The 576,716-nt window shown below is 46.4% G+C and overlaps 4 protein-coding genes and 3 non-coding genes across 8 annotated transcripts; 6 read left to right on the plus strand and 1 right to left on the minus strand.

Annotated features, from left to right (window-relative positions):
- Positions 1-13,968: 13,968 nt before the first annotated feature.
- LOC132569144 (autocrine proliferation repressor protein A-like) lies at positions 13,969-59,992 on the plus strand. The gene is made up of 13 exons (XM_060235328.1): positions 13,969-14,167; positions 32,429-32,594; positions 33,274-33,322; positions 37,320-37,439; positions 40,687-40,779; positions 42,476-42,565; positions 47,720-47,849; positions 48,058-48,178; positions 52,664-52,790; positions 53,721-53,806; positions 56,055-56,120; positions 59,001-59,011; positions 59,823-59,992. Exons 1-13 carry the CDS (start codon positions 13,969-13,971, stop codon positions 59,990-59,992), a joined length of 1,428 nt encoding a protein of 475 aa, XP_060091311.1.
- Positions 59,993-87,356: 27,364 nt separating this feature from the next.
- TMEM135 (transmembrane protein 135) lies at positions 87,357-376,873 on the minus strand. 2 transcript variants are annotated; one of them, XM_060234967.1, is made up of 15 exons: positions 376,624-376,873; positions 345,968-346,095; positions 341,307-341,399; positions 312,136-312,169; positions 266,587-266,652; positions 193,966-194,012; positions 137,870-137,911; positions 135,135-135,281; positions 129,281-129,350; positions 104,231-104,398; positions 96,616-96,679; positions 95,886-95,962; positions 94,423-94,521; positions 91,070-91,137; positions 87,357-89,132 (listed from the first exon to the last, which is right to left on the minus strand). In XM_060234967.1, exons 1-15 carry the CDS (start codon positions 376,762-376,764, stop codon positions 88,994-88,996), a joined length of 1,383 nt encoding a protein of 460 aa, XP_060090950.1. In that variant the 5' UTR covers positions 376,765-376,873; the 3' UTR covers positions 87,357-88,993. The 2 variants fall into 2 exon arrangements, with proteins under 2 accessions (XP_060090950.1, XP_060090951.1); XM_060234968.1 differs by lacking the exon at positions 266,587-266,652 and having other exon boundaries at positions 376,624-376,802.
- A 46,382-nt stretch (positions 376,874-423,255) lies between these two features.
- Positions 423,256-434,742, plus strand: FZD4 (frizzled class receptor 4). Its single transcript, XM_060234969.1, is given in 3 exon segments — positions 423,256-423,594; positions 433,362-433,515; positions 433,518-434,742. Coding segments are annotated over 3 exon segments (1,629 nt in total). The 5' UTR covers positions 423,256-423,294; the 3' UTR covers positions 434,693-434,742.
- Positions 430,169-430,243, plus strand: TRNAI-GAU (transfer RNA isoleucine (anticodon GAU)). Its single transcript has one exon. It is a non-coding gene; the product is annotated as a tRNA-Ile (tRNA).
- Positions 434,743-456,884: 22,142 nt separating the features above from the next.
- Positions 456,885-457,472, plus strand: LOC132569145 (protein Tob2-like). Its single transcript, XM_060235330.1, has one exon. The coding sequence runs from the start codon at positions 456,885-456,887 to the stop codon at positions 457,470-457,472; it is 588 nt and encodes a 195-aa protein (XP_060091313.1).
- A 75,959-nt stretch (positions 457,473-533,431) lies between these two features.
- TRNAA-UGC (transfer RNA alanine (anticodon UGC)) lies at positions 533,432-533,503 on the plus strand. Its single transcript has one exon. It is a non-coding gene; the product is annotated as a tRNA-Ala (tRNA).
- A 27,197-nt stretch (positions 533,504-560,700) lies between these two features.
- TRNAN-GUU (transfer RNA asparagine (anticodon GUU)) lies at positions 560,701-560,775 on the plus strand. The gene has a single exon. It is a non-coding gene; the product is annotated as a tRNA-Asn (tRNA).
- The last annotated feature ends 15,941 nt before the right edge of the window (positions 560,776-576,716 follow it).

A 576,716-nucleotide genomic window follows, 5' to 3' on the forward strand; every position in this document is an offset into this window, starting at 1 on the left:
CCACCAATGATGGTGAAAGCCTAATTAGCCACTTCCTCCACTATAATTGCTGTGGGGAAAGTGGCTCTGGCCAGAGAGGGGTTTGGGGGAGAGGCCCCAAAACTGCAGGGCAGCTTCAGGGGACTCCCCAGCATGAAACCTCCCTGGCCCAAAAAGACTGCACCCATCTGTGGGCACCCCAAAAGGAACACTGCTCCCAATTGTGAGAAAAAACCAATTAGAGCCACTTCCTCACTGTAATTGTCATGGGGAAAGTGGCTCTGGGGAGCAAGAGGTTTTGAGGAGAGCCCCCCAAACTGCTGTGCTACTTCAGGGAACTGTCCCACACAAAACCCACAAGGCCAAAAAAAAATTGGACCAGGGGGTCCAATTCCTGGGGCACCCAACGCCAAACCTAACTTCACACCAGAGAATCTCTATAGGACCTAAATGCACTGCATCCCTCTATCTACTCTATGAACCCTGCAGGCCTGGAACCAATACAAACCCAGTTGCCAATGTCACTGCCACACAAAATACAATTTGCTCAAGGTCTGCTCTGCAGACCTGGCTGCAGCTAACCCAGATGCCAGCTCTCCAGCCCTGCCCCAAACAACACGGGGAGAGCTGGCCAAGCACAACAAGCCTGCTGGTTCTGGGTCTCTCACCCTGGTGCCAGCTTCCCTGCCACAGAACACACAATCTACAGATGCCAGCTCTCCAGCCCTGCCCCAAACAACATGAGAGTTGCGGTGGGCCACACCTAGCTCCACATCATTCTGTATCTGACACAAAGCAAGAAGCATTTAGACTTACCTTGAGTGATGGATGGTTGGCTGGTCCAGGCTCTTTTGTGTTACCCAGGGTGCACCAGGAGGAGGTGAGCCAGAATTGCACCCCAAATGAGAAAGCTCACTGGGAGGGCCTCATATTGTGTGAGAGGAAGGCAACCATTCCTTCTCTTTCAGCTCAGAGGAAGGCAATCATTCCTTCTCTTTCAGCTCAGCAGTAACACACCAGCATCACTGTCCCATTAGAGGGACCTCAGCATTGGCATGGCTGCTGGCTGCCTGTCATCATCACTGGCACCTCCCTCTTTCTTCCTCCTGCCCCTGAAAAAAAACCTGGGTTATCCGTGCTGGGCCTGATGGTGCTGTCGATTACAGTTGGGGGCTGCAATGGCTTTTTCACCCCCTCCTCCTCAGTTACTGGCACTGGGCCCTCCCTGACTCTTCAACGTTCTACCTTCTGGGAGAGCTCATCTCACCAGCGATCGAGCTCGTTGGCCCGCTCGGCAACTGTGCCCTTAAGGCGCAGGTCTAAGATGTTCACCATCATGTAGACCTTATCCTGGGTGAAAGTCTGAAAGCGGGCCTCAAGCCCTTCCTGCAGCCTAACAACCAGGGCATGCACCACTGGAAGAACATCTGCACGGCCTTGAGCTGGCACTAGAAATGAGGCCAGGTCCTCACAGACCATGTGGACCATGGGGACGACCAGTGCGATGCTCGCCGTGTCAGACGAGAGCATTTCTGTGTGGGTCTTGAAGGGTCCAAGAGCCTCCAAAGTCTGAGAAATGACCACCAAACGACCACCAAATTGAGACAGTTCTCATCCCGAAAGACCCTCGTCTCAGAGACAAAGGAATCCAGGGCTGCTCTCTGCTGCACCATGCGCTCCAGCATGGCACAGGTGGAGTTCCAGCGTGTGCTGACATCACCAATCAAGCAGTGCCCTGGCACGCCTGTCAGTGTCTGTTTCTCATGCAGCAGATACGAATCCATATTGCTGTGTGAGAAGTGACCCGTGATGTGCCGACACTTCTGGAGCAGAAGTCAGTACTCATGGGTCGCAGCTAGATATGGATGATCCTGGCTTTTCATCTGGCCCAATGCATCCTTAACCACGAGGTGGAGAAGGTGGGCCACGCAAGGAACGCGTTTTAGGCCCTGATGCTGGACAGCCGCCTTGATGTTGGAGCCACCGACAGTCACCATGAAGCCCGTGGCGACGTCCCCGCTGCCTACCCAGCCCTCTAACTGCCGTGAGAGGATGGCTCGCTCCTTCCTTCCTTCCTTCCTTCCTTCCTTCCTTCCTTCCTTCCTTCCTTCCTTCCTTCCTTCCTTCCTTCCTTCCTTCCTTCCTTCCTTCCTTCCTTCCTTTCTTCCCTCCCTTCCTTCCCTCCCTCCTTCCTTCCTTCCTTCTTTCCTTTCTTCCTTCCTTCCCTCCCTCCCTCCTCCCTCCCTCCCTCTGGCCACCCCTGGAGTAGACAATACTGACTTTGGTGGACCCAAGCACTGATTCAGTGTAAGGGAGCTTTGTGTTTGTGACTGGACTAGACAATACTGACTTTGGTGGACCCAAGCACTGATTCAGTGTAAGGGAGCTTTGTGTTTGTGACTGGACTAGACAATACTGACTTTCGTGGACCCAAGCACTGATTCAGTGTAAGGGAGCTTTGTGTTTGTGACTGGACTAAACAATACTGACTTTCGTGGACCCAAGCACTGATTCAGTGTAAGGGAGCTTTGTGTTTGTGTCTTCTGGTGCAATTTTGTTCTCAGATCCTGTATTTACTTCATCAGTATATGGGATAAGGCACTTTCTCAACTGTGCTGCATAATGCAGCCTATTTATTTTGTCCTGTTTGCTCTGTTGGCTCTATCTGCGCCACCTTCATCACTTTCGGGGTGTGGATCTCCCAGTGGGGTGGTCTCCCGACTCCCTCTGCCAGCTGTTTCTGATAGCCCTGCGCCCCCTCTTTCATTTGATATGTGTCCCGTGCGGGTGCCACCCTCCCACCGGGTGATGCCGCAAAATGAGCCCCCTTGAGGCTTATGGCGGCAGGGCTCGGGGGAAGCGAGCTAGACTGCTGTTCTTTTGAGGGGTTATAGAATGTTTCGAGCCCGTCCCTGTGGCATTGGTCCCATCGTTGTGGGGCCCAGGGGGCCGGCGCAGCGGCACGCTGAAGCAGCCTGTCGGTCACTTCCGGGTTCCTGTCCTGCATCTCGACCTGTGTTATTAGTGACACGCGCAGGGACGCTCCCTCCTTCACTCGCCGCCTTCCCCGCCCGCGCGCGGGGCCCGGCGGCTCTCTGGCTGGCTAAACCGGGACCTCTAATGGTCCCGGTATAGCCAGCCCGGGAGCTGGGAATTGGGGGCCAGAACCGGGACTTTCCCGGGAGACCGGGACGGTCTGGCCACCCTACCGGTCGGTCTACTCATACCAGCTCATCAAGGACTTTGTCAGCCAGTCCCTCCATATATTGGTCCATGAGGGCAGCCTCATTCCACGCCAGGTCTTGGGCCAGAAGCTTGAACTCAGTGGAGTACAGGGAAACCGAGTCTCTACCCTGCTTCAGGGTCCAGATCTTCTGATTAGCAGTGACTGCTTGCTGAGGGTTAGCAAAAGCTACCGCCATATGATTCAGAAAGCCCTGGTAGTCAGTCAGCAGGAGTGATGGGGCTAGAAGCAAGGGGGGTAGCTGCTTGCCCCTTTAAGAGGCTGACAATGAAGCATACCTTGGTCTTGTCATTGGGTAAGTCTCTGGCACGCAGTTCAATATACAGTTTGCACTGTGCCAGGAATGCAGGAAACTCCTCCACCTTCCCAGCGAACTTCTCTGGGGGAAACACCGGGCACTTCATTGTCGATGCACTTAGAGTCCAAGAGGGTGATTCTTAGCGACGCAAGAATGAAGGCTGTACACAGTAGCTATATACATTTATTTACAACTCCACTCACTCTTCTCACTGACAATATGCTCCGCTGCACTCCAACTCCATTAACCCACACACACCATAGTTACTCTGTACATTTATACATTGGACAGCCAATCAGCAACTTGCTGTGTCATGCTGACTCTGCTGGCTGATGCAATACCTCTGGCACCCAGCCACCTGCTGTCATGTAGATCATCTAAGCCTCCAGACCTACTTTCAGTTCTGCAGCCCATGCTATAAGCTGTCACTTCACATATAACAGCAACATTCATTGCTGTCAGATGGCCATCTAGCCTCTGTTTAAAAACCTCCAAGGAAGGAGAGCCCGCCACCTCCCGAGGAAGCCTGTTCCACTGAGGAATCGCAATAATGGTCAGAAAGTTCTTCCTAACAAGCCGGAAACTCTTTTGATGTAATTTCAACCCACTGGTTCTGGTCCATGAGAGCCAAGTGTCCATTACTGGCCTGACATAAGTGGCAATCTTGCAATCTGAACAGAGTCCATAGGAGTCCCATTCAGGTATTCGAGGTTTTTCTGGAAATTGTGGCTGCTTGGCAACACCATTCCATACAGTTCCAAATTCTACAAGGGCGAAGGAAGAGCTTTTTCCCACACCATTTCCCCCAGGGGAAACTGCCATGGGGGAGGCCTGTTTGCCTCTCCCTCAGACTCTACATGCCGAAGATGGATCTGCGGCACTCGAGGAAGGGCAAACAAGACCCATCCTCAGACTTTTCAAGCTCCATTTCTCCTCAAAAAATCTAGTCCCAACACACACGAACAGAAGAACCTTTTGTTACCTGCATTGGATCATTTTATGGTGAAACACATTATAGGGAAGTCTGTTGTTTGACTGGAGATTCTATTACAACCTGATGTATTTCCCAAGGCAAAATGACATCTTTTCTGTTTACGATCTCCTTTCCGAGCAGAGGTGGGCAGGTGAGGAAAGACAGCAGCTGCCAGTTTGGATTCAAACACAGACACAGGCAGAGGGAAGGAATAAGAGGAATCCTAGAGGACTTCATAAAGTGCTATTTTTCCTTGGGTGGGGGGTATCATGTAGGATCAGAGGTCATGCTGCTGATGCTCTGTTTCCATATTTCTATGGTGGAGAGTGACACAGTCAAGTCCTAAACATGTAACACAGCATGTACGGAGGCATGCATGCTAAAAGGCGGCAGGACCAATCGTCCTGGCTCTGCCCAGAATCAAGGGAACGTGCCCCACCCTTTCACATGTATGATTACAGAGACACAAGCATGGGACTTTTGCATGCATGCACAGGCTCCATTCAAAAATGTGTGCTCCACATTGCAAGGATATTTCCTACATACATGGAGATCATATGCTGAATTCATGGGTGTCTGTTTGAGGCAAGTGGGGATAAGTGAGGATAAGACTGACCCATATGCTTTAGAAGACTGCAGATTTATACCCTGCCCTTCACTCTGAATCAGAGACTCAGAGTGGCTTACAATCTCCTATATCTTCCTTCCCCACAACAAATACCCTGTGAGGTGGGTGGGGCTGAGAGGGCTCTCACAGCAGCTGCCCGTTCAAGGACAATCTCTGCCAGAGCTATGGCTGACCCAAGGCCATTCCAGCAACTGCAAGTGGAGGAACATAAGAACATAAGAGAAGCCATGTTGGATCAGGCCAATGGCCCATCCAGTCCAACACTCTGTATCACACAGTGGCCAAAAATTTATATATATATATATATATATATATATATATATATATATATATATATATATATATATATACACACACATACACACATATACACATACACACATACACACACTGTGGCTAATAGCCACTGATGGACCTCTGCTCCATATTTTTATCTAACCCCAATCAAACCCAGTTCTCCCAGATAAGAGTCCGCACACTTAGCCACTACACCAAACTGGCAGTGGGCTTCATAGGATGTTCCCCAGGACACAATTTCCCCTAGATATTTTTTACATGGGGGAGCATCAAGCACTGACCCCTTGCCCCACAACTTGAATTGGTACAGCCCGACCAGCATTATGATACATCTGAGTGCCAACATAATAGCAGTAATAATGCCAGCAACATGTGAGCGCCAATATCGCAACAGTAGTGAAGCTAAACGAATATTGGATGACTAGCCTACAGTTCTGTATACTGTTGTTTTATTATATGGTTTTTAAGCTGAATTGTTATTATTATTATTTATTACATTTAATGAATCACCCTATCCCGGCTAGCACCAGGCTCAGGAAGCTGTACAACAATAAAAAATACATATATATATATATAAATTACATTAAAAAATTACAAACCCTGATGGTGTCTTTAAAGTGCTCTTATTCAGTTATTGAATCACATCAGGGGTGGGACGATCCCCCCAAGAGGGGGTGGGGAGGAAAAAGTGCCAGCACGGCAACCGTCGCTGTCCTTATGCAAAGGCTTGGTGGAACATCTCTGCCTTACAGGCCCCGCGATTGTTGATTTTAAAATGTTGTTATCTGCCCTGAAACCATAAGGGGAGGGTGGGATACAAATATAAATAAATAAATGTTATGTATTGGACTATATGCACAGTGGGAAACTTTTGTGGGCAACTGTGGGAACTCTAGGAACACGATATTTCCATCTGAGATCTGGACTCTTTTAAAGTAACCAATGAGAGGTCAGGGTGCGAAATCTGACTGACGTGATTTGGTACGGGAAGTTGGCGGGGGGTCCTTCTTGCATGCAAATAAGCGGGGGTGCAGCTCTGCCATGTTGCCTTAGCATGCAGTTACCAATAAAGCCAGTCCTGTGTGAACTCCAAATGCATCGAACCCAGTATTCAACAATAAGCAAATAAATAAATAAACGTCAAGTTATAACGACCTAATTCTGGAGCTTGTGGCCATATTTTGAAGAAAATATATATTTCATGTGTGCTGCTTACAAAAGATCCAATTCCCTTGTGTACAGACATGCAGGGGTAGACAAAGCAGAATCAATGGTCCCACTCCAGGGAGGGGTGAGCACACCCCAGCCACACCCCTGCCCCAATGGATCTATTTTTTCTCCATTCACTCTTTGTGAAGTCCTTGTAGGCTGATGAAGTTGCTATGAACCACATTATTATCACTAATACTCAACAGTACTCTTCGTGCTGCAATTTCTCTATATACAGTTCAGTTCTTATTTGGGTCGCTGTCCATTTCTGCTCCTGCGCGTGCAATGGGGAGAGGAGAACCACGTACGCTGCTCTGAATTTTTTGAAGGAAGGACAGGATATCAACAAAAGACAGAAAGACAGATCCTCTTTGACTGGCAAAAAGGGTTTGAGAGATTTAGGCATCCTTTCAGCGTGGGTCCTGCACACACTTCAGTGACTGAAAAAAACAGCTGCAGCCAAAGGCATTTCTCCCTAGCATATGCCTAAGAGGCAAAAGATCCTGTAAACTATTAAGCAAGCAGGCATGAAAATCATAATTAGCAAGCAGTGCTTACCAGTTTCACCAGTTCCTGAAAGACCGACTTCCCTGAAGTGTTCTTATTCTGTTCCAAAACATATCCTGGAAATAGGATAAGACTCTGAGAATCCCTGGGGCCCTTGTGTCTCCTCACTGTGGCCTGTGTTATAACCATTATTTCTTAACATGGAGAAAATATATATTCCTTTTTTTGGTGGGGGGGGGGAGTTGTACAGGCCATCAGAAGTTGACAAAATAGTATGTGAAGATTGTATTAATTGAATTTGATTTAACAAACAACAACTTCTATTTCTCCTCACAAAGTACAGCACTCTGTCTCCCATCATCCTTCAGGGTGGTCAGCCATGTTGTTCTACCTGAAGCTATAAAGGAGAGGGGAAATGGAAGGACGAGAGCAGATCTCTCCAGGGAAGTCACAGGCTTAGGAAACAAAGTACAATGTTGAAATTGACTCCTAGCTCTGGTGTGACTTTTCCACTGATTGCTGTTCCAGCCTTGGGCAGAGATGGATCAGATCATTCTCAACATTAAAACATAACAGTGCTGGTCCATGCAGAGGTGTGGGGCCCACGCCAATCCCTCCCTTTGCCTTTCTGCTTGAACTAGAGCATGCTGGGAATGAAGGGGGCTGTTCTGCCTCCTCTTTCCTCCCCATTCTCAACTAGCTGCTCTTCTTTTCCAAGGTTCAACAGGAATTTTAGGAGTGAGATAATAGGTGATTACAGACTGACACTTTGGGCTGACTCAGAGGCGCCTCTGAAATTGACCCAAAAAACCCCCTTCCACACATAAATCTCTGCTTCCCATCCCTGCCCCACACTCATTTTGGAGATTTACATTCATTTATATTTTGAAGACTCTTCCCAACCATGAAAGTTTTAACTCATCTTTTCAAATTTTACAATTGTATTTGAACAGAGTAGCATTTGTTCAGACAGGTTTATTCCCAGATGTTCAACTGTAGGTTTATTCCCAGATGTTCAACTGTTTTTGATGCTATTTCACACCCTATAGGGTTTTTTTAAAAAACAAACAAACAAACCATTTTCCTGTTCTGTTAGAAATTTTGTAAGCATTTTTGATTTTTTCTTCCATATTCAACCTTCAAAACCCACCTTCAAGAGGGGGTTAGATAAAAATATGGAGCAGAGGTCCATCAGTGGCTATTAGCCACAGTGTGTGTGTGTGTGTGTGTGTGTATGTATTTTTGGCCGCTGTGTGACGCAGAATGTTGGACTGGATGGGCCATTGGCCTGATCCAACATGGCTTCTCTTATGTTCTTATGTGACACAGAGTGTTGGACTGGATGGGCCACTGGCCTGATCCAACATGGCTTCTCTTATGTTCATATGTGACACAGAGTGTTGGACTGGATGGGCCACTGGCCTGATCCAACATGGCTTCTCTTATGTTCTTATGTGACACAGAGTGTTGGACTGGATGGGCCATTGGCCTGATCCAACATGGCTTCTCTTACGTTCTTATGTGAGACAGAGTGTTGGACTGGATGGGCCATTGGCCTGATCCAACATGGCTTCTCTTACGTTCTTATGTGACACAGAATATTGGACTGGATGGGCCATTGGCCTGATCTAACATGGCTTCTCTTATGTTCTTATGTGACACAGAGTGTTGGACTGGATGGGCCACTGGCCTGATCCAACATGGCTTCTCTTATGTTCTTATGTGACACAGAGTGTTGGACTGGATGGGCCATTGGCCTGATCCAACATGGCTTCTCTTACGTTCTTATGTGAGACAGAGTGTTGGACTGGATGGGCCATTGGCCTGATCCAACATGGCTTCTCTTATGTTCTTATGTGACACAGAATGTTGGACTGGATGGGCCATTGGCCTGATCTAACATGGCTTCTCTTATGTTCATATTGTTTCTATAACTTGGGACTCGAGCTGAAAACCGTAGATTTTGAAGGGGAGTTTAGGGCACTTATGCAGGCCCAGTGCGTCTGTAAGGCAGCATTCGATGGCTGCCTAGGGCGCAGGCCTGGGAAAGGGCAGTGCTTTCGGCCCTCCCACCTGCCTGTGTGCCTGAGTTGTGTGAAATACACCGCAAAGCAGCATGTCCCTCTCCTGCACCCCAGCTGGTAAACGTAGCTCTGCCTCCCACTTCTGTGTTTCCAGCACAGATGGGACATGGAGCCTTGCTGTCTGGACTGCTACATTCACTCTCAGGCTCATGCATGGGGGAGCTTTGCCTGGGGCACCAGCTTTGTGCGGGCACCTCAGCACCACTGCTGCATTTATGTCTGATTCTATTATCTTTAATTTGTTCATTTTTTTTCCAGAATGCTGCAGCTTGATCTAGTAATCTGTAATTTCTGTTCCTTAGATTTTTCCTAAATCTATGCCCCCCATTAATAATTCTTCTGCCAACTGCTTATTCTGTTCAACCGCTGAAATTAGTCAACTACCCATGGGAAGTGAAACTCCTAAGGCACATGAAATTCTCCGGCAATATATTAACCCTTTCTTTTGTAAAAGTCGCATTTTAAAAAATTCAAAATATTTTTGTCAAAACAACTGCAGGTAGATCTTGAAAAATCTGAACTTCTTTATCTGCAATTTTAAGAGGTATATTTCTCTGTTCAGTATGGTGTCTCTTCCCAAGATTGTCTTCCCAAGATTGCCCTGTATGGCGAACTTTCCACTGGCCATCGAAATAGCGGGGCACCAAAGAAGAGATACAAGGACTCCTTGAAGAAATACCTTGGTACCTGTTGCATCAACCATCACCAGTGGTCTGACCTAGCCTCAGATCGCAAAGCATGGAGGCACACCATCCACCAGTCTGTCTCTTCCTTTGAGAACGCACGCATAGCTGGTCTTGAGGACAAAAGGAGATTGAGGAAGAATCGCACTGCTACAGCATCAACCCCAAATCAGACTTTTCCCTGCAGCCACTGTGGCCGGACCTGCCTGTCCCGCATTGGTCTTGTCAGCCACCAGCGAGCCTGCAGCAGACGTGGATTACTGCACCTTTCTTAAATCTTCATTCGCGAAGTCAAGCCGAAGGAAGAAGAATGGTGTCTCTTGTATTTTTAAGTGCAAATTGAATCAAGATATGTTGAGATAATTTGTTCTTTGATGCAAATCTTGAGTTGACTATATTTGATGGATGTCTGGGAAATTTTGAATCTTTAGGTAATCTTATAGAAGAAGAGTTCGATTTATATCCCATTCTTCACTCAGAGCAGCTTACAATCTCCCACCTTCCTCTCCCCACAACAACCCTGTGAGAGTTGGGAGACCTCTGAGAGAATTGTAACTGACTCAAGGTCACCCAACTGGCTGCATGTGGAGGAATGGGGGATCAAACCCAGTTCTCCAGATCAGAGTCCACCATCTTAACCACTACACAAGGCAGTTTGCAAAAAATATCTTCTAAATTTGATTTGCTGAAATCTTCACCTACTCCTCTAAATTTTAAGTTGCTGGCTCTGTTTTGGACTTCTAAAATCTCAGTCCTCAGATCTGCCCTAGTCAAGCGTATATGCAATTCCTGATGCTTCCTGATGCAATTCGAAATCTTTGGACTTTTCACTGATGTTTCCAATTTCTCTAGAATTTTCTTGCAATTAATTTAGACTATTCTAATTAAGCCTAATTTCAATTCCTCTTTGACATCTGACATTTCTTTTTTAAATCTTTGCTGGGTGTTCCCCCCCCCCCCCCGACGGTTTAACTTGAAGGCTTAATTCTTGTCGTTGTTGAGTCATCAACTCTAAGAGTTTTGCTTGCAATCTACAACATATTTCTCTTCATCCCCACCTTCTCTTCTTATCCTTATACTTCAGACACATTGACATTCTCAGCTGTCTAAGAGCCATTGTCCTTCTAATTTATTCATATAATTTTTTCATCTTCCATCAGGGCTTTTTTTGTAGCAGGAACTCCTTTGCATATTAGGCCACACACCCCTGATGTACTCAATCCTCTAAGAGCTTACAGTAGGCCCTGTATTTATTTATTTATTTATTTATTTATTTATATTTAGACTTATATCCCGCCCTTCCCACCGAAGTGGCTCAGGGCGGCTCACAACATTATAATTCACATAAATTCAGTTTAAAAACATTTACATAACAAAGTTAAAACCATTATTAATAAGACATAAAGGTAAGAATAAAAGCCAGCGGTCTGTAAGTGCATTTTAGTTCTATTCAAGATATTCTCATTGTCAGTTAGTTGTTATAGGCCTGCCGGAAGAGGGCTGTCTTACAGGCCCTGCGGAACTGCCCTAGGTCCCGCAGGGCCCGCACCTCTTCCGGCAGCTGGTTCCACCAGTAAGGCGCCGTTACCGAGAAGGCCCGATCCCTGGTGGATTTCAGACGGGCCTCCTTTGGCCCGGGGATTACTAACAGGTTTTGTGAACCCGATCGTAGTACTCTCTGGGGAACATGTGGGGAGAGACGGTCCCTAAGGTAGGCAGGTCCTAGGCCATATAGGGCTTTAAAGGTAATAACCAACACCTTGTACTGGACTCGGAATGTTATTGGCAGCCAGTGCAGATCCTGAAGCCCCGACCGAATGTGCTCCCATCTTGGGAGCCCTAATAACAGCCGGGCAGCGGCATTCTGCACTAACTGCAATTTCCAGGTCCGGCACAAGGGTAGCCCCATGTAGAGGGCATTACAGTAGTCCAACCTCGAGGTGACTACTGTATGAAGAGACCTGTAAGTTCTTGGAGGATTGGCTACATCATGGAAGGTGTAGCCTAACATGCGAAGGCGCTCCTGCTACAAAAAAAGCCCTGTTTACCACAGCAATACCATTGAATCTTAAACAGTTGCCTTAACATTTTTTTGAGTCCAGTGGTGCCTTAATACTTAGTGTTCAGTACAATCAAATGAAAATTGTCCACTTAATAATTTGTCATATCACCAACACAACGTTAGCTATACTTAAACAAATCTTGCAAATGAATTGTTAAGCTTCAATATCGTTACAAGGTAAGTTAGAATATTTCAGATATCTATCTATCTATCTATCTATCTATCTATCTATCTATCTATCTATCTATCTATCTATCTATCTATCTATCTATCTATCTATCTATCTTTGTCTTTCTTTCTTTCTTTCTTTCTTTCTTTCTTTCTTTCTTTCTTTCTTTCTTTCTTTTCTTTCTATCTATCTATCTTTGAACAACCAAAATGTTTAACACAACAATAAAGCATTTTAAATACTTAAAGCATTTTAGTTACTTTATTAAGATACATGAAAAGGAGGAGGGAATCTAAGTTATATTAAGCAAAATGACTATTTTAAAAGAAATTATATCACAGAAAAGTTAAGGGTTAAAAAGAGAAAAAATATTCTTAATATTAGTCAGGTATTTAATATATTTAACGTCTAAGACAATGAAAAAGAAATTAATCATTAATATTTTTTAAAAAAAATGTTAGAAGGCATAATCTTAGCTATTTGCTTTTTCATAATCTAAATTTCCTGCTTCTATTTTTTATTATTTGTTGTTTATTTTTAATCTCATTTTCTTAATCTTGGGCTCAGCAGTGAGATGAAGGACAACCAAGCCCATGTGTGAAGGACAAGGTTAATAGGAAGTCAAGGATAAGTACGGAAGATGTGAAAAAGTAGGCAGCATTTAAAAATGCCAAGGGGCTCTGCAGTTGGCAGAACTAGCCCGCACTACATCATCAGCATGGATCAGCATCCATGATCCTATCATCACAATCACCCTTGCTACTCCCTCCTCTCTTTCCACATTTGAGATTAATAGTTCAGAAGACTGTGCATCATGGGAACCCCTAGAATGATAGTGCCTTTGGTTCATGAACATACGTATCGAAACAAATTGGATCTCTTTGTAAATTCAGCCAGTCTGCAAAATTGCTATATAAACAATAAGAATGTATTCTTAGACCAGGTTCTCACATGCATTTGAGATACCATTCTATGTTTACTCAACTCTTTGTGACTCCATGAATGGACTCTACATTCTTCCTGTTGTTTTCATCTGTGATGGCCTATTCACACATGCAAATAATCACTTAGTGCAGAGAGCTGTATGCATAAATCAGCTATCATTTGAAGGGCTCTCTCTCCCTGAATGTAACCAGGGCAGAATTTTCATCTAATGTGCCCCCTTTTCATTAGCTTCCTTTTTCCTCTGGAACAGCTTCATGGAAGAGATTAATAATATCTTATCCCCATACTAATCTTCTGGCAGAGTTACAAATCTGAATGATTTAAAATGGCATTTTGAGCAGGCTGAATATTATTCTGGGGTAAAAAAAAATTAAAAAATAATTCTCACATAAATAAAAATAGTGGTGTGACAACACCAATAAAGCAGAAAAGGAACTTTAGGGTAGGATAGGCTGAGAGTGTGTGAGTGGCCCCAGGTCACCCAGCAAACCTTTATGGCAGAGGGTCGATTTGAACTCGGGTCTCCCAGTTCCTAACCTGACAGTGGAACCACTAGACCATAATGGCTTTAAGTTTTGCTGAATGTCAAAACCCTGCCATGAAGCAAGGAGCTTTTTCTTGGCTCCTTTTCTAGTGTGTGGGACGATTTTGGTAAATGAGGGGTTGTTTTGTCACCACCTGTACATGTAATTCAGCCCTGGGAGAATTGGGCAGGTGCTCAAAAGCACAGTGACTCTGTCATCCCTTCAGAAAGCTACTCCAGCAGAGCTTTGGAGGGGATGGTGGGTGATTCCTGTCTGTCAGTATCAAGAGGCAGGAAAATCTCTCACCTCTGGCCAGAGACACTGCCAAGCAACAACCAGGCAAAGAGTCCAACAAGATATTAGAATATGCATTCTTCGGTCCTTTTCCTCTTTGCTACTTGTTTGCCGCCTGTTTGGCTGATGGACCTGAAGGCTCTGGATGAATTTGTGAACCTTCCTGACCCTCACTATGAATATACCTTCCTGAAGAGAAAGACTAATCAATTCTTTGTTAGGATTGTAAACACTGATCTCATCAACATGACCTCCCAGAAGTGGCTAAACGGTAAGGCAATCTGAGAGCTCTTGGGGTGGAGGGGAGGGCACTGTCTGACTTCACAAAAGGCATTGAAATAGTGATTCCCTTTGAACTGGCAGTGAACCACTGAGAAATCTTCTGAGGCCACTGGCTTTGGTGAAAGGGAAAGCATTTGTATAAGCAGTCCTTCTGTGTTCCTTTCACCCAAGAGCCTTTCAAAAAGATGGTGCTGGGACTGTGTGACATCATTTTCTGCAGAGGAAGCAAGTAAGATCTCTTGCATTAGTCAAGCCTTTTGCTCAGGTGGAAGACAGGTGCAGTGCTGGGTTAAACCCTGTGGAAGCTCCTAGGCAGTCAAAATCTTGGGGGGGGGGGGGGGCTCACAAATTATCTCTTGAGTCAGAACACCTGCCCCGCTACCTGCGGTCCTGTCATGACACAGATGGGGGATGCCACCTGACACTGCTGTTATGGGCAGTTTTCATCCTATAAAAAAACCTCCGGAACAAATTATTTTTAGCAGCAACAAGCAAGGTTTATTGGTATACACGCTTGCAAACATGGAGAGAGCATCACCTGATAGGTGTGGTCTCTGAAGTCTGTGTACAATACAGCTCGATTTAAGGCTCCCGAAGCACAGCTTCTAACTGTCCCTTTGATGAATGACAGGTCTTAGATGAAGGGCTTCCAATCTGGCTTAACTGACGCTCTGATCTCATCCTACCCTTATATGGACATTACGTTCCCCTGGTATCATTAATACTTGCTAAGCAAGAAAAAAAACCAGTAATTTGCAGTGATAGCATTATAAGATTTGGGACTCTTTAGCATGAGTAATGGTGAAAGGAATAAATAGCTAATTGCAGCGATAGCAATTTTAACAAAGTTTGGGACTTTCCGTGACTAATTGCTCGCAAGGCGTTTCTACCATCTGGTCTTATCATGGCCAATTTCCGACATGGTCTGCTGTATTTCACATGTCCAGGCCACTTACTGACAGAGCCTTTATTTTAGTCTAGTAACCAGTTTAGGGTGTGGTGCCCCCCAAGAGACCTGTTTTTATTCTTATCAATTCTCCCATTTTCTTTAATTTAGTTCTCTTGGGCACCATTGGGCAGCATATTCACTATCTTCAATAAGGTCAGTTTCCCTTTCCTCTTAGAGGGAAAAACTCAAGATGGCAGGGAGGGGGCGCCTCCTGCGAATTCATTTCATGGCTTGTAAGTGCAAAAGCCTAATGGGTTCCTGTTTTCCTATGGCCGCTTCCACAGCTTTGGTCACCATGGACCGAATCACTGGGCTCAAACAAGGCAGCATCATTAAACCTCCTAAGATTAGTACTCCCATCAAGAGGGCCTGTTTCCAATTAGTGAAGAGGCCCCACAGCCATCCCCCTCTCTCTAACGCTCCAGTCCAGGCTTGGACTGGCACATGAGCAATTTTGCGAATCTCTGAAGCGATATCTTGTACAACTTTCCCATTATCATCTATATTAAGACAGCAATTTGTAAGATTAAATTTTCCACAGACGCCACCTTCTTCAGCTAGTAAGTAATCTAAAGCCAAGTGATTTTGATATATAGCAGCACGCATTTGAGTCTGTCGTTTAGCTAACAGATCTAAAGCCATGGCAGTCTGACTGGTTATGATTTCTACCACAGCCTGCAGTCTAATAATACGGTTAAGCATATATATAGGTGTTCTATATCCCCAAGATCCATCCTGTGCAAAAGTAGCCGGTTCATAATATGCGCTGTGGGGGCCATTTATTTCCTCACTGCGTTCCTCCAATATCTAGGGAACGTTTGGATCTAATGTAGTCATCAAATACTGGAGTCCCTAAGGTGGCCCCAACATTTGATGGTAAAAGAAAGAAACTGGGGCGTATTGTTCCAATAAGGCAAGTTCCTTGCCATCTCCTGGGCAAAAGTGTATAAGCTCTTTTTCCATAAATCCAATACAATCCCTCAGGAGCCTTCTGTCAGGCTCTGTTCATTAATACTATTGCCAAAGGCTGATTACTAACTATATTGATTAATGCCTAGATGTGCTCACTAACCCAGGAACCAGAGTAGTAAATAGAGAAAGGGGGGGGGGAGTAGAGAGCAGTTTCCCAGGAATATCAAAGGTTGCCAAGTCCTCTTTGAAGTAGACAGTATGTGCCAAGTTCTCACCTCCTCCCTAGAAGCAACAAGGACATTGCCTCCAGGAAAATGTAACCACCATCTGAAGAGATAAGGGGGGGGGGAACATTGGGAAAACTCTCACATGCAAAAGCAGCCTTTTGTTTTGGGAATGGGGGGGGGGGGGGTAGAAACAATTTGCTTTGATGTAGAGTATTAAAAGCCAATGACTTGAATTGATCTCCATCAGTTCTAATGCCTATCTAGCTGGAGTAACTCTGAAGTATCCAATAAATGCAACTTTGTTTCAAATACCAAGTCTGATTATTTGGAAGCTTCAACGAACCCCCGCTTGACACCTTCCACTGTTCAGCGGGATTTGAAGCATTTTTCAAATACTGATTTATACTGCTAATATTTTCCCATGGCTGAAAATCCTCTATTATATTGCCCTCTACCCTCACCCATGCTGGTTCTGCTTTGTTGCTGTTAACCAGCCACACCTGGTGGCACAAAGAGTGCCCAATATCTTTCCCGTTCACCCACAGCCCTTTCCGGGAGATACCTAATGCCTCTTTCACCACTGTTTGCAGTTCCCAGATTCTTTTCACTCCTGGCCTTAACTTTGGTCCAGGGGTATTCCACTGAAATAAATCAGTGGGCAAGACCTCGGTGCCCACCCAAGGCCACCTTTCACTCACTCATGAGTGGGCCTCCACATACCCAGCAGTTTGAAATATTCAGGGAGGCAGCTATTTGCCCAGCTAGGGCTATAAAGAGATTGCTACCAGGTTCTGGAATAACAAGTTTCTCATCTTGACCCTCATTAGAATCAATACCATACAGATCTGGTTTATTTTCTTGGATCTGTGTGGGTTTGGGTTGGACATTTTCTCCTGGTTTGGTTTTAAATTTGTTGGCCAGCATGTCCACGATGTAATCGGGCAACTGGCTCTCCCTCTACCAAGTATTATTCCAATTGATCCTGGGAATTGTATTTCTGCCTGATAATAATACCTTCCTCTCTCCATACAAACTGTTTGAGTGCAAGGTTTTATGCAGTTCTCAGGCATTTTCTTAATGTGCGCACGCAGCTGTTTTTCTAATCCCTGCATTTCCCAGCACTTAGTACATCTGGCTGTTTGACTACAATATACTGGCATACTGGTAACAATATAAGAAAGCACAATAATGAGAACTTCTGAAGCCTGCATGATTAAATCTTACTTTTAACAATACAACAGGATTTTTGAGGGGTTTTTATTTTACCGGAGGTCATCTTCTGAGGAATCTTCGGTATCCCCCCTTCTGAAGAATGGTAACAGGTATGGTGGTGAGTTTGGGCACTTAATACACCACAGGAAGTGCCAAAACTGGGGGTCCTCAGGATCTCTTAATAGATAGGGTACTGAGTGAATCAACCCTGTCCGGCAACGTTCCCACACCCTTCCCTCAAACTGGTCTCCGGCTTGTTTCTGAAACCAAAACCTGACCTTCCACTTCTGGTGTTTTTCAGGGCTTTTGTGACGAAATTCCACCCGACCCCAAAAGACCTGCCCTTCCCACTCTTCGTATTTCCAAATTCTTTCCCTATAAAACTGGCACACTTCTCCCTCCCATATTAAACTGGGCCCATAGGGGTACTGAAGTGGGTCCTCAAACTGCCACACAAACCTTTGGAGCCTTTGGAGAGGGGTCCAGTCCCAACTGTTGTCTTGTTGGCAGTTCTCCACAGGAAATCGAAGCATCATCTGCCAGCTGGATCAGTTCTTTTCAGTGTCAATTTCAAAGGCTTCTCAGGGTCTGCGGTTGCAGTCCAGTCTGGAGTACAGGCTTTGTCAGGGGCTGGGATGACCTTTACCCGGGAGCGATGCACCCAACCGCCCTCAGCGGTTCGAATGGCAGTCTCTGTCACCAGGAGGACAAGGAACGGTCCCTCCCAGTTGGGTTGTAGCGGTTCATCCCTCCACTTCCTCAGAAGCACCCAATCTCCAGGCAGCACACAATGGGCCGACACCTCCAATGGAGGGGTCTGATAAATGAGATCCTGTTTCCTGCGGATGGACAAAATAGAAAACAGCAACAGCACATACTTCCACAGAAAGGCGTCTTTAATTTCATGGATGGCCTCTCCGGGTTGGCAGGGAGACACATCCCAAATAGAAAACCCATATAGCAGTTCAAACGGCGAGAGTTTAACCCCTGCTCGCGCCTTAGTCCTAATATTGAAAAGGGCCAAGGGAAGGACTTTTGTCCAAGGCGACCGGCTATCTATAATGAGCTTTTTTAGCATGTTTTTAATAGTTTGATTTATCCTTTCAGTTCGGGCCAGAGTTCTGAGGGTGCCATGGGGTGTGAAGCTTCCGCTTAATTCCCAATTGTTCCACTAGACCCTGGAGAATTTTTTCCATAAAGTGCATTCCCCTATTGAAATTTAACCTGAATCTGGGAAGTATATGTTCCAGGAGTATTTTTGTTACCACCTGGGCAGTAGCTCGGGCTGCGGGGAAAGCCTCAACCTATCCTGTAAGGGAGTCAGTTATTACCAGGCAATGTTTGAGTCTACCCACCGGGGCAGATCTATAAAATCTATTTTGCAGATTTTTAAGAGATCTTACTACAATAGGATGGCTTCCTATATGTTTTATTTATCTTCCTTTTTTGTTTATTTTCTAGCATATTAAGCAATGCTGGGTTAATTGCTTGGCTACTGTCCACACCCTGCATTTTACAAGCTTTTGAAGGTAAACATTCACCAAAGCCTCAATTCTCTACTGTCCACCTTCATGCAAGTCTCCAGGACTCCCTGGGCCACTCCCTTTGGGAACCAGGAGTGCCCATCAGGGAATCCTCTTTCTTTTTCTCTCTTCCAGTTTTACCACCTGCCTTCTACCTCTTCCAGTTTTACATTTCTCTCTACAATCTTCAACATACCTTATTTCCTTCATAACTGTGTGGAAGCTTTTTCTCTCCTGAGGTCTATAACATTATTTTCAATGCTAAACAGCATGAAAAATTCCAACACCTAGCCATCCACATCATTGGCCTTCACCTCTGTACAGCTTCAACTTCCTTTACCCTCTCGATCCCTGGGCTTGAGCCGTTTTTCTTCTTACCACAACCTTCTGAACCTCATTTACCAATCCCAAAACTGTCTTATTCACCAACCCAGCTATTTTTTTAGCTTTTTCTGTATATTTGCATAAGAGCCAGGAATGAACTGCAGCGTTAAAATTGCTTCATTCTCCGGCAATTTAGGATCCAGTTCTTGCGGGACAAAGGTGGCCAAAAAGGGCCGCTGGGGCTAGGGATCTTAGGGCAGCCACTTTGACCAGCTCTTCTGCCCACCGGTTTCCCTATACCTTAGGACTGGACCCCTTTTGATATCCTGTGACGGAACCGGCCCGATTCTGCCTTCAGACCCGGTCCCGTCAACCCCCTATTGAGTCACCAACTCCTGGAGGGAGCTATTTCTCTTCCGGCCACTTGGGCTCACTGCCACCACCTGCTCAGTCTAGGGGTTTGGATTGAGAGGAAAAGGACTCCCAATCCCCCTCTCCAGCTCTGAGGCCAGGCCTCAAGGTCCTCTGCCACCCTGTACTTGGGTATCACAGAGACCACAGCACTTCTTCGGGGAACCTCTGGAGGATTGGCACCTTATCCAACCACAGGCCTTCCCCCTTTTCCCGGGGCCCCCTTCATAAAGTGTGGTCTAAAACTTCATAAAGTCGGGGATCTATGTGGTACAAAGTTTGACTGCCAGCATTCAAAACAGTAAAAATATTTATTAGAAGAGAAAAAGAAAAGAAAAACAAAACAAAACCCGTTGCATGTAAAAGTTTAGCACAGCACAGCACCCGCACAGCAACCAGAATGACAAATAAAAGGTGGATTTAAACGCATCCTCCTGTCCCTGGTCTAAACTTGCCCTGCCTTGTGGATGACTTACTCGGTCTGACTGCCTGGGGTCCTCTTCCTCTTGAGTAGGCCTCTCCCACAGTCAGGAGCCCACAGACTGACAACCTCTCTGAGGGCCAGCTGAGAACTGAACTTTTCCCGCCTCACTCCAATAAAACAAAAGAACTTCCTGCCCCTCTAGGAGGCTCTCCCCCTAGAGTTGATGGTTTAACTCTGGAAGGGAGGGGGGAGTGAAAGGAAGGCTAGGCCCCAAAGCCTGCCTAGCAATTTCATGTTCCCTCCCAACTAAGATGGCGTTTCTCCACATATCCTTTCACATAAATCACAGCCACCTGGGCTGGTCCCATTAATACTTCCAAAAACTTTTTGATAATGCCCACATGGGCCACAAACTTCTCTCAGGAACTTAACGGTCTCCTTTCCTCCCAAATTTTTCCAAACACATGCACTACCACACACACATATTTAAAATTTTAAGAAATATTTATAATACTTTCACTTTTTCTCTTTACACATTCTAAAGTCCTTTGGGCTGACATCAGCTTAATTATTTAAGCCAATATGGCTGGGGGAAGGGATCCTGATTTGATTTCTTGTCTTCCCCCCTCTACTATAGCATATCTGCTGTATTGTTTTCCATTAATCACTCTGGAGGATCCATCCACACATCTGTTGCCCTTCTAAATGGAGGGTTTCCTCCAGGTCTTCCCTGATTTAGGTTGTAGTCTTATTGTATCAATACAACAAAATTCCTGGCCCCATTTCTTTGTTTCTGGGGATAGTCTTAACACCGGACAAAGTCTCTCTGAGGTGGCTAGGGTTAACTCAGAGCACTCTGACAAAATTGTTTTTAATTGGGGAAGTCGAGCATTTGTCATGCACTGCCTTGCAGTGTGAGTTAAAAATGCTTCGTGTCTGGTGAGAAGGGAGAAATGTACTGTCAGAACTTGTATCTTTGCTGCTGGTCCCCTATAATGTGACCAATGCTACAATGTATTTTTACTGTGATTTAGAACTGCTTTGTTACTGAACCAAACTGACTCCATGTTGTAACCCTTGCTTGACCCAGAATGCTTGAATAGCAATTAACCTTGCCCCACTGGTATCCAAAATATTTGGGGTTGTAGAATGAGTTATGTTATGTCTCTGTACATTCTCATCCTGGGACCCTTTGAAGCCGAGCAACATGGCCTTCGAAGTAGGGAGGCATCCTCTCTACTGATAGCGATGGTGGGAAGACAGATGTGCCTGTAACGGTGTGAATTGGGGCTTTGTGAGATGTTTGTTTTACGTGTATAAAATTGTGCTGGTGCTGGCTCTCGCCATCACTGTTATCTTGCCTCTTCCAGTGCTTAGTTCTCTCTAATAAAATCCTAGCTTTGTAACCAAGTAAGGGATCCGTTTGAAGTTCTTAAGTTCTGACATTATAACAGTGAACCCATTGTTAGCGGCTTATCTGCACTGGAGGCTTGGCCCGATGGCGGCAAAAGTGCCAGACGACGGAGAGCCCACCACCCCAACAGAGGACCCGCCGCTCGACCCTAATGTGACGGGAGTCCGGCGCAAGATTAAGGTCCCCGCGCCTTTCTCGGTCGACGCAGCGTTCCCAGCCCCGCGAACCTGGAGCCCGCGGAAGTCCACGGCAGCAATCGACGCCGCGGAGCAGCGGTACCGAAGCATGCTGGGCGAAGGGGGAGCCGGAGACGGCGACGGCGACCAAGAGGAGGCTCCGGCACCCCGAGGGGGAGACGACCAGATCCGGACCCTTCGCAACGACTTGTTCGACTGGGTCCGGGAGATACACGACGACGTGCATCGATCCCGCGTGACGATGGCCGAGGAGCTGCAGCAGAACCTGGGCGCGATCTACGACCAGCTCCGCACCTTGCAAACTGCGGTCCTGGGAGTCCCGATAGGAGGGCTACCGCTGGGACAACCGCCCGTAGCCCCGCCGGCTCCGCCGGCCCCAGCGCCGCAGGCTCCGGCCGCCCCGGCCCCACCAGCTCCGGCCGCCCCAGTGCCGCCGGCTCCGGCCGCTCCGGCGCTGCCGGCTCCGCCTGCCCCGGCACCTCCAGCCCCGCTGGCCCCGGCTGCCCCGGCGCTGCCGGCCCTGCCCGCCCCAGGGGTCCCGGCGCCACTCGCCCCGATCCTGCCGGCTCTACCGGGCCCCGCGCCGCCGCCGGGGGCGCCGCGAGCCCCGGGAGGGGCCGAGGGTCGAGGAAGAGAATTGAAGATTACTTTCGATGGGAATCCGGAGGACGTGGAGTACTTCACCATTCAGTGCGACACGTTCTTCACCCACTGGGGTGCGGATTACCCGACCGAAGCCAGCCGAGTATACCACATCGCGTCCCGACTGAGAGGCGCGGCCCGCAAGTGGTACGTCGGGCTTTTCATGGGAAGAAAACCCGAACTAGCTACAGTGGCGGGGTTCCTGCACGCGATGCTCCGCCAGTATGGCGACCCTCTACGGGAGGAGAAGGCTGTCGCCGCCCTACAACGCATCGAGCAAGGCAACCACTCAACCCGCGAATATGCCACCGAGTTCCTGGGGTACTGCGCGGCGGCAAGGGGATGGAACGAGGTCATGAAATATACCGCGTTCATCAATGGTCTGAACCCGACAATCCTCGACCGCTGTTACAGTCAGGGGAGACCCGACACGTTGGTCGGATGGATCCAGCTGGCCGGAGAGGTGGAAACCAACCTCCAACATGTGGGGATGCGACGGCAGCAGCTGGCAAAGAAGGCGGCGAAACTCACACCGACTAAATCCGAAGGGAGGAAGGCACCGGCGACCTCCACCCCGTCTCCTGCTCGCAAGTGCTTCAAATGCGGAGACCCAAATCATCTCGCTGCCAACTGCCCAGTGAAAGTGGGTGCCGCCCCACCCACGGCGAAGACAACTACCCCGGGGCCGAAGAAGAAGAGCGGCCGCTCGAAGGAGCCCAGCCGGGGCTCTGTCGCCACTTCCCTGGCGACTGACGAGGATTTTACCACCGAATTGGCTACCGTGGAAGAATCGACCGAGGAATCGGACGACACCGAGTCGGCGGGAAACGACAGCGACCTGCTTTAATGGGTGCCGCAAAGCAGGTCCAGCAACAGCCGGCACTCCTCACGGTGAGAGCAACAGGGGGTTTACTTTTTATGGCCGTTACCCTCCTCAACCCTAACCTAAAGAGATTCATGCACGCCCGAGCGCTGATCGACTCCGGGTGTAACAGGGAACTGATCACCCCCCGCCTAGTTGAGGCGTTGGGATTAGCCACTTCCCCCCTACCGCAGCCGATGCAGTTCCAGCAGATGGACGGGGGGCCCATGAGAGGGGAACCATGTGCGTTAGAGACTCAGGCAGTCCCGGTAGGAACCGAGGAGCATTGGGGGATTGAAACTTTTGTAATTGCCCCCTCTTGCTCTTTTGACGTGGTGATGGGCTCGTCTTGGCTCGCCCGCCACCAACCAGACATAAGGTGGGAGGAACAGATCGTCCGGTTCCCGGATTGGAGGTGCGAGCATCACCACTGGCGCCCCGAATGGGGGCCGCACGCTCCTCCCCAGAACATGCGGGCGTGCCTCACTCTCGAGGAGGTCGCCTCGATCCCCAAGGAATACCAAGACCTGAGATTAGCGTTTAGCGAGAAGGAAGCGGACGAGTTACCCCCCCACCGCCCTACGGACTGTGCCATCGAGCTGATCCCAGGGCAACAGCTTCCCAAGGCGAAACTGTACTCCATGGGTTGGGCGGAAAAGGCTGAACTCCGGAAGTTTTTGGACAAAAACCTTAAGCGCGGCTTCATACGGCCGGCCACTGCCCCCCATGCCGCCCCCGTCCTCTTCCGAAAGAAGAAGGACGGGTCTCTTAGGCTTTGCACAGATTTTCGTGCGATAAACGGGATTTCCATGTCCAACGCCTACCCGATCCCGTTGATAAAGGATCTGTTGAACACTGTGGCTAAGGGCAAAGTATTTACTAAGCTTGATCTCAGAGACGCGTACTTCCGCGTCCGCATCAAAGAGGGGGATGAGTGGAAGACGGCATTCAACACCCCCCTGGGACAGTTCGAGTACCTAGTCATGCCCTTTGGACTGCAGGGAGCTCCTGGTGTTTTCATGAACTTTATCAATGAAGTACTACGGGAATTCCTGTTTAAGGGGGTGGTGGTGTACCTTGATGACATCATTATCTATTCACAAGATCTCAAGTCCCATGTGCCCCTGGTCCGAAAAGTGTTACGCACCCTTTGCAAACACAAACTGTACGCTAAATTGTCAAAATGCGAGTTCCACAAGACCGAATTGGACTATTTGGGGTTCCGGGTGTCGGGGGAGGGATTGGCCATGGACCCCGCAAAGGTCCAAGCGGTACTAGACTGGGAGCCCCCTCGAACCCGCAAGCAGTTACAAAGTTTTATCGGGTTCGCTAACTTTTACCGCGATTTCATTAAGGGGTTTGCCACCGTCATGCTCCCCCTCACAGAACTTCTCAAAACCAAAGGGAAGGGTGAAGAGGCGAAAAAACCGGGCGCGCGCCTAACATGGACGCCCGAGTGCCAAAAAGCTTTCAATGAATTAAAACGCCTCTTCACCTCCGAACCCGTGCTGGCTCATCCTGACGAGCGGAAACCCTTCGTGGTCCAATGCGACGCCTCCGACGCCGCAGTAGGAGCCATACTAATGCAGAGGGGGGAAAATGGGGTGCTCCGTCCATGTGCCTATATCTCAAGAAAATTTTCCAACGAACAAAGAAATTGGTCAGTCTGGGACAAGGAGGCGTTTGCAGTCATGTTTGCCCTGAAAACTTGGCGCTCCTGGCTCGAAGGAGCGAGAGTGCCCTTTGAAATCTGGACCGATCATAAAAACCTTGAAGCCCTCACCGGGCGCCGCAAAATGACTGCAAAACAAATCCGGTGGGCAGGTTTCTTTGCTAAATTTGACTTTGTGCTGAAACACATCCCAGGCTCAAAGAACTTTTTAGCAGACGCCCTCTCTCGCATGCCCCAACACGACAGTCTCCGGGAGGAGGTAGTGGACTCATTAATTTCCCCCTCAGCCATCTCGGGGGGGGTCACCACCCGCTCAGGCAAGCAGACCAACCCCCCGGATTCAGATCTGCTGCCTCGATTCCTCTCAGAATACAACCAGGAAACCGACCGGCCACCTAACTTGGTTAAAGCCGACAACGGGCTGTGGCTGCACAATGAAAAAATATATGTGCCCGACCCCCTCAGAAAAGAGGTCTTGGAGCGCTGTCACTCAAGTCGCCTGGCCGGCCACTTTGGCTATGTCAAAACCCTCAACTTACTCACCCGCCAGTTCTGGTGGCCGAAAATTAAGAAAGATGTCTCTGAATTTGTCCTTTCGTGCCCCACCTGCCTCATGGCAAAAAGAAGGGGGGGTAAACCCCCAGGCCACCTGGTTCCACTTCCTACCGCCTCCAGACCGTGGTCGGTAGTCTCCATGGATTTCATTGTCGAACTCCCACCCTCACAGGGCAAAACAGTCATCCTGGTCGTGGTCGACACATTTTCTAAGCAAGCCCATTTCATCCCATGCAAAAAGCTACCCACGGCCAAAAAACTCGCCCAGCTCTTTTTCACCCACATTGTACGCCTACACTCATTCCCGGACAAGGTCATTAGTGACCGCGGGACACAGTTCGTTGCCAACTTCTGGCGGGAGTTTTGCAAACTAGCTGGTATCGAGCAGGGGCTAAGCTCTGCCTACCACCCCCAGTCGGACGGACAGACGGAGAGGGTTAATGGCCTTCTGGAACAGTACCTCCGCTGCTTCATTAACTTCCAACAGTCCAACTGGGTGGACCTCCTCCCTTTTGCAGAATACGGCTACAACAACAGCCTCCATAGCTCAACCAAAACCTCCCCTTTTCAAATTATCAATGGTTACGAGGGCAAACCATTTCCCACTCTCGCCCTCCCCGCCAGCCCGGCCGAACCCACCTCCTGTCAGCAATGGTGGGAGGGCCTCCGTGAAGGCTGGAAGGGTATTCAGGAAAACCTGGAGGAAGCGAAAAAAGCCTACAAAAAGCAGTTTGACAAAAAGCACTCCCAAGAGTGGGACTTGAAGGTGGGGGATACAGTTTTCCTGTCCACAAAAAACCTTCCCCTTCCCCAGGCCTGTCGCAAACTCGCACTGAAGTTCCTGGGCCCATTTAAAATAAAAAGGGTAATTAACAAAGTGACCGTGGAACTCGAACTGCCCAAATCTCTAAGTAAGATCCATCCTGTTTTTCATTGCAGCTTGCTTCGGAAAGACCCTGGTGCTACGTCCTTCCATCCCAGGGCCCCACCACCCCCTCCGACGACAGTGAGGGGTCAGAGTCACCATGAGGTCCAGGAGATCCTGGACTCCAGAGTCAAAAGGGGGAAACTGTATTATTTGATCAGGTGGAAACACTTCCCCCCGAGCTGTGACGAGTGGGTCGAATCTCAGAATGTAGCCGCTCCGCAACTGCTGAAAAAGTTTCACCTACTGTACCCGCACAAGCCCAAGGCAGGCCCCGCGGGAGGGGGCGCTTAGGGGGGGCAGTATGTCAGAACTTGTATCTTTGCTGCTGGTCCCCTATAATGTGACCAATGCTACAATGTATTTTTACTGTGATTTAGAACTGCTTTGTTACTGAACCAAACTGACTCCATGTTGTAACCCTTGCTTGACCCAGAATGCTTGAATAGCAATTAACCTTGCCCCACTGGTATCCAAAATATTTGGGGTTGTAGAATGAGTTATGTTATGTCTCTGTACATTCTCATCCTGGGACCCTTTGAAGCCGAGCAACATGGCCTTCGAAGTAGGGAGGCATCCTCTCTACTGATAGCGATGGTGGGAAGACAGATGTGCCTGTAACGGTGTGAATTGGGGCTTTGTGAGATGTTTGTTTTACGTGTATAAAATTGTGCTGGTGCTGGCTCTCGCCATCACTGTTATCTTGCCTCTTCCAGTGCTTAGTTCTCTCTAATAAAATCCTAGCTTTGTAACCAAGTATGGGATCCGTTTGAAGTTCTTAAGTTCTGACATGTACCACCAGAACTTCCTGTCACACACATTTCCTAATCATTTTACTGTTTGTGCCGCAGCTGCAGAAACTTACAAACAATGAGGGCCACCTCTGTACAACAAGATTTTAACATGCAGGGAAAATAAGCCACCAGTTATTCCCCCCCTCCTTTCTCTTGAATCCTAACTGCAATCACAATGCCGGGGCAGAGAGGAGGCTAGATTTCAATTTCTGGAATGCCTTCTCTTCAGCCCTGGTCTATTCCAATTTATCAGGACATTCATCTCTTAATAAGGGGAGAGGTTATGGCTGTAAACCCCTCTACTCAATTTTTACAAAAAAACTTTTTACCGAGTCAAAAAAAACCCTTGTGGCTATCTTTTGGTAAGGGGGAAATGCAGGTTCTGGCTTCCCTAGACTTTTTCGGGGTCCAGGAGTTTCTTTCCCTCTTTTAACAAATGTCTTCCATACTTCTCCTGGGGTTGGCAAAATTGCACCTTCGTCTTTGCCACCCCCCTTTTCTTTTTGGCTAGGAAATTTAGAAAAGGCTCACCGGAGCCCTTTTAGACAGCCTCCTCTCTTTTTCCCACTTATCAAAAGACTGCCCACGTACTGGGTTAGGGAGACCCACTGAGGGGGCTGCCACTCCCTCAAAACCTGGTTTAATAGTTTCCTAACCATTGTGGGGGGTTCTGTATACCCCTGGGGAACTCCACACCATTAAAAAAAACCAATTACAGTTTCCACGAGGGGGTGTGGTTATTAAAGGCAAACAAGGGTCTGGCTGTGTCCACTAGGGGCACACAAAAAGGCTGATTTCAACTTTACCACTGTATATATTTTTCGGTTTTCCCCAGGATCCCATTAAAAACAATATAAGGGTTAGGGACAATGGGGCTCTAGGAGCAGTTATCTGGTTGACTTCCCTCAGGTCCTAGACCCATGATGGCGAACCTATGACACGCGTGTCACTGGTGACACGCGAGGCAATTTGGCTGACACACCGGAAACCAAGGAGCGTGGCGAGCCGCGAGTCCTTCGGAGGCTGCTGAGCCCGTCTCGGAGGAGCAGCAGCTGCTAAGGTGAAGGCAAGAAGAGGCGGCAACAGCTCAGCGGGCGCCGCCGCCGCCTCTTTCCCCGGCTCCAGGCCGGGGGTGGGGGGGGGAGGGAAGGTTGGGGGTGGGAGGGAAGGTTGGCCGACGCTGCCAGCGCCTCGCCTTGACCTGGGGGTGGGAGGAGACAGCCTCCTGGTGCAACCCGTCCCCCACCCAAAGCAGAGGCAGCCAAACGCGCCTCCTCCTCCTCGCAACAGGGCCGAGCTTTGCAACCCCCTTTTCCCGCCCTCCCCGGGGCCTGAGGAAATAGGTGGGTACAGCAAGAAAGAAAAAAAGAGCATTGCAAAAAAAGAGGCAGGGGGGGGAAAGAAGTGCCCTCCTCGGCAGGTCGCGCCTTTGCAATGCCGGGGCTTTGCAAATGCAGGAGCAAGGCAGGCGTGTTTTTTTCCGTTTGTTTGCATGGAGCGGCTGGGGGGGGGAGGCAGAGATGGCATTGCAGCAGTGTGTGGGGGGTGCAATGCCCGAGGGGGCGTCGCTCTTGGGCCTGTTGTGGGGCTGCCCCCCCTCCTCCTCGACCCGGTCATGGGGGGGGGGGGTTTGCAACCAACATGATCTTTCTCACTTTGCTCTCTCGCTCTTTCTCATGGCCGCCTGCCAGAGGCGGGGTTTCAGATTTAAAGGACAAGCTGCCCTTTTCAGCTTGGAAGAGGAGGAAGGGGGTGGGCGATGGGGGCTGTGTGTGGGTTGCAAAAGAGCAAGGGGACGGGAGCATTGGGTCGCCCCCCCTTGGCTTCCCTTGGCAAGCACTGGAGGAGAAAAGGCGGGAAGAAAAAAAGATACACCCTTTCCCGCAGGGTTACCAATCCCCAGGTGGGGGCAGGGGATCCCCCTCTCCCCAAAATACCCCCCCAAGTTTCAAAACGATTGGACCAGGGGGTCCAATTCTATGAGCCCCAAAAGATGGTGCCCCTATCCTTCATTATTTCCTATGGAAGAAAGGCATTTTAAAAGGTGTGCTGTCCCTTTAAATGTGATGGCCAGAACTCCCTTGGAGTTCAATTATGCTTGTCACACCCTTGTTCCTGGCTCCACCCCAATGTCTCCTGGCTCCACCCCAAAGTCTCCTGGCTCCGCCCCCAAAGCCCCCAGATATTTCTTGAATTGGACTTGGCAACCCTAGTCTGACCTAGGCTGCAGACCACGCACTGGATCCTTTGTGTCTGGTTCTCCTGCGGCCCCCTCATTTGGTGAGTGTGGTTGAAGTGACACGGTGAAGTGACATGCGACCCGAGGAAGACTACACTTTTTCCCGATTTTCGACACACCAAGCTGAAAAGGTTAGCCATCACTGTCCTAGACCATTCTATAAGTACCATTCACTTTTCTGTCTGTCAGGATGGGAGTGTTACAGGAGGAGGCAGATTCTTCAATCAAGCCATCTTACAATAATTCTGTATTTACTGGCTTTAACCCTTCTTCAGCCTCCCAGGATATTGGGCACTGCCGAACTTGCACTATCTTTGGATCTTTTAATGTGACCATGACTGGCGCAATATGTAAAGACCTAGGGTTTTCTGGAACAGCCCAGACACAGGGGTCAATACTCTGCACGTCCTCCTTCTGTAACAGCTCCTGGAACACTTTACACTCATTCCCCACCATCCTGATCCATAGGCCCAATTTCCCCCACAAATCTCTCCCTAATAGACTAACCCCACTCCCAGGCATCCACAAAAAATCACGAGATAATTCACCCTCAGAGCCTACTTGGACACTGATTCCTCTCAGAGCCTACTTGGGACACCGATTGGCTGAAACCAGCACCAAGCATTCTGCGGATTGTAGGTTGTCTCTCCCTATTGAGACACAGGCCTCACAGGCTCCCTAGGCCTCTTTCTCACAGCACATGACAGACTCCCTAGGCCTCTCTCTCATGGCAGGTCCCCACTACAGCCTGGAGGCAACGTCTTAAAAGCCCCTTTGAAAAAGCTGCAGAGGAAAGGCAGAGAGAGTCTACTCCAAACTGTATCCTCTTGCCATATAACAACATGCTACACAAGGATCATGAGCTTTCTGTAACTGTTGATTGAGACAGTCTGTATTCTAATCTAAGAATTATAACTTTTGCTTTGCTTCGCATTACTTTCACTTTTGCTAATAGGCGCATTCCTAACAGTTATCTCTGCAGTTTGTTAACATGGCAACCAAGGTCGCGCTGGAGGAGACCAGAGGAAATAATAGATACGGCATCTGGACTGTAGTAGGGGGGGGGGATGTAGAATGCCTGCTAAATATGCCCGCCACTTTTTGCCGCGCTTTGTTTGAAATTATAACGGTCCACCAACAGTATATAGCAGGGGTGGCCAACGGTAGCTCTCCAGATGTTTTTCCTACAACTCCCATCAGCCCCAGCCATCAGCCATGCTGCCTGAGGCTGACGGAAGTTGTAGGCAAAAAACATCTGGAGAGCTACCATTGGCCACCCCTGGTATATAGGGTGGTATCTCTAGATTGGTGCTTCAGTTTTAGCAACGTCTTGTATTGCCTTAAGATGCTTGGAAATAAAAGTCTGAGTTAAATCTTTGCATGTTCCTTGACTCTGGGGTCTGACAGTTTGGTGACAATGCCAGCAGCAGCTGCACCAGGCAAGTCAGGCAAAGAGCAACTCAGTTGCTGGCTGCACGTGCATGCTGGGAGGGCTGCAAGCAGGAGGGAAATGAGGGAAAGCCATCCTGGCGCCCCTAAAGGCATGAGGGCCCACAGGCCAGTACTCACTTGGTCTAATTGTTAATCTGGCCTTGGATAGGTGGAAATAATATTTCAGTTGTAGTTTATAGACTTTCAAGAACAGAGTATAATTAGGAGCAAAATTAAGTCTAAATGTCATTCCTCCTGTAAATACAAGTATACACTCTACTGCTTGCTGCTGGTATGAGGAATTCTCTTGTGTTGAACCATTCTTCTGACAAGGGCAAATGATATTCTGCCATTGGCTCTGTTCATTCCAAATGGATAAAAGAACTTGGAAAGATTCATTGATTGATACATTTCTTTATACTATAGGAAGTATTTTAAAAGCCACGTGACAGTTATTATTTATTTATTTACAATATTAATGGCAGTCCTTAATACCTCTGCAAAGTCCACCAAGGTGGCTAAGTATTTGAAACATTCATGGCAAAATCCTATATAACAATTAACTGCTCTTGCATCACATTGGCTGACTTTGCTCTCTCCACTGACTGCTGGTCCCAGGACAGACAAGGATTGGTTCTCTGAGGAAACTGCTGGGCAGTGGCTGCTGCTAGGCAACTAACCTTGCTTCTCTCAGTAAGAAGCAACCAACCTTGGTTCTTTCAGTAAAAGATAGGGAAGGCCCTTTGAAGTCCTATTTTGGCCTTTGAAGGAGCTCTCATTGGTTGACTCTTCTCCTCTCTCCTGCCCAAATGGCTGTTGCTAACCAGACAAGTCAGTCAACGGCAACCAACCTTGGTTCTGGCAGTTTATGGTTCTCCCTATTCTCCCATTGGCTAAGCTGCCTGTTACTCTGCTTTGCAGAGGAGAGAAAGGTCTTCCCTTGACTGGCTGAAGGATAGAGGAGGAGGGAAACAGCCATAGAGAAAGCCTTCTCACTGTTGGCTGATGGAGGGAGGAATGCTTTCTCAGGATTGCCTGAGGACCCCCTTGATTGGCTGAGGACTCCTCCCTATCCTCCTCAGAACTAATATTTCTCCTCTCAAAAATGAGGAAATAGCCAAAACATATAAAGCAGACAGATGGAAATATTTATTCTGCCACTGTGACCACATGGGAGAAAGTAATTTTAAAAATATGATGGAAGTAAGCTTTTATTATGACAATTATAATTCAAGAAGCATTTCAAGGTAGATGCTGAGCTGATATAATTCAGTACACCTTCTGATGATGCCAGGAGTGTGTGACATATGCAAATGAGTTGTGCTCTTATACCTCTTTTTCTATTAAATGATCCCTGGTTCAGTGTTAGTAGTTTTATACTTTTTTTCAGATATGATTTTGTTTCTTTTTTTCCTTTAGACTGTTTGTTGATGGCCTACATTAGGCAGAAAGGTGGCATAAAAATTCTGATGATAATGGTGGTGGCGGTGATGATGATGAATATTCTGATTGGAGAATTTTGCATTTCTCTTTCAAGAATCTGAAGTGGACAAGCCGATCTGGTGCCATAACCTGACAATCTGTGTGCCCAAAGTGCCTAGAATTGTCGACTCTTGTCTCCTTATAATCCGAGATGGTGGAAATAACTCCCCTGATCCCATCCAAATGGCTAAATCCACTATAAAAGCAATTGAAACAAAATCGTACGTAACTAAAAAGTTATACAAGTCATCCCATTTTATGCTAGGACATTGCTTTTTGTAGTGGATAGAGATGAGTGCTACCACTGTGAGAATTAAGAACTATGATAGATGTGCATGCTCTTCAGAGATAGGTTTTTGAGCGTATTTAGTACATTTCTATCCTGCCTCTGCTCCAAGGAGGTTAGGCAGGCATATGAGATTCTCACTGCTTTCTCCATTTTTTCTTCATTACAACCATGTGAGGTAGGTTATCATGAGCAACAGAAAAACTAAGACTGCGATCACACACACTAAATAAGGCACTTTCAGACCACTTTCCAACTGGATTTTACTGTGTGAATGAGCAAAATCCAGTTGGAAAGTACCGTGAAAGTGGATTGAAAATGTATTATTTAGTGTGTGTGATCGTAGCCTAATCTTGTGACTAAAACTACTATGGATAAGAAATGTACCTCGATCCAAAATTTTGTAATCCAATGTAATTATAATTTTAATAATTAAAAATAAGCTTCTGGAGCCAATATAATAATGTGAGGTTAGGGACCAATTGAGACTAATTCGTGTTATTTCTGATTGTTGGGTCCTCAACCCTCTTTTCGGGCTAAAGCTTCCATCCTTCATTTTCAAGTCCAGAATTCATTTTCTAGTTGATATGAAAGTGACTGTTGTTTCTCTGCAGGGTTGTAGCTCTGCTTAAGCAACTTCCTGCGCAACCGCTCACCTTCTATGTAAGTACTGATGAGCTCTTTTTGCGGAAACTTCCCTTTCACTCCCAAGACACACAGCCATTTCCTGATATGCACCTCACAGTTCCTTCTAACACCATCTTCCAATTAGGGCTGTCAATCAGATTGAGGTGACAAAAGAGGAGGTCCTACAACTAATAGACAAATTAAAAACTAATAAGTCACCGGGTCCGGATGGCATACATCCGAGAGTTCTGAAAGAACTCAAAGTTGAACTTGTGGATCTTCTAACAAAAATCTGTAATCTTTCATTGAAATCTGCCTCCGTTCCTGAGGACTGGGAGGTAGCAAATGTCACCCCCATCTTTAAAAAGGGTTCCAGAGGAGATCCGGGAAATTAGAGGCCAGTCAGTCTGACTTCAATACTGGGAAAGTTGGTAGAAACCATTATCAAGGACAGAATGAGTAGGCACATTGATGAACACGGGTTATTGAGGAAGACTCAGCATGGGTTCTGCAAGGGAAGATCTTGCCTCACTAACCTGTTACATTTCTTTGAGGGGGTGAACAAACATGTGGACAAAGGAGACCCAATAGATGTTGTTTACCTTGACTTCCAGAAAGCTTTTGATAAAGTTCCTCATCAAAGGCTCCTTAGAAAGCTTGAGAGTCATGGAGTAAAAGGACAGGTCCTCTTGTGGATCAAAAACTGGCTGAGTAATAGGAAGCAGAGAGTGAGTATAAATGGGCAGTCTTCGCAGTGGAGGACGGTAAGCAGTGGGGTGCCGCAGGGCTCGGTACTGGGTCCCATCCTCTTTAACTTGTTCATAAATGATTTAGAGTTGGGAGTGAGCAGTGAAGTGGCCAAATTTGCGGATGACACTAAATTGTTCAGGGTGGTGAGAACCAGAGAGGATTGTGAGGAACTCCAAAGGGATCTGTTGAGGCTAGGTGAGTGGGCGTCAACGTGGCAGATGCGGTTCAATGTGGCCAAGTGCAAAGTAATGCACATTGGGGCCAAGAATCCCAGCTACAAATACAAGTTGATGGGGTGTGAACTGGCAGAGACTGCCGAAGAGAGAGATCTTGGGGTCATGGTAGATAATTCACTGAAAATGTCAAGACAGTGTGCGTTTGCAATAAAAAAGGTCAACGCCATGCTGGGAATTATTAGGAAGGGAATTGAAAACAAATCAGCCAGTATCATAATGCCTCTGTATAAATCGATGGTGCGGTCTCATTTGGAGTACTGTGTGCAGTTCTGGTCGCCGCACCTCAAAAAGGATATTATAGCATTGGAGAAAGTTCAGAAAAGGGCAACTAAAATGATTAAAGGGCTGGAACACCTTCCCTATGAAGAAAGGTTGAAACGCTTAGGGCTCTTTAGCTTGGAGAAACGTCGACTGAGGGGTGACATGATAGAAGTTTACAAGATAATGCATGGGATGGAGAAAGTAGAGAAAGAAGTACTTTTCTCCCTTTCTCACAATACAAGAACTCGTGGGCATTTGATGAAATTGCTGAGCAGACAGGTTAAAACAGATAAAAGGAAGTACTTCTTCACCCAAAGGGTGATTAACATGTGGAATTCACTGCCACAGGAGGTGGTGGCGGCCACAAGCATAGCCACCTTCAAGAAGGGGTTAGATAAAAATATGGAGCAGAGGTCCATCAGTGGCTATTAGCCACAGTGTGTGTGTGTGTGTGTGTATATATATATATATATATATATATATATATATTTTTGGCCGCTGTGTGACACAGAATGTTGGACTGGATGGGCCATTGGCCTGATCTAACATGGCTTCTCTTATGTTCTTATGTTCTTAATCAAAAAAATTTTGGGAATATCTGGATCCAGAAATATTCAGTAATACATTTTTTTTGGTATTCTGGATATTTTCGAATAGTAGCATCCAGATATATCCGAATATACTGAGATATCCGGATATATTCATCTCTGTTATACCCTATGGGCCATTGAAGTCAATGGCAACATAGGATATATTGGAAACCGCCTGAAGCACGGCATAAATTTAACAGGCAACTCCAAAAAACAACAACAAAAAATTAACAGGCAATTCCAAAACATTTTTAAGATTCCCAGAAAAGATTATAAAAATAACACAGATTAAATTAAACACTTTAAATCAGGTCATGCCAGAGCCACCCCCCCAAGCAACCCAGCCCCCAACAGAAAACCAGCCAACACACAAAAAAGGAGTCATTTTACCAGATGAAGATCCTCCAGTCTAGCCAGGAACATCAGAAGCTAAGACCAGGCCACAGACAGCAGAGCACAGCGAAGAGCACAGAAGCTCACTCACAGTCTCTCTATGGTAAATTGGCAATACAGCAGCAGCTTCATTGTTGGAGCACACAACAGCCCTGAGCCATTTGCAAAATGCATGGTTGTGATTGGATCAGGGGCCTCCCCCCCGCCCAGACAGAGGCAGGAAAATCCCTGAGCATTGCATTTTGCAAAAATGCATGGCTGTGATTGGATCAGGGGCCTCCTCCCCCCTCTCCCCAGCCAGAGGTGGAAAAAGCCAAGGGAACAGCAGGAAAGGTAATCACAGATTGCCTTTTGCTTTGCCCCATTGCATTCTATGGACAACAGGGCTTTACCCAAAATTGCCGAATACCACTGATATTATTGAATGTTGTTAGCCGCCCTAAGCCTGCCCAGGCGGGGAGGGCGGGATACAAATAAAAATTAATAATAATAATAATAATAATAATAATAATAATAATATCCGGAATTCAACTATTCAGAATTCCAGAAATAGGCTCAGATGCCTATCCGGAATTCTTTAGTTCCGAATTTAACCGAATATTTGGTAAACCGAATATTTGGTAAACCCTTTACCGAATTGACAGCCCTAGTTCCAATGAAATAGACATTTTGTTTCAAAGCAAAATAAAATCAGAACGTGGGGTTTCCTTCCTACTGCATTATGAATGAAATTATACTACTGGAACCAATATCTTTTAACTATCCACTCAAGTCTGAATTCTCCCATGAATGACTAAATCATGCTTTGGTCACATTCCGACAAGACAAGAGTCGCTGGAAAAGACAAGGCTGCTAGGGAAAGTTAAAGGCAGCAGGAAAAGAGGAAGAACCAGTATGAGATGGATTGACTCAGTCAAGGAAGTCACAGCCCTCAATTTGCAAGACGTGAGCAAGGCTGTGAATGATGGGACATGCTGAAGGTCATTACTTCAGAGGCACTTAACACACACACACACTTCCAATCAGCTCTGGGATTATCCTTAAACAAGGAAGACTTCCAGCAGGTCCAGAAAGTTGCCGAGATAGATAGATAGATAGATAGATAGATAGATAGATAGATAGATAGATAGATAGATAGATAGATAGATAGATAGATAGATAGGTAGGTAGGTAGGTAGGTAGGTAGGTAGGTAGGTAGGTAGGTAGGTAGGTAGGTAGGTAGATAGATAGATAGATAGATAGATAGATAGATAGATAGATAGATAGATAGATAGATAGATAGATAGATAGATAGATAGATAGATAGATAGATAGATAGAGAGATAGAGAGATAGAGAGATGATAGAGAGAGAGATGATAGATAGATAGATAGATAGATAGATAGATAGATAGATAGATAGATAGATAGATAGATAGATAGATAGATAGATAGATAGATAGATAGATAGATAGAGCATACACTTCTTGTGTCAGAACTGGATCACCTGAGGGGTTTCCAGTCTAGAATCCATGCTACAAAGTTTTCTCAAAACTTAATTTAAAAATGCTTAAACTCAATGGGGAAAAGCCTGCACAATTGTTGCAAACTACTTTCAAACCATTTTTTAAATATATATATTTTAGCAGACAGTGGGCAGAAAGGCATTCTCTGCAGACAGAGCAAGTGACCTTGAAGTTCTACTCTGCAGGGCAGAGGATACTTATGTCTGTTGCAAACTGAAAGGTGCAAGGCAGCCAAAGCAAGCACTTCCTTTGCCATAGTTGATCCGACATTTATTTTTCTTTTTATCATTTTGACTCCAGGATCATCCTTTAGGACACAAGAACATTACTGGATTTAATATATTTGCATATTCATGGTGGAAGTTTATTAATGACCCAACTGCACCTCCGGACCAGCTTGCACAATTCCCAATGGTCAAGGTAACCCTCGCCTCTTGTCTCCTCTGGGGCTGACAACTGAACCCAGAGAGTCGATTCCATCTCTTTCAACACTGTCATACTTGCATGATCCTGGGAAAACAAAAGTTGCATATATAATAATAATAATAATAATAATAATAATAATAATAATGATGATGATGATGTTATCAAAAATGTATTTGGAACAATAAAGTGTTTTGACGACAAAAGATTAAGCGTAATTTCTTTCTAACTAGTCTATAACATAGATTCGTTCCCTCCAATTATGTTTGTGTTAGATCACATAAATATTAGAAAGTCCATTCCAACAGATCAAGGGTTCTATAAGGTCTGCCTAATGGCAATCTATATTGGCCACTTCGAACTCTCTTTATCAAGATTTGACGATTCTCTTAACAATATGACCCTATCTGCAAAAGTTTTGTCGGACGACTCAAAATGTTCACCGTGTTGAAAAAAATAAGTAATGCTAGCCCAATTAATATACTTAACAACTTGTTTCAACAAGAACATTAATGATGGAATGAAGACACCTTCAAAATCTGTATATAGCAGATATTAATCATTTCAGCTCAGGTTTCGCATTCTTGCTGTTCCTGCCACGGGAGTTCTTAAAATAGCCCACCTCCAAGCACAAGAGTATTTGTTAATTTCTTCTAAAACGGGAACAGTCCCACTAATGCCAAAACTTACATATAAATAATGTTGGAAGAAAATAGCTTATATAAAATATAAGAGTAATAAATCCATGCTACAAAGCTTTCTCAAAACTTTAAAAGGAAGACCCCAACTTGTTGTTCTGATTTAGACCGTTTGGTTCCAGTGTGTTGAATTTAAAAATAAAACGTGTGTCCTGTCCGTGTAAATATCTTAGCAGAGAGTTCAAAATGACCAACATCAAAGGCTCATTGGACAGACCTTATAGAACCTTTGCTCTGTTGGAATGGACTTTCCAATATTTATGCAATGTAATATGAATGTTATAACTGGAGGAAGTGAATCTATGTTATAGACAATTTAGAAACAAATCACGCTTAGTCTTTTGTACAAAGTACAAAACTATTTTGTAGTTAAAATACTTTATTTTTCCAACAACATTTTCTATGGTTTTGTTTTCCCATCAGCTTGTGTATAACTCTGTTTCCTGATATTCGATACCTAATATTTGCATGGTCTTCTCGGTCTGAAGATCTGTGTGTTCATGGGTAAAAGAATGAAGCGAATATGGCTTGCAGCTCATGTGACATGTCACATGACCAGCCCATATGATTTGTAACTATTTGTGTGGGTTTTTTTTAAAAAAATATTATTGTTGCTTTATTTACATTGATGCTGCCAGGAAAAAGCTTTCTGGGAAGAAGGAGTGCAGGTTCAGTAGGGTCAGGAGCAATGCTCCCACTAAGCTGTGAGCTACTGCATAAATTAGTGTGCTCTGGGGTCATCCTTCCTGCTCTAAGACAAAAATCTTTGAGCTGGAGGCTAAAAATCTGTGAGCTAGCTCACGCTAACTCAGCTTCCAGGGAACACTGGTCACGAGTTTATAGAACAGCCTCCTGGCTTGCTTGAGTCACCAAACTCACAACAGTTTTCCACCTGCCTCTCCTCCACCTGCCCTCCAAGGGCAATAGAAGCTCAGCCACAAGAGTCTCTGCCGTAGATACTATAGGGGGAGGCATTTTTACAGGCCTAAGCCATGACAGAAAAGCAGGAATCCAACAGGACATGGACTCCTCAAAAGAACACTGTGACAGCTACGTTGGCAAACAGGAGATCAGCAGATTCAGCTATAGGACATTGTGAGCAGTCAACCTTCTCTTCCAGCCTCATCAGCACAGGAGTTGCAACTGATGCTTCTGCCCCATGGTCTCTGCCTGCCATTCAGACGTGAGATGATGAGGCTGAGGGATGCCAGCTGGGTGGCGCTCCTTAACTTTTCTCAGGGCCTGAGCATCAGGAAGACTGCCCCTGAGGGGCAGCAGTGAGGTATTCTTGCCTTTGCATCCTCTCATGTCACTGCTAGGTAGGGCCATCAAGTCCTACAATCTTTAGCAAGCTTGGACCGCCCCTCTAGTGGATGCTTGTCTGTGCTCCATCTGAGCGGTGGCCCACCCAGGAGGTTCATGGCAAGCCCATCCAACTGAACCAGCTACACATCCTTCTGTATGATGATCATCCTCAGAAACAGGGCATTCTTTTTTAGGAGGAACACACAGGAACGCAGTTTCAGCTGGCTTAGTGTTAAGGGATGTGGCCTAACATGCAAATGAGGCCCTGCTGGGCTTTTTCTACAAAAAAAAAAGCCTGGTGTGAAATGATGGTGATGTCAGGGGTGTGGCCTAATATGCAAATGTTTATGTTTAATTCGATTTATACCTCACCCTCCCCGCCAAGACGGGCTCAAATAAGTTCCTGCTGGGCTTTTTCTACAAAAAGAAAAAGCCCTGCTCAGAAATATATCATGATATCACCAGCAAGCAGGGACAAAGGTAAGATAACAAGAGTATCTGACCAGATCACTCCGGGAGGGACTTGTACTGGGATCGTGATACCAGCAGGCCCTTGAGAAGACTCTTGTGGGAAGTGGGATGGCTGCATTCTGAGGCATCCACATTTCCTGGATCTCCATCATCTAGACATGCAAAAAACAAACACAGGTGCTGTTTTCCTAAAGCAAAGCAACATTCGTGTCACTGCTAGGTAGGGCCATCAAGTCCTACCATCTTTAGCAAGCTTGGTCCTTCCCTCTAGTGGATGCTTGTCTGTGCTCCATCTGAGCGGTGGCCCTGCCTCAGCGGGGAGGGCGGGATATAAATAAAAGTTGTTTATTATTATTATTATTATTATTCCAGCAGAAACTGGTGAGCATCATTGCAGTTAATCATTCCTTTTTTGGTAGAAAAAGCCCAGCAGGAACTCGTTTGCATATTAAGCCACACACCTCTGATGCCGAGCCAGCCGGAACTCCGTCCCTGTGCGTTCCTGCTTTAAAAAAAACAAACCTATAGTTAACAAAATGCAATAGTTTGACTTCTGAATGTATTTATTTGAATGACCCCACACGCAAAATAAATGATTCCGGATTGCATCCTGGAAATCCTGTAGAGTTTTAGAACAACACGGGTCCCTAAGAAGAGACCTTTTGGGCAATGCTTTGCTTGTGTCCATAAAGATGTCTTATGCAAGCCACTTCTGTGTGAGCAACTCCTGCTCTCCACGAGGAGACTGAACTCCTGTTCTCTCTTTGCAGGCCGTTGTGAGGGCCATGGACACTATTGTCCACTATATGAAGAAAGAATATCATCGAGACATAAGAAGATTTACGTTGATGGGTGTTTACTCGGTATGAGCGACACACCTGAGCAGCTGCAGGTTTTAGGCTTTTGGTCTCTATTGCTGTGCACGTGGGCATTACCCCAACTAGGGTTGCCAATCCTAGGGTTGCCAATTACCCCAACTAGGTTGCCAAACCGGAAACCACAGTGTAAAGGTTGATAAGAAATACGAAAAAGCACTGTGAAAACTTACACACTGGAATAATTTCTACAAACTTTCTTTTTCTATTTCATTAGAACTCAATTCATTAGAACTCAAAGTATATTGCTAAACAAAATTCATATGACTCTAACTGAGCTTCAAACTTATAAATACTTTTACTGGTTCCAATATAGTCCATGTACCGTCCTGTAATCACTTAGGTATGTTTCCTACTGTCCTTGAATCCCATTTTCTGATGGACGCAGGTGTACCATAATGCTTGAGTATTGTAGAGGTAGCAGTCCTCTGTCCAACAGTTGCGGCTACACGAATCCCAGGTTTGATTCGTGTTTCATTTGCCACTTCCACTGGCCACCTGCATTTTTATCCAGAACCCGTGCTAAGGCAACAGCTCACTCACCAAGATACTATTTCTCTCGTCTGCAGGATTGTGTACTTGAAATAGAAAAAGAAAGTGTGTAGAAATTATTCAAATGTGTAAGTTTTCACAGTGTTTTTTCGCATTTCTTATCAATCCCCAGATGGGGGCAGGGGATCCGCAGGTTTGGAGGCCTCTCCCGCTTCAGGGTCATTAGAAAGTGTGTGTCTGCTGGGCATTATTTCCTGTGCAGACCAATTCCCATAGGGTATAACGGAGAATTGATTGACAAGTATCTGGGGCTCTTTGGGGCTATTTTTTTAAGGGAGAGGCACCAAGTTTGCAGCATAGCATCTGATGCTTCTCCTCAAAACACCCACTAGTTTCAAAAAGAGCAGGGGGTCCAATTCTAAAAGCCCCAAAAGAAGGCGCCCCTATCCTTCTTTATTTTTAATAGAGGGAAGGCATTTAAAAGGTGTGCGGTCCCTTTAAATGTGACAGCCAGCACTCCCTTCAGAGTTCAACTGTGCTTGTCACACCGTTGCTCTTGGCCCCACCCTAATGTCTCCTGGCTCCACCCCAAAATCCTTCTGGCTCCACCTCCAAGTTCCCAGATATTTCTTGAATTGGACCTGGCAACCCTAGGTCTGACTCAGGAAATATCTGGGGACTTTGAGGATGGAGCCAGGAGCAAGGGTATTGACAAGCACAATTGAACTCTGCAGGGAGTTCTGGCCTCCTTGTTTAAAGGTACTGCGCTCCTTTTAAATGCCTTCCCTTCATTAGAAATCATGGAGGATGGGGACGCCTTCTTTTGGTGCTTATAGAATGGGACCCCTTGGTCCAATCTTTTTGAAACTTATGGGGGGTGGTTTGAAGTGAGACACCAAATGCTATTCTGTAAATTTGGTGCCTCTACCTAAAAAAAAAAAAATCCCCCAGATCAATTCTCCATTATACCCTATGGGGACCAATCTCCATAGGGTATAAAGGAGTGCTCATTGCAGGCATTCTACTCCCTCCCCCCCCCCCCGCAGCTTTCTGACAACCCTGAAGCAGGGGGAGGGCCTGGAAAACCAGGGGATCCCCTACCCCCCACAGGGGAATGGTATCCCTAACCCTGACCCATGTGCCGGTCTTTAGATCTCAAATATTTTCTGTAGCCCCTTTATTTTTCCTGCAGAGTGGCTGGATTGCCTGGTTGACGGCAGCAGTTGACAAGAGAGTTGAAGCAATCACAACCATTGGCATGGATTTCCTGAATTTCAATGAGGTGAGACTGAAGGTGCAAACAAATATCCCCAGGCCTCAAGAAAGTTTACTTTCACTGCCGATTGCAAGCAGCACCTTCAGACATTTAAGAAAAGCGGAGAAGCTGAAATTACACTGGATTGTAAAGCAAATGCTTTGTGGATTCATGGGCTTGTAATGTTTCTTCCAGGTGTCCCAGTCTCCATCTCCCCATAAGCTCTATGCATCCTATTGAGAAAATAATGCATTTTAAAAAGTTTTACTAGACCGTTTAAGTTTATTCACAGCCTAAGTCAGCATTAAAAATGGTAAAATCATACAACAGGTTGTGTTACAGTGCAATCCAGGAAAAAGTTTTCTCATTTTAAATCCTTCGGAGTACCATGGCCTTTGAAGTTGTAAATCTGTTTAGGATTGCAGCTTCAGTTGTCTTGAGTCTAAGAGGGTGCGGTTTAAAATGGCTTCTGCCTTCAGTACATTGACATTCTGCATCACTGACTGCCAAAGCCATCATGTCTCTCTTGAGTGTCTTAAACTGAGTTTGAGTCCCGTGGCACTTCTAAGACCAAAGGAGTGTAATTCTGGGCATAAGTTTTGCATGCACGCACACTTCTTGAGAAATCATACACCCAGAATTAAACTTTGTGTTTTAACAATTTATTAATAACATATGGTTACAATATTTAATTGTCTCTTTTTCTATACTAACCCATATGATATTTCGATCCCCCCTCCCTCCAATATTTGACTTCCCTGAAGTTATAAATTTAAATTCAATTATAAGGTACCACTAGCCAATCTTTTTACATTCCACTCTTTCTCCATATATCCTTTAAACTTCTTCCACTCCTTTTTGAATATATCTAAATCATAGTCTCTTAAAGTTTTAGTTAATTTGTCCATCTCACTCCACGATAAAACTTTCACAATCCAATCCCATTTCTCTGGTATTTTTCCCTGTTTCCACAGCTGCGCATACAATGTCCTAGCAGCTAAGAGCAAATACCAAATTAAAGTCCTGTCTTCCTTTGGAAATTTTTCTAATTGTAATCCAAGCAAAAAAGTCTCTGCAGTTTTCTTAAAATCATAACCCAAAATTTTGGAGATTTCTTGTTGAATCATCTTCCAAAACTCTTTCGCTTTTTCACAAGTCCACCACATATGAAAGAAAGAACCTTCGTGTTTTCTATATTTCCAACATCTATCCGACATCTTTTTACTCATCCTAGCCAGCTTTTTCGGAGTCATATACCACCTATACATCATCTTAAAACAGTTCTCCTTAATACTCTGACAGGTTGAAATCTTCATCGAATTCTTCCAAAGGTGCTCCCACGTATCCATTTGTATTTCTCTATTCACATTAATTGCCCATTTGACCATTTGAGACTTTACTACTTCTTCTTCTGTAGACCATTTCAATAATACTTTATATACTTTTGATATTAATTTTTCGTTATCTCCAAGCAGGACCCTTTCCAGTTCTGTTTGCTCACGTCTAATTCCATCCAATTTAATATCATTTTCCATCAAACTTTTAATTTGTTGCATTTGAAACCAGTCATACTTATTATTTAACTCTTCTGCAGATTTTAATTCAATTTTGTCTCCTTGAATCTTGAGCAGTTGATTATATGACATCGCGCTTTCTTCATCAGATTCAGCTGTTATTTTTATTACTTCTGCTGGCACTATCCAAAGCGGTTTTCTCTCGTCACCATTTTTCTTATATTTTATCCAAGTGTTTAATAAACTATTTCTGATATAGTGGTGAGAGAAAAAAAGTCCATCTTATTCTTCCCATAACACAAATACGCGTGCCAGCCAAATTTATTCCCATGTGCTTCTAACTGTAGAGGTTTTTTATCTAACAGCATTATCCAATCTTTCTCCGGGAAATCTTTCACGCATAGCTGGTCTTGAGGACAAAAGGAGATTGAGGAAGAATCGCACTGCTACAGCACCAACCCTAAATCAGACTTTTCCCTGCAGCCACTGTGGCCGGACCTGCCTGTCCCGCATTGGTCTTGTCAGCCACCAGCGAGCCTGCAGCAGACCAACCAAGTTCAGTTCTGGGCATAAGTGAGAACTGAGAGGCTTCGCATGTGTAAACAGCACATTTCTTCAGATAGACTGAAACAGATTTTCTAAAGTGTTACATTTAGGTGGGGGTAGTTGCCAGGAAGGGCTAATTAGAATCAAGAGGCACAACTACAGGCAAAACTGGAATAATGCAGTTGGTAAGATCTGTGAATAGCAGCAGATTAGCATATGGATCATAACAAGAGTTAACAACAGACGTGAGTTTGAGCCCAGCGGCATCTTTAAGACCAACAAAATTTAATTCTGGGTACAAGTGAGAACTGCATGACTTAGCATGTGTAGTGAGATAAGAGTGCAATATCTGTGTTAAGCCCTGTGGGCTCCATTGTCCTGAGCATTGGGATAACTTGTAATTCAGCCATCTCCCGTCCCACTCCCGATTCTGAAAATTCCTTTGCAATTAAACAGCTACTTTGAGGTCCCCCACTGAGCACCCTGGGAGGCTGAAATATTGTTATTCTTGATGTCAGATTTGTGCCCCTATATCCTTTGGTGTAGGGTTTGATCTGTCTGTCGTGTAAAGCGAGCTGAAGGGCTTTGTTGGCCTTTAATGGCATGTACAGTGTTAGAGGATGAGCAACTCAGTAAGCCTGAGGTGGTGCAGCTGATGTTTTTAAGTCCAGTAATTGTGTCGTCTGGGTGTATCTGGCAGCAAAGGTGGCATCTCGGTTTATTGCAAGCTCTGGTACTAGTGTCAATCAGATGTTATATTATTGTGGGTGAGGAGTTGTTTGATTATGAAATCAGATGTTATAATATTGTGGGTAAGGAGTTGTTTGAGATTGGGGGTCTGTCTGTGCGCAAGCAAAGATCCCCCCCCCCCCAGTACTTGTGAAAGAGCACTGTCATTATCTAGTAGAGGTTTAAGTTGCTGATAATACGTTGAACTATGTTGAGTTGAGAGCTGTATGTGACAACTAGTGGTGTTCTGTTAATGTCTCTTTTGAGCCTATGTTGCAACAGGTTTTTTCTTGGTACCATTTTGGCTTTGTTAATCTGTTTCTTGACTTCATCAGATAGATACTTAAGTTCCAAAAAACTTTGTTGTAGTTCCCTTCAGTGAAAATCTCTGTCTGTAGGATTGGGGCGCATGAGGCTGTAGCATAGAGACTGGCTGTAAACAATGAATCATTTGGCATATTTTGAATGGTAGCTGGAAGCATGTAGATATGTTAATTGATCAGTAGGTTTCCAATATAAGATGGTGACTATTCGCCTATTGTGTATTTCGACAGTAGTGTCCAGAAAATGTATCTTCCACTATAAGATGGTGACTATTCGCCTATTGTGTATTTCGACAGTAGTGTCCAGAAAATGTATCTTCCACTATAAGATGGTGACTATTCGCCTATTGTGTATTTCGACAGTAGTGTCCAGAAAATGTATCTTTTGCATAGATTGGTTCATTGTCAGGTTGACAGTGCGATGAAAATCATTGAATGCCTGGTGGGATATATCCAGAACTTCTTTACAATGTGTTCAGACAATAAAAATGTCATCAATGTATCGCAGGTATAAGAACAGCGTGAATGGATAGGAATTTAGCATTGCTCAAAAGTTGGCCAAAAGGATGTTAGTATCCTGTAGGGTCATGCAAGAGCCCATGGCTTTACCAATTGATCTGAAGCAACAAGTTGTCACCAAATTGGAAGGAGTTATCGGTGAGATTAAAATGGCACAGCTGGGTTCCAAAGTGGTGTTATCAGAAATCATACTCCTTATTGTTGTAGCCCATCTTTGTGAGGGATGTTGGTACACAGGGATTCCACATCCATGGTGGCTAAGATAGTATTCTCTGGGAGGCTGTTCAAAGATTGTGTTTTCCTCAGAAAGTCTGTGGTGACACGCATGAAACTAGGAGTGTTGATGGCATGAGGTCTTAGAATAGAGTCCATATCGCCAGACACCCTGCAGTGATAGTACCTATGCCTGAGACAATGGGGTGTTGTAGTTTGCCGGGTTTGTGTGTTTTGGGTAGAAGATAAAAGCTACCTGGCCAAGTTTCCTACTCTGTGTCTGAAAGGATTTGTTCCTGAATGTGAAGCAGTAATCTTTTTACAATCTTGTTTAGTTCTTTTTCTTTCTTTCTTTTTATTCCTGTGTGGGATCTGAGTCCAGTTGTTTGTCAAAAGCAGTATTTGAGAGTTGCCTTTGAGCCTCCTGGATGTAGTCTGATCTGTTCATGAGGACAACAATTATAACATCTCGATTGTTCCTGAGAATGTCTGTGGTCTTTCCTTCAACCTGGTTGAGATTCTGTTGTATGTACTGGCAGGGGTCATTGAGTAGAAAAACAGGTGGTGGAGCTCATCCAGGGATTGTCGTGCAGCTGCACCTACTATTCAACAGAGAAGGTAGGTAAGTGGGGAGGAAGAGGAGGAAGCCTCAGAAAGATTCAGGAGCTGCACTCCTGGGAGCTCCTGCTGAATTCAAGGCCTGTGTACTGGTGAACAATACCATTACCCACTCTCTCTAAAGCTATATGTTACGCATGAAGAAATCTGTTTAAATACATCTGCATGCACATTAAAGCTTATACCCAGGGAATAAGGGTAGCCCAGGAAATACTCCTGCATTCAAATGATATATGACTTGCCAAGGAAAATCACAATGCATCCACATTTTGAGCATATGTTGACTGTAATCATCTAGCCGGCTGCAACACTGAATGACCATAGTACACAAGACAAATTCCATATTTGAGCACATTATTTCTGAATACTGAATGATTCCTAATGTCCCTCTTTGATACATTGCGTTTCTTTCCACTCGATATCTAGACAAGGTTGGTGCATGAGCTGGCGATGGAACAAAATTGGTGCCAGATTTTTGTCCAACATGGTGCACTTCCCAGAAATTCTCACTTTCTTCTGAAGGGGCACTTTTCTTGGCACATGTCACCAACCAACCATGACCAACATGTGTGATCTGTGTCTGTCTATAGAGTAGCCATTTCTATTTGAGCTGAGCCTGTAGATAGGATCTCAACAACTTCCATAGTGGTCTGTGCTTGCTTCATTGGCTGACGAGTGCATCACATGCACCCAAGGATCATGATTCTGGTTTTCTGCAGAGTTTCCACCACCAATACCGAGCATATTGCGGCTGGTCATATTTGCTGAGATCCTTCTATGAGATGAATATAACCCAAGAGTTGGACAATCCCCGTTTCAGTGAACTGGCTTCTCACGTGGATCCTATGGGTGAGCAAGTATGATCCTTGCAGATGCACATTCAAATTTTGGGGGGAAGAAGGAGCTGCAGAGAGAGGATAAACCCCAGAACTGGTGTTTGAGTCCATCTGTGATGGAAAGAGCAGCATTTCTTCCACTCCTCTCCACTGGAGCCAGGATCTGAATCGGATCTGCATGTACCTCAAATAACAGTAACCTTTGGATTTTCACTTTCCAGCATACAGTGACCGATACAAAGAGAAAGCCAAGTACATAGTCGTTTTTTCAGGGGATGAATTCTCCCTGCCTGACAACTCACATTATTACATGTCTCAACTGGAAGGTGTGAAATATCTGCAGTAAGTTTATACCCCCAAAGCATCTTGAGGCGAACAATTATTTTTTCATGGTTGTAAATGATAGTTTTGGTAGAAATTACCCCCTCCCCCCCCCCCTTTTCTGTTCTTCACAAGAAACAACTGAGTGTTTTGGAGCTCCCTGACACTCTGCTGTTTGGTTTAAATGGCTCAGAGCCATTTAAACTACAACAGCTTTCTGCTGGGAGCAGGAAATGGGTTTAAATGGCCCTGCTTTCTGCTTCCCATGAATAGCCACAGGGAGCAGAAAAAGAGGATTTAAATGGAGGAGTAAAGTGCTTTCCCAAGGCACCACCCCCACATTTCTGCTTGCTGTCGTTCACCACAGCCAGCAGAAAGGTGGAAGGGAAGTCTCTTCCTGGGTGGTGAAAACCCTGCGGAGGGCCCCTAACATGGACCGGGAGGAGGTGGTCGCTACGGGTATGAGCTCGAGCCACAGTAGGAGTCCACTATGAGGGAAAATATTTGCCCCTGGAAGAGCCCTGTGAAGTCAAGGTGCAGGCAGGACCAGGGGTTGTGTGTGGACTCCCACTGTTGGGCTGGGGCTTGAGGCGGGGCCGGACAGGTCTCCTGGCATGGTTGACATCGGGCAACCCAGGACTCAATAGAATCATTCATTCCCGGCCACTATACATAGCTGCGGGGCAGTGCCTTCATGCGCATAGTCCCTGGGTGTCTTTCGCACAGCACTGTGAGAACTCAGCACCGGGGGCACCACCACCCTGTTCTCCCACAACAGACAACCTTTATGTACAGACAGTTCATCACTGTGGCACACAAAAGTAGCAAATTCTGACCCCACCCAGCCCATGGGCCATCCCCTCCACACCCAGTCCAAAATGCGGGAGAGGATTTTGTCCTTCCTGGAACAGCGGGCAATATCCTTGGCATGCACTGGGCGGTCCAGCAGAGACCTCTGTCGTTCACCACAACCAGCAGAAAGGTGGAAGGGAAGTCTCTTCCTACGGTATCTTCCCCTCCCCACCCCCCACCCCACTCCAGGTTTCAGCTGGCCACTCTCTTTCAGGCTGTCTTGTGAAGTACTTGTAAAGTTTAAAGGGGCTGTAGAAGGCAGCCTGAAACAGCTATGTGGCAGACAGCTCCTCCCCACTGTGCAGCACTTTTTGTGTGCTGTTTAAACTTTAAAGGGACCCTTTAAACTTTAAAGGGACTCCACAAGACAGCCTGAAAGAGCTGAGCAGCAGGGAGCAAGCTGGTCTCTGCCTCTCCGCTGTTTGGGGGCTTGTAAAGGGACTGCCGTCTTTTCCAGTAGGGATTATTGGCCACAACCCACACAAAACAGTTTATTACCTAAATGAGCCTCCTGGTTTAGTTTGTGGTTCAGTCATGAAGCACAATCTGAACCACATTTCCCTGGTTTGTGCCCATCCCTACCTGGGACCTTCTGTATGCCAAGCAGGTGCTCTGCCACTGAGCCCAAACTTTCTACAAATCTGAGAAAAGCCCCACATTTGCAGGGAAAGAAATGTAATGTGAAAAAGAAGTAAGCTGGGTGTAACCCCCACCCCAAATAATAGAATCAAATGCCCTCAATGTTTGTTGCTAGGCAACCATAATTGTATTGTTGCTTAGAAACCAACCCTTCGATTGGTAAGGGGCATGGGGAGAGATCCGGGCCATTTCTGGAGCTTTCCTGGCATCGGCAGGGCTTTTTGTAGCAAGAACTCCTTTGCATATTAGGCCACACCCCACTAATGTAGCCAATCCTCCAAGAGCTTACAGGGCTCTTAGCATAGGGCCTACTGTAAGCTCCAGGAACATTGGCCACATCGGGGCGGAGGGTGAGGTGGCCTAATATGCAAAGGAGTTCCTGCTACCCAAAAAGCCCTGGTCATCAGAGCCGGGCCCAACTGCAACCACAGCTGCCTTGTTTCCATGCAACTTCCCTTGTTTCTTTTAAGTCAACCTTTGTGTCCATTGCAAACAGCTGTAAGCTTCAGGTTTGCATTTTCTTCTGTGATACTTAGCTCCAAAGTCCACACACACAAATCCAGCATATATCCAGTATATGCCCTGGAGGTCGCTTCATTCAGGACAGGCTGACTGTTCCCGGCCCAAGAGATGCCCATCTTACCTCTACCAGGGCCAGGTCCTTCTCGGTCCTGGCCCCAACCTGGTGGAATCCACTCCCTATAGAGATCCGGGCCCTACCTGGCTTTCTAGCCTTTCATAGGGCCTGTAAAAGCCCTGAGTCCGCTTGCGGAGAGGGCGGGATATAAATGGAAAGCAATAAATAAATAAATAAATAAATAACAAATAAATAAATAAATAAATAAATAAATAAATAAATAAATAAATAAATAAATAAATAAATAAAAAAACCAGAGCTGTTCCGCCAGGTCTTCGGGTGAGGCAGCGGGCATCTGCCCATTAGATCGGTTGGCCTTCCCTACTGTATATCTCGCTGTGCTGATTCGCTGCACTGTCCAGCTGCACCATCTCATCATAATTGTTCTGCCGAGCTATTTTGTTTATTGAATAACTGTAATTTACTTTTATTAACATATGATTTTATTGTGATTTTATTATTTATGTTGTGCTCCGCCCTAAGCCCCTACGGGGGAATGGGCGGAATATAAATACACTAATAATAATAAATAATAATAATAATCAGGCAAAATGGTTTTATTATCGTCAAAAATACCAAATAGCCTGGTTTAGCAATAAATAGCCAGGTTAATGAGCTTCAACGTTAGGGGAAGCATGAATTACAATCAGCGCCGGCCCGTGGGCACTTGGCACCCCAGGCAGGCTCCCTGCCTACTCCCCCCCCCCCCGCTGCTGCCCTCCTTCCCTTCCCTTCATGGGGCTCCTTCACCCCCCTCCTGCCGAAGCTGGTCCTTCCCGGCCGCTGGTGTCCTCCTTCCCTTCACGGCACTGCAAGGAAGTGCCACGCTCCTTCACCCCCTCCCCTGGCTGAGGCTGGTCCTTACCCGCCGACACCCTCGCCCACTGTCCTGGTTTCGATGTGGCTGGTGTGGTATCTTATCTTTTGAGGAGCCCACAGGAGGAGAGTTCACTCCCCCTCCTTCCCAGAATCGGAAGTGAGGGGGAGTGAAGTGCGCTCTTCAAAGGATTGGAAACCATGGCAGCCACATCGAGGCCAGTAAGGACCAGCCATGACGGCGGGACAGGACGGGACGGGGGTGGCGGAGGCAGAGTGTGGTGCTAGTTTCCAGTGCTGTGAAGGGAGCAAGCAAGGGAGGGTGGCGGTGGTGGCGAGGAGGGAGGCAGGCAGGCAAACTAGGCATTTGCCATGGGTACCGGGAGGGGGGGACCCAATTTGACGCCCCCATCTCCCGGCACCCTAGGCAACCACCTAGTTTGTCTAGTGGGCGAGCTGGCCTTGATTACAATAAAACCAGACAAAACTTACCCAGATTCAAAAGGCGGGGGAGTGCCCTGTCTCAGACAATGTGCACAATAATGGAAGTTTTTTCGCCTGCCCCTCCCTCTCATCCAGTCCAGCTGTTAATCAAGATAACTCAACTATGCGATGCTGGTCTTGGCAAAATAAAGCTCAGTTCATTCCTGCAACAAGAGCCAGTTTGGTGTAGTGGTTAAGTGTGTGGACTCTTATCTGGGAGAATTGGGTTTGATTCCCCATTCCTCCACTTGCAGCTGCTGGAATGGCCTTGGGTCAGCCATAGCTCTCGCAGGAGTTGTCCTTGAAAGGGCAGCTTCTGGGAGAGCTCTCTCAGCCCCACCCACCTCACAGGGTGTCTGTTGTGGGGGAGGAAGATAAAGGAGATTATGAGCCACTCTGAGACTCTGATTCAGAGTGGAGGGGGAGTTATAAATTCAATACCATCATTATAAGACAACTTAAAAGGTCTCTTTCTTACAATAGCACTATAGCGTTATGGAGCCAGGATGGTCTGATTTGCATCACTTTACACTGGAATTCCCAGCACCATCCCGAAGCTGGTGGCCAGTTTGAGCCTTGTAGCTTTATTTGAGGATGATATACGCCTACCCCAGCCAACTGTAGCTGCCAGTGCAAACACAGGGCAGAGTCAGGCATTAATCTGGGCCAGGATGCTTTCAGTTCCCTTTGTTTTGGGAACAGCAATGCCCATCCTCATCCTCATGCTGGAGGCCAGTTTGAGGCTTTTTTTTTAGGAGTTATACCTGCCGTAGACAACGGTAGTTCCCAAGGCAAACATGAAGTGGAGATCCAGGGGATTGCACAGGCCAGATGTTCTATTCCTTTCGTGTTTGACACTACAACTCCCACAATCATCTTAAAGCCAATGGCCAGTTTGGGGGGCTTTTGTGGATGGTCTGTGCCTACCACACATAGACAGATGAAGACTTCTATTATTCCATATATAATTGTGGGGGGCAGGGGGAAGAGAAGAGAGAAATAAAATGTAGGGAAGTTCTTTTTCTTTGAGCCGAAGCAATGAAGTGCTTCATAATTTTTTTTTACATTTTTTTTTTCAGAATTATCCCAAACGTTGATTATCAGGTTCAACGTGAATTGAAGTATCTAAATCGCATCCTCGTCTTCTATGCCGAACTAATAAACAAGAAGCTTGGATCTTACAGGGTTTCCTGGGAGATAACAATGGTGATCCAAATTCATATACAATGATTATCTGCTAAAAGATGTAGGCTGGAATCTGATAGTTGTTTGTAATTTCTATTTGCTGCCCTCCTGCTGTGGAACTGTTATATGAAGTCTTGTTATATTAAAGATAAAGCAACACTGAAGGAAGGTGGGAAAGAGAAAATTGGCCTTTCCCCACCTCTTCAATCTAGTTGCCCAACTTGCTGGTTTTATTGCATACGGAAATTCCTCCATCTCTGGAATGAACTTTCCCAGGATTGGAAAGGGCTCTTTGGGGATGAAATGATGGCGAGTATCCCACAATCATTTCAACCCAGAGATCGCAGAAGCTGGCATTGGGCCAGGAGGCCTGCAGTTTCTTAGTCTTTGTCTGTGGCACTTCGAGGGTGTGGGTGCTACTGGAGGGCTGGACACGACAACTGAGTTTCACCTGCTGGATCAGGGCTGGAGGTTGTTGGTGGCTCTGCACCCGCTGTTGGCTGAGAATCCTGACAAGCCCGCAGCTCATCTTCCCACTTGCTGGCTTCTGTTAACTCAGAGCTGACAACATGAGGCTCCCCTTCTCCTGAGGAGTCTTCTTCTCTTGAGGAGTCCTTACTATCACTGAGCTCTGGCTGACTCATGACAGTTCAAGTCCATGGTTATCCCCTGCTCCATCTCCCCTTCCCTCCCCCCCCAAAAAAAATCAGTTGGGTTAGGCTAAGGGAAATGAGTGGCTCAAGGTTACACCATAAGATTCATAGCTGAACAAGAATTTCAACCTAGGCCTCCGAAGCCTATGTCTAATGTTTCAGTTGCTAAGCCACCCTGACACACAACAGCTTCTAGAAAAGCTCAGCTTCTAGGGATGTTGTAGAAAGCTTCTGCTCCTAAAATACGGATGGATCTTTGGTTTAATTTCTCCTCAGCTTCATCTTCCTCTTTTTTCAGACAAATACTAGTGCGATTATCACTGTGGTTGCCTACAATGTTTACAGAGTCTATTCTCACCATGCTGATACTGTTGATAGTACCAGGTAGGCCTGTTCCAGCCACATCAAACTGCAGTGGGTATTTGTTCTCTAGCAAAGATTTTTCTCCCCTATTAATACGCATCCCATTCTACCTTCACCATTCCTAGGCGAGATTTCAGAATAAAGAAAGCAGTTGGCAACTCCATTAAAAAAAAACCTGTAAAATGGATCCGAACGGAAACTAAGCAAGTGGTGAGTATCTTTTCCTTGGCCTGGCTTCATGCTTTGGGAACATGTGACCGCAGTGAGTGAGTACTGAGATCGGGTTCTCAAAACCTGCTTGTAATCCCTGGGCCAAAGGAGGCCCGTCTGAAATCCACCAGGGACAGGGCCTTTTCGGTAATGGCACCTTGCTGGTGGAACCAGCTGCCGGAAGAGGTGAGGGCCCTTTGGGACCTTGGGCAGTTCCGCAGGGACTGCAAGACAGTCCTCTTCCGGCTGGCCTATAACTAACTGACATTGGAAACTTTATGGAAGGTTGTAGTGTAACATTTTGGCAGATTGCTTGTTCTATATGTTTTATTATTCTACTGTTTTAAATTGTCAAAATTGATGTATTTTTAAAGCCATTGTTGTAAATTGATGTATTTTAAAGCCAAATTTTATGTTAGATTTTATATGTTGTGAGCCGCCCTGAGTCCCTTCGGCGGGAAGGGCGCCAGGAACGCCACTGTTACTGTTAAATTATGTCGAATGTAAATTAGAATGGTTTTTAAGATAATGCTGATTTTAAAATTATTGTATAACTTTTGTATGAATATGTTGTTAGCCACCTTAAGCCTGCCTAGGCGGGGAGGGCGGGATATAAATAAAATGTATTATTATTATTATATAAATTGAAATAAACTGAAACTGAAACAGTGTAAGATTGCAGGTGGGGAGACAATAACTTATATCCTGCAAAAAGTTAGTGGAGGACTAAGACTGAAGATGTGAGGAAATTGCTTATATCCTATGAGAAGCTAGTGGAGGACTCTGACAGTCTCCCTTGTTCTGCTCTTGCTTGGAGCCCTTTCCAGCCCCAGGGAATCTTATCTCTAGGTAGACAGATTTAAGTGGGCTAATAGTGGTGCATTTTGGGTTGCTGCATTGGGAGGTGGGAAGGGAGGAAACTCACGTGGATAGAGCAGCATAGAAAGAAGGGAGGAAAGATCAAATCTGCCTCCCCTCACACCTATCCGCTCTACCTGCCTAACTTGTTGGTTTATAGCATATGGAATTCCTCCATCTCTGGAACGAAATTTCCCACGGTTGGAAAAGGCACTTTTGAGGAGCGGACGATAGGATGTATCCTGCAGTTATTGCACTCACAGATCACAGGTTCCAACCCATTACTTAAAGGACTGTCTAAACACAGAAGACCCGATGTGGCAACTTACAACTCTCCAGCCATTTCTTCTGGGTTGTTCTTTCCCCAGAAATGATTTTCTCATTCGCTCTGCCCCTGCTGTTCTGTCCTTGTCAGTCAGAGAACAGTAGCCTCACTTTTGTGCTTCATCAATATATATCCACCTATCAATCTGCCATGATCATATTTAAGGGCTGAAACTGATGGTGGCTAAAAAGGCAAATGCAATTTTGGGCTGTATCAACAGAAGTATAATGTCCAGATCACGTGATGTGATGGTATCATTTTACTCTGCTGTGGTAAGACCTCACCTGGGGTATTGTGTTCAGTTTTGGGCACCACATTTTAAGAAGGATCTAGACAAGCTGGAACGGGTCCAGAGGAGGGCGACGAAGATGGTGAGGGGTCTGGAGACCAAGTCCTATGAAGAAATGTTGAAGGAGCTGGGGATGTTTAGCCTGGAGAGGAGGTGGCTGAGAGGTGATATGATCACCATCTTCAAGTACTTGACACGCTGTCATATAGAGGATGGGGTGGAATTGTTTTTTGTGGCCCAGAAGGCAAGACCAGAACTAATGGGTGGAAATTAAAACAAAAGAGTTTTCGGCTCAACATTAGGAAGAACTTCCTGACCGTTAGAGCGATTTCTCAGTGGGACAGGTTTCCTTGGGAGGTGGTGGGCTCTCCTTGCTTGGAGGTATTTAAACAGATACTGGCCATCTGACAGCGATGAAGATCCTGTGAATTTAGGGGGAGATGTCTGTGAGTTTCCTGCATTGTGCAGGGGGTTGGACTAGATGACCCTGGAGGTCCCTTCCAACTCTATGATTCTATGATAGAAATTTTTTAGCTTCCTAGACAGGATTTAGAAGTTGTCTGTCCTTCTCTTTGGTTTTCATACAGAAAAGAAATGTTTATAGGGAAGAAATGCAAATACCAAAAAAAGGATGGAGTGGCGTCTTCATTCAGGTAAGGACCTCATACTTTTTGCCTTTTTCTCTCCACTTTTCTTATCTTCTGTCCAGATACAAGACTTACTTTTGTGAGATGTACCTTTAAGTGTTAATGTCCTTGAATGATATATACCCCAGAGAGCACTGCATTAAGGAAGTCAACATCTATTATCCATCCCTGGACCAAGGGAGGCCAGATTATGCTCTACTTGGGCGAGGGCCTTCTCTGTGGCAGCTCCTAATTTATAGAATGCACTTCCAGAGGCCACGAGAGCCCTGCAGAATAAGAACATAAGAGAAGCCATGTTGGATGAGGCCAATGGCCCAGCCAGTCCAACACTCTGTGTCACACAGTGGCCAAAAAATTATATATATATATATATATATATATATATATATATATATATATATATATATACACACACACACACACACACACACACTGTGGCTAATAGCCACTGATGGACCTCTGCTCCATATTTTTATCTAACCTCCTCTTGAAGCTGGCTATGCTTGTAGCCGCCACCACCTCCCGTGGCAGTAAATTCCACATGTTAATCACCCTTTGGGTGAAGGAGTACCTCCTTTTATCCGTTCTAACCCGACTGCTCAGCAATTTCATTGAATGCCCACGAGTTCTTGTATTGTGAGAAAGGGAGAAAAGTACTTCTTTCTCTACCTTCTCCATCCCATGCATAATCTTGTAAACCTCTATCATGTCACCCCTCAGTCAACATTTCTCCAAGCTAAAGAGTCCCAAGAGTTTTAACCTTTCTTCATAGGGAAAGTGTTCCAAACCTTTAATCATTCTAGTTGCCCTTTTCTGCACTTTTTCCAATGATGAGGAACTTTTATCAAAAGCTTTCTGGAAGTCAAGGTAAACAATATCTATCGGGTCCCCTTTGTCCACATGCTTGTTCACCCCCTCAAAGAAATGTAACAGGTTAGTGAGGCAAGATCTTCCCTTACAGAACCCATGTTGAGTCTTCCTCAATAACTCGTGTTCATCAATGTGCCTACTCATTCTGTCCTTGATAATGCTTTCTACCAACTTTCCCGGTATTGAAGTCAGACTGACTGGCCTGTAATTTCCCGGATCTCCTCTGGAACCCTTTTTAAAGATGGGGGTGACATTTGCTACCTTCTAGTCCTCAGGAATGGAGGCAGATTTCAATGAAAGATTACATATTTTTGTCAGAAGATCCACAAGTTCAACTTTGAGTTCTTTCAGAACTCTTGGATGTATGCCACCTGGACCTGGTGACTTATTAGTTTTTAATTCATCTATCAGTTGTAGGACCTCCTCTCTTGTCACCTCAATCTGACTCAGGTCTTCCAACACCCCTTCCAATAGAAGTGGTTCCGGAGCAGGCAAACACTTCTCATCTTCCACAGTGAAGACGGAGGCAAAAAAATGCATTCAGCTTCTCAGCCATTTCCCTATCCTTCTTCAGTAATCTCCTTCAGATCTTTCCCAATTCCACAGGGTCTGCAAAACCGACCTTTTTTGGCAGGCCTACAGTAACTAATGCGGGAGGAGCTGCCACTGTTATGTTGCTGAATACTACCATTTATTTATTTCATTCGATTTATATACCATCTATCTATAAGATCCCTAATAGAGAATTAAGAACTAAAATAATAATAATAATACATTTTATTTCTATCCCGCCCTCCCCACCTCAGCAGGCTCAGGGCGGCTAACAACATTTTATAAAAACATACAATAATAATAATAAAACCTTTAAGTTTAACAATATAAAACATCAACAATAAACTTAATAACATTAAAAACCAGTTCAATAAATACAGTTATTCTGCGGTATAGTTCTTCAACCGCGTTGGCGGCTCCTTAATTTCTGATCTTCCTAACAGTCCGGGTGTGCAAATTTGAAAAGGACGGTCTTGCAGGCCCTGCGGAACTGCTCAAGGTTCCGCAGGGCCCGCACCTCCTCGGGGAGTCGGTTCCACAGAGTAGGAGCCGCAATCGAGAATGCCCGTGCTCTGGTGCTCTGATATTTTATCTCCTTCGGCCCGGGGATGGTCATTAGATTTTTCCCGACTGACCTCAGTGCTCTCTGGGGTTCGTATGGGGAAAGACGGTCCCTCAGGTAGGCAGGTCCTCGGCCATATAAGGCTTTAAAGGTAACGACCAACACTTTGTACTGGACTCGGTATACAATCGGCAGCCAGTGCAGTTCACGCAGCCCTGGCTGTATATGCTCCCGTTTTGGGAGTCCCAGCAACAGCCTGGCTGCCGCGTTCTGCACTAGCTGCAGTCTCTGAGTCCGGCACAGAGGTAGCCCCAAGTAGAGGGCATTACAGTAGTCTAATCTTGAGGTGACCGTTGCGTGGATCACTGTTGCGAGGTCCCGGCGCTCGAGGAAAGGGGCCAACTGCCTTGCCCGCTTCAGATGGAAGAATGCTGACTTGGCAGTGGCTGCTATCTGGGCCTCCATTGATAGTGAAGGCTCCAGTAAAACACCCAGGCTCTGTGAAGCTGGACTGCCTATGTAGGAAATTTTATAGCACCATTTTAAAGTTTATATTATAAATTGTTTATATGTGGTTTGATTTTATAATTATAAGGTATTGTTATTGTTGTATTATGACTGTGAGCCGCCCAGAGTCCGAACATGGAATGGGCGGCATATAAATTTAAAGTAAATAAATAAAATAAATAAACCAAACCTAGTGAGCTCAAGTAGTCAAAAATAGTTTATCAACCTGGGGACTGGCAATCCTAGAGAGCTCTCTCAGCCCCACCTACCTCACAGGGTGTCTGTTGTGGGGAGGGGAAGGGAAAGGAGATCATAAGCCACTCTTAGACCCCTTCAGCTAGTGAAGAGTTGGGGCATAAATCCAATCTTTTCTTCTTCTCCTATTTGCCTTCCAGGACAGCAGAAGGTAAAACTTCATATCGCAATAGAGTGAAAACTCTCCTGTAATCAGGATTCTCTGAGTTATTTATGTAAGACATAAATGAAACCTTATTCATGATATGTATCTCCATGAAATAGTTTTTAACTCTATTCAAACTATGTCGCCTTTCCACATCTAAGACTCTGGCTGATAACAGACCAGCATTTTGGGCTGGATGGGAGGCATCCCAAATCTCAAAAAGAGCCGTCCTGAAGCCTCCACACACTCCCCCACAAGCCATTTCCATCCCGTCCATGGGGCGACATGGGCATGTTCAGACGGCCGTTGCGCCCATTCTCACCCCCATACATTTTCAGTAATCACGCACATGCAAAGCACACAGAACAGTTTTAATTTTTAAAAACCCGGATGCGACTTGGGACGGCTTGGCGGTTTCACACAAGGAGGCAACTGGCGTGTGGCTCAAAAATTGGCTACCACCGTAAAAGTAGTAGCTTTTTCACTCGCTCTGCGGAGGACGGGGTTAGTATGGGATGAGGACGGGCGGCAGATGTTTGTGTGTGGAAGGATTTTTTGGGGTCAATATCAGAGGCGTCTCTGAGTCGGCCCAAACTACCGGTCTGTAATCACCCTTTGTTTAACCAAGACTTTGGCCTGTGCCGTATTAATGGAGAATAAATACTGTTAAGAAAAACCGTAATAACCAATTTTACTCCTTAGCAGTCTCAAGAAGAAAGACACAGTATTTGTTCATCATGCAGCTCCGATAATTGCAAGGCATTTAGTTAGAATTAGGATTATGAGTCTCTACTCTGTCCCTTCATATCCCTACTAGTATATCTGCAAGAAAAGATGCTGAACGGAATTGCAATTTCATCACAGGTTCTATATCCAGACTACGGAGGCAGTTTACGCTTCACAGCAACATCAGAAATGGCCATCCTACCAGACACTTATCCGTGCCCTGATTGCAATGAAGAGGAATGCCACGGAACGCTGGTCTGAGAGCCTCCAAGAAATGTTGACGAAGCAATTCCTGTTTCATGAGCTGGTGTCGGTTGGGGTGGGGCTGGGGGGGTAGATCAGCTTGATAGCTTAAGTGATATAGAAAACTGGCCTTTTCTGGCTAATGATATTGTAGTTCTAGTGGTGCAAGGAAGCCAAGTTCATCATGACGCAATGTAAGCAGATGTGTTGCAGAGGTTGTACTGCTGACTTCCCTACTTGATTCTGAAGCTCACTGGCTGAACTTGGGCAGGCCAGTCTCTCGGCTTCATGTGCCTCAGAGGGTTATTGGGAGGATCAAAACTGTGAGCATGGCAATGCATATTGGCAGAGATCATTGGAAAATGGGTGGGATAAAAATCAAACCAATCTGCATTGCCTCATTTATGTACAGGAAGGACTTATCCTCCTAGCAAGCCTGAGAGATGAGTTATGCTGGGAGAGTCCAAGAGAGGGCAAAACTTCCCTCAAGTTATATATGAGCATATGGAGCTGCCTTATACTGAATCAGACCCTCGGTCCATCAAAGTCAGTATTGTCTACTCAGACTGGCAGCGGCTCTCCAGGGTCTCAAGCTGAGGTTTTTCACACCTATTTGCCTGGGCCCTTTTTTTAGTTGGAGATGCCAGGGATTGAACCTGGGACCTTCTGCTTACCAAGCAGATGCTCTACCACTGAGCCACCATCCCTCCCTGTTCACTGGGTGTCATGGCTGAGCAGGAATTTCAACACATATTTCTCACCTCTAAACATTGCTTTCTAGTCAGCTCTCTGCTCTTCATGCTTTCTTGGGTAAGGGCAAAACTTGGAGGGATGCTGGAAGATGAGGGATTGGATCTCTCCACCATGTTCTTAGTAAAGTGATATGGACTGAGGGGTGCCCTTGCACCCACCCCACTTTAACAACCCCAATTCCAACTCACCTCCTGCTAAGAGCTGCAATTCAGCCTACTGAGCTAAGCACAGAAGACGCTTGAAGGGCAATCCCGCTCCTAGGGAGCAATGGAAACTTTTGATGTAGTGTGATAATTGTCCTGATTTACAGAAGGGAAGGAGCTCAGTGGATCCCACAAATTATCAACCAGTAAGCTTGCTGTCCACCATGGGCTGTCAATAGTATACAGGATTCATTACAAGGAAAAAGGGCCATTTATTCTTATAAAGGGCCCAGGGGAAAACCCCATCTCCAGCCTAAGTCAGCCCTACCCCAGGGATGCCCCCTGCCCTAAAGTCAGGGGGTCAGGGTTTTTTTGTAGCAGGAACTCCTTTGCATATTAGGCTACCTCCCCCCGAGGTAGCCAATCCTCCAAGAGCTTACAGGGCTCTTCGTGCAGGGCCTACTGTAAGCTCCAGGAGGATTGGCTACATCAGGGGGTGTGGCTAATATGCAAATGAGTTCCTGCAACTAAAAAGCCCTGCCTAAAGGACAAAGAGCCTGCACTGCCAGCCCTGCATTACATGTGGCAGCAACCTCAATGGCCAGTCTACAAACACTTCCCCACACACACAGTTATTATTTACTGTTTCTCTCTTTATTGTGGTGCTACCCTGACATTCGCCCCTCTCTTCTGGTTTACTCTAAATCTCCTTGGCAGAAAGAAGTGGAGTTTTTTCCCCCTTCACTATTATTCACTATTGGTCTGGCCCGTATTCACTGATGGAACAGGAGTAATCATAGAATCACAGAGTTGGAAGGGACCTCCAGGGTCATCTAGTCCAACCCCCTGCACAATGCAGGAAACTCACAAAGACCTCCCCCTAAAATCACAGGATCTGCATTGCTGTCAGAGGGCCACCTGGCCTCTGTTTTAAAACTTCCAAGTGAGGCTACACAAGGAAGGAGAGCCCACCACCTCCCGAGGAAGCCTGTTCCACAGAGGAACCGCTCTAACGGTCAGGAAATTATTCCTAATGTTGAGCCGGAAACTCTTCCGATTTAATTTCAACCCATTGGTTCTGGTCCTACCTGCCGGGGCCACGGAAAACAATTCCACACCATCCTCTATAGGACAGCCCTTCAAGTAATAATTCTGTACGTGCTGCAATTGCTCTCTCTTTATACAGTTCCCCCCACCACTCCAGAGTATGCAATGAGGAGAGGGGAACCACACATACTGTTCTGAATTCATTGGAGGAAGGGCAGAATATCAATGCAAGGCAGAAAGAAAGAGCCTCTTAGATTACCCAAAGGCATCCATGCAGATTGGGTCCCACACACTCTGGTGACTGGAAGAACCAGTTAAAAACCCAAGATAGTTCAGAAGAAGGACCCATTGACACTCTTCTCCTTCCCCAAAATAAATTGCCAAAGGTGTTTCTCCTTGGCATATGCCTAGGAGGCAAAAGATCCTGTCAGTCATTAAGTAAGTAGCTGTGAACAATAAAAATTACCCGTATTTACAGGTTTTATCAGCTCCTGGAAAACAGTTCCCTGAAGTCTAGTGACTCTGTTTAAAAACATATCCTGGAAATGGACCCATTTTAAGAGACTGGCCTGTGTTAAGATCCTCATTTCTTAGCTAGAAAAAATCGTTATGCATATAGAGGTCCGGCTGCATTTGCCAGATTTGCCACACATGCCAAAATCCCTGTGGGCAAAACTACATGTCTGGGTTTTTAACAAGTTAGATCTGGCTTGGAACAATGTCCCTTGCTTAACTTGATTCTGATGGGATTCTCTGAGGACGCTGGGTGTGTTGGTCTTGTAACAGTGCCCCTCGCTTAAGTCCTGCTGGGATTCACTGAGTTGACATGAATTGTACTAGGCTAGCGACACTGTTCCTTGGTTTGGTTGTTTCTTCTGGGATTTTCTGGTGTGATGGTCTTGTTGACTTCTGTATGCATTTGGAGTCTTCTATCCAGTGGTTGCTCTTGTGCTTTGGCTACTGGCTTCTTTGTCCTGGAGAAAGCATGGGATTCCCCCCTCTTAGGAAACAAGAGACACAAATAATACTGCTGGTCAGGGCTGGCCCTAGAGCAGGGGTGTCAAACACGCAGCCCGGGGGGCAAATCAGGCCCCCGGAGGGCTCCTATCAGGTCCCCAAGCAACTGGCTCTTGTTTGCTTCCTTCTCCCCCTCTCTTGCTTGCTTCTGCATCTCAACTAGCTTTGCAAGGCTTGCTCAATCACACAGGAGCTAAAGAGCAAAACCTCGATTTTCTCCATTGGTTGAGGCTCCTCCCCCTCGTGGTCCCCTGGGGAAGGAGGGAAACAACCAGAACTTTCTTTGCCCAGTTCCCTGGATCCAGGCCTCAGATTCAGTGGGACCTCACAGGAACACAGCTCCTGAACCTATCTGAGAGTTCCTCCTCCTCCTTTTGAGAGTTCCACCTCCGTGTCCATTGAATAGTATGTGCAGCTGCATAACAATCCCTGGATGAGCTCCACCACCTATTTTTCTACAAAATGTCCCCTGCCTGGATCCCATGGGAGAAATACAAAGAAAGAACCTTTAAGACCAACAAGTGCTAATGTTTTAAGCATGTTTTATTTTGTTTTTTAAAAACACCAATATTTAGTTGTGTTCATGTCCTTTAAAAGGTTTATATCTCTGCTACCTAATCTTAACTAGGTATACACACATCCCGGCCCAACAAGGTCTCATTTATGTTAGTTCTGGCCCTCATAACAAATGAGTTCTACACCCATGCTCTAGACTGTTTGGCAACCTAGGCAAGGCAAAGGAAGTTCTGGTTATCTCCCTTCCTCCCCAGGGGACCAGGAGGGGGAGGAGCCTCAACCAATGGAGAAAATCGAGGTTTTGCTCTTTAGCTCCTGTGTAATTGAGCAAGCCTTGCAAAGCAAGTTGAGATGCAGAAGCAAGCAAGAGAGGGGGAGAAGGAAGCAAACAAGAACCAGTTGCTCGGATCCTGATAGGAGCCCTCCAGGGGCCCGATTTGACCCCTGGGCTGCATGTTTAACACCCCTGCTCTAGGGCCAGCCCTGACCAGCAGTATTATTTGTCCGGCACCCCCTTCTGCACTGATAACACCATCAAGTCACATGAGGGGTGCCCAATTCGGTGCCCCTAGAAGAAAGACTGGTGCTCTAAGCGATCACCTAGTTTGCCTAGTGGTAGGGCCAGCTGTGCTGCTGGTAGCATCTTCTTCAGGTGCTGGACCTCATGTTCCAATCTCCTTGAAAACTGGCATGTCTTGAGTGGACCGGCAGGAATAGGCTCTTGGCAAGTTTTGGTGTCATTTTCTTGAAAAACAGCAACTCTAGCCTACAGAAAAAAAATTCCCCTTAGGGAGTAAATGGACCTGAAAATTTCAGAATTCTGAAAAATAGAAAATCCAAATACCTGACCTCTTAAGGGGAGATGTGAAGGATTGTACCTGTGAGCTTTCACATACAGACTGCCGTATGCTCTGTCAGTGAATAGGACTCTTTAGAACAGAGGAAATCTCTACGCCTAGTTGAGCACAATGCTGCATGAAGCATACCTGCTTTCAACTTCTCCAAAGGAAGAAATGAAGCATAGAGGTGCATTGCCACCTTGTGGCAGCTTGTGTCCAATGCACAAACTGGGTCTGCAAAGAACTGGGATTTTAATAGGGCAACAGAGATCTACTGTGTAGGGAAGGGCAGGGGTCATTTTGTAGAAAAAAGAGGTGCCGGAACTCATTAGCACAACTCATTTGCACAATTCATTTGCATATGCCACACACCTCTGACATCAACGGAAGGTGTACTAAATTATATCACCTCAGTATCTACCTAAAAATGCTTATTGAATTAGAATTGTCATAATAAAACCTGACTCCCGTCATACTTTTTAAATTACTTTCTTTGTGCGACCACAGTGGCATGATGAAGATTTCTGCTTTATGTGTTTTGGTTATTTTTCCAATTTTTTTTGTGGGGGAAAAAATATTAGAAAGTTAGTCAAATCTTTTAATTCAGCAAAATTCTCACAGGGGGTTTGAACAATGGAGCCCAGGAGCAAGCATGAAGGGGGGGTGGGGGGACAATAAAACTTAGAGGTTCTGGAGCTCCACTTTTATGAGCTCTGGCCCAAAATGAGGCCTGGACAGGGGACATGTTGAAAATTTCCATTTGAGACCTGAGCTGTGCAAGTAGTGTGGAAATCAGCTATGTAACTGATGAAGAATTATTTTGAAATGTCTTGTATACCTGGGAAGGAAGTATTGATTGTAGAAATTTCTCTGGGACATCCTCTACCTTCTCTTTGGACTTTTGGAGGTCTTTTGGAAACTATTATACGAAGAGCCTCTTGTTGGATTTATGATTACTATTTATTATGCATCTTTCACAACTGTATCATTGGGAGTGGACAGTGGTGGGAAGGCAGCACAATACAAGATTTTGTTGGGTCCTGTCGATTTACTTCTCAGTGAACATGTCTAAGCTTGTTTAATTGACAGCCCAAGTTTAGGCATGTTTACTTAGAAGTTCAGTGGGGCTTACTCTCAGGAAAATGGGCACAGGATTGTAGCTTTAGGGGGTCACAGTTCACTCAAGAGTGTGAGAATGTGGCCGGTAAATTCTCCCCCCACACACACAACAATTCAAAGAATTTCTTTCCTTCAGAAAATCCATGTCAGCTCAAGAGCAACTGGTCAGTTTGGGAATTTTTGTCCCATTAATACAAATTGGGGAGGGGGCGGTTACAGTCAGCCATGCCTTACAAGCCTCCCTCCCCCCCCCCTCCCTGTTTCTGGCTTTCCAGGCAGTCTGCTGTCTCTGACGGAAGGTCTGCTAAAGCCAGGCCAAAATTCCTCAAGTGAAATTTCCTCACGTATCTCCACAGGCCCTGAGAGGAAAATGCCATGACTCATTATCCTGCTTGTTGAAAAAGAAGGGGGGAGCCGGGAGGGAACAAGGCCTGGATTGAAAACTTCCTGTCGAAACAAAGGAACTAAGTGTTGCTCTGAGGAGCCCTGCCAAGAGTTAAACCCTCTAAATCACAGTGAAATTGCTCGAAGTCAACTGGCACAGAGGCTGGTCTTGCCCCAGCTGTCATGGCAGCCATAAATAAGAGCAGGGTGTCCAAGCCACGTCAGCGAGAATTTCGAGAAAGTGGGATAAACAACAGTGGAAACATTTCATTCCACTGACCTTCCTTAACTCGCCTGCCCCCCCCCCACTCAAAACCTGGCTCATTTTCTAGGTTTCGGCAGACAGTTTTTTTAGACGGAGGCCAAGTTAATCGCTAAAACATTCCTGTGGCAGAGTGTATGTGGAGATATAGCCTTCCGCATGTCAAACCCAAACAGGTATACTCGTTTTTGTTTTTTTTTAAATAATAGGAGCAAGCAAACAGTCCCTCGTGGGAATGAAGTCAGCGAGTGCTCTGAGGAAGCCAAATCTCTGCCTTTGAGCTGGATGTTAGATGTCAGAGTTAAACCAGGAGAGAGTGGGGAATTTTAATATGTTTCAGGGTTTGCACCAATAACATTCCCCCCTCAACATGGAAGCAGCAGAACGGCTTTTTTTGGTAGCGGGTACTCCTTTGCACATTAGGCCACACGCCCCTGACCTAGCCAATCCTCTCGGAGCTTACAGTAGCCCCTGTAAGAAGAGCCCTGTAAGCTCTTGGAGGATTGGCTATATCACGGAATGTGGCCTAATATGCAAAGGAGTTCCTTCTAGCAAAAAAAGCCCTGGAACTACTTAATTAAGAGAGACAGTCATTGTACTTACCGAATACAGGAAAGCTTACTGAACACAAGAGGTTGCCTTATATTTAATCAGACCTTTGGGACATCACTATCAGTATTGTCTACTCAGACTAGAAGCAGCTCTCCAGTCTCTCAGGTGGAGGTCTCTCACATCCAGAGCCGGCTCTATGAGGCATAGCGCCCCGGGCAGCCTTGCTGCCCCCCATCGGCGTCACGCCGCTGCACTGCCTCCTCCTCCCTCCCTTCCTCTCTATTGTAATACTCGGAACCAAGGTAAAGCGCCAGATTCTGGGGCTCTTGAAAGGCCTCTCCCCCCCACCGATCAGCTGATCATCGGGTAAAACTGTGCTGCTGGCTCGTCCTTCCCATCGCTACTGCCCCTGCACTGATCGTGAGCACACCGGGGGGGGGGGGGGGCAGCATAGGAGTCGCCAGCCTCCGGCCCAGTTTTACCCACCAATCAGCTGATCAGGGGGAGAGGCCTTTCAGAGCCCTGCAACATGGCGCTTTACCGCGGTTCTGGGCTTTACAAAAGAGAAAGGAGGGAGGAGGAGGCTGGAGAGGCAAATAGGCATTTGCCTAGGGGGCAAGGTGGTGGGGGGGAGAATTTGGCACCCCCACCCTGCCTGCGCAGTTGCCTAGTTTGCCTAGTGGGCTGGCTGGCCCTGCTCACATCACCTCCTACCTGATCCTTTCTAACCGGAGATGTGATAAACTGAACATGGGGCCTTCAGTATGTCAAGGAGAGCCACGGCCCCTCTCAATAATTATGGGCACATTTATCCTGGCTTCACAAGTAATTCCAAGAAGCTCACAAGACAAGGCGTTGTGGTCAAAGCCTTCCTATGTCGCTGCCTCATGATAACTGGTATTCTGTGGTATACTTCCACTGACATGAGGTTCCATTTAGACGTCATAGCTGGCAGCCACTGAAAGGTTCTATCCTCTGAGAATTTGACACTGAGAGAGTGTCCACCCCATCTTGTGGCAGTGAGTTCCACAATGGATTACATGTTCTGGGTGGAGGTTGGGGGAGAGATTATGTGTCTGACTCCGTTGCTCATCTGTTTGGTTGCCCCCCACCCCCCAATTTATAATGTTACTAAACAGAAACAAATGTGATACAGATGGATCCCCCACTCCAAAAATAGTAAAATTAGAAAGCATATGAACATATGAAGTTGCCTTATACTGAATCAGACCTTTGGTCCATCAAAGTCAGTATTGTCTTCTCAGACTGGCAGCGGCTCTCCAGGGTCTCAAGGTGAGGTTTTTCACATCTATTTGCCTGGACCCTTTTTAGTTGGAGATGCCGGGGATTGAACCTGGGACCTTCTGCTTACCAAGCAGATGCTCTACCACTGACCCACCGTCCCTCCCCTAAATAGATGAGTCTTCGTCATGATTGGATTGCATGACTGAAGATGTTAGTTATGCATAGGCATAAAGTACGCGGGGGCTCCGGGGCTCCCGCCCCCCCTGAATTTTTTCCCTGGGGGCTAAGCCCCCGCTGGGAATACTCCTTTGAAATTATCTCCTTCAAAGGCATGTGAAGCGGTAAAACAGCTATTCCCTCTGTGTTCATTTTTCCTCTGGTTGCCAAGAAGAAAGTCCATCCTCAGAGACTCTTTCACACCTTCCTCACAAATGCTAATTGAGCTACAGTAAACATCTCCCCAGGAAACACATATGTGTGACTCGTCTCTGGGAAAAGCTGTTTTGACCTGAGCAGTCAAGTGGGTGGGGAAAGAACTTTGATAAGGCAACAGAGGTGGAGTCCACTTATCAGTAGGGACAGATCTACGAAGAAAAGGTGCTTTTTTATCCTTTCATCTGGCCTGTCTAGAGGGCTGAAGGAGGACAATTGACATTGCAAAGGTAAGTTTTCTGCAAAAAAATTTGTTGTATCTTTGGACTTTCTAAATTAATTACTAAGGTTTTGATATGCAGAACACATCAATACTTAAATATGTTTGGTGTCTGTTGGCAAAGAAAGTATGGAGGTATGAAAGTATGAATTTATACCCCATCAAACCCGCTAGCAAAAAAACCCCCATGCCTCATGTCAGAGAAATATTTGTGTCTGTGTGTAACCCCAGAAACTCTAGTGTCTGAAACAATATCAAAAGGTAAGAAGGCACTGTGAATCATAGAGTTGGGACCTCTAAGGTCATCTACTCCAACCCCCTACACAATGCAGGAAACAAACAAACACCTCCCCCCTGAAGGGGCTATATACACCACTCTGTTGGTGCTAAAGGTGCTACTGGGCTCCAACTCAGTTCTCACATTTGTTGACTGTCTGCTTTATTATCTGTACTAGGAGTAAGAACCTGGGTCTGGCAGATCCCACTCTGAAGCCCTAACTTGTATGTCCCCCACCCCACCCAACCTCAAGGGGGGCTGATTTGTGCCATCTCTTTGGATAACAGTTGCAATGCTAAGAGCTCTCCAGGCCTCACCTGGAGATTGGCAACAGGTGGGAGCACTTGCCTAGAGGCCTTTAGTGGTATCTTTCCAGGTTGCTGGGAAATTCCCAAGGAATCACCATAGGCCTCTAAGGGAAAGGCCTTTCCTCCTGGGGAAACACTGTTGCCAATCTCAAGGTGAGGGCAGGAGATCACTCAGAATTACAACTGGTCTCCAGATACATGGCAGAGATCAGCTCCCCTTGAAGTGGGAGGGGAGGGAATGCCTTCACTTGAGTGGGTGGGAAGACAGCAAGGGAAAGGCAGCCGACTGGGTGATTTTGGACCAGGCATAGACTTCCAGTCTAACCTGCCTCTCAGGGTTGTTGTTCAGATCACAAAGGGGGAGAGGAGAATGATGCAAAATGCTTTGCCCCCCATCTCATTCGTGCAAGCTGCAAAGTAACATTGTATTGTAATGTGTGAGCAATTGCCTTTCGCACGGGTTCCAAAGCTAAAAGAAAGCGGCCAGTAGAAGGTGAACGAAACACAGAACTGAACCTAGGACCTGTGTAGCCGCCGCACCTGTCACTTCGGTCTGCTACCCATAGGAGGAATCCTATACAAGCGTGGGACTGTCTACGTCTTTCAAGCAAAGGAGAACTGAGACAGTGGACTGTAAAGTGCTACCTTACAAGAGTGGAGTGAAATAACATTCTGATTTTGAAAGTACTACCTTACAAGAGTGGTGTGAAATAACTTGTTGATTTTTTTCTATAGACATTTAATGAATTTTGGTTTGTGATGATAATAATATAATTGCATCATTATGAAAGAAATTGCTTAAGCATTTATTTGCAACATAAAAACGCAGTGGTTTATTTCTAGTGTTTGCTAATCAGTACACTGCGGTTTCCAATTTGCCCAATCCCCAGCTGGGGGCAGGGGATCCCCCAGTTTGAAGGCCCTCCCCCTGCCTCAGGGTCATCAGAAAACAGCAGGGGGGGAGGGAAATGTCTGCTGGACACTGCATTATTCCCTATGGAGATCGATTCCCATAGGGTATAATGGTGAATTGATGTGTGGGTGTCTGGAGCTCTGGAGGGGCTGTTTTTTGAGGTAGAGGCACCAAATTTTCAAGATAGCATCCAGTGCCTTGCCTCAAAACAACCCCCAAGGTTTCAAAAAGTTTGAACTGTGGAGTCCAGTTCTATGAGCCCAAAATTAAGGTGCCCCTATCCTTCATCATTTCCAGTGGAGGGAAGGCACTGAAAAGGTGTGCAGTCCCTTGAAATGAGATGGCCAGAACTCCCTTTGGAGCTCAATTGTGCTTGTCACATCCTTGCTCTTGGCTCCACCCCAGTGTCTCCTGACTTCACCCCCAAAGTCCCCAGATTTTTCCTGAACTGGACTTGGCAACCTTACCTAGGTAGCTACAACTAAAATGAACTGGTTCCTTAGCATATAACAATATTATTGCGGCTTACTTTACATGGTGGGTTTTTTTGAACAAAAAGCTATAAAACACTTTGATAAATTTGAAATGCTATTATAGCAATTTAGAAGCTGCGGGGATTACGTGATTAACCTGGCTATCCCTTGTCCTGTTTTCTTATGTGATTTTTCCCTCCTTCAGAATCCCTGACCTTTTCCTTTGTATTGTTTTCAGTCTGCCATTTCACTGAATTCGCCATGGATAGGTTTGTAATTAGAAAGGGGAAAGTCCTTTGTGATGTTGAAGATTCCTCTTGCATACCTACAACATCCTGCAGTATAAACCTGAATGAGAGGCCTGGAGCAATCCCCACTACATCTTCCTTGACAACAAGCCTAGCCAAGGGGGACAGAGACTCTGCAGAGAAGAGAGCTCCTAATGAGAAGCGGAAGCCAGGATGATAATTCCAAGCTAGTCGGGAAAGAACCCATGCATGGCTTTCTTATGATGTGGCAAAGGAAAGCTTTTCTGTATTGCCTTTTACTGTCAAAATTTGTAACCATTAGTTTGTCCTATGCACATGATATGTATATCTGCAGATCTTAAAGTGACAATTCTAAAAGTGAATTTCAAAAACAGGACACAGCAAGAGACCTCTGAGATACCACTTTAACCACTGGCAAACTCCCACCTTTTCCTGAATTGGCCCAGTCCATGGGCATTGTTGGCAGGGTGCTCCCTAAATTTACGGGGAGGGAGCTACTCTATAAATTCATAGGTAGTGATAATGGAGGCCCCTCCCTGTGATGTCACTGGCTCCTCCCTATGATGTCACTGGATCAAATGCCTCTGGCTGGGCCCCAGCCCCACCCCCGGGGAAATTGAAAAGTCTACGCCCCTGTATTTATGTACTTTATTTATCCCATCTTTCTCCCTAATGGAGGCCCAAATTCACATCCTCTTCCTCTCCTTTTTCATCCTCACAACCACCCTGTGAAGTAGATTAAGCAGAGAGTATGTGACTGGCACAAAGTCACCAAGCCGGATCCTGGTCTGACACTTTAACCACTATACCACACTGTCTCTCATGTTACATCGCTCTGCAAATTGGAATTCACTGCCACAGGTGGTGGCGGCTACAAGCATAGCCAGCTTCAAGAGGGGGTTAGATAAAAATATGGAGCAGAGGTCCATCAGTGGCTATTAGCCACAGTGTGTGTGTGGGGAGGGGGGTGTATAATTTTTGGCCACTGTGTGACACAGTGTTGGACTGGATGGGCCACTGGTCTGATCCAACATGTCTTCTCTTATGTTCTTATGTGACACAGAGTGTTGGACTGGATGGGCCATTAGCTTGATCCAACATGGCTCCTCTTATGTTCTTATGTGACACAAAGTGTTGGACTGGATGGGCCATTGGCCTGATCCAACATGGCTTCTCTTATGTTCTTATGTGACACAGAGTGTTGGACTGGATGGGCCACTGGTCTGATCCAACATGTCTTCTCTTGTGTTCTTATGTGACACAGAGTGTTGGACTGGATGGGCCATTAGCTTGATCCAACATGGCTCCTCTTATGTTCTTATGTGACACAGAGTGTTGGACTGGATGGGCCATTGGCCTGATCCAACATGGCTTCTCTTATGTTCTTATGTGACACAGAGTGTTGGACTGGACGGGCCACTGGCCTGATCCAACATGGCTTCTCTTATGTTCTTATATCCAACTAAACTGATCCAGTATAGCTAAAAGGATAAGATATGCAATGCTTCCACTTGCGACCCTGGAGAGGCTCTGACAACATTGACCATGACAAATGACAATGATCTGACCCATCATGGAGGCATAGCCTTGGAAGGCAACCACAGCAGTCAGGTAGGTTCATAAAGGAATAGGCTGTTGGTCTCACAACATATAGTTAAAATTTGTTTCTATTTATCCTGGACCTGGATGCAGTACGACCTACCTTGACTGGGAAGCGGCAGTGGTTTTCCATGTAGAAGGCTTGGGGTGCAATCCCCACCATCTGTTTAATAGGAGGCTTTGTGAAAGACCGGAGACCCACCTGAGACCCTTGACAGTGGCAAGTCGGAGGCAGTTTTGTCTGCCTATGAGCTCTCCCCTTTACACCTAGGCTCCACCTCCTAGTTCACCAAAATCCATCTATGGCTGCAGCCACTGATGAGGTAGTTTTAAAACTCATACACTGGCAAAACTAGATCGGCCCTCAGTTGATGCTGAGCTCTTATCTACCCACTGGTTGATATTTTAGGAAGCCTCCCGCCCCCCTTGACCCAGGCCTATCAGGTTTACAGCTAAAATCCCAAGAGTAAGGAAATGGCAGTGCAAGATTTTTTCTACAGCTTCCCAAAATGGACAAGAGCTCTAAATCAATGTCTGAAACTAAAATAAATAAATACATCAGAAATGTGCAAGGATTGACATACAAGTTTTTGGGGAGGTGGGGTGGGGAAACTTTGAGGACATTTTGATCCCTACAGTGGTTTTGTTGGCAGAGTAATGAACATAGCAATGGGCAGGCCTTTTTTGTAGCAGGAACTCCTTTGCATATTAGGCCACACCCCCATGATGTATCTAGGGTTGCCAAGTCCAATTAAAAGAAAAATCTGGGGACTTTGGGGGTGGAGCCAGGAGACATTGGGGGTGGAGCCAGGAGACATTGGGGGTGGAGCCAAGAACAAGGATGTGACAAGCATAATTGAACTCCAAGGGAGTTCTGGCCATCACATTTAAAGGGACAGCACGCCTTTTTAAATGTCTTCCTTCCATAGGAAATAATGAAGTATAGGGGCACCATCTTTTGGGGCTCATAGAATTGGACCCTCTGGTCCAATCGTTTTGAAACTTGGGGGGTATTTTGGGGAGAGGCACTAGATGTTATACTAAAAATTTGGTGCCTCTACCTCAAAAAATAGCCTCCCCAGAGCCCCCAATACCAACAGATGAATTCCCTATTATTCCCTATGGGAATCGTTCTCCATAGGGAATAATAGAATGCCCAGTAGACATTTCCCTCCCCCCCCACGCTTTCTAAAAGGGGGGAGGGCCTCCAAACCAGGGAATCCCCTGCCCCCTCCCTCACACACACACACACACACACACACTTACCAGATCTTCTTCCGGAGAACTCTTGCTGTGAAAGTGAAAGAAAGGGCGGAGCTGTTCTCCCAAGCCCTTTCTGCTCCCTGCCCAGCCTTAAAGCGGCAGACATTTTACAAACGGCTCAGGAGCTCTATAATGAAGCCTACAGGTATGTTCTCCCCCCCCTCCACCCCCCACCCCCCGCTTCCCACTTCTTGAAGACCGGGAGATGAGGCTGCAAACCCAGGGGACTCCCGCCAGAGCGGGAGGGTTGGGAAGCCTAGATGTATCCAATCCTCCAAGAGCATACAGAGCTCTCCGTACAGGGCCTCTGTAAGCTCTTGGAGGGTTGGCTACATGAGGGGTGTGTGGCCCTGATACAAAGGAGTTCCTGCTACAAAAAAAAAAAACCCTGGCAACAAAATTAAACTGTAAATAAAAGTTTATTTAGAAACTAACTCACTTGATAGTGAAAAAGAGAGATAGAGTCTTAACTACATCTCTAGTCGAGACAGAGGATCAGACTAAGTGCGGAACTTCCGAGAAGAAGCAGAATATTGCCCAAAGAATAGCAATCTGGAGACAGACAAGGAATGACATTTAATAGGAGATAAGTGCTAACCTCGCTATCCTCTTGAATTATCTTTTTGCTGCCTCCTGCGGGGTCTTACTCTCTTCTTGTTCCCCATAGCATTGCCTATTCCAACAGTTCTGAAAGGGTGTGCATGCACACACACGCTGAGATTGTGTATGCAGGTATATACAGGGCCTTTTTTTTTAAAAGCAGGAATGCACAGGAACGCAGTTCCGGCTGGCTCGGCATCAGCCTAATATGCAAATGAGTTCCTGCTGGGTTTCTTCCACACAAAAAGCCCTGCGTGGAACAGTGGTGATTCAAGGGGTATGGCCTAATATGCAAATGAGTTCCTGCTGGGCTTTTTCTACCAGAAAAGCCCTGGGTATATATGAAATAAATTGCACACATTTGGCATTCTTTAGGAAATTTAAAATTTTAAAAAGCAGAGGTAGAGCAAGAGGGCAGAGGTTGGTGATATTTGCTGGGGCCAGGGGTGCAGTCTACCTCTGAAGTGGTCTGTTCACGCAAGATGGAGTATTTAAGTACTTAAAAACACACACACAAAAAACCCTAAACCAAACCTGTCCCTTGCTTTTATAACTGCCCCCTCTCAAACGCAACTAGATTAATTAAGGTTTGTAGAATCTTTCAGGATCAAGTGCCGTGTTCTACTGGAGAAAGTTTTCCTTCCAGACGTTTCGTTCTCAGCTGCGGAGAACATCCTCAGTGGCGTTGCAGCCGGAGCAGGCGCTCAGACCTTCTTGGCTGCTGTGCATTGAGTTTAAGATTAGATTAAATTAGATTAAATTTTCCTGGTTCTTGGTAATCCTAGTTTGAAAGCTCAATAAATCATGTACGACATTAAACCAGTATGATATTAAAATTCTGTCCAGTGCTGTGAAGACAACCCTCGTGGCTCTAAAGAAATTGGGTGGAGGAGGGGTGTATATCGGGCAGAGCATTCCTGTGGTTGTTCTAATATCTGGGAGGAATTTAATAGAGGCATCTGATACAATCCCGGTAGGGATCTCGAGTCCAAGAAGCTGCCAAGATACACTACACTGTTCTATTATAGTCCTGAGCAGTGACTTAAGCAAGACCATATAATGCTATGTCTGGGAATCTACTGGCACTTTCCTTGGGAGAGACAATAAAAGTCCACCTGCCAATTTTTTTTTAATGAAAATACCAACTTGAGTTTAGTTCGGCTTTGGCATGCTTGCCTTCTATTTGGTTCTGTACAACCCCTTGCAAACGTAAGGCCCAGCTGCTCCACACCATGCAACGTGTAAAATAGTGACGATTTATCCTACTAAAGGAACAGTTCTCAAACCGTGGCATGTGCCCATGAGGTACCTGGAAGGAGAGAGGTCCCAGGAAGGGAAAGGATCTTGTAGCAGGCAGATCCCAAAATATTTTCCCTCAGTGTTTCAGGGAGGATTATGGTGGAAGAGGGGAGTGAATTCTGCCAACTGTTCTCTCCAGGGGTGGAATTCTAGCAGGAGCTCCTTTGCATATTAGGCCGCTCACCTGATGGAGCCATTCCTCCAAGAGCTTACAAAAATGAGCCTTGTAAGCTCTTGGAGGATTGGCTACATCAGAGGTGTGTATAGGGTTCCCAAGTCCCATTTTTAAAATATCTGGGGACTTTGGAGGTGGAGTCAGGAGACTTTGGGGGTGGAGCCAGGAGACACGGGTGGAGCTAGGGGGAGGGGGGAAACAGCGCCGGGGAGCATCGCTGCGCTGCCGTGGCTGCTCCTCCGAGATGGGCTCAGGCTGGGCCCATCTCGGAGGAGCAGCTGCCGGGAGGGGGGGGCATCGCGGCAGCGTCGCGCGCTCCGCCTCTGGGTTGGAATGGGGGGGTGGAGGCGGGCCAGGAGCGTGGCGAGCCGCGAGTCCGGGTCCTAGAAGGGCCCAGATTCGCGGCTCACCATGCTCCTGGCCTGCCTCCACCCTCCCCTTCTCTGGTTTGGCTGCTCCTCTGAGATGGGCTCAGGCTGGGCCCATCTCGGAGGAGCAGCTGCCGGGGGGGGGGCGGGAGCAGCGCGGCAGCGTCGCCCGCTCTGGGATGGGGTGCCTGCCGTTTCCCCCCTCCCCCCGCTTCTGTTTTTTGGGGGAGCGGGGGAAGAGGGTGGAAATCCTGGCATCCCCCGCCAGAGCGGGAGGGTTGGGAAGCCTAGGTGTGTAGCCTAATATGCAAAGGAGCTCCTGATAGAATTCCACCCCTAGTTCTATCAGCATTGAAAGGCATGCTACAGCTTTGAGGGGGGTTATTTGCAAAAGAACAACAGTATTTGCCAATTTTAGAAGCACTGTCCTAAATTTGTTTGCCCCATCTTCCGGATTGGTCAGGATCATAATTTGATCAGCCTAGGAAATCAACATCACCTTAAAAATGCTGTTTCTCTCAGTGAGGTGAGCATTTATCCAAACCTGAGAGGCTATCCGCATCAACACATTCACTCTGTGTTCCCTGAATGGCTAATATCATTTCCTATAAAGCAGAAAATGTGCTTAGTTACCTTCACACTTGGCTATGAAGAAAGAGAGGAATAGTTGGTGTTGAGTGTGTGTGAGAGCCCTAAGTATGGATTGATACTCAAAGATTAATGGGAAGCACCGATTTAAATCAAGTTAAATTAAATTGCTGAGGGAAAAAAAGGCTGCTCTAAGTCAACTTCACTGACAATTTCCTGCAAATTTAACATATTAAAGGTTGTTTTAATGATTTCAATTGTTTTTCTAGGTGCTTCCTAAATGGAAGTCTGTTATTACATAAAAATGAAAAGTCTGTAAAAACTAAACGCAGCCCTTTTTAGAACCTCAGCAGGTATGCCCTAAGTGTAAACATTTTAGAAAATTATACACATTACTTACTTTTAGATAACGATGCCCGTGATCTCTCTCTTTTGGGGAGGGACGGTGGCTCAGTGGTAGAGCATCTGCTTGGGAAGCAGAAGGTCCCAGGTTCAATCCCTGGCATCTCCAAAAAAGGGTCCAGGCAAATAGGTGTGAAAAACCTCAGCTTGAGACCCTGGAGAGCCGCTGCCAGTCTGAGAAGACAATACTGACTTTGATGGACCAAGGGTCTGATTCAGTATAAGGCAGCTTCATATGTTCATATGTACAACCGTAGCCAGCACAGGTGTTTTAGAGACAGGTGCTGGGTGAAATCAACACCAGCAGGTGATACTTTCACCTGTGTTCCTTTCTGTTTCTATTCTGCCCCTGCTCTTTTTATAGTCAGGAGTACTGAGTCTGTTGGAGAGATCAGGCAGTTCCTAGGCATAACACAGGAAGAAAAAGGGTCACATGTTGGATGCCTACATGGCGTGACTTGACGATCTGTGGCCGCAGGTGCCAAACCATGATATATGCATGAACTATTGTACAATATAACCAGGGCTTTCTTTGAGCAGGAACGCACAGGAACACAGTTCCGGCTGGCTTGGCACGAGGGGGTGTGGTCTGATATACAAATGAGTTCATGCTGAGCTATTTCTACAAAAAAAAAACCCTGTGGAAAGCAATGGTGACATCAGGGGGTGTGGCCTAATGTACAAATGAGTTCCTGCTGGACTTTTTCTACAAAAAGGCCTGAATATAACCAATGAGGTAGATCCCAAATATTCCCATGTCCCACTGATGGATATCTGCCTATGGAGTATAAACTTCACAGCTAACCCATGTTGATCTTGAATGGCATTTGGGGGAGAGCAGTTTGGGCAGAGTGGGGAGGTAGGAAGAAGAACACAGATTTATACCCCGCCCTGCTCTCTGAATCAGTCTCAGAGAAGCTTACAATCTCCTTTATCTCCTTACCCCACACCCTGTGAGGTAGGTGGGGCTGAGAGAGCTCTCCCAGAAGCTGCCCTTTCAAGGACAACCTCTGCCAGAGCTATGGCTGACCCAAGATCATTCCAGCATCTGCAAGCGGTGTATACGCTAGGTAATGTTAACTTGCAGGTTTGTACGGAAACGAAACCCTCGGGATGCATAAAACATGGATTCCGATGTCTCTACGCTAATGCACAGAGTATGGGAAATAAACAGGAGGAACTGGAAGTCCTAACAAAGGAAGGAGACTATGACATAATAGGCCTTACTGAAACTTGGTGGGATGACACTCACAACTGGAATATTAGGATTCAGGGGTACAACTTATTTAAAAGGGACAGGCAAATAAGAAAGGGCGAAGGCATAGCAGTATATGTGAAAGAGGTATATACTTGTGAGGAAATATGTGAATTTGAGCATGGCAGCTCAGCTGAGAGTCTCTGGGTAAAAATAAAAGGAGTAAGAAATAACAGTAATATTATTGTGGGGGGTCTGCTATAGACCACCAAGTCAGTCAGAGGACTTGGATGAGATACTTCTACAGCAGATTGCAAAGTTTTCCAAGAGAAAGGATACAGTGATCATGGGAGATTTCAATTACCCAGACGTGTTGGAAGTCCAACTCTGCTAAAAATGAAAAGTCAAATAGGTTCCTGACTTGTCTTGCTGACAACTTCCTTTTCCAAAAAGTGAAGAACAAGGGGATCTGCTATCTTGGATTTGATTCTCACCAACAAGGAAGAATTGATTGAAGACGTGGAAATAGTGGGCACCCTGGGCAGTAGTGACCATGTGGTTTTGGAATTTACAGTCTTAGGGAAGGGAAAAGCTATACGTAGTCAGAATTATAGGTTGGACTTCAGAAAGGCAAACTTTGATAAACTTAGAACTATGCTGGGTAAAATCCCATGGTCAGAGATACTTAGGAGGAAGGGGGTTCAGGAACGGTGGGAGTTTCTTAAAAGCGAAATACTGAAAGTGCAATCACAGACGATTCCTATGAGAAGAAAAAATGGAAAAAGCTTAAAGAAGCCGAAGTGGCTCCATAAACAGCTCTCTAAAGACTTGAGAAATAAAAAAGACTCTTTTAGGAATTGGAAGGAGGGCCTTATAACCAAGGATGAATATAAACAAATCACCAGTGCTTGTAGAGAAAAAGGAAAGCTAAAGCTCAGTATGAGCTTAGGCTGGCCAAAGATGCTAAAAACAACAAAAAAGGGTTCTTTTCTTATGTTCAGAGTAAGAAAAAGAGCGAGGATATGGTAGGCCCATTGCGAGGGCAAGAAAGTGAAATTGTAACAGGTAATGAAGAGAGGGCAGAACTGCTCAATTCCTACTTTTCCTCAGTCTTCTCTTCTGAGGGAAATGGTGCCCAACATGGCAAAAACAGAACATATAAGGAGGGTATGAAGTTCCAACCTAGGATCAGCATAGGGCTAAGACTGTAAACACCTAGTTTCTTTAAATGAAACTAAGTCCTCAGGGCCAGATGAATTGCATCCAAGGGTTCTAAAAGAGCTTACGGATGTAATTTCTGTGCCTCTGGCTATTATTTTTGAGAATTCTTGGAGAACAGGAGAGGTGTTGGAAGATTGGAGGCGGGCGAATGTTGTCCCCATCTTCAAGAAGGGGAAAAAAGAGGATCCAGTTAACTACCGACCCATCAGCTTGACGTCTGTACCTGGAAAAGTTTTAGAACAAATCATCAAACAGTCGGTCCTGGAACATTTAGAAAGAATGGATGTGATTACTAAGAGCCAGCATGATTTTCTCAAGAACAAGTCATCTCAGACTAACATGATCTCTTTTTTTTTGAGGAAGTGACTACCTTGCTGGATCAGGGGAATGCTGTAGACATTGTTTATCTTGATTTCAGTAAGGCTTTTGATAAAGTTCCACATACTATCCTTGTTGACATGTTAGTAAAATGTGGTTTGGATCCTGTTACTGTTAGGTGGATCTAACTGGTGGACAGATCGCACCCAAAGAGTGCTTGTGAATGGTTCCTCATCCTCTTGGGAGAGGAGTGACAAGTGGAGTGCCTCAAGGATCTGTCCTGGGACCTGTATTGTTCAACATCTTTATCAATGATTTGGATGAAGGAATAGAGGGAATGTTTATTAAATTTGCAGGTGATACTAAATTGGGAGGGGTTGCAAACACAGAAGAAGACAGAAATAGGATACAGGATGACCTTGACAGGCTGGAAAACTGGGCTAAAATCAATAAAATGAATTTTAACAGGGATAAATGTAAAGTTTTGCATTTAGGTAGGAAAAATCCAATGCATAGTTATAGGATTGGGGAGACTTGTCTTAGCAGTAGTATGTGCAAAAAGGATCTAGAAGTCTTAGTGGATCATACGCTGAACATGAGTCAACAGTGTGATGCAGTGGCTAAAAAGGCAAATGCAATTTTGGGCTGTATCAACTGGAGTATAGTGTCCAGATCATGTGATGTGATGGTATCGCTTTACTCTGCTCTGGTAAGACCTCACCGGGAGTATTGTGTTCAGTTTTGGGCACCACGTTTTAAGAAAGATATAGACAAGGTGGAACAGGTCCAGAGGAGGGCGACGAAGATGGTGAGGGGTCTGGAGACCAAGTCCTATGAGGAAAGGTTGAAGGAGCTGGGGATGTTTAGCCTGGAGAAGAGGTGGCTGAGAGGTGATATGATCACCATCTTCAAGTACTTGAAGGGCTGTCATATAGAGGATGGTGTGAAATTGTTTTCTGTGGCCCCAGAAGGTAGGACCAGAACCATTGGGTTGAAATTAATCAAAAGAGTTTCCGGCTCAACATTACGAAGAACTTCCTGTTAGAGCAATTCCTCAGTGGAACAGGCTTCCTCGGGAGGTGGTGGGCTCTCCTTCCTTGGAGGTTTTTAAACAGAGGCTAGATGGCCATCTGACAGCAATGCAGATCCTGAGAATTTAGGGGGAAGTGTACGTGAGTTTCCTGCATTGTGCAGGGGGTTAGACTAGATGACCCTAGAGATCCCTTCCAACTCTATGATTCTGAGTGGGGAATCAAACCCGGTTCTCCCAGATAAGAGTCCACACACTTAACCACTACAGCAAATCGGCTCTCTAAAAGTCATGGCCTGCAAATGGAAGATGTTCTATCTCCACAAAGTGCTCCATGGGGGTCCGCCCCAACACAGTCCTTTTACGTTCTTCCTCCTTTACACAGCTTTTCACAAATTCAGAGAAAGGATCATAATCAGGGTTTTGAGCAGGAATGCAGTCCTGGCTGGCTTGGCATCAGGGGGTGTGGCCTAATATGCAAATGAACATAAGAACATAAGAGAAGCCATGTTGGATCAGGCCAATGGCCCATCCAGTCCAACACTCTGTGTCACATAAGAACATAAGAGAAGCCATGTTGGATCAGGCCAATGACCCATCCAGTCCAACACTCTGTGTCACATAAGAACATAAGAGAAGCCATGTTGGATCAGGCCAATGGCCCATCCAGTCCAACACTCTGTGTCACATAAGAACATAAGAGAAGCCATGTTGGATCAGGCCAATGACCCATCCAGTCCAACACTCTGTGTCACATAAGAACATAAGAGAAGCCATGTTGGATCAGGCCAATGGCCCATCCAGTCTAACACTCTGTGTCACATAAGAACATAAGAGAAGCCATGTTGGATCAGGCCAATGACCCATCCAGTCCAACACTCTGTGTCACATAAGAACATAAGAGAAGCCATGTTGGATCAGGCCAATGGCCCATCCAGTCCAACACTCTGTGTCACACAGTGGCCAAAAAATGTATATATTATACAGTGGCCAAAAAAATGAGTTCCTGCTGGGCTTTTTCTACAAAAGAAAAAGCCCTGATCATGATCCAGTTTGTGGATTTACACATTTGCATTAAATACATTATTTTCAGGAAATTTATTTTTCAATCTACAGTCTTCCCTAGGGGCTGGTATCAATGCTCCTTTCAGCCCTCACACAATTAAAATCCGGCCCTTGTTTTGTTAAAAAAAAAAAAGATTGCAAACCAAACCTCTATCTGTAATTCACAATTAAGACTCATTTTCCTTCCCTCTACTTTCAGTATCTGCTAAACAGTATAAAAAAATCCTTGTGACTGGTGGACTGAGAAAAAGGAGGGAGGTTGGCTTAAACTGATTCATGCAAGACATTCCAACTAAATTAAACCAGTCTCTTCATATTTAGGGAGGAAAGACTCAAGTTCATGTAATGTTTCTTAGGTTCTTTAAGAGGAAATGTTATTACTATTTTTCAAAAATGAATCCAAAAGCAACAATTTATTTCCAGTAAGCAAATATTTTAATATAAGGGATGAGACAACCAGGGGCTCACTGTTTATTTCCAGCTTTCCAGTAAAAACAACTTAAAAATTTTGATTCTTCTGCTATGTTACACAGAAACCATTCTCATCAAAGAGAAAGAAACAGAGAGAACAGAAAGAGAGATGGAGGGGCCGTCTGCCTGCTGGGATACAGTACTCGAGATGAGACGTTCTATTTCCGTCAGAGCAAGTCACCCTAAATGAAGGAAAAACTGGTACCTCAAAGGTATACCTAGGCACAATTATTTGGAAATGTCCCATCGGTTGCAATGGGACTCAAATGAAAGGGTGGAAAAGAAAGTGAAGTGATGGGGTGGCCAAACTTGCTTAATGTAAGAGTCAAATAGAATAAATGACAGATGTTTGAGTGCCGCAATACATGAATATCAGATATTTGAGAGCCATAAGACAGGAATGAAAGAAGGAAGGTAGGTAGCTGGAAAGAAAGCAAATAGATGGGGGGAGGAAAGGCGAGGTGGGAAGAAAACAATTTTAAACTTTAAATGCATTCACCAAGACTCTAGCTTACTTGGAGTAGTGATTTAAAGAGACAAATGCCTTCTCTAAGTGAGCCAATGGGGGAGTGGGTGCTTCAAGAGTCACACAAAATGTGTGAAAGAGCCACAGTTTGGCCACCCCTGTACTAGTTTTTCCAAGTCTTAATGCTGCAAGAAAGCGAACATCTCCCTCTTTTCCAGGACAAAAAATCCCCCAGGATTGCAAAATGAAATTTGCTGTCACAGTCTGTCTCACCTTGCCTTTTATAAACCAGCCCTTTCTCAAAAGAGGTGGAAGTTGAAACATTTTGCAACCACAGACTATTTTCTTTCCCTAAGGATGTGATGCTTGTATAGCAAAAATTTCAACACCCCCCCCCCTACAATAACTTTCTGCTGTGAAAAACAAATTTCGCAAACATTCGGCCACAGCCTTGATGAATTGCTCCTGAGCAGTGGATGTGATTATTTAGTTCTAGTGCAATTTAATTCTGGGTATATAGGCTCTTCTGATGGACACATGGGTGGAATCCTAGCAGGAGCTCCTTTGCATATTAGGCCACACACCCCTGGTGTAGCCAATCCTCCAAGAGCTTACAAAAAAGAGCCTTGTAAACTCTTGGGAGGATTGGCACCATGAGGGTGTGTCCTAATATGCAAAGGAGCTCCTGCTAAAATTCCACCCCTGGATGGACACTTCATCAGGTATCTACCTTAAAGAATCTCGAAATGGCTTACAATCTTCTTCCCTTGCTCTCTACCTTCGTGAGGAGTGGGGCTGAGAGAGCTCTGAGAGAACTGTGACTGGCCAGAGTGATGAAGTCTGCACGCACACAAAAGCCCATTTCCAGAATTAAACTTTGTTGGTCTTCAAGGACTCAAACTTTGTTCTTTTCCCCCAGGCCAAACCAGCTAGTTCTAGCGAAGAAGCCTTTTAAAGGTTGCCCAGGGATGGTCAATTTAAAAATCTGCGATGGCCGCTCCACCTGATCAAAGGTGAAATGCATTTCGCTATGAGGCAATTCTGTGTGTTAAGAGAGAAAATCAGAACAGTTCAGTGATTCAACCCCAAATTGTACCACTTCAGCTGGAGTGGACAATAAAATTATAGTAGATTTGGTTTTGAACGAAAAGCTGAAACGCGACTATAGCGTATCCTAAACCAGTAAGCCTCTTGGAACTAGACAGTGATCCTGTCTCGCAAAGATGCTCTTACAAAAGGTTCTCCCCTTGGGACTTCAGTTCTTGGCACTGATAGACCTATCCAATTGTTACGGCACATCCTTCCAGTTTCTGTTTCTTACTAATGTAGCTTTGCCCAGTGCTCAGAGAATATATTGGTATGGAAGGAGTGTTGGCGTTGGTTGGTACCTCTGCTCCATCTGAAATCCCTGCCTGGAGCCTTTCTAACTGAAAGTCTTCCATCCCATCTTCTCCTACCTTAGGTCCTCCTCCTTTACCAATCCTCCTACATTAAACCACGTTAGAGCAAGGCGTGAACATTTATACCCTGGGAAGACTGGCCAGTGTCTTGCCCTCTACAACTAGGACATATTTTTCCAGCACACACAGCTTTCCCCTTCCCAACTCCGCCTGCTGAAGACAGCCAGGGTGGTGGAGTGGTTAAGAGCTGGGGACTGTATCTGGAAAACTGGGTTTGATTCCCGACTCCTCCACATGCAGACAGCTGGGTGACCTTCAGCCAGTCACAACTCTCTCAAGAGGAGTTCTCTGAGCCCCACTTACCTCACAAGGTGTTTGTTGTGGGGAGAGGAAGGGAAGGCGATTGTAAGCTGCTTCAAAACTCTTTAAAAGGTAAAGGTAAAAAAAAAAGGTAGTCCCCTGTGCAAGCACCAGACGTTTCCGACTTTCACAACGTTTTCACGGCAGACTTTTTTTTTATGGGGTGGCTTGCCATTGCCTTCCCCAGTCATCTACACTTTTCCCGCAGCAAGCTGGGTACTCATTTTACCGACCTCGGAAGGATGGAAGGCTGAGTCAACCTTGAGCCGACTACCTGAACCAGCTTCCACCGGGATCGAACTCAGGTCGTGAGCAGAGGGCTCCGACGGCAGTACTGCAGCTTTACCACTCTGCGCCACGGGGCTCTTTAGGGTAGAGAAAAGTGGGGTATCAAAACCAATTGCATGCATAATTTACTCATATCCAGGGCTGGCCCTAGACCAGGGGTGGCCAAACTTGCTTAATGAAAGAGCCACATAGAATATACATCAGATGTTTGAGAGCCACAAGACATGAACGTCAGATGTTTGAGAACCTCAAGGAAAGAAGGCAGGCAATAGATGGGGGGAGGTGGAAAGAAAGCCCCTTTAACTTCAAATGCATTCTCCAAGCCACTGGCTTGCTTGACTCGAAGAAGTGATTCAAAGTTGGTCAATGGGGCAGTGGGGGCTTCGAGAGCCACACAATGTGTGTGAAAGAGCCACACGTGGCCCCCGAGCCGCGGTTTGGCCCCCCCTGCCTTACACCGCCTGTCAAGGCTAACTTCTGGCTTCCCCCTCGCACTGATGTCACCAAGTCATATGAGGGTGTGCCCCGTTCAGCGCCCCCAGGAGAACGGCGCCCTAGGCAATCACCTAGCGGCAGGGCCAGCCCTGCTCATATCAGGAGTTCCACACAAGAGCCTGAGATCCTGGATGCTCAGTGGGAAGAGCCCGATGGCAAGAGAAAGCTGGTTCTGGCCAACAAGACTGAATGTGGCGACTGTCTTTAGGTGGGCTTAGGGATGGGAACTGCCCCATGTGATTTCTTGGCCCTACATTAACTCTTCCCATCTCCCGCTCCCCCTTTTTGTTTTGGGGCCAAGTCACAGCTGACTTACGGTGACCCTGCGGAGTTTCCACAGCAAGAGATGTTTAGAGGTAGTTTGCCGTCGTTCGCCTCTGTGGAGCAACCTCAGGCTTCCAAATACTGACAGGGGCCGAGCTGCTTCGCTTCTGAGATCTGATGAGATCAAGCTAGCCTGGGCCATCCACAATAGGGCTAACACCTTACACGAGGGCCAGGGCTTTTTTTTTTTTTTTGTAACAGGAGCTCCTGATGTAGCCAATCCTCTTGGAGCTTACAGTAGGCCCTGTACAAAGAGCCCTGTAAGCTCTTGGAGGATTGGCTACATCAGGGGTGCGTGGCCCAGGGGTGGAATTCTAGCACAAGCTCCTTTGCATATTAGGCCACACCCCCTGTGGTAGCCAATCCTCCTGGAGCTTACAGTAGGCCCTGTACTAAGAGACCTGTAAGCTCTTGGAGGATTGGCTACATCAGGGGTGTGTGGCCTAATATGCAAAGGAGCTCCTGCTACAAAAAAAAAGCCCAGATGAGGACTATTTATATTTGCGAATGTGGCTGTCATAAAGATCTCCTACACCTATCCAAACATTGTTTATAGTTGGAGGGGGGTTGGATACAGAGGTTACACATGTTTATCTCCAAACTTCATCAGCACGTGCAACACCCCTTCCACCCACCCAGAAAAGAGGTGGGACAGGTCCCTGAGTTAAGTATGGCCTTGGTTAGGCATACTTTCAGCCAGTGAATCCCAGCAACTTCCTACCTGTGCTTTATCTACACTGACTCACAAAGATTATATCTCTTGCTTAATTCTGTGTTAAAAAGCTAAATATTTAAAAAATTAAAAGTAGCCCCCTGTGCAAGTACCAGTTGTTTCTGATTCTGGGGTGATGTCACATCACGACGTTTTCACTGCAGACTTTGTACGGGGTGGTTTGCCATTGCCTTCCCCAGTCATCTACACTTTCCCCCCAGCAAGCTGGGTACTCATTTTACCGACCTCGGAAGGATGGAAGGCTGAGTCTACCTTGAGCCGGCTACCTGAAAAAACAGCTTCCACCGGGATCGAAATCAGGTCATGAGCAGAGCTTAGGACTGCAGTACTGCAGCTTTACCACTCTGTACCACGGGGCTCTTCCTAACTAAATATTAGGTTAGTACCATTTGTATTGTATTTGACAGCATACCTCTACAACATGGTTTTCCATTGAATCTGTTTACTTCTCTTTTTTTGCCAAGCAGCTTCAATAACATATTGTGTACCATTATCATCTGTGCTTTGTTAAGACAGCCTATTGTGTGTATGCGGATATTCTATTTTGCATTATTTTGTAACTCGGATATTTCTCAATAAACTGTTTATTATCTTGGAATATATATATTAAAGAGAAGAAAAAAAAATCCCAGCAACTTGACATTCTGACCAGACCATTCGCCAGCCGTTTATGATCAACTTTTTAATCGCTCCAATGCAAGCAATCGTCGGAAGGTGAATCATTGGCGCTGTGCTGTTACACATCGAATAAAGCCAACCCTCTCCTCCACTCCTCGGAAGGGCAGGTATGGTTTCGCAAAACCTGGCGTGAGAAATAAACCCCAAACGTCGTATTTAACGAGGACAGGTACAACTTTCTTAAAACTTAACATACAACTTCATTTTGCAAAGCAGGCAAAAATAAGACACAGCAGCTGTGTTGGTCCATCTGAAATTCAGGGAAAAAACATTCAAACAGCATCGTGATACTTTTATTGGGACTTGTAAAAAAAAAAAGCCCTCACAAATCAGCTGCTTACAACTCGGTGAATTTTTCATTGGTCCTAACGAAAGCATTATGCTATGGCTGCTGCTTCATTATAAACTTCACTGTTACAGTGTCTGGGGGGGAAAAGATTCTGTCATATGGATATATATTATTTTTATATATATAATCTATCTATATACATACATCATTGGAAAAAAAAATAACTTACAGCAATTAAATCAGAATCTGCACAACTACCCCATCTTTTTAAATCACTGACATTTCAGGAAGTGAGATTATTTTTTTTTTTGGCTTAATGAATGGATCCAGTCTTCAGATAATGTGTCTTTTCCCCACAAACAAGCAAAGAAAACAAAAACCCTTGCAAAAGTCTGTTGTTGCGGTTGATGCAACAGCTATAACTGAGCCCGTTGCCCAAATGGGGCTAGAACTTCCAGCTGTCATTGGGACCCAGCAGAGACAGAGAAAAACGGATTCTGTGATGGTCTGCATGCCCTTTCTTCCCATATATACGGCTGCTGGACAGTTCCAAAAACAATTCAACAAGGAACAACATTGACAGAAATAAACAGCATCTCTGTTGTAACAAATCAATCTGTTTTGCTTCGTCTGTTGAAATGCAGGGCTTTGATTCCTTTTGAAGGCCACTGAGCTACGGACATTGGGTACAGGCTTGCAAAATGAAGTCGATTACATACTGAAGGACACATCTGTTTTCTCCAGTCTTTTGTATGGACTTTGTTGTTAAAACGATCCAGTATTTTGCGAGACTTCCTTCAGCATGCGAAATGCTACATTCCCTTCCCAAGGGGATCTTGTCTTCTGCAGGTATCTATACCAAGGTCTCAAAAACCACCAAGGCCTCAGGTTTCAGTGTTTCTTCCCATTCTCTTGGTGTAAAGTCCAGCTGTGAAACTGGATTTAGGAGAAAGCCAGTTGTTCTTGGAAGGCAGTTTGCCATAACCAAATCTGGATATGAGCAGTGCAGTCATCAACAGAATACTAGATATTGGCTCTTTTAAAACATTTCCAGTGACTAAATAAAACCGCCAAACAATATTATCCTCCCTCCCTCAAAACCAACCAACCAATACTATCTGGAACTTGGAAAAAAATCCCTACTAAAATCTGATTCTTAAAATAAAATTTATAGCAACGACCAATTATATATATTCAATGTCCCTTTCATTTTTTCTAAATGCAAAAATATTTTTAGTTCTTTTTTTAAAACTACCTACTGGAATGAATTAAAATGAGGGGGGGGGGAAACGTTATTTTGATTTAAGTACACCCAGATACTCTTCTTTTCATTGTTGATATATTAATTCAATGATATATAATTCTGTCAAAAATCTACTATCTTGTCAACCAATCACAGTGATCCAGCGTCGTTTTTTGTTTTTTTTTAACTTCTAAAGGATGGGCCAGAACTACAGCCCACGCCTTTCTACAGCACTTCTTCGGTATGTTTTGATTGGTAAGAAACAACTCACGGAAACAATACTGAAGCAGAACATAGGCCCTCTTCCGTATACTCGACTGTTACAATTAATTTAACTCTCCCAGACAGACATCGGTCAGATTTATTCATGCGCTAACATATCACTTCCAAGACCGTTCAACAGGTAGCTCTGGAGGCTCAACGGTGTATCTTGGGTCAAGTTTAGGTATGAAATCCTTGAAATGCATAGAGGCTTCAGTACCAAATACATCTAAAACTCTTCTATTCATCAGGGCGAACCTGGGAGGGGGGAAATGAAGAGATTTGAGATGAAATTAGTTGTATTATTTCTCTTGGGATACAAAGAAAGCCCACAGCTGAATGGGATGCCTGGGTTACGAAAGAAACAGCTAACAAGCACTTGCTACCCAGTGAACAAAACCAACCTGGCAAGGAACTCTTTCATTTACTATTTATTTAAAATATTTTGATGCCACCTTTCCACCCATTCGGGGCCCACAAGGCAGCTGAAATAAAACCATTAAAGCATTGAAGCAACTAAAATACAGTTAAAATATACAATTCGATTAAAAAGCGCATAAACAAACAACACTGGGTGAGCCAATCACCATTACTGGGTTACGCCGGATGAAACAAGGAACTTTTCACCTGCTGGCGGAAGACGCTGATAGAGGGAGACAGATGACTCTCCCTGAGGTGGGACTCCCCAGAGTTTTGGGGCCATGGCTCAGTAGGGTTACCAGTGCTGAGATGGGAAATACCTGGAGATTTGGGAGGTGGAGTCTGGGGAGCGTGGGGTTTGGGGAGGGGAGGGATCTCAACAAAGTACAATACTATAGAGCAGGGGTGTCAAACATGAAGTTTGGGGGCTGAATCAGGCCACTGGAGGGCTCCTATCAGGCCCCTGAGCAACTGGCTGTCGTCAGGCTCCTCCCTTGGGGAGGAAGGGGGGAGGGAGAGCTTTGCAAGGCTCTCTCAATTGCACAGCAGAGCTACTGAGCCAAGCCTCTCTTCCTTCTATTGGCTGAGGCTCCCCCCCACAGTCCCGGAAGGAAGGAAGGAAGGAAGGAAGGAAGGAAGGAAGGAAGGAAGGAAGGAAGGAAGGAAGGAGCCAGAGCTTCCTTTGCCCAGTTCCCTGGATTCCATGGGAGAAATACAAAGACAGCATCTTTAAGACCAATGAATGCTAACGTTTTAAGCATGTTTTAAAAAATGTATATAGTTGTGTTTGTCCGTGTTCTTTATAAAATTTATATCTCTGCTACCTAATCTTAAACAGGTACACGCATGGCCTGGCCAGACATGGCTCAGCCCAACCCAACATGGCCCAGCCCAGCAAGGTCTCATTTATGCCCTCATAACACATGAGTCTGACACCCCTGCTATGGAGCCCACCCTCCAAATCAGTCATTTTCTCCAAGGGAACTGATCTCTATGGTCTGGAGATCAGTTGTAAAAGTGGGAGGTCTCCAGGCCTGACCTGGAGCTTGGCAACCCTACGACTGAGAAGGCCCTTTCTCAGGCTGCCAACCATCTCTCTACAGATAGCGGCAACAACCAAAGTGGGGCCTCCGAGGATGATTGGAGTGTATCGGTGAGTTCATTTGGAGGAGGCGGTCCTTTAGGAGGCGGTCTTTGCGGTATTTTGGTCCCAGGTCATGCAGGGCTTTAGAAGGCAACTTTTAACGATTATTCAATTCCTAAACAATGATCAGAGTCAGGATTTCTGTAGGAAAACACAATCCAAGCCTGCTGCGAGAACAGGCCTATGTGAAAAGTTCCGTCTGTTACGGTACCCTTCATTATGGACTGTTCAAAACTACTGAATGTTTCGTCAAAATTCAGTCCCGAACCACTGTGATTCAGATTGTGACCAAGCTAGTTATAAGTCAATAAGCCGCAAGCTTCTGATTGCCACAAAATGCTTCTAGAAGAAATGCTTTGAGAGATTCAAACAAGTTATCTTTGCTGTCCACCTAACGAATGAGGGGAAAAGTTAGCACCACATCCATTTGGAAAGCTAACTCAGCAACACCCTCTGCAAGGTGGGAGGAATTTCCATGGAACTCCCATAATGTTGACAGTACAGTCGATACAAAAATGCATTAGTCCAATTCATTCAACATGGCCTTTCTTCATAAACCAAATGGAAGAGAGGACCAGTATTCTTCTGCCAAAGTACCCCAAAGCCGCTGAAATCACCCTCAGTTACTTACCGGCCCCTGGTTAACCGTAATAGAAATTTCCAGTACGAAGGTCTCAGGTTCTGTATTTCCATCACGGCCTATCAACAAGAATTCTGAATTCAGTTTAAACAGCTAGAAACACTGCGGTCAAACAGCTAATCTGCCTGCAATTCTTATTCTCGCTTATCAGAATAATCCTTTGTTTCTAAGACATTGTCGCAAACGTACAGTCAGCCAATGCGCCACCAACAAACGGTCAGTAAGCACTGCTTGTCTCCATAATCTCCGTATTTCTAGACGCTTCATTCCATGCGACATTTATCTGCACTTCCCTTTGCAACACAAGACTAGACTTCAAGTTACGAGAACCACATCATCGCCACAGGGGCTCGCAGCCATGTTACAAGGAGGTCCATTCAGAAGAACTGCAGGGGGGCTGATTCAGACTATTCCGGCTAGCCTTTAATTAATTAACTTACTTTGACAACACTAATCGATTAATTAACTTAATGACACTATTCCGGCTAGCCTTTAATTGATTCTGGAGTACCGACAGAGTAGTAAGGAATGATACCTAATAAATACTGAACGCCATTGGAAACGAAATGACATCAAGTGGTATTAGCACCTGACCGTTTTAATTTTTAATTTAAATTGATGTAATTAATGTGTTGAATTAATGTGCTGAAATGTTATTGTGATTTTATTGGTTGTGAGCCGCCCTGAGCCTGCCTCGGCGGGGAGGGCGGGATATAAGTCTAATAAACCATAAGTCTAATAAATCATTGACACCAGAGCACGGGGAGCGGGGAGGGGGGGAGAGGAGGAGAAGAGACTGGATTTATTCCCTGCCTGTCACTCGGAGACTAAGAACAGGTTACAGTCTCCTTCCCTACCACTCCCTGCAACAGACGCCCTGTGAGGTAGGTAAGGCTGAAAGAGCTCTTGAGGGGACTGCTCTTAAGAGAACTGTGACTGACCCAAGGTCACCCAACTGGCTTTTATGTGGAGGAGTGGGGAATCAAACCTGGTTTTCCAGATTAGAGTCCTCTGTTCTTAACCACTGCACCAGACTTGCTGTCCTGCATTTCTCTCCCCACGCACAGTTTTCCTGACCGAAATGGTTTCAGACGGGCGCTGTTTGTCCTATTTGGAGGCTGCGTGTGCAAACATTCAGTGCCTGTGCAGCCCCCCAATGAGGTTGTCACACAGAGGGGCCTGGAAGGGCCTTCTACTGACTGCCACCACTCTGGTAAGGATCTGCATGGATGGCTCAGGGCACCCAACCACCCCTGTCCTCCTTATTAATAAATACCTCCTAATTGTGACCAAGGAGACGTGAGAACCAAGGCAGTATAACAACAAAAAGAAGCTTATTATTAGTGCTCTAAAACAATAAGTGGGTGACAAAGATTTAATGCTGAAGTGAATATGAAACAGTAAAGGTTGGCGCAAATAAACAAGAGCCCTGACGCGTTTAGCTATACAGTCCCTACGCTAATACCTAACTCACCACACTTCCCTTGGGTGAGGGATCTTTTCCTGCTGTCTGTTCCAGAAAACCCTCCTTCTTTGCCTGCAGCCTCTCCAGGAAAGAACACACCCTGTCTGGGCTTGGCCCTTTTATGCTCTCCTCCTGGACCCCACCCCTCTCAACCTCCAAAACCTTGCCACTCAATCGGAGGGGATCCTGGGAAATGTAGGCTTTCCCCAGTAACTTCTAAGCAGGCTTCTATGGAGCCTGCAGGCCTCACTAGGCCCAGGATCATAACAGAGGTCCTTTAGGATTGGGGAAATCTGGGGAGTGGACGCTCCCTGAATGCAATCATTCTAATGTGAATCAGCGTCCTGCAGTGCTTCTAAATTGTGTTGTTGCAGAAGAACTCACAACTGCCAAGTAGTTGCAAGGTTCCATGGCGATCACGTGATATACGTAATGTGCAGTTTGGACCACAGACGCACAGAGTTGCTTCTGGTGATGCAAAAGGGACACCCCTTCTGCAAATTACTTCTCGCAGAGAGCAGTGCCGTGGAACATGCGGGCAAGCAACCTGGGAGCTGAAAATGACATCAGTTCAGGAAAGGGAAGAGACAAGCCGGCATCAGTGGGATGATCACGTGAGCAAATATCTGTTGAACTGGCCGTGGACGCCACTCCTTATCGTTTTTAACTTTCACTGTCGCTCTTTGTCACAGAAAGATTCCGCTATCTCTGCTTCTGGGGTAATGTAAAACACACTCTTGGGAAATGCACAACCGGGCACCAGATATATGAATTACTACGAACAGGGGTTGCTTTGTAGAAAAACAGGTGGCGGAGCTCATTGGCATAGCTCATTAGCATATGGCCCTCCCCCCCCCCAACCAAAAGCAACCCAATGCAAGAAAGGAGAGCCCTGGGCAAGCGAGGCTTGCTTGGGCTGGCCTAGGGTTGCCAAATCCAAATCAAGAAATATCTGGGGACTTTGGGGGTGGAGACAGGAGACTTTGGGGGTGGAGCCAGGAGACATTGGGGGCGGAGCCAAGAACAAGGGTGTGACAAGCATAATTGAATTCCAAGGGAGTTCTGGGCATCACATTTAATGGGACAGGATATAATGGAGGATAGGGGCACCTTCTTTTGGGGCTCATAGAATTGGACCCCCTGGTCCAATCCTTTTGAAACTTGGAAGGTATTTTGGGGAGAGGCACTAGATGCTATACTGAAAATTTGGCACCTCTACCTCAAAAAACAGCTCCCCCAGAGCCCCCGATACCCATGGATCAATTCCCCATCGTTCCCTATAGGAATCATTCATGGAGGTGCATGATGGCTGTGGGGGTGGGGCCTGTAAAACCGGGGGATCCCCCTCTGGGACCTGGGGATTGGGAAGCCTAGGCTGGCCAGAGATCCATGTGTGGGTCAAAAGGCCAGCAAGCCACCCACTGCCCAAGATCACATAAGAAGTGAAGAAAGGGTGGCATGGGCTTCTCCAGGGGTTAATGAGGGCTGCTGGGGGTGTGGCAAAGCCCCTGGTGGCTGGCTGGCTGTCTGCTCTCCTAATTCAGGGATTGTTATGCAGCTGCACCTACTATTCAACGGACAAGGTAGGTGGGGAGGAAGAGGAGGAACCCTCAGAAAGGTTCAGGAGCTGTGCTCCTATGAGCTCCTGCTGAATCTGAGGCCTGACTATGAATGCTTTCACACATGCTGAGCAACACTTTCAATCCACTTTAGCGAGCATTTGCAAGTGGATTTTGCCATTTCACACAGTGAAAAAATAGCTGCAAAGTGGGACTGAAAGTTCATTATTCAGTGTGCCACCTTCGTCTCAAGTTTCCTTTTGCTCTACTGTAACCGATTGATTTTAGACATGGTTTCCAACAGAAGGCCAAATGCTTACAGCTTGGAAGCAGATTGCTGTGGATACGGCGTAGATGACGCTGTCTGCGTGAGGGAAATAGGGGACCTTTCCAGCTTCAATGCCTTTGAAATACATGGCCTGTAAAAAAAAAAAAGAAGAAGAAAAGAAAGAAACCAACTGAACAAAAGTTTCCAGAAAAAAGCCCTGACCTGGATAGAGCAGGCAAGCCTGATATCATCAGAACCCAAGCAGGGTTGACTCGGGCAAGTCCTTGGATGGGAGAATTCCTTGGAATACCAGAGCCAGGAGGCAGAGACAGGCTTTATTCCTCCACCTCTCTGAATATCTTCCAAACCTCAGCAGAGGCCAGTCACCAGAGGTTGCCATGACTTCCAGCTTCACACACACACGTCAAAATACAAACAATGAAGTTTCTAGAAAGGCAGGAGATGCAACAGGGAAGAGTACGGCAGGTGCACTGCTCTGCTTGTGGTTAAGCAGAGCATGTGGTCGGGAAAGACCCCAAGTAATCAATCACTTCAAAGACTGTAAAAAACAGAATTGTTCAGGAGGGCATCTTATTTTATTTATTTTTTTTAGTCGCTGCACACCCAAATGGTCTTGTGGCGACTTACATCATTAACATCAATAAGATTAAAAAACAACATAGAAGAAATAACAAATATAAAATGTTGGCATTCAAATTTTAAAATACGTGGTGGCCATCACCATACCACTGTTAAAACAGGCCCAAGCATGTGGTTACCCTCCTAAGCCCAACCTAAACAATTCAGCTTTGCATGCCCTGCAAGAACTAAACAAGTCCAACAGGGCATGGGTGTCATCCGAGAGTGTGTTCCACAGGGTAGGGGCCACAACAGAAAAGGCCCTTCTGGTGACAGCTAAGTAGACTTAGAATTTGCAACTCTGGAACTGGTGCGGGGCGGGGAGGAGTTAATTCCCCCTCCGGCAACACAGCTGTGACCGAGATCATGCTGCAGGCACACCTCCTTTGGGAACTTGTTCCATAATCATGGGGCTGCCGAGGCTGCATTGAAGGGTCATGTGACACTTCCCAAGTTCCAATCATGGATCCCCAGTATGCGCTCTCTTTGGCCTGTAGGTATTAAGAACCCTGTGGCGCAGTACTGCAGTCTGAGCTCTCTGCTCATGACCTGAGTTCGATCCCGGCGGAAGCCGGCTCAAGGTTGACTCAGTCTTCCAGCCTTCCGAGGTCGGTAAAATGAGTACCCAGCTTGCTGGGGGAAAGGGTAGATGACTGAGGAAGGCAATGGCAAACCACCCTGTAAAAAGTCTACCGTGAAAACATTGTGATGTGACGTCACTCTGGGGTCAGAAACGACTGGTGCTTGCACAGGGGACTACCTTTACTTTTTTTATTCTGATTCTGGGGCCATTATCTCAGAAGACCATTCTGTTGGGAACAAAGGCAGGAGAAAACATGATTTCAATACAGGAATTAGCAAAGGGGTGCAACTTACCTCCACTAGTTTGGAAGCAAGGTACATGGAGATAGTAGTACTTTTGTAAAACATCATTGAAACGCCTGCCAAGGACCCTGCATCAACAAGAAAGAACCAGCCATGTTTGTGCTACTGCAGGGAGCAAAAGTCTACAGCCACGATACCCAAATAGAGTGCAAAAACTGCCCAGCACCTTCTCTGGCATACCACCTGTCTCACACACCTAATACTTGTGACACTGCCCACTCTCTCTTTAAATTTCATATTTCCACTCTCCGCTACTTCCTTGGATCCTGGCCAACTCCTTGGACTTCCAGCCAACCCTATCTAGTTTCTCCTGTCCCTGGGGCCTGTGAGAACATTTTCCCCAGCCAGTCCTTCAACAAGCATTGCTCACAGAAACGAACGTTGTATTCCCGAGAGCTTCGTTCCTTCCGCTGATGGAATGTTTGTGGCCATTCTATGGCATCACGGGAATTAAGCCATCCAATGAGTGACCCCTTCTACTGCAGCGTGGCCACAAAATATCCCCAAGTGGTTCCAAATAGGATGGTTTGGGTCTCTGGTTTTAAGCCACGATTCTTCTAGCAAGCAGACAAGAGGCATTAAAAAACACTAGTCCTAGGCATTAGGAACACCACAAGGGGGAATTATTCGGCTTCCTTGGCTGGATGAAGGCATGTGGTACAAATCATTTTAAATTGTAGATGTAACGGTCATATATTTTACTTGCGGTATGCAGATTTACCAGCAATAAGTGCGTGCAGTTCGTCGTCCAAGTTCCGTACCCAGCGCAAGAAGCAGCTCGTACCCTGTATTTTTCAGAATAAGCACAGTAACTTTTGTTAGATGAGACAGCATTACAGTCCAGGAACAAAATTCTCTGTAATATGTAAGCAATCAAAGTAGAAACAGAGCAACTGTGACTACAGCTCCAGTTCTGAGGATCTATTTCGTAGCTGCTCAGCAACAATGGAATTTATAAAGTAATTAAAAAAAAAATCAGTATTTCGGGACAGACCTTAGATTAAAAGGACAAGACGGCAAAGCCTCGGCAAAATTGAACAGAGCTCTAGTAACACCTTTTCAAACAAAATACAATATTTTGCCACCTCCTTAGCTTCTTGGATACGGCCTATTGCACAAGTATTCATACAGTTCATAATATTTTACCCAGGGGTCGTTTTGTAGAAAAATAGGTGGCGGGGCCCATTAGCATATGCCACCACCCCCCAGGCAAAAGCAACCTGACGCAAGAAAGGAAAGCCCCGGGTGAGTGAGGCCTGCTTGGGCTGGCTGGAGATCCAGCCAGCGCAAGCAGGCCTCACTCACCTGGGCCTCTCCTGCCCCCCCCAGTCAATTTGCCCAAAATTACATAAGAAGTGGAGAAAGGGTGGTGTGGGCTTCTCCAGGGGTCAATGAGGGCTGCAGGGGGTGTGGCAAAGCCCCTGGTGGCTAGATGTCTCCTAATCAAGGGATTGTTATGCAGCTGAACCTACTATTCAGTGGACAAGGTAGGTGGGGAGGAAGAAGGGAAACCTTCAGAACTTCCTGTGAGCTCCTGCTGAATCTGAGGCCTGATTTTACCCAAGTCTCTCTTTGCTCAAGTCCACCTGCTGCTTTTTAAGCAAGCGGGCAAGTCCACCTGCTGCTTTTTAAGCAAGCGGGCAATTTTAAAATTCTGGCACAACTGAGGTGGGCGCCTCCATGAAATGGCTGCCGCAGGAGGTGGAGACAACCACACAGTGTCAGGGAATGAGGTTAAGTGGTGTTTAAAAGGATGCTTTTAAAAATCGGTATACTGTTTAGAAATAGTTTCTTGCATACCCACAGACTGCGGGTTTGCAGGCGTTCCAATCGAAAGCTACCTTGCGTGAGAAGTTTCCTGCACCAATAAGCAGTCTCACCAACAATAATTTCTTTCTCCCTCGTGCTATTTTTATAAACAGGAGGCATCTTTATGGTGGGAAGCCTCTAAACCCACAGTTGCCTTCCAAAGCAACGTATCAAAACGGCTTGTGCATTTCTGCAAGAAAACTGATACAGTCCTCAGGTCGGGTGTGGGAACGTCAGTCGGACACACATCTGTGAGCAGCAGTGGGAACTTAATTCTCACAGAGGTCTGGGAGGAGCAGAGCAGAGCAGCTCTGATAGCTGAGACAGCTGGAGAAATTGCTGAGAATTTCTGAGTTTTGAAGGACTACATTCTAAGGTTTGTGGGGCTGCCTAAAATTCTAAGGTGTGATAGCTGGGGAACTGCTCTTTGTTTGGTTGACTGCTCTTTGTTTGGTTGACTGCCTTAAGGGTGAAAGAGATTGAGAGTGATTGCTGCTGATTGAGAGTGATTGCTGAGGAGTGCCCTGCTCCACCTCTTTGCATTTTAAGCTGCGCCTTGCCAAAGGCTGAGCACATCTCACAGAGGTCTTGGAGGAGCAGAGCAGAGCAGCTCTGATAGCTGAGACAGCTGGAGAAATTGCTGAGAATTTCTGAGTTTTGAAGGACTACATTCTAAGGTTTGTGGGGCTGCCTAAAATTCTAAGGTGTGATAGCTGGGGAACTGCTCTTTGTTTGGTTGACTGCTCTTTGTTTGGTTGACTGCCTTAAGGGTGAAAGAGATTGAGAGTGATTGCTGCTGATTGAGAGTGATTGCTGAGGAGTGCCCTGCTCCACCTCTTTGCATTTTAAGCTGCGCCTTGCCAAAGGCGCGAGCCTTTGGCGCGAGCCGAAGGGCGAGAGCTAAAGGGCTCTTGGCCTGTGGCTCTTCGCCTAGGGGCTCTCTAAGGAGCAGGAACCCAGATCCCTGGCTTCCTTGTTCTCCAAATAAGGTAAGTTCCCAATAAGGTAAGTTTAGGTAAGTTGACCCGCCAGAAGGGGAGCCACTTAAACAGCATTTAAAGAGGACTGTATATTTTAATATATATATATATATATACAATGAAGATAGAATGCCAGCAGGGGGTTGGGGGCTTTCCAGTGTTTTGCACTGAGTGTCACATGTATGACTATCTGCCCAAAGGACAGAAGTCTTGGGTGTGTGCTCGATGCAAGGAGCTCCTGGTCCTCAGGGAACGAGTTCGTACCCTTGAGGCCGAGGTGACTGCCCTGGAGAAGCAGAGACAGTCAGTTAGGCACTTGGGGAAGACTCTCGGGGGCGTATTAGATGAGCCCCGCTCTGAACGTAGCAGCCCCGTTGCTGCCAGAGAGCGTGAGGGTCGAGAGGGAACAGGGCACCGTGCTGAGGATAAGGGGAATGCGCCCTCAGAAGGGACCTCTTCTTCGGTCGGTGAGCGGGAATCCTTTCGCGCCAAGGAACCATCCCTGAGCAGGGGGAGAGGGGGGGTATTGGTAGTTGGTGATTCGATCATTAGGCAAGTAGACAGCCGGGTGGCGAAACCGCGTACTGACCGTATGGTGACTTGCCTGCCTGGTGCGAAGGTAGCGGACATTACGCGTGTAGTAGATAGACTGATAGACAGTGCTGGGGAGGAGCCTGTGGTCGTGGTGCATGTTGGCACCAACGATGTGGGGAAATGCAGTCGTGAGGTCCTGGAGGAAAAATTTAGGCTGCTAGGCGGGAGACTTAAGGCCAGGACCTCCAAGGTAGCCTTCTCGGAAGTGCTACCTGTTCCACGTGCAGGGCAGGAGAGACAGGCACAAATTAGAAGTCTCAATGTGTGGATGAGACGATGGTGTAAGGAGGAAGGGTTTAAGTTTGTTAGGCACTGGGATGCTTTCTGGAACAAGCGGGAGCTGTACAAAAGAGACGGTCTCCACTTGTCCCCGGATGGAACCAGGCTGCTGGCGCTTAAAATCAAAAAGGTGGCAGAGCAGTTTTTAAACTAAATCTTGGGGGAAAGCCGACAGGAGATGAAATGTCTCTGGTTCGGGAGGACTCGTCTCAAAGAGATGAAGGGTTAGCTGCTATTTTTCTACCGGGTAACGGACCGGAGTTGTCCACTGTGAAGGTGACAAACAATATGGACTGTCTGCCAGTGTCTCGAGGCGGCAGGAGGAAGGTGGCGGGCCTAGCTCGCCTGGGAAATTATAGATGTTTGTATGCAAATGCTAGAAGTGTTCAAAGTAAAATTGGTGAATTGGAATGTTTAGTGCTGGGAGAAAACATAGACATTGTGGGAATTTCAGAAACTTGGTGGAATGAGGAGAATCAGTGGGACACGGTGATTCCTGGATATAAGCTATATCGGAAGGATAGGGAGGGAAGGGTTGGAGGTGGGGTGGCTCTGTATGTCAGAGAGGATATACGGTCCAGTAAGGCTGAGATCAGAGAATTAGATTCACTTTTAGAAATGCTTTGGGTTGAAATAGAGGGCCCAAAAGGAAATTTAACTATGGGAGTTTGTTATCGCCCACCAAATCAAAAGAGAGAGGACGATTATAATATGATGGAAGGCTTAAAGATAGCGGCTAAACGTAAAAACTGTGTTGTAATAGGTGATTTTAACTACCCGCAGATTGATTGGGTCAATATGTGTTCTGGTCGAGAGAAAGAGATTGAGTTTCTTGATGCTCTCAATGACTGTGCTATGGAGCAGATGGTCTCAGAACCTACAAGGGGTGGGGCGATCCTGGATTTGGTCCTAAGTAATGCCCAAGACTTGGTGAGAGATGTAAAAGTGATTGCGCCACTTGGGAGCAGTGACCATAATGTTATTGATTTCACCGTTTGTATAAATAGGGAGTTGTCCAAAAAGACCACCACAACCACGTTTAACTTTAAAAGGGGTAAATACACTGAGATGAGGAGGCATGTGAGGAAGAAACTGAAAGGAAAGGTACATACGGTCAAAACCCTTGAGAAAGCTTGGACGCTATTTAAAACTATAATCCTAGAAGCTCAGATAAAATACATACCACAAGTTAGGAAAGGCACAAACAGGCATAAGAAAAGGCCTGCGTGGTTAACAAATAAAGTAATGGAAGCTGTAAAAGGTAAGAAGGACTCCTTTAAGCGGTGGAAAACCAGTCCAAGTGAGATTAGTAAAAGGGAACACAGGCTGTGGCAAATCAAATGCAAGACTGTGATCAGGCAGGCAAAAAGGGACTATGAGGAGCATATTGCAAAAAACATAAAGACCAACAATAAAACTTTCTTCAAATATATTAGAAGTAGGAAACCAGCCAGGGAGGCAGTGGGGCCCTTGGATGACCATGGGGTAAAAGGATTACTGAAGGAGGATAGGGAAATGGCTGAAAAGCTAAATGAATTTTTTGCCTCCGTCTTCACTGTAGAAGACGAGAACTTTTTGCCCGCCCCAGAACCACTAATTTTGGAAGGGGTGTTGAAAGACCTGAGTCAGATTGAGGTGACAAATGAGGAGGTCCTACAACTGATAGACAAATTAAAAACTAATAAGTCACCGGGTCCGGATGGCATACATCCGAGAGTTCTGAAGGAACTCAAAGTTGAACTTGTGGATCTTCTAACAAAAATCTGTAATCTTTCATTGAAATCTGCCTCCGTTCCTGAGGACTGGAAGGTAGCAAATGTCACCCCCATCTTTAAAAAAGGTTCCAGAGGAGATCCGGGAAACTACAGGCCAGTCAGTCTGACTTCAATACCGGGAAAGTTGGTAGAAACCATTATCAAGGACAGAATGAGTAGGCACATTGATGAACACGGGTTATTGAGGAAGACTCAGCATGGGTTCTGCAAGGGAAGATCTTGCCTCACTAACCTGTTGCATTTCTTTGAGGGGGTGAACAAACATGTGGACAAAGGAGACCCGATAGATGTTGTTTACCTTGACTTCCAGAAAGCTTTTGATAAAGTTCCTCATCAAAGGCTCCTTAGAAAGCTTGAGAATCATGGAGTAAAAGGACAGGTCCTCTTGTGGATCAAAAACTGGCTGAGTAATAGGAAGCAGAGAGTGAGTATAAATGGGCAGTCTTCGCAGTGGAGGACGGTAAGCAGTGGGGTGCCGCAGGGCTCGGTACTCGGTCCCATGCTTTTTAACTTGTTCATAAATGATTTAGAGTTCGGAGTGAGCAGTGAAGTGGCCAAGTTTGCGGATGACACTAAATTGTTCAGGGTGGTGAGAACCAGAGAGGATTGTGAGGAACTCCAAAGGGATCTGTTGAGGCTGGGTGAGTGGGCGTCAACGTGGCAGATGCGGTTCAATGTGGCCAAGTGCAAAGTAATGCACATTGGGGCTAAGAATCCCAGCTACAAATACAAGTTGATGGGGTGTGAACTGGCAGAGACTGATCAAGAGAGAGATCTTGGGGTCATGATAGATAACTCACTGAAAGTGTCAAGACAGTGTGTGTTTGCAATAAAAAAGGCCAATGCCATGCTGGGAATTATTAGGAAGGGAATTGAAAACAAATCAGCCAGTATCATAATGCCCCTGTATAAATCGATGGTGCGGTCTCATTTGGAGTACTGTGTGCAGTTCTGGTCGCCGCACCTCAAAAAGGATATTATAGCTTTAGAGAAGGTGCAGAGAAGGGCAACTAGAATGATTAAAGGGCTGGAGCACTTTCCCTATGAAGAAAGGTTGAAACGCTTGGGACTCTTTAGCTTGGAGAAACGTCGACTGCGGGGTGACATGATAGAGGTTTACAAGATAATGCATGGAATGGAGAAAGTAGAGAAAGAAGTACTTTTCTCCCTTTCTCACAATACAAGAACTCGTGGGCATTCGATGAAATTGCTGAGCAGACAGGTTAAGACGGATAAAAGGAAGTACTTCTTCACCCAAAGGGTGATTAACATGTGGAATTCACTGCCACAGGAGGTGGTGGCGGCCACAAGTATAGCCACCTTCAAGAGGGGTTTAGATAAAAATATGGAGCACAGGTCCATCAGTGGCTATTAGCCACAGTGTATGGAGCACAGGTCCACCAGTGGCTATTAGCCACAGTGTATGTGTGTATATAACATTTTTTGCCACTGTGTGACACAGAGTGTTGGACTTGATGGGCCGTTGGCCTGATCCAACATGGCTTCTCTTATGTTCTCTTATGTTCTTATGTTCTGGTAGCGCACAGGGAGACTTTTGGGTCTCCACCCCTCCCTGGCAATATTCCCTCCAAGATGTGGAGTCTTGTGAGCAAAAATTCTACTTCATGCACGACTAACATTAAAGTTGCGAGCTACTGCATAAATTAGTCATCTGGGGCCATTTCTCCTGAGTTAAGACAAAAGTGTGTAAGCCAGAGGCGAAATAACTGAGCTAGCTCACACTAACCCAGCTTAGAGGGAACACTGCTCCCTGGCACCTTTTTTTGACCTGAAATGGACCCAGGGAATGGCTGTCTGTTCCACTGGTACCTCACCAGTGCACATGGAGGCCACAATGGAGCATGCAGCACCCCACTGAGACTGTTTCAGGTCAAGGAAATGGGGCAGTGGAAGGCAGATATCCTTTCTTCCCCACTCCCCTACCCTGATCTAAATTGGGCCCCACATGTGTGGAATGGAGCTCACAGCTGAAAACTCAAAAGGCGTATCTGGATCATGGGGACCCAGGAAAACCTGCAATGTGTATTTAGGGCCCTAAAACCATGTTGGATTCCCTCTCCCCACCCCTCAGAAGAGGCAGTGCTTTTTTTGAGAAGGAACGCACAGGAACACAGTTGTGGCTGGCTTGGTGTCAGGAGGTGTGGCCTAATATACTAATGAGTCCCTGCTGGCCTTTTTCTACAGAAGAGCCCTGTGTGAAACAATGGTGATGTCAGGGGTGTGGCCTAATAGGCTAATGAGTTCCTGCTGGGCTTTTTCTACAAAAGAGCCCTGTGTGAAACAATGGAGATGTCAGGGGGTGTGGCCTAATAGGCTAATGAGTCCCTGCTGGGCTTTTTCTTCAAAAGAGCCCTGTGTGAAACAATGGTGATGTCAGGGGGTGTGGCCTAATAGGCTAATGAGTTCCTGCTGGGCTTTTTCTACAAAAGAGCCCTGTGTGAAACAATGGTGATGTCAGGGGGTGTGGCCTAATAGGCTAATGAGTTCCTGCTGAGCTTTTTCTACAAAAAAAGCCCTGAGAAGGGGTGTGTAAATTGTGACTGATCTTTGAACATATGAAGCTGCCTTATACTGAATCAGACCCTTGGTCCATCAAAGTCAGTATTGTCTTTAACTAATGTCCTCTGAAAGGGGAAACTTCCCTCCTCCTCCCTTGTCTAGTTTAACAAAAAAAAAAAAGAGCTTGGGAGTCTCACACTAATGATTATATTTTACAAGAAAGATGATTAACATATGTGCCAGCGAAAAGCGACTGGTCTCCAGCCCTGCGGCAAGGGGGATGAGGGTTCAACGGCGCAGCTGCTGGGAACGAGTAACTTTAGAATCGTTTCGAACTCATTCTTTTCCCCCCAAAGTTTTCAGCACTTCAGAAACTTACTTTGTATATACTGACAAATGACCCCAGAAAAGCCCCGAGCTGGAAATTTTCTTTGTTGTAGAAGAGCGAGAGCAGCCGGGAAGGTTTTGTAAACAGATGCCGGAACGCTGACGGGATTCGAAGGCAGCACTGGATCAAGTAACCGACGCTAAACATCCTAATGAAGCCCTAGAGAAGATATTAAGAACATGAGGGAAGCGAAAGGGGGTGGGGGTAGGTGGGTGGGTGGGAGAAGCCAGCTGTCTTGAGGAGTCCCACCAATAAACCTCTCCATAAAAACCAAAAACCTTTGGAAAACTCTGCTTTGCGAAACATTCACAGACACGTCTTGGAAACCAAGTTTCCTTCTAATTCTCCTTTGAAGCCATTAAAGAGAATGATGGCAGGTTCTCCGTACAGACACAAAACAATTGCTGACAGAGGAATCAAAGAATTGGAAGGGACCTCCAGGGTCATCTAGTCCAACTCCCTGCACAATGCAGGAAATTCACAAACACCTCCCCTTGAAATTCACAGCATCAGCATTGCTGTCAGATGGCTGTCTAGCCTCTTCCAAGGAAGGAGAGCCCACTACCTCCTGAGAAAGTCTGTTCCACTGAGGAACCGCTCTAACGGTCAGGAAGTTCTTCCTTATGTTGAGCTATTGGGTAAAGTTGGCATGTGTCAAAATCTGAAGGGATTTCAACTGATCTCCGGACTACAGAGATCAGTTCCACTGGAGGATGGACTCATACCTTAGTGAGGTCTTTCCCCTTTCCAGCCCCCCCCCCTCCAAAGCATCCCCCCCGGAAGCAATTTTTTGGCAACTGTGTGACACAGGAGTGCTGGACTGGATGGGCCATTGGCCTGATCCAACATGGCTTCTCTTATGTGACGCAGAGTGTGGGACTGGATGGGCCATTGGCCTGATCCAACATGGCTTCTCTTATGTTCTTATGTGACACAGAGTGCTGGAATGGATGGGCCATTGGCCTGATCCAACATGGCTTCTCTTATGTTCTTATGTGACACAGAGTGTTGGACTGGATGGGCCATTGGCCTGATCCAACATGGCTTCTCTTATGTTCTTATCCCCAAACTTTCAGGAATTTTCCAACCTGGAGTTGGCAACTCTGTGAGCTTCCTTCTACCCTAACCCAGATTTTGCGTCTCCTATGACTGGGCCATGTAGATCAAGCACGGATGGGATCCCTTCCTTCCCACTGATGTTATGAGGACAGTGGCAAGCATCCTTTCTTGTGCTGGCAAGTGGAACCCAAGCAACTAATGAAACCATCCCCCATATCTGCAGGCCTTTTTCTGTGGCCCTCACTCCCTCCCATGAAAGCATTACAGCACAACCCATGGTCCTTTCTCTCTTTTGTTATCATGTCCAAACAAGAGGGGTGTACCGGTCAAATAGTCTTTGTATTTTCTTAGTCACAGCTGAGAAGACAGATACCGCTGGAGTCTTTTTTGGGGGGCAGCCTCTCATGCTATCAAAAGAGCCCCGTGACGCAGAGTGTTAAAGCTGCAGTACTGCAGTCCGAGCTCTCTGCTCATGACCTGAGTTCGATCCTGGCGGAAGCTGGGTTCAGGTAGCCGGCTCAAGGCTGACTCAGCCTTCCATCCTCCCGAGGTCAGTAAAACGAGTACCCAGCTTGCTAGGGGAAAAGTATAGATGACTGGGGAAGACAATGGTAAGGAAAGGAAAGGTCCCATGCAAGCACCAGTCGTTTCCGACTCTGGGGTGATGTTGCTTTCACAACATTTTCACGGCAGACTTTTTACAGGGTGGTTTGCCATTGCCTTCCCCAGTCATCTACACTTTCCCCCCAGCAAGCTGGGTACTCATTTTACCAATCTCGGAAGGATGGAAGGCTGAGTCAACCTCGAGCCGGCTACCTGAAAACCCCACTTCCACCAGGGATCGAACTCAGGTCGTGAGCAGAGAGCTCGGACTGCAGTACTGCAGCTTTAACACTCTGCGCCACGGGGCTCTTTTAAGGCAATGGCAAAGCACCCCGTAAAAAGTCTGCCGTGAAAACGTTGTGAAAGCAATGTCACCCCAGAATCGGAAATGACTGGTCCTTGCACGGGGACCTTTCCTTTCCTTTCCTCATGCTATCACAGAGGATGAGAATGTGAGTTCAACTGAAACAGTGGTGGAAAGTGACGTCAAGCTACCCCATGGTGTTTTCTTTTCTTTTCTAGATTTTATTTTATTGAATCTAACCCAATACGAAGGAAGCGTAGGGAAAATAAATAATAAAAATATAAATCTAACATACAAGAATCCAATTTAAATCATTGGATGCATAGAACAAACACTTTACAAAAACAATACGTAGTATGCTAGGTATTAAGAATTAAGAAATAGCCTACGATTCATTCTAATAGGCAAAAAGGAAATATTCCCAAAGAATTCCAAAACTGATGTCCAAAGCAAATCATAATCTATAGACAAATCAGTATCATTTTTGAAGAAAGGGTTATCCATTGTCTTTCCCATTACATGCTGGCCCCATACTTTATCATACCAGAGAGCCAGTTTGGTGTAGTGGTTAAGCGCGTGGACTCTTATCTGGGAGAACCAGGTCTGATTCCCCACTCCTCCGCTTGCACCTGCTGGAATGGCCTTGAGTCAGCCATAGCTCTCTTATCTGGGAGAACCAGGTCTGATTCCCCACTCCTCCGCTTGCACCTGCTGGAATGGCCTTGGGTCAGCCATAGCTCTCTTATCTGGGAGAACCAGGTCTGATTCCCCACTCCTCCGCTTGCACCTGCTGGAATGGCCTTGGGTTAGCCATAGCTCTTGCAGAGGTTGTCCTTGAAAGGCCAGCTGCTATGAGAGCCCTCTCAGCCCCACCCACCTCACAGCATGTCTGTTGTGGGAGGAGAAGATGTGGGAGATTGTAAGCCGCTCTGAGTTTCTGATTTAGAGAGAAGGAGGGGGTATAAATCTGAAATTCTTCTTTTTCTGCTACCACATTTCAATCATAGGGGTGTGTGGGGGTTTCCAATTTTTAGCAATCGTCATACGAGCTATCACCAACTTATCAGGCCAGATATCAAATAAAAGAAGTTTAAAATCTACTGGAATGGTTAAATGGAATATAAGTTTTATTTGCTCTACCACTTTATTCCAAAAATTTGACACCCCATGGTGTTTTCAAGGCATGAGATGTTCAGGGTACAGGATACAGGGTAGATTTAGGGTGCACTGTTTGAAAGCATCCCCAAAATGAAATATCTCCTCTTGTAGGAAGCCTACTGTGCCAATGGGCCACTCTCTTGCATTTTCAAAGTTTTAAAAAGCAACTGTGCATGCACACAAAAGCTTATACCCAAAATTAAACTTTGCTGCTCTTAAAGGTACCACTAGGCTTGTTTCACTGCTTCAGACCAATTCGCCTATCCACCTGAATCTAGCCTCAAAAATAGTTTGGGTGAACTCTTAAAAACTACTGCAAATTACCATGACACTTTCTTAATACATATTTATATGGGTCCAATTCTGCTGGGTGATAAATTGCACTGGGAACTGTGGCTTAGTAGAAGAAAAGGTTAGGGGAGGAATGCCTATAATGCTTTCATTGATTCATTGCTTAGAAAGAATTATAAGTATTCTTCTTCTATGTATGGAGTATCTTTAAAAAAAAAAAACCCAAGGTATTTGAACCATACACTTATTGCTCTGTGCGCCTTCTCTGCTAAAGATTAATCTGCACTGCATAAAGTTTTTTATTGTCTTAAAAGCTTCAACAGACTTGAGGGGAGGGAGAGGAAAGAAAAGTTACACAGTTGCAAGTATCACCACGCAGATGAGCCCCTTTCAAAAGCTGATATACGTTTTTCAAAAAGCCAGCGACCAACGTTCTGTTCCAACACTGCAACTCAATACCAGGCAAATATTCAAAACAGAGTTCAGTAACAAAGCCGCCAATTTGGACATCTGCAGAACGACATTCATATAAACAATAAAACAAAGGGGGAGTTTTATTTCGGCCCCCGTCTTTATTGGCCAGCTCACCTGCGCTTCTGCTACCCTACCCATCTCCTCGTTCCCAAAACAGAACAGAGGCATGACACTAAACTTTGTTCCAAAAGGGCACCCTCAAAACCTGCCATTTTCTTCCTGAACCATCTGTTTTCCTCTGCAGTTGTTTGCTCTCCTTCCCTTTTCCCCAGCTCACTCCCTCTATCCCATCTTTATCCCTCACACCACACCTGTGTCACATGACTTCTCATTCATTTGATTCATAGAATCACAGAGTTGGAAGGAACCTCCAGGGTCATCTAGTCCGACTCTCTGCAGAATGCAGGAAACTCACAAACACCTCCCCCTAAAATCACAGGATCTGCATTGCTGTCAGATGGCCATCTGGCCTCTGTTTATAAAACTTCCAAGGAAGGAGAGCCCACCACCTCCCGAGGAAGCCTGTTCCACTGAGGAACTGATCTAACGGTCAGGAATTTCTTCCTAATGTTGAACCAGAAACTCTTTTGATTTAATTTCAACCCATTGGTTCTGGTCCTACCTTCCGGGGCCACAGAAAACAATTCCACACCATCCTCTATAGGACAGCCCTTCAAGTACTTGAAGATGGTGACCGTATCACCTCTCAGCCGCCTCCTCTCCAGGCTAAACATGCCCAGCTCCTTCAACCTTTCTTTACAGGACTTTTTTTTTGTAGCATGAACTTCTTTGCATATTAGGCCACACACCCCTCATGTACCCAATCCTCCTGGAGCTTACACTAAAAGCCCTGTAAGCTCCAGGAGGATTGGCTACATCAGGGGTGCGTGGCCTAATATGCAAAGGAGCTCCTGCTACAAAAAAGCCCTGATTTCTCCACTGAACATTTACTTAAGAACATAAGAACATAAGAGAAGCCATGTTGGATCAGGCCAACGGCCCATCAAGTCCAACACTCTGTGTCACACAGTGGCAAAAAATTTTATATACACACATACACTGTGGCTAATAGCCACTGATGGACCTGTGCTCCATATTTTTATCTAAACCCTTCTTGAAGGTGGCTATACTTGTGGCCGCCACCACCTCCTGTGGCAGTGAATTCCACATGTTAATCACCCTTTGGGTGAAGAAGTACTTCCTTTTATCCGTTTTAACCTGTCTGCTCAGCAATTTCATCGAATGCCCACGAGTTCTTGTATTGTGAGAAAGGGGGGAAAGTACTTCTTTCTCTACTTTCTCCATCCCATGCATTATCTTGTAAACCTCTATCATGTCACCCCGCAGTCGACGTTTCTCCAAGCTAAAGAGTCCCAAGCGTTTCAACCTTTCTTCATAGGGAAAGTGCTCCAGCCCTTTAATCATTCTAGTTGCCCTTCTCTGGACTTTCTCCAATGCTATAATATCCTTTTTGAGGTGCAGCGACCAGAACTGCACACAGTACTCCAAATGAGACCGCACCATACGATTTATACTTCCCTGAACATGTCAATCTTCATGGAGTATTTCATGGCGGGGGGAGAAAGAGAAGCTCCACTTCCCTCTGCCTTGAGAGCCAGTTTGGTGTAGTGGTTAAGTGTGCGGACTCTAATCTGGGAGAACCGGGTTTGATTCCCCACTCCTCCACTTGCATCCGCTGGCACAGCCTTGGGTCAGCCACAGCTATCGCAGAGGTTGTCCTTGAAAGGGCAGCTGCTGCGAGAGCCATCTCCAGCCCCACCCACCTCACAGGGTGTCTGTTGTGGGGGAGGAAGGTAAAGGAGATTGTGAGCCACTCTGAGACTCTTTGGAGTGGAGGGCGGGATATAAATCCAATACCTTCATCTACCTCACAGGGTGTCTGTTGTGGGGGAGGAAGGTAAAGGAGATTGTGAGCCCCTCTGAGACTCTTCGGAGTGGAAGGCGGGATATAAATCCAATATCTTCATCTACCTCACAGGGTGTCTGTTGTGGGGGAGGAAGGTCAAGGAGATTGTGAGCCACTCTGAGACTCTTCGGAGTGGAGGGCGGGATATAAATCCAATATCTTCATCTACCTCACAGGGTGTCTGTTTTGGGGGAGGAAGATAAAGGAGATTGTGAGCCCCTCTGAGACTCTTCGGAGCGGAGGGCAGGATATAAATCCAATATCTTCATCTACCTCACAGGGCGTCTGTTGTGGGGGAGGAAGGGAAAGGAGATTGTGAGCTGCTCTGAGACTCTTCGGAGTGGAGGACGGGATATAAATCCAATATCATCTTCTCCTTCTCCTCCTTCTCCCATTTCTTAATCTCCTGTCACTCAGAAAGCTCCATCCAGCCCTGGGGATGCAGCTGGGAATCGGGCAGGAGGACACCCGCTGTAAAGATGTCAAATCCAACGCTTGTCTTGGCCCTCAGAGCCCACAAAACGTCAATTACATTTTGGCAGGGAGCAGGGGGAAAGAGAGCACAGCCTATCCAAAACCGGATGGCTCCAGATGACTCTAACCGCTGAGCAGAGCCAAACCACACGCTGAAAGGAGAAGGCAGGAACTCCAGGGTTACTGACCCAAAAGAAAATGTCATCCAAACCCCAAATGCAGCGTGGGGGAAAACAAGCCCTTTCGATAAATTGATAGCTTTGGAGCTTGTTCGGCTCCCCACGTGTACTGCATGTCTTTGGGGTTCATGCAGGGAATTATGTGACACATTCCGCCTTGCAACAAAAGAAGACAGATCCAGGTGGGCTAGGCATGTTGGTCTGAAGCAGAGGAACAAATTTTGAGTCCAGCGGCACCTTTAAGACCAACAAGGTTTTATTCAAAGGAGACTGTAAGCTGCTCTGAGACTGATTCAGAGAGAAGGGTGGGGTATAAATCTACGGTCTTCTTCAAGGTATGAGCTTTTGTGTACAAATACACTTCTTCAGAGACATTTGCACAGGGGTAGAATTCTATCAGGAGCTCCTTTACATATTAGGCCACACACCTCCGATGTAGCCAATCCCCCAAGAGCTTACAAGGCTCTTTTTTGTAAACTCTTGGAGGATTGGCTACATCGGAGGTGTGTGGCCTAATATGCAAAGGAGCTCCTGATAGAAATCCAGCCCTGCATTTGCACTGAAGTGCACAGGGCCCATCAATTTTCAGCTGTCCCCAACTTTCCTTGGATTTGTCCAATGTGTCCTGAAAGCGGGGCTTTTTTTTGTAACAGGAACTCCTTGGGCTCCTTTGTAGCCAATCCTTCGAGAGCTTGCAGGGCTCTTAGTACAGGGCCTACTGTAAACTCTCGGAAGATTGGCTACATCTAGGGTGGCCAGATCGTCCCACCCACCCGGGAAAGTCCCACCCCTGCCCCCAAATTCCCACCTCACGGGTTGGCTAACCCGGGACCAATCAAATCCCGGGTTCGCCAAAATCCCACTGAGGGGCGGTGGCTGCAGCGTCCTTCTCCTCGCAATGCTCATCAGCTGCGGCGGGCGAGAGGGAGGCTCGCTGGTGGGCTGCATCAAGCCGTTCTCCTGCAGGTGCGGCTGGCAGGGTCTGCGCGGGCACTCGCGCTCCCCTCGGGGAATCGTTGCCAAGGAGAAAGCTCCTGCTGCCAAAACGCGCCCGCCGGCAGGCCCTGCTTTGGGGTTTGTTTTGAAAGAGAGCCCTGCAAACCTTTGCAGGCTTCCGGAAGGGGAGGCCAGGGAGGGAGAGCTCAGGCCGGGCTCATTCAGGCCCACGGCGGCCGCTCCTCTCCCGAAGGGGAGGCAAAGTCCAGGCTCCAGATCCCCAGGGCCTGGGGCGTGGGGAAGAGCTCGCCCGCGGCTGCCCAAAGCCTGCGCCGGACTCGGAAGGGGAAGGCGAGCCGGGTGGCATGACATCACCGGAAGTGACGTCACCGGAAATGACGTCACTTCCTGTTTGCGGCAGCACGCGCTTCGCGCGCGCACATGTTCCTGGCTGGCCTGCAGATATTATGGCCACCCTAGAGCCTACATCAGGGATGTGTGGCCTAACTTCCTGCTACAAAAAAGCCCTGCCTGCAGGTATTTCTTTGAACACCAGGATTTACATTTCACTTCCATAGCTTAGCACCCACAGTAGCTGTGATAGGGGAACTGAACAGCCTTCTGAGGAACTAAAGTGCTTTTCACTTCTCTGAATTTAGGAGAATTCACCTGCTAAGCACAACGGTTTACCATCTCCTATATCTTCTCCCCCCAAAACTGACACCCTGTGAGGTGGAAGGGCTGAGAGAGCTCTCCCAAAAGCTGCCCATTCAAGGACCGGAAGCTTTGTTTCATTTACCGTGACGCTTCTTTCTCGGTGGTCCTGGAGTGGGTCAGTCCTTACTACTGGGAATGTAGCTCCTCCTCTTCCAGGATAGGGCCAGCTCAAACTCGATCCTGGAGGGAGTTTGGTGTAGTGGTTAAGTGTGCGGACTCTTATCTGGGAGAACCGGATTTGATTCCCCACTCCTCCACCTGCACCTGCTGGAATGGCCTTGGGTCAGCCATAGCTCTGGCAGAGGTTGTCCTTGAAAGGGCAGCTGCTGTGAGAGCCCTCTCAGCCTCACGCACCTCACAGGGTGTCTGTTGTGGGGGAGGAAGGTAAAGGAGGTTGTGAGCCGCTCTGAGACTCTTTGGAGTGGAGGGCGGGATATAAATCCAATATCTTCATCTACCTCACAGGGTGTCTGTTGTGGGGGAGGAAGGGAAAGGAGATTGTGAGCCGCTCTGAGACTCTTCGGAGTGGAGGGCGGGATATAAATCCAATATCTTCATCTACCTCACGGGGTGTCTGTTGTGGGGGAGGAAGGTAAAGGAGATTGTGAGCCGCTCTGAGACTCTTCGGAGTGGAGCGCGGGATATAAATCCAATATCTTCTTCTTCTTCCCAGTCATATCCAAGCCTTGCCTCGCCTCCCAACTCCACTATTTAAAACAGGGAAGGAAAAAGCATACTTTCCACCCCCCCACACCGCAAGGTTTTCCAATATCAGACTACCCCTCTGTGATCAAAGACCTACATTAGGGGAGCTCTAAAAGGAACCCAGAAGAAACAGAACCCTGCTCTCAGGAAGAAGAAACTTGCAGGGGGGAAAACAGAGCACAACTGTCTGAACCCAGATAGATCTTGAGCAAATCATCCATACTTGGAAGCCGCCCCATGTCAAAGGGTGACCCGCTCCAGGACCACCGAGAAAGAAGTTTCACGTTAAGTGAAACAAAGCTTCCGTTCTCCGGTGGTCCTGGTAGTGGGTCAGTCCTTACTACTGGGACATAACAAAACAGTGCATCCCAGGATGGATTTAGCAGCTTCCTCAGGCAGACAGGATGCTACTGAAAGCAACCTCTATTGAGGCCGTCTTATCTACCCAGTAATGCCTGGAAAAGGAATGAATTAAACTTCCATGTGGCTGCCTTACAAATAACTTCCAGTGAAGGAACTACACTCCCTTCAAAGGGTGAACTGTAAAACTTTGGGAAGGATCTAAATTTTCAGCTTCATAGGCCTCCCTGATACAGCCCCTCAACCACCAATTAAGGCTGAAGCTGTGAACTGCTTCCCTAAAGATGTTCTCCTAAAGGTGAGGAGCAAGGCCTCAGTGGAACAGAGTAGATTAGTCCTGTCTGAGCAGGACATAGGACCCAAGAACATTCAAACAGCGCCACTCTTTCGTTCTATCAAGTAATGGGTTATAACAGAATGAAGGTAAAATTGCGTGCTCTGATCTGCAGAAAGGGAATTAACTTTAGGAATAACCACCGGTGCTGGATGTCACACAACCAATACTCTCTAAGCTGCAGAGTCCTGTGAGCCAAAACTCCACCCTGCGAGCCTAGGAGATGGGCCAGAAGCATCAGCTCTATGGAATTCATCCCCATTACCTGTGGCAACCTGTGAATTTTTGGTATCTATTGTGAGAAGAGCACTCAATCCCAAACAATGCCAATCAGAACCCCTAGGTGAACAATCACCTGGGTTGGAAACAGAGTGGACCTCTACATGTTGATGGCAAAGCTATGGTCTCTCAGGACCTCCATAAGTCATCTGTAAGGACTTGAGAATCTGATCCCCGGAGACCACCTCAACTAGGATGTCGACTGGAAAGGGGAAATAGTTCAATTCCCTGCAGCCACAGAAAGCTATGAGGGGAAAACTAGAAACTTAGTGAAGAAAACCCCAAGGGGAGGACTTCAGACTCAAAGGTAAAGTCCAATATTGAAAATGAAGTCCATTATATGCAGATCGAAAAAAATTGCAATGGCCTGGAGCTATAGGAATGCTGAAATATGCCTCAGATAGATCCATGAAGGCCATGAAGGCCCCTTGCTGGAAAGCAGCCTTCAGGGTCTCCATTCTGAATTTCCTGGTGCCTGCACGACAATCCATGTTAAATCCAGGATGACCCTACCATTCCTGTCCTTTTGTGGACTATGAAGAACACTGTGTTACTGAAAAGACACAGGTTCTACAGCTCCTATCTCCAGCTGATATAGAAAGGCCAGCTGGAGTGGATTGTATTTGTTTGGGAAATCAGTTCTTGGGAACTTCCAGGAAAATGATGGCAAGTACACTTTATCCCCAGCAAGCTGGGTACTCATTGTACCAACCTCGAAAAGACAGAAGGCTGAATAAACCCTGAGCCAGCCACCTGAACCCAGCTTCTGCCGGGATAGAGCTCAGGTCATGAGCAGAGCCTAGACTGCAGGGCTGCAGCTTATCAATCCATGCCATCAGGTTCTTAAGCTGGTGACAGACCTGAGCCACCGGAATGCAAACTTCTGTAAATGACTCGCCAGTTCTGATGCCATGCAGGTTCATGGCCTAGTCACACTGATTTTGATTCTTAGTTCCCTTAGAAGCTTGACCTGTTTGCCGGAGAAAAAAAATAATGACCTATTCTCTCTGGATTTGTGCTGCCACTTCCCTTTAAAGGGTTTGTTGTAACCTGGCCTGTCAAAAAAAAAATCGCAAAAAAATTGTTAGCACCATTGAAAGAGACTGTTTCCACTCCCGTTGCTGGGACGGCATCCCAGTATCTGGTGCTGTTCACATTGGTCAGGTCTGCTCTAGAGAAGGGAAAACGTGACTGAGTCACTACAGGATTCCCCCAAAGTCTCTCAGGGACCCTCTGAAGGACCTGTTCTGTCCTTTGGCATGCCATCTGTGCCCATGGAGAACACTGTCCTTTGGAACATCATCTGTGCCTGGGCGACGCAATTCCACAGACTGCTGCTGATTCTGCCGCTCACTTCTGAGTCTCCACAAGTGTGGGATCATGAAGGAACCAGCCAGGAGGGATGCTGGTAGCAAAAGTGAAGCTCCAAGACCACTGAAGGACCATCCCGTGGTTTCAGTGTCAAAGGAGCCATGCAGCCGGCTGCTGCAGCGAAGAATGGGATACCAGAGAGGCGTGGGTGCCTGTTTCCCTGGTCGCCTCAGTTTCTTTCTTCTTATCAGGATCTTCGAACTCAACAGAGCTCATCCTGCTTCAAAGGCAGGGCCGGTAGCACTGGGAAACCAGGGGATAAGCCCCTGCCCTCCAGGATCAAGTTTGAGCCGGCCCTATCCTGGAAGAGGAGGAGCTATATTCGGTAGTAAGGACTGACCCACTACCAGGACCACCGGAGAAAACTCTGCGAGAGCTATGGCTGACCCAAGGCCATTTCAGCAGCTGCAAGTGGAGGAGTGGGGAAAACAAACCCAGTTTTCCCAGATAAGAGTCCGCACACTTAACCACCACACCAAACTGGCTCTCTGTGAAGCCCACCATCTTTTCTGTCACCCACCAAGTGTTTTTAGAAAGTGGGTGGAACCAGGTAGGGCTTTTGGCAGCAAGGCTTCCAATTAGAGATTTGATTGGCTGTGCAGATTTTTTTAAAATGTTACTTTGGCAGCGGCTGATGCTATGGCACAAGGATCCGCACCGTGTTACTGACGTTAAGCTGGGGCAATCCCTTTGTCCCGCTCTGCTTCCTGCAGCAGCTGTTTTCGGGCAGCCATTTTATTGCTGAGCCCACTGTGTCCATGTCAGAATTCCAAAGGTGCCTCTAGGCTCAAAAAGGTTGGGGACCCCTCGTTTAGACCTGGGGTGTCAAACATGCAGCCTGGGGGCCAAATCAGGCCCCTGAAGGGTTACCATCAGGCCCCAGAGTCACAAGCTGTCATCTGCTTCCTTCTTCCTCCCTCTTGCTTCCTTCTGCATCACAGCTTGCTTTGCAAGGCTTGCTCAATCGCACAGGAGCTACAGAGCAAAACCTCTTATTTTTTCCATTGGCTGAGGTTCCTCCCTTGGGGAGGAACGGTAGAAGGCAGACCTTGTTTTTCCAGGCTCTCTCAATCGCACAGCAGAGCTACTGAGCCAAGCCTCTCTTCCTTCCCCCTCCTGGTCCCCTGGGGAAGGAAGGAAGGAAAGAGCCAGAGCTTCCTTTGCCCAGTTCCCAGGATCCCATGAAAGAGAAACAAACAAAGCACCTTTAATACCAACAAGTGCTGTTTTAAGCATGTTTTGTTTTTTAAAAAATATTTAATTGTCTTTATCTATGTCCTTTATAAAGTTTATATCTCTGCTACGTAAACTTAAACAGGCATACACATGGCCTGGCCCGACACGGCCCTGCCCAACCAGACATGGCCCGGCCCAACAAGGTCTTATTTATGTCAGATTCAGCCCTCATAACAACTGAGTCTGACACCCCTGGTTTAGACTGACAGATGGTGAGTAGGGAAGGCCTGGGTTCAAGTCCCCTTTGAGCCATGGTTCATCAGGTGAGCTTAGGGTGGCCATTCTCTCAGCCTTCCCTATTTTGCAGGATTATTGTGCAGGTGAAATGCAGACGGGAGAACAACGGGAGGTCCTTGGAGAAAGGGTGAATGAAAAAGAGTTACAAGCTAGAAAGTGAGCTGGTTCAGCCACTGACGGCAGTACAGAGATGATGATGATGATGATGATGATGATGATGATGATGATGATGATGATGATGATGATGATGATGATGAAGATATTGGATTTATATCCCATCCTCCACGTAGAGTCTCAGAGCGGCTCACAATCCCCTTTATCTTCCTCCCCCAAACAGACACCCTGTGAGGTGGGTGGGGCTGAGAGGACTCTCACAGCAGCTGCCCTTTCAAGGACAACCTCTGCCAGAGTAGGGTTGCCAATCCCCAGGTGGGGGCAGGGGATCCCCCGGTTTGAAGGCCCTCCCCCCGCTTCAGGGTCATCAGAAAGCGGGGGGGGGGAGGGAAATGTCTACTGGGAACTCTTGTTATTCCCTATTGAGATTTATTCCCATAGAAAATCATGGAGAATTGATCCACGGGTATCTGGGGCTTTGGGGGCGCTGTCTTTTGGGGTAAATGCACCAAATTTTCATTATAGCATCTAGGGTCTCTCCTCAAAATACACACCAAGTTTCGAAAAGATTGGACCAGGGGGTCCAATTCTATGAGCCCCAAAAGAAGGTGCCCCTATCATTATTTCCTGTGGAAGGAAGGAATTGAAATGGTGTGCTGTCCCTTTAAATGTGATGGCCAGAACTCCCTTTGGAGTTCAATCATGCTTGTCACAGCCTTGATCTTGGCTTCCCCCCTAATGTATCCTGGCTTCACCCCCAAAAGTCCCCAGATATTTCTTGAATTGGACTTGGCAACCCTATGCCAGAGCTATGGCTGACCCAAGGCCATTCCAGCAGGTGCAAGTGGAGAAGCGGGGAATCAAACCCAGTTCTCCCAGATGAGAGTATGCACACTTAACCACTACACCAAACTGGCTCTACACCAGACAGACTAGCAAAAAGCAGCTGAATGCAATGCTGAAGGAGCTGGTATCGTGATGGGAAGTCAAGATGTATGGCGGGAAGGGAGCAAACGACAAACAGGGGAAAGCCACTGGCAGCCCCCCTATGCGGAGTGAAAATACAAGCCCTTTCATATAGAAAATGGCAAAACCATGCAGCAGGCCCTTCCCGTCATAGACAGCTCCTGCTGATTCTGTCCAGACACATCCCTAGGAAAAGCTCGACAAAAGCAGTCACACTCTTGAAAAACTCAAACCGCGCATGTTGTGAACCAGGAAGACGTTATCCAAACAACAGGAAGCATTTTGGGGTCCGCTTAATTAATATAAAGACAGGATCAAGGAACTGTAACTGTTTCAAACCAGAGCTGGAGACGGCTCAGGACGGATTCTTTCCGCTCATCGTTTGAGATCCCAGGGGTAACCTGGGGTGAGGCAGGAACCCTGATTGCCTCTAACTGCGGCTAACTTCAGGGCTGATATGAAGGTTAAAGAGAAGCAGGTCAGATGGGTAGGTGGTGAGATTCGAGTGGGACAGACTCAAGAGGTGAGGAAAACAAGCAATCTTGGGGCCCATTCCTGTTTAGCCACAGCTCAGCTACTGGCACCAGTACCGATGCACCGGTTCCAAAAAGCGATAATGAACTCAGAAGAGCAAAATCGGATGTGGTTTCTTGTCTTGCAGACAGGGCCTCTTCCAGCGGCCAGAAATTATTGGTAGCGGTGCTGAACTGGAGAAGAAAAAAAATCCAAAAACAGCGTATGCAGTTTTGGGAAAACCCGATGCAAACAGTTTTTGGTGGTATTTGCAGCTGCTCAGAATGAACTGAAGAAACCAAGCGATCAGCTGACATCTGTTTGCTACCTCTGAACACCATCAAATGCGTTTGCAGCGAAAGTCACAGAATCTTGCTACTGTTTTTATCACCCTCTCTCCCCATTTTCTTTTTTCGAATCAGTTATACCCACTGTAGTGCCCTCCGGGGACAGAAGAGCATCATACTCGGGTGGAATTCTAGCCGGAGCTCCCTTACATATTAGGCCACACACCCCTGATGTAGCCAATCCTCCAAGAGCTTGGAATTCTAGCAGGGGCTCCTTTGCATATTAGGCCACACACCCCTGATGTAGCCAATCCTCCAAGAGCTTGGAATTCTAGCAGGGGCTCCTTTGCATATTAGGCCACACACCCCTGATGTAGCCAATCCTCCAAGAGCTTACAGAAAAAAGCCTTGTAAGCTCTTGGAGGACTGGCTACATCAGGGGTGTGTGGCCTAATATGCAAAGGAGCTCCGGCTAGAATTCTACCCTTGATCATACTGCAGATATCCAGAGAAGTGAGCAGTGACTCCTGAAAGCTCCTCCCCTGCCACAAATTTTGCTAGTCTTTCAGGTGCTCCTGGACTCTTGCTCTTTTCTGCTGCTCCAGACAGGCTGTATCTTGCTCCAACAGAACCTGCATAAGATCTGAGCCAGAGGCCTTCACTCCTCTCCAATGTTCCCTCTAAGCTGCAGAATCTTGTGAGCAAAAAATTCTACTTTGTGAGCTTCTGGCATTAAAGTGGTGAGCCGCTGCAGAAATGACTGTGCTTTTGAGTCATCGTTCCTGAGCTAAGACAAAAATGTGTGAGCTGGAGGCTGAAAATCTGTGAGCCGGCTCACACTAACTCGGCTTATAAGGAGAAGACGACTGCAGATTTATACCCCGCCTTTCTCTCCGAATCAGAGACTCAGAATGGCTCACAATCTCCTTTATCTTCCTCCCCCACAACAGACACCCTGTGAGGTGGGTGGGGCTGAGAGGGCTCTCACAGCAGCTGCCCTTTCAAGGACAACTCCCGCGAGAGCTCTGGCTGACCCAAGGCCATTCCAGCAGCTGCACGTGGTGAAGTGGGGAATCAAACCTGGTTCTCCCAGATAAGAGTCTGTGCACTTAACCACTACACCAAGCTGGCCCTCTCTTAGAGAGAACACTGCTCCTCTCATCCGTCCGGTCCAATGAAAAAATTCTGGAGAACCTGGAGGTTTGCACACTATTTTGTGATACTCTGGTTGGTCCTAACAAGATACTGACTTTTGTTTCTGTGTCTGAACATATATATATGAACATATGAAGCTGCCTTATACTGAATCAGACCTTTGGTCCATCAAAGTCAGTCTTGTCTTCTCAGACTGGCAGCGGCTCTCCAGGGTCTCAAGCTGAGGTTTTTCACGCCTATTTGCCTGGACCCTTTTTAGTTGGAGATGCCGGGGATTGAACCTGGGACCTTCTGCTTCCCAAGCAGATACTCTACCACTGAGCCACAGAAAACTCTCAGCTCGTACCACAAACCACCGTTCCCGCGCACAGGTAGTTCACCCATGCATGACTGAGAGCGTCTTTGCCACATTTACTGGCTGAATGTCTTGGCGCTCGCTTCTGAGAAACAGGGCACGGCATGAATGGTCTGTTAGCACTCGTGAAGGGAGGAGGTTCCTTGCTATTTTAAATATACAGTTTAAAAAAAAACCCACCAACCCTCCAAGATGTATTTATAGGGCTGTTTGCCGTGCGTATATCATTTTACTGGCTCAGCGTATAAGAATTTTGGGTGTGATTAAAAGGGACCTTTGCGCACTGAAAGAAGCGCTGGCTGGCGGTGCTCGAAATGTGCATGTGCAGTGAAATTCAAACCAAGGAAGATTGTTTTGAGCGAAAAGGATTTCGGTCTTGTGCAGGGCTCAAGCGTACTCCGGCGTGGGAAGTCAGTGCCGTCGCTGAATCAAGCCATGCATTACAACTAGCTCTAACGGTCAAGAGCCTTTCTGTACATTCTCTCTCCCCTCCAAGTAGCTCTTAGTATCCAAACGAAAAATAGAGAAGCCATCGTTCTCATTGCACTTTCATTTACTCTTGGAAGACTTAAAGAGCGAGTGATCCGAGGACATGCTTAAGAAGTCGATTCTATTTGCACGGAGTCCTCTCAGCCATTCTTTTCTATCTGCTCTGTATCTATGTACCAAAGCCTCATTATTTCAGGATTCGCAACTCAAATCTGCCTGTAATGTTAAGATGTTGCCTGAAAGACTAACAATAGCGGGGGACGCTGAAAAGGCAACAATAAGAATCCCATAAAACTAGTCAGTTTCTTTCTCTCCCCTGTTGATCCTGCTAATTCTTGACCACCAGTAGCATTTGAATTTGGGACTGGCATGAAGTTGGGTGGCAAGCAGGGTTTCCAACACTGCCTTGGAAAATGCTAAGGGGACTTGGGAGGTGGTCCCTGTGAAGGGAAGAGTTTGGAGAGGATGAGATGTCACTTCTCTGTGGCACTCTAGGCCAGGGGTCCCCAATCCCCGATCCATAGACCGGGACCGCTCCGCGGCCTGTTAGCAACCGGGCCGTGAGTTGTATAATTATTTCATCATAGATTACAATGCAGTAATAATAATAAGACAACGACACTGGATTTATATCCTGCCCTCCACTCAAAATCTCAGAGCGGCTCACAATCTCCTTTATCTTCCTTCCCCACAACAGACACCCGTGAGGTGGGTGGGGCTGAGAGAGCTCTGACAGAAGCTGCCCTTTCAAAGACAACTCCTGCCAGAGCTATGGCTAACCCAAGGCCATTCCAGTAGCTGCACATGGAGGAGTAGAAAATCAAACCCGGTTCTCCCAGATAAGAGTCCGCACACTTCACCACCACACCAAAATAAAGTGCACAATTGTATCATCCCAAAACCATCCCCCCACCCCCCGGTCCGTGGAAAAATTGTCTTCCACAAAACCGGTTCCTGGTGCCAAAAAGGTTGGGGACCGCTGCTCTAGGCTGCCTCTCCTGGTCTCTATAATCTTTGTCATAGAGACAAGGGGAAATTCCTCGAGCGTCACCATTTTCTCTCCTGCTCTTCAGTGGCCTGGGGGTGGGAAATTAGGGATGGCATATAAAGGAGAGGCCTAGTTGTAAGTAACTGGTGCCTTGAAACTCACACGCTCTGTAAAATGGTGATGTAACAACACATCATGTACAGACTAGCAGGTGCACTAGTCTGTACTCTACATTGCAGACAATGCATAATTGTTAAGCTTCAGAATAGGGCCACAAAATGCTATCAATCCTAACAATCTACCTACATGCATCGTCTCGATCAACTTCAGTATCAGTACCTAACATAAAGTAAAAACAACTGGTTGATAAAGAAGTGAATTTATACCTTAAGCCGGGGTGGCCAACGGTAGCTCTCCAGATGTTTTTTGCCTACAACTCCCATCAGCCCCAGCCAGCATGGCCAATGGCTGGGGCTGATGGGATTTGTAGGCAAAAAACATCTGGAGAGCTACCGTTGGCCACCCCTGCCTTAAGCATTAACAGTCTCAAACATTCTTGAAAACAGATCAAGATGAGTAGTCATGTTAGTCTGTCTGCAGCAGCAGAAGCAGCCCCATGGCGCAGAGTGGTAAAGCTGCAGTACTGCAGTCCGAGCTCTGCTCATTACCTGAGTTTGATCCTGGCGGAAGCCGGGTTCAGGAAGCCGGCTCAAAGTCGACTCAGCCTTCCATTGTTCTGAGGTCGGTCGAATGAGTACTCAGCTTACTAGGGGAAAAGTGTAGATGACCGGGGGAAGGCAATGGCAAACCACCCCGTAAAAAGTCTGCCGTGAAAACGTCGTGATGTGACGTTACCCCAGAGTCGGAAACGACTGGTGCTTGCACAGGGGACTCCCTTGACCTTTAGCGGCAGAAAAGAGCAAGAATCCAGCAGCAGTTTAAAGACTAACAAAGTCTGTGGTGGGGGATGAACTTTCGTCAGATACAGCTAGAATGTGAGTCCATCTCTCTTCATATCACAAGGTGGATGAATTTCCATTTTTGTATATATTGAATTTATATCCCGCCCTTTACTCTGAATCTCAGAGCGGTCACAATCTCCTTTACCTCTCCCCACCCCCCACAACAGACACCCTGTGAGGTGGGTGGGGCTGGAGAGGGCTCTCACAGCAGCTCCCTTTCAAGGACAACCTCTGCCAGAGCTATGGCTGACCCAAGGCCATGCTAGCAGGTGCAAGTGGAGGAGTGGGGAATCAAGCCCGGTTCTCCCAGATAAGAGAGCTATGGCTGACCCAAGGCCATTCCAGCAGGTGCAAGTGGAGGAGTGGGGAATCAAACCCGGTTCTCCCAGATAAGAGAGCTATGGCTGACCCAAGGCCATTCCAGCAGGTGCAAGTGGAGGAGTGGGGAATCAAACCTGGTTCTCCCAGATAAGAGTCCATGCACTTCACCACTATTATCTGTATGCAATGGCAGAAAAGAGCATCGGTCCAGTAGCAGCTTAAAGTTCAGCAGAATTTGGGGCAGGGTATGATCTTTCGTGAGTCACTGCACACTTCTCGAGATAGCGGATCAACCTGAAGAAAGGTGTTGTGTATGTGAAGAAGTGAGCAGTGACTCACAAAAACTCGTCCCCCGCCTTAAATTTTGCTAGTCTGAGATGCTACTGGACTTTTAACCTTTCTTGGCAAAGGGAGAAATTGCAGTGTGTGAGTTATTTGCATTGCATACGCACACAAAATAATGCTGCCCTGTCCTGAACGTCGAGAAAAGGAGATCAGTTTTAGTCTCCTTCCGTGCCAAAGTTGTATCAGCTGCAAGTTCCAGTACATGCTTGAAAGAGATTGCATGCCCTAGCTATGTACATATTTACTCACTGTACAGAAATGTATTTATCCATACTCCTATTTTACCCTCTCGATAACCTGGGCCAGGTAGCTTAGGCTGAGATACTGTGACTGGCCCAAGATCACCTAACAAGCTTCCATGGCAGAGTGGAGATTTGAACCTGCATCTCCCTGATCCTATTTTGACAGAAGAGTTGGTTTCTATACCCTGCTTTTTTTCTATCCGAAGGAGTCTCAAAGCAGCTTATAGTCTCCTTCCCTTCCTCTCTCCACAACAGACACCCTGGGAAGTAGATGGGGCTCACAGAGGTCTTGAGAGAGCTGTGACTGGCCCAAAGTCACCCAGCTGGCTGCATGCAGAGAAGTGGGGAACCAAATCTTGTTCTCCGGATTAGAGTCCACTGCTCTTAACCATTAAACCACACAGGCTTTCAATGTCTACACAACCAGGGCTTTTTTTTGTAGCAGGAACTCCTTTGCATATTAGGCCACACCCCCTTATGTAGCCAATCCTCCAAGAGCTTACAGGGCTGCCTACTGTAAACTCCAGAAGGATTGGCTACATTGGTGTGCATGTCCCAATATGCAAAGGAGTTCCTGCTACAAAAAAAAGCTCTGTACACAACGCTGCCGTGTAGGACATTTCAACCTCTATGCAACTTCAGCCTCTGTACAACACTAATGGAAATCATGATTTTCACCCAAATTTGCCCGCCAGTTTGCCCACCTAGCAAAATTCCACGGCAGAGTGGAGATTTGAACCTGCGCCAGTTTGGTATAGTGGTTAAGTGTGCAGACTCTTATCTGGGAGAACCGGATTTGATTCCCCACTCCTCCACTTGCACCTGTTGGAATGGCCTTGGGTTGGCCATATAGCTCTCCCAGGGCTGTCCCTGAGAGGGCAATTTCTGTCAGAGCTTGCAGCCCCACCTACCTCACAGGGTGTCTGTTGTGGGGGAAGAAGGTAAAGGAGATTGTGAGCTGCTCTGAGACTCTGAAACCAATTTCGCACTAGGGCTCGTTCCGGGTGGGAGCCCTTTTGCTCCCGGCGCTTCTCTCCATTTCCGCACAAGTTGCCCCGGAGCTGCGAGTTGGCACACCATTCTCCCGCGGCAAGCAGAAACCGCTCGGAAGAGGATCCTGCTTGCTGTGGAAGAGCGCCGCACCAACTTGCAGCTCCGGGGCAACTTGTGCGAAAAACAGAAAGAAGCGCCGGGAGCAAAAGGGCTCTCCACCCGGAACAAGCCTCATGCAAAATCGGTCTGAGATTCGGAGTGGAGGGCAGGATATAAGTCCAATACCGTCTTCTTTTTTGGAGGACTGTTCAATACGGTAGTGAAATCGGTGCTTATCTTTCAATGAGGGACTGAGTATGTGCTTCACTCCGCTCTTCCAGAATGGGGTCATATTGCTCACCAGCTGGCCGCCACGTCCTCTGGAGAGCTAACACATGGCACTCGTCAGAAAGAGGAGAGAACGGCCCAGCGTAAAATAGATCCTGTATCCAAACTATGCAGACGATGAAGCTGCGCCTTCTCGTTCACAGGCTGTTCTTCACGCTCGCCGTGGAAACCGATTTAAGTGTGAAAATCCAAACGGGGAGAAACATCATGGCAAATGCAACAGCAGACACCTCCACCACTACCGCCCCCCCCCCGGCTACCAAAAAAGCTGGCCTGCACCATTTACACTTTGTCCAAAACTGAAAAGTTGCTGGAGACCCACCATAAAAAGGCTGCGCAAGCAGGTGCGCCCACCTGTGCCAGCCTAACTCCATCCAAGCCAGATCTCCCCACACGGTCAGCTCCCTCCTTAGGGAAAGAAAACCCGCACCGATCATATTCTTAGGGGGGCGGAGGAGAGAGTAATTTATATCAATGGATGCATGGACTGCCCTCCCTTCGTGCAACAACTGTGAAGTTTCTCCCGTTACCCTTAAAATACATTTGGAGGCTGAGAGCATCTAAGGAAGGGGGAGGGGGGGGGGGAAATCTCTCCCCGTGTGCCAGAGAGGCACAGCTGTATGGGTGCCACTGCCCGCTTCAAGCTGCTGAGCGCTGCACATTCCCAGCGCTCGCGTTCGGGCGGGGGAGGGCGGGACGGCTGTGAACGGGGATCTGTTACACTGTTGCGTGTGTAATCAAATTAGTCAAGATTCTCAGGGCCCTGCTTTTCACTCACTTTAAGCGCTTAAAAACGAACACTCTTCCCCGTCCGGCGAGACCTAAGCGGTCCGCTGTAATGGGAAGCAAGATGCTCTTCCTAAAGATCCTTTTTCACGGGACGGGTATTAAGACGCAAAGCAAAGACGCCCCCTGTGTGCTCGAAGCCGCGCTGCTCCTCTCGGTAACTGTATCTGCTGCTCCTGGGCTTCTCCCCTTGGTGGTTTTAAGCACAAAAAATACACAACTGATCCTTGCCGGATCAGACTGAGATCCATTTAGCTTAGAGTTCTGTCCGGGACAGCGGCCAGCCGGATGCCTCTTGAGGGCTCACAAACCTGGAGTGAAGCGGATGCCATTTGTCTCACGTATTCGGAAATGTTTGGCTTCTGCACGTGAAGGTCCCTTTTGGATTTCATGGTCGGGTTTTTTTTTTTTTTGTAGCAGGAACTCCTTTGCATATTAGGCCACACACCCCTGATGTAGCCAATCCTCCTGGAGCTTCCAGTAGGCCCTGTAAGAAGAGCCCTGTAAGTTCTCGGAGGATTGGCTGCATCAGGGGTGTGTGGCCCAGGGGTGGAATTCTAGCAGAAGCTCCTTTGCATATTAGGCCACACACCCCTGATGTAGCCAATCCTCCTGGAGCTTCCAGTAGGCCCTGTAAGAAGAGCCCTGTAAGTTCTCGGAGGATTGGCTGCATCAGGGGTGTGTGGCCCAGGGGTGGAATTCTAGCAGAAGCTCCTTTGCATATTAGGCCACACACACCTGATGTAGCCAATCCTCCTGGAGCTTCCAGTAGGCCCTGTAAGAAGAGCCCTGTAAGTTCTCGGAGGATTGGCTGCATCAGGGGTGTGTGGCCCAGGGGTGGAATTCTAGCAGAAGCTCCTTTGCATATTAGGCCACACACCCCTGATGTAGCCAATCCTCCTGGAGCTTCCAGTAGGCCCTGTAAGAAGAGCCCTGTAAGCTCTTGGAGGATTGGCTACGTCAGGGGGTGTGCCCCTAATATGCAAAGGAGTTCCTGCTACAAAAAAAGCCCTGATACCACAGCAGGCATGTCTGGAGTCACACCGAGTTTGTTGAATACCATTGACCGTCTCTTGACCCAAATCTAGATGGTGTAATCTAAAAGTTTTGCAGTCCTCCAATGCACGGGAGTTACTCCAGTCTAAACTCATTTATTTCAATACTCACGTGCAGCATCGCCTCTTTCAGTTCTCTTGATGGGGTGACAGAGGCGCACTGTCGATCCCTTCTACAAACAATGCTCATCCATTCATGGGGAATTTAAACCCCCTCCAAATGTTTAACTTTTTAGAATTTTCTACAAACCGGGGGTGGTGGGGGAAACTTGCTGAAAAACCTCCCTTCTGTCTACGTGGCCCCAATCTGTGGGCTTCAGTATCTGCAGATGGGGCCATTTTGACTGTTAATACTAATGAAACTTAACAGCGCTTTAACATATCCTATTAAAGTAATTTTGAATATTTATTAGGCGACGACATCACAAGGTGACGACTTATCAGAACAGTTATTAACATGAAAAACTGTACTTTGCGGTGAAGACAGTATGAGACACGCTCAGCTGCTAAATACTTTTGCAAGCCCTTAAGTACACATTGCAAGGTTTCCAGGTTTGCTGCAGGTGCAGTAGAAACAGAAGTATGCCGGGTTGTGAGCTCCACATGTACTCCTGGAAAGCAAAGGGACGTTTTGCTTTTCAAGAGTACACGTGCAGACAATCTGGATCGGACATCACTGTGCTCGGGGAGAGAGGGCTTAAGCCCCCCCCCCTTCCTATAGCCAAGCTGTTTTTCCCAACCTGAAACAGCCCTTGGAAGCAACTATTTGCTCTTTCAGGAAACGTCCACATGTATGCAGTAAATGTCATCCCGTCCCTTCTGACTTAGGGCAACCCTACGAATTCATGACCTCCAACACATCCTATCATTAACAGTCTTGCTCAGGCCTTGTGAACTGAGGGCTGGGGTTTCCACAAAAGAAGAAGGTGATGATATTGGATTTATATCCCACCCTCCGCTCAGAGTCTCAGAGCGGCTCACAATCTCCTTTCCCTTCCTCCCCCCCCCCCACAACAGACACCCTGTGAGGTAGATGAAGATATTGGATTTATATCCCGCCCTCCACTCCGAAGAGTCTCAGAGGGGCTCACAATCTCCTTTACCTTCCCCCCCCCCCACAACAGACACCCTGTGAGGTAGATGAAGATATTGGATTTATATCCCGCCCACCACTATGAAGAGTCTCAGAGCGGCTCACAATCTCCTTTTCCTTCCTCCCCCACAACAGACACCCTATGAGGTAGATGAAGAAATTGGATTTATATCCCGCCCTCCACTCCGAAGAGTCTCAGAGCGGCTCACAATCTCCTTTCCCTTCCTCCCCCACAACAGACACCTTGTGAGGTAAATGAAGATACTGGATTTATCCGCCCTCCACTCCGAAGAGTCTCAGAGCGGCTCACAATCTCCTTTCCCTTCCCCTCCACAACAGACACCTTGTGAGGTAGATGAAGATATTGGATTTATATCCCGCCCTCCACTCCAAAGAGTCTCAGAGCAGCTCACAATCTCCTTTCCCTTCCTCCCCCACAACAGACACCCTGTGAGGTAGATGAAGATATTGGATTTATATCCCGCCCTCCACTCCAGAGTCTCAGAGCGGCTCACAATCTCCTTTCCCTTCCTCCCCCACAACAGACACTCTGTGAGGTAGATGAAGATATTGGATTTATATCCCACCCTCCACTCAGAGAGGCTCACAATCTCCTTTAGCTCCCTCCCCCACAACAGACACCCTGTGAGGTAGATGAAGATATTGGATTTATATCCCACCCTCCACTCAGAGTCTCAGAGAGGCTCACAATCTCCTTTAGCTCCCTCCCCCACAACAGACACCCTGTGAGGTGGGTGGTGCTCAGAGGACTCTCACAGCAACTGCCCTTTCAAGGACAACCTCTGCCAGAGCTATGGCTGACCCAAGGCCATTCCAGCAGGTGCAAGTGGAGGAGTGGGGAATCAAACCCGGTTCTCCCAGATGAAAGTCTGCACACTGAACCGCTACACCAAACTGGCTCTCGACCTGGTGCCTCTGCTGAAAACAACCCCCGCGTTTCAAAAAGATTGGGCCAGGGGATCCAGTTCTACGAGCCCCAAAAGAAAGTGACTCTATCCTTCACTATTTCCAAATGGAGGGAAGGCATTTGAAAGGTGTCCGTTTAAAAGAGGGGTGTCCCCCGGCCCTGAGAAGGAGAGGTTGGGAAAATGGCATTTGCGAAGCAGGGAAGGGACGTTCTCTAAAATCACTAGGGGTTCCATGACTGGATTATCATGTGGCTGGCGTGGAGCCAGAAACAATGTGGCGTGCAGCCAAGTCCAGACTCGCCCCAGAAATGCAGAGCAGGACAATGTCTCCGACACCCGCTTGTCGATTGCGTAAACTTTTTTTTTGACCTAGTTACAGCTTGAAAGTTTTATCTCAGCAACCCAGGGGGCACTCACTTTAATGCAATAGGAGATGCAATTGTCTTCATAATGCTTGCAACATCGGTGCCTCGGCCCATGCTTACATCTGAAAAAAAAGAAGAAGAACCAAACTGACATCAGTGTGAGTCCCAGTTAGCCGATGAGTGTTTTCTTTTTCTTTTCTCTATCTCAGCTTCGAAAGCGAACGTTTTAACCTTCCCCAGTTCTCTTGCTAGAATGCAGAGTGGCAAGCTGCAGTACTGCAGTCCAAGCTCTGCTCACAACCTGAGTTCAATCCCGATGGAAGAAGATGATATTGGGTTTATACCCCGCCCTATACTCTGAATCTCAGAGCGGTCACAATCTCCTTTACCTTCCTCCCTCCTCAACAGACACCCTGTGCGGTAGGTGGGGCCGAGAGGACTCTCCCAGAAGCTGCCCTTTCAAGGACAACTCCTGCGAGAGCTATGGCTGACCCAAGGCCATTCCAGCAGGTGTAAGCGGAGGCGTGGGGAATCAAATCCGGTTCTCCCAGATCAGAGTCTGCACACTTAACCACTACACCAAACTGGAAGCTGGGTTCAGGAAGCTGGCTCAAGGTTGACTCAGCCTTCCATCCTTCTGAGGTCGGTCAAATGAGTACCCAGCTTGCTGGGGGGAAAGTGTAGATGACTGGGAAAGGAAATGGCAAACCATTAAAAAAGTCTGCTGTGAAAACGTTGTGATGCGACGTCACCCCAGAGTCGGAAACGACCGGTGCTTGCACTGGGGACTACCTTTACCTTGTTCTCCTGCTACTTCCTTATTCTTTGGCAAACCACCCCCCCCACACACACACATTACTTTACAGTAACTGCAACAGATATGAAAATCCCTTTGTAGAACATGTGAATGAAGGTAAGGCCTTAGTTCTAGGGAGAGCTCATGTGAGGCAGTGACTGCGCTTCCAACAAGGGAATCCTCAGCTCAAATCTTCCCTCTTCCATATATTCAGAAAACCTTTGGGCTGGTCCCAGGCAAGCTGTACGTCTCAGGATCAGCCCCCGACCAGTAACAGTTAATGGGCTGGATCCAACGTTCATGGGAGAAGGCGGGCAGGACAGATCTTTCTATGTTTTCCCATTCCCCAAGCAGCCAGCCATTTGTCTTCAAACTCCTCTCTCAAGATTTGAGGGAACAAAGCAAGAGTCGAGTAGGGCCTTTAAGACCAACGAAGTTTTATTCAGGATGTAAGCTTTCGTGACGTATATTGCCTTGTTTTTGTTGTTTTAGCCCAGTCAAACCAAACTAGCAATTGCCAGACCCCAACTTGTGATTCTTTTAAAAAAGGTAAAGGTAGTCCCCTGTGCGAGCACCAGTAGTTTCTGACTCTGGAGTGACGTTGCACCATGTTTCCACGGCAGACTTTTTACGGGGTGGTTTGCCATTGCCTTCCCCACTCATCTACACTTTCCCCCCAGCAAGCTGGGGACTCATTTTACTGACCTCAGAAGGATGGAAGGCTGAGTCAACCTGGAACCGGCTACCTGAGCCCAGCTTCTGCTGGGATCGAACTCAGGTCGTGAGCAGAGAGTTTGGACTGCAGTACTACTAAAAAACATTTCCATGAGTTTGCATACTAATTCACTGCCCATTATCTCTATATTAAAGACCGCTTGCCATTCCATCCTATTGTCTGATGAAGTGTGCTTACAGCACACGAAAGCTTACATTCGGAATAAAACTCTGTTGGTCTTAAAGGTGCTCCTTGTCTCCCTGCTTTGAACCAACGTGGTTGCCCACCAGGATTTGAGGGAGTCTCAGAACAGAAATTAGCCACAGCGTGAGACACTGGAGCAACAAAAGGGGATCTGGTAGAAATGCCTCCTTTGCCTCATCACCCTGACACAGTGGAAGAGGGAAGAGACAGACGGGGAAGATTCTTCTTTATTGCTGCAGCCAGGCCCCTAAGCTGAACCGATCCTCCGCCCCCCATCACTGACACACCCTGAGTGAAGGGCAAGGAATAAATCCACATGTCACTGACATCACTGCCACAACACACCCAGACTTTGCCAAGTCCTCCTGAGTCTCGGCAGAGTCTGGAAGGCAGCGGCCGTGCTCAGAGCTGGCTCTGAGCATGCTCACTGCACGCCCCCCCCCCTCCGGACTTTGCAGAGGCCTCCCAAGCCTCGGCGGAGTCTGACAGGCAGTGGGCGCGCTCAGAGCCAGCTCTCCGCATGCTTACTGCCATGCCTCCGCCTTGCGACAGCAGTGAGGACGGGGAGGCGGACAGCAGCAGGCGCGGGGAGATGGACGGCAGCAGACCCGGGGAGAGGGCCGCCTACTTGGCCTACTCCCGCGCGCCGGCCTGGCTGCAGCTCCCAATCTATGGCAAATCCCACCTGGAACGTTCTCCTGATTCTCAGCTGGGAGTTTCAAAACTGCCACCCACCTGGGGAAGGATTCATCTGACCAACACCTTTGAGAGACTCTTCCGCTAGATCCAACCCCACTGACTCTTGCGGTAAAGACGATTAAAAGAACGAGTGCAAAGACTGTAGAAGAGCCAGTCTGGTGCAGGGGTTGTGTGTGTACTCTAATCCGGGAGAACCGGGTTTGATTCCCCACTCCCCCACTTACAGCTGCTGGAGTGACATTACGTCAGTCGTAACTCTGTCAGAGTTGTTCTCTCAAGAGCAGTTTCTGTCAGAGTTCCCTCAGCCCCACCTACCCCACAGGGTTGTGTCTGCTGTGGGGAGGAGAAGGCAAAGGAAACTGTAAGCCTCTCTGAGAGAAGGGTGGGGTATAAATCCAATCTCTTCTTCTTCTAGAACATCCACTGTTGTTTCATAAATGCTCAGCAACATTACCATGATTCTATCAAAACCTGGCTCACCCATTTCAGTTCCATCTATTCTTCCTACTTATCATGACTCTCTACGGTCACAGGTTCATGAATACTGGCTGGCTTTGGTACTTAGCTATTATTTTTGGTCCCTTCTGCTCCTTCTCTGATAAATTGGGGAGGAACAAAGTTTGTTGTACTGGTTAAGTGCATGGACTCTTATCTGGGAGAACCAGGTTTGATTCCCCACTCCTCCACTTGCACCTGCTGGAATGGCCTTGGGTCAGCCATAGCTCTCGCAGGAGTTGTCCTAGAAAGGGCAGCTGCTGTGAGAGCTCTCTCAGCCCCACCCACCTCATAGGGTGTCTGTCGTGGGGGAGGAAGATAAAGGAGATTGTGAGCCGCTCTGAGATTCAGAGTGGAGGGCGGGATATAAATCCAATATCATCATCATCAGTTTTATCTCTGACTTCACACAAAAGGGGGGGCGGGGTTACACACAGCTTGTAGCTGATTTTAAGGCCCAGAGAAACATGTCCTCTTCACACAGCTCCCCCAACAAGGAGCTGCTTGCCTGCTTTCCTTTCCTTGAGCAACAGAATTGTGCAATTTCTACTGCCATGTAGATTTCCAACAGAATGACTTTTGGGCAGGGAATTCGAAAGTGACAAATGCTTCGGGGGGAGCACCATCCAGTTGCTAGACACATCAAGCGGCATTACAAGGAAATCAATTTGATCCCGGCTCTGGAAATTACACTTTCTTGTAGTCAAGTATTTGTGGTCTGAGCGCAAAATAACATTACTCAGTCTCTGCTTTGCTGTGCCAAAATATTTCTGGAAGCTTTGAATTATGCGCCATAAAGCATATCAGTCATAAATCGCCCGTGAGGTCAGTTTGTATAGCAAAAAAAAAAAAAATCATAATGAGGAAGCGATTGAGTTACAGACATTTAGAGTTAGTTGCATCTGAGAGGAAACATATGGGGAGAGAAACCTGATAGAGGATTAGGATTAAGAACACAATGGTTTTTCAGGCATACGCAAGTGGGAAGTTAGAAATACCAATGAGAGTTCATTCCTCTCGTTCGGTGAGCGTTCAAGCCTTTCCTTGTCAGCGAGCACTTTCTCCGATGGGCCTACTGACCATGCTTCACTGGCATTTTATTTGCGCTCTGTGTGTCCGTCCAGAGAATTAGAAGTCCTGTTTATTTGATCTTGGGACCAGTCCTAATCATATAGGGAAACACGGCTTTTCATGCCAATTACCATACAGATGGAGTTGACATTCAAAACTTTGCTTCTCCAACTCCTTGTTCTGGAGTTTGCTTGTAGTATCGTGCAAAGGTCAAGTTTTAAAAGCTCTCTGCCAGAACACGGTGGGGTCAGCCTGTGGATGGCTGGAAGACAGCATTGCCGCAACCAGCTCAGAAAATGGCATCTGGGGACAACAGGGTTTGTATTGGGTCCTTCAGCGTGGCCTGCAGTGGTCTGGCCCCCAGCCTTAAGTACCGGTACTCTGTTGCTCAGGAGGAAGAGGAGGGGAAGGAAATTGGACTTATACCATGCCCTTCACTACCCAAGGGAGTCTCAGAGTGGCTTACAATCTCATTTCCCTTCCCCTCCCCACAACAGACACCCTGTGAGGTAGGTAGAGCTGAGAGAGCGCTGACAGAAATTGCTCTTGAGAGGAACAACTCTGCGAGAACTTGTGACTGACTCACGGTCACATCAGCAGGTGCGTGTGGAGGAGTGGGGAATCAAACCCCCACAAAGTCTGTGCACTTAACCACTACACGAAACTACCTCTTGATACGGTTCTGCCCTGCTTTCAGAATGCCTGAGCTCACTTGTTTGCCAACTCAAGGACCAGCTTGGCTGCCCGCACGAATGCCTGATTCCCACCTTCGCTGTTTGCCTCACCAGTAACTGCTTGCTTCCAGATAAGAAGTAAGGCTGCTTTCAAGGCTCTGCTAGTACGGCCCCGGGAAAGCAACAATTGGTGTCGTTTGAATTTGCAGCATCTTCCTGCTCTGAGGAAAACAATGCCTGTTAAAGTCCATACGGCTTGGGACCAGCAAACCTTAAGTGCTGAACCAACCTGACCGCTACAGTAATCTTCTGAGGCCTCAGCTTCAGGCACCTCCGCCTTCTGAGGTAAGAGGGAAGGCAACCTGAGAGAGGGCCTTCTCAGTTGCTGCACCAAAATTATGCAACTCCTCCTCCCTCAGGGACATTCATCTGTCCTCTTCTATCCAGGACTTGTTTTGTAGCAGGGATTCCTTCGCCACACACCCCTTGATGTAGCCAATCCCCCAAGAGCTTACAGGGTTCTTAGTACAGGGCCTACTGTGAGTTCCAGGAGGACTGGGTACATCACGGGGGTGTGGCCTAATATGCAAAGGAGTTCCTGCTACAGAAAAGCCCTGCTTCTATCGCTGTCTTCCACCAGCAAGAAGTGAAGACTTCTTGTTCTGTCTGGCATTCCCAGAGACACCTCCCTGTCCTATGTTTTAAATGCTGTTACTGTGTTTCTAAGTATGTGTTTTATTTTGGGGGTTTATGATCTGTTTTTATGAAATTTTGTTTGCGGGGGAGGGTTTGCCATCTTCTGGGCGTGGAGCAGGGTTAATTAGGTATGTGGGGAGCAGTGTTCCCTCTAAGCTGAGTTAGCGTGAGCTAGCTCACAGATTTTTAGCCTCCAGCTCACAGATTTTTATCTTAGCTCAAGAAGGATGGCCCCAGAGCACAATAATTTATACAGCGGCTCCCAACTTTAAGGCCCGTAGCTCACAAAGTCGAATTTTTGCTCACAAGACTCTGCAGCTTAGAGAGAACATTGGTGGAGTGCCTGTGAATTCCCTGCATCGTGCCGGGGGTTAGACTAGATGACCCTGGATATACTTCCAACTCTACGATTCTAGGGATATGCATTTTGTAAATAAATAAAAAATAAAAGATGTGTTGTCGTTCAAGTTCAAAAGAAAAATGCATGTACAATAAACAAGAGCACTATTTTAAGAAAAGTATCTTAACATTTGACTCCTAAAAACGTTGCACCCACACGTTGTCCACAAGCTTCTTCGTTACAGCAATTATGTTCATTCTCTGTGTTATTTCTTCATGGAGCTTTCCTTTTCTCTCCCTTCTCAGAAACGTTGCTTCTGGTGCAAATGAATGTGTAGGAATTTCTTCTTTTCCTACAATGAATCTGGAGGGGAGGGGGGGAGAGAAATGAAGAAGAAGAAGACATTGGATTTATATTCCGCCCTCCACTCAAGAGTCTCAGAGCGGCTCACAATCTCCTTTATCTCCCTCCCCCACAACAGACGCCCTGTGAGGTGGGTGGGGCTGGAGAGGGCTCTCACAGCAGCTGCCCTTTCGAGGACAATCTCTGCCAGAGCTATGGCTGACCCAAGGCCATGCCAGCAGGTGCAAGTGGAGGAGCGGGGAATCAAACCCGGTTCTCCCAGATAAGAGTCTGCACACTTCACCACTACACCAAACTGGCTCACTGATCAGTGAACCATTATCTGATCAGTGTTAACACCCTTAAACAGAAAAGAGGCATGCAAAGTAGGATAGCTAAAGTCAGGGGGAAAAGCAAGAGTCACGTAGCACCTAAGACTAGCAAAAATTGCGGCAGGGTACGAGCTTTCATGTGTCACGGCTCACTTCTTCAGATACAGCTAGAATGTGAGTCCATCTGTCCAGCACTTGACCCAGCGACATCAGCCACACCATCACAGGCTCATACTCCTGCTCCTCCTCTAATGAGATTTATGCCACCTTGCAACAGCAATGCCCTTCCAACCCCCTACACTGAACAAGCAGGCCAACCCCTTCGACAAAGAATTAATGGGCCTTAAATTCTAACATTAGAAACCACAACATTCAAAGACCGGTAGGGGGCCATTTTATCCTTCCAAGACATTCCAGTCGCTGACCTAAGAGTAGCAGTTGTCTCACAAAGGAATTCCAAAGGGAAATTAGAGAGACTGCTGAATTGCAGCTGATAAGGACGCTCAAGACGAAAGCATCCTCCTGGACTGAATCGAGACCTAGGTCTCCTGTCTCTTTGTCATTGCTGATTTCTCCATGCATACTACCCCCTGTGTGTATCACACCGAATCCAATCACTCCTGCTGATGTCATTCAGCATCTAAAATCACTGCATTCTCTGAGATATAAGGGCAGATGGACTCACATTCTCACTCAGGGCTGTAGCCAGTATTTTAAAAGTTGGGGAGCTTTTTAAAAAGTCAGAGGGGGGGGCATCCTTGCCCATCCACTGTGGGGCTTGCCGCTTCTCAGAAGCTTTCTGGGGCAGGGGCAAAAGCTGGAGACTCTGAAAGTGGCTAAGTCAAGGCAGCCGGCCCTAAAACTTTGGAGTCAAGAAGGGACTGTGCTTAAGTGCAAACAGGAGGGTTTCCTTCCATCTCCCTCTCGCCCACCCCGACACTTTGCAGACAGCGGCTCCATCCATCCCCCCTCCTTGGCCCATTCCATGCAGCTTCCTCTGCCTCCTGCTCCTCCACCTCCTTCCTCTCTGCCTGCTACTTCTGCTGCAGTGCCCTGCTCAGCTCTCCGGGCTCCAGCTGCTGCTGGCTCAGCCATGTCATCAACCAGACCTCTATCTAGCCCCACTCCGCCAGCAGCCCCACTCCACCAAACATGCAGCTCTGTGTTAAGCGAGTAAGGCAGACACATGCTGCCACCCCGCTTAAGAGCCAAAGTTGCTACTGCCACGGTCCCCCCCCCCCTCGCCTTGCCCTCTAGGGAACCACCTCTGCAGCCAAGCCAACTCTCTACTCTCCCCTTCCACCAAAACCTTTGCAAGCAAAACCTGCATTTCATTCAGGGCGCACGCATGAACACACACAAAGCCACCTTATACTGAATCAGACCCTCGGTCCATCGTCTACTCAAACTGGCAGCGGCTCTCCAGAATCTCAGGTAGAGGTCTTTTTCATCACCTGAGCCTTTTAACTGGAGATGCCTGCTGGAAACTGGGGTCTTTCAGCATGACGAGCAGATGCTCTGCTGTTGAGCCACAGCCTCCCTTGAGCTGGGACCATAAAAGTTGCCCTCCTCATGTCCCAGAGCACTGTTGATTATATGCAGGGCTCTTTTTCTAGCAGGAGCTCCTCTGCATATTAGGCCACGCCCCCCTGGTGTAGCCAATCCTCCAAGAGCTTAGAGGGCTCTTAGCACAAGGCCTACTGTAAACTCCAGGAGGATTGGCTACATCGGGAGGGTGTGGCCTAATAGGCAGAGGAGCTCCTAGAAAGAGCCCTGATTTATATGCATTTATGTCCCTTCCCTTCTAGAGGTCAAGGAAAGAGGTCCAGACATGTTATACATGGAAATACTGTAAAAAAAAAAAAAAGTAACCACCAGGAAACTGGATGGAAAATCATGACATTGCAAAGACGCTGAAAACATTTTATGCATAACATTTCATATATATTATAAAGGTTTTTTAAACATGCAAGCTTCCATAAATAAATATTTCACTTAAAATGGGATGATCCAGGAAGGAAGGAAGGAAGGAAGGAAGGAAGGAAGGAAGGAAGGAAGGAAGGAAGGAAGGAAGGAAGGAAGGAAGGAAGGAAGGAAGGAAGGAAGGAAGGAAGGAAGGAAGGAAGGAAGGAAGGAAGGAAGGAAGGAAGGAAGGAAGGAAGGAAGGAAGGAAGGAAGGAAGAAAGAAAGAAAGAAAGAAAGAAAGAAAGAAAGAAAGAAAGAAAGAAAGAAAGAAAGAAAGAAAGAAAGAAAGAAAGACTTATTCTGTTTGCTTACTTAAGTGCCGAGAATGTAAATCCTTTCAAGCCATCTTTGCACCTGAAACACAAAAACAAGCATCTTGGGTACGTTCTCCTTGGTAGTTGCCGAGCATCCAGAACATTCCTCTGGCAGAGACTGTCAGTTCCTGCAGCCTTTTTCTCCGTTCACGTCAAGCCTCAGAGTGGGACTGACTGAGTGACTGATTGATTGATCGATTCATTGACTGACTGATTGTAGTCCACCTTTCTTACGGGGACTCCAGGCGGACTATCCATAGCGATTCAGTACAATCAATAAACCTTTTTGGTCCGGGCCCCTACTTGGTGGAATGAGCTCCCACTGGAGATCCGGGCCCTGCAGGGCCTGTAAGACGGAACTCTTCCGTCAGGCTTTTAATTAATCCAGTGGGCATCCTTTGAAAGTCATCACATCCCCCAGCATTTCACCATGATGGTGTTATGTTATGCTGCTGCAGCCATCAGCCGCATGCTGTTCACCGCCTATATCTGCTTTGTAATGTCTGTTTTTATGATATTATTTTAACTCTGTTGTTTTCTTGTTGTAAGCTGCCCTCAGCCCGCTTGCGGGACATAAATCTAAAAATTAAATTAAATTAAATTAAAACGAGTCATTCAACAACCAAGGCGTTGGGATTTTAGAAGTAGGCCTGAAGCACAGCATCGATATTCACATGATACATTTAGCAGTACAAAAATCACATAAATAGGATCCTACTCATAATAAGCTATACACAGCGGCAAAGACAACAGTCCCTAATCATTCATCCAAGGAAGAAGACGATGATATTGGATTTACATCCCACCCTATACTCTGAATCTCAGAGTCTTAGAGCGGCTCACAATCTCCTCTACCTTCCTCCCCAACAACAGACACCCTGTGAGGTGGGTGGGGCTGAGAGAGCTCTGACAGAAGCTGCCCTTTCAAGGACAACCTCTGCCAGAGCTATGGCTGACAAGGCCATTCCAGCAGGTGCAAGTGGAGGAGAGGGGAATCAAACCCAGTTCTCCCAGATAAGAGTCCGCACACTTAACCACTACACCAAACTGGCTAAAGTCTGTAGAACTATTTTGTATAGTGCCCTCCTAAATAGCTCAGTTTTACATTTCAATGTAGAAGAAAAAGACATTGGATTTATATCCCGCCCTCAACTCCGAAGAGTCTCAGAGTGGCTCACAATATCCTGTATCTTCTCCCCCCACAACAGACACCCTGTGAGGTGGGTGGGGCTGGAGAGGGCTCTCACAGCAGCTGCCCTTTCAAGGACAACCTCTGCCAGAGCTATGGCTGAGCCAAGGCCATGCCAGCAGGTGCAAGTGGAGGAGTGGGGAATCAAACCCAGTTCTCCCAGATAAGAGTCCGCACACTTAACCACTACACCAAACTGGCTCTCCTAAAGATCTAAAGATGTGCAGGTGAACACAAAAGTTTTTACTTTTAATAAAACTCTGTTGGTCTTAAAGGTGTCACTGGGCTCGAACTTTGTTCGGTTTTCAATAGTTTTCAGAAATTGGTTTATCATCTATCATTACAATCTTTATAAGAACACTTGTATGGTAACAGCTTACATGCACAGATTTCAGAAAAAACTGGTTTAAAACACTCTACGAAAAGGGACAAAAAAAAAAGGCTCAAGTTCAACAAAGATAGAGCAGAAAGTTTGAGTTCTGCTATTTCACCAGTAGATGTCCCTCAGCCGCAGCAATTCGAGAGCAGCTATTTGTATGGCCAGAGAACTCAAAAATCTAGGAAACCAAACAAGAAACTTTGCTGCGATATCCCCCCCACCCCAGCAGTGGTCATGGGATTTAACTTCCAGAGACACAGGTAATAGTTCAAGAGAACCACCTGCCATAGTATTGTTCAAAGTGTGATTTGTGCCAAGACAGGAACTGAAACATAGAAACATCTGAACTACGAACATAAGAACATAAGAGAAGCCATGTTGGATCAGGCCAATGGCCCATCCAGTCCAACACTCTGTGTCACATAAGAACATAAGAGAAGCCATGTTGGGTCAGGCCAATGGCCCATCCAGCCCAACACTCTGTGTCACACAGTGGCCAAAAAAACCCCAAGTGCCATCCGGAAGTCCACCATTGGGACTACGACACTAGAATCCCTCCCACTGTGCCCCCCCCCCAAGAATACAGAGCATCACTGCCCCAGACAAAGAGTTTCAACAACATGCTGTGGCTAAGAGCCACTTATGGACCTCTGCTCCATATGCTTATCCAATCCCCTCTTGAAGCTGTCTATGCTTGTAGCCGCCACCACCTCCTGTGGAAGTGAATTCCACGTGTTAATTACTCTTTGGGTGAAGAAGTACTTTCTTTTATCTGTTCTAACCCGACCCAGCTGCTCAGCAATTTCATTGAATGTCCATGAGTTCTTATATTGTGAGAAAGGGAGAAAAGTGCTTCTTTCTCTACCTTCTCTATCCCCTGAATAATCTTGTAAACCTCGATCATGTCACCCCTTAGTTGACATTTCTCCAAGCTAAAGAGCCCCAAGCGTTTTAACCTTCCTTCATAGGGAAAGTGTTCCAACCCTTTAATCATTCTAGTTAACTTAAAAGTCCCCAGCCTCTCTATAAGACATTGGCCGCCAAAAAGCAGTTTACGTGGCTCTTCCTGGTGCTGCGCAGCAGTTTGTGCGAAATCCACGCAGACGCAGCGCGGTGAAGAGGGACGTCGCTCCGGGGTAAGGTAAGTGGGAAAACGGCCATTGTTTTCCAGTGAGGAACTTTCCTTGTATGAAGAACAAAGTTTGAGTCCAGTAGTGCATTTAAGACCATTGGAAGTTTTATTCAGCGTATGAGCTTTCAGGTGCATGCACACTTCCTCAGATATGCTGAAATGGAAGGTAACAGTCAATATATAAGCAGAGACCGACCAGCAAATTAGCATGCAACACGATGAAGATGTTTTAAGATATGTGAAGACAAAGCAGAAATAACAGGCAAAGTTTATATGGTCAACGTTTGTTTGGATCTAATTAAGGGAGGAAAACATTGAAGCAATAAATACGCCAGAATAGGAGATAAATGTTTAAAAGTATTCTTCCTAATTGTGGGAAGTTAGGAATTTAACTGGGACTCTCCGTTGTTACTCTCCATTAATCTCCTCTCAAGCATAAAGCATTTAAGTATGAACTTAGCTTGTTATTCCTGTTTCGTCTTCACATATCTTAAAACATCTTCATCATGTTGCATGCTAATTTGCTGGTCAGGCTATGCTTATACGTTACCTTCTGTATCTGAGGAAGTGTGCATTCACACAAAAGCTCATACCTTGAATAAAACACGGTTGGTCTTAAAGGTGCAGCTGCACTCAAACTTTTATCTACTGCTTCAGACAACACGGCTGCCCACCTGGATTTATCTTGTATGAAGGAATCTGAGATCCTTAAAATGTCTTAAATTCCCAAAGAGTGGAAGAAGAACATGTCGTCAAGTCACATCTGACTCATTGGTAGACCTATCCAACAGGGCATTCCGGGCACGAGACCAAGAAAGGTAATCTGACATTGCCTTCCTCCACATAGCATAGATGTGGGTCCAGAAGCACCCTACACATTGCCTTTGCACTGCTTTCAAAACAATATAAGCTGTAGCTGCAAAATCGCACTTCCAATGGTAGGAAGGACAATCCCACCCCCCCAAAAGAATAAAAATTGGTACAGTTCTCCTGTATGGGAGCAAGCTCTGCATGACGGGAAATTACTGATGAAGCAAGTCTAATTGCTCACGGGCTGACCACACAGGCGTGCCTAATTCCCGCCCCTGCCCCCCATTGTGTGGGAAGGCAAAGAGGTCTCCATACTGCATTGTAGGGCTAAATGTCAGCAATTAGGGTTCCCAATTTTTTTGATTAGAGGTTTTTTGTTTTTGTTTTTGCTGAATGCCTTTCAAAAGCTCTCTGCTCTGGAGACTGACCGACCGTCTGCCCACGAGAAGACCCGATGACAAGGATTAATTATTGGAGAATGCAATAACTTGGACCACGTGTAAAGACAATGGCAGAATCGAAAGTGATTATGTGGTGCAGAAGTGAATTAGGAGGGGAAAAAAACCCTCCTGATGTTCTTTAAAGTCATGAAGGTTTTCATTCGAGAGCTGCGTGTTCAAGGGAGAATACACTGCGGTAGAAAATGCTGTCAAGTCATAACTGACTTGGGGCGACCCTGCAGAGCATGCTTCCCTCTACGCTGAGTTAGTGCGAGCTAGCTCACAGTTTTTTGCCCTCTGGCCTCACACATTTTTGTCCTTGCTCAGAAAAACTGGCCCCAGAGCCAAGGCTTTTTTTGGTAAAGGACTCATTTGCATATTAGGTCACACCTCCTGACATCACCATTGTTTCACATAGGGCTTTTTTTGTAGAAAAAGCCCAGCAGGAACTCATTTGCCTATTAGGCCACACCGCCTAATGTCAAGTCAGCCGGAACTGCCCAGAGCAAACCAATTTATGCAGTAGGTCCCAACTTGAATGCCAGTAGCTCACAAAGAAAAAATTTTGCTCATGTGACTCCACAGCTCACAGGGAGTATTGATGTAGAATTTTCAAAGCGACAGATGTTCAGACAGGGCTTGCCATTGGCTGCCTCTGCAGAGCAACCCTTGACTTCTCCCATCACAGTACTAGCCAGGGCCGACACTGTTTAGCTTCTGAGAGCTGATAAATATGGCTAGCCTGGGCCATCCAGAGGTCAGGGCGCAACAATATTGTACAATTTATTAATTCAAAGATTTACATTTCTCCTTTCCACCTTTTAGGCTTAAGAGGCCATTTTTTTAAAGTTGCGGCAAGGAAAAGCACCCACATATAGATCTTACATCCTAGACCAAATCCCCCAGCTGTTTGCTTAATAGCTCAGTTTGGTGTAGTGGTTAAGAGCAGCAAACTCTAATCTGGAGAACGTAAGAGAAGCCATGTTGGATCAGGCCAATAGCCCATCCAGTCCAACGCTCTGTGTCACACAGAGGCCAAAAACCCCAAGTGCCATCAGGAGGTCCACTAGTGGGGCCAGGACGCTAGAAGCCTCCCACTGTTGCCCCCTCCCCCAGCATCAAGAATACAGAGCATCACTGCCCCAGACGCAGAGTTCCATCAATACACTGTGGCTAAGAGCCACTGATGGATCTCTGCTCCATATGTTTATCCAATCCCCTCTTGAAGCTGGCTATAAGAACATAAGAGAAGCCATGTTGGATCAGGCCAATGGCCCATCCAGTCGGAGTTCATTCCCCACTCCACATGCAGCCAGCTGGGTGACCTTGGGTCAGCCACATTTCTCTCAGAGCTGTTCTCTCATGAGCAGTTCTCTCAGGGCTCTCTCAGCCCCATTCACCCCACAAGGTATCTGCTGTGGGGAGAAGAAGAGAAGAAGATTGTAAGCCACTCTGAAATTCCCTTGCCTTAGGAGGGGTATGCAATATACTTTGGTGCCAAGAAATAGAGGTTCCTCTCCACTGATATTTCCCAGAGAGCTCTTCTCCTGGAAAGAGACATGTCCTGTTCCTGGAATACCCTCCTCTTCAATGAGACATCCAATTCTATTTAGGTGCCATTAAGCTTTGTTTAAAAAAAAAAATCCAGGACCTTTACGATTTATGCTGCTTCTGTTTCTATTGGGGTGTGACTGTAATCCCGATATATTTCAAGGGCTTGGGGTTTTCTGCTTATTCTCACCGTTGCCGTTTTGCTTATTCTCACAGTGTTCTGTGGACAATATGGAAAATGCAGCCTTCTTTACAAACAAAATACACCAACAAACCAGCAAAAAAAGATGCACTCAATGAAGAGATTAAGGCCGAGTCGCCGAGATAAAAAAATTATGCCAGATGCTGCCGATGACTTTAAAAAGTATTAAATAAAACCCATTAGCCTGAGATATGCAAATAGAAAAGCAGAATTCATTCATTCATTCATTTTTTTTTTTTGCATTAAGAAAACCACGGGGTGGATCCCATGGATCTCTTCTGCTAACACCAGCGTTTCCTTCGATGTAAGGAGACAAGAGCCTCCTTGGTTGTAAATGTATAAAATGCTGTTAGCCGCCCTGAGCCGCCTAGGCGGGGAGGGCGGGATACAAATAAAATCTATTATTATTATAAATCTATTGGTTGTCAACAGAAGGTTCCTTATATTAGACAAAAGGGGAACAGGTTCATGAGATCCAATCCATGTTTTATTTTTAATTTTTTTTAAAAAAGCAAAAGTTAAACATTGACATTTTAAGCTGAACTAAAACTATGCTTTGCGAGTGTTTCTGGAAAGCTATATATGTCAGACTTGGCCATCAAAAAGGATCTATGGACAGGATATTAGACTCCAGTAGGATCTTTCTCAGGGGACTGTCCCAGAAAGGGGAAGGGGAAAAAAACCAACAGCGGCCAATTTACTTTTCACTTGCATGCTTCCACTGGAATTACAACTGATCTGAGCTGGGCAAAACAGCCAGGGCAATTTCACAAAACAAAAGGGAATTTCTGTAAAAAAAATAAATAAATGAATAAGATAGCAATCTTCTCCGTCTACCCCCCTCCAGAGTTAACTTTAGGTTTCGTTTCTTCCTCTAATTGCCCACAGAGCTTATTGTTACTGGTACGATCAACAAAAAGATCTTGTTCCCATCCCTATTTTATTACAAACTCGTATCACATTGGTTGACGTCAACCCGAGTGGGATAAAAAGAGGAATTCAGTATTTTGGGGGGGGGGGAGGGGGAGAGAAGAGAGACATTAGGGGTTCAGTTTCAAGGAAGGGAATAAAATAAATGGTTTCAATAGCAAATTAAAAAGATGAAGCCTTTTTTTTTTTAAATTGTGCTCATGTCAAGGGACCTGCTCTAAAAATTGATGGTTTTATATATTATAAAATTATAGTATTATAAAATTTTATAGTATTATAAAATTATAGGAAATTATAGTAGAGCCTACTGTAAGCTCCAAGAGGATTGGCTACATCAGGGGTGTGTGGCCTAATAGGCAAAGGAATTCACTGCCACAGGAAGTGGTGGCGGCCACAAGCATAGCCACCTTCAAGAGGGGTTTAGATAAAAATATGGGGCAGAGGTCCATCAGTGGCTATTAGCCACACTGTGTGTGTATATATAAAAAATTTTGCCACTGTGTGACACAGAGTGTTGGACTGGATGGGCCGTTGGCCTGATCCAACATGGCTTCTCTTATGTTCTTATATGAAAAAGAACAGTATCTGAATTGAAAGTAGGATGTAACTTTTCTACACATACAAGGGCTTGGGTTGCCAGGTCCTCCCTGCCACCAGTGGGTGATGGGGGGTGGGCAGGTAGGGTTGTCAGATCCAAGCTGAGAAACTCCTAGAAATTTGGGGATGGAGCCTGGGGAAGACAGGGACCTCAGTGAGGTACAGTGCCATAGAGTCCACCCTCCAAAGCATCCCTTTTCTCTAGGGGAACTGATCTCTGTAGTCTGGAGAGGAGCTGTAATTCCAGGGGACCCCCAGGTCCCACCTGGGGCCCCGATATCCCTAATTCAAGGATAGAAGCCTCCAACATGGCTACCTCATAAAATGAGCTGACAGAAGCAGTGGAAAAGTGAAGAAGAAGAAGAATGCAGATTTATACCCCACCTTTCTCTCTGAATCAGAGTCTCAAAGCGACTTACAATCTCCTATATTTTCTCCCCCCACAACAGACCCCCTGTGAGGTGGGTGGGGCTGAGAGGGCTCTCACAGCAGCTGGCCTTTCAAGGACAACCTCTGCCGGAGCTATGGCTGACCCAAGGCCATGCTAGCAGGTGCAAGTGGAGGAGTGGGGAAGCAAACTCGGTTCTCCCAGATAAGAGTCTGCATACTTAACCACTACACCAGACTGGCTCTGAAGAGGGATGATCATGAGCTACCATGTGAAAACATTCACAGCTTGAGGGAAACTCCGATTGGATAGCTGGTGATTGTCTCCACTGAGGTCAACCTAGGGGGACCTCCTCTTCTTCCACGGATGCTATCAAGTCACCTGGAGGGTTCATCAGTGATTTTATACACACACACACACACAAATGCTTTTTCAGCATTGTACAAAGAAGAATATGTTGAAGATTGGCGGGGGGGGGGGGGGGACAGCTAGATTTGAGTCCGGTAGCCCAAGGGCTTTTTTTGCAGCAGAAACTCCTTTGCGTATTAGACCACACCCCTCTTATGTAGCCAATCCTTCAAGAGCTTACAGGGCTCTTAGTACAGGGCCTACTGTAAGCTCCAAGAGGATTGGCTACATCAGGGGTGTGTGGCCTAATACGCAAAGGAGTTAAGAACATAAGAGAAGCCATGTTGGATCAGGCCAACGGCCCATCCAGTCCAACACTCTGTGTCACACAGTGGCAAAAAATTTTATATATACACACACACTGTGGCTAATAGCCACTGATGGACCTCTGCTCCATATTTTTATCTAAACCCATCTTGAAGGTGGCTATACTTGTGGCCGCCACCACCTCCTGTGGCAGTGAATTCCACATGTTAATCACCCCTTATGTGAAGAAGTACTTCCTTTTATCCGTTTTAACCTGGCTGCTCAGCAATTACATCGAATGCCCACGAGTTCTCGTATTGTGAGTTCTTGCAAAAAAAAAAAAAGCCCTGTCAGAAGCACTTAAGAAACAAACAAAGTTAGCAAGGGATGAGCTCTGGAGAGTCAAAGCTCCCTGTGTCGGAAACAAATAAGAAAGGAACCTTAACTCTTATTGAAGCTTGTACCCCCAAAAAATCTTATTGCTCTCTAAGGTGCTACTGGACTTGAATCTAGCTGGTCTGCTGAAGACCAACACGGCTTTCCTAGACACCTTGCACAGACAGGGAAGAAGCGTAAAACAATTCCCAATGTAATTGAATAAAGGAAAGCAGTTATTAATTTTAAAAAGTAGTCCCCTATGCAAGCACCAGTTGTTTCTGACTCTGGGGTGACGTTGCATCATGATGTTTTCACGGCAGACTTTTTACGGGGTTGTTTGCCATTGCCTTCCCCAGTCATCTACACTTTCCCCCCCAGCATGCTGGGCACTCATTTTATCAACCTCGGAAGGATGGAAGGCTGAGTCAATCTTGCGCCAGCTACCTAAACCCAGCTTCCACCGGGATCGAACTCAGGTCGTGAGCAGAGAGCTTGGACTGCAGTACTGCCGCTTTACCACTCTGCGCCATGGGGCTGCTAGTTATTAATTGGTACATCAATCAATCAATCAACCTTTAATGGCATGTAAAAACAGGTTAAAAGAACAATGGGTTGAAAAACAGAAAATAGGTTAAAATACTGGACATCAGGATTAGAGTATATTTACATAAGATCACAGTTAAATGGGACAACAAGACTGTTCCTTGTCTTGACGAATCTTTTTGGCCCAGTACAGAAATAAGGCAGTATTTACAGTTATGTCAGGAGTAACATCTTTCAAAAGAAACTGGACCTTATCTGGATCAGCCAGACCCATCTTATTTAAAAGAATAGGATCCAAAAATCGACCACGAATACTTAGATAAAAAGGACAATACAGGAGAATATGTGAAATGGTTTCAATAGATCCAGACTTAGTACATAATAATTACTACAAAACCAAGTAACTAATGCCATTACTTGGGCTTCCCTTGTGACTTCAGCTTGCCACAAGGCCACCACAGCGTAAAATATATCCTATTTATTTCCAACAATCTAAAAGTACCAAGGTAAAGTCTTTTTCCACAGGGCAAACCATTGTCAGTAACAAACAGGAAACCATTTATCAAGAATACGAATGTTAACTGAACATGGGAGACCTATAAACCCGGAAGGAAATTGAGAGGTGAAGGCCAAAGAAAACCTGGGAAATACTTGGAGATGTGTGGTTATCTCACTGCAATCTGAAAGGAAAAACTGGAAATCTGGGGGGTGGAGAGGGAGAGGAGAAACTGACACCCAGGAGAGCATTTTTGTTGTGCCAAAGGTAAATCCTTGGTCAGGAGATAAAAGAATGTGCTCAGGTCAGGGCTTGTGGTTAGTGGTGTTTTCACCAGAATAGGAAAAACATACTCTATTTGCCTAACCCCCTGACCCTGATAGACCAGGAGAGTCCAATCTCATCAGATCTCAGGAGCTAAGCCAGGAGAGCCGGTTTGGTGTAGTGGTTAAGTGTGCGGACTCTTATCTTGGAGAACCGGGTTTGATTCCCCACTCCTCCACTTGCAGCTGCTGGAATGGCCTTGGGTCAGCCATAGCTCTGGCAGAGGTTGCCCTTGAAAGGGCAGCTTCTGTGAAAGCCCTCTCCAGCCCCACCCACCTCACAGGGTGTCTGTTGTAGGGGGAGAAGATATAGGAGATTGTGAGCCGCTCTGAGACTCTGATTCAGAGAGAAGGGCGGGGTACAAATCTGCAGTCTTCTTCTAAGCAGGGGGAGCCCTGGTTTGTATTTGGATGGGAGACTTCCAAGGAATACCAGGGTTGCAATGCAGAGATCGGCCATGGCAAATTACCTCTGAACGTCTCTTGCCTTGAAAGCTCTATGCGGTTGCCCATGTAAATTCTGCAAAATCTGTCCTTCTTCAAGGCACGCAGTGGGCAATCCTTAACTAAACAGACAGAAAACGGGGGTGCAAGAATCCCTCCCTTCCCTCTGGTTGATGAAATTTTATAAGATGTTCAGAGGCAGGATTCGGAATGTCAAGTCCACGTAAAGTGCTTCTCTGACCTCCACGTCAAGTGCTTCTCTGACTCTTAACAGGGGGCTCATGAAATATCTGGTATTTTGGCTGAGGTATCCCAAAATGGCCAGAAAGCCGAAGAAGAGGGTGGGCAACCAGCAAAACATAGCATTTGAATACGACTTCCATAGCTCCATCTCCTTTGCCCTACTGATGGCTATTAAAACCCTGCACAAAGCAAGAAGAGTGATAAGGCCGCAGTACTGTAGTCCGATCGACAACAGGCTGGCAAAGGCAAACCGTGCCTTTGGCCGACTGCACAAAAGAGTGTGGAGCAACAAGCATCTGAAAAAAGGCACAAAGATCAATGTTTACAAAGCGGTTGTGATGACAACCCTCATCTACGGCTCCGAATCGTGGGTTTTATACCGTCATCACCTGCGACTCCTCGAGCGCTTTCATCAGCGCTGCCTTCGCACCATCCTCAACATCCACTGGAGTGACTTTGTGACCAACACTGAAGTTCTCAAGCGGGCGGAGGTTACCAGCATCGAGGCACTGCTGTTGAAGACGCAGCTGCGCTGGGCAGGGCATATTTCTAGAATGGAAAACCACCGCCTTCCCAAGATTGCTCTGTATGGCGAACTCTCCACCGGCCATCGAAATAGAGGGGCACCAAAGAAGAGGTACAAGGACCCCTTGAAGAAATCCCTTGGCACCTGTCGCATCAACCATCACCAGCCACTGTGGCCGGACCTGCCTGTCCCGCATTGGTCTTGTCAGCACCAGCGAGCCTGCAGCAGACGTGGACTATTGCACCCTTCTTAAATCTTCGTTCGCGAAGCCAAGCCAAGAGAGAGAGACTGTAGTCTGAGCTCTCTGCTCACGACCTGAGTTCGATCCCAGCGGAAGCTGGATTCGGGAAGCCGGAGCAAGGTTGACTCAGCTTTCCATCCTTCAGAGCTCGGTAAAATGAGTACCCAGCTTGCTGGGGGAAAGTGTAGATGACTGGGGAAGGCAAACCACCCTGTAAAAAAGTCTGCCGTGAAAACGTTGTGATGTGACGTCACTCCAAAGTCAGAAATGACTGGTGCTTGCACAGGGGACCACTTTTACCTTTTTTTAAGCAAGAAAACATCAGCAGGCCATCTCTTCCTGAGACAAAGGTCGAACTGCACACCTGCAAATGTTTTCTCCAACTGGTGGTTTTTTTGAACCCAATGGCAGGAGGAGCAGAAGATAATGTTAATAGGGGGTTACTCTCCTTATCAAAACATCACCCCAAGCTGTGTTTGCACCTTAGAGGGAAAGGAGACAGTATCTACAGGGCACAAAAGGGAGCTGTGGAGCAGGAGGGAGATTCTAATAGGAAAACCAACCCACCCAGTCATCATTCATTCCAGACTAAAGCTTCCTATTGAAACTTAGAGGGTTTTTTTTTTTTAAGTAGGAGAAAAACATTTGTGTTTACTGCTTTATATGGCTCAACTGAGTAGCTTCAGAAGTAAAGAAGGGTACAGGCTCTATGAACATATGGACATATGAAGCTGCCTTCTACTGAATCAGACCCTCTTTGGTCCATCAAAGTCAGTATTGTCTTCTCAGACTGGCAGCGGCTCTCCAGGGTTTCAAGCTGAGGTTTTTCACACCTATTTGCCTGGACCATTTTTGGAGATGCCGGGGATTGAACGTGGGACCTTCTGCTCCCCAAGCAGATGCTCTACCACTGAGCCACCGTCCCTCCCCTCTAGTAGTAGTAGAGTCTAGTAGCAGGCCATGAATTGCCACTGGCAGTACAAGATCCCCCACAAAAGGTAGATCCACTGGAGAACTGCATTATGGGATTTCTGAGATTTGAGGTGGATGTGAACTAGCCTACATATAGAAGTTATGTAGAAGCAGTCGGGTTAGAACTGATAAAGGGAAGTACGTCTTCACCCAAAGGGTGATTAACGTGGAATTCACTGCCACAGGAAGTGGTGGTGGCTACAAGCATGAACAGTTTCAAGAGGGGAATGGATAAGCATATGGAGCAGAGGTCCATCAGTGGCTATTAGCCACAGCGTATTACTGGAACTCTCTGTCTGGGGCAGTGATGCTCTGTATTCTTGTGCTTAGGGGAGGGGCATAGTGGAAGGGCTTCTAGCCCCACTGGTGGACCTCTTGATGGCACTTGGGTTTTTTGGCCACTGTGTGACACAGAGTGTTGGACTGGATGGGCCATTGGCCTGATCCAACATGGCTTCTCTTATGTTCTTAAGATGTTGAAGGACAAAGAGCAAACCAATATTATTTACCTTAATGGCATGTTCACATGCTTTGCGCAGCATTAGAGAGAGGATGACAGATGTATAATGGCAAGTGTGACCATTTTAAACAAATGGGATTTTTTTTTTTGTCTGTCAAAGCTGAGCCCTCACATCATGAAGCACCGCTGTTTTCTACAGTAGAAACCATGATCTTTTTCTCCTCCCCGCCCCCCCCCCCAAGTTATGGGTCTCAGATATTCCGAGTAACGAAGGGATTCATCGCAAGGATTAGGATGCCACAAATCATGGCTGACATGTGAAAGGGAGTCTGTTTCTGAGCATCAATGGCATTCTAATTGCTGAATGAGCATCTATATTTAGAGCGCATATTTCTCAAGAGAACACTGCCGGCACTAAATCTTTACTTCGGGGATAACAAAACGTAGCAGTCTTATTATAACCGCATCTATCTGTAGAGACGGTTCTTCCAACAGACTCCTTATTTTGTCTTGCTCTCGCAACGAACCGAGGGTAGAAGTGAAATAACAGTTCTGAAAACGCTTGTGCAGGAGTTCGCACAGTGATATAACGACTTCATTTATTTATTAGCAAGAGTTAACATCCCACCCTCCGACAAAAGGGCTCAAGGTTTCTCATGACGTAGAAGATTGGTTTAAACAAAACAAAACGTATCCTGAGCAATACTCCCTCTAAGCTGTGGGGTCCTGTGAGCAAAAATTCTACTTTGTGAGCTACTGGCATTAAAGTTGTGAGCGACTGCATACATTCATTTGCTCTGGGGCCATTTTTCCTGAGCGAAGATGAAAATGTGTGAGATGGAGGCTAAAAAACTGTGAGCTAGCTCACATTAACTTAGCTTAGAGGGAACACTGATCCCGAGTCCTGCCTCTGAACATTTTATATCTCATCAATCAGAGGGAGGGAGGGATTCTTGCACCCCTTTTTTCTGTCTGTTTAGTTAAGGGTTACCCACTTCATGCCTTGAAGAAGGACAAATTTGCAGATCTCATCACTCAAAACTTGAGAGCCAGTTTGGTGTAGTGGTTAAGTGTGCGGACTCTTATCTGGGAGAACCGGGTTTGAGTCCCCATTCCTCCACTTGCACCTGCTGGAATGGCTTTGGGTCAGCCATAGCCCTGGCAGAGGTTGTCCTTTAAAAGGCAGCTGCTGTGAGAGCCCTCTCCAGCCCCACTCACCTCACAGGGTGTCTGTTGGGGGGGGGGGAGGGAAAAAAGATTGTGAGCCGCTCTGAGACTCTTCGGAGTGGAGGGCGGGATATAAATCCAATATCTTCATGTACCTCACAGGGTGTCTGTTGTGGAGGAGGAAGGTAAAGGAGATTGTGAGCCGCTCTGAGACTCTTTGGAGTGGAGGGTGGGATATAAATCCAATATCTTCATCTACCTCACAGGGTGTCTGTTGTGGGGGAGGAAGGTAAAGGAGATTGTGAGCCGCTCTGAGACTCTTTGGAGTGGAGGGCAGGATATAAATCCAATATCTTCTTCTTCAAAACAACCACATTGTTTTCCAGCCCCACATGAAGCCTGTGTCTGCGAGGTCTACGGCTTCTCTGTTCCTCTGGCAGCGGCTAGAAACCGCCTGCCGACCACAAGACCCATGAGGCACAGGCCTTACCCACTCTACTGAAACACAGGTCAGGAGCCACACTGGGGGACAATGCTAAGAAGAGGCACAAGTCGCATGTCAAAGAGTCACACGATGCTCCTGAGACACTAATTGAGTGTTGCTGGTTCAGATGATATTTGATATGTATCCTTATGAATCCAAAGGAGTTAGCTGTGTCAGTCTGTTGCTGCAAAAATAGTAAGAAGTCTAGCAGCACCTTAAAGACTAACGAAATTTATTGTAGCATAAGCTTTTGAGAAACACAGCTCTCTTTGTCAGAGCCTTATGAAGAAGATGACGAGTTGGTTTTATACCCTGCTTTTAGGGTTGCCAAGTCTGACTCAAGAAATATCTGGGTGGAGATAGAACCAGGAGACTTTGGGGGCAAGGGTATGGCCAATACAACTGAACTCCAAAGGGAATTCTGGCCATCACATTTAAAGGGACCGTGCTCCTTTTAAACTCCTACCCTCCATTTGGAATAATGAAGGATAGGGGCACCTTCTTTTGGGGCTCATAGAATTGGACCCCCCAAGTCCAATCTTTTTGAAACTTGGGGGTGTTTTGAGGAGAGTCACCAGATGCTATGCTGAAGATTTGGTGCATCTACCTCAAAAAAACAGCCTCCCCCGAGCCCCAGATACCCACACAATTCTCCGCTATACCCTATGGGATTCGGACTCCCTAGGTAATAATGCAGTGCCCAGCAGACATCTCCTCCCCCTTGCTTTCTGATTACTCTGAAGCAGGGGGAGGGTCTCCAAACCAAGGGATTCCCCTGCTCCCACCTGGGGATTGGCAGGCCTACCTGCTTTTCTCTACATGAAGGTGAGACTCCTTCAATGGCTTACAATCACCTTCCCTTCCTCTCCCCACAACGGGGATCTTGTGAGCTAGGTGGGCTGAGAGAGTTCTGAGAGAACCATGACTGATCCCAGGTTACCCAGCAGGTCTCAAGAGGAGGAGGAGATGGCAGAGGAGGAGTGGGGAATCAAACCTGGTTCTCTGGATTAGAGTCGCACAGCTCTTAACTACAACAAAATACTGGCAACCAAAAAAAAGAAAAAGCCAAACAGCTGGACTCCAGTTTAAAGAGACGCGATAAATCATATTTTTTTAAAAAAAAATGAATGCTATTTTGCAAAAATCCTGAACCGCAATTCCCATGCCAGAACCTACAACAGGTAATTGTATGGAGCCCGTATCAAAAGAAGGCTTCAAGGAATAGTGCTTAAGAGCTGCTGGAGACTCCACAGACAAGTGACAAAAACAAACACTAGCCACAAAGAACATTAACCATCCAGGGGAACCAATGTTTACTACTCCTGTAGCTTCAACAGGAAGGCACAAATTGAATGCAACTGTCAGATAAGACCTCAGCACCCTTACACAGCACACAATACCCTCCGACCCTTGAGGTCACCACCTTTGCCCTCAGATCAATCACATAATAGAGACAGGAGTTCTACTCCTTCACTTAAAACCTTTGTAATTATTTGCTAGACACTTCAGTAATTGAGAAAGCACACAGGCAGCGACTCAATGCTGGCTGTTTTCAAATGAGGGGGGGGGGACTGCATAACTCTACATTTCCAGTTTTAAAACACATTATGCGGATAAAGCATCACCGTGTATGCGCTTTCAGAACATTTTACCCCCTGAAAATATGTCCTGCTCAGGGGTGAAATTCTACCAGGAGCTCCTTTGCATATTAGGCCACGTGCCCCTGATGTAGCCAATTCTCCAAGAGCTTACAAAAAAGACCCTTGTAAGCTCTTGGAGGATTGGCTACATCAGGGGGTGTGGCCTAATATGCAAAGGAGCTCCTTCTAAAATTCCACCCATGCCCGTTACTCTAGAAGGCAATACTGGACTCTTGCTCTTTATGACTACCCATCTTGATCTACCTCAAGTATATTTTAGCATCAAAAGGGTATCCGGGATTGTTTAAAACCAATGTTCTAACCTGCCCTGAGCCTATTTATGGGAAGAATGGGATAGAAATTGAACCAAATAAATGTATTTTTTTTGGGGGGGGGGGGAGGTCCCCCAAAAAATCCCAGATATATTTGGGAATTACCAAGTAGATTTGAAAAAAAAACAGTGGAGAGGTTGTTTGCATAGAGAGCCAGTTTGGTGTAGTGGTTAAGTGTGCGGACTCTTATCTGGGAGAACCGGGTTTGATTCCCCACTCCTCCACTTGCAGCTGCTGGAATGGCCTTGGGTCAGCCTTAGCTCTGGCAGAGGTTGTCCTTGAAAGGGCAGCTGCTGTGAGAGTCGTCTCAGCCCCACCCACCTCACAGGGTGTCTGTTCTGGGGAGGAAGATAAAGGAGATTGTGAGCCGCTCTGATACTCTGAGATTCGTAGTGGAGGGCGGGATATAAGTCCAACATCTTCTTGTCAGGCTTCTACTGCAGTCCCTTTTAAGGCCAAGGATTAGATGTGTCAGTGGGAAGTGAACTGCTCCTTGCGGGCTCAGATTTAGGTGTTCAGTCTCTCCATTTTGATTTATTTTAATTTTTTTGTCTTCCCAGATCTATTGGATCTGGGGGAAAAGATCAAGATTTCCAAAAAATCCCAGATCTAAATACTGTACTGTTATTGGGAACTGGGATTTTTCAGGAATCCTGAAATTGTTTCAGTCCAAGAGATCCAAACTTGAAAATACAAAGGGGGGGGGGGGAGAGAAACCTGTATATCCCTAGATAAAAACCTACACTGGCCTAGGCAGTTACAGGTAGTAATGCATAATAAGAAAAAAACACAAGAGCCCATTCTGACAGAGGTACTAAAAAGGTAACGACGGTTCTTCACTGGCTTTATATCAGCAGTTATAGCCTGCCAAATTTATGCTGGCTAGCAAAGAGTAATAATAATGAAAACATTACAAAATGTATTTAAACCAATCCAAACACACATCACGTAACTTCATAATTTGTTTTGAATACTTCGGAATTCCCAAAAGTTAGGATTAAAAGGGGGGGGGGGGGGAAGCAGGCAATAAACATTTACCAGAAATTAATTTCGCTATAAGCCAGCAAGGGGGGAACTTCACTGGAATTAAGTATACCAGGCCACATTTTATTTATTATGGTACCTACTCCATGAAAAGACGAGACTCGCTGGAAAAGACAATAATGCTAGGGAAAGCTGAAGGCAAGTTGAGACTTGGCAGCAGTTAAAAGAGGAAGACGCCACATGAGATAGATTGACCCAATCAAGGAAGCCACTAATGACAGGATGTTTCAGAGGTCATTAATTCACAGAGCTGCCATGACCTGGAAGCAACTTGAAGGCTAATATACACACACAGACACACACACACCCTCCAAAACAGGACCAAATCTGGACTTGTAAACTTGTATACGAAGAGGCTGCTTTCTAACAAAAGGAGTCACTGATCAATCGTCTCCGATTTCCCACTGTGGCCTTGAACATCCCCTACCCCCAGTACTGCTCCTGGGTTTGGGGGAAGCCTACAAGCAACATGAGAAGAGGACTTCCAAGGGAGAGGAGAATTTGACAAAAATAACCCCTCTAGTGTGCGTTTTCCGCAGAATCCAATGCTTCATCAATCTTGACACAGCATAGAATGGAATCACGGGCTGACAGCCAGTCCACAGCTCTTGAAAGAGCTGCTCTCTCAAGAGCAGTTCTCAAAAGAGCTCTCTCAGCCCCCGTTTCAGCCAGGATCAAACTCAGGTCATGAGCAGAGCTTAGGACTGCAGTACTGCAGCTTTACCACTCTGCACCACAGGGCCATTTGCTTAAGGACCTAAATTAATGTAAATCTCACTGTGCCCCTTCCTCTGTAATTAATGCTACAATATCCTCTTGATAGGCTTCCAAGTCCAGATATAAATTCTTAGCATAATGGACCAAATTGTCCTATGGCAGGAGTGTTCAAACTTATTTGTTATGAGGGCTGGATGGATCTGACATATATGAGACCTTGTCAGGCCAGGTCATATGTGTCATAAAATGTAATGCCAGGTAGCAGAGATATAAACTTTATAAAGGACACAAACACAATTAAAGATTTTTTAATAGCTTAAAACATGCTTTAAAAATTAGCAGTTGTGCAATATTTTGTTTAACAGTCTCTGATAACTGACACCTCTTTCTCTGAATTATTGCATCAAAATCTAAAGACAATGTCTGTGCTGTAGCAATCTTGAGTATGCTGTTCAGGTGTTGTTCAGGTGCGTGACTGTAAGTTGCAAGCCTACTTTTGATTTATTCACATTCATTACAGAAATCTCATAGTCAATGCTTTGAGCCTAAGATGCAGGGGAAAACATGAAATTGGCTGGGCATTGCGAGCTTTTGTATATAAGTTGCTCCATGTGCTGGTCAGCCAATGAAGAAAGCAGAGGCTGGCTCTGTAGTTCCCCTGTGATTCAGCAAGTCTGAAAAAGCAGACAATGATGCAGAAGGAAGCAAAAGAGAGAAGGAAGCAGATGATGATGATGATGATGACGACGACGACGTTGGATTTATACCCCGCCCTATACCCTAAATCTCAGAGTCTTAGAACAGCTTTACAATCTTCTTTATCTCCCCCCCTCCCCACCACAGACACCCTGTGAAGTAGGTGGAGCTAAGACAGCTCTTACAGCAGCTGCCCTTTCAAGGAAACTCCTACAAGAGCTATGGCTAACCCAAAGCCATTCCAGCAGCTGCAAGTGGAGGAGTGGGGAATCAAACCCGGTTCTCCCAGATAAGAGTCCACACACTTAACCACTACACCAAACCGGCTCTGTCAGTGAGTTGCTTGTAGGCCTGATAGGAGCCCTCCGAGGGCCTGATCTGGTCCTCAGGCCACATGTTTGACACCCCCCGGTCTATGGTATTAACAGAGCACTAAGTGAAATTATTAATAAAGCATTCAGAACTTCATAATCCAAACCGTGCTTCAAGCAGGTAAGCTTACTCTACAGGACTGAACGAGAATTACTTGCATGCAAGATGGTGCAAGAATGCAGCCCTTTTGGTCAACTGTGGATACTTTCACCTTTCCCAAACGCCTTCAGAACTCAATGCACCAGAAAGCCACCTCTAAAGAACAGGTCGAAAAGGGAATGAGAACTATGCCTAGCATTTCCAGATTAAAAAAAAAAAAAGTTAGATGGACAGAACAAAGAGCTCGAGCTCTTGCTGGATCTATTTAGATCTACAAGGAATAAACCGAGGGCCTTTTGGGCCTGGGTGGTCTGCGTAACATCCAGAAATATACGAGCTGGCATCCTCGCAAAGTAAATATTTCCCTTTTTTCCTAACAAAAGAAATTGCCTTCTTATCCCCGCAACAGAAAAAAAAACAGGTTACAATAAGCGCCTGATGTCTCGGCTCCTGTGTAAACCATCCAGTGTTTGATAGAGTCCCAGGGCTGGCATATCTTGCAGGGAGATCTCATTTCCACCTTCCAGCAGACAACCGACAGGGGACTCAAGCGGGGCTTTGAACGCCGAAGTCAGACACTGCAGTGCGCACACACAAAGCTTAATAAAGCAGGTATGGAAATGAAATTTTAAGAGTAATACCAGAGCCAGGCTTTCAATGCTTGTTCGGCCACATCCCTTGAATTCAGCATTGTGGTCTCTATTTCTCCAAAGCTGCTGTCAAAAAGAGCCAAAAATTGGTAGTTCTTGACAGCCAAAAGCAAGAATTAACTAAATCTTGGGAATGCTGTCAAACCCTTATCTATTGTAGTATCTGTACTTATTCACCAAAAAAAAGGGGGGGGGATCACAAATGTAGATACCGCAGCAAGAAATATGGTAAGCCTACTGCTACTGGGATAGCCTAGGCTAGGCCAATCTCATCAGATCTTGGAAACTAAGCTGGGTTGACCCTCGTCAGTATTTGGGTGGGAGACCTCCAAGGAACATAAGAACATGAGAATCCATGTTGGATCAGACCCATGGCCCATCCAGTCCAACACTATGAATCACACAGCGGCCAAAACCCAGGTCAGGAGGTCCATTAGCAGGACCAGAACTCCAGAAGATTTAAAAGAAGAAGAAATTGGATTTATATTCCGCCCTCCACTCTGAATCTCAGAGCGGCTCATAATCTCCATTACCTTCCTCCCCTACAACAGACACCCTGTGAGGTGAGTGGGGCTGAGGGCTCTCACAGCAGCTGCCCTTTCAAGGACAACCTCTGCCAGAGCTATGGCTGACCCAAGGCCATTCCAGCAGGTACAAGTGGAGGAGTGGGGAATCAAACTCAGTTTTCCCAGATAAGAGTCTGCACACTTAACCACTCCACCAAACTGCTCTTAATAACGAATTTATTGACATTTGTTACAGAAATCTCATGGTCAACGCTTTCTATCTAAGATCTAGAGGACAATATGAAGTGGCTGGGCATTGCAAGTTTTTGTACATAAGCTGCTTCATGTGCTGGTCAGCCAACTGTTTCATGCTGCAGTCTGTTTAAAGGTAGAAGCTTTGGAATATTAAAGTGCCTGCGTGCACTCTGGTGTTTCATACTGCAGTATGTTTAAAGGCAGAAGCTTTGGAATATTAAAGTGCCTGCGTGCACTCTGGTGTTTCATACTGCAGTATGTTTAAAGGTAGAAGCTTTGGAATATTAAAGTGCCAGTGTGCACATTTTATATTGTTCATCATAGATTATTTAGAAGTAGAATCTATTCAGAACCACTGTATCACTCTCTCTGCATAACTTGAAGGAGCAGAGCTGTTAGTTATCTGCCTCCTTAAGTGAGCCTACTAACTCACCGTAATGCTTCATAGCAGCCCTCTAAATTCAGAGAGCTCTCTTGGAAGCAACTACCCAACAGAGAAGACCACTGCAGCTACAAAGAGGCGAGAAGGGCATGGAGAAAGATCTAACCGGGGAAGGGGGAAGACAGAAGAACGGGAAGGTTTTAAAAAAAAATATTTTATGGGTGCTTCGTGCATATGCCTGTTGTTGAAATGATCATGCAGATGCTTTTCATTCGATCAGCAGAGCAAGGTATTCACTGGCACGGTGGGAACGATTGTGTTTACGTCTGTCAGGAAGCCGATCCAACTATTGTCTGCGAGGCTTGCAAATGTGTGCGGAAATATGGCAGCGGATGAGCAGGACCATTCCAGGAATACATGCTCTCTCCACTTGGAGACTTGGCAGGTTTTGCATGCGACTCCACGATAACACACAGGACAGGCTTTCCCAGTTCTCCACTCCGAATGTCCCTTCTCTAGGGGGCTGTTCTGCTTTCTAAGTTCCATGCTGAGATGTTTTTGAAAACAGAGTGAATCGAAAAAAAGGGAGGGGGGTCAGAATAGTCGATACTCAGAAAAATCAACTCACAAAGGCAGTGCGGAACAAAATAATTGCTAACACGCACAGCCTTTGCGGTCCAACTTGATGCACTGACATAGCTAAGTAAGTCCCTTATGCTCTCATATGCTCAGCATCTCTCAGTTTCCAGAGCACCAGAAAATGCCAGAACTTACCAGCCATCATTTTCCCCAAATGGATTTATGTATTTATTTGAAATGAGTGGGGCCACATGGACCTCTTTACTTTCTCTGAAAGTCCACATACAGGTGTTCCATGGGAGAGGGGGACAAGTGTTCATTTGTTTATTATTATTATTTTGTTTGTTGATTTTCCCTGCTTGTGCCGGGGCCAAGGCAGAGAAGGCCCTGGCCCTGGTCAAGGCCAGCTGGATATCTTTTGGCTGGATATCACCAGAAGGTTCTTAGCCACTGATATTAATGCCCATCAGGGGACATACCGGAAATTTTAGGTTTCATATTTTTCTGCAAACCTGGGGTTTTTCTTAAGATGTGTAGAAATATCTGTCTTGGCTGTTCTTGGCTCCGGTCTCTGAATTTCAGTATCCACAGATCTGGCCATGATGAGATACTGATATCCCATCTTATCTCCTCAGACTAACGTGGCAAAGCTGCTCAGTCCATGATCAAAATACTCAATTGGAAGCCCATCCTACTCTTGTCTCCTTCTCCATGTGCGTGTGGCCACTATGCGAGATTGTGCAGGAGTGACCCAAATATTCTAATAATACTTCTTCCAGAGCTTTAAACCTAAGTTCTCCAGATCTGAACCTTACTGAGCATGTTGTCACAGCAGGGAACTGGATACAGACACATCTACTGAACCTGAATTATGGTAAGACAGGTATCATTATGGCCAGCAGTCAGTTATTACCTAGGAGAGGTCATGACTCCTATCACAGGTGAGGTTAGCTCCTAACCCTAGATGTTTAGGTTTGTACTCTGGCACCCAAGGCAAAGCCAACTTCTGGCACACACACACACCCCTCACTGATAACGTCACTGAGTCACATGAGGTACCCCCAGAAGGCTGGCGCCCTAGGTAATTGCCCAGTTTGCCAGTTTGGTGTAGTGGTTAAGTGTGCGGTCTCTTATCTGGGAGAACCAGGTTGGATTCCCCATTCCTCCACTTGCAGCCGCTGGAATGGCCTTGGGTTAGCCATAGCTCTCGCAGGAGTTTTCCTTGATTAAGCAGCTGCTATGAGAGCCCTCTCAGCCCCACCTACCTCACAGGGTGTCTGTTGTGGGGGGGAAAGATATAGGAGATTGTAAGCCACTTTGAATCTCTGATTCAGAGAGAAGGGAGGGGTATAAATGTGCAGTCTTCTTCTAATGGCAGGGCCGGCCCTGATTACAACTGCACAGTTTGCTGAAAAAGCAAATGTGCCTTCTACCGATTCCATCTGCTGAGAAGGCTGTGACCCTTTCACTTAATAAGGGCCTACCTCTAAAAACTTCAGTCTGCGATGTATTCTAAATAGGGCTGCACTTGAAAACTGTTCAAAGGCTTCCATTGAGAAAGTGATTTCTGGTCCACCTTGCTCTCTGGGGCAAAAACCCTGGAAACGAGTTCCATATCAATGGAACATCTGCACTGGCTCCTTGGGCATAATGCAAGATGCTGGGTTTAATTTACAAAGACCAAGCAGCTTGGGACCAAGTTGTCTTTGAGAGCGACCACTTTCCATGTGTTCCATTAGGATTTCCCACCATCTCTCGGATCCAGAGACAGCACAAGAGCACTGCGATAACGTGGTCTCAATTACAGAACTCCTTTCCAAGGCAGTTATTTTCGCTTAATGTGTTTCTAATCTGGATTCTGCCAAGGACCAAAACTCTGAGGAACCGATGGGAGACCAACATTAAACAGGACTGAATTTGCGACTAAACAAAGGGTGTGCGTTTAATGATATTCTCATGCTGCAGAATTTGGGCTTGCTTTGTGGAGGGTGTTGCGCTTTGATTTCCCTCCCCCCCCCCCTTTGAGGATGGTGCAGACTATACATATGCAAAAAGAACAAAAAAAACTGCTCCAGCTGAAGTCTACGATGGCACAGCCAGCTGTGACCAAGACTGCCTCTGTAATTCTCCTTCTCACCACCACCCCCCCCCCCCCCGCCCAGCAGGAGACCAGAGAGGGGGAAAAATTATGCAAGTGTTTAAAAACGATCAGCTGCTCAACAAACTGTGGGAGAGATGCTCAGTTTGCGGTCATTATCTATTTGCATATTGAACATATGAACATATGAAGCTGCCTTATACTGAATCAGACCTTTGGTCCATCAAAGTCAGTATTGTCTTCTCAGACTAGCAGCGGCTCTCCAGGGTCTCGAGTTGAGGTTTTTCACGCCTATTTGCCTGGACCCTTTTTTTGGAGATGCCAGGGATTGAACCTGGACCTTCTGCTTCCCAAGCAGATGCTCTACCACTGAGCCACCGTCCCTCCCCATTGCTCACCCTCCAACCATCCTCGCACTTATCTTTTGGCAAAACGCTCCTGGAAAGAAAGAAAGAAAGGAAAAGCCACCAACATCTAACCACAACACGGTTTTCCTTTTCCGACTCCGGCCTGCCAATCCGCTCGCCGAAACGGAACTCAAAAGTATTTTCCAACGGCCACAGAAACAGATATGCATTTTCAATGTGCTAATTGCTAGTCACCTCTCAGCGCTTGCAAAGGGTCTCTGAAAATACCTGCAGAAACAACGCTCTGTCTAAACTACGTGTTACCGAGCCAACTGGTTAACGAAATCGTTTTTCTATTTAAAGGCTGCGTCGTGCTTATGTTTATGCAGGGAGAGCCAAGCGTGCATCGGCTTCGTGGTTCTCAGAGACAAGACATCATTGTATTTACAATAATTTTTTTTTTAATCAGTCAGTGAAATCACTGGGCTTAGACTGCAGGGCCTTTGACAGGATTGCACTAAAGAAAACAGAGTCAGTCAGTGGTGATTACGCTCTGCGTTTCCCAATGTAAGGATAAGCATACCTTGCACAGGGGTCGTTTTGCAGAAAAATAGGCGGCGGACAAAAGGAGATCGAGGAAGAATCGTACTATGAACATATGAAGCTGCCTTATACTGAATCAGACCCTTGGTCCCTCAAAGCCAGTATTGTCTTCTCAGACTGGCAGCGGCTCCCCAGGGTCTCAAGCTGAGGTTTTTCACACCTATTTGCCTGGACCCTTTTTTGGAGATGCCAGGGATTGAACCTGGGACCTTCTGCTTCCCAAGCAGATGCTCTACCACTGAGCCACTGTCCCCTCCCCTACTACAGCACCAACCCCAAATCAGACTTTTCCCTGCAGCCGCTGTGGCCGGACCTGCCAGTCCCGCATTGGTCTTGTCAGCCACCAGCGAGCCTGCAGCAGACGTGGACTACTGCACCCCTTCTTAAATCTTCGTTCGCGAAGTCAAGCCGAGAGAGAGAGAGGCGGCGGAGCTCATCCAGGGATTGTTATGCAGCTGCACCTACTATTCAATGGTCAAGGTGGGGAGGAGGAAGGGGAATCCTCAGGAAGGTTCAGGAGCTGTGCTCCTGTGAGCTCCTGCTGAATCCGAGGCCTGATCTTGCAGGCTGTGATTTTGACACATCAGTGGGCCCAGGACACTAGAAGCCCTCCCACTGTTGCCTCTCCCCCAAGCACTAAGAATACAGAACATCAATGCCCCAGGAGGGTCTGTGGCTGGGAAGAGCGTCTCCTTGGCATGCAGAAGGTCCCAGGTTCAATCTCTGGAATCTCCAGCCAAAAAAAGATCAGGAAGAAGGGATGTGAGATGGCCTCAACCTGAAACTCTGGAGAGGTGCTGCCACTCTGAGTAGGCAATACTGACTTTGATAGACCAAGAGCCTGATTCGGTACAAGGTAGCTTCATGTGTTCATGTGACCCTGATGGACCAATGGGCTGTTTCAGCATAAGGCACCTTCATGTGCGCTCTCATGAGTTCAATGATCCCAGCAGAAAGGCTCACCTGAATGGGTAAACAGACCTGATGATGTAATTTAAAAGATAAGTTGAACTTTCTAGAGAAGGGGTGTCAAACATGCAGCCCGGGGGCCAGATCAGGCTCTGGAGGGTTCCTATCAGGCCTGCGAGCAAGTCTGCTTTCTTTTCCCTCTCTTTTGCTTCCTTCTATGTCACAGCTTGCTTTGCCAGGCTTGCTCAATCGCACAGGAGCTACAGATCAAAGCCCTTCTATTGGCTGTGGCTCTCCCCCCCTCCCTCATCCCTGGGGAGGGAGGGAAAGAGCCAGAGCTTCCTTTGGCAAGTTCCTTCAATCACACAGGAGAGATACCAAATTTTTAATTGTGTTTGTTGGTGTTCCTTATAAAGTTTATATCTCAGCTACTTTTATGACACACACGGCCTGTCCTGACAAGGTCTGGCCCTCGCAACAAAATTAGTTCAACACACCTGTTTTTTAGAGCAGAGGTCCCCAATCCCCAGTCCGTGGACCAGTACTGTGGCCTGTTAGCAACTGGGCCGTGAGTTCTATAATTATTTCATTATAAATTACAACGTAAGAAGGAGAAGATGACAACATTGGATTCATATCCCACCCTACACTCCGAGCCTCAGAGCGGAATACAATCTCCTTCCCCCACAACAGATACCCTGTGAGATAGGTGGGGATGAGAGAGCCCTCACAGAAGCTGCCCTTTCAACGACAATTCTGCGAAAGCTTTGGCTGACCCCCAGCCATTCCAGCAGCTGCAAGTTGGGGAGTGGGGAATCAAACTCGGTTTTCCCAGATAAGAGTCTGCACACCTAACGACTACACCAAACTAATAGAAATAAAATGCACAATTGTGTCATCCCGAAACCATCGCAACCCCGGTCCGTGGAAAAATTGTCTTCCACAAAACTGGTCCTTGCCAAAAAGATTGGGGACTGCTGTTCTAGAGAATCAAGAAAAGAGCTGCCCCCCCCCCCCGCCTGCTCCCCCGTTTCACGATTAAAAACTGCTGATACTTAATCTCAAAGCTGGCTGCTGGAATTTTAGAGTTCCTACTTTCAAGCTGTGGCGGTCCAAAGGGAGAAATCAAATCCATAAGGCTCGATTGCTTTCCCATCATCGGCCATGTTCTCAGCACTGCCTTGGGAACTGAAAGACCGCATGGGTAATGTACATCATTGTTAGGATCTGATCACTACGGGGGTCAAAAAAAAAGGCAGTCTGGGCGGGCAGCTGGGACACAGAGGTCTGCTTTCGCCCCGAGCAACTTATTCTCTGAGCCCTGAGAACCAAAGGAGCTATCCCCCTCCCCTCTTTTATTTTGCATTTGAGGATGACAGGAACATGATGAACAGCCAAAGGCCAGTCACATCAATGCATTAAGAGGACAAAAGGGCTTAGTGACTGAAGGGATCTAAAGCCCTGAGGATGGCTCTGGACAGAGACATCTGAAACATTAGCCCTTAAAAGCCTCTCCATTACCTCCCGGCTCACCTTGCAGGTAAACACCTTCCTGGTTCAGTCACATATCTGAAACGGGATCTCCCCTGAAAACCGATCAGGGTCGGGGAAGCAGAAAAGAAAAGAAAATTCCACGCCCGGTTTTGCCGCTGTAATTTTTGCATCGCTCGTCTGCGGCCGGCACGCTTCCTCTCTTCCGGCAAGGTGAAAATCAATACAGTTGAGGAAGGGACAGGATGTCCTGCGCGGAGAGGACCGGGTACCGATGAATTCCAGGTGTCCGACTCCGAGACAACCTTGAAGGGACTCGACATGGGGGAAACTTGCTTGTTTCAGGCTGAAGGGGGGTGGATGTGTTACGTTTGGGTAACAGGCAACAGCTGCATTTGCGAATTGGCTGTGCACAGGGATTTAAAAGGCCTTCAGAAGTTAAACATTTTGACAGTCTGTATGCTCTAATTTCTCCAGGTGGGATTTAAAAAAAAAAAACTGGTGCATTTTAACGGTTAATCTTACGCAAACGACTCATTTCATCTCACACCACCCTTGGTTACTGCTTGACTGAATCACAGAAGGGAAAAGACGCAAATGCAGTACCAAAAAAGTACCATCAACTTCAGATATGGTTGAAGTAGGTTTTACATCCCTAAGCGACATCAGACCTTCAGCCGCAAAGGAACCGGGGCTTTCTTTGTAGCAGGAACTCCTTTGCATATTAGGTCACACACCCCTGATGTAGCTAATCCTCTTGGAGTTTACAGGGCTCTTCTTACAGGGCCTACTGTAAGCTCCAGGAGAACTGGCTACATCAGGGAGATGTGGCCTAATATGCAAAATGGTTCCTGCTCCAAAAAAAGCCCTAAAAGGAACTAAAAGACACAAAGACCCACACACACCGGCTGGCACCTTCTCTCATCTTCCCTTTTTCCTCCTTGTGCATGTGGCATAGATTTCATATTTTTATTGAGTGCCTTTAAAACTTACGTGTGTGTTAAGTGCCATCAAATCGATTGACTTATGGTGACCCTATGAATTAATGTCCTCCAAAAACATTCTATCATTGCTCAGGCGTGGCAAACTGAGGTTCACACGGCTTCCTCTATTGAGTCAATCCGTCTCGCGCCGGGTTGTCTTCTTTTCCTGTTGCCTTCAACGTTTCCTAGCATCGCTGTCTCTTCTACTGAAACCCAGAGACTAACAGAAAGCAGTTTGTTTTGGCTGTCAAAACTGATTAAATGACATTTTGGTAAAGCCTATCTGGCACTTTTTTTGGGGGCGGTAGGGGAGAGAGGGCAAGAACGCAACAGACTAAGAGGATCACACTGAGAATTTGAAGTCGGCCCGCAGATCAATTTAAATTCAGAGATGAAGACAAAGAAGGAGGAGAAGGTTTGGCTGAGAGAGCTCTTTGAGAACTGCTCTTGAGAGAATAGCTCAGAGAGACCTTTGGCTGGCCCATGGTCATCCAGCTGGCTCCATGCAGAGGAGTGGGGAATCAAACCTGGTTCTCCCCGATTAGAGTCCACCACTCTTAACCACTACCTGAGGGACCGTCCTTTCCCCATATGAACCCCAGAGAGCACTGAGGTCAGCCGGGAAAAACCTAATGACCCATCCCTGGGCCGAAGGAGATTAAATACCAGAATACCAGAGCACGGGCATTTTCAATCGCGGCCCCTACCCTATGGAACCGACTCCCGAGGAGGTGCGGGCCCTGCGGAACCTTGATCAGTTCCACAGGGCCTGCAAGACCACCCTTTTTAAACTTGCACACTTGGACTGCTAAGAAGATCGGTAATTAAAGATCCGCCAGTGCGGTTTGAAGACCTATACCGCTGAATAACTGTACTTATTGGATTGGTTTTAATGTTATTAAGTTTAATGTTTTATATTGTTAAATCTAAAGGTTTTTATTTACTATTGTATGTTTTTATGAAATGTTGTTAGCCGCCCTGAGCCTGCCGAGGTGGGGAGGGCGGGATATAAATAAAATTTATTATTATTATTATTATTATTATTATTATTATTACACCAGACAGTCATGGGGCACAAGCAGCTATCAGGAATGGGAGGAAGTACGCAGCCAATTCCAGATTCAGGCTGCCCTTTTCCTTTAGATTAGAAAGTCCATATTTAAAATCCAGAGAATTCAAACAGAGGAGATAGTAAGTGGCAATGAGAGCGTTGAAGGGCTTACTGAACTGGAAGGGCTCACAACGCCGGACTGGGAGCAGATGTTCTCCAGGCTCTTTCACAATATTACTCTGATTTCACATGTATGTTATATTTTGTCCCTGACAGTTTCATCAAGAAAAACCCATAGAGCTATGAAACACAAGAAAGATTCGAAAGAACTCCAAAAGCAGGAAACAACAACAACCTATAATAACTGTTATTTACTGGTTTAATATAAAATGTAGAGACCAAGTCTAAAGAATGCCATCCCCTGAATTTTTCTTTCTTTTTTTTTCAAAGCTTGAAGAAGTCAGCAGAATCCAAAAGCGCACTATCTTAAAACGTACACAATATGGTTCCCATTCACCAGCCCCACTCCCTCTCCCCCCCCTTTTAAAAGAAAGAACATACAGTAGCAGTTACTTGAAGTAAGAAGAAACGTCTAAACATCGACTGTTACAATACAAGGACTTCAGTATATAAAGGAGATGCTTATTAAATTAGAACTTGTATAATAAAACACTCTCGGAAAATGGATACTGGCTCAAAAATATCAGATGTGCCTCTCCTTGGCACGGCTAATGGAATTACAACAAGGATTAAATTTCACCCATTGAGACTTCCAAGTAATTACCGCAGGACGTATTTTAAATTCATGTGATGTGTTGTCATACATTTTCACTTCTCTCGGGAGACTACAGATAATTCCGTCTCTCAGGAGAAAGATCCAAGTTGGGTAGCCATGTTAGTCTGTTTGAAGCGGTAGAAAAGAGTTACAGTCCAGTGGGACCTTAGACTAACAAAATATGTGGTAGGGCATGAGCTTTCATAAAGAGCCCCATGGCGCAGAGTGGTAAAGCTGCAGTACTGCAGTCTGAGCTCTCTGCTCACAACCTGAGTTCGATCCCCGGCAGAAGCTGGGTTTTCAGATAGCCGGCTCAGAGTTGACTCAGCCTTCCATCCTTCCGAGGTCGGTAAAATGAGTACCCCGCTTGCTGGGGGGAAAGCGTAGATGACTGGGGAAGGCAATGGCAAACCACCCCGTAAAAAGTCTGTCGTGAAAACGTTCTGCAGTAACCAGCAAGATTTTTGGAGTCAAAGCTTCCCAGCCTCTCTAAACATTGTTCTCCAACAAGGAACTGGCTTTATCCAGCCACCTCTCCGAATATCCTCCGGGTCCCCACAGGGGCCAGTCATCAGAGGTTGCCGTGACTTCGAAGTGTGCATGCACGTGTGTGCGTGCACACACACAAATACAAAAATACCCCCAAAGAAGTAGTGTTTCTAGTACACCCTTGTAGCCTTTATTTGGCAAGCTTAAGAAGGAGTGCCTGGGCATTTTGGAGGTCAAGTTGAGAACGCCAGCATGAAGGGCTATATTTACTTTCTCGAACTGAACTGATTCCATTGGCAGTTACAGGAGACCATTACGAAGCTGCAGTCAAGGGCAAGAATTTGGTAACGGAAAGCACCGTCAAGTCAGAGCCGAATTACAGCGACCCTGTAGGGTGAGAGACCAACAGGGGTGGGTTTGCCATTGCTTGCCTCTGCATAGCGTCCACAGCCTTGCTTAGTGGTCTCTCATTCAAGTACTATCCAGGGCAAAACCCTGTTTAGCTTCTGAAATCGGATTAGCCTGGGCCAACCAAGTCAGGGCTGGCCAAAATGTAAAGGTAAAGGTAGTCCCCTGTCCAAGTACCGGGTCATTGCCAACCCGTGGGGTGACATCATATCAGGACGTTTTCATGGCAGACTTTTTAACCGGGTGGTTTTCCACTGCCTTCCTCAGTCATCTACACCAGTGCTCCCCAACCTTTTTGGCACCAGGAACCAGCGGTCCGTCCACTGTGGCCCCAGGGCCAGCAGGGTGGGGAAACTGAATTTGGCCTCCCCCCTCCCCCCCACACTGCCTCGCTGTCCCCCACGGCACACCCTCCTCCCTCCATTTTTATGATGTTAAGCCGGGGAAAGCACCTTCCGGGTTCTTTAAAAGCTCACACACACACACACGCTGCCAATCAGCTGATCCGCGGGGGAAACCGCGACAGCGGTAGCAAGTGACCCGCTGAACAAGCGGTGCAAGGGCACTGCTGCTTGTTCAGTGGTTGCTTGCCACTGCTGCAGGGGGTGTGTGAGCTTTTAAAGAGCCGAGAAGGCGCTTTCTTCGGCTTAACATTGTAAAAACTGAGGGAGGAGGAAGCACCGCAGGGAGGGCGGGGAGGATAGCAGCCCAGTTGCTGATGGGCCACGGACCGATACCAGTCCAGGGCCCGGGGGTTGGGGACCCCTGATCTACACTTTACCCCCACCAAGCTGGGTAGTCATTTTACCGACCTCGGAAGGATGGAAGGCTGAATCAACCTTGAGCCAGGTCGCTGTACCCAGCTTCCGCAGGGATCAAACTCAGGTTGTGAGCAGAGCTCAGATTGCGGTACTGCAGCTTACCACTCTGCAAAAATTTAAGTAGAGGCTAAAACATGTTGGATCAGGCCAATGGTCCATCCAGTCCAACACTCTGTCACACAGTGGCCAAAAAAAACCCAGGTCCGTCAGTGAGGCCAGGGCACTAGAAGCCCTCCCATCTCCATTATTTCACTCTGGCATCATGAGAAGGTACCCGCACAAGTCAAAGAAATAACAGCCCCTGAAACTAAATTAATGCCTACATTTTAAAAGGCCCCTCTTGGTTCGTAACATCCAGCATGTATTTAACCCAGTAATTTGCAAACATTTGAGATCACTTTTTGATAACGAACCACAATGTCAAATACGTCTGTTAAAAAGATGCATCTGAAAAACACATTTGATTCCTTAATGCTAGAATGCAATTTGAGGCTGGCTTTTCCATACTCACGGCTTATCTTAACTCCCATAGCTTATTTCATTATTGCACTATCAATGTCAGTCCTCATTAACCAGCAGAATGAGCATCGCTGACTTCCACAAGGAACAACAAGACTCAAGTCAAACCATACAAATCTATTAACATTCCTTCATTTCAATGTGTCAAGCCGATGGGCGAGTGTGTGTCATTTTTTTTTAAACACCTAAAGTCTCAGGCATAAGAATTCTACTCCAACTCCAAAACTTTAGACACAAACTTGGAAAACAGAAGCTGCAGCCAGTGTGGGGTGTATGGTCGAAGTGTGGATTAGTATCTGGGAGATTCCAGGTTTGAATGCCCCATAATCATGGAAGCTTTCTGGGCGATCCTGGGCCAGTAAAAAACCACGAACAAGCCTAAACTATTGGGCATACTGTGTACAATTCTGATAACTGCACCTCACCTCAAAAAAGATATTATAGCATTGGGAAAAGTCCAGAAAGGGCAACTAGGATGATTAAAGGGCTGGAACACTTTCCCTATGAAGAAAGGTTGAAACGCTTTGGGCTCTTTAGCTTGGAGAAACGTCGACTGCGGGGTGACATGACAGAGGTTTACAAGATAATGCATGGGATGGAGAAAGTAGAGAAAGAAGTACTTTTCTCCCTTTCTCACAATACAAGAACTCGTGGGCATTCGATGAAATTGCTTGAGCAGACAGGTTAAAACGGATAAAAGGAAGTACTTCTTCACCCAAAGGGTGGAATTCACTGCCACAGGAGGTGGTGGCGGCCACAAGCATAGCCACCTTCAAGAGGGTTTAGATAAAAATATGGAGCAGAGGTCCATCAATGGCTATTAGCCACAGTGCATATATATATATATATATAAATTTGCCACTGTGTGACACAGAGTGTTGGACTGGATGGGCCATTGGCCTGATCTAACATGGTTCTCTTATGTTCTTATAAAAAGGCACTTTCCAGTCTGAAAAATGCTGAAGGAGTTACTGAATAGATGAGACCAAAATCACAAGAACACCAACCACTGTTTGATGTTTCATCAACCCAATCTCGAAAATAAACAACTTCTAACCTTGGCTTCGGCTGAGAAGGTCACAGTGTTTGATGGCACAAGGCTCAGATCCTAACATGTAGATTAGATTAGACAGCGTGCCTTTACCGACCTTACACAGAACTGAGTTTCTTCCAGGACAAAAATAATCATTGGCTCATTTACTGGCAAACAGCCCAGTGCCTGGTACACTAATTTACTGAAACTAAAGATTGATGGAAGAGCTCAGTACGTGCTGGGTTTATATCCTACAATGTCATACAGTTAATGGAGAGGAAGGGGAAACAGAGAAGAAGAAGAAGAAGAAGAAGAAGAAGAAGAAGAAGAAGAAGAAGAAGAAGAAGAAGAAGAAGAAGAAGAAGAAGAAGAAGAAGAAGAAGAAGAAGAAGAAGAAGAAGAAGAAGAAGAAGAAGAAGAAGAAGAAGAAGAAGAAGAAGAAGAAGAAGAAGAAGAAGAAGAAGAAGAAGAAGAAGAAGAAGAAGAAGAAGAAGAAGAAGATGATGATGATGATGATGATGATTGATGATGGACTCTGAATCTCAGAGTCTCAGAGTGGCTCACAATCTCCTTTATCTTCCTTCCCCACAGCAGACATCCTGTGAGGTGGGTGGGGATGAGAGGACTCTCACAGCAGCTGCACTTTCAAGGACAACCTCTGCCAGAGCTATTCCCGCAGCTGCAAGTGGAGGAGTGGGGAATCAAACCCGGTTCTCCCAGATAAGAGTCCACACACTTAACCATTACACAGACGAAGAAGAAGAAATCATCAGTGGTAAAGATGCCCTGCAAACAACTTTATACACTCCCTTCAATGTCCAAGGCTAGGCAATATTTTTTTTCATAGAAGCCAAACTACACATTATCTGTTTTTCTCTCTCTGTTTAAAATCTTTCCTGCTCTCAGCATTTGTAATTCTTGAAGTCAGGAGCTCAGATGTGTCATTTGCAATTAACTTGGACAACAGCAGTAAGAGAGAAAAAAACCTGGTGCCAGCAAAGCAATGTGCTGTGTCTGTTATGGGAGAATCAAAATTTATGACTTGCTGAGCCCTAAACAACAGAAGGAACGAGCTTTCCCTGACACTACTGCGGGTTTTTGCAAATTTATTTCATGCCCTGCAGGGAACCACTTGGTGGTACATCTTGTTCGCCATTGGTGTTCACTAATCTGGATAATCACTGAATAGGTCTGTTGTTTGCAGGGCCTCACTTGTTAAGAATGTTTTGGATGTGGAACATCCATCTAAAACTCATCAAAGTACTCATATTATAAGAAAGTCACAGGCAGAGACACCAGAGTGGGAGTCCCTGTAATTGGCTTGCGTCATCGTGCAACTATTCGTCAGCAACAACATCGTTTTAACAATTACAAACCATGGTTGTACTTCCTAAGTTCACTGCTTTTTAATGTACCCCAACAAAACATCTTGTTAAACATATCCCACGAGCTCTAGATGCATGATATCACCAAGCTTCTGACCTATGGGAGGTAACTCTAAGCTTTGCAGGTCCAGGAGGGAAAGAGAATGTGCACTCCAACTCACACTGTTGGCAACAGTTCTAGTAAAACACAGGATCAAATTAAATATTAGATGGAATTTTATTCTGGAGGGGTCCAAGAAGGGGAGGGGAGGAGAAGTAAGATGCATCAGAGTCAAGAGAAGACTTGCAGAGAGAGAGGAGAGAAGGGGAGAGAGGGGGGGAGAGAGAGGGAGGATGAGAGAGAGAGAAAGAGGGAGGGAGAGAGAGCGGGAGGGAGGGAGAGAGAAAGAGAGAGGGGGAGGAAGAGAGAGGGGAGAGAGAGAGGAGAGAAGGGGAGAGAGAGGGAGAGAGAGAGAGAGGGAGGGAGAGAGGGAGAGAGAGCGGGAGGAACAGAGAGGGGGAGAGAGAGAGAGAGGGAGAGATGAATTGTACAGTTTTCTGTTTTGCTCTTTTCCAGCTCAAAATTGCTCCCCACAGCCTGTTTGTTCACCGGGGAAGGAGGAAAAACTGGTCTGAGACCAACAGCAGATGCCTTACATCACCTGACCTTGAGCTGGGGAAAAAAAATCACTCCAAAGCACTGGGTTTAAGAGAACTGAATTGTGTATTGCTATGAGCCACCCCTACACCTGATGCTGAGAGTTCTGTGAGTCCTCAAACTTCATCCTTTTACTTTTTTTGTGTGGGGGGGGGGATTCATCTCAGAACTGCAGCATGGTGGAAGGGAATAGCTAAAACCCTCCCTCCTTGTGCCATTTTTCTGACTTGAAACTGCCCCTTTGGAGCTGCTACTGGCCTGTTTGAGCAAACCGACATGTTCTTTTTGTGTCCTGAATAAAGGACCTATCCTTATTTTGCCCTGACCTGGATGGCCCAGGCAAGCCCGATGAAGAAGATACTGGATTTATACCACACCCTTCACGCTGAATTTCAGAGCTGCTTACAACCTCCTTTACCTTCCTCCCCACCAAAACAGACACCCTGTGAGGTAGGTGGGACTGAGAGAGCTGTCCTGTCCTCTGCGAGAGCTATGGCTAACCCAAGGCCATTCCAGCAGCTGCAAGTGGAGGAGTGGGGAATCAAACCCGTTTCCCCAGATAAGAGTCCACGCAGGTTAATCACTGCACCAAACTGGATCTCAGAAGTTAAGCAGGGCCAGTTCTGTGTTAGTATTTGGATGGGAGAACACCAAGAAAGACCATGGTGCTATGTGGAGGCAGGCAATGACAAACCGCCTCTCCCGCTTTGAGAACCCCTACAGGGGCCGATGTAAATCAGCCACCACTGTGCTTATCCTCAACACGGTTCTATGAAGCCATTTCAAATGATGGAGGGCAGAGTGTAATCTGCCCACTCCCTGCACCGTTATCCCAATTCAAATATGTGTTTTTGGAAGGCGAGATGCCTGCTTTTTCAAAGGGGAGAAATGGCTTGGGAGCTCATTCACAGAACTCCGAGTGATTCAGCTCTCCGAGCTCAGTCTTTTTAGCTCACTACATGTTGTCCAAAGTTCACTACAAACTCTTCCAGTACAGAGTCAGAGGTGTACTTATTTAAAGCTATATAAGCCTCTATCAGCCACCATAAAAATCACTCAAGTGGGAACCTGTGAAAACCTTTGCTGTGTATTTTGATCCCACCTCAACTTGTCACACTCATTCACTACTCCCTTTTGTTTCATGTTTAAGCAGCTCAAGCTTTTAATTTAAAATATTACTTTTCAGATTTTTATTTCTATTATTTACTCTCTTGAGCACATTCAATACAGGATTTCCACAGCTGGACTCCAGTCCAGATCTTTCATCTCTCCTTATTTCAACCCCTACATTTTTTTTTACAGTTATTACTTGCTACTTTCCGCTTGTGGATCTTTTACCCTCTTGCCATCTGCCAATGCTGTGCTTTCTTTCCTTCCCGTAGACTTGACATGATTCCCATTTTTCCTCCCTTGCATAATTTTGATTTTCTATTTTGACATGACTTTTATGGTCTAATTCTCTGATTTACGGTGCTGCCCTCTATTCCCCGTTGTCTCTGAAATTTATATCTGCTTCAGTCTTCAACCGCCTTCTCTCCTTCAATCCGTGCTGCTTATGAAAAGTTAGCTGCAGTTTTTCAAATTTATACACCTGTCAAACCAACTCACTCTTCCTACAGTCTCATTTATCCCCCAAATTTCCTTGCACCATCATTTTTCTTTCTTTGCGTGTCTTCATATTTCCTGTCTCTTCATTTATCCCTCTGAGCCTGTTCAGAAATGCAGAGAATAGGTATTTTTTTTCCCCAGAAACCATGCATTTTGCCTTAAAATTTCCACAAAACCTCCAGGCACTCTGATTCACATGACTTGTGATCTCCTTGCATTCTCTCTGCACTAATGCAATGATCTTCCGTCTTTTGAGATCTAGAGCCCTACTTTTACCTCTGTGAAGCAGCATGGAACCCACTGACCTGCAAGCATGTGACATCAAAGTCATGTGACGAGAGGGGGAGCCAGAGTTGTGATAGGACAGTGGGTGGGGGTGGAAAGTACTTCAAGTCACAGCTGATTTGTGGCGACTCTGTAGGGTTTTCAAGACAAAAGATGGTCAGAGATGGTTTGCTATTGCCTGCCTCTGTCTGGCAACCTTGGACTTCATTGATGGTCTCCCATCCAAGTACTAACCATGCCTGGGCCTGCTTAGCTTCTGAAATCTGATGAGATGGGGAGGGACGGTGGCTCAGTGGTAGAGCATCTGCTTGGTAAGCAAAAGGTCCCAGGTTCAATCCCTGATGGACCAAGGGTCTGATTCAGTATAAGGCAGCTTCATATGTCCATATAGCCTGGGCCAGGACAGTGGATAACAAGCCGCTAGCCTGGGAGGGACGGGGGCTCAGTGGTAGAGCATCTGTTTGGTAAGCAGAAGGTCCCAGGTTCAATCCCCGGCATCTCCAACTAAAAAGGGTCCAGGCAAGTAGATGTGAAAGACCTCAGCTTGAGACCCTGGAGAGCTGCTGCCAGTCTGAGTAGACAATACTGACTTTGATGGACCAAGGATCTGATTCAGTATAAGGCAGCTTCATATGTCCATATGTTGTTCATCATAGCTTGCAGGCATTGTGGTACATGCATGTTAACAGCTCATCCTTCCTCTCCCCCCCCCAAAAAAAAGTTCTGTATGGGCTTGTGACTCAGCAGGTAGGGCTCCTCGACCCATGGGAGCCTTCCAACCCCAGAGTTGAATACCGTGTTACTAGTGTGCGACTTCCAACTGCCGTTCTTTGCCCTCAGAACTCTTCAACTGCGTTATGAACAGCTGAGCATTTTTCCCTGTGTTTTTGTTTTAAGAACATAAGAGAAGCCATGTTGGATCAGGCCAATGGCTCATACAGTCCAACACTGTGTCACACAGTGGCCAAAAAATCCAGGTGCTATCAGGAGGTTCATCAGTTTAACATTATTCATCAAATTCTGCAAAGAAAACAAAATCCTTTTGTGCTTTTCCTGCAGACTTCCAAGGTCTACCCAACCTCCCCATGAGGAGGTACCCACTCGTGTAACCCTCTCCAAATTCACTCAGTGCCCGGTGCATCTACATATGGGATAGCAGCTTTAATAGTTGGGGGAGTGAATGACACAAACACTATACTTAGCTCAACTGGAAGGCAATTTGGTTACCAAATCACCTGACTCAACTAGGTTGTGAATTCCTTCCTAGGTTGATACTGTTGGACATTTTGTGAGGGAAATTGTTTAAACTTTCCCAGATAGTTCAATGGACCGCTGGGTCACAAAAGAGTTGAGAGATCTTTCATACTGAAAAATATATTTAATTTCTAAAGGGGTAGGGACATTGGGCTGAAAGTAATAACACGATAGAATACATTCTCTAAGCTATCACTGACAAGCTGTTACTCAGTCAGCTCACTCCATATCCTAGCACAGAACTGTCCACTGCTCTTCTTTAACTGTCGTATTTCGAGCCTCTGCTTTAACATTCCATCAGCTCTAGCCTTATTGACAGGTAAACATATTTAACACTATAATGACTGAACTTTAGACATTGCCTAGACATACAATATAAATATTCAAAATTCTAACAGATACCACATACAGCCCAATCACAAAAAAATATGATGGGCTTTCTGGTGGTTGTTTCAGCACTTGAAAAGGCAGGGAGGGGGAAACAAGAGCACCGAGCTGCAGGCCCAAAAAGGATCGGGTCCTCGTGGCATTTCAAAACGTCTTTAAAAGAGCAGCGGCAGTCATGAGGAGGACTCTGTCACACTTAATTGTTCCCGACTCATACAATGTTACCATTAAGTGTACACCACAGCAAAAGGTTACTTGTTATGACTAAGAGATTGGGAGTGTTTATTGCTATGCTTTTCTCAAGAGCGGGAGAAGGAGGAAAATGCCATTGAGGTCATACCGCTGAACCCAAAGTGTTTTCGTTATTTTTGTTTTTAAGTACTAAGAATTGTTCAGAGCAAAAGGAGAGGATAGGCTTCCCAACCCTCCCGCCCTGGCGGGGGACCCCAGGATTTCCACCCTCTTCCCCCGCTCCCCAAAAAAACGGAAGCGGGGGGAGGGGGAAACGGCGCCGGGGAGCATGGCGAGCCGCCCCATCCCCGAGCGGGCGAGGCCGCCACGCCGCGCCACCGCCGCCTCCTCCCCGCCCACCGCAGCTGCTCCTCCGAGATGGGCCCAGGCTGAGCCCATCTCGGAGGAGCAGCCAAGAGGCGGCAGCAGCGCAGGCAAAACCAGGGGAGGGCAGAGGCAGGCCAGGAGCATGGCGAGCCGCAAATCCGGGCCCTTCTAGGACCCGGATTTGCAGCTCGCCACGCCCCCGGCCCGCCTCCACCCCCCCTTCGATTCCACCCCAGAGGCGAAGCGGGCGAGGCCGCCACGCCGCTGCCACCTCTTCTCCGCTCACCGTGGCTGCTCCTCCGAGATGGGCTCAGGCTGAGCCCATCTCGGAGGAGCAGCCACGGCAAGCGGAGAAGAGGCGGCAGCGGCGCAGCGGTGTCGCCCGCTCCAAGACGGGGCGGCTGGCCACGCTCCCCGGTGCCATTTTCCCCCCTCCCCCCTAGCTCCACCCCGGTGTCTCCTGGCTCCACCCCCAAAGTCTCCTGGCTCCACCCCCAAAGTCCCCAGATATTTCTGGGGTTGGACTTGGAAACCCTAGGAGAGGAAGAGGTTCTGCTGAGTGTCCCAGTCCAAAGTGAGCGATGGCTTTCCCAGAACAAAGAAGGAGCGATGCCGGCAGTTACCTGGATCACATGCCAAAACGGCTTGCAGCTCTTATTTCATTAAGCTCCTTAGAACCATTAGGGCTGCAAATAAAAATTATGCACCAACGATAACGCCTCCTGAATTGGGCCTTCCATCTCAAGTTCCATTAGTATTTTGCTGAGAAGAACAGAACAAGTAAGACAAAAACTGGTAGTTAAACCAGCCCACGTTAATTTATGAGGTTTCCCACGTTCTTCTCTACAGAAGTGGCTTTGGACTTTGATCTTTAGAACAATCGCCGAAGTTAAGAGGGCAGCTCTAGAACTAGCTAGAGAGACTTTTGGTTTCAGACTACAATCCAATGGATAGATACATGAAAGAAATTAAACTGGAGTCTATGAGACTTATTGGCAAAGAAATGTATTTAAGGGCTGGGGTTTTGTTCAAGTAAGCAGACAGAAACTTCTTACTTCCTTAATAACTAGTTTCTGCTTGCAACCTTAGCTTTACACTTTCCTTTCCAGCATTTAGAACAGATGAATTAAGACATGTCCATTGTGAATCACTACTAAGGATTAACTACCATAGCAACCCAATCTAAGGCTATTGTCCATGCAATTCCAAGAAAACGGCTGGATTTTCTCAAAGGTATGTTGCAGTGAGTTTGTATTTAGACATTTGTCACAAAAACGAAGAGGCTTTTACAAATGTAGCTTTTACACACCTTGCCATCAGTAAATTTAGTTTTGTCTTCATGTTAAAACATTTAGCAGGGCCAGCCACAACCAAAGCAACAAGCTAGATCACCTAATGCAAATAAAGATTCTTCATAAAAATGGCAATCACCCATTTTTTTTTATTTTCAAGACGATATAGATCAACAGCAAGCGAATGGGCACAAAATTATTTCTGGATGAACACTGTTCGGCCAAAGGAAACAATGAAATTTGGATTCTGCTAAACAGAATCCTAAACTGAGTCAGTGTGAGCTAGCACACCGTTTTTTAGCCCTCTGACTCACACATTTTTGTCTACGCTCAGGAAGGATGGCCCCAGAGCAAACTAATTTGCGCAGTAGCCAAACTGCTCACTTCCAACTTTAATGCCAGTCGCTCACGAAGTAGAGTTTTTGTTCACAAGGCTCCATAGCTTAGAAAAAGCATTGGTGCTAAGAAAATCCTACTGACAGCCAAATGCATTTATAAGCTACATATGGATAACAGAGCTTCTGTAAGTTTTGTTACGGTGACTGCTCTGCATAAGTCTTCTCAGCTTGTAACTCCCTCTGTTTTCCCCCATTAAAGTTGTTATAGAATCATAGAATCGAAGAGTTGGAAGGGACCTCCAGGGTCATCTAGTCCAACCCCCTGCACAATGCAGGAAACTCACAAACACCTCCCTCAAAATTCACAGGATCTTCATTGCTGTCAGATGTTGAAAAACCTTCAAGGAAGGAGAGCCCACCACCTCCCCACAGGCCCGGCGCGGAGGTTTCCAGCACCTCAGGCCGAAATTTGCCCCCCTGCCCCCTTTTTTAAATGTGCGCGCACATAACGCGTAGCCCGACAACGTCATGACGATGTCATCAGGCTAGGCATGACACGTGCGGGCCCCCCTATTCTCGGCCCGCCGCCGACTGTACCGGAGGGAAGGAGGCACTCCTGGGAGCCGGCGCACTAGGCCGCCACCTAGTTCACCAACTCCCACGTGCCGACCCTGCCTCCCGAGGAAGCCTGTTCCACTGAGGAATCGCTCTAATGGTCAGGAAGTTCTTCTTCATGTTGAGCCGGAAGCTCTTCTGATTTAATTTCAACCCATTGTTTCTGGTCCGACCTTCTGGGGCCACAGAAAACAATTCCACACCATCCTCTATATGACCCCCCCTTAAAATTTCAAGGTCTCTTTTGATTCAGCATGGAAGCATCACTCTGAAACTGGTTCCCATTTGGAACCACAGAAAGGGGAGGGTTGAGGCTCAATGGTAGACCCTCTGCTTAGTTTGCAGAAGGTCCCAGTTTCAATCCCTGGCATCTCTAGCTGAAAAAGGATGTGAAAGAACTCTTGTGCCAGAGACAGAGTTGCCAATCCCCAGGTGGGTAAATAAAAAAACCTCTAAGAGACACCATAAATTTTAAACAAGACCGTGTAATGTAGAGGTCAGTGGTGTTCTGACAAAGCTTGCGCACAGAACTTCAAATAGACAAGAGCATGTAGCAAAATTTAGTTCATAGGACTAAAGGAAGCCCTTCCAAAGATGTCTGTTCTAGATATCAAGACGTTTCATCTGTCTTTCTTTATAATTTATCACTAGAACCCAGTCTTTACAATACATTCACAGGAGACTAACAAGGTTCAAAACATGTCTGTAAGACTTCCAGGTTTCTTATTTACACAACTGGACGCTAAGATCCTATAGTTCTGCTAATCCCCAGGTGGGAGCAGGGGATCCCCCAATCTGGAGGCTCTCCATCCGCTTCAGGATCATCAGAAAGTGGGGGGGGGGGTGTCAGCTGGGCATTATTTCCTACGAAGACTGATTCCCCTAGGGTATAATGGAGAATTGATCTGTGGGTATCTGGGGCTCTGAGGGGGCTTTTTTTAGATAGCGGCGCCAAATTTTCAGCATTGCGTTCGGTGCCTCTCCTCAAAACTCCCTTCAAGTTTCATCATAAAGATTGGACCAGGGGGTCCAATTCTATGAGCCCCAAAAGAAGGTGCACCTATCCTTCATGATTTCCAATGGATGGGAAGGCATTTAAAAGGTGTGCAGTCCCTTTAAATGTGATGGCCAGAACTCCCTTTGGAGTTCAATTATGCTTGTCAGAACCTTGCTCCTGGCTCCACCCCTAATGTCTCCAAGCTCCTCCCCCAAAGTCCCCAGATATTTCTTGAATTGGACCTGGCAACCCTACATTCAAAGGATCAGCTACAATTCACAACTGCTGGGCATCATGTTATGATTTTGCCCCTAGAGTTCCTCCAAAACACGTTTGGGGAAAGAGAGACCGGGGGGGGGGGGGGGTGTCACGAATGAACTGCCAGCAAAGAATGCTTCATGTAGCCACAAAAACCAGGATGATCGAAGAAAGGCTCATCTAGGGAGGGCCTTCTCCCAGACTTGCCCATTTGCTCTGCTGCGATGATTTTATACAGCAGAACATTCAAACAGGCAATTCCTCTGTCTGCCATATGCATTTATACAGCCCCAGCAACTGGTCCATCACAAAGTAGGATTTATTTGTTTCTGCTCTTACCTACATTCAGGACAGCAACTACACTGGTCACCAGCACTATGTTGGAATTCACTGCCACAGGAGGTGGTGGCAGCTACAAGCATAGACAGCTTCAAGAGGGGGATTGGATAAACATATGGAGCTCAGGTCCAACAGCAGCTATTAGCCACAAGGTACAGATGGAACTCTCTGTCTGGGGCAGTAATGTTCTGTATTCTTGGTGCTTGGGGGGGGGGGGGCAACAGTGGGAGGGCTTCTAGTGTTCTGGCTCCACTGATGGACCTCCTGCTGGCACCTGGTTTTTTTGGCCACTGTGTGACAGAGTGTTGGGCTGGATGGGCCACTGGCCTGATCCAACATGGCTTCTCTCATATTCACCTCTGAGCCAGGATACATGCCATTTCTGTGTTCCAGTCAACAGCAGATGAATTAATGGCCCTAAATAAAATGGGTTTACACCAACCACTATATGTGGTTTCGGGACATTCATGCCCTTACAAATGCAGCATAAAGAGTTAACAATTATGCAACTAGGAGATAATGAAGGCCCTCCAGTGCCAATCACATTAAGTACAAAGTACATCCTGCTGCTTTTAACAACTGGTATTGTATATTCAGGAAGCTGCCTTATACTGGTATTATACGCACATGAATGGTCTACTGGGGTTAGTAGTATGTATTCAGACTGGCAGCAACTCTCCAGGGTCTCAGGTTGAAGTCTTTCCTATCACCTACTGCCTAATAGGTTAACTGGAGATGCTGGGGATGGAGTCTGGAATGTTTTGCATGTCAGGCAGACACTCTACCATGTGACCCACAATAACTCCATGTAAAGACATGCACACAAGGCTAACAAACAGCACGACTAACGTTTCCTGAAATTACCTTCTGCTATATTTCTGAGACTGACTGGGGCACAGAGTAGTAAAAGAAGATGCTTGACAAAATGCCAGATCCCAGTATTTTGCATTTATCACCCCAGTCAGCTCAATGCAATGAAAAGAGCCGTCCAACATGCAAATGACATCGTCATGAAAGAAGGCAAGGAAACAAGAGACAGAATTATGACGGGTTTCCTCTTAATAAACCCCATGGGGAGAGTAATAAGAGATTTACAATTTGTTTAACTTACACTACTCCAACAGCTTTACCAGCTGGCAGATTTGAATGCCAAGATTTGAGGGTGTTATTCTGCCTACCATCCTTTCCTCTTTCAAAAAACAGAAACTCTGGAAATACCCAAATATCATTATTCCTTCATGAAATATTATTTGGAGGGCAATACAGAGGAGGAGGAGATTGGATTTATACCCCACCTTTCACTCGGAGTCTCAGTGTGGCTTACAATTTCCCTTCCCTTCCTCTCCCCACAAAAGACACCCTGTGAGGTAGGTGGGACTGAGAAAACTCTTGAGAAAGCAGCTGTTTCAAGAACTGTGACTAACCCAAGGTCACTCATCAGGTACATCTGGAAGAGTGGGGAATCACACCCACTTCTCCCAGATTAGAATCCGCACACTTAACCACTACACCAAACTGGCTCTCAAGGAAGTATCCTCTCTCTTTAATCCTCAAGGAAGTTTCCACCCCCTTTCCAAAAAGAAAAAGTACTACTGCAAAACAGACAGAAAAGAAAGCTGGAAAGTTAACAGTTTAAAAAGAGAAAGAGAAGGCATAACAGACATGGGAACAATCCATATAGAAGTTGAGCTAGCGCTCAAAGAATTACTACAACTCCTGCTATATAGAGAGGTGATGGTCTCAGAGATACCTTCAATATACATCATTTTCTCTTTAACCTACAGATATAGCTAGCCTGTTGGTTCATGGAGGGAAATATCTTCCACTTAAAGTCAACCAAGATTGCAGGGTGGGGGTTGAGCCAAAAGCACCCTCAAGTCCTGGCTAGGGTTTATGCCTGGCTTGAAAATCCTGCAGCCCCTCCCTTCCTCTATGAAGGAGGGCGGCCAGAGGAAGCATATAATTCAAGCTACTAAATGCTTTACACTGAGCGTTTTCGCACTCACCTTCAGCCGGCGCGACGCCCCTCTTCACCGCGCAGGATCTGCGTGGATTTTGCACTAAACGCCGCGGAGCAGCCGGAAGAGACGGAAAGTCCCGGCGCTTTTGCGGTGCAAACGGAAACTGGGACTTTCCGGCTCTTCCGGCTGCTCCACAGCGTTTAGTGCGAAATCCGCGCAGATCCTGCGCGGTGAAGAGGGGGGTCGCGCCGGCTGAAGGTGAGTGCGAAAACGCCCACTCAGATGCAGTCCAATGGTTGCCCCATAGGCAAAAGAGAAGCTGAACCTTCTGCCTGCTTCAGAGCCAAGGCTTCTCTCTCTCTCTCTCTCTCTGACACACACACACACAACTACTTCAAATTGCTGTTTGTTTATTTATTTAGTTCCATTTATATCCTGCCCTCCCCTCTCAGGGCTGCTTATATATTCATGCATACGCATGGGTATAACATATAATAAACAGGATAAAAATAGGGTTGCCAAGTCCAATTTAAGAAAAATCTGGGGATTTTGGGGGTGGAGCCAGGAGACTTTGGGGGTGGAGCCAGGAGACATTTGGGTGGAGCCAAGATCAAGGCTGTGACAAGCATAATTGAACTCCAAAGGGAGTTTTGGCCATCACATTTAAAGGGACAGCACACCTTTTCAATGCCTTCCTTCCATAGGAAGTAATGAAGGAGAGGGGCACCTTCTTTTGGGGCTCATAGAATTGGACCCCCTGGTCCGATCGTTTTGAAACATGGGAGATATTTTGGGGAGAGGCACTAGATGCTGTACTGAAAATTTGGTGCCTCTACCTCAAAAAACAGCCCCCTGAGAGTCCCAGATACCCGCGGATCAATTCTCCATTTTTTTCTATGGGAATAAATCTCCATAGGGAATAATAAGAGTTCCAAGCAGACATTTCCCTCCCCTCCCCTCCCCTCCCCCGCTTTCTAATGACCCTGAAGCGGGGGGGGGGCCTCCAAACCGGGGGATCACCTGCCCCCACCTGGGGATTGGCAACCCTAGATAAAAACCATAAAACCATTTAACAGCCATCAGGCATAAACATTTACATTTCTACATTTCGGTGCTATGATCTTACAATCAGATTTATGCTTCCCGTAAACGAGTCTTAGGTGGTGCTTTCCGCGGCTGCTATAGAGCAGCTTGCAAGAGGCGGGCCGGATGTTTCCTGAGAACTGTAGCGGCCCGCAATCTAGTTTGCAAATGTCTGATGGAACTGTGGAACTGTATGAGCTCTCGCAGGGCCCGAACTTCTTCCAGCCCTAACTTCTTTGGGCCCAGATGCCTCCCAGAGTTCCCTGCCCCTGCAGCCTGGTCTGGGTCGGTTCCAGAGGAGCATCAGCAGCCTGGCTCCCAATGGAAAGGTTCATAGCTGAGTTCATAGATGAGTCAGGCCCCACATCTGGCACCAACGAATTCGAAAACAAAACTCCCCAGAGGGGTGAGGCAGGTTGGTCCCTTACAGGAAAAATATACAGGACTCGTGCACTATTCTAGGAGAAGAACTTGTTAGGCTCCGCCGAGCCACAAGGCTGTTTATTGTTATTTTTTAAATCAAGATATGATTCCAAACATAAGCAGCCCAGTTTCCAAGAAGAGACAGCCAACTAGTGTTGAATGCAAACATGCTTCACCGAGAGCTGCCTTATTACAATTCACAACTCAGCGGTGGACAGAAGGCATTTGGAATTTGAAAGCGTAACGTATTTTAATACTTTAGTGCAGTTTAATATGCTGTTAATATCTCTTAACCTTTTGGGAATTTCCTGTAGTGATCTTTTATAGCTGGGGGGGAGAGGTCCTTGAGAAAACCAACTTTGCATAACTAAGGAAGCCTGAAAACAAACATTTACCAAGATTTAGTTTCCTGAAGGAAAACCGGCAAGGGGGGGAGGGGGATTTTGTAGCAGGAACTCCTTTGCATATTAATTTTATTATTTATTTATTCCGGGATTTATATCCCGCCCTTCCCACGAGGAAGGGTTGCCAAGTCCAATTCAAGAAATATCTGGGGACTTTGGGGGTGGAGCCAGGTAGGGTTGCCAAGTCCAATTTAAGAAATATCTGGGGGCTTTGGGGGAGGAGCCAGGAGACATTGGGGGCGGAGCTGAGAGCAAGGGTGTGACAAGCATAATTGAACTTCAAGGGAGTTCTGGCCATCACATTTAAAGGGACTGCACAAATTTTTAAATGCCTTCCTTCCATAGGAAATAATGAAGGATAGGGGCACCTTCTTTTGGGGCTCATAGGATTGGACCCCCTGGTCCAATCTTTTTTGAAACTTGGGAGGTATTTTGGGGAGAGGCACTAGATGCTAGACTGAAAATATGGTGCCTTTACCTCAAAAAACAGCCCCCCCAGAGCCCCCGATACCCATGAACCAATTCCCCATCATTCCCTATGGGAATCGTTCATAGAGGTGCATGATGGCTCTGGGGGCGGGGCTTCCCCCGCCGGCCAGCTGGCTGGGGGAGGGGGGAAGCCTGTAAAACTGGGGGATCCCCCTCTGGGACCTGGGGATTGGGAAGCCTAGAGCCAGGAGACTTTGGCAGTGGAGCCAGGAGACATTGGGGCGGAGCCAGGAACAAGGCTGTGACAAGCATAATTGAACTCCAAGAGAGTTCTGGCCATCACATTTAAAGGGACAGCATACCTTTTTAAATGTCTTCCTTCCATAGAAAATAATAAAGGATAGGGGCACCTTCTTTTGGGGCTCATAGAATTGGACCCCCTGGTCCAAACGTTTTGAAACTTGGGGGGTACTTTGGGGAGAGGCACTAGATACTATACTGAAAATTTGGTGCCTCTACCTCAAAACACAGCTCCCCCAGAGCCCCCGAAATCTCCAGATCAATTCCCCATTATACCCTATGAGAATCAATCTCCACATAGGGAATAAGGAAGTGCTTAGCAGACATTTCCCTCCCCACCCCCGCCCCCCATTTCTGGCAACTCTGAAGCAGGGGACTGGCCTCTCTACTCACGAGTTGCTGCCAGCTTCTTCAAAGCAACACAGACTCACCATCCCAAGAGGAAGCCTTTCAATCGGAGACTGAAGCCTCCGGAGGTGCAAAGGCACATGGTCCTTTGGGAGCGGGCCTTTCCCCCGCTGGCCAGCTGACTGGGGGTGGGAAGGAGCCTGGGAAAGCGAAAGAATCCCCGCTGGGACCTGGGGATTGGCAAGCCTAGGCCACACCCCTGTTATGTAGCCAATCCTCCAGGAGCTTACAGGGCTCTTCTTGCAGGGCCTACTGTAAGCTCCTGAAGGATTGGCTACATAACAGGGGTTTGGCCAAATATGCAAATGAGTTCCTGCTACAAAAAAAGCCCTGACTACCAACCTAAATAAGATTATCCCCTCCCCTCAGGAAACAGAATTACAGGCCTCCAGGTAGCGCCTTGAGATCTTCTGGAATTTCAGCTGATCTCCAGGCAGCGGAGATCAGTTTCCCTTGGAGAAACTAGCTGCTTTGGAGAATGGGCTCTGTGGCATTATACCTCCGCAAGCCCCTCCCCTACCCAAAGTCCATCCTCCCCAGGCTCTTCCTCAAAAATGGCCACAAATTTCCATCCTGCAGTGGGCAACCCAGCCAGGAAAAAAAAAATATGGTAGCTACAGGATAAGTCCCACCTTGTTTTGGAACGGTGCATATTAATCATGTTTATTAATGACATTACTTTGCCCCGAGACTCTGGACAAAGGATTAATTACAGGGGAAATAGAGTATATTCAGATTTATGATATTTTTTTTGTATGTCGGATTCCTCCCACACGCCAACTTTAAAGCTACTCCTCGACGCTGCAGCAAAAGATGAGAAACACCTGATTTGCTTCTGAATCTCATTCGGAAACATCCACAACATTATCTTCCATATATTTTCTCTTTTTTTTTCCTATTCGGTTAACCTAGGCAGGCACCAAGCACCAAGTACTTCAAGGTCCATGGGCATACACGGTGCCTAAGGATCGCAGGCTCCTGATTAGCAGAAACACAAGAAAACAGAGAGAAAGTTTCTAACTACAAGGGGAAAGAGTGCTTTTCAAAACCATTTCCCTTCCCTCCTCCCCAGGCGCACTCGGAGCATATTCTTGGCTAGCTTTTGCAAATGGTTTTATGACGGGAATTATTAAAAACAAACACACAAGGCTCCTGGGTTCGGTGCTGTTTTTTTTGCAGTCCCCCGGGGAATTCACAGCCAAGGCATTCAGGCAGCTACTGGCTCTTGGTGCACCAAAGTTTTTAACTCCAGGAGTCAGCAAGTCATGCTTACTTTAGTGCAAAATAATAATAATAATAATGAAGACATAATGAAACGGTTTAGGAAAAGAAGTAAGCCCAACTGTTTTGGGACATCTTAACAGTGCAATCCTATGCAGGACTCCAGTCTACAGCTACTGAAATAAATGTGTTTAAGTTGGAGCAACTCCCCACACTGGAGGACTACAAAACATCTAGATTACACCATCTAGATTTGGGTCGAGAGAAAAGCAATGGTATTCAACAATGGTGACTCCAGACACTCCTACAGTCAGGGCTTTTTCTGTAGCAGGAACTCTGTTGCATATTAGGCCACACACCCCTGATTAGGCCACATACCCCAAGAGCTTACAGGGATGTTAGTACTGGGCTTACTGTAAGTTCCATGAGGAATGGCTACATCAGGGAGGTGTGGCCTAATATGCAAAGGAGCTTCTGCTAGAATTCCACCCCTGGGCTACACACCCCTGATGTAGCCAATCCTCCAAGAGCTTACAGGGATCTTGGTCAGGGCCTACTGCAAGCTCTTTGAGGATTAGCTACATCAGGGGTGGGGGGTGTCCTAATATGCAAAAGAGTTCCTGCTACAAAAAAAGCCCCGGGTACAGTCTTCTATGATGGTGGCAGAACGTGCCGAAAAGTTGCAGCAGACTCATCATGATTCCATAGGGTTTTCAAGGCGAGAGATGTTCAGAAGGTGGTTTGCCATTGCCTGCCTCTGCACCACAAGCCTGGACTTCCTTGGTGGTCACCCATCCAACTTCTAACCAGGGCCGACCCTGTTTAGCTTCCAAGATCCAGCTAGCTTGGGCTATCTGGTTCAGGGTTCTTCTAAGATGCATGAAGTGACTGAAGGAGGCCCTCCATAGTAACTAACTGGCCACTGTGTGAGACAGGATTATGGACTAGATGGACCACACATAGTGCTGGAAAGGACCTCCAGAGTCATCTAGTCCAACCCCTGCATTACGCAGGGAATTCACAAATACCTCCCCCCGACACATAGATCCCTGGTGACCCCTGCTCCACGCCCAGAAGATGGCAAAAACCTCCAGGGTCCCTTGCCAAATTGGTCTGGAGAAAAACTGCTGACTGAGTATAAATGGGCAGTCTTCGCAGTGGAGGACGGTAAGCAGTGGGGTGCCACAGGGCTCGGTACTGGGTCCCATGCTCTTTAACTTGTTCATAAATGATTTAGAGTTGGGAGTGAGCAGTGAAGTGGCCAAGTTTGCGGATGACTCTAAATTGTTCAGGGTGGTGAGAACCAGAGAGGATTGTGAGGAACTCCAAAGGGATCTGTTGAGGCTGGGTGAGTGGGCGTCAACGTGGCAGATGCGGTTCAATGTGGCCAAGTGCAAAGTAATGCACATTGGGGCCAAGAATCCCAGCTACAAATACAAGTTGATGGGGTGTGACCTGGCAGAGACTGACCAAGAGAGAGATCTTGGGGTCGTGGTAGATAACTCACTGAAAATGTCAAGACAGTGTGCGTTTGCAATAAAAAAAGGCCAACGCCATGCTGGGAATTATTAGGAAGGGAACTGAAAACAAATCAGCCAGTATCATAATGCCCCTGTATAAATCGATGGTGCGGTCTCATTTTGAGTACTGTGTGCAGTTCTGGTCGCCGCACCTCAAAAAGGATATTATAGCATTGGAAAAAGTCCAGAAAAGGGCAACTAGAATGATTAAAGGGCTGGAACACTTTCCCTATGAAGTAAGGTTGAAACGCTTGGGACTCTTTAGCTTGGAGAAACGTCGACTGCGGGGTGACATGATAGAGGTTTACAAGATAATGCATGGGATGGAGAAAGTAGAGAAAGAAGTACTTTTCTCCCTTTCTTACAATACAAGAACTCGTGGGCATTCGATGAAATTGCTGAGCAGACAGGTTAAAACGGATAAAAGGAAGTACTTCTTCACCCAAAGGGTGATTAACATGTGGACTTCACTGCCACAGGAGGTGGTGGCGGCCACAAGCATAGCCACCTTCAAGAGGGGGTTAGATAAAAATATGGAGCAGAGGTCCATCAGTGGCTATTAGCCACAGTGTTTATATGTGTGAGTGTATGTATGTATGTGTGTGTGTATGTGTGTGTATATATATATATATATATATATATATATATATATATATATATATATAAATAAATAAATTTTTTTGGCCACTGTGTGACACAGAGTGTTGGACTGGATGGGCCATTGGCCTGATCTAACATGGCTTCTCTTATGTTCTTATGACCCGAAAGTGGCAATCAGCATTTCTCTGGGCACATAAAAAAGGGCTTGAACTGGCAAGGCTGTTCCTATGGTCTTATATATAATTTTTCAAGGACTGAGATTCGTAAAGAGTTAACCCAGGTACGTAATGATTTCCAAGCAGGTAAACTACAGTTGATCTAAAAGGAACTTCTAATAAAAGTAGAAATGTCTTTGTGCATAACCTCTTCCAAATGAGGTCGTCTACAAGTGCCCCAGTGTCAAACAATGGTAAACTCATAGCAGGTTGGGTAGGAAGAAGAAGATTTATACCCCGCCTTTCTTTCTGAATCAGAGACTCAGAGTGGCTTACAATCTCCCATATCTTCTCCCCCCTCAACAGACACCCTGTGAGGTGGGTGGGGCTGAGAGCACTCTTACAGCAGCTGCCCTTTCAAGGACAACTCCTATGAAAGCTATGGCTGACCCAAGGCTATTCCAGCAGCTGTAAGTGGAGTAGTGGAGAATCAAAACCAGTTCTCCTAAATAAGAGTCCGCACACTTAACCACTACATCAAACTAGCACTGGTGAGTACATATCTTTTGTGGACTGGTTTTCATTTTTAATATTTACTTGACATTACTTTAATATCTGTTTTGTCAGCTGCCATGAACATTTGGAAAGGTGAGACAGAAATATATTAAGTAAGGAAGCCAAAATGCAGCTAACATGAAGTTAGCTAACATATCAGATTATAACATAAGGCTATATTAAAACATATTTTAGGTGTTAACAATGGCAAATGCTTACGGGGAAAAAAATTCACTATTCGTCCAGTCAATACGAGCTGTAATAATGTATGCAGTGTGTTCTAAGATAGGAACTCCTTTGATTTGAGGCTAGAGTTAGCCAACGGTGAACATTGGTATACAAAGTTTAAACCTTGGGGCTTTGGAGGGGCAACAGGGTGAGGGCTTCTGGTGTCCTGGCCCCACTGATGGACCTCTTGATGGCACCTGGGTTTTGGGTCACTTGTGTGACACAGAGTGTTGGACTGGATGGGCCATCGGCCTGATCCAAAATGGCTTCTCTTATGTTCTTATGTGACACAGAGTGTTGGACTGGATGGGCCATCGGCCTGACCCAACATGGCTTCTCTTATGTTCTTATGTGACACAGAGTGTTGGACTGGATGGGTCATTGGCCTGATCCAACAAGGCTTCTCTTATGTTCTTAAGCTCTTAAACCTATATACTTATTCATGGATGGATCTTCCACGGAGTTTTTCTAAAGGGTAAACATTTTGGATTAGGTTCACACCCCATGGTAAAACAAATAGGAGTCAAGTCGCACCTTTGAGTTGGTCTTAAAAGTGCCACTTGACTCCTATTTTGTTCTACTACTTCAGACCAACACGGCTGACTACTTGGATCTACTCCCGATTAATGAACTCATTTCCCCCTGAACCAGCTGCACGATCTCATTATGTTTCCCCCGCCCCCAAGCTGCCCTTTGTCCTATCAGAAACAAATGCACTTATGGCACCAGTATGCGTCCTACAACTGAGTAAGTAGCAACTCAAGGACTAAACTGAAGCTTCTCTGTGTCAAGAAAATGCAAGGACAAAATCCCTCCCAACCCGGATGCTATGCACCCTTCCAAAACCTGATGAAAGCCCTGACCTGGATAGCCCGGGCAAGTCCAGTCTCATGAGATCCTGGAAGCTAAGCAGGGTCGAATCCGGCAAGTACTTGGATGAGAGACCTCCTTGGAATACCAGCAGTTGGGAGGCAGGGGCGGGCTTTATTCAGCCAACTCTCTGAATATCCTCCATACCTCCAGCAGAGATCAGTCACCAGAGGTAGTCATGACTTCCAGGGGCACACACACACACTCATACACCCCCTGTTTGATTCCCCACTCCTCCCCAAGAAGTCTGCTAGGTCTGCTGGGTGGGCTTGGGTCAGTAACGGCTCTCTCAGAGCTCTCTCAGCTCCACCTATTTCACAGGGTGTCTGTTGTTGGGAGAAGAAGGGAAGGCAATTGTAAGCTGCTCCAAGACTCCAAACCTTCTTCTTATGTTTTCTCAAATGGGTTTGGGGAAAACATGATAATGTACTGTTCTGGGCTGTATTATTGTGGAGAACAGCTAAGCAAGACAGCATAGGCATCCTGCATAAGTCAATATTTGACAAAAGCAACATGAGAATACAGTGTTTAGGAAGAGGAGAAAGACAGTTACAAAAAGATTTCAGATACCCACAGCTCCAAGACATGCGCTACATAACCTCAGAACTTCATGACAAGCGCAGACAGGAAAACAGAATACTTGCTAGTTCCCTAGGCAACATGTTTCACAGCATTTCTGAAATAAACACCATTTTCACTGACTTTTGGGGGTGCATACAGGGGCAGGGTTAAACCTACAGGAATGATCCAATTCATTACTTTATTAGCTCTAACACGCCTTCATTAGCCTGTAAGGCTTAGGATTTTCTCCTTCTCCCCTGAATTTTTTTTCAAAATAATGAAGGCAAAAAGCAGAAAAGCGACATCCAAGCTACAGCTGCCTTACGTGAAACATCCATTGAATATATGAACATATGAAGCTGCCTTATACTGAATCAGACCCTCGGTCCATCAAAGTCAGTATTGTCTACTCAGACTGGCAGCCGCTCTCCAGGGTCTCAAGCTAAGGTTTTTCACACCTATTTGCCTGGACCCTTTTAGTTGGAGATGCCGGGGATTGAACCTGGGACCTTCTGCTTACCAAGCAGATGCTCTACCACTGAGCCACCGTCCCTCCTCGTTGTCCATTGTCTCAAAGAGACTCGCACAAAAAACTCTTTATACTAAATGCACATTCTCATAACTTTTCCTAACACCAAATGTGCTTGGAAGCTCTTGCTTTGCCTTATAGAAGTAATATTAGTTTTCATACCTCAATTATTGTATTTATTTATTTATTTTTAGACAATTTCTATCCCGCCCTTTCCCAAAATGGGCTCAGGGTGGATCACAACATTCTAAAAACAATATTAAAAAAAAAAAAACCAGTTAAAACCAATCAGTGTAACAAGACAATCTGATAGATCACATACGTTATAAATAGCAGCTCGGTTGGGCACATGTTATATAAACTGAGAGTCTAAAACAGTAGATGGAGTAAAATAAATATTACAGCAGAGATGGTACTATAGCATAGGGCCAGCCGACGGTGTAGGACGCCCGCTGCCTCAACCAAGGGCCTGGCAGAATAGCTCCGTCTTGCAGGCCCTCCAGAAAGGGAACAATTCAGTGCGGGCCCAGATCTCCAAAGGGAGCTGATTTCACCAGACCGGGGCCAAGGCTGAAAAAGCCCTGGCCCTGGTTAAGGCAACTTGGACATCCTTTGCGCCAGGGATGGTCAGCAGATGTTGGGTACATACTAAATAGCATGTAGTAGTCCACAAACAATACTAGGTTTTATCTTTAGCCCCGGTTCACAAGTTACAGTGAAGGCACATACAATCCATGTACACTGCAGAAGAAGAATTGCAGATTTATACCCCGCCCTTCTCCCTGAATCAGAGACTCAGAGCAGCTTACAATCTCCCATATCTTCTCCCCCCACAACAGACACCCTGTGAGGTGCGTGGGGCTGAGAGGGCTCTCACAGTAGCTGCCATTTCAAGGACAACCTCTGCGAGAGAGATGGCTGACCCAAGGCCATTCCAGCAGGTGCAAGCGGAGGAGTGGGGAATCAAACCTGGTTCTCCCAGATAAGAGTCCGCACACTTAACCACTACACCAAACTGGCTCTCAGTTTTTTGTTCTCTGTAGATGTGTTAAGTAATTCTCACGTCATAGTCACGAACAGCTGAATGTGCAATACAAAGTCTGCATTTATCCAGGTGCTAATTCCATAAAGTGAACTTCCTTACATACATATAAAGCTTCAACCCTATCCATAATTTCTACAATATGTATGTGTTTGTTTTTAACTTGTTATCGTAAGTGTAATTCACTGTATGCACACATCAATATTGATATCCACTGGTTTGCTTCAAAAGTAATACAATGTATTAACGGGGGGGGGGACTTCCTTACACACAGATGTACTCACATACAGTCAGGATGTACATGAGTCCACTGTAACACATTAACGGGGTTTTTGTTTCAACTAAATGCAATTAATCAGCGGGCTATTTCAGAAGAGCTCGTGAATATTTTTCAATTTTGTATTCAGCCACATGTCCTACTAAGAATTTTTAAGACACTTTCTATACTACGTAATCTTTTAATAAAAAGCAAGGGGTTGGGGTGGGGGAATGTAGGCAACGTACCTGAAAAAGAACATAAACAGCGCAGCTGTGATGCAGAACAAAAGGACCTATAAAAGAAGAGGGGGAAAAGAACGACATGTAAAAAGAGGATACCAACAACGGCGTCCAAATCAATCTCGGGCTCTGGGAGGCTTAAATAAGGCAGAAAGAGATTTGAAGGATTCACAATTATCTCTAATTTTGAAACCCAATTGTTATGACCGCCGTCTGAATACGACTTCTAGTTGCTGTAAAAGAGAAACAAAATGCAAACAGTAAATGTTGTTAAGTATCAGGGAATTTTAAATCCTTTTTATTTCAGAATTGAAAGGAAACCAAAAATTCAAGGCAATATCATACTGTAGAACAGGAAACTCTGGTTCCATAACATCCAATGGAGCATCTTATATTCTAATAGCCACCCATGGCTCCCTTGCACAGATAGCCAAATGTATGGATTGGGGCTATACAGAGGCTAAAGAGATTTTTCTGCACACTTGGGGGATTCACCAGGTGTGCAGAAAAATCTGACTTTAAAAAGTAGGGAGTTTTAATTTTCCCCCAAAATGGTGGAGGGGGGGAGATTAAAATAGGGAGGACAACAAGAGTAGTGTAGGAGTGGAATGCCAAGGGTGGGGGGATAGGTGGGGAGAGCAGCAAGTGTGAGGGGCGGGTGAAATGCCAGAGGTAGGGTGCGGTAGATGTGGACAGCTGCAAAGGTAGGGGTACCAGGGATGAGTGATAGGGAGAGCAGAAATGGTTGGGTAGACTGATGGAGAAAAGGTGAGGGAGGCAAAAGGGATGGGGGATGGATTGGCAGATAAGGGAAATGGGAGAAAGGAGTGAAATGGGTGTAAGTTGACAGATAAAAGGGAATGGAGGGAGGTTATCGCAGAAGGGGAGTAAATAGAGAAGGGTTGGGGCAAAAGAGATAGGGGTGAGATGACAGATAAGAGGAGGGGGACAAAGACGGGAAGACTGTCAGAGGAAGGAAGGAAGGAAGGAAGGAAGGAAGGAAGGAAGGAAGGAAGGAAGGAAGGAAGGAAGGAAGGAAGGAAGGAAGGAAGGAAGGAAGGAAGGAAGGAAGGAAGGAAGGAAGGAAGGAAGGAAGGAAGGAAGGAAGGAAGGAAGGAAGGAAGGAAGGAAGGAGAAGCAGATGATGATGATGATATTGGATCTGTAGTATCCCGCCCCCCACTCCAAATCTCTGAGTCTCAGGGCTGCTCACAATCTCCTTTCCCTTCCTCCCCCACAACAGACACCCTGTGAGGTGGGTGGGGCTGAGAGGGCTCTCACAGCAGCTGCCCTTTCAAGGACAACCTCTGCCAGAGCTATGGCTGACCCAAGGCCATTCCAGCAGCTGCAAGTGGAGGAGTGGGGAATCAAAGCCGGTTCTCCCAGATAAGAGTCCGCACACAACCACTACTCCAAACTGGAAGTGAAGAGGGGGAAGGGATGCACCCTCTCTGCAAGTTTCTTGTGGGACCCCACTTGTCTGCTAATTCCTACACAGTCATGAAGTTTGTTTGGTGACCTTGGGCTGATTTCTCTCTCTCTCTCTCTCTCTCTCTCTGCATCTAACCTACCTCACAGAACTGTTGTGAGGATAAAACTGGGGAGGGCAGAGCCAGAGGGTCACTATAAGAAAGGCGAGATAGAATTGTATGAACAGATATCGATGAAGTCCTGTTCTTCCAAACAGGATAACCTTTTTGCACAGACCATCCCCATTCTGCACAAATGCATCAAGTAAGAGCTACCAAAGCGAGTAATAATTAGAGCTGGGGTTCAGGAGACTCTCTATTCAAATCTTGCCTCTGACATGAATTCACTAATGTGAGCTCCAATACATGGAACAGGCGCTAGCAGGTTACATTAGCCTGAGTGCAAATAAACCCCCAACTCAGCCATAAAACTCACTCGCTGGGTGATCTTGAAAAAAGCGTCTTCTATTCTAACCTACCTAAGAAGCTTGCTGTATGGATGAAATGGAGCGTGACAAAATAAGTGTCCACTGCCCTGAACTCCTTGAAGAAACAGTGAGATAATTTTATTTATTTATTTACTTTGGTAAGTTTATATTCTGCCCTTTCCCAGAAGGGCTCAGGGCGAATTACATCCGGACAAAAACCAGTCACATACAATAAAATCAATCAAACCAATAAAATACCATTAAAACATTAATACGATACAGTACCGTATAACAAAGGCGGGCGGGTCCATAGTGCAGGTTGGAGTATAGGTTGGTCTGAATAAATAGTTCAGATGACAGATCACTGTGGGGTAGGATAGCCAGTGGTATAGGCAATAAGGAAAGGACGCCCGCTTGCCTACAACCAAATGCCTGGCAGAACAGCTCCGTTTTACAGGCCCTATGGAAAGGTAAAAAATCCAGTAGGGCCCGTATCTCCACAGGGAGCTGATTCCACCAGTATGGCGCCAAGGCCAAAAAGGCCTTGGCCCTGGTCGAGGCAAGACGGATGTCCTTTGGACAGGGATGACCAGAAGTTGTTGGTTGGCAGACTGTAGCAACCTACGGGGAAAGGCGGTCCCGCAGGTATGTCGGTCCCAGGCCACGTAAGACTTTGAATGTCAATACTAAAACCCTGAAGCGGATCTGGTACTCAACCGGTAACCAGTGAAATGCACCTAACATCAGTCGACTGCTTGCCCGTACAGTTAGGACAACTCCTGCGAGAGCTATGGCTAACCCAAGGTCCTTTCAGCAGCTGTAAGTGGAGGAGTGGAGTACTGTGTGCAGTTCTGGTCGCCGCACCTCAAAAAGGATATTATAGCATTGGAGAAAGTCCAGAAAAGGGCAACTAGAATGATTAAAGGGCTGGAACACTTTCCCTATGAAGAACGGTTGAAACGCTTGCGGCTTTTTAGCTTGGAGAAACGTCGACTGCGGGGTGAGGTTTACAAGATTATGCATGGGATGGAGAAAGTAGAGAAAGAGGTACTTTTCTCCCTTTCTCACAATACAAGAACTCGTGGGCATTCGATGAAATTGCTGAGCAGACAGGTTAAAACGGATAAAAGGAAGTACTTCTTCACCCAAAGGGTGATTAACATGTGGAATTCACTGCCACAGGAGGTGGTGGCGGCCACAAGCATAGCCACCTTCAAGAGGGGGTTAGATAAAAATATGGAGCAGAGGTCCATCATATATATACATAACTTTTTTTTTTTGGCCACTGTGTGACACAGAGTGTTGGACTGGATAGGCCATTGGCCTGATCTAACATGGCTTCTCTTATGTTCTTATGAGTGGGGAATTAAACCCGGTTCTCCCAGATAAGAGTCCGCACACAACCACTACACCAAACTGGCTCTCAGGGATGCGCTGAGATGATAACACACATCATCAGCCCTGATTTGATCTATCTATCCATCAGGTTTTGGATCTAATGCAATTTGGAGCTAACGCTTGTCTCAGCAGTTAATGAAACTGCAATTGCACACACATACACTGCTGGTGACTACCTGCTGTCTTCTCTGTGTGTTTCCACTGCTACCTACTGGCACAGATCCAGGCATAATTTCCAAAATATGTTGCCTCGGTTGCATCGCAGCATGTCGGTTCAAGTTAATGATTTTATTTTTCCAGCAGTGGGTGTCATTGGCAGCGGATCAACTCGCTACAAGGTCTTTTTGATGGTGAACAGCCAACTTGGGAGCATTTGATCAGATAAAGGCCGCACTTAGAACAGGCTTGCTCCCCTGAGATATATATATAATATGCAACAGCCTGTTGAGTTTTAAGTAAACACCACACCCCCAAGAAAATCTGTGGCAGAAGCACTGGCATTGTTTGCAGAGTCCACCAGAATCGAGAAACAATTTTAAATACCTGCACGGCGTTCGAGGTCACCTACAAGCACAAGTGTGTTCACAAAGCTAACCTTTGATGTTTACCAGCTCCACAAAACAAACTCTTCTCAGCAGGGTACTTGACTTGGACACTGAGTACAATGCACTGCAAAGGCATCACAACCCCCAAGGTAATCTAATTGTAGGACAATTAAGAGGTCCGTAAAAACAAAGAGCTGTGATTATCTAGGAGTGTGCTATATTCATGTAGTTTCTAGTTAAGACGAATACCGATACTAAATTTCTGATGTGGCTAGTTAAAGTCAGTTTAAGTGACTAGGGCCACTAGGTTTTCTCAGGGACGGAAAGAGAGAGCAGTCAACCCCTTTCAGGTGTCTAAAGTTTCCCACATCACTATGCAGGTGGCCAAGGATATACTCAAATCAAAGAACAACTGGTGGTGGAAAGTGCCCAAGTCACAGCCGGCTCATGGTACTTAGAGACACAGAACCCCATTCTGCTGAATTTGCTTATGTTTGCTTAAAAAGGTAAAGGTAGTCCCCTGTGCAAGCACTGGGTTATTACCAAACCATGAGCTAATATTACATCTGGACATTTACTTGGCAGACTTTTACGGGGTGGTCCGCCATTGCCTTCCCCAGTCATCTACACTTTAGAAGATGATGATGTTGGATTTATATCCCGCCCTATACTATGAATCTCAGAGTCTCAGACCAGTCACAATCCCCTTTACTTTCCCTCGCCCCACAACAGACACCCTGTGAGGTAAGTGGGGCTGAGAGAGCTCTTACAGCAGCTGTCCTTTAAAGGACAACTCCTATGAGAGCTATGGCTGACCCAAGGCCATTCCAACATCTGCAAGTGGAGAAGTGGGGAATCAAACCCAGTTCTCCAAGATAAGAGTCTGCACACTTAATCACTACACCAAACTGGCTCTCTTTACTCCCCAGCAAGCTGGGTACTCATTTTACCGATCTCGGAAGGACGGAAGGCTGAGTCAATCATGTGCCAGCTACTGAACCCAGCTTCCGCCAGGATCAAACTCAGGTCGTGAGCAGAACTTGGGACTGCAATACTGCAGCTTAAGAGCCCCGCAGTGCAGAGTGGTAATACTACAGTACTACAGTCCAAGCTCTGCTTACGACCTGAGTTCGACCCCGGAGGAAGCTGGGTTCAGGTAGCTGACACATGGTTGACTCAGCCTTCCATCCTTCCGAGGTCGGTAAAATGAGTACCCAGCTTGCTGGGGGGGGTAAAGTTTAAACGACCGGGGAAGGCAACTGCAAACCACCCCGTTCAAAAAAGTCTGCCATAAAAACGTTGTGAGAGCAACGTCACCCCAGAGTCGGAAACGACGTGCTTGCACAGGGAATTACCTTTACCTTTACTGCAGTTTACCACTCCGCGCCACAGGGCTCCCTTATGTTTGCCTATGTTATGTTATAATCCCAAACCATAGAGTGTGTCTGATATTTCCCTTGGTATCAGCTATTAAAGCATCCTTTTCTGGTGGCCAAGAATGTACTGCAAACAAAGAACAATTCATGGTAGATAGTGCCGTCAAGTCACAGCTGATTTATGGCAATTAGATACAAGCAGGGGTGGAATTCTAGCAGGAGCTCCTTTGCTTATTAGGCCACACACCCCTGATGCAGCTAATTCTCCAAGAGCTTACAAAGAAGAGCCTTGTCAGCTCTTGGAGGATTGGCTACAGCACGGGTGTGTGGCCTAATATGGAAAGCAGCTCCTGCTAGAATTCCACCCCTGGATAGAAGAGAAACCCACTGTGTTAAATTTGCCTATGTTATAACCCTGAACTCTCAAGAATAATTAAAAAAAATCCCCATAACACCATGGCAGCCAGATGTAGTTGATAACTGAAAGTGAGCCTGGAAAAGAAAAAAAAAGTGCTTCACATCACAAAAATTCTTTTTTTAAAACACTTCAAGTTCCCCCCTTCCCCAAAAAAGGCAAATATAGTTTGTAGCAGCTACAAGTGTAGCTGTGTATTCAGAAGAAACTAAAGCTTTAAATTAACCAAGGCTCTGTTGGAATTCTACTCGTTTTTTCCTTGCCTTGACCCATTCAGAGTTGATTGATGTCAGAAGGTCAACAAATGGAGCTCTGCAGCATATAGGCCTTGAAATCTTCCAGCTGTACAAACAGCCTCATCCATTACTAACTCGAAGACTGCAACCCTACCTGAACTTACTTGGGAGTAAACTGCATTGAACACAGTAGGGTTCTTATTTCTAAACAAACACACAATGGAGTGGGCCACAACTGTATCTTCAACTAGCGATGTATACTTTGGGAATGCTTTTTACCGCTATTTGCTTTTCCACACAGTTTCATTTAGAGACACGTTAACCGACAAAAAGAGTGTTAAAGCTATACTTTACAAGTTGGGTTTTGTAGGTTTGGTTTTTTTAGCCCTAAGCACCAATGATTGTTCACTGTTTCATAACGGGTTTACGGCGGGGGGGAAAGCAAAACGATAAAGCAGTGGGTTAATTTTTCACCAAAATAGCTCCGCCCTGATGCACAACACTTTGTGAAAAAAATTTTCCTAGGAGACTCAAAAGCTTTATGCGTACGTCGAGTGGCTTCTCACAAATGAAGACGTCAAACGTGGTATCTGCTAAAAATTACAAATCTGATTTACTAACATTTAATGGATTGTAATGAGTGGCAGCCTCTGATCTGGACAACTGGGTTCGGATTCCCTGCTCCTCCTCCACATGAAGCCTGCTAGGTGACCTTGGGCTAGTCACAGTCCTCTCCGAACTCTCTCAGCCCCGCCTACCTCACAAGGTGCCTATGTGGGGAGAGGAAAGGAAGGCGACTCTGAGCCACTTTGAGACATATGAGGCCTGCTGGGTGACCTTGGGCCAGTCACCGTTCTCTCAGACTCTCTCAGCCCCACCTGCCTCACAAGCTGCCTGTTGAGGGGAGAGGAAGGAAAGGCAATTGTTAACCACTCTGAGGCACATGAGGCCTCCTGAGTGACCCTGAACCCGTCCCAGTGCCCTCAGAATTCTCTAAGCCCCACCTACCTCACAGGGTGCTTATTGTGGGGAGAGGAAGGGAAGGAGACTGTAAGCCGCTTTGAGACTTCCTAGGGTAGAGTAAAGCAAGGCATCAAAATCAACTACCAATTATTTTTCCTGGTATTTCCTGAATGTAACTTTTGAAACACTCCCTTTCACCTCCCTTCTCTCCCTGTCCATATATTTCTAGTTGCACTATGCATTTCCTTAAACGCAGGCCTTGCATTCAGCAGGAGCTCACAGGAGCACAGCTCCTGAACCTTTCTGAGGGTTCCCCCTCCTCCTTCCCACCTTGTTCACTAGGTGCAGCTGTATAACAATCCCTGGATGAGCTCCACCACCATTTCCCTAAAAAACTACCCCTGCTTAAACATGTACAGTCATAATACACAGATACGTGCTAGGCTGGATCCTACTAACCTGCACATTGGTGCCAGGTGGGGTGTGGAGATCTCCTGGAATTACAACTAATCTACAGTCTACAGGAGACCTCTTTTTTTTTTAAGGGAGAACTCTACAGCATCACATTCCTGCGGAGTTCCTTCCTCTCCCCAAATTCCATTCTCCTCAGGCTCCACCCCCAAATCTCCAGGAATATCTTAGCATGGAATTGGCCTCCCCATGCTGGAAGGAAGGGAGGACAATGTTGTCTGATCCCCCTTCCTCGACACAAGCTTATGTCATGTGCAGTGTTCCTCCTAAGCTGAGTCAGTGTGAGCTAGCTCACAGTTTTTTAGAATCCAGCTCACGCATTTGTGTCTTAGCTCAGGAATATGGCCCCAGAGCACACTAATTGATGCAGTAGCTCGCCTAGGGCATCAAAAATCCTAGCACCAGCCTTAAGTTCAAGCAAGGACACCAGCTCTAATGATCAGAATCCTTCCTGATCCTGAAAAATCAAAGGATTCCAGAGAGCCCATTTCAAGCTCCAAGATCTGCCGCTCTCGCCCAGTCTGGGCAATCCATCACTGGCCACCATCAGGTTCTCCCCTCTGTATTTCTCAAAAGGCTGCTTGCCTACTGATCACCCCCTCTTTGCTCCAGCTCCCAGGGTCCTCTCAAAACTGTGGGAAAGTAGACATTGCCGGCACTTACGCTCAAACACCTGATGGGGGCTTCGATGTCGGCAAGATGCTCAACTTCTAAAATAAGCTTGCTGCGAAAAGCTCGGCCTAGACCTTTCCCACAATGAACCAATTACTTCCTAGCAGCTCGAGGTATGCCGTTTTTAATACGCAACGCAAAGGAATTTTAATGTCTGCAAATTGCTGCCCTAGCAGAAAATGCGGCGAATGCAAGCTCAAGTTTTAGGAATACGAGGTGGCTAAATTTCTCCTTAATTTTTTTTTTTTCACATACTCCCATGCAGCTGCTTCGGGTTTATCGTGGAACAGCTGTTTCGGATATCACTAACAGGGCTGGAGCACCTCAGCAGTGATTGCTTAAAAAGGAAGGGGGGGGGAGGGAGAAGACATCCACATATTCTTCAGGCACAGAAACGGGAGGGGGAAGAAACAGCAAGAAATACAGAATATGAATGCTGTTTGTTTCTAGAACAAACTAGATAAAATTGACTTCAGGAATGAAAACACAGCCGTTTTTCAGAAAATGAGCTCATGCTCACGAGCCCTTCCGATAAGTTGAATAACTCCCCCTCCCCAAAGCTTGGGATATTGAGAACTGCCAGTATGTGTCTGGTTTGCATGTCCATTGTCAGAAGAAGAAGAAGAAGAAGAAGAAGAAGAAGAAGAAGAAGAAGAAGAAGAAGAAGAAGAAGAAGAAGAAGAAGAAGAAGAAGAAGAAGAAGAAGAAGAAGAAGAAGAAGAAGAAGAAGAAGAAGAAGAAGAAGAAGAAGAAGAAGAAGAAGAAGAAGAAGAAGAAGAAGAAGAAGAAGAAGAAGGGAGGAGGAGGAGGAGGCCGTAGACTTATACCCCGCCCTTCTCTCTGAATCAGAGTCTCAGAACGGCTTACAATCTCATTTATCTTCTTCCCCCACAACAGACACCCTTTTAGGTTGGTGGGGTCGAGAGAGCTCTCCCAGAAGCTGCCTTTCAAGGTCAACTCTTGCGAGAGCTATGGCTGGTCTAAGGCCATTCCAGCAGCTGCAAGTGGAGGAGGTTCTCCCAGTTAAGAGTCCTCACACTTAACCACTACACCAAACTGGCTCTTCACAAGACACTGAAGAATGCAAGAGTCAAAAATTAAATGGAAGAGAAGCTCTCAAGTGATACAGGCTTTTGGACATTAGCTTGAAAAATCTATGACAGCAGGAAGGGAAGCGCAAAAGGTGACCCAGAGCCAAAGGCAGCCCAATCCCGATGAGTCTCCCGGCAAAGGAAGACAAAGCTGTTAACATGCAGCCTTTCTGCACTGTGTTGTTTGTGCTGCAGTAGCAAGCAGCAGCCACTGCCAGGAATGGGGTTTGTTTCTACGGCTCCCCATGAGTTAATTCACTAAGTGGCTGCTGGTCTTCTCTAGAAAAAGTGTATTGCCCTCTATGACCCACGACCCTTGAGGTTTAGGGATACACGCCTCCAGGAAGAACCTGTTTATCACTTGGAATTCCAGCTCATCTCCAGACCACAGAGATCACTTCCCCTGGAGAAGATGGATGCTTTGGAGAATGGGCACTATGTCATTGTACCCCACAAAAAATGGTGCTTGTTCTCCCCAGGCTCCACCCCCCAAACCTCCAGAAGTTTCCCAACCTAGATCTGGCAGCCCTATCCCCCTATTCCCCAACCCCGGTGGCTGGGGGACCACCCACCCTACCAGGTTATTTTCCATGTTGCTGCCCTCTGTGGAGAAAATTCAACCCATCCATCAAGTGTGGTGCAAAGAGCCCAATGGGCTGCATCCCACTCTGGCAACAATGTGGGGAGAAAGATTTCAGCTGATTCCGCATGAGGAGGGGGCTGTGACTCAATGATAGAGCATCTGCTTGGCATGCAGAACATTGCAGGTTCATATCTCCAGTGTCTACAGGTCACATGTGATGTGAGAGGCCTCCCTCTGAAACCGTAGAAGCCACTGCCAGTCAGAGAATTGATGGCCTAATGATCTTGTTCATAAGAACATAAGAGAAGCCCTGTTGGATCAGGCCAATGGCCCATCCAGTCCAACACTCTGTCACACAGCAGCCAAAAAAAGCAGTGCCATCAGGAGGTCCACCAGTGGGGCCAGGCCACTAGAAGCCCTCCCACCGTTGCCCCCCCCCCAAGCACCAAGAATATAGAGCATCACTGCCCCAAACAGAGAGTTTCACCTATACCTTGTGGCTAATAGCCACTGATGGACCTCTGCTCCATATGTTGATCCAATCCGCCTCTTGAAGCGGTCTCTGCTTGTAGCTGCCACCATCTGCTGTAGCAGTGAATTCTATGTGTTAATCACCCTTTGGGTGAAGAAGTACTTCCTTTTATCCGTTCTAACCTAACTGCTCAGCAATTTCACTGGATGTCCATGAGTTCTCGTACTGTGAGAAAGGGAGAAAAGGACTTCTTTCTTTACCTTCTCTATCCCATGGTTCAGTATAAGGAAGTGGCACCCCTTGCACCGCATCCCATCCAGCTCTTGCCAATCCCCCGAGCCTTAGGACCAGAGGACCAGCTCCTTTCCTTTCCGTCCAGCTTGATGCCAGTGTTTACACATCATGTCTGAATCCGGTGCGTGATACAAGAAGAGGACCGTAGATTTATACGCCGCCCTTCTCTCCAAATCAGAGTTTCAGAACGGCTTACAATCTCCTTTATCTTCTTCCCCCACAACAAACACCCTGCGAGGTAGGTGGGGCTGAGAGCTCTCCCACAAGCTCCCTTTTCAAGGACAACTCCTGCCAGAGCTATGGCTGACCCAAGGCCATTCCAGCAGCTACAAGCGGAGGAGTGGGGGAATCAAACCCGGTTCTCCCAGATAAGAATCCGCACACTTAACCACTGCACCAAACTGGCTTCTAGCACAAGAATTCCCCATGACAGCAATCAGAATAGGTAACAGGCCCTAACTGATTGACAACCCTGGATTAGGGCTGAATTTGTTGCTTGATTCGTGAACGTGGTTGCTTCTGTCCTCTCGTCTAGAGAGTATATATTTAAAAAAAAAAACAGGAAAAGCACGCAACGTGCAAGAGCAGCGTTCAAAATTCATCAGGTCTAAATTTCAAAGAGCCAGGGGGGAAGAGATATGCCCCTGAAATGTGTTTGTACACAAGTCAAAATTCTTAAGCGCCTTCCACTTTTATCCATCTTCTCAGCTATCGCGAAACCCTTTAACGGCTACAGAATCGGAGCGAGTGTTTTTGTGGCTGTTGCCTATGGCTAACCAGGGTTTCGCCCTGCAAGAACCGTCAAGCTTCTTTGGACTGCTTAAGATCAACAGTCAGGCTGGTGTCCAGTATTTCACATACTGTTCTGCAGTATGCCGAGAGAAAGGAGATACTCAAGAGACAATTCACCAGAGCTTCTTGACCTTTGCATGAAAGGCTCGATCCGACCTTCATCGTGTTCACTTCTATAATTGTTTAATTGACTTTTTTTTTCCAGTCCCTGTCATATTTGACTGTGAGGCTTATAACGATCATCGAGAAGTACTTCCATTTTCCACGGCCATACTTTTTACCAGTAGTCAAAAACTGCAACTCCTTAAGAATCTTCCTGACGATAAGAACCCTGGGGTTACATACAAATCAGCAAAATTTGGCTGGCTTGCCACAAGAATAAGGAAAACTCTAATTCAGTCAGGAAATGGCTAACGCCTTTGCCAATCCGTAACTGCCATATTCCGTTATATTTGTAGTTTTACAACAGTATTTTATGCCTTTTGGTGTGTGATTTTATGGTCATTCAGTCTTAATTTTGTATGATTTTACTGTTTTAAACGCTGGCTGAGGCTGTGAATAAACAAAACTAGGACTCCCACCCACCCACCCCGCAAAAAAAAAGATAAGATATGGGGTTGGGGAGAGAAAAATATTTAGAACAGCATTTAATTGGAAACCTACACATTGAATCCTGCACATGTCTACAGGGGTATTCATGTTCGTTTAAAATTGGAATTCGGTCACAGATTACAGGAAAGGTTTATACTGAAAACAACATTAAAATACATACTAGAAGTGGGTCTGGGAAAAAACTTAGGATGTTTGTGTCTATATATAGGCTGGCCTTGACGCAGAAGCTGCTCTTCCTTATACAAACTCGTCGATCTCCAAAGCGCTTTTGCCTTGTGACACGCAGGCGCAACTCCCCGAGTGTTCGCTTTCCATATGCCCTGTGGGTATTTCGTTTTGCAGAGCAGAAGTAAATAAAATACCATATGCAACGTGGGAAACCTGTTCAGGAAAATGCAAAATCGACAATAAACTTGGGCCGCTTCTACATTTACGTTTGGGGAATTTCTCTAAGTCAGGAAATAAATGCAAACAGGACAAAGCTGCCTTAGCCAATTCCTTCCTCTTCGGTTTCCCCACTCAGGAAACTGGAAGAGAAATTAAATGACATTCAAGTGGCCTGTAATTTCTAGCGCTCTATTCTTGTCACAGTCGTTAGGAACTTCCATGCAAATTCAGCAACTTTCTGAAGGCCGTTTCCTAGCGTGCCTTGACCTGGAAGGCTCAGGCTAGCCTGATCTCCTGAGATCTCAAAAGATAAGCGAGGTCAGCCCTGGTTAGTACTCGGATGGGAGCTCACCAAGGAAGCTCAGGGTCCCTACACGGACAGCAATCCACCCCTGTTCATCTCTTGCCTTGAAAACCCTATGGAAACACCATGAATCAGTTCCGACATGATGGCATTTCCCACCACCATTTCCATTTTAAATAGTTTTATTAGGTTTCCGGATAAAATAGGAATGTGGGGGGGTGGGGTAAAAGAAAAGGGGGGGAAGTGGGGTAAATTAATTAAAATTTTGTAACATCTGCATATTAGGCCACACACCCCTGCATATTAGGCCACACACCCCTGATGTAGCCAATCCTCCAAGAGCTTACAAGGCTCTTTTTTGTAAGCTCCTGGAGAATTGGCTATATCAGGGGGGGTGGCCTAATATGCAAAGGAGCTCCTGCTAGAATTCCACCCTTGAATCGCATTATTATCTTAGTTTGGAAGTTCATCTAATATACCGTAACCAGCTATATAATGATTTCCATATTTTCTTTGTTTCGTGCAGATTAGCATCTTTTAACCTGGCTGGCAATATATCTATTTCTGCAAGGTATAGAAGTTTAGCTAATAGCTCCTCTTTTGTCGGTATTTCATATGAGTTCCAATATTTAGCAAAAATTATTCTAGCTGCAGTCACTGCTTGTATTAAAAAACACTTTGATCTGTCTGCCATAGTCTTCTGGTAATATGTTTAATAGCAATAGCTCCGGTTGGAATCTAATTTGTACTTTCAGAATCTTTTGTAGCAGATCATGTACCTAGCATTACCAGCTTCACCTGTGATTATGAAACTGCTGCTTACTGAGCACTGAACATGGTTATCCAACACCTTGAGCAAAGGTTTATTTAAGAACAGAAATGAAATAACGAAGATATTTCCCATGAATCAGGGAAGCAAGGTAATTCTGTGTCCAGCTGTGACCTACGACCATGTTACTCTAACTCAACGATAATCAATGGCATGAGGACCACATCTGGCTTTTTTGACATGCCATCTGTGGCTCAACTGAGCACTGTTCCCCAGTGTGGCATCTGCCCCGCATTTCAAGAAAGTGAGCAAGTTCTTTTCAATGTGGAGCTTGTGGCTGGCAAGTAGTTCCCACCTTGAAACAAATGCCAACAGACCAACGGATAAGCAGCAGGCCTCATACAGGGATGGAAGTAAATCTGGCTTTCTTGTTGATAATCATTGCAGAAGTGGCTCTCTGCAAGTCATAGACTGAGTATCACCTCTACAACTACAGTCGTCACCCATTATTGGCCTCTCCCCTTTCATTCCATCCTAGTAGGACCTGCTGGACTTGGGACAATAGGCCATGCTTGTGAGGCTGAATCTTTAGTAGCTTTCAGTGTTTAGCTCTGTAATTTTGGGGTTTTATTTATTTATTTATTACGTTCGACTTATATCCCGCCCTTTCCGCAAGCGGACTTTTATATCATTTCATAATCTGGTTTTAACTGCTGATTGTCTGTTTCTATGATGTAACCCGCCCTGAGCCTGTTCTATGGGGAAGGAAGGCCACAAATAGGATAGGGTAGGGTAGGGTAGGGTGATGAGAGAGAGAGAGAGAGGAAGTCCAGAGTTGCTATGTACAGGCAGGCAATGGCAAACCACCTCTTAATGCCTTTTGCCTTGAAACCTCTATGGAAGGGGTGCAAAAGGAGTGTCAAATGAATCAGACCCCAAGGGGGCTTTTTTGAAACCTGCAAGCACCTCACTGTTATCTGCTTCCTGCTTTCTCTCTCTCTCTCTTGCTTCCTTCTGCATCACAGCTAGCTTTGCCAGGCTTGCTCAATCACACAGGAGCTACAGAGCAAAATCTCTATTTTCTTCATTGGCTGACCAGCACACGAAGCAACTTATGTACAAAAGCTCACAATGCCCAGCCATTTCATGTTTTCTCCTGGGTCGTAGGATCGAAGCGTTGATCGTGATATTTGTGCAACGAATGTCAATAAATTAAAGGTAGGTTTGCAACTTACAGACCCCTAAACAACGTGGACATTGTCTCTAGATTATGATCCAATAATTCAGAGCAAGAGATGTCAGTTATCAGAGACTATTAAATAAAGAAAATATCGCAGGATTGCTAATCTTTTAAGCATCTTTTAAGTTTTTGTAAAAAAAAAATCCATTGTCCTTCATAAAGTTTATACCTCACAACCTGGAATTACATTTTATGACACCCATGGCCCGGCATTTCATTTTATGACACACTTGGCCGGCCCTGGGTCTCATTTATGTCAGATCCGGCCCTCAAAACAAATGAGTTTGACATCCCTGCCCTATGGGGTTGCCATAAGTCCGTTGCGACTTGACAGCTCTTTCCTCCACCACCATCACCACCACTAGTTGCACACAGCCTTTGTGTAGCTGTTCAGTAGACTTTTTTTTGGGGGGGGGGTTAATTTCCTCAGGGCTGGTACATAGTATTATGTACTGCAATGCAGTTGTTAATGGGGCTCCCTCGATGGGAGCAGATTCAGCCAGTGCTGAAAGAGCTGCACTGTCTACCTATTGTGTTCTGAGTCCGTTTCAAGGTGTAGGTATTGACCCTATATAGTCGAGGGCCTGCCTTTCTCCATATGTTCCCCAGAGAGCACTGCAGTCAAGGACACAAAAACTACTATCTATCCCCGGACCAAGGGAGGCCAGACTGTGTTCTACACGGGCTAGGGCCTTCTCATTGGCAGCACCAGAAATATGGAACGCCCTCCCGGAGGCCATAAGGGCCCTGCGGGATCTTTCCCATTCCGCAAGGCCTGCAAAACTGAACTATATCAACAGGTCTTCAACACCTAAACCGGGAGAGGACTGCCACCTTACACTGCTGAGGAACTACGATCTTTATAGGATCACTGTCAGTGAGATCCTGCCTTACTGAAGTTGAACAGCACCCAAAAAATTGTATTTTAAATTGTTATTTTTATCGTTTTAAACGACAACTGTGAATGTTTTTGAACTGATCGTCAGCCGCCCTGAGTTTGCTTGGGGAGAGGGCAGGATAGAAGACTAAAGTAATAAAATAAATAATAAATAAAATAATATTAGCGAGAACCCCCACAAAGATGCCCACTGACCTGGCACCTGCACAGACACAGAGAAAACAAACCCACATCTCTGGCAATGTGTGGCATTCCAACATGAGCTCCTCTGTTTTTTTCGAAAATATTTGCATTCTGATAAGACCTCTTTGCCACTTTTCAGGTCTAAAGTAAACGTCTCGTAACAGGAGTCTATCACTGCTTTGCCTTCTAAATTGACATGTTTTACGAGAAATGAATAAAACAATTTGTTAGGCACGGGTTGGGCTCCTGGCCAAAACAGCTACACCTACACCACCGCAGCTGTTAAGACGCTCTTGAACATTTCTGCCAACAAGCCCCAAGCAAACGGCACTGCGATAAGATCAAAAGGATGACTAATACATGATATTAAACAAGAGATTATGTAGATTCTTGTTAAAGCAGCGTTGTCTGATCACAGTGAAATTATTAGAACTGGCAACTACAGGAGAGGACCGCGCCAAAATGGAGAGCACCTGTCATTAAATAGAGGCGGGGGAGAGAGGAGGGAGGGAACTTAATTGAATCCTTAGGATTTTCTGGTTCAATAACGCTATACAAACAAGTATAGTTAAGCATTACATTCTTTTTTTTCTTTTTAATCCAAACCCAGCTACCTGTCATAGTGGCCTATATATTTCACTGCCCCTTTGTATTTCAAGCAAAGCAGATAAATGACAGCGGAACCATTTTAAAAGCTCCGATTTTGCCCCTTTTTGCTGCACCTTTAGCCTTATGCACACCCATTCGAAGTGCCAAGAATAGAAAGCATCGCTGCCTCAGACACAGTGTTCCATCTCTATGTTGTAGTTAATAGTCACTGATGGGCCTCTGCTCCACGTGTTTATCCAATCCCCTCTCGAAGCTGCCTATGCTTATAGCCGCCACCACTTCCTGAGGCAGTGAATCCCACAGGTTAATTACTCTTTGGGTGAAGAAGTACTTCCTTTTATCTTTTCTAAACCGAAACTGTCTTTTCTACCTTGAATTAGGAATTGTGAAAGAACAATCCAGCAGCTCAGTGGTTTCTACAGTTTTACAGAATTCAATGATGGGTGGATATATATATATATATATCCTAGGCTTGCAGGCAAACCACTGTGGGGAAGATGCTCTGCAGCAAAACACCACCACTAAAAAGGCCCCAAGTTGTACATCTTACTTCAGGCAACAGAGGCTAACAGGGCAGAGCCTTCGATACAAATATTAGGTTCATACAGGTCCTTCAAGTATCCTGGTCCCAAATCATTTAGAACCAGTTTGGTACAGGGGTTAGGAGCACAGACTTTTATCTGTGAGAACTGGGTCTGATTCCCCACTCCTCCACATTCAGCTACCAGGTGACCTTGGGCAAGCCACAGTAGCCACTCTCTCAAGAGCAGTTCTCTGAGAGCTCTCTCAGGCCCACCTCCCTCACAGAGTGTCTGTTGTGGGGAGAGAAAGGGAAGGCACTCCGAGTGAAGGGTGGGCTATAAATCCAATCTCTTCTTCTTTTAAGTGCTTTAAGAACTAGCACTATTAATTAACAAATATTCAACATAGCCATCTATAATAAAAGGAATCTATCACATGAGAGAATTAACAGGAAAACACTGGGGAAGTGCTGAGAACTCTACATAAATTTAATAGCCGAGGACCTACCTACCTGAGGGACCGTCTCTCCCCATATGAGCCCCAGAGAGCGCTGAGGTCAGCTGGAAAAAACCAGCTGAATGTCCCTGGGCCAAGGGAGGCCAGATTGAAGGCCACCCGGGATCAGGCCTTCTCTGTCGCAGCTCCACTGCTGGGGAATCAACTCCCTGAGGAGGTGCGGGCCCTACGATGCTTAGATCAATTCCGTAGGGCCTGTAAGACCCACCTTTTCAAGATGGCCTTCAACTAGTGACAAAGCTAGGAAATGCTGCTGAAAATGCTTTTAGTCACTGAATTCCACTGAAGATCTAATGTTTATAACGCCACATTGTTAAATGTTAATTTTAATAATCTATAATTTGTTTTAACCATGTTTTTATAAGTATAACTGATGTACAGTGCATTTTATGTTGTGAGCCGCCCTGAGCCTGCTTCGGCGGGGAGGGCGGGATAGAAATAAAAAACTATTATTATTATTATTGTTATTATTATTATTGGATAGAGAGCGAGAAGGTAAGAGTTTGTTTAATTTTAATGGTACATATTTACTAACCATGTTAAACGATGGCAGCAGTGGATTTTGCCTCAGAATTCATTAACAAAAAGTGGTTCTCATTTTTCGGGATCCCTTACTTGTGCTGACTAAATTGTTCCCTCATTCTGGTATTACCGGAGGAAAATCAACCGTATAAGAAACACTGGTTTTATTTTAAATGGAATTATGTATTATTTACATTATTTACAGTTCTCCTTTTGCACTGGGACTCAAAACAGATTACGCAGAGCGGGTCAATACAATCAGTAGGATGTTCAGTAAACAATGCAACAGGATTACGGTTGTGGGCATCTAAGAACCAGAACTGGGCCAAAGAATAACATGACACATTAAACCTGGGGTGTCAGACATGTGGCCCAGGGGCCGAATCAGGTCCCTGGAGGGCTCCTATCAGGCCCCCGAGTGTCATCTGCTTCCTTCTCCCTCTCCCTTGCTTCCTTCTGCATCACAGCTTGCTTTGCCAGACTTGCTCAATCGCACAGGAGCTACAGAGCAAAACTTCTATTTTCTCCATTGGCTGAGGTTTCTCCCTGGGGGGGGTGGGGGATGGGTGGGGACAGAGCTTGTTTTTCCAGGCTCTCTCAATCACACAGCAGAGCTACTGAGCCAAGCCTCTCTTCCTTCTATTGGCTGAGGCTCCTCCCCCACCATTCCCCTGGGGAAGGAAGGGAAGAGCCAGAGCTTCCTTTGCCCAGTTCCCAAGATCCCATGGGAGAAATACAAAGAAAGCACCTTTAAAACCAATGAGTGCTAATGTTTTAAATGTTTTATGTTTGTTTTTTTTAAAAAAATTAATTGTGCTTATCTGTGTCCTTTATAAAGTTTATATCTCTGCTGCCTAAACTGGTGGAACCAACTACCGGATGAAGTGAAGGCCCTGCGGAGTCTTGATCAATTCCATAGGGCCTGCAAGACTACCCGTTTCCAACTGGCCTTCGCTTAATGTGCATTTTAGTCTACTATATACAGCCATCATAAACTACCGAGGAGAACACCTAGAGCACAGCACTGTAAATGCTAGTCTTAGTTTTAATTTTAATCTTGATGGCTTTAATTATAATGGTTTTAATTAGCAAATTATATATATTGTACTGACATAATGTTTTATATTGAAATTTGTATTTGTTATAGGTTGTGAGCTGCCCTGAGCCTGCTTCGGCGGGGAGGGCGAGATATAAATAAAATATATTATTATTATTATCGTAAATAGATACACACATGGCCTGGCCCAACAAGGTCTCATTTATGTCAGATCTGGCCCTCAAAACAAATGAGTTCGACACCCCTGCATTAAACAACGCAAAATCACAGTAGCATCCTAGTTGTAGCAAACTATACACAGTACCAGGAAGTAATTTTTCATTACACTGCAGGGGAGAGAGACTCTTGACTCTCTAGCCAATAGTCTGAGAGTCAATTCTCACTCCAAAAAAAAAAAAGAAAAAAAGGAGGGGGGGAAATAACTATTCCATATTTAGCACTTCTCTCCTTTCTGTGTGGGACTCCTCAAGGTGACTCTTTCTTCCGGATCCTGCACTGGCATCTCTGGAGTGGAACTGCATGTTCCCTGCTTACTCCCTGCCCCGCACAAACTCATGAGCCAAGAGCAAGACCAAGACAAAGCTTAGTGCGGAATCAGTCTATAAAAAAATAAAAGAACATTACCCCACCACAGCACCAGGCAAGCCCTAGCTATTTGTCAAAATCCCCTCCCGTTCTCTAGACGCAACCCCTTTGCAAGACGAACTTCTGCAAAGCACGGGCTATCGGCAATCATCTCTGGGGTATTTCCAAAACACTCAAATCAATGTAAAGGTCAGCGTGGCCATGTCTAAATACCACAATGTCATCTCCGCCCAAGAAGTGGGAACGAGGCGAACAAGCAGTGTCTCAGCATGGCAGAACAACTCAATAACTTCACACTGAGATGATGATTAGTCGTGAAGTGGAGTCATATGGCCCCCGTGTAATCCCTTCGAACACTCCCCGGCGCTCTCACTGAAACTCCGCAAGCTCTTTTTCAGCTCCAAGGAGCCAGGCACTCACAATAAAAAACAGGTCTAATTGGTGTGAAGGGTGATGCAAAGAACTACCCTTAGCAAACCATGTTTTGCAAGATTCTTACAAATAGATTAGAAGGGGTTTCTCGCCCTCCCGCCTTTAAATAAAAGGGCAAACAAGGGAGGAGGGAAGGGACCGGAGGGGAAAGAAAACAAGATGAAAACATAGGAAGGGGAGGGGAGGGGTAAAACACAAAATTAATTTAGCTAATGCTTTAATAGGAAATGCCCTTGAGGAGAGCAGGTGGTGACTCCTGGTACATACTGTTGAGCAGCTATATGAGACTGGGGAACTGTTTTACACAGACATTCCTTCCCTCTAATGAAATTAGGCCAATACTGGAAGAAACTGAGCTGATGCAAAAAAAAAAAAAAAAGTTATGGAATCAAGGCCTAAAACAGGTGTCAAAACCATTTGTTCAAGCTGCACCCTAAAATGGGGCCACAATTTTCAAACGGTGGCACAGAGATTCTCTTACGGTTTCGGATAAGGCCCTCTCTGCAAAAAGTCTTGTGGCGAAAAAAGCAGTTTTATCCATTCTTAGTAGCGACGCAGATATATTTATACATTTTGGCAACAGGCAAATAGACAAATAAGCAAAATTACCCATACAACCTTAGCAGCACTGGAACCTGATATTTTTTTACTTCATAATTGGCAAGACCAAAGGTTAAGCTCCAGTACATCAGAATTAATTTATATTTTAATACCCATGACATGGCTAGTCATAGCCTCACACTGAGTAGATAAACATGCACCCACATTAGAAGCCTGGTATCAAAGGCTGTGGGAAATGTTCATATTATGCAAAATCGCTTATAATTCATATGACATATCATATGACCAATATGGAAGACATATAGTGTCTGTTTGGAACCCCTTCCTTTTCTTTATGAAAATGACATCATTCTACAGAATCAATATTATAGAAAGTTAATTTATTTTTGATAGTCCTGTTGCTTATGTATATTATGCAACCAATTGTTAAACATTGGTTCGTTTTATGTAACACACAATGAAGGTCAGACTTTGAAGGATTGTATTAAATTAGATATAAAAATGTACATGTAGTCCCCTGTGCAAGCACCAGTTGTTTCTGACTCTGGGGTGATGTTGCTTTCACAACGTTTTCACGGCAGACTTTTTACGGGGTGGTTTGCCATTGCCTTCCTCAGTCATCTACACTTTCCCCCCAGCAAGCTGGGTACTCATTTTACAGACCTTGGAAGGATGGAAGGCTGAGTCAAACTCGAGTTAGCTACCTGAACCCGGCTTCTGCCGGGATCGAACTCGGATCATGAGAAGAGCTTAGGACTGCAGTACTGCAGCTTTACCACTGTGCGCCACAAGGCTCTTCAGATTAGATATAGCTGGGGCCTTTTTTTTTAGCAGGAACGCAGTTCCGGCTGGCTTGGTGTCGGGGGTGTGGTCTAATATGCAAATGAGCCTGTGCTGAGCTTTTTCTGCACGAAAGCCCTGTGTGACACAATGATGATGTCAGGGGTGTGGCCTAATATGCAAATGAGCTCCTGCTGGGCTTTTTCTACAATAAAAGCCCTGGATATAGCAATGCATCCATGTTTCCATTGGTTTTCTGTTTGATTTTCAAATGTAAAAAAAAAAAAAGGTTTAAGATAAAGTCCTGTAAACTCGTGGAATGCATCAGGTAGGTAAAATGGCACTTTATTTAATTTTATTTAAGGAATTCCTACATTGCCTTCCCCAGAGATAGAGGCAGTTTACTTGTTCACTACAGGTAAAGCAATTATTGCCCTGACACAGACAGCGCAGGCTAGCCTGATCTTGTCAGATCTTGGAAGCTAAGCAGGGTCCGTCTTGGCCAGCATTTGGATGGGAGACCCCCAAGGAATACCAGGATCCCAACTCAAGAGGCAGGAAACGGCAAACCGCCTCCAAATGTCCCCTGCCTTGAAAACCCCACGGGGTTGTCGTAAGTCAGCTGTTAGTTGACAGCCAAAAAAAAAAGCAATCACTAAAACAAACAAAGCCATAGTGGCGCATAATAAAGCAAATCAGCCTAGCTAAAAAGGCCTGCTGGAAATAAACAGAAGTCGTCTATGGAAATATAATACAGACAGTCATCTTTTCTTGCCTCCTCCAAGAGCTGGTATCGAAGAACAGATGCCACTACAGGCTCTGGACCTGGCTGCCTTGGGTCTTACCTGATGAACTGATGCCACACGCTTGCGGCTCTTTAGCCTGGAGAAACGTTGACTGAGGGGTGACCTGATAAGAGGTTTACAAGATTGCGCGTGGGATAGAGAAGGTAGAGAAAGAAGTACTGTTCTCCCTTTCTCACAATACCAGAACTCATGGACATTCAGTGAAATTGCTGAGCGGTCGGGTTAGAACAGATAAGAGGAAGTACTTCTTCACCCAAAGGGTGATCAACACATGCAATTCACTGCCACAGGAGATGGTGGCGGCTACAAGCAAGGCCAGCCCTGCCACTAGGCAAACTAGGCAATTGCCTAGGGCGCTGGCCCTCTGAGGGCACTGAATTGGGCACCCCCATGTGACTCGGTGATATTAGCAGTGCAGGGCGGGAGGGAGACACCAGAAGTTAGCCTTGCCTGGGGTGCCAGACAGTCTAAGCCACTGTGTGACTCAAGAGTGTTGGACTGGATGGGCCATTGGCCAGATCCAACATGGCTTCTCTTGTGTTCTTATGTGACTCAGAGTGTTGGACTAGATGGACCACTGGCCTGATCCAACATGGCTTCTCTTATGTTCTTATTGTTGGACTGGATGGACCATTGGCCAGATCCAACATGGCTTCTCTTATGTTCTTATGTGACTCAGAGTGTTGGACTGGATGGACCATTGGCCTGATCTAACATGGCTTCTCTTATATTCTTATGTGACACAGAGTGTTGGACTGGATGGGCCACTGGCCATATCCAACATGGCTTCTCTTATGTTCTTAAACAGCATCTGACAGCAATGGTGATTCTGTGAACTCAGGCAGATCATGAGAAGGAGAGCAGGAACGGTTGTGTCAGTGCTTAGTTCTTGGGGCCCTTTCCTACACACCCAGGGAAATGATGTTCACCACTTGGGGTCAGGCTGCAGTTTTTTCCAGGCCAGTTTTGCCAGGGATCCTGGAGGGTTTTTTGTTTGTGTGTTTGTTTTGCCATCTTCTGGGCATGGAACAGGCATCACTGGGATATGGGGGGAAGGTATTTGTGAGTCTCCTGCATTGTGCAGGAGGCTGGACTAGATGACCAGTTGGAGGGAACCAAACATGTGCTCCTTATGATGCACTTGTGTCCTTTTGATATATATTTTTTCTTTAAAAAAAAATCCCAATCAACAGGCCATTCAAATAAAAAGATATCAGTGTCATCTACATGACTCACATATACTGCGACCGGGCAGATGTAATTCAATATAAGTAGGTCTATGTCACCACAAAAAACTTGAGATTTATATGCTGGCATCTTTCACGGTCATATAAAATGAGATTATCAAATTGTACTTAAAACATGCAGATTTGCCTCTGACCTACCCACCCAAAAAGATCCTTAAAAGGGGGGGAGAAAAACCTGAGGTAAATAGATGCTATATCTCAGTCTGTGATTTTGGCTATTACCTGCATTGTTGCGATATCATATGACCTTGAAGTAGAGAAAGAAGGCTGAAAGACTGGGGCTAGAAGAATGTGCTGGGTCTTGATTTCCAGGATATGGAGATTAAACGGCAGGAGGGGAAGAGAAAATATAAGACAAAAGAATGCGTGAGAGAGCCAGGGAGAAAAGAATTAAAATAAACAAAGAGACTGGGAACTGAAGAGAGAGTCAAAAGCCTGTGAACACAACCGATGGTCGGATAACCAGGTCTTCACCTGGCACTGGATGAGTTTCTCTGATGTCACCAGGGCTCTTTTTGGTTTAAAAAATGCATATTAGGCCACACACACCCTGCTGCCAAGCCAGCCGGAACTTCATTTCTGTACATTCCTGCTTTTAAAACAAAATCTAGAAAGGGGGCATGGAGGAGCAAATAGGTCCACATTTCCGGTATGCCCTATTCTTTGGTCACATTATCAGAAGACAAGAGCCACTGAAAAGACAACGATGCTAGGCAACATTGACAGCAGAAGGGAAACAGGAAGAATCGACATGAGATAGATTGACTCAATAAAGGATGCCACGGCCCACAATTTGTAAGATTCCAGAATGGCTGTCAAGGGTATTCTGGAGGCCATTAATTCATAGGGTCACCATATCTCAGAAGCCACTTGACAGCGCTTAACACACACATATTCTCCCCCATGATTCCCATAACACCCTGGGTAGCTGCCATAATTAAAGCAAACAAGAACACTTGGTGGTGGATAGGAAGGGGTACGGAAGTGGGGGCAGAGGAAATTCCAGCTACACCAATTAGAATAAATCTTTCCAGACACCGTCACAGGCTTCAAGAACCTTGAATCCAACCACTGCGGAATGGACAGACAGCACTGTTCGACAAATAACGATGTCTGTTTGTAAGGTGATTTAAGGGCAAATTAGTATAAGGAAAAAAGAAACAGCTAAGGGAAAGTTCTTCTCTGAAGTTAAAACCCGATTGTTCTTTTTTTTTCTCACTGTGACAACAAACGGTGTAAGAAATACTTTAAAATTACACAAGGAGGACAACAAATAATGCTTAGGTTTTCATCAAAAGGGTGGAAATGTCATCACAAACCACAAGAACAGGATTGGAACTGTTTAGAAGGTAATTGGACCCAAGAGTTAAGAGACTGAAACAACAAATGCCATGACTAATGCCTTCCCTTTGCCTTAACCTAATTGTTTTACCTTACAAACATAATGGTTCTCGGGCAATATTAAACAGTGAATTCATTTCTCTTATCTCCATTTTAGCTGCATTAGCAATCTACCAACATTCTTTTTTTCCCCATATTTGGGCAAAATGAATATTAGTTTGCTTCCTCGGAACCAGAAGTACGTTCAGTTTCTTACCAAAGTGGGACATATACATGTGCCTCACTAGAAACAATTGTGGAGGATGTTGACCTAAGAAGTCGTTACATGCCACCTACTCGTTCCACTCTGTGAAACACAGTTCAAATTGCCCTCTGGGAGAACAAAATGGCTTTGCTCAGACAAATCACAGGTTTGATTTTGTTGTTCCTTTCCATTGGAGGTGGCACTTCCCTCCAGCGTGAAGCACCATCTGCTGATGCAAGAAGCGGATCTTTTGCATCACAGGAAAGCTCCATGTGCCTGAAAGAAGTGGAAAGGATCACAGGATCCAATCCAACAGTCTGGTGCTATTTAAATGAGGATGCTCTCTCATGGAAAAAGCTCTCAGGCTAACCCAGGGGTACTCAACATGGAGCCCATGGGTGCCATGGTGCCCAATACATTTTATAAAGTGGGCAGGGTGAGGTGGGACATGTGCCCAGCAGGGCTTCTGACTGGCTGTGCAGATTAAAAGCCATCCTGTTAAACAGAGTTTCTACCTTAAATGTTGAAGAATAACTAAGAGAGGCAAGGCTTTTTTTTTTTTAGCAGGAACTCCTTTGCATATTAGGCTACACCCTGCCCCCCCCATGAAGCCAATCCTCCAAGAGCTTACAGTAGGCCAGGGGTCCTCAAACTACGGCCCGCGGGCCAGATGCGGCCCGCTGAGGACGTTTATGCGGCCCGCCGGGTTATGGCAAAATCAGACCGGAAGTGACGTTCGACCTAAACTCGCATTAGCAACGCACACTTCCGGCACTGGGCTGAGGCAGCGGAGACAGAGTGTGAGGTGATACCGAGGTGAGGTGAGTTCCCAGGCCGGGGTGTGTGGTGTGGGGAAGGGAGAGAGATGCAGAAGATGGAGAACTGACGGCCTGCAGCCTTGTACAGTAACGGCAGTCAGGCCCTCCAACAGTCTGAGGGACAGTGAACTGGCCCCCTATTTTAAAAGTTTGAGGACCCCTGCAGTAGGCCCTGTAAGAAGAGCCCTGTAAGCTCTTGGAAGACTGGCTACATCGAGGGCTGAGCCTAATATGCAAAGGAGTTCCTGATACAACAAAAGCCCTGGAGAGCGATAACCTTGCTCCCTGACACTCTGTGGTTGGCTCCACCTCCTGTGGCAGCCATTTTGTTATGCCCACCACCCTGTGTCAGAATTCTACAGGCTCCAAAAGGACGGGGACTACTGGTCAAACCTCTCTCAAGGGTTTATTATGATATTAGGTGGGAACAGAACAATGTATGCAATACTGAATATTTTTGAGGAAGGATTGGATCCTTATTTTTTGAAAAATAAAATATTTCTCAAGGATTTTGTTTACCATAGAGTCCTACGGCGCTTGAATTAGAAACAGCACATAATACAGTGTGTTAAAAAAAAGAAAGGAAGGAAAAAAAGTCTTGTTATTGCTGGCAAATATACTTCCATTTCACGCAGTAATTGTACACATGATGTGGATTTTATAACTGGGAATACAAAATAACTCAGCGACGGTTACACGTAAGCCTACTTTGTAACATAAGCCAGGTTTTATTTTAATCAAGCCATGAAGTCCATGCAATTTCTGTTAAGTAGTGGCTTCCTGAGAACATGCTGGGGGAAAGAAACCCAAAATGCACCGTAAGCACAAATCTAAAATGCCTCTCACGTTTCCCAGGACAGGAAACTCCATAATGTACAGCTGACATTAGCTGTCAACATATGATAAAATTAACTCCTGGGGGTAACAAGGCTTCTGAACAATTAACATTTTATACTCACTGATTATACGCAAGAAAGCTACAGAGTCAAAAGAATTGTTTAAAGAATGAAAGCAGAGATAATGACTTGCGTTGAATGAAAAATTGAGAAACGCAGTTTTCTCGAAGCTGCCCTCGAAGAAACGGAACTTTCAAACAGTAATCTGGATACTTTGGGAAATTATGGAATAAAATTGGACATATGGACATATGAAGCTGCCTTATACTGAATCAGACCCTCGGTCCATCAAAGTCAGTATTGTCTTCTCAGACTCACAGCGGCTCTCCAGGGTCTCAAGCTGAGGTTTTTCACGCCTACTTGCCTGGATCCTTTTTAGTTGGGAGATGCCAGGGATTGAACCTGGGACCTTCTGCTTACCAAGCAGATGCTCTACCACTGAGCCACCGTCCCTCCCCAACTTAAGTTAATGCTGCTGTGAGAAAGAATAAATGAAAATAAAGGCCAGTTTTATACCTATATAAACTATGGGAAAGCCAAAGAACATCAAATTCAGAGCAGAGCTTGAGACACCATGCTTTGAAACACATCTCAGAGGTTAGAAGAAGATGAAGATGATGATATTGGATTTATATCCCGCCCTCCACTCCGAAGAGTCCCAGAGTGGCTCACAATCTCCTTTACCTTTCTCCCCCACAACAGACACCCTGTGAGGTGGGTGGGGCTGGAGAGGGCTCTCACAGCAGCTGCCCTTTCAAGGACAACCTCTGCCAGAGCTATGGCTGACCCAAGGCCATTCTAGCAGCTGCAAGTGGAGGAGTGGGGAATCAAACCAAGTTCTCCCAGATAAGAGTCCGCACACTTAACCACTACACCAAACTGGCTCTCCAGTTAGAGTTCAACACCTTTCATTCTGCAAAATTTCAGCATGTTTTATGATTATATGCGCTCCCATTGTTTGCTGAGTATGAGTATTGAAACACACACATTCATACCTACAGTTGTTGCGTCCTATGGGAGAAGGCAGACTGTAGATGGGGAATTGGAAGAGACTCACCTTCAGGCCTTGCATTCAGCAGGAACTCACAGGAGCTCCTAGTCCAGCCCCCCTCCTCCTCCCGACCTACCTTGTCCATTGAATAGTAGGTGCAGCTGCATAACGATCCCTGGATTAGGAGAGTGGCCAGCCAGCCAGCCACCAGGGGCTTTGACACGTCCCCAGCAGCCTTCCTTAACCCCTGGAGAAGCCCACGCCACCCTTTCTCCACTTCTTATGTGATTCTGGGCATTGGGTGGCTTGCTGGCCTTTTGACTTTGGGGGGTGGCCAAGGAGAGCCCCAGGTAAGGCAAGCAGGCCTCCCTCTCCCGGGGCTCTCCTTTCTTGCATCGGGTTGCTTTTGACTGGTAGGAGGCATGTGCTAATGAGTTATATTAATATGCAAACGAGTTCCTGCTGGGCTTTTTCTACCAAAAAAGCCCTGCTTATCAATGGTGCTTTAGGCTGATCCAGCATTGAGAAGGGGGCTGGACTCGGTAGCCTGCATGGCCCCTTCCAACTCTTGTGACTCTATGATTCTGCACTACTTGCTGAAACTAGGATCCTACTATGCAATTTTTGCATAATTTAATATAATTTATGCACTGCTTCAATATTTGTTTTTAGACTTCTGGTTGGTTCTGGAACTCTACTTCCTGCTGCATTGTTTATTGAATGTCCCATCCTGTCAATTGTATGGACTCGCTCTGCGGAATCTGCCCTGAGTCCAGTATCGAGGGAGCACATCAGCCCAATTCTTTTTTTTTTTTCAATCGTTGCTCTTCTTGGGTTTGCAAAAACCAACTGCCCAATTCAGACTAAAGAACAAAGGAGCGTGTTGGATGTTAATGTCACGGCAGGACTGGCCGGGCAATGATATATGGAAGTTCATTAATGGCTGTCTGAGGCATTCCTTTCAAATGCGTGGCTGCGGCTTTTTGCATTGTCACCCCATTAATCACACCGCTATCTTTGATTAGCTCTGGCCCGGGTAGCCCTATCTTGCAGAGGTCAGTACAAAGTGGTTTCAAAATTCCTTCTTTTAACTTATCTAAGTCTGAAACCTGAAGCTGCTTTTCTCTTTACTAATGTGGAGGTTTCCCCACAGTTCCATGGCAGGTTGGCTGCCCTCTTTCAGCTCTCCTCAACTTACATTCTGCTCCCAAGCCTCGCTAAGCTAAGACATTTATTAGAAAGGCTAACGAGGAATAGGAAGACAAAAGCACGCAACATAAAACATATACTTGATTTCTACACAAGTTATCACTTACAGCAACCTCGTGGAGAGCCAATTTGGTGCAGTGGTTAAGTGTACGAACTCTTATCTGGTAGAACTGGGTTTGATTCTCCACTCCTCCACTTGCAGCTGCTGGAATGGCCTTGGGTCAGCCATAGCTCTGGCAGAGCTTTCCTTGAAAGGGCAGCTTCTGGGAGAGCTATCTCAGCCCCACCCACCTCACAGGGTGTCTGTTGTGGGGGAGGAAGATAAAAGAGATTGTAAGCCGCTCGGAAACTCTGAGATTCAGAGTAAATCCAATATCATCATCTTCTTCATCATCATCTTTTTCTTCTACCTTTTACCTTCTTCTGAAACATTTAGAGGTGGTTTGTCACTGCCTACCTCCCATCCAAATACTAGCCACGGCCGTCCCTACTTAACTTCCAAGCTCTGACAAGATCGAGGGAAGCCTAGGCTTCCCAATCCCCAGGTCCCAGCAGGGGATCCCCCAGTTTTAAGGGCTCCCCCCCCCGCCCCAAGCCAGCTGGCTGGCAGGGGAAGCCCCGCCCCCGCAGCCACCATGCAGCTCTAGATCTCCAGCAGGTTTAGAAACCTGCAAAAAGGTCCATTTCAAAATGTGTGTGTGTCTGTGTGCCTTTAAAGTTGAGCAGGAAGTACTTCATGGGAAGGGTCAGCAATACAGTCACTCGGTTTGTTTTGCTTTCGTTTCAGAGGAACTAAGTGTGTGTGTGAGAGAGAGAGAGCAGCATAGCCCCTGTTCTTTTCAGTTGTCGTTGTGGAGGAACCAACCAGTAAGTGTGTGTGTGAGAGAGAGAGAGGGTTGCCAATCCCCAGGTTTGGAGTTCCTCCCCCCCCCCCCCCCCGCCTTAGGGTCATCAGAAAGCGGGATGGGTGGGAAATGTCTACTGGGCAATTATTCCCTATGGAGAACGATTCCCATAGGGAATAATGGGGAATTGATCCATGGGTATTGGGGGCTCTGAGGGGGGCTGTTTTTTGAGATAGAAGGACCAAATTTTCAGTATAGCATCTAATCCCTCTCCCCAAAATACCCACCCAAGTTTCAAAACAGTTGGAACAGGGGGTCCAATTCTATGAGCCCCAAAAGAAGGTGCCCCTATCCTTCATTGTTTCCTATGGAAGGAAGGCATTTAAAAAGGTGTGCTGTCCCTTTAAATGTGATGGCCAGAACACCCTTGGAGTTCAATTATGCTTGTCACACCCTTGCTCCTGGCTCCACCCCCAAAGTCCCCAGATATTTCTTGAATTGGACTTCGCAACCCTAAGGCCAGGGGTGGGGAACCTCCATTCCGAGGGCTGTATACGACCCTCAAGGTCACTTGGTGTGGCCCTCGGGGATTGCTGGGCCAAACCAAGCCATGTGGCAGCCTCCCTGGGGCCTGGCTGGCCAGCAAGGATCGTGGGGCCCAGCCGTGCTGTGCAGCAGCCTCCCCAGGGCCAGGCAGGGATCACAGGGCCCAGATGTACTGTGCGGCAGCCTCCCTGGGGCCTGGCTGGCCGACCAGAATTGCTGCAGGGCCTGGAAAAGTTACTGTCACAGTTCGGTTTGCACTTGATTGTCCCAGATGGTGTGGCCTAATATGCTAATGAGGGTGTGATCTAATATGCTAATATTAGGGGATGTGGTCTAATATGCTACTGAGTTCCTGCTGGGCTTTTTCTACAAAAAAGCCCTGGACCTAGGCACTTGCCTAGGGCGGCGGGCCATGTGTGTGCGTGTGTGTCTGTGTGTGTATGTGTGCCAGATTAGGCTCTCCCCACATGACTTCAAACAGAAAAACAATTATTTGCATTAATTTTGCTGGCCTGAATCATTCTCCCTTGGTGGAGCACTGTTTTTTAAGTCGATAATTTTTATGGCCCACGAATGATGTTATAAATATCCATATGGCCCTTGGCAGAAAAAAGGTTCCCCACTCCTGGCCTAGGCTATCCAGGTCAGGTACGGAGGGCCAATATACTCTTCTGGATACATAGAAAATCCTTAGAGAAAAGGATATCAATGAAACTGTTAATCTATTATTGCTCACATTTGGTTTTTCTGTACACAGAGTTGCCAACTCTAGGTATGGAAATCTCTGGAGATTTTGGAGGGTGGAGCTTGAGCAGGAAGCCCACTTGGAGAGAGGAAGGAACTCAGTGGAATATAGTAGCATAGAGTTTGCCATCAAAGAATTTTTTAAAATAAGGAATAGTTGATCTTTAAACTACAAACAACATTTTCAAAAAAAATGTAACAGACTTTTTGGGATGTGATCGCTTAATCCTAGGTCATCTTCGATACCGCAGTAGCCCATTCTTTAACCATAGTTTCGTTTTCTCCTATTTCATCTTTTTAAAAAAATTCTGTTATGCGAGAAACTCTCTTGTACAACAACAGTCAAGTATTCTTCCATGGGAGGTATATGGGAAAAAAACGAGTAACTGTCTCTATCGTGATAAAAACAACTAGGTAAAATTAAAAAAAAAAATCAAACTAACCTGTAGAGACTCAGAACTTCTCACTAGATAAATCTTTACATGTTTACACCACAGTTATCCCTAACAAGATTGTTCAAACGGAAAGCAGAATGCAGCTCTAAAGGAATCAAGAGAAGGGATTGAACTGTTTGATGTCTCCGTTTGAAGATTTTACCATTAAATCCCCTTGTTTTTCAACAAAGGCAGCCTCTATTTATTCTCTCACTGCACTGAAGGAAATCATCAAGCTGCTTTCGTAGAATTGTTCCCATTACAAAAAAAAAAAAAAAAAAGCAAAATAAGATTTAAATAAATCTGCTGTTAAGATTATTGCAAGACTTTTGTTGATTGAATCAGCAACTCATAGGTTCCTAGTCGTTCTGTAATGGAAAGGCTCAATTTAAATTTTAAAAGAATGCAGCGAGTGAACCCCTAGTCATGCTTCCAGTCAGTCTCGAAAAAGAATGAGAGTAGAGCGTTGGGCATCAGAGAAACATTTTGGGATAAATGAATAAGCTTATGCTGGTGATAAAGCAAAAAAGCGAAACAGGAAAAATAAAATCGATGGATCTTGTCGCACTGCGCTACAGCTTTAAGCGGCCACGGAAGCATCTTTTGTAAGCAGCCTGAGAAAGAAAATGTATTTGGTGTGAAAATATAAAAACTTTGCAATATATAGAAACTCACTCAATGCACAGCAGCCAAGAAGGTCAGAGTGCCTGCTCTGGCTGCAATGCCACTGAGGATGTTCTCCGCAGCTGAGAACGAAACGTCTGGAAGAAAAACTTTCTCCAGTAGAACACGGCACTTGAGCCCGAAAGATTCTACAAACCCTAATAAAAACTTGCAATATTCCACACTTTTTTCATGGCTTATGGTTTTGTGCCTACATAATAAAGGAGAAGTGCAATATAAGAGTGGTAAAATTGACTTTATTGAAGAACATTCCAGTTATATTAAGTGGTTGTAAGCCGAACATACACGGAGCCGGTTTGGCATTTTTTTCTCCATCCAGATGGGAAGTAAGCAGGGAAAGTAAAAATAAAGAGGAGTGCCAGACTAGACAGAAGACCATTGCTGTCCTCAACCAGTGTCATCCGCCAAAATTGCTGACACTAACGTCAATTCTCCGGGTTATGTCAGCACGACGTCCCTGCCCACTCCTGGAATGCCTTCCCCCCCAAAAAAATCCCTCCGCTGGCACAAGAAATGGACTTGGCAACCCTACTCTTCAGGATTTCAAGCAAAGGTCTGACAAGTCACCTACCTGATCCTTTTTAAAACTTGAGACCCCGGGGATTGAACCCGGGGTCTTCTTCATGCTAAGCAACATGCTAAGCAACGTATTATTATTATTATTTAGCAGCTGCTCTGCCATCGTGCATTTATTTTCCCTCTATTTCATCTTCTTCCATTCTTCTAAAAATCGACACAAGGACAATAAGCAACAACAAAATATATTCAGTAGTGCAAAATAAACCTCACTCGAAACAGATGGCCAAAGGTGTAACAATGCCTTACCACTTCCCCCCATCTTTTTGTGTCTTCTACATGGCTTAGATACAAGCAACCTGCTCCTTAGTACAGCTTCACATCAAGTAGGAGAACTTGGGTCAGCCTGCAGCCAACACAGCTAAAATGTGAGTCAGTCTAAACCAGGGGTGTCAACACGCGGCCTGGGGGCCAAATCAGGCCTCCGGAGGGCTCCTATTAGGTCCCTGAGCAACTGGCTGTCATTGGCTTCCTTCTCCCTCTCTTCTTGCTTCCTTCCTTGCTTTCCCAGGCTTGCTGAATTGCACAGGAGCTACAGAGCAAAGCCTCTATTTTTTTCCATTGGCTGAGGCTTCTCCCTTGGAGAGGAAGGGGAGGAGGGAGAGCTTGTTTTGCCAGGGTCTCTCAATCGCACAGCAGAGCTACTGAGCCAAGTCTCTCTTCCTTCTATTGGCTGAGGTTTTCTCCTTCTAGTCCCCTGGGGAAGGAAGGAAAGAGCCAGAGCTTCCTTTGCCCAGTTCCCTGGATTGCACGGGAGAGGTACAAAGAAAGCACCTTTAAGACCAATGAGTGCTATTGTTTTACACTTTTTTAAAAAAAATCTTTGTATTTGTCTGTGTCCTTTATGAAGTTTATATCTCTGCTACCTGGCATTACATTTTCTGACACACATGGCCAGGCCCAACAAGGTCACATTTATGTCAATTCATAACAAATGGAATTCACTGCCAAAGGAGGTGGTGGCAGCTACAAGCATAGAAAGCTTTAAGAGGCGAATTGGATCAACATACGGAGCAGAGGTCTATCAGTGGCTATTAGCCACAGCGTATTAATGGAACTTTCCGTCTGGGCAGTGATGCTCTGTATTCTTGGTGTTTGGGTGGGGGGGGGGGCAATGGGAGGGCTTCTAGTGTCCTGTGTGATACAGGCCACTGTATGATACAGAGCGTTGGACTGGATGGGCCATTTTACGTGATCCAACATGGCGTCATATCTTATGTTCTTATGAGTTCGATGCCAATACAGTCACATTTCTTTCCTGGTTTTATTTTGCCCGTCATTCCAGGCTAAGGGAAAGAATGTGCCTTGCCTGTAAAATAATTAGTCTGTACCAAGTTCTGCATTTATCATCAAGGGATGAGACTCCGTGAGATTCACTGTGAAAGGAAGCAGAGCATCTGCCACTATTACCCTTTCATTGGTAGTCGCCCTGCCCACACTGAACAGTGACCAGCAAAGCTAGCATTGCAACTGGGCTGTGATATATAGTCAGTCCCCTAACAGTGGACAAATATTTGCTGACTTAGGGGCCTTCCCAAGAGGAGGAAAGGTGTGAAGAACAGATGTCTCGCTTTAAAATATCACCTATGGAAACATACCTCCCTAAGCAGACTGCTAGATATCGGGCCTACAGCTATGATATCTATGACACCGAGGATATCTGTATTGTAACCTATAATACGCATTGAACCATTCATGCTGCATAATTTGATTGTTCATTGATGGTTTTATGTTTTTGTTGTTGGATTTTACTGTTCTGTTGTTTTATCGTGCTTGTGATCCGCCTGAGCCCATTATGGGGAAGGACGGAGTATAAATTTAATAAATAAAATAAAATATCAAAGATTTCAGGTTTTCATGGCTGGTAACATCATTAGGGTTTGTAGAATCTTTCGGGCTCAAGTGCCGTGTTCTACTGGAGAAAGTTTTCCTTCCAGACGTTTCGTGCACTCAATGCACAGCAGCCAAGAAGGTCAGAGCGCCTGCTCCGGCTGCAACGCCACTGAGGATGTTCTCCGCAGCTGAGAACGAAACGTCTGGAAGGAAAACTTTCTCCAGTAGAACACGGCACTTGAGCCCGAAAGATTCTACCAACCCTAATAAAATAAAATACTTAAGCTGGATTTTTATAAGATTTAAAAAAAAAAAAAAAAAAGCAAATGTAGGCAACTTTGCATGTACAACATCCTATTGCATAAGCCAGACCTGAGTCAGAACTACTGACCTATAGCTCACCTCTGTAGAGCTTATCACCTCGGCCTTAAAAGCAACCCCTATCCTGTTTCCAAGGCACTAGAATCAAAGGGTTTTCCTGATCAGCCACCCTTAACATTGCTCTACTGACAGCCTTGACAATCGCACTAGGATTCCAGGCAGGAGAACTACAGCATAAGAGAACAGCAATAGGAATGTAGTCTGTTGAAATGTATACTGTACTTATCTTGCCTTTCGTGCATTGTAGGGTTGTCAAGTCCAATTCAAGAAATATCTGGGGACTTTGGGGGTGGAGCCAGGAAACTTTGGGGTGGAGCCAGGAGACATTGGGGGCGGAGCCAGGAACAAGGGTGTGACAAGCATAATTAAACTCCAAGGGAGTTCTGGCCATCACATTTAAAGGGACAGTGCACCTTTTTAAATGTCTTTCTTCCATAGGAAATAATGAAAGATAGGGGCATCTTCTTTTGGGGCTCATAGAATTGGACCCCCCCGGTCCAATCATTTTGAAACTTGGGGGGGTACTTTGGGGAGAGGCACTAGATACTATACTGGAAATCTGGTGCCTCTACCTCAAAAAAAAGATCCCCCAGAGCCCCCGAAACCTCCAGATCAATTCCCCATTATACCCTATGGGAATCGATCTCCACATAAGGAATAATGAAGTGCTCAGCAGACATTTCTCTCCCCCCCCCCTCACCCCGTTTCTGGCGACTCTGAAGCGAGGGATTGGTCTCTCTACTAACGAGTTGCTGCCAACTTCTTCATAGTAACACAGACACACCATCCCAAGAGGAAGCCTTTCAAACGGAGACTAAAGTCTCTAGAGGTGGAAAGGCACATGGTCCTCTGGGGGCGGGGCTTCCCCCCGCTGGCCAGCTGACTGGGGGCGGGAAGGAGCCTGGGAAACCAGAAGAAACCCCACTGGGATCTGAGGATTGGCAAGCCTAGTGCATTGTCAACCATGGGCTCGGTAGACCATCTGCTCAGCACTCAGAAGGTCCCAAATTCAAACCCCACTCCAACCCAACCCAGAATCTCCACTTTAAAAAAATACACGTAGCAGGTGATGTGAAAGATTTTCTACCTTAGACCCTGGATTGTCTACTCAGTACCGTCTACTCAGGTCTGCCTTAGACCCTGGTGCCTGGCACTGGCCGGGATGGAGCGATTCATTAGGATAGATAATGTAGTTGTAGTAGTAGTTCTTAGGGGTTTTTATGTAGCAGGAACTCCTTTGCATATTAGACCACACACCCCTGATGTAGCCAATCCTCCAAGAGCTTACAGGGCTCTTAGTACAGGGTCTACTGTAAGTTCCAGGAGGATTGGCTACATCAGGTGTGTGTGGCCCAATATGCAAAGGAGTTCCTGCTACAAAAAAAGCCATGGTGGTGGTAGTATAAACACAAGACAACTCAGAAAATTTCAATATAGACCATCAACTATAGCACCCTCAACAAAAAACCTCTCTGAAAAAGAACAGGTTATACTTTAAAAAAAAAAAAGCCTGAAGTTCAATGTGGGTACAATTTAGAACAAAGCTTGAATCCACTGCCACCTTTAAGACCAACAAAGTTTAATTCTGGGTATAAGCTTTTGTGTGCATGCACACTTCTTCAAATACCTGGAGGGGTGCACATGCACACGATAGGTTATACTCAGAATTAAACTTTGTTGGTCTTAGGGTTACCAAGTCCCCCACAGCCTCCAGTACCATAGAGTTTCCCTCAGAAATTGCTACAGCGTCTGGGGAAACCATAGAGTTTCCCTTGAATTTCCTAGAGCGACCGGAGCATGGCATCACCGGCGCAATGATGTCACTTGCAAGTGACATCATTGCACCAGCAATGTCAGGAGAGGATTCCCCCCGCTGGCCCAATGTGGGCTGGTGTGTTGGGAACCTCCTGAGCAGGGAAACTCCTGCTCGGCCCAGGAGCTTGGCAGCCCTTGTTGGACTTAAATGTGCCAAGAGGTGCGAGTGAACAAACTTTGTTCTGTTGCTTCAGACCAGGGGAGGTCAAATTTGCTTAATGTTAAGAGCTTAATGTAAGACTAATCATCAGATGTTTGAGAGCCGCAAGTCAGGAGGGAGGGAGGGAGGGAGGGAGGGAGGGAGGGAGGGAGGAAGGAAGGAAGGAAGGAAGGAAGGAAGGAAGGAAGGAAGGAAGGAAGGAAGGAAGGAAGGAAGGAAGGAAGGAAGGAAGGAAGGAAGGAAGGAAGGAAGGAAGGAAGGAAGGAAGGAAGGAAGGAAGGAAGGAAGGAAGGAAGGAAGGGAGGGAGGGAGGGAGGGAGGGAGGGAGGGAAATGGACAAATTTACAAGAATCTTAAAAGAACAAGATCTAGAGAAGTTTAAAAACGAGTGGGGGAAGTTTCAAAAGTATATTGAAAAACAATGGACCGTTAAGGGACATTTGGCAATTTTTGACAATGGTTAATCTCTAAAAAAACTTTATAAGGATTACAGTTTTTTAAAAATGAGATTATTGGATTATAACTTTTTTGTTTCTTTGTGAATGACTAAGAAGGACTACTATGAAGATGAACTACAATTATAACCTATGGGGTTTTTTTCTGTTGTTTTTTTTATGAAGAAAGATTCTTTAATAGGTAGAGTTGATTACCTTTTAACAAGTTAAATAAAATAGCAATAGGGAGTGGTTTGCTAAAGGGGTTGGCGCTGCCGGGGGTCACCAAAAGGGGGGAGGGGGTGGAGAAAATGTAATGTATGTTTATTAACTTTTAGTAACAAATCATAATATGCTATTACAATATATTACATTATAATAAATTGTTTTAAACGAAGGAAGGAAGGGAGGAGGCTTTAACTATAAATGCATTCTCCAAGCCACTGGATGGCTTGGCCTGGAGAAGTGATTAAAGTGTGAAACGCCTTCTCCTAGCTGGCTGATTCGGGGGATGGGGGGAGCTTTGAGAGCCACACAATATGTGCGAAAGAGCCACACATGGCTCCGGAGTCACAGTTTAGCCACTCCTGCTTCAGATGAACACAGCTACGGACCTGAATCTCAGTATGGCTTAATTGCTTGCTTTCAGTGCTTCTTTTGTTCTAGATGTCTGTTGAACAATGACAGCTTTTTACACAGAACTGTACTGTTAACGTAACAACCTATTTGTGATTTCAGGCCCAGAAAAACTCAGGAACTTACCCTCACCTCAGTGAACATTTCAGTCAGGTAATTGATGTTAAACTTTTAGTCTTTCATCAGTGAACAGGAAGCTCTAAATAAGTCTGCTGCTATTGCATAATTATATTTCTGGTCCATTTCCTGTAAACTCCCAGTAGACTTTTTCTGTAAAATACGACCCAAAAGTTCACATCCTCCGCGACCAGTGTCCCAAACCCTTCCCCCGACAAAAGGGAAGGGGAAAAGCCCAACTGGTTTCAGGCACGTACAAGAGAAACGATTTTTTAACCAGCCAAAGCATGCAGGAATGATTAGGTCAGACAAAAACAGGACTTTTGCCAAGAAGCAGAGGTATGTTTTATCACAGGCTTGTAGCAACTTTGCTGCTAAAAAACAAAATATTCTACTCATTCTATTTTAAAAATAAATAAATAAATCCATCACCAGGAATGTAATCCAATATCAAAACTGAAGTGTCAAAGATCTTTGGACAATCGTTTGATTAAACTTCCGAGGGATACGCAGATTTAAACAAACAAAAAAATCCTAAATTTATATGAGAAGCAGCTTGTTCTTTTAAGAGCTTGCCAAGCGCTAAGAATCCCAAATTAATAACATTTTGAATAGAATTAGTTCAAAGACTTAATTGACTTTGTTATCCTGTTTTCAACGGGCCTGGCATTATCCGAGTCTTTCTTTTGTGACATCGGTTATACAGCAGAACTTCCATTTGATACAGAATCACGCGAGTCAGCCTCAGCAACGGCCAATTCTTGTATTTTGCACAGATCAAAATCATTTTGGCTTGGACCAGCATGGTGTGCCACAAACAAGATGCTTTCCTTTCCTCAGGAAGCAATTTTTATCCAGGCCAAGGATCCTGGAGGTTTTTTGCCATCTTCTGAGCATGGAGCAAGTGTCTTTTTTTGGAAGAGATATGTGTGAATTTCCTGCATTGTTTTATGGGGGTTTTTAAAATAAAGTTTGGACTAAATGACCTTGGAGGTCCCTTCCAACTCTATGACTCTGTGACTCTACTCCTTTATTATTAAGTTCATATGACCAAAGACCTTGAGCGTAAAGACAATAAACTGCAACAGGGCAAAGGAACAAAACCAAACACGACAGAGCAGGCGAAAGGCGAAATACAGAACAATATAATACATGTGCATGATAAACCACCCCATCCCATCACTAAGTGATAAGAATATTTAAAATACTATGAAATATTTCAATCTACTTGGTTTTATAATTAGAAATGAAAACTGAAATGTATAATATTTTATCATGCGCCCAAGCTAAATTGTATACTTTGGGGTTTTTTAATGCCACTTGTTACTTATTTTTCTTTTTCTTTTTCTTTTTGGATGTATATTTTCTTTTTTTTATTATTTGTATATGATAAAAGTCTAAAACATATTAGATAAAATGTAACAGTGGACCTTTATGATTTCTGACAAGATCAGCAGGATAATACTCATTTTGGCAGAATTTTAAGGAGATCATTATTGTCAAACATTTTGCAACAGATCAAGTTATTTCTGGGTCAAAATCTGCTAACAATAGAGGTACTACCCAAGACTCAACAGGAAGCTGACATCTGAACAGAACAGGGAGTTGACAAAGATAACTCTTTCTCCCTTTTCCAAAATACTAGAATTTGAGGGCATCCAATGAAACTGATATGCGGTAGGTACAGGAGAGACAAAAGGAAATAATACATTACACAGGGAGTGATTAAAATGTTGAATTCACTGCCAGAGGATGAAGCTATGGCCACAGGAATAAACAGCTTGAAAAGGGAATTAGATAGATTCACGGAGAAGTCTATCAATGGCTACTAGACACGATGGCTAAGGGGAATCTCCACTTTTAGGGGCACTAAGCTTGTGACTTCCAGAGCCAGGAGGCAACATCAGGGGAAGGCCTTGGTCTCTACGTCCTGTTGTTGGCCATCCAGAGGACTGGATGGCCACTGTGGGAGACAGGACACTGGACTAGATGGATCATTGGTTTGATCCAGCAAGACTCTTCTTACGTTCTTACTTCAAAGAGCCCAGGGGTCAATCCACTGACCACATGATCCATTGACCATAACAAGTGGTAGTCTACACAAATATGATCATATTATTACCAAAGAAAGATATATAAATATGAAATAATGTAAGTTACACAACTGGAAATAATGTGCAAGGTTATATGTAATCCTGAAAGTGAGCATACTAATGTGCTATCAAATATAACCTGTTTTCTAACATAATTATCGTTTGTTTATCGTTTGTTCTCCTATAAAATTATAAATAAGAGTGTGGCGGAACCGGCCCGATTCTGACTTCAGGCCCGGTCCCGTCAGCTCCCTATGGAGTCGCCAACTCCTGGAGGGAGCTATCTCTCCTCCTGCCCCTTGGGCTCGCTGCCACCACCTGCTCAGTCCCGGGGTTCAGATTGAGAGGAACAGGACTCCCAATCCCCCTCTCCAGCTGTGAGGCTAGGCCTCAAGGTCCTCTGCCACCCTGCACTTGGGTTTCACAGAGACCTCAGCGCTTCTTTGGGGCACCCCTGGAGGATTGGCACCTTATCCAACTGCATGCCTTCCCCCTTCCCCGGGGCCCCCTTCTCAAAACAGCGTGGTCTAAAGCGGTCTGGGGATCTAGGTGGTACAGAGATTGATTGCCAGCATTTTAAACAGAAAAAACATTTATTTAAAAGGGAAAAGGATAGGGGAAGAAAAACAAAACAAAAACAGTTGCATCTACCAAATTAGCACAGCACAGCCCAGCACAGCAAAGCACAGCAAACAGCATAACAAAATAAAGATGGTTTTTAAACGCATCGTATTGTCCCTGGTCTATACTTGATCTGCCTAAGAGAATGACTTACTTTGTCTTACTGCCTGGAGGCCTCATTTTCCTGAGCAGGCCTCCCCCACAGGCCGGAGCCCACAGGCCAGCAGCCTCCCTTCCCGAGCGTCTGCTGCAAACTCAGAACCTCTTCCTGCCTAGCACATGGCAAGAACAACAGCCCTTCCTGCCTCTCTAGGAGACTTTCCCCCTAGCGTTGTTGGTTTGGCTCTGGAAGGGAGGGGGGGAGTGAGGGGAAGGCTACAAAGCCTGCTGAATGGATTTACTGATCCCCGCCTTTTTGGATGAAGCACCAACACTCTCAGATGGCGTTTCTCCACACTTCCCCCTCCTTAAATTCTGAGCCGGAGGGGTTGCCTCCTACAGAGGTAACCCCGTAGCAGAATCCAAACAAACAAGGAGAAACCCATTAACCAAAATATTATACAAACATTCAGGTATTTCTCCAATAATACACAAAGTCCAGCACCGTAGGTGCCCATGTCCTTTCTGGACAAAACGTTGCATGGCTGCATGCAGCAGGAATGTCCAGTCTTTAAGATGTACTCCTCCATCTCCCAGGACCACCTCTGGAGTTTGGTGCTCTCCCTCCGTTGCTGCTGTTGCTGGGGTGAGTGGTCCATCAAAGGAGGAAATCCCTGGCCCCACATATGGCGTTGGAAACTGCCCAGTTCCCACACAGTTGCTCCTTCTTTATCCCTCATTGGTGGAATGTTCCCTCTGTCCACTCTGTCCTCAGAAAACTACCTCTGGGGCTCCAAACAATTGCTGTCCCAGCTTCTTTTTGTCTCCTTCCTTCCTACCTCTATGCAACACCATGGACCTCGCAGAGACTGGCTGTGGTACATCCACCTGCACCACTTGAACTGCCTTTCCCGTCTTCTCCATAGCCACCACATAAGTAGCATCGCCCAGGTCATCCACAATCACATGGGGTCCCTCCCATTCCACTTTCCGTTCACCAGTATGAAGGGGCAGGAAATCCATCCCCCTATCCCCTGTCTCAGCTTCTGAGAACTCCACTTTCTGGTCCCTTGCCAACTCACACAGTGGATCCAGCCTAGGGTCACTTTGAACCTCAGACAGGAACATTTCTGGCTCCCCCAGACTTCCTATCATCTGTTCCTTCAAGCCACCCCTAGTCCCACTGTTTCCAGAACACCCAGCCAAAGTTTGATCTGGGTTCTCTGCCCCCTCAGTTGGTTTTTCAGTGTCAACCAACTGAGCTTCTTCCTGCCTGGAAGACTCCACAGCATCCTGCTGCCCTTGCGGAAATTGGCACCCCTCTTCCCATTGGGCACACCCTCCTGCAGGGTTTGAAACAGGCTGGTCCTCCCCCTCCCTGGTTGGTGGTGAGGTGGCTTCCCTAAAGTTGCCCTCCTCCCCCCACCTTCCCCTGAGGGTTTGGCTTGGGTTCTCAGTCCCCTCGGTTGGTTTTTCAGCACTACCAACCTGACCCCCTTCCTGCCTGGAAGGTCCCACAGCTTCCCAGGACTCCTGTCTGCCCTGCTTCAAGACGACCTGTTTTGAGAGCGTCTCAGAAGATCCCACTTCCTGATCCACAGCTACTTGGTGAACCGGTTCCAACCTAAGGCCGCTCCGGACCCCCTTCTGGAACCGCTCCCCGTTCCCCCAAGCCTTCAGCTATGTGCTCCTCTGAGCCCACATTAGCCTTTGCTGCTCTCAGAACCTCCTGTGAAATCTCCACCCTCCACCTCGGTCTCTTCCGGATGCACATCCTTTACGCTAGACAGGTTCCCTTCCTCGCTAGGAACATCCACAGCCTCTTGCTGCACTTGGGGAAAGCTACACCCCTCTTCCCCTTGGGAACACCCTACTCCAGGGCTTGAGATAGGCTGGTCCTCCCCCTCCCGGGTGACTGCCCTCTCTTCGTCCTCAGTAACCTGGGCTGTTTCCCCCTCCCTGGTTGGTGGTGAGGTGGCTTCCTTAAAGTTGCCTTCCTCCTCCCACTTTCCCCTGGGGGTTTGGCTGCGGGGTACAGCCTTGATAGAGTACTGGCCAACCACCAAATCCCGGCCCAATAACACTGGAACTGTCTGTTCCTTCATTACCCCACATTCAGCATAGGATTTACCTTCTTGTGGAGCCAAACCCCTGAACTGCTTTCGGGAGTGGTCTGGCCCCAGTTTAAACCTTTTAAATACAGTGGCCTTATAGGCCGCAAAAGTTATCCCCCCATCTTCCACAGGCATGCTGTAATAGATGGCTGAAAGCTCTCCAGTCAGGTTGCTACAGAGGTAAGACATATAGTCCTCCTCTGCAATCCCCCACTGTTTGGCTGCCCTCTCAAAGTTGGAGAGGTATGTGGAGGGGTCTTCTCCCTCCTTGTACACTGCAAAGTCTTTGGGCGTGACTTGGATCTCTTTGCTTAGTTCAGCTTCCAGACGTAGCACCTCAAGCTCATGGCGACGTTGCTCTTCCTGTTCCCGTCTGCGGATATCAGCTCTCTCTTTTTCCTCCTGCCGGCGGGTCTCTGCTTCTTCCTGTCTGCGGATCGCATCCCTCTCTGCTTGTCGTTCCTCTCTCTCTCGTTCCTCCTGTCTGCGCTCTTGGTACGCCTTGGTACGGATTCTTGCCAATTCCAACCGTAACCGCAAGAGTTCTTCTGACTGGGTGGGGAACATTTTTGCAAGTGCCCCTGCATGCTGATGATACTCCAACAGGAGGTCTTGCATATCCACTACAGTCAGGTTGTCACACTCCAGCTCGAGCTTTGCACACTCTTCCTGGAGCTGTGGCTTTGTCATCTCCAGGATTTCCAGCCTCTTAGCACGCTCCATCCTAACTAACTAAACTTTCCCTACTCCAGTTGACCCGAAAATAAAACAAAACCGCTGTTGCTTCCTCTGGGTGCTTGCACGTATCAAAAAGCAAAAATGCCTGGCCAATCAAGTTCTCTGTTTGTTCTCATCCCACCGCTGCCACCAAGTGTGGCGGAACCGGCCCGATTCTGACTTCAGGCCCGGTCCCGTCAGCTCCCTATGGAGTCGCCAACTCCTGGAGGGAGCTATCTCTCCTCCTGCCCCTTGGGCTCGCTGCCACCACCTGCTCAGTCCCGGGGTTCAGATTGAGAGGAACAGGACTCCCAATCCCCCTCTCCAGCTGTGAGGCTAGGCCTCAAGGTCCTCTGCCACCCTGCACTTGGGTTTCACAGAGACCTCAGCGCTTCTTTGGGGCACCCCTGGAGGATTGGCACCTTATCCAACTGCATGCCTTCCCCCTTCCCCGGGGCCCCCTTCTCAAAACAGCGTGGTCTAAAGCGGTCTGGGGATCTAGGTGGTACAGAGATTGATTGCCAGCATTTTAAACAGAAAAAACATTTATTTAAAAGGGAAAAGGATAGGGGAAGAAAAACAAAACAAAAACAGTTGCATCTACCAAATTAGCACAGCACAGCCCAGCACAGCAAAGCACAGCAAACAGCATAACAAAATAAAGATGGTTTTTAAACGCATCGTATTGTCCCTGGTCTATACTTGATCTGCCTAAGAGAATGACTTACTTTGTCTTACTGCCTGGAGGCCTCATTTTCCTGAGCAGGCCTCCCCCACAGGCCGGAGCCCACAGGCCAGCAGCCTCCCTTCCCGAGCGTCTGCTGCAAACTCAGAACCTCTTCCTGCCTAGCACATGGCAAGAACAACAGCCCTTCCTGCCTCTCTAGGAGACTTTCCCCCTAGCGTTGTTGGTTTGGCTCTGGAAGGGAGGGGGGGAGTGAGGGGAAGGCTACAAAGCCTGCTGAATGGATTTACTGATCCCCGCCTTTTTGGATGAAGCACCAACACTCTCAGATGGCGTTTCTCCACAAAGAACATAAGAGAAGCCATGTTGGATCAGGCCAACAGCCCATCCAGTCCAACACTCTGTGTCACACAGCGGCAAAAATTTTTATATACACACATACACTGTGGCTAATAGCCCCTGATGGACCTGTGCTCCATATTTTTATCTAAACCCTTCTTGAAGGTGGCTATACTTGTGGCCGCCGCCACCTCCTGTGGTTACCTTAAGAGCTACCTTAAGAGAGAGAGATGAGGGATTTGTTATTTCATTTCTGGTTTTAACTGGAAATGATTTTTAACTATTATTGCAAGCCATCTTGAACCAGGAGGAAAGGTACAGTACAAATATTTTTAAAATAAAATTAAAGAAACCAACTTTTCAAATTCATTTTTGCTAGTCCTTTAAAGGCCAAAACATCCACTGTTTTCAAATAACAGACAAGGCAGACTTTGCTTATCTCCTTATCATGTTTTTTTCTAGTCATCCACACTAGCATGCATATCTCCTTATCAAGGATGCAGAACAGCACGTGACATTTGTGGAGTTTTCAGATGCAACATTCTGAGTACTTTTTGCAATGAAAGCACTGTGGCCATAACATGAAGTCACATAAGTACCCAGCTTGTGGGGGGCGGTGGGGCACAGGAAGTGTAGATGACTGGGGAAGGCAATGGCAAACCATCCTGTAAAAAAAGTCTGCCATGAAAACGTTGCGATGTCAGAAAGGACTGATGCTTACACAGGGGGACTACCTTTACACCGACAAACCCGTAAGAGCAATTCCAGACCAATGCTTTAATTGTTGGGTTTTGTATATGTTTGTATGTATTCTAGGTCCTGTTCTGGCCCAGGCTTCTCCTGTCTTGTTATATCTTAGAAGCAGGTTTGGCCCTGGTTATCAATTGGATGGAAGACCACCAAAAAAAAATCCAGGATCACTACAGAGAGACAGGCAACAGCCACCCCTGAATGTCTCTTGACTCGAAAACCCTACAGGAGCTTGTTTGCTACTCCGTGGACTTTTTCAAGAGTCAAACTGGGCTGTTTCTGCACCCGGAAAGGTACGTGAGGGGGCAGAAATGTTGCCGGGGGGGGGGAGGAACAGCTCCTGGGGCTGCTGCATGCCCTATGGACCCGTAGATTGGCTCTTGTAGAGTAAGAGTATCAAATGTCCGGCCCACGGGGCAGAACCAGCCCGCCCAGGGCTTTAAAAAGGCCAGTGGGGCTCTTTTCTCCCCCTCCCCCTTTGAAGCTCTGAGGCTGCTGAAATTCCCTGTCTTTGCAGGCTGAAGCAGGAAGCAATTCTGGGCTTACAAAACTGCAAGGAAAATACAGAATGGACTTTCTCTTAAGGTCTCTGCGCCTTAATGGAAAATCCATTCCACGTTGGCCTTGCAACTTTGTCTAAGCTGCAACATTCTTATGGTCAGCTGAAGCTGTTGCTTCGTGGAGTTGTGTCCGTGCAATTAAAGGGTTGATGCTTTGAGCCAGCTTACGTCTGCCCAGGGAGCATGAGAACTGGGGACCTACTCTAACCTGGGAACCTGCAGCCAAAAAGAGATATTACACAGGAGAGCCATAGGCAATCTGAGTAGACCGGGGGGGGGGGGGGGGGGGGGGGAGCTTGCAATGGCATTTCATTGTTTTCCCAGGCTCAAAGCATTTTATATTTTTGACCCATGTGCTTTTTCTTGATGTTTTATTTTTAAAATTGCACTGCCAAATCCCACTATTCCACCACCTTTCATGTTTCCCCAGGCTCAGAGCATTTTATATTTTTAGTTTCTGCTGTGTTAGTTTCTGTGAGAAGTACTTTTCTCCCTTTCTCACAATATGAGAACGCGTGGACATTCAATGAAATTGCTGAACAGTCGGGTCAGAGCTGTTCAAAGAAAGTACTTCTTCACCCAAAGGGTGATTAACACATGGAATTCACTGCCACAGGAGGTGGTGGCAGCTCCAAGCATAGACAGCTTCAAGAGAGGACTGGCTAAACATATGGAGCTGAGGTCCATCAGTGGCTATTAGCCACAGTGTATTGTTGGAACTCTCTGTCTGGGGCAGTGATGCTCTGTATTCTTGGTGCTTGGGGCAGGGGGAAACAGTGGGATGGCTTCTAGTGTCCTGGCCCCACTGATGGACCTCCTGATGGCGCCTGGTATTTTTGGCCACTGTGTGACACAGCGTGTTGGACTGGATGAGCCATTGACCTGATCCAATATGGCTTCTCTTATGTTCTTATGTTCCCTTCAGTGAAATGTTTTAAATCCTTATCTAACCCAGATTGCCTTTCAGCATTTTTTTTTAAAAACTCTAACTGCTTCTAAAATGGTATTGGGAGCCATGGGATGGACCTATGGCCACCTTTCGTGTTTAGTTTGGCTCTAACTATGGCTGTACCTATCACCCTATTAAACGTTTAAACGATTTCTATCCTCTTTTTCACATTAGACAAAGGCAGTTCACCATTCTACCACAGTTCTAACGGACAGGCAGAAGAATTTTATGGTATATTTCCTGCTGGAAAATTTAAGGCTTCCTTCCTGCCCTAATGTGGTGGTTTGCGGAAAGTATTAAAACACCGAACTATCCACTCACAGTCTGAAGAACAAGAACTTCACTGCCCAATTCTGCTGGTTGCGTGTCTCAGATCTAGAACGCAATAATCCCCCAGCTCACAGGGAACACTCTTTTATTTCAAAGGTCCACTGTTGCCTAAACAGAACAGATGTGTTCAACTAAATAAAGTAGTTTACCCTGCCTATGTGGGCTCTCCGCAGCAATTAAAGAACAATATTATTCCCAAGCTGTTCTAATTTCCTCTTCGCACTATTGCGTCGAGGTGCTGCCTAACCAGAAACAGGTTTGCAAACCTTAGCTTGATTGAAAACACTGGAGGGAAACATGTGCCAAGAGGAAACGGGCAAAACCTATAAGGAAAATAAAAAAAATCCCGTCCCAACAGCTTCGAGAAAGCATTTAAACAATGGGGAATTTCTTTTGTAAAAAAGAAACGGCCAACGACTGCAATCTGAACTCAAGAGATAAAATCCTGAACTCTGCTCTTTATTTTGATAAGTCTGAACAGCCTGTACAGTCAAAATCTCCAACTACCAAAACATTTGGAGGAAACAGGAAACACCTCACCATCTCTTCGTATGTGTCATTTTTTTAAAGTGAAGTATAACCTGACCTCAGGAGGACCTTAATGTTTATGGGCCAAAGGGAATCATTACCAAAAGTGAAAACAACTGAGGCCATACCAGAACAGACCAGGCAAGCAACACATGGCTTCAAAACAGGCCAAAGACTGATTGTTGGATCAAGCAAGGCATGCCAGAGCTGACATACTCCATCACTTTGCATCGTAGCGAGATATAAAGTGATATTTGGAGCTATCACATTACTGGAAAGAGCTGGGAGAAACGCAGTCTTTTCACACAAAATTATCTTTATGCCGCAAGCGGGTAATTTTAAACGTAGCCGACTGGAGCCCCACTTGGCCTGAGGCATCTGGGGAGGAATTTCATTACGGCATTGTATTTGCAGAGCATAATGCTTTTCTTTTCTTTTTTTAAAGGTGATCTGGGGTTTTTTTGTTGTTGTTTAAGGCTGAGTTAAGTATTTAAGAACAAAATTCTACTTTTCATGCTCCCAGTGCTAATCTTCGGTGTTGAAGAGCTGCAAGAAATATGAATATTCCATTCAAGCATTAGTGGAACAATGCCCATCTTAAATTCTTGAGATACTTTTATTTTCTTTGTAACTTGGTGATAAAAACGCTCCACTGTTTAGCATACGTACTGACAATCCCCTAGAGAAGGGGTCCCCAACCCCCGGGACACGGACCAATACTGGTCTGTAGCCTATTAGTAACCAGGCCTCGGAGTGAGGCAGAGACTTTCACCTACTCCTCATTTAAAGACCCCCATGAGGCGGGCAGGGATGGGGTGTGGGCAGCCTGGGGCAGCAAAAACCCTAGCACCCCCACCGGTCCGTGGGAAAATCGTCTTCCACAAAATCAGCTCCTGGTGCCAAAAAGGTTGGGGACCATTGCCCTAGAGTAAGCGGAGGATTTAAAAAACGGAGTGGGAGTGGACGATTCAGACTAAATGAATGGAAAATCCATACAGGCAGTCAACTATATGAAAATGATATGTGGCTGAGAGGAGGTTGGCAACTCCTAGGTGGTAGCAGATCTCTCACTATTACAACTGGGCCTGTAGACACAGTGAGGCATTTTGTGGCCACACCCCCAACTTTCCAGCCACACCTCACAAGTCCGGGCCTCTCCAATAGTCAGAGGGGCGGGTGGAGCTGGGGAGGTCTTCTTCTTTTCTCCCTGCCCCCTCTCTCTCCTGCTGCCCACCGGCCCCCAGATTTCCCAGCACCCCACTACCCTAAAGTTTCCAGCTATGCCCTAATTCCAACTGATCTCCAGGTGACAGAGATTAGCTCCCCTTGAGAAAATTGCTGCTTTGCAAGGTGGACTCTATGGCATCATACCCGGATGAGATACCTCCCCTCCCCAAACCCTCCCCCCCCCCTCCTCCAAAATCTTCAGGTATTTCCCAACTAGGAGCTGGCAGCCTTGGGTGGAGGAAGATAGAGAACTGACAAGTAGAGAAGGTTTGGGAGCTACGGAGGGAAGAGAGGCAGTGAGCTAGGAGGGGGCAGGTTTCTGAATTTCCAATGCTGATTCAAAATAACGTCTGCATTTTAAAAATTGATGCGCAGGTTCATTGGGGAGCACCCTTAAGACAGATTGGTCTCTGACATTTCTTTCTTTCTTAAAAAAACGTACCCAGAATTGTACCAAGAGGTGATGACCTCCGACCAACACCTCTCTGTGCCATACAACAGATAGGGTTCAACTGAATGCTGCTCAGCACCAAAGAAGAACCCTCTCTATGCTCCCCTCATCTACCCTACAACCAATTAGCAATTGACTTAGGAATTTCTACCGTCCTTGGCACCTAACAGTAGACTATTTTTGTTGGTCCTTGCCGGAATGAGTCTAAGTGCTTGCTTCTTCCGCCTCTGATCCACTAGCGAACATCTTAAAGGTGAAAAGTTCCAGTCATATCACAAACTATATAGTTTGTTCTCTTCCCTGCAATCCAGGATTCAAACTTAGAAAATGGCTTGGAATCCTGGTTTATGGAGAAGATCAAACCACAGTTTGTGATTTGGATCACAAACTCTGGTTTCCTGCAAAAGTGGAAGCCTTTTCTTATCGAGCTATCTACCAACACCGAAGGGAAAGCAGCAGGACTGCCCAATAATACTCCAGTCCAGCCTTATTCCCATAAAGACAAGTCATAGCTCAATATATATGAACGCCCAGGCCTTTGTATGACTTCACAATTCCACATGCATGCAATTATATTCCCCTATATGGCTTTCCACTGTATGGCTTCACTGTATGTGTGCAGACTCGTATCTAGGAGAACCGGGTTTGATAATCCACTCCTCAACTTGCAGTTGCTGGAATGGCCTTGGGTTAGCCAGAGCTCTGGCAGAGGTTGTCCTTGAAAGGGCAGCTGCTGTAAGAGTCCTCTCAGCCTCACCCACCTCACAGGGTGTTAGTTGTTGGGGAAAAGGTAAAGGAGATTGTGAGCCGCTCTAAGACTCTGAGATTCGGAGTGGAAGGCAGGATATAAATCCAACATCTTCTTCTTCTAAATTATTGTCATAATTAGTTTAGAAAACGTAAACCCAACTTTCCCGTTCAAGGAATTCTTCGTAACAGAATTTGGATTATACGCCTGATCGGAGCCTTCCAAAGGCGTACTTGAGTTTAGTTTGAAGACTGTTTCGTCAACTGAGTCTTATCCCTCCCCTTCAAAAAGCAATGCACAGAGAAGGGCAGCGGGGACACTTTTTCTGTGAATGCTCACAGCAGGGACAGAAGCCTCCAGGTCCCGCAGACAGCAATTAATTAATTTGATTACTCCAGATCATTTCTGGAGAGTGCTGCGGAAGCCCAATCTTCCTCAATTAGGTTTGCTACACTGACACTTCACAGATGACAAAATATTTATGTTTTCTAGGAATTCACCAGGTACTTTTTTTTTCTTTCGACAAGAGCCAGTGTGGTGTAGCAGTGAGGGGGCTGGGAGACCCAGGTTTGAACCCTCAAGTCTGGCATGGAAGCTCGCTGGGTGACCTCAGGCCAGTCACGCACACGCCGGACCTATTTAACAGTATATCTGTAAGGATAGAACAGAGAAAGGGGGTGGTGGAATGCTGTAAGCCACTGTGGGTTCAAACAGGGGAGAAAAGTAAGTTAAAAATAAAATAACTGAATAAATTATTTTTTTAAAAAAAATCTAGTTATATCTTAGCCACTATATAGTATTACAATTCTTTGTTGCATCACAACCACAATGTTATCCAGTGTTAGACCTGGAGGCCAAGAACAGTCATTTTAATCTGCTCCCATTTTATACCCACTTTTCTGCTGTGACCTGGTTAGCCCCACAATAACCTGAGCACAGCAGATCTCGGAAGCTAAGCAAGAAGAAGAATATATTGGATTTATATCCCGCCCTCCACTCCGAAGAGTCTCAGAGCGGCTAACAATCTCCTTTACCTTCCCCCCCCACAACAGACACCCTGTGAGGTGGGTGGGGCTGAGAGGGCTCTCACAGCAGCTGCCCTTTCAAGGACAACCTCTGCCAGAGCTATGGCTGACCCAAGGCCATGCTAGCAGGTGCAAGTGGAGGAGTGGGGAATCAAACCCGGTTCTCCCAGATAAGAGTTCGCACACTTAACCACTACACCAAACTGGCTCTTCAAACTAAGCAAGGCTTGGCCCTGGCTAGAATTTGGATGGGAGACCACCACGGTCTCTATGCAGAAAGCAGGCCATGGCAAACCATCTCTGAACATCTCTTGCCTTGAAACCCCCAAGGGGTTGCCATAAGTCAGCTGTGACTAGAAGGCAAAAAGAAAAAAAAAACCTTTTCAACCCAATGGAGACCCAAAATGGCTTCCAACATGCTACTCTTCTTCTCCCTTTTATCTTCACAACAACCCTGCAAAGTAGGTCTGGTTGAATGTGTTTGACTGGCTCAAGGTCACCCAGCAGGTTTCCATGGCAGAGTGGGGATTTGAACCTGAGCCCAACACTCAAACCACTACGTCATGTTGGTTGATGAAGCACTGAGCAAAGATGTTGTATGACACCAAAATGGGCAGATATGAGTTTACTGGGAGAGATCTTACCTTAATCTTTAAATACCTTTGCAACCAACTTTCCACTGTCAGGAGTAGATTCAGTCCCCAGCTTCTCCTAGTAATACCCAACAACCCCAGTAAAAATGACATCTGGGACTGTGGGACCCTCATGAGGCGAGGACAGAAAGGGGGTAAATTCACATACACCTCTTCCCGTAAGCAATGCCAGCTACATTCAGCCCAAAGGACTCAAAACTATCGCACAACTCAATATTCCATAATCAAATGTTACAAGATTCTGCACCATTACGGTGTGACAGCAGCACCCAAAACCCATAAGAGAAGGGAGCTGCGCCCCAAAAGAGTCGAATGGCATACAAATGCAGCTAGAACAGCTTTTAGCTGACTTTTAAAGCCATCGTTCTAACATCAGCTTAACTTTTCCAAGTCCAGTTTAAATGCAATTATGTAAAACAACGGGAAATGTCAGCGCTGTAAAAGACTAGACAATGGAACAAGATAGCCAGAAGGGCTGTCAATAGACCTATTCAAATCAAGAGAAGCCATCCATCCACTAACAGCTATTTAGGAATAATTAACTCAATTGTAGAACAATGAGGGTTGATAGGCCAGCCTACTCATTAGAGGCCCAGTCTGAGCATTAATGATTATATGACAACATAGTGCTGGAGAGCGAGGAAAGAGTGTTTTGAAAAAATGGATAAAGGAGCTTGACTGAACTAATACTTCAAGTCTAGCAACTGTAAATAGCAACACAGAGAGTGTAGAGTACCAACTACTGAAAATTAAAGTATACTCCTTGCTGGCAATAATGACTGAATGTTCGTCCATTTAAAAAAAAAAATGCTGTGGTTCGTTTTCTGAGGCCCTTTTGCTTTGCTTTAAAAAACGGACGAACATTCAGTCATTATTGCCAGCAAGGATGGGATACTTTCAGGGCTTCTTTTTTTGGTAGCAGGAACTCCTTTGCATATTAGGCCACACACCCCTGATGTAGCCAATCCTCCAAGAGCTTACAGGGCAGATGAAGGAGTGGGGAATCAAACCCAGTTCTCCCCAATTAGAGTCTGCGCTCTTAACCACTACACCAGACTGGGAGACGTAATTCATAAGTACTTGTCACTGCAAGGTTTTATTAAAGGGTGGTTATTAAAGGGTGGGATCCCACTTCTTTGGGAGAGTTCTGCCCCCCCTCCCCTATGAATTAGAGAGCAGCAGACAAGCTGTATCTCCCCAAGCTTGCTCCCCACCTCCCAGAACAACAGTAGCAGGAACTCCGTCTGGCCCATCTCCAGATATGTTGACCAAGAGGTATGGTTTTGCTGCATGCTGAGCTTTGTGAGAGAAGGCTGACTGGGGTTACGGGCCATGTGCCACAAGGACGAGGGAATCTGAAATGCCCAAATCAGCACTTGTATCCAAGGGTACCGCACCAAAAGTTTTTACTGGGAAGAATCCTCTGTAATTTAAATGCCCAGTTTCTAAAGCAAGGCAGGGAAGCGGTGCCTCCAAATAAAAAATGCACGTATAAAAAAATCTGAAATGCTTTTTACACTCAAATTCCAGTCTTGTTAACCATACAAGTGAACCAACACGCTATGTTGCCCTATGTTGACAGCCGCTTTAAATCGACATACACCTGAAACACCCAGTTCAGTCCACAAACAAACCTTCCTTCTCAACACTCAAGTAGGAGGGACTGAAATGTTCCAGTCTCCTTAAAGGTAAAGGTAGTCCCCTGTACAATTACCGAGTCATTACTGACCCACGGGGTGACGTTACATTAGGACGTTTTCACGGCAGACTTTTTAAGGGGTGGTTTGCCATTGCCTTCCCCAGTCATCTACACTTTACCCCCAAGCAAGCTGGGTACTCATTTTACTGACCTCGGAAGAATGGAAGGCTGACTCAATCTTGAGCCGGCTACCTGAACCCAGCTTCCGCCGGGATCGCCTTACAGAGCCTTAATTTGGAAGTCTGCTGAAGCACGAGCACACACGCACAACCACATGCACACACAAAGGGGAGAAGAGGAACAAGACACAGTCACCAACCTGCTGTGAGGCTCTGAAATCTGGTAGCAGCCACAAAGCAACCAGTTTCCAGTAGCCTGAACATATGGAAGCCTCTAAAAAAATAACAATAGTTACATGTCTATTTCTGGGTAATGAATGGAAAGACAGACCCACTGCTATAATAGGAGCTTCTGTAGGGAAAACTAATTGATGCCATATGTCTGTGTAAATTGCTAAACCAGATGTATCCTTTAGGGGGAGAAATACATGTTCCTGTTTCTCCCTCCCAAAAAGCATGGGGTGGGGGGGGGGATGAGTCAAAGTACAAAGCAACTTACTAAATAGTAAAATATACTGGAATGGGCATTTATCACTGTGTTACAAAAATATATGGAATCCTGACACATCTGCGAGCAGAGGGAGAGAATCTGAATTAAGATCAGAGTCCAGCAGTTGAGAGTTGTGCACACACACAGGCTGCTGAATTTACACTTTCACTGTTTGAACTCTTTCACGTGCCCCCCCCCCAAAAAAAGACAAAAAAAACCCCTGAGATTTAACCTCATTTAAATGCAGTTAGCGTTTTGGCAGAGAACGGCTAAAGATGAGACATAAAAAAGCAGGGCTTTTTTGTAGCAGGAACTCCTTTGCATATTAGGCCACACCTCCCCAATATAGCCAACCCTCCAAAAGCTTACAGTAGGCCCTGTAAGAAGAGTTCTCTAAGCTCTTGAAGAATTGGCTACATCAAATGGGTATGGCCTAATCTCTAAAGGAGTTCCTGCTACAAAAAAAAGCCCTGCACAAAATGTTCATAACTGCCTAGATACTCCAGCTGACCGGCAGATGGAGAGTTAAAGAGAAGAGCAGGGCAGCTGTTTTGAGAGGAGGGCAGCTGTTCTCAAGGGGCTCTTCCTGGTCTGAATCCAAACAAACCCAATTCCATTCCAGACTCCCAACTCTGAAAATATTGCAGATTTTAAAGCGGAAGCGAGATGTGCACGGCACTGGACGGCTCTGATGTTCCCAAGGAACCTCTCCCTACTCCCCACGCGGGTTTTCACTTCTTAAAAAAAGAATTAGTCAGGCAACAACAAATGAATCCCGTGAAATCTTCATACAGCTCACTTTAAATTCAAAAAGCAGGCAGGCCCCCTGAAATATAGAAGATAGGCCAGACTGCCAAAGCAGCATTCAATTCACTTGTATTTACACTTGTTGTTTTATTTCAAGGGCGGATAATACTTTTCCAAGATCTCAGCAATGATATCCAACATCTGTTCTTTAATTCCAGATTTCTGGGACTGATCTTGAGAATTCTGCATGCAAAATCTCTCAAAGGTGGTACCTCCCTTCTCTCAGTAGGCCTTCAGGCAAAGTGACTACTACATGCAGCAGTATGTACACACAGTAGTACGTGCAAAAAGGATCCAGGGGTCTTTTGGGGCCATACACTGAATATGAGTCTGCTGTGCGATGCGGTAGCTAAAAAGGCAAACGCAATTTTGGGCTGTATCAACAGAAGTACAGTGTCTAGATCACGCAAAGTGATGGCATTGTTTTACTCTGCTCTGGTTAGACCTCAGCTAGAGTACTATGTTCAGTTTTGGGCATCACAATTTAACTATATAGACGAGTGGGAATGTGTCCAGAGGAGGGCAACAAAGATGGTGAGGGGTCTAGAAACCAAGTCCTATGAGGAAAGGCTGAAGGAGCGGAGTATGTTTAGCCTGAAAAGGAGATGACTGAGAGGTGATATGATCACCATCTTCAAGTACTTGAAGGGCTGTCATATAGAAGATGGTGCAGAATTGTCTTTTGTTGCTCCAGAAGCAACAGAACCAAAGGGTTGAAATTAAAAGATTTTTCAACTAAAGATTAGGAAGAACTCCCTGACAGAGTGGTTCCTCAGCGGAACAGGTCCTCAGGAGGTGGTGGACCCTCCTTCTTTGGAGGTTTTTAAAAAGAGGCTAGAGGTTCTATGATCTCTACCCGACAAACCTCTAACCCTGCAGCGTGTGTCCGGGTACCAGCATTTTTATAATCAAAAATTGGCAACCCCGCTAGCAAGCACACTGGAACTGACGAGTACAAATTTTGAGGAGCCGAACTGTTAAGCGCTTGCAGATGTCCAATCTCATCACAAGCTGACAATGTCCCTGCAGCGTTCCAAACAGCTTTCCTTCCAGCTGAAACGTTTAGGGTCACTGCATTTCTCAACGCATCCTTCATTTAGATAGCGCTGAGTTTCCAGGAAATGCTTTCTGCAATTGTTCTCTAGGAGAAATAACCATTCTCTAAGCCCACGATGGCTTGTAATTTCACATCTGCTGGTTAATTTCTCATTATTCCTTGGCTTCCACGGACAGGCAAAATGCCAACCCAAAGTACTGCTCAAGCAAGTTCTGAAAGGTGCCGGAGGGGGACAAAGGTAATCTCCATTTATTCCTCCGATGGACTGTTGATATGCAGCATGCGGTACATCTTATCCTCTGCTGTCAACTGGAACCACTCCCTGCCCTCCTCTAAAAGATAGCCCTTCAGATACTCCAAGAGAGCCATCATGTGTCCCCCTCAGCCTCCTCTTCTCCAGACTGAACATTCCCAAGTCCCTCAGCCTTTCTTCACAGGGCTTGGTCTCCGGGCCCCTGATCGTCCTCATCCCTCTCCTGTGCACCCACTCTATATTCTGTCCACATCCTTCTTTCTCCGATTCTCGGATCCCTGGCGGGCTGGCAGGAGGACGAGCAAGAAGAAGAAGAAGATATTGGATTTATATCCCGCTCTCCACTCCAAAGAGTCTCAGAGCGGCTCACAATCTCCTTTACCTTCCTCCCCCACAACAGACATCCTGTGAGGTGGGTGGGGCTGAGAGGGCTCTCACAGCAGCTGCCCTTTCAAGGACAACCTCTGCCAGAGCTATGGCTGACCCAAGGCCATGCTAGCAGGTCAAGTGGAGGAGTGGGGGATCAAACCCGGTTCTCCCAGATAAGAGTCCACACACTTAACCACTACACCAAACCGGCAAATTGCCTTCCTCCTGTCTGACGCTCATTCTGAGGTTTCTTCTAAGATTGCCCGTTTCTGTTACACTGCTCAGCTGGAAAAGAGGGAAATTGAGAGTGTAAATCTTGGTTACGGGTTTTAACAATATATGTAATAGTAGGAGTCAGGAATTTTGTGTAAGAGGTGATGAGTTTGTTTCTGTTTTTTCTGTTTTGTTTGTATTTTTAAGCTGGTCGGATGACCGTGGATAAAGAACTACTACACATCCTTCTTGAAGTGAGGCCTCCAGTGCTGCACACAATACTCCAGATGTGGCCTGACTAACGCAGCATACAGCGGGACTAGGACATCTTGCAACTTGGTTTCCATTATATATGAGTGCATACAGGTTTGTGGACCTGGATCCTTCCTACCCTTCCTTATCCTACAGCTATCCCCTGATGGAAAAGCTGATACCGTTAGTTACAGGACTCACACAGACAGAAAGCCACATGGCTGAGATGGCTGCAGCGAAAGGGGGCCATCTTCCCATTCACCAGTGTTGCTTCTGTTAACGTGAGATGCTTTGATGATACACAAGAACGGGGTGGGAGATTTAGCCCAGTTCCCTCTCCTCAGCACAGCCTTCCGCTTGCTTGTCACTGGATCCAACCCAATTTTAAAAAGAAATCCTAATTTTAATACATGTGTCACAGACAACAGATTAGCAGTTTTTGGCCCGTTTTGTTGGATTTGATTTTGGATCTTACAGATCTTTTTCAGGAAGAGAAACAAGTTTCTTCGGTGGAAGACACAAGAAAAGGTGTCTTCCACCACAGGGAAGTACCTCCACCAGCAGAACAAACCAGCAGGATCAGCCCTCTGATTTTCACTCACTTAAAAAGCTCCCTCAAAACTTCTAGACATCCGGGGCTTTTTTGGTAGCAGGAACTCCTTTGCATATTAAGCCACACACCCCGCTGTAGCCAATCCTCCTGGAGCTTACAATAGGCCCTGTAAGCAGAGCTCTGTAAGCTCTTGCAGGATTGGCTACATCAGGGGGTGTGGCCTAATATGCAAAGGAGTTTCTGCTACCAAAAAAAGCCCTGGATACATCACTTTGCTGGAACAGATTCAGGTGGGGAGCCATACTGATCTGCGATAGAAGAGGAAGAGTCAAGTTCAGTAGCATCAGCTTGAAAACCAATAAGATTTTCCTGGGTCTAAACCAGGGGTGGCAAAACTTGCTCAACGTCAGAGCCACACAGAACACCAGATGCTTGAGAGCCACAAAACATTAGGGTGATTAAAGGGTGATTAACATGTGGAATTCACTGCCACAGGAGGTGGTGGCGGCCACAAGTATAACCACCTTCAAGAAGGGTTTAGATAAAAATATGGAGCACAGGTCCATCAGTGGCTATTAGCCACAGTGTATGTGTGTATATAACATTTTTTGCCACTGTGTGACACAGAGTGTTGGACTTGATGGGCCGTTGGCCTGATCCAACATGGCTTCTCTTATGTTCTTATGTTCTTATTAATGTCAGATGTTTGAGAGCCACAAGGAAGGAAAGCTGGAAAGGAAGCCAATATAGATGGGGAGGAGGACAGAGGAAGAGGAGGAAAGAAAGCAACTTTAACGGTAAATGTATTCTCCAAGCCGCTGGCTGGCTTGGCTTGGAGAAGTGATCTAAAGAGACAAATGCCTTCTCCAAGCCAGCCAATGGGGCAGTGGGGGCTTTGAGAGCCACATGATATGTGTGAAAGAGCCACATGTGGCTCCCAAGCCAGTTTGGCCATCCCTGGTCTAAACTTTTGAGATTCAAAGGTATCAGACAAAAAGAGCTTTGGCTCCCAAAAGCTCATATCCTGGAAAATCTTTTCGGTGTGGTCTTCTCGGTGCTACAGCAGGGGTCCCCAACCAGCATTCCGTGGCCCGGTACCAGTCTGTGGCCTGCTAGCAACCGGGCCGTGGAGCAAGGCCACACCACCTATTTCATCCGCTTGGGTCCCGGGCTTGCAGAAGGGGCAGCGCTGCTGTGACCTTAGCCTACCCCTTATTTATAGGTCCCTGCTGATCAGCTGATTGGAGGGGGTCTTTAAATGGGAGGGGAAGGCAGACTGGCCTTCTGCCACCTGGCCACCTAGCAGGGAGGTGGCAGAAACAGCCCCAGTATTCCCACCCCCCATTTAAAGATCCCCATCGGGAGCAGGGATGGGGTGCAGGCGAGGGGGCAGCCTGGGGTGGTAAAAAAACCAGTGCTGCCCCCCCCCCCACCGGTGTGTGGAAAAACTGTCTTCCACGAAACTGGTCACTGGTGCCAAAAAGGTTGGGGACCACTGTGCTACAGGACTCGAATCTTGTCCTTCTACTAGGATGGAGACTGATACAGACACATTTAAGATTTTATGAGAACTGTAAATGATCTGCCTCAAGGATTAATTATGTATGACAATAAAACCTCGCATGTTCCGGATGCGCCTGCAGTTGGCTAAATGAGCAGAAACTGGCACATCAACCAACACGAAACGGCTGGTGTTCTCATCGACCCTCATGATGTAATCAGAGGGAAAATTCCAAAGTATTAACTTGCAGTTAATCTTCATTTTGTCAAGAGTTAAAATTCCTCAAGCCTTCGTGTCAGCAGCGTTTCGGGGATACAGGATTTCTAAAAAAGTATTATTTCTCACACTCTGATCAAGCATTCCAGGAAATCTTTACCGTACTCAGGTTTCCACACACACAAAAAAAGTTAAGGTTTGAGACGAGACCATAATTTAATCTTAATTTAATCCATTTTTGAAAATTGGGGGCTTTGAAGTGCTTTCTAAACTGGCGTTTGCTGATGCAATGCCACAACTGGAAGGATTAAATATAGGTAACAAAAGGAGGGGGAAATCAACTTTAAAATGGACCTTTGCTATCTTCTTCACTAATTAACATGACAGGCAAGAAAAGCATTTCAGATAACATGGCTGGAAACTGGAGATGATCAAGCTCATCCGTGAGAACAGAACTTTTGAACCCACGATAATAATGACATCTTTGTGATAGGGAGGAGAGGGGTGAGGAGATCAGATATCTAGGATCACATCACCGTTTTTTTTCTTCTACAATATGCCTGTGATTGGGGCCTGGCATGCCCTCAAGCTGAAACTGTACAAAAAAAAGGGAGTGAAAGAGAATGAAAGAAGAAAAAAGCAGAGGGCTGAGAAAAAAAACATTAATTAAATCACAATGGGCTTCACTTTCACCGCTCCTTCAGCCGAGATGGAAGCAGTTTATAAACTGCGTGTCCCTCTCAGGCGGTACACGCATGCTGCCAAACAGACGGCTAACCCCACTAAGGCAAGAGTTAAATATTAAAACAGTTAAATATTAAAACAATAGGATCAATAATAAGATTTTTATTTACTTATTTATTGGGATTTCTATCCCACCCTCCCCTGCAAGTGGGCTCAGGGCGGGTCACAGCAGACTAATAAACCAGGCAAAAACAATCCATATACTCCAAGGTAAAAACCAAAGCCAAATGCCTAAATACATGCCTTATTAGAAACAACGGTTTCCCCACCAGAAACATTCTGGCGTTCAAAAAGGGACCCATTAGGGTTACTGATTTGTTTAGTAAGTAAGTAAATTTTTATTTATATCCCACCCTCCCCGCCAAGGCAGGCTCAGGGCGGTTTACCGACATCTAATCCCAGGCACTGAAACAATCAGCAGGCTGGCACATTTGATTTTGTCGTCTTATTATGTTTGCATCCACCTACTCCCCTAAGGAAAGGTTTTGTTAATCGTAACAACCCGAGGTTATCCAATACGTTTCACAGGATAATGTGGAAAATATTCATAGCTTTTGAAGGGGAGGGAGGGAGAATTTCTGTTACATAACTGAGTTTTTAATGTAAATTCATGCATACATCATAGAATCATAGAAACAGAGTTGGAAGGGACCTCCAGGGTCATCTAGTCCAACCCCCTGCACAATGCGGAAAACTCACAAATACCTCCCCCTAAATTCACAGGATCTTCATTTCTGTCAGATGGCCATCTAGCCTCTGCTTAAAAACCTCCAAGGAAGGAGAGCCCTCAAAATATGCATAGCTTTTGAGGGGCAGGGAGGGAGAATTTCTGTTAAATAAGTTTTTAATGTAAATTCATCCATGCATCAAAATGACAACCACACAGCTAGAAACCAGTTTCCCTCCCAAACTGCTAGAGCGTCCGGGAAAACCACAGAGTTTTCCCAGACACTCCTAGAGTGGCCGGTGCACAACGTTACCGGCATGATGATGTCACCTGTAAGTGATGTCATCACACCGGCGATGTCATGAGGGGATACCACATTGGGCCAGTGGGCTGGGGATCTCCCAAGCAGAAGAACCCCCACCTGGCCCAGGAGCTTGGCAGCCTGAGAAATATGCCAAGCCACTCAAGACAACAAAGACAACTGCAGATTTATACCCCGCCCTTCTCTCCGAATCAGAGACTCAGAGCGGCTTACAATCTCCTATATCTTCTCCCCCACAACAGACACCCTGTGAGGTGGGTGGGGCTGAGAGGGCTCTCACAGCACCTGCCTTTTCAAGGACAACTCCTGCGAGAGCTATGGCTGACCCATTCCAGCAGCTGCAAATGGAGGAGTGGGGAATCAAACCCGGTTCTCCCAGATAAGAGTCCACACACTTAACCACTACATCAAACTGGCTCTGGGAAAGGACATTCAGGGGAGCAATTTTAACTTAGGAAGGATCCTGAGCTCTCAGACATGGGTGCCTTCACCAAAGAGATAAACTAATAGAATAAACCAGGCTGTGCAGTATTTATTTGAACAAAGCACTTACTGATCATATCTGTCATCAAAAAGAATGGGGAGTCTGGATCAGGTATTCAAGAAGATACAATGAATATCCAAGAAATATTTTCTTGTATATTAGTAAATACTTTAAACAGCAGCTGGACCAACACTTGGTGGGGATGCTCTAGGCCAGTGTTTCCCATTTTCAGGGTCGTGATCTGGTACTGGGCCACGGAAGCCTCACTACCGGGTCACAAGGAAAGCCAAAGCTAGCCCCGCCCCCAGCAAATCTAGTCCCACCCTGTCTCTGTGTTGTACAGAGAGGAGCTGGGCTGCCTCTCCTTACATCTCCTCCACTCCCAGTGCTTGAGAGAAAAGCTGGCATCCACTGGCACTTTAGACTCATGAAGTGTTCTTCAAGGTATGAGCTTTCATGTGCCCTGCAGTATGTTCTTTTGGGGAGATTTCCCTGGGAGGCCTGGGCAGCAAAGAAGGGTGTGTGTGTGTTTTTTCAGCCAGGTGGGGCGTGGAGTGGGCATTCCAGTAGCTATTTTTTTAAACCAAACGACCCCTGGGCAGAATTGTTGCTGGCTGGGGCAATCTGATGCTGAAGAAAGCTTTTTTCCCCCTTTGCCCCCCCCCCTTCTTTCTTTCTTTCCCTGCAAGTGATGCTTTGTCTGTATTCTGGGTGCTGGGAGGGGGGGAAGCAACAGTGGGAGGGCTTCTAGTGCCCTGGCCCCACCCATGGACATCTAGTGCTTTCTGGGAATTGCATGAGGGAATTTTGGACTGGATTGTCCACTGGCCTGATCCAACATGGCTCCTCTTATGTTTATGTTTTCTTTTCTTTTCCTTCCCTTCCCTCTTTCTTTCTTTCTTTCTTTCTTTCTTTCTTTCTTTCTTTCTTTCTTTCTTTCTTTCTTTCTTTCTTTCTTTCTTTCTTTCTTTCCTTCCTTCCTTCCTTCCTTCCTTCCTTCCTTCCTTCCTTCCATTTTCACTGGATGAAACTTTTCTGTTCATCATACTGTTGTTGCAGACATAGGAGCTCTGCCAATGAAAAGTTGGCACCCCTAGTTGCAGCCAGCTGGCCGCCTATGAGATTTCTGTGTGAGTGAGAGTGAGAGGTTTGGGGCAGAAAGAGATTATTGGAGATTACTGCTGTACATCTCAACAGAACTGGAAGTGATGGTACTATGAACTTGGCACCATTTTACTGGTCCTGCTTTTAACAGCTGTCTGACACCAAAATTAAACTCCTCCTGTAGATATTAAAAAGGATGAAAGAAGTTCACTGGCTAAGTATCTGCACAACAGGTTGCTTTTAAAGGTATGGGAAACACAGCCAGTAAAAAGCTGCAAGCCCCTCATAAATATCCTTCTTGAGATAACTGCAGAAAAGCTTGTATGAACTTCATATAACTTGAAATTAATTCATTATTTGCAGTACAATTCTCTGCTACCTTTCACAACAATTTTCCATTTTTTCAACCAAAGAAAAGTATGAAAAATAGCTGTCGAAAGATTTTCTTGAAGCCAAGCAAGCTTGGTTGTAGCTTGAGGCAGGGTTCCAGGAGTAGCAGCTGAAGGAAGGGCCTACTAAATGTGTCAGCAAATTTTGAGGTACCGCAGCTGCCAGGGCTCAGTGTGGGTAGTACACAGTGCTGGCATTACTGATGGCAATGGCAACATCACTCCCAACTGCATACACTGGCCAGTGCTGTTGAGGAAGGGATGTGTAGGTGGTGCAGGCAACTGAACATGGGCATTAAGAGTGCTTGCAAGCTGGAGAAGAACACACAAACAGATAGGTGCATGCAGGTGTGGGGGTGGAAAGAGAGGACCGCCCACTTTCCACCCCCATTTTGGCTCAGCATGAGTTTCAGAGAGATTTTTCTGAAAATGAATTTACTTACGAAGAAGAGGCAGGTTTGGGGGAGTGCCCTGGAAGTGACATCACAGGAAAAGGTGGAGTTTTGTTCAGTGTGCCCCGGAAGTGACATCACTTGGCCCTTGACACTACAGGAAATGACATAATTCCTGTCTCCCAGTTCCACCCCCAAAGTCTCCTGGCTCCACCCCCAAATTTTAGTGGGCCATGAAGGAGAAGTGTAAAAATAACTGGGCCACAGGAAAGTTTGGGAAACCCTGCTCTAAGCTGATCCTGCATTGAGCAGGGGGTTGGAAGGGGTATGGCCCCTTCCAACTTTGCAGTTCTACGAAAGGTGAAGCAGCTCAATTCACTTGTAAAGGTAAAGGTAGTCCCCTGTGCAAGCACCAATTGTTTTTAACTCTGGGGAGACGTTGCTTTCACAACGGCAGACTTTTTACAAGGTGGTCTGCCATTTCCTTGCCCAGTCATCTATACTTTCCCCTCAGCAAGCTGAGTACTCATTTTACTGACCTCGGAAGGATGGAAGGCTGAGTCAACCTGGAGTCGGCTACCTGAACCCAGCTTCCGCCGGGATCGAACTCAATTCACTTGTACTGAGGGGCATTTGAGACCCTTTAGGTCAATTCTGTGTACATTTATTCTGGTCTAAGCCCCATTCATTTCAGCAGCTTTCAGACCAGAGTAACTGCATTAAGACTGTATTACAAGACTCACAGTGGGTTAAGATTTCTCTCTGTAAACCAGTGGGCAGGCCGTTTGACAAGTCTGAAGTTTCAGTAAGCTAATCCTATCACGGAACATTTTATAGGTCCCAAGACCACTAGTTACCTGCCCTAGGGACTCTGCAGTAAACTTGTTCAACAGTGCTTGTCTGGCAGCTGCCTTGATATTGCTTCAACTCTGGCCATCTCTCAGTTGTCTGGCCGCCCCAAGCAACATGATCTGGGCAGAAACCACAACGCTATTAGTGCATTCATCGGAGCATAGACGGGCAGCAGAGACAGAGCCTTGAAAATTCGGCTTTCGGTAAATAACCTGGAGGCAGGCCAGATTCGTCTCGACCTCATGTTGAAAACGGTGGCATTTTGGAGATGTGTTTTGACCCTATCAGACTGAGATAGAAAGGTGTGTGAGGCCAGCCCTAGAAAACCAAGTTGGCCGCTTGCCCTAAGAGAAAAGAGAGATGCTGGGAAGAATCTAGAGGCCGGCTTCACAATGTTTTGGGAAAACAAATCCTTCCTTACCACAGCAACCGAGCATCGCTCCCTGTCCACAGCCAAACTGCACTCTTCTCCAGGGATAAGGATATCTTATACATCCAGTTTTCTCTCTGTCGGCTGCTAATAAATTGGAGGTTTACTGACATGTATCCTCATAGCAAAATGCCTGAGACAGAAAACAGCCACTCATTCAGAGCAACAGACCTCACTTTCTTCTCTCACTCTTTTATCGATGGCATACAATGGTTTAGGATGCATGGTTATTATTCATGTGTTTTGTTTTTAAGTTTACAGCCTTGACTGAATCGGTAGGAAATCAGGGAGCCCATCGATGAACTCATAAATAAGGAGAACATTACTTAGCAACAAGCAAACAGTACAGCTTCCTCCCAGAATTTTCCCAAGAATCATACCATTTCGGGCAACGTCCAAGAGGAACACAGTTGCCTTTGTCCAGAAAAACTGTTACTTCCAGCTTTCTGTACATCTGTTATAAACTGGCAGAAGTCAAAAAAGTGATGTTATAAAACAAGGCTCCAATTCCTTTCTTGGAAGGCTGATAGGTTTCAAAACTTATGAACTTAAGACCGATCTCACCACATCTTACACAGTCCCTTTATGGTGTTCCTCAAACCAAACTCGAAGACCGATCTCCCCACATCTTACACAGTCCCTTCACGGTGTTCTTCGAACCAAACTCGAAGACTTAAAAATAAATACTGCTGTCTGTCATGAGGAAGTGACCGTATGCATTTTGCCTAACTCATATTTTGGTCGGGTTGGCTATATATATGTTATTGTTATTTTTATTTTATTTTTTATGAAAAAAATTTAATAAAAATTTAAATTGTAAAATAATAATAATAATAATACAACCTTTGGCTCTTAAGGTAAATTCCCAATCCTCTTAAATCTAATGAAATCTTTACTGAATACAAAAACAGTCAGACATCTACATAATGTTTAGGAGGTGAAATGGAAGGACCCTGATCCAATACACATTTTCCAAGAAGTGAGCTTTGATGGAAATGCTTTAGCAACGACGAGAGAAGTATGTTGAATCCTGAAGGTAATTATATTCTTAAATTTCATTACCTCCCTTGATACTATTAGGCTTCTTGGAGATCAATCAGCTTCAAGCCTGTAACCAGTCCTGAGGTAATTTTTCACGACCTTGTGGATGTAGCTGAATAGGAAAGCCATTCCAAAAGTTATCTATCTCACTTGGATGAGAGGCACTTGGAAACAGCGTTTCCAAACCCTCTGCCAAAACCCTGTCAATAATTTTGTAATCTATGTGTAAATAGCAAATAATACAGCTTTCACCATAAAAATGTCTCATTTCTTTTGTGAAAAGGTTGACAAAAAACCCTCTGTTCCTAGTCAGAGAGACGAAGGAGATGAATCCCCTTGGCATGTAGAAAACCTGTAAGCAGAAAGTGAGGGAAAAGATTTCCCTCAAATATTCAGCAGTATGAACCACAACTCCATATGGTCTTAAGAACATAAGAGAAGCCATGTTGGATCAGGCCAACGGCCCATCCAGTCCAACACTCTGTGTCACACAGTGGCAAAAAATTTTTTATATACACACATACACTGTGGCTAATAGCCACTGATGGACCTGTGCTCCATATTTTTATCTAAACCCCTCTTGAAGGTGGCTATACTTGTGGCCGCCACCACCTCCTGTGGCAGTGAATTCCACATGTTAATCACCCTTTGGGTGAAGAAGTACTTCCTTTTATCCGTTTTAACCTTTCTGCTCAGCAATTTCATCGAATGCCCACGAGTTCTTGTATTGTGAGAAAGGGAGAAAAGTACTTCTTTCTCTATTTTCTCCATCCCATGCATTATCTTGTAAACCTCTATCATGTCACTCCGCAGTCGACGTTTCAGTCGAGTCTTGGAAACAGTTCAAACCTGAACAGCCCTTAGTGATTTCTCGGGGAGGCGGGGTGGATAGTATTTGTTTTAAATGTATTTGATACACTGCCACTTAAAAATGGTAAAGGTAAAGGAGGTCCCCTGTGCAAGCAACGAGTCATTACTGACCCATGGGGTGATGTCACATTGTGCCGTTTTCTTGGCAGACTTTTTATGGGGTGGTTTGCCATTGCCTTCCCCAATCATCTACACTATACCCCCAGCAAGCTGGGTACTCATTTTACTGACCTCGGAAGGATGGAAGGCTGAGCCAACCTGCTTCTGCCAGGATCGAACTCAAGTCGTGAGCAGAGATTAGACTGCAGTACTGCAGCTTACCACTAATTCGCTCAAGACCAGTCTTGCCTTTCTTCCCCAGCTTTGCGATTTTAACCACAATTTACCATACTGGCAAAAAAAAAAATTAAATTTGTATAATTATTAGGTGGCATGCTACTAGCTTCCTCTGCCAAAACCGGCTCTTCCATTGGAGAAAAGACCACTTAAAAATGAGGGAGAGGTGCAAATTTTGCTTAGTGCAGTGGTATGATGCAGGCCATCCTTTATCATTTTAACAGTGCTTACTATGGTATTAAGCATTGTATCAAGACCTCACCTACAGGCTTTTAGTCTGTAAAAAAGAGAAAAGTAAAGGTAGTTCCCTGTGCAAGCACCAGTCGTTTCCAACTCTGGAGTGACGTTGCTTTCACAATGTTTTCATGGCACACTTTTTACAGGGTGGTTTGCCATTGCCTTCCCCAGTCATCTACACTTTCCCCGCAGCAAGCTGGGGACTCATTTGACCGACCTCGGAAGGATGGAAGCCCTGAGCCGCCTCGGTGGGGAGGGCGGGATATAAATCGAATAAAATGAAATGAAATGAGACAACCTGGAACCGGCTACCTGAAAATCCAGCTTCCGCTGGGGATCGAACTCAGGTCGTGAGCCGAGTTTAGGACTGCAGTATTGCAGATTTACCACTCTGCACCACGGGGCAGTTTACCACTAATTAGCTCAAGACCAGTCTTGCTTTTCTCCTCCAGCTTTGCGTTTTTAACCACCATTACCATACTAGCAGAAAAAAAATTAAATTTGTATAATTACTAGGTGAACATATATATGAACGTATGAAGCTGACGTATACTGAATCAGACCCTTGGTCCATCAAAAATTAAATTTGTATAATTATTCGGTGGTATCCTACTGGCTTCCTCCACCAAAACCAGCTCTTCCATTGGAGAAAAGATCACTTAAAAATGAGGGAAAGGTGCAAATTTTGCTTAGTGCAGTGGTACGATGCAAGCCATCCTTTATCATTTTAACAGCGCTTACTATGATTGTATCAAGGCCTCACATACAGGCTTCTAGCCTGTACCCTGCCCTAATCTTTTATAACGCTCTCTTTAGCCTGTTTGACTTCTGCTGTCAAAATGGTGCTCCAGGGTTGACAGTGAACAGTTAAATTTTTTTTTTCCCCATTCTGACTTCAACTGGGTTTTTAGTCAGAGTACTATTCTACCCCCCAACCTATCTTTCAGGCTATCTTCATGCCTAGAGATCGGTAGACGTTAGGAGGAAAGCTGGAAAAACTGGAAAAGAAGAAAAGCCAAGAAAGGAAGACAAAAGCCTAGCTGGAAACAGCAAAAGGTTGCAGAGCTTGCCCCTGCAATGGTCAAAGAAATACAGAATGGGAAGCTGGAGCACCGTAACTAAGATACATGAGTTAGCACCCGTTCCCTCAAGCTGGGTGGCGCAATCCTTTAACTGAACTCTAGAAAGTTCCAATTTCTACCTTGCGCTGCTGCAGAGATCCAAATGCATGCCTAAATGGAGAACAGAAAGAAGGAAAATTTTGTTCCGCTACAGTCATGGTTCTCAAAGCACACAGCGAACCTCCAAAACATCAACTAGGGCAGGGGTGGCCAACAGCAGCTCTCCAGATATTTTTTTTTGCCTACAACTCCCATCAGCCCCAGCCATTGGCCATGCTGGCTGGGGCTGATGGGAGTTGTAGGCAAAAAACATCTGGAGAGCTACCGTTGGCCACCCCTGAACTAGGGCATGCACCAGGAAGAAGAGAAAAACTGGATTTATACCCTGCCCTATACTCTGAATCTCAGAGCGGCTTACAATCTCCTTTACCTTCCCCCCCCAACCCCACAACAGACACCCTGTGAGGTAGGTGGGGCTAAGAGAGGTCCAGAAAAGGGCAACTAGAATGATTAAAGGTTTGGAACACTTTCCCTATGAAGAAAGGTTAAAACGCTTGGGGCTCTTTAGCTTGGAGAAACATCGACTGCGGGGTGACATGATAGAGGTTTACAAGATTATGCATGGGATGGAGAAGGTAGAGAAAGAAGAACTTTTCTCCCTTTCGTACAATACAAGTACTCGTGGGCATTCAATGAAATTGCTGAGCAGTCAGGTTAAAACGGATAAAAGGAAGTACTTCTTCACCCAAAGGGTGATTAACATGTGAAATTCACTGCCACAGGAGGGGGTGGCAGCTACAAGCATAGCCAGCTTCAAGAGGAGGTTAGATAAAAATATGGAGCAGAGGTCCATCAGTGGCTATTCGCCACAGTGTGTATATATAAGTGTGTGTGTGTATATATATATATATAATTTTTATATATAATTTTTTTGGCCACTGTGTGACGCAGAGTGTTGGACTGGATGGGTCATTGGCCTGATCCAACATGGCTTCTCTTATGTCTCCCAGAAGCTGCCCTCTCAAGAACAGCTCTATGATAGCTATAGCTGACCCAAGGCCATTCCAACAGCTGCAAGTGGAGAAGTGGGGAATCAAACCCCCGTTTTTCCAGATAAGTCCATGCACTTAACCACTACAACCAAACTATGCCACACATGTTAACTGACCAAAAAAATGGAGCCACCAGTGTGATCCTCTCACTGGAGCACCAGTGTACTGTGCAGGGGGTCACAATGGGACACACAGGCAACTTGACTTTAAACACATTGCTAGATTTAGCAATCTCCAGGTGAGGCCTAGAACCACAGCTACTCTTCAGACTACAGTGGTCCCCTAGAGGAAACGGCAGCTTCGGCAGGCAGGCTCTACATCATCACAACATGCTGAATTCCTTCCAAATCTCCAGAAATTTCCCAACCTCAAAGCTGACAGCTCTGTGCTGTGCCCCTAAGGCAGTCACAAGCAATAAACTTGGTAGCTGTGTTTATACTTGTGTACCAGTTAAACTCTGAATACATTCTTCCCCAGTAACCTAACCACAATTCTTCTGCGCACTGAATGCTGTTTACAATACACAAACCTTTCAATAAGCAGCAGTAGATACATGCAGAGCTTTTTTTGTAGCAGGAACTCCATTGCATATTAGGCCACACTAGGGGTAGTTTTGTAGAAAAACAGGTGGTGGAGCTCATTAGCATAACTCATTAGTATATGCCGCCGCCACCACCCTGCCAAAAGCAACCCAATGCAAGAAAGGAGAGCCCTGGGTGAGCGAGGCCTGCTTGGGCTGGCTAGAAATCCAGCCAGCCCAAGCATGCCTCGCTCGCCTCGGGCTTTCCTGGGCTGCCCCTGCCCAGTCAAAAGGCCAGCAAGCCACCCACCACTCAAAATCACATAAGAAGTGGAGAAAGGGTGGCGTGGGCTTCTCCAGGGATTAATGAGGGCTTCTGGGAGCGTGGCAAAGCCCCTGGTGGCTGGCTGGTTGCCCACTCTCCTAATCCAGGGATTGTTATGCAGCTGCACCTCCTATTCAATGGACAAGGTAGATGGGGAGGAAGAGGGGGAACCTTTAGAAAGGTTCAGGAGCTGTGCTCCTGTGAGCTCCTGCTGAATCCTAGGTCTGGGCAACACACCCCTGATGTGGTCAATCCTACAAGAGCTTCCAGGGCTCTTCGTACAAGGCCTACTGTAAGCTGCAGGACTGGCTACATCAGGGGGCGTGGCCTAATATGCAAAGGAGTTCCTGCTACAAAAAAAAACCCATGGATATATGCCCCTATTCTTAAGAACCCAAAACCCTTCCTGCACCCCATTTTAAAAACAAACCCTGCAAAAGCTGTCTTTCCTAGCAACTGCAAGCAAAAATTGGGGGGAGGTGCTCAGGTTAAACAAAGTGTCCTGCAGAAGGGTACTCAGAGCCTATCCAATCCACTTTAGCCTTTAGTACAAATCCAAATAGCACACACGTACGCCAACAACACCACCATCAAATAGATAAATTGGCATTCTGCTGCCCTTTAATGGAATCTGCGAGCCCCCTCATGGTAGGGCTAGCCTCCGTGCTGGATGGATAAATAGGTGTAGGAAGCAAAGACATGGAAAGAAGTAGGTGGAGTGGATCCAGTCCTGCTTTCCCTGATGTTTGATCTGAAAATCCTCTTGGGCGGACAAAAGAAAACACTGCTTTACACAGACAGTAATTAAAATGTGGAATTCGCTGCCAGCGGATGTAAGCGGTGGCCACAGGAATAAACAGCTTGAAAAGGGGATTAGATAGATTCACAAAGGATAAGTCTATCAATGGCTACTAGCCATGGTGACTGAAGGGAACGCGCACATTCAGAGGCACTAAACCTTTGAATCCCAGAGCCAGGAGGCAACCTCAGGGAAAGGCTTCTCTTTCTAAGCACTGTTGTTGGCTTTCCAGAAGAACTGGTTGGCCACTGTGTAAAACAGGACAGTGGACCAGATGGATCATTGGCTTGGTCCAGCAGGGCTCTTTCATATGTTCTTCTGAGCGGGCTTTTTTTTTGTAGCAGGAACTCCTTTGCATATTAGGCCACATCCCCCTAATAGAGCCAATCCTCCAAGAGCTTACAGGGCTCTTAGTACAGGGCCTTCTGTAAGCTCCAGGAGGATCGGCTACATCAGGGGTGTGTGGCCTAATATGCAAAGGAGCTTCTGCTAGAATTCCACCCCTGGGCCACACACCCCTGATGCAGCCAACCCTGCAAGAGCTTACAGGGTTCTGAGTACAGGGCCTACTGTAAGCTCCAAGAGGATTGGCTACGTCAGGAGTTCCTGCTACAAATAAAGCCCTGCTTATGAGAGCCTTGTGAACAAAATGCATAAAAGTAAGGGATGCTCCAGGAGTCAAAGGGAAGAGAGATGAAATCAACTGCCTTCTTCCTTCTCCATTTGCTTGTGCTAGAGGAGAGGGGAAAGGAGGTAATTCCGCCTCGCCATCACAGCACCCCATGCCTGCCATGCCTTTTGTTTGCAGTGCTCTTCCATACCTCCACGGTTTCCAAGGCCAACATCAGTGCGTGCTCGAGGACGGTAAGGAAAGATCTGCACTTCCAACACTTTCCATGGTCTTCCCTGATGAGCCCAGTTCATGGATTGCACATGCTAGGTGTGGTATACACCAGGAACAAAACTATTAACTCCAAACACAGCGGATGAGCATCAAAGTCACCTAGATCTTGACCCTTATCTTGCACGGTAATTCCTCAGTCCCAATTCAGACATAACTCTGCAATTCTGGCTAAGAAATCAGGTTTCCCCACCAAACAATTTCCCTTTCTCACATGAATCCCCCCCATTTGTCAATTTATCAACCATGGTTAATACCAGTGCATATGTAATGATGCACTACCGATGGATCTTAAGCAGACTTACACCCCTTCTCAGGGCTTTTTTTGTAGCAGGAACTGATTTGCATATTAGGTCACACCACCCCTGATGTAGCCAATCCTCCTGGAGCTTACAAAAGGCCTTGTACAAAGAGCCTTTTGACCTCAGTGGATTTAGAAACGTACAACTCTGTTTAGTATGACTGTACACGTGTGACATCAACCAGGGATAGCAAACCAGATTCAAAACAAGTAAGTCTAAACAAATATACAGTCTTAACAAATATATTTCTCAGATTTTTTTCCCCCTAAAATCATCCCTCAATAACTGTGTTTCCTTAGTCCAAGATTGTACAAAGTTAGGCTTTCGTGGGGAAAATGTATAACCCACCCCAACACATAAAAGCAAAAACGTTGAGTCTTACTTCTCCATGTCTTAAAGGAGTAATTGTTCCTCTTGACACCCCCATGCGAAATAGCGTTTCTGTGGCCTGTATACAAAAATAAAATAAATTTTCAAAAAGCAGTAAAACTCCCCTCTCCAAAAAAAAAAACACCCTGAATCTATGAATTATACTATACTCAGCAATTTTATAAATATTTGAAGGAGTTCCGCAGAACTCAGTAGGATTTACTTGTGAGTAAACACACAGCATCATGCTGACATTTTTAGGGAACGTTACCGTAACCAAGCTGTTAAATAAGGATATTTAGGCAACACTACATTCCATTCCGACAAAGTCATTTGAAGGACTGCTGGAAGGAAATTTCTGCACATTACAGTTGATGCCTCACATGAAAACAGGCAAATGGAAAGAAATTACAATTCCTACTCCACCCTCCAAAAAACCCCCAAAAAACCTCCCAAATTTGTTTTTCAAATGGAGCATATTACAGTAACAGATTTAGAGCTGTTAACATTTTTATATCTATCTTATGAAATCATAGGCTCTGTCTTCTGTATCTTCTAGTGGACTACAGGTTTCCAATAAAATGAATAATAAACACTGCCCTTTTCAACTACTGTCTCAAAATTTTTAAAAAAGGCATTTAGCCTGATTAATCCCTCTTTTCTAAACACCACTAATACCATGGACTGGTTTAGAACAAAATAAGATACAGGGACCTTGGCGGGGGAGAGGTGGAGTACTTGCTGGTTTTAAGGAATGCTTCTGGTTTAGTCAAAACCCATTCTGCCATAACTGAAGCGCATTAGATGCATTAACTCTAAAGTATGGATGAGGGAAAGTGGAATCAGATAGATAACTTTTGAAAACTGTGCCATGTTAGTTATATGAGAACTATTTTCCTTTAAAAAGGGCTTCGAGTAGGGTGCTGAAAGGGAGGCTGTGTGCACATATGCTCAATAACACCTTCTCCCCCCCCCCTTTGTGTTGCAGTAGGTCTGTGAACATTTTTATTCCTTTGTACTTTCAGCATTTGTTGCCAATGCATGACAATCACCGACTCACAATCTTCCATTTATTAGCTCGCTTCCACCCACAGCTAGCCCACGCAGATGGCAAGGCCTAATTCTTCTGTACCCTCTTGAAGATTAAAGGGGAGGAGGGGGTTTTGAGAATCTCATGCAACCTTTTGTGTTCCTTTAGAATCGATTTCTTTCACCGGCTCTTTCCACCAACATTTTAAGGATGTTTCGGCCAAATAGAACATTCTGTCAATACCGCTAAGCCCCCTTTGTTTCCATTGAGAGCCGGCGGTGTGTGTGCCTTTCCCCCTTCCCCTACGGGTAAGAGATCTCTTTTAATAGACTTGTACTTGCGCCACTAAAACTAATTGTCCGAGGTTCCCTTAGAGAAAGAGACAGATTCCCCCGCATTTGTGAACTGGGGGACCACGGGTTTCTTGACAGGATCACCACTCCCATGGAAGGACTGTCGCTAAACAGATTAGGACTATACTTAAAGCTTCCTATTCAGATGAGTTTGGGGCTCCGCTCACAAAGTCTCTGCAGTGTTTTGTTTTGCTCACAATCTACGAAGAGGCAGCTGTCTATTTAAAGGGTTGTGTAATTAGGTATTTTTGAGAGACTGTGTTAACATAAAACCCTCCTGATCATGGGGGGGAAGGGAGGGAGAAATCCTGGAAACAAAGTTTAGCATAAAAGCTCCTAACAAAAAGAAAGAAAGAAAATAAATCGGCATTTCAGAATATTAAAAAAAAAAACAACGGAAATGTTTTTTAAACCACCTACAAATAAATGTCAATTCCTAGGCATAAGTGGCAATTCTTTATTCACGCCCAACTTGAGCACAAAACAATACATGTCGCTTCAGCACACCTTCCTGGGCCTGTAGCCACGGTGGAGCCCAGGGGGGCACAGCCCCTCCACCCATCCCCCACTTCCACCTGTGTGGCCCCATCTTTCTTCACTGCTCTCCCTGCGGACCCGTTTTTGCCACTGTCGCTGCTCTCCCAGACACTTTCCACCCCGTTCCTGCCTCCCCCGCTCTCCCCGCAGCCCCATTTTCACCGCTGCCATTCTCCCCGGGCTCTTCCCTGCCTCCCCTGCTCTCACCACAACCCCATTTTCGACGACGCCTCTCTTCCCAAGCTCTTCCCTGCCTCCCCCGCTCTCCTCACAGTCCCATTTTTGCCGTTGCCTCTCGCCCCGAGTTCTTTCCTGCCTCCCCCACTCTCCCTGCAGCCCTGTTTTTGCCGCCACTGCTCTCCCCAGACTCTTCCCTGCCTCCCCTGCTCTCACCACAACCCCATTTTCGCCGCCGCCTCTCTTCCCAAGCTCTTCCCTGCCTCCCCCGCTCTCCTCACAGTCTCGCCCCGAGTTCTTTCCTGCCTCCCCCGCTCTCCCTGCAACCCTGTTTTTGCCGCCACTGCTCTCCCCAGACTCTTCCCTGCCTCCCCTGCTCTCACCACAACCCCATTTTCGCCGCCGCCTCTCTTCCCAAGCTCTTCCCTGCCTCCCCCGCTCTCCTCACAGTCTCGCCCCGAGTTCTTTCCTGCCTCCCCCGCTCTCCCTGCAACCCTGTTTTTGCCGCCACTGCTCTCCCCAGACTCTTCCCTGCCTCCCAAGCTCTCCCCGCAGCCCCGTTTTCACTGCCACTGTTCTCCCTGAGCTCTTCCCTGCCTCCCAAGCTCTCCCTGTAGCCCCGTTTTTGCTGTTGCCGCTCTCCCTGGGCTCTTCTTCCCACCCCCAAGAGTGTGAGAGAAAGTGAGCTGGGGCCCGGAGGCTGGCTGCTGGAAGAAGCAGTCAAGACTCCATGGCCCCCCCCCCACCCAAACATTTATTTTTATTTATTTTATTTATTTATTTATTTGATTTATATTATGTCTTGGGCCCCCCCACCCCAAAATTTCTGGCTACGGGGCTGCACTTTCCTGATATTTACTACTGAACCATTGCTGTACAGATTAGAATTCTGCACTTTACCTCACTTTTGTGCACACTTCCAACAGTGTTTTTCAAATCTACAGTTTTAAACACAATCTTTAATAAACAGTCTATACAAATGAGAAGAAAGGAAATAAGAAATAAGGCACTTTGACAACAGCAGGCTTGCTTCAAAAAATTTCTTGGAGACAGTTTATGATGGGAGCCATTAAGTCAAATGTGACCTTGTCTCTGCTTCAGAAGCATTACTGTTTTAAATACATAATCACTTATTTTTGTTGTTCAGTCACACAGTCGAGTCCGACTCTTTGTGACCACCATGGACCAAGTCACGCCAGGCCCCCCTGTCTCCCACCATCCTCTGAAGTCTGCTCAAATTCATGCTAGTTACATCAGTAACGCTGTCCAGCCATCTCATCTTTTACCGTCCCCTTCTTCTTTTGCCTTCATGCTTTCCCAGCATCAGGGTTTTCTCCAGTGAGTGCTCCCTTCTCATTTGGTGCCTAAAGTATTTGAGCTTCACTTATAGCTATATACAAATGAATCTGAAGAAATCAAATCTTCAGGAAGAGCTAACCAATCAGCCTTTATTGCATTAGCAACAAAATGCCATAGCAACCAACAATCAGACTCAACAACAGAAAAAAACTCAATACAACATTCAATACAACAATAAAATTATATGAATCGTGATAAAATTTAGGCTGAATTATCAATAATAAATTATAAGGATTTAAAATTTATCCAATGATACACCAAGAAAATTTATCCAATGATACACCAAGAAAATTTATCCAATGATACACCAAGAAAACAAAAAGGGGCTCAGGTGAAACTACCAATAGAGAACATCAAAACCCATTGGCATAAGCCATTGGCTATTGGTCTGTGAACCTCCCCAGAACTTTGTGAAGACAATCCCACAAATTCTCGAGCTACTTTCTGTCCCTGAGGCCAGACAGCTTCTCTTCAGAAAGCCAGTTTGGTGTAGTGGTTAAGTGTGCGGACTCTCATCTGGGAGAACCGGGTTTGATTCCCCACTCCTCCACTTACAGCTGCTGGAATGGCCTTGGGTCAGCCATAGCTCTCGCAGGAGTTGTCCTTGAAAGAGCCCTCTCAGCCCCACCCACCTCACAGGGTGTCTGTTGAGGGGGGGGGAAGATATAGGAGATTGTAAGCCACTCTGAGTCTCTGATTCAGGGAGAAGGGCGGGGTATAAATCTACAGTCTTCTTCTTCTTCATTCTGCCAAACCTCTGAGGGCATTTTCCTCAGTCCGGCTACAGATACAGGGTCCTGAACGAGGTTATACACAACCTACTGAAGTCCTTTCTCAAGCAGCCCTCCTCCTGTAACCAGGCTACAGGCAAGAAGCACCTGATCGGGCAGCGATCCCCCAGGCTGCCTTAAGCTGCTCCTGGTACACAGCAGCTAAGTCGATCAGCTGCTTCCTGCATGCAGAAGCATGTGCCAATTAAGTTAAGAAAAGAAAAAGTAGTTCCACTCCATTTTCTACAATTCTTGCTGCCGTAAAGGGATTAAAAGACAAGAACGGACCACAAAGAGATCCTGCTTTATAGGAGCACATTCTGGGCACCCTGGTTATGCAGACACATTTCCAAGAGTATATAAAAATGTGTACTTATATATGGTGGGGTGGGGGGAGAATACAGTATAAACAGACCCATAATATCTCTACTGAAAAGAAAGAGACTTTTCCATACAACTGAACAATATGCATTTTACAGGAGGTAATTTCCTTGAAATTGCCATAAACAATGCAAACTTTTTAAAAAAATCTTAAACCATTTCTTGCACAACTAAATAGGGCTTTGTCCTTTAACAGACTGAATGTCTACTTAACCAGAATGGATGTTGATTAAACTATGGCAGGGAGGAATGACTGCACTCTAGGGAACTGACACCAAAGTAACAAGTCTACCAACTGTTATTCTACGCAGTAAAATCGGTAGACCCAAAATACAGCGTTCTGTTATTCTACACAGTAAAATCGGTAGACCCAAAATACAGCGTTCTGTTATTCTATGCAGTAAAATCAGTAGACCCAAAATACAGTGAGAAACTAGCACAACAAAAAAAAGGGTTGCCTGGAATTCAAAACCTTTGATCTTTCAAGTTCAGTTAGAGGGGTTTTTTGATTGCTTGTGGCGCAGAGTGTTAAAGCTGCAGTACTGCAGTCCTAAACTCTGCTCACGACCTGAGTTTGATCCCCGGCAGAAGCTGGGTGTTCAGGTAGCCGGCTCCAGGTTGACTCAGCCTTCCATCCTTCTGAGGTCAGTAAAATGAGTCCCCAGCTTGCTGGGGGGAAAGTGTAGATGACTGGGGAAGGCAATGGCAAAGCACCCCGTAAAAACTCTGCCGTGAAAATGTTGTGAAAGCGACGTCACCCAGAGTTGGAAACGACTGGTGCTTGCACAGGGGACCTTTCCTTTTCCTTTTGCCCAGAAGTCCTAGCCATATACTGAGAATTATCACAAAAGGGATTGAAAATGAAATGGCCAATACTGCAATGTCCTTTCAAAAGGGTTACTGTATGGCTGAAAAAGTAAAGAAGGCAACCAAGACAATTAAGGGGTTGGAGCAACTTTCCTGAATAGTTTAGGAAAAAAACAGGGGGAGCATCATAAAAGTTTGTACAAGTATGCATGGTGAGACTAAGCAGATAGATAGAACTTTTTCCTCACTCTCCCACAATGAAGTTGATGGGCAAGAGGTTCAGGACAGACAGAACAAAACATATCTTTACTCAGTGAGTAGGTAAATTGTGAAAGGGAGGGAGGGAGGGAGGGAGGGAGGGAGGAAGGAAGGAAGGAAGGAAGGAAGGAAGGAAGGAAGGAAGGAAGGAAGGAAGGAAGGAAGGAAGGAAGGAAGGAAGGAAGGAAGGAAGGAAGGAAGGAAGGAAGGAAGGAAGGAAGGAAGGAAGGAAGAGAGGGAGAGAGGGAGGGAGTTAGGGAGGGAAGAAGGAAGGAAGGAAGGAAGGAAGGAAGGAAGGAAGGGAGGGAGTGAGTTAGGGAGGGAAGAAGGAAGGAAGGAAGGAAGGAAGGAAGGAAGGAAGGAAGGAAGGAAGGAAGGAAGGAAGGAAGGAAGGAAGGAAGGAAGGAAGGAAGGAAGGAAGGAAGGGAGGGAGGGAGGGAGGGAGTTAGGGAGGGAAGAAGGAAGGAAGGAAGGAAGGAAGGAAGGAAGGAAGGGAGGGAGGGAGGGAGGGAGGGAGGGAAGAAGGAAGGAAGGAAGGAAGGAAGGAAGGAAGGAAGGAAGGAAGGAAGGAAGGAAGGAAGGGAGGGAGGGAGGGAGGGAGGAAGGAAGGAAGGAAGGAAGGAAGGAAGGAAGGAAGGAAGGAAGGAAGGAAGGAAGGAAGGAAGGAAGGAAGGAAGGAAGGAAGGAAGGAAGGAAGGAAGGAAGGAAGGAAGGAAGGAAGGAAGGTCTATCAACCGCAACTAGCCATAATGAGTAAACCAAACTTCTATCTTCAGAGGCAGTAAATTTCTGAAACCAAGTGCTAGGAGGCAACATCAGATAAGGCCTTGGCCAATGCCGTCCCCCCCCCACCCCGCCCAGATTGCAGCTGGGTTCTTCTCCAGAATCTTTTTTTTTTTACCAGGAACACAGTTCCGGCTGGCTTGGCTTCAGGGGGTGTGGCCTAATATGCAAATGAGTTCCTGCTGGGCTTTTTCTACCAAAAAAGCCCTGGTTCTTCAGATGTTTTTAAAGACTTTTAAAGATCAGTACAGGCTTTCATGGGTCTGTTTCATCAGCTGAATCAGGAATATTCCCAACCCAACAGAAATGTGAACATTCCCCACCGCCCCAGAAATGCGAATTACTTAATCGCACACCAGCTGCAGCATGACAGCGGGCTGCAGTATCACGTTTCCTCATACCATTTTAATAGCATGCCAATTATTCTACACGATAGCATGCCAATTATTTTGCTCCTATCAGCTTTCTATCATGTGCGATACGAGTCCAATCTAGGAAGCAGCCAACAAACCTACAAACTCATGAAAATCTTCTAGTTCATATCTATCAAAAAAAGATTTCAACACCTCGCTTGCAAAGACGTAAGGCGCAATTACGTTAGAACTTGATATCCAACTTTTAAGGGAAACAGGGCCCTGCATGGCACATAATTTGAAAAATAAGAGAAATCTGTTAACGTGCAGTTCTTAAACTATATGATCCGCATGCGTGTTCAGATCAGACACTTGGGAAGGATTATCATCCCTACAGAACGCTGCTTTTACTCTAAACTCTCTACCCACTGACATGAGAGAACTGTTACAACATGCCAGTTGTGATTTTATACAGTGTAGAAAATTTATCCTAAGCTGCAGTATATTAGATGGAAGGAAGATTTCCTACACTATATATATATAACTTTGCCCCCAAATCAGATCCTTCTGGGAAGCAATTTTGCACAGACTGCGAGAGATAAGTGGCTATGCATTATCTGATAATCCTAACAAGATTTTGCTTGGTTATTTAAAAGACATCATAAATCGTTCAGGGTCTTGAGCTAGTTATGAACCCGCTGAATGCTGCTTGCTGTCGCATTCTTCCGGGAAACGGCACGCTTTCCCCCCACTGTCAGACTATTACCAAAGGGTTAATGAATTCTTTATCGCTCGCGTTGACATTATTGTAAGAGAATTCAATTATACACAGATACATTTGTGGAGATATGGGTTTATTTCTTATTAGAACAATCTGTTTCAGGATAATATGCATCCAATATGGGTTTTCTTTTCTGTTTGTTATATGACAACTTCAGCTTTGCACTCATGCATGTAACTGGCCTATGACTTCATACGAGATCGGAAAGACTAACACAGCACTTCCTTTCTTTTCTGCGTAGTAAAGGGAAATTGCAACCTGGATATCTTAACATACCCTGGCCAGATTTTGCCACAATGAACTTGTAGCGGGCAATGTTTCAATGGAGTCTTCACAAAACTTCAAAAACATTCACGGTTGTCTTTCACAACCATCATATGTTCAAATTGTAAGCAGGGCTTTTTTCGGTAGCAGGAACTCCTTTGCATATTAGGCTACACCCGCCCCCCCTGATGTAGTCAATTCTCCTAGAGCTTACAGTAGGCCCTGTAAATTCTTGAAGAATTGGCTATATCGAATTAGTGGAGCCTAATATGCAAATGAATTCCTGCTACCAAAAAGAGCCCTGATTATAAGATTAAATCATCATTTATATTCCCGAGTTATGCATTTCTCTGGCCATGGCCCTTTCTTACACATCCAGGGAAACACTGGTCACCACTTTGGGGACAGGAAACAATTTTTCTCCAGGCCAGATTGGCCAGGGATCCTGGAAGCTTTTTGCCATATAGGAACAGAACAGGAGTTATTGATGGTGTGTTGGAGGGAGTTATTTGTGAATTTCCTGCATTGTGCAGGGGTTTGGACTAGATGACCCTGGAGGTCCCTTCCAATTTAGTATATCGGATATTTATAACAATATATAAATTGTTATTTATAAACAGAAAAACACAATTTAGTATAAACCCAATATACCTAAATCAGGTTTTTTTTTAAAGGGATATTTGAATTTCATTATTAAAAATAGTTTTAAAAGTTACCCGGACACTAGCTGCTATCTTGAGTGATATATCATGTGCCCAAAGTAAACAATAAACATAACCAATTGCACATAATTTGGGTGATAGACAATGCTTTTTTTTGTTCAGCTGTGTGTATACTATGTAATTCCTCTCGAAGTAATCAGAAACAGAATGACAAGACTTAACTTAATACACATTTCTCGAAGTTACCTCAACTTTCTGTCTAGACTGATGGCTAATTAGAGCAAAACCAATTCTGATGAAGGACACGTGTAATCTAATACAGAACTAGTTGGTGTGACATTTACTTCTGGAGAATCGTCAAAGCGAAACTAAAGACAGAGGATCAGTTGGGTTGAAACAGTTGAAAGGTCAAGTGACCTATTCTTGGAGCTTTTGGGAAAGCGATGTTTCCCCCTTTTTCCCTTCAGCCGCATAGTAAAGTAAGAAATAATGGACTCCAAAGACTGCTTTTGCTATTTTGATTAACACATACGTATCTAGGAATAGGGTAATGGCAAAAGCAGTCCTTCCTTGTTCCTCTTCTATGTAACTGCTTGCATTCTTGAACTCTCCCCAACATGATGGGTGTATATTTGTTTTCTCCACTTATGGCATAAATACCTGTTTCATAGGAGCCCCATGACACAGAGTGGCAAGCTGAAGTACTGCAGTGCAAGTTCTGCTTGCGACCTGAGTTCGATCCCGGCGGAAGCTGGGTTCAGGTAGCCGGCTCAAGGTTGACTCAGCCTTCCATCCTTCCAAATTCAGTAAAATGAGTACCCAGCTTGCTGGGGGTAAAGTGTAGATGACTGGGGAAGGCAAAAAAGTCTGCCAAGAAAACGCTGTGATGTGACATCACCCCATGGGTCGGTAACGACTCGGTGCTTGCACAGGGGACTACCTTACCTTTTGACCTGTTTTATATATTTTTCTTACTTTGATTTCTCAATTTAAAAAACTACAAAAACACACACACACAAAATTAAATTACTGTACTAAGACTACTAGCAGTACTTTTGTTCCATGTTTATGCATCGCAAGCACTCACTAAAAGCTCTTCTTTCCCACAGAACAGAGATCTCAGAGGAGATATAGCTTACTCTCTCCTTCCTGATACCTGTGGTGACCACCTTTTTGTTTTTTAATCAAGTGTACCAAAAATCAGAGAGCCAGTTTGGTACTGCTCTAAAATGGACCTGTGCATTCCATTAGAACCGGAAAGACGTTTGATTCACTAGCGGCTTTCACATTCAAAGAGGGCTGATGCCGTTTTTCTTTCTCCTTTGTTCCCACTCATGGGAGCAACTCAACACTCATGGCACAACTCAACAACACATTTAGCCCTGAGCTGTGTAATCCAATTAAATCGGCAGCACATCCTGGGTTGGATTTCATGGATCCATTTGGATCACGGTAGTACTTTCTTCTGCTCCCTGGAGAGCCTCTTGCATAATCAGAAGTTTTCCTGCGCAGACTCAGAGCATCTTTTCTCTCACCCTCCCCCCCCCCATTTTTTTTTGTAGTAAATATCCAGCCAAAAGAAAAATTCTAGAGAAGTCAAGGTTTGTTTGGGTTTTCTATCTTTCTTGCACCACTGTTTTTGGATTTTTCCCCTGCAATCTTGCTGTCTGTGTGTGCACTGAAGTACAAATGTGACTCCGGTTCCACGCACTTTGCACCTAGCCTCTTGACCTTACAAACCCAAAGAAGTTCAATGTTAAAAGTTTCAGGGGAAACACAGGTCAGCACAAGACCTACCAATATTTGCAGAGTTTGCCTATTTGTTTTTGAAAGGTTGCAATTCTTCCCTTCTATCGGGATGCTCCAAAGTAGAGCTCAGTTTTGTAGAATGAGCCTTTAAAGGTACCGTGAAACATAAGCATATACAATTCTTGCCGGTTCCCTTGCCTTATCCATGCCTTCCCCTACAGTTTTTCTCTTCCCATCCCATCCCACCTTAACCTTTCAGTATATTTCCCCCTCCCCCAGTATTGGTACTAACTATGAATCCTCAGCAGGGCTGGAAAGTTATATCTGCACTGTTTAAATCTTAAACAATCATGTCTTCACTCTGCTTGCATGCATATTCCAACTAAGACTAATATTTCCTTGTCTACATCTACTGGTGGGCAATAATGGTTGTGGTGGGATGGTTGTCTGGGTTTATCAAGTTAGGGAAAAAAACCAAGAAGTATTGATAGAATTATTTCTTAGTTTAGCCTTGATTTTATACTACATTTAAATGTTTATAGTTTTACATGGAATTTTCTTTTATAATATAATTGTATTGCCTCCTGTGGCTGTGAGAGTTGAACCATAAGGAAGGCCGAGCACAGAAGAATAGATGCTTTAGAGTGCAGAAAAACAGATGCTTTCGAGCTGTGGTGCTGGAGAAGACTCTTGAGAGTCCCTTGGACTGCAAGAAGATCCAATCAGTCAGTCCTAAGGGAAATCAACCCAGACTGTTCCCTGGAAGGTTAGATGCTGAAGCTGAAGCTCAAATACTTTTGGCCACCAAATGAGAAGGGAGCACTCACTGGAGAAGACTCCTAAGAGTCCCTTGGACTGCAAGAAGATCAAATCAGTCAGTCCTAAGGGAAATCAACCCAGACTGTTCCTTGGAAGGTCAGATGCTGAAGCTGAAGCTGAAAGACTTTGGTTACCAAATGAGAAGGGAGCACTCACTGGAGAAGATCCTGATGCTGGGAAAGACAGAAAGCAAAAGAAGAAGGGGATGGCAAAAGATGAGATGGCTGGACAGCGTTACTGATGTAATTAACACAAATCTGAGCAGACTTCAGAGCAGGAGTGGCCAACGGAAGCTCTCCAGATGTTTTTTGCCTACAACTCCCATCAGCCCCACCCATTGGCCATGCTGGCTGGGGCTGATGAGAGTTGTAGGGGGAAACATCTGGAGAGCTACCGTCGGCCACCCCTGCTTCAGAGGATGGTGGAAGACAGGAGGGCCTGGTGTGACTTGGTCCATGGGGTAGCAAAGACAGTGCGACTAAACAACAACAAATTGCCTCCTACTTGTTATTATCCGATTCTTATGAACAAATGCCTAATAGAGGCTTTACAGGTACAGATACAGTCACTCTTGCCTGTATTGGTTTTTGCAAAGTTAGCTTCTCTTCTGAGGACCATCTTGAGTTCAAGAGCACAGGCCACAGGCAAGTTGAACAAAGGGGGGGGGGAGAGAGAGAACACTTCCTCTGATAGACACTCACACCCAGGTCACAGAGAGAGACGGTGATAAAGGCAGAAAAGGAAGGGACACAGCAAGACTCGGGTACAAGTGGAAAACACAAAAAAAAATGGTAGTCCTCTCCGATCTTTGGTCACACAGAAATTCAGTACCTACTGCTACGATTAGAAACTCTGGTTACCAAATTTCTTTGCCAAAGGCTGAAACAAAAACCACCAGGGATGGTCCTATTTCTGTTGCCGTTAAAACATCAAAACGTGAATCACTTGCGGAAAGGTGGTTTTCGGTCAAAAGAACAAAGTTTAAGCCCAGTGGCACCTTTAGGACCGACAAAGTTTAATTTTTTGGTATAAGCAGGGCTTTTTGTAGCAGGAACTCCTTTGCATATTAGGCCACACCTCCTGATATAGCCAATCCTCCTGGAGCTTACAGTAGGCCCTGTACTAAGAGCCCTGTAAGCTCCAGGAGGATTGGCTACATCAGGAGTGTGTCGCCTAATATGCAAAGGAGTTTCTGCTACAAAAAAACTCCCTGGGTATAAGCTTTCACACGCATGCACAGTTCTTCAGATACACTAAATGCAAGTGAAAGCTTATACCCCAAATTAAACCTTGTTGGTCTTAAAGGTGCCACTGAACTCAAATTTTGCTCTGTTGTTTCAGCCCAACACGGCTACCCTCTTGAAACTATCTACATTAGCCAAAAGAAGACTCACTTCTCGAACTATCGGAAAGCATGACAAAATTGCCATTTCAGAATCTAACAAGTTTCCTCACACCAGTTTACCTGAGCAATGCTTTTATCTGGGCCATAAATCATCTAAATGCGGATTATTACTCAGAGATAAAATTCACAAAAAGAAAAAAAAATGTTTAATCCTCCCTGGCTTTAACTGATAATGTGGCTGGGGAGTGGGGAGTCAGGAGAGATAAGTTCGGCAGGTATTGCTCACTGTCATGCTCAACACAGGTTTTGGAAGCTCAAGAAGACCAAAAATGAGTAGATTGAACAGTAAATGTTAAAGCCTTGGGGGTAATAGAATCTAAATAAATATAATTTCCCAGGGCACTTTTTTTGTAGCAGGAACTCCTTTGCATATTAGACCACACCCCTCTGATGTAGCCAATCTTCCTGGAGTTTGCAGTAGGCCCTGTACGCTCTTGGAGGATTGGCTACATCAGGGGTGTATGGCCTAATATGCAAAGGAGTTCCTGCTACAAAAATTACAAAAAAGCCCTGTAATTTCCAATTAAAACAGTACACTATTAATCTGATAGAGAGCCAGTTTGGTGTAGTGGTTAAGTGTTCGGACTCTTATCTGGGAGAACCGGGTTTGATTCCCCACTCCTCCACTTGCACCTGCTGGAATGGCCTTGAGTCAGCCATAGTTCTGACAGAGGTTGTCCTTGAAAGGGCAGCTGCTATGACAGCCCTCTCAGCCCCACCCACCTCACAGGGTGTTTGTTGTGGAGGGAGAAGATACGGGAGATTGCAAGCCGCTCTGAGTCTCTGATTCAGGGAGAAGGGCAGGGTATAAATCTGCAATTCTTCTTCTTCTTCTTCTAATACTACAAAATCTGTGCGAGACAGGGGGGGGGGGGGGAAGGCTGCGATCACACACAAAAAAATAATGACTTTGAATGCAGTTTCCAACTAGATTTTACTGTGTGAACTGACAGAATCCAGTTGGGAAGTGGACTGAAAGTGCATTATTTATTGTGTGTGATTGCAACCAAAGTGAGGGGGGGAGGGGAGGAGGAAAGAAGGGAGATAAAGACTCATGCCCTGACCTAGATGGCCCAGACTAGCCTGATGTCATCAGATTTCAGAAACTAAGCAGGGTCAGCCCTGGTTAGTACTTGGATGGAAGAAGGACTGTAGATTTATACCCCACCCTTCTCTCTGAATCAGAGTCTCAGAGCGGCTTACAATCTCTTTTATCTTCTTCCCCCATAACATTCCCCTATGAGGTGGGTGGGGCTAAGAGAGCTCTTCCAGCAGCTGCCCTTTCAAGGACAACTCCTGCAAGAGCAATGGCTGACCCAAGGCCATGCCAGCAGGTGCAAGTGGAGGAGTGGGGAATCAAACCCGGTTCTCCCAGATAAGAGTCCGCACACTTAACCATTACACCAAACTGGCTCTCCAAAACTGGGAGACCACTCCATGTCCAGGGTCACTCCTCAGGGGCAGGCAATGGCAAACCACCTCTGAATGTCTCTTTCCTTGAAAACCCTGAGAGAGGTCACCATAAGTCAGTTCCAACTTGACGGCACTTTCCATCAACACATTACTTAAGAGTCGCGTTTCTCGCTGGATCTCAAACAGCCTGCTCCGCTGAACCACGAAACTAGCTCAGGAGGAAACTGTTAGGAAGGAGCTACTCAAGCCCTTACGCTTCTTTCAGAAAGGTTCACTTAACATTTTGAAAATCGTGGAAGCTAAACTTGGAGTAAATATTCATTTGCAACCCAGATCCGTTTTTTTTCCCCCCCTCCCCAGAGACATCTAAACTCTGAAAGGATGTCACAACAAAACCTTCTCTACATACGCTGGACTCCGATCTCTGATGGAGAAATGGACTCAATAAACGGCTGAATGTTATAAACAGGAAGACTGTACTACTTCCTACAAAATGGTGGTATTGCAGCGATGTAAAGACAAATCATTAAATTCCAGGAGTTGCAGAGTCTCTAAGGCTGGCGCCTATGGATCTAATAATTCAGGAATGAATGAGTCCCTCAGTACATTTTACAGCAATTAAAATATGTATATTTTATAAACTGGCACTCCTGTCGCTTCATTTGCGCTAATTGACCACAATGCAAAGCATTATCCTGATATGCCAAACTACACATTTTAATAGCCTTATAAACTGGGCACCGGGACAGAATTCCTTCGGTGATTAAGGGGTAAAAAAAAGGACCAGATTAATTTGTCACTAAGGGGGAAAAAAAGAGCAGGTCTGGAAACAGGCCAAAACTTCTCAGTAAGTGTTGCTTTACTAGCATGGGGTTGTTGTTAAGCACCCTGTAAATGAACTTCTAGCCTGCCCAGGTGAATATTAGGAAACAATCGTATCACTGTTCTCATAAAACATAAGGTGTTTCAATACACCCCTGCCCCCAATTCCTTCTAACACTGCTTCCTGCACCAGCTCACCTTAGAAACGGACTTTTATTTGGCCATAAATCACCTAAATGCAGGTTATTATTCAAGGATATAACTCGCTAACAGTACAAATAGTGTATCGGCTCACGGCAGCTCTGAGAAGTTATCTTTTTCCTCCACTTGTTAATAATTCCGGATGGAGCAAAAATACATTTTTCACCAGTATTTTTAAAAAATAATAACTTTCTTCTGGAATTCCACAAGTGTTTCCAAAAACAAAAACGTCTGCATTTCAAAATCTGCTTACATCTAACTGTGTACTCTGCATTCCAATTCACTGAATTGTCTTTCAAGAGGATCTGTCCTGTTTCCACACCCCCACCCTCCCCCCAAAAAAGGTATAGTTCTGATGTTAAAATATATTGTGGGGCATGCCCTACTACTCCCATTGGAAGAGAACACTGGATAATTATGCTGGGAGTTTTTTTAGCATTTGCTTTATTTCCAAATATACAGGTAAAACATAGGTTGAGGCACAGAAACCCTCCTATGGAGAACAAACAAACCACCCCACAACAGATCCCAAGAGAGACCTTGTAAAAAGGTAAATGTAAAGGTCGTCCTGCACAAGCAACAGTCGTTTCAGACTCTGGGGTGACGTCACATCACGACGTTTTCATGGCAGACTTTTTAAAGGGGTGGTTTGCCATGCCTTCCCCAGTCATCTACACTTTTCCCCCAGCAAGCTGGGTACTCATTTTACCGAGCTCGGAAGGATGGAAGGCTGAGTCAACCTTGAGCCAGCTCCCTGAACCCAGCTTCCACCAGGATTGAACTCAGATCATGAGCAGAGCTTAGGACTGCAGTACTGCAGCTTTACCACTCTGTGCCACAGAGCTGCTTAAAGGTAGTCCCCTGTGCAAGCACCAGTCGTTTCCGACTCTGGGGTGGCGTTGCTTTCACATTTTCACGGCAGACTTTTTACGGGGTGGTTTGCCATTGCCTTCCTCAGTCATCTACACTTTCCCCCAGCAAGCTGGGTACTCATTTTACTGACTTCGGAAGAATGGAAGGCTGAGTCAATCTTGAGCCAACGACCTGAACACGGCTTCCGCCAGGATTGAACTCAGGTCATGAGCAGAGAGTCCGGACTGCAGTACTGCAGCTTTACCACTCTGTGCCACAGAGCTGCTTAAAGGTAGTCCCCTGTGCAAGCACCAGTTGTTTCCGACTCTGGGGTGACGCTGCTTTCACATTTTCACGGCAGACTTTTAACGGGGCGGTTTGCCATTGCCTTCCTCAGTCATCTACACTTTCCCGCAGCAAACTGGGTACTCATTTTATTGACTTCGGAAGAATGGAAGGCTGAGTCAATCTTGAGCCAACGACCTGAACACGGCTTCCGCCAGGATTGAACTCAGGTCATGAGCAGAGAGTCCGGACTGCAGTACTGCAGCTTTACCACTCTGTGCTAAAGTGCTGCAAACAGCAACTTCATAACAGAGTCTCGATTGTTTTTGTTTCTTCCAGTATCAGAACTGTGCTTTCCCTTTTTTATACTCGAGCACTCTTCTGCTCTCTCCCCCCTTCAGCTACGCAGGAAGCTCACCTCCTCAAAAACCCTGACGGGCACATGAACAAAAACCATTTCCTGAAGCTCATTACCCTTATTTTTAGTCATGTAAAGATAAACTGATCCACAGTGATCAGAGGTCAAGAGACTGCAATGCTCTAATTCCGGAGTGAAAACATGGAGAACAAAGACATACTTCAGGGAACATTTAAACATGCAGTTGAAAATTAAAGCATTGTAGCTGAAGAAAGTAGACAGGAAGAAAGCTGATTCATTGGAAATGTGGCATTGGAAGAGAGTTTTATGGATACCTTGGACCACCAAAAAGACAAATAAAGTGGATTCTGGATCAGATCAAGCCCAAACTCTCCCCAGAAGCTCTCTCTCTCGGCTTGGCTTCGCGAACGAAGATTTAAGAAGGGTGCAGTAGTCCACGTCTGCTGCAGGCTCGCTGGTGGCTGACAAGACCAATGTGGGACAGGCAGGTCCGGCCACAGCGGCTGCAGGGAAAAGTCTGATTTAGGGTTGGTGCTGTAGCAGTGCGATTCTTCCTCAATCTCCTTTTGTCCTCAAGACCAGCTATGCGTGCGTTCTCAAAAGAAGAGACAGCCTGGTGGACGGTGTGCCTCCATGCTTTGCGATCTGAGGCTAGGTCAGACCACTGGTGATGGTTGATGCGACAGGTGCCAAGGGATTTCTTCAAGGAGTCCTTGTACCTCTTCTTTGGTGCCCCTCTATTTCGATGGCCGGTGGAGAGTTCGCCATACAGGGCAATCTTGGGAAGGCGGTGGTTTTCCATCCTGGAGATACGCCCTGCCCAGCGCAGCTGCGTCTTCAACAGCAGTGCCTCGATGCTGGTAACCTCTGCCCGCTTGAGGACTTCAGTGTTGGTCACAAAGTCACTCCAGTGGATGTTGAGGATGGTGCGAAGGCAGCGCTGATGAAAGCTAAAATGAGGCCAATGTACTTTGGTCACATTATGAGACCAAGCTGGAAAAGATAATAATGCGAGGAAAAGCTGAAAGCAGCAGAAAAAGAGGTAGACCCAACATGAGACTGACTGATCCAGTCAAGGAAGCCGCGGCACTCAGTTGTTGCAAGACCTGAACGAGGCTGTTAACAATCGGACATTTTGGAGGAACCACAGTAATTCACAGGGCCACCCGTAAGTCCGGAGCAATTCGATGGCACTCAACGCAGACAAGTTCATGATCTGAATGTGTTTTCTTGGCTGATTTTGTGAACTTAAGCAGATTCTGTGAAGCGATGCTGATGTTGTGAACTTAGATCATGAGAGGATGGGCAGGAAGGGTTGTATCAGTGCTTAGTTCTCGGGGCCCTTTCTTTCTTACACACCCAGGGAAATGCCGATCGCCACTTTGGGGTCACGCAGCAATTTTTTCTTTAAGCCAGTTTCCAGGGGTCCTGGAGGGTTTTTTGGCTTTTTGCCATCTTCTGGGTGTGGAGTAGGTGTCATTGGGGGTGTGGGGGGGAGGTACTTGTGAATTTCCTGCGTTGTGCAGGGAGGTGGGACCAGTGTTCCCCCTAAGCTGAGTTAGTGTGAGCTAGGCTCACAGTTTTTTAGCCTCCTGCTCACCCATTTTTGCCTTAACCCGGGAAAAACGGCACCAGAACAAACTGAATTATACAGTAGCTCACAACTTTAATGCCAGTAGCTCACAAAGTAGAATTTTTGCTCGCGAGACTCCACAGCTTAGAGGGAATACTGGATGGGATTATATGACTCTGGAGGTCCCTTCCAACTCTATGATTCTATCATGCCAAAGTTCAATTAATAACACCGAAAATTATGAAGAATGATTAAAAGGAAGGCGACATTAGAACTTTATCATGGGTTCCACTAAGGGCAGGCTTTCCCTTTAGCACAGTGGAGACTTCCACAGATTGTGACAGCCGAAGGGCATTTTACATCAACATAAGGTTTCTTGCACAAAAGAAAAATGCTGTGGTTAACAGAATTCCTCCATGGGATCCAGCCCTATGACTTGGAATACAACAGAGTCAAAAGTTTACTCAGATGTCCTCTGCCATGAACCCATTTCTTCAGGGTACCACGAAAAGGATCTAGGGGTCTTAGTAGATCATACACCGAACATGAGTCAACAGTGTGATGCGGTGGCTAAAAGGGCAAATGCAATTTTGGGCTGTATCAACAGAAGTATAGTGTCCAGTTCACGTGATGTGATGGTATCGCTTTACTCTGCTCTGGTAAGGCCTCACCGGGAGTATTGTGTTCAGTTTTGGGCATCACATTTTAAGAAGGATATAGACAAGCTGGAACGGGTCCAAAGGAGGGCGACGAAGATGGTGAGGGGTCTGGAGACCAAGTCCTATGAAGAAAGGTTGAAGGAGCTGGGGATGTTTAGACCGGAGAAGAGGTGGCTGAGAGGTGATATGATCACCATCTTCAAGTACTTGTCCTATAGAGGATGGTGTGGAATTGTTTTCTGTGGCCCCAGAAGGTAGGACCAGAACCAATGGGTTGAAATTAAATCAAAAGAGTTTCCGGCTCAACATTAGGAAGAATCTCCTGACCGTTAGAGCAATTCCATAGTGGAACAGGCTTCCTCGGGAGGTGGTGGGCTCTCCTTCCTTGGAGGTTTTTAAACAGAGGCTAGATGGCCATCTCACAGCAATGAAGATCCTGTGAATTTAGGGGGAGGTGTTTGTGAGTTTCCTGCATTGTTCAGGGGGTTGGACTAGATGACCCTAGAGGTCCCTTTCAACTCTATGATTCTACGATTTTCATTCAAAATCGGCACAAATATTAATTCCCAACACCCTATTTAAAAGCGGTGGCTGCTACCCAAGTTTTTTTTTTGTATTTTAATCAGCTTAAGTCATTCCCTCATGATTGCTTATCTTCTATATGTGCGAATATATCAATCAGTTTACGAGGGGGAAAAGTTATAATCTGCTGTAATAGGATGTGTGTCTTACATGGGTATTTAACCTCTTCACAAGCATTTAATCTGTCCTGACATCTTTCCAGCAGGCTCAAACTAACACTGCTGTACTTATTCAGCTGTAAACCCCTAGAAACGGGAATAAATAATTTACAAAAAAACAGAGGAGCCGAGAACATGGGTTTGTTTTCAGAGCGGTCTCTGGTAAACCAGCTAGGAGGATTACCCTCACCACAATCTTTTGGAGACAGACATTAATGGTTGACAACTTCATCCCCACAGAGGCAGACACTAGTTATATACGGGCAAGAATATCAGTCAAAAACGATTTTCAAGTTTTCAAATATCTGGAACCAATTAGCTGAGGGAGGAAAGTTTCCAAAGGGCCACCCATTAATAAACACAAAATAATTTGTGTCTGCTGTCTTGTTTGTGATAATTTTTTTATTGCTACCTCAGTTTCAGATGTCACAGTAATTACTTCCACATTCTGATTACAATATGAATTGAAGCCACATGTGAAAGAGACATTCTTTTCTGTCAAAAACTGAGGAACAGGCTTAGATTTTTAAGTTCCTGAAACACTGACAGCTAAAAAGAGTGTTGTCTCCTTTATGAACTTAGTTTTTTTTAAAAAAAATATATCCAAACAAGTGAACTCCTAAATTTCAGCTGCCCTAAAGCAATAAACCATTGTAATAGCTCCTAATTGGATCTCTTCAGAAGAAAATGAGTTAACCCTTCGAAGAAAAGCATAACTAGGCTTTCTCAAAGCTCTGCCATAATTAGAAGATCAAGAGCTTTATTAAAGACAGACTTTACCATTGAGATAAGCATGGGCACCCATCACAAGAGTCAAACACCCTCCATTATTTTAGATATTATATATAGCCTGTAACATCCCAGAGGTTTAGGAAAGACAGACAACATTTTATCTAGAGGGGGAAAACACAGGAGTCACATCATCAATCCGCTCAAGATCTACATTAAAAACACAAAAAGGGGGGGGGGGGGTGGATAAAGACCTTGGACCATAAAAAAGCAGTAAGGGGATATTAAGTTTTATTGAACAGACTGCTGTAGAAGAGGAGGCCATTTCCAGTTAGAGGTGGCCCCACCTGGAGGATGGCAACCCTAGATATCACAGCAAAATGTAAACCTTGAAAAAAATGAAACAACAAGTACCTGAAGGGCTGTCATATAGAGGATGGTGAGGTGTTGTTTTCTGTTGCCCCAGAAGGTCAGACCAGAACCACTGGGTTGAAGTTAAATAAAGAGAGTTTTCGGCTAAACATTGGGAAGAACTTCCTGATAGAGCAGTTCCTCAAAGGAACAGGCTTCCTCAGGCGGTGGTGGGCTCTCCTTCTTTGGAGGTTTGTAAACAGAGGCTAGATGGACATCTGACAGCAATGCTGATTCTGTGGACTTAGGCAGATCATGAGAGGGAAGGCAGGCAGGATTGCATCAGTGCTTCTCGTGGCCCTTTCTAACATGCCCAAGGAAATGATGATTGCACTTTGGGGTCAGGCAGCAATTTTTCTCCAGGCCAGTTTGCCCAGGAGGGTTTTAGCTATCTTATGGGCATGGAACAGGGGTCACCAGGAGGTGCAGGGGAAGACTTTGTAAATTTCCTGCACTGTGCAGGATGTTGGACTAGATGACTCTGGAAGTCCCTTCCAACTCTATGATTCTGTGAACTGCAAACCAATATGGACAACAGAGACAAGACGTACTCTAGGCCCTATGAAACAGCAGACAAGTTGCATTTTTAAGACCAACTAAAGGTGCCACTTGTGGACATATGAAGCTGCCTTATACGGAATCAGACCCTTGGTCCATCAAAGTCAGTATTGTCTTCTCAGACTGGCAGCGGCTCTCCAGGGTCTCAAGCTGAGGTTTTTCATGCCTATTTGCCTGGACCCTTTTTTGGAGATGCCGGGGATTGAACCTGGGACCTTCTGCTTACCAAGCAGATGCTCTACCACTGAGCCACCGTCCCTTTGTTCTATTGCTTCAGACCAACATGGCTGTCCACTTGGATCTATCTAATGTTCTTCACTATCCAAGATGCTTCACACTCTGTGCCACGTAAGCGTTCCAAAGAGCCTTGTCATAGAAGTAGAACCCAGGCAGAAATACTCACACTGAAAGTAGTCCCAAACTGGTATTGTTCAGAAACAAAAAAAACTGTTTATGACCAGTGCCTACAAAGCCGCCACTAAAAGCTTTCACCGGGGCGCAAGAAACGTGCCTAGTGCCAAACATCTCAACATTTGAAGATAATTTTATGTGGCAGCTCTGACCTAGGGAACACACTTCGTGTAGGGAAAGCCATGACAAAGACAGAACCATTAGTAATACAGGATGGCAATAACTCCTTCACCGATCTTATTTAAGTCATTTCATGATGGAAACCAAACTGCAGAATTTTTCTCCCTCTTGAGTTTAAAAGGTGCTCAAACCTCAAAGCCAAAGGTTTTTTAACTATTCCATTATTCGAGTTTACAGGGGAGTTTTACTACACTTGGTCTTTCGTTCAATTACACATTTTCCAAGAATTTGGAATGGAGGGGAGAAAAAGGTCCCTTCCCTGCTCACGTAAACAATGTACACTCTCTCAACAAGCTGACTCCCTTCAGTATGAGTGGAGGGGGGGGGGAGTGAATGCTCTTAAGTAGTTTGTGGAATGCAGACTCTCCTATGCAACTGTGCCCTCTCAAATATCTAAATCCATGTGATGCATCTCAGATCCCAAAAGGTCACTGACAGAGATACAAGACAGCCAAGCAACTCTGAAATAGTTGAGATAACTTCTGTACAAAAGAACTGACACCGAGACGGTTTTTAACTTGCCTCCAAACTTTGCAGGTATTTTCTGCCCAGACTGCCTAGTAGGGTTAGGATTTGGTCTCTTAAGGAGACACAAATTATGTTGAATGAGCCTCAGGGATGGGATGGACAAGATAAACTGATCTGCTCGTAAGGCGGTCACAGGGAGCGTTTTTAAATCCAAGGAGTAGGGTTGCCAATCCCCAGGTGGGGGCAGGGGATCCCCAGGTTTGGAGTTCCTTCCCCCACTTCAGGGTCATCAGAAAGTGGGGGGAGGGGAAGGAAATGTTTGCTGGGCTCTCTATTATTCCCTATGGAGACCGATTCCCATAGGGTATAATGGAGAATTGATCTATAGCAGGGGTGGCCAACGGTAGCTCTCCAGATGTTTTTTTTTCCTACAACTTGCAGCAGCCCCAGTCAGCATGGCTGATGGCTGGGGCTGATGGGAGTTGTAGGCAAAAAAAATCTGGAGAGCTACCGTTGGCCACTCCTGATCTATAGGTATCTGGAGGGGCTGTTTTTTTAGGTATAGGTATCAAATTTGCAGCATAGCATCCAGTGCCTCTTCTCAAAATGTGCTCCAAGTTTCAAAAAGATTGGAACAGGGGGTCCAATTCTATGAGCCCCCAACGAAGGTGCCCCTATCCTTCATTATTTCCAATGGAGGTAAGGCATTTAAAAGGCGTGTGGTCCCTTTAAATGTGATGGCCAGAACTCTCTTTGGAGTTCAATTATGCTTGTCACAACCTTGCTCTTGGCTCCACCCCCATATCTCCTGGCTTCACCCCCAAAGACTCCTACCCCGCAAAGTCCCCAGATATTTCTTGAATTGGACTTGGCAACCCTACCAAGGAGCGTTCTACATCAAGTATTTTTAAAAACATTTCTTTTTTTAAAAAAACAAAGAAAGAAAAAAATTGATCAACTCTGGAGAAGGAATTTCCATCTTCAGAGTTTGCAAAGCCAATTCTCCCTGCAAACTAACTGCCTTCCATCAATATTGACATTTACAAGCTTTGTTAAAGCTTGCCTTCCTCCACCTTCCACCATTAATCAAGACCATAAGCAGCGTGTCAGTGAGACAGGCTTCCAAACGGTCTGCCTCCCCCAGAGCATTGATCCAAGAGCTGTGGACATAAACAGCGTTGCTTAGAAGCACAGCTCAAAAACTCAGTTTACTTTCTTATCTTTTGTCTTTTTACAAAAAAGAAGAAGATATTGGATTTATATCCCGCCCTCCACTCCGAAGAGTCTCAGAGCGGCTCACAATCTCCTTTACCTTCCTCCCCCACAACAAACACCCTGTGAGGTGGGTGGGGCTGGAGAGGGCTTTCACAGCAGCTGCCCTTTCAAGGACAACTTCTGCCAGAGCTATGGCTGACCCAAGGCCATTCCAGCAGGTGCAAGTGGAGGAGTGGGGAATCAAACCCGGTTCTCCCAGATAAGAGTCCACACACTTAACCAGTACACCAAACTGGCTCTCCACTGTGTAGTTCAGAATTTCCCAAACTTTAATAGTGAAAGTATATCTTTTTGTCAGAATCAAAATCAGAAGCGTGCTTCACTCTTACCAAAGTGTACTCCTAAAGAGTCTGCAAAGAATTGTCTATTGTTTGGGGGGGAGGTTGGGGGGGGGGGGATATGTCACTACTCTGTAAAAAGACCAGCCTTAAGAAGGGACTCACACAGAGCCACAACATGCAGCCTCTTCTGAGGACAGATAATCCAATTCATGTCTACATGAAGAGTTCCGTCACTCTTGATGTAGAGACACTGCAGAATTAGATGAAGTCACCTACTGAACAGTCAGAAACTAGGCCAGAGCAGGGAATCACACAGAGACACAGCATTCAGCGATCCCTCCGGGTGGGCAGCTGAGCACACAGATGGCTAATTAATTCATCCCCCACAGCACACTAGTGTGCCCTGACCCAGAATTTAGGAATTACTGCTTTGGACTCTCAGATTGACCACAGAATAAATTGAAGTCATTTACTTATTGCAACTATTTTTCTGGCTATCTTTCACAACAGAACTCAAAATGGAAATGATGTAAGGTCTCAAGAGGTTATGAACATATGAAGCTGCCTTATACTGAATCAGACCCTCGGTCCATCAAAGTCAGTATTGTCTACTCAGACTGGCAGCGGCTCTCCAGGGTCTCAAGCTGAGGTTTTTCACACCTCTTTGCCTGGACCCTTTTTTGGAGATGCCGGGGATTGAACCTGGGACCTTCTGCTTCCCAAGCAGATGCTCTACCACTGAGCCACCGTCCCTCCTCTGGTTTCCTTGCTAGCAAGAAGACCTAGAGAGGCATCAACAAAGATATGCGCCAGGTGCCTTCAGACCTGGAATTACATGAAGCACCCTAAAACCCATTTTTCTTGTTTGGGTCTTTTTCTTCAGATGCTCTACTTCAGGAACCAGGGCAAAAAGAAAAGACAGAAGCTTTGAGGAGGTTGATTCTGTTGGGGGTAGAACAAAGTTTGAGTCCAGGTGCACACCTTCAAGACCAACAACATTTTATTCTAGGTATAAGCTTTTCTGTGTATGCACACTTCTTCAGCTACCCTGAAGAAGTTACCAACGATTACATATAGGTTGAGAGTGGGGAGGGTGTTGTCAGGATGGGCTAATTAAGAGTCAGGATGCATTAGTAAATGAGCAGCAAATATAGTTAAGATTGGATTGTGGCAATTGCTAAGAGTTATGAACAGCTGCATATTAGAGTGAAGTATAATAAAAGAGTTTACAAACAGATGTGGGTAACTGAAAGATAAATATGGCACAGAGTGGTAAAGCTGCAGTACTGCAGTCCAAGCTCTCTGCTCACGGCCTAAGTTCGATCCTGGCGAAAGCTGGATTCAGGTAGCCGGCTCAGTGTTGACTCAGCCTTCCAGCTTGCTGGGGGGGTGGGGTGTAGATTAGGGGTGGCCAATGGTAGCTCTCCAGATGTTTTTTGCTTACAATGGCTGGGGCTGATGGGAGTTGTAGGCAAAAAACATCTAGAGAGCTACCGCTGGCCACCCCTGGTGTAGATGACTGGGAAGGCAATGGCAAACCACCCCATAAAAATTCTGCCATGAAAACGTCAGGATGCGACGTCACCCCAGAGTCGGAAACGACTGGTGCTTGCACAGGGGACTACCTTTAACTTTTTAAAATGCTTTTTGAGACCCTGGAGAGCCGCTGCCAGTCTGAGAAGACAATACTGACTTTGATGGACCAAGGGTCTGATTCAGTATAAGGCAGCTTCATATGTTCATATTTGCCAGACCAAATGCATCATCACCTTTGGTGCACACATATATGTATCCCAAATCACAACCACTTAAAAACAACAGGAAACATATTGGGTTGGATCCAATGGTCATTTACTTCCAGCAGAAAATACTTCACAAATCCTGCACAAAAATCCCAGTATTCTCCCTGAAGGTCCCCTAAACCCATAATGGGGGAAGCATTTAAGAACATAAGAGAAGCCATATTGGATCAGGCCCATCCAGTCCAACGATCTGTGTCACACAGTGGCCAAAAAAACCCAGGTGCATCAGGAGGTCCACCAGTGGGGCCAGGACACTCAAAGCCCTCCCACTGTTGCACCTCCCCAAGCGCCAAGAATACAGGGCATCACTTGCCCCCGTCAGAGAGTTCCATCTATATCCTGTGACTAATAGCCACTGATGTAACTTTGCTCCATATGTTTATCCAATCCCCTCTTGAAGGTGTCTATGTATGTAGCTGCCACCACTTCCTGTGGCAGTGAATTCCAGTGACTGAGTGCAGAAGAACTTTTGGCAAGGTATTGGAAGAGGGCTGCAGAAGGGAGGAGGAAAAGAGAAATTCCACTATGTTCTCAGAACACTGAATCATTAGCAAAAGAGGACAAGCCTACGCAGGCTTACTTAAATCAGATAAGTAAGCCACATTTATCCGTGATGCATGTGCCTTGCTCCATTTCAGGCTTCTGGTTTCATTTGGTTTGTACAGTTCACGCTGATGAGAGGTGTTTGCAACTTTCTGCACAGTAGTTCAGGGGAGATAAGGCTTTGAGAATGGAGACAATAGCTGAGTGAGTGGGAGGAATCTGCCAGCAATCTGAGCAAAGGAGGATTTTAATCAGACTTTGCTCCTAGTCTGAGGCAAGCAAGTCTTTGTTGAAGTTTTCCTTTTTCGAAAGAGGAGAAAAAAAGGAGGGGGGAGGGGTGAACCCAACACTTAAAAGTGTATGCAGCCAGGCTGAATGAGTCTTCAGCTAAAATAAGAACAGAAGACTCACGGTGGATCAAACCAAAGGCCAATTTAGTCCAGCATTCTGTTCACATCTGCACAGTATTCTCCCTGAAGGTCCCCTAAACCCACAATGGGGAAAGCATTTAAGAACATAAGAGAAGCCATGTTGGATCAGGCCAATGGCCCATCCAGTCCAACACTCTGTGTCACACAGTGGCCAAAAAAAACCAGCTGCCATCAGGAGGTCCACCAGTGGGGCCATGACACTAGAAGCCCTCCCACTGTTGCCCCTCCCCAAGCACCAAGAATACAAGGCATCACTTGCCCCCATCAGAGAGTTCCATCTATACCCTGGCTAACCAGCTACCTCTATATATGGCTAACCAGCAACCTCTAGGAAGCCCACAAACAGGAAGACTGCAATAGCATCATCGTGCCTGTGTCCCCCAGTATCTGATTCAAGGAGGCATACAACCTCCGGTACTGGGCAGAGTAGATATCCATCATGATTAGTGGCAATTGATAGCCCAGTTCTCCACAAATTTGCCCACTCCCGTTTCAACGCTTTCCAAGTTGGCAGCCATGACCACACCCTGTAGCAGTGGGTTCCACATTAACTGAGAGAGCCAGTTTGGTGCAGTGGTTAAGTGTATGGACTCTCATCTGGGAGAACCGGGTTTGATTCCCCACTCCTCCACTTGCAGCTGCTGGAATGGCCTTGGGTCAGCCATAGCTCTCAGAAGAGCTGTCCTTGAAAGGGCAGCTTCTGTGAGAGCCCTCTCAGCCCCACCCACCTCACAGAGTGTCTGTTGTGGGGGGGGAGAAGATAAAAGAGATTGTAAGACCCTCTGAGTCGATTCAGAGAGAAGGGTGGGGTATAAATCTGCAATTCTTCTTCTATACACTGTATGAAGAGATGCTGCCTTTTGTCTACCGTGGTTTTATGGAGGCACGCAATGGCAAGAACAAGACAACCTGCACTGGAAACCAGGTTCAGAACACAAGTCAGGGGAGGGCGGGATATAAATCTAAGAAATAAATAAATACACACTTATCATACCATGTACTCTCTAAAATTATAACATATTAAGTCATTAGTGATATGAAGGCTCGGCAGGGGGGAAATAGCAGAAAACATCAAGGGAAAAAATGTCGGTTGTCCTTTTCTCAATTTTAGATCCTGGTGACTTGCTTTCTCAATGGAAACACTCAACGGGGAACATTCAAAATAATCCTATTTTTTCTTTCTTTCTGTAATTTCTTTTAAAGACAAGGGTTAAAACGGATAAAAGGAAGTACTTCTTCACCCAAAGGGTGATTAACATGTGGAATTCACTGCCACAGGAGGTGGTGGCGGCCACAAGTATAGCCACCTTCAAGAGGGGTTTAGATAAAAATATGGAGCACAGGTCCATCAGTGGCTATTAGCCACAGTGTATGTGTGTATATAAAATTTTTTGCCACTGTGTGACACAGAGTGTTGGACTTGATGGGCCGTTGGCCTGATCCAACATGGCTTCTCTTATGTTCTTATGGTTCGCCCACCAAAATGTAAGTCAACCCATAGCTTTTGGTAATTGGGATTTCTATACCTACTGTACATATATACAATCTGTTTTCAAGGTTATGTTTACTGTTGAGATATGAATAATTTTTAGGAAAAATAATGTGCTATAGCATTTTATTATAGATTATCAAAGATTTCAATTTTTTCAGTGTCACAAATTTTAACTCAATATCCATGTAGGCTGCTACTCCTACCTACTTTGACTGTATGAGACTGTTTCTATGACAGCAGTATTTTTTTACTGCAAAATAGTGTCTAGAGAGCCAGTCTGGTGTAGTGGTTAAGTGTGCAGACTCTTATCTGGGAGAACCGGGTTTAATTCCCCACTCCTCCACTTGCACCTGCTGGCATGGCCTTGGGTCAGCTCTGGCATAGCTCTGGCAGGAGTTGTCCTTGAAAGGGCAGCTGCTGTGAGAGTTCTCTCAGCCCCATCCACCTCACAGGGTGTCTGTTGTGGGGGAGGAAGGTAAAGGAGATTGTGAGCCGCTCTGAGACTCTTCGGAGTGGAGGGCGGGATATAAATCCAATATCTTCATCTTCTTCTAATGTCCGCTTTGGTTTTTCCCTACCTTTCAATTGGCTAACATTAATATGAACCTACTACAGTTGCATAGGATGCAGCAGTTTCCAGCTCCTTGTAAGTATATTTGCAATGTTGCTTGCAGAAAACTAAAGCATTAATACGTTTAAATTCCATAAACACGCCAACTGATTTTATACATTATCTCTTAAAACAACAAAACATTTAGGTCCGATAGGTAAGTACATATTGCATATTGCAACTTTTCATTTTTTTAAAAAAACCAGAGCGGATGGCTTCAATATTTCAGGAAAAATTTACTTCTCTAGAAGTGGTTCCAAAAACCACATCTCACCAACCACTGTTCCGCCAACCACTGATGGCGGAAAGGTCAAGTCACAGCCAGCTTATGCGATCCCACTGGGTTTTTGAGGCAAGAAACTGAGGTGGTTTCTCATTGCCTGCTCTGCAGAACAACCCTGGGCTGCATTGGTAATCTACCCATTCAAGTAGAAGATGATGATGATACTGGATTTATATCCCGCCTTCCACTCCGAATCTCAAGAGTCTCAGAGTGGCTCACAGTCTCCTTTATCTTCCTCCCCCACAACAGACACCCTGTGAGGTAGATGAAGATATTGGATTTATATCCCGCCCTCCACTCCAAAGAGTGGCTCACAGTCTCCTTTATCTTCCTCCCCCACGTCAGACACCCTGTGAGGTGGGTGGGGCTGAGAGGACTCTCACAGCAGCTGCCCTTTCAAGGACAAAACCCCCGGCACCACACCAACCCCACCAGTCTGTAGAAAAATCGTCTGCCTTGAAACCGGTCCCTAGAGCCAAAAAGGTTGGGGGCCACTGTCTTAGACTAATGTATCTCACAGGACTGTAGCAAAGATAAAATGAAAGAGCACCGAATAATGCGATCTGCCCTGAGTTCCTTGGAGAAAGAGCATGAATAAATGCACTTAATACATTATTGCAGGGGTGGCCAACAGTAGCTCTCTAGATGTTTTTTGCCTACAACTCCCATTAGCTCTAGCCAGCATGGCCAATGATTGAGGCTGATGGGAGTTGTAGGCAAAAAACATCTGGAGAGCTACCGTTGGCCACCCCTGCATTATTGCATACAGAACAGGCATGTGACATTCACCTTCCTTCTAGAGGAGATAGTCCTGAATCTGAATGAACAGCAATCATTCGTTAATGAGTCCAAATGCATATATCTCAAGGAAAAACATCTGTATTCACAGAAGCCAGTGAAGCATCACGCTTCTCTGGTTTTCAGGTTTTCACCTTTCAAGTGCCATCTCCCTGAGTGATAAAAGTGATCCTTAGTAACAAATATATATGGGATCTTTTTGTTATTTGGAGTTATTTTTTTCCCAGTGATCTCATTTTTGGTTTCACTCTTGTACACTCAAGTACCAAGGTCAACAGTGGGCAATAATAGAAGCGCCAGAATCACAACAAGCTACTTAAGATTTCGAAGAGCTTTCGATAACTGTACACAGTGAAGTACTTTCCTTCTGCGCTGTGCAGGCTGCAAAACAGAATCAACGCCAAGCTGGCCAGATAGATGGGAGACACAAACCGTTGAGCCGCAAGCAACTACTAGGAGCAAATACCCTTGGCTTGCTTGTGTTTCTTTAAAAGTTTTAAAATTTCGGCCTCCTTGCTTACATTTCAGGCTGCTTGCTTAAGTTTCTGTAGGAAGTCATCGTAGTAAGCTCAAGCAAGATTTCAATTTTTTCAGTGTTACAAACTTTAACTCAATATCCATATAGGCTGCTACTCCTGTGTGAGACTGTTTCTATCACAGTAGTATTTTGTTTACTGCAAAATATAGTTTCTAACGCCCACTTTGCTTTTTCCCTACCTTTCAATTGGCAAATATTAATATGCACCTGCTACGGTTACAGCAGTTTTCAGCTCCCTGGAGGTATATTTGCAATTTTGCTTTGCAGAAAACTAAAGCATTGATACTTTTAAATTCCATAAACATGCCAATTGATTTTATACACTATATTTTAAATTTTCAATAACTGTACACAGTGAAGCACTCTTCTTCTGCACTGTGCAGGCTGCAAAACAAAAACAACTCCAAGTTGGCAGGATGGATGACGGAGGCACAAGCTGTTGTGCTGCAAAGCAATTACCAGGAGCAAATACTCTTGGCTTGCTTGCGTTCTTTAAAAGTTTTAAAATTTCTGCCTCCAATTCAGGCTGCTTGCTTAAGTCGCTGTAGGAAATCCATCGTGGTCCGCTCAGGCAGCTCTCTACAATAAAGCCATTTGTGTTTCGAACTTCTGAAGAGTTACTCGGGGAGAGTTTAAAAACAGCAAGGCAGCCTCACGTAAAAGGCAAAAGTCCTAACCGCTTCGCCTGGCTCCTGCCAGGATTTCTGGGCCGAGTGATGGATGAGGTTTCCTCGGGGCTAACATGCCAAAGCCAATTAGCCATGTCAATCCGCAAGTACGCCAGCTGCCAGGGTCTAACTTTATTACTGTATGATTTTTAAAAAGTGAAGACATCAGCAATGCTGAGAGAGTTCACATGACTCCTAATTTTAAAACTTGTCTCAGGAAGATTTACTGGGGTGGCGGAGGCATGGACCCTGAAGCTTTGGCCTTTTGAGAAGCCAATACCGGCGTTATCCATTTTCTATAACTTGATTATACCGTGCGCTGTTAATCAAATTAGCTTATGTTACAGGCTTGGGGGAAAAAAACGAATCATTATTGGGGGAAGGAGGGTGTTGTTCTTGCTTCTGTTTCCTATAACTTTCTTATTTTAGGACTATCACAGCAGTATTGTCCTTGCTGTGTTTCAAACTGCTTACTCCACAAAATATGAGATGTTTAATATATACCTAGCTAACCATTTAGGGCATCGCTTTTCAAAGAGTAAGATGCATTTGGGGAAGTGTTTCAAGCGCTTTACACCGTAATGCAAAACACGCTCGCTGCGTGATTGCTTGAAAACATGTGCATTTCATTTTTATCCAAGGATCTCGGTAACATTGATCGTCCAATATGGCTCCTCTGTAAAGTCACCAAAGCAAACTTGAATGACAACTCAAAAAGACCAGAGACATGCTATTCTCCAGTTTCTTAAACCAACCATGTTCCTACAGAATACAAATAATTTTTAGCAGATCAACAGCCATTTTCTCTGATTCCACACAACTTTAAACATGCCTTATATTTCACAAGACACAAGAATCTCCTGGGAGGCCACTGATCAGTACTCTTAAAAACATTCTTCTTTATCCCAAACTGTTTTTTTATCTTTTCCAGGGCTTTTTTTGAGCAGGAAGACACAGCAACGCAATTCCGGTTGGCTTGGAATCAGGAGGTGTGGCGTAATATGCAAATGAGTCCCTGCTGGGCATTTCCTACAAAAAAGGCCTGTGTGTAACAATGGTGATGTCAGGGGTGTGTGGCCTAATATCCGACTGCACAAAAGAGTGTGGAGCAACAAGCATCTGAAAAAAGGCACAAAGATCAATGTTTACAAAGCGGTTGTGATGACAACCCTCATCTACGGCTCCGAATCGTGGGTTTTATACCGTCATCACTTGCGACTCCTTGAGCGCTTTCATCAGCACTGCCTTCGCACCATCCTCAACATCCACTGGAGTGACTTTGTGACCAACACTGAAGTCCTCAAGAGGGCGGAGGTTACAAGCATCGAGGCACTGCTGTTGAAGACGCAGCTGCGCTGGGCAGGGCATATTTCTAGGATGGAAAACCACCGCCTTCCCAAGATTGCTCTGTATGGCGAACTTTCCACCGGCCATCGAAATAGAGGGGCACCAAAGAAGAGGTACAAGGACTCCTTGAAGAAATCCCTTGGCACCTGTCGCATCAACCATCACCAGTGGTCTGACCTAGCCTCAGATCGCAAAGCATGGAGGCACACCATCCACCAGGCTGTCTCTTCCTTTGAGAACGCACGCATAGCTGGTCTTGAGGACAAAAGGAGATTGAGGAAGAATTGCACTGCTACAGCACCAACCCCAAATCAGACTTTTCCCTGCACAGCCACTGTGGCCGGATCTGCCTGTCCCGCATCGGTCTTGTCAGCCACCAGTGAGCCTGCAGCAGACGTGGACTACTGCACCCTTCTTAAATCTTCGTTCGCAAAGTCAAGCCGAGAGAGAGGGGCCTAATATGCTAATGAGTTCCTGCTGGGCTTTGTCTGTAAAAAAAGCTCTGATATTTTCCTTAGTCTACTTATTAAGCTGCTTTACACCTTGATCTCTTATAACGTAGGTCACAGTATCGCTGGAGTATCCTCAACACAGTAATGACCTGGAAACACCCTCCCTCAATATTTTTGTGGAAGTGTCTGTTTTGCCCTTTACTCAAGTTTTTTGACCTTACCCCCCCCCATCACGATTTCTATCAAGATTCTCCCTGTTTGCTCATGATTTGTGGTTGAAGACTTTTTAACTGCTGGTTTGTGACTAGTTTTTTGGGGGGTGGGTTCCTTTTTGCTACCTGCCCACATAAAAAACACCAAGGTTTGCTTTTATTTAGAGCTACCAACTTCCAGGTGGGATCTGGAGTTCTCCCAAAATTATAACTGTTCTCTTTACTAGAGATCATTTACCTTGGAGAAAGCGGCTTCTTTGCAGTGTTGACTCTATGATAAAATTCCATCCCTGAAGAGCTCCCGCCCCTCCCCAAACTCCACCCTCCACAAGCTCCACCCCCACATGCCCAGGAATTTTCCAACCTGGACTTGAATACCATACATATCACTGTCTTTATTTACTGCATTTGACTTGGTACGTATCTGAGGAAGAGTCTTCTAGCTGGCTATCACCAACCACATAAAATCCAGCTGTGTTTGTTTCTCCTGTCTGTAGCTACTTAAGGTCTGGGCCAATATTCCTTCTAAGCTGTGGAGTCGTGAGCAAGAATTCTAGTTTGTGAGCTACTGGCATTAAAGTTGTGAGCTTCTGCATACATTACTCTGCTCTGAGGCCATTTTTCCCGAGCAAAGACACATATGTGTGAGCTGGAGGCTAAAAAACTATGAGCTAGCTCACACTAACTCAGTTTAGAGGGAACAGTGGTCTGGGCATATGCAAAGACAATGGCCAATGGAAAGTTGGCATTCGGATTCTTCACCTGCAGGTCACAATCTAGAGCTGGAAGAAAGATCTGGAAGCAGACGTGGGCAGAAGAGGACGGCTTCTTCTTAAAAACCCTCAACCATCCCCCATTTCTTCGGCCTTTCTGATTGTAAGCTGGTTTGGGTCCCCCCCACCCACTGAGAGTAAAGCAGGATGCAAGCAATAAAATATTGTCTGGAAGACTGCTTTTACTAGTTGTAAGCCACACTGGGGACTGTTAAAGGAGGAAGGCAGAATTAAGAAGGATGATCATAATAAATCTTGCTTCTGTTCCATTGCACGCCTTAACTTCCTTTTGGGTGAAAAAGACCTGAAAGGAAACTGACAAAACTTTGTTCAAGAGCTGATGCGGTGCAGTGAAAAAGACCTGAAAGTGGGGTGAAAAGTGGAGTGGAAAAGACCTGAAAGGAAACTGGCAAAACTTTGTTCAAGAGCTAGTGTGGTGCAGTGGTCGAACTAGAATCTGGAAGACCCAGGATCAAATCCCTATGCTTCTGTGGAAACTTCATGGATGATCCCGGGCCAATCACACAGAACTCAGCCTCACCTGCCTCACAGGGTAGTTATTTTGAGAATAAATGATACAAGTCACTTTAATATAAGTCACTTTGGAATTATATAAGCCACTTTGGATCATCACTGGTGAGAAAGAAAGGGTATAAACTGAAGTAAATAAAGCAAATAAATACATTAATTCCTCTTCAGATTCAAATATACTCCTCAACATTGAAAGGTCCACTGTCCTTCAGGACTTTTTTGTAGCAGGAACTCCTTTGCATATTGGACCACACACCCCTGATGTAGCCAATCTTCTTGGAGCTTACAGTAGGCCCTGTAAGAAGAGCCCTGTAAGCTCTTGGAGGATTGGCTACATCAGGGGTGTGTGGCCTCCTATGCAAAGGAGTTCCTGCTACAAAAAAGCCCTGCCTGTGATATTTCATGTATCCCCCCCAATTGTCATATTTTGTACAACGTATTCTTGAAAACTTTTGGATCACTTCTACCCACAACTAAAAAACCTATATAGGATGAAACTGACATGACTGTGTTTTCTTTATTTTCTCCCTCCTATCTTTGTTGCTGCTCTATTCCCTCAATGCCAAAGGAAAAGACCCCATAAAAGGTTGGGGTTTCTTTCCCTCCTTGCCAGCTAGTAGTATGTTCAATTCATTCCCCAGGGGCCTTTTTATTTCTCTGATTGGCCTTGGGGCCTATTAAATACCCTACCGGATTAGTAAAGCACACTTTGTATTTGAGCAGCTTTATTATATAAACACAGGAGGTTTCTCTCCTGCAAATTTATTGAGGAGGAGAAGAAAGAAAACAAGGCAGAGGGAGGTGAAAGAAGGAGAAGTCTAGAACAAACACCACAAGCTTTTAGTGCTAGAATATAGCTACATTTTTTTTTAGAAAATGACCTGATGCAGTTCAAGCTCTCTCACAACGACATTTTCCCTTTCAGAACTCTTTCATCTAGAGCAGGGGTGGGGAACAGTGGCTCTCCAGATGTTTTTTTGCCTACAACTCCCATCAGCCCCAGCCATTGGCCATGCTGGCTGAGGCTGACGGGAGTTGTAGGCAAAAAGCATCTGGAGAGCCACTGTTCCCCACCCCTGATCTAGAGCATGGAATAAATGGGATTGGGGAGGGGGGGGAGGAAAGAGAAGAGAAATCCGGGAATAAATACCCTTCATGATCCATACGATCTGCAGATGATGATCTTCCCAACAATAAGCGCGAGCTACTCAAGAGGGCTTGATTTAATTAAACTTCTCTTGCCTTCATCTTTAAAACCTGAAAGAGTTCCCATCCACCCAAAGTGAGTAGCCATCTATCTCTCCTGTTAAGAGCACTGATATAAAGTATACTGCTTCAGGATTCGCAGACCCAGTTAACCAAGCACAATCCATATCAGGAATCAGAAAGACAGAATATATGTTATTGCTCGCAAGCATACCTTTCCTTAATACGTAAGTCAGTGGGACAGCTGAACGTCACCAGGGCTTTTTTGTAGCAGGAACTCCTTTGCATATTAGGCCACACACCCCTGATGTAGTCAATCCTCCAAGAGCTTACAGGGCTCTTCTTACTGTAAGCTCCAGGAGGGTTGGCTACATCAGGGGTGTGCGGCCTAATATGCAAAGGAGTTCCTGCTACAAAAAAAGCCCTGCATGTCACAATGGTTTGGAGAGAGAGAACAAACACTCACTGCGCTGATGCACTTAACTAGGGCGGAGGGACTGGTCATGCTATCAAATGTTCTCCTTCCCCAATGTACATCCCCACCCCACCCCCAACAGCACCATCATTATCCTGGATTAATGCTCAGCACCATCCTTTAACTATAGTTAATGCTAGCCACAATTCTGTAACCAGCTTCAAACCCAAGTTAACGATTAACCCCAGTTAATGTGGCTACGTGAAGTGCCAATATAAGGGAAAACGAGAATAAAATCCTGAAATAAATAAATAGGGAGGGAAGGAGGAAGGGAGAGAGGGAGGGAGAGAGAAATTCATAAGGAAGGGGATAAGCAAGGTCACAAGCAATCTCACTACCCATCCCTGGCTCATTACATCAGCATGGGAACACAGCAGTTCAGCACCTTCTGCAAAGGAATTGCCTAAAGCAATCCTCTAGCAATCTTCAAAAGCGAAAAACAAAAATCCAAACACATTCACAGCTGTCAATGTCATAAAATGATAGAAATCAGTTTGTCAGCACTGCTTAAATCAAAAAGCTCTTCTCGTGGCGGCTTATAATGATATGTTTTAAGAGTATGGCTGTGCTCTGTGTGTAATTAGACAGTGTTTTAATTCCAATTTGAAATTTATTGTTGTGCTATAATTTTGCACTGTTGTACAGCACAATAGTGGCAGGGAGTCACAAAATATCAATTTGGAAATGAAAGAAAAGGATCAGAAAGCATTCAGATTATGGGTTGGATCCAGACTAAATTTTCCAGTGACAGAATGGAACTTTCTTGACTCCCCCTTCCCACTGCAGCTTACTGATCTCCAGAGCTTGGCATCGGAGGTGTGGCCTGATATGCAAATAAACTCCTGCTGGGCTTTCCTCACAAAAAAGCTGTGTGTGGAACAATGGTGACATCAGGGGATGTGGTCTAATATGCAAATGAGTTCCTGGTGGACTTTTTCTGCAAAAAAAGCCCTGCTGAGCTCCATGAAATTCTGTCCACGAGGGATAAAAGACCCTGAGGAAAAACGTCGGGCAGCAGATCCAGGTGCGTAGTCATGTTGGTCTGAAGCAATACAATAAAGTTAGGGTCCAATGGCACCTTTAAGACCAACAAAGTTTTATTCGAAGTATGAAATTTCCTGTTGTACACACACTTCTTCAGATAAAATGAAACAGAAGAAAACCGTTCAAACTTATAGACAGGGCTGAAAAGCAAATTAGCGTATAACATGGTGCAGACATTTTGAGACACACTAGGAACAACAAGCCAAATGTACAGGGTTCTATGGATCCAATGAAGGGGGAACAACTTCTAAGGCAATAAATATGTCAAAATAGGAGATAAGCGTGCAAGAGAATCTTTTCTAATTGGGGGAAAGTTAACCGAGATTCCTTTATGATGCCCCATCCCTCTCCCCGCAAGCATGAAGGAAACAAACAGTATTTTTTTCTTTTAGTTGGGGTGGGGTGCAATACATTTCAAGTTTAATTGCATTACATTACAATCACCACATGTTTTTCTAAATTGAGGGGCAGTCCGCAACAGGAAAGGGGAATCAGCTGAAAATGCCAATTTAGCCTGGATCCAACCCTGTGACTTGCAGGGGGGGGAGAGCTTTAAAAAACAATTGCTGCTCAAAAACAAATGTTAAATAATTGGACCCTGCTTATCATTTCCTCTACCAATGAATTTTTAAAATGCGATTCAGATAGTTTTTACTACAACTGAACATGTACAGTGTTAATACAATACACTATCACAATTCATCTGAATCCCTTGTTAAGACCAAAATTATCCACCTTTCCTCCTCTTATAAACAGACAAAAGATACTCTAACTGCACTTACAAGCAAATATCAATTTGTGAGAAAAAGTGGCCTCAAGTTTTGAATCCAAAACCCTTGCTTTCTGCCAGAACAGCACTGTTGGCAGAATTCTGCCAAATTCTGAATTCTACTTTAAACAGCTGCATCATGCAGTTAACCTGAGGTTAACCTGACCCCTGGGAGCAGTATGTCAGGTGATACTAGGAGTTGTGGGGCAAGAGTAGAGGCAGAAAAGTTCTACTTCTCTCTTGAAGCCCCACCACCATTACTACGGATCCAAGCCACAGTCTTCAGCTCTCGTGCTAATCACAACTGTAAACCTGGACGTAAACTGCAATTTGATTTGTCAGGTAAAGTGCTTTAATAAATTGTGGTTTGTTCCTTGCTGACAAACCAGCGATGGGTGGTGGAAGATTTTCCAGTGCTATATTCTCCTGTGGAAAATTCTCCACCTCACTTGTGTAAACAGTCTATCATGGGCAAGGCCACAGTGCTGCCTATCAATCACATTAAGATGGGCTAAATGTGGGATATGAAACATGGACACATTCTAGTGCTTGTGTCTTCGGTATTTGCCTTCTTATGATAACCTTATTCACTAATGTTATTTAAATGTTTCCAACGCAAATGTCCCCAGAAAACCCATATCACTGCTACAAACCCAGATTGCAATCCAGTTCAAAAACTAGTTTTACAAGCCAGAAATGAACCGCAAGTTGTTGGGAGTGCACTACTTGTCCATCGCAACAACAAACTTAGATTTACAGAAGACTTGCTAGTTTGTGCTTTCAGTGTTTCACAAAAAAATGAAAAAGTTCAGAAGCTCAAAGACCTGGCTCAGCCTCATTGGTTTACCTGAGGTCTGAATGCCACCTTTATGTCAGAAAGATATTTGCTGCTTTGCAGAACAAAGTGTCCACACTAGACTCCTCCATATGTTGCAAGTACCCTGTGCCTCAGGCTCAGACCTCCAAAAGCAAGTGACCACAGAGTAGGCAGGGCAGACAGGCACTAATTAAGCATCTTCCTGTTTCCTCTTTATTGTCACAGTCTCCTTTTGAGATGCAGATAAGCACCTCTAGGGAAAAGCAATTTCCTTCTTGTCTGTATCTTCCTTCTTCCACCTACACAAGATGGGGCTACAGGATGTTCCTCTCTGCATCCATCCCCATCTGCCAGATAGGTAATTTAGGATCTGTCTCTTTCTCTTAATCTGCACTATCAGACATGTATCAGTCATTATTGTGGAAATGGTGGTTCTGGGTGTAACTTTCCAACCATATGGTCTGTTCAGATTCAATACAAGCAACTGCTGCGTTAAAGCTTTGTGTGCTCTGCTAACTAAAGAACTCTCTGGACCACCAGAACCAGTACCCTTCACAGCACCATCAGTAAAAACCAGAATCCGTTTACAAAATGCTGCATTAGTCTTCATGAAAACGACTTAAGAGTTACGTAATTCAAACACCTGAGTCACTTTTTTGATTTCCAGATACATCCTTGACTGTCCTCCGTGCTTTTAAAGGGTATTTCACATTTCCAAGACGTCTGGCAAAATATTTAGGAATGGTTTTGATATATTACATAGCCATTAATAAGTGACACAAAATATGTGACCCTGTTAATAAAAGGTCGACAAGGAGTTTTTTCAATAGTTTCAGGCACCTCGTCAACTATGTGTTTCATATTTTTAAAGTATTTTCCTAAAACACGAAAAACTTGCGATTTAGATGACCACTTTTAAAAAACAAAAATGAAGCATAATAAAAGTATGTTTGAACTGTTCGTTCTTGGGGCTGACCTGAATTTGATATAAGGAAATCTATTTATCTGACCATACCCTAAGCTGCCACCATCACCATTCACACACAAACACTGTATATATAAAGGAGGATAAAATATTACCAGTTCCCCTTCAAAGATCCACTGCTTTTCCACCACAAATCCTCACTTGCACCACCATTCTCAGCGGCAATGAACAACAAACGTATTGTTGGAACTCTCTGTTTGGGGCAGTGATGCTCTGTATTCTTGGTCCTTTTGGGGGGTGGGGACAGTGGGAGGGCTTCTAGTGTCCTGGCCCCACTGATGGACCTCCTGATGGCACCTGGTTTTTTTGGCCACTGTGTGACACAGAGCGTTGGAGTGGATGGGCCACTGCCTTGATCCAACATGGCTTCTCTTATGTTCTTTCAAGCTGTCTCCTAAGAGGGATCAGTCTCTAAACTTGGACATTTTATACCTTTCATACTGTACAAATCTGTACAATGTGGTACAATTTGTCTCTATGGAAGTGGAAGCACTCTGACCTTCTCTGGTTCTCTCTCTTTTGTGCATCGCCTCAGCATATTTATGCTTATAGTCTGTATTGTTTGAACAGGAGGAGGAGTTTTGTTTCTTCGCATTACCCCCGGGATTCTTTACATGGCATATCACTGGGTGGACAAAGAACTTCTTTGGCATATCACTGGGTGGACAAAGAACCACCATGCCTACTGCTACTGAGAAACCTCTGATGTTGGTACCATCTTGTTATCAGAACACAATTTTTAAAACTCTTCTTTACACTCCTCTCCATCCCATTTTGAATTTTTTTTCCTTTCAATCCTTTGAAGGTCAGGCAAAACTTCAAACCTTACTGGTTTGAAAGCTTCACTGAAGAGGTGTATTTGTGGAGTATAATGGTGACAAGAGAAATGGGAGGGAAAAGGCCAGTACTAGGTTTCATACATTTCATTTTTAAAGTTAAACATCATAAAATCGTGCCTTTCCCCTAGAAAACCCTGCTTCAGTTGCAAGCTTTCCAAGGACATAGGTCACTCTGAAAAAAATAGCTGTTGCGAAAAATGACCCCTTGAGATAGAGCAGATATCACAAGCCCTTCTGAACTCAAACCTTGGAGGAGGGCCTTATGTAAGTGTCTCTGTTGACAGAGTAGCAGCTGGTCAATGTAAAATTCAAGACTTTTCTTGGTGGTGGCACTCTTTTAATGGAATTCCCTGCTCAGAGAGGCCAACCTGGCCAGCTCTCTGAAGCACTATTAGAAGGTATGATGGACCCCTTCCACTTCCCTTGCTCAGAGGCTGGATTTTCCCTCTGTTTCTGTACCTTCACTGACTGAGCAACACTGGTAACATGTATCCCCTAAAGAAACTTTGGTTGTCCCACCCTGTGAATAAATTATATATGTTGACTATTTGCTAAGCCCAGGAACCTGAGGGAAGGAATCGGATCGCACTTTAACGTAAACCTTTGAAAATGGCACTTGAGATACTTTTAAAATACAAAAATAATAAAAGATTTTATTTAACATCAAAGGGGAAGGTCAAGTGAAATCAGGGGTTGAAATTACTGAGGTAAAACTAGTACAAGCACAGATTTTTGTTCTTATATATCAGGCTGAGAGATTCTTACTTTTTTTAGTCCCTTAGCTCTATACTGAGAGGTTTTTGTTCCAGTGTTTTCCCAAACACAGACTCTTTTGGTGTTGAGAAAGCTGGTACCCTCTTCCCAGTACCAAAACCCCTTCTCTTAGAACACCAGTACTCTTCTTGAGTTGCTCGCTGAGTTTTAAGGTCTTCATAGATAGTTTCTGATAACACAAGACCAGGGAACTCTGTACCCTCCCAGAGATAACTTTCCATGTTTGACTGGGTAGGGAATTTTCTCACCCTAGAAGATCTAGCCCCTCTCCTTTGGCCTGAATGGGAGTCTTCTCTACTACCCAAACTTCCTTGCCGAACTCTCCCCCAGCTCTCTGTGTTCAAACTGCTCTCAGTAATGTTGAATTCAGACTGTGTTCAGTCAAAGCTGAAATCTGACTCTGTAAGAACTAGACCCTCTTTCTATCAGGGCTGTTTTCAAAGTCTCAGTGCACATCTCTCCTCAATAAAGCAGGAATCTGACTGATTCTTCTCAGCATCCAGCTCTCTCAAGGCTTTTATTTTCCCCTCAGCTGATGCTAACCAATCAGATTGCTTAGAACAGTATGTCACTCAAGGCTCTCTAAAGAATTAACCCTTCACATTCCTTTAGTTGCTGCATGAAAACTGCAATCCATCACTAAAAGCTACTGAAAACACTTTTCTGAAGATTGTTTGATTGGAGAAATCATAAGCGGGGCTAAATTTATTTGTATTGAAAGCAGAACTCTTTTTGTTCTTAGTTCTTTCCTTGATTTTATTTTTGTTTGCTCAAACATTTTGACTTATTGTACTGAATGCAGAACTTTTTTTTCTTAGTTCTTCCCTTGATTTTATTTTTGTTTGCTCAAACATTGTGACTTATTGTATTTTTAACCATGTCAACAAAATAAAATATAATCAAAACATAGTCCGCATACCCCTAATTGTGCTACTACAGTATATAGAATACTGCGACAGCAATGTCCAGTTTTCTGGATTGCTCCTCTCCACTCATTCATTTTTTTTTTATCTTCCATGTAAGATTCCAGTATTTTATTCATTTATTTTAAATATTTACATGGCCTCCTTTCCCCTGACCAATTTAGGCCCCAAGGCATGTAACAGTACTATAAAATACAATAAAACTGTATACAACCACCTAATTAAAAAATTATAAAAGATAAACACATTAAAAACTACATTAATGTTGCCATGCTAAAAACACCTTGGGCCCAGCTGGAAAAATAATCCCTTTGGCCAGGATTCAAAGTACCCCAAAAGCTCTGTGGAATAATTCTGCTTTACAGCCCCACCAGAAAGCCAGGAGGCTAGAAGACCTCTGACCTCTTTCAGAAGGCCGTTCCACATGCATGGCAGGGCCAATGAAAAAGCCTCAGCCATGGCCATTGCAGAATGTGTCCTGACAAGAGATACTGCTGGCACGACTGCCGCTACTGCACGGGAACATACATTTCACGCATTTCCCTGGCTTTTTCAACCTCTCCCTTTCAACCCGCTTCACTGCAAAAGAGATCATTTGCCAACTTCTCATCTGCCCTGCTTCTGGCTTTTCAGAGCTATTAAGAGGGGATCTTATTCGCAAGCCCTCCCCTCCTTGTAACTGTGGTGATCACGTTTCACTTTCACCCTCCAATGGAATCCCGGAGTTCTCTTTGATCCCGATATATCTTTAAAGGATTGTCTTATATACACATATATACGTTACCAATACATCCCCTTTTACCATCTTAGAAATGTCTTGACTTCAACATGTGCACTCCAAAATAGATCTGGGAAGGCTCGTGAATGTTTGCACAGCCTCCGGGACCAGCTACTATCAATTCTCCATTCCTTGGTATTATAAACATGTTGATTCATTGATTGCAACTGGTTCGGATTCTGAAGCCCGCATTCTCAGCTACATCAGCTCTAAAATTACTTCACATCCTTCCCCCCACCCCACCCCAACTTCCAGGGAGGTCAATAGTTGGTTATAAAACCTTCGTGTCACAAATAAAGCTCTTACACATTGCAGTCTAAATTTACATTTTCCTGCCTGTGTTTGGCTACTTTTGGAAGTATTCTTCTTTCAGACTAAATTCTGAATAGTAGGTGCAGCTGCATAACAGTCCCTGGATTAGGAGCGAGGGCAGCCAGCCATCAGGGGCTTTGCCATGCCCCCAGCAGTCTCATTAACCCCTGGAGAAGCCCACGCCACCTTTTCTCCACTTCTTATGTGATTTTGGGCAGCAGGTGGCTTGCTGGCCTTTTGACTGAGGGGGCACCAAGGAGAGCCCTAGGTGAGCGAGGCCTGCTTGGGGTGGCTGGATCACATGGAAGAGGGCAAAGATTTAGTGCCTGTGGTTCCTAAGAGCAAGACAGGAGGGCAGCTTTCGACGGAACATCAGGAAAGGCTTCTTAACAGTAAGAGCAGCCCTGCAGTGGAACTAATTTTTGGAAGGAAGGGAGGCTGTTCCTCACTGGAAGATTTCAAAAAGAGGCCTGACAGTCATCTGACAAGAATGCTTTGCTTTTGGATTTCCTGTATTGGGAGGGGAAAGGGGACCAGACAGCCAGTTTGGTGTAGTGGTGAAGTGCATGGACTCTTATCTGGGAGAACCAGGTTTGATTCCCCCACTCCTCCACATGCACCTCCTGATGTGACTTCAGGTCAGTCACAAGTTCTCTCAGAGCTCCCTCAGCCCAACCTACCTCACAGCGTGTCTGTTGTCGGGAGAGGGAGGGAAAGGAGATTTGTAAGGTACTCCGAGACTCCTTTGGTTAGCGAAGGGCAGGGTATAAATCCAATCTCGTCTTCCTCCTCCTATAACATCCTTTCCAACTCAAGGTTTCTATACCCATTGGCCAATAACTAGCATTATTCCGGAGATGGGAGTTTATTTTTTGTACAATTCATTTATTCTCGCATATCTTTTAAAAGAGGAATTTCTCTTTGAAGAGAAATCGACGCACCCTTTTGTAACGTCAGCCCTGAAAGGGTTTTATTTTATACACCACCACACTGTTGGTCTTGCAGGACAGGAATGCGCAGGAAGACATTGGCGGCCTCTGAGCATCTACAGAGTGAAATCCAGAAATTCTGCAGAACCTCCTTCCCTACCCCTCCTGTCTTCCTTCTAAGTTCATATGGCTTGGGAGGGTACAACTGCTGAGGATGACACTACAAACGAGCCAACCACGTGGATGGTGACTGAACATTTCTTACCCAATTCACACCTTCCTTTGCAAGCTTTGCTGAATGTGGAGGATACAAATCAATAAAATAATTTTTTTAAACCCCTCTGAGGATGCTATGCAGTAGTTCCACCAAGTCTCAGACAACTTACGGCGAACCCGTAGCGTTTTCAAGAGAGGCGACGTCCAGTTACTCTGAAAATTTTCTAGTTGTTATAGGCTCCCCTGCATTTCTTAAGTTACAGCGGGCATGTACGTGCATCCTTCAGATTTTAAGAGTCAATGCATGTCCACTTTACTAATGAAACCTGGGAACAATACCTAGATGAATGGGGGGAGGGAGCGGGGTGAATGAGTGGGTTTTGAATAAACTGAATGTAACATGAGAATAACACAACACACATATAAAGTAAAATCCAGGGTACACTGTACAAAGATTGCATGCGTGCAATTCACCGGAACTTGTGGAAAGGGCTTCTGTTCAAGGCCGGATTAACAATTAGGCCAACTAGGCAATGGCCTATAGAACCCCACCCTTTTAGGGGCCCCGGGCCGCCCCCCCTGGTTTTCCCCTTGCATGCAGCCCTCCCAGCCTATAAGCACAGCCAGCAACTGAGCCGCTCTTTGCCCAATTTGCCAGGTGTGGCTGCTGCTGGGGTTGTCGCCAAGTTTGCCTCTCTTTCCTCTCCACCACAGCTTTGTCAAAGGGCCTTTTGAGGTGGGGGCTGGCAGCAGCGGGGCGGGCGCTCCAACTCTGAGTTAATTTGCAAGTCCCCCCCCCCCCACAATATTTTGACTGCCTAGGGGCCTCCACAGGGTTTAACCCGACACTGCTTCTGTTATCCAAGATTACAACCAATTTAGCAGAGATCAGCTTTGGAAGTCACACGTGAATGAAAGAGGCTTGAAATAATATGAAATTGACACTTTTTTTAAACTGCAGTAATTTATTTTCAAACATTGCAAAGGAAAGTGTACAAATGTCATACCAGAACCATACTCAGAACAAAGACGCATTAACCAATTAAGTTTAAAAAAAAACATTTGAGTGAATTGGGTAGAAGAAAACCCGGTTCACCAACATGCACTATATAAAGTTATAAACACTGTTTATAGCAGACATTTAGAATCCCAGGATTAGCGGATGAGAAGTGTCAGTTAAGTCACTATGATATCGTCATTACATTTAAGGAGAATACAACTAAAAGGATTAAAAAACAGATTCCAAAGTTATTCCCTTCATATGCATATCATCAAAACATCGTTACTTACCAAATTAGCCATGTAAATGGTGAGCAGTCCTCGCCTACAGACAGAAAAAATACGCAGAATAATTAGTATAGCCATATTGAACCATAATTCCTCAAACACAACTAATAATTAATAACTTTGCTATTTGCCTAGGGATAACATTCTGTTAGAATACAACAATTCCTCGGATAATTAGCAAGGAGCTGGTTGCCAAGAACATAACAAGCCCAGTTCTCAAGTATTTCTAACAGCTGCTTGCTCTCTTACAGAGTTAAAATCAAGGATCTGGTTATGAAATCATACAATTACCCAATGCATTTAAATCTCAACCTTCCTTGAGGAAGGAAACATGGGAATACCTCATTCCCGCCCCCCCACACACACCTATAACTGTGAAATTAATTAGGCTGCAAGCTAGTGTCCAGCCCAAGATAGTTTATTTAAATGATTTGTATACATCATCTCTTTCTCAGAGTCAGGATCAGAATGAGCAACTATATAGATATAATTTTTAAAAAATCAGAACAGGAAATCAGAAGTGACTAAGACTGATGGTTAAATTATTAATTAAATTGGTTAAATGGTAAGAACAATTACATTAAAACAGTTAAGTCCAAACCAATTTGAGCACGGCATAAGCTCTGAAGTTTGATTTAAGAACATAAGAGAAGCCATGTTAGATCAGGACAATGGCCCATCCAGTCCAACACTCTGTGTCAGACAGTAGCCAAAAGAAACCCAGGCACCATCAGGAGGTCCATCAGTGGGGCCAGGACACCAGAAGCCCTCCCACTGTGCCCCCCCCCCCACCAAGCACCAAGTATCACTGCCCCAGACAGAGAGTTCCAACAATACGCTGTGGCTAACAGCTACTGAGAGACCTCTGCTCCATATGTTTATCCAATCCCCTCTTGAAGCTGTCACCAGAAGGCCCCAAAGATATCTGTCTCACTCATTCCAGGAGGTTGTTTCATAATACTTCAGCAGCAGCAGAAAATGATTTTATCCTAGAGAGTGAGGGCTCTATTAGGAGACGCAGTTGTAAGGAATGTAACTGAAAGATAGGACTCACACCAAGACAAACGGGTCCTTCAACAATGTCAGTCCCGGGTCAAGAAGGGCTTTAAAGAGAAACACCAGCACCTTAAATTAGACCCAGAAAGAAACAGGCAGCCACTGAAGGATGTACTGCAGCCCAGATTAGGTAAGTCTGAAAGCAAATAGGCCACTGCATTTTGCACCAGCTGAAATATCCAAATAATCATTGGCGCAGAGTGGACGGCAGTAATCTAGCCCTGAAGTCACCACAGCGAGGATCATAGCGGCCAGATGATACGTCTGCAGAAGTGGGGATGGCTTCCAAACTAAATGCAGCTCAATGTATATTTTTATTAGCCTGTTTCTTTTCTCTGACAGGAGTCCCTTGTCCAGCTTTCAAAAAACCCAAGCTTTAAGAACATAAGAGAAGCCATGTTGGATCAGGCCAATGGCCCATCCAGTCCAACACTCTGTGTTACATAAGAACATAAGAGAAGCCATGTTGGATCAGGCCAATGGCCCATCCAGTCCAACACTCTGTGTTACATAAGAACATAAGAGAAGCCATGTTGGATCAGGCCAATGGCCCGTCCAGTCCAACACTCTGTGTTACATAAGAACATAAGAGAAGCCATGTTGGATCAGGCCAATGGCCCATTCAGTCCAACACTCTGTGTCACATAAGAACATAAGAGAAGCCATGTTGGATCAGGCCAATGCCCCATCCAGTCCAACACTGTGTGTCACACAGTTGCCAAAACAATTATATATATATTTAAGGTACACACACACACACACACACACACACACACACACACATATATATATATATATATATATATATATATATATATATATATATATATATATATATATATATACACACATACACACACACACACACACACACACTGCGGCTAATAGCCACTGATGGACCTCTGCTCCATATTTTTATCTAACCCCCTCTGGAAGCTGTCTATGCTTGTAGCCACCACCACCTCATGTGGCTTTCAAATGAGTTCTTCAAAAGTGGCACCTCGTCATTTGTGCAGAGGGTCACCACAATCGATACAGACTTCTTACCCAATCATCATCATCATCTCTTTCTAATCAGGATTCGGTTTCCATTTACCCTCCCGTAGGCACTGGTTCAACTCAGAGGTAGCAGCTCCTGGAGATTCAGTCACCGTTATATATACAACCAACCAGGGCTTGTTTCGTAGAAAAAGCCCAGCGGTGTAGCAGGTAAATAACGAAGCCCCACACACTGCTTGGTTTGAAGCGAGGTATTTTACTTTGACATCAAAGTAGAACTTGTCAGCATAAGCTCAAAATGACTAAGTTAAAATCCTCAGCCTTCTGACCATTTTTATTCATCCCCAAAACAAGCAGACACGCCCCCTCTTATCTAATTCAAATGCTCCACCTCCTGCTTTCCTTCCAGCTATTTCTTGTCGTTTCCCCCTGCTCTGTCCCTCTGTGTTATCAGCAAGAAGCTCCTTCTCTGCGGGGCCCGTGTTATCGTGGATCCACACCCTTAGCCTGTCTGGTTTTAACAGTTTAGCAGAAGCTCCTCTGAGGGGCCTCTTAACAGTCACTCTAAATGTTGCATCAGACATTCTCTTTTGAAGGCACAACCATATTTTCCATTATTATTATTATTGAGGTATTCATTAATTATTCAGGGGTTCCCTCTTCAGCGGGAACTCATTTGCATATTAGACCACACCCCTGACATCACCATTGGCTGGATTGGCCAGGAAAAGGATAAGCTACAATCTCATCTAATATACCTTCCCTTGTGCAGTCGTCACAGGGACACTGGTTTCTTATCTTATTACATATGCTAAACTCATTCAGTCCTTCATATTTATTCTCACCAAAGAAGGGCTAAACATCCTCGGTGTTTAAGTGTATTTCTTTTTTTGGAATGATGAATGTAATGCAATGCAATGAATATTGAAATATGTTCCTCTGACATAACACAGCACCTCACCTCAAAAGAAAGGATGGTGTCAACCAACTCCATGCTTAAGAGGAGACTAATGGAGTGTAACAGCAGAGAAATACTCTTAACAATTAAGAAGTATACTTTTACACATTAGTCTTCTACTTTGACATATTTATTGCTCCACTGTTTTTCCCCATAATTAAATAGTAAAACATTTTGCTACTTGAGACCCAGTTTGGTGTAGTGGTTAAGTGCGGGGACTCTTATTTGGGAGAATCGGGTTTGATTCCCCACTCCTCCACTTGCTGCTGCTAGGATGGCCTTGGGTCAGCCACAGCTCTCATATGAGTTGTTCTTGAAAGGGCAGCTGCTGTAAGAGCTCTCTCAGCCCCACCTACCTCACAGGGTGTCTGCTGTGGGGGGCGGGGGTGGGAAGGTAAAGGAGACTGTGACCTCTCTGAGATTCAGAGTATAGGGCGGATATAAATCCAATATCATCTTCTACTACTACTACTACTACTACTTGTAAACTTAGCTTGTTTTCTGCTATTTAGTCTTCGCCTATGTCAAAATATCTTCAATATGTTTTATGCTAACTTGCTGCTCACCTATTTAAAGGCATCTGCCTATATATAGGAAACATTAACTTCCATTTCTATGTATCTGAGGAAGTATGCCAGCAGACGAAATCTCATACCTTGAATAAAGTTTTGTTGAGCTCAAAGTTTCGACTGGACTCAAAATCTGTTCTACTGCTTCAGACCAGCACAGCTGCCCGCCTGGATGTAAGAGCTCCCTCGTTAATCTGTGTCGAGGGGCCCCTACCCTGGCACAATTTCAATGCAATTGGGGGGAGCTTTAGTCACCCCAGAGTTGGAAACAACTGGAGCTTACACAGGGGACTACCTTTACCTTTAGAAAAGAGAAGTTCTTGATCAGGGGTGTCATACATGCAGCCCCAAGGCACATCTGGCCCCCAGAGGGCTCCTATCAGGCCCACAAGCAACTCACTGTTGTCTGCTTCCTTCTCATTCTCTTGCTTCCTTCCATTGGATGGTTCCTTTCCCTTCCTCATCCCCTCACTTTGCCCAGTTCCTTCAGTTACACCAGAGAGATACCAAGCACCTTTAAGACCAAAAACGTTTTATTCAAGATACAAGCTTTTTTCCTTGCTACAGAGAAGGGAGGAGGAGTGTGTTTTGTTAGGCTTCTTATGCCAGATCATGACTTCATAATCCAGTCTTTCTCAGTAGGGAAGTGCATGAATTATTTCGATGAGGAATAACAACAAACCAGTGAGGTGGATTAGGCTGAGTGTACACATCCAGACCAAGTTCACCCAGCACTTTTCCTTTGATTTTTCTTTCAGATTTCATATTTTCCTTTGATTTCCTCTGACTAATTGGAGATTTTGAACTTAGACTTCCCAGACTGATACTGACCACTAAACATGGCTGTCTCTATTCTTGCACTGCCTCATAGGAGTTGTAGTTATTTCTCTAGAGAAGGCTATAGTTTTGTAGACAAACACATAGCCAGGGCTTTTTTCATCATTGTTTCACATACAGTTTTTTGTAGGAAAAGACAAGCAAGAACCCTGACACCAAGCCAGCTGGAGCTGCATTCCTGTGCATTCCTCCTCAAAAAAAAGCCCTGCACATAACTATCAGTCTGTGTCATGGTGCCTTCACATGTTCTTGACCACCACATGAAGCAGCTTATGTACAAAAGCTTGCAATGTTCAGCCATTTCATGTTTTCCCCTAGGTCTTAAGCTCAGATGATTGACAATGAGATTTCTGTAACGATACATCAATAAATCAAAAGAATGTTTGCAACTTACAGATACACACCTGAACAGTATACGCAAGATTGCTACAGCACAGACATTGTCTCCAAATCTTGACACAATAATTCAGAGCAAGAGATGTCCGTTATCAAAGACTATTAAATAAACAAGAGCGCTAATGTTTTAAGCATGTTTAATTTTGTTTTTAAAAAAAACTTTTGTGTTTTCTGTCCTTTATAAAGTTTATCACTCTGCTACCTGGCATTACATTTTACGACACACAACAAGGTCTCACTTATGTCAGATCCAGCCCTCATAGCAAACGAGTTTGACACCCCTGCTCTAGGTGAACAAAGTAGTGTGTGGTGTGTGCATTAAGTGCCGCCAAGTCACTTCCCAACTTATAGCGACCCAATAAACGAATATATCTGAGGAAGTGTATCTGCACACGAAAGCCCATGCCTTTAACAAACTTTTGTGGCTCTTAAAGGTGCCAGTGGACTATAATGGGAGGGACAGTGGCTCAGTGGTAGAGCATCCTGCTTGGTAAGCAGAAGGTCCCAGGTTCAATCCCCGGCATCTCCAACTAAAAAGGGTCCAGGCAAATAGGCGTGAAAAACCTCAGCTTGAGACCCTGGAGAGCTGCTGCCAGTCTTGAGTAGACAATACTGACTTTGATGGACCGAGGGTCTGATTCAGTAGAAGGCAGCTTCATATGTTCATATATATGTTCATATGTTCAACTTTATTCTAGTGCCTCAAACCACCTGGACTTATGAACTGACCTCCAATCCATCTCATATTGGGCCCTCCTCTTTTCCTGCTACCTACAATTTTTTCCTAGCATTCTTGTTTCTCGTCTAGGGACTCTTGTCTTCTCATAATGTAACCAAAGTATGAGAGTCTCAGTTTGGTCACTTTAGCTTCTAGGGAGAGTCCAGGCTCGGTTTTGATCTAGAACCCACTCATCTGTCTTTTTTGGCGGCCCACGGTATCTGCAAAACTCTCTTCCAACACTGCATTTCAAATGAAACAACTTTCTTCTGTCAGCTTTCTTCACTGTCCAACTTTACACCTGTATATAGTAATGGGTAATATTATGGTATGAATTATCTTGGTCTTGGTTGCCAGCAACCCAAGCGTACTTAAAAATCTGTTCTAGCTCCTTCACAGTCACCCTTCCCAGTCTCAATATCTTTGTGACTGTTTGGCTGCAGTCTTTGTTTTGCTTGATGATGGAAGAAGATGCCTGCAGATTTATACCCCGCCCTTCTCTCTGAATCAGTCTCAGAGCGACTTACAATCTCCTTTGTCTTCTTCCCCCACAACAGACACCCTGTGAGGTGGGTGGGGCTGAGAGAGCTCTGACAGAAACTGCTTTTGAGCAGAACAGCTCGGAGAGAACTTGTAGCTGACTCAAGGTCAAATCAGCAGGTGCATGTAGAGGAGTGGGGAAATCAAACACGGTTCTCCCAAATAAGAGCCTGCATGCTTAACCACTACACCAAACTGGAGCCAAGAAACAAAAAAATATTTAACCATTTCCATTTAGTTTGTAGTGGCCATCCCATAAAAACTTACGTTGCAACACTGAGTTACAGTGCTATTAAATACTCAGGCAAACATTCATGCTTCAAAGTAACACACACAGGTGTTTTCCAACTAAAAAGGGGTTGGGGAGAACACAAAAGCAGTTCTTGTGGAGTATCAAGCAGATGACATAAGCCTTAATCCACGGCACAACCATTTCCACCACTTTAGTTCCCATCCACAGTTAAGTAGACTTGGTAGCATGCCCCTCTGATGGTTTGTCCAGTGTGTGCTTTAACGTACGTACTGATGAAAATATATCTGGCAATTTTCCTGGGAACGGATCTGCATTCTGTAGGGATAAATTCCTGCAGTCTGTGGAACAAAAATAAGAAAAGCGCCAACCTGGCTGTCATTTCCTGAACTACAAAGCTGTACAAAACTATTCCTCCAGAAGGCTGAGAAACAAATCCCATGGCATAGTCACACACCTGAGAATCTTCGGTACAAAATCAAATGCATACATGGTAGCTAATTCAACCGCACACGGAAATCGAGAGATTGCAATTTACCTCCGTAACAGCTGCCTAACGCCCAAGTGGGCCACAATTCCAGTTCTAGAATTATGAGAGGGGGTGTCTGGAGGACGTCTGAAATAACAAAGCATGTTTAAGTTATGCTTAATCATTCACACCCACCTATTTCCTACTTTTAGCTGAAGTCCCGACAGTGAAATGCTGGTGCAAAAGTTCACTGAACAGCAACAAGCGCAGCTAAGCTTTCAAAAACATCGCAGAGAGAGCAGAACACACCAACTTAAGCAGGGAGTTTTCAATAATTAAAACAAAAACCCCAAGCAAAAAGTTGTTATGAAACCAAATATATATACCATATGGTTTACAGATTCCGGGTCAGAGCTTTCAATCGCCATTTCAGACCCCAAAGGACTGCTTTCAGAGTACAGTAGACTAAATACTACAACAGGATACATTCTTGTTTTAAATTTATTATCTAAAAAGCTTGGCTCTTCGGCAAGCTGCACTTTCACATAATTACAGAAGTCGTTTTTATGCTGTCTAGTTGTGTACGCTAGAGCATCTGGTTTGTATGATGTAGATTCCATCCCTGGCATCTCCAGTTAAAGAACCTATAGTAAACGTGCATAGGAAAAGACCCTTCTTTGCTTGATACCCTGGAGAACTTCTGCCACTCCAAGTAAACAGCACTGACCTTGACAGACTTAACTGTCTGACTCAGTAGAAGGCAGATGTTTCTGTGTTCATGGGATCCGGTTGTGACAACCGTCATCTTAGAGTACTGCCATCTTCGAGTCCAGCCCAGGGGTGGAATTGTAGCAGGAGCTCCTTTGCATATTAGGCCACACACCCCTCATGTAGCCAATCCTCCAAGAGCTTACAAGGCTCTTTTTTGTAAGCTCCAGGAGGATTGGCTGCCAATTGTGTACCGAGTTCGTTATAAGGTGCTGGTTATTACCTTTAAAGCCCTATATGGCTGAGGACCTGCCTACCTTAGGGACTGCCTCTCTCCATATGTCCCCCAGAGAGCACTGAGGTCTAGTTCCCAAAATCTTCTAAAAATCCCTGGGCCAAGGGAGGCTAGATTGAAAACAACGAGGGAGCAAGCCTTCTCAACAATGGCTCCCCAATGGTGGAATCAACTACCTGAGGAGGTGCGAGCCCTGCGAGACCTGAATCAGTTCCGCAAGGCTTGCAAAACCACCCTCTTTCAGCTCGCTTTTAAGATGGAACCCGGTTAATTGACATCTAGCCATCCTATACATATCCTGAATTGTAGCACCTTAATTAACAACTTATAATGTTTAAATGTTTTATCTAACTTTTAACCTAATTTATGACTGTAAACTAACTATATTTTATATTTTAAATTGTTTTTATAGGAATGATTGTATTTTATTGTAATCATGGTAAATACCATGTCCTGTGAGCCGCCCTGAGCCTGCCTTTGGCAGGGGAGGGCGAGATATAAGAATAAATTTATTATTATTATTAGCTACATCAGGGGTGTGTGGCCTAATATGCAAAGGAGCTCCTGCTAGAATTCCACCCCTGGTCCTGCCACTAATGATGGTGACTTCCCTCTGGCACAAAGGGCCTTCTGTTGGTACAAGAACAGATCTGGAAGAACCAACCTGTTGTTCTGGGAGCTAGTAACACTTTGAAGGCTATCAGTGTTAGTGGGCATGCACCTATGGATACTTTCTTTTGCTTAATCCTGTCTGAGAAACAGCACAAATTCTGAGTGCCTAACCCATCTGCCTTCCCTAGTTCAAATGTTTGTGTCAGCTGTCTAGCAGAAGTCTAGCGTGTGCTAGTCGAACTCTAAATTGGTGCATAAATTTGGTGATATTAGCTTGTTGCCTTGGCAGGATTTTTTTTAATGGTTTCATTAGAGCTGTTCTAACTTAGGGGTAAACCTAATCGCTTCCTGCTTTTACGCTATCTCTGTCTACCGCAATAACCTTTTGTGGGAGTACACCCACGTTTCATATGAGAGTCTGCCTACTTTCTTGAAAAAGACTTCAGGGGCAGATTTGCAAAGAAGAAGATGAAGATGATGATATTGGATTTATATCCCGCCCTCCACTCCGAAGAGTCTCAGAGCGGCTCACAATCTCCTTTACCTTCCTCCCCCACAACAGACACCCTGTGAGGTGGGTGGGGCTGCAGAAGGCTCTCACAGCAGCTGCCCTTTCAAGGACAACCTCTGCCAGAGCTATGGCTGACCCAAGGCCGTTCCAGCAGCTGCAAGTGGAGGAGTGGGGAATCAAACCCGGTTCTCCCAGATAAGAGTCCGCACACCAAACTGGCTCTCCAGAATCCAGAATCTTGGCCAGAATAGACAAGACAATTCTTCCCCATAATCTGTATTTTGATGAGCCTGTGGTGGTATTTTGGCAGGGAAATTAAAAATCAGTCCAAGGACACAGTTAGATTTTAACCTATGCGTACAAGAATCCAGCAAACAAAATAAAAATATCTTTGAGGGAAGTCAGAAGTGAAATCATCACAAGCCAATGTGATGTATAGGAGAAAAGGACTGGTCTTCCCTCCTCCCGCCCCCCTCTCCACTTTTACAACAACATTGAAAAGTTCAAATACTTTAAAGATGAGACAAACAACTCCTACATCTCCGGTACATGAGCATTCATCTAAAAATTCCCAGGACCTTTATAAAAACTGCTTCGGTGGTCAAAGGCTTTCTGCCACTCTCATATACACTGAGTGGGAGAGTTTCAAAGGCAAGCAATATTGACGGGAAGCTCCCAAGCTTACTTTCAATGAACTTCAGGCATCCATCATTTTTACCTTTGGAAGGGGGCGGGGGGGGAAAGAACCCAACACAACGTTATCTGGGAAGCTTAAAATGGATTCAATGGTTCATTTGCAGCCAAGGTTTTCACTCCACGCTTATATTTTAGTATCTGGTTTGCTTTTTGCCAGAACCACAATGTCATCTTGTCACTTCCACAGCAATGCAATTACAGCACAACTTCAGAAATAACGGCAGTTCCCAGGGCACTGAAAACCAAGCATAACTTGCCAAATCATTATGGCTTATGGTTTATTGGATTTATATCCCGCCCTCCCCGCCGAAGCAGGCTCAGGGCGGCTCACAACCAGTAAAATCAAACAATTCACTCATATTACTTACATCCTAAATTAAAATTAAACAATTAAAACAGTCTGTTTTATGAGAGGATTGTGGGCTTTGTGCATGAGCGGGAGGGAGTTCATAATCACAACTGTTCCAATAAGCGATACCTGAGTCATAGTGATACCTGACTCTAGTGATAAGAACATAAGAATGTAAGAGAAGCCATGTTGGATCAGGCCAATGGCCCATCCAGTCCAACACTCTGTGTCACACAGTGGCCAAAAAATCCAAGTGCCATCAGGAGGTCCACCAGTCGGGCTAGGACACCAGAAGCGCTCCCATTGTGCCCCCCTCAAGCACCAAGAATACAGAGTATCACTACCCCAGACAGAGAGTTCCAGCAATAAGCTGTGGCTAACAGCCACTGATGGACCTCTGCTCCATATGTTGATCCAATCCCTTCTTGAAGCTGGCTATGCTTGTAGCCACTGCCACCTCCCATGGCAGTGAATTCCATGCGTGAATCACCCTTTGGATGAAGAAGAACTTCCTTTACTCAGTTCTAATCTGATTACTCAGCATTTTCATTGCATGTCCATGAGTTCTCGTATTGTGAGAAAGGGAGAAAAGTACTTCTTTCTCTACTTAGTGATAGTTAAGAGATAAAAGCTTGTACTGCCTTGCTCTCTTCTCCACCTCTTCTCCTCTCCATCTGCGACCTTTTCCTCCTCCTCTCTTCTCCCACCTTCTTTGATTTCCCCTTCCCTTTTGAGAAATAACTACATTAGAGTTATATCTGCAGCAAGCTTAATGCTAACATTAACCAAAAAACCCGTAACAGAGCACCAGTTGTAAGCAAACATGCTTTTGCGTGAAAACTCATGTTTACAAGGCAAAAACCGTAACTGAAAACAGAAAATTTGCACCTTTGCAAAAATACACAAGAGACACTATATTGAGTCAAGCAGATGAGGGGGCAAATAATTTTATCCAGATTTATGAGCTTTAACAAAAACCCAGTGTGACCAAAAATGGCTGTTATACAAAAGCCCTGGAAAACAGGAAGTTCTTTATAGAATTAGCCGATAATGTTTAAATATACCATACTGCCACAAACATTAATTTGCAATAACATTTTAGCCCACATACTATTTGTGTTTAAGCTGTCAAATCCACAAAAGCCACAAAAATCTTGTGGTGTTTAGCTTATAGCACATATACTGTTGGAAGTACACTTAATAGGTAGCATACCACAATCAGTAATAACAGCACGCTGTACAAACAATCTCTGTTTAAAGAAGTGTTCCTTCACGCACCTGGAAACAAAGATTTACGTATACACGCCTGCCAATTTTATATGGGCAATTAGTAACATCCCCTGGGTAACTTTGCTGAATACGATTGTGCAAATGTATATGAGGAAAAGCAAAAACTGTGTAGTGTTAAGATCTCAGCATAAGCAAACCGATCCTAAATTCACAAACTCACACATTCACAAACCTTCTCAGCTTTTGCATTTTTAATCTTGTTTTTAAATACACGTTAGGACAGCTTTTAGGATGTACACAGGAAGCATATGCTATTATTCCCAACCACCCCCACTCCCCAAAAACGGCTCTGAAACCAAATTCTGTTTAGAGGTAGCCCGGGGTACCTTTTTTATAACTAAACTATATAGCCTTCAAGTCGAGGTTTTATAATGGCCTCAGTGACACAGCCTGCTCCACAGTGACTACACAGGCGCCGGCTATAATGTTAACAGCCGCTAAGTAAACGCTAATTCTGCCTAAAGGACACTTGAAGGGGGACACACACAAAATGGTCCCTTTCAAAGCCGCTCTAGATCTTTTATTTTGATTAGTTGCAATTAAGCATTCCTTGCTGCCGATTTGTGTTAATTAATTAACCAGTGAAAAGCACAGAAGGCTAGGCTGATTAGGGTAAACAATACAACAGAGAGCCCCCAGAGCGGTCTAATTGCCTTTCTTCAAGAGCTGTTTAAATTAACACGCTTTCCTGATATGCAAGTCAGCTTGACTGGAGAGGACCAGTAACGAACAGTGGGTCTTACAAGGAATGCATGAACTGCTGAAGTTTGGAGAAATCAATCCCCGTTTCTTAGATCTAGGAGCTTCTAGAATCTTACTTTGCTTTTGCTGCGACAAACTAGCATGGCAACATAAGAATATAAGAGAAGCCATGTTGGATCAGCCATGTTGGACCTGCCTACCTGAGGGACCGTCTCTCCCCACACGTTCCCCAGAGAGTACTGAGGTCCGGCACCCAAAATCTCCTTAATATCCCCGGGCCCAAGGAAGTGCGTCTCAAGACAACTCGAGACAGGGCCTTTTCTACAATGGCCCCTATGTGGTGGAACCAGCTACCGGAAGAGGTGAGGGCCCTGCGGGATCTTACTCAGTTCCGCAGGGCCTGTAAGACGACCCTCTTCCGGTTAGCTTACGCCTGACTGGACTAATGTAGCTCTCTAGATATCTGTGATCACCGTATAGTTAATACTAGTTTTAAGGTTTTTAAGGTTTTTAGGTTTTTAAATGTTTGATTTAATTGTAACTATCTTATTCCGATTTTATTGTTTTATTGTTTGTTGTTAGCCGCCCTGAGCCACTCGTGGGAAGGGCGGGATATAATCCCGGAATAAATAAATAAATAAATCAGGCCAACGGCCCATCCAGTCCAACACGCTGTCACACAATGGCCAAAAAAACCAGGTGCCATCAGGAGGTCCACCAGTGGGGCCAGGACACTAGACGTCCTCACACTGTGCCCCCCCCCCCGCAAGCACCAAGAATACAGAGCATCACTTGCCCCACAACCCTCCACTGGAATAAGATTCTTGAGGACAACAGCTCTTGAATGGTTTAAGGAGGTGGTACTCATTCATATGGTTGTATGAACTCCCTTAAAAAGGCAGTCCCCTGTGCAAGCACTGAGTCATTACTGACCCATGGTATGACATCGCATTACGACATTTTCATGGTAGACTTTTTTTATGGGGTGGTTCCCTTCCCCAGTCATCTACACTTTAGCCCCAGTAAGCTGGGTACTCATTTGACCAACCTTGGAAAGATGGAAGGCTGAGTCAACCTTGAGCCAGAGCTACTTGAACCCAGCTTCCAGCGGGATCGAACTCAGGTTGTGAATTTGGACTGCAGCACTGCAGCATACCACTCCCTTATACTCAGGGCTTTTTTGGTAGAAAAAGCCCAGTAGGAACTCATTTGCATAATAGGCCACATCCCCTGATGCCAAGCCAGCCGGAACTGTGTTCCTGTGCGCTCCTGATAAAAAAAAAAAATACCTGTGCAACTGCAATAAAAAAGGCCAACACTATGCTGGGGATTATTAGGAAGGGAACTGAAAACAAATCAGCCAGTATCATAATGCCCCTGTATAAACTGATGGTGATTTGGTATTGGGCAGATAATTCAAGAGTCCCCTGGCGCAGAGTAGTAAAGCTGCAGTACTGCAGTCTGAGCTCTCTGCTCACAACCTGAGTTTGCTCCCGGCAGAAACTGGGGTCAGGTAGCTGGCTCAAGGTTGACTCAGCCTTCCATCCTTCCGAGGTCGGTCAAATGCGTACCCAGCTTGCTGGGGAGAAAGTGTAGATGACTGAGGAAGGCAATGGCAAACCACTCTGTAATAAAGTCCGCCGTGGAATATAGATTGATCAATGCTCTGAGGATCGCCGCAACCAGGCAAAACAATTAATTCTTCCAGACTTCCATTTAAAAGTCTGTCATCCAGAAACCACCAGGTCCCAGTAACTTTCGGGTCATTTTAAAAGATTCCATCCTAAGCCTCCAAAACCAGAAAATGTGCAGATTAACATTTTCTCCTAGAACAAGAAGTTCACATTGTGGTTGGGCATATAAAGAGCTTTGGCCTGCATATGAAAGACATTTAAACAATACATGACTGGTAGTCAAGGGCAAACTACAAAATATACAATCTACATGGGGCTCTCTGCCTTCTGTGTGTACTGATGAATATGGGCTCGACAATATCCAATCATTATCTGAGCCTAGAGACTTCCTGGCTTTTTTTCCACGCAATGCACGTGGCCGTGAGCTAGTTAGACCTTAAGTAGTTTGTCGTTTCTGTGGCCTACCCACAGCTCTTGACACTTGGCTACAACTTGGACTTGAGTGGGTAATAAGATCTCTAAATTACTAGGGATGCTGCTTGCTAAATGGGAACTTAAGGTTACCATCCTGGCAGCCTGGTCAAACATCCGTCAATTTCCACATGTCCAGGAATTCAATTTAATGCAAATGTAGAGTCAAGGAAACAAAGCATCTCCAACTAAATATAATTTCAGAGGGTGGCCATGTCGGTCTGCAGTAGAACAATTAGATTCAAGTCCAACAGCAGCTCAGAGACCAGCAAGTTTCAGGGTGCGAGCCAGGGGTGGTCAAACTTGTTTAAAGTAAGAGTCACATAGAATAAATGTCAGAAGGAAGGAAGGAACCCAGAACCATGATCACTACAGGCTAGATCAGGGGTGTCAAACATGTGGCCCAGGGGCCAAATCAGGAGGACTCCTATCAGGCCCCGGAGCAACTGGCTGTCATCTGCATCCGTCTCCCTCTCTCTTGCTTCCTTACATAACAGCTTGCTTTGCAAGACTTGCTCAATCGCACAGGAGCTACAGAGCAAAACCTCTATTTTCTCCATTGGCTGAGGCTCCTCCCTTGGGGAGGAAGAGGGGGAGGGATAGTTTGCTTTGCGAGGCTCTCTCAGTTGCACAGCAGAGCTACTGAGTCAAGCCTCTCTTCCTTCTACTGGCTGAGGCTCTTCCCCCTCCTAGTCCCCTGGGGAAGGAAGGAAAGAGCCAGAGCTTCCTTAGCACAATTCCCTGGGTCGCACGGGAGATATACAAAGAGAAAGCATCTTTAAGACCAACAAGTGCTAATGTTTTAAGCATTATGTTTGTCTGTATCCTTAATAAAGTTTATATCTCTGCTGCCTAATCTTAAATAGGTACACACGTGGCTCAGCCCCACAAGGTCTCATTTATGTCAGATCCGGCCCTCATACCAAATGAGTTTGACACCCCTGGGCTAGATGTTGTCCCAGATACAACTGCTAGTGCTTCTTGCCCGTTGCCCAAGCCATAAACAGGTTTCCTACCTGTAACTGATGATCTTCGAGTGGTCATCTGTGCAGTCACACTGATGGGAGTAAGGCGCCTGCGCCGATCTCGATCGGTAAACTAAAAAGCTGCGGATTTCCGCGCCGACGTCCCAGTGCGCATGCCCAGGAGCCCCCACCACGCATGCTCACTGAGACGGGCACGGACATCCCGCCAGTTCCTTCTGACCGCCACGTCAGCCCAGTGATGGACCGGTCGCAGCGGGGAAGGAGGGCGGGGAGTGTGACTGCACAGATGACCACTCGAAGATCATCAGTTACAGGTAGGAAACCTGTTTATCTTCTTCGTGGTCTCTGTGCATCACACTGATGGGAGACTAGCAAGCCAAGACCATACCTGGAGGCGGGTGCCACGGTCCATCAGCAGGAAGCAGACTCTAACACCGCTCGGCCCAGCGCCGATTCGCGACGGCTTCGTAGGTCCAACGCGTAGTGGCGTACGAAGGTATGTCCAGAGGACCAGGTTGCAGCCCTGCAAATGTCCTGCAGTGGGACGCCTCGCATGAAGGCCGCTGAAGTCGCCATCGCTCGGGTAGAATGGGCCTTGATGGGCCCAGGTAAAGGCCTCTTGCGCAGCAGATAACAGAGCTTAATAGTCTCCGTTATCCATTTCGACAGCCTCTGGGCCGATATTTTATGCCCCAGGGAAGGCTGGGCGTAGGACACGAAGAGCCTAGGGTCTTTCCGGAAAGGCTTGACGCGTTGCAGGTAGAAGGCTAGCGCCCTCTTTACGTCCAGGGCGTGCAGCCTACGCTCGTCCTCATTAGACGGGTTGGGAAAAAAGACTGGAAGGCACGTCTCCAGGTCCAGGTGAAAAGCCGACACTACCTTCGGGAGGAAGGTGATATCAGGTCGCAGACGAACTCCCTCCTCAGAGAAGCATAAGTAGGGGGGATCGCAGCGCAAAGCTGCCAGCTCCCCCACTCGTCGAGCCGAGGTTACGGCCACCAGGAACGCCGTTTTCCAGGCTAACAGTTGAAGGGGACACGTAGCCATGGGCTCGAAGGGTCTCCCCGAGAGGGCTTGTAGAACCAGAGACAGTTCCCAGGCGGGCGCCAGATGTTTAACAGCTGGATACAGTCTGATAGCCCCTCTGAGGAAACGTTTAGTGTCCGGATGGGCAAACACAGTACGCCCATCCACTTGCGAGTGGTGAGCAGAAATGGCCGCAAGGTACACGCGAACAGAGGATACCGAGAGCCCCTTGTCCAGTAAGGATAGTAGGAAGTCGAAGACGATCGGCAGGCCCGCCGTCATAGGGTCACCCGTACGGGAGGAAGAGAAGCGGACGAACACTCCCCATTTATAGGAGTACGCTCTACGAGTGGAGGGTTTCCTGCTATTCAGCATCACAAACTGGGTCCTTTCCGACCATGACCTTACTGGAGCCGCCAAGCCGTCAACTTCAGTCGCGGTATGTCGTGGTGTACCACCTGCCCTCCGTGCAGTAGCAGCAAGTCCGGGGCCTGCGGGAAGTGGTGGTACACCCCGCCGGTCAGGCGAAGGAGCAGGGGGAACCAGTGCTGTCTGGGCCACCAGGGAGTTACAAGGATGCCCTTCGGCCGCTCCCGGATGACTTTCTGGATCACCCTGGTGATCAGGGGCAGCGGGGGAAAGAGATAAACCTTGTGCCTCGTCCAGGGCACAAGGAGGCCGTCTCCGAGGGACAGCGGATCCACTCCGCCCCTGCAACAGAAGAGAGGGCACCTCCTGTTCGCCCTCGTGGCAAACACGTCGAGCTCCGGGAATCCCCACGTCCGGAAGACAGGACGCAGAAAAGTCCAATTGAGCTCCCATTCGTGCCCGGCGGCGCCCCCCCGACTGAGGAAGTCCGCCTGGGTGTTCAGGTTCCCAGGAAGGTGGGTGGCGACCAGTGAGGCCCCTAGGGCGATGCACAGGTCCCACAGAGCTACGGCTAGGCCACAGAGTCGGCGGGAGACCGTGCCGCCCTGTCGGTTGACGTACGCCATAGCTGTAGTATTGTCCGTAAGAACTGCCACCGTTCTGTTCCGCAGGAACTTGTGAAAGGATCTCACCGCGTGAAAGATCGCCAAAAGCTCCAGGAAATTGATGTGACTGCCTGCCTGGGATAAAGCCCATCAGTCCCCCACACAGAGTCCTTTCATATGCGCCCCCCAGCCCCACAGGGAGGCGTCCGTGGTGATGGTGAGGGTCGGAGGTTCCTTGTGAAAGGGAGCCCCTTCTAATAGATGGGCCTTCCGCGTCCACCAGTCGAGGGAATGCAAGATCTCTGGGGGAAGCGACAGGCGGCGTTCTGGCGAATCCCTCCCGGTCTTGAAATGAGCCAGAAACCATAGTTGAAGAGGCCTCATGCGAAGCCTCGCGAAGACCAACACCGCTGTGGTGGCGGCCATGAGGCCTAGTAGGCGCTGAAGCTGGCGAGCAGTGGCGACAGGGCACTCCTGGAGAGCCCTCACCGCCCGAATGATGTCTTCCGCCCGGTCCGGTGGGAGGAAAGCCCTGCAAACCCTGGAGTCCAGAATGGCACCTATAAACTGGACCCTCTGTGAGGGTTGGAGACGGGATTTTTTGTGGTTCACCTGCAGGCCCAGGTTCTGCAGCAACGTGAGGGTAGTGGTGATGTGACACAGCAGAGTCTCTCGAGACGGAGCGACTAGCAGCCAGTCGTCGATATACGGAAACAGGGTGATGCCCTGAAGCCGTAGAAACGCTGCAATCACGACCATAGTCTTTGTAAAGACCCTGGGGGCCGTAGAAAGGCCAAACGGGAGGGCCCGATACTGGAAGTGATCCGAGCCGATAGAAAAACGAAGGAATTTTCGGTGGAAGGGATGAATAGACACATGAAAGTAGGCGTCCTTCAGATCCAGTGTGGCCATCCAATCCCCTTGGTTCAGGAGGGGGAGGATGTTCGGCAAAGATGTCATCTGAAACTTGAGGTAGCTTATGAACAAATTTAGGGCCCGGAGGTCCATGATGGGCCGCAGGCCACCATCCCGCTTGGGCACTATAAAGTATCGGGAATAAAAGCCTAGGCGGTGCTGGTCTGAAGGTACGCGCTCGATCGCATCCTTCTGAAGGAGGGATACGACCTCTTCTCTCAACGCGTCCGTAGGGGTGGTGGAAATGAACGTCGGTGTGGGCGGGCGTTGACAAAACTCGATGATATAGCCTCTTCGAACGATGCCGAGGACCCATTTGTCCGTCGTAATAGTCTCCCAAGCTTCCAAATACGGGAAGAGGCGGGTACGGTATAAGGAAGGGGAAGGGAGGAGGGCCGGGAGGCAGTCAAAGGCTCTGCTTGGGTTGCTTGGAACCCTTCTGCCTAGAAGACTGTCTAGCCGGAGGAGAATACTTTGGCTTGGGCGTGTATTGCTGTTTAGAGTACGGGGAGGCAGACTTGGGGCGCCATGATTGGTCCGGCGACTTGGGAAACGGTTTCCGGTTCCAAGGTTTCGGTGTCTGTCGTTTGGACTGAGGTCGTGCCGCAGAGACTCCCAGGTTCCTCGATGTTTTGATGCTCTTATCTATTTCCTGCAGCACCGAGTCGGTGGTTGCACTAAACAAACCAGAGCCGTCGAATGGTAAGTCCTCTATATAGGCCTGGGTATCATGTTGGAGGGCCGTGGACCTAAGCCAGGAGTGGCGACGAAGGGCAATAGCAGTTGTAAGTGTTTTCGCGCAAGTGTCGCCCGAGTGTTTGGAAGAGTTTAGTTGTTGCTTTGCTAGCAACATACCCTCTTTCTGCAGTCTCCGGAGGGCAGTTTTAGTCTGTTCCGGGAGGCTAGGAAGAAGTGTAGACACCTGGTCCCAGAGACCATACTGGTAACGGCTCATACAGGCCGCGTAGTTGGCGATTTTGAAGCCCAGCGAACCTGTAGAATACAGCCTTCTGCCTATGGAGTCTAATTTCTTCCCCTCCTTATCGGGAGGAGTGGAATGCGTCTTCTTGGCGCGTGAAGATGAAGAAACGACAATGGAGTTAGGACGAGGGTGGTTGTGCAAGAACTCTGCACCAGCTTCCTGGATTCGGTACATATGATCCAGGCGTCTAGACGACACAGGTGTCGAAATGGGTTTGTCCCATGAGGCTTTGGCAGTATGCATCATGACGTTGGTCAAAGGTAGCGCCACTGCGGTGGAAGTATCCCTCTGAACGATATCGAAGACCGTGTCGGTAACGATCGGTTCAGGTTGCACAGTGGTGAGTGACAGTGACTGCGCCATGCGCTTTACCAAGTCCCCGTATGATTTTAAGTCCTCCGAGGGGGAGATTGGCTGCTCCTCGAAGGTCTTCGGTGAAGGGGAGGGTTGTCTCGGCGAGGAGGTATCCTGTTCATCAGCCGATGAATCATGCGACCTAGGTGATCGCGCAGGTGACTCCGAACGATCCGAGAGATGCGGGTCGGGCGGAGACACCGGGGTCTTTGGTTTTGGCTTCTCTGTTGGGGCTCGGTGCCGAACTGGTGATGAGGTGTCCTCGACGTCGGGAGCCTTCGACACCGACGCGGAGGCTGTGCGACGCGGGGGACGGTACGACGTCCGAGACCGGTAGGAAGCCTCGGAAGATTGGTCCCAATCAGGTTGACGAGGAAGGAGCCACGGGAAGGAAGGCTGCATGGGGTAGGCCCCATATAAATATTGCCACTGTCTCTGGTCCCATGGGACCTGGGCAGGGTCTCGGCGTCGAGGGGATCGGCTCCTAGGCGAACGGTCCTTAATGTTCTCCTCTCGGTCCCGAGGGGGTGGACTGCGGGGAGCTCGAGGGCGAGGCCGAAACGGCGGTTCGATGTCGGGACGCTGGCCGGGCTCGATCTCCTGGTCGGAGTCGGAGGAGATGACGAGCTCCGTCGACATCGAGGTGATTGGTCGAATCGGCGAGGCAAGCAGCTTCAGCGGCGGTATGATCGGAGCCGTCGGGTCCTGCGGAGAGGTGGGAGCGATGAAGGACGAGGATTTAGGCTTTGGCTTATCCAGCCTTTTTGCCTTCTTCTTCTTCTTCTCGCTCGCTACGCCCATATCCTCTTTAGGCCGCTTAGCTGGCATAGAGGAGTCCGACAGAGGGGCCGAGGCAGTGCGTTTGGCGTGCCGTTCGGCGTCGGAAGGCGGGCGTTCGACATCGACCACCGAGGATGTCGATGTCGATGGTGGGTCGGTAACGACGGGCTGGTCTGCCCTCTCCGCCGATGAACAAACCGGAGACAGAGTTTGTTCCATGAGGGCCGCCGCAAGTCTCGCTGCTCGGTTCTTCCGGGTCTGTCTCGAGAATTTTGCACAGTGTGTGCAAGAGTCTGGGCGATGCCGTTCTCCCAAGCACAGGAGGCAGAGTGAGTGCCCGTCAGGTGGAGCTATCTTGCTCCCGCACTTGGAGCACCGCCGAAAAAATCCCCACCGCCTTTCCATGCGCCAGAAGGCGGGAAGACGGGGAAAAGGGGGAGGGGGGGGGAAAGGAGCAAAATTAACGCGCTCCGCCCGAACGCCCCCGAAAATAGCAACTAACACTAACTAAAACCTAAAACTAACACTATAAAACTAAACTACAGCTAACTATACTAAATTCAAAGAAAGGGAAAAAAGTTCACCGACCGAAGCAAGTAGATCGACTGATCAGCGCGGCGGTCAGAAGAGAACTGGCGGGATGTCCGTGCCCGTCTCAGTGAGCATGCGTGGTGGGGGCTCCTGGGCATGCGCACTGGGACGTCGGCGCGGAAATCCGCAGCTTTTTAGTTTACCGATCGAGATCGGCGCAGGCGCCTTACTCCCATCAGTGTGATGCACAGAGACCACGAAGAAGATCATGACCTTAGCATCCCTAATTCTTGTTGCTGTCCAGCTCCACTTGTTCACCTGAGTAAAATACCTACCTATGATTTGGCAGTAAATGCCTACACTGTTAATGAATGACAGCAACTGACTGATCCAGGTATATGCCTGGATGCATTCCTAGCAGACAGGCAGACTCCTAATCCTGAGCAGCAGTTGCCCTGAGGAGATAAGAATCTGCATTGAACAAGAACTCAAAACTTGCACATTGAAATGCCAAAAGTATTATTCCCAAGGCTTCATGTAAGGCCAAACACCTAGCTGTGGAAGTCTCTGATGCCCTAGGAGGGGGGGACACAAAGTTACATGCTTGAGAAGATATTACATGCAAAGAACTCTTCTAAAACCAAGAATGGAAATCACGGGCTTATCCAATGCCGCCTTGAACTGTTTGCAATGCAACCAGATGCCTTGAGTGTAGACTTCAGCATGAACCTGACCTTATTAATAAGGACCTTATTTCTCTACAAACAGCTGTTAAGGAAAAGAAAATTCATTCCATTAAAAAAAAAATGAGTCCACTACCCTAGAGAAAAGCATTTTTAAAAAGTGAGCAATGCCGTATCAGATGCACATAGTGAAGTATAGTCAGTCACTCAGTCAAAAATGTAGAAGAAGAAGAAGAAGATATTGGATTTATATCCCGCCCTCCACTCCGAAGAGTCTCAGAGCGGCTCACAATCTCCTTTACCTTCCTCCCCCACAACAGATACCCTGTGAGGTAGATGAAGATATTGGATTTATATCCCGCCCTCCACTCCGAAGAGTCTCAGAGCGGCTCACAATCTCCTTTACCTTCCTCCCCCACAACAGACACCCTGTGAGGTAGATGAAGATATTGGATTTATATCCCGCCCTACACTCCAAAGAGTCTCAGAGCAGCTCACAATCTCCTTTACCTTCCTCCCCCCACAACAGACACCCTGTGAGGTGGGTGGGGCTGGAGAGGGCTCTCACATGTATTGTATATAGCCATTGGCCGTTCCAAAACAAAACAGAACCCAAACAACAAAGTTTCAAATTAACACCTTAAAAGTTCTCCAGAAAGGCCAACCTTAAGAAGTTACAGCATTTGAAATGACTCTTGCTCTTATCTTCTTAGCTGCAAGGGCAAACAGAGAGACTCTATAGGACATCATTGTCAGATAACAGAAATATAATATTTTCAATTTCTGAACATGCTCTTAAGGAGGTTAGTCAGAAACATAATTCTGGGGGCATTGTAGAGTGGACAGGATAGAATATAATGGGAGAGGTCCTCTATCGTAGGTGAACTACAAATGCAAAAACATTGTTCTGTTGGGATGTAGGAATATCAACCAGTTAACAGAGTTGTTTGCATAGTCTGAAAGCAGAGAGCTGTGAAGGTTGTTCTGTTGTTAAATCTGGAGATATTAATCAGGTATGGGGATCTCAGATGATCAGATTTGATTAATCTGAACAAGGGGGCTACTTTAGATTTCAGGATTAGAGAGTATAAATTCATATTGATTCAAAAAAGATTGGACTAGGGGGCCCAATTCTATGAGCCCCAAAAGAAGGTGCCCCTATTCTTCATTATTTCCAATTTTAGAATATGTGCTGTCAAAGCGAGCACCTTCATTATTTCCAAATGGAGGGAAGGCATTTGAGAGCCAGTTTGGTGTAGTGATTAAGTGTGCGAACTCTTATCTGGGAGAACCGGGTTTGATTCCCCACTCCTCCATTTGGAGAGCCGGTTTGGTGTAGTGGTTAAGTGTGCGGACTCTTATCTGGGAGAACCGGGTTTGATTCCCCACTCCTCCACTTGCACCTGCTGGAATGGCCTTGGGTTAGCCATAGCTCTGGCAGAGGTTGTCCTTGAAAGGGCAGCTGCTGGGAGAGCCCTCTCCAGCCCCACCCACCTCACAGGGTGTCTGTTGTGGGGGAGGAAGGTAAAGGAGATTGTGAGCCGCTCTGAGACTCTTCGGAGTGGAGGGCGGGATATAAATCCAATATCTTCTTCTTCATTTGCACCTGCTGGAATGGCCTTGGGTTAGCCATAGCTCTGGCAGAGGTTGTCCTTGAATGCGCAGCTGCTGTGGGAGCCCTCTCAGCCCCACCCACCTCACAGGGTGTCTGTTGTGGGGGAGGAAGATAAAGGAGATTGTGAGCCGCTCTGAGAGTCTGAGATTTGGAGCGGAAGGCGGGATATAAATCCAATGTCATCGTCTTCTAAAAAGGAACTCGGCCTCTTAAACTGTGATGGCCAGAACTCCCTTCAGAGTTCAATTGTGCTTGTCACACCCTTCCTCCTGGCTCCACCCCCAAAGTCCTCAGACATTTCCTGAATCGGACCTGGCAGCCCTATAAAGACCACATCACTCCAGTCTTGCCTATCTACACTGGCTTCTAATTTGCTCCTAAGCTCAATACAATGTGCTGGTATTATTTATTTATTGTATTTATTTCTGTACATTTATAGTCCGCCCTTTTCCATGAAGGGCTCAGGGTGGATTTCAACAAGCTAAAACATTAAAACCGACAGTAAAACATCAGAATAGTGAAAACAATTAAGCCAATAAATTAAAATTAATTGTTTAAGATGGCATGGATGGTATGAGCACATGAGGCTAATTATCATGAGCTTGCCTCAACTATAGACCTGGCGGAACAGTTCTGTTTTACAGGCCCTCCAGAATGGCAACAAATCCAGAATGGCCCAAATCTGATTCCACCAGGTCGGGGTATTGACCCTTAAAGCCCTATATGGCCCGGAACCAACATATCTCAAGGACTGCCTTCTCCTCCAGGAACCTACCTGCTCATTCTGGTCATCTCTCCCTTCTGAGGCTAGGTGGGTGGAAACCTGAGAAAAGGCTTTCTCAGTCATTTGGCACCAAAACTTTGGAACTCCTTCCCGAAGGAGATCCAGCTGTCTCTCTCCATCGCAGTCCTCTGCTAACAGGGGAAGACTCGTTTGTTTTGCTTGGCATGCCCCCAATAACAGCTATCGTCCCTCCTCTCTGGTTCTGATTTTGTTGGTTTCTTTGTTTTCATTGAACTGTTTCAATAATTTTAATGTTGTTTTTTAAACTGTTGCAATGTTTTGTGTGTTCTCGCCTTGGGGACCCTCATCAGGTGGAAAGGTGGCATAAAAATGTTTAAATAAAAAGAAACCTGACCCTGTTCTTCCAATGCAAGTTAGAAAACACTGTGAAAATATGCCGCTAAGATTTGGCTCGTGCTTATATCTGATTTTTCACCCAAGCAACACTTCTTTTTCCTAAGTTTTAGACGTGCCGTAAAACGAAGTTCAAATTGTCCTTGGCACAGGCACAGAAAGCCGTCCTGACTCTACTTGAGGAATGAAACAATAAAAGCCAACTGGAGCGATAGCAGCCCAGCAGCTAAAGCTCGGAAACCCTATCAATCCACCATCTGGAATGCAGTCGCAGCAGAAGGAATGTTAAATAGGCTTTAACCATTAGAAACAGGAGCAAAGAGAAGGAAGGCCCTCTTTATGGACTGAATTTATCTGATGTCATTAAACCGATGTCATTTCCGCCCCACCCCACCCCCACCGACTGAACAAGCTTTAGGCACAGATTGTTGCCTTTCAGAGACAGCATCTCCTTCAGTATCTACTTCTGTACACAAAGCAAACAGGAGCAAACTGCAAAGTCAGCTAGAATTTATTATCCTAAACAAAGATGGAATGAATTATAAACTACAAAAACACTTTGAATGCGAAACAAACAAAGCAATATTCCAATAACAGCGCTTTGCACTGCACCCTGCAAGAGAAAAACAACCGACTGATATTAACGTTTAAGTGTAACGTTATGAACACGGAGGTTCCTTTCAGTCACCAAGGCTAGTAGCCACTGATAGAACTACGGTATCCTCTATGAATCTATCTCAGGGGTGGCCACATGGCCAGCGCATGGGAGTAGGTCATGTAGGCGGCTGCCTAGGGCGCTGCATGGATTACAGTGCACCACTAGGCGCCCCCTCCCCACACACCAGCTGGCCCCGCTCAGCTTCCCCGCGCTGTGAGAAGGTCGAGCGCATGGGGTGGGATGCATGGCGTGCAAACAGGGCCATCTGTCCCCACTCACCTTTCCCACACCACGGTAAAGTCGAGGGGGGCAGTGTTTGCACAGTGTTTGGGCAGGTGCTCAGGGCCCTCCCCCACTTGAGAGCAGGAGTGGGGCCTTGCTGAGGGCAGCAAAAGCCACAGCTCCGGCCCTGAATGGCCAAACTGTACTTCAGGAGCCACATGTAGCTCTTTCACACATATTGTGTGGCTCTTTATGACCCCACTGCCCCACTGGCCAGTAGCTTGCAAGATGCATTTAAAGTTGCCTTCTTTCCACCTCTCCCCCGTGCACTTGCTTTCTTTCTACCTTCCTTCCTTTCTTCCCACCCCCCCCCCACCAAAACATCTGATGTTCATGTCTTGCGGCTCTCAAACATCTGGCATTTATTCTACGTGGCTCTTATGTTAAGCAAGTTTGGCTACCCCTGGTCTAGCCAGAACTACCTCTTTTTACAGGTGTTCGTTCAACTTCCTTCAGGTTGAAAAAGGAGCCCTATATCCTTAGTCTCTTTTTTGGCAACGTGGAGGAGGAAAAAAACACAGAATAAACCTGAAGCTCTGCTATAAAACTGGGACTGGCCTGACCACCCTGGTTTCCAACAGGTGCCAGCCAGGAATAGCCTCTGATGCTCTTCCAGATTTCTTGATCTTGGGGATTCAAGGAACCTTTTCCTTGGGCTCAACTGATCAAGCACAGCACATAACCCTCCCTCTCCATAGAAAGCCTCTCTAACCAAGATAAACGCCAGCTGCTTACGAAGCACTGAACACCTCCCTGATCTGACATGGAGATAAAGACGGACTGGCATTATGCCTGCTGCTTCTCTCTGCCCTTAGAGGATGCGGGCTGATTAGTGGCAGGAAAGGATTTGGATGCCAGCTCTGTTCCTAGAAGCATTCAGGCAATCTTGAAGCTCTTATTATTTGAGTGCAGGTTTGGAGATAGAAAAGGAGGAGGAAGATGAAGAGGAAGAAGTAGAAGACGACCACAGATTTATACCCCGCCCTTCTCTCTGAATCAGAGTCTTTGAGCAGCTTACAATCTCCTTTATCTTCTTCTCCCACAACAGACACCCTGTGAGGTAGGTGGGGCTAAGAGAGCTCTCCCAAAAGCTGCCCTTTCAAGGACAACTCTGCGAGAGCTATGGTTGACCCAAGGCCATTCCAGCAGCTGCAAGTATAGGAGTGGGGAATCAAACCCAATTCTCCCAGGTAAGAGACCGCACACTTAACCATTACACCAAGCTGGCTGCTAGGTCAAAGCCTTCTTGTTTTTATGCCAATAAAGGCTGACTTGACTTGCCTTCTTGTTATCATTTGTTGCAAAGGTGCCATAATGTTTGGGGAAGGGGGAATAAAAAGCAAGAGAGACAGCTTATTTGTTTTAGCCCAGTTTTCCAGCCTGTCAAGATCATCGTGTATCTTGTCTCTGTCTTCTATGGTATTTGCCACCCCTCCCAATTTAGTATCATCTGCAAACTTAATAAGCATTCCCTCTATTCCTTTATCCAAATCATTTATAAAGATTTTAAACAAAACAGGTTCCAGGAGAGATCCTTGAGGCACTCCACTTGCCACTCCCTTCCAAAAGGATGAAAAACAAGCCCTCTTTGGGTGTGATCTGTCAACCAGGTAAGAACAGAGCAATTGGTTCTAGAGATGAAGGATTCTTTCATAGGTCACACGTGGTCTCGGGGTCAGTCAAATGTACAAGGAAGTGCAAATGTACAAGCAAGTCACATTAACTCACTGAACCTTGGGTGCAAGATCAGCAAGTCGCGCTGTAAACCCACACCACTCAAAAACGGGAGATACAGTCAATTTCGAGGAGTAGGGAGGCAAGGTCCTCCATGAAGCTTTCCACCTCCAAGTAGATGAACAAGAACAAGTTTTGTATGTCTTTTTCCACTCTGCATCAGCGTGCTTTTATCCATCATTTCACACTCAGAGCAAAATGGCCAACTGTGTGAATTCTATCCCTCCCCTCCAGACATATATTAATCAACACCAATGCTGGAATCCATTGGACATGCCCTATTTTTAGCATCAGCACCGCCATCTTGGCATCCCCAGAAGATAGGGTAACACATCTTTCCCGTGACCATTTGCCGAAGAAACTGAATGACTTCCTTACCAAACAACATCATCCACTGCAACAGCTAGCGTTTAAGCTCAGGACTGAAAATAAATTAAAACGGGTAGATACGAAATGACCCGTCATCTGAAAAAAATTGTGGTGGCTAAACTTAGATCACGCACAAGTGGAACCCACAAGACAGCAACAACAGAAGTGAATGTTTTGTCAGTGCTCACGGAACTTATTCATGTCTTCCGATTACAATGTCAAGGAATGTTACAACATGGCAAGGATCAGTTTGAAGAGCAATATTAAGGCAGCCTTTTAACCCGGTACCCTCAGACTGCCAAGTATTCCCGGTGCTGGCTCGACAATCACCTGCAGAAGGGGCAATGCTCTGCAAACTGCCTCCAGAGCACTGCTATAGGTTCGTAAACAAAAGAGCGGTCTAAAAAGAACACCTGCAAGACTTATCCACTCTTCCATAAGAACATAAGAGAAGCCATGTTGGATCAGGCCAATGGCCCATCCAGTCCAACACTCTGTGTCACACAGTGGCCAAAAATTTTTATCTATCTATCTATCTATCTATCTATCTATCTATCTATCTATCTATCTATCTATCTATCTATATACACACACACACACACACACACACACTGTGGCTAATAGCCACTGATGGACCTCTGCTCCATATTTTTATCTAAACCCCTCTTGAAGGTGGCCATGCTTGTGGCCGCCACCACTTTCTGTGGCAGTGAATTCCACATGTTAATCACCCTTTGGGTGAAGAAGTACTTCCTTTTATCCGTTTTAACCTGTCTGCTCAGCAATTTCATAGAATACCCACGAATTCTTGTATTGTGAGAAAGGGAGAAAAGTACCTCTTTCTCTACTTTCTCCATCCCATGCATAATCTTGTAAACCTCTATCATGTCACCCCACAGTCAACGTTTCTCCAAGCTAAAGAGTCCCAAGCGTTTCAACCTTTCTTCATAGGGAAAGTGTTCCAGCCCTTTAATCAATCTAGTTGCCCTTTTCTGGACTTTCTCCAATGCTATAATATTCTTTTTGAGGTGCGGCGACCAGAACTGCACACAGTACTCCAAATGAGACTGCACCATCGATTTATACAGGGGCATTATGATACTGGCTGATTTGTTTTCAATTCCCTTCCTAATAATTCCCAGCATGGCGTTGGCCTTTTTTATTGCAAACGCACACTGTCTTGACATTTTCAGTGAGTTATCTACCACGACCCCAAGATCTTTCTCTTGGTCAATCTCTGCCAGTTCACACCCCATCAACTTGTATTTGTAGCTGGGATTCTTGGCCCCAATGTGCATTACTTTGCACTTGGCCACACTGAACTGCATCTGCCACGTTGACGTCCACTCACCCAGCCTCAACAGGTCCCTTTGGAGTTCCAGTCTCCTCTTCCTCCAAAAACGAAAGCGAGAACCATAAATCTATTTCCTTCATTCCATTCTCCACAACGGAGACCCAAAGAAGTTTACATCATCCTCCACTTCACAGTTCTGTCCTCACAACAACCCTGTGAGGTAGGTTAGGCCCAAGGTCACTCAGCAAGCTCCATGGCAGAGTGAGGATACAAACATGGGCCTTCCTAGAACCTACACTCTAACCACTACCCCACACTGAACATAAGAACATAAGAGAAGTCATGTTAAGTCAGGTCAATGGCTCATCCAGTCCAATAGTTCACACAATTGGCCATATTGCACTGAATGCACTGCAAGGACTCTCTGTTTGCTAGGGCTTTCGAAGGGGACTTTTGAGAGGGGTGGTTATTTGGGACTTGCTGTTGTATCTTTAGTTTTAGCTGGGGATGTTTTGACTATTATTGTAAGCTGCCTTGAACCATACCACTATTAAAACAGCCCAAGCATGTGGTTACCCTCCAAAGGCCAACCTAAACAATTCACCTTTGCATGCGCTGCAAGAACTAGACAAGTCTAGCAGAGCATGGGTGTCATCCGAGAGGAGGTTAGGGGCCACAACTGAGAAGGCTCTTCCCCTGGTGACAGCTATCCAAGTCATCCTGAGGCCAGACACTGCAAGAGGCTCCTAGACAAGGTCCAAAGAGGGGGGGGGGCATTGAAACAAACACATACCTGCTCTTCCTTTCAATAAGAATAGCCACATAAGAAGCTGGTAAAGCAGCACCAAAACCAGGAGTCCAAAAATAGAATTTTCCAAGTATCCGCCTGAAAAAAAAAATTAAATATGCATTGTTTGTTCAGCTGTGTGCCAAAAGTGGGGAGGGAAGTGGTAGTTTACACTTATATGTATATATGCATCAAGAATACATTATTTGTATGAAAGCATTAAGTTGCAGGATTACACTCACATGTATCTATGACTAACTCAAAAGATGCCAGATAACTAGAGAGCCAGTTTGGTGCAGTGGTTAAGTGCACAGACTCTTACCTGGGAGAACCGGGTTTGATTCCCCACTCCTCCACTTGCAGCTGCTGGAATGGCCTTGGGTCAGCTATAGCTCTCGCAGAGCTGTCCTTGAAAAGGCAGCTTCTGTGAGAGCTCTCTCAGTCCCATCCACCTCACAGGGTGTCTGTTGTGGGGGGGGTAGAGGTAAAAGGAGATTGTGACCCCTCTGAGACTTGTAGAGCATCTGCTTGGTAAGCAGAAGGTCCCAGGTTCAATCCCTGGCATCTCCAACCAGAAAGGGTCCAGGAAAATAGGTGTGAAAAACCTCAGGTTGAGACCCTGGAGAGCCGCTGAAGGTCTGAGTAGACAATACTGACTTTGATGGACCGAGGGTCTGATTCAGTATAAGGCAGCTTCATATGTTCATATGTCCAATATCTTCTTCTATGCTGCCTTTGCAGTGGCAGCACTAGGATGTCAGCTCAAGACTGGCACCCCAAACAAGGCACTGCCACCGCTCCAAAACCAGCACTACAGCTGCAGTGAGGTTCCCGGTGTCAGCGTGTGTGCCACCATTGCTCTGCCTCTCACATCTGTGTTGTGAGAGGTAGAGCAACGGTGGACAGCGGCAGAGCGCACACTAATACCGGGAGTCTTCCTGTTGCTTCCAAGTGGACTATTTCGGTCCACTCAGAAGCACAGGCAGGTGGGGGGGAGCCCAAACGGGTTCCCTCTCCCCAGCGCACCGCTCCAGGCAGCCGCCTACTGCAGTTCGATGGACACACCGGGCCTGTGCCTTTGACAATAAAGCAGCCCTTTCTCATCTCAGGATTCTACTTGCCAAATACATCAAAGACCCTCATAAAATCCATTTCGTCTCGTAACACCCAAGGAAGAACATCAGTGCTACAGCTGCTGTGTTTCAAAGCGCTGTGTGTGTCTAAAGTGCTATCAGGTCATAGCTCACTTAACAGCAACCTGTTACCTTGTGCTACGTGAATTTTCAGGGTGACAAAGTAAGATTTGTTATCCCAAGACAAAAACAGAGGCTAATGTATTCTATGCCAAAATAGGTCTATTCACTTGCAATAAAAGTACTGGGAGTGGGGGTATAGACGCTGGTTTAAACATCAGAAGCCCTCGATGACTCTCTGGGTGCTGACTAATTCTGAGTTCAGTTCACCCCATCCCTTTATTCCTCTGCAATTTCCTAGAATTATAACTGCCACCTTCTGAATTATTCAATTCCAAAAGATAAGCAGAGGGATCCATGACATTAAATATCCTAGATCAGGGGTGGCCAATTGCTTAATGTAACAGCTACACAGAATAAATGTCAGATGTTTGAGAGCTGCAAGATATGAACGTCAGATGTTTGAGAGCCGCAAGGCAGGTAGGAACATAAGAACATAAGAGAAGCCATGTTGGATCAGGCCAATGGCCCATCAAGTCCAACACTCTGTGTCACACAGTGGCCCAAAATTTTACACACACACACACACACTGGCTAATAGCCACTGATGGACATCTGCTCCATATTTTTATCCAATCCCCTCTGCTCCATATTTTTACCCAATCCCCTCTTGAAGCTGGCTATGCTTGTAGCTGCCACCACCTCCTGTGGCAGTGAATTCCACATGTTAAGAAGTACCTCCTTTTATCCGTTCTAACCTGTCTGCTCAGCAATTTCATTGAATGCCCACCAGTTCTTGTATTGTGAGAAAGGGAGAAAAGGACTTCTTTCTCTACTTTTTCCTGCTCAGGAATGAAGGGAGAGGTCCCCTTGACTGTCCCACTGATCACATGAGCTCATTTGGTGGGTATTTGAGAGAAGGCCTTTTCAATGGTAGCCCTATGACTATGGAACATCCTTCCATAGGAGGTGCACTTGGCCCCCTCACTTTCAATCTTCAGGAGGCAGCTGAAGGTGGTTTTATTTAGGGCTGCACTGTTATTTTACATTTTTGTTATTTTAAATTTTGGCTTTATGTTTTTATGGTATGTATTTTATTAATCTTGTATTTTATTAATCTCGACCTCAGCAAGGAACAAAAGCAACTGATAGATAAATAAATAAAATGGCTCCCCCCCCTCCACTTGATGAAGGCATTTATTTCTTCCAGGGAGTCATCTCTTTCCATCTGGTTGGGTTTTCAGTTAAGCCTTCAGTGTAAACTTTATGCAATCTTTTCCTATTTTCACATTTTGCACTGGAGCATTCTACATCGTTAGCCACTTTGGCCTCTAAAGACAATGCTAGTTAGCAATCCAAATCCATACACTTACACTCTGCATTCATGGAATTTTACACCACTGAAATGTTACGTGTGTTTAGAATGGCAGACTCCAACTTGTAATAAAAAGCCATTTGCCCAACTGCCTGTGGTATCTAAAAGTCACCTTCAGGGACCTAGACTTAACAAGAATTGGTTCTCCCCCACCACCACCCTACTTTTAAATCATAAATGAGTAACTGATAAACATGGGCAAGTAAAACTAATAAAAATATTTATGGGCTAAGAACTTGCATGAACTCCTTTACAAGTTCTCTTTAGCATAGAACTCCTTTCTACAGTTCAAAGAGGAGCCAAAGTAAGCGCCCTGATTCTCCTCTGCACTCAGAGTCAATACTGGGTTTTACAGAATCTCTCTCAGTTTTACTTTTCATACTGGACAAACACCTGTAGAAGCACGCTGCACTTTCTAAACCTCTGACTGTGAAGTCACACTTTCTTCTTGATGACACAATCTTCACTGGTCCATATGCTAAAACTGAACCTTTTAAACAACAATAATCTGGGCCCCAGAAGAGATAAACCTAGTTTTCTACACAAGATACTGCTCTGAGAACGCATCCTGACTGGAAGGAAGAAGAAGAAGAAGAAGAAGAAGAATTGCAGATTTATACCCCGCCCTTCTCTCTGAATCAGAGACTCAGAGCGGCTTACAATCTCCTATATCTTCTCCCCCCACAACAGACACCCTGTGAGGTAGGTGGGGCTGAGAGAGCTCTCACAGCAGCTGCCCTTTCAAGGACAACTCTGCGAGAGCTATGGCTGACCCGATGCCATTCCAGCAGGTGCAAGTGGAGGAGTGGGGAATCAAACCCGGTTCTCACAGATAAGAGTCCATGCACTTAACCACTACACCAAACTGGCTCTCACATGAGCAGGGAAACATGATGAGATGCAACAGACAGACTCAGAGGGTGGGTTATTCTGATGCATTTATGCACTGGGGTGAATGAATGACCAAGTACAACTGATCAAGAGATGAATCAGAGTTACTTGTTCACAGAACTGTTCATCCTCTCTGTGTGGGAACAGTTTTTTTGGTTCACAGGAGCCTTTAAGCAATTTCTTCTTCTCTCTTTCTTGTATATCTATATTTGTGTGTGCGCACACGAACACACACACACACACTTGGAGGTCATATTGACCTCTGGTGACTGACCCCTATTGGGGGCTTGCAGGATATTCAGAGAGGTTGTTGAATAAAAATGGCCCTAGAGCAAACTAATTTATGCAGTAGCGCACAACTTTAACGCCAGTATCTCACAAAGCAGAATTTTTGCTCACGAGACTCCACAGCTTAGAGAGAACACTGGTCCTAACCAGTGTACCCTCTAAGCAGAGTTAGTGTGAGCTAGCTCACAGATTTTTAGCCTCCAGCTCACACATTTTTGTCTTAGCTCAGGAAGGATGACCTCAGAGCACACTAATTGATGCAGTAGCTCACAACTTGAATGCTAGTAGCTCACAAAGTAGAATTTTTGCTCACAAGACTCCACAGCTTAGAGGGAACATTGGTCCTAACCCCAAATATTAACTGGCTGAAGTGGCAATTGGGAGCACATGGAAAGGAAATGCAATAAGGGGAGGGGGGAGCTACTCAATATGACAATTTCACCCCACAGTGTTCTGGAGGACAAAACCCCCCTCAAAACCTCAAGAGTGGTAAATACTTTATTTGTAAGCTGCTGACTCGCTTGAACGAAAGAGTTAAAAGTCGTTTCCCGAACACAAAAAACAGGGGTTTTTTTTAACAATCCCACAGGATGATCTCCAATGGCAAGTAAGCACTTTTTAGCTAGTAAATAGGAAACAGAACTTGTCTGCCATCTCCAGAATAGTTTTTAAAGTTTGAATGTTACACTGGTAAGAGTTCAGTAACTGAGCCCTGGGGATGAGGTGGGACAGCGATCTAAACATAACAATAATAAATAACAATGGGAAAGGTTACTCTTGCATAGAAATCCATGAATCTCATGATTTGTGGTTCCTTTACAAAAGAACAAAGTTAAACAGATAATATAAATGCATGCACATTAACTGTGGAGCAGGCCAGTTACGCAGATTTTCACTAAATAAAATGAAGCTCGACTAACCTTAGAATGCAGAAAAATGCAATATAAAGACTTCCATTTGCTGTCAGAAAGGAGGTTGATTGAAGGATCTCGGGAAGCAGTTTGTGCAAATAATAGTCAAGTTTTCGCTTCCGGAGAATCGCAGCGATCTGAAAGAATTCAAGTTCATTGATTATATTCATATTGCACGTTTCCTCCAATGAGTTCAAGGGAACTTCCCCACCTTTACCACTTTATCCTAAAAACAACTCAGGCAGAAACAGAAGACCGTAGATTTATACCCTGCCCTTCTCTCTGAATCAGGGCCACAGAGCGGCTTACAATCTCCTTCATCTTCTTCCCCCTCAACGGACAGCCTGTGAGGTAGGTGGGGCTGAGAGAGTTCTCCCAGAAGCTGCCCTTTCAAGGACAACTCCTATGAGAGCTACGGCTGACCCAAGGCCATTCCAGCAGCTGCAAGTGGAGAAGTGGGGAACCAAACCCGGTTCTCCCAGGTAAGACTCTGCATACTTAACCACTACACCAAACTGTAGAGATCAAGCTAAGAGTTAGTTATTGGCCCAAGATCACTTAGTGAGTTTCATTGCTGAAGAGGCATTTGGGCCCTCTAGCTAGTTCCAGCTTCACTCCACTAAACTAGCTGACGATATGAATTTGTTGTGCTGTTCTGATGACATCAATGGAAAACATTCTAAAGAGGGGACAGTACAAAAGAGTAAGAGTCCTGTACAGTGCCTTAAAGACTTAACAAAATCTGTGGTAGGGTATGAGCTTTTGTGAATTACTGTTCACTTCTTCAGATGCAGCTGTTTCTAAATAAATGGATTCATGAAAGCTCAAGCCCTCCACAAATTTTGTAAGTCTTTAATATACTACTGGACTTTTACTCTTAAAGGTTTACAAGATTATGCATGGGATAGAGAAGGTAGAGAAAGAAGTATTTCCTCCCTTTCTCACAATACAAGAACTCGTGGGCACTCAATGAAATTGCTGAGCAGAAGAAGAAGAAGAAGATGATATTGGATTTATATCCCGCCCTCCACTCCGAAGAGTCTCAGAGCGGCTCACAATCTCCTTTACCTTCCTCCCCCACAACAGACACCCTGTGAGGTAGGTGGGGCTGGAGAGGGCTCTCACAGCAGCTGCCCTTTCAAGGACAACCTTTGCCAGAGCTATGGCTGACCCAAGGCCATTCCAGCAGGTGCAAGTGGAGGAGTGGGGAATCAAACCCGGTTCTCCCAGATAAGAGTCCACACACTTAACCACTACACCAAACTGGCTCTCCTGAGCAGCTGGGTTAGAATGGATAAAAGGAAGTACTTCTTCACCAAAAGGTGATTCACACATGGAATTCACTGCCACATGAGGTGGTGGCAGCTGTGAGCATAGACGGCTTCAAGAGGGGACTGGATCAACATACGGATCAGATGTCCATCAATGCCAATTGGCCACCGGGTATTGATGGAACTCTGTCTGGGTCAGTGTATTCTTGGTGCTTGTAGGATGGGCAACAGTGGAAGGGCTTCTAGTGTCTTGGCCCCATTGGTGGACCTCCTGATGGCACCTGGTTTTTTTGCCACTGTGTGACATAGTGTTGGGCTGGATGAGCCATTGGCCTGATCTAACATGGCTTCTCTTATGTTATTATGTTTTCTACTGCTACAGATATACTAACACAGCTACCCGTCTTGATCTATCTCCAAAGAGGGGACAGAGAGCAGCCACACACCACTCCATGGTGCCCTAATCTAGCTCTGTTTGGAACCCCTCCTCCCTCCAGTTTTTGCTTGCTATCAGTAGGACCCTTCCCCTAAACTCCTTAAAACAACTCTTTGCATATGTAATAGTCGATTTTAAGTGTAAATCAAATTCAATTTTTATTCTTACGAGCCATTTTGAGCAACATCTTGTGATTTAAAAGTAGAATATTTCTAATGGTGATAGGTAACCTGTCCCACCATAATGGAAAGTACCTTCAAGTCACAAACTACTAATGGCAACCCCATAGGGATTCCAGAGGTGGTTTGCCATTGCCTGCCACTGTGCAGCAATCCTGAACTTCCTTAGTGGTCTCCTTTTTGTAAAGGATAAAGGGAGTCCCCTGCGCAAGCACCAGTCGTTTCAGACTCTTTTTTATTTATTTATTTATTCGGGATTTGTATCCCGCCCTTCCCAGGGGTGGCTCAGGGCGGCTTCCAACAATAACAATTTAACAATTTAAATATAAACAATTAAATACTTCACATTTAAACATTAAAACCAATACATTTCAATTCATAAAAACAATGCAGCTAAAACCAATAACATATCACTCTGGGGTGACATCGCATCACAACGTTTTCACGGCAGGTTTTTTTACGGGGTGGTTTGCCACTGCCTTCCCCATTCATCTACACTTTCCCCCCAGTAAGCTGGGTACTCATTTGACCAATCTCAGAAGGATGGAAGGCTGAGTCAACCTTAAGCCAGCTACCTGAACCCAGCTTCTGCCAGGATTGAACTCAGGTCGTGAGCAGAGAGCTCAGACTGCAATAGTGCAGCTTTACCACTCTCCTATAATAGTATTAATCAGAACCAACCCTGCTTAGTTTCCAAGGTCTAACAAAACTGGCCTAACCTGGGGCATCCAGGTCAGGGCAGCTCCACCAAAAATCCATGAGAGGAGATCCATGGCTAAAGTAAACATTTTCTGCAAACACAGAGGAACCCCCCAGGTTTTGCACAATTACACACACATACATATCTACCCCTTGATTGTCATCATAATTTAAAAAAAAAGGAAAATAATGCACATACACACATACTATATGGAAGGCAACCCAAAAGAACAACATCTGCACATGCAGAGATCTCACAGAGCAAAACAACCTAGTAAAAATGGAGCCATATGTTGTCTGGCTGCCAACAAACAGTGATGGGGATGGAGAAAACAGGATTCAAGGAAAGGAGAGAGGAAAGGAACACGCCAGTGGGGATGAAAAGTGGGAAGGAAAGAGAACCAGAAAGGAAGGATCAAGCAGGATTCAAAAAAGGGAGGAACAAAATGGCAACAAAGGCAGCTGCGGCTGGCAAGGATGGGTGGAGGAAAAGTAGAAGTTTCAGCACATGGGGGAAGAGGGAACAGGGAAAACCAGGGCTTTTTTTTTTGTAGAAAAAGCCCAGAAGGAACTCATTTGCAAATCAGGCCATGTCCCCTGACATCACCATTGTTTCACACAGGGGTTTTTTGTAGAAAAAGCCCAGCAGTAACTCATTTGCATATTAGGCCACACACTCTGACCCCAAGCCAGCCGGAACTGCATTCCTGTGAGTTCCTGCTCAAAAAAAGCTCTGGGGAAAACTAACATCCAGCAGTGGGGGGTGGAAAGCAGACAAAGTATTTGGGGGGGCGGGTTGGTCATAGGGGAATGCAATTTCCATTTTCCTTCTCCGCCAGCCATTGCAGGTCCCTCATGGTAATTAATTACTGCAAAAAAAATCAGTAGGCAATCGAAAATTGTGATCTTGAAAGCGACATGACCACCTTACTGAAACATAACTTTAGAAGTTGATCTAATTATGCACAGAGCCTATTTCACAGTCATTAAGGCTGCAGACTACTTGGACTTCAGTAGGCTGAATTATTTTACAAGGCTCCTTGAAAAATAATACATTAGACTAAGTTCACAGGGGAGATGCCAATAATGGTTTTAAAAGCATAAATATTTCAATGCCTTGAGGCTGTACTCATTTGAAACAGAGCGTGTAGTAGTTATCTGGAAGACCCAGGTTCGAATCTCCACTCTGCCATGGCAGCTTGCTGGGTATCCTTGGACCGGTCACGTGCTCTTAGACTAACCGATCTCACAGGGTTGTTGAAAGGGTAAAATGGAGGAAAGGAAGAGGGTGTGAGCAGCTTTGGGTCCCCCACTGGGGAGAAAGGCAGATTATAAATAAAGTAAAATTAATAAAAAACATGCTGAGCTTCAGAATTAATTCCATATGAACTCGATGGGGCTTACTTCAGAGTAAATATGCAAGGAGTGGACTAGAGAGCTTCTGTATGAATCCACACCAATCCACCTCTGTTTCTTCTGAGACCAGGTTATTAAGAATGAACAAATCACCTTTTCATTTGTTACATATATAAACCAAAGGGGAAGAATATATACATACCCAGGTTCCAACAGCAAATAAACTATCAAGCTAGCCTAGTTCCTGATTGCATGCTTTGCAGTAAACATAAAAGCTACGCTGGGCATTCATGAAGACTAAACGTGCCCTATGAACTTCACAACTAGAAAAAAAAAATTCTTTTCACATTATGCAAGTTCAGCACTGAAAGGTCATTGTTTTTCCTTGACATTTTTCCACCACTGCCTTTTCTGCACTTTTCCTTTTTCTTAAATGATGATGACAATCAAGGCAAGCTGAAACAACACAGCTTGCAGCAAAAGCTCCCGATACTTCTAATAGCAACAGATGAGAACCTCGCGCCAGCAACAATACAGTGGTGAGAGCTCTGCTGAAGAGCTGAAAAATTCCAGTTATCAAGGTGCCCCATGCACGGCTTGAAGGTCCATTTTAACACATCCTAAACAGCATTTCAGAAGAATATGCCAAGAATTCTTTCTGCTTATTAAGTAAGCCTGCAAGGCATTCTGAACATCGAGTCTCAGGGGAAGCTCATTCACAACAGGTTTGCTGCCTCTGCCTATGTAGGTTCCCCCTTCCTCATCAGGCTAGTAAGACACCGATGGACCTCCCCGCTGTGGACCACTCCCCATCATTATACCCGTTCGCAGTGAACTCCACTTTCATGGCTCAGTGGTAGAACATCTGCTCAGGGCTCTCTTTGCAGAACAGGGGTGGCCAGACTGTGGCTCGGGAGCCACATGTGGCTCTTTCACACATATCGTGTGGCTCTTGAAGCACCCATTGCCCAATCAGTTAACTTGGAGAAGGAATTTCTCTCTTTAAATAACTTCTTCAAGCCAAGCCAGCCAGTGGCTTGGAGAAAGCATTTAAAGTGGCTTTCGTTCCAGCTCTCTATCCCAGGGGTGGGGAACGTCAGGCCCGAGGGCCATTTACAGCCCTTGAGATCACTTGGTCTGGCCCTCGGGGATTGCTGGGCTGAGCCTCTCCCTCTCTCTCTTCTCTCTCATGGGCATTGTGAAGGACTGCTGCTGGGGTATGTGGGTGCCTTTAAAGGCCTGCTGGGAGCAGCTGAAGGGAAGGAGGGAGGGGTGGGAGCCAGCTCCCACCACTTCAGTTTGCACATGACTATCCCAGGTGGTGTGGCTTAATATGCTAATGAGTGTGTGAATTAATATGCTAATATTAGGGGATGTGGTCTAATATGCCTGGACCTAGGCATTTGCCTAGGGCAGCAGGCTGGGGGGGGGGGTTTGCTGAATTAGGCTCTCCCCACGTGACTTCAAATAGAAAAACAATTATTTGCATTAATTTTGCCAGCCTGAATCGTTCTCCCCTGGCGGAGCACTGTTTTTTAAGCTGATAATTTCGCATGGCCCGCGAATGATGTTATAAATATCCAAATGGCCCTTGGCAGAAAAAAAGGTTCTCCACCCCTGCTCTATCCCTTCCCCCTCCCCCATTTATTTGCCTTCCCGCCTTCCTTCTCATCTTACGGGCTCTCAACCATCTGATGCTCATGTCTTGCGGTTCTCAACCATCTGACATTTATTTTACGTGGCTCTTACATTAAGCAAGTTTGGTCACCCCTGTTGTAGAAAAAGCCCAGCAGGAACTTATTTGCATATTAGGCTATACCCCCCCTGACATCACCATCATTTCACAAAGGGCTTTTTTTGCAGAAAAAGCCCAGCAGGGACTCATTTGCATATTAGGCCACACACCCCTGGTGCCACGACAGCCGGAACTGCATTCCTGCTCAAAAAAAAAGCCCTACATCTGCTTGACATGCAGATGACCCCAGGTTCAAGCCCTGGCACCTCCCTGTTAAAAGCATTAGGTAGTAGATGATGTGAAAGACCTCTGCCTGAGACCCTGGGAGGGTCATGGCCAATCTAAGTAGACAGTACTGACTGTGAGGGACCACTGGTCTGATTCAGTATAAGTACTTAACAGTTCAGTACTGTTCGTATGTCCGCTGTTTAATTACTTGTTCAGTAAAGAAGCATTTATACTGCTGTAAAGGAGGTGGAGGAGATTAGATTTATACCCTTCCCTTCACTCAAGAGTCTCAGAGCAGCTTACAATCTCCGCTCCTTCCTATCCTCACACCCTGTGAGGTAGGTGGGGCTGAGAGAGCTCTTTCAAGAACTGCTCTTGAGAGAGCAGCTCTTTCAAGAATTGTGACTGACCCAAGGTTACTCAGCAGGTGCATGGGAAGAAGTGGGAAATCAAACCCGCTTCTCCCAGGTTAGAGTCCATGCACCTAAGCGTTACACCACACTGGCTCCCATAACCTAAGTACATAACCTAACCAAGTAAGTAAGACAAGTGCATCACGTGTCCCTGGCTCAGGTCCGTAGCTACAGCGGGGCCCCGGGAGGGCCAGGTCACTCCACTGAACCCCCCCCCCCATATAGCCCTTCCATTGGAGGGTCTCCAATCTGCCCCCTTTGCTCACCGCCACTCGCCACCACTCTGAACAAGTGCAGCATTGGTACTGCAGGGGCTTCAGATTGGCACGGGGGGGGGGGAGCCTACTTGTAGCCAGCTGGAGTTAGACAAAGGGGGGGGGGCTATAGTTTTACTTGAGAAGCAGAGAAGATGTTTAGGGTCAAACTAGGTGGTCCCCTGCCCCGCCCCCAACAAAAAATGCTGCTGAGGGCCCCACCAAACATGAAATCCTGGCTACGGCCCTGCCCTGACTTCTAGAATTATGCAAGGAAACTCCGGCCGCCTTCTCCACTCCATCCATACATTCATAAACCTCTATGATGCATCCTTTCAGCCATATTTTTTTTCTAAACCCAACAGCAGCTTTTTTTTCTTTCACAGAAAAGGTGCGCCAACCCCCCCCCCCCCCCCGGGATCGTTTTGGTTGCCATCTTCTGCATTTTTTCCAGCTCTGCAGTATCCTTTTGAGATACTTAAGAGTTCACGTTCCGCACCGTTGCCACACACTGAATTAACTTTTTCACAAAGCTTTCCACTATAAACCCAAGATCTCTTTCAGTCTTATTCCTGGCCAGTTCAGACCTCTTCAGCATGTATTTAGAGTTAAGAATTTCTATTCCAATATGCATCCACCTTACACTCTTCAACAGCAAATTTCCTTTGCCACGTCGTTGCCCACTCACCCAAATCTGTGGAAATCCTCACAAGAGTGCTTCACAATCCGCCTTGGTTTTCGCCATGCTGGATAGCTTGTTGTCATACGCAAATCTTGACCATTACACACTGTTCACCCACAATTTTAAATCATTTATGAACAAATTAAATAGCACCAATCCCAACACTTATGCTTGTGGGACCCGGCTGCTCACTTCCACCAATTGTGAGAATCGTCTGTTTAGTCCTACCGGTACAACCACATTATCGTTTTTAAAGCATTACTTACAACACAATTCATATGCACGATAAAAGATTACTATCAGAGTTCAGAGGAAAGTTTTTAAATAATTGACCAAGTTCCAAGGTAGTTAGTTTAAGATTTCCAAGAAACAAAGAGGAAAGCGAGGTTGGCGCAAACAAGAAACTGAGTCTTAAGTCAGTTCCTACCAGGCACAATTATTTCTAAAAATGTGTATCCCACCTCTTATCAAAACAAGGCAGTTAACAACAGTCCATTACGATAAAGCAAAATCTCTTCAGATCTAGCCATCCGTCTTCAGAAGAAAACAGACACAAGTGACACCACCAAATCAGGAAAATTAAAAAAATTAATCAGTGCACAAACACTGATCATGTGGGTATAGAATAAAGACACTGAGGAGAGAGCTCCAATATCTAGGTACAGTGGTAGAAAAGGTCCCATCTGCTGCGCTCATCAGTGTCACACGCTGTCTTTAGTAGAAGAAGAAGAAGATGATGATGATGATATTGGATTTATATCCCGCCCTCCACTCCGAAGAGTCTCAGAGCGGCTCACAATCTCCTTTACCTTCCTCCCCCACAACAGACACCCTGTGAGGTAGATGAAGACATTGGATTTATATCCCGCCTTCCACTCTGAAGAGTCTCAGAGCGGCTCACAATCTCCTTTACCTTCCCCCCCACAACAGACACCTTGTGAGGTGGGTGGGGCTGGAGAGGGCTCTCACAGCAGCTGCCCTTTCAAGGACAACCTCTGCCAGGGCTATGGCTGACCCAAGGCCATTCCAGCAGGTGCAAGTGGAGGAGTGGGGAATCAAACCCGGTTCTCCCAGATAAGAGTCCGCACACTTAACCACTACACCAAACTGGCTCTTAGTGGAACAAGGTATGTACAGGAATATGTGGAAGAAAGCAGTTTTAAGACACTCCAGTCCATGGCCATTAAAGGTCAAAACCATCATCCTGAATTGTGTCTCAAAGCAGATAACAGCACAGATCTTTCAGCATTACGACAGTACAATCAAACCAACAGCCTCAGTCTGACAAATTGTGTACCAATTCAAGCTTCTAGACCAGGGGTGTCAAACTCATTTTGTTTCGAGGGCCGAACCTGATATAAATGAGACCTTTTTGGGCCAGGCCATGTCGGGCTGGGCCAGGCCGTGTGTATACCTATTTAAGATTAGGTAGCAGAGATATAAACTTTATAAAGGACACAGACAAACACAACCAAAGATTTTTTTTTTTTTTAAACCTTAAAACATTAGCACTTGTTGGTCTTCAAGGTGCTTTCGTTGTATCTCTCCGTGAGATCTGGGAACTGGGCAGAGGAAGCTCTGGCTCTTTTCTTCCTTCCCCAGGGGACCAGGAGGGGGAGAAGCCTCAGCCAATAGAAAGAAGAGAGACTTGGATCAGTAGCTCTAATGTGCAATTGAGAGAGCCTGGCAAAGCAAGCTCTCCATCCCCCCCTTCCTCCCCAAGGGAGGAACCTCAGCCAATAGAGAACATAGAGGTTTTGCTCTTTAGCTCCTGTGCAATTGAGCAAGCCTAGCCAAGCAAGCTGTTACGCAGAAGGAAGCAAGAGAGTGGGAGAAGGAAGCAGAGGACAGTCAGTGACTCGGGGGGCTGATAGGAGCCCTCTGGGGGCCTGATTCATCCCCCGGGCCACATGTTTGACACCCCTGTTCTAGACAGTCTTCACAAGTGCATATAAGGCACTGCTCTGGCTTAAACCTGGACATTACCAAGGCCTACACAACTGTGGTAAGGCCAAGTTTACTCAGGAAGAACCATGGCTGCTGAACCAACTGGAGTTAATATTAGGACCTTTGAGCCACAGATATCACTTGTACGGCTATTTGCAAAGTTGAATCAAAGAGCACCTCCCAAACTGCAAACCAGACCTTGGATTCTCACCATGGGGATTCCCTTCTGCTCAGAGGTTAGCAGGGCATCTTGGTATGGGTGATTACCACCAATTGCTCAGGGAGGCAGGACTAAACTCTTCAGCTTCCTGTCTCCTGGGTGGGCATCACCTCAGCTGAGTTTGATTAGTTCACAAGCTAATGAATCTAGGAACAGGAAGGAACGGAACAGAAATACAACCAGAACACCACTGTTAGAAACAAAACAACTGATAACCAGAGGAACATTATAAACAGAATTAGGAGTGGCCAAACTGCAACGTGGGAGCCACATGTAGCTCTTTCACACATATTGTGTGGCTCTTGAACACCCACTGCCCCATCAGCCAGCACGGAGAAGGCATTTCTTTCTTTAAATCACTTTTCCAAGCCAAGCTAGCTGGTGGCTTGGAGAATGTATTTTAAGTTAAAATTGCTTTCTTTCCACCCTCCCCCATCTGTTTTCCTTTGTTCCTTCCTTCGTTCCTTCCTGTCTTGCAGCTCTCAAACATCTAACAATTGTTCTATGTGGCTCTTATGCTAAGCAAGTTTGGCCACCCTTGGTTTAGACCAAGCAAGCATCTTCCCCCTGTTTTTTGGGCATGCAGGATAGAGAAGACTCGGGGGGGGGTTGACATTCTTCTCTTTTCTATCTTTCTGTTTCACTCTCTTTTATTTATTTATCTATCTATCTATCTATCTGAGATTTATATCCCGCCCTTCCCACCAGGTGGCTCAGGGTGGGAGAAGATGCCCTCCAAATCTCAGAGCAGAATCAACCCTTACAGAGAGTATCCAAGGTTCCACTGTAGCCCTGAGGGCATCTTGATACGGAACTTCCAATAGCGTTTGTTCCAGTGACGGGTGGGAATTAACTATCATCCACCATATGCTACAGCGCTCTGTGTCCAAAGGTGGCATCGGCTGAACCAAAGGAGTTAATTGGTAGTGTCAAACAAATGCTGCATTAGTGGCTGCACTTCTCACAGTGTGTGCTGTGATCTCTGCTGGAGCCGGAATATTCCTTGTCTTGTAGGAACTGGCAAACGACATAGCTAATGGCCAATCTGGACGTCTTCTTCCCCTTATTCGGGGCTGTTAATGAAATGAAAAGAGAGCCCATCTTTCTGACGAAGGTAAGTTCTGAAGGCCCTCCAGAGGTCTAATGAGTGCCAATCTTTCTCCTTGGGGTGGCTAAGACATGAGCAGAAGGATGGGAGACAAGTTTATTAATTCTTGTACAAGGTTGGGTTCACCTTTGGAATAAAGGAAGTCCTGGGTTGAGATATGAGGAGGGCAATGGCAAACCACATCGGGACGCCTCTGGCCTTGAAACCCCAACCTAGGAGGTGGTCACGTCAACTGTGACTTGCAAAAAACCGCAACAAATGTAAGTTTAAAGACAAACAATACAGCCCTTACCTGGATACCCCAGGTAAGCCTGATCTCGTCAGATCTCAGAAGCTAAGCAGGGTCAACCCTGGCAAGAATTCGAAAGAAAGACCTCCAGGAAATACCAGGAGTCAGGAGGCAGGAGCAGGCTATCAATCCACTTCACCTCTATGCCCCAGCAGTTATTAGCCTATAGTTATTAGCCTATATGCTGTTGTGTGCTTCTGCTGCCTGTGTTTGAGATACTGTATCGCTTTTGATTTTATACTAATTGCTTTTTATGGCGTTAATTTTAACCTGTAATGTATTGAAATTACTGCTGTAAGCCGCCCTGAGTCCGTTTGCGGGAAAGGGCAGGATATAAATCCAAAATTAAATTAAATTAGGAGTCACCAGAGGTTGCTATGACTTCTAGGCATGGGCACACAAACGCACCAACACATCCAAATGCAAAAAAACACCATGATACAGTGGAGTCAAAGGCTTCCTGCTTGGCTGATTCATTTATTTACTTCATTTATACTCCAGCAAAGTCTTTCTCCCCACCCCCCACCCCCAGTGGAAATCCAAAGCAGCTTATACCAATGTACCATCTTTGTTCAGGAAGCCCAGCAATTTGTAAAGCTAGGTGAAAAATCGAACAACCATCACGGCTACCACAAAGAAACAATCTTAAGATTTAAAGCTACAGACAGCAATTTAATAACCTCGGGTACTCAACGGCTAAATGATAAATTTAGCAAGGAATCTGGGATATTGGACTCCAACACCACTTAAATTCCACTGCCAAATGCCTTGGGAACAAGAAACTGAAGCTGTCAAATTATTGGGCTAATCCACTGTTTCCCAAACACAACTTTTTACTCTGGCCTGTTTTAATGGCCTGCCTTATTAGAAAGCAGGTATCCCAACAGCGTATTTTAAAAGTGTTTATGTCCCTGTGCTACAGAGGAACTTTATTTTATTTTCGGTAATTTATATTCCACCCTTTCCCAGATGAGCTCAGGGTGGATAACAACATTTTAAAACAGTAAAACAGCAATTAAAACCAATAAAAGTAGACAATACGATTTGGCAGCTCAGTTGGGCACATTTTAGTACACTGAATATCAGATAGTATAAAATCAGTATTCCAGCAGAAGTTGAAACAGCTGGACGTGTATCGCTGTGTTGCCCATTTTACACTGTGTTGCCCTCAGATACAGTTTTATTCAGCCCATCCTCCCTAAAATTCCAGGGAAATTGGAGGAATGGTACACACCTCCTTTCTTCTAGCTGACCCTGAGCCTGGAACCTCAGACAGAGTTCCAAGATTCTGTGGAACTGCCAGTCTATTGAGGTACAGTACTGGTTTAGTGCACCATATTTCTTAGTCCCAGTTGAGCTATTCAAAGTCCTAAAAGATGATGCTGTTAAAGTGATGCACACATTATGTCAACAAATTTGGAAAATGCAACAGTGGCCACAGGATTGGAAAAGGTCAGTTTATATTCCAATCCCAAAGAAGGGTAATGCCAAAGAATGCTCAAACCATCGCACCATTGCACTCATTTCACATGCCAGCAAGGTCATGCTGAAGATCCTACAAGCTAGGCTTCAGCAGTATATGGATTGGGAACTACCAGAAGTTCAAGCTGGGTTTTGGAGAGGTAGAGGAACTAGAGATCAAATTGCCAACTTTCGCCAGATTATGGAGAAAGCACGGGAGAATCAGAAAAACGTCTATTTCTGTTTCATAAACTACGCTAAAGTCTTTGATTGTGTGGATCACAACAAACTGTGGCAAGTCCTTACAGAGATGGGAGTACCAAACCACCTCACATGTCTCCTGAGAAACCTGTATAAGGGTCAAGAAGCAACTGACAGAACAGGATATGGAGCAACCGATAGGAAAGGGGGTTCAACAAGGATGCATACTGTCATTTAATTTATATGCAGAGAACATCATGCGGAATGCTGGCCTGGATGAAGCACAAACTGGAATTAAGATTGCTGGGAAAAACATCAACACCCTCAGATATGCAGATAATACCACTCTAATGGCAGAAAGTGAGGAGGACCGAAGGAACCTCTTGTTGGGGGTGAAAGAGGAGAGCAGAAACGTAGGCTTGAAACTCAACATCAAAAAAACTAAGATCATGGCATCCGACCCCATCACACCTTCGCAAATAGAAGAAGACATGGAAGTAGTGACAGACTTCACATTTCTGGGATCCAAGATCACTGCGGATGGAGACTGTAGCCATTAAATTAAAAGACATTTGCTCATTGGGAGGACAGCTATGGCAAACCTGGGCAGTATAATAAAAAGTAGAGATATCATCCTGCCAACAAAGGTCCATATAGTCAAAGCGATGGTATTCCCAATAGTAATGTATGGCTGTGAGACTTAGACCATAAGGAATGCCGAGTGCAGAAGAATAGATGCTTTCGAGCTGTGGTGCTGGAGAAGAATCTTGAGAGTCCCTTGGACTGCAAGATCAAATCAGTCAGTCCTAAGGGAAATCAACCCAGTCTGTTCCCTGGAAGGTCAGATGCTGAAGCTGATGCTCAAATACCTTGGCCACCAAATGAGAAGGGAGCACTCACTGGAGAAGATCCTGATGCTGAAAAGACAGAAGGCAAAAGAAGAAGGAGACGGCAAAAGATGAGACGGCTGGACAGCATTACTGATGTAACAAACATGAATTTGAGCAGACTTCAGAGGATAGTGGAAGACAGGAGGGCCTGGCGTGACTTTGTCCATGGGGTCGCAAAGAGTCTGACTCGACTGTGCGACTGAACAGCAACAACATTCCTTAGTTTTGCATTTTTATTGTATTCTCCATTGTATATACATACTTTAGAACTGTCTTGAAGGTATGTCTGATTTTGTAAACCTGATTCTGCAGGTCTTTGACCGTAATAAACCATACTGAACTGAACCTATTCAGATTTGCCAAGCAGCCAAGACTGGAGGAGTCCAGCCAAGTTTGCTGAAAGTGTCAAAGATGCTATTCCGACAATACCTTTCTCCCTGCAATAAGAACATAAGAACATAAGAGAAGCCATGTTGGATCAGGCTAATGGGCCATCCAGTCCAACACTCTGTGTCACACAGTGGCCAAAAAAATTATATATAGAGCCCTGACGTCTTCAGATCCTGGAAGCTAAGCCACGGTTAGTATCTGGATGGAAAACCAGCAAGGAAGTCCAGGGTCTTTATGGGAGGCAGGCAATGACAAACCGCCTCTGGATGTCTCTTGCCTTTGAAATTCCTATGGGGTCAGCTGCGACGTAAAGGCAAAAACAGGAAAACTTATTAACGCTGTAGGGCTAAGAGCCCCATCACCACCATGTGCAATTGCACACAAGAATTTCATGTTGTTCAGTCGCACAGTCGAGTCTGACTCTTTGCAACCCCATGGACAAAGTTACGCCAGGCCTTCCTGTCTTCCACCATTCTCCGAAGCCTGCCCAAATTCATGTTTGTTACATCAGTAACGTTTTCCAGCCATCTCATCTTTTGCCGTCCCCTTCTTCTTTTGCCTTCTGTCCTTTCTAGCAGCAGGATCTTCTCCAGAGAGTGCTCCCTTCTCATTTGGCGGCCAAAGTATTTGAGAATTTCATAATGGGCCACCAAAAACCAACCAATGTTACTGAAGGGAAAGGTACGAGGAAAGTGCTACATGAGCAGAGCTGGAACATTCAGAACTAACAAAGAAAATTACATAGAAGCAGTTTCTTGAAACCAGATTTCCCTGACACAACCCAAGGTCGCTCCTGCCTAACCACAAATTACACAGTCTTTAAGGCACAAGGAGTCCAGGAAGAGATGCCCAAACTTGCCTCTCCCAATTCGCACAGGAAAGGGTGGTTGAATCCTGACCGCTAGAGATAGAATCTGAAGTTAATAACAAGCGAGTATAAAAGGAAGAAGAAGACAGAAGATATTGGATTTATATCCTGCCCTCCACTCCGAACCTCAGAGTCCCAGGGCAGCTCACAATCTCCTTAATCTTCCTCCCCCACAACAGACACCCTGTGAGATGGGTGGGACTGAGAGGGCTCTCCAAGTAGCTGCCCTTTCAAGGACAACCTCTGCCAGAGCCATGGCTGACCAAAGACCATTCCAGCAGCTGCAAGTGGAGGAGTGGGGAATCAAACCCGATTCTCCCAGATAAGAGTCCGCTCACTTAACCACCACACCAAACTGGCTCTCAGCACAGAAACGAAATAGCACAGAAACTGAATTTATTTACACCCCACCTTTTACTCCAACAGAGACTCAGACGCATCATGCACCACCCTTCCATTTTATCCTCACAACAACCCTGCAAAGCTGAGAGCAAGTGACTGGCCTAAGGCCACTCAGCAAGCTTTGATATTGGAACAGCAGGATTCAAACCCAGGTCTCCCAAATCCAGTCCCCGGGCTGCTTGCTCCTATCATGACCATCTGGGAGAGGCACAGAAAGCCAAGTTTTCTGCTTCCACGATAACGCCCTAGGTCAGCAGAACAAGGGCTTCAAGCGACTTGCTAACCCAGGACAAGAGCCTAGGGACAGGGCGACAGGAAGAAATTAAATGGGAGGAAGAAATTATATGGCAGAAACACGGGATGGGGGGAGGAGGAGGAGCAACGTGGACAGGAAACTGGCCACAAACCACCCTGGCAGAGTCAGGCAGGCAGCTCTGTTGGCTTGAAGCAACAGAACAAAGCTCGAGTCCAGGGGCATCTAAGACCAACAATGTTTAATTCGGCATATAAACTTTTGTGTGCATGCAGCTTATATGTAGAACTCTGTTGGTCTTAAAATCTGTTGGTCTCAAACTTTGTTGTTCAAACTGTCACCGTGGCATGGGAATCAGCGAACTAGGTGATTGCCGAGGGCGCCAGCTCCCAGCAGGGGCACGCAACCCCTCCCCGCTCATGCCATCCCTGAGCTTCCACTGCTCTTTTGGCATTTCCCTTCCCCGGCATCCTCTGAGGGCACCGGGGAGGGGAAGGGCCAAGTTTTCTTTCAGCTCTGAGGAATCGGGAGGAGCTCTCCCAATCCCTCTGAGTCGAAAGAGCGGTGTTTCCTTAACTGGCGTCCTCCGAAGGCACCGGGAAAGGGAAGCACTGAGTGCCCAGTGTGATGACATCATCACACGATGAAGCTTCAGGGGGGCGCGTTGGGGTTCTGCCTTGGGTGCCAGAACCCCACACACCAGGCCTGCACCCTGGCAATAATTACTGTCAATGATGCACTGAAGCAGCTAAAGAAGTACTCAGATCCAGGGCCAGCCCATCCATTAGGCAGATCTAGGCAGCTGCCTAGGGAACAGCCTTGGGGGGGGTGACAAGTAGGGTTCTCCTGTCCACCGTCCAGAGTGCAAGCACCACCTAGCTGCCATCGCTCAGCCTCCCCTGTGCTTCCAGAAGCTTCTGGAGCCATGGCGCTTACCCAAGGTGGGGGCAAGGGGGAGGGGGAGGAAGGCGGCAGGTAAGAACATAAGAGAAGCCATGTTAGATCAGGCCAATGGCCCATCCAGTCCAACACTCTGTGTCACACAGTGGCCCAAAAATTACCTCTGCTCCATATTTTTATCTAAAACCCTCTTGAAGGTGGCTATGCTTGTGGTCGCCACCACCTCCTGTGGCAGTGAATTCCACATGTTAATCACCCTTTGGGTGAAGAAGTACTTCCTATTATCCATTTTAACCTGTCTGCTCAGCAATTTCATCGAATGCCCACGAGTTCTTGTATTGTGAGAAAGGGAGAAAAGTACTTCTTTCTCTACTTTCTCCATCCCATGCATTATCTTGTAAATCTCTATCATGTCACCCCGCAGTCGACGTTTCTCCAAGCTAAAGAGTCTGCTGTAGTCTCCAAGCTAAAGAGGTAGCAGGCTAGGAGGAGGAAGGGAGAGGGGGGTGGGGTGGGGGCAGCGGGGCGGGGTCTCACCTCAGGTGCCAGATGCCCTGAAGCCAGCCCTGCTCAGATCTAATGCAATTCAGAACTCTCATCCTCCAGAAAGTTTTCAGAAATATCGAGTACCACAGACTATTGCTTTCAATAATTTCTTCATAATCCCACTACCCTGAAATTAAACTTCCTCATAAATAAATGTATTTATACTGTACACTGTTTAGCATGGTGGTGGTGGAAAATGCCATCAAGTCACAGCTGACTTATTGTGTCTCCACAGAGTCAAGAGATGAACAGAGGTGAATTGCAGATTTATATCCCGTCCTTCTCTCTGAATCAGAGACTCAGAGCGGCTTACAGTCTCCTATATCTTCTCCCCACACAACATACACCCTGTGAGGTGGGTGGGGCTGAGAAGGCTCTCAAAGCAGCTGCCCTTTCAAGGACAACCTCTGCCAGAGCTATAGCTGACCCAAGGCCATGCCAGCAGGTGCAAGTGAAGGAGTGGGGAATCAAACCCGGTTCTCCCAGATAACCACTACAGCAGACTTGACCTTGCCTGTCTTTGTAGAGAAGTCCTGTATTTCACTAAGTAGTCTTCCATTCAAATATTAACCAGGGCCGAACCTGTTTAGTTTGCAAGATCTGAAAAGATCAGGCTAGCATGAGCCAGTCAGGTCAGGGTAAGTTTAATTATAGCTGAATATAAAACAGCTGAATATAAAATATAAAAAAGCTGGCAGGACAGCTATGGCGAACCTGGGCGGTATAATAAAAAGTAGAGACATCACCCTGCCAACAAAAGTCCATATAGTTAAAGCGATGGTATTCCCAGTAGTAACGTATTGCTGTGAGAGCTGGACCATAAGGAAGGCCGAGCGCAGAAGAATAGATGCTTTTGAGATGTGATGTTGGAGAAAACTCTTGAGAGTCCCTTGGACTGCAAGAAGATCAAATCAGTCAGTCCTAAGGGAAATCAACCCAGACTGTTCACTGGAAGGTCAGATGCTTTAGCTGAAGCTCAAATACTCCGCCACCCAATGAGAAGGGAGCACTCCCTGGAAAAGATCCTGATGCTGGGAAAGACAGAAGACAAAAGAAGAAAGGGAAGGCAAAAGAGGAGATGGCTGGACAGCGTTACTGATGTAACAAACACGAATTTGAGCAGACTTCGGAGGATGGTGGAAGACAGGAGGGCCTGGCGTGACTTTGTCCATGGGGTCGTAAGGAGTCAAACTCGACTGTGCGACTGAACAACAACAACAACAAATAAAACAAAATCAACACAAAACAAACAACCCTCATCTTTCTAACGCTCTGTAATTTGAATGAATCCTCCTTCCTACACCGTAGCTATGAAAATATAACATCCCTTGATTAAGAAAGCTTACTACAGTAGTCGCCTCCACACAATGAGTTATTTAAAAATGCGTTGGCCTCCCACCAAACCCACTGCCACATGCCAGATAGCTCCTTTTCCAAGTGCACACACCCAGTAGCTACGCTCAAATACCTTCCCATTCAGTTCAGGTCCTGCTCACCTATCACAACCAGGAAGCAAATTGTTCAGACACATTCAAACGCAAATAGCTCATCTGCACAATTTTCTCAGCATCTCACTAAATTGCTGTCTCTCAGCCCACCACCGCTGCCACCTCCAATGTTAAAAGGCACACGGTAAGAAGAGAGTATTTTTAAACTGAGACTTACTACTTAGGTGACCCTGTGTACCTTGTTTGACCACAAACTTAGCTAATATGGTGATATTGGTATTTTGGTGTAGTGGTTAAGAGCTAATCCAGAAAACCGAGTTTGATTCCCCACTTCTCCACATGCAGCTGCTGGTATGACCTTGGGTCAGCCACAGAATCTCAGCAAAGCTGTTCTCTCAAGAGCAGTTCTGTCAGAGCTCTCTCAGCTCCACCTATCTCACAGAGTGTATGTAAGCTGCTCTGAAACTCCAAGTGGTATAAATCCAACTCTTCTTCCTTTTCTTGAAATCACTTCCCAGAGACAGACGCACAAAAGACAGGCACTGAATTCTATCCAAAATTGATAATTTAAAGGATTGAGCCAACTGTGAGTGCAAAGCAAAGATAAACTGCAGCTCAATCTGAGCAATACACAATTTGGTCAACTGACCCAAACTACCATCACCGTGGGTAATACTGTCTCTTTCCCAATTTATAACATTATTTAGGCCTTCCAACTGCTTGAAAGCAGCTGCAAGCTTCAATAACTAAGGGGCTACCAAAACAAGCACAAAGAATAGATACTTAGCACAATGCTACACTTGAGATGAACTTTGCCAAATAAAACTGAGGCAATATCGTCTGGAGCTCGCCTCATGTACAACTGTGGGAGTTCACACAAAGCAAATCTCCCTAGCAACTGTGTTCGTGTCAAAGTTTATAGCACATACCCCATGGAGACATCTATCCTCCAATATTCTCAAACCAATATAAAAAGGTAAAGGTAGTCCCCTGTGCAAGCACCAGTCATTTTCAACTCTGGGGTGACGTTGCTTTCACGGCAGACTTTTTACGGGGTGGTATGCCATTGCCTTCCCCAGTCATCTACACTTTCCTCCCAGCAAGCTGGGTACTCATTTTACCAACCTCAGAAGGATGGAAGGCTGAGTCAACCTTGAGCCGGCTACCTGAACCCAGCTTTCGTTGGGATCGAACTCAGGTCATGAGAAGAGGGCTCCGATTGCAGTACTGCAGCTTTACCACTCTGCGCCACGGGGCTGTCAAACCAATATAGCCAGACTCTTTTCAGCAACATTTTAAAAGTAGGGGCAAGAAAAAAAAATGTTTCATTGCCTGTACACAGCCTAGCCTACAAGGTCTCAGCAGCAGTTTGTACTGACACAGCAAGAAACATCCTTGCTGGTTAACAACATCTACATTTTTTAAAAAAAATAGTCCCCTGTGCAAGCACCAGTCGTTTCCGACGCTAGGGTGACGTCACATCAAGACGTTTTCACGGCAGTATTTTTTATAGGGTGGTTTGCCATTGCCTTCCCCAGTCATCTACACTTTCCCCCCAGTAAGCTGGGTACTCATTTTACTGACCTCTGAAAGATGGAGGGCTGAGTACCTTGAGTCAGCTACCTGAACCCAGCTTCCACCGGGATCGAACTCAGATCGTGAGCAGAGCTTAGGACTGCAGTACTGCAGCTTTACCACTCTGCGCCACAGGGCTCTTAGCTAAGGTAAAAGTAGTCCCCTGTGCAAGCACCAGTTGTTTCCGACTCCAGGGTGACATCACATCACGACGTTTTCACGGCAGACTTTTTTACGGGATGGTTTGCCATTGCCTTCCCCAGTCATCTACACTTTCCCCCCAGCAAGCTGGGTCAACAGAACAGGAATGGGAAGATGCCCAGGAAAAAAAACTTTCAGAGTTGCTTACAGGAAAAGCAGAGATCAGCATCACATGAAACTGGAACTTCCAGCAGTCAAATGAAGTTTGTAATTAGCAATTATTATTTATGGATGCTAAGAGGTGTGGTCTCCCCTCATAAGGCTACAGTACACTCCTCTCCGTTGCAAAACAGAATGAGATGTAGTTTAATTTAACCATGCCATAATGACTGGAATAGGACAACAAATCAGAGTTCCTAAGAGTGAACTGCCCTGCCCTGGGGGACCTAGGCTCACCCAATCTCATCAGATCTCAGAAGCTAAGCAGAGTCAGGCCTGGTTAGTGCTAGGAAGGAAAACCGACAAGGAAGTCGAGGGGTAGGTTATCTGCTGAATGGAATTCTCCCTCAAATTGTAGAAAACGTGCGTCCTTCACAAAAGGGCTCAACAGACAGGCATCACCATTTAAGAGCTAACCGTGTCTCAATACTCTAATTCGGTGGTCCCCAATCCCCAGGCCGTGGACTGGTACCAGGCTGTGAATTGTATAATAGCAATTGTATAATAGCAACCGGGCTGTGAATTGTATAATTATTTCATTATATATTGCAATTCATTATATATCACAATGGATTTATATCCTGCTTTCCGCTTCAAATTTCAGAGTGGCTCACAAAATCTTTTTTAGCTCCCTCCCCGACAACAGACACCCTTGTGAGGTGGGTGGGGCTGAGAGGGCTCTCCCAGAAGCTGCCCTTTCAAAGTAAACTCTGCGAGAGCTATGGCAGGCCCAAGGCCATTCCAGCAGCTGCAAGTGGAAGAGTGGAGAATCAAACCCCGTTCTCCCAGATAAGAGTCCGCACACTTAACCACCACACCAAACTAATTGAAATAAAGTGCACAATTGTATTATCCCGAAACCATCACACACACACCCCTCCCCGATCCCTGGGAAAATTATCTTCCACAAAACCGGTCCCTGGTGCCAAAAAGGTTGTGGACCACTGCTCTAATTCACAGCCAACAGCAAGAGTTATTCCTCATCCAATCAACACTCTGGAAGGAGACAAGGCACCAATCAGGCAGGAGGAAATGGAAGTTTGTGCCATCCCATAGCAATCTCTTTCTTTCTCACTCCACAGCTCACACTTTCCAATCCTCACTCAGCTACTTTCCCCCCACTTTTCCTCCCCTAAATATCAGCTGTGAGTCCTCCTTTTTCTCTATACGCCCCAGCATTGTCTTCACACGGCATGATCCGTTTGCCCTCTTTTTCCCTCCTTCCACAGACCACAAATCTCTCAATATCTCAAACTGTTTCCTCCCCTTTTTTTTATCTCAGTCTCGTTTTTCTTCCCCCACCCTGGCTCTCCCTGATGTCTTTCCATTTCTACTCCACCTGTAGTAGCTCTCTGTTGAGAGTCAGGAGCTGATGTGCCTCAACAGCACCATTACAGGAAAAATTCTTCCTATCCCAAAGCCCAGAACAAACCTGGAACAAAAGTCAGCTATGGCTCAGTCACTACTGAAAGAAAAGCAAAAATTGCAATAAATCCTTGTGAAATCATTTCACGATGGACACACATTCTACCTACACGTAAAGAAGTGAACAGTGACTCATGAAAGCCCATTTTTTTAAAAAGGTAGTCCCCTGTGCAAGCACCAGTCGTTTCCGACTCTGGGGTGACGTCGCATCATGACGTTTTCATGGCAGATTTTTTTATGGGGTGGTTTGCCATTGCCTACCCCAGTCATCCACACTTCCCCCCCAGCAAGCCGGGTACTCATTTTACCATCCTCAGAAGGATGGAAGGCTGAGTCAACCTCAAGCTGGCTCCCTGAACCCAGCTTCCACCTGGATCGAACTCTGGTTATGAGCAGAGAGTTCAGACTGCAGCACTGCAGCTTTACCACTCTGCGCCACGGGGCTGCTACGAAAGCCCATACCCTGCCACAAATATTGTTCGTCTTTATGGTGTTCCTGGGACTCTTGCTCTTTTCTACATTTCACAAAGGTTATGTCCTCGGCTACATCTGATAATCCTAGTAAAGGATAATCTAGATCAGATCACAGAAAGTCTCATTTGCAAATACTACCAACCAAAAGACTTGTGTTTACTTCCATCTCTGGAATGACGCCTCCACCTCAGGAAGACAAGCTGCTCTCTTGTTTGATGTAGTGGTTAAGTGCGCGGACTCTTATCCGGGAGAACCGAGTTTGATTCTCCGCTCCTCTACCTGCAGCTGCTGGAATGGCCTTGGATTAGCCATAACTCTTGCAGAGCTCTCCTTGGAAGGGGAGGAGTGGGGAATCAAACTCCTTTACCTTCCTTACCTTGGGTCAGCCATAGCTCTGAAAGGGCAGCTGCTATGAGAGCTCTCTCAGCCCCACCTACCTCACAGGGAGTCTGTTCTGAGGGAGGAAGGTAAAGGAGATTGCAAGCCACTGAGATTCAGAGTGAAGGGTGGGCTATAAACCCAATATCTTCTTCTAAGGCCCTGCCCAACCCATCTTCATGAAACACGAGGACTCTGCCACTCTGGGAAACAGCGCTCAGAAGAGCTACAGGCGGCTTTGAAGCCACTGGTCAAGTATCACTGTGCCAGCAGACAGACCATCCATTCCTGAAAGTCACATGCAGCAAAAATTAATTCACTTTGTCTCAGAACTACGCCACACTGTATGGTATGTGTTATCTTTCATTGTATGCATTATTCCACTGTCCTGCTTCTGCCACACTGTTTTCTACTTGTGTAATTCCATTTGCTGGGAGGGGGAAAAAATCACAGAGCTGGAAGGAGCCATCTAGTCCAACCCCCTTGCTCAAGGCAGCATCAGCCTCAGCCTAGAGCATCCCTGACAAGTGTTTGTCCAGCTGCTGCTTCAACACTGCCAGTGAGGGGGAGCTCACCACCTCCCTAGGTAGCTGATTCCACCATTGAGCAGCTCTTACTGCAAAAATGTTTTTCCTAATATCCAGCCAATACCTTCCTGCCCTTAATTTAAATGCACTGTTAAGGTGGCAAGAGCACAGCCCAATCTTGTCAGATCTTGGAAATTTAAGCAGGATCGGAACTTGAGAAACCACCAAGGAAGACTCTGCAGAGGAAGACAATAGCAAATGACCTCTGCTTCTCACTTGCCTTGAAAGCCCCTTTTGCTGGGGTTGCCATGTCAGCTGTCACATGACAGCACTCTTCACGCGCCAATCCATTTATTAGATGTCTCGTGCTGTTTGATTGCACTGTTCCATGCCGGTTATCCACCTTAAATCTCAACGATAAAAGGCAGGAAGGAAAAGATCTTCAGGATACCACTGGACAAGCCAGCATATGCAGCAGGGCTTGTTTTGTAGCAGAAACTCCTTTGCATATCAAGCCACACACACACCCTGATGTAGCCAATCCTCCAAGAGCTTACAGGGATGTTAGTACTGGGCCTACTGTAAGTTCCAGGAGGACTGGCTACATCAGGGAAGTGTGGCCTAATATGCAAAGGAGCTTCTGCTAGAATTCCACCCCTGGGCCACACACCCCTGATGTAGCCGATCCTCCAAGAGCTTACAGGGTTCTTAGTATAAGGCTTACTGTAAGCTCCAGGAGGATTGGCTACATCGGAGGGGTGTGGCCTAATATGCAAAGGAGCTTCTGCTAGAATTCCACCCCTGGGCCACACACCCCTGATGTAGCCGATCCTCCAAGGGCTTACAGGGTTCTTAGTACAGGGCTTACTGTAAGCTCCAGGAGGACTGGCTACATCAGAGGGGTGTGGCCTAATATGCAAAGGAGTTCCTGCTACAAAAAAAAGCCCTGCGAGCATGGCATCATCCAGAACACAGGGCTCAGGCTGCACATGCAAAATCTGTAGATGTTTCGACATTTGCTTGGGGGGAGGCAGATGTCTTTAATGAACAGAGGAAGAATAATCATATGACCCAGAAGATGTGCAGCACTGCTCAAGACATTGTATATGTATGGCCAAAAGTATACGTTCAAGCATTTTAATTCTTTTTTGGTTTTTTGCAATTAAAAGTTTTATTAAGTTTCAAATAAGGGAAAGGGGGAAGGAAGGAATAATACCCCTATTCCCCAAGCATTTTAATTTTCATCTGTACCAGGCAACGCAATCCAAAACCCTTGTAGAGTTGTTCTGTTCCACCAACACCACGGCTGGTACCAACCTACTACTACAACCAAACAGCGATTAGTGTATTCCAGACAAATTACCGCAGAAAAAAAAAGATCCATTGCTCATTTGACAACATTCATGAATCAAAACTAGATTTTAAAAAACATGTTTGAGTTGACGGCTTGGCAAAGAGGCCATCCTACTCCTAAAGGAAAAATAAATTTGAAGGCAGCCTGCAGATGTTAAAAATAAGGACCTCTGGTTCCCTACAACCGTTTCAGTCAGTTCACTGAACCTGCTTCACCGCTAATCAAAGTCCAAAACCACAACCACATACTGACAGGAAAACACATGTGAAGCAGAGTTTCACCAACAGAACAAGGGTTACTGAAACAGTCTGGGTGATTTCACTATGAAAACCTGCCATCTCCACCACGGCGACCATTTCAAAAAGTTACTACTTTTGCCCTGAACAGCCTAGGAAAGCCTGATCTTGTCAGATCTTGGAAGCTAAGCAGGCCCAACTCTGGCAAGTTGTTGAATGGGAGACATCCAAGGAATACCAGGCCAGGGACACAGAGGCAGGCAATAATAAGCCATTTCTCTGAAACATCCAAGCCCCAATGAGGTCACCAGAAGTCAACCATGACTTCCAGGGACACACACACATGTACACAAAAGCACCAAAAAATACCCACCAAAAAATAAAACACATACATTTATTTTGATGAGCAGTCTGCAAGTAAGTCGTGTATGTTAACTATTCTTCAAACAGCAACCAACAACTAAGATATAATTAACTACAGTTACCAATCAGGTGATGGACATCTCACAAACATCTGAGGCAGTGATGCTCTTTATTGTTGGTGGTTGGGGGGGGGCAACAGCGGGAGGGCTTCTAGTGTCCTGGTCCCACTAGTGGACCTCCAGATGGCACCTGGTTTTTTTGGCCACTGTGTAACACAGAGGGTCGGACTGGATGGGCCATTGGCCTGATCCAACATGGTTTATGTTCTTATGAATCATTACAGTGGATGTACTCTACTGCAAGAGAATGGAGCTGTTAAGAGCAAAGTGTAATCTTTTGAGCAGGAGGACTATCAGACCCAGAAAAAAATGGTATTTATGGAAAAGCCCCGATCCCAGTACCATATGGGATCTGGTTATTTTTTTCCAGGAATACCAGAACAATTGCAGGTCCAATAAACCCAAACAAAAAAAAAACGCCAAATTTTTAAAAATTGCACACTCCTACTAGCCACAGTGACTAAAGGGAACCATCACATTCCGAGGCACTTAACCTCTGAATCCCAGAGCCAGTGACAACCTCAGCATCTACCCCTTGTTGTTGGACCTCCAGAAGAACCGGCTGGCCACTGCATGAGAAAGGATGTTGGACTTCTTATGTTCTTATGGTTATGCCCACCTCCTTGAGCTCACTGGAGAAAGAGCAGGAGAAAAACGCACCAGATTTCTAGATGCCAATTCATTTCCATAAGCACTGTGCCTTTTAACCAAATGTGGTTATCTGTACACATCTCATATTTCTTTGTCCTTATCTATTTACAAAGTTAAGGCTATCTTCCCAGTCATAACTCTGTAAACATTCCATGCATCAAATTATAGCAAAAGTTCAATATTAAATTTCTAACAGACTTGAAATAGCTGCATGGGATAGATAAAAATGATACTGAGGCCAAAAGCTATGTTTTGGCTGTTGTTTCCAGCATATTTCTTCCGTCACTTCAACTTAGGCTAGCCCGATTTCATCAGATCTTGGCAGCTAAGCAGGGTTAGCCATGGCTGGTGATTGGATGGGAGACCTCCAAGGAAGTCTAGGGTTGCTATGAGGAAGCAGGAAATGGCAACCCACTTCTGTTTGTCGCTGCCTTGAAAACTCTATCGCAGGGGTGTCGGACTCATTTGTTATGAGGGCCAGATCTGACATAAATTAGACCTTGTTGGGCCGGGCCATGTCAGGTTGGACCGAGCCATGTCGGACCAGGCCACGTATGTGATTAGGTAACAGAGATATACATTTTATAAAGAACACAGACAAACACAAATATATATTTTTTAAAAAAACTAAAAACATGCTTAAAGCGTTAGCACTCATTGGTCTTAAAGGTGCTTTCTTTGTATTTCTCCCATGGGATCCAGGGAACTGGGCAAAGGAAGCTCTGGCTCTTTCCTTCCTTCCCCAGGGGACCAGAAGGGGAAGGAGCCTCAGCCAATAGAAGGAAGAGAGGCTTGGTTCAGTAGTTCTGCTGTGCAATTGAGAGAGCCTGGCAAAGTAAGCTATCTTCCCCCCCCCCCGCTTCCTACCCACTGCCTCATGCAATGGAGAATATAGAGGCTTTGTTCTGTAGCAGTTGAGCAAACCTTACAAAGCAAGCTGTTATGCAGAAGGAAGCAAGATATAGGGGAGAAGGAAGCAGATGACAGCCAGTTGCTTGGGGGGCTAACAGGAGCCCTGTGGGGGTCTGATTCAGTCCCCGAACTGCATGTTTGACACCCCTGCTCTACAGCGCCACCATTAAGTTGACTGCAATTTGACAGCACTTTCAGAGGCAACGCGGAATCACAGAGTTGGAAAGGGCTATGCAGACCATCTAGTCCAGCTCTCTGCTCAATGCAGGATCAGCCTAGAGCATCCCTGACCAGTATTTCTCCAGCCACTGCTTCAAGACTGCCAGTGAGTCCCTCAGTAGCTGATTCCACTGCTGAACAACTCTTACAGTAAAAAAGTTTTTCCCACTATCCAGCCAGTACCTTCCCTGCCTTAATTTAAACCCATTATTGCGAGTCCTATCCTCTGCTGCCAACCAGAACAGCTCCCTGCCCTCCTCTAAGGGACAGCCCTTCAAAGATTTCAGGAGAGCAATCCTGTCCCTCCTCAATCTCCTCTTCTCCAGAGTGAACATTCCCAAATCCCTCAGCCTTTCCTCAGAGGGCTCAGTCTCCAGGCCCCTGATCATCCTCATTGCTCTCCTCTGCACCCGCTCCATTCTGTCCTCATCTTTTTTGAAGTGAGGCCTCCCGAACAACCTGTGCAGCCTGACCCAACACAGTGTACAGCGGGACTAGGACAACTTGCGATTTGGATGTTACGTCTCTGTTGATACACCTCAAGATCGCATTAGCCTTTTTTGTCGCTGCATCACTAGCTAGGCACAGCGATACACAACCAAAAAAAATGACCTTCAAAGTCATTGTTGAGGGTGGAATCTGCCCACATCATCACTGTTTGGCAAAGGCACTCGCTTTTTAACAGACCAATGCAAGGAAAAAAGGCCGCTGTGGCCAGCCTTCCTCAAGGCTTCGGAAAGAGATCGCTATCCTTCTAAGAATGGCTAAGGACAGAGTTCTTTACATGCAAAGCTGTTCTTTCCTACTGAACATCTGCCCCTTGTGTGCTCACACCATATACGGTTGGGGGGAGGGAACCTGCCAACACAGTCAATGTTGGTAATGATGCATCAAAAGAGTATGCATAGCCAAGCCGAGCTTGTGGCTGCAAAACTATGAAACTACCAGCTACAGCAGGGGTCCCCAAAATGGTGCCTAAAAGCAACATGGCACCCACTGATTCTGGCACCTACCAAGTGCTTTTAGGAAGTGGGTGGAGCCAGAGAGGGAGATCTGATTGGCTCTGCACATTTTTTTTAAATGTTGCTTTGGCCTCAACTGCCACCACAACACAAGGATCTACACTGTATCTAACAGGGGTTTCAAACATCAGGAGTTAAATCAGGCCCCTGGAGGGCTCCTATCAGGCCCCCAAGCAACTGGCTGTCATCTGCTTCCTTCTCCCTTTCTCTTGCTTTCTTCTGCATCATAGCTTGCTTTGCTAGGCTTGATCAATTGCACAGGAGCTACAGAGCAAAACTATTTTTTCCACTGGCTGAGGCTCCTCCCTTGGGGAGAAAGGAGGGGACACAGAGCTTCTTTGTCAGGCTCTCAATCACACAGCAGAACTGCTGAGCCAATCTTCTCTTCCTTCTGTTGACTGAGGCTCCTGGTCCTCTGTTGAAAGAACCAGAGCTTCCTTTGCCCAGTTCCCTGGATCCCAAAAGAGAAATACAAAGAAAGCACCTTTAAGACCAAGTGCTAGTGTTTTAAGCATGTTTTAAGGTTGTTTTTTTTTAAATCTTTAATCGTGTTTGTGTCCTTTATAAAGTTTGTATCTTTGGTACCTAATCTTAAATAAGTTCAGTATAAGCTGCCTTATACTGAATCAGATCCTCAGTCCATCAAAGTCAGTATTGTCTTCTCAGACTGGCAGCGGCTCTCCAGGGTCTCAAGCTGAGGTTTTTCACACCTATTTGCCTGGACCCTTTTTTGGAGATGCCAGGGATTGAACCTGGGACCTTCTGCTTCCCAAGCAGATGCTCTACCACTGAGCCACCGTCCCTCCCCACATGACCTGGCCCAACAAGGTCTCATTTATGTCAGATGTGGTCCTCACGAGTTCAACGCCCCTGCAAGTGTATTACTTAAGCTGCGGCTCCGCCTCCTGCAGCAGCCATTTTGTTGCTGCGCCAGCCATCCCGTGCCGGAGTTCCAAATGTGCCCACAGGCTCAAAAAGGTGGGGGACCCCTGGGCTACAGGCTTGGGGTTCTCATGTACACAGTTTACAAGCAAGCTTTCAATGGCTTTCCATAAAGGGGGAAGAACGCTTCAGCACTCTACATAGCTTGAGGGAATGTTCTTACTGTACTAAGGTGGGGTGTTTTCACACTTTAAGCATCTGTCAAACACAAAAGCTAGCATGACATAACGTACAGAACAAAATATACAGATTCAACCTGCGCTTGCTGAATGACTTCAAACGTCTCTCTTTGCATGAGCATTAAAGCAGGGTTTTATGTCCACGATCTCAGCAATAATCTGTATAACAGTCCTTGCAAGAAAAGACAGTTTTATCATACCCATTTTGCAGAAGGGGGCTAAGCAAAATAGGGGCTTGCTTAAAAGAGTCAACTAGATTTGAGCTGGCGACTTTCTGCTCACTTTCTGTTACCACGCCGTATGGACTCTAACCATCGCTCATGTACTCAACGTTAAAACGTGCTCATATCTAGTAATAGTAAAATGCTTGTATCTCTAAGACAGCGAAGAGAATCATCACTTAGAGCTGAACTTTGAACATCTACTGATATAGACAAAAAAGAACTAGGGAGAGCTTACATAAGAAAACAATGTGTGATGAAAGCCAAAGTCTGAAAAACAAGCCTCTCGCCCTCCGATTAAGGTATTCTCAGATAGCACTGAGGCTGTCCGTATGCCTATGTTCTTCAAAACGAAGTGAAAATCAGAAACGCACAGTTTGGGGAGAAATGGAGAGGCACAGAACAAGGCCTTCCCAAATGACACAAAATAACATGCAAGCTTTCAAACTCTCCAGAATGCACTGGAGTTGTTTCAGGCCCTTGAGCTCTTCAGCTATCACAACCCAGCTGTACTATACCTAATTGCTCCATAAACTGATTCACATGAAGCTGCCAGGTCAGACTCTTGGTCAAGCTAGGTTAGAACTGTCTATTCTGACTGGCAGCGGCTCTGCAGGGTGTCAGGCAGAGGTCTTCCACATAACCTTAGAAGCAGACCCTTTTGACTGGAGAAGCTGGGGCCTTCTGCAGGCTAAGCTGATGCCCCGCCCCTGAGCCACAGCCCCGCCCCCCTCTTGGCGGGGCTTCAAGTATTTCACTTCATCCTGCCACCTGAAGCTTGCAGGGACTGAACCCAGGAACCTTCCCCTTGCAAAGCAGATGCCTTCCCTCAGACCCATGTGGTCCTCTCAGCTTCCTGCCCACCACTCCTAACCACTGGGTCTCATCCTTTTACCCAAAGAGAACATAAGAACATAAGACAAGCCATGTTGGATCAGGCCAATGGCCCATCCAGTCCAACACTCTATCACACAGTGGCCAAAAATTTATATATATATATATATACACACACACACACTGTGAAAGCCCACAAACATCCTCCATTCACAGACCTCCTTTCCACCCCTCTCACGCCTTGCTCCACAACACCACTCCAGGGTATAGGGTTGCCAGATCAAAGCTGGGAAATTCCTGGAGATCTGAGGATGGAACCTACGGAAGACAGGGACCACAGCGGGGAACAATGCCACTTTCCAAAGCATCTATTTTTTCCCCCATTTTTAAAGAGGCCACTCTCCAAAGCATCTATTTTCCCCCAATTTTTCAAAGAGGCCACTCTCCAAAGCATTCATCCCCCCCCCCCCAAAGGGATCCCTGCAGTGTGGAAATGAGCTGCAATTCCAGGGGATCCCCAGGTCCCACCTGGAGGCTGGCATCCCTACCAGAGAGCACTCAAGCCCCCAACCCGGGGGGGGGGGTGGCTTATCCGTCCTTCCCATGCGCCCCTCTCCTGCACCCCCCTCCCCCGCCAAAACACCCCCCCCCACACCCCCTCAGGGAAAAAGGAGGGGGGCACAGAGGAGTGGCCTCACCAGGTAAAGGGTGCCATAGATACGGAGCGACTCGCCCAGCGCCCCCTGGGTGATGTGCAGGAAGGCCCGCCCGCAGTGGGGGTGCCAGGTGTGCCCGATCTCGTAGCAGCTGTGGGGGATGGATTTGCTCAGCGCCGCCATCTTGGCCCAGCCGCGGGGGGCGGGGATGGGGGGGGAAGAGAGAGAGAGCGCGAGAGAGAGACAGAGACTGGACTGAGGGAGCGCGACTCAGGGGACGCGAGAAAGGAGGGAGTGCGCGTGCGCGGCAGGCGGCCGCGTCCCCGCCGAGGCAGGAGGGAAAAGGTCACGCGGGGCGGCTCGCGGGGAAGCCGGCTGAGGTTACTCTCGGCCAAGCCCGCCCCTCCCTTTCGCCTCATCCCCCTTTTGCCCGGCTGGGGCTCGCGTGAGCCGCGCTGGCCAATCAGAGAGGCGGCTCCCTTCCAGGGCCGCGTGGAGGACGGCAGGGGAAAGGGGAGGGGGGAGGGAGCTGCCCGCACGTGCGCCTTTCCTCCCGGGCTTGCCCTTGGGGCGACCTGGGCTGGCGCTCGTGCAGAAAATCCTGCTGCCGCCACCCTTCCCCGTAGGGAGGGAAAGGAGGGTTAGAGAAGGAAGACGGGGGTGGCTTGCGATTGCCTTTTTGTTTTGTTTTGCTTTGCTTTCGTTTTGCTGTTTCTTGGCTTTTAAAAAAAAAAAGTGGGGTTTGGAGACACACATTGGCAGGGCCGGTTGCAGAAAATAATAATAATACATCTTTTAATAATAATAAACCCTTTTAAGTAGGATATAGATAAGCTGCAATGGGTCCAGAGAAGGGCGACGAAGATGGTGAGGGGTCTGGAGACCAAGTCCGATGAGGAAAGGTTAAAGATATTGGATTTATATCCCGCCCTCCACTCCGAAGAGTCTCAGAGCAGCTCACAATCTCCTTGACCTTCCTCCCCCACAACAGACACCCTGTGAGGTAGATGAAGACATTGGATTTATATCCCGCCCTCCACTCCGAAGAGTCTCAGAGCGGCTCACAATCTCCTTTACCTTCCTCCCCCACAACAGACACCCTGTGAGGTGGGTGGAGCTGAGGGGGCTCTCACAGCAGCTGCCCTTTCAAGGACAACCTCTGCCAGAGCTATGGCTGACCCAAGGCCATACTAGCAGGTGCAAGTGGAGGAGTGGGGAATCAAACCCGGTTCTCCCAGATAAGAGTCCTCACGCTTAACCCCTACACCAAACTGGCTCTGGTTGAAGGAGCTGGGCATGTTTAGCCTGGAGTAAAGGTGGCTGAGAGGTGATAGGATCACCATCAAGTACTTGAAGGGCTGTCCTATAGAGGATGGGGCAGAATTGTTTTCTGTGGCCCCTGAAGGTAGGACCAGAACCAATGGGTGGAAATTAAATCAAAAGAGTTTCCGGCTCAGCATTAGGAAGAACTTCCTGACCGTTAGAGTGGTTCCTCAGTGGAACAGGCTTCCTCCGGAGGTGGTGAGTTTCCTGCATTGTGCAGGGGGTTGAACTAGATGATCCTGGCGGTCCCTTCCAACTCTATGCGTGAGGCAAGCGGGCAAGGCTAGGGTTGCCAATCCCCAGATGGGTAAGGGAAAAGAGGTGAGCCGCCGTGCAAAAAGTCCCAACAAATTTCAAAAATTAATCAGAAACTCCTAAGTATCAAAAATACCAGTTTTTACAAAATGTTCATATACACAGTATATTCACGCAGAAACAGAACCTACAAGAACAGGAGAAACCCTCCGAGAAACTTTTTCTTGTAGGATTAGAGGCCCTCCCCCCGCTTCAAGACCATCAGAAAGGGGGAGGGGGATATCTGCTGGGCTCTCCATTATTCCCTATGAAGGCAGATTCCCATAGAGTATAATAGAGAATTGATCCTTGGGTATCTGTGGCGGGGGGGGCTGTTTTTTGAGGTAGAGGCACCATATTCTCAGCATAGTATCCAGTGCGTCTCCTCAAAACACCCTCCCAAGTTTCAAAAAGATTAGACCAGGTGGTCCAATGCTGTGAGCCCCAAAAGAAGATGCCCCTATCCATTATTTCCTGTGGAGGGAAGGCGTTTAAAAAGGTGTGCGGTCCCTTAAATGTGATGGCCAGGATTCCCTTTGCTTGTCACTTGTTCCTGGCTCCACCCCCAATGTCTCCTGGCTCCACCCTCAAAAGTCCCCAGATATTTCTTGAATTTGACCTGGCAACTCTAAGAAAGCCCCTCGCCTGCTCTCAAGTGGCTTTTGTGTGGATGTTAAGTAGGTCTGTGCATGGGGGACTGTGGGAAAGCAAGCGGAGGCCAAGTGGCATTGCAGGGGGCAGCCAGAAAAGTGCGTTGTAGATTTGTGCAGAGCTTTTTTGGCAGAAAAAAAACCCCCAGCAGGAACTCATTTCAATATTAGGCCACACCCCCTGCTGTCACCATTGTCTCACATTGGGCTTTTTTGTAGAAAAAGCCCAGCAGGAATTCATTTACGTATTAGGCCACACCGCCTGATGCCAAGCCAGCTGGAACTATGTTCCTGTGCGTTCTTGCTAAAAAAAAAAAAAGCCCTGAATTTGTGTATGTCAAGCAAGCGTTGTGCAAGCAAACAGTGACAGTCAAAGTGGATAATATGTAATACATGTTATGTATGCAGGCAGGCAGACCTTTAAAAGGAATGTGGGGTGTAAGCAATGCCAGAGTAGGTTTTGTGTGTGTGGGTGTATGCAAAGCACCCACAGTGCCGCCGGCAACATCTCAGCAGGATAGATAGCAGTAACAAGGAAGACAATACCTGTCACGAGCATTTGGTGCTTGTCCCGAACAGTGCGTTCCCATCCCTCTGCCCACAGCACCCAGGTTTGGCAAGCCTGTCGTGCCCATTAAGTACATTATTAACATCTACCTGCTGAATGCTTTACCGTAGGCCTTTTTGATGCAGAAACTGAAGTGCAGCTTTTGCACCGTGCCAACAGTGGCAGTTTGCAGTGACAACACTGTACACAGGTGATAGAAGTGGAATAAGGCAGCACAGTGGCTCGCTAAGACAGTTTGGTGTAGTGGTTAAGTGTGTGGACTCTTATCTGGGAGAACCGGGTTTGATTCCCCACTCCTCCACTTGCACCTGCTGGAATGGCCTTGGGTCAGCCATAGCTCTGGCAGAGGTTGTCCTTGAAAGGGCAGCTGCTGTGAGAGCCCTCTCCAGCCCCGCCCACCTCACAGGGTGTCTGTTGTGGGGGAGGAAGGTAAAGGAGATTGTGAGCCGCTCTGAGACTCTTCGGAGTGTAGGGCGGGATATAAATCCAATATCTTCTTCTTCTTCTCCTCCACTTACAGCTGCTGGAATGGCCTTGGGTCAGCCATAAATATTGCAGGAGTTGTCCTTGAAAGGGCAGTTGCTGTGAGAGCCCTCTCAGCCCCACCCACCTCATAGGGTGTCTTTTGTGGGGAAGAAGATATCGGAGCTTGTAAGCGGCTCTGAGACTCTGATTCAGAGAGAAGGGCGGGGTATAAATCTGCAGTCATCATCGTCTTCCTAAGTCAAAAGGATTTATCGGGGCTGCAGCTTTTGGGAGCCGGAGCTCACTTTGCCAGGTGCATGAAATGAAAGCAAGGCCCAGTCAAAAAGGTAAATTATCCCATCGGGCTGGACATGGACCACTGCCAAAGTAAGATACATAAAAATGAATAAAATGGAAGCCTAGCAGCACCCAGTCTAAAATAGCCATTAGAGTATAAAATTAACCTCTGGGAGGCCCAGGTTCAACCTCTGGGAGGCCCAGGGAGAGTCAGTTTGGTGTAGTGTTTAAGTGTGCGGACTGTTATCTGGGAGAACTGGGTTTGATTCCCCACTCCTCCACTTGCACCTGCTGGAATGGCCTTGGGTCAGCCATAGCTCTGGCAGAGGTTGTCCTTGAAAGAGCAGCTGCTGTGAGAGTCCTCTCCGCCCCACCTACCTCACAGGGTGTCTGTTGTGGGGGAGGAAGGTAAAGGAGATTGTGAGCCGCTCTGAGACTCTTCGGAGTGGAGGGCGGGATATAAATCCAATATCATCTTCTTCTTCTTCAAATTCCCACTTCCAGCCAATTTCGCTGGATGACCTGAAGCTAGTTATGTTCTCTGTCAGGCTGTCTGGCCTCCTTGCATGGATGTTGTGAGGGGAGGACAGCATGCACTGTTCCTTGGAGGAAGGATTGAATAGCACTTAAATGCAAGACTAGGGGGGGTTTTGCCACCAAGTCTGCCTTTAGGGGGGGAATGAAATTCAAATTTAACTTTGTTCTCTACATACATAAATACTGTCAAATCGCAACCAATTTATGGTGACCCCAGCCAGGGGCTTTCACGACAAGGGAGAAGCAGAGGTGGTTTGTTATGGTCTTCCTCTCGGCCCCACCCAACTCACAGGGTATAAATCGGCAGTCTTCTTCCCCTGCAGAGTCTTCCTTGGTGGTCTTATCTGGGGGAACCGGGTTTGATTCCCCACTCCTCCACTTGCACCTGCTGGAATGGCCTTGGGTTAGCCATAGCTCTCATAGGAATTGTCCTCGAAAGGGCAGTTTCTGTGAAAGCTCTCTCAGCCCCACCCACCTCATAGGGTGTCTGTTGTGGGGGAAGAAGATAAAGAAGATTGTAAGCCGCTCTGAGTCTCTGATTCAGAGAGAAGGGTGTGGTATAAATCTGCAATTCCTACCCAAGCGCCACTCAGTGCTCCCTCTGAGCCTGCCTCGGCGGGGGAGGGCGGGATATAAGAATAAATTTATTATTATTATTATTAAGCTGAGTTAGCATGAGCTGGCTCACAGATTTTTAGCCTCCAGCTCACACAATTTTCTCTTAGCTCAGGAAAAATGCCCTCAGAGCACACTAATTTATGCAGTGCCTCACAACTTTTAATCCCAGTAGCGCGCATGGTAGAATTTTTGCTCACAGGACTCTGCAGCTTAAAGGGAACATTGGTGCCACCCCTGTTTAGTTTCCAAAATCTGAAGAGATTGGGCTACCATCCCTACAAGTTGCAGTTATGGCCAAAAGCTTTTTTTTAAAAAAAAAAAAATCTTTTTCTGGATAATATTCTGGGAGGAGTCACCTTACATTCAAGATCATCTTCCTTTTGGAGTAAATGCTGTACTACAATAACCTTTTTTAAAAGGACATGCATTTTCTGTATTGAGTGAGCGAGCTCAATGAAGAGTCAGTATAATTAAACCAGTCTATTATTAAAATCAGTTTCTAGACCAACCTCCCCTGTGGAACAGGGCGCGGGGCAGTGTACAGCAAATTAAAACAACATTTGTACATTAAATTCATGGTTACAACAAAAATACAATGATTACTCTAATTAGATGGTGCTAAAACTTCCAGTTGTGCCACCGCCTCACAAGAGGGAGGGAGGGAGGCAAAAGACAGGAATGCCAGCCGGATGGAAACTGTCGCTGTTCTCAGCCAGAGACCTGACAGAACATCTCCACCTTATAGACCCTGTAGAACTGTATTAAGTCCCATAGGGCACAGATGTTAATAGGCAGAGAACTCCACCAGGTTGGAGCCAGTATGGTGTATTGCAGGGGTGGCTAAACTGCAGCTCGAGAGCCACATGCGGCTCTTTCACACATATTGCGTGGCCCACCATCCCGTTGGCTGGCTTGGAGAAGGCTTTTGTCTCTCCATGCCAGCTGGCAGCTTGGAGAATGCATTTAAAATTGAAGTTGCTTTCTTTCTACTTCTCCCTCCCCGTCTTCCTTCCTTCCTTCCAGCTCTCAAACATGATGTCCGTGTCTTGCAGTTCTCAGACATCTGGCTTTTATTCTATGCGGCTCTTACATTAAGCATGTTTGGCCACACCTGGTGTATTGCTTAGAGCAGAGGTGTCAAGCTCATTTGTTGTGAGGGTCAGATCTGGCATAAATGTCACTTTGTCAGGCCAGGCCATGTATGCCAGAAAATGTAATGTACCAGAGATATAAACTTTAAAGGACACAGGCCAAGCCAATTAACAGTACTGGGTTTTTTTACTCAGAACCCAAACTTTCTTATAGTGTTTCCTTAAAGTATCTCCCTTATCCCTGCCCGCCCAGTTCCACTGCCCATTATTCCACTGCCCACTGCCCAGGAGAGCCAGTTTGGTGTAGTGGTTAAGTGTGCGGACTCTTATCTGGGAGAACCGGGTTTGATTCCCCACTCCTCCATTTGCACCTGCTGGAATGGCCTTGGGTCAGCCATAGCTCTTGCAGAGGTTGTCCTTGAAAGGGCAGCTGCTGTGAGAGCCCTCTCCAGCCCCACCCACCTCACAGGGTGTCTGTTGTGAGGGAGGGAGATAAAGGAGATTGTGAGCCGCTCTGAGACTCTTTGGAGTGGAGGGCAGGATATAAATCCAATATCTTCATCTACCTCACAGGGTGTCTGTTGTGGGGGGGGGGGGAAGGTAAAGGAGATTGTGAGCCGCTCTGAGACTCTTTGGAGTGGAGGGCAGGATATAAATCCAATATCTTCATCTACCTCACAGGGTGTCTGTTGTGGGGGGGGGAAGGTAAAGGAGATTGTGAGCCGCTCTGAGACTCTTTGGAGTGGAGGGCAGGATATAAATCCAATATCTTCATCTACCTCACAGGGTGTCTGTTGTGGGGGAGGAAGGGAAAGGAGATTGTGAGCCGCTCTGAGACTCTTTGGAGTGGAGGGCGGGATATAAATCCAATATCTTCTTCTTCTTCATCTTCTTCTTATTATTCATTGGCACTGGGATAGTATACAGGAACATACTGCACAGCCCCATCATCTGGCAATAAAGGTAATAATAGGGCTGCCAAACCCCCAGGCCGGGCGGGGATCCCCCACTCTGGAGGTTTCAAACCCGTCGGCCCACATTGGGCTGGTGGGGGGAACCTCCCCTGATGTCGCCGGCGCAATAACGTCACCTGGAAGTGACGTCATCATGCCGTGCACCAGCTGCTCTAGGCATTTTCGGGGAAACTTTATGGTTTTCCCGGACGCTCTAGCAATTTGGGAGGGAAAACTCTATGGTACAATAAGTACCATACAGTTTTTCCCTCCCAAATTGCTAGAGCGTCCGGGATAATCATGGAGTTTTTCCAGAAATACCTAGAGCAGCCAATGCGTGGCAGCGGTGGCGTGATGACATCACTTCCAGGTGACGTCATCGCACTGCCAGACGCCACAGGGGACTTGGCAACCCTAGGTAATGACCAGTTGCTCATGGGCTGCATAACAGCCCTGGATGGGGCAGTTCTGGCCTATGGGTCATATGCTTGACACCTTGGGGTTACAGTATCAAACTACGATCTGGGAGACCCAGGTTCAAATGCAGCCTGCTGGATGACCTTGGGCCAGTCATGCCCTTTCAGCCTCACCTTCCTCACAGGGTTGTTATGAGGAGAAAATGGATGAGCGGCTAATGATATAAGCCTCCTTGGGTCCCCATGGGGGAGAATGGCAGGGCATAAATAAACGAACTCCTCCCAGTCCCTGAGGAACACAAGTATAATGCGATAAAGTTTCTATAGCAACATCGGCTTAGAGAATGCATTTAAAGTTAAAGTTGCTTTCTTCCTCCCCCTGCCTCCCTCCTTCCTTCCTTCCTTCCTTCGTTGTCTTGTGGATCTCAAACATCTGACATGTCTTGCAGCTCTCAAACACCTGAAGTTTATTCTACGTGGCTGTTACATTAAGCAAGTTTGGCCACCCCTGGTCAAGACAAACAAGAGCTCCACTAAAGCGGAAGCAACAGCAACCCCCACGTACTTGTACAGGTTAACAAGAGGGAAGAGTAGTACACTCTAATGCTTAGTGCTTGTACAGCAACGAGCCAATGCCTCCTTTAAGTGCTTTAAAAAACTGTTTACAGTACTTCACCATGCCGTACGAGGAAGTCATCACACAAACCCTCGTGCAGAAGAGCGAGGAGGAGAGGTCCGAGATACCAGGTAGCGTGTAGAGCAAATAAATAATCTCTTTGCAAAGCCAGCTTGGAACGCGCCAGTTTTTCTCCTGCTTCATTGTCATGCAGTAACTCAGTTTGCAGAGGCCAGGGCCAATTCGCGCATGAAATCTGGCGAGTGTGAACGAGGAAAACCCAGATCAAACACCAGGGGACGGATCCGTTGTGTTGCTTGCAACCCGATGCGTTTCAGCGGAGCCGGTTTCCGTGTCCAGCAAACCAAGCGATATAGCTGCATGTGCAAAAGCACCCCTTTGGGTACAGATCCCTATCCTGTTTGGACAGAGGCATAACTTGAGGCTTGGTTACTTAAGAACGGAGGTGAGGCATGCAGGGAATCCTTAAACAGAGAATTTCCGCCTCTGCTCTGAATTTCTTCCAAACTTCAGTGTTAAACACTGAGGACCTTTCCCCTTATTGGAAAGTGGTCTCTTTATGGCGTGAGACTCCGTATGTTATTTGTTCTGTTCTCTCCCCTCTAAAAGTATAATATGATCTCAAAATACCCTCGTGTCTACTGATCTTTCAAGGTAAGAGAATTAACTGGAGCCGTTCCCATTTTCCAGATGTGATTTTTCCAAAATAAATAAGGGGACGAATTGTTATTCTCAGTAATATCCTGCAGTTTTGTAGAAGGCTGGACTTCCTCCAACAATAAATGTGTATCCTTTCTCGCAAAGATATTCTGGAAGGAGGTGGAAGGGTGTTTTGAGTCCATCGTGACTCTTTCCACTTTGCAAAATGGGCAGAACGCTTTCTCCCAAAAAATAGTTGACTGTGAAGAATCACCCAAGGGATTCTGAACCATGGATTTTGTTCTCAGTCTTCAGCCTTTTTCCACATTACAGAAAACCTGTAGGACCCTGCAACTAAGGTTGCCAACCTACCAGTGGTTAATAAGGAGAGAAGTCACTATAGATTAAGCAATAAGCCAGTGGCGAGCATGAGCCGCTTATGAAATAACATTGTTGGAGACGTCTTATCCCTGTGCGAATTAGTGTTGAATACTTGATATTTATTAGAGAGCCAGTTTGGTGTAGTGGTTAAGTGTGTGGATTCTTATCTAGGAGAACCAGGTTTGATCCCCCACTCCTCCACTTACAGCTGCTGGAATGGCCTTGGGTTAGCCATACCTATCGCAGGAGTTGTCCTTGAAAGGGCAGCTGCTGTGAGAGCCCTCTCAGCCCCACCCACCTCACAAGGTGTCTGTTGTGGAGAAAGAAGATATAGGAGATTGTAAACTGCTCTGAATCTCTGATTCAGAGAGAAGGGCGGGGTATAAATCTGCAGTCTTCTTCTTCATAAGAACATAAGAGAAGCCGTGTTAGATCAGGCCAGTGGCCCATCCAGTCCAACACTGTGTCACACAGTGGCCAAAAAAAAAATTATATATATACACACACACACACACACACACACACTGTGGCTAATAGCCACTGATGGACCTCTGCTCCATATTTTTGAAGGTGGCTATGCTTGTGGCCGCCACCACCTCCTGTGGCAGTGAATTCGACATGTTAATCACCCTTTGGGTGTAGAAGTACTTCCTTTTATTCTTCTTATCATATGCCATTGTGGAATATCCTTGTTTATCAAGGGACTGAAACAGGTGTGGCAGAAGTCGACGACCTGTCCGGGGATTTTTCCTTTCCACTGCTGAGAATTATGCGGTGGATTCATCGTTATTGAAGATTCTGGTCATATTGCGTTCCGTATTTGCCTTTTTCCTTTTGGAAAATTATGAGAATGGACTTCCATCTTTGATAATAACTTTATGGGCATTACTAAGGCTTTTTGTTCATAGGGGACTGTATATTACAGGGGTGGCCGACGGTAGCTCTCCAGATGTTTTTTGCCTACAACTCCCATCAGCCCCAGCCTTTGGCCATGCTGACTGGGGCTGATGGGAGTTGTAGGCAAAAAACATCTGGAGAGCAAACGTTGGCCACCCCTGGTATATTACACTGTTTTGTATTACATGTTCCTTTTTTCACTATAAACTTTTATAGTTTTATTATAGTTTTATTGCTATAACCTACAGGTGGCCGCTGGAGATATCCTGGGATTGTTCACCTGGACAAAATTTCAGCTTTGGAAGGTGGACTCTGGCATTGAAGGGTCTTCTCCAAATTCTGCCCTCCTCAGGCTCCACCCCCAAATTCTCCAGGTATTTCCCAAGCAGGAGCTGGCAACCCTTCCTGCAAGCAGAGGAGATCTTATTTCAGGCCAAAGAAGTATTTTCCTATGCAAATGTGCCTGTGACCAGTGTTTCCACTAAGCTGAGTTAGCGTAAGATAGCTTACAGATTTTTAGCCTCCAGCTCACACATTTTTGTCCTAGCTCAGGAAAAAGTGCCCCCAGAGCACAATAATGTATGCAGTAGCTCACAACTTTAATGCCAGTAGCTCACAAAGTAGAATTTTTGCTCACAAGACTCTGCAGCTTAGAGGGACTGCTGCCTGAAGGAATTTGAACATATGGTACTTTCTGCGAGTACAGCAGTAGTTGGTACCTTTCATCGAATTTGGCATCCAGGAATGGTTTGGGGTTTTTTTTTTTTAATTTTTTGGAATGAAATGGATTCTGAAATATTCTGAAATAACTCATAAGGACACAAGCGTGTTGGTAAAAGGTTATGTAAATAAATGTTGTAACAAGTGTTTGAAGTATATCCTACACAGCTTTGGTTCTATGTATTTATCTGTAAACTGTGGTTTCCTGTTGTATTTGCTTAATCCCCAGGTGGGGGTAGGAGATCCCCCGGTTTGGAGGCCCTCCCCCCCTCTTCAGGGTTAGCAGAAAGCGGGGGGGGGGGGGGGGTGTCTGCTAGGCACTCTATTATTCCCTATGGAGACTTATTCCCATAGGAAATAATAGAGAATTGATCCACAGGTCTCTGGGGAGGCTGTTGTTTGAGGTAGAGGCACCAAATTTACAGTATAGCATCCAGTGCCTCTCCACAAAGTACTGCCCAAGTTTCAAAAGGATTGAACCAAGGGGTCCAGTTCTATGAACCCCCAAATAGGTGCCCTATCCATTATTTCCTATGGAAGGAAGGCATTTAAAAGGTGTGCGGTCCCTTTAAATGTGATGGCTGGAACTCCCTTTGGAGTTCAGTTATGCTTGTCACACCCTTGCTCCTGACTCCAACCCAATGTCTCCTGGCTTCACCCCCAAAGTCCCCAGATATTTCTTGAATTGGACTTGGCAACCCTAGATGGGGGGCAGTCAGGTCATGGCATTTGACATCATACTGACTCATATTCAGCATGCATCCCTCCCCCCCCCCCCCCCCAAAAAAAATCCTTTCACTTACAGGCATTTTTGGTTAGTTTTGTTTTTGTTAGTTCTGTTATTGGTGGGCCTGGTCCACTCCCAGCTCAGCGACTGGATGTTTGTGACTTTTAAGAGGTTGTTTTAATGTAATCCTAAACAAAGTTACACCCTTCTAAATCTATTCACTTCACGTTGACTTAGAAGGGTGTAACTCTGCTTAGGGTTGCATTTTATATAATCTTCTGGGACTTCTCTTGCTCCAGGCCAAGAAATAATTATCTTGCGCTCTCACGGTACTCTTGCTTCTCTGAAGGAGGAAAGAACTCTGGTTTCCAAAAGTTTCAAGATCTTCTTCTCAAAAACCTCATAGCATAGGATCCACTCTTATATGATCCCTCAATAGAATAAGAATTAGAATTATAGATTTATATTCCGCCCTTCTCTCTGAATCAGAGACTCAGAGCGGCTTACAGTCTCTTATATCTTCTCCCTCCACAACAGACACCTTGTGAGGTGGGTGGGGCTGAGAGGGCTCTCACAGCAGCTACCCTTTCAAGGACAACCTCTGCCAGAGCTATGGCTGACCCAAGGCCATTCCAATAGGTGTAAGTGGAGGAGTGGGGAATCAAACCCGGTTCTCCCAGATAAGAGTCCACACACTTAACCATTACACCGAACTGGCTCTATCAGTGGTATCAGTCCTCACAAAGGTGAAGAAACTGTATCTGGAATGTACCACTTCATAGTGAAGATGACCACTCATATGTAGTCTATATTACTTTCCCTCTCTCTCTCTCGGCTTGACTTCGCGAACGAAGATTTAAGAAGGGTGCAGTAGTCCACGTCTGCTGCAGGCTCGCTGGTGGCTGACAAGACCAATGCGGGACAGACAGATCCGGCCACAGTGGCTGCAGGGAAAAGTCTGATTTGGGGTTGGTGCTGTAGCAGTGCGATTCTTCCTCAATCTCCTTTTGTCCTCAAGACCAGCTATGCGTGCGTTCCCAAAGGAAGAGACAGCCTGGTGGATGGTGTGCCTCCATTACTTTCCCACCATGAAGCAAAATCCCTATGTGTAGAAAAGTAGTATTTAAGGTTAACTTTAGGCTTAGACATTTTTACTCTGATATCTGCTTTCCTGAGCATAGGCAGGTTTTTTAAAATTATTTTTGTATTTTTATATGTGTGTGTGTATGCACCTGGAAGTCATGACAACCTCTGGTGACTGACTGGTACTGGAGGCCTGGAGGATATTCAGGGAGGGGGCTGAACTAAGCCTACCTCTGCCTCCCGACTGCTGGTATTCCAAGGAGGTCTCCCATCCAGGTACTTGCCAGAGTCAGTCCTGCTTCACTTCCAAAATCTGATGAGAGCCAGTTTGGTGTAGTGATTAAGTGTGTGGACTCTTATCTTTGAGAACCGGGTTTGGAGAGCCAGTTTGGTGTAGTGGTTAAGTGTGCAGACTCTTATCTGGGAGAACCGGGTTTGATTCCCCACTCCTCCACTTGCACCTGCTGGAATGGCCTTGGGTCAGCCATAGCTCTGGCAGAGGTTGTCCTTGAAGGGCAGCTGCTGTGAGAGCCCTCTCCAGCCCCACCCACCTCACAGGGTGTTTGTTGTGGGGAGGAAGGTAAAGGAGATTGTGAGCCGCTCTGAGACTCTTCAAAGTGGAGGGCGGGATATAAATCCAATATCTTCTTCTTTTTCTTCCCCATCCTTCCACTTGCAGCTGCTGGAATGGCCTTGGGTCAACCATAGCTCTAGCAGAGGTTGTCCTTGAAAGGGCAGCTGCTGTGAGAGCCCTCTCAGCCCCACCCACCTCACAGGGTGTCTGTTGTGGGGGGAGAAGATATAGGAGATTGTAAGCCGCTCTGAGTCTCTGATTCAGATAGAAGGGCGGGGTATAAATCTGCAGTCTTCTTCTCAGGGAGGGATGGTGGCTCAGTGGTAGAGCATCTGCTTGGTAAGCAGAAGGTCCCAGGTTCAATCTCCAACATCTCCAACTAAAAAGGATCCAGGCAAGTAGGCATGAAAAACCTCAGCTTGAGACCCTAGAGAGCCGCTGCCAGTCTGAATAGACAATACTGACTTTGATGGACCGAGGGTCTGATTCAGTAAAAGGCAGCTTCATACATTCTTATGAGATCAGGCTTGCCTCAACTATCCAGGTCAGAGCAGGCTATTTTAATGGATAAGCATTCGGATGAGAGATTCCCCCCTCCCCCGCCGCAGTATGAAGCGATAATTACCTGCAACTATGCTTACCACTGTAACCAAGCCCTGTGGTGCAGAGTGGTAAAGCTGCAGTACTGCAGTCCGAGCTCTGGTCATGACCTGAGTTTGATCCCAACGGAAGCTTGCTTCAGGGAGCTGGCTCAAGGTTGACTCAGCCTTCCATCCTTCCGAACGCGGTAAAATGAGTACCCAGCTTGCTGGGGGTAAAGTGTAGATGACTAAGGAAGGCAATGGCAAACTACCCCGTAAAAAGTCTGCCATGAAAACGTTGTGAGGTGACGTCACCTCTTGCGTCGGTAACAACTCGGCGCTCGCACAGAGGACTACCTTTACCTTTTATGCTTACCACGTCAGTGAGAATCAGGCCTCTCTTTTGGCTAATGAATACTTCATTTTATTTGTGGAACCAAATTAGTCGTACAAATCCCAGCATCTCAGAGTCAGTATGTACAATTTTCCCAGGCTTCCCAAAAAGAAAAAAAAAGAAATACTCCTGAGAACTGTTTCTAGGGCCAAAGTAACTAAGGAACTCAGTCTCTGGCAATGGTTCCACTATTCAGGACCTGTGATTCTGCTTCCCATATTATTTTGGCTGCAAAGTTATCTCCCCAAAGAATCAGATATTCCTGTGAGAAACATGAAAACAAACAGCAACATTCACGTACATCCTCGTTATTTACCCTCCTCCTGGGTCAGCCCACTAAATGCTTTGACAGTCTGCAGAGATAAGAAAGGCTTTATTCAAAAACAGGAGATTATTCAGAATTCGAATCTGCGTCTAAACAACAACAGCACAGCACTAGCAGCATTGTCTCAAGGGGAAAGTAGTTTGCAGCGCTTGGAAAGCCATGCCAGAAACATGGGTTGGGCCTTGAAAACGTCAAGCAGGTGATGAGGAGGCGAGGAATCTTGAAGAAAGGGCGGCCGGCTCGTGCCTGCATTTTTAACAGTGTGTTAGCCCAAAATTAAAAGTCCTAAAAGCCAACACAATCTATGTAATCTTTTAATTAGGACTAACTCCACGGCAATGAGTCAACAGTGTGATGCGGTGGCTAAAAAGGTGCCCAAATCACCTGGAGTGATGGTATCACTTTGCTCTGCTCTGGTAAGACCTCACCTGGAGCATTGTGTTTAGTGTTGGGCATCATATTTTAAGAAGGATATAGACAAGCCGGAACAGATCCAGAGGAGGGCAACGAAGATGGTGAGGAGTCTGGAGACCATGAAGAAAGGTTGAAGGAGCTGGGCATGTTTAGCCTGGAGGCAGCTGAGAGGTGATATGATTACCATCTTCGAGAACTTGAAGGGTTGTCATATAGAGGACGATGTGGAATTGTTTTCTGTGGCCCCAGAAGGTAGGACGATCAGAACCAATGGGTTGAAATTAAAAGAGTTTCCGGCTCAACATTAGGAAGAACTTCCTGGCCATTAGAGCGATTCCTCAGTGGGACAGGCTTCCTCAGGAGGTGGAAGTTCTTCTTGGAGGTTTTTTAACAGAGGCTGGATGGCCATCTGACAGCAATGAAGATCTTGTGAATTTAGGGGGAGGTATTTGTGAGTTTCCTGCATTGTGCAAGGGGTTGGACTAGATGACCCTGGAGGTCCCTTCCAACTCTATGACTTATCAGACAAAGGTGTTGTTGACACCTATGTTTAGGGTTGCCAGCTCCAGGTAGAGAAATTCCTGTAGATTTTGGAGGTAGGACCTCAGTCCTCAGCAGGGTCTAATGTTATAGAGTCCACCCTCCAAAGCAGCCATTTTCCCCAAGGGAACTGATCTCTGTCACCTGGAGATCCCTTGTAGTCCCAGGAGATCTGCCACCACCTGGAGGTTGGTGGGTTTGCCTTGATATTTATATGTTTTAATTCATATTTATTTGATACAGCAACCTCTTTGAATAAAATCAATTCAGCTCCTCCTATATTGCCAAACTTCCCAATCTCTCTCTCTGGGGGGGGGGGGGGGGGGGCGGTCAGATAAAGTTGTCAACCTCCAGGTGGTGGCTGGAGATCTCTTGCTAATATAGCTGATCTCCAGGCAACATTGATCAATCCACCCAGGGTTTTTTTCGCAGCTGGAATTCCTTTGCATATTAGGCCACACACCCCTGATGTAGCCAATCCTCCTGAAGCTTACAGTATGCCCTGTACTAAGAGCCCTGTAAGCTCTCGGAGGATTGGCTACATCAGGGGGGTGGGGCCCAGGGGTGGAATTCTAGCAGAAGCTCCTTTGCATATTAGGCCACACACCCCTGATGTAGCCAATCCTCCTGGAGCTTTGGAGGCAGGAGCATGTTTGGCATGTGGCTGAAGGTGATTTTTGCATGTGGCTGAAGGTGGGTTTTGCATGTGGCTGAAGGTGGGTTTTGCATGTGGCTGAAGGTGGGTTTTGCATGTGGCTGAAGGTGGTTTTTGCATGTGGCTGAAGGTGGGTTTTGCATGTGGCTGAAGGTGGTTTTTACATGTGGCTGAAGGTGGGTTTTGCATGTGGCTGGAGGTGGGTTTTGCATGCGGCTGAAGGTGGTTTTTGCATGTGGCTGAAGGTGGCTGATACAAAGCTGGAATGAGAAATAACTTCCTCCCAGAAAAACGGAATAACTGGACACACACTCAAAGGATATGTGTAACGGATGCATCCTGTGAGTTACCACTCCAATGTTAATATATTTTAAATATTTAAACGTCCCGCTATATAGAACCCTAGAATTGGAAGGGACCCCCAGGCCCCAGGGTCATCTAGTTTAACCCCTAAGAGTGCTTATGTTAGCTAGATTAAATGCGATAGCGTCTCAGGTAATGGATGGTCACTGATAAAAAGCTTCCATACTGGAATAGGTTATGCTTATATAGAATCATAGAGTTGGAAGGGACCTCCAGGGTCATCTAGTCCAACCCCCTGCACAATGCAGGAAACCCACAAATACCTCCCCCTAAATTCACAGGATCCTCATTGCTGTCAGCTGGCCATCTAACCTCTGTTTAAAAACCTCCAAGGAAGGAGAGCTCCCCACCTCCCGAGAAAGCCTGTTCCACTGAGGAATCGCTCTAACGGTCAGGAAGTTCTTCCTAATGTTGAGCCGGAAACTCTTTTGATTTAATTTCAACCCATTGGTTCTGGTCCTACCTTCTGGGGCCACAGAAAACAATTCCACACCATCCTCTATAGGACAGCCCTTCAAGTACTTGGTGATCAGAGCAGAGTAAAGCGATACCATCGCATCACATGATCTGGACACTATACTTCTGTTGATACAGCCCAAAATTGCATTTGCCTTTTTAGCCACTGCATCACACTGTTGACTCATGTTCATCGTAAATGAGTTCCTGCTGGGCTTTTTCTACAAAAAAAAAGCCCTGCTGACCACAATATGATAAGAGTGCTAATACTTTAAGCATGTTTTATTTTAGAGTTTTTTTAAAAAAAATCTTTAATTTGTATGTCCATGTCCTTTATAAAGTTTATACCTTCACTACTTGGGATTACATTTTAAAGCCCTATATGGCCAAGGACCTGCCTACCTTAGAGACCGTCTCTCCCCGTATGAACCCCAGAGAGCACTGAGGTCAGCAGGGAAGAACCTGCTGACTATCCCCGGGCCAAAAGAGGTAAAGCTCCAGAGTACCCGTACTTGGGCTTTCTCTGTTATGGCTCCACAGCTGTGGAATCAGCTTCCAGAAGAAATACGGGCCCTGCGGGACTTTGAACAGTTCCGCAGGGCCTGCAAGACCACCTTGTTCCGAATGGCCTTCACCAGCTGAAACTGCTAAACTGCTAAGCAATCCTGCCAGCGATCATAGCACCAAATACATTAATGTCTTTTTAGAATTTTAATAGATTTTAATCAATTGTAGTTAAAATGTTATTTATTGTCGTTATTATTGTACAATGTATGCATTAAGTTCTTGTTGTTAGCCGCCCTGAGCCGCTCTGGTGGGGAGGGCGGGATATAAATAAAAAGTGACTGACTGACATTTTATGACATGCGTGGCCCGGCCTGACAAGGTCTCATTTATGTCAGATCCGGCCCTCATAACAAATGAGTTTGACACCTCTGGACTAGGATCTGGGAGAACCAGGTTCAGTCGTGCCATGGAAAGTTGCTTGGTGAGCTTGGGCCAGTCACACTACCTCAGCTTAACCTACCTTACAGGGTTGTTGTACGGATAAAATGGAGGGGAGGAGATTTTTGTAAGCCACCTTGGGTCTCCGATGGGGGAGGAAAATAGAATACAAATGAAGTAAATAAATCAAATGTATTATATTAACAATGATGCAGCATATTGGATAACACGGAGGAACAGGGGGGGCATTCTAGCAGGAGCTCCTTTGCATATTAGGCCACACCCCATGATGTAGCTAATCCTCCAAGAGCTTACCAAAAAAGGCCTTGTAAGCTCTTGGCTACATCATGGGGGTGTGGCCTAATATGCAAAGGAACTCCTGCTAGAATTCCACCCCTGCATAGGTGGGTGGAAATAAGCCCGGATGAGAAGACAGTAAGCAAGAGAAGATAGGATCTCTCGGTCATGTCACAGTGACCTAACAACCCTACAGAAAATGGAGGAAGCAGCTTTCTGTGAAAGTACAGCAGGTTTTTAATATACCCTCAGGGGGAAGTCTTGGGAAGTCGAAAAACAGACAACACCCCCACATTCCCTTCGGGAAACCAAGTATTGTGCTAATGTCTTGGCCCCATCAAGAAACTCCCTGAGAGGAAGCAGAGAAAAAAAAACATTGGTCTTACAAACAAATGAAGCTGCTTTATACTAAATTAGAATTAGACCCCTTGGTCCATTAAGGTTGGTTGGTTATGTCTACACAGACTGACAGTAGCTCACTCCAGGGGCTCAGGTAGAGGTCTTTCACATCATCTGCTGCCCGATCTTTTCAACTGGAGATGCTGGGGATTGAACCTGGGACCTTCTGCATGCCAAGTCACAGCCTTTCCCCATAAGCTAAACAGGTCTCCACACTGTCTTGCAGAGGCCCTTTTGTGTGTGTGACCTACTAATTGGCACTTTGAGAATCACTGATCTAAACTGTACTACAGTTTAGAACTAGGTGGGGGGGGAAATACAGCATCTCTTTTTTATCTGCATCGTCCACTAATTCATTAGTGAAACATTGGCTGTTGTAGATTTTCCGGCAACACATTGGTGAAACATTTGCTTATTACTAAAACATCAAGGTAAGTGACCTTTTAAGGTAGAGAAGGAACTGTAAGATTAAGTAACTTGAATAACAGTGATCACTCCAGATTCAGGGAGCCATGTCGGTCTGAAGCAGCTGAACAAAATTTGAGTCCAAGTGGCACCTTTAAGACCAACAAAGTCGTAGAAGCTTTTGTGTGCAAGTCTACTTCTTCAGATACAGCGAAACAAGATTTCCGCAAACATTACATATAGGCAGAGGGGGGTGGATTAGTTGCCAGGAAGGGCTAGCTACTTGTCCAACCTGACTCTAACTTCATTTTCTGGAGGGGGGGAATCAGGAATTCTTCCATCTGGAAATCACAAACAAGAGGATGAAGAATGTGTAACTAAGAGCCAGTTTGGTGTAGTGGCTATGTGTGCAGACTCTTATCTGGGACAACTGGGCTTCATTCCCCGTTCCTCCACATTCACCTTCTGATATGACCTTGAGTCAGTCACAAGTTCTCACAGAGCTCTTCTGCTCAAGAGCAGTTTCTGTCAAAGCTCTCTCAACTCCACCTACCTCACAGGGTGTCCGTTGTGAGGAGGGGAAGGGAAAGGAGATTGTAAGCTGCTCTGAGAGTCCTTCGGGTAGTAAAGGGTGGGGTATAAATCCGATCTCTTCTCTTCTTCTTCTAAGCCCAGGGACTTCCTAGGCTCTTTCCAATAGCCACAAATACCAGGGGGTCGAATTCTATGAGTCCCAGAAGTTGCCCCTATCCTTCATTATTTCCAGTTGAGGGAAGATGAAGAAGATATTGGATTTATATCCTGCCCTCCACTCAGAAGAGTCTCAGAGTGGCTCACAATTTCCTTTACCTTCCTCCCCCACAACAGACACCCTGTGAGGTGGGTGGGGCTGGAGAGGGCTCTCACAGCAGCTGCCCTTTCGAAGACAACCTCTGCCAGAGCTATGGCTGACCCAAGGCAATTCCAGCAAGTGCAAGTGGAGGAGTGGGGGAATGAAACCTGGTTCTCCCAGATAAGAGTCCTCACACTTAACCACTACACCAAACTGGCTCTCCACACCAAACTGGAAGGCATTTAAAAGATGTGCGGTCCCTTGAAATGTGACGGTCAGAACTCCCTTCAGGGTTCAATGATGCTTGTCACACCCTTGCTCCTGACTCCACCCCCAAAGTCTCCTGGCTCCACCCCCAAAATCCCCAGATATTTCTTGAATTGGACTTGGCAACCTTAGGGCATGCCCATCAGATTGCGCTGAGTCTGAGACCTGTGGCGGCAGGTGCTGCCCTGTCATAGCAGCCGTGCTCAGAACAAACCTCAGAGAAAACAGCAATAAACTTTCCCCGGTGCACTCCAGGTGCTTCTCACCGCTCCAGTGATGCAGAGCGGCCATAAAATCCCAGCTGAACCAGCCAGTTACACTGGCTTAAAGGAGGCTTTGTTTTATTAAAACAACCAGAGTGAACCTGGGAATGTCAAGCGAGGTCTTTTAAAGCACTCTTCGCCGAGCACCACCACCACCCCTCCCCAAGCTACGCAAGTTTGCCTGTAATGCTTAGCCGGAGCATAGTTCATATTAACTCAAATGGAAAGACTCAAAAAGTCTGAATGTTTCGATCCCGAGAAAGTGCTATTCCACACTCCTGGGAATCAGGGCCGGATTAAACCCTGCAGAGGCCCCTAAACAGCTGGAATCTCAGGAAGCCCCTCACAAATTATCTCAGAGTCAGAGTGCCTGCCCCTCTGCCCCTGGTCCCTGCTGCAGCCTGAAGGCACTTTCTCCAAAGCCCCTTTGACAAAGCTCCAGGGGAAAGGCAGAGAGAGGCAAACTTGGCGATGACGCCAGCAGCAGCCGCACCAGGCAAGTCGAGCAAAGAGCAGCTCAGTTGCTGGCTGCACGTGCAGGCTGGAAGGGCTGCAAGCAGGGGGGGAAACGGGGGAGGAGCCAGTCCGGGGTCCCTAAAAGATTGGGGGCCTATAGGCCAGCGCCTACTTGGCCTAATTGTTAATCCGGCCCTGATGGGAATGAGCCCCCCCCCCTCTTTGGGCATAGAACATGGTTCATTAAAGCCACATTAGGTTGGCAGATTTTACTGTCCTGCTCTTGTGTGTGAGAGAACAGCTGATACGTTAAAAAGGTAGAAAGTGAAACTGCATGAACACATGAACGTACAAAACCCATGGATTTTTTTTGTAGCAGAAACTCCTTTGCATATTAGGCCACACACCCCTGATGTAGCCAATCCTTCTAGAGCTTACAGTAGGCTCTTGGAGGATTGGCTACGTCAAGGGTGTGTGTAATGTTGCCAAGTCCCCTGAGCTCCGCAGGAAGTTACATCATCTTGCCAGAGATGTCATGCGCGGCCACTCTGTGCATTTCCAGGAAAACTCTATGGTATAGAGTTTCCTAAATGGCTAGAGCATCCGGGGAAACCACAGATTTTCCTTGGAAATGCCTAGAGCAGCTGTGTGCAACGTCACCTGCATGATGACGTCACTTCTGGGTGACGTCATCATGCCAGTGACATAGGGGGAGGTTCCCCTGCTGGCCCAATGTGGCGGGTTGGGAACCTTCTGGATAGGCTTTTGCAATCCCCAGGTCCCAGTGGGGGTTCTGCCGCTTTCCCAGGCTCCTTCCCGCTCCCAGTCAGCTGGCTGGCAGGGGGGAGCCCCGCCCCCAAAGCCCCCATGTGCCTTTCCACCTCCAGGAGGCTTCAGACTCCACTGGAAAGGCTTCCTCTTGGGATGGTGCGTCTGCGTCTTTAAGGCTGAATGGGGGCAGGGGAGCAGGCAGAACAACATGGCTGTGAAAGCAGACCCTCCGTTGGTTGCACAATCTTTGCAAAGGTCGTTTGCAGCCCAGACCCTTCCTTGATTGCACAATCTTTTCAGAGGTCGGTTGCTCCGTGTTACTTTGAAGAAGATGGAAGTTCAGCAACTGGTGAGTAGAGATGCCAATCCCCTGGTGGGAGCAGGCCCTCCTCCTCTTCAGAGTCATCAGAAATGGGGGGAGGAGGGAAATATATGCTGGGCACTTCATTATTCCCTATGGAGATGGATTCCCATAGGGAATAATGGAGAATTGATCTGGGGGGTATCTGGAGCTCTGGAGGGGGTGTAGTTTGAGGGAGAGGCACCAAATTGTTAGCATAGCATCTAATGACTCCTCAAATTGCGCTCCAAGTCAAAACGATTGGACGAGGGGATCCAATTTTATGAGCCCCAGAAGAAGATGCCCCTATCCTTCATTATTTCTAATTTAGGGAAGGCATTTAAAAGGTGTGTGGTTCCTTTAAATGTGATGGCCAGAACTCCCTTTGGAGTTCAGTTGTGCTCGTCACAACTTTGCTTATGGCTCCACCCCCAATGTCTCCTGGCTCCACCCCCCAAAGTCCCCAGATATTTCTTGAATTGGACTTGGCAACCCTACTTCCAGATGGGGGAACCCCCGCCCTGATCGGGGACTTGGCAGCCCTAAGTGTGTGGCCTAATATGCAAAGGAGTTCCTGCTATTTAAAAAAGCCCTGCCTAGAAGGATACCCAGTCTTCACCTTTTACATTACATACTCACCTTTTACATTACATAACATTCCCATAATTGTTTCTCATCGTTGCTTCCCGAGGCACTTACATTTGTTTCAATGAGATGGGTTTCGACGACGCCACAAAAGCGTTTTTCTCGAGACTCGTTTTGGTCTGGTCTTTTTTCTACGGGCGTTGCAAACTTGTGTGGTAAAAGTTTTCCTGCGTTTTAAAAGACTCCTCCAAAAGCCACCACAAGATGCAGTAACTTGCATGAGAACGGACAGCATTTGAAATTTTTACATATCATTGCTTGCCTCATCTAGTGATTTAAATTTGTATTGTTTTTGCAGTGTTGACATGATTTCCAAGCAATCGTATATATTTAACTAAGCACTGGTATTCCGGCTGCCCTCTGATCAGACACATACCTCTCCCCCCAAATTGAAACGCGGAACAATGGCAGGTGATTTGAAGACTCTAAAACTTTGGGTCAAACTGAATGTTAAAACACCCTTCATGAGGGGACCTTGCAGAGCTTTCATACCTTCTCAGTGGTTGCACACCTTCTATTACCCTTTTGCCTGACTCTTTCCTTGTGGTTGACCTTTTAACTTCTCCCTCAAACCTCCCTGCTCCTTTCCAGCAGACTGGGAAACAAGTAGTTTATTGCCCTGCGTTGCTGGAAGGGGGGGGAGATCTGAAGGAGGTAGGGCAGAAAACTGAAAGATTCATTGACATCTCTAACCACTGACATCTCTAGCAAGAATGAAGGCACGTGGGCTAAGGTAGCAAGAGTTTGCATCAGCTTGCAGTTTTCTCAAGTATTGGGTGAAATTGCAGTTTTGCTTGTAGAAAACTAAGGCAATTATAACTTTCAATTCCATAAGTATGTCAAATATTGCAGTTCTATATACTACATAAGTTATAATTGAGGCATTTTATGTTATTAAAACAGTAAAATTAGTTTCTCTCTTGGCTTGACTTCGTGAACGAAGATTTAAGAAGGGTGCAGTAGTCCACATCTGCTGCAGGCTCGCTGGTGGCTGACAAGACCAATGCGGGACAGGCAGGTTCGGCCACAGTGGCTGCAGGGAAAAGTCTGATTTGGGGTTGGTGCTGTAGCAGTGCGATTCTTCCTCAATCTCCTTTTGTCCTCAAGACCAGCTATGTGTGCGTTCTCAAAGAAAGAGACAGCCTGCTGGATGGTGTGCCTCCGTGCTTTGCGATCTGAGGCTAGGTCAGACCACTGGTGATGGTTGATGCAACAGGTACCAAGGGATTAGTTTAGTTTAGTTTAGGTTTGATAGAACAGTAAGTACTGGATATATTCAATTCTCCCTCAAATTTTCTTCTTTTCTTTTTTTGGCTGAGGGGAAAAGGAAGGGTTCCTGGTGCCTCCAAAAAATCAGATATTGTACATATTTAATAGTTAGCACCCATTTTAAACTTCCTTCCCTGGAGACTGCCAAAGTGCAGAGGCTTACCCTGAACTTGCAGAGACACATCTCACTTTTTTGTTGACATCTCCAAAGTCTGGAAGAGTTCCAGGGTAGGAGGAAGAAGAAGACGACGACTGCAGATTTATATCCCACCCTTCTCTCTGAATCAGAGACTCAGAGCAGCTTACAGTCTCCTATATCTTCTCCCCCCCCACAACAGACACCCTGTGAGGTAGGTGGGGCTGAGAGAGCTCTTACAGCAGCTGCCCTTTCAAGGACAACTCCTGTGAGAGCTATGGCTGACCCAAGGCCATTCCGGCAGCTGCAAGTGGAAGAGTGAGGAATCAAACCCGGTTCTCCCAGCGAAGAGTCCACACACTTAACCACTACACCAAACTGGCTCTCTGTTGTACGTTTAAAAAAATGTACAACGGGACTGAAATTCTGCAAGGGGGACCTGTGATGCTTCAAAAGAACATTCAGCATGCATGCAAATGATAATCGCAAGCAACTGTTCAGTTTCAAATTTCCCATTTTTAGAAATACTGGAGAGCTTCAAGTCTCCTCCAGGCCTGGGAGAAGGTCAAGGACAAAGGTGGCCAAACTTGCTGTTGGAAGGAAGGAAGAAAGGAAAATAGATAGGGAGGCAGATGTGGAAAGAAAGCAACTTTAAATGCATTCTCCAAGCCATCAGCTGTTGTGGCTAGGAAAAGTGATTTAAAGGGGGAAATGTCTTCTCCAAGTCAGCTGATGGGCCAGTGGGGGCTTCAAGAGCTGCACAATATGTGAGAAAGAGCCACCTGTGGCTCCCAAGGTGCAGTCAAAGAAATCTCCTGAAAATTTCAGAAAGCACCTTGGCAGCTCCCTGCTTTCCAAGTCTTTCTGGAGCCTTCAACGTGGAGGGGGGTTTTGGAGGGGGAGGTGTTGCTGCAGTTGTGGTGATCATCAGAGAGGTACAGACAGTTAAGCTGCACCCCCTGACATCAACATTGTTTCACACAGGACTTTTCGTAGAAAAAGCCCAGCAGGAACTCATCTGCATATTTGGCTGCAGTTAGGGTTTGCCAAGTCCCCTGCGGGCTCCAGCGGGAGACTTGCTTCGTGCACGCTTTGTGCGCATGCACAATGACATCACCCAGATGTGACGTTTTCCCTCCCAAATTGCTAAAGCATCCGGGAAAACCATAGCGTTTTCCCGGAAACCATAGTGTTTTCCCGGAAACGCCTAGAGCAGCCGGCGCAGGACGTCGCCAGCGCGATGATGTCACGTCCGGGTGACATCATCACGCCGGTGATGTTGGGGGAGGTTCCCCCCACCAGCCTGTGGAGAAACGCCATCTTAGTTAAGGATGGTACTTGGTTGGGAGGGAACCTGAAACTGTTAAGGCAGGCTTTGTGGCCTAGCCTTCCCTTCATTCCCTCCTCCTTTCTGGAGTTAAACCAGCACCTCTAGGGGGAAAGCCTCCTAGAGGGGCAGGAAGTTCTTTTTTTTATTGGAGTTAGGCGGGAAAAGGCCAGTTCTCGGCTGGCACTCAAGGAGAGAGGTTGTCAGTCTATGGGCTCCTGACTGTGGGAGAGGCCTTCTCCGGAGGGAGAGGAGGAGTGGACTCCAGGCAGTCAGACTGAGGAAGTCATACACAAGGCAGGGCAAGTTTAAACCAGGGACGGGAGGATGCGTTTAAATCCACCTTTTATTTGTCCTTCTGGTTGCTGTTAAGGTGCTGTGCTAAACTTTAACATGTAACTCTTTTCTTTTTGTTCTTTTTTTCTTATTAAACATTCTTACTGTTTTGAATGCTGGCAGTCAAACTTTGTACCACATAGATCTCCAACCGCTTTAGACCACGCTGCTTATTGAAGGGGGCCCCGGGGAAGGGGGGAAGGCATGTAGTTGGATAAGATGCCAATCCTCCAGGGGTTCCCTGAAGAAGTGCTGTGGTCTCTGTGATACCCAAGTACAGGGTGGCAGAGGACCTTGAGGCCTGGCCTCAAAGCTGGAGAGGGGGGTTGGGAGTCCTGTTCCTCTCAGTCCGGAAACCCTGGGCTGAGCAGCTGGTGGCAGCGAGCCGAAGTGGCCGGAGGAGAGATAGCTTCCTCTAGGTGCTGGCAACCAAGGAGGGGGGGGGGGCTCGGGGAATGGGGTCTGGTAAGCAGACCGGGGCCAATCTTTTACGCAGCCCAATGTGGGCCAACAGGTTGGGAACCTCCAGGGTGGAAGAACCCCTGCCCGGGCCAGGGTCTTGGCAACCCTAGCTACAGTTGTGGTGATCATCAGAGAGATATGGACAGTTAAGCCTCTGAAGCTTAGGGTGTTTTTACACTGACAGTTTGTGATTCTCAATCACTGCATTGGAAACTCACCTTTTACATTACCTAACATTCTCACAACTGTTTTGCATCGTTGCTGCCCAGAGCATCTACATTTGTTTCGGTGAGATGAGTCCTAGCGATGCTGCAGCAACGTTTTTCTCAAAACTAGTTTTGATCCAGTCATTTCTCTACAGGCGTCTCAAACTTGCATTGTAGAAGTTTTCATGCGTTTTAAAAGACTCCTTCAAAAGCCACGAGGTGCAATAATTTGCATGAGAACTAACAGCACTTGAAATTTTTACATAGCATTGGTTGCCTCATCTTGTAATTTAAATTTGTATTGTTTTTGCAGTGTTGACACGATTTCCAAGCAATCGGATACATTTAACTAAGCACTGGTATTCCGTCTGTCCTCTGATCAGAGACACCCCCTCCCCAAACTGAAACGCTTTCAGCAGGAAATATAGAAGTTTGGCTACGCAAAATGATCGCAGCAAATCCACCAATGTAAAAGGAAAATAATTAAAGTGGAAGGGTGGCAGGCGATGTGAAGACTCTAAAACTCTGGATCAAACTGAATGTAAAAACACCTTTAACCTAATGTTTCAGACATGACCCACTTGTCGATCAGGCAAGAGTACAAGATCAATAGCGAGGTCAAAATTTGGCCTATGGCTACCCTGGCCAGCTAAAAAATTTTTTACTCCTGAAAGTTAGCAGCTATGACGCTGTATACCAGTGGCCCTCTACCAGTCCAAACCATCACCATTAACACCCTTGGATTTAAAAGATGCTGACTCTACTTAGGATCACACAGTTGGAAGGAAAGGCAGATATGAATGTCTTCACTGCGAATAAAACTGTAATGATCAAAATATTGTTTTTAGTTATTGAGCCCATAATGAAACAGATGGGTGCCTAATCCCTTCATTATCCTTTCTCTTCGCGTCCCTTAGCTTACAAATCTTAAACTTTTCAAAGTTAAATCACATCCAGAATGCTATCGGTTTACGATTTTGAAACTGCTAGACTCATTTGGCTTTTCCCAATGAACCGTCTGCCCAAACATGGCGTAACTTTACACAGTCTGTCACAGATTTCGGATGATGAAACCAAGCTGTCTGGGCGAAGATCTAGGCGCATAGTCGAACCAGTGAACAAATTGCACAAGAATAATGTTCTATCTTTTTTAAAAAAGGAAAAAAAAATCTGTAATCAAAGATCAAACATAGGAATTTATATAAACGGCATAAGCAAAGCAACTGGAAGTTAATAGTGACATTATGGCTCCAACTAGCGTGCCTTTCACAGACACATTCCAGCTGTTAAAAAGAATGATTTATTAATCATAGAAATAGCCTCTTCCAAGAAGAGGAATATTTGGGGATCTCCTTATGTGCTCTCTTATTCCACATGGCTACCAAGGACCTTTTTTTTTTGCAGAAAAAGACCAGTGGGAACATATCTGCATATTAAGCCACACCCCCTGACATCACCGTTGTTTCACACAGGGCTATTTTGTAGGAAAAGCGATGCAGGAACTCATTTGCATATTAGGCCACACCTCCTGATGCCAAGCCAGCTGGAACTATGTTCCTGCTCCCAAAAAGCCCTGTGGCTATTTGCCCTGATCATAGGGTTGCCAACTGCCGGGGGTGGGTGGGAAATACCCTCTCCCTTTAATAGAGGCTTAATGAGATATTATTAGGTAGGGTTGCCAAGTCCAATTCAAGAAATATCTGGGGACTTTGGGGGTGGAGCCAGGAGACATTGGGGGTGGAGCCAGGAGCTAGGTTATGACAAGCATAATTGAACTCCAAAGGGAGTTCGGGCCATCACATTTAAAGAGAATCCACACCTTTTAAAGGCCTTCCCTCCAATGGAAATAATGAAGGATAGGGGTACCTTCTTTGGGGGCTCACAGAACTGGACCCCCTAGTCCAATCTTTTTGAAACTTGGAGAGTGTTTTGAGGAGAGGCACCAGATGCCTCTACCTCAAAAAAAACAGCCCCCCTGAGCCCAAGATGCCCACAGATCAATTTACCGTTATACCCTAGGGAAAACAGTCTCCATAGGGAATAATGGAGTGTCCAGCAGACATTTTCCCCCCACCCCGCTTTCTGATGACCCTGAAGCAGCGGGAGGGCCTCCAAACAGGGGGATCCCTGCCCCCACCTGGGGATTGGCAACCATGTTATTAGGTGATGTTATTTACCTCCATTAGTGAAAAGCTTCAGCTGCCAGTCTCCACACATTCCATCTCTGTTTAAGGGATGGGACATTTTTCTCCAGACTTGTTGGCACTCCGGCCTGCTCTTGAATTTTTAACGGCCCGCAACACACACAACTTAAGCAAATTTAATTGCATGCAAAGAAGCAACCGGGGGCAAACTTCCAGTCGCTGATTGATGTGTGCCTTGCTGTTGTGAAAGACACAGGAATGAGGCTAGTGAAAAAGAAATAGTAACCAAGGCTTTTGGGGGGAGAAAAAGCCCAGCAGGGACTCATTTGCATATTAGGCCACACCCCTGACATCACCATCGTTTCACACTGGGTTTTTTTGTAGAAAAAGCCCAGCAGGGACTCATTTGCCCTGTGGCGCAGAGTGGTAAAGCTGCAGTACTGCAGTTGGAGCCCTCTGCTCATGACCTGAGTTCGATCCCAGCGGAAGCTGGTTCAGGTAGCCGGCTGACTCAGCCTTCCATCCTTCCAAGGTCAGTAAAAGGAGTACCCAGCTTGCTGGGGGGGAAAGTGTAAACGACTGGGGAAGGGAATGGCAAATCAGCCCATAAAAAGTCTGCCGTGAAAACATTGTGAAAGCAACGTCACCCCAGAGTCGAAAACGACTGGTGCTTGCACAGGGGACTACCTTTACCTTTTACCTGACACCAAGCCAGCTGGAACTGTGTCCCTGTGCATTCCTGTTCAAAAGAGGCCCTGATTGTAACCATGTTTTTGCAAGGGGAGCCCACGCTGCTGTATTTCATTTCCCATGTTTCCCTTTCTCGCATGAACTCATCTTTCTGTTTATCCTGCAGATGTGCCGCGTCTCCCTTCCAGCATTGCCAGCGCCATTCCTTTAAATGCAAAAGTGGCTCCTGCAATGATTAAAAGAACCTGTGCACCAGGAAGCACCTGATTCAAGTGTTACCTCTAGGGTTGCCAACCTCTAGGTGGAGTCTGGGGAGCTCCTGGAATTACAGTGGGTCTTCAAAGCAGAGAGATCCCTGGAGAAAATGGCTGATCTAAAGGATTGTCCTAGGTCATGACACCCCACTGAGGACCCTCCCCTCTTCAAACTCCACCCTCCCCAGGCTCCACCCCCAAATATCCAGCAATTTCCCAACTCAGAGTTGGCATCCCTAGTTGCCTGAGCCATGCACTCACTAGGGCCGCATCTAAACAGGGATGGGATCAGGGGTGGAATTCTAGCAGGAGCTCCTTTGCATATTAGGCCACATACCCCTGATGTAGCCCATCCTCCAAGAGCTTACCAAAAAAGAGCCTTGGAAGCTCTTGGAGGATTGGCTACATCAGGGGGGTGTGGCCTAATATGCAAAGGAGCTCCTGCTACCCCCCCAAAAAAAAAGCCCTGACCAGGCAAAATTTAACACAGCATTGGCTCCTGCTAATGCTGGAAGAGCATAATTCTGCTCAAGGCAGAGAGGCCATGGCTCAGTGACAGAGGATTTGCTTGGCATGCAGAAGGTCCTAGGTTCAATCCCTGGCATAGAGTTGCCAAGTCTGTGTTGGAAAATACCTGAAGACTTTGGGGGTGGATCTGGGAGAGGGTGGAGTTTGAGGAGGGGCCTCAGCATGGTACAATGCCACGGAGTCCACCCTTCAAAGCAGCCATTTTCTCTAGGGGAGCTGGTCTCTGCCAGCTGGATATCAGTTGTAAAAGCGGGAGAGCTCCAGGCCCCACCTGGAGGCTGGCAACCCCACCAAGTAAAGGACCAGGTAGAAGGTGATGTGAAAGACCTCTGCCTGAGACCCTGGAGAGCTGCTGCCAGTCTGAGTAGACAATAGTGACCTTGATGGACCAAGGGTCTGATTCAGTAGAAGGCAGCTTCATGTGTTCAAGATATAGGAGAAGAGGGGAAAACCCCCCAAAATGGCAACTTTAAGCATGGCAAATAAACCCTTTCCCTAGTTTGGTGCCTGTGAATCTATGCAGCAGATTCCAACTTGGAGCTCTTTCAGCTGTGAGGAGGCCGGGTTGCTGCTCTCAGAATAGACATTGTCTCAGCGGGTTACTTTCATACTCGAAGGGCAACGACTTCTCCATCACGCTCCAGTTGATCCTGCCAGAAAGCATCTCCTGAGTGGGTCATTATCTGCATAGTAAAGGCATTAAATCATTTCCTCCCCCCACCACCACCACCAAAGCAGGCTTGACGGCTGGGCCTCAAGGTGGGAAGAACTTCATTTGAACCAGTTTAACAAAAAAAAAATAGGAATAATAATACTGTTCTGAAGTTCATTCCTTTAGAGGGAAAGCCTTGCTAAGTTTCTGTTTAAAAAACCAGTTGGCAAACCAGAATTCAAGACTCTTGGTGGAAGAAGAAAAAGAAGAAGTCTTCATGCTGACAGATTTTTTTCAAGATAATGGCGCAGATTAGGATCCCACTGTCCCCCTCATTAAGTCTAGTCACCTGTTCAATAGGTGAAGCGTTTTCTGGCTATGCTGTGGTCAAGAAAGCCTCACGTGATATTCTTGTGAGCACAGGGCAGCAGAAGAGGTCAGCCCTATTGGTGATAGCAAGTGCTGTCAAGTCACATCCAATTTATGGCGACCCCAGAAAGATTTCAAGGCGAGCAATAAACAGAGGTGGTTTACCATTGCCTGACTCTGCACAGCAACCCTGGATTGACCAGGGCCGACCCTGCTTGGCATCCAAGATCTGATGAGATCGAGCTAGCCTGGGCATATAGATTTCACGTGAGAGTTCGGTGTAGTGGTTAAGTGCGCGGACTCTTATCTGGGAGAACCAAGTTTGATTCCCCGCTTAAGAACATAAGAACATAAGAGAAGCCATGTTAGATCAGGCCAATGGCCCATCCAGTCCAACATTCTGTGTCACACAGCGGCCAAATATATATATATATATATATATATATATATATATATATATATATATATATACACACACACACACACACACACACACACACTGTGGCTAATAGCCACTGATGGACCTCTGCTCCATATTTTTATCTAACCCCTTCTTGAAGGTGGCTATGCTTGTGGACACCACCACCTCCTGTGGCAGTGAATTCCACATGTTAATCACCCTTTGGGTGAAGAAGTACTTCCTTTTATCCGTTTTAACCTGTCTGCTCAGCAATTTCATCGAATGCCCACGAGTTCTTGTATTGTGAGAAAGGGAGAAAAGTACTTCTTTCTCTACTTTCTCCATCCCATGCATTATCTTGTAAACTTCTATCATGTCACCCCTCAGTCGACGTTTCTCCAAGCTAAAGAGCCCTAAGCGTTTCAACCTTTCTTCATAGGGAAGGTGTTCCAGCCCTTTAATCATTTTAGTTGCCCTTTTCTGAACTTTCTCCAATGCTATAATATCCTTTTTGAGGTGCGGCGACCAGAACTGCACACAGTACTCCAAATGAGACCGCACCATCGATTTATACAGAGGCATTATGATACTGGCTGATTTGTTTTCAATTCCCTTCCTAATAATTCCCAGCATGGCGTTGACCTTTTTTATTGCAAACGCACACTGTCTTGACATTTTCAGTGAATTATCTACCATGACCCCAAGATCTCTCTCTTCGGCAGTCTCTGCCAGTTCACACCCCATCAACTTGTATTTGTAGCTGGGATTCTTGGCCCCAATGTGCATTACTTTGCACTTGGCCACATTGAACCGCATCTGCCACGTTGACACCCACTCACCCAGCCTCAACAAATCCCTTTGGAGTTCCTCACAATCCTCTCTGGTTCTCACCACCCTGAACAATTTAGTGTCATCCGCAAATTTGGCCACTTCACTGCTCACTCCCAACTCTAAATCATTTATGAACAAGTTAAAGAGGATGGGACCCAGTACCGAGCCCTGCGGCACCCCACTGCTTACCGTCCTCCACTGCGAAGACTGCCCATTTATACTCACTCTCTGCTTCCTATTACTCAGCCAGTTTTTGATCCACAAGAGGACCTGTCCTTTTACTCCATGACTCTCAAGCTTTCTAAGGAGCCTTTGATGAGGAACTTTATCAAAAGCTTTCTGGAAGTCAAGGTAAACAACATCTATCGGGTCTCCTTTGTCCACATGTTTGTTCACCCCCTCAAAGAAATGTAACAGGTTAGTGAGGCAAGATCTTCCCTTGCAGAACCCATGCTGAGTCCACTTGCACCTGCTGATGTGACCTTGAGTCAGTCACAAGTTCTCACAAAGCTGTCCCTCTAAAGAGCAGTTTCTGTCAGAGCTCTCTCAGCCCTACCTTCCTCACAGGGTGTCTGTTGTGGGGAGGGGAAGGGAAAGGAGATGGTAAGCTGTTCTGAGACGCCTTTGTGTATAAATCTTCCTCTTCTTCATGGTTGCCTGGGTTGGGAAGGGTAGGGAAATACCTGGAGATGTGGGGGTGGAGCCTGGAAAGGCAGGGTTTGGGGAGGGAAAGGACCACAGCAGGGTATAATGCCATCAAGTCTACACTCCAAAGCTGCCATTTTCTCCAGGTGAACTGCACTGGGTTATCCAGAGATCAATTGTAATAGCAGGAGATCTCCAAGGGACACCTGGAGTTTGGTAACCCAATCAGGAAGGAGTATACATGTTTTCTATGCAGCCTTACACAGCAAAGAGTAAATAAAAATGTCCTCTTGGGCTTGTGTGTTCTGGATTCATCATAGACTCCTAGGGTTGCTGAGTCCTGGAGATTTGGGGGTGGAGCCTGGAAGGGCGGGGTTTGGGGAAGGGAGGGACCTCAGCGGGGTATAATGCCAGAGAGTGCACCCTACAAAGCAGCCATTTTTGCTCCAGGGGAACTGAACTCTGCAGTCTGGAGATAATGAAATATAATTCTCAGCGCTTTTTTTGTAGCAGGAACTCCTTTGCATATCAGGCCACACCCCCTTGATGTAGCCAATCCTCCAAGAGCTTACAGGGCTCTTCTTACAGGGCCCACTGTAAGCTCTTGGAGGATTGGCTGCATCAGAGGTGTGTGGCCTAATACGCAAAGGAGTTCCTGCTACAAAAAAATTCTGGGAGATCTCCAGACCTCTCCTAGAGTTTTGCCACAGTCCCCTTTTAGATCCTATAATAATAATTAAAATGTGTCAGCGCCAGCGTCTCAAGTCGCAAACCACGTTCAGATGTAAACGCTGCTGTGTTGGCAGAGTCAAGAGTTTCAGATGACATTTATATACCCTGATCTGTCATTAACCCCCAACGTCCCACCCCATTATGCAAGCAGCCTCTTATCTGTGATCTCCCTAATATTACAACAGGAGCCTGCCGCGTTCACTTCGATGTGCCCCCGGCATCTGTACACACAACATTTTCTTGCCACTGATGTTTGGCAAGCTCAGCTTTCCCCTCCTTTCCCGTCTTCTGCTTTGATCTATTTAAAGAACCAATTAGGCATGTGCTTATCTGTGGTTATTAAAGCCCGGTTAATATATGCATGAAGTAATTGCCATCTTTTCCAACTGAGATCACAGACAGTGTTCCCTCTAAGCTGGGGAGTCTTGTTAGCAGAAATTCTACTTTGTGAGTTACTAGAATGAAAGTTGTGAGCTACTAGCATTAATTAGTTTGCTCTGGGGCCATTTTTTGTGAGCTAAGACGGAAATGTGTGAGCGAGCATCTAAAAAACTGTGAGCTAGCTCATGCTAACTCAGCTTAGAGGGAAGACTGATCACCGGTATCGGGGGTTTTTTGCCTCTTGTTCTGAGGAACGCAAATTGCTTGTGAGGTAGTTTGTGGGTTTTTTGATTTTTAAATAATAATAATTGCCCACTGAAAAGTCACCCGTCTGGATCCACAGAATATTAGACTGGTATCCATTCAGTGGGCTGTAAGTTGGATAGAACTCAAGGAAGCTTACTTCTGAGTAAACACACACTGAGGCAACCCTGTGGTTAAATTCTGATTGCGTCAACTGAAATTAAAGGGATTAAAGCAGGCCCGGCCTTGTCTCGAGCCAGGGTGAGGTGGCTTGCCTCAGGCTACAGATTTGGGGACAGGTAGCAAAAACTAAGAAAGGATACATAATGTAGTTGATAGTTATATTTTAACCACTCTGGCATTGTACCGCTTTTTTGGGGGGGGGGGGGCGGAATCTGTTATTGTGTAGGGTTTGTTAAGATATTTATTCCCCAGTTTTTCCCCCAGCAGAGACTTGAAGTTCCTTATTCCCCCCCCCCCCCATTCTTCCATTTTATGTTCACAATAAATTGTCTGTGAGGTAAGTTAGGCAGGGTCATAATAACTGGCCTAAGGTCACCGGGCAGGCTTCCATGGCAGAGATAAGATTCAAACCAGGGCCTCCCAGATCCTAGTTTTCTGCTGCTGCAGCCACTACACCATACTAGTTCCCCATCTAGATTAATTTTCAGAGTTCTATAGATATATTTAGCTTCAGTAAAACTTAAGTACAGACCCAGGAAGGCTGAGCGGTGGCAGCATGGGTGGCAGCGGGATGGGGAGTGAGTGAGAAAGAGGGAAGGGGGCTCCCAGCCTTTTCCCCGCCGAGGCAACCATTGCCACCAGTCATGTGGGGGCAGGGTGGCACCTAATTCAGCGCCCCGAGGACTACGCCCTAGGCAACTGCCTAAGGTTGCCTAATGGATGTGCCAGCCCTGACTGGAGTATCTTCTGTTCCCATTAACTAAGACCTAATATTTATGGGTACTGTTTGTAATTGAGACTGTGCATAATATTAATAATAATGAGAAGAAGATATTAGATTTATATCCAGACCTATACCCTGAATCTCAGAGCGCTCACAATCTCCTTTACCTTCCTCTCCCCACCCCCCACAACAGACACCCGGTGAGGTAGGTGGGGCTGAGAGAGCTCTGACAGCAACTGCCCTTTCAAGGATAGCTCTGCAAGGGCTATGACTGACCCAAGGCCATTCCAGCAAGTGCAAGTGGAGGAGTGGGGAATTAAACCTGGTTCTCCCAGATAAGAGTCTGTGCACTTAACCACTACACCAAACTGGCTCTATTTGCAGTTGTCCATGTTAGGTACCAAACTGCGCTGAGACATCACTGGACTGAAGTTGCTTGTGTGTCTAAATTGCTGTATTGATTTCAACATGTGTGTCACACAATCTTTAGGTTGGTGCCTAATTAAGGATTTTTAATCTTTCCTTGGTCTGTTGCCTTTTGAAATAAATCAGTGCATTAATTAGGCAATTAATTTACATATACATATTTTTGAGCAAAATAAATCAGTACTATTAAACTCACTGAATGTTCTTTTCTGCAGTTGCTGCAGGAAAGAGGAGAAGAAGAAGGATGATATTGGATTTATATCCCGCCCTCCACTCCTGTACAACAGACACCCTGTGAAGTAGGTGGGGCTGAGAGAGCTCTTACAGCAGCTGCCCTTTCAAGGACAACTCCTACGAGAGCTATGGCTGACCCAAGGTCATTCCAGCAGCAGCAAGTGGAGGAGTGGGGAATCAAACCCGGTTCTCCCAGATAAGAGTTCGTGCACTTAACCACTACACCAAACTGTGAGTTGGGAAATTCCTGGAGATTTGGGATTGAAGTCTAGGGTGGGCAAGGTTTAGGGAGGAGGAAAGCTTCTGCAGGGTATAATCTCATACACTTTACCCTCCGAAGCAGTCGTTTCCTCCAGGAGAACAGAGCTCTGTAGTCTGGAGATCTGTAGTAACTCTGGGAGGTCTCCAGGCCCCACCTGGAGGATGGTAACTTTATACCCTAAGTAAAGGTACACTTTTTTAAAAGCAAGACATCATTGATTTACAACAGCCTGGAGATTAGGGTGGGGTTTTTAAATGCTTTTTGCACTACAAATATATATGGCAGTCTACAGGGTTAAGGCTGCCAAGATCCAGGCAGCACCTAGAGATCTCCCACTATTACAACTGATCTCTGAACAACCAAGATCAGTTCCTCTGGGGAACTCTATGGTGGACTCTATGGCATTAGACCAGGGGTGGGCAAACTTGAAGAAGACGACTGCAGATTTATACCCCGCCCTTCTCTCTGAATCAGCGACTCAGAGCGGCTTACAATCTCCCATATCTTCTCCCCCCACAACAGACATCCTGTGAGGTGGATGGGGCTGAGAGGGCTCTCACAGCAACTGCCCTTTCAAGGACAACTCCTGCGATAGCTATGGCTAACCCAAGGCCATTCCAGCAGGTTCAAGCGGAGGAGCGGAGAATCAAACCTGGTTCTCCCAGGTAAGAATCCACACACTTAGCCACTACACCAAACTTGCTTCACATAAAAGCCACATAGAATAACATCAGATGTTTGAGAGCTGCAAGGCATGAACATCAGACATTTGAGAGCAGGCAGGAAGGGAGGGAGGCACGAAGGAAGGATGGAAGGAAAATTGGTCAGGGGAGGGAGGGGATGAAAGAAAGCGACATTATCTTTTAATGTATTCTCCAAGCTGCCAGCTGGCTTGCGGAAGTGATTGAAAAAGAGAAATGCCTTCTCCAAGCCGGCTGAGCGGGCTGGTGGGGGTTTTGAGAGCTGCACCATATGTGTAAAAGAGCCACAAGTGGCTCCCGAGCTGCAATTTGGCCCCCTCATGATAGATTAACCTGATTCTACACCCTGGTAGATTTTTCTAAAATGACAGTGGATGACTCACTGGGTACATGACCGATGTCATTTGCTGGGGGTGAGGGGATATGCTAAAAGAAATCTAATAGTGAAACATGGGTACAAAGAGCACCCAAACACAGAAGCAAGGCCAGTTATCAGAAGACAGTGTCAACTTTGCCCCTTCTTTGTGAACATGCCAGTGGCAGGTGATGTGCCAAAATGAGGTGCTCAGAAGTTTTAATCCTCTATTTTCAGTTCAATTAAACAGGCCCCAACCGATCTAACGGCTCTGGCTTTGTTGGACCAAAGGCAGCGATCCTGTGTATACTTACAAAAGTTTAAGTTCCATCTTGAAATAGTAGAGTTCTAGGGTTGCCAGCCTGCAGGTGGCCCCTGGAGATCTCCTGCTATTAGAATTGATCTCTAAGCAACCAAGGAGAACCAATCCCTGGAGAAAATGGCTGCTTTGGAGGGTGGACTCTATCCAGGGCCGGATCTAGAGGGGAGCAGAGGGGGGGGGGGTGCTTGCCCTGGGCACCGACGGAGGGAGGGCACCAAAATGGGTATGAATCCATTGTATTCTATGGGACCATAAGATAGAATGGTCCATAAGGGGGCGTCATTTTTTAATTTTACGCCCCCTAAAAAAACACGTAGATCCAGTCCTGACTCTATCACATTATATTCTGATCAGGTCCGTCCCCTCCCCAATCCCGCCCCCTCCTCAGGTTCTGCCCCCAAAATCTCCAAGTATTTCCCACCCTAGAGCTGCCAAACCTAAATTTACTTCTGAGTAAACTTGCATAGGATCTGAATAGAAATCAACTGGAACCCAAGAGTTCCTTATTCTCATGCATATAGAGGACACTCTGCCGTCTTACAAATATTAGCGGCAATAAAACAATAATCGCAAGACAATTTCTTTTTCCTCCAGGCGAAGTGTTGCAAAGCTAAATTAATTACCGCTTGTAGGCAGTATTCAGGGAACAATGTAGTAGGAAGTAGTTATGTCACTAAATCAGATGGAAACCTAGGTAAGGTATTATTAGTTCACATGCCCAAACTTTTGTGATATTAATTACGTCTCAAGTTGTTCATTTTTTTTCACCCGGCACTTTTTTGTGACGGAGAGAATAGGTCCGTGCTTAAATGATCAAAACCAACCAGCACCAGGCAAAGGTTATTAATGAGGCCATGACTTACTTTTGCACTTTCTCGACAGTGCAAAAAGAAGCTCCATGAGGAGGTTGGGGGGAAGGAATGTTGGCATTCACATGATCAAACATTTCAGACTTATTATTTACATGAGCAAAAAGTTTGGCTATCATTGCCGCAAGATGTATTAAAGGCTGCTGGCTTACATAGCTTTTAAAAAAGACAAAATGCTGGAGCTCATTGGCTATTTGTCATGATACCTAAATGGTATATTTCAGAAGCAGTAGGGGCGTGAAACTCATTTGTTATAAGGTCCGAATCTGAGAACCTTGCCGGGTTGGGCCATGTGTGTCATAAAATGTAATGCCAGGTAGCAGAGATATAAACTTTATAAAGGACACAGACAAACACAAATAATTTTTTTTAAACCCTGAAAATAAAACATACTTAAAACATTAGCACTTGTTGGTCTTAAAAGTGCTTTCTCTATATCATTCCCATGCAATCCAGGATCTCAATCACACAGCAGAACTACCGAGTCAAGTCTCTCTTCCTTCTGTTGGCTGAGGCTCCTCCCCCTCCTGGTCCCCTGAGGAAGGAAGGAAGAAAAGAGCCAGAGCTCCCTTTGAAGCAAGCTATCCCTCCCCCCTTCCTCCTCAAGGGAGGAGCCTCAGCAAATGGAGAAAACAGAGGCTTTGCTCTGTAGCTCCTGTGCAATTGAGCAAGCTTGGCAAAGCAAGCAGTGATGTAGAAGGAAGCAAGAAAGAGGGAGAAGGAAGCAGATGACAGCCAGTTGCTCAGGGGCCTGATTCGGCCCCCAGACCTCATGTTTGACACCTCTGCCAGAGTATAGCATTGATAGCTATCAGGAGGCACAAACAAAGGTGCGTTTCCTTCATATCAATCCGTTGGGCTTTTGCTCAGCTATGGAATTTCCATGTTCAGTGACAGTATACCTTTGAATACCAGCCGTTGGAGGTCTTCCTGTTGTGCTTCCTAGATGCATCTGGCCACCTATGGGGCTTTTTTTTGGGGGGGGGGGGAGATGGATGGTCTACTTTGCATTCCATTCACCTTGCATACCAGCTTAGCAAAGCACATTTTTGTCTGGGGAAGGGTAGGAATACAGCCTTAGAACATTACTGATGCAATCCTAAACAGTGGCAGACTGGGTCTAAAAATAATCCTTGCCAGGAGACAAAGGGGGCCCACCCACAACAATAAGGCTATCGTTTAATTTTTATAAGAAATAAAATTTTCAAAAAATACGTAAGTGGAAAAAAGGTACAATTAAAACTTTTGCGAAATAAGAACATAAGAGAAGCCATGTTGGATCAGGCCAACGGCCCATCCAGTCCAACACTCTGTGTCACACAGTGGCAAAAAATTATATATATACACACACACTGTGGCTAATAGCCACTGATGGACCTGTGCTCCATATTTTTATCTAAACCCCTCTTGAAGGTGGCTATACTTGTGGCCGCCACCACCTCCTGTGGCAGTGAATTCCACATGTTAATCACCCTTTGGGTGAAGAAGTACTTCCTTTTATCCGTACTTCCTTTTACATGTATATATATATATATATATATATATATATATATATATATATATATATATATATATATATATATATATATATATATATATTGTACATTTTACTGGCAGTATGCAGCAGATCTTAAATGTAAATACAGATTGCATTTCCTCCAGGGGAGCTATCTTTAAATTCCAGCTGGAGATCAGTTTTTAAAGTGGGAGATCCCCAGGCCCCACCTGGAGGCTGGCAACCCTAAAGACAATGTAAATTTTAGTTGCATCACAGAAATAATATATTTTTTTATTTCCATAAATTTATAGGCCGCCCTTTCCCATAGTGGGCTCAGGGCTGCTTCCAATGTAATAAAACAATCAAAACAGTTGAAGAACAATTAAAACAGTTTAAAATGAAGACAATAAAGCCACAGCTCACATTAGTTAAGGCGGCATGGATGGTGTGGACAGATCAATTAGGCATACTTGTCCCAACCTAGATGTTCAAAAATCTCAGCTATAGGAACTTTCATTATATTTTCAAAAGGACACGGACATTTATAACATATTGTCTAATGTTTAAGGGGGCCCACTTCATCAGGGGCCCACTTGCCATCGGGCATGCTGACACCCTGGCAAGTCTGCCACTGCTCCTAAACAGACTCACACCCTTCAAAGCCCATTAACTTCCAAGGGACATTGCATGATCATCAGTCTCTGGGTCATCTGCACGATTTCTCCCTAGGATCTCTCCTGCCAGTTTGGTGTAGTGGTTAAGTGTGCGGACTCTTATCTGGGAGAACCGGGTTTGATTCCCCACTCCTCCACTTGCAGCTGCTGGAATGGCCTCGGGTCAGCCATAGCTCTCTTCTCTGGGAGAACCAGGTTTGATTCCCTGCTCCTCCACTTGCACCTGCTGGAATGGCCTCGGGTCAGCCGTAGCTCTCTTCTCTGGGAGAACCGGGTTTGATTCCCCACTTCTCCACTTGCAGCTGCTGGAATGGCCTTGGGTCAGCCATAGCTCTTGTAGGAGTTGTCCTTGAAAGGGCAGGTGCTGTAAGAGTTCTCTCAGCCCCACCCACCTCACAGGGTGTCTGTTGTGGAGGAGGAAGATAAAGGAGATTGTATCATGAAATTGAAAGATGTTTACTCCTTGGGAGGACAGCTATGGCGAACCAGGCAGTATAATAAAAAGTAGAGACATCACCCTGCCAACGAAAGTCCATATAGTCAAAGCGATGGTTTTCCCAGTAGTAATGTACGGTTGTGAGAGTTGGACCATAAGAAAAGCCGAACGCAGAAGAAAAGATGCTTCCGAGCTGCGGTGCTGGAGAAGAATCTTGAAGGACTGCAAGAAGATCAAATCAGTCAGTCCTAAAGGAAATCAACCCTGACTGTTCCCTGGAAGGTCAGATGTTGAAGCTCAAATACTTGGGCCACCAAATGAGAAGGGAGCACTCACTGGAGAAGAACCTGATGCTGGGAAAAGACAGAAGGCAAAAGAAGAAGGGGACGGAAAAAGGTGAGATGGCTGGACAGCGTTACTGATGTAACTAACGCGAATTTGAGCAGACTTCGGAGGATGGTGGAAGACAGGAGGGCCTGGCGTGACTTGGTCCATGGGGTCGCAAAGACTCGGACTTGACTGTGCAACTGAACAACAACAACAAAAACCACTCTGAGACTCTGATTCAAAGAGAAGGGCGGAGTATAAATCTACAGCCTTCTTCTTTTTGCCACTCACCTTGCTTAAGTGGCTGACTTAGCCCTAATCTATTTTCTCTCGAGCAAGTCTTTTTTTGAACACTGTAAACTGTTTCCTTTATTCAGAAAACAATGGCTCCTTTGTACTGACCCTAATCTTTGCAAGGCACGAAACGCAATATAATTAGCATGTTCCACTCCGTATCTAGGTTTTAAAAAACTGGTCTTATCTAGGAACTGTCTAGGATTAGAAAAAGCTTTGCAAGGGTTAGGGAATGCAGCGGAAGGAGAAGGGAGACAAAAAGGTAATTCTATGGAGCTCAGAGGATTCTCCACTGGATATGGGAGTCCGCCAACCAACATTTCACATCGACTGTAAGGACTTGTTCATAACACCCTTAGTACAAGCCAGTACCTGCCGCCTATGATGTATGTTATGTGCCATCAAACTGTGATCCCTGGCCAGGGACTTTCAAGGCAAGTAAGAAGAAGTAGTTGGCCACTTCCTTCCTCTACAGTGTCTTCCTTGGTGGTCTCCCATCCACCTACCCAGGGCTTTTTTTTGTAGCAGGAACTCCTTTGCATATTAGGCCACACACCCCTGGTGTAGCCAATCCTCCAAGAGCTTACAGGGCTCTTAGTACAGGGCTTACTGTAAACTCCAGGAGGATTGGCCTCTATGCCCTGTTGTTGGCCCCCCAGAGGAACTGGTTGGCCTCTGTGTGAGACAGGAGGCTGGATTAGATGGAGCACAGGCCTGATCCAGCAGGGCTCTTCTGATGTTCTTATGTTAGCCCAAGACAGGCACTCTTCAATCTAGTGGGTTTGACTCTGTAGTGTTTATATCTATTTGATGACTAGCTAGGATATGAAGAGCCCCGTGGCGAAGTGTTAAAGCTGCAGTATTGCAGTCCTAAACTCTGCTCACGACCTGAGTTCGATCCCCAGTGGAAGCTGGGTTTTCAGGTAGCCGGTTCAAGGTTGACTCAGCCTTCCATCCTTCTGAGGTCGGTAAAATGAGTACCCGTAAAATGGGAGGAAAGCGTAAATGACTGGGGAAGGCAATGGCAAACCACCCCGTTAAAAGTCTGCCGTGAAAACAATCAGAAACGACAGGCGCTTGCACAGGGGACCTTTCCTTTCCTTTTCCTAGGATATTTTAGAGTCTTTCCAGTTCTTGTTGCTTAGGTGCCTTGAGGCGGAAGAAATCAGGTGGGGTATACATATTTTAAATCAATCGGTTACTGTGGTCATTTGGTTTACCAGAACTTGGGGGAAGAAGAATAAAAAGAAGACGACTACAGATTTATACCCCACCCTTCTCACTGAATCAGAGACTCAGAGCGGCTTACAATCTCCTATATCTTCTCTCCCCACAACAGACACCCTGTGAGGTGGGTGGGGCTGAGAGGGCTCTCCCAGAAAGCTGCCCTTTCAAGGACAACTCTTGTGAGAGCAATGGCTGACCCAAGGCTGAGAGGGCTCTCCCAGAAAGCTGCCCTTTCAAGGACAACTCTTGTGAGAGCAATGGCTGACCCAAGGCTGAGAGGGCTCTCCCAGAAAGCTGCCCTTTCAAGGACAACTCTTGTGAGAGCAATGGCTGACCCAAGGCCATTCCAGCAGCTGCAAGTGGAGGAGTGGGGAATCAAAGATAAGAGTCTGCACACTTAACCACTACACCAAACTGACTCTCAGTCTGAAGAGGACAACGAGAGCAGTTGGAGCAATAGGAGTATTGAAGAAGACAATAGGAGCAGGATGGACAAAAGGAAACGTGTGCGTAGACAGTAAAGTGGCAGCCAACTTATGGTGACCTCTCATGAGGTTTTCAAGGGAAGAGACGGTTCAGGGGTGGTTTGCCACTGCCTGCCTCTATGCAGCCACCCTGGGCTTCCTTGGTGGTCTCCCATCCAAGTACTAACCAAGGCTGACCCTCCTTGGGATCTGGCAAGATCAGACTTGCCTGCATGGACCATCCAGGTAAAGGTACAAAAGGAAACGCTTCTATTGAAACTGTGTTTCAAGAGGATTAGACAGATTCATGAGGGAGAAGTCCATCGCATTCAGAGGCAGTGTTAAGAAGCAACAGTAGGGGAAGGCCCTGGCCCTTATTTCCTTTCGGTGGTCATTCAGGGCAACATGGTTGTCTACCGCCTGCTGGACTAGGTGGACCACTGCTCTGGTCCAGGAGGGCAAAGCCTTGATCTTTGTCACCTTTTGTTGGAAGGGAATTGAAAACAAATCAGCCAGTATCATAATGCCTCTGTATAAATCGATGGTGCGGTCTCATTTGGAGTACTGTGTGCAGTTCTGGTCGCCGCACCTCAAAAAGGATATTATAGCATTGGAGAAAGTTCAGAAAAGGGCAACTAAAATGATTAAAGGGCTGGAACACCTTCCCTATGAAGAAAGGTTGAAACGCTTAGGGCTCTTTAGCTTGGAGAAACGTCGACTGAGGGGTGACATGATAGAAGTTTACAAGATAATGCATGGGATGGAGAAAGTAGAGAAAGAAGTACTTTTCTCCCTTTCTCACAATACAAGAACTCGTGGGCATTCGATGAAATTGCTGAGCAGACAGGTTAAAACGGATAAAAGGAAGTACTTCTTCACCCAAAGGGTGATTAACATGTGGAATTCACTGCCACAGGAGGTGGTGGCGTCCACAAGCATAGCCACCTTCAAGAAGGGGTTAGATAAAAATATGGAGCAGAGGTCCATCAGTGGCTATTAGCCACAGTGTGTGTGTGTGTGTGTGTATATATATATATATATATATTTGGCTGCTGTGTGACACAGAATGTTGGACTGGATGGGCCATTGGCCTGATCTAACATGGCTTCTCTTATGTTCTTATGTTCTCTAGCAAGGCACCTCTGAGACTCTTATCTGGGACAACCGGGTTGGAGTCTTCACTCCTCCACTTGCAGCTGCTGGAATGGCCTTGGGTCAGCCGTAGCTCTCACAGAGCTGCCCTTGAAAGGGCAGCTTCTGGGAAAGCTCTCTCAGCCCCACCTCCATCACCTCCTGCAGATTGTAGGCCACTCTGAGATTCAGAGTGAAGGGCAGGATATAAATCCAATGTCATCGTCGTCTTCTCCTCCTCCTCCTCTGCTCTGGGAAACAGAATAGGGACTCTCTCCCCATAGCAGCTGAGCCAATTTACAGATTTAAAGAGAGAGAATTAAGATACCACATTATTACTGATGTAACAAACACGAATTTGAGCAGACTTCAGAGGATGGTGGAAGACAGGAGGGCCTGGCATGACTTTGTCCACGGGGTCGCAAAGAGTCGGACTCGACTGTGCAACTGAACAACAACAACATTATTACTGCAGCTGTGCTTGGTAACATTTGCAGTTGTGTGCTAGAGTTCTTCCTTGTTAATTGCGGTCTTCTCCATATGTAGTAAGTTGAGGGATATAGTCACAAGAGGCAAGGACACACTGTACAAAATGTCCCAAAGGGATCTTCTGACAGGAAGAAAGTTGATTCCTTGGAAATGTGTTGGAATAGAATTTTACGGATACTCTGGGCTGCCAAAAAAGACACCTGAGTTCAAGCAGGAATTCTTCCTAAAATGACCTAACTGAAGTATAGTATATTTACGTAATAGATTTATAGTCTGCACTTCCCCATAATGGGTTCAGGGTGGATCACAAACACAACAAAACAGTAAAAATCCAACAATAAAACCATAAAACAATCAACAAACAAACCAATATAATAGAACAAAATAGGAGTCAAGTTGTACCTTTAAGACCAACTTAGTTTTATTCAAAACGTAACGGTGCCACTTGACTCCTATGTTGTTCTACTACTTCAGACCAACACGGCTGACTACTTGAATCAAATATAGTGGGTTCAACACAAAGAAGAGGCGAGGTGGTCATGAATACAGCTCTTTTATTAGCACAGCTTATTATGGGGCTGCACTTTAAGACTGAAGACTGGGCCAATGGGCCAACCATATATACATTCAAGGGTCCCATGCTAGCGTGTTATTGGACCATTCAAACCAGCCGGGGGCCCGTGATTGGAGCAGGACAGCAGGGATTTGGATCCTACTGCCCGTTGTTCCCAAGCTTAGTCCTACAGGCTCCAATGAGCCAGGCAAGAACACCATATATTATAATATACACGTTTCCGATCACATATATAACAGAAGGTATCATACTTTGATCCTATTCTGAGATGACAAGATAGATTCAGGGGGGTCTGAAGCGGCAGAACAACGCTTGAAACCAGGGGCACCTCTAAGACGAACAAAGTTTAATTCCAGGTACAAGCTTTTGTGTGCATCTGAAGAGGTGAGCATGCACAGGAAAGCTTATAAGCAGAATTAATTTTTGTTGTTGCTACTGGACTCAGACTTTGAGAAGGCAAGAGTCACTGGGGGGGGGGGGGGGAGGAAACAATGCTAGGGAAAGTAGCAGGCGGTAGGAAAGAGACGTTGACATGAGATGGGTGACTCATATAGCAGGGATGGCCAAACTTGCTTAATGTAAGAGCCACATAAAATAAATATCAAATGTTTGAGAGCCACAAGACATGAATGTCAGAGATTTGAGAGCCTCAAGGAAAGCAGGCAGGCAGGCAGGCAGGCAAATAGATGGGGAGAGGGAGGGAGGGAGAGGTGGAAAGAAAGTAACTTTAACTTTAAATGCCTTTTCCAAGCCGCTGGCTGGCTTGGCAAAGCGATTCAAGGCAAGAAATGCCTTCTCCAGGGTGGCTGTCGGAGTGGCGGGGGCTTTGAGAGCCACACAATAGTTGTGAAAGAGCCACATGTGGCTCCTGAGCCGCAGTTTGGCCAGCCCTGCCATATAGGAAGACCACAGCCCTCAGTTTGCAAGATCTGAGCTATGCTGTTAAGGTCAGAGCGCTTTGGAGGCCATGAATTCATAGGGTCACCCACAGGGCTTTTTTTTTTTAGCAGGAATACAGTTAAGGCTGACTTGGCACCAGGGGGTGTGGCCTAATATGCAAATGAGTTCCTGCTGGGCTTCTTCTGCAAAAAGGCCCCGTGGGGAACAATGGTGACATCAGGGGTGTGGCTTAGTATGCAAACGAGTTCCTGCTGGGCTGCTTCTACAAAAAAAAAAAAGCCCCGGGGTCACCACAAGTCGGAAGCCACTCGATTGTACAAAACACGCACACACACACACACCCCTTATCCCCCTGCATCTCTCCAAAAGGGGACTCTAAGCCGCAGAACCTTCTCGCCCCAGCCTTGCCTTTGAGCGGGCCTCGAGTTTGCAGCGCTCGGCCGCTCCAGACGGCCGGCCTCTGGCAAGCCAGCCCGCCCACCCCCCTCGCCTGGCCTGGCCTGGCCTGCAGGCGTCGCGGCTCCCGGCAGGGGCCCCCCGCGGCCTCCTCTCCTCGCCTCCCCTCCGGCGGGCAGGTTGCCGGCCCGCCCCTTTCCTCCCCTCCCCTCCCCTCCCTCCTTCCCTCTCGCCCGCGGGGGCCGCCCGGGCTGGTGTCAGAGCGCGCTGCGCCGCCGGCACAGGCAGAGGCGCACTGCGAGGGCGCTGCTGCTGCCGCCGCTGCCTGGACTGGGGCAGCCTCGATTTTTTTCGCCTTCGCCGGCCGGCGCGCCCGGAAGAAGCGGGGCAGCCTGGCTGGGGCGATGGCCCCGCGGCGGGCGCGGGAGCCGGGAGAAGGAGGCGGCGGCGGCGGCGGCGGCCGGCGGCTTGGAGGGCTGCTGGCGGCGGCGCTGGCGGTGGTGTGGCTGGCGAGGGGCGCGCAGGGCTTCGGCGACGAGGAGGAGCGGCGCTGCGACGCCATCCGCATCGCCATGTGCCAGAACCTGGGCTACAACGTCACCAAGATGCCCAACCTGGTGGGCCACGAGCTGCAGACCGACGCCGAGCTCCAGCTCACCACCTTCACGCCCCTCATCCAGTACGGCTGCTCCAGCCAGCTGCAGGTGGGTGCTTCCCCTTCCCCCCCACCACCATTCCCACCAGGGTTCCCTCGAAGCCGTGGAGGCTGCTGAGCAAAACATTCTCCTCGGTGGGCTACTGGCATGGAAGTTGTCAGCTACTACTGCATGAAAGTTGGGAGCCACTGGCACGACAGCTGAAAGTTGGGAGCTACTACTGCATTAAAGTTGGGAGCCACTGGCATGAAAGTTGGGAACTACTGCATGAAAGTTGAAAGTTGGGAACTACTGGCATGAAAGTTGGGAGCGACTACTGCATTAAAGTTGGGAGCTCCTGCATGAATTAGCGTGGTCTGGGGCTATTTTTCCTGAGCTAAGACAAAAAAGGAGGCCCGAAATCTGTGAGCTAGCTCACACTAACTCAGCTTAGAGGGAATACTGATTTCCACCCACCCCCCCTCACGTGCGCCGGGTATTTACTTTTCAGTGTTTTGCACGGCGCGTTGCTTGCAAACTCGCTTTTGGGGACTGGCGGTGGCCGGAGTTGCGGTTTCAGCCGGAGGCTGCCTCCGGGCGACGGCTTTTCCAGCAGCCGCGCCTTCCGGAGTCTTCCCTCGGGCGGCTAAGAATGGCAAATGCAAATTTATTAATATTTTTTTTTTTAAAAAAGCAATAACTAGGGGTGCAAGCCCTCCTGAACTTCGGCACACTTGGCTACCTAGCCCACGTGCAATAGCGTGGAAGATCCCTTGCAAAGAGGTTTTAACCCCGAGTTAGTTTCGAACTCACCCTCGGGCTAAAATCGCTGCTCGGCAGTCCGATCCTGCGCCTTTCCTCCGGTCGAATCCTGTCGCTTGCGAAGGATTGAGACCGGGGGAACTCTGGCCAGGATGGGTTTCAGCGGATTTCAACTGGAATAACCTCGCATACCGTCGCCCGTGGAAGTTGAGGCTATATTGGATTGCCTCGGAGCATGTGCAGAGTGCTTTTCCTTTGGGAATCTGCGGCTAGTTTCCCATTTTGCCTGTATCTTAAATTAGGCAATGGGTTTTTTTTTTTTAGCTGGTTGGTTCCTGCCAAGTTCCAACTGCCCTTGGATTTCTTGTCCTTGAACAGGAGGTGGTGACGGCTGCCGGCATAGCCAGCTTCAAGAGGGGTTTGGAGAAGCATATGGAGCAGAGGTCCATCAGTGGCTGTTAGCCACAGCATATGGTTGGAACTCTCTGTCTGGGACAGTGATGCTCCGTATTCTTGATGCTGTGGTGCGGGGACAACAGTGGGAGGGCTTCTAGTGTCCTGGCCCCACTGCTGGACCTCCTGATGGCACTTGGGGTTTTCTTGGCCACTGCGTGATACAGAGTGTTGGACTGGATGGGCCATTGACCTGATCCAACATGTCTTCTCTTACGTTCTTGTGTTTTTATGTTCTTAACATGGGTGCCTAACTGTATAATCCTAGAGACCAGTGTTCCCTCTAAACTGAACTAGCATGAGCTAGCTCACGGATTTTTAGGCTCCAGCTCACAGATTTTTGTCTTGGGCCGGGAAGGATGACCCCAGAGCACACTAATTTCTGCAGTAGCTCACAACTTGAATGCCAGTAGCTCACAAAGTAGAATTTTTGCTCACAAGACCCTGCAGCTTAGAGGGAACATTGCTGGAGATGTCTGAACGCTGGCTTGGGGCTAGTACACAAAAGGCTCTTTGTGCTCGCCCAGGGGCTCTGTTTTCTTTTTATTCCACGACAGCGTGCAGCAGTAAGGCAGGGCATTGCAGATTGTGGGGCTGTGAGAGCCCTTTGCTGGGGGGGGGGGGCGGTCCCATTGAGTAGAATGGGACTTACCTCTGAGTAGACCTCTTTCGGGTTACTCAATCTAGGTTTAGCCCTTGTGTTCTGCAACATCAGATAGCCACACTGGCTTCTTTCCAGTAAGCATGACAGAAGGGGGGGGGGGATATTTGCCTCCACTCCGCCCTCTGAAACCCATTCTTAGGAGATGGGGAGATGCTAATCCGCTCCTGGTTGTTTCGAGACAGAAAGTTTGTCAGGGTTCAGGCATGTTGCTGATTCATCCAGTCTGGAAGCGGGGGGAGATATCCGCCCATCCCGCGAATTGCCACAGCAAATCCAGGACTGACAGAGAAAGCTCAGAGCACCCCAGAGTCTCTCTTTGGTTCTTCCTCAGTGCTCTTATTGTTGGAACTCTCTGTCTGGGGCAGTGATGCTCTGTATTCTTGTGCTGGGGGGTGGGCACAGTGGAAGGGCTTCTGGCAGACCTCTTGATGGCACTTTGGCATGCTCCGGCGCAAGTGACATTCAAGAGAGATCTGAGCCAGAGAACGTTATCCAAGGATCGTGGAGCAACAGCAGTAGAATCATAGAGTTGGAAGGGATCTCCAGAGTCATCTAGTCCAACCCCCTGCACAATACAGGAAATTCACAAATACCTCCCCCTTTCTTTTTTTTTGTTTGTTTTGTATTTTGGGGAGGAGGGCAGATAGATCATGGAGATAGCTGATAACACCTTGTGGCATATCTGAAGCCAAGAAGGATCTCTTCCAGCCCTTTCCCAAGTGGAAGTTCACTTTTTTTAGTTCATTGCCTTGAAAAGATCTTCCTTTTTGTTTCAAGGCTGTAGCTGAGATCCTCATAGGATCGTATTTTGGTGGAGGTTTTTGTTGTTGCATTTTTGTTGGTTTTTTTTTTAAAGACAACATTGGATTTTTATCCTGCCCTCCACTCTGAATTTCAGAGTCTCAGAGCAGCTCACAATCTCCCATATCTTCCTCTCCCACAACAGACACCCTGTGAGGTAAGTGGGGCTGAGAGAGCTCTGACAGCAGCTGCCCTTTCAAGGACAACTCCTACAAGAGCTATGGCTGACTCAAGGCCATTCCAGCAGCTGCAAGTGGAGGAGTGGGGGAATCAAACCCGGTTCTCCCAGAGAAGAGTTTGTGCACTTAACCACTACACCAAACTGGCTCTCAGTTTGCTCGGCTCTCCCAACAGAGGTGCATAGAGTGATATTTTCCAGAAAACATCTATGTGATGAAGACTTTGGGGAGAGAGAGAGAAAACCGCGAGAAGGGTGAAGCAGCTTGCCGCAGAAGGAACTTCCAGCAGAAGACTTTTTTCCCCACTGGGTGTGAATCTGCAGATAAGGAACCACAGAGGCATTCCAATGCAGGAAGGGGCTTGCAAAGACCGCAGCAGCGTATTTGAGAGATCGCCCCCCCCCCCCGCCACCCTGGAGAGGTTAACTTGCACACGAAGTCCAAAGTTGTTAAGAAGGACTGAGCCAAAACGTTTTGTTGCCGATTGGCAGGTTCACCTCCTGTCCGAGGGAACGTTCCCTCCAGCGGCTGAGGAATTTGGACTGTGTCTGCCGCTGAAGAGTACGCTTTGAATTGGATCAAATAAACACAAAATGAGAAACTGCTCTTGCCTGAAGCACGCCAGTTATTTTCGCACCACTGGAGGAGGAATCTTTCTGCTGAGTGTCTTCGAGCACAAGAGTCAAATGTCCAACAGCAGCGGGATGAGACCGTAGCGTCCAAGTTTTAGATGACAGCCAAGATGTGGTTTTTTAAAAAAAGTTGAAGACGCCCACGGCAATACCTTTGAAGACATTTGAAGATTGCCCGTGGTGGTGATTTGTGGCCTTAAAAATGGCTTCCATAAAAGTTTCCTCCTTGGTCCCTTGAAGAAGGTTCTTCGCCCATTTGAGAGAAACTGGAGAGCCGGTTTGGTGTAGTGGTTAAGTGTGTGGACTCTTATCTGGGAGAACCAGGTTTGATTCCCAACTCCTCCACTTGCACCTGCTGGAATGGCCTTGGGTCAGCCATAGCTCTCGCAGAGGTTGTCCTTGAAGGGCAGCTTGTGGGAGAGTCCTCTCAGCCCCACTCACCTCACGGGTGGGGAGGTCTGTGGGGGGGAGGAAGATAAAGGAGATTTTAAGCCGCTCTGAGACCCTGAGATTTGGAGTGGATCTGAGCCAGAGAACATTATCCAAGGATAGTGGAGCAATTGGAGGAGGCGAGATATAAATCCAATGTCGTCGTCGTCTTCTTCATTACAGCCAACTGATCTTAAGTAGAGTGACATCCTTACATTTTATTTTATTTTATTACATTTTATATTTTTTACCTTTTAGGGGTATCCAGACCAAACGGCCAAGCCACACTGTTCTGTGTGACCGTGCGATCAGTTAGTTTGCCCTCTTTATCAACAAACTGCTTGTATTTCAGCTCACAATACCCGATCCCCTCGTCTGATGAAGTGTGCTTAAGAGAGCGCACGAAAGCTTACGTTCGGAATAAAAATTGGTTGGTCTTAAAGGTGCCACTTGACTCCTGCTTTGTTCTACTGCTTCAGACCGACACGGCTGCCCGCTTGGATCTATCCTTACATTGAAGTTATTTGGGTGTAACTCTGTGTAGGACCGTCCGGCAAACAGGCACCCTAATAACTGTTACCTGCTCCTGATATTGCCCTGGGTGATCTTAAAAGCTGATGAAACTGCGACCTCTTTGTTGTGTGTGTGTGTGTGAGAGAGAGAGAGAGAGAAGTGCTGTCAAGTCACTTCTGACTTATGGCGACCCTATGAATCATTGTCCTCCACAGGACTCTTTTTTTTTTTTTGTAGCAGGAACTCCTTTTCATATTAGGCCACACCTCCCTGATGTGGCCAATCCTCCTTACAGTAGGCCCTGTCAGAAGAGCACCTGGAAGATCTTGGAGGATTGGCTACATCAGGGAGGTGTGGCCTAATATGCAAAGGAGTTCCTGCTATAAGAAAAGGCCCTGGTCCTCCAAAACAGCCTCTCATTAACAGTTGTGCTCAGTGCTTGCAAACTGATGGCAGAGGCTTCCTTGACTGAATTAGACCGGTGTCTAATTTACCATTTTTAGGTAAAATCATCGAGAGGGCAGTGGCGTTGCAGCTACAGAGATTTCTAGATGACGCTTCTGTCCTAGACCCGTGCCAGTCTGGCTTCCGACCGGGCCACGGGACGGAGACGGTCTTGGTCGCCTTGGCAGATGACCTCCAACGGCAACTGGATCGAGGCGGTGTAGCAGTGCTGATGTTATTAGATCTGTCGGCTGCATTTGATACGGTCGACCATCGGCTACTGATTCACCGCCTCGCCGACATTGGGGTTAAGGGGTCTGCTTTACAATGGCTCTCCTCTTTCCTCAGGGGTCGGGGACAAAGGGTGGCGATCGGGGGTGAACGATCCCAGAGGCGCACACTAGATTGTGGGGTGCCTCAGGGAGCAGTCCTCTCCCCGATGTTATTTAACATCTATATGCGCCCCCTTGCCCAGATTGCCAGGAGGTTTGGGCTGGGTTGCCACCAATATGCAGATGACACCCAGCTCTATCTGCTAATGGACGGCCGGCCCGCCTCCCCCCCGGAAGACCTGGATCGGGCGTTACAGGCTATCGCAACGTGGCTTAGACTGAGTGGGCTGAAGCTGAATCCGGCAAAGACAGAGGTTCTCTGTGTGGGTCGCGGCGCTCCAGGGGAGGAAATATCTCTCCCGACCTTCGATGGTGTGCAGCTAAAGGCGGCGCAGCAGGTGAAGAGTCTGGGTGTTTTACTGGAGCCTTCATTATCAATGGAGGCCCAGATAACAGCCACTGCCAAGTCAGCTTTCTTCCATCTGAGGCGGGCAAAGCAGTTGGCCCCTTTCCTGGAGCGTCGGGACCTAGCAACGGTGATCCATGCGACGGTCACCTCACGATTGGACTACTGTAACGCCCTCTACATGGGGCTGCCTCTGTGCCGGACCCGGAAGTTACAGCTAGTGCAGAACGCGGCGGCCAGGCTGTTACTTGGTCTCCCAAGATGGGAACATGTGCGGCCGGGGCTACGCGAACTGCACTGGTTACCGATTGTATACCGGGTCCAGTACAAAGTGCTGGTTATCACCTTTAAAGCCCTATATGGCCGAGGACCAGCCTACCTGAAGGACCGTCTCTCCTCGTATGAACCCCAGAGAGCACTGAGGTCAGTAGGAAAGAACAGACTGACTACCCCTGGGCCAAGACAAATTAAACTACAGAATACTCGCTCTCGGGCCTTTTCGGCCGCAGCCCCACATCTCTGGAACCAACTCCCAGAGGAGGTGCGGGCCCTGCGGAACCTTGATCAGTTCCGCAGGGCCTGCAAGACCACCCTTTTTAAATTTGCTTATGAATAACTGAAATCCGCCATCAACATCAACTAGAAGAGTGTCAAGGATAGCGTCAAAAATGTTTTAGTTAATTGTTTTAATTCTGGTTTTTAAGGTTAATTTAATGTTTAATTTAATGTTTTTAATGTAACTGTTTTATTGTTGGTGTACCATTGGTCACCGTATTGTTAGCCGCCCTGAGCCTGCTTCGGCAGGGGAGGGCGGGGTATAAATAAAATTTATTATTATTATTATATTATTATTATTAATCTGTCTCCCATTGGGTCTCCCTCTTCTCCTCCTGCCTTCAACTTTTCCTCGCATTCTTGTCTTTTTCAGTGGCTCTTGTCTACCCAGTCTGTGACCAAAGTACGATAAGCCTCAGTTTAGTCATTTGCGTTGCTCCAGAGAGTTTGGATCATAACAATATAAGAGAAGGGGAGGGATGGTGGCTCAGTGGTAGAGCATCTGCTTGATAAGCAGAAGGTCCCAGGTTCAATCCCTGGCATCTCCAACTAAAAAGGGTCCAGGCAAATAGGCATGAAAAACCTCAGTTTGAGGCCCTGGAGAGCCGCTGCCAGTCTGAGTAGACAATACTGACTTTGATGAACTGAGGGTTTGATTCAGTTTAAGGCAGCTTCGCATGTTCATATATTCAAGCTGTGTTGGACCAGGCCAATGGCCCATCCAGTCCAACATTCTGTGTCACACAGTGGCCAAAAACCAGGTGCCATCAGGAGGTCCAGCAGCAGGGCCAGAACTCCAGAAGCCCTCCCACTGCCCCAAACATAAGAACATAAGAGAAGCCATGCTGGATCAGGCCAGTGGCCCATCCAGTCCAACACTCTGTGTCACACAGTGGGACAAAACCCAGATGCCTTGACAGAAGTGGGGATTCAGGCTTAATTTGATTTAAATTTAGTGGCTGGAGTACCAGAGAAGGATCTGGGAATCCCAAATTCGAATCCCCACTTTGCAATTAGAAGCTCACTGGGTGACCTTGGGTTGGTCACACACTCTGAGCCCAACCTCCCTCACAGGGATGTTGTAAGGACAAAATGGAGGAGAGGAGACTTCTTTGGGAGTCCTGTTTGGGAAGAAGGACAGGGAATAAATGGAGTCAATACAATAAGTAAATAAATGGATGAAGAAGTTGGGTTCAGATGTGACAAACATGGGTTTGCTTTTCTTCCACCCTTCTGTCTGGAGTGATTTTGAATGGGCTTGGGCAACTGTCACAAAATCACAGTGCCAGGGATGTCTCAGGTCCAGTCCTGAGGATCTCAGCTGCTGGGGAAAGACCTTTTCCTACCTGGAGAACCAAATATAAAAGCAGACAGCACTAAGCTTCAGGAACTCCTCTTCAGGGTTGGCACATGCAGGAGTGGAATTCTAGCAGGAGCTCCTTTGCATATTAGGCCACACACCCCTGATGTAGAGCCAATCCTCCAAGAGCTTACAAAAAAGAGACTTGTAAGCTGATTGGCTACATCAGGGATATGTGACCTAATATGCAAAGGAACATAAGAAACATAAGAGAAGCAATGTTGGATCAAGCCAATGGCCCATCTAGTCCAACACTCTGTGTCACATAAGAACATAAGAGAAGCCATGTTGGATCAGACCAATGGCCCATCCAGTCCAACACTCTGTGTCACATAAGAAATAAGAGAAGCCATGTTGGATCAGGCCAGTGGCCCATCTAGTCCAACACTCTGTGTCACGTAAGAACATAAGAGAAGCCATGTTGGATCAGGCCAGTGGCCCATCCAGTCGCACACTCTGTGTCACATAAGAAATAAGAGAAGCCATGTTGGATCAGGCCAATGGCCCATCCAGTCCAACACTCTGTGTCACACACTGGCCAAAAAAATTATATATACACACACACACACACACACACACGCTGTGGCTAATAGCTACTGATGGACCTCAGCTCCATATTTTTATCTAACCCCCTCTTGAAGCTGCCTATGCTTGTAGCCACTGCCACCTCCTGTGGCAGTGAACTCCTGCTAGATCTCCACCCCTGGGCACATGTATATCACCCAAGGGCCAAATCAGACCATGCCTGAAGTCACAGCATCTCCATGAAGCGATGAAGTTAAGGCTCCCCCCGGCCAAAAAAAGTGTTGACTGGTAAGGAGGGGGTGGGGTGTAGCTTCCCTCAGATGGGCAATTTGGTTTCCATTTTTTGTTTAAGCAGTTCTTCTCCACGCTTATCAGTTTATATATCAAGATGGCGAGCCGTGTTAGTCTGTCTGTAGCGACAAAAAAGAGCAAGAATCCAGTAGAGCCCCTTAAAGACTAACACAATTTGTGGCTGAAGTGAGCAGTGACTCATGAAAGATTCTCCCCTGCCACAGATTTTGTTTAGTCTTTAGGGGCTACTGGATTCTTGCTCTTTTCTGCTACTTAATATATGGAAGGGAAGCCACAGCGTTAAATACACTTGGATTCTCTTGTGGCATCTCGACTCTCAGTTCCCATCTGTGAAATGGGCGCACAAAGCAGTTTGCCTAGCCAGCACCAAGACTCTGACAACTGTCAAAACTATTCCCTCGGCTTACCTGGTAGACGTTTCTTTGAAGGCTCCTTTGCAGTCAGGAAGCAGTTTTTCTCCAGGCCAGTTTTTGCCAAGGATCCTGGGAAGTTTTTTTTTTCCTTTTGCCATCTTCTGGGCTTGGAGCAGGGGTCACTGGGTGTGTGTGTCGGGGGAGAACCTGTGAATTTCCTGGGTTGTGCAGGGGGTTGGACTCGACCTTGGATGTCCTTTCCAACGCGATGATTTTCAGTGTTGGTTCCAAGATGGGTTCTCCTTGAGACGTGTGTTGAAGAAGTTGAAAGGTTTTCTGTGTAACCCACTAAATTCTACTTGTCCTGATACAGTGGTTAGAGTGTCAGGTTATCATGTCCCTCTGGGAGACTGGGTTGGAATCCCCACTTCTGCTGTGGAAACTCACTCTTGGCCAGTGTCACATTCTCAACCTCAACAGGTTGTTGTGAGACCCAGGGCTTTTTTTGTAGCAGGAACTCCTTCGCATATTAGGCCACACCTCCTTGATGTAGCCAATCCTGCAAGAGCTTACAGGGCTTTTCTCGCAGGGCCTACTGTAAGCTCTTGGAGGACTGGCTACATGGTGAGCCAGTTGGAGGACTGGCTACATGGAGAGCCAGTTGGAGGACTGGCTACTGGAGATCCAGTTTGGTGTAGTGGTTAAGTGTGCAGACTCTTATCTGGGAGAACCGGGTTTGATTCCCCACTCCTCCACTTGCACCTGCTAGCATGGCCTTGGGTCAGCCATAGCCCTGGCAGAGGTTGTCCTTGAAAGGGCAGCTGCTGTGAGAGCCCTCTCCAGCCCCACCCACCTCACAGCGTGTCTGTTGTGGGGGAGGAAGGTAAAGGAGATTGTGAGCCGCTCTGAGACTCTTTGGAGTGGAGGGCGGGATATAAATCCAATATCTTCTTCTTCTTCTTCTACATCAGGGGTGTGTGGCCTAATATGCAAAGGAGTTCCTGCTACAAAAAAAAGCCCTGGTGAGACCCAAATAGCCAGTGTTGTATGGCTCTTGTGGGGTGGGAAAGGAAGATCTGAATTCATAAACAACTCATTTGTCTCTTTCTTTTCCAGTTCTTCCTGTGCTCGGTCTACTTCCCCATGTGCACGGAGAAGATCAACATCCCCATTGGCCCCTGCGGCGGCATGTGCCTCTCGGTCAAACGCCGCTGTGAGCCGGTCCTGAAGGAATTTGGCTTCTCCTGGCCGGAAAGCCTGAACTGCAGCAAATTCCCCCACAGAACGACCACAACCACATGTGCATGGAAGGCCCCGGCGACGAAGAGGTGCCCCTCCACAGCAAAGCCCCCTTGCACCCGGGAGAAGAGTGCCATACCGTGGGATCTAATTCGGACCAGTACATCTGGGTCAAAAGGAGCCTGAACTGCGTCCTCAAGTGCGGTTACGACGCCGGCCTGTACAGCCGGCGGGCCAAGGAGTTTACCGACATCTGGATGGCGGTGTGGGCCAGCCTGTGTTTCGTCTCCACCGCTTTCACTGTCCTGACCTTTCTGATCGATTCCTCTCGCTTTTCCTACCCCGAGCGCCCCATCATTTTCCTGAGCATGTGTTACAATATTTATAGCATCGCTTACATTGTCCGGCTGACCGTGGGCCGGGAAAGGATTTCCTGCGATTTTGAAGAGGCGGCAGAACCTGTTCTCATCCAAGAAGGCCTCAAGAACACAGGATGTGCCATCATTTTCTTGCTGATGTACTTTTTTGGGATGGCCAGCTCCATCTGGTGGGTGATCCTGACGCTGACGTGGTTCCTGGCGGCCGGGCTCAAGTGGGGCCACGAGGCCATCGAGATGCACAGCTCCTATTTCCACATCGCCGCCTGGGCCATCCCGGCTGTGAAGACCATCGTCATCTTGATCATGAGGCTGGTCGACGCCGACGAGCTGACGGGGCTGTGCTACGTCGGCAACCAGAACCTCGACGCGCTCACGGGCTTCGTGGTGGCCCCCCTCTTCACCTACCTGGTGATTGGGACGCTCTTCATCGCCGCCGGCCTGGTGGCCCTGTTTAAGATCCGTTCCAACCTCCAGAAGGATGGGACGAAGACGGACAAGCTCGAGAGGCTGATGGTGAAAATTGGGGTCTTCTCGGTGCTGTACACCGTCCCCGCCACCTGCGTCATCGCGTGCTACTTCTACGAGATCTCCAACTGGACGATCTTCCGCTACTCGGCGAGCCTCTCCAACATGGCGGTGGAGATGCTGAAAATTATCATGTCCCTCCTAGTGGGCATCACGTCGGGCATGTGGATCTGGTCGGCGAAGACCCTCCACACTTGGCAGAAGTGCTCGAACAGGCTGGTGAACTCGGGGAGGGTAAAACGAGGGGAGAAGCGGGCCGACAGCTGGGCGAAACCCGGGAAAGGGAACGAGACGGTGGTATAAACTCAAGACTGGCAGCAGGCCAGCATTGCTCCCTTCCTCCTCTCCCCTCTGAGAAGCGCAACAGGAATGCTGTCACGGTTTGCATACTGGGGAGGAAAGGGAACTGCAGTTTGGTGTGCGTCCAGCAGGTGGGGCTGGGGGGCACACAAAGAAGGCCTTAAAGAGTTAGCAGCGAGAGGCCTCGAGTGCCGGAGAGGGGAGAAGACCACTTCTCCCGCGAGAGAAACTCAAGAGCCCTCGGTGGCTTTTAAAAGCTGTGAAACGAAAATCTATCGGAACTCGTCGGACTTCTGGCCGAAAGTGTCCTTGCATTTCCCGGAGCCGGGGGTGGGGGTTCGGTGCCTCCCAAATCACACCTGATGTGCCTCTCTCCCCTCCCTCCCCACCCAAGGTCATATTTTTAGCTGTGCCTTGCGGCAAAGGAAAGAATGCTGTGGGCGAATCTCACCCTTGGCTTAGGGATCCGTTCTTGTGAGCAGCCAAGGCAGTTAAGACTTCAGGAGACTTGGCAAAGATCCAGGGATCCAGTTACAGCCCTGTGTCACCTTGCAGGATCGGACCCTCCTGATCTAGGTTCCCTTTCTGGTGTCTGTCCCTGTGTCACCGCCGTGGGGGCAGGGTGAAGGAAGGGCAGGGAGCCCAGGGGGGGTGGTGTAACCTCCGAAGCTACATATAGGAGTCCTTACTGTCGACTTTGTCTCAAGGAAGACAACCTGCTCCCCAGTTGCTGCAGGGAGCCCTGCTTTCGGAAGGCAGTCGCTAGGGAAGGAATCTGCGTCCCCTTGACTCTGTAACTCGAGCTGCAAAGCCACTGGCTTAGTATCTGCACTGTAATGCACTCTGCGGTAGCACATAACCCCTAATGAGAAGCTAACGGTTGTATTCAGTGGCGCTGGGTAGATAATCAGGTCTTCTCCTGCCAGAGCTAACCAAGTCATAGAAGCATAGAGTTGGAAGCGACCTTCAGGATCATAGAACCGTAGAGTTGGAAGGGACCCCCAGGATCATAGAGTTGGAAGGGACCACCAGGATCATAGAGTTGGAAGGGACCACCAGGATCATAGAGTTGGAAGAGACCGCCAGGATCATAGAACCATAAGAGTTGGAAGGAACCTCCAGGATCAGAGTTGGACGGGACCGCCAGGATCATAGAATCATAGAGTTGGAAGGGGCCTCCAGGATCATAAAACCATAGAGTTGGAAGGGACCTCCAGGGCCATCTAGTCCAACCCCCTGCACAATGCAGGGCCTTCTGGTAATTCTGGTGGGGCTACTAGTAAAAGTAAGCCAATGCAGGGGGTGCATTGCTGGACTTTCAGTTCAGGGCTGTGTTACGGCTTCAGGCGGCAAGCAGCAAAGTAGATGCAGCTCGGGTTTTGCTGCCCTGAAACCCGTTGCTGTGTTAGTTTATTTAAAGCTGCTTGGAATGGATATGTTGAACATTCTTGGTTGGCATATACCACTTGAAACTGAAAGCTTAGATTGCTTCGTTAATGCTCCTCTGTGGTTTTGGGTTTTTTTGTAAAGTCTCCCTGCCTGTAGAAAACAAGCAGGTCAGGGGAGCTCCTCAACTAGTGTCTTCAGCTGCTAGTTCTCTAAATGCAGAGGTTTTCCTTCCTGTATGCAGGGGTGCTCCGGAGGCAGTTCTCCCACACGCTGTTTGTTGTGGTACAGTCGCAGCAGAGCTGTCCCACATAAGTGTTCTGAATATATTTAGACTGGAGAGAAGGCAGCTGAGAGGTGACATGCTCACCATCTTCAAGTACTTTGAAGGGCTGTCATATGGAGGATGGTGCAGAATTGTTTTATGCGGCTCCATATTAGGCCACACACCCCGATGTAACCAATAATCCAAGAGCTTACAGGTCTACTGTAAGTTCCAGGGCCTACTGTTCAGGGCCTACTGTAAGCTCCAGGAGGATTGGCTACCTCAGGGGTGTGTGGCCTAATATGCAAAGGAGTTCCGGCTACAAAAAAAAGCCCTGGATAGCAGCATCCACTGCAAAAACTCACATTCTTTATTATAGGCAGGGCTTTTTTGTGGCAGGAACTCCTTTGCATATTAGGCCACACACCCCTGAGGTAGCCAATCCTCCTGGAGCTTACAGTATGCCCTGTACGAAGAACCCTGTAAGCTCTTGGAGGATTGGTTACATCGGGGTGTGTGGCTTTAATAAGCAAAGTTGCTCCTGCTAGAATTCCACCCTTGGGCCACACACCCCTGATGTAGCCAATCATCCTGGAGCTTACAGTAGGCCCTGGACTAAAAGCCCTGTAAGTTCTTGGAGGATTGACTACATCAGGGGTGTGTGGCCTAATACGCAAAGGAGTTCTTGCTACAAGAAAAGCCCTGATTATAGGTTTCAGTGGGCCTTTGTGCTTCGAGTACCCTGGTTGATTGCGTCTCCCATTCTCTTATCAGAAGAGGGCGAAAGAATGGAAACAGGAACCCAACCTTAACTTGGCAGCCAAGTTCCACATTTTCCTTCCCAGTGTCCTGAATCTTTAGCAACCCCCCCCCTCCCTGCTTTGGCATGTGACATTTGCTATTTTCCAGACTCCTCCCAACGACGTCCTCTCCGGCCATAACAATGTCTAAAAAAGCCCACCTCTCTTTTTATAGCCCTCCTTCCATCTGCAGCGTTTGGCTAACAAGGAGAAGTGAATCGAAGAAGGGTCGTTTTCTGACAATTGCCTTTTCCCGAGCTTGTTGGCTTTCTGTTGCTGTTCCCCTCTCTCCCTCCTGGCCCTCCCGAGTAAAGTTATCTGGCCTCCCCGGAGACCCATTGCATTAAGCAATTAAGGCTTAATATATTTCACTCTGCCCCGATTGCATCTGCGTAGACGCCAGTCTGGGGGGAACCGAAAAGGTTCAGTTCCCTGGCAGCTTGGCCATTCGCACAGATCAGTTGCATAATTGGTGTGTCAATTTCAATTAAAAGGACATTCTCCAGCCATGAGATAGGGGGGTCTGGCTGATTCCCTCAACCCGAAAGGGAGGGCTTGGATTGGGAGAAGAATGCGGACTTCCCCCCACCCTCCGCCCTCTTTCTCTTTTTTTTATCTCGAGCTAAAAGGAGGACATTTCTCCTTCCATCTTAAGAAATCCAAGAGTGTAGCTTCCTGCAAGATGACTTGTGGTTTTCGCAGGTTAAAGGCAGAGTTTGGGGGTTGCATTGGCTTGGAGAGGTGGTGGCTAAGAGGTGATAGGATCACCCTCTTCGAGTATTTGAAGGGCTGTCAGATAGAGGATGGTGTGGAATTGTTTTCTGTGGCCCCAGAAGGTTGCACCAGAACCAACGGGTTGAAATTAAATCAAAAGAGTTTCCGGCTCAACAATAGGAAGAACTTCCTGACCGTTAGAACGATTCCTCAGTGGAACATGTGGCGGGCTCTCCTTCCTTGGATGTTGTTAAACAGAGGTTAGATAGCCATCTGACAGCAATGAAGATCCTGTGGATTTAGGGGGAGGTCTTTGTGAGTTCCCTGCATTGTGCAGGGGGTTTGAACTAGATGACCCTGGAAGTCCCTTAACTGTATGATTCTTTGATCGCATGAAGCTGCCTTATAACGAATTAGGCTCTTGGTCCATTAAAGTCAGTGTTGTCCACTCAGTGGTGGGGGGGGCGGAGTTGTAGCAGGAACTCCTTTGCCTATTAGGCCACACATCCCTGATGTAGCCAATCCTCCTGGAGCTTGCGGTAGGCCCTGCACTGAGAGCCCCATAAGCTCTTGAAGGATTGGCTACATCAGGGGCTGTGGTCTAATATGCAAAGGAGTCCCTGCTCCAAAAAAAGCCCTCCCACTCAGACTGGCAGCAGCTCTCCAGGGTCTCAAGCTGAGGCCTTTCCTATCGCCTCCTACCTGATCTTTCAGCTGGAGATGCCAGGGATTGAACCTGGGACCTTCTGCAAGCCAAGCAGATGCTCTGCCACTGAGCCACAGACTCCCCCCCCCCCCCCAAAGGCTTACCAGAGAGGGTTGGTGATGGCAGTAACTTTTAGCCATCAGAGAGTTAGGATAAGTAGCTTTATGTAAAAGAATGGAAAGGAGCTATAATAGCTCACTTTAAGTCCAAACTCGTCAGATCTTAGAAGCTAATCAGGGTCGGTCCTGGTTTGTGCTTGATGGGAGACTCTCGAGGGAATCTAGCGTCCTAGGAAGAGGTCTTTTGCATCATCTCCTACCTGACCCCTTGGCTTGGATGACCCAGGCTAGCCTGATCTCATCAGATCTCAGAATCTAAGCAGGGTCAGTCCTGGTTGGTACTTCAAGGGGGGACTACCAAGGAAGTCTAAGGTGGCTTCACAAAGGCAGACCATTCCTAAATCATAAGAACGTAAGAGAAGCCATGTTGGATCAGGCCAATGGCTCATCCAGTCCAACCCTCTGTGTCACATAAGAACATAAGAGAAGCCATGTTGGATCAGGCCAATGGCTCATCCAGTCCAGCACTCTGTGTCACATAAGAACATAAGAGAAGCCATGTTGGAGCAGGCCAATGGCCCATCCAGTCCAACACTCTGTGTCACGTAAGAACATAAGAGAAGTCATGTTGGATCAGGCCAGTGACCCATCCAGTCCAACACTCTGTGTCACGTAAGAACATAAGAGAAGCCATGTTGGATCAGGACAATGGCCCATCCAGTCCAACACTCTGTGTCACATAAGAACATAAGAGAAGCCATGTTGGATCAGGCCAATGGCCCATCCAGTCCAACACTCTGTGTCACATAAGAACATAAGAGAAGCCATGTTGGATCAGGCCAATGGCTCATCCAGTCCAGCACTCTGTTTCACATAAGAACATAAGAGAAGCCATGTTGGATCAGGCCAATGGATCATCCAGTCCAACACTCTGTCACATAAGAACATAAGAGAAGCCATGTTGGATCAGGCCAATGGCCCATCCAGTCCAACATTCTGTCACATAAGAGAAGCCATGTTGGATCAAGCCAATGGCTCATCCAGTCCAACACTCTGTGTCATGCAGTAGCCAAAACCCCAGGTGCCATCAAGAGGTCCATCACGGGCCAGGACACCAGAAGCCCTCACCCTGTTGCCCCTCCCAAGCACCAAGAATACAGACTTGCCTGGATCAGGACAAGGGTCTTCTATACCAGGGGTGGCCAACGGTAGCTCTCCAGCTGCTTTTTGCCTACAGCTCCCATCAGCCCCAGCCATCAGCCATGCTGGCTGGGGCTGATGGGAGTTGTAGGCAAAAAAAACATCTGGAGAGCTACCGTTGGCCACCCCTGTTCTATACTTCCAACAGGCCCTCTTCGCCTCCTGCTCCCTTACCAGTCCAGTGACAAAGTTGAATTAAGCAACATTCAGCATGCAAAGTAGCTTTGCTTGTGTTATCTAAGGAGGCTGCAGCATCCAGCAAACTTTTGTGCAACCACAGAGCGGTAGGAAGGATGGAGAGAACGACAAACCGCCTTTCAAGGCCCCCTAGACTCCTCGTCTTAAAACACGGTTATATTAATTGCCACACCGTGTTACCAATGCCAGTCACCACCATTCGTTTGCCTTGACCTGGATGGTCCAGGCTGACTCTGTCTCAGGACCTAAGCAAGGTTGGCCCCTGGTTATTACTTGGATAGTAGACCACCAAGGAAGTCCAGGGTTGCTATGCAGAGGCAGGCAATGGCAAACCGTCTTTGTCCAGCCCTTGCTCTGAACTGGAGGAGACAGGCTAGCTCGCTCTCATCAGATCTGGGAAGCTAAGCAGGGTTGTCCCTGGTTATTACTTGGATGGGAGACCAGCAAGGAAGTCCAGGGTTGTTACGCAGAGGCAGTCAATGGTGCCTTAATTTTCAAGAGAGCAGACTTTTTATAGGACCTGTATGCATCCAAGGGTTTGGGTTTTTTTAAAAAAAAAAACCCTATATGCCTTACGTACTTGGTGTGGGGCACATAGATATCTTTCCATGTTTTTTTTCTGGCACATGCTTGCGGACTCCCACCCACAGCTGAGCCCCTGTGTGGGCATGACAATCTGTGTAGATGAAGGGGGGCTTTCAGTGAAGAAGATGATGATATTGGATTTATATCCCGCCCTCCACTTTGAAGAGTCTCAGAGTGGCTCACAATCTCCTTTACCTTCCTCCCCCACAACAGACACCCTGTGAGGTAGATGAAGATATTGGATTTATATCCCGCCCTCCACTCTGAAGAGTCTCAGAGCGGCTCACAATCTCCTTTACCTTCTTCCCCCACAACAGACACCCTGTGAGGTGGGTGGGGCTGGAGAGGGCTCTCACAGCAGCTGCCCTTTCGAGGACAACCTCTGCCAGAGCTGTGGCTGACCCAAGGCCATTCCAGCACGTGCAAGTGGAGGAGTGGGGAATCAAACCCGGTTCTCCCAGATAAGAGTCCGCACACTTAACCACTACACCAAACTGGCTCTCTGAGTGCACCCTTGCGCCCCCTGCTCCTTCATACCATTTCCTCATCCTCCACAGCTCATGGTTGACTGAATTCTTGAGAACCAAGTGGGAAAAGCAGCCATTGTCTCCTGAGCTTCCTTGATGAATGTGTTCTGGTCCAGTTTTCACCCACACAAGCAGCCAGGTGGCCAGCAGGGCTCTCTCCCCTCCCCTCCCCTCTGGAAGTGCCTCTTCCACGCAGCCGATGGGCCCTGCCAAACCCGTGCATGTGAAGCATTGCTGCTGTGTGCTTCAGGGGCTTGTTACGTTAGCTGTGTTGGCCCCACACTGGAACCAAGCAAGCTGCCTGGCATTTATTACTCTCTTTGGGTGCAGCATTTCAAAGGCCAGGGGAGAACCTAGGATAGGAAAACTGCAAAAAAAAAAAGGAACTTCACTCATGGTGTCTTGAATGAAGCCGTGAGATCAGAGCCCGTTCTTACAACCCGCCTGCTCTTAGCTTCCCTTTCCATTTTCCCGTCCGGAGTCATCCATACGTGTGACAATCAGTGGTCCCCTCTAAACTGTGGAGCCTTGTGAGCGAAAATTCTACTTTGTTAGCTGCCGTCATGAAAGTTGCAAGCTACTGCATAACTTAGTGTGCTCTGGGGCAATGTTCCCTCTAAGCTGCAGAGTCTTGGAAGCAAAAATTCTACTTTGTGAGCTACCGGCATTAAAGTTGTGAGCTGCTGCATAAATTAGTGTGCTCTGGGATGATCCTTCCTGAGCTAAGGCAAAAATGTGTGAACCAGAGGCTAAAAAACTGAGCTGGCTCACATAAACTCAGCTTAGAGGGAACACTGGTGACAATCATCTGCCAGGAACACACATGACAGTTTTGCTTATGGTCAGGGGTGGAATTCTATCAGGAGTTCCTTTGCATATTAGGCCACACACCCCTGATATAGCCAATCATCTGCCAGCAACACATGGCAGTTTTGCTTACAGTCAGGGGAGAAATTCTAGCATATTAGGCCACACCCCTGATGTAGCCAATCCTCCAAGAGCTTACAAAAAACCAGCCTTGTAAGCTCTTGGAGGATTGGCTACATCGGGTGTGTGGCCCAATATGCAAAGGAGTTCCTGCTAGAATTCCAACCCTGATTATGGTTCTGCCATTTGGGGGTTCTTGTTTAAACCCCCGGGCTAGGGAGAGTTCCTTAACTACAGAGTACTCTGGTTTTGGCCTTCTCTGTGGAGCAGCGACAGGGTGCCATAATCCTGCACCATCGCTCTCATTTTTCATGCACATCGGTGTCTGAAGCGCCATCCCTGCTGTTGCACCCCAAGGGCCAGCTTCGGTGAGACACTGGACATACGCGCAGAGGGCTGTGGCTGGCGCCACATCGAGGAGGCTCGTTTGCTGTGTCTCAATCGCTGTGCTTACAGCTGTGGCACATCACCGCCACAGCCAGGTGACAGGTTGGCAAAGCAGCTCTGCTTCACACCCATGTGCATCGGAGTTTTTGCCGTCTGTAGAGACATCGTGGTGCGATCCCAGAGGAGCGCTTCCAGGATCACTTGAAATGCTGAACCCTTTTTAGCTCTGGAAGGGACTCTGGGGTTGAACCTCTGCAAGGTGCGTAAGAATATCGGAAGAAGATGATTCAGGGCTCTTTTTGTAGCAGGAACTCCTTTGCATATTCGGTCACACACCCCTGATGTAGCCAATCCTCCAAGAGCTTACAGTAGGCCCTGTAAGAAGAGCCCTGTAAGCTCTTGGAAGATTGGCTGAAGGGAGGGGGGAGGTTGGCCTAATATGGAAAGGAGCTCCTGCTACAAAAAAAGCTCTGCATAGATTTATATCCTGCCCTTTTCTCTAAATCAGAATCTCAGAGCGCTTACAATCATCTTGTCTTCTTCCCCCACAACAGAGAGCTCTCCCAGAAGCTGTCCTTTCAAGGACAACTCTGAGATAGCTGTGGCTGACCCAAGGCCATTCCAGCAGGTGCAAGCGGAGGAGTGGGGAATCAAACCCGGTTCTTCCAGATAAGAGACCGCACATTTAACCACTACACCAAACTGGCTCTTACTGGTCTGCTGTTTAGCATCTAAATGAAGCTGAAGGGGTTATGAATCTCTTTATTGTGCTATCTCTCGTTCTTATATATACTTTTTGTTCTGTCCCCCATTTTTAAAAAAGGACTAAACCTGTGTCCAAAACTTATTGCGACTTGAGCACCTTTACACTCGTTCAATTTTTCCTTTCTAAAATTCCCTCCTTATCTGGAGTTATCCTGGCCATTTATCATCTTTTTTTTTTAATCTGCCATGATGATAATCAGTTTTTGTTTTGTTTTAAATACAGGTTTGATACGATCTCTTGACGCATAGGTACATGTCGTTACTTATGTTAAAAAGACTGTTCCCCTCCCCCAAAAAGGTCTTTTAATGGTAAACGGACACTGATTTTGTTTTTCTTCGTTGGCGATGTACAGAAAAGTATCTACGTCTATTGTAAATTTATAATTTATCGTTGTACAAAAAAAAGAAGACACTTTGCTATTTAATTTTTGTATCAAAATTAAAATTTCGTTTTATTAAAGCGTGGCCTGGGGTCATGAGTTCTTTAATAAATCTCATTGTCAAAGGGCTTTGAGTGCTTTGATACATTTATACAGCACTCCTTGGGGTGCAAGGGTTAAGAATATTGGACTAGGAAAGACGGGTGAATCCCGGCTTGCTGGAAACTTCAAGAAGAGGAGGAAGATATTGGATTTATATCCCGCCCTATACTCAGAGTCTCAGCGGTCACAATAGCCTTTACTTCCCCCGCCCCTAAAACAGACACCCTGTGAGGTAGGGGGAGCTGAGAGACCACTTACAGCAGCTGCCTTTCAAGGGCAACTACAAGAGTTATGGCTTCCCAAGGCCATTCCAGCACGTGGAAGTAGAGGAGTGGGGAATCAAACCCGGTTCTCCCAGATGAGAGTCCACACACTTAAACCACTACACCAAACTGGCGTTGAGGGACCTTGAACTAGTTGCTCCTCTCTTAGCCTGATCCACCTCACAAGGTTGTTGTGAGGATGAAATGGAAGAGGGGGCACATGTCCTGGAAGGTTGCCCTGTATTGTACCCGTATGGCAAGCATTGGGGCTGCGACTAAAGCAGCACATTACCCAGGTTCCCTTCAGCTTGGATGCATCATGTCAATCAAAATTTCTCCTGTAAGAATCGTTCAGCACAGAATCAGCTCCCAAGAGCTGCGAGGTTCTTTACTGTGCTGCTCCTGTTTCGTAACGTCTGTGTTTATTATAGTATTTTAACTTTTATTTTAAGCCGCCCTGAGCCTGCTTGCAGGTAGGATATAAATCTAAAAATTAAATCAGCAGGTGCATGTGGGGGAGTGAGGAATCAAGCCTAGTTCTCCGAGATAAGAGTCTGCTCACTTAACCACTACATCAAACTGGCTTTCTTCTCTTGTAATTAGAGAATTTGAGTTATATGCCTGACCAACATGCCATTTAAGCACTGGGCCATCTCAAAACATGCCTCGTTCTCAAGTAGGTTGCCTTCCTGTATCGCGGCTCAACACGTTTCGCTCGCCTGGACGCCAAGTCGCCACTAATTCCAATTAACTCCTGTCACAAAACAGCCCCTTCCCCTCCTGACTTTTGTATTTATCTTGAGCCCGTTTCCTGCCTGGTCACTCCCGTTTCCTGACGCTTATTCTCGGATGAGAGACATCCTTCCTGATATTAATCTGAAGCAGAATCAGCCTGCCAAACTCTACAGTGCATGCGATGCTTTTCAAGAGGAGATAGAACAAAGTTGGAATCCAGCGGTGCGTTTAAGACCAACAACGTTTAATTCTGGGTATAAGTAGGGGTGGGATTCTAGCAAGAGCTCCTTTGTATATTAGGTCACACCCCCTGATGTAGCCAGTCCTCTTGGAGCTTACAAGGCTCTTTGTTCTAAACTCTTGGAGGATTGGCTACATCAGGGTTGTGTGGCCTAATAGGCAAAGGAGCTCCTGCTAGAATTCCACCCCTGGGTATAAGTGTTCATGTGCACACAAGCTTCATTAGATACATGTACACAAAAGCTGATCTCCAGAACTGAACTTTGTTGGTCTTAAAAGTGCCACAGGACCCCAGCTTTATAAAGGACAGACAAACACCATTAAGGATTTTAAAAAACAAAACAAAATGAAACATGATTAATACATTAGCACGTGTTGGTCTTAACGCTGCTTTCTTTGTGCTTTGCGCTGGCTCTTTTCTTCCTTCCCATGAGGACCAGGAGAGGAGCCTCAGGCAATAGAAGGAAGAGAGGCTTGGCTCAGTATCTTTTCTGTGAGACTGAAAGAGCCTGGAAAAACAAACCCTTCCTCCCCAAAGGAGGAGCCTCAGCCAATGGAGAAAATAGAGGCTCTGCTCTTTAGCTGCTGTGCAATTGAGCAAGCCTGGCAAAGCAAGCTGTTATGCAGAAGGAAGCAAGAGAGAGGGAGAAGGAAGTAGATAACAACCAGTTGCTTGGGGGCCTGATAGGAGCCCTCTGGGGGCCTGATTTGGCCCCCGGGCCGCATGTTTGACACCCCTGGCCTAGTGCCCTCCTGCCAGAGACCTTTTTTTGAGCCAGAGCCCTGGTCAAGCCAGCCGAAACTGTGCATTCCTGCTCAAAAAAAGCCGTGTCTATAGAGAAGATATTGGATTTATACCCGCTCTTCACTCTGAATCTCAGAGCGGCTCACAATCTCCTTTACCTTCCTCCCCCACAACAGACACCCTGTGAGGTGGGTGGGGCTGGAGAGGGCTCTCACAGCAGCTGCCCTTTCAAGGACAACCTCTGCCAGAGCTATGGCTGACCCAAGGCCATCCCAGCAGCTGCAGGTGGAGGAGTGGGGAATCAAAGCCAGTTCTCCCAGACAAGAGTCTGCGCACCTAACCACTACACCAAATTGGCTTGTGGGCCAATGATGCAGCTTTGTCCTTCTCAGAGGAAGAAGTGTGGGTCAAATGACATCTTACAGGATCCTTACAGGACCCTCAAAAAGATATTATAGTATCAGAAAAGGTGCAGAAAAGGACAACTAAAATAGTGAAGCAGAGGGAACACTTTCCCTATGAAGAAAGGTTAAAGCACTTGGGGTTCCTTAGCTTGGAGAAATGGCAACTTGGGGAGGAATGGGGGTGGGGAGGCAGAGTTTGTTTTTCCAGGCTCTCTCAATCTCACAGCAGAGCTACTGAGCCAAGCCTCTCTTCTTTCTATTGCCTGAGGCGCCTCTCCTGGTCCTCATGGGAAGGAAGAAAAGAGCCAGCGCAAAGCACAAAGAAAGCAGCGTTAAGACCAACAAGACCAACAGAGATATAGAAAATTATGCATGGGATAGAGAAGGTAGAGAAAGAAGCACTTTTCTCCATTTCTCACAATACAAGAACTCTTGGGCACTCCATGAAATGAATGGGTAGTAGGCTTAGAAGAGATAACAGGAGACAAGGAGTAATTAATAGGTGGACTTCACTGCCGCAGGAAGTGGTGGCAGCTACAAGCACAGACAACTTCAAGAGGGGATTTGATAAACACATGGAGCAGAGGCCCATTAGTGGCTATTAGCCACCAGGTATAGATGGAATACTCTGGGGCAGTCATCTGTCTTCATGGTGCTTGGGAGACAACAGTGGGAGGACTTCTGGTGCCACTGGTGGACCTCCCTAGGTCACCTGGGTTTTGGCCACTGTGTGACTCAGTGTTGGACTGGAGGGGCCAGTGTGCCTTCTCTTATGCTCTTATATTATTATGATCGATGGCTGCTAATTCCATTGTAAAGAATACAACCACTTGACTTCAAGGTCAGATGTCACTTGATCATGAGGAGGAGGAGGAGGAGAAGACTGCTGAATCAGAGACTCAGAGTGGCTTGCAATCTTCTTTATCGTCTTCACCCACAACAGACACTCTGTGAGGTGAGTGGGGCTGAGAGGGCTCTCACAGCAGCTGCCCTTTCAAGGACAACTTGTACAAGAGATATGGCTGACCCAAGGCCATTCCAGCAGCTGCAGGTGGAGGGGTAGGGAATCAAACCTGGATCTCCCAGATAAGAGTCTGTGCACTTAACCACTACACCAAACTGGCTCTCAGGAGCTATTTCAGATCCTAGTGTGTAAGCCTGAGGGCATCTTCCTTGCAATCTGGGAGGCTGAGGTTCAAATCCCAAATCTGCCATGGAAGCTTTCTGGGTGACCTTGGGCCAGTCACACAGTCTCAGCCTAACCTACCTCACAGGGTTGGCGATTAGTGCAAATACATTACTTTTAGTTGGAGGAAGTTCATCTTTGGGATGAACAGGTATGCATAAATTGGCTTTCATTTTAGGAAGCTGAGTAATGGAATTTCTCATTTGTTGTTGTTCAGTTGCACAGTCGAGTCTGACTTTTTGTGACCCCATGGACCAAATCACGCCAGGCCCTCCTGTCTTCCACCATCCTCCAAAGTCTGCTCAAATTCGTGTTTGTTACATCAGTAACGATGTCCTGTCTTTCCCAGCATCAGGGTCTTCTCCAGTGAGTGCTCCCTTCTCATTTGGTGGCCAAAGTATTTGAGCTTCAGCTTCAGCATCTGACCTTCCAGGGAACAGTCAGGGTTGATTTCCCTTAGGCCTGATTGATTTGATCTTCTTGCAGCCCAAGGGACTCTCAAGATTCTTCTCCAGCACCACAACTCGAAAGTATCTATTCTTCTTCACTCGGCCTTCCTTATGGTCCAGCTCTCACAGCCATACATTACTACTGGGAATACCATCGCTTTGACTATACAGACTTTTGTTGGGGGGGTGATGTCTCTACTTTTTATTACACTGCCCAGGTTCGCAATAGCTATCCTGTCCTCTCAAGGAGCAAACCTCTTTTAATTTCATGGCTACAGTCACCATCTGCAGTGATCTAAGTTCTAAGCAAAACTGAACATCTGAACTCTTTCCTGTTTTCATCTGTGGATGGGTGGGGTGTTGGACTGGATAACTCTGAAGGTAGCTTCCAAACTTCTGACCTAGAAGTTAGAAATAAAAGTTTTCCTTGGTTAGCTTATTTTGAAAATAAGAAAATTTCCTGCACTGAGCGGGGTGTTGGGCTGGATAACTCTGAAGGTAGCTTCCACTCTATGACCTAGAAGTTAGAAATAAAAGTTTTTCTTGGTTGGCTTATTTTGAAAATAAGAAAATACTGACATCTAGTGGTAGGTTTGGAGGTTGTTTGACACACACAAATTAAAAACAATGTGCTGTCAAGACTCGCAGTCACAGCAGGCTTACGGTGACCAGTGTTCCCTCCAAACTGAGTTAGTGTGAGCTAGCTTGCAAATTTATAGCCTCCAGCTCACACATTTTTGTCTTAGCTCAGGAAGGATGACCCCAGAGCAAACTAATTTATGCAGTAGCCAAATCACTCACAACTGTAACATCACTAGCTCAGGAAGAATTTTTGCTCACAAGACTCCACAGCTTAGAGGGACCATTGATGGCGAACCATCTGGTTTTCAGGGTAACAGACTACCAAAGGTGGTCTCCCCCTGTGTAGCAACCATGGGGTTCCTTCACGTTCTCTCATCAAGTACTAACTGTGGCCAAGAAAAATAATGAGGAAGGGATAAATAGAATTTGGTGAACAGACTGGATTCTCGCAACCTGGCGAGGAGTGGTGTGTGGTGAGGAGCCATGCGTGCAGGTGGAAGCTTTGCTACATTAAAAAGTAGCCTGCAAGTGGAAGCCTGGTAGAGGCTCAGGTTGTCTGGATGCACACGCGTTATAGGGCTTCCCAAAGTGTCCCATAAAGGTCCCAATTCGTACAAGAGGCAGGAAACTTGTGAGAGTTCAAAATCTCCAGCTGCAGGACATGCAGGACTTATTTCTACTTTCAGGAGTTTGAAACCAATGGAAGAGTTCTGGAAACCCAAGAGAGCATACACAGTTTGCCACAAGATGTTTAGAACGTAAGAGAAGCCATGTTGGATCAGGCCAATGGCCCATCTAGTCCAACACTTCGTGTCATGCAGTGGCCAAAAAAAAAGCAAGTGCCATCAGGAGGTCCCTCAGTGGGGCCAGGACACAAGAAGCCCTCCCACCCAAGCACCAAGAATACAGAGTGTAATGTACTGAGAACCGAGACGGTTTGAAGACAACATCGTTTATTCAGTAGCACATCACAAGAGAGAGAACACGCGGGCCGGGCCCCGCTTATATACATTACCCAGAACTGCCCCCTCATCTGACCAGGCCAATCCTGGTCGGTCAAACTTCCCGCCACAGATCTTGATGGGCGGGGCGTATGGCGAGCTACATCCAGGGACCCAGGGGTCGCCTTCAGTAGCGATTGCCATGCTGCATCACAGCTTATGTTCAATACATAACACAGAGCATCACTGTTTAAGAGTCTAGGGGATGGGGGTGTCAAGGAAACACAGCAGATTGTTGGTTTTGATTCCCCGGTGCAAATGGAGGCAGACAGGGGCTTTAAATTAGGGTTGCCAATTAGGGTGGGAACTTCTTGGGGGTGGAGCCGGGGAAAGGCGGGGGAAGAGTGGGGGTGTGCTGTTTTGAGAAAACACACACCCTGTCAGGGGTGGAATTCTAGCAGGAGCTCCTTTGCCTATTAGGCCACACCCTCCTGATGTAGCCAATCCTCCAAGAGCTTACAGGGCTCTTCTTGCAGGGCCTAGTGTAAGCTCTCGAAGGATTGGCTACATAAGGGTGCGTGGCCTAATATGCAATGGAGCTCCTGCTAGAATCCCACCCCTGCACACTGCTATGGAGAAAGATGCCATAATTTACAGGGCAAAATACTCCCTGGGGCAAGTGGGGCATAATGTCAGGGCATCCATCCTCCAAAACAGCCCTTGTCTCCAAGGGACTGATATCTGCAGTCTGGAGTTGCCATTCTAAGAGCTGTGCAGCTGGAGGCTGGCCACCTTCGTCGGAGTGACAAAAAGTACAGAGTGGGTCGTGTTCTCATGCTGCAGGTTTTGGAGAAAGAACTGCCTTTGGAGAAAGAACTGCCTTAATGAACTTGTTCATTAAGTGGTAGCATCACAGGTTAGAGTGCTGGGCTAAGAGCTGGGAAGCCTAGGTTCGAATCCCCACTGTGCCATGAATACTTCCTGGGGGACCTTAGGCAGTCACAGTCAAGCCTGCTTCGTAGCGTTGTTGTGTGGATAAAACAGAGGAGAGGAGAACAATGTAAACCATTGTGGTTCTCCACTGGGGAGAAGGGCAGGGTATAAATGAAGGAAATGGATATGAAAATAAATAAGAGTGCTACTGTGGCATTTTTGCATAACTGTTCTGTTTTTATTTCTTGATCTTTTCCAGGGGTGGAATTGTTGCAGGAGCTCCTTTGCATATTAGGCCACACACCCCTGATGTAGCCAATCCTCCAAGAGCTCACAAGGCTCTTTTTTGTAAGCTCTTGGAGGACTGGCTACATCAGGGGCATGTGGTCTAATAGGCAAAGGAGCTCCTGCTAGAATTCCACCCCTGAAATTCTTTTCAAAAATCAAATTATACTCCTTTGGGCCAGTGTTCTCCTTGAACAGAATAATTAGAATGTGCACTGCAAATGAATTGGTTTTTATGGAGCAGAGGCAGAATTGCACATTTCTCTCCCCAGCGGAAGATTTTGTTTATTTTATGAGAAAGTCAAGAGCTCTGGTGGTATGCCTGAAAGGCATGTTACTCAAACAGGCAGTCTCCTATTTAACTAAGGGAAATTAACTTTAAAGGAGACAAAGCAAAAGTCCCAGAATGACAATCTATACCAGGATTCCCACCCCCCTTTCAGGGAACTCTCAAAATTAACCAGGCAGTTATTTAACTAGAAAGGTTTTTATCAAAAGGGAATAAAGGGGTAAAACATGCATACAAACACACTGAAAATACATACAAGGCTTACTAAGAGGAAATCAGAGAGGGGAGGGGGAAAGCGGTTTCAAGGAAGGCTATAATTACCAGTCTTAAAGAAAGAGGTCCACAGAGACAGCAGCAAAATGTTCAGCATTTCATATTGAGAAGAACCCAACAAATTTGGATCTGAGAACACACACACACTGAGAAAACACACACACTACTATGGAGAAGGATGCCATTATTTACAGGACAAGATATTCCCTGGGGCAAACTGATGTATTCACCCCCAAAACAATATACTTAATGGATTTTTCAGAGGTGGACAATGATTTGAGAGAAACTTGATGGGATTTGCTGAGGAGGGCTATAGGTGTAAAAGGGGCTTGATGACCCTGTAAGTACCAGATGAGGAAAACTACCAGGTTTGGTGAATAGTGTTAAGTGTTGCTTAATTAGGGTGAATGGGTGCAAGGAATTGAGGATGAGTGTTGATGAGATTAGTCCATAATGGATCAATAGGCGCTGGGGAGGCTCATTATCCTAAATTATTCATCCCTCTAGGGTGTGGAGGAGGTTGTTAGCTAATCACTCGCTCTTACCAGCACTTCTAAACTACATGTCCAGGCTTGTCTCTGGCTGGCATCCATTTTGTGTCATTTTGGGACAGGCACTGATATTTGAGATGATATATTAGGAAGGGTGTTTATGGTTTTCTAGCTATCAACTGCCCCTCAGCAAGAGGAGGGGACTGTCTGGTCACAGGCGTTATACTCTGTTCTGCAGGTTGCCCATAACCCATGCTTCAAAGAGAAACACAAACACTCCCCTCTCTAATTCAGTTCTTCCCTGAGGTATAAACTAAGTTAAAAGAATTCCCTCCTTTCTGCCTTCCAGGCTTAGGCCTAGTGGAATATAGTAGAAGGCAGAGGTGGGAAAGTTTGATCCTGCAAGTTCTTGTTGGGTACAATCTGATATATTTTTGTTCCCCACCTTCAACTCATCTCAAATAGGTCTTTAAAGCACGGCACAAACTTGGGAAGAGAGACTGCTATGAGACGAGTGTTTGTGCTCAGTATCTTTTAACAATATATCCTTTGCCATCGTGGCGCTTCAAGAATGGGGTTGTCAATCCCCAGGTGGCCAAACACTATAAATAAACCGCTGGGTTTTTATGTTGCAAATAAGTGCTTAAGCAATTTCTTTCGTAATGATGCAATTATGTTATCATCATCACAAACCAAAATTCATTAAATGTCCATAGAAAAATCAGAAAGTTATTTCACACCGCTCTTGTAAGGTAGTACTTTACAGTCCACTGTCTCCGTTCTTCTTTGCTTGAAAGACGTAGACAGTCCCACGCTTGTATATGATTCCTCCTTTGGGTAGCAGACCGAAGTCTGACAGATGCGGCGGCTGCACAGGTCCTAGGTTCACTTCTGTGTCTCATTCACCTTCCGCTGGCCGCTTTTCCTTTAGCTTTGGAACCCGTGCAAAAGGCAATTGCTCACACATTACGATACTATGTTACTTTGCAGCTTGCACGAATGGTTCCAGCGGGTCCAGTTCTATGAGCCGCCTTCCCCTATCCTTCATTATTTCCAGTGGAAGGAAGGCATTTAAAAAGTGTGTAGTCCCTTTAAATGTGATGGCCAGAACTCCCTTTGGAGTTCAATTATGCTTGTCACAACCTTGCTCCTGGCTCCACCCACAAAGTCTCCTGGCTCCACCCACAAAGTCCCCAGATATTTCTTGAATTGGACCTGGCAACCCTACTCAAGGAAGGGATTGGATAAACATATGGAGCAGAGATCCATCAGTGGCTATTAGCCACAGCGTATTGTTGGAACTCTCTGTCTGGGGCAAGTGATGCTCTGTGTTCTTGGGGGGCAACAGTGGGAGGGCTTCTAGTGTCCTGGCCCCATTGATGGACCTCCTGATGGCACCTGGGTTTTTTGGCTACTGTGTGACACAGAGTGTTGGACTGGAGGGGCCACGCTGGCCTGATCCAACATGGCTTCTCTTATGTTCTTATGAAGACAAAATGCATCGTGGCTACCCAGGACAGTTTGCACTTTCTTTCCCCGCCTCCAAGGCCCTAAAAGAAATTCACCTCTCGTTGTGTCTCTCAGCAAGGCAATTACAACCCCCTCTCCAAAAAAAAAAAAAAAAATCCCTGAGAAGATTTTGTGGTGACTCACAATAAAGCCTCCCAAACTTGTCAGTGAAAATAGCTTATGCCTTCTTCGGGAGAAAAAAAAAAGAGTTCTGAGGCTTCTCAGAAGGGATTCCAATTAACCCCGAAACAACAGAAGAAAGTATGAGGACGCTGAATGACCAGTGGATGGGACGTCTGTATAGACGAGCTGATTGGGAAAGGGAGGTGGAATCTCCGTCTGAGAGCTCTCTTCCAGACAAAAAGAATCAGAACAAAGATGCGTTTGAACCTGCTCCCGATTGAGGGTCTTTGTTCCTCCTTAAATTGACGCCACCTAAATAGAATTCCTCCGTTTGAAAAAAAGACAAAATCTCCTCCGCTGGCAGAGGAAGCCTGGATGGTTTTGTTATGATAATAGCCCAAAATAGCTAGAACGAGCTGATACAGACAAATGCTTAAAAATCTGTGCCCTTCCTTGGTAGAGGAGGCCGCAGAGCTCTCTGGCCTGAGAGTACAACTTTAATTTCGGCAAGTGCAGAAATAAATCCAAGGGGACACACTAAAGAGGGATGCAGTCCAGAGAGCGAGTCATGTTAGTTGGTGGCAACCGAAAGAACAAAAGTCTCACGGTGTGGTAGGACCCCCAGATTGATAGCTTCAATAATCTATAATCAACGTGTGAGCAGAAATGCAAGCTTAATAAAGGCAGACACAAGAGGCTTGTATTAGCAATGAAAAGCAGAGCTTTCAGAAAAGAGGAACTAGCTCCTCTATGCCTTAGCTTAGCTGCAGAGAACATAGTTGCACAAGGTAACCGCAAAAGTACAAGCTGACCGCAGAAGCAGGAGTCAGAGTTGTTTACCAGAAGGAAAAGGAGCTGGAAAGCCCCTAAGAATATGTACCCAGTATTCTCCCCCTGCACCCCACATAGGGAGAAACCAGATAAGACCAGAAAGGCCGGATGCCCTGACCACAGTGACCTCGAGTAACACCCAGTAACAGTACTAACAAGACCGAGTCCCCTTCCGAGTCCCCTTTCCTATGACTAAATATGGGCAGAGAACACCTACTAGGAGGGTGTCACGAGGGACAATAGAAACGGGTATCGGGCCTAGATGGGGGCCTAGATGGGGAATGATGATGTATGTATTATATGAAAAGAGGAAGTATGTTTGAGGCTCTGAAGGCCTATAAAAGCTGTGATTTTTCTATGCTTGTTGCCCAGTCTCTCTTGAGAGTCTGGCGCCCGTGTGCAGAGGGCCCATGCACGTTAAATAAAGAAGCTGTTTCCTGATCTTGTCTCCGGTCTCTGTGATTGCGTCAGCTGAATTGGTAACGTATAAATAGGGTTTTTCCCGCTACATAATTTGGCGAGCCAGCCAGGAGGGGCATTTAGCCCCTTCTATTAGCCCGGCCAACCAGGGCTGGTGGCAGGGGGGATCAGAGCAGCGGTAAGGAGCTCCCAGCCCCTTTTTTTGGGCTGACCGTCCCTCTGTCTACCCTGTCCCTGCCTAGGTTTTAGTCGTGGCCTAAAATTAAACTAGGAGAACGAGGCAAACAGGAACCAGCTTCACGCCTTGGGCATGAGGTAGTGGCAGATTTAGGCCCTTGTGCCCAACGTGATAGATTTCCTCTACGTGACATAATTTGAGAATTGTAGTGAATCCCTCCATATGAGATTGTCTTAAGTCTCGGAGGAAGGCGTGCCTGGCCAACACGCAGCAGCATCCAAGGACCTGCGGAACAGGGAAGGGCGGTGTCCCTTCTGACTGCAGTATTCCAACGATTGACTGCATGTGTAAATTGGTATTAGAAAAAAGGGGAAAAGTATATTTGAGGAAGTGGTTGTCCGGACTGTGTGAAGTGTGTGTGTTAGTTGTCTTGTCTGTTTGAGGAAGTGGAATGGGAAATTGGGAAAGCGCCAGACCCACAAGAGAGGTAGCTCTCTTCGCCAGTATTAATTGACGTGACATTGGCCAGAGGCCAAGACCAATTTCTCACCCGCCCCTTCCGCATTTGTGTCCAAAATACTTGGCTTGTTTGAGTAACCAGGAGAAAGTCACAATCTGGGGGACGCCCCTGGTTGTATGATTGCCTCCCTGACTGGTCTGAGTGACAGGAAAGCCTGGAGCCCTCCTGGAAGGTTCCAGAAGATGGTTAGTCCTTGGGTTGATATCCCTGGCGCATTAGCCCGCCACTGGCAGCATACTTTGTGTCCCCATTATCGAGTCCAGTTGTGGACTGGGACCTGTCAGACCACTACGGCCTGGCTGATTAAGCGTAACACCAAGAAGCCCAGCGGTAGTTGGAACAACCACTGGGCACGGTGGTACTTTCTCAGGCAAGAAGCAGGAGATTGCATTCATGCCTGGGAAATCAAAAGGCGAACTGCCCGCCCCGAGACCACTCGCAGAGCAGAAGACTGGGCCCGTTTGTTGGCCCAGGACCCATTAGCTCTGGAGGAGTTTCGCTTGCAAAGTTGCCAACAGCGCTTTGACAAAAAAAACGGTCCACCCAATCCCTCATCCAACCCCCTTCCAGAACTTGCCTGGTGGATTAATGCTTTGGATCGAGGGTGGGACCCCCTTTGATACAAAGACGATAATTGAAAACTACTTTGGTGAGTAAATGGCATAAGTCCCTAGGCCCACATCCCAGGGGCACTGATTCTCTGTTGGTGCATCCCAAGACACCATAGGCACAATATTGGCCCGTGGGAAAGGGGAGCACGGGAAGGCAACTGTATGGTTGCTGAAGGGTTCAATTAGATGGCCGCCTGGATGCTTGAGACTAAACCTGGCACGAGGGTGCTTCCTGAGAGAATTGGGGGGGGGGCCCTATTTGCTTGGAGGATTAAAGGCCAAACGGCCACCCCTGAAAGATTAGAGGTTGAATTGCCTCTCCAGCTTGGGCCGCCACTGAGGATCTGACAAAGATAGGTCGACCCTCTTTGGAAGCCTTCCAATTGGCAAAGAGTTAGAATCAGAGTCACGTTTCAGATTGTTTAGAAGTTTATATTGCCTTGCTGTGTGAAATATATCTGCGATGTTGCGTAACTGTGGCCTCGCTGAGAGAAAAACGGGAAGTGCAGAATGTGGTTAAGTTAGTAAGACTGCAAAAGGGAAGCACATGTGTTTTACTCCGGGAGATTTCTGGAGACAGCCCCAAAGATGCTGTTTTATTAAGGCAGAAAAGCTGTGGGTTGGCTTGTGCTGTGACTATGACTGTAATACTGATACTGTGTATGGGAAAAGCACCTAGGAGAACTAATTATGTCCCACTTATGGGTTAGGGTGTTTGTGGGGTTTGGATGATTTTGTTAATGTATTATTTTGAATGATGTATGGCTACAAGATACCCTGTTCTTGAACTAGCATTTCAGTTTCAGGACAAGGCAAATTTAGTTAAGACACCCCCGGGAATTAAGTATTGAGGTATTGAGCAGTGTTTGTTGCCCCTGGCAGGGAGCTGGGTTTAAGCCCAATGCAAAGCTCCCAGTCTTTTGCCACCTAGACTCGTTTAGACTTCACCCTTGCCCCTTTAGTGGCTGAAAATTGAAGAATTCCAGATCTATGGGCCCTCCCTAGAGAGAAGTACTCCAGAAGCAAGTCCTCTGCCTCTGGTCAGCTTACCTTTCAGAGGAAGTCCCCATCAGCTATGTGGAAACCCCCTCAGCCATCTGACGCCATCGGATGTCCTTTCCCCACTTCCGAGCCATGACCAAGCTCATAAGTGAAGTGATTTGAGCCTGGTTGTTGAAAACGGAGTATGCGTCCTGAGATCAAGGCTGCTCTGCATTTCATCACCTTCCACCTGTATAACAAGCTCCCCCGGAGACGGGTTGACCAGTTTGGAAAAGAGCTAGGACAGCTGCTACAGAAGAAATATGAGGGCCACTGGTACCCAGAGAAGCCTTTGCAGGGTTCAGGCTATCGTTGTGTGCACCTTGGGAAGATAATAGATCCTATAGTGCAACTGGCAGCCAACAGAAGTGGACTGACTGTGGAGGATGTGCAGGACAGTATCCCTGCAGAGTTGACTGTGTGGATTGACCCATTTGAAGTTTCCTACCAATTTGGGGAAGAAGGGCCAATCGAGACTGTGTACCTGAAGGACAGTAGGGGTTGCAGCATAGCAGACAAGAGAAGCAGAAGTGGGCTCAACCCTGAAGCCCAGGCGTTTGTCCCCACTAGAAGTCAGAATACCGTTTTGTCCAGCCCTCCACCTCCATCTTTTGGCCAGTCTCTTAGTCCGACCTTTACCGCCGTGACTTTTGCAGCTACCAGGTTTGGCTCCACTAAAGTGAAGAAAAGCCACAGAAAGTTGAGTTGGGGCATTGTTCACCCAGCAAAATAAGAGGTTGGGAAGCAAGAGCTCGCCTAAGTGAGGCAGGCTGCCAGGACACTTATTTGGACAGGCTTTCACTTTTTACCTTTTTCTAAGGCGTCAACGGCCTGGGAGAATGGCGGAGAAAGTGTCACCAGCCCCTCCACCGGGAGTCGTGCAAGAACCCCAGGCTGAGGTCTGCTCTGATGGGAATCATGAGCCAGCAGAAGATGGTTCCCAGACAGCAATCCCTCGTAGGGGCCGACCCAAGAAGGCAAGGGCTCCAACCAAGAACGAGTCCAAGAAGAAGAAGCATGCTGTGAGAGCCTTCAGCAATTACAAAGGTACATACAACCTTGAGATCAAGGGGTGGGACCGGTTTATGATGTTCAATAATAATAATAATAATATAATAATAACTTTTATTTCTATCCCGCCCTCCCCGCCTAGGCGGCTCAGGGCGGCTAACAACAACTTAGACATTAACATAAATGATAAAACTTTAAATTTAACAATTAAAATTAAGCATAAAAACCAGTCAGTTAAGTTAAAATACATGATTTTCGTTAGCCTAGATATATATGAGTGTATCTGGCAGCGATTGAGCTGTTATGGCGCTGGTTCTGCCAGTTTAGGTAGTCTTATAGATGGCGGTTCTTACACCAGGCAACTCAGCAGTCAGTGTCGTTATAAGCTTGCCTAAAAAGGGCGGTCTTGCAGGCCCTGCGGAACTGGCCGAGGTCCCGCAGGGCCCGCACCTCCTCCGGAAGCTGGTTCCACAATGCCGGTGCAGCCGCTGAAAAGGCCCGTACTCTAGTATGTTGGAGTTTGACCTCTCTCGGCCCAGGGATGGTCATTTTGTTTTTACCCACTGACCTCAGTGCCCTCTGGGGTTCATATGGGGAGAGACGGTCCCTTAGGTAGGCTGGTCCTCGGCCATATAGGGCTTTAAAGGTGATAACCAACACTTTGTACTGGACTCGGTAGATAATTGGTAGCCAGTGCAGTCCGCGCAGCCCCGGCCGTATGTGCTCCCATTTCGAGAGCCCTAACAGTAGCCTGGCCGACGCGTTCTGCACCAGCTGTAGCTTCCGAGTCCGGCACAGAGGTAGCCCCAAGTAGAGGGCATTACAGTAGTCCAATCTTGAGGTGACCGTTGCATGGATCACTGTTGCGAGGTCCCGGCGCTCCAGGAAGGGGGCCAACTGCCTTGCCCGCTTCAGATGGAAGAATGCTGACTTGGCAGTGGCTGCTATCTGGGCCTCCATTGATAATGAAGGCTCCAGTAAAACACCCAAACTTTTTACCTGGCGCGCTGGTTCCAATGGTGCGCCATCGAAAGTTGGGAGAGCTATTTCCCCTCCCCGAGCGCCACGACCCACACAAAGGACCTCTGTCTTCGCTGGATTCAACTTCAATCCACTCAATCTGAGCCACGTCGCCACAGCCTGTAAGGCCCGATCCAGGTTCCCCGGGGCGGAGCCAGGCCGGCCATCCATTAGCAGATAGAGCTGGGTGTCATCCGCATATTGATGGCAACCCAGCCCAAACCTCCGGACAATCTGGGCAAGGGGGCGCATATAGATGTTGAACAACATTGGGGAGAGAACTGCTCCCTGAGGCACCCCACAGTCAAGCGTGCGCCTCTGGGATCGCTCACCCCCAATGGCCACCCTTTGTCCCCGATCAGAGAGGAAGGAGGAAAGCCATTGTAGGGCCAACCCCCCAACCCCTATGTCGGCGAGGCGACGCTTTAGCAACTGGTGGTCGACTGTATCAAATGCCGCCTACAGGTCTAATATCATCAGTACCGCGGCGCCGCCCCGATCCAGATGCCGCTGGAGGTCATCTACCAAGGCGACCAGCACTGTCTCCGTCCCATGGCCCGGTCGGAACCCAGACTGGCACGGGTCAAGAACGGAAGCATCATCTAGGAACCTCTGTAGCTGCAACGCCACTGCCCTCTCAATAATTTTACCTAAAAATGGTAAGTTAGACACCGGACGGTAGTTTGCCAATTCGGCCGGGTCTGCTGTACTTTTTTTTAGGAGAGGGCGAACCAACGCCTCTTTCAAAGGCGTTGGGAAGTGCCCCTCTACGAGGGATCTATTTATGATGTCCCGTAAAGGACATCTAAGCTCCCTCTGGCAAGATTTAATCAGCCAAGAGGGGCAAGGATCCAAATCGCATGTTGTTGGGCGAGCAGCGGAGAGGATCCCATCGACTTCCTCCAGGTTGAGCGGATCGAAGTGATCCAGGGCCAAGCCCGAAGACAGGCACGGAGCCTCAATTTCACTCACTGTTTCCAAGGTGGTAGGCAGGTCTTGGCGGAGCAGTGAGATTTTATCCGCAAAATATTTCGCAAATGCCTCACAGCCGATCTCCAATTCCCTAATGTTTGGTTTGCCTTGTGGCAATGTTATAAGATCCCCAATTATTCTAAACAATTGTGCTGGGCGCGAATCTGCGGATGCAATCTTGGTTGCAAAGTAATTTTTCTTTGCAACCTTGACTGCCATCTCATAAGACTTCATAAACGTTCTGTAGGATGTTCTCACTGCTTCGTCCCGAGTATGTCTCCACTGCCTCTCTAGTCGTCTGAGCCCTTGTTTGAGCTGGCGCAGTTCTGAGGTGTACCATGGCGCCAGTCTCGTACGAGGGCGCAGAGGGCGCCGGGGTGCTATTTCGTCGATGGCCCTGGTTAGTCGGTCTTGCCAGATTTCCACAAGGCCATCGAGGGAATTGCTAGTGGGCCAAGGATCCCCCAGGGCCGTTTGGAACCGTTCCGGGTCCATCAGGCCCCGGGGGCGAGCCAAAATAGGCTCTCCGCCCATACAGGAAGTTCAAGAAGTTGAATGATGCCCTGGAGTTCCGAGATGCCCAGGAAAACCTCGCAACGAGAAAGGAGGCCCATGGTGAAGGCGGAGAACCTCAGGATGGACTAGAACAAGTGGGTCTCCAATCCCAGGGCCCACCAAGAAGTATGCAACCACCCCTGTTACGCGACGGGCGTGCCTGGCACCACGGAATTGGCCACCGCATGAATTTCTACCCCGATGAGTGTCCAGCCACCCCTCCCCAGGTTCGGGAGAGAGGGAGAGGAAGAGGCCGAAGCAGAGTGCTCGACCCCCACTGGCAGATGATGAACGCACCTAGGGTCATGAGAGTAGCCACAGGATGGTATCTCGCCCCCTACAGGTGGGGTCCTGCAGCTTGGAACGAGGTCTCAGACCTAAAGACTGTAGCCGAAATTGCACCAGAGAGAGATGGCCATGAAAGCACCGAGGGCCCGGAAGAAGCAGCTGGCCTGGTCCCAGAACAAGATGTGCACCCGCAGGAGCCTCTTCAGGTGAAAGAAGAGACCCTCCAGAAGGAAGAGAGCCCAGAAGGAAGCCTGGAAGAAAATCCCAGTTGCTGAATTTCGTGTGCAGTCGCAAAGGGGGGACCCTCTGAAGTGACTTTGAAGTGATTTTGATTTATTTGAGTTTTTGATGTTTGCAGCCATTCTCTTCCTTTGCTGAAGCAACAGCTCTGTGTAGGAGATTTGTTCGTCTATGAAGCAAATGTTCGAGTAGCCCAAGAAGAAGAAGGTAGGATAATCCCTGGGAAAGTTGAGGGATCATGATGTGTCACAAGCTAGTTTCGGCCTGACACATTGCCTAGTGCCTTGTTTATACTGAAATGCTTAGCAGAAGTAAAATAGGCCTAAAAGATTCAAATTCTCTAGGTTCTGTCTATGAGAAGCCTTTAGGGAAAGCGAATAAAGGAAGTGGCATATGTTATGATAGAAAATAGGCTTGCCTTGAGCTTTGTATTGTTTTGACTATGCAATTTAATCAGAGTTTTTCTAGATAGGCTTTCCAGATGCCGTCCGCCCCCGAATCTGGTTGTTTGAAGGCCAACCTCTGAGTACCACTTACCGGAAATAGTGGAGCTCACAGGCAGCCCCCTCTGGACCCTTGCCTACCGGCACGGCTGGGTTCACAGGGTTCATCCCCTCTGAGCTCCACCTACCGGCAACGGTGGAGTGCACAGGGAAGAAGATCCCGTCGTCACAGCAGAAGAACTGAAGATTCTGTATTTTGAAGTATTGTATTGTTTGATGTAGGGTCTAAGTCCTCTGTTGCACCCTACGCAGGCATAGTCTTCATAGTGCTATTTACCTATGCATTAGAAGGGCATGTGCTCGATGGCTCACTTAACACTGGCAGGGCAACACCGTGAAGATATCATGGCCCATGAAGTTCTAAATTTAGGGTACCCCATCCAACCATTGGGGCCAGCAGACTAAAAGACGGAAAAGGTCCTGGGGTACTGGAATTTTAGGTGGTTTTACGCTCTGTGTTCCCAGGTTGAGGAGTCTATGATTTGCAGATCTATACAAGAAACCTGTCCCAAATCTTACAAGAAGGCCTTGAGAAAACAGCCTCGTCTCTGTTTACACTGCAGAAAGAGGTTGATAGCATAGCTAATGTTGTGCTCCAGAACCGAAGAGTGTTGGATCGGTTACTTTCCGAACAAGGCGGGACATGTGTTTATCTGGAAGAAGTATGTTGCTTCTATGTTAATGAATCAGGTAAAATCCTCAGTGGGGTTAAGACCTTACGAGGACTAGTAAAAGAAGCACAAGGAGCAGATACAGCTTTTAACTCAGGAGCTGGCTTGTTCAAATGGCTCACCAGCTGGCTCCCTGATTTTGCCTGGCTGAAAGAAGGTTTTATTGCTTTCCTTATATTCATTTTGGTGTGTATTATTGTGTATGGTTGTATTGGGTGTGTGCCCTCGATAGCTTCGCGCAAAGCTCAGAATGCCTACCCCATATATAGGACCCCACCCCGCAGAGAACCAATATATGAAGAGATGAAAGCTGTTAGATCGCAATGTATTTAGGATCAGGGAAACTGTGAAATCTCAAGTTCCCCTGAAAGGGGGGAGATGTGGTAGGACCCCCAGATTGATAGCTTCAATAATCTATAATCAACGTGTGAGCAGAAATGCAAGCTTAATAAAGGCAGACACAAGAGGCTTGTATTAGCAATGAAAAGCAGAGCTTTCAGAAAAGAGGAACTAGCTCCTCTATGCCTTAGCTTAGCTGCAGAGAACATAGTTGCACAAGGTAACCGCAAAAGTACAAGCTGACCGCAGAAGCAGGAGTCAGAGTTGTTTACCAGAAGGGAAAGGAGCTGGAAAGCCCCTAAGAATATGTACCCAGTATTCTCCCCCTGCACCCCACATAGGGAGAAACCAGATAAGACCAGAAAGGCCGGATGCCCTGACCACAGTGACCTCGAGTAACACCCAGTAACAGTACTAACAAGACCGAGTCCCCTTCCGAGTCCCCTTTCCTATGACTAAATATGGGCAGAGAACACCTACTAGGAGGGTGTCACGAGGGACAAGAGAAACGGGTATCGGGCCTAGATGGGGGCCTAGATGGGGAATGATGATGTATGTATTATATGAAAAGAGGAAGTATGTTTGAGGCTCTGAAGGCCTATAAAAGCTGTGATTTTTCTATGCTTGTTGCCCAGTCTCTCTTGAGAGTCTGGCGCCCGTGTGCAGAGGGCCCGTGCACGTTAAATAAAGAAGCTGTTTCCTGATCTTGTCTCCGGTCTCTGTGATTGCGTCAGCTGAATTGGTAACGTATAAATAGGGTTTTTCCCGCTACAACGGCATCTTAAATGGGTGGCGGTTTAATAATTTGAGGGTGGTAGAGTTGCTGGCTCAGAGTTGCGAAATTCTTGGAGATTTGGGGGTGGAGTGGTGTCTGGAGAGGGCGGGGTTTGGGGAGGGGAGGGGCCTCCGCAGGGTACAATGCCACAGTCCCCTCTCCGAAGCAGCCATTTTCTCCAGAGGAACTGATGGTCATCTGGAGATCAATAGCCAGGCATATTGGAATGGAAAGGGCCAAGAATTTGTAACCCATTTATGGTGACCCCATAGGGCTTTCAAGGCAAGAGACTAGAGGTGGTTGGCCATTGCCTGTCCCTGCTTAGATTTCCTTGATAGTCTCCCATCCAAGTACCAACCAGGGCTGGTCCTGTTTAGCATCTGAGATTGGGTTAGCCTGGCCCAGGGGTGACCAAACTGCAGCTCGGGAGCTACATGTGGCTCTTTCACACATATTGAGTGGCTCTTGAAGCCCTCACCTCCCCATCGGCTGACTTGAAGAAGACATTTGTCTCTTTAAATCACTTCCCTAAGCCAAGCCAGTTGGTGGCTTGGAGAATACAAGTTAAAGTTATTTTCTTTCCACCTCTCCTTCCTTCCTTCCTTCCTTCCTTCCTTCCTTCCTTCCTTCCTTCCTTCCTTCCTTCCTTCCTTCCTTCCTTCCTTCCTTCCTTCTCTTCCCTCCCTCCCTTCCTTGCTTCCTTCCTCCCTCCCTCCCTCCCCCCCTTCCTTCCTTCCCTCCCTTTCCTTCTTCCTTCCCTCCCTCCCTCCCTCCTCCTGCTCCCCTCCCTCCCTTCCTTCCTTCCTTCCTTCCTTCCTTCCTTCCTTCCTTCCTTCCTTCCTTCCTTCCTTCCTTCCTTCCTTCCTTCCTTCCTTCCTTCCTTCCTTCCTTCCTTCCTTCCTTCCTTCCCTCCCTCCCTCCTTCCTTCCTTCCTTCCTTCCTTCCTTCCTTCCTTCCTTCCTTCCTTCCTCCCTCCCTCCCTCCCTCCCTCCCTTCCTCCCTTCCTTCCTCCCTCCCTCCCTCCCTCCCTTCCTGCCTTCCTTCCTTTCTTCCTTCTGACTCTAAAACATGTGATGTTCACATCTTGTGACTCTCAACATCTGACGTTTATTCTATGTGGCTCTTACATTAAGCAAGTTTGGCCACCCCTGGCCTGGGCTATTTGGGAAAGGGTCTAAAGTGATTATTAACCACTAATAATAATAATAATAATTAAATAAATAAATAAATAAATTTTATTTGTATCCCGCCCTCCCCGCCTAGGCGGCTCAGGGCGGCTAACAAACTCACTCACCAAGACTGAGTTTGGTTTGCATCGATGGAAGCAGAAAGCATCTCTTTGTCCAGATTATCCAAAGCGGAGCTACACCCTTGTAAACCCCCCACCAACTTCAGTAGAATTGGAAGGGGTTAGCTCTTAGGATTATATTGTAACATGCTAGTTTTGGGGGTTTTTTACTGAAAAACAGTAATGGGAGCTGCAATAGAGAGTAGAGAAAAAGTAGCAGAGAGAGAATGTTTAGTTCCTGGACAGATTTCCCACCTGATATCACCCCCAGATTATTTCATCCCATTGGAGAAAATACATCTCTCTCCATGTCTTGCCTCGCATTTGTGGAAGGAAGCGAGAGGGGAGGGCAGATTTTTAAGTGGGAAGATGGCCAGTGGGGGAAAGGTTAAGAATCCCCTTCTCCCACCTCTGTTCAGTTCCTGCTTTCTTTCTTTTTTAGGAAAGTCAAAACCAAAGTGACATTTTTGTGGGTAATGTTAGTTGTTTAGTTCCCAGTTTCGGTTCTACTCTACAAGCTGGCAAAGCATTGCAGTCATTGTGGCGACCACTTCATGTATGTCCACTAGATGTCAGTATTGTTCAGCACAAGTTAAGCGGGATTGGCCTCTTCCACCCCCCACCCCCCTTCACACGCACACAAAAAAGAGAGGAAAACTTTCAAATTATATCCCCGCCCCCCAAGCTGGGGGCAAAACTCACTTTTTAAAGTAAACACATTTTTGTAAGCTTCCCACTGTGAAATCCCATTAACTTTCTGGAAATTTCCATTAATGTAAGAAATCGTAAGGTAATTAACATCTGGAAAGTTCAGATTGCAAAATTATTAATTTGCCTTTGGAGGAACATTATCATGAAAGTTCACTGAAAGCTCCATTATGACTTAACAGTTGGAGGCACCTATTAATCGATATTAATATTAATACGTTAATTTGGAATGCTTCATTTGAACATTAGATTAGCTGTTTCTAATGTCTGCAAGTGGCTTGCTGCTCTAATGGTTGATATTTAACCTGGGAGGGCAGGGAGGCAGATTGGGGTAGCCAGAGCTAATCAGATCTGGGACTGAAATGGGGTCAGTTCTTGGAAGGGAGACCACCAAGGAAGACTCTGCAGAGGAAGGCAATGGCCAACCACCTCTGCTTCTCTCTTGCCTTGAAAATCCCCATGTTGGGGTCACCACAAGCCAACTGTGACTTGACAGCACTTATGTATGCATATACTCTGGCTCTGTTGCAAGTAGTAATTCACTATATGCTTTTATAGCTTTTTCGGGTGGTTTTTTTTGCTATTTATACGTCAGCATTTACAACCACTCCATAATCAATAGGCAGAGAGATGGGTAGACAGATATACAGAAAGATAGATAGATATGGGGCTTTTTTTGGTAGGAAAAAGCCCAGCAGGAACTTATTTGCATATTAGGCCACACACCCCTGACATCACCATTGTTTCACATAGGGTTTTTTTTTGTAGAAACCCCCAGCAGGGGCTCATTTGCATATTAGGCCACACCCCCTGACACTAAGCCAGCTGCAACTGTGTTCCTGCTCAAAAAAAGCCCTGGATATATAGATAGTTGATAGATAGAAGAAGATATTGAATTTATATCCCACCCTATACTCAGAGTCTCAGAGTCCCATAGCATTCATAATCTCCTTTAACTCCCTCCCCTCCCACAACAGACACCCTGTGAGGTGGGTGGGCCTGAGAGAGCTTTTACAGAAGCTGCCCTTTCAAGGACAACTCCCACAAAAGCTATGGCTGACCCAAGGCTATTCTAGCAGGTGTAAGTGGAGGGGTGAGGAATCAAACCCGGTTCTTCCAGATAAGAGTCTGCGCACTTAACCACTACACCAAACAGAAACTGCCCTTTCAAGGACAGCTCTGCAAGAGCTATGGCTGACCCAAGGCCCTTCCAGCAGCTGTAAGTGGGAGAGTGGGGAATGAAATCCGGTCTTGGATACCCTGGTCTTCCAGAAGAAGGTGCTGGTATTGTAGATCTTTGCTGTCTTCCCCTCCCTTCCCAGAAATCCTTTCTGACCCTGTGAAAGTTTATTCCCCCACTTGTGGGACCATATTGACTTACACCAATCCAGGTTGGGAGACAGCAGTGTGGAAAGGGAGGAAATCTCCTTCTCTTCCTTTAGCGCTATTAGCAGTCAGACCTCTCCTCCCTCAGAGGGTGTAATGTACTGAGTTGCGAGACGGGTTGAAGGCAACACGCTTTATTCGGTGGTACATTACAAGAGAGCGAGCACGCGGGCTGGGCCCCGCTAATATACATTTCCCGGAACTGCCCCCCCCCCCAGTCTGACCAGTACAATCCTGGCCAGTTAAACTTCCCGCCACAGATCTTGATGGGCGGGGCGTCTAGCGAGCTACATCCGAGGACCCGTGGTTTCCCTGGGTCGCCTCTGTAGCGATCGCCCTGCAGTACATTAACTTATGTTTTGAGACATAACAGAGGGGCAGTTTTAAAAGACGGAAACAACAACAAGCACCCCTCTAATTATCACCCCAAAATCATAGTCCAGGACACTGCCTGGTCTAAAATGGAACAAAATGGATGCCAGCTAGGTAAGAGCCCAGGAATGTCTTGTGGAAGGAGAAGAAGCGACAGCAGCAGCAGAAGATGATGGTGATTATGATGATATTGGATTTATATCCCGCCTTCCACTCTGAATCAGAGTCTCAGAGCAGTCACAATCTCCTTTAACTTCTTCACCCACAATATACATCCTGTGAGGTGGGTGAGACTGAGAGAGCTCTGACAAAAGCTGCCCTTTCAAGGACAACATCTGCCAGAGCTATGGCTGACCCAAGGCCATTCTAGCAGCTGTAAGTGGAGGAGTGGGGAATCAAACCCAGTTCTCCCAGATAAGAGTCCATGCACTTAAACCACTACACCAAACTGGCTCTCTCAAACTGGTGAGTCAGAAGGGGCTGGCTGACTAATGGTAGCCTCCAAACCTTAGAGAGATGAATAATTTTGGGGACAATTGACTCACCTTGGGCTAATCTCATCGAGTCTATCCTTAGTTCTTCTGCACCCACCTACCCTAATTAAGCACCACTTCATCAACTCTCAGGGCTATTCACCAAACCCATTAGTTCCCTGTCCAGTACTCGCAAGCCCCTTTCACAGTTTTTGTTCCCCTTAGGGGTGGTCAATGGTAGCTCTCCAGAGGTTTTTTGCCTACAACTCCCATCAGCCCCAGCCATTGGCCATGCTGGCTGGGGCTGATGGGAGTTGTAGGCAAAAAACATCTGGAGAGCTACTGTTGGCCACCCCTGGCTTAGAAAAACCCATCAAGTCATATTTTCCCCCAGGAAAATACGTAGGCATTGTCTCAGGGTGCATTTTGCCCTGTCTCAAGAGCACCCTGCCAGTAGTGTTGCGCGCGTGCGCGTGTGTGTGTGACTTGGATCCTCTCCCTCAGCCCCGATCCACTGGGTCTTCTCTTCTCTCCACAAAACACTGATTGTTTTGCTGCCCACCTTGTGTTCCTGCTGAACTCTTCCTTCGAGACTGGTCATTATCTCCTTCCCTGAATCGCTTTTCCCTTGTTCTTCCTGTGTTTCTCTTAGCTAGCCTCGTATGTGTTTTTCAGTGTGTGTGTTGCTCATTGCTACTTCATTTTTAAAAAACCTTTCCAGCCGATCATCTGCCCGGTTTATTTGAGAGTTCTCTTAAGTGAAAACCCCACATAAACTAGGGTTGCCAATCCCCAGGTAGGGGCAGGAAATCCCCCTGTTTGGAGGCCCTCCCCTCACTTCAGGGTTATTAGAAAGTGGGGGGAGGGAAATGTCTGCTGGGGACTCCATTATTCCTTATGGAGACCGATTACCATTGGGTATAATGGAGAATTGATCCCTGAGTTTCGGGGGCTCTGGGGGAGCTGTTTTTTGAGGTAGAGGCACCAAATTTGCAGCATAGAATCTAATTCCTCTCCTCAAAACACCCCCCAAGTTTCAAAAAAAGTGGACCAGGGAGTCGAATTCTATGAGCCCCCCAAAAAGGTGCTCCTGTCCATTATTTCCAATGGAGGGAAGGCATGTAAAGGTGTGCAGTCCCTTTAAATGGTGGTATCCAGAACTCCCTTTGGAGTTCAATTATGCTTGTCACACCCTTGCTCCTGGCTCCGCCCCCAATGTCTCCTGGTTCTACCCCCAAAGTTCCCAGATATTTCTTGAATTGGACTTGGCAATCCAACTACAAACATAGCTGGAGAATCTCAGTTACCTCCTCTTGGCCGGTCTCCTTTCAATTAATTTCCCCGACTAATGAGGAGACTGCCTCTTTGGGTAACAGTGCAGCTCTGCTGACAGAAGAGGAAAAGGAGAACAATTTAATCCCCTTTCTCTTCTGAAGTCTCCTAAACCCACATGGCTATTAGTCCACATGGGCCCCCGGTCCCTTGGAATAAACTTTTCTGTGGTAGAAAATGAATGTTCGTTTGGCGGGAGTGGAGGGACCTACTATTCCTGTGTCTTTATGTATCACAGGATCCAAAACAAAGACCTATATACTCATTTCATGAAGGAAATTTGCTAATGAGACATTTCTGCCTTTCCTTGTCAAACTGTGGGACTTGAAGATCACCTCATTAAGAGCAGTAATGGACTGAAGTGTTCAGGTATGTTCATACATTGAAATAATATACAGGGACTACTTCAAGCGTGTTCCTAAGCAACAGATGTGCCTCTAAGGTTGCCTCCATATTGGATATTAGGATTGGCAGGAAAGCTCAGTGGGGAAAGAAAAAGGTGCAGAATGCACTCAGACAATGCCAAAGAAATATATAAGAGAAGATATTGGATTTATACCCCGCCCTTCACTACCTGAAGGAGTTTCAGAGTGGCTTACAATCCTCTTTCCCTTCCTCTCCCCACAACAGACACCCTGTGAGCAGTGTTCCCTCGAAACTGAGTGAGCGTGAACTAGCTCACTGGTTTTTAGCTTCTGGCTCACACATTTTTGTCTTAGCTCAGGAAGGGTGACCCCAGAGCACACTTATTTATGCAGTAGCTCACAACTTGAATGCCAGTAACGCACAAAGTAGAATTTTTGCTCACAAGACTCTGCAGCTTAGAGGGAACATTGCCTGTGAGGTAGGGGGAGCTGAGGGAGCTTTAACAGAAACTGCTCTTCAGCAGCAGCAGAAGAGATTTGGTGTAAGACACCCAGTTTGGTGTAGTGGTTAAGTGCACGGTATCTTATCTGGGAGAACGGGGTTTGAACATATGAACATATAAAGCTGCCTTATACTGAATCAGACCTTTGGTCCATCAAAGTCAGTATTGTCTTCTCAGATTGGCAACGGCTCTCCAGGGTCTCAAGCTGAGGTTTTTCACACCTATTTGCCTGGACCCTTTGATTCCGCACTCCTCCACTTGCACCTGCTGGAATGACCTTGGGTCAGCCATAGCTCTGGCAGAGGTTGTCCTTGAAAGGGCAGCTGCTGTGAGAGTCCTCTCAGCCCCACCCACCTCACAGGGTGTCTGTTGTGGGGGGAGAAGATACAGGAGATTGTGAGCTGCTCTGAGACTCTGAGATTCGAAGTGGAGGGTGGGATATAAATCCAATATCTTCTTCTTATACCCCGCTCTTTGCTAGCCAAAGGAGTCTCAGAGCAGCTTACAATCTCCTTTACCTTCCCCCCCCAACAGACATCCTGTAAGGTAGATGGGGCTGAGAGAGGTCTTTGAGAACTGCTCTTGAGCAGCAGGAGAAGACACTGGATTTATACCCTGCTCTTCACTCAGAGTCTCAGAGCGGTTTACAATCGCCTTTCCCTTCCCCTCCCCACAACAGACATTCTGGGAAGTAGGTAGGTTCTATGAAATGAGTCCTATAAAATGAGAGGGAAAGGAAGCAAGATCAGGTGGAAAAGAGAATGATGTCTGGGGGAGGAGGAGAAGAAGACCGCAGATTTATACCCCGCCCTTCTCTCTAAATCAGAGTCTCAGAGCGGCTCACAGTCTCCTTTATCTTCCTCCCCCACAACAGACACCCTGTGAAGTGGGTGGGGCTGGAGAGGGCTCTCACAGCAGCTGCCCTTTCAAGGACAAGTCCTGCGATAGCTATGGCTGACCCAAGGCCATTACAGCAGCTGCAAGTGGAGGAGTGGGGAATCAAACCCAATTCTCCCAGATAAGAGTCTGCACACTTAACGACCACACCAAAGTGGCTCTCAGAAACACAGTTGCATAGGAACCAATGATCACAGTACTTGGGGCAGGGATTGCGGAGCTGTCCAAAAGGAGCAATTGTTTCAAATACACGTTCGTGCACACGAGTGAAAAACAAACCAAAGAAAGGATGCCACCCGACCACCTGCTCCGTGGTTACTGCACAGCAATGATCTGAACTGTCAACCATAGGGTGAGAACGTGGAGCAGCAGGTTATGGGTGGATGTTTAGACAAAATTCTTCATCACAAAAAAAACAAGGACAAAATTAGAAGCGCAGTCAAAATGTGCTAAGCCTGTTGTCTGAGCGCAGCCTGAGAGCGCACTAAAGAAAGGCTTTTGACAAATATTCAAAAACACATAAAGGGAAAGGCTGCAAGCTGTTGCTTCTTAAAACAGCAATGGGATTTTAACAACTCTTCCTCCGTCAATGCATAATACATAAATCTGAAATTCAAAAGGCTGCCTTTTCTAAATCTAAATAAAAGGGGGGGGGGCAAAGGCCAGCATATCTGAGAAATGCTTCGGGTGCTATTTTAATGGATCCAAAGATGACATACTCTATGTATGGCCAGTAGAAAGAGCAAAGGGTTTGTGCCACGTTCGGGAGTGAGCAGTAAACCAATGCAAGGATTGTGAGGAAGGGCACGGGAGGGAAGGGGGCACAGGAGGGCACAATCCTATTAGATCTCAGAAGCTAAGTAGGGTCTCTGCTTGGAAGGGAAACCACCAAAGAAGACTCTGCAGAGGAAGGCCATGGCAAACCACCTGTACTTCTCACTCACCTTGAAAGCCTCAGCTGCGACTTTATGGCACTTTACACGCACACACAAGAAGGTGAATGATTTTCACGGCAGGATGCTGGGGGAAAGGAGGGGCAAGGTCCAGTGGGTTTTTTTGTAGCAGGAACTCCTTTGCATATTAGGCCACACACCCCTGATGTAGCCAATCCTCCAAGAGCTTTCAGGGCACTTCTTACAGAGCACACTGTAAGCTCTTGGAGGATTGGCTACATCAGGGGGTATGGCCTAATATACAAAGGAGTTCCTGCTACAAACAAAGCCCTGGTGAGGCCCATGATGTAGTAGTGGAACACTACTGTAATGTACTCGATGATGAGACGTGTTGAAGGCAACATACTTTATTAGAGGGTACATCACAAGAGAGGGAACACGTGGGCAGGGTCCCGCTTATATACATTGCCCGGAACTGCCCCCTAGTTTGGCCGGTCCAATCCTGGCCAGTTAAACTTCCCGCCGCAGATCTTGATGGGTGGAGCGTCTAGCGAGCTACATCCGGGGACCAGTGGGTTTCCCTTGGTTACCTCTGTAATGATCGCCATGCGGTACATTAGCTTATGTTTCAAGACACAACACTACAGAGAAGGATGTGGTAGACAAGCAGAGCTTTTTTGAGCAGGAATGCAGTTCTAGTTGGCTTGGCATCAGGGGGTGTGGCCTCATAAGCAAAGGAGTTCCTGCTGGGCTTTTTCTACAAAAAAACACCCTGTAGACAAGACAAGAAGGGACTAAAGGGAACATCCATGTTCAGAGGCATTCAGCCTCTGAATATCCATGCTAGCAGGCAATGTGAGAAGAAGGCCTTGTTTGGTGGCCCTCTTTTTTTTGTATATTTGCATTTGTGTGTGTGTGTGTGTGTGCACAGCTGGCGCGTGGGAGTTGGCAAATTAGGCAAATGCCTAGGGTGCCAGCTCCCAGCAGGGTGGGGGACAGGTGCCCTCTGCCCAATCGCACCATCCCTGAGCCTTGCTTTCTGCCTGCAGCGCCCTCCAAATTAGAGGAGCACTGCTGAGGGGAAGTGTCAACTGTTTTTTCTTGGTTTTAGAGAGCAGGGGAGCACTCATCTTCAGTGCCTGCCGAACTTGGCAAGCGGTGCTGAGGGGATGCACTGAGTGCCAGCGACAGTAACAAAAGACTACTCAGTATAGCCTTGGTAAATCCATTGTTATTACAGCTCATTGCTTGCTTTGAGTTTGTGACAGCCAGGAAAGCTGTCAGGCTGCTCCCAAGAGAATATTTCTTTCTCTTGTGCTTTTTAACAGCCTTTGTCTTCAAAGCCTGATTTGTTTCCTCCAGAGAGCCAGTTTGGTGTAGTGGTTAAGTGTGCGGGTTGTTATCTGGGAGAACTGGGTTTGATTCCCCACTCCTCCACTTGCACCTGCTGGAGTGGCCTTGGGTCAGCTATAGCTCTCGCAGAGTTGTCCTTAAAAGGGCAGCTTCTGTAAGAGCTCTCTCAGCCCCACCCACCTCACAGGGCATCTGTTGTGGGAGTGAGGAGGTAAAGGAGATTGTGACTGCTCTGAGATTCAGAGTATAGGGCGGGATATAAATCCAATATCATCATCTTCTTCTTCTCACCACTAGACCTGAGGTGCGAGATGGCCTGGCTCAATCCCAGGGCTTTGTGGGTTTTTTAGCAGGAATGCACAGCCATGCAGTTCTGGCTGGCTTGTGTCAGGGGGTGTGACCTGATATGCAAATGAGTTCCTGCTGGGGGCTTTCTACAAAAAAGCACTGTTCATCCCAATGTTTGAGATAGCTTGACTAATGATTGCTTGACTTGTAGCCAGCACTTAGGCTATAAGATGCTTGGTTATAGTTATGGAACTCTTCTCAGATTTTGGCAAGCTTCACTGTGTGCATGTATTCAAAGCCCAGCAGATGGGAGCTTAGCTTGCTTATTTCTGCAAGCCTGATCACTGCTTATTAAAATCTCCTTGTAAGCAAAGGTGGATCTTGCATATCATTTACTTGGGATTTCTGCAAACTTGGAGCTCCTAGCCAGAACCCCAAACACACTCATTGCTGCTGCTGCTGCTGCCTACAAACCTATTCCTCCCTCATTTACTATTGCACCTGCACAAAAGGAAAGATATAAGAGTAATTTCCTGAGGACCACTTACAGGCCCATAGTTCCAGAAGCAGGGCAGGCCGCTTTATTTAACCTTCCTTTCCCTCTGTAGGGCCCCTCTGTTGGACCGAGGAAAAGGGAGGGAGAGAGAGTGCAAGAGAGAGAGAGTGACAGAGCGAGAGAAAGAGAGCGACTGCAAGGGGGACAGTGAGAGAGCAGCAGAGAGAGAGACAGAAACAGTGAGAGAGTGGCAGCAAGAGAGAGCGCAGAGAGAGAGAGACAGCAAGGGGGAGAGTGAAAGAGTGGCAGAGAGAGAGAGAAACTGTGAAAGGGTGGCAGCAAGAGAGAGCGACAGACTGAGAGAGAGAGGGAGAGTGCGACAGCAAGGAAGAGAATGAGAGAGTGGCAAGGAGAGCGAGTGAGAGAGTAACTGCGTGAGAGGAACAGCAAGCGAGAGCGTGCAGCCCGATCAGAAATGAACAGTCCACAGGAGAGAAAATACACTGTAAAATAACCCCCCACCCCACCCTCTCACCCCATTTTTTATTTATTAAGGTGTCAAGCACATGACAGGAACCCTCCCTTGAGCAGGAACTCATAGGAACGGAGTTCTGGCTGGCTTGGTGTCTGGGGGTGTGGCCTAATATGCAGATGAGTTCCTCCTGGGCTTTTTCTACAAAGAAAGCCCTGTGTGAAACAATGGTGATGTCATGGGATGTGGCCTAATATGCAAAGGAGTTCCTACAGGGCTTTTTCTACGAGAAAAACCCTGAGTATGAGGACCAGCATCAAAGTATTGTCAGACTTGTAGCAGCTATCTAGGGTCTCAGGGTCCTTCACATCACCTACAACCCTTGGCATTCTCTACCTCTGAGCCACAGCCCCTCCCCAGCTACTACAGAGGAAGGTCCAGTCAAGGTCATCTTCTTGGAGGGCATCTGGAAGTGAAAAGGGTCTCCTTTGTCAGGTCTCTCTGTGCTGAGATTAAGATACAGTATGCTGAAGGTTAAGGGGGCCAGAAGAAGAAGAAATTGATAGTTCTCACAATGGAGGGGAGTAAGGACAAGGATTGGTATTGGGGCCTCTACTCTTTAATATATTCATAAATGATCTGGAGCAGGGGTGGCCAAACTTGCTTAACATAAGAGCCACATAGAATAAACGCCAGATGTTTGAGAGCCGCAAGACATGAATGTCAGATGTTTGAGAGCTGCAAGGAAGGAAGGAAGGAAGGCAAATAGATAAGGGGAGAGAGAGATGGAAAGAAAGCAACTTTAACTTTAAATGCCTTCTCCAAACCAGCTGATGGGGTGGTGGGGGCTTCAAGAGCCAAGCAATATGTGTGAAAGAGCCACATGTGGCTCCCGAGCCACAGTTTGGCCACCCCTGATCTGGAACTAGGGGTGAATAGTGTAGTGGTGGCTAAATCTGCGGATGACACAAAATTATTCAGGAAGGTGAAAACCGAGGATAACTGTGAAGAGCTTAGAGAGGACTTCCACAAACTGGGTGAGTGGGCGACAACGTGGCAAATGAAGTCCAATGTTAGTAAGTGTAATTTTGTGCAAAAATCCCAACTTCAAGTATAGGCTAAGACTTTGTTGGCCTTAAAGGGGCCACAGGACTCAAACTTTGTGCTTCTGCTTCAGCCCAACACGGCTTGCATCTAACTCCTCTAGCTGACATTGATCCTTATTGGAAATCAAATATTAAACCTGGATAATCTGATCGTATAAACACCATCTCTTCTGCAGATCTCACAACAGCATCTCTTTGCCTGCTTGACGCATCGTGGCATTATGAAGACCAAGTTTCTCTGGAGTCATTTCCTATTCCCTCTGGCAAACGTTAACTTTCATTTCTCATGCTGTATTCATTTCATAAAATTTGCTTAGCGGACCATTGAATTTATTCCTCATGATTAATATTTCAGAACTTTGCCTTTCCCTTGAAGGACTTTGGTGCGGTATGAATAATATGGTGTTATATGAAAAATATAGGCACACCAATAATCTATAATAGTCCATAGACTGGACAGAAAGGCTGGGTGTAATGGAAGTAAATAAAAAATATGATAAAATCATAATACAGCATAAAATCGATTACAATTTAACACACACACACCCAGCCATTTTAGAAGAAGACTGCAGATTTATACCCCGCCCTTCTCTCTGAATCAGAGGCTCAGAGCGGCTTACAATCTCCTATATCTTCTCCCTCCACAACAGACACCCTGTGAGGTGGGTGGGGGTGAAAGGACTCTCACAGCAACTGCCCTTTCAAGGACAACTCCTACAAGATCTATGGCTGACCCAAGGCCATTCCAGCAGCTGCAAGTGGAGAAGTGGGGAATCAAACCTGGTTCTCCCAGATAAGAGTCCGCACACTTAACCACTATAGCATACTGGCTATCTAGATCTAGATAAATAGATCTTTAAATGCATCCAAACAACTTAAATAATCGAGCAGCATAAAATGGTCCTTGTGTCAAGCAATGTTTTATCTTACTATGACTATCTATGTTTATCAGAATATAACTGCCATGCTGTAACTATTACTAACCATAAACCAAAGCTGAGGCACATCAGAGTAGAGAGTTAGCCGGCGCCTCCTTCCTGCGCCTCTTTCGCTTTTACGAACAAATGCAGGAATTCGGTCTTTGAAGATAAAGCCTCCAGGGACATATTCCCAGGCTAGGCCTGAGCCCAGGAAGAATAACCTCAGGGAGATAAAGAAAGTACTGTGTGAATTTTCACACGTGAATACAGGACTGTTTAGTAACCGTAGCTTTGTTGATAGAACCTTTGATGTGCCATCTTTAAGTATGCCTTCTGCTATTATTCTGTATCAGTTCCAATTCTTGGCTCAATAGCAGCACATGGATTATCAATAAACCCATACTTTGTTTCAACTCAAGGACTGGTTACTTTGAGATCCGCTTGCTTGACACCTTGATAGCCCTCCCTTGGATAGCCCAGGCAAGCCTGATCTTGTTGGATCTTGGATGCTAAGCAGGGTCAATTCTGGCAAGTATTTGCATGGGAGACCTCCTTGGAATACCAGTGCCGGGAGGCAAGAGCAGGTTTTATTCAGCCACTTCTGTGAATATCCTCCATGTCCCCAGTATGGGTCAGTCACCTAAGGTCTCCAAGACTTCCAGGTACAGACACTCACACAGATGCACATTTAAAAACACACACAAGATCCTTGATAAACAAGCTAGAAGCAGACCATGATATTCTTATAAACAGCACAACCCAGGCAGTAGATGGACCTGCAATAAGAAACCCCTTTGGGGCGCATTCTGATATGGCACCTTCAACTTTCCCTAAGGGTTCCAGAGGAGTTTGGTGCATTAGTCACCTGCCCTCCAAGAAACAGAAATCACCAGGTGGTCTCATACCCAACACAAAAGCACTGACTTTCCAGCCCAATCAGAAACCCAATAAACACGTGGCTTGAAATTCAGCAAATCTGCAATGTGCCAGTCTTGACAAATAGTCATTTTCCTGGCATGATTCGTCTTCAGTGATTAATTAACATCATATTTGGAAGGGCCTGCTTGAAAACTGACTACTCCGTGGAGTGGACACAAATCTGCGCATCATTAAGTCCCAGCTGCACTGACTTGGATGACCCAGACTAGCCTGATCTCTTCAGATCTGGGAATCTTAAGCTGGGTGGTCCCTGGCTAGTACATGGACAGGAGGCCACCAGGATTGCTACACAGAGACAGGCAATGGCACATACAACCTCTGTTCATTTATTGCCTTGAAAACCCTACTGCCCTTCCAAGGACAGCTCTGTGAGAGCCTTGGCTGACCCAAGGCCACTCCAGTAGCTGCAAGTGGAGGAGTGGGGAATCAAACCCAGTTCTCCCAGATAAGAGAGCTATGGCTGACCCAAGGCCATTCCAGTAGCTGCAAGTGGAGGAGTGGGGAATCAAACCCAGTTCTCCCAGATAAGAGAGCTATGGCTGACCCAAGGCCATTCCAGTAGCTGCAAGTGGAGGAGTGGGGAATCAAACCCAGTTCTCCCAGATAAGAGAGCTATGGCTGACCCAAGGCCATTCCAGTAGCTGCAAGTGGAGGAGTGGGGAATCAAACCCAGTTCTCCCAGTCTACGCACTTAACCACTACACCAGACTGGCTCTCCTTGCAGCAGAGAGTGCAGCAGTCCAAGAGAAAAGGAATTAGCAAAGATCAGATGGCTGAGCCGTTCTCGAAAGTCTGGTCGGTGCAGCACAGAAGATCAATGAAGAATCAGGCGGTGCGATTCTGACGTTTGATGTTCTTTGTCAGCTGCTTCCCCGGAAGGCATCCTGCCCTGCTTTGATTGCTTTTGCAGGTGAAACCAGAGAGCTTTGGAGAAATATGTATTCATAAAATAATAATACGAAGATGCCTTTTTTCTGTTGTTCTGGGTGCTGCGTTGCCTTCAGAGATGATTCTGTTCAAAGGGAGGAAAAAACAAAAGGTCTGGGCAATTTCAGAGACAGCTTCTCTCAAGCTGGTATAGTGGGGAATTACTTGCGTGGATTTACCCCTAGGCTGACTTCTTCTCAGCACTCTCTGGTTATTGAGGTGGATCCAGCTGTTCTGGAAAAAGCCTTTGAAGAGCACCCTGCTTGCAGGCGCCACAGTGCCGTTGGGCATCCCACTGAGAACACCTCCGATAGCCTGTCTTTCCTATGGCAGTCTTCGATGCTGAAGAAGGATAAAGAAAAATTCCAAAATAATGAATGGATCCAGATGCCAGTGGGGCACAAGCTGGAAACCAGGATAAAAATTACGGTATGTCTTTGAGAAAGGTGTAAAGTAAGTTCTGTGTTCAAATCTGGGAAGGCTTTTCCTTCACGTGTTACAAAGAGACCATTACACAAATTTTCAACTAGAAACCTATTCGTTTGCAGTTTAAAACCAGTTTATAGTAAATGAATTGAGAGCCGGTTTGGTGTAGTGGTTAAGTGCGTCGGCTCTTATCTGGGAGAACCGGGTTTGATTCCCCACTCCTTCACTTGCACCTGCTGGAAAGGCCTTGGGTTAGCCATAGCTATCGCAGGAGTTGTCCTTGAAAGGGCAGCTTCAGGAAGAGCCCCCTCAGCCCCACCCACCTCACAGGGTGTCTGTTGTGGGGGGAGAAGATATAGGAGATTGTAAGCTGCTCTGAGTCTCTGATTCAAAGAGAAGGGCGGGGTATAAATCTGCAATTCTTCTTCTATATTAATCTATCAAACACCTTTTACAGTGCAAACCACTACCCAGGTAACACTGAATTGAGAATTATAGGATGTCAACTAAGTCCTTTGCACTAGGGTATCTTCAAGATGTAAAACACGGCTATCATTTAATTTATCATTGAATCAGTTAATCAATTACTACTAAGCTGACACAACTCTCAGAAATTACACTTCTAATTTTCTGATTGGCATGCCAAAAGTATTATTTTGTAGCTATTTGTTCCTGAACTAAATAATAATACTACAAAGTTTGAGTCCAATGGTATCTTTAAGACCAACAAAGTTTAATTCTGGGTAAGCTTTCCAATGAAGTGTGCATGCACACAAAAGCCTACACCCAGAATAAAACTTGGTGAGTCTTAAAGGTGCCACTGGACTCAAACTTTGTTCTGTTGCTTCAAATCAACACAGCTACCTATCTGAATCTAATAATAATAACAACTTTGATTCTCAACAGCTTTCTGTTGTGCATTGTGCAGGGGGTCGGGCTAGATGACCCCGGGGGTCCCTTCCAACTCCATGATTTTCTATTTTAACTGTTTTAACTGTTCATTGTATATTTATTTTAACACTGAATGTGTAATTTTAATACATTAATTTAATTAGGGTTTGTAGAATCTTTCGGGCTCAAGTGCCGTGTTCTACTGGAGAAAGTTTTTCTTCCAGACGTTTCGTTCTCGGCTGCAGAGAACATCCTCAGTGGCGTTGCAGCCGGAGCAGGCACTCTGACCTTCTTGGCTGCTGTGCATTGAGTGAGGCCAGGGCTGCTGGAGAGCTGCTATTTCTAGGCTGTCCTCACTCAATGCACAGCAGCCAAGAAGGTCAGAGCGCCTGCTCCGGCTGCAACGCCACTGAGGATGTTCTCCGCAGCTGAGAATGAAACGTCTGGAAGAAAAACTTTCTCCAGTAGAACACAGCACTTGAGCCCGAAAGGTTCTACAAACCCTAATGATGTTTCCAGCCGTGAAAACCTGAAATCTTTGATTAATTTAATTGTTTGTGGGATTTTATGTTGTGAGCCACCCTGAGCCTGCTTCGGCGGGGAGGGCAGGATATAAATCAAATCAAATTAATTAATTAATACGATTCTCTGGTTGGCCAAATTCCTTCTCTGATGTATTTGGAACTCCACTTGCATCCCAGCGTAGCCTTCTAAGCATTATGTGTCGCCTTAATATGTGAACACATTTCTGCCAGCAGAATCACATCACTGGCAATGAACACATCACCGCCAAAGTGCCAAACAGATGAGACACAATTCCCAGAAGGCTGTTCCCAGAAGGATATCCTGCCGCAAGAAAGAAGGCCCGGTAAATACATTTACGGATCCAAACAGCACAGAGTTTGGTATCTGGATGGCTAAGTACAATGGTGCTAAATTGCTTTTGTAGGATGCTGAGCTGTGCGTACTCATTTGAAATGATTGCTCTTTTTGCCAATATTCTATGTGTCAAGGAAGAAACTTTACAGCTTTAAGTATACTTTAAGAATACTTAAAGTATTGCTTGTTTGTAATTTTCCCCTAATGTTACAAATTTTTTGAATGAGATAGTCTATTGTATAGGTGTTTTGTGTTATTTCACTAATCTGTAATACAAAATTACACATTCATTTTTCATAAAACGTTTGAATCATTGCTGAGGTTTTTTGAAAGATTTTTGTAATTAGATATTGCAAGTCTTTTACTCACAGTGTATCTTTCTAGTTGTTAGTTTCTGTGATTTTTTTTTTGTCTGTTACTGCTTCAATGAAGCCTGTCATGCAATCTAAGAGGAGCACTATAGAATTTTCTATAGTGTTGCAAAGGATTCTGGGAAGTACTTCTGGAAAGGAAATAGTACTTTACACATTATACCCCGCCCTTCTCTCTGAATCAGAGACTCAGAGCAGCTTACATGGAGGATAAGTCTATCAGTGGCTACTAGCCATAGTGACTGAGGGGAATTCAGAGGCACTAATCCTCTGGCTCCCAGAGCCTCAGGGGAAGGCCTCAGCCTCCATGCCCTCTTGTTGGCCCTCCAGAAGAACTGGTTGGCCACTGTGTGAGACAGGATGCTGGAATAAATGGACCGCTGGTCTGATCCAACATGGCTCTTCTTATGTCCTTATGAATGTGAGGAGGAGTCATGTCTCAGCTCTTTACATGAAGAAGGTCCCAGTTTTAAACCCCACCATCTCCACACAGGGCTGGATCTAGGGAGAGGCAGTGGGGGGTGCTTACCCCAGGCGCTGACGGAGGGGGGGGGATGCCAAATTGGGTATGGAATCCAGTGTATTCTATGGGACCATAAGACAGAATGGCCCATAATTTTTTTTTAATTTTGCCCCCCCACACACACACTAAAAAAAATGTAGATCCGGTCCTGTCTCCACAGAAAAGGCGGTAGGTGATGTGAAAGTCCTAGGGTTGCCAAGTCCAATTCAAGAAATATCTGGAGACTTTGGGGGTGGAGCCAGGAGACTTTGGGGGTGGAGCCAGGAGACATTGGGGGCGGAGCCAGGAGCAAGGGTGTGACAAGCACAAATGAACTCCATAGGGAGTTCTGGCCATCACATTTAAAGGATTTGCACACCTTTTAAATGCCTTCCCTCCATTGGAAATAATCTAGGTTGTCAGCTGCTCTAAGATGCCTTCAGGTAGTGGAGGGCAGGGTATAAATCCAATCTCTTATTTTCTTATTTTGGTGCCTCTGAAAACTCTGATGCTGTGAGCCATTGCCAGGGCCGGCCCAATGCCCTGGGACACCCTAGGCAGACTTGCTGCCTGGCGCCCCCACCAAGCACCCCCCCACATCTCCCCCCCCCGCTGTGGCACCACACCCCTTACCGCCCCCCGCATGTGTCCTGCCCAGCTGCCTGGCCCACCCCGGTGCTCCGCTCACCTGCCCGCCACCACTAAAAATGGCGGCGCTCCACTCGCTCCCTTCCCCCTGGGCTCACCGGCTAAAAGTAAGCAGAATGCTGGGGGTGGGCAGGTGGTTGGCGGTGGCCTGGAGGGGGCTAGCGGTGGTGGCAGCGGCGGGGAGCGGGGAGGGAGGCAAGTTAAGCCGGAGGGGGGGGCGAGAGCCCAATTTGCTGCCCCTGCCTCTCAGCACCATAGGCAACCACCTAGTTTGCCTAGTGGGAGGGCTGGCCCTGGCCATTGCGGGCATTAAATCTGGAGTTCCGGCTCACCTTTGTGTTGTGTATGTGCTTCTGTGATTTATGTGGGTTGCTTGATCCTGCCTGGCTCATTGGAGCCTTTAGGACTGAGCTTGGGAACTCAGGAACAATGGGAAGCAGGATCCAAATCTCTGCTTCCCCAGGACCAATCGCCAGCCCCCTGCTGGTTCAAATGATCCAATGACGTTCTAGCGTGAGAACTTTGAGCACATAAGAGAAGCCATGTTGGATCAGGCCAGTGGCCCATCCCGTCCAACACTGTGTCACTCAGTGGCCAAAAAAACTAGGTGCCATCAGGAGGTCCACCAGTGGGGTCAGGACACTAGAAGCCCTCCCACAGTGCCCCCCACTCAAGCACCAAGAATACAGAGCATCACTCCCCCAGACAGATAGCGATTTCCCACACAGCTTACCGAGGAGCGAAGTCCCTTCTCACTGTGCAGCGTCTGCTCGGATTTCCCACCAACTGCTCCATGGATTCAGGAAGTGCCGGACTTTTTGCATTGCTAACGTAAACTAAGGTTTTAGCGATTTCCATTTGAGACGCAAAAGGTCCGGCACTTCCTGAATCCGCGGAGCAGTTGGTGGGAAATCCGAGCAGACGCTGCACGGTGAGAAGGGACTTCGCTCCTCGGTAAGCTGTGTGGGAAATAGCCCAGAGAGTTCCAACAATAGGCTGTGACTAATAGCCACTGATGGACCTCTTCTCCATATGCATATATATATATATATATATATATATATATATATATATATATATATATATATATATATATATATATATATATATATATATATATATAGTTGGCCCCATTGGCCCAGTTCAATAGTCTTAGTTTAACGCAGGGGTGCCCAAACTGTGGCTCGGGAGCCACATGTGGTTCTTTGCCATATGTGGCCCCTGCCACCACATCAACCAGCTAGGAGAAGCCATTTCTCTCTTTAAAACACTTCTCCAAGCCAAGGCAGCAGAAAGCTTGGAGAATGAATTTAAAGTTAAAATTGCTTTCTTTCCACCTCTCCCTCCCTCCCTCCCTTGTGGCTCTCAGACATCTGACTTCCATGTCTCAGACATCTGACATTTATTTTGTGTGGCTCTTATGTTAAGTAAGTTTGGCCACCCCTAACCGTTGCCATCCTATAATCGCTAATAAAGAGCTTTGATCACCCATTCCGGAGCCTCCTCATGCATCGAACCCAGTACACTTCACTTTGTATATTGAAGTCTTTGGAGGAGATCGGTGGGCTTGATGACAAAGGTTTTGTTCAGGGGTCCTCAAACTACGGCCCACGGGCCAGATGTGGCCCACTGAGGAAGTTTATGCGGCCCGCCGGGTTATGGCAAAATCAGACCGGAAGTGACGTTCGACCTAAAATCGCATTAGCGACGCACACTTCCGGCACTGGGCTGAGGCAGCGGAGACAGAGTGTGAGGTGATACAGAGGTGAGGTGAGTTCCCAGGCCGGGGTGTGTGGTGTTGGGAAGGGAGAGAGATGCAGAAGACGGAGAACTGACGGCCCGCGGCCTTGTACAGTAACGGCAGTCCGGCCCTCCATCAGTCTGAGGGACAGTGAACTGGCCCCCTATTTAAAAAGTTTGAGGACCCCTGGTTTTGATGGATTGCTACATAAAAAGTGATCAGAGGAGGAGCGATAGTAGGCGGTGTCTTGTATCAAATGCGTAAGTTCAGCAATGCTTCTCCAAAAATCCAGCATGAATTTGTGGGCAGGAGATGGTGGCAGGCCAGACGTCACCGTTGTTTTCCCATTTGTTTGATCCAAATGTTAATGATTAACCACTGTAATTATGTAAGAGGTAAATGGCACTGTAATTAGCTGTGGCTTTTTAGCTGCAAATGTCAGTAATTTTGTCTCTGCTGCCATAAAGGGCACACGCTTTTAAATCCATGCAGTGGGGGATCCATGCTGCGAAGGGGGCGTCCAGGCCTGTATATACCTGCCCCTCACAACAGAATGCAAACCTTATGGGCGAGCTGAAAGATACAAGTCTTGCTTTGTTTGACCAGACCAAGTTTGACTTAGAATTCAACATGTTTCTGGCTGGCCATAGCCTCAATAGCCTGCAAACAGGGGGCTGGAGAAGTTTGTCAACTCTGGGTTGAGAAACATCTGGAGATTCGAGGAATGGAGCCTTGGAAGGACTGGGTTTGGGAAGGACAGGGACCTCAGTGGGATACAATTCCATAGAGTCCCCCGTCCAAAGCAGCCCTTTTCTCCGAAGGAACTGATTCCCTGCCACAGGAGGTGGCGGCGGCAACAAGAATGGGCAGCTTCAAGAGGGGATTGGATAAGTATATGGAGCAGAGGTCCATCAGTGGCTCTTAGCCACAGCGTATTGATGGAACTCTTTGTCTGGGGCAGTGATGTTCTGTATTCTTGGTGCTGGGTGGGGGGGCAACAGTAGGAGGGCTTCTAGTGTCCTGGCGAATTCCACATTTGAGTCACTCACTGTGTGGGAAAGTAATTCCATTTGTTCATCCGGAATCTATTGCCCATCACCTTCATTGTTCCTGAGCGTCCCTTGTCCCTCAAGGGCAGCATGGGGAGGGGGCTTTGGGATAGCAAGTGGAAATGTCCCTCTCTGCTGACAGAATTCCTTCCCTCAGTGGCAACATTCTATGGGATCCAAGCCAAAACGTGATGGAAGCACTATGACCTTGTATCCCTGTATCCTCCTCCTCACTGTTTGTTGTGGCATACACCCTGTTCTTTTAGATTTCCCACTTGGGAGACCCAAACAAACCCACACCATCTATTTATTGTTAAGATTTATGACTTGATAAGTTTATTAAGCAGAACATTGGCCCCCAACGCAAAGCAAAGGAAATGGATGAGCAAAATTGCACACAATTACCTCATGCATGTTTACTGGATGCAGATCCTGCCCCCACTTCCCGCCAAATTACTAAGTGGTAATGATGACCATTCTCCATTATCTCACACACAGGCCTCTTCAACGGGAACTGTCCTGTTTCTCATTGTCATAACCTCTGTGCGACTTAATGCTTTGGCCAAGTTCTCAGTGGCTTTACAAGGTGGTTCCAAGGTGGTTCTTTGACTGAAGAAGCCAGAGTTCAAATCCCTATTCGGCTATAAAAACTGAGCTATCCCTCAGTTGATACTAAGGTATCAATACTGAGCTATCCCTCAGTTGATAAATGTTAACAGCCAGGGCTTTTTTTGAGCGGGAACACACAGGAACGCAGTTCCAGCTGACTTGGCATCAGGGGTGGTGGCCTAATATGCAAATGAGTTCCTGCTGGGCTTTTCCTGTGTGAAACGGTGGTGATGTCAGAGAGGTGTGGTCTAATACGCAAATGAGCTCCTGCTGGAATTCTATTAAAAAGCCTGTGTGAAACGATAATGATGTCAGAGGGGTGTGGCCTAATATGCAAATGAGTTCCTGCTGGGCTTCTCCTACAAAAGCCCTGTGTGAAACGGTGGTGATGTCAGAGGGGTGTGGATTAATACACAAATGAGTTCCTGCTGGACTTCTCCCATTAAAAAGCCTGTGTGAAACGATAATGATGTCAGAGGGATGTGGCCTAATATGCAAATGAGTTCCTGCTGGGCTTTTTCTGGTGGGGGAAGCCCTGTTGACAGTTCATACCATTAGAAAGCCCTGGTGGTTTCAGGAGCTAGTGCGGGGGTGTCCAGATTTTCTTAACATAAGAGCCACACAGAATAAATGTCAGATGTTTGAGAGCTGCAATGAACATCAGATGTTTGAGATCCTCAGGACATGAATGTCAGATGTTTGAGAGCCACAAGGAAAGAGAGCTGGAAGGAAAGCTGGAAAGAAAGCTAATAGATGGAGAGGAGGAAGAGGTGGAAAGAAAGCAACTTTAACTATTGTATTCTCCAAGCTGCCGGCTGGCTTGGAGGAACGATTTAAAGAGACAAATGCCTTTTCCGAGCCAGCTGACAGTGTGGTGAGGCCAGACTGGATCTACATGTTTTTTGAGGAGGGGCAAAATTAAAAAATGGTGCCCCCTTATGGGCCATTCTGTCTTATGGTCCCATAGAATACAATGGACTCCATATCCTATGTGGCGCCCCTCCCCCTCCGTTGGCAACTGGGGCATGCACCCCCCTCTGCCCCTTCTAGATCCGGTCCTGGGTGGGGGCTTCGAGAGCCACACATTATGTGTGAAAGAGCCACATGTGGCTCCCAAGTCACAGTTTGGCCACCCCTGGGCTAGAGTGTGCTAGTCCTGGGCCTAGGTTCAAATGCTCACTCAACTATGAAACTCACCACTTTGAGCAAGTTGCTATTAGCCTCCCTCGCAGGGTTCTTGGGAACGTTACGTGAGGCCAACACGATCTTGCATCGGCTGCTCTGAGCTCCTTGGAAGACGAGTGGGATAAAAAGAAGAGAAGCTCTGCTCCCAGTTCATTCAAAATGTTTTGCAAATGTGGTCCTACCAACAGCATCGTAACAGGTAAACTGTTCTGTTGAATTGCAATTGAAACATTATTCAAGGGAAGTATACCTGACCATGGCAGCAAGTTCTCTAAAATGAGGCCTCTGATTTGTATCTTTGCCCTAAGTCACGGATAATGACCATACAACAATTTCACTCTGGTCTAAGTTCAAGAAATGATTGCATTATTGTAATTCTGTAACAACATTGTTTGACCACTGAGGAAGACCACTGGGCTGAAATGCATTCACTCAGGGTCAATAACGGTCTATCTTTGGGGATAATGTAGAATTGTATTCCAAACTGAGGCTTTTATTCGGGTCAATATTTGTTTTTATTGCATTTGCAATAAATACATGTATATTGATGTATATTTGCTAATATGTATGCTTCAAGTGTATTTAGGGCTGCCAGTCCCCAGGTGGGTAGTGAAACTATAGGATCTTAGCATACAGCTATGTAAATTAAAAAACCACTAAGAGACACCATAAATTTTAAACAACAAAACAGTGTAATGTAGAGGTCAGTGGTGTTCTGACAAAGCTTGCACGTAGAACTTCAAATAGACAAGAGCATGTAGCAAAAAGACATTCACAGAAGACAGTTCAAAAACAGTCTTTCCAAGGAGTAACAATATTCCAGTATTTAGTTTGTGGAACTAAAAGAAGCCCTTCCAAAGACGTCTGTTCTAGATATCAAGATGTTTCATCCGTCATTCTTCAGTCTGGAGGCTTATTTATCACTGGAACCCAGTCTTTACAATACATTCACAGGAGACCAACAAGGTTCAGAACATGCCTGTTCGATTTCCATCCTGGCTCCACCCCCAACATCTCTCAGCTCTGCCCCCAAAGTCCCCAGATATTTCTTGAGTCAGACCTGGGAATCCTACGTGCATTCACACAAATCTTGGGCCCTTATATTCAGATTTCCTTAACCCTCTGACAAGACTAGCCTGGGCCATCCAAGTCAGTTCAGTGGCAGTTCTACCTGACTGTGCAGTACCCAAAGGTATTAAGAATCATGCATAAAATGCCTCTCTAAATGCCTGCACCCCACAGCAGCGCCCCCCCCATGCTCCCTCCTTAAATATATGACTACCTCCAGAGCAGGACCTCTTAAGAACATAAGAGAAGCCATGTTGGATCAGGCCAATGGCCCATCCAATCCAACACTCTGTGTCACATAAGAACATAAGAGAAGCCATGTTGGATCAGGCCAGTGGCCCATCCAGTCCAACACTCCGTGTCACATAAGAACATAAGAGAAGCCATGTTGGATCAGGCCAATGGCCCATCCAGTCCAACACTCTGTGTCACATAAGAACATAAAAGAAGCCATGTTGGATCAGGCCAATGGCCCATCCAGTCCAACACTCCGTGTCACATAAGAACATAAGAGAAGCCATGTTGGATCAGGCCAATGGCCCATCCAATCCAACACTCTGTGTCACATAAGAACATAAGAGAAGCCATGTTGGATCAGGCCAATGGCCCATCCAGTCCAACACTCCGTGTCACATAAGAACATAAGAGAAGCCATGTTGGATCAGGCCAATGGCCCATCCAGTCCAACACTCTGTGTCACATAAGAACATAAAAGAAGCCATGTTGGATCAGGCCAATGGCCCATCCAGTCCAACACTCCGTGTCACATAAGAACATAAGAGAAGCCATGTTGGATCAGGCCAATGGCCCATCCAGTCCAACACTCTGTGTCACACAGTGGCCAATATATGTGTGTGTGTATACACATACACACACACACATATACATACATACATACACACACACACACACACACACATATATATATATACACACACACTGCGGCTAATAGCCACTGATGGACCTCTGCTCCATATTTTTATCCAATCCCCTCTTAAAGCTGGCTATGCTTGTAGCCGCCACCACCACCTCCTGTGGCAGTGAATTCCATATGTTAATCACCCTTTGGGTGAAGAAGTACTTCCTTCTATCCGTTCTAACCTGACTGCTCAGCAATTTCATTGAATGCCCACGAGTTCTTGTATTGTGAGAAAGGGAGAAAAGTACTTCTTTCTCTACTTTCTCCATCCCATGCATTATCTTGTAAACCTCTATCATGTCACCCCGCAGTCGACGTTTCTCCAAGCTAAAGAGCCCTAAGCGTTTCAACCTTTCTGTCAATTGCCTTTTGCGCACTCAGCGGCATAACCTTAGTTCCGCAAGGTGTATTTTCTTTGCGAGGAACAGGCTATTAATCTATCCAGTTCCCTTCCTTTTGCTGCTGCACTGCACTGTTCCCTTCCTTTTAATCTATCCAGTTCCCTTCCTTTTGCTGCACTGCACTACAGCAAAAGGAATCAGGCTGAGCCATCATTTCCAGCTTGCAAAGATTGAGGAAGGAGAACCAACCTTGTCGAGTGTGTTTTGCCACTTGAAGGCTGATGTTGTGGAAGGCCCCCCCGCTGCCTTTGTAGATCATCATTCATTAAGGCTGGATGGGGTTGCAAGGGAGGCGAAACATGCTGGAACATGCTGACAGAAAAGTACAGCTTCGGTGCGGAAAGAGAGATGTCGGCAAAGCAGATGGCAATCTAGGCTCGCCTGCTGCCGGTTATTTAGGCGGGCAGGGGGGGGTGTTGGGCAAAAAGAGGCCAGCCTTTCAAAATGAAGCCTATCCATAGATAGAGCTCCACTAGGGTTGCCAATCCCCCGCTTTGGAGGCCCTCCCCCCGCTTCAGGGTCGTCAGAAAGCGGGGGGAGGGGAGGGAAATGTCTGCTGGGAACTCTTATTCCCTATGGAGATTTATTCCCATAGAAAATCATGGAGAATTGATCCGCGGGTATCTGGGGCTCTGGGGGGGCTGTTTTTTGGGGTAGAGGCACCAAATTTTCAATATAGCATCTAGTGCCTCCCCCCCCAAAATACCCTCCAAATTTCAAATTCTATGAATCCCAAAAGAAGGTGCCCCTATCCTTCATTATTTCCTATGGAAGGAAGGCATTGAAAAGGTACCGTCCCTTTTAATGTGATTGCCAGAACTCCCTTTGGAGTTCAATTATGCTTGTCACAGCCTTGATCTTGGCTCCACCCCCAAAGTCTCCTGGCTCCACCCCCAAAGTCCCCAGATATTTCTTGAATTGGACTTGGCAACCTTAAGCTCCACACAAAGATTTGGACCAGAGGCGGTCAAACTATGGCTCGGGAGCTACATGAGGCTCTTCCACACATATTGGGTGGCTCTCGAACCCCCACTGCCCCATTGGCCAGCTTGGAAAAGGCATTTAAATCACATCTCCAAACTAAGCCAGCAGGCGGCTTGAAGAACGCATCTTAAGTTAGTTACTTCCTTCCCACTTCTCCCTCCCTTCCTTCTCCCCTATCTATTTGCTTTCCTTCCTTCCTTCCTTCCTTGCTTCCTTCCTTGCTTCCTTCCTTCCTTCCCTCCCTCCCTCCCTCCCTCCCTCCCTTCCTTCCTTCCTTCCTTCCTTCCTTCCTTCCTTCCTTCCTTCCTTCCTTCCTTCCTTCCTTCCTGTCCTGTGGTTCTCAAACATCTGAGGTTTATTCTGCTTTGCTCTTACATTTAGCAAGTTTGGCCACCCTTGATTTGGGGTGCCAGAAAGGTGCCAGTGGATGCTACGGTGCCCATGGGCACCTTGGATTAGCCCAAAAATCACCCAATGAGCTTCTACGGCACATTAAGGATTTGAACCTGTGTCTTCCGCAGTTTGGTGTAGTGGTTAAGAGCAGTGGACTCTAATGAGGAGAACTGGGTTTGATTCCCCACTCCTCCACTTGCAACCAGCTGAAGGAGGAGGAGATTGGGTTTATATCCTGCCCTTCATTCGGAGTCCCTGAGAGGCTTACAATCTCCCTCCCTTCCTCTCCCCACAACAGATACTTTGTGACAGCATTTGCCATTTGCAGGATCACGATTTGGTACCGGGCCATGGAAGCCTCAATACTGGGTCACCAGGGGCAGCCCAACAGCCCCTTCTGTCCTCTATTTATCTTCAGCGCTGCATGCCACACCATGCTGCCACCACCTGTAGCACTCAGAGAGCGCTACTGAGACTGCGTGCTGGCCAGAAGCCCTCCCTCGTCCCTCTCTAATGTTTGGAAACGTCAGAGAGGGCGGGGAAAGCTCCTGGCCGGTGCGCAGTCTCTGTATTGCTCCCTGAGCATCCTCCGCCCGGACCATGGGGAAAGAACCGAGCCACGGGAGGGGGGAAGTTTGGGAAAGCCTGCCTTGTGAGGTAGGTGGATCCACAGTATTTCAATGTCCAGAGAATATCCAGTCCTTCTCACTTCTTGTTCATTCCCGTGTGGTATTCAAATTCCTTACAAATCCTGGCTCCAAAGGTGATGTTCCCTTTGCATGCCCATCAACTTGGATCGCATTTCATATATAATGCTTCCTCAAAGAGCCAATCTGCTCAATTTTTCTTTTTGACGTCAACTAAGACCACTTGATCAAATTTCCAATAGGTACTAGCTCGGTGGTCTTAGTTGACATCAAAAAGAAAAATTGAGATTGGCTCTTTGAGGAAGCATTTTGTGAGGCAAGTGGGGCTGACAGAAACTGCTCTTGAGCAGAACAGCTCTGAGAGAGTTATGAGTGACCCAAGGTCCCTCCAGCAGGTGCAATGGGAAATCAAACTCAGTTCTCCCAGAGATGATTCTGTGCACTTACCCACTACACCAAAGCTGGGTGACCTTGGGTCAGTCACAGTTCTCTCAGAGCTCTATCAGTTGCCTGTTGAGGGGAGTGAAAGGGAAGGTGATTGTAAGCTGCTCCAAGACTCCCCTTCAGGTAGCGAGGGGAATGATATAAATCCAATCTCCTCCTCTTTCTCCTTCTCCTTCCTCCTCCTTCAGATCATGGGTCCAATACTCAGGGGTGGAATTCTAGCAGAAGCTCCTTTGCATCTTAGGTCCCACCCCCTGATGTAGCCAATCCTCCAAGAGCTTACAAGACTCTTTTTTTGTAAGCTCTTGGAGGATTGGCTACATCAGGGGGTGGGGCCTAATATGCAAAGGAGCTCCTGCTAGAATTCCACCCCTGCCAATAATCTAAACCACCATGCTTTGCTGGCTCAGCATTGTTGTTTCTCTGACTGAATTACTATTCTTTGTTCCTCTGACTGAAGCTCAAGAAGGGGCCACGGCTCAGTGGGAGAGCATCTGCTTGGCATGCAAAAGGATCCGGGTTCAATCCCCAACATCTCCTGTTAAAAGGATCAGGTAGTAGGGTGATGCAAAAGACGGAGACTTTGGAGAGCCGCTGCCAGTCTGAGTAGACGATACTGAACTTGATGCATCTGATTCAGCATAAGGCAGCTGCTTGTGTTCTTGTGAATGTTCTTGCCAGATGCTGATGTATAACCCTTCTCCCAAGTCTTATGGCTTGCTCCTTTCTGATCTCACCTGCCTCCAGTTTTCTCCTCCTTCAGCAGCATTATTGAATACCTGAGCAGGGATGGAATTCTAGCAGGAACTCCTGTGCATATTAGGCCACACCCCCTGAAGTAGCCAATCCTCCGAGAGCTTACAAGGCTCTTTTTTTGTAAGCTCTTGGAGGATTGGCTACATCATAATAAATTAATAATAATAATAATAAATTTTATTTATATCCCGCCCTCCCCGCCTAGGCAGGCTCAGGGCGGCTGACAAGAGTTCGATAAAATTATACAATATAAAATATACAATATAAGGTAATTTAAAACAACATTTAAGTTATACATTGATTTAAAACAACAATCTAAAACCAGTTCCAAATGTCTGGATCATTCCATAGTTTAAACGGCGGTGATCTTCCTGATGTTATCTGTACACTTGTATTATGGCAGGGGTCACTAGATAAATAGTTGGTAATTAAACAGCCATCCTATCAAGTTCTACAAACGCCTGCTTGAAAAGGATGGTCTTACAGGCCCTGCGGAATTGGTCCAAATTCCGCAGGGCCCGTACCTCCTCCGGAAGTTGATTCCAAAGGCACGGGGCTATAACAGAGAAGGCCCGTGCCCGTGTACTCTGTAATTTCGCCTCCTTTGGCCCAGGGATAGTCAGCGTGTTCTTCCCTGCCGACCTCAGTGCTCTTTGGGGCTCATATGGGGAGAGACGGTCCCTCAGGTAGGCAGGTCCTCGGCCATATAGGGCTTTAAAGGTAATAACCAGCACTTTGTATCGGACCCGGTATGTAACTGGCAGCCAGTGCAGTTCACGCAGCCCCGGCTGTATATGCTCCCATTTCGGGAGTCCCAATAACAGCCTGGCCGCTGCGTTCTGCACTAGCTGCAGCTTCCGGGTTCGACACAAAGGCAGCCCCATGTAGAGGGCATTGCAGTAGTCTAGTCTTGAGGTGACCGTCGCATGGATCACTGTTGCCAGGTCCCGGCGCTCCAGGAAAGGAGCCAGCTGCCTTGCCCGCTTCAGGTGGAAGAATGCCGACTTGGCAGTGGCCGCTACCTGGGCCTCCATTGATAGTGAAGGCTCCAGTAGGACTCCCAGGCTCTTGACCCGGCCCGCCGCCTTCAACGGCGCACCGTCAAAAACCGGGAGAGGTATTTCCCTTCCCAGAGCGCCGCGCCCCACGCAAAGGACCTCTGTCTTCGTCGGGTTCAGCTTCAACCCACTCAGCCTAAGCCAAGTTGCCACGGCCTGCAGTGCCCGGTCTAAGTTCACTGGAACGCAGTCAGGCCGGCCATCCATTAGCAGATAGAGCTGGGTGTCATCCGCATATTGATGACAGCCCAGTCCAAAACTCCGGGCAATCTGGGCAAGGGGGCGCATGTAGATGTTAAATAACATCGGGGAGAGAACTGCTCCCTGAGGCACCCCACAATCTAGTGTGCGCCTCCGGGAAAGCTCACCCCCGATTGCCACCCTTTGTCCCCGACCTTTGAGGAAGGAGGAGAGCCATTGTAAGGCCAGCCCCCTGACCCCTATGTCGGCGAGGCGGCGGGTCAGTAGCCGGTGGTCGACCGTGTCGAACGCTGCCGACAGGTCTAACAGCATCAGCACCGCCACGCCTCCTCGATCCAGTTGCCGGTGGAGGTCATCTGCCAAGGCGACCAGCACTGTCTCCGTCCCGTGGCCCGGGCGAAAGCCGGACTGGCAAGGGTCTAGGACGGAAGCGTCATCCAGAAAACCCTGTAGTTGCAGCGCCACTGCCCTCTCAATAATTTTACCTAAAAACGGTAAATTAGAAACCGGTCGGTAATTTGCCAATTCGGCCGGATCTGCTGTGCATTTTTTCAAGAGGGGGCGGACCAAAGCCTCTTTCAGAGGGTGTGGCCTAATATGCAAAGGAACTCCGGCTAGAATTCCACCCCTGCATGAATGTAATTTGTTCTGAGAGCCAGTGTGGTGTAGTGGTTAAGTGTGTGGGCTCTTATCTGAGAGAACTGAGTTTGATTCCCCACTCCTTCACATGCACCTGCAGATGTGACCTTGCGTCAGCCACAAATTCTCTCAAGGTATATGACTTTAGAACACTCTGTGAGGGTTTTAACTAATGCATATATTGGAAAACAAAATATTTAACCACAGTATTTTTCACATATTAATTTGGAAATATTTTACAGTCGATTTTACAAAGACAATATACAATGTTCTTTCTTTGTTTGTAGGACTTCCAGTAGTCCAATACAGGTGTTACTGCAATTCCCAAACCGGTGTGGCTGCAACTGTACTGCTGCTTTCATCCACTTTTGGAGTTAATCCTTCCTCAGGCAGCTCCCAAAGGGATACAGTACTTCATTTGGCACTGCTCTGTACCTCCAGTGGATCTAGCATAGCTCCACACTTCTATTTGTTCTAGAATTCTCTTGAAAAAGCCATGAGCTCACAAGTTCTCTCAAGGCTGTTCTGCTCAAGAGCAGTTCTTGGAGAGCTCTCTCAGCCCCACCTACCTCACAGGGTGTCTGTTAAGAACATAAGAGAAGCCATGTTGGATCAGGCCAATGGCCCATCCAGTCCAACACTCTGTGTCACACAGTGGCCAAAAACCCCCCCAAGTGCCATCAGGAGGTCCACCAGTGGGGCCAGGACACTAGAAGTCCTACCACTGTTGCCCCTCCCAAGCACCAAGAATACAGAGCATCACTTGCCCCAGACAGAGAGTTCCAACAATACGCTGTCGCTAATAGCCATTTGTGGGGAGGGGAAGGGAAAGGAGATTTGTAAGCCACTCTGAGACTCCTTTTTGTAGCGAAGAGCAGGGCATAAATCCAATCTCCTCCTCCATTGCAGGCAGAGGACAAATGAGATGCTGCCAGGCCTACTGCCCTTACTAAGCCTCTCATGGGTAATCCTATGCATGTGTACTCAGAAGTAAATCCACCTAAGATCAACAGAACATACTCCTGGGCAAGCATGTCGAGCACTGTAGCCTGAGCAGTTAATGTCTGGCATGGAATCAGCATCTTGAAAGCCTTTCTCAGCATGTTTTGGCAGAGCAGTGGAGAGTTGCTTCAAGGCTGGCTTTAGGCCCAGTCTCCTGGTTCCCAGGAAAGAAGGGAATTAAGTAGCCAGGAGGTCTTGACTTCTGCAGAAATTACATTTCTCAAAGCATCACATAAGTGATGCAAGGCACATCTAGAACAAAGTCAGAATGACCTCTTCTTCTCTGGGATCAGTCACAACAGCTCATACCCTGCCACACATTTCCTTAGTCTTTAAGGTGCTATTGGACTCTTGGACCAATTTCCCACTCATCTTATGCCTCTTCTCAGCAGAGCTTCCGTCTGATTTCACACTATCTGTCCTGGGGCTGCAACTAGCTTCGGCTTTTTCACGCAGCAAGCAGAAACTGGTTTTTAGAGGTTTCTGTTTGCCCCGCGAAAAAGCCAAAGCTATCTGCAACCCTGGGGCAGATAGTGTGAAATCGGATGGAAGCCTCGCTGAGAAGAGGAGTGTGAGAGTGGCGTAAGGTGAGTGGGAAATCGGTTTTGCTCTTTTCTACCGTTTTATGTTTCAATACAATATGTGAAAACAGCTACTGATTTTCTACCAGGCTTCTAAATATGCCTGTCAGATGCCAGGTTATGGCGATCTACCAAAGGTTTATATGAACATATGAAGCTGCCTTATACTGAATCAGAACTTCAGTCCATCAAAGAAGTCAGTATTGTCTACTCAGACTGGCAGCAGCTCTCCAGGGTCTCAAGCCGAGGTCTTTCACATCTACTTGCCTGGACCCTTTTTAGTTGGAGATGCCGGGGATTGAACCTGGGACCTTCTGCTTACCAAGCAGATGCTCTACCACTGAGCCACTGTCCCTCCCCAAGAACTGTTAACTTGTAACAAGAACCGGTAACAAGAACTGGTAACTACAGAAGAAAAAACATGAGTGGATGAAGTCCACAGACTTTAAAACATTTCACTTTAATAAGAATTTTTTCCCCAAAAAGCCCTGAGGGCAAGACAGGGTTTTCCATGAAAATATCTCATCAAGAGAAAAGAGGCCCTGAAAAGTCGTGATTCATAATTAATTCTATTAAGAACCAAAAGGTTAAGGGAATCAGAATGTAAGAGCCCAATAGTTCTGTGGCTGAACTTGAAGCATAAATATTACCCAATATATGAAAATAAATACATGTTTATAATTAATTAACATAATTGTTCATAATTAATTCTGCCTGCGCTAGGCTCCGTACCCTCACAAATGAACTATTGTCACAGCCTAATTTTCTTTTACAATCTTCAGAAGCTTAAACCTAGGGGCAATAAAATGTTACTAAGAATATATCTGTGATTATAAATTGCATATCCCAGACATAGAGCAGGGGTCACTGAGGGAGAGCGTGTGGGGGGGGGAAACGTTGCTTTGTAAAGGGGATTGGACTAGATAACCCCGCTGAACTACTCTTACTGTAAAAGGTTTCTCCTAATTTACCTTCCTGCCTTTAATTTAAGCCCATGATTGTGAGTCCTCTCCTCTGACGCCCTCCTTTAAGTGACAGCCCTTCGAAGACTTCAAGAGAACAATCATGTCATCCCTCCCCCCTTTCAACCTCCTCTTCTCCAGACTGAACGTTCCCAAGTCCCTCAGCTTTTCCTCACAGGGCTTGGTCTCCAGGCCCCTGATCGTCCTCGTTGCTCCCCTCTGCACCCACTTCATTCTGTCCACATTCTTGATTTAATTTAATTTAATTTTTTCAATTTATATCCTGCCCTATCCCGCGAGCAGACCTCCTTCTTGAAGCGAGGCCTCCAGAATTGCACAGGTGTGGCCTGACCAATGCAGTGTACAGAGAGACTATTTTATTAGTGTTGGTGTTGTTGTTATTATTTTTTATTTATACTCTGTCCATTCCCCCGTTTGGGGGCTCAGAGCGGAGTACATCAAACAGAAATCAAATCACAATAAAATCACAGTAAAACCAATTACAACATTCAGTAAAGTGCAACACGATGATCCAGCAAGATGATATGACAGCAAGGTGGTATAGCACAAAAATAGTACCACAATACAGCACCGCAATTCAGTAGTGCAGTGGAGCAGTAGGCGGGAGGCCAACCGATCGAATAAATAGATGCCCACTGCCTCATCCAAAAACCATGAAATCTTAAAGAATTTAATTGCAGTGGAGAGTTCCCGGCACCAGGTGAACGTTCTGATTCTCTCTGGTGAAGCCTGTATGGTGAAACATGTAGGGACTTTGTAGAATAAATCAGTCATCTGTCACATGGCATTTTTTCTTTTTTGTTCTGTTGGCACATTCTTGGGTGCAGCCCAGGGTTTTTTCATCCTTCGATTCTCCATGGAGGTGTCGGAATTCTGTACCAGTCCTGCATGTCTTTGGAATGATCTAAGTTCCAGTCATTATAAGATTAAATATGTTTACCTGTTCTCGATAGTCTGCCTGATCTAGGAAGAGGAACCTGGCTGTCTGCCAATGAAGACAAAGCCCAGGAAAAGGACTGTTTGTTTGTGCTATTGGTCAGCTAGTCAGGTGACTTCCTTTGTCTAGGTAGCAAGAGGTCAAGAAGAAGAAGGAATCTCCATCTTAGCAATGGGACTTTCTGTGAGATAAGATGTAGGTTATAGTGTTTCTTATTTTCTATCCCAGTTCTCCATCCCTGTAGAAATAAAGTTATGATTTGTTTTTATACTAAAAGGCTCTAAACCTCACTTTGATCCAACGATCCATTGAACTGTTTGGGATATAGAAATTGATTTTTCAAACAATACCTCTAACAGGAAGGCCATGTGAAGCAACGGTGGGGACAAAGATATGGTGTCAGAGGGCAGCTCCCAGATTAAGACAAAGAGAGCCATCCCAATCGAAGAGATAACACCTATATACACTTAGAGTGAGGTAACACCCCCAATGTCCATTCAGGCATGCTGAGTCGCTCCCTCTAACATGACCGTGGGAATTGCAGAGCCAAAAACAAAGGGAATATGAACATCCTTGCCCAGGTTATTGTGACAATGTTATGTATGTGGACTCAAGGGAAGACTTTGGATGTTTCCGCCTGGCTCATTGGAGCCATACGGACTGAGCTTGGGGACTTGGGAACAAAGGGCTGCAGGATTCAAATCCCTGCAGCCCAGGACCAATCACAAGCCCCCACCGGTTTGAATGACCCAATAACGTGCTTGCATGGGAACCCAGAGATGTATATAAGTTTGGCCCGTGGGCCCCAATGCTAGTCTTGTAATGTGACCTTATACTACGTCACTCCTATTAAAGAGCTTGTTATCACTTACTCGGAGACTCTGCAATGAACATAAGGTACTCTGTGGCAGGCATAACTCATCAGAAGATACAGCTAGGACTCCCCAGTTTGGTCACGGGCTTCCCGATGATGGTTCGACTTCCAGTGCCAAAATAAAGGGAATGTTTAACTAAAGTAAGGCAAGCTACAGGGCTGGTGAGCCGATGACTCTTTGGGTTGGACTCTCTGGGAGTCAGTTGACTCTCTGGGAGGACTAATTGTAGAATCTGATTCTTAAATTAGGGCACATCCACTTATAGCAAGCAAAGGTCTGTATAGTTGAGAGCTGGTTTGGTGTAGTGGTTAAGTGTGCGGACTCTTATCTGGGAGAACCGGGTTTGATTCCCCACTCCTCCACTTGCACCTGCTAGCATGGCCTTGGGTCAGCCATAGCTCTGGCAGAGGTTGTCCTTGAAAGGGCAGCTGCTGTGAGAGCCCTCTCCAGCCCCACCCACCTCACAGGGTGTCTGTTGTGGGGGAGGAAGGTAAAGGAGATTGTGAGCCGCTCTGAGACTCTTCGGAGTGGAGGGCGGGATATAAATCCAATATCTTCATCTTCTTCTTCTAGTTGCTACTGAGAAAATTCAGAATCATCTTTATTCAAGATGTGTTAACAAAATAATCAGGTAACAAAGTAATCTGGTTCAGAGAGGAACTGTGTTCATGACTCCATTTACTTATTATTTTTGCCACCGAGTCACAACTGACTTATGGCAACCCTATAGGGTTTGAAAGGCACAAGAATTTAGAGGCGGTTGGCGTCACAGCCTTGAACTTCCTTGGTGGGTTCCCATCCAAGTAGTGACCAAGGGCTAGGGTTGCCAAGGGTTACAACCTATTGTACCATAGAGTACAATACAACTAATAGACAAATTAAAAACTAATAAGTCACCGGGTCCGGATGGCATACATCCGAGAGTTCTGAAAGAACTCAAAGTTGAACTTGTGGATCTTCTAACAAAAATCTGTAATCTTTCACTGAAATCTGCCTCTGTTCCTGAGGACTGGAAGGTAGCAAATGTCACCCCCATCTTTAAAAAGGGTTCCAGAGGAGATCCGAGAAATTACAGGCCAGTCAGTCTGACTTCAATACCGGGAAAGTTGGTAGAAACCATTATCAAAGACAGAATGAGTAGGCACATTGATGAACACGGGTTATTGAGGAAGACTCAGCATGGGTTCTGTAGGGGAAGATCTTGCCTCACTAATCTGTTACATTTCTTTGAGGGGGTGAACAAACATGTGGACAAAGGAGACCCGATAGATGTTGTTTACCTTGACTTCCAGAAAGCTTTTGATAAAGTTCCTCATCAAAGGCTCCTTAGAAAGCTTGAGAGTCATGGAGTAAAAGGACAGGTCCTCTTGTGGATCAAAAACTGGCTGAGTAATAGGAAGCAGAGAGTGAGTATAAATGGGCAGTCTTCGCAGTGGAGGACGGTAAGCAGTGGGGTACCGCAGGGCTCGGTACTGGGTCCCATGCTCTTTAACTTGTTCATGAATGGGTCCCATTCATTTGGAGTTGGGAGTGAGCAGTGAAGTGGCCAAATTTGCGGATGACACTAAATTGTTCAGGGTGGTGAGAACCAGAGAGGATTGTGAGGAACTCCAAAGGGATCTGTTGAGGCTGGGTGAGTGGGCGTCAACGTGGCAGATGCGGTTCAATGTGGCCAAGTGCAAAGTAATGCACATTGGGGCCAAGAATCCTAGCTACAAATACAAGTTGATGGGGTGTGAACTGGCAGAGACTGACCAAGAGAGAGATCTTGGGGTCGTGGTAGATAATTCACTGAAAATGTCAAGACAGTGTGCGTTTGCAATAAAAAAGGCCAACGCCATGCTGGGAATTATTAGGAAGGGAATTGAAAACAAATCAGCCAGTATCATAATGCCCCTGTATAAATCGATGGTGCGGTCTCATTTGGAGTACTGTGTGCAGTTCTGGTCGCCGCACCTCAAAAAGAATATTATAGCATTGGAGAAAGTTCAGAAAAGGGCAACTAGAATGATTAAAGGGCTGGAACACCTTCCCTATGAAGAAAGGTTGAAACGCTTAGGGCTCTTTAGCTTGGAGAAACGTCGACTGAGGGGTGACATGATAGAGGTTTACAAGATAATGCATGGGATGGAGAAAGTAGAGAAAGAAGTACTTTTTTCCCTTTCTCACAATGCAAGAACTCGTGGGCATTCGATGAAATTGCTGAGCAGACAGGTTAAAACGGATAAAAGGAAGTACTTCTTCACCCAAAGGGTGATTAACATGTGGAATTCACTGCCACAGGAGGTGGTGGCGGCCACAAGCATGGCCACCTTCAAGAGGGGGTTAGATAAAAATATGGAGCAGAGGTCCATCAGTGGCTATTAGCCACAGTGTGTATGTGTGTGTGTGTGTGTGTGTGTATATATATATATATATATATATATATATATATATATTTGGCCGCTGTGTGACACAGAATGTTGGACTGGATGGGCCATTGGCCTGATCTAACATGGCTTCTCTTATGTTCTTATGTTTTTCCTTCCAAATTACTAGAGCGTCTGGTTTTTCCAGAGTTTTTCTGGAAGCTCATAGAGTGGCTGGTGTGCGATGTCGCTGGTGCAATGATGTCACTGCAAGTGACGTCATCACGCTAGTGACATCAGGTCGGGAACCTCCCCGGCGGGGGAACCACTGTCTGGCCTGGGAACTTGGCAGCCCTAACCAAGGCTGAACCTGCTTAGCTTCTGAGATCATAAGAGATCAGGCTACCCTGGGCTACCAGGCCAGGCCTTCATTCATTGTGCAAAATATTTAAAAGATGCAGAACAATGAAAAGGTGCAGAACAATGAAACCAACCAGCGTGTGGAGATATAGTCTTATGTGTATTGTGGTGTGAAAATTAGGATTGCCAGCCTCCAGATGGGGCCTGGAGATCTCCCAAAATCACACCTGATCACTAGACTACCACGATCAGTTCCCCTTAAGGAAGCACCAGCTTCAAAGGGCAAACTACGGCATCAGTTCCCCAAAAAGTTCCCTTCTGTCTCCAAATTCTGCTCTCCTATGCTCCTCCACCCCACCCCCAACTCCAGCAGTTTCCCAACACAAAGTTAGAAAGCTTACTTCAACAGAAGGCTTGTCTGATGGAGTCAGGGACTCCAAGGCCCTGTTCAGACGCACAGCATAATCAGATGTCGCTGCTGTTTCCTTCTGGATTTAAAGTGGCTGATCAGACAGCAACATCTGCCTCCCGGTATTAACTTGTGGTAGTCCCCCCCCCCCAAATCCTTCTCGGAATAGGGTTGCCAAGTCCAATTCAAGAAATATCTGGGGTCTTTGGGGTGGAGCCAGGAGACTTTGGGGGCGGAGCCAGGAGACATTAGGGGTGGAGCGAAGATCAAGGCTGTGACAAGCATAATTGAACTCCAAAGGGAGTTCTGGCCATCACATTTAAAGGGACGGCACACCTTTTCAATTCCTTCCTTCCATAGGAAATAATGAAGGATAGGGGCACCTTCTTTTGGGGCTCATAGAATTGAACCCCCTGGACCAATCTTTTTGAAACTTGGGGGGTATTTTTTGGAGAGGCACGAGATACTATACTGTAAATTTGGTGCCTCTACCCCAAAAAACAGCCCCCCCCAGAGCCCCAGATACCCGTGGATCAATTCTCCATGATTTTCTATGGGAATAAATCTCCATAGGGAATAATAGAGTTCCCAGAAGACATTTCCCTCCCCTCCCCCCGCTTTCTGATGACCCTGAAGTGGGGGGAGGGTCTCCAAACCGGGGGATCCCCTGCCCCCACCTGGGGATTGGCAACCCTATCTCGGAACCAGATTATTTTGTTACCTGCTCCTTTGCAGTGTTTTTGAGTTCTCCAGTTTCACCTCGTAGTTCTCTTCATCTGGATAGTTCTGCTGTGATATTAGGGTTGCCAAGTCCAATTCAAGAAATATCTGGGGACTTTGGGGGTGGAGCCAGGAGACATTAGGGGTGGAGCCAAGATCAAGGCTGTGACAAGCATAATTGAACTCCAAAGGGAGTTCTGGCCATCACATTGAAAGGGACGGCACACCTTTTCAATGCCTTCCTTACATAGGAAATAATGAAAGATAGGGGCACCTTCTTTTGGGGCTTATAGAATTGGACCCCTTGTCCAATCTTTTTGAAACTTGGAAGAGTATTTTGGGGAGAGGCACTAGATGCTATACTGAAAATTTGGTGCCTCTACCCCAAAAAACAGCCCCCCCAGAGCCCCAGATATCCGCGGATCAATTCTCCATGATTTTCTATGGGAATAAATCTCCATAGGGAATAATAGAGTTCCCAGCAAACATTTCCCTCCCCTCCCCCTGCTTTCTGACGACCCTGAAGCGGGGGGAGGGTCTCCAAACCGGGGGATCCCCTGCCCCCACCTGGAGATTGGCAACCCTATGTGATATTAACCAACTTCCGGATGTCTGAAGGCTGTCCCAGAGCAAAAGGAGCCTCAGACATCCGGTTTACGGTCACCATTTTTTTTTTACTACTTAGTGATAAGCACATAACCACATAATGTTTTAACCTATGCGCATATGCGCATAATGCACGCATGCACATAATAGTGGAAGAAAAAAAGAACTATGTTGTACCGTCGTGTGGATGGCAGAAGACGGTTTCACTGTGGAGTGATTCGAATTGCAGTATGGCAGTCTGAACAATAATATCTGGAACAAAGATAGTCGGAACAGAACCGGGTTAGCTTAACACGGACTCAGCACACAGTGTGAACAGGGCCCAAGACTTTAATTTCAATATTATTATTTAATGTTTTACAGGAAGACAGTGAGGGGGCGGGATTTGAGCAGGAATGCACAGGAACACAGTTCTGGCTGGCTGAGCATCAGGGGGTGTGGCCTAACAGGCAAATGAGTTTCTGCCGGGCTTTTTCTACAAAAAAAGGTCCTGTTTGGCAATCAGTGTCTTTCTGATGGTGGTCCTGATTGAAAACAAGTGAGGGGCATGACTTGGTTCTTTCTGATGCTGAAATCGTAGCAAGGGGCATTCATGCCAGGCAGTTTTGCACAACCGCATGATGGGGTTTGAGGCTATTTTTACAAAATTTCACTGCCGCTTTGTCTTCCTCTCCCCTTTGTTCATGTTCAATGAGGCTGGTCTAATTATTGCCTCAAGCCTGTTCGGTGGCTGAGTGGGTGGACATTCTGCTGAAAAGTACATTTTGTAGCCCCACTACCCCCAGAATCTTATCTCCCCCTGCCCAAATCGACACCTGGTACGAATCCCACTTTTTTTCATTTGATTCAGCTGACCAAAATAAATTGTCAGGAAGAGAACTGGAGCTGAGGTGAAACTGTTTACTGCTTTTTCAGCAACTGTAACCTTTTAAGCTAGAGAGACACCTCAAGTTAACATCCACTAGAGCAGAGATGTGAAACATGTGACCCAGGGGCCTGATTCGGGCTCATATCAGGCCTAAGAGGTGATGTAATCACCAAGTTACTGGAAGGGCTGTCCTATAGAGAATGGTGTGGAATTGTTTTCTGTGGCCCCAGAGGGTAAAACCAGAACCAGTGGGTTGAAATAAAATCAAAATAGTTTCTGGCTCAACATTAAGAACATAAGAACATAAGAGAAGCCATGTTAGATCAGGCCAATGGCCCATCCAGTCCAACACTCTGTGTCACACAGTGGCAATTTTTTTTTGTGGCTAATAGCCACTGATGGACCTCTGCTCCATATTTTTATCTAAACCCCTTTTGAAGGTGGCTATGCTTGTGGCCGCCACCACGTCCTGTGGCAGTGAATTCCACATGTTAATCACCTTTTGGGTGAAGAAGTACTTCCTTTTATCCGTTTTAACCTGTCTGCTCAGCAATTTCATTGAATGCCCACGAGTTCTTGCATTGTGAGAAAGGGAGAAAAGTACTTCTTTCTGTGCTTTCTCCATCCCATGCATTATCTTGTAAACCTCTATCATGTCACCCCGCAGTCGACATTTCTCCAAGCTAAAGAGTCCCAAGCGTTTCAACCTTTCTTCATAGCGAAAGTGTTCCAGCCCTTTAATCATTTTAGTTGCCCTTCTCTGGACTTTTTCCAATGCTATAATATCCTTTTTGAGGTGCGGCAACCAGAACTGCACACAGTACTCCAAATGAGACCGCACCATCGATTTATACAGGGGCATTATGATACTGGCTGATTTGTTTTCAATTCCCTTCCTAATAATTCCCAGCATGGCGTTGGCCTTTTTTATTGCAAACGCACACTGTCTTGACATTTTCAGTGAGTTATTTACCACGACCCCAAGATCTCTCTCTTGGTCAGTCTCTGCCAGTTCACACCCCATCAACTTGTATTTGTGGCTGGGATTCTTGGCCCCAATGTGCATTACTTTGCACTTGGCCACATTGAACCACATCTACCACGTTGACGCCCACTCACCCAGCCTCAACAGATCTCTTTGGAGTTCCTCACAATCCTCTCTGGTTCTCACCACCCTGAACAATTTAGTGTCATCTGCAAACTTGGCCACTTCACTGCTCACTCCCAACTCTAAATCATTTATGAACAAGTTAAAGAGCATGGGACCCAGTACCGAGCCCTGCGGCATATCTCACAAGTAAGATATAAAAATGATATTTTTGTTCAAAGTTCATTCCCTCATACATTTATATTTAAAACTTGTTTTCATTCTATTTCTACATTGTGGTACATTTATATGCACAGCAACAGCGGCACCATTTTTAATTGAGGTTAAAATGTGGGGATTAGTGCAAAAGGAGAGATTTCTATTCCGTAGAAACAGCTAGTTTTGAAATGAAAATTGGCAGCAGAGAATAGTTGGCATGGTTGTAAATGAAGGCAATGGAATAAGACATACAGTGATAATGGGGAGGGTGGGTGGGAATAAAAAAAAGTATAAGCCACTCTAACCTCTCAGGAACTTCAGTGTTTTAGCCCATCAGGGCAAGGTCAGTGAACGGAGGTTGGTAGAGAGTAGGGTTGCCAGGTCCAACTCAGGAAATACCTGGGGATTTGGGGGGTAGAACCTGGAGACTTTCCCATTCCCTAAAAAATAAAATAAATGAAAATACAGCAGTGCAGTTCCCCTGAATACAGTCTTCATTTCTTCATCTTCTTTTTTTGCCTTCAATCGGTTCCCCAGCAGCTGCACTTCCACTAAATGAAAGTATAATTTGTCATACCTCGCCACAAGTCCCTTGTCAGGCTTTGGCAACATTTCCAAGCATGATTTTATTAAGGGACACACACACAAAGCAGCCAACATATACACAGTTTGCAAGCCCACACTTTTGTATGGCAATTTACTCACAAGAGTTGCTGAATATAACAGTCTGCTGTATTTCAGCTAACTTCTTCAGAATAGCACAGGTAAACAAAAGTAAGAAAGAGAGCAGTCTAGGGGATGGAGTTTTCCTCCATCCCTTACAAAGGTACTAGTCAGCTTTTTACTATCCATTTAACTATACAAATGACTTCTGAAATGAATGCAAAACAAACAGAGGGACTGTGCTGTCTTCCTCTCCCACACACTCACTGGGAAGAGGCTCTGCTGGCTCACCCCCCACCATGCAGCTTTCGCCCTGGTGAGATTTAAAGGCATGCACACATTCCAAAACACAGTTAGCAAGCTTCTTCTAAAATGTCCTGCTGAGATTTAAAGTCACAAAGAGAAAAATGGGACACTAAGTGTATGTATGTTACAGGGGGGAAAAGAATGCTGAAATTGGCACCATCAAAAAATAAATAATTCTTCACAAACTCTTATACTCAGGGCTTTTTTTGAGCAGGAACACACAGGGATGCAGTTCCAGCTGGCTTGACATCAGGGGGTGTGGCCTAATATGCAAATATTTCCTGCTGCGCTTTTTTTCTACAAAAAGAGCCCTACTTATACTGTATAATAAAGTAAATAGCTATGATTTTAATCTGTTGTAAATTGTCTCTCCTTATAATGATAATCCAATTGCATGCTTTAACAACATCGATAACTAACCAGGCTGCCTTGGAACAGGCTTCCTCGGGAGGTGGTGGGCTCTCCTTCCTTGGAGGTTTTTAAACAGAGGCCAGATGGCCATCTGACAGCAATGAGGATCCTGTGAATTTAGGGGGAGCTATTTGTGAGTTTCCTGCATTGTGCAGGGGGTTGGACTCGATGATCCTGGAGATCCCTTCAAACTCTATGATTCTACAAGAATAACCTATTCCACTATGGAAGCTTTTTATTAGTGACCATTCATTACCTGAGCTTTCACATTAAATCTAGCTAACATAAGCACTCTTCGGGGTTGGACTGGATGACCCTTGGGGTACCTTCCAACTCTATGATTCTAATGCTAGCTGGCAGTAGAAGCTGTGTGTCTAAAGTGTGCTCACAGGCACGGAAAGAGATATTCAAAGTGAGACGTGTGCTCACAGGCACTTGAATAAATATAACGCTCATGTAGACATCCTTTCAGAGATAGTGTTGTAACATTGCATCAAACAGGTGTTCACAACAATGGCAGTGCTTGCTGGCACCTGCAAGTTAATAATAAACAAGTGTTTGGTGGTAAAAAGAAAAAGTGCCAAGGAACTTGGAGTCCCAAATCATTCCAAAATGACATAACAGGCATACTAGACTGTCGGCTTCATAAGGGCTCCAACTCTAGGCTGTTGGCCAATTGAATAATTCCGTTGCCAGTGTCATTGGGGGGGGGTGGTGGTGGCAACAGTGGGAGGATTTCTAGTGTCTTGACCCCCTTGGTGGACCTCCTGATGGCACCTGGGTTTTTGGTGACTGTGTCTGTGACACAGAGTGTTGGACCGGATGGGCATTGGCCTGATCCAACATGGCTTCTCTTATGTTCTTATGTCTGGGGCAGTGATGCTCTGTATTCTTGGTGCTTGGGGGGGGGGGGGGCAACAGTGGGGGGCCTCTGGAGTTCTGGCCCCGCAAGTGGACCTCTGATGGCACCTGGGGTTTGGCCACTGTGTGATACAGAGTGTTGGTCTAGATGGACCATTGGCCTGATCCAACATGGCTTCTCTTATTTCTTATGTCTGGGGCAGTGATGTACTGTATTCTTGGTGCTTGGGGGGGCAACAGTGGGAGGGCTTCTAGTGTCCTGGCCCCACTGAAGGACCTCCTGATGGCACCTGGGTTTTTTTGGCCCCTGTGTGACACAGAGTGTTGGACTGGATGGACCACTGGCCAGATCCAACATGGCTTCTCTTATGTTCTTACAAATAAATATTGAGACGTGTTTCCTAGGTAGCTCTCGCATTTTGATTGCAATACCTTCTTCACGTCAAAGTAGTTGAACTCATTTTCACTTTCAGGTGGAACCAAAAGAATTTTTAGAACACACGGCATCTCACCAAGTGGTTCTTAAGCTTATCTTCAAAATTAGGTTCTCAGTGAAATTTAAAGGGACATCATGGCTGTTGGAGTGGGGCTTCCCTTTCGCTTGCCGGTCAGAGAGCCAGTTTGGTGTAGTGGTTAAGTGTGCGGACTCTTATCTGGGAGAACCGGGTTCAGTTTCCCACTCCTCCACTTGCACCTGCTGGAATGGCCTTGGGTCAGCCATAGCGCTGGCAGAGGTTGTCCTTGAAAGGGCAGCTGCTACGAGAGCCCTCTCAGCCCCACCCACCTCACAGGGTGTCTGTTAAGTGGTGGGGGAGCTAAAGGAGATGATGACCGTTCTGAGACTCTGACATTCAGAGTATAGGGTGGGACATAAATCCAATATCTTCTTCTTCTTCTTCTTCTGACTGGCGGCGGGAAGGATCCTGCAAAATCGGGGGATCCTGACCCAGACCTGGGGGCTGGCAAGCCTAGTAGACAGGGAGAGACTCCGTTGAGCCGGTGACCTGGATATGATTTTCTTGACTCTTCTCACTTGCTCTACGGTAATTGGAATATTATGTATGCAAGAAGTTAATTATATATGGAGAAAATTAAATTTAGCACAACCGGTATCTTTGTTCTAATTGCATTGTTATTTCAGGGCTGCGTCTTTTTCTCTCTTTTTTTTTTTTTAACATATGATAAGTTTATTTGAGAAATTCCAAGTTATACAGAACTTTGTTGAGTGAAGTAGTATCAAGTAGATTAATTCCATATAAAACAAAATTCTACTATGCATAAAGTACTATGGTATATAACATTGTAGAACATCTCATTTAGCATTTAGGATAACATCCAGTTTCGCCAATCATCAATCAATCAAACGCTTGGGACTCCTTAGCTTGGAGAAACATCGACTGCGGGGTGACATGATAGAGGTTTACAAGATAATGCATGGGATGGAGAAGGTAGAGAAAGAAGTACTTTTCTCCCTTTCTCACAATACAAGAACTCGTGGGCATTCGATGAAATTGCTGAGCAGCCAGGTTAAAACGGATAAAAGGAAGTACTTCTTCACCCAAAGGGTGATTAACATGTGGAATTCACTGCCACAGGAGGTGGTGGGGGCCACAAGCATAGCCACCTTTAGATAAAAATATGGAGCAGAGGTCCATCAGTGGCTATTAGCCACAGTGTGTGTGTATGTATAAAATTTTTGCCACTGCGTGACACAGAGTGTTGGACTGGATGGGCCATTGGCCTGATCCAACATGGCTTCTCTTATGTTCTTATGTTCTTATCTTCTAAGGATAAATTAACTGGTAATTGGGCTAGAATTTTGACTCTTAAGCGAAGAATAATGCCTTCCTCCATCCCAAGCCAAACAAAAGGGAATATTTAAATACAAAGAGAAAGAAAGGATAGCATAAGTTAGAAAGAATTATAGTGAGAAATTCAGTGAGAACTGTGTTCTCCAGTTTTGTCAGATCTGAATTCCTTTTCTAAGACGGCACTGGAAGAATCCAGCACTTCAGTGGATGGGAGAAGTTGGACCGGGCTCACCAGCACCATTGGTTTTGCAACATTTGTTCTACGGAACTCAGAGAGCCTTCTCTGTTGCAGCTTTCTTTCCACTGGTAAAACTACGTGTTTAGGTTGCATGATTAGCAAAGCAAATGAATGCAGCGGAATGAAGCGGCAGACACGTGTGTGTTGATTTTCTAAGAAAAAAAGTTTACTACAAGAATTAAGGAAGGGATACATGGAATAACAGCCTGACTCATCTTCCTAGTTCTAACTCCATTTTGTCTTCTTCTACGTGAAGAGGACCTAAAGAACCTCTTGTTCAGGGTGAAAGAGGAGAGCACAAAAGTGCTCAACATCAAAAAAACTCAACATCAAAAAAACTAAGATCGTGGCAACCGGCCCCATCATTCCTTGGTAAACAGAAGGGGAAGACATGGAAGTCGTGATAGACTTCACATTCCTGGGATCCAAGACCACTGCAGATGGTGATTGCAGCCATGAAATTAAAGGACATTTGCTCCTTGGGAGGACAGCTATGGTAAACCTAGGCAGTATAATAAAAAGTAGAGGCATCACCCTGCCAAAAAAAGTCCGTATAGTCAAAGTGATGGTATTCCCAGTAGTAATGTATGGCTGTGAGAGTTGGACTATAAGGAAGGCCAAGCACAGAAGAATCGATGCTTTCTAGCTGTGGTGCTGGAGAAGAATCTTGAGAGTCCCTTGGACTGCAAGAAGATCAAATCAGTCAGTCCTAAGGGAAATCAACCCTGACTGTTCCCTGGAAGGTCAGATGCTAAAGCTCAAAGACTTTGGCTACCAAATGAGAAGGGAGCACTCACTGGAGAAGATCCTGATGCTGGGAAAGACAGAAGGCAAAAGAGGAGATGGCTGGACAGCATTACTGATGTAACTAACACAAATTTGAACATAAGAGAAGCCATGTTGGATCAGGCCAACGGCCCATCCAGTCCAACACTCTGTGTCACACAGTGGCCAAAAATTTTATATACACACATACACTGTGGCTAATAGCCATTGATGGACCTCTGCTCCATATTTTTATCTAAACCCCTCTTGAAGGTGGCTATACTTGTGGCCGCCACCACCTCCTGTGGCAGTGAATTCCACATGTTAATCACCCTTTGGGTGAAGAAGTACTTCCTTTTATCCGTTTTAACCTGTCTGCTCAGCAATTTCATCGAATGCCCACGAGTTCTTGGGCAGACTTCAGAGGATGGTGGAAGACAGAAGGGCCTGGTGTGACTTGATCCATGAGGTTGCAAAGAGTCAGACTTGACTGTGCGACTGAACAACAAAAAACTGGGCGTTTTCGGACTGACCTTACGCCGGGGCGACGTCCTTCTTCACCGCGCAGCGTCTGCGCGGATTTCGCACTAATTGCTCCGCAGAACCCAGAAGAGCCGCAAAGTCCCGTGGCTTTTGCGTCACAAATGTAAACCGCCAAAAACAAGTTTACATTTGCGATGCAAAAGCCGCGGGACTTTGCAGCTCTTCCGGGTTCTGCGAAGCAATTAGTGCGAAATCCACACAGACGCTGCGCGGTGAAGAGGGACGTCGCTCTGGCATAAGGTCAGTGCGAAAACGCCCACTGTGTCTTGTCTGTGTGAGAACAAAGGAGAGAAAGTTCCACCACAGTGTATGCACAGAATAGTATATACAATCTACCAATATATTGATTAGCCAGTAGTCAATCTTAAGGCTACCTCATTAAGAATAATACCTCCCCTTTCTTGGTGGGAAGAATCAGCTCGACACCTCATTGGCTCAATGCTAAACTTGTTTATTAGCTACAGAAACATCAGTTTAATCCTTTCATGACTGAAGGGTTGAAGCTTTCAAAACCCCAACAGTTTAGCTATACAAATCTTCAGGGTTGGCGCGTGGGAGTAGGCGAGGTAGACAGCTGCCTAGGGCGTCACCTCGCCACAGGAGCTGGAGGAGGGGCCCCCTTCCACTCTCTGCTTGCGCTGTCCCTGATACTCCATGTCATTCTTTCTCGGCTCTGAGTGATTTGAGCCAAGAAAGAACGAGGCCCTTCCCCAGCCCTCTCTGGATTTGGAGGGAGGTGAGCAGAGCACGTACAAAGTGTTCTTTCTTGGCGCTGGTCGCTCAGGGCTAAGAAAGAATGACGCGCCCCCTGCCCAGCTCCCTCTGAACCTGGGGAGGGCTGGGCAGGGGCGTGCCAAGCATTCTTTCTCAGCTCCAATTGCTCAGAACTGAGAAAAAGTAATGCGCCCCCTACCCAGCTTCCTCCGAATCCGGAGAGGGCTGGGCAGGGGGTGCACTGAGCATTCTTTCTTGGCTCTGAGCAATCGAAGCTGAGAAAGAACATTTAAGAAAAGTGCGCCAGCGCGATGACATCACACTTCCAGGGCTGCAAATCTTTATCTTTAGAGGAGTGTAGAGTGAAAAACATTCTGTTTTTTGAAGCTGGAGTCCAGTGGAGACCAACAAAGTTAAATTCTGGGTATAAGCTTTCATGTGCATGTCTTTAGATAGAGTGAAACAGTTTTCCTCATGCCTTACGCATAGGTAGAGAGAGGGTAGGGGGATGTAATTTGCCAGAAAGGGCTAATTATGAACATATGAACATATGAAACTGCCTTATACTGAATCAGAGCTTTGGTCCATCAAAGTCAGTATTGTCTTCTCAGACAGGCAGCGGCTCTCCAGGGTCTCAAGCTGAGGTTTTTCACACCTATTTGGCTGGACCCTTTTTTTGGAGATGCCAGGGATTGAACTTGGGACCTTCTGCTTCCCAAACAGATGCTCTACCACTGAGCCACCGTCCCTCCCCAATTAGAGTCAAGATGCAACTCGGAGATAAGTATATCTGAGACCCTCTCTCTACCTATATATAAGGCTTGAAGAAATCTGTTTCACTCTATCTTAAGACATGTGCATGCATACAAAAGCTTAGAATCATAGGTTGTGTTCACACAACACTAAATAATGCATTCTGCAAGTGGATTTTTGCTATTCTTACACAGAGGATGGTGGAAGACAGGAGGGCCTGGCGTGACTTTGTCCATGGGGTCGCAAAGAGTCGGACTTGAACTGTGCGACTGAACAACAACAACAACAATCCAGCTGTAACATGCATCATTTAGTGTAGTGTGAACATACCCATAGAATCATAGAGTTGGAAGGGACCTGCACAGTGCAGGAAACTCACAAATACCTCCCCCCCCCCCACAAATGCCCAGTGACCTCTTTTCCATGCCCAAAAGATGGCCAAAAACCTCATACCTTGAATAAAACTTTGTTGGTCTTAAAGGCACTGCTGTACTCAGACTTTGTTTGCCGCTTCAGACCAACACGGCTGCACCACCTGGATCTGTTTTTAAGTTAATTTTGTCTTGCAAGTTCTGTCCCTGATTTATCCCCACAGAACCCACGCAGGCGGAGGTTTTTACAATTATCTCTAATGAAAATTGCCATTGTCTCCTTTCTATAGTTAGTGCTGCTCCCCGTAAAGATTCTCTTTGCCCTGGCAATACTTCTCTTTCTTAGCATATATGTTGATGAGAGAGTCCTTGTACACAGAGTTACATTTTAGCTCTCAGGAGCACTTTGCCAATTCCATTCTGCAAAGCAGACAGGATACCACTGAAAAACAATGAGTATACTTCAATCCTTATATATGATTTATCCTATATACAACTTTAAACCAGGGTATACAAATATCAACTTTGAGTCTGTGTAAGAAATTATTGAAATCGGGTTCCATTTTAACAGCCAGAAGAAGAAGAAGAAGACGAAGAAGAAGAAGAAGAAGAAGAAGAAGAAGAAGAAGAAGAAGAAGAAGAAGAAGAAGAATTGCAGATTTATACCCCACCCTTCTCCCTGAATCAGAGACTCAGAGTGGCTTACAATCTCCTATATCTTCTCCCCCCACCCCACAACAGACACCCTGTGAGGTGGGTGGGGCTGAGAGGGCTCTCACAGCAGCTGCCCTTTCAAGGACAACCTCTGCCAGAGCCATTCCAGCAGCTGCAAGTGGAGGAGTGAAGAATCAAACCCGGTTCTCCCAGATAAGAGACCTATGGCTGTCCCAAGGCCATTCCAGCAGCTGCAAGTGGAGGAGTGGGGAATCAAACCCGGTTCTCCCAGATAAGAGTCCATGCACTTAACCACCACACCAAACTGGCCCCTTAAGTGAAGAAGACCGGTATTGAAACGTCTTGAAATCTAGAGATGTCTTATGAGGGCTGCAAGGATTTCCTGGCCCCTTCATTTGAAAGAATTTCACAAAAAGTCCTGGACCGCATTATGAACTTTGTTTATTGGAGGAAGGATTTCTGAAAATCCCTCTATTGGAAAGTATTGGAACTAATTGTTATTTGTTAATACTTTGTAAATTTTTCTGGAGGGAAGAAATGGGAAATTGATGTTGATATTTGTATACACCGGTTTAAAGTTGTATAATAGGATAAATCATATATAAGGATTGAAGTATACTCATTGTTTTTCGGTGGTATCCTATCTGCTTTTACTTTATGCTGAAACCCCTTCTTCTGTGGTAATTCCATTCTGCAGGCAAAATCCGACAAGCATGCAGGAAGATGTTTTCAGGTGGTAGCTGCGTTCGTCTGGAGTAGAACAGCTCGATTCGAGTTCAGTTAGTCCCTTAGAGGCCATGAAGCGTTTCAGGGCACGAGCTTTGAAATCCAAGCTCCCTTTGTCAGAGACAAGCAGAAACAGAGATCACAGAGTGGGCAGCCATGTTGGTCGGAAGCAGACAAACGAGGTTTTGAAGCCCAACAGAGTTTTGTTCTGAGCGTCTGCTTTTGTGTGCAACTTAAGAAGTCTACCTGAAGATGTGTGTGTGCACATGACAGCTTACACCAAGCGAATGTTGGTCTTCAAAGTCCCCCTGGGCTCAAATTTCACTCTCCTTTCACCTCAGTCAGAGAAAGGATGATGTAAAGGATGCTTGTGGAGGACGCATTGGTACAAGGCATGTTGTAATCAGCTTCTACGGGGCTGTTATGTACTGAAACGTTACCGAGTGTGCTACCAGAGACTTTGCTGAGGTTGAGGCTCTGGGAGGTGGCCAATCAGGATCCAATTGGCCAGTACTTGTTTTGTTGTTGCTCAGTCGCACAGTCAAGTCCGACTCCTTGCGACCCCATGGACAAAGTCACGCCAGGCCCTCCTGTCTTCCACCATCCTCCGAAGTCTGCTCAAATTCGTGTTTGTCACATCAGTAACACTGTCCAGACATCTCATGTTTTGCTGTCCCTTTCTTCTTTTGCCTTCTGCCTTTCCCAGCATCAGGATCTTCTCCAGGGAGTGTTCCCTTCTCGTTGGGTGACCAAAGTATTTGAGCTTCGGCTTCAGCATCTGACCTTCCAGGGAACAGTCAGGGTTGATTTCCCTTAGAACTGACTGATTGGATCTTCTTGCAGTCCAAGAGACTCTCAAGAGTCTTCTCCAGCACCACAGCTCAAAAGCATCTATTCTTCTGCGCTCGGCCTTCCTTATGGTCCAGCTCTCACAGCCATACATTACTACTGGGAATACCATCGCTTTAACTATACAGACTTTTGTTGGCAGGGTGATGCCTCTACTTTTTATTATACTGCCCAGGTTCGCCATAGCTGTCCTCCCAAGGAGCAAACGTCTTTTAATTTCATGGCTATAGTCACCATCTGCAGTGATCTTGGATCCCAGAAATGTGTTAAGAGTTGTTGTGTTTTAGGTGGGGCCATTTGCATGCATTCAGTGCCAGATTAAACCCTGTGGAGGCCCCTAGGCAGTTTAAATCTCAGGGCCCTCCTCACAAATTATCTCAGAGTCGGCGCACCCATCCCGCTGCCATGGCCCCACTGCAGCCTGCAGGCACCTTCTCAAAAAACCCTTTGACAAAGCTGCAGGGGAGAGGCAGAGAGAGGCAAACTTGGCAATGATGACGCCAGCAGCAGCCACACCAGACAAGTCGGACAAAGAGCGGCTCAGTTGCTGGCTGCGCGTGCAGGCTGGGAGGGCTGCAAGCAGGGGGGAAACTCAGGGGGATAGCTGGCCCAGGGCTCATAAACCAGTGCCTACTTGACCGAATTGTTAATCCAGCCCTGCATGCATTTAAGCAGGGCCGTTGGCCCTGGGTTCCAGAAGATTGGCTAAATCAGGGGTGGGTGGCCTAATATGCAAAGGAGTTCCTGCTACAAAAAAAAGCCCTGCCTGAAACTATTGGAAGGGTACTGGTATTGATGGTCCAGATCCTTCTTTAGTTTCACAGAATGCTTTTGACTTTAACGCAGTGGTGCTTACTGGATCTTGCAACAGTACAAAGTTACACAGAGCCACGTTTCCGTTTGAAACAAAACAAGGACTTTATTCGAGGAAAATGTATGCTTGCTAGTGCAGGGTAGAGAGACAGAGATAGCTCCTGTTCTATCTTGCAGGGCTTTCATTTTTTTGTAGCAAGAATTCCTTTGCATATTAGGCCACATCCCCTGATGCAGCCAATCATCCTGGAGCTTACAGGGCTCTTAGTGCAGGGCCTACTGTAAACTCCAGGAGGATTGGCTACATCAGGGGTGTGTGGCCTGATATGCAAAGGAGTTCCTGCTACAAAAAAAGTCCTGAGGGGATGGATGCGGAGGCAGAGATGTCCTGCTTCTCCATCTTGTGTGCATGGAAGTGAAAGGGAGGAGATGGAAGGAAGTCGTTTTCCCTTAAAGAGTGCTGATCTACTTCACCAATCTATAGGTCAGTTGATTGACACCTTTATTTGAAAAAAAAATAGCCAAATCGGGACTGGCCGTCTTCAGCTCCAGGTGGAGTTATAAGAAAGTTTTAATCTTCCAGTCTCACTTCTCCAGAAACTGGAGAAATTGTTAGAAACAGCAGAAATGGATTTTCTTTCAACAAAACTAAGAGAGGGAAATATTCACGAAAGTTGGAAAACTTGGCAGCCATTACATGATTAGTTAGAACAACTTGAAAATTAGAAAATAAGAAAAAGAAAATAACTTGAAACTTATAAATTATATCATTTATAAGTTGTTAATGATTGTGTAAAATCATGAATTAAGAACTATAAATATTAAAGTGGAATTGATAACGGTGAAAAATATTAAGATACGATGTAAGTAGCAAGAAGAAAGAACCATACGTAAACTACTGAAGGCCAGTTTGGTGTAGTGGCTAAGTGTGTGGACTCTTATCTGGGAGAACCGGGTTTGATTCCCCCTCCTCCACTTGCACCTGCTGGAATGGCCTTGGGTCAGCCATAGCTCTGGCAGAGGTTGTCCTTGAATGGGCAGCTGCTGGGAGAGCCCTCTCCAGCCCCACCCACCTCACAGGGTGTCTGTGTGGGGGAGGAAGGTAAAGGAGATTGTGAGCCGCTCTGAGACTCTTTGGAGTGGAGGGCGGGATATAAATCCAATTTATTATTATTATCGTTATTAACCCGAGCATTAGGAAAAATGAAAGGAATGGGAAGGAAAATTAGGAAAAATGGATTGTAAGAAAGAATAATTATAGAATAAGGAAAACGATTATAAGAAATGTAATAGAAATGGATGTATTCTCACTATCTCCGGCCCCCCGTGTGTCAACTTTTTCCTTATGTGTGCTATTATTACAGTTATAAATGTTTAATAAAAGAGTTTATATGTCAAAGAGTGCTGATCTACACTTCAAAGGGAGTCAGTGACAGTAAAGAGGAAGAGGCTTGGCGTCTGCCTATCTTCTGCAACCTCATTCACAAATGAATCCGATTGACTGCATGAAGGAACTCTGTTAAGAAATCATTTAGAAGCTGACCCAAGGCCATTCCAGCAGGTGCAAGCGGAGGAGTGGGGAATCAAACCCGGTTCAACCAGATAAGAATCTGCACACTTAACCACTACACCAAACTGGCTTAGGGGCCTCAGCATGGTACAAGGCCATAAAGTCCACTCTTCACAGCAGCCATTTTCTCCAGGGGAGATGATCCCTGCCAGCTGGAGATCAGTTGTGAAAGCGGGAGATCTCCAGGCCCCACCTGGAGGCTGGCAACCCTCTGGAAGAGGGATGATTTGTACTGAATCTCCTCTTCTATAGCAGACTTCCAATTCCCCCTTCTGGAGGTCCTTTCCCCTCCGAAGTACCATTTTGGACTACCACAGGAAGGAGGCAGCACTTCCATCCCCAGAAATTATCCGCTTGTGTGATACTCCACTTCAAAAATCATTTTCACCCTACTGAAATCCATTAAACACTATTCTCAGAAACAAGGTAATTAGTGATTTCAGATTTCAAGTTGTGACGGTAATGAACGGGTTAACAAGAAAACTAAGGATGCATAGAGCCTGCGTCAGGTGATCTGAGGGTGGGGGCCAGAGTGCTCGGAACTCTCAGAGTTGATTGGCAGCTAACGGCTGGAGGCAGTCAGTTGACTAACAGAGTCTGAGGGAGACTGCTAAAGAGGGCAGTTGGTCTTAGAAGGAGCTGAGGCAGGAGCTGAGGAGAGTCTTCGAGAGAAGCAAAGCTCACTGCTATAAAAACAGCCAAGGGACTGTGTGTGACAAAAGGAGAGTCACAGTGAAGACCTGAGCGGTCACAGACACATATACACGTCTCTTAAGAGCTAAAGAGGTGGTTGAGGGAACGTGGGTCTAGGAGTCTGAAGAGCTGGGAGTAGAGGCACCAGTCGACTTGAGAGACTTGGCACATTATACCCAAGAGGCCAGCCTATAATAGTGTTGGAGAGTGAAATCTGTATGATCTGTGAAACCTGAGAGACCTAAGTGAACTAGATATTATAAAGCCTGAACTATGAAGAAACTGTTAACTGCTTGAGATACAATATAGCCCATGTATATATTTCCCATTCCCCAGTTGAAGACTTTGTATTTAAATAAATATCTGTGGTTTACTTTAAAGTTCTCTGGTGCCTATATTTTGGGAAAACTATCAAAGCTGCTGTGGTCCCCTACAAATTGAGTTCTATATCCATCAGAAACCAAAACAAATACCCCGAAGAGACTAGTATAGAGAAATCCATATTATACCCACCCCTTGAGTCCAATAGTCATGAGGTAAAAGTTTTAAAGGAAGAACTGAGGCTGAAGAGGGGCTGGGGTCGCCATAAGCCGCATATAGAAGCGATCCAGTGAGACCGCGAGGCGCGCTGCTATACAAGCGCTGGCATAGAAGACCAAACTATACCCAAACAGGCCTTTTCATTTTAGAAACTACTTCAGGATCGATAGCCAGGAAGTGGAGATAGCTTAATCTCTTCCCTGACCACTGGTTCCCTACTCAAAATAACCCCAGGTGCTGGGGGGGGGGGGCGGGCATCTAGTGTCCTGGCCCTGCTGGTCGACCTCCTGATGGCACTTGGGGGGTTTTTTGCCACTGTGTGACACAGAGTGTTGGACTGGATGGGCCATTGGCCTGATCCAACATGGCTTCTCTTATGTTCTTATGTGACACAGAGTGTTGGACTGGATGGGCCACTGGCCTGATCTAACATGGCTTCTCTTATGTTCTTATGTGACACAGAGTGTTGGACTGGATGGGCCATTGGCCTGATCCAACAGGGCTTCTGTTATGTTCTTATGTGACACAGAGTGTTGGACTGGATGGGCCAATGGCCTGATCCAACAGGGCTTCTCTTATGTTCTTATGTGACACAGAATGTTGGACTGGATGGGCCATTGGCCTGATCCAACATGGTTTCTTTTATGTTCTTGCCTCAGAGACTTGCAATTCCTCAGAAGGCCCAAGCCTGTCAAGGAGCAAGGTTGCCAACCTCCAGGTTTCCAGCTGTCCTCCAGATGACAAAAAAATTGGTTCCACTGGGAAAAAATGGCTGCTTTGGAGGGTGGGCTGTATGACAGGGTTGTCAGACTCATTTGTTAGGAGGGCCAGATCTGACACAAGTGGGACTTCGTGGGGCCGTGTGTGTCAGAAAATGTAATGTGAGGTAGCGGAGATATAAACTTTATAAAGGACACAGACAAACACAATTAAATATATTATTTTTAAACTTAAAATGCAAACATGAAGTGCTTTTTTTGTTTTTTTGAGCAGGAACGCACAGGAATGCAGTTCCAGCTGGCTTGGCATTGGGGTGTGTGGCCTAATATGCAAATGAGTTCTCTGGAGTCTCAGACCAGCTTACAGATCTCCTTTCCCTTCCCCTCCCCACAACAGACAACCTGTGTGCTAGTGAGGTTTGTACAGCTAACGGCTTTATTGCGTGAAGGAGGGGGGCTGCGAAAATGGTTCTGAGAGAGTTATGACTGACCCAAGGTCACCCCAGCAGCTGCATGTGGAGGAGTGGGGAATCAACCTCAGTTTTCCCAGATAAGAGTCTGTGCCCTTGACCACTATACCAAAGTGGCTCTTGCATGTGTTGAACATAACAAGAGTATGCACATATTTTTTAAAAAACCAAGCATGTACTGTACATGGTTGTATGAGTAAGACTGGTAGCTATGTTAGTCTGTCTGTAGCCATAGAAAAGAGGAAGAGTCCAGTAACACCTTAAAGACTAACAAAATTTGTGGCAGGAGAGGAGCCTTCGTAAGTCCCTCTTCAGATGAGCTTTCGTAAGTCCCTCTTCAGATGAGTAGTCTCTCATAACAGCTCATAACCCTGCCATAAATTTTCATAGTCTTTAAGGTGCTACTAGACTCCTGTTCTTTCTATGGTTATACACACTTTCAACATCCAGGCCGGGGACCAGTACTGGGCCGCGACCTGTTTGCCACGCAGCCTTGCCACCCCCCACCCCGTGGTGCCACCGCCTCCCCTCGTTTCCACCATTTTAAGGCTGGGGAAGAAAAGGAGCCACGCAGCCTTGCCGCCACCCCCCCTCCCCCGTGGCGCCACCGCCTCCCCTCGTTTCCACCATTTTAAGGCTGGGGAAGGAAAGGAGGCAAGGGCAGTGTCGCTCGCCACTGCTGCGGCAGTTTTCCCGCCAATCAGCTGATCAGCTGGGGGGGTTGACCTGGGAGGCACTTCACGGTTCCTTCCCCGGCCTTAAAATGGTGAAAATGGGGGGAGGAGGCGGCGGTGAGGCTACATGGGGGGGGCAGCGAAGGAGGGAGGAGGAAGCGGGGGAGGAGAAGGCACCATGGGGGGCGGTCAAATTGGGTGCCCCCATCCTGCCAGCCCTGGGGCCAGCCCCTGGGGCCCAAACGGTTGGGGACCACTGATGTACAGCATTGTAGGTGGCTGCACTAAAAAGACTGGAGAACCAGCCAATGGGGCCCTAATTATATACAACTCTGGGTTCCCGCGCAAGCACCTAATTGGATCATTCAAACAAGCCAGGGCCCTGGGATTGGTGCAGGGCAGAAGGTATTTGGATCCTGCTGCCCATTGTTCCCAGTTCCCCAAGCTCCGTTCTTATGGCTCCAATGAGCCAGGCAGGAACACCACCAGTATACAATATAAATGTGCCTTGATCCACATAAGTGGCCCTGTGGCGCAGAGTGGTAAAGCAGCAGTTCTGCAGTACTGTGATCAGAACTCTCTGCTCACGACCTGAGTTCTATCCCAGCAAAAGCTGGTTCAGGTAGCTGACCCAAGGTTCACTCAGTCTTCCATCCTTTCGAGGTCGGTAAAATGAGTACCCAGCTTGCTGGGGGAAAGTGTAAAAGACTGGGGAAGGCAATGGCAAACCACCCCATGAAAACGTGAAAGCAACATCACCCCAGAGTCGGAAACGACTGGTGTTTGCACAGGAGACTTTTCCTTTCCTTTCCTGGTCCACATACATAACAGTCTAGCAGCTGGTCTCCAGACTTCAACATCCCCTGCTATCTGATGTTTCAAACTAGAGACACGGGGGTTTGAACCTGGGAACTTCTGTATGCTAAGCAGAAGTTCTCCTGTTGAGCCACAGCTTTTCCCCATCCCCAGGCTTTTCTCCCTCGCCCAACCAGCAGAAACCATTAAAATTGTATGCTATGTGTTTGATCTGAGCTTGAATTGGGCTTCGCTTAAGCAGATGCTTTGTGGAAGAGTTTCTAACCGCTGCAGGGTGTCTGGTTTGATCACCCAGATTGGACTTCTGAGAGCTTTCTATTTCGTAGATGAAGAGCAACATTATTTTTTTGTCCTTCCCATGCTGGCACGCTGGTAGTGCTCCATTTTTATTCCTCGGGGTGTTTCTCTGAAGCCAGATGGCAGGGACCGTGCTGCAAATAAAGGCTGACAACGGGCAGCAGAAATTCTTGACAAAAGAAACTTTCATGAGCTGAAGTCGTTTGGCGTAATTGCTTGCGACTGGTGGGCATGCGAGGGTGCCCTGGCTCATTCATTGTGCACAGTAACCAGGACTCGTGCTGAGGATCTGAAAGCAGAAATCTGCTTTGGGAGAAGAGAAGCCATTTTGCTCCTCTTTTTTGCTTGGGGGGGGGGGTGGTATTGGATGAGTGCAATCAGTGTAGACCAGTGTTCCCTCTAAGCTGAGTTAGTGTGAGCTATCTCACAGTTTTTTAGCCTCCGGCTCACACATTTTTGCCTTATCTCAGGCAGGATGGCCCCAGAGAGCCAACTAATTGATGCAGTAGCTCACAATTTTAATGCCAGTAGCTCATAAAGTGGAATGTTTGCTCACAAGCCTCCGCATCTTAGAGGAAGCATTGGTGTGGACCAGGGGTGGGGAACAGTGGCTCTCCAGATGTTTTTTGCCTACAACTCCCATCAGCCCCAGCCATTGGCCATGCTGGCTGGGGCTGATGGGAGTTGTAGGCAAAAAACATCTGGAGAGCCACTGTTCCCCACCCCTGGTGTGGACAGTTAGGAATTTGATGATATTCCCCATGGAAGCGTGTATGAATCCTAGAATAGTAGAGAAGCAGTGCCGGATTAAACCCTGTGGAGGCTCCTAGGCAGTCAAAACCTTGAGGGGCCTCTCGCAAATTATCTCAGAGTTGGAGCGCCCGCCCTGCCACCACGGCCCCTGCTGCAGCCTGCAGGCACCTTCTCAAAAGCCCTTTTAACAAAGCTGTGGGGAGAAGTAGAAAGAGGCAAACTTGGAAACAACACCAGCAGCCACACCAGGCAAGTTGGGCAAAGAGCAGCTCAGTTGCTGGCTGTGCGTGCAGGCTGGGAGGGCTGCAAGCAGGGGGGAAATGAGGGGAAAGCTGACCCGGGCCCCTAAAGATGTGGGGGCCCATAGGCCTGTGCCTACTTTGCCTAACTGTTAATCCAGTCCTGTAGAGAAGCCATGTTGGATCAGGCTAATGGCCCATCCAGTCCAACACTCTGTGTCAAACAGTGACCAAAATCCAGATGTCACCAGGAGTTCCACCAGCAGTGCCAGAACTCCAGAGATCCTCCCACTGTTGCCCTCCCAAGCACCGAGAACACAGAGCATCACTGCCCTCAGACAGACTGTTCCATCTCTACCTTGTGGCTAATAGCCATCGATGGACGTTCTCCAAAAGAACATTCTCCAAAAGAGCTGAGGAAAATAGAGAGAAGGCCAACCAAGAAGATTAGGGAGTTGGAGCTCCTTCCCTCTGAGGAAAGGCTGATGAGACTGGGACTTTTCAGTTTGGAAAAGAGACAACCAAGGGGGTGTGGGGAAACACACAATAGAATCACAGAGTGGGAAGGGACTTCCAGGGTAATGGCATGGAGAGTGTTGACAAGGAGAACTTTCTCTCCCTCCCAAAATACTAGAACTTTGAGGGCATCCAGTGAAGCTGATTGGCAGTAGGTTCAGGATGGACAAAGGAAATACCACTTGACAAAGAGAGTGATTAAATTGTGGAATTTGCTGCCAGAGGATGTGGTGATGGCCACAGGAATAAACAGTTTTAAAAGAGGATTAGATATTTATTTATTTATTTTTATTGATTGATTTGTATCCCGCCCTTCCCACAAGTGGCACAAGTGGAGGATAAGTCTACCAATGGTTACTAATAGTTGCTGAGGGGAATCTTCACATTCAGAAACACTAAGCCTCTGAATCCCAGAGCCAGGAGTCAACATCAGGGGAAGGATTTGGCTTCCATGCCCTGTTGTGGGCCGTCCAGAGGAACTGGTTGGCCACTGTGTGAGACAAGAAGCTGGACTAGATGGACCACTGGTCTGGTCCAACAGGGTTCTTATGTTTATTGGTAATGACCTGGTTTGGAATACAAACTTGTAAAGCTCCTGATATTTCTCTATATATTATGAATATCCATGAATGTGTGAAGCTTATCAAAGACCACTTAGACTGGCAGCTCTCCAGGGTTTCAGGCAGAGATCTTTCAGTTTCAAATCACCTGCTACCTGAACCTTTTAGTTGAAGATGCCGGGACTGAACCTGGGACCTTCTGCATGCCAAGCAGATGTTCTACCACTGAGCCACAGCCCCACCCAAATCAAGCATCCAGGGGTGGAATTCTAGCAGGAGCTGCTTTGCATATTAGGCCACACCCTCCTGATGTAGCCAATCCTCCAAGAGCTTACAAGGCTCTTTTCTGTAAGCTCTTGAAGGATTGGCTGCATCAGGAGTGTGTGGCCTAATATGCAAAGGAGCTCCTGCTAGAATTCTACCCCTGCAAGTATCTATCTGAGCTATGGATTTGTGGTCAGGTGTTGATGCTTCCCCAAAATAAAAGATTTAAACTGAAAGTTATGTTCTGCACAGTTACAGGAGTTCTGTTTTCATTACAAACCAACTTGAGTGGTTTTCATAGAATGTATTCTTTTCCCAGACAAAGAAAAAGCACAATAAAAAAGAATATATATATATATATATATATATATATATATATATATATATATATATATATATATATATATATATATATATATATATATGGCAGTGTTGCTCCTGTTTTGCTGGTAATGAGATCTGTGCAGTCTGCCCTGCTAGGGACAGCTTGCTTTGAAAGGTCTGGAGAGAGAGACAGGGAAATAAATGATCATTGCAGCTACTTAGGGCTATCTCCCAAAGCAATTGCTGTCCCCGCAAACCACTTTTCTGTGTTTGAACGATCACTGACAAGTCAGCTCTGCTGTCTGCTGGCATCCATCCTTTCATCCCAGCGCCTCAATTTTGTAAGAGTTGCCAATCCCCAGGTCACAGGTGGGGGCAGGGGATCCCCCGGTTTGGAGGCCCTCCCCCTGCTTCCTGCTGGTATCTAGGGCAGGGTTTCCCAAACTTTTCTTTCCAGTGGCCCGGTTATTTTTACACTTCTCCTTCATGGCCCACTAAAATTTGGGGGTGGAGCCAGGAGACTTTCAGGGTGGAGCCGTGAGAAAGGAATTATGTCATTTCCTGTGGTGTTACTTCCAGGTCAAGGGCCAAGTGATGTCACTTCTGGGGCAAAACCCCACCTTTTCCTGTGATGTCACTTCCAAGGCACTCCCCCAAACCTGCCTCTTCTTCTGAAGTAATTTCATTTTCAGATAAATCTCTCTGAAACTCATGCTGAGACAAAATGGGGGTGGAAAGTGGGCGGTCCTCTCCACCCACACATCTGCATGCACCTATCTGTTTGTGTGTTCTTCTCCAGCTTGCAAGCACTCCTAATGCCCATGTTCAAGTGCCTGTACCACCTACACTTCCCTTCCTCAACAGCACTGGCCAGTGTATGCTGTTGAGAGTCATGTTGCCGTTGCCATCAGGAATGCCGGCACTGTGTATCACTTGCTCTGGGCCCTCAAAATATGCTGACACATTCAGTAGGCCCTTCCTTCAGTTGCTGCTACTGGAACCCTGCCTCAAGCTACAACCAAGCTTGCTTGGTTTCAAGAAAATCTTTTGACAGCTATTTTTCATACTTTCCTTGGCTGAAACACTGGGAAATTGCTGTGAAAGGTAGCAGAGAACTGTACTGCATTAATGAATTAATTTAAAGTTATATGAAGTTCATATAAGCTTTTCTGCAGTTATCCCAAAAAGGATATATATGTGGGGCTTGCAGCTTTTTAGTGGCTGTGTTTTCCATGCCTTTAAAAGGAACCTGTTATGCAGATATTTAGCAAGTGAACTTTTTTCATCTTTTTTAATATCTACAGGAGGAGTTTAATTTTGTTGTCAGACAGCTGTTAAAGCAGGACCAGTAAAATGGTGCCAAGTTCATAGTACCATTACTTCCAGTGCTGTTGAGATATACAGCAGTAATCTCCAATAATCTATTTCTGCCCCACACCTCTCACTCTCACTCACAGAGAAATCTCATAGAAAGGAGAGCTGGCTACAACTGGGAGTGCCAACTTTTCATTGGCAGAGCTCCTATGTCTGCAACAACAGTATAATGAACAGAAAAGTTTCATCCAGTAAAAATGGAAGGAAAGAAAGGGAAAGAATGAATGGAAGGAAAGGGAAAGAAAGACATGGAAAGAAAGAACATAAGAAGATAAGAGAAGCCATATTGGATCAGGCCAGTGGATTCAGTCCAAAATTCTCTCATAGAATGCCCCAAAAGCACCAGAAGGTCTACCAGTAGGGCCAGGGCACTAGAAGCCCTCCCACTGTTGCTCTTCCCCCCTCCCAGCACCAAGAATACAGACAGAGTATCACTTGCAGGGAAATAAAGAAAGAAGGGGGGACAAAAATAAAAGCCTTACTTACCATTAGATGACCCCAGCCAGCAACAATTCTGCCCAGGGGTCATTTGGTTAAAAAAAAAAAAAAGCTATTGGAATGCCCACTCCCCACCCCTTCCGGCTGGAAAAAAACACCCCCTCCTTCTTTGCTGCCCAGGCCTCCTGGGGAAATCTCCCCAAAATAACATACTGAAAGGCACATGAAAGCTCATACCCTGAAGAACACTTCATGGGTCTAAAGTGCCAGTGGACTTCAGCTTTTTTCTCAAACACTGAGAGGGGAGGAGAAGGAAGGAGAGGCAGCCCAGCTCCTCTCTGCACAACACAGAGACAGGGGAAGGAAGGAAGCCAAACACTGCTCAGGCTTTGCACCCTGTGTCAGTCTTCAAGGCTAGCTTTTCTCTGCACAACAGAGAAACAGGAGAAGGAAGGAAGCAGAGGAGAGGTCTTGCTTTGCTGGCGGCGGGGCTAGCTTTGGCTTTTCTTGTGACCCAGTAGTGAGGCTTCCGTGGCCCGGTACTGGGTCATGACTCTGCAAATGGGAAACACTGATCTAGGGCTCCAGGGGGACTGTTTTTTGAGGCAGAGGCATCAAATTTTCAACATAGCATCTGGTGCCTCTCCTCAAAACACCTCCCAAGTTTCAAAAAGGTTGGACCAGAGGGTCCAATTCTATGAGCTCCCCAAGAAGGTACCCCTATCCTTCATTGTTTCCAGTTGAGGGAAAACATTTAAAAGTTGTACGGTCTTTTTAAATGAGATTGCCAGAGCTCCCTTCAAAATTAAATTGTGCTTGTCACACCCTTGCTCCTGTCTCCACCCCCAAAGTCTCCTGGCTCCATCCCCAAAGTCCCCAGATATTTCTTGAATCGGACTTGGCAACCCTAACTTTAGCCAGTTTTGGATGCATTAGATTAAGGGTACCCAGCCTTTTTGAGCCTGTGGGTGCCTTTGGAATTCTAACACTGCATGGTGGATGCAGCCACAAAATGTCTGCCTCAAATGAGCTGCCAAAGGAGGTGGAGCCAGCCACAAAATGGCCACCACCGCTTACACTATGAACATCCTTGTGCTGTGGGAGCAGGGGCTGCCAAAGGAGCCTTTCAAAAGATCTGTGCAGCCAATCAAAACTCCAGTGGCCAACCAGAAGGCTCACAGGGCAAAGGCTCTACCTGGCCTTGCCCACTTTCTAGAAACCACGGGCATCATGTTGGGGACTCCTGAATTTGAGAAAAAGCACACAGGATGCCGTAGTGTTGTCCTAGTGAGACAGCAAAGGGCCATTTCTTTGCTCAGAACCACCACTCACCCAAAGAAGGTGTTCAACAGAGTGTATGAAAAGAGGACTTTGCTACACATTGGGAATATTTGACCAAGTGGCATGGCAGACTCTAACACAGGGGTGTCAAACATGTGGCCCAAGGGCTGGATCAGGCCCCCTGAGGGCTCCTATCAGGCCCACGAGCAATTCACTGTCATCTGCTTCCTTCACTCTCTCTCTTCTTCCTTCTGCATAACAGCTTGCTTTGCCAGGCTTGCTCAATCACACAGGAGCTATAGAGCAAAGCCTCTATTTTCTCCTTTGGCTGACCAGCACAAGAACCAACTTATGTACAAAAGCTCACAATGCCCAGCCATTTCATGTTTCCCCCTGGATCTTAGGCTGAAAGCATTGGCCATGAGATTTCTGTAATGAATGTCAATAAATCAAAAGTAGGCTTGCATCTTACTGACACACCTGAACAACACTTGAACAGCATACTCAAAATTGCTACAGTATAGACATTCTTTCCAGATTTTGATGCAATAATTCAGAGCAAGCGATATCAGTTAAACAAAATATTGCAAAAGTACTAATCTTTTAATCATATTTTACATTTTTAAATAAAATTTGTAGTTGTGTTTATCTGTTTCCTTTATAAAGTTTATATCTCTGCTATCTGGCATTACATTTTATGACACACATGGCCTGGCCTGACAAAGTCTCATTCATGTCAGATATGGCCCTCAGAACAAATGAGTTTGACACCCCTGCTCTAACATGTTCATTCAGCTCCCAGTTTGGTTAATACTAAAAGGACTTTCTTTATCTTGGAAAAGGAAATGAAGCCGGTAGGGCCGATTCTTTTTGCAGCATGCTCCTTCGATCGCACAGGGGTGGGGCGGGCGGAGCAGAAGGGAAGGGAGGGGACAGGCGGTGGTGGGGAGAAGAGGCAAATTCAGGCATTAGTCTTGGGCACAAGGAGGGGGGGAAGCCAATTCTGCACCCCTCCCAGCGCCCTAGGCAACCACCTAGTTTGCCTAGTGGGCGAGCCAGCCCTGCTTACAATCGCCTTTATCTTCTTCCCCCACAACAGACACCTTGCGAGGTGGGTGGGGCTGAGGGAGATCTGACAGAAGCTACCCTTTCAAGGACAACTCCTGCGAGAGCTATGGCTGACCCAAGGCCATCCCAGCAGCTGCAAGTGGAGGAGCGGAGGAATCCAACCTGGTTCTCCCAGATAAGAGTCTGCGCACTTAACCACTACACCAAACTGGCTGTCTGCCAGTCTGGCTGCTCAGGATCTGGATGGACTGGACGCAAGGAGCTGTCGCTGAAAGTGCTTGGCAAGAGCCCCAGGCAGCACGGGTGGCCAAGGCAATAGTGGGAGCCTATTTCTTTTCTTGTTTTCCGTCTTTGGGTGGTTGTCCTCTTCAGCATGGAGCATGTGGTACCCGCACCTGCTGGAGGGGACAGCCACCCAAAGAGGAAAAACAAGAAAACATTGTCCAAGAACGCCCTTAGTATTACCTGAACAAGACCCAGGAAAAAGGAGGAGTTGGAGACTGGATGTACATCTTGCCGTTTGCTCAGAGTTGGCTTACAATCTCCTTTCCCTTCCTCTCCCCACCACAGCAGGTGAGGCTGAGAGAGCTCTGAGAGAACAGCTCTGTGAGAACTGTGGCTGACCCAAGGTCACCCAGCTGCTGCATGTGGAGGAGGAGTGGGGAATCAAAACCGGTTTTCCCAGATTAGGGTCTGCACCCTTAACCACCAGGGCTTTTTGGGTAGAAAAAGCCCAGCATGCAGTCATTTGCGTATTAGGCCACACCCCCTGATGCCAAGCCAGCCCGAACTGTGTTCCTGTGCGTTCCTGCCCAGAAAAAGCCCTAATTACACCAAACAAACCCTAATTACACCAAACAAACTTCCCCCCATCAAAAGGAGGGATAGCATGTTCTTGAGTTTTCAGAGGGATGAATAAGAGAGCTTTTATCTGTTTATACAGTGGTTTAATTCCTGAGCAATGTTCCCAGGGAAAAAGTAACTTAAATCAAGTAATTCAAACTAGACGCAGTCTTTATTCACTACCAATCAAGCATACAATTATAGAATCGCGAATGAACTGCAGTGAACTGCAATGAACCACAATGACCTGCCCTCTTTCTCCCTACCACACGTATATGCTATTAGGAAAAAAACCTTTTTTACAGTCAGAGCTGTTCAACAGTGGGACTGGCTACCTAGGGAGGTGGTGAGCTCCCCCTCACTGGCAGTCTTCAGGCAGTGGCTGGATGGACACTTGTCAGGGATGCTCTAGGCCAGGGGTAGCCAAACTTGCTTAAGGTAAGAACCTCATAGAATAAACATCAGATGTTTGAGAGCCACAAGACAAGGAAGGAAGGAAGGAAGGAAGGAAGGAAGGAAGGAAGGAAGGAAGGAAGGAAGGAAGGAAGGAAGGAAGGAAGGAAGGAAGGGGGGAAGGAAGGGGGAAGGGGGGAGGAAGGGAGGAAGGAAGGAAAGGGGGGAAGGGAGGGAGGAAGGAAGGGAAGGGGGGAAGGGGGAAGAGAGGGAGGGAAGGAAGGAAGGGAGGAAGGAAGGGAGGGAAGGAGGGAAGGAAGGAAGGAAGGAAGGAAGGAAGGAAGGAAAGAAAGGGGGAAGGGGGGAAGAGAGGGAGGGAAGGAAGGAAGGGAGGGAGGGAGGGAGGGAGGGAGAGAGGGGGGAAGAAAGGGAGGGAGGGAGGGAGGAAAGGGGGAAGGGGGAAGAGAGGGAGGGAAGGAAGGAAGGGAGGAAGGAAGGAAGGAAGGGAGAGAGGGAGGGAGGGAGGGAAGGAAGGAAGGAAGGAAGGAAGGAAGGAAAGAAAGAAAGAAAGAAAGAAAGAAAGAAAGAAAGAAAGAAAGAAAGAAAGAAAGAAAGAAAGAAAGAAAGAAAGAAAGAAAGGGAAGGGGGGAAGAGAGGGAGGGAAGGAGGGAGGGGAGGAAGGAAGGAAGGAAGGAAGGAAGGAAGGAAGGGGGGAAGGGGGGAAGATAGGGAGGGAGGGAGGGAAGGAAGGAAGGAAGGAAGGAAGGAAGGAAGGAAGGAAGGAAGGAAGGAAGGAAGGAAGGAAGGAAGGAAGGAAGGAAGGAAGGAAGGAAGGAAGCATCTCTGACATGACTGAAGAGGAAGAAGATAGTGAAGATATTAGATTTATATCCTGCCCTATACCCTGAGTCTCAGAGCGGCTTAAAATCTCATTTATCTCCTTCTCCCACAACAGACACCCTGTGAGGTGGGTGAGGCTGAGAGAGCTCTGACAGAAGCTGCCCTTTCAAGGACAGCTGTGCGAGAGCTATGGCTGACCCAAAGCCATTCTATCAGCTGCAAGTAGAGGAGTGGCGAATGAAATCCAGTTCTCCCAGATGAAAGTCCGCACCCTTAACCACTACACCAAACCGAACAGATGCCTCTTACTTTGCCTATTTCCGTTCAGCCTCCACGGAGAAGCAGCATGTACGTTCCAAACAGAGACAATCAGAGGCTCAAAGGAGAGTGGATACCTCTTCTTTTTCCACCAGCTGCTTATCTTTTTAAAAGCAGGCTGAGGCCGAAACTAAATCGTGGATGCTTTTCTTGCCATGGAGATAAACAGCATGGGAAGAGATTCTCTGGCTTCATCTAGGTTGATCTCGATTCAAGCAACCTTTTCAAAACAAGATGCCTTCTTGCTAAATTTCATCAGGGGACCTTTGAACAGAAAGTTATTTTAGGATCCTGCAGGGCTTGCATTCACCAGGAGCTCACAGGAGCACAGCTCTTGAACCTCCAGTCATGCAGGGCTGGATTAACAATTAGGCCAAGTAGGCACTGGCCTATGGGCCCCCACATCTTTAGGGGCCCTGGGCCAGCTGCCCCCCCCAATTTCCCCCCTGCTTGCAGCCCTCCCAGCCTGCATGCGCAGCCAGCAACCAAGCCACTTTTTGCCTGACTTGCCTGGTGTGGCTGCTGCTGGCGTCATTGCCAAGTTTGCCTCTCTCTGCCTCTCTCCCACAGCTTTGTCAAAGGGCCTTTTGAGAAGGTGCCCGTAAGCTGCAGCAGGGGCCACGGGCGGTAGGGCAGTCGCTCGGACTCTGAGGTAATTTCCAAGGGGGCCCCTGAGATTTCGACTGCCTGGGGGCCTCCAGAGGGCTTGATCCGGCACTGCAGCCAGGGTCTGCATGCAGGGGGGAGTTCTCTCCCCGCTGCACATGAATCCTGGGGCATATGCAAATGAAGATATGTTACTGAGCTCCTGCACTTTTCCCCCTACAAAATGACCCTTCCTGTAATGGTGGCAGAAAGTGCCATCAAGTCACAGCTGATGGCCACCCCAGAGGGTTTTCAAGGCAAGAGACATTCAGATGTGGTTTGCCGTTGCCTGCCTCTGTGTAGCAACTCTGGACTACGTAGGTGGTTTCCCGTCCGAGTCCTAACTGGGTCCGCCTCTGCTTAGCTTAAGAACAGAAGAACATAAGAGAAGCCATGTTGGATCAGGCCAATGGCCCATCCAATCCAACACTCTGTGTCACACAGTGGCCAATATATGTGTGTGTGTATACACACACACACACATATATACATACATACATATACAGTATATGTATGTATGTATATATATGTGTGTGTGTGATACACACACAAATATATATTCACTGCCACAGGAGGTGGTGGTGGCTACAAGCATAGCCTGCTTTAAGAGGGGATTGGATAAAAATATCCTATTTTTATCCAATCCCCTCTTAAAGCAGGCTATGCTTGTAGCCACCACCACCTCCTGTGGCAGTGAATTCCACATGTTAATCACCCTTTGGGTGAAGAAGTACTTCCTTCTATCCGTTTTAACCTGACTGCTCAGCAATTTCATTGAATGCCCACGAGTTCTTGTATTGTGAGAAAGGGAGAAAAGGACTTCTTTCTCTACTTTCTCCATCCCATGCATAATCTTGTAAACCTCTATCATGTCACCCCGCAGTCGACGTTTCTCCAAGCTAAAGAGCTCCAAGCGTTTTAACCTTTCTTCATAGGGAAAGTGTCCCAAACCTGTAATCATTCTAGTTGCCCTTTTCTGGACTTTTTCCAATACTGTAATATCCTTTTTGAGGTGTAGTGACCAGAACTGCACATAGTACTCCAGATGAGACCGCACCATCGATTTATACAGGGGCATTATGATACCGGCTGATTTGTTTTCAATTCCCTTCCTAATAATTCCCAGCATGGCTTTGGCCTTTTTTATTGCTATCGCACACTGTCTTGACATTTTGCTTCCCAGATCCCACAAGATCAGGCAAGGCTGAACCATCCATGTAGAGAAAGAAGTCCTTTTCTCCCTTTCTCACAATACAAGAACTCGTGGGCATTCACTGAAATTGCTGAGCAGTCAGGTTAAAACGGATAAAAGTGCAAAAAAGCACACAGAGCTGTTTTCGATTCCTGGCCCCTACATCAGGTCCTTGGCTTTTCTTGGTGGTCTCCCATTCGAATGCTGACCCGGCTCAGCCCTGCTTAGTTTGAGATTTGTCAAGGGCAGGCTAGCCTGAGACATCCAGGTCAGGCCAGGGATCCTGCAGCAGAACAAATCAGTTGGCTACCATTATGGCACAAAAGAAAAAATATCTGAGCTGTCAACACCACCCAGGTGCATACCTGATCTTTTGGGAACAGCCTCACCCTGTCCAGAACAGGCTGACACCCAGGGCTTTTTTTATAGCAGGAACTCCTTTGCATACTACGACACACCTCTCTGATGTAGCCAATCCTCCTGGAGCTTACAGTAGGCCCTGTAAGAAGAGCCTTGTAAACTCTTGGTTGCACAGATCCCAGGGAATATGCAAATAATATAGCAGGAATGTCTTTGCATGTTAGGCCACACCCCTCTGATGTAGCCAATCATCCAACAGCTTACAGTAGGCTCCGTAAGAAGAGCCCTGTAAGCTCTTGGAGGATTGGCTACATCAGGGCTACAAAAAAAAGCCCTGCTGACACCTTAGTCCCTTGAGTCAATAACACACACACACAAATATATATATGTACTGCGGGTAATAGCCACTGATGGACCTCTGCTCCATATTTTTATCCAATCCCCTCTTAAAGCTGGCTATGCTTGTGGCCGCCACCACCTCCTGTGGCAGTGAATTCCACATGTTAATCACCCTTTGGGTGAAGAAGTACTTCCTTTTATCCGTTTTAACCTGACTGCTCAGCAATTTCATTGAATGCCCACGAGTTCTTGTATTGTGAGAAAGGGAGAAAAGTACTTCTTTCTCTACTTTCCCCATCCCATGCATAATCTTGTAAATGTGTAAACTCTATCATGTCACCCCGCAGTCGACGTTTCTCCAAGCTAAAGAGCCCCAAATCTTCTCCAGGGAGCGCTCCCTTCTCATTTGGTGGCCAAAGTATTTAAGCTCAGCTTCAGCATCTGACCTTCCAGGGTTGATTTCCCTTAGGACTGACTGATTTGATCTTCTTGCAGTCCATGGGACTCTCAAGATTCTTCTCCAGCACCACAGCTCAAAAGCATCTATTCTTCTGCGCTCAGCCTTCCTTATGGTCATGCTCTCACAGCCATACATTACTACTGGGAACACCATGGTTTTGACTATATGGACTTTAGTTGGCAGGGTGATGTCTCTACTTTTTTATTATATTGCCCAGGTTTGCCATAGCTGTCCTCCCAAGGAGCAAACGTCTTTTAATTTCTTTTATTTCTCCTTTAATGCCAATAAAGGCAACTGAACTGAACTGAAGGAGCTGTGGCTCAGTGGTAGAGCCTCTGCTTTGCGTGCAGAAGGTCCCAGGTTCCAGCCCCGGCATCTCCACTTAGAAGGGTTCAAGCAACGTGAAAGACCATTTCCTGAGATGCTGGAGAGAGGCTGCCACCCTGAACAGGCAATACAGACCTTGATGGACCAGGGGTCTGATTCAGTATAAGGAAGCTTCACTCATTCATGTGTAAACTGGTTTGGGAGGGAGGGAGGGAAGAAGGAAGGAGAGCCAGCTTCACGAGTTCATGTGTAAATTGGCTTGGGAGGGAAGGAGGGAGGGAGGGAAGAAGGAAAGAGAGCCACAACCGGCTAAGTTTTATTGTAATTTATTGTCTTCGTTCTTGTGAGCCGCCTTGAGCCTGCTTCAGTGGGGAGGGAGGGATATAAATCTAATAAATCAAATCAAGGCCGAGATAACACAAATGAAGCTGTCTTCTACAGAATCAGACCCTTCGTCCCTCAAGGTCCCTGTTGTCTCATTTGAACCCAGGACCTTCTGCCTGGCAAGCAGAGGCTCTATCAGGGAGCCACTGCATTTCCCTCAACCTGAGCCACTTTACAGTGTTGTTGTTGCAGGGCGGGGGGTGGTCAAACTTGCTTAATGAAAGAGCCGCATAGAATAAACGCCAGATGTTTGAGAGCTGCAAGACATGAATGTCAGATTTTTGAGGGAGGGAGGGAGGGAGGGAAGGAAGGAAGGAAGGAAGGAAGGAAGGAAGGAAGGAAGGAAGGAAGGAAGGAAGGAAGGAAGGAAGGAAGGAAGGAAGGAAGGAAGGAAGGAAGGAAGGAAGGAAGGAAGAAGAAGATATTGTATTTATATCCCGCCCTCCACTCCGAAGAGTCTCAGAGCGGTTCACAATCTCCTTTACCTTCCTCCCCCACAACAGACACCCTGTGAGGTGGGTGGGGCTGAGAGGGCTCTCACAGCAGCTGCCCTTTCAAGGACAACCTCTGCCAGAGCTATGGCTGACCCGAGGCCATGCTAGCAGGTGCAAGTGGAGGAGTGGGGAATCAAACCGGGTTCTCCCAGATAAGAGTCCACACACTTAACCACTACACCAAACCGGAAGGAAGGAAGGAGGGAGGGAAGGAAGGAGGGAGGGAAGGAAGGAAGGAAGGAAGGAAGGAAGGAAGGAAGGAAGGAAGGAAGGAAGGAAGGAAGGAAGGAAGGAAGGAAGGAAGGAAGGAAGGAAGGAAGGAAGGAAGGAAGGAAGGAAGGAAGGAAGGAAGGAAAATAGATGGGGGAAGGAGGAGGGAGGGAGAGAGGTGGAAAGAAAGCATCTTTAACTTAATATCTATTCTCCAAGTCAGCCGACAGGGCGGTGGAGGCTTGGAGAGCCACAGGATATGTGTGAAAGAGCCACATGTTTGGCCACCCCTGCCGTGGGGAGATCAAATGCGGAGGAGAGCCCCCAGACCTCCTTGGAGGACAGAAGCGACCTTCTTTCAAAAGGCCCCTCTGGGGGAAGGAGGTTCGCCGCTTGCTGCAAAGCTCTGCCGCTCCTCAGGACCGGGGCGCGAAGGAGGGGGAGGCGCGCCACCCTCTTCCCCCGAAAAGGAGATGGGAGGAGCGCCGAGACCTCCTTCCTGGGCCGCCGCTTCAGGTGCCGGGAAGGAGGGAAAAGCGGCGCCTCCTGGCTAAAAGCGCGCGGGGATGAGGCGCTGCCGCCCTGGCTCTTTCCCGCCTCGGCTCTTGCTCGCTTCCCAAGCGGGACGCGTTCCGAGGGCGGGGAGTCGCGCCAGAGGCATTCGGGGGCGCAGGAGCGGCGTCGCCCCCCGCCCAGCGCTCCTTCTCGAGAGTAGGGCTCCGGCGGCGAGGCTGAAGGCGATGGTGGAGCACGAGGCGACCCTCCGGCTGCCCTGCTGGCTGGCTCTGCTGCTTCTGGCTTCCTCCGGCGGGAAAGGTGAGCCCTCCCTTGGGTAGGCGGGAGGAAGGGGCTGCTGGGGAGGAGGGGGGTCCCTCTGTTAACCTCCAGGCCCTCCCCCCCTCCCACACACCACACACACACACAGACACACCCTGAAGCAAAATTATTCTGGCAAGCGAGCCTTTGAAAGGAAATAGCGCCCCCCCCCCCTAAAAAAAAGAGAAAAATCCCCCTCGTGCAAGCTCTCCAAAGGATGGGCTCCTTTTTTAGGAGGATGACAGCAACTCAGAAGAGCAGCAGGACTGGAACTCTTGTCTCGGGCAAAGAGGATTTTTTAAAAATTTATTTATTTATTCACTCGTTCATTTTAGACGATTTATATTCCGCCCTTTTCCAGATGGGCTCAGGGCGGATAACATTTTGAAGCAGTAAAACAGCAATTAAAAGCAATAAAAGCAGACGATACAGTTTGGCGGCTCAGTTGGGCACATCATAATCTCCTTCTCCGAAGGAGAGAACGACAGATTCAGGCATTCTCCATCTCTGCATTCCCCATCTCTGCAAGTCTTTTTCTCCCACTTGGCTGTTAAGGTGAAAGGAAGCCAGCTTGCTTTGCCACCTGGGTCCTTGGAAGAACAGGGGAGAGGCTCAGTGAAGAATGGGAGGGTGAGAAGGCCAGGGGGGACACCGGCGTGGCTTGCTTGCTTCTAAACCAGACTTTTTCACATAAGAATTTAAGAGAAGCTATCTTGGATCAGGTCAATGGCCCATCCAGGCCAGTTTTGCACTAGACCTTTAATCCTGGTTTCGCCCTGTCCCCAAGCTGACATTCTACACTAGAATCATAGAGTCATTGGTTTCTCTCATTCTTGTGTAGAATGTCAGTTTGGGGACCGGGCTAAACCAAGATTAAAGGTCTAGTGTGAAATTGGTCTCTGTGTCACACAGTGGCCGAAACCCAGGTGCCGTCAGGAGGTCCACCAGCAGGACCAGAACTCCAGAAGCCCTTCCCCTGTTGCACCCCCAAGCACCAAGAATGCAGAGCATCAATGCTCCAGACATCGCTAAAGGTAGTCCCCCTGTGCAAGCACCAGTCGTTTCCGACTTTGTGGTGATGTTGTATCCCGTTTTCACAGAAGACTTTTTAACATAAGAACATAAGAGATGCCATGTTGGATCAGGCCAATGGCCCATCCAGTCCAACACTCTGTGGCACACAGTGTTCAAAAAAACTTTATATATACACACTGTGGCTAATAGCCACTGATGGACCTCTGCTGCATATTCTTATCTAACCCCCTCTTGAAGTTGGCTGTGCTTGTAGCCACTACCACCTCCTGTGGCAGTGAATTCCATATGTTAATCACCCTTTGGGTGAAGAAGTACCTAACGGGGTGGTTTGCCATTGCCTTCCCCAGTCATCTACACTTTCCCTCCAGCAAGCTGGGTACTCATTTTACCGACCTTGGAAGGATGGAAGGCAGAGTCAGCCTTTAGCCAGCTACCTGAACCCTGCTTCTACCAGGATTGAACTAATAGCCACCGATAGACCCTTGGCTCCAGATATTTATCCAACCCCCTCTTGAAGCTGTCTGTGCTTGTAGCCACCACCACTTCCTGTGGCAGTGATTTCCATGCGTTAATTACTCTGTGGGGGAAGAAGAGGTATTCCCCAAAGTCCTTCTCTTCCCCCTGCCCCCCCTCCAGCAACTAGATATGACCCGCAGCCAGTGCTACAAAACTTTGCCATACTTTCCACAGGTGACCAGCAGAAGGCAAGGAGGAAAAGCTGAAGTCAGGAGGCAGATAAAACTTTGCCAGGAAGGAGAAAAGGGAAGGGGAAAAAGGAAAACAGGAAAAGGGAAAGGCTATCACTGCCGCAGGAGGTGATGGCGGCCACAAGCATGGCCACCTTCAAGAGGGGTTTAGATAAAAATATGGAGCAGAGGTCCATCAGTGGCTATTAGCCACAGTGTGTGTGTGTCCACCAGGCTGTCTCTTCCTTTGAGAACGCACGCATAGCTGGTCTTGAGGACAAAAGGAGATTGAGGAAGAATCGCACTGCTACAGGACCAACCCTAAATCAGACTTTTCCCTGCAGCCGCTGTGGCCGGACCTGCCTGTCCCACATTGGTCTTGTCAGCCACCAGCGAGCCTGCAGCAAACGTGGACTATTGCACCCTTCTTAAATCTTCGTTCGCGAAGCCAAGCCGAGAGAGAGTGTGTGTATATATATATATATATAAGGTTGAAACGCTTGGGACTCTTTAGCTTGGAGAAACGTCGACTGCGGGGTGACATGATAGAGGTTTACAAGATAATGCATGGGATGGAGAAAGCACAGAAAGAAGTACTTTTCTCCCTTTCTCACAATACAAGAACTCGTGGGCATTCGATGAAATTGCTGAGCAGACAGGTTAAAACGGATAAAAGGAAGTACTTCTTCACCCAAAGGGTGATTAACATGTGGAATTCACTGCCACAGGAGGTGGTAGCGGCCACAAGCATAGCCACCTTCAAGAGCGGTTTAGATAAAAATATGGAGCAGAGGTCCATCAGTGGCTATTAGCCACAGTGTGTGTGTATGTATAAATTTTTTTGCCACTGTGTGACACAGAGTGTTGGACTGGATGGGCCATTGGCCTGATCCAACATGGCTTCTCTTATGTTCTTATATTACATACGCTAAGCCCACTTTCACTGAGTATAGCTAAACTGTACATTCACAGTATTCCAGTATCTTTGTCTTTTAGAATAGTGTGTCAGAATAATTTTTTTGTACTGACATACTCAAATAAGGGATATTGGCTGTTTATTTCATTATATATACTTAACCCATTTTCATTTTATGTATTCTTTTTTTTATATAATGGCAAACTAGAATGATGTTTATAATGTGTAGAATGATGTTAAAAAATAAATTAGGTGGACAAGAACATCACTAGGAAATGCATGTCCTTTTGCTTTACCTAGACCTGCAGCAGCAGCAAGTAACAGGGGACTTTTATTGCCTTTTATTGCTATCCAGTCCAAATGGTCTTCCAGTCTATTACACTGTTTTGCCATTTGATCCTAAGTTTGTATCAATTTACGCTCTTAACCCACCAACTACATGTATTTCAGCCCACTGCACCCCATCCCCTCGTCTGAAGAAGTATGCATGCATACAAAAGCTTACATTCTGAATAAAACTTTGTTGGTCTTTAAGGTGCGACTTAACTCCTTCTTTGTTCTACTGCTTCAGACCAACACGGCTGCCCACTTGGATCTATCTACAGGGAAGGGAAGTAGTGAGAGATGGAAAAAAGGAAATTTCTCTTGCAAGTCCATGTGGGATTTCAAGTCCTTTGAGTTCAGTGGGCATAGACAGATGTAATTCTTTTAGGATTTTTTTTTCTCAGACACTAGAATTCTTGGAAATGCTTCAGACACCCAGAATTGACAGGTATAATTATTTGTGGTGGCGAGAAATTTCTCTTGCTTTGGAAGAAAGGAACTACTATTTTCTAGTACCTAAACTGGCAGACACTGGATGCTAACATTTCTTCCCCCGGCGAATCTGTCACACCTACTGAATTTATTTTTCTTCTAATGACAAACTGTATGTATGTTACATGTTAAAAGGTAAATTGGTTGGATGGGAAAAACTTCTGAGAAAGAAATGCCCTCATTTTGGCCCAGGCTTATAAACAGTAGAGTGATTAGCAAACATTCTCACATTTTGACATGTTGCTGATTTATTGGTTTCCCACGCTCATGCTACCCAGTTCAAAGGTTTGCTCAATTTGTTAATTTTACTATTCTGTCGTTGGATTTTAAATTTGTACCATTTTGCATTGTAAACCTCTACTACCAGCTATATGTAGCTCTGCTCACTGTACCTGATTTCTCATCTGATGAAGCGTTCTTAGAGCACATGAAAGCTTATGTTCTGAATAAAACTGTGTTGGTCTTAAAGGTGCAACGACTCCTACTTTGTTCTACAGCTTCAGACCAACATGGCTGTCCACTTGGAACTACCTACTAAACAGGTTTTACAGGAGGTTTGCCTGTTCCTTCCTCTGGTATATAATAAGACCTTGAAAAGTAGGAACTCTTAGAGAAAGGAATGAATGGGGTTATAGATTATTTCTTGAATGCGTCGACTTGCAGACTGTTAATTGCCTTGATATTAATCTAAAGCTAATTTAGGTTTTTATCTGAGAGCAGAGCGGTGGCACTTGTGATCCTCCTCATTTCATCCTTCCAAGTCCCGGCACCCTGTGAGGTGGGTTAGAACGAGAGAGAGAGAAAGAGAGGCAGTGTGCCGCTATCCCAGGGGGAATTTCATGTAGAATTTCTAAGCAACAGAGTCCGATTTCAGCCAGTATCGCAAGACATTAGAAGAGTTATTCTGCCTAACCTTCAGATAACTGTTTCATAGCTAAAGTAACCAGTGTGTTGCTGCACATGATCTTCAATTCAGTTACGATGTTAGTAGTAGCTAGGGGGCCCCTATCATCATCAAAGTGACAGCTACCCCGTCCACACATGCACGCCCCGCCCACACAAAAAACGAACGTCGTATGTTTCCTTATGGGGGAGTGATGCTACAGTCCCCAAGGGGGCGGCTAGGGATCCGCCCCGCAAGGACTGCCGGATGTTTCCTAAGGGGGGAAAGGAGGGTCAGCCATTGGTGCAGCAGGCTTCAGACGTTATTTAGAGAATTGTGGAGATGCAACAGTTCTAAGCGACCATAGTTTGGAGAGGAGACATACCCAACGGATAAAATGATAGCCTTAAAACTGAGCACGGCTAACCTTATACGTGTAACACGTCCCTTTAACATCAGGTTGCGTGTCGATACAACTCATGCTCTTTAACTTGTTCATTAATGATCCAGAGTCGGAAATAAGCAGCAAAGTGGCCAAGTTTGCAGATGACACTAAATTGTTCAGGGTGGTGAGAACCAGAGAGGATTGTGAGGCACTCCAAAGGGATCTGTTGAGGCTGGGTGAGTGGGGCGACAACGTGGCAGATGAGGTTCAACGTGGCCAAGTGCAAAATAATGCACATCGTGGCCAAGAATCCCTGCTACAAATACAAGTTGATGGGGATGTGAACCGGTAGAGACTGACCAAGAGAGAGAGAGAGATCTTGGGGTCGTGGTAGATAACTCACTGAAAAAAATGTCAGGACAGTGTGCGATTGCGATAAAAAAAAGGCCAACGCCACACTGGGAATTATTAGGAAGGGGATTGAAAACAAAGCAGCCGGTATCATAATGCCCCCCTGTATAAATCGATGGTGCGGACTCATTTGGAATACTGTGTACAGTTCTGGTCACCGCACCTCAAAAAGGGTATTATAGCATTGGAAAAAAAGTGTAGAAAAGGGCAACTGGAACGATTAAAGGTTTGGAACACTTTCCCTATGAAGAAAGGTTAAAACGCTTGAGGCTCTTTAGCTTGGAGAAACGTTGACTGCGGGGTGACACGATAGAAGTTTACAAGATTATGCATGGGATGGAGAAAACAGAGAAAGAGGTACTTTTCTCCCTTTCTCACAATACAAGAACTTGTGGGCATTCAATGAAATTCCTGATCAGTCAGGTTAAAACAAATAAAAGGAACAAATAAAAGGGTGATTAACATGTAGAATTCACCGCCGCAGGAGGTGGTGGCAGCTACAAGCATAGCCTGCTTTAAGAGGAGATTGGATAAAAATATGGAGCAGAGGTCCATCAGCGGCTATTAGCCACAGCATTTTATTGGAACAGTCTGGGGCAGTGATGCTCTGTATTCTTGGTGCTTAGGGGGGCAAAGTGGAAGGCCTTCTAGCACCACTTGTGAACCTTCTGATGGAACATGGGTTTGGGGGTTTGGGGGGTTTTTTTTGCCATTGTGCGATACAGAGTGTTGGCCTGATCCAACAAGCCTTCTCTCATGTTCTTATTATGATCTGGAACTTGTGTTTCACAATTTGGTACATGCTTAAAGTCACTGTTACTTACTTGATCCCTTTTTAAGATTGGCAATGTGTGGTGATTAACATGTGGAATTCACCGCTGCAGGAGGTGGTGGAGGCTACAAGCATAGCCAGCTTCAAGAGGGGGTTAGATAAAAATATGGAGCAGAGGTCCATCAGTGGCTATTAGCCACAGTGTGTGTGTATATATAACATTTTTGCCACTGTGTGACACAGAGTGTTGGACTGGATGGGCTGTTGGCCTGATCCAACATGGCTTCTCTTATGTTCTTATGTGACACAGAGTGTTGGACTGGATGGGCCATTGGCCTGATCCAACATGGCTTCTCTTATGTTCAAGAGACATTAAGAGGTGATTTTCCATTGCCTGCCTCCACATCATGACCAGAGTTCCCTCTAAGCTCAGTTAGCATGAGCTAGCTCACAGATTTTTAGCCTTCAGCTCACACATTTTTGTCTTAGCTCAGGAAGGATGACCCCAGAGCACAATAATTTATGCAGCGCACGACTTTAATGCCAGCAGCTCACAAATTTCATGCTGGTAGCTCACAAAGTTGAATTTTTATTCACAAGATTCTACCGCTTAAAGGGAACATTGATCATGACCGGTGTTCCCTCTAAGCTGAGTTAGTGCATTTTCTTTTGACAGCCAGAGCTAGATTCTCCAGCCTAGAGACTTGTAACCTCCCTGTGCTTGCAGAGGACGAGAGACAGTTTTCATAATCGTCTGAGAACTGGCTGCTGAAGCTGCTAGAAAAATAGGTTAATAAGAAACTGTAGGTGTTTGCAATTAATATTAACGGGGCAGTGTTATTAGAATGGATTGCAGAACTAGTCATGAATGTCTTTGCAACAGTTTCCCCTGTAAAACGCACTGAGAACATAAGAGCATAAGAGAAGCCATGTTGGATCAGGCCAACACTCTGTATCACACAGTGGCAAAAAGAAGGAGCTGATTGGGCACTGTGTGAGACAGGATGCTGGACTAGATGGACTATTGGTCCGATCCAACAGGGCTCTTTTTATGTTCTTATGAAGGCATCAGCCTCTATGCCCTGTTGTTGGCCCTCCAGAGCAACTGGTTGGTCATTGTGTGAGACAGGATGCTGGACTAGATGGACCGCTGGTCTGATCCAGCAGGGCTCTTCTTAGGTTCTTATGTGGGGTTAATCAAAGTAGTCTTCTTTCAAGCTTAAAGGTGCTTTGCTGCGGGAGTTGGATGTACTTGATATAGAAACAAGAAATGAAGAAGACCCCTTTCCCAGTAGAAACACTTCTGATGGGAAGAACACATTCCTGCCCGTGCTAGTTCAGCTCAGATAGCTGGCGGGCACGCATGAGTGAAGCAGCATAGACTGCACCATCTGTCTCAACTTTTTATCAAGAACACGGGCTTAAAATATTGTCAAAGCATATTTTCTTGGATGATTTCTTACTGATGCTTTGATGTCACGTCTGAGTTTTTACTCAGAAGTCTCTATGCCCAGTTGCTGGCCCTCCAGAGTTGGCCACTGTGAGAGACAGGATGCTGGACTAGATGGACCACTGGTCTGATCCAGCAGGGCTCTTCTGAAGTTCTTATGAAGGCCTCAGCTTCTGTGCCCTGTGGTTGGCCCTCCAGAGGAACTGGTTGGTTACTGTGTGAGACAGGATGCTGGACTAGGTGGACCACTGATCTGATCCAGCAGGGCTCTTCTGATGTTCTTACAAAGGCCTCAGTCTCTATGATGGATATTAGCCACATGTATTTGCCTCATCGTTAACAGGAACATAACAAGTGCCGTAGCTAAGGTTGCCAGCCTCCAGATGGAAAGGATACAATAAAGAGAAATGAACAATTCTTATTAAAAATGTATTGTTATCCTTCTCTTACTGTGTTGTTTTCCACTTCTGCAATTTCATCTTCTTCATCCTTTGGCATATCTTGTATTTGCATTCTGAATGTTTTATAGAGAGCTAGTTTGGTGTAGTGGTTAAGTGCATGGACTCTTATAGGGGAGAATTGGGTTTCATTCCGCACTCCTCCACTTGCAGCTGCTGGAATGGCCTTGGGTTAGCCATAGCTCTTCTAGAGCTGTCCTTGAAAGGGGAGCTTCTGAGAGAGCCCTCTCAGCCCCACCCACCTCACAGGGTGTCTGTGGTGGGGGGAGAAAATATAGAAGATTGTAAGCTGCTCTGAGTCTCTGATTCAGAGAGAAGGGTGGGTTATAAATATGCAATTCTTTTTTGGTGTGTGTGTGTGTGTGTTCTTATCCTAGTCCTGCTGCATGGTTTATTAGATCTCTCATTCCATTTTATTATATTGCTTTAGACCACGTAATCTGTCAATGAGAAAGGTGGACTGCACATGATTCATTCTACTTCAGTATTTCGGTTGAGCCCCTGTGTTGGTAAGGATGCATCCCATAACTCAAACTCAAGCCGACAAATCCCAGTTCAACTGTCAATGAAGCTAGATCACAAACCCAGCATAAGGCTGACACTGGAAGTGGAGGGGGGGATTGGATCCCACAGAAGGCTTCTGCATATTAATAGCCCTTGTGCGAGCGCTAAAATCAGTCTTCATTGTGAAAACGATTATTGCCCCCACTGTCTTTTCCATGTGCACAAATACTAACTCAAGGTGTTTCTTCTCAGTCAGTTTCAGAACCAAATTAAATCATCTCGGCCATCTGCTGAACATTCCATTTCTCCATGTGCATGTTGCATTTAATTAAAATGATATTAAAATTCCACGTTTTGTTGCAACTGTTGTGCTACTGCTTGTACAAGCAGAATTTGCTAAGTACAGTTTCCTTTCTGCTCAACCTCATCCCCAGTATATTTTGTTGAAATTAAATCAAGAGAGTTTCCAGCTCAACATTAGGAAGAACTTCCTGACCATTAGAGCAGTTCCTCAGTGGAACAGGCTTCCTCAGGAGGTGGTGGGCTCTCCTTCCTTGGAGTTTTTTAAACAGAGGCTAGGTGGCCATCTGACAACAATGAAGATCCTGTGAATTTAGGGGGAGGTATTTGTGAGTTTCTTGCATTGTGCAGGGAGTTGGACTAGATGACCCTGGAGGTCCCTTCCAACTCTATGATTCTATGACAATGTCTGGTGTACATAGATAGATCCAGGTGGGTAGCTGTGTTGGTCTGAAGCAAAGCAAAGCTAGAGTCCAGTGGCACCTTTAAGAGAGCCAGTTTGGTGTAGTGGTTAAGTGTGCGGACTCTTATCCGGGAGAACCAGGTTTGATTCCCCACTCCTCCACTTGCAGCTGCTGGAATGGCCTTGGGTCAGCCATAGCTATTGCAGAGGTTGTCCTTGAAAGGGCAGCTTCTGGGAGAGCTCTCTCAGCCCCACCCACCTCACAGGGTGTCTGTTGTGGGGGGGGGGGGGAGGTAAAAGATTGTGGGCCACTCTGAGATTCAGAGGGAAGGGCAGGATATAACTCCAATATTTTCTTCTTCAGACCAACAAAGTTTTATTCAAGATATGAGCCTTTGTGTGCATGCACATTTCCTCAGATATTAAGGAAGCGTGCACACACACAAAAGTTCAGAGCTTGAATAAAAACTTTATTGGTCTTAAAGGTGCCACTTGATACTAACTTCGGTGTACAAAGAAGAAGAGAAGACCTCTGAAGGGGGCAGCAGGAAGAAAATTAGATAGGATAGTGAAGGCGGCACCTCCTCTTCTGTTAAATGTCATTCCTTGTCTGCCTCCAGATTGCTCCTCTTATGGAAATTTCCCCCTTCTTCTCAAAAGTTCCTCTCTCTGTTTCCCTCCCCTCCACTCAACTAGAGATGGGGGTCTGATCCAGCCCCTCGGCTGCATGTTTGACACTCCTGCTCTGAATTTTCCTGGAATTACAACTGGTCTCAAGCCAGCAGGGGTCAGTTCTACTGGAAGAAGTGGAAGCTTCAGGGGATGTATTCTGCAGCTTCACATTTCTGTTGAGCTCCTTACACTCCACCTTCCCTAGGCCCTGCCACTCAATTGCCAGGAATTTCCCAAGCTGAAATTGGCAGTTTTATTAAGGAAAATGTCATGCAGGGGTAAATGTGATAGGGGGAAGGGAAGGCAAAAGAACCTGATAGAAGCCTGCTCTCTCTGTGCTGAATGTCACTCCCATTCAGGGGTGGAATTCTGTCAGGAGCTCCTTTGCATATTAGGCCACACACCCCTGATGCAGCCAATCCTCCAAGAGGTTACAAAAAAGAGCCTTGTAAGCTCTTGGAGGACTGGCTACATCAGGGGTGTGTGGCCTAATATGCAAAGGAGCTCCTGATAGAATTCCACCCCTGTCACTCCCATTTGGGAAAAGCAAATTGCTATGCCGGTCAATTAGACAAAAATCACATCGTGTTCCCAGGACCTGGAAAGCAAACTGAAGACATTAGTCTCAAAACACAAGCATTCATGTACACAGAAGTTATGCCTCTCTGTCTTTCTGATTCCAAATAACTTTATTGTTATTGTAAATATAATCAGGGGTGGAAATGGGGGGAAACGGGAAAAGAAGGGAAAGGAAGGATGAGAAGATACAATATATTTCTTAAAACAATAAACATCTTCACTCTCTTTCGACCTGTAGGTGGTAAACTTCTGAACTAGGTATAAGGATAACTTCAGCACCTTAGTCTGTGAAAATGTACATGTTCCATGCAAGGCAGAGGACGGAAACAAAGAGATTTGCAAATCTGTGGTTGTATTTTGAAATTATTGCTTTAAAACTAAGGCAATGAACGAGGCACGCTATCCAAAGAAGCCAACTTGAGTAGAGTTATGTAGTAGCTACGGTGTTATTATTTAACTGTTTCCAGGTTGCCTTTTGTGGGTGAAAGAGGTTCTTCCTTGATGACTCTTCACTGCAAAATGTACATCAGCCACTCTGTGGGGAATCTGTGACTGGAAGCCGCCTTCTGTAAAGGAAAACAATCCACTGAGGGCTCAGGCACAGAATGCGAAAATCAGACTTTAAAATGAGATTTGCCGCTTCTGCATCCTGAACTTGGATATTGGATTTCTATCCCGCCTTCCACTCTGAATCCCAGAGTAGCTCACAATCTCCTTTATCTTCCTCCCCCACAACAGACACCCTGTGAGGTGAGTGAGGCTGAGAGAGCTCTCCCAGAAGCTGCCCTTTCAAGGGCGGATAACAACATCCTAAAAACAATATAAGTAACAAAACATATATCAATAAAACAATACAATTTAATCATAAACAGTTATAGGTGGTGTCTCAGTTGGACACATGTTATATAGATTAAGAAGTTGCAAGCAGGGTTGCAAGTTGCAGTTCTTTCTTACCCCTCCCCACCAAAAAATACTTGCTTCTGGGGTCCATTGTTCAACCCCCCCTGTGAGAATTTCCAAGAAGTTGCGAGTTGCAGTCGCACGTGGAGGAGTGGGGAATCAAACCCTGTTCTCCCAGATAGGAGTCCACACACTTAACCACTACACCAAACTGTTCCCCACCCCACAAAAAATTTAACTTCGGAACACTCTCAGTGACACTTGCTGAGAGATTGGGAGCCACTGCATTGGACTGATATGTGAACACAGTGTGCCTGGCAGATTTTCTAAGCGTAATGAAACAGTCACGTTACAGCAGCTTTGCAAATCCAGGTTTTGGTTTTCCTATTTTGTAAAGCCTTTGTAAAGGGGAAAATCCAGCTATTGCTTGTGTAGTCTTCTCCCTAAGGTTGCCAGCTCTGGGTTGGGAAATACTTGGGAATTTTTTGGGGGGGTGGAGCCTGGGAGGGTGGGGTTTGGGGAGGGGAGGAACCTCAGCAAAGTCCACCCTCCAAAGCAGCCATTTTCTCCAGGGGATCTGATCTTGGTTGCCTGGAGAACAATCAGGCGGAATTCTAGCAGGAGCGCCTTTGCATATTAGGCCACGTCCCCCTGATGTAGCCAATCCTCCAAGAGCTTACAAGGCTCTTTTTTTTCATAAACTCTTGGAGGATTGGCTACATCAGGGGTGTGTGGCCTAATATGCAAAGGAGCTCCTGCTAGTTCCACCCCTGAGAACAATTGTACTAGCGGGAGATCTCCAGGTGCCACCTGGAAGCTGGCAACCCTATCCCCCTGTGAAGCAGGCAGGTTGCCAACTTCCCAGGTCCCTCAGGGAGAGAGTGCATAAGTGGTCACACTTATTTACTTTCTATATAAAATATCTTTTTATTCCATTCTAAGGTAACCAAAATACATCAGAGCAAGAACATAAGAACATAGACAAGCAAACACAAAACAAAAAAGACTACCTTTGCTAGGCTAAAACCAATACTTCTAACCAGAGGTCATTTTGTAGAAAAAGAGGTGCTGGAGCTCATTAGCACAACTCATTTGCATATGCCACACACCCCCGACATCACCGGAAAGTGTACTAAATTATATCAGCTCAGCATCTACCTTAAAATGCTTCTTGTATTATAATTGTCAAAACCTTACTGCCATCATACTTCTAAAATTACTTTCTGCTATGTGGCCACAGTGGCATGATGAAGATTTTCATCTGTCTGCTTTATATGTTTTGGTTATTTCTCCATTTTTGGTGGGGAAAAATATTAGAAAGTTTGTCAAATCTTCAGTTTCAGCAAAATTCTCACGGGGGTTGAACAATGGGGCCCAGAAGCAAGTGTTTTTTGGGGTGGGGAGGTGGTTAAGAAAGAAAGAGCACAATAAAATTCAGAGGTTCCGGAGCTCCACTCATGTGAGCTGTGGCCCAAAATGAGGCCTGCTTCTAACTGCGCACAGCAAAATAGTCTTTTTACCTCAGGCCTTCAAGCAGCATGGCTTTGCCTCTAGCAAACCTTTTGGGCAGAAATCCTGGGCAAGCATACCTGGATTACTCTAGCCAGGAACCTCTATTGTTGGAGGATGTATTAAGATCAAGATCTGCTCCATATTATCTTCCAGGATGCAGCTTCCAGATCATGCCGACATTTCAGATTCTTCCTCAGATATCTTTTATCTCAGAGAGTATCCAAACATATGGACATATGAAGCTGCCTTGTACTGAATCAGACCCTTGGTCCATCAAAGTCAGTATTGTCTACTCAGACTGGCAGCGGCTCTCCAGGGTCTCAAGCTCATGCCTATTTGGCTGGACCCTTTTTAGTGGAGATACCAGGGATTGAACCTGGGACCTTCTGCTTACCAAGCAGAGCCACCGTCCCTCCCCACAACATTAAACGACCATTCCAGTGTCTCCCTTGTCGGTATCTCCCTCTGAGATACCATAAATGGCAAATATATCAAATTGTTAGTAATTCTTTAATGTCTGCATCACAATTGTCATCATTCTGAGTAACTATTGTTAACCTCTTGAAGGCTGCGGTTGGCCCAGAGGGACATATGGAATGAATCAGACCTTCAAGTATGTGGATGCCAGGCTGTGTAGGACTTCAAAAGTCATAACCAGCACCTTGAACTAAACTCAGAACACAGACTGGCAGCCAATGCAGCTGTTTCAAAATGGGCAATATACATTCCCTTTAACAGTAGTCAGAAAACCACATTCTGAACTAGTTGTTGTTTCCAGGGTGTCTTCAAGGGCTGCCCCTTGTAGAGCACATTCCAGCAGTCTAGCCATGAAGTTACAGAAGTGTGGACTTTAATCACAAGCATTAGCTCCAAATCCCAGAGCCAGGGCTTTTTTTGAGCAGGAACGCAGTTCTGGCCAGCTTGGTATCACAGGATGTGGCCTAATATGGAAAATGAGTTCCTGTTGAGCTTTTTCTACAACACCCTAACTCTGTGTGAAACAATGGTGATGTCAGGGGGTGTGGCCTAATATGAAAATGATCATGTCCAGAACTATATCACAAGTAAACTGCTTCCAAAGAATGATCCTTTCTCTCAGTGACAAAATTGTGCAGTTCACAGATGGAGAGCCAGTTTGGTGTAGTGGTTAAGTGTGCGGACTCTTATCTGGGAGAACCGGGTTTGATTCCCCACTCCTCCACTTGCAGCTGCTGGAATGGCCTTGGGTCAGCCATAGCTCTGGCAGAGGTTGTCCTTGAAAGGGCAGCTGCTGTGAGAGTCCTCTCAGCCCCACCCACCTCACAGGGTGTCTGTTGTGGGGGAGGAAGGGAAAAGAGATTGTGAACCGCTCTGAGACTCTTTGGAGTGGAGGGCGGGATATAAATCCAATATCTTCATCTACCTCACAGGGTGACTGTTGTGGGGGAGGAAGGTAAAGGAGATTGTGAGCCGCTTTGAGACTCTTTGGAGTGGAGGGCGGGATATAAATCCAATATCTTCTTCTTCCCATCACATCATCTTCTACACAGGATGCCAATATTTGCATCTTTGCATGGAGTCATAAGGATAACACACTTAAGAAAATGAAAGGGGACTTTTCCCTCCTCCATTTCTCTGGGGGGACACGCAAGGAAGTAGATACCTTCAAAATGTAATGTAGGTGGACTCATTAATTTCTCAGGAAACCAGTGGCGATACGGTTCCAATTTTTAATAAGTACTTGATTAGTCAGTGTAGCAACATGAAACTCTCACGGCGTGAAAAATGCAACCTGCACTTGTGCCCTTTTAATTATAGCAGCTTGGTTATGCAACACCCCTCCCCGGGATAATATTATTACCTAAACTAATGACACAGAAGTACTATGTTGATGAAGCCATCGATGGCATGCCGGAAATGCGGAACTACTGAACTATTTTAAACTGCCTTTCCAGCGGTGTGCCATTAATTGCCATAAGTGTGCTTTTGTTGGCCATGACCCAATTTTGATATGATTTTAGCAGTGAGGTCTCTACAGATACGGCTCCAGGTGATTAGCATTGTTGTTGTAGAGATTAGCCACATGATCTGACCAATGTTCCCTCTAAGTTGCGGAGTCTTGTGAGCAAAAATTCTTTGTGAGCTACTGGCATTGAAGTTGTGAGCTACTGCATAAATTAGCATGTTCCGGGGCCATTTCCCCTGAGCTAAGACAAAAATGTGTGAGCTGGAGGCTAAAAATCTGTGACCTGGCTCACGCTAACTCAGTTTAGAGGGGACACTGGATCTGACCCTTATCTGGTCAAATCCCGCACGAGGACCGCAGCCTAGGTCGGCCCTGCGTAGCCCGCCTCGGTGGGGTAGGGCGGGATATAAATCTAATAAAATAAATAAATAAATAAAACAGTGACAAAATTGTGCAGTTCACAGATGAGAGTCTACCTTCATGGTTCAGCTGAAACCACACCTTTTTAAACAACAGCTAGATTTGAGTCCAGGAGCATTTGAGAGACCACTGCACACACACACACAACATCCTTTATTGGCATATATGAGAATATAAAATAGAGGGTCAGCTAGGTTACATATTAAAAGAGTACAACATACAGAATGAAATTAGGATTACAAAATAAAAACAAAGTAGCAACATATTAAAACCTGATACATAGTACTACTTATCAGGACGAGTAACCATAGCTCTATAAAAAAAACCTTTGCTACTAATTCAGTTATTTCTGGGTCAGAATTATCAAGTATAAAAAGCACCTTAAAATCATCAGAGGTCTCTAAAATTTGGGCCAATATGGGGTATAAAAGATCCCGGTGGGACGCCAAATAGAACACTGGAGAAGAAGATGGGCGACAGTCTCAACACAATCCATTTTACAGGGACAGCACCAACTTGAATAGGAAGTCCCTTGGAATCTGCCAAATAAAATGGCTGATGGGAGGGCATTGAATCTGGCCAAGGAAAAGGCCCTGCACAAATTTGGAGCTCGAAGTTGATAGAGGTACACAGCTGGAATATTTGCATTCGGAACAATCCCTAAGTTTAGGGGAGAACAGGTTCTGTTGGCAAGACTATAAAGAGTTTGTAGCTCTGAGCTCAGTAGACTAGATTTTATTTTTTTAAAAAGCCTTGGACTCAGAAAGCAAGGATAAGGATTCTAAAGATAGATCCAGGGAACTTATTTTAGCTTCAATGCAAGATAGCCAGCTAGAATGATAAGAATCGGGTGTGTGTATGTGTGTGTATGTGTGTGTGTGTGTGTGTGTGTGTGTGTGTGCCTGCATGCCTGGAAGGTATGGTTGACTTCCAGCAATCCCTAGTGGGACTCAGACATTCAGAGAGGTGGCTTGCTATTGCCTGCCCCTGCCCTGGTATTCCTTGGAAGTCTCCTATCCAAGTACTTGCCAGTCAACCCTCCTTAGCTTCTGAGATCAGACAAGATCGGGCTTGCCTGGACTATCCAGTACAGGGTGAGACCAACGAGATTTTCAGGGTATAAGGTTTTGAGAGCACTCTTTGCCTGACACCTCATAAAGGGAGCTTTGACTCCTGTAAGATCATATCCCCCAAATCTAACTTTGGTCATTGAGGTGCTCTACTGGACTCAAATCTAGCTGTTCTATTGCAGACCAACATGGCTAACCTCTGAAACTACCCTCCTGTCCAGTTTCCATTGCATCATAGGGAAACATTGCCATTGGTCTGTGCATGCTTAAGGAGGGGGTAAGAAAAAAAGTTTAATTTAAAGTGAAAGTTGCTTCCTTTCCACCCCTCTCTTCCTTCCTTCCTTCCACCAGTTTGGTGTAGTGGTTAAGTGCATGGACTCTTATCTGGGAGAACCGGGTTTGATTCTCCACTCCTCCACTTGCACCTGCTGGCATGGCCTTGGGTCAGCCATAGCTCTCGCAGGACTGTTCTTGAAAGGGCAGCTGCTGTGAGAGCCCTCTCAGCCCCACCCACCTTACCCGGTGTCTGTTGTGGGGGGAGAAGATATAGGAGATTGTAAGCCGCTCTGAGTCTCTGATTGAGAGAAGGGCGGAGTATAAATCTGCAGTCGTCTTCTTCCTTCCTTCCTTCTGGCTGTCAAACATCTGACGTTTGTTCTATGTGGCTCCCACGTTAAGCAAGTTTGCCCACCGCTGATCTATGGCATTGTACCCGCTGAGGTTCCTGTCCTCTACAGATTCCATCCTCAAATCTCTAGGAGTTTCCTTGGCAACCCTACCCACCATCCCTTGCCAGTGGCCAGGGGAGACTTGGTGACCCTAATACTAAGGTATACATGTGTACAAAAGGGGGAATAAATCATGACAAAAAACAGGGATCACAAGGGCTGAAGGTCTTGGGGGATCATTAGCATTGACACAGCGAGCCAGCGGCACTGCCTATTCTGAGACTTTGCCTCCAGGAGACTCAGAGAAAACCAGAGTGATACACGGCAAAGAAAAAGAGAAAATAGCTTGACACGAGGAGTACCATTTAAAATGCACGTTGCAGTCAACAGGACCTCTTGCGCCAGTGAAAAGCTCCCCGTGAAAGCACTGCTATTAGGAGAACGGACCTGCAGAAAATGGCCCATTACCATTAGCAAAATGTTTGAAAAGTACCTTTTGATAACCGAGGAGTGTGCAGTGAGGAGAAAAGGAGGAGGGGCCCCTAATGTCTGTTCTGTAGGCCTTTCATCAGGAGGGATATGCATAAAAATAGACGCACGCATCATCGCTCAAGTCCTACTTGACCTGTGGGCTAGTACTCTTGTAATTATTTTAATAGAGTCGCAATTAATATATGGAATCACATGAGGGCAGCGACCAAAACAGTAGATCAAAGCCCGTAAAATTTCAGTTCTTGAGTGTATGACAGTTGAGCTCCAAATAGATTTTGGAGCTCAGCTCCAAACTCCATTAAAAGCAGCATGCTATTTCTTTGATTTATTTAGAAGTTTATTACCCAATTTTCTCCCTGATGGGCAGGACTTTTTTGTAGCTGGAACTCATTTGCATATTAGGCTACACCCCCCCCTGATGTAGCAAATCCTCCAAGAGTTTACAGGGCCTACTGTAAGCTCTGGGAGGGTTGGCTACATCAGGGGGGTGTAGCCTAATATGCAAATGAGTTCCTGCTACAAAAAAAAAGCCCTGCCGATGGGGATATTGCAACATTCTCCCATCCTCTATTTTCTCCTCATAACAACCCTTTGATGTCGGCCGGACTGAGATAGCGAGGTCACGCAACGAGCTTCCATGGCAGAGTGGGGATTCGAACCTGGGTCTCTACATCTTACTCTGACTCCCTAACCAAAACACCACCCTGTCTTTCGAAGTACTCTCTAAGTACTGTTCTTCGTACTCAGAGCTGCCTCCGAATACAGAGAACAGAGGGCAGGGCTACCTCTGAGAGCAGAAAGCAGAGGGCGGGGCTACCAAATATTCCAGTCACCAAGCCCAGCTTCTGTAGTCCTCCTCACATGTAGGGGGGGCGGGGGGGTGTTTCCTTCTGCTGTGATCTTTGTGCTTCTTTTTTGTTTTAAAAATTGCTTTGCAAAATGCCACTATTTCTCCACCTTTCCAATTTCGGCAGGCACCTTTTAATGGGGGGGCGTGATTTGGCACCACCCATGGTTAAACCAGGGCTTTTTCTGAGCAGGAATGCACAGGGATGCCGTTCCGGCTGGCTTGGCATCAGGGGGTGTGGCCTAATATGCCATTGAGTTCCAACTGGGCTTTTTCTACACTAAAGCCCTATGTGAAACAATGGTGATGTCAGAGGGTGTGGCCTAATATGCCAATGGGTTCCCACTGGGCTTTTTCTACAAAGAAAAAAAGGTAAAGTTAGTCCCCTGTGCAAGTACAAGTCATTTTTGACTCTGGGGTGACGTTGCTTTCACAATGTTTTCATAGCAGACTTTTTATGAGGTGGTTTGCCGTTTCCTTCCCTAGTCATCTACACTTTCCCCCCAGCAAGCTGGGTACTCATTTTACCGACCTCGGAAGGATGGAAGGCTGAGTCAACCTGGAGCCGGCTACCTGAACAAGAAAGCCCTGGGTTAAACTATTGAGTTTTGCAGGCTCAAGGGACTCCAGTTTTACAGAGAAATATTAGCTTTACAGCCCGTTAATGCAGAGTCCAATGGAAGGTAGCAGAACAAGTGCTGAAGAGGACAGGCAAAATTATTGTCTCAAACCACCCAATAATAAAAAAACACCCTTAGACCCAGGAGAGCCATGGCTACTCTGAGTAGACCTGGGAGAGGGGAGAAGATTGCAATGCTCAGCCATTTCATGTGGGTCCTAGGCTCAGACCAATTATATTTTTAGTTTATATTTTTAAGAGCAAGTGGGGAAAGGTTTGGGACCAACCATAGTTAAAATATAGAGTTCAACAAAGTCAAGGAACTCCAGTTTTGCGGAGAAATATTAGTTCCAACACATACACACAGGAATGTGGGGTGCCAGTTGGAGGCAGGGGATCCCCCGGTTTGGAGGTCCTCTCCCCACTTCAGGGTCATCAGAAAGCAGGAGGGGAGAGAGGGTAATACTCCCATTGGGTATTCCCATGGGGTATAATGGAGAATTGATCCATGGGTATCTGGGCTCTGCGGGGATTGTTCTTTGAGACAGAGGCACCAAATTTTCAACTTAGCATCTGGTGCCTCTCCTCAAAATACCCACCAAGTTTCAAAGAAGAAGAAGAAGAAGATATTGGATTTATATCCCGCCCTCCACTCCGAAGAGTCTCAGAGCGGCTTACAATCTCCTTTACCTTCCTCCCCCACAACAGACACCCTGTGAGGTGGGTGGGGCTGGAGAGGGCTCTCACAGCAGCTGCCCTTTCAAGGACAACCTCTGCCAGAGCTATGGCTGACCCAAGGCCATTCCAGCAGGTGCAAGTGGAGGAGTGGGGAATCAAACCCAGTTCTCCCAGATAAGAGTCCGCACACTTAACCACTACACCAAACTGGCTCTCCACACCAAACTGGCTCAAAATGATGGGACCAGGGGGTCCAATTCTATGAGACCCCAAAGAAGGTGCCGCTATCCTTCATTATTTCCAGTGGAGGGAAGCATTTAAAAGGAGTGCAGTCCCATTAAATGTGATGGCCAGAAGTTTGGAGTTCAATTAAACTTGTCGCAACCTTGCTGCTGGCTCCACCCCCAGTGTCTCCTGGCTCCACCCCCAAAGTCCCCAGATATTTCTTGAATTGGGCCTGGCAACCCTCGGCTCCGATGAAATAACTGCTGTAATATCTTTGTGTTTCTCTGTGTCCTTTAAAAAATTTATATCTCCGCTACCTGGCATTACATTTTATGACAAGGGTTGCCATGTCCAATTCAAGACACCTTATTTGGGGGCTCATAGAATTGGACCCCTTGGTTCAATCTTTTTGAAACTTGGAGGGTGTTTTGAGGAGAGGTACTGGATGCTCTGCTGGAATTTTGGTGCCTCTATCTAAAAAAAACAGCCCCCCCAGATACCCGCAGATCAATTCTCCATTATACCCTATGGGAATCGGTCTCCATAGGGAATAATGGAGTGCCCAGCAGACATTTCCCTCCCCCTTGCTTTCTGATGACCATAAAATGGGGGAAGAGCCTCCAAAGCGGGGGATTCCCCTGCCCCCCCCCCTGGGGATTGAATACAATCCAAGAGAGGTCACTATAATGGATAACCCAACAAAAAACGCAAGCTAGTGACCAATTTACTAAGAAGTATATAGAAATCAAGACGCCACATACTGAGCTGTAGCCGATGTGAAATTGCTGCTGGAGACGCCCTGCGTCCCTCTTTTTTGAAAATTGTATAAAGAATCTATATAATTGAATCAATATTGTTCCCAGGTCTGATGAAGACTGGAAAGAAACAAGTACTTAATCGATTGGCTTGTCGCCACACTACTTTGGGACTTGAATGTACATGTTTTGGACATTTGGACTGATTTCTATACACTTCTTAGTAAATGGGTCACTAGCTTGCATTTTTTGTTGTGTTACCCACCTGGGGATTGGAAACCCTATTTATGACACACATGGCATGCCCCGACAAAGTCCCATTTATGTCAGGTCCAGCCCTCATAACAAATGAGTTCAATATCTCTGCCCTCATTCCATTTGAAACCAGCTGGCTTGTATCGATTAACATTGTCAGTCTTTCTGTTTTCAGAATGGTCCTCAAGGTCAATTTCTGCACTAGGACTGTTACCTACCCAGTCATAACTTCCAGATAAACTGGAGTGTTCGCATTGGGAGGCTTTGTTCCGTTCGGCTTTTAATGCCACTCAGCGCAGGCCTGGGATCCAATTAAAGCATATTTATTCAAATGTAAAATGGCAGATGAATATTTTTCTGCCCCTGTGTCACCACCACAGCCTTGCGTTTTCATTTCCCATATCAGAGTGCAATTTAACATCTGTTGTTAAGGACGGACTCCTGGAAGAGAAAGATTTGCCGGGTGGCGAGGAAAATATATGCTGGAGAAAGAACTGTACGGGAACAGAATAATAAATAAATGCTGGTGATATCTGAGAGAAGAACAGTTTCGTTGGTTGGGAAGGGAATGTGATACCTTGCTGTACTTAAAGCACTGGTTCTCAACTGGACCCACAAATCCAAATGTATCTTTCACAATGACCCATCTGGGACTGGCTCAAAATTTTTTGGTGCCCACAGCAAATTATGGCCTTGGCACTTTGTTGTAGTGGTTAAGTGAGTGGACTCTTATCTGGGAGAACCAGATTTGATTCCCCACTCCTCCACTTGCAGCTGCTGGAATGGCCTTGGGTCAGCCATAGGTCTCTTATCTGGGATAACTGGCTCATCCACAGTCCAGCACTCTATCACACAGTGGCCAAAAACCAGATGCCATCAGGAGGTCCATCAGTGGGGCCAGGTCACTAGAAGCCCTCCCACTGTGTCCCCCCGCCCAAGCACCAAGAATACAGAGCATCACTGCCCCAGACAGAGTTCCATCAATATGCTGTGGCTAAGAGCCACTGAAGGACCTGAAACGGATCCTGGAGAGACCAATAAAGTGGATTGCTGCCCACATAAGGGGGCGTGTTTAACTCAGGCCGAATGGATATAAGGAGTGGGGTGGCCTATTTGTGTTCAGTTCTGCTCTGGTTCAATAAACGTTCTCGCTTACCTGAAGCTGACTGCACTCGCTATATAATAACCTGCGTCATTTTAACATTTCCAATCCGCTTCTATAGCTCCCCTATCAAGTATTTTCTGTATGGGTGGAATATGTGTAGATTATCTTGCAAGGCCTCTTCCCAAGATTTTTGTTTGGCCTTCCTATCCCCTGACAAACTGTTCTGTATGCAACACATGTGGGACCCTTGCCTGCACTCTCCTGTCTGTAGGCCAAATGTTCTGTTAAAGCAGTGTACCTCATAAAGCGTCTTCTTAGGTTAAATGTGGGTGACCGTTCTTCATAAATCACATTTAGCATGCTGATCCCACTTCTTGATCTGTGTGGTTTATGCTGAATAGGTGTGTGGGTTTGTGTGAAATTTTAAATTTCTGTATATTTGGAGAAAGTATGTAAAATATTGGGACTTTGGGATAATAGAGCAGAGTCTGCCGCATCATAGAAGTGTGATATTGCATGCAGTAAAATGAATCTCCCAAGAAGTATATTGCAAAAAAAATATGTCTATTCGTGTAGATTTAGCACACATTCAGGCTGCAGCTGAAAGGGGGGAGGGGGGTGGGGGGAGAGAGAGGCCTAATCTAAAGAATACTATCTGTATCACAAGTGGCCAGCTTGTCTGGTATCGTGTGTGGAAATATGAGGGCACTGAATCTACGAGAGAGACCTGCAAAGATGTCTGCCTTTATGGAAGGCCATGTGAAAGCAGTGAGAGGATAAAGGGAGAAAGAAGGGGAGGGGTCAGGAGGCAGCTCCCAGGTTAAGAAAAAAAGAGAGACGTCCCTTTCAAGGAGACAACACTTATATGCACCTAGAGTGATGTACAAGACAGTGAATCTGTGATGTTGGTGATGTTGCTGAGGGGGAGGACAATGCTCTGATTTTTGGGCAAAACTCTACTTTCCCTATGAAGAAAGGTTGAAACGCTTGGGACTCTTTAGCTTGGAGAAACGTTGACTGTGGGGTGACATGATAGAGGTTAACAAGATAATGCATGGGATGGAGAAAGTAGAGAAAGAAGTGCGGTACTTTTCTCCCTTTCTCACAATACAAGAACTCGTGGGCATTCGATGAAATTGCTGAGCAGAGAGGTTAAAACGGATAAAAGGAAGTACTTCTTCACCCAAAGGGTGATTAACATGTGGAATTCACTGCCACAGGAGGTGGTGGCGGCCACAAGCATGGCCACCTTCAAGAGGGGTTTAGATAAAAATATGGAGCAGAGGTCCATCAGTGGCTATTGGCAACAGTGTGTGTGTGTGTGTGTGTGTATGTATGTGTATATATATATATATATAAATTTTGCCACTGTGTGACACAAAGTTTTGGACGGGATGGGCCATTGGCCTGATCTAACATGGCTTCTCTTATGTTCTTATGCTCTATGGTAAGAAGCTAATTCTACCGTAGAGTTTCGCCCACAAACCACAGTGTCACCCCCGATGCAATTTCTGGATGATGTAGGCATGTTGCATTTATTTCTGGCTTCTTTCCTCCCCATTCCCAGTAAGTGCAGCCCCACCCCCCGCCTGATCATCCGAGGGACCTGGCAACCCTCCCCCTTCCCTCCCCCCTTCTTCAGGCAGGGAACTGAGTTGGGAAGGGTTAAATGTGAGGAAGTAACTTTTTGAGGAGGACAGGAAATGATGCCTCAACCTGGGCTCACCAGGGTCAAAGAGGAGGTGGAACACCTTCTGCCCCACGAGCCACTAGGAACCAAGCGTACCTAGTGATGCTTAGATTTATTTTTGCACTGCCTTATGCTTGCTGTTAGATGACTATGTGGTAGGGTTGCCAATCCCCAGGTTGGGGCAGGGGATCCCCCGGTTTGGAGGCCCTCCCCCCACCTCAGGGTCATCAGAAAGTGGGAGGAGGAGGGAAATGTCTGCCGGACACTCCATTATTCCCTATGGAGACTGATTCCCATAGGGTATAATAGAGAATTGATCTGTTGGTATCTGGGGCTCTGTGGAGGGCTATTTTTTGAGATAGAGGCACGACATTTGCAGCATAGCATCTGATGCCTCTTCTCAAACTACCCTCCAAGTTTCAAAATGTTTGGACCAGCAGGTCCAGTTTTACGAGCCCCCAAAGAAAGCGCCCCAATCCTTCATTATTTCCAGTGGAGGGATGGCATTTAAAAAGTGTGGGGTCCCTTTAAACGTGATGGCCAGAACTCCCCTTGGAGTTCAGTCATGCTTGTCACGACCTTGCTCCTGGCTCCACCCACAAAGTCCCCAGACATTTCTTGAATTGGACTTGGCAACCCTAATATGTGGAGCAGGAAGAGGCACCCGGGGCCAAATCGTAGCTCAGAGAAGAGCATGCAACTTGGCCAAAATGGAAGGTATCCCATCGTGAAATGCACCTTGCAACTAAATAGTACTGTGTTTTATTTATATCCAGCCCCATAGCAACCACAAAGGAACGTCTTAACCGAATGACCCTCCAACATCCTTAGAAATTTGACATAATACAGCAGAACATCTGTGAGCTATGAATAAACTAAACATTCCCCTCCTGTGATGCACAGATGCAGTGTGATTTCTCATATGCCGAGAACGTCGCTTTTTAATTTGTTGGTTGGAAATACATGTAGCTGTTCTCGATGGATTGTTCTATCTTATCTCTAGAACTGCCCTTGAGCTTTCCCCTGCACCAAAACTGATTTTCCACATTAGTGTTAATATTGTTTTTAAGGTGGGAGAGGGGGGATCTAGACAAAGTTATCAGGAGGAAAGCTATCTTTTTTGTGGATATTGGGCGTATCTGCTTTTTTTCAAAGCAGCAAATTCGAAGCGCATGTGAAGCACAGCGAACATCCCGTTTGTAACGAAAACAGTGGTACCTACCTCCAAAGGTGCTCCACCACATAAATAGCAACATGAGCCTAAAATGTATAAAACAATGTGGCGGAATCGGAGACTGCTTTCATTGTTGGTGGACCTGCACATATATTCAGAACTTCTGGAAACTTATCATACAACATATTGTACTTACTACAAACATATACCGACCTTTGAAACCTGAAGTGGGGGGGGAGGGACGGTGGCTCAGTGGTACAGCATCTGCTTGGTAAGCAGAAGTTCCCAGGTTCAATCCCTGGCATCTCCAAAAAAGGGTCCAGGCAAATAGGTGTGAAAAACCTCAGCTTGAGACCCTGGAGAGCCGCTGCCAGTCTGAGAAGACAATACTGACTTTGATGGACTAAGGGTCTGATTCAGTATAAGGCAGCTTCATATGTTCCTTCCTTCTTTCCCTCCCTCCCTCCCTTCATTAGTGGAGGGATGGTGGCTCAGTGGTAGAGCATCTGTTTGTTAAGCAGAAGGTCCCAGGTTCAATCCCCAGCATCTCCAACTCAAAAGGGTCCAGGCAAATAGGTGTGAAAAACCTCAGCTTGAGACCCTGGAGAGCCGCTGCCAGTCTGAGTAGACAATACTGACTTTGATGGACTAAGGGTCTGATTCAGTATAAGGCAGCTTCATATGTTCCTTCCTTCTTTCCCTCCCTCCCTCCCTTCATTAGTGGAGGGATGGTGGCTCAGTGGTAGAGCATCTGCTTGTTAAGCAGAAGATCCCAGGTTCAATCCCCGGCATCTCCAACTCAAAAGGGTCCAGGCATATAGGCGTGAAAAACCTCAGCTTGAGACCTCGGAGAGCCACTGCCAGTCTGAGTAGACAATACTGACTTTGATGGACCAAGGGTCTGATTCAGTAGAAGGCAGCTTCATATGTGCATATGTTCATAAGTGCTTCTCCTCGGTAAATGAGTGGATCCTGGAACAGATAAAACAAACTTAGAAAGAATACATATGTTAATATCAGCTGTCTGCACGACACTTGCGGTGCACTGGATTGATAAAAATCCCCCATCTCTCCTAGCATGGCAACAAAGGTTCTGGGAATATTTTATAATGACTAGGATTTCTGTTCAGTCTCGGATTCCTTTGGCCGAAAATTATGAAACCCTTTTTATTGCTGCATGGTATCCAGTGATAAGTTTCCTATCTGAACAAAATGTCGTCTCACGCAGAATGCTTTATAGTAAGATGTTATACTTTTTAAATGTAAATGCTCATAAAGGAAGAAAAAAAGTCACCACGTATCATCATCGCCTTTAAGACCATCAAGTTTAATTCTGGGAATAAGGTGTTGTGCGCATCCACCCAAAAGTTTATACCCGGAATCAGGGGTTTTTAGCAGGAATGCACAGGAACGCAGTTCTGGCTGGCTTGGTGCCTGATATGTAAATTAATCCCTCCTGGGCCCTGTGCAAAAACAGTGGTGACATCAGGGGGCGTGGCCTGATATGCAAATGAGTTCCTGCTGGGCTTTTTCTACAAAAAAAGAAGAAGCCCTGCCCAGAATAAAACTTGGTCAGGCAACCACTACACCAAACTGGTTGAAGAAGTTACGGGATTTGGCTCAGCGAGAGAACAGCCTTGCGAGAACTTGTGACTGACTCAGGGTCACAGCAACAGCTGCACGTGGAGGAGTGGGGAATCAAACACGGCTCTCCCAGAAAAGAGTCCATGCACTTAACCACTACGCCAAACTGGCTGTACAGGACTCAAAACAGGAGTGAGGGAACTGATTCCCTACACCTACAGGGTAAAACAACACTAAATTGGAACATTGACCCAACTTTTCAAAAGTCATGGCCGCATTTCCTCCAGCATACATTTCTTGGACAGTTGTCCGGCTCTCTGGCAAACCCTTAAACCTTCTGCTATATTCCCCCTACCATTTCCCTTGTGTTTTCCCACTGGGGTTAGTCTCAGTCGGTTTTATCTTCCTGGGAAATCATTTCCAATCCTTTCCTTCATGTCTGTGAAAGGCGGGACTGGCGTACACTCATTGTGTTGATGACTTTTATATCTCTTCAGCGACATCCATCTAAGCAAGATACACTCCATCCACAGGGGGTAGAGCATTTCTTTGCTGCTTGGTTTTGTGTTCTCCTACTATGTTTTACCCTCCTCTTGCCGAACTGCAATCTGAGAAGGGCGTCAAGGGTGCCTTGGTTGCCAAGTGTGTAGTCAGGTAGATGGTACTGTGTGATGAATTGTCAAGGTTAGAGCTTCAGAAGTAGGTCTTACAAAGAGTTTGAGGAACAATGAGCCATTTAGAAGCAGACGCCTTCAGGTTTTCTTTGCTCCGACATGCTTACCCATGTCACCTCATTTCTTTCAGTAATTTGCCAAACTGGCTTCCGACACAAAGTAGTTAGGAGCCTATAGACGAGGCTTTTTATAACTTTACAATGTCATCATTTCGCTATGTGAGCCGCTTTATATGCCATCAGTCAGAAAGAAAAGACTGGATATCAATTCTGGCAATAAGTACAGGATAAAAAGGCTAATTTCAGAGGGTAGCCATGCTGGTCTGCACTAGACTTGTATCCTGGGCTTTTTTTAATAGCAGGAACTCATTTGCATATTAGGCCACACACCCCTGATGTAGACAGTCCTCTAAGAGCTTACAGGGCATACAGTAAGCTCCAGGAGGATTGGCTACATCAGGGGTGTGTGGCCTAATATGCAAAGGAGCTTCTGCTAGAATTCCACCCCTGGGCCCCACCCCCCTGATGTAGCCAATCCTCAAAGAGCTTACAGGGCTCTTCGTTCAGGGCCTACTGTAAACTCCAGGAGGATTGGCTACATCAGGGGTGTGTGGCTTCATATGCAAAGGAGTTCCTGCTACAAAAAAAAAAAGAAGCCCTGCTTGTCTCTGTCAAAGACAGCTTGAACTAAGATTGCCAGACGCCCCTCCCCCTGCTGGAGGTAGAGGGTCTGGAACAGAGTTGGAAGGGGCCGTAGAGGCCATCTGGTCCACCCCCTTGCTCAATACAAGTCCAGCTTAGAGCATCCCAGACAAGTGTTTGCCCCGCTGCTGCTTAAAGACTGCCTGTGAGGGGCAGCTCACCAACCTCCCTAGGGAGATGATTCCACCGCTGAACTACTCTCACTGAGGGGGAAATGCTAATATTCAGCTAGGGTTGCCAGCTCTGGGTTGAGAAATACCTGGAGTTTTTGGAAGTGGAAACTGGGAAGGGCAGGGACCTTGGCAGGGTATAATGCTGTAGAGTTCCCCCTTCAAAAGCAGCCATTTTCTCCAGGGCAATTGGTTTCTGTAACTTGGTGACCAGTTGTAATACAAGGAGATCTCTAACCACCATCTGGAATTGGCTGCCGTATTTTCCACCCATAATTTAAACCCATTCTGGTGAGTTGTCTCCTCTGATGCCAACAAGAACAGCTCCTTGCCCTCCTCTTAAGTGATAGCCCTTCCAGTACTTCAAGAGAGCAATCATGCCCCCCTCCTCCTCAACCTCCTCCTCTCCAGACTGAACACTCCCAAATCCCTCAGCCATTTCTCCTAGAGCATGGTCTCCAGGCCCATGCTCATCCATGTCACTCTCTTTTGCAGCTAAGAATATAAGAGAAGTGATGTTGGATCAGGCCAGTGGCCTATCCAATCGCTGTGTCACACAGTGGCCAAAAAACCCCGGTGCCATCAGGAGGTCCACCAGTGGGGCCAGAACACTAGAAGCCCTCCCACTGTGCCTGCCCAAGTATCAAGAATACAGAGCATCACTGCCCCGGACAGAGAGTTCTAACAATACATTGTGGCTAATAGCCACTAATGGACCTCTGCTCCAGATGTTTATCCAATCCCCTCTTGCAGCTGCTCCATTCTGCCCACATCCTTTTGGACGTGAGGCCTCCAGAACTGCACCCAGTTCTCTTAGTGCAGCCTGGCCAGTTGTTAGTGTTGTTATCATCATATGGCAGGGGTGGCCAATGGTAGCTCTCCAGATGTTTTTTGCCTACAATTCCCATCAGCCCCAGCCAGCATAGCCAATGGCTGGGACTGATGGGAGTTGTAGGCAAAAAAACATCTGGAGAGCTACCGTTGGCCACCCCTGTCGTATGGCATTGGATGTAGAATAGCCAGAAGATCCTAAGATTGTCTGGCAGTCAGAAATTCTAACTCTTTTGAGCGTTATATGCCACCAGGTGGCGAGCAAGACTTGTTTTTAAGGCCAGAGAAATTTCAGTGGTGGTTTGCCATTGCCCTCCTCTGCATACAGAAATCAGTGGGAGTGAGCACATGAATTCATGAATATACGGTGCTGCTATTTACGGATAGAGTCCCATCAAGGCTAGTATTGTCTACTCAGACTGGCAGCTGCTCTTCAGGGTCTCAGGCGGAAGTCTTTCACATCCCCTGCTACCTGAGCTTTTTAAGAGGAAGATGCCGGGAACGGAACCAGGAACCCTTTGCCTGCAAAGTAGATGGTTTGTCTCTGAGTTGCAGCCTCTCCCTCTTGGAACCAAGGTAGACACAGCAGTAGGCAATCTTTAATGGTATCTGCGTTTCCCGTAGAGTTGCCAATCCCTAGGTTATAATCCCTGGGTTATATGAAAAGAGATGGCTATATAGAAAAGTGATATTGTAACAAAAGGGGAAAAAACTGTATAAAAGTCAGGACCTTTTTTTTAAGAAAAGGCCCAGCTGGAACTCATTTGCATATTAGGCCACACCCCCTGGCTCCAAGCCAGCCAGAACTGCGTTCCTGTGCATTCCTGCTAAAACAAAGCCCTGGTAAAAGTAACAACTGTTGATACAAGTTTTGGCTTGCTACTCTGTATTTTGAAACAAACAATATATTATCAGTATTTCTGACAAAAAACACTACACACTAGATGCCAGATTTTAAGAACATTGGCAAAAAAATCTTAGCACAGAGACATTTTGAATCTGACAAAGGGTAACCCCTAATGGAAGACTGTTGATCTCTAGGTTCCGACTGTAACTGTCTATACAACAATTGTAAAAGCTGGAGAGTGTCTAAATATAAATCTGAAGGAAATACTGGGCATTCCATTACTGAATTCAAGGCTTTGCCTAGTGTACTGCAGCCTGAAGAAGGCGAATGAAATGGAGAGTTACCTGGGCAATCCATTGCTGCTGCTGCTGTTGCTGTAACATCAATTCTCTGTTGTAATTTTGCCAGTGTTGTTAAAATCTGGCATCTAGCTTTTTGTCAATAATATTGATAAATTGTTTGTTTCAAAATATAAGAGAAGCAACACAAGACCTGTATCAACAGTTGTTACTTTCATACAGTTTTTTCCTTTTGTTACAAAATCTTTAGGTGGGGGCAGGGGATACCTCAGTTTGGAGGCCCTCCCCCCCCCCCCGCTTTAGCATCATCAGAAAGTACGGGGAGGGGGAGGGAAATGTCTGCTGGGCACTCCATTATTCCTGTAGAGACCGAATCCCATAGGGTATAATGAAGAATTGATCCACAGTTATCTGGGGGGGGGGTGTTTTTTTGAGTTAGAGGCACCAAATTTCCAGCAGAGCATCTGGTGCCTCTCCTCAAAACACCCTCCAAGTTTCAAAAGGATTGGACCAGGGGGTCCAATTCTATGAGCCCCAAAAGAAGGTGCCCCTATCCTTCATTATTTCCAATGGAGGCAAGGCGTTTTAAAGGTGTGTGGTCCCTTTATATGTGATGGCCAGAACTCCCTTTGGGGTTCAATTATGCTTGTCACAACCTTGCTCCTGGCTCCACCCCCAAAGTCTCCAGATATTTCTTGAATTGGACTTAGCAACCCTAGTTTCCTGCCCTTAAGCAAGCACTGCTTTAGCAACCAGGTCTCCGTCTCTCCCCACTCCCTGCTATTCTCTCTTTTTGAACATTTAAAGACAATACAGCAGATACCTTCCTGGATCTCTCACTGCTTATTCAATATTTACTTCCTCTGTTTACAGGCCAATAGACCTTCCTTGTTGAGTCTCAAGGCAGAGTACACAATTTAAAAAACAATGCAGTAAGAATAGCACACAGCATTCAGCCAACAGTAAATAAAACTGGATCAAAAAAAAAATAGAGAACAGTATGCTAGGAAAACTGTAATGTATCACATGTAATGATGTAGCAGGTATCAATAATTCAGCTGGAGTGAGCTGCAGAATTTGAGAATTATGCAAGAAAATAGTGCAATCTATGAAAGGAACAAAGTAAAACAAACTGGTCGAGTTTGAAGAAGAAGAAGATGATATTGGATTTATATCCCGCCCTCCACGCCAAAGAGTCTCAGAGTGGCTCACAATCTCCTTTACCTTCCTCCCCCACAAAAGACACCCTGTGAGGTGGGTGGGGCTGAGAGGGCTCTCATAGCAGCTGCCCTTTCAGAGCTATGGCTGACCCAAGGCCATTCCAGCAGCTGCAAGTGGAGGAGTGCGGCATCAAACCCGGTTCTCCCAGATAAGAGTCCGCACACTTAACCACTACACCAAACAGATGTCACTTGCAATCTCCTTATTATTCAAATGCCCAGTATTGCCCTTCACAAGAAGAAAGATTACTTCGCGGCCAGGATTGCGTCTGCAAATTCGCGCCCGGCACAATTGTTCAAAATAATTAGAGATTTAACTACACTGCCCCAGGGCAGGCCAAATGTTAAAGAATTGGAAATAGGCTGTGAGGCTTTTGCGAAATTTTTTGCAGACAAAATCACGTCGCTCCGCCAAGACCTGCCCATCACATTGGATACAGTACATGAACTGGAGGCTCCGTGCCTGTCTTCAGGTTTAGTCCTGGATCATTTCGACCCGCTCAGCCTGGAGGAAGTCGACGGAATTCTCATCTCTGCACGCCCAACAACTTGCGATTTAGACCCATGCCCCTCCTGGCTAATTAAATCTTGCCTGAGGGAGCTTAGATGTCCTCTACGGGACATCATAAATAGATCCCTCTTGGAGGGGCATTTCCCAACGCCCTTAAAAGAGGCCTTGGTTCGCCCCCTCTTGAAAAAAAGTACAGCAGATCCAGCCGAATTGGCAAATTATCGGCCGGTCTCGAATTTACCGTTTTTAGGTAAAATTATAGAGAGGGCAGTGGCGTTCCAGTTACAGGGTTTTCTGGATGACGCTTCCATCTTAGACCCTTGCCAGTCCGGCTTTCACCCGGGTCATGGGACGGAGACAGTGCTGGTTGCCTTTGTGGATGACCTCCAGCGGCATCTGGATCGGGGCGGTGTGGCGGTGCTGATGTTGTTAGACCTGTTGGCCGCGTTTGACACGGTCGACCATCGGCTACTGACCCGCCGCCTCGCCGATGTTGGGGTTAGGGGGTTGGCCTTACAATGGCTTTCCTCCTTCCTTGAGGATCGGGGACAAAAGGTGGCAATCGGGGGAGAGCTCTCCCAGAGGCACACACTACATTGTGGGGTGCCTCAGGGAGCAGTTCTCTCGCCGATGCTATTTAATATCTATATGCGCCCCCTTGCCCAGATTGCCAGGAGGTATGGGCTTGGGTGTCACCAGTATGCAGACGACACCCAGCTTTATCTGCTAATGGAAGGCCGACCTGACTGCGCCCCAAAGAACTTGGACCCGGCACTGCAGGCCGTGGCAACTTGGTTAAGGCTGAGCGGGCTGAAATTGAATCCGGCGAAGACAGAGGTCCTTTGCCTAGGTCGGGGCGCTTTAGGAGGGGAAATATCTCTTCCGGTCTTCGACGGGGCGCGGCGCACTGGGTTAGAAGCCTGGGAGTTCTACTGGAGCCTTCATTATCAATGGAGGCCCAGATAGCAGCCGCTGCCAAGTCAGCCTTTTTTCATCTGAGGCGGGCAAGGCAGTTGGCCCCCTTCCTGGAGCGTCGGGACCTGGCAACAGTGATCCACGCAACGGTCACCTCGAGACTGGATTACTGTAATGCCCTCTACATGGGGCTGCCTTTGTGCCGAACCCGGAAGCTGCAGCTAGTGCAGAACGCGGCTGCCAGACTGTTGCTGGGGCTCCCAAAGCGGGAGCACATACAGCCGGGGCTGCGTGAACTGTACTGGCTGCCAGTTGTATACCGGATTCGCTACAAAGTGCTGGTAATTACCTTTAAAGCCCTATATGGCCGAGGACCTGCCTACCTTAGGGACCGCCTCTCCCCGTACGAACCCCAGAGAGCACTGAGGTCAGCAGGGAAGAACCTGCTGACTATCCCCGGGCCAAAGGAGGTAAGACTCCAAAGTACCCGTACTTGGGCCTTTTCAGTTCTGGCCCCACAGCTGTGGAACCAGCTCCCAGAGGAAATGCGGGCCCTGCGGGACATTGAACAATTCCGCAGGGCCTGCAAAACCACTCTGTTCCAAATGGCCTTCACCAGCTGATACTACTAAATTGCCAATTAAACTTACTGATGGAATAGCACTAAATGTATTAATGTTTTTTAGAATTTTATGGATTTAATTAACTGTTTTTAAATGTTATTTATTATACAATGTATGTATCGAATTTTATGCTGTTAGCCGCCCTGAGCCGCTTGGTCGGGGAGGGCGTGATACAAATAAAATCTATCTATCTATCTATCTATCTATCTATCTATCTATCTATCTATCTATCTATCTATCTATCTATCTATCTATCTATCTATCTATCTATCTATCTCAAACACTTTTCCAGGCAACAGTCTAAAATGCACCTCTGGTTTTAATTCAGAAGATCAGCCATTCAGAAAATGGTTAGCAGTTGAGATGCCTAACTCTCACGAATTAACCTTTGCAAGTTTCCCACATGCTCCTGCTTTCCAGAGGAGTCAGTCCAACCATCAATATTTACTTCAGAGGCTTCGCTGTACATGAACCCGTTCAATCAAGTGAGGCCGATGGCCGTAAAGAACGGCCTTCTTTGCAGCGGCACCTCAGTTATGGAGTTCTCTTCCTACCACTATCCCCTGGCATTTTCTTCATTACATTTTAGAACCAAGTCAGAACATTCGCGTAGGTATTGTGTGTTGAGGGGCGGGGTCCAAGGTGGGCTGCGTCATTGAGATTATTCAGTGTTGTTTGTAGAGTTTTGGTGGGATCCTAGAATGTTGCACAGACACCATGACATCACTTCCGGGTTCATGCCAGAAGGGATATTGAAGTGTCAGAGCAATGCCAATTCTAGCCTCCAGTACCATAGAGTTTTCCTCCAAAATTGCTAGAGCATCCAGGAAAAACATAGTGTTTTCCCAGAAGCTCCTAGAGCGACCGGCTCACGATGTTGCTGGCATGATGACATCACTTGCAAGTCTTGTCATCATGCTGGTGACCTTGGGAGGGGATCCCCCCCCCACCGGCCCACTGCAGGCCAGCGGGTTGGGGACCTCCAAAGCAGGAGAACCACCACCCCGCTCGGCTTGACAGTCCTAGCCAATTCTCCCATCTTTCCCCACCACTACACTACAGAATGGGAAACCTGGAAGCCCTCATAGAATCATAGAGCTGCAGGCCGTCCACATAGCAGTTTCCCTCTTACCCTGCCATGATCTCCACTTCCTCCTTCACCACCAAAGGTTTTTTTTTAAAAAAAAATAAACCAAGTATTGGTAGATATAGAGTTGTAACAGTGTGGTAAAGTTATTAATGATCCATTGCCACAATCTACTAGTTTGCAAGCTTTTTTAAAAAAGGTAAGTCTCTATTCCTTTTCATTGCCGAGTTATAAGGGGAAATGGCCCGCCTCAGCCATTGACTTTCCTGCTGTGGTGTAGTTTTATGAAGTTTTAGTTGCCAGTTCTCCTGCTAAAGTTTTAATATTATTTGATTGGGTATATTGGTGCGCCTCTTTCTTGTTTTTGTTGCTCTTTCGTTCATACTGATTGTGGCTGGGTTTCTTCTTGTGTTGCTGATTGTGTTTTTAAGCATTTTGTACACTGCCTCAATCGCTGTGGCCAGGAGGTGGAATTAAATAAATCAATTCACAATGGGCAAGCTGTCTTGTTACGGTCTGCATGCTTAATTCCACCCCCCTCCCTCCAGCATTTTTGCAACAGTACGTGGTTTTCTGTTTATTTCTATTACCTATTCAAAGCAAATCGCACATAAACAACCCCCCCCTCCTTTTTAAAACCTTAACGTTTACAAAGACAAAGCATAACTAATCCATTCAAGTCAGCCCTTGGTGGTTAAAAGCTTTTTGAAACAGAAATTATCTTTACTTAGTGGAAAGAGCTAAAGTGTGAGGGGCGGGGGCTGGCAAATTTGCTAAGGGGGAGAATTTCCTGAGGTAAATGCCACCATGGAAACCACCCTTTTCTGTGGTTCTGCTTTGTATTCCCAGCACAAACAAGGGCCAAAGCCATGTGAGAATATTTTAATAAATGGGAAACAATAGCTTATTCTCCAACCCCTCCCCTCCGGAACTGGCAGCAAAGAACAATATGTTTATTTTTTTTAAGGACAAAGAAAATCACTGCAGTACTGCTTGTGAAGTCAACGCAGGGGTGCCTTGAATAGGGTTTCAGCAGAGTGCAGTGTCATGAGCCCACCTTCCAAGGCAGCCATTTTCTCCCAGGGGGTACTCATCTCTGTCATCTAGAGGTCAGTTGTAATTAGTGTTGACCGAGAGCCAATTTGGTGTAGTGGTTAAGAAGCAGCAGTCTTTGATCTGGAGAACCGGGTTTGATTCCCCACTCCACCACATGCAGTTGCTGGGTGACCTTGGGTCAGTCACCGTTGTCTCAGAGCTGTTCTCTCAAGAGCTGTTCTCTCAGAGCTTCCTCAGCCCCACCAACCTCACAGGGTGGCTGTTGTGTGGAGAGGAGGGGAAAGGAGATCATAAACCGCTATGAGACTCCAAGAGGAGGGTGGGGTATAAATCCTCTTCCTTTTCTTCTTCTTCCTCCTAGCCACCGACAGGGGATGGGAAAGTAGGGTTGTGAGATTCTGGTTGGGAAACTCCTGGAGTTTGGGGGATGGAGCCTGGGGAGAGCAGGGTCCTCAGCGGGTACAATGGCATAGAGTCCACCCTCTAACTGTGGAGTCTTGTGAGCAAGAATTCTACTTATTAAGCTACTGGCATTAAGGTTGTGAGCTGCTGCATCAATTAGTTGGCTCTGGGGGTATTTTTCCTGAGCTAAGACAAAAATGTGTGAGCCAGAGGCTAAAAAACTGGGAGCTAGCTCGCACTAACTCAGCTTAGAGGGAACCTGGTGGGAACATAAGAGGGAACCTGGTGGGTACATCTACAGGAGAGACCTGCAGAGACACGTGTCTCCATGGAAGGCCATATGAAGGCAGAGGGAGGACAAAGCAAGAGGAGGGACTAGAGGGCAGCTTCCAGGTTAAGACAAAGAGAAGCATCCCTTTCAAGGAGACAGCTAAATGCACTTAGAGTGATGTCGTGCCGCCGCACCATGCCCAGGCATGCTGAGTCACTCAACACACACAATGCAATGCAAAAAGTAACCAAGATAACACAATTATATCCTGGGCTCATCTAGGTCTGCCGATCTGGCTTGGGCCTTGGACTAGGGCAGGGGTGGCTAAACTTGCTTAACGCAAGAGCCGCATCGAATAAACACCAGATGTTTGAGAGCTGCAAGACATGAACATCAGATGTTTGAGAGAGGGAAGGGAAGGAAGGAGGGAAGGAGGGAAGGAAGGAAGGAAGGAAGGAAGGAAGGAAGGAAGGAAGGAAGGAAGGAAGGAAGGAAGGAAGGAAGGAAGGAAGGAAGGAAAATAGATTGGAGGAGGAAGAGGTGGAAAGAAAGCAACTTTAAGTGTGTTCTCCAAGCTGCTGGCTGGCTTGGCTTGGATGGGTGATTTAAAGAAAGAAATACCTTCTCCAAGCCAGCTGATGGGGCGGTAGGGGCTTCAAGAGCCACACAATATGTGTGAAAGAGCCACATGTGGCTCCCAAGCCGCGGTTTTGCCACCCCTGGGCTAGGGGCTAAGAGCCCTTTGGCGCTTGCCCTTCCCCTCACAGCCAAGGTCCTGTCCGGGTTGAGTCCCAGGGAGCAGAGGACAAAACAAATTTAGCCCAAATGGTATTCAGCTACTGCTGATGGATCCCTGTTTCTTCCCCCACCAGGCACCTCGTCAGGTTCCTTCTTCCAGATTCATTTTTATATTGGTCTTGTGTAGTTGGCAGGTACTCTTCTAAATATTCTGTTCAAATCTAAAGTAAATAGAAATTCGAGCCACCGTATCTTTCATAGACAGCGTTTTTTGAGTAGAAAAGGCTCTGCATGAACTCATTTGCATATTAGGCCACACCCATGGTGTCACAATTGTATTGCATAGGCCTTTTTTTTTTAGAAAAAGCCCAACAGGAACTCATTCGTATATTAGGCCACACCCCCTGACATCAAGGCAGCCAGAATTGCGTTTCTGCTCAAAAAAAGCTCTTCATAGATGATGCCTCACAACACAAAGCTGTGCATTCCTATAGCATGATTATAGAAGCTGGGGGAAACAAAAAAAACCTCTCAGCACCCCCCTTTTTTGCATTTTGAAGCAGCATGACAAATTTCCCTACTGTCTGTAGAAGCTGAATATTTAAAACCATAAGCCTTACAAAAACCTGCCTTGGATAAAAGCTATGGTTTTGGAAAGACATGTCACCGTCAGGAGGGGATATCTTTGCGATCCATAACTCATTTAACCAGGGGTGGAATTCTAGCAGGAGTTCCTTCACATATTAGGCCACACCCCCTGATGTAGCCAATCCTTCAAGAGCTTACAAGGCTCTTTTTTGTAAGCTCCAGGAGGATAGGCTACATCAGGGGTGTGTGGCCTAATATGCAAAGGAGCTCCTGCTAGAATTCTACCCCTGCATTAAACAAAAGTCTTCAGTTTTTTATATGCACCCAAAGGGGGGGGGGGATCACTTTTTTGTGCTGACTGCACAGTTTTCTGCCTTGGCTGTCACCTGCCTCTGTTCTTCATGTTTGCTTCGCCCACATCCCACCCCTGCCTGTGAAGCGGCCAACAGTCTGCAAATCTGGATAATTAATGTATTACTATCCACCTCTGTTATTATAATGTATTTCTGTTTTGTTCTCTGTATTATTTGGCAGATGTTTTTAATACTTCTTGTACATTGCCCAGAGCCCTGCAGCAGCAGGGATTGGGTGATTTATACATCAAATTCTTCTTCTCCTTCTCCTCCTCCTCCACCTTCACCTCCACCTCCTTCTTCCTTCTTCTTAGAATCATAGAGTTGGAAGGTACCTCCAGGGTCATCTAGTCCAACCCCCTGCACAATGCAAGAAACTCACAGATACCTCCCCCTAAATTCACAGGATCTTCACTGGTGTCAGATGGCCATCTAACCTCTGTTTAAAAACCTCCAAGGAAGGAGAGCCCACCACCTCCCGAGGAAGCCTGTTCCACTGAGGAACCACTCTAAACTCACAGATACCTCCCCCTAAATTCACAGGATCCTCATTGCTGTCAGATGGCCATCTAGCCTCTGTTTAAAAACCTCCAAGGAAGGAGAGCCCACCACCTCCCGAGGAAGCCTGTTCCACTGAGGAATCGCTCTAACGGTCAGGAAGTTCTTCCTAATGTTGAGCCGGAAGCTCTTCTGATTTAATTTCAACCCCTTGGTTCTGGTCCTACCTTCTGGGGCCACAGAAAACAATTCCACCCCATCCTCTATATGACAGCCCTTCAAGTCCTTGAAGATGGTGATCATATTACCTCTCAGCCATCTCCTCTCCAGGCTAAACATGCTTCTTCTTCTTCATAGTCTTAGTCGTCGTCATCTTTGTCGTCATCATCGTTCTTGGAATTGCCCACCCAAATACAGGCCAAGGCTGACATTGCCAGTTTCGGAGATCTGATGAGTTTGGGGCTAGCCTGGGTTATCCTGGCCGGCCTTTAGCCATGTAACTCGCTTTTAAAATCTTCCTTTTTTGTTAAAATCTTTGGAACTTTATTATAGCATGACGGTTACTCATCTCTTCCAGGAGTTGGTGGCTGCCACAAAAAAGATTTTATTGCCATAGGATACAGATCGGAAAGCAGGTCTAAGTTCTCTTGGTTGGCATTTAGGATTCCTGGTGATACTCTAAGCCCTCTGGAACAGTGTGTGTTCATGAGCAGAGACTGAATTTGTTATTCTCAGCTCCGGCAGGGAGTCTTGATTCTCTACCCTTTCACGAGAAGTGACAGGAAGCAAGAGAAGAGAGCAACGGAAGTTCTCTCTCACAAGAGGACTTGCTGACAGGTCCTTCTAATAGTATTTCTTATCAAAAGGGGCGGGGGTGGGGGGGGAGAGAGGTCTACATTTTAGAGGCCTTCAAAGATTTCCCTTTGGAACTCGGCAGACAGACCTATTTAATTTATCAGCCATCAGGATGGCTCCCAAGGCAGGGAAAGGGATGTGGTTCAGAAACAGAACTTCTTATCAGTGCTATAAATAAATGAGGTGGCTGAAACAAAAAGACAATTTCCATAGGAAATGGAAACGTTTCAAGGGCTCCGCTGGGATGGGAAAACTGCCCCATCTGTGTAGGTATAGATGGGAGCAGGGCTTTTTTGTAGCAGGAACTCCTTTGCATATCAGGCCACACACCCCTGATGTATCCCATCCTCCTGGAGCTTACAATGGGCCCTACACTAAGAGCCCTGTAAGCTTTTGGAGGGTTTGGGGGGTGCGGCCTAATATGCAAAGGAGTTCCTTCTACAAAAAAAACCCTGCCCAAGAGAATCCCCATCCCTTCAAGAGGTACTTACAGGGGCCAGCCTCAGTGAATATTCTGTGCCAATTATTTTGGCTGCCCTTTTGCTTTTCAGCTGAAGTTAATCTTTAAGGCCCTAAACAGATCGGGTCCAGGAGTATTTGATGGGCAGCCGCCAACTATAGGGCTGCCAACTCTGGCTCAAGACTCCCTCTAAGCAGCGGAGCCTTGTGAGCAAAAATTCCAATTTATGAGTGACTGGCATCAAAGTTGTGAGTTAATGCTTAAATTAATGTGCCATCCTTCTGGAGCTAAGGCCAAAAATGTGTGAGCTGGAGGCTAAAATACTGTGAAATAGCTCACACTAACTCAGCTTAGAGGGAACATTGCTCTGGCTTGGGAAATGAACCAGTATCATAATGCTCTTGTATAAATCAATGGTGCGACCTCATTTGGAGTACTATGTACAATTCTGGTCACCGCACCTCAAAAAAAATATTATAGCATTGGAAAAAAGTCCAGAAAAGGGCAGCCAGAATTATTAAAGGGTTGGAACACTTTCCCTATGAAGAAAGGTTAAAACGCTTGGGGCTCTTTAGCTTGGAGAAACGTCAACTGAGGGGTGACGTGATAGAGGTTTACAAGATTATGCATGGGATAGAGAAGGTAGAGAAAGAAGTACTTTTCTCCCTTTCTCACAATACAAGAACTCATGGACACTCAATGAAATTGCTGAGCAGTCAGGTTAGAATGGATAAATGGAAGTCCTTCACCCAAAGGATGATTGACACATGCCACAGGAGGTGGTGGTGGCTGCAAGCACAAACAGCTTCAAGAGGGGATTGGATAAACATATGGAGGTGCCCCCTATCCTTCATTATTTCCAGTGGAGGGAAGGCATTTTAAAGGTGTGCGGTCCCTTTAAATGTGATGGCCAGAACTCCCTTTGGAGTTCAATCATGCTTGTCACCCCCCCTTCTTGCTCCACTCCTTTGTCTCCTGGCTCCACCTCCAAAGTAACGAGATATTTCACGAATTGGTCCTGGCAACCTAAATGATCACGTAGGACTTGATGTCTTTTCTACACAAAGGGTGGGGATATTCCATAACAAGTATTTTTAAATTCAAATTTGGGACGTTGCATTATTTGGGAGGACCCTGACCTTTGTTATACAATTGAAAGGTCAGAATCTCTAGCGATAACTGAAAAGACAAAAGGCATTTGTGTTATTTCTGAGAGATCTCAGCCTAGAATCCGTTAGAATACCATTGCAGTTGTTGAAGACATTGCAAGCCTGAAGCACGGTAAGTATTCAGTTCAGCTCTGTTCAGTTTATTATTACAGTCATTGACCAGAACATTTTAGTCATATAGAACAACCTTAAAAGTACCTTATAAGAAGTCCCACAAAGAATCTGCATGTTAAAATTTGATGACATGTACACTGCGCATCTTGTATAGAAAACTAGCACTGTAATGGGTTAATGATAAATGGCCAAAATTCCATTTTTCCACGCAAAGTCTTGGCTTTTCAGGGCACTTTTTCATTTTGAGGGAAAAGCCCAATCAAGGCATTGGTATGTCTATGTAAACGTGCCTGTTAGAGCATAGTGCATGATTTTAGGGATAGGTGACACAGAAGCAGGGCACCTGATCTGCATGTAGAAAGTTCTGGTTTCCATCCCTAGCATCTCCCCATTAAAAGATCTTAGCCAAAGGCCTTCAACACTGGAAAGAGCATATAGGTATCTCTAGGAGACACGTGGAGAGCTCTCTCAACCCCACCTACCTCACAGAGTGTCTGTTGTGTGTGGGGGAGGGTGGGGGAAGGTAAAGGAGATAGTGACCACTCTGAGACTCTGAGATTCATAGGGCGGGATATAAATCTAATTTCTTCTTTCTTCTTCTTCTTCTTCTTCTTCTTCTTCTTCTTCTTCTTCTTCTTCTTCTTCTTCTTCTTCTTCTTCTTCTTCTTCTTCTTCTTCTTCTTCTTCTTCCTAATCCAACAAAGAAATGCTTAGGCCTTACAAATTGTCTTGGTTTTTTTTTAAAAAGAACCAGAATGAGAGGTGATTATTT

The sequence above is a fragment of the Heteronotia binoei genome, chromosome 3, assembly GCF_032191835.1.
Source record: "Heteronotia binoei isolate CCM8104 ecotype False Entrance Well chromosome 3, APGP_CSIRO_Hbin_v1, whole genome shotgun sequence".
Taxonomy (NCBI): domain Eukaryota; kingdom Metazoa; phylum Chordata; class Lepidosauria; order Squamata; family Gekkonidae; genus Heteronotia; species Heteronotia binoei.

What these genes read in the sequence shown, in the direction of transcription:
- LOC132569144 (XM_060235328.1), top strand. Translation starts at nt 13,969, where the DNA reads ATGCATTCTTCGGTCCTTTTCCTCTTTGCTACTTGTTTGCCGCCTGTT. An exon ending in CGTTGATGGGTGTTTACTCG is followed by an intron (nt 40,780 to 42,475) that starts GTATGAGCGACA and finishes TTTTTCCTGCAG; the next exon opens with AGTGGCTGGATTGCCTGGTT. An exon ending in GAAGGTGTGAAATATCTGCA is followed by an intron (nt 48,179 to 52,663) that starts GTAAGTTTATAC and finishes TTTTTTTTTCAG; the next exon opens with AATTATCCCAAACGTTGATT.
- TMEM135 (XM_060234967.1), bottom strand. Translation starts at nt 376,764, where the DNA reads ATGGCGGCGCTGAGCAAATCCATCCCCCACAGCTGCTACGAGATCGGG. An exon ending in TCTATGGCACCCTTTACCTG is followed by an intron (nt 346,096 to 376,623) that starts GTGAGGCCACTC and finishes GAATTCTTTCAG; the next exon opens with ATCGCTGCGATTCTCCGGAA. An exon ending in GCATTTTTCTGCATTCTAAG is followed by an intron (nt 341,400 to 345,967) that starts GTTAGTCGAGCT and finishes TTTTTTTTTCAG; the next exon opens with GCGGATACTTGGAAAATTCT.
- LOC132569145 (XM_060235330.1), top strand. Translation starts at nt 456,885, where the DNA reads ATGCGTCCTGAGATCAAGGCTGCTCTGCATTTCATCACCTTCCACCTG.